This window comes from Scleropages formosus, chromosome 23, assembly GCF_900964775.1.
Source record: "Scleropages formosus chromosome 23, fSclFor1.1, whole genome shotgun sequence".
NCBI lineage: Eukaryota > Metazoa > Chordata > Actinopteri > Osteoglossiformes > Osteoglossidae > Scleropages > Scleropages formosus.
Window position 1 is genome coordinate 11,112,969 of NC_041828.1, and position 536,924 is coordinate 11,649,892.

General features: G+C 40.3%; 1 protein-coding gene across 2 annotated transcripts; it reads right to left on the reverse strand.

Moving 5' to 3' along the window:
* Positions 1 to 43,882: 43,882 nt before the first annotated feature.
* csmd3b (CUB and Sushi multiple domains 3b) lies at positions 43,883 to 397,303 on the reverse strand. Of its 2 annotated transcripts, none has more exons than XM_018731974.2 (70): positions 397,015 to 397,303; positions 358,160 to 358,382; positions 324,287 to 324,399; positions 295,643 to 295,837; positions 259,160 to 259,367; positions 228,449 to 228,561; positions 218,122 to 218,199; positions 201,889 to 201,976; positions 200,194 to 200,318; positions 195,187 to 195,308; positions 183,009 to 183,112; positions 182,602 to 182,714; positions 176,659 to 176,841; positions 175,690 to 176,016; positions 172,721 to 172,915; positions 171,892 to 172,030; positions 171,327 to 171,514; positions 170,892 to 171,080; positions 167,779 to 167,895; positions 166,306 to 166,521; positions 164,542 to 164,730; positions 153,985 to 154,154; positions 153,534 to 153,690; positions 151,352 to 151,543; positions 148,249 to 148,375; positions 146,630 to 146,832; positions 145,841 to 146,032; positions 144,464 to 144,602; positions 142,136 to 142,323; positions 141,194 to 141,388; positions 139,992 to 140,108; positions 122,883 to 122,996; positions 120,881 to 120,976; positions 118,831 to 119,034; positions 113,061 to 113,185; positions 112,641 to 112,737; positions 110,586 to 110,690; positions 108,164 to 108,282; positions 107,646 to 107,715; positions 104,749 to 104,865; positions 104,169 to 104,378; positions 103,615 to 103,803; positions 100,963 to 101,140; positions 96,084 to 96,229; positions 93,298 to 93,378; positions 92,069 to 92,182; positions 91,391 to 91,579; positions 90,391 to 90,537; positions 86,773 to 86,961; positions 85,261 to 85,446; positions 84,629 to 84,823; positions 83,414 to 83,587; positions 82,900 to 83,073; positions 79,170 to 79,343; positions 77,805 to 77,990; positions 76,225 to 76,398; positions 69,164 to 69,346; positions 67,009 to 67,185; positions 62,614 to 62,793; positions 59,657 to 59,830; positions 57,657 to 57,830; positions 53,839 to 53,912; positions 51,619 to 51,730; positions 49,606 to 49,785; positions 49,007 to 49,072; positions 48,011 to 48,169; positions 46,766 to 46,878; positions 46,224 to 46,311; positions 45,215 to 45,350; positions 43,883 to 45,020 (listed from the first exon to the last, which is right to left on the reverse strand). In XM_018731974.2, the coding sequence occupies exons 1-70, from the start codon at positions 397,190 to 397,192 to the stop codon at positions 44,861 to 44,863; spliced, it is 10,812 nt and encodes a 3,603-aa protein (XP_018587490.1). In that variant the 5' UTR covers positions 397,193 to 397,303; the 3' UTR covers positions 43,883 to 44,860. The 2 variants fall into 2 exon arrangements, with proteins under 2 accessions (XP_018587490.1, XP_029104209.1); XM_029248376.1 differs by having other exon boundaries at positions 90,379 to 90,537.
* Between the last annotated feature and the right edge of the window lie 139,621 nt (positions 397,304 to 536,924).

Genomic DNA, 536,924 nt, shown 5'->3' on the forward strand with positions numbered 1-536,924 from the left:
GCTCCGGCCTTGACCCTATCTCCAGCCCGAACCCTAGCTCCCAGCTGAACTCTGGCTGCTGCGCAAGCCACAGCGCCGGCCCCGCAGAAAGCTGAAACCCTTAGGCGGGCTCCAGCACTTGCCCTAGTCCGAACCCTAACCCTAGCTCCAGCCTTAACCCCACCTCCAGCCATAGCCCAGGCTCCGGCCTTGACCCTATCTCCAGCCCGAACCCTAGCTCCCAGCTGAACTCTGGCTGCTGCGCAAGCCACAGCGCCGGCCCCGCAGAAAGCTGAAACCCGTCGAGGGGCTCCAGCACTTGCCCTAGTCCGAACCCTAACCCTAGCTCCAGCCTTAAACCCCACCTCCAGCCATAGCCCAGGCTCCGGCCTTGACCCTATCTCCAGCCCGAACCCTAGCTCCCAGCTGAACTCTGGCTGCTGCGCAAGCCACAGCGCCGGCCCCGCAGAAAGCTGAAACCCTTAGGCGGGCTCCAGCACTTGCCCTAGCCCGAACCCTAACCCTAGCTCCAGCCTTAACCCCACCTCCAGCCATAGCCCAGGCTCCGGCCTTGACCCTATCTCCAGCCCGAACCCTAGCTCCCAGCTGAACTCTGGCTGCTGCGCAAGCCACAGCGCCGGCCCCGCAGAAAGCTGAAACCCTTAGGCGGGCTCCAGCACTTGCCCTAGTCCGAACCCTAACCCTAGCTCCAGCCTTAACCCCACCTCCAGCCATAGCCCAGGCTCCGGCCTTGACCCTATCTCCAGCCCGAACCCTAGCTCCCAGCTGAACTCTGGCTGCTGCGCAAGCCACAGCGCCGGCCCCGCAGAAAGCTGAAACCCTTGGGCGGGCTCCAGCACTTGCCCTAGTCCGAACCCTAACCCTAGCTCCAGCCTTAACCCACCTCCAGCCATAGCCCAGGCTCCGGCCTTGACCCTATCTCCAGCCCGAACCCTAGCTCCCAGCTGAACTCTGGCTGCTGCGCAAGCCACAGCGCCGGCCCCGCAGAAAGCTGAAACCCTTAGGCGGGCTCCAGCACTTGCCCTAGTCCGAACCCTAACCCTAGCTCCAGCCTTAAACCCACCTCCAGCCATAGCCCAGGCTCCGGCCTTGACCCTATCTCCAGCCCGAACCCTAGCTCCCAGCTGAACTCTGGCTGCTGCGCAAGCCACAGCGCCGGCCCCGCAGAAAGCTGAAACCCTTAGGCGGGCTCCAGCACTTGCCCGAGTCCTGAACCCTAACCCTAGCTCCAGCCTTAACCCACCTCCAGCCATAGCCCAGGCTCCGGCCTTGACCCTATCTCCAGCCCGAACCCTAGCTCCCAGCTGAACTCTGGCTGCTGCGCAAGCCACAGCGCCGGCCCCGCAGAAAGCTGAAACCCTTAGGCGGGCTCCAGCACTTGCCCTAGTCCGAACCCTAACCCTAGCTCCAGCCTTAACCCCACCTCCAGCCATAGCCCAGGCTCCGGCCTTGACCCTATCTCCAGCCCGAACCCTAGCTCCCAGCTGAACTCTGGCTGCTGCGCAAGCCACAGCGCCGGCCCCGCAGAAAGCTGAAACCCTTAGGCGGGCTCCAGCACTTGCCCTAGTCCGAACCCTAACCCTAGCTCCAGCCTTTAACCCACCTCCAGCCATAGCCCAGGCTCCGGCCTTGACCCTATCTCCAGCCCGAACCCTAGCTCCCAGCTGAACTCTGGCTGCTGCGCAAGCCACAGCGCCGGCCCCGCAGAAAGCTGAAACCCTTAGGCGGGCTCCAGCACTTGCCCGAGTCCGAACCCTAACCCTAGCTCCAGCCTTAACCCCACCTCCAGCCATAGCCCAGGCTCCGGCCTTGACCCTATCTCCAGCCCGAACCCTAGCTCCCAGCTGAACTCTGGCTGCTGCGCAAGCCACAGCGCCGGCCCCGCAGAAAGCTGAAACCCTTAGGCGGGCTCCAGCACTTGCCCTAGTCCGAACCCTAACCCTAGCTCCAGCCTTAACCCCACCTCCAGCCATAGCCCAGGCTCCGGCCTTGACCCTATCTCCAGCCCGAACCCTAGCTCCCAGCTGAACTCTGGCTGCTGCGCAAGCCACAGCGCCGGCCCCGCAGAAAGCTGAAACCCTTAGGCGGGCTCCAGCACTTGCCCTAGTCTGAACCCTAACCCTAGCTCCAGCCTTTAACCCACCTCCAGCCATAGCCCAGGCTCCGGCCTTGACCCTATCTCCAGCCCGAACCTTAGCTCCCAGCTGAACTCTGGCTGCTGCGCAAGCCACAGCGCCGGCCCCGCAGAAAGCTGAAACCCTTAGGCGGGCTCCAGCACTTGCCCTAGTCCGAACCCTAACCCTAGCTCCAGCCTTAACCCCACCTCCAGCCATAGCCCAGGCTCCGGCCTTGACCCTATCTCCAGCCCGAACCCTAGCTCCCAGCTGAACTCTGGCTGCTGCGCAAGCCACAGCGCCGGCCCCGCAGAAAGCTGAAACCCTTAGGCGGGCTCCAGCACTTGCCCGAGTCCGAACCCTAACCCTAGCTCCAGCCTTAACCCCACCTCCAGCCATAGCCCAGGCTCCGGCCTTGACCCTATCTCCAGCCCGAACCCTAGCTCCCAGCTGAACTCTGGCTGCTGCGCAAGCCACAGCGCCGGCCCCGCAGAAAGCTGAAACCCTTAGGCGGGCTCCAGCACTTGCCCTAGCCCGAACCCTAACCCTAGCTCCAGCCTTAACCCCACCTCCAGCCATAGCCCAGGCTCCGGCCTTGACCCTATCTCCAGCCCGAACCCTAGCTCCCAGCTGAACTCTGGCTGCTGCGCAAGCCACAGCGCCGGCCCCGCAGAAAGCTGAAACCCTTAGGCGGGCTCCAGCACTTGCCCTAGTCTGAACCCTAACCCTAGCTCCAGCCATTAACCCACCTCCAGCCATAGCCCAGGCTCCGGCCTTGACCCTATCTCCAGCCCGAACCCTAGCTCCCAGCTGAACTCTGGCTGCTGCGCAAGCCACAGCGCCGGCCCCGCAGAAAGCTGAAACCCTTAGGCGGGCTCCAGCACTTGCCCTAGTCCGAACCCTAACCCTAGCTCCAGCCTTAACCCCACCTCCAGCCATAGCCCAGGCTCCGGCCTTGACCCTATCTCCAGCCCGAACCCTAGCTCCCAGCTGAACTCTGGCTGCTGCGCAAGCCACAGCGCCGGCCCCGCAGAAAGCTGAAACCCTTAGGCGGGCTCCAGCACTTGCCCTAGTCCGAACCCTAACCCTAGCTCCAGCCTTAACCCACCTCCAGCCATAGCCCAGGCTCCGGCCTTGACCCTATCTCCAGCCCGAACCCTAGCTCCCAGCTGAACTCTGGCTGCTGCGCAAGCCACAGCGCCGGCCCCGCAGAAAGCTGAAACCCTTAGGCGGGCTCCAGCACTTGCCCTAGTCCGAACCCTAACCCTAGCTCCAGCCTTAACCCCACCTCCAGCCATAGCCCAGGCTCCGGCCTTGACCCTATCTCCAGCCCGAACCCTAGCTCCCAGCTGAACTCTGGCTGCTGCGCAAGCCACAGCGCCGGCCCCGCAGAAAGCTGAAACCCTTAGGCGGGCTCCAGCACTTGCCCTAGTCCGAACCCTAACCCTAGCTCCAGCCTTAACCCACCTCCAGCCATAGCCCAGGCTCCGGCCTTGACCCTATCTCCAGCCCGAACCCTAGCTCCCAGCTGAACTCTGGCTGCTGCGCAAGCCACAGCGCCGGCCCCGCAGAAAGCTGAAACCCTTAGGCGGGCTCCAGCACTTGCCCGAGTCCGAACCCTAACCCTAGCTCAAGCCTTAACTCACCTCCAGCCATAGCCCAGGTTCCGGCCTTGACCCTATCTCCAGCCCGAACCCTAGCTCCCAGCTGAACTCTGGCTGCTGCGCAAGCCACAGCGCCGGCCCCGCAGAAAGCTGAAACCCTTAGGCGGGCTCCAGCACTTGCCCTAGTCCGAACCCTAACCCTAGCTCCAGCCTTAACCCACCTCCAGCCATAGCCCAGGCTCCGGCCTTGACCCTATCTCCAGCCCGAACCCTAGCTCCCAGCTGAACTCTGGCTGCTGCGCAAGCCACAGCGCCGGCCCCGCAGAAAGCTGAAACCCTTAGGCGGGCTCCAGCACTTGCCCTAGTCCGAACCCTAACCCTAGCTCCAGCCTTAACCCACCTCCAGCCATAGCCCAGGCTCCGGCCTTGACCCTATCTCCAGCCCGAACCCTAGCTCCCAGCTGAACTCTGGCTGCTGCGCAAGCCACAGCGCCGGCCCCGCAGAAAGCTGAAACCCTTAGGCGGGCTCCAGCACTTGCCCTAGTCCGAACCCTAACCCTAGCTCCAGCCTTAACCCACCTCCAGCCATAGCCCAGGCTCCGGCCTTGACCCTATCTCCAGCCCGAACCCTAGCTCCCAGCTGAACTCTGGCTGCTGCGCAAGCCACAGCGCCGGCCCCGCAGAAAGCTGAAACCCTTAGGCGGGCTCCAGCACTTGCCCGAGCCCGAACCCTAACCCTAGCTCCAGCCTTAACCCTACCTCCAGCCATAGCCCAGGCTCCGGCCTTGACCCTATCTCCAGCCCGAACCCTAGCTCCCAGCTGAACTCTGGCTGCTGCGCAAGCCACAGCGCCGGCCCCGCAGAAAGCTGAAACCCTTAGGCGGGCTCCAGCACTTGCCCGAGCCCGAACCCTAACCCTAGCTCCAGCCTTAACCCACCTCCAGCCATAGCCCAGGCTCCGGCCTTGACCCTATCTCCAGCCCGAACCCTAGCTCCCAGCTGAACTCTGGCTGCTGCGCAAGCCACAGCGCCGGCCCCGCAGAAAGCTGAAACCCTTAGGCGGGCTCCAGCACTTGCCCTAGTCCGAACCCTAACCCTAGCTCCAGCCTTAACCCCACCTCCAGCCATAGCCCAGGCTCCGGCCTTGACCCTATCTCCAGCCCGAACCCTAGCTCCCAGCTGAACTCTGGCTGCTGCGCAAGCCACAGCGCCGGCCCCGCAGAAAGCTGAAACCCTTCGGCGGGCTCCAGCACTTGCCCTAGTCCGAACCCTAACCCTAGCTCCAGCCTTAACCCACCTCCAGCCATAGCCCAGGCTCCGGCCTTGACCCTATCTCCAGCCCGAACCCTAGCTCCCAGCTGAACTCTGGCTGCTGCGCAAGCCACAGCGCCGGCCCCGCAGAAAGCTGAAACCCTTAGGCGGCTCCAGCACTTGCCCTAGCCGAACCCTAACCCTAGCTCCAGCATTAACCCAACCTCCAGCCATAGCCCAGGCTCCGGCCTTGACCCTATCTCCAGCCCGAACCCTAGCTCCCAGCTGAACTCTGGCTGCTGCGCAAGCCACAGCGCCGGCCCCGCAGAAAGCTGAAACCCTTAGGCGGGCTCCAGCACTTGCCCTAGTCCGAACCCTAACCCTAGCTCCAGCCTTAACCCTACCTCCAGCCATAGCCCAGGCTCCGGCCATGACCCTACCTCCAGCCATAGCCCAGGCTCCGGCCTTGACCCTATCTCCAGCCCGAACCCTAGCTCCCAGCTGAACTCTGGCTGCTGCGCAAGCCACAGCGCCGGCCCCGCAGAAAGCTGAAACCCTTAGGCGGGCTCCAGCACTTGCCCTAGTCCGAACCCTAACCCTAGCTCCAGCCTTAACCCTACCTCCAGCATAGCCCAGGCTCCGGCCTTGACCCTATCTCCAGCCCGAACCCTTAGCTCCCAGCTGAACTCTGGCTGCTGCGCAAGCCACAGCGCCGGCCCCGCAGAAAGCTGAAACCCTTAGGCGGGCTCCAGCACTTGCCCTAGCCCGAACCCTAACCCTAGCTCCAGCCTTAACCCTACCTCCAGCCATAGCCCAGGCTCCGGCCTTGACCCTATCTCCAGCCCGAACCGTAGCTCCCAGCTGAACTCTGGCTGCTGCGCAAGCCACAGCGCCGGCCCCGCAGAAAGCTGAAACCCTTAGGCGGGCTCCAGCACTTGCCCTAGCCCGAACCCTAACCCTAGCTCCAGCCTTAACCCTACCTCCAGCCATAGCCCAGGCTCCGGCCTTGACCCTATCTCCAGCCCGAACCCTAGCTCCCAGCTGAACTCTGGCTGCTGCGCAAGCCACAGCGCCGGCCCCGCAGAAAGCTGAAACCCTTAGGCGGGCTCCAGCACTTGCCCTAGCCGAACCCTAACCCTAGCTCCAGCCTTAACCCTACCTCCAGCCATAGCCCAGGCTCCGGCCTTGACCCTATCTCCAGCCCGAACCCTAGCTCCCAGCTGAACTCTGGCTGCTGCGCAAGCCACAGCGCCGGCCCCGCAGAAAGCTGAAACCCTTAGGCGGGCTCCAGCACTTGCCCTAGCCCGAACCCTAACCCTAGCTCCAGCCTTAACCCTACCTCCAGCCATAGCCCAGGCTCCGGCCTTGACCCTATCTCCAGCCCGAACCCTAGCTCCCAGCTGAACTCTGGCTGCTGCGCAAGCCACAGCGCCGGCCCCGCAGAAAGCTGAAACCCTTAGGCGGGCTCCAGCACTTGCCCTAGACCGAACCCTAACCCTAGCTCCAGCCTTAACCCTACCTCCAGCCATAGCCCAGGCTCGGGCCTTGACCCTATCTCCAGCCCGAAACCAAGCTCCCAGCTGAACTCTGGCTGCTGCGCAAGCCACAGCGCCGGCCCCGCAGAAAGCTGAAACCCTTAGGCGGGCTCCAGCACTTGCCCTAGCCGAACCCTAACCCTAGCTCCAGCCTTAACCCTACCTCCAGCCATAGCCCAGGCTCCGGCCTTGACCCTATCTCCAGCCCGAACCCTAGCTCCCAGCTGAACTCTGGCTGCTGCGCAAGCCACAGCGCCGGCCCCGCAAAAAGCTGAAACCCTTAGGCGGGCTCCAGCACTTGCCCTAGCCGAACCCTAACCCTAGCTCCAGCCTTAACCCTACCTCCAGCCATAGCCCAGGCTCCGGCCTTGACCCTATCTCCAGCCCGAACCCTAGCTCCCAGCTGAACTCTGGCTGCTGCGCAAGCCACAGCGCCGGCCCCGCAGAAAGCTGAAACCCTTAGGCGGGCTCCAGCACTTGCCCTAGTCCGAACCCTAACCCTAGCTCCAGCCTTAACCCACCTCCAGCCATAGCCCAGGCTCCGGCCTTGACCCTATCTCCAGCCCGAACCCTAGCTCCCAGCTGAACTCTGGCTGCTGCGCAAGCCACAGCGCCGGCCCCGCAGAAAGCTGAAACCCTTAGGCGGGCTCCAGCACTTGCCCTAGCCCGAACCCTAACCCTAGCTCCAGCCTTAACCCACCTCCAGCCATAGCCCAGGCTCCGGCCTTGACCCTATCTCCAGCCCGAACCCTAGCTCCCAGCTGAACTCTGGCTGCTGCGCAAGCCACAGCGCCGGCCCCGCAGAAAGCTGAAACCCTTAGGCGGGCTCCAGCACTTGCCCTAGTCCGAACCCTAACCCTAGCTCCAGCCTTAACCCCACCTCCAGCCATAGCCCAGGTTCCGGCCTTGACCCTATCTCCAGCCCGAACCCTAGCTCCCAGCTGAACTCTGGCTGCTGCGCAAGCCACAGCGCCGGCCCCGCAGAAAGCTGAAACCCTTAGGCGGGCTCCAGCACTTGCCCTAGTCCGAACCCTAACCCTAGCTCCAGCCTTAACCCCACCTCCAGCCATAGCCCAGGTTCCGGCCTTGACCCTATCTCCAGCCCGAACCCTAGCTCCCAGCTGAACTCTGGCTGCTGCGCAAGCCACAGCGCCGGCCCCGCAGAAAGCTGAAACCCTTAGGCGGGCTCCAGCACTTGCCCTAGTCCGAACCCTAACCCTAGCTCCAGCCTTAACCCACCTCCAGCCATAGCCCAGGCTCCGGCCTTGACCCTATCTCCAGCCCGAACCCTAGCTCCCAGCTGAACTCTGGCTGCTGCGCAAGCCACAGCGCCGGCCCCGCAGAAAGCTGAAACCCTTAGGCGGGCTCCAGCACTTGCCCGAGTCCGAACCCTAACCCTAGCTCCAGCCTTAACCCTACCTCCAGCCATAGCCCAGGCTCCGGCCTTGACCCTATCTCCAGCCCGAACCCTAGCTCCCAGCTGAACTCTGGCTGCTGCGCAAGCCACAGCGCCGGCCCCGCAGAAAGCTGAAACCCTTAGGCGGGCTCCAGCACTTGCCCTAGTCCGAACCCTAACCCTAGCTCCAGCCTTAACCCACCTCCAGCCATAGCCCAGGCTCCGGCCTTGACCCTATCTCCAGCCCGAACCCTAGCTCCCAGCTGAACTCTGGCTGCTGCGCAAGCCACAGCGCCGGCCCCGCAGAAAGCTGAAACCTTTCGGCGGGCTCCAGCACTTGCCCTAGCCCGAACCCTAACCCTAGCTCCAGCCTTAACCCACCTCCAGCCATAGCCCAGGCTCCGGCCTTGACCCTATCTCCAGCCCGAACCCTAGCTCCCAGCTGAACTCTGGCTGCTGCGCAAGCCACAGCGCCGGCCCCGCAGAAAGCTGAAACCCTTAGGCGGGCTCCAGCACTTGCCCTAGTCCGAACCCTAACCCTAGCTCCAGCCTTAACCCTACCTCCAGCCATAGCCCAGGCTCCGGCCTTGACCCTATCTCCAGCCCGAACCCTAGCTCCCAGCTGAACTCTGGCTGCTGCGCAAGCCACAGCGCCGGCCCCGCAGAAAGCTGAAACCCTTAGGCGGGCTCCAGCACTTGCCCTAGTCTGAACCCTAACCCTAGCTCCAGCCTTAACCCACCTCCAGCCATAGCCCAGGCTCCGGCCTTGACCCTATCTCCAGCCCGAACCCTAGCTCCCAGCTGAACTCTGGCTGCTGCGCAAGCCACAGCGCCGGCCCCGCAGAAAGCTGAAACCCTTAGGCGGGCTCCAGCACTTGCCCTAGTCCGAACCCTAACCCTAGCTCCAGCCTTAACCCACCTCCAGCCATAGCCCAGGCTCCGGCCTTGACCCTATCTCCAGCCCGAACCCTAGCTCCCAGCTGAACTCTGGCTGCTGCGCAAGCCACAGCGCCGGCCCCGCAGAAAGCTGAAACCCTTAGGCGGGCTCCAGCACTTGCCCTAGCCGAACCCTAACCCTAGCTCCAGCCTTAACCCACCTCCAGCCATAGCCCAGGCTCCGGCCTTGACCCTATCTCCAGCCCGAACCCTAGCTCCCAGCTGAACTCTGGCTGCTGCGCAAGCCACAGCGCCGGCCCCGCAGAAAGCTGAAACCCTTAGGCGGGCTCCAGCACTTGCCCTAGTCCGAACCCTAACCCTAGCTCCAGCCTTAACCCTACCTCCAGCCATAGCCCAGGCTCCGGCCTTGACCCTATCTCCAGCCCGAACCCTAGCTCCCAGCTGAACTCTGGCTGCTGCGCAAGCCACAGCGCCGGCCCCGCAGAAAGCTGAAACCCTTAGGCGGGCTCCAGCACTTGCCCGAGTCCGAACCCTAACCCTAGCTCCAGCCTTAACCCTACCTCCAGCCATAGCCCAGGCTCCGGCCTTGACCCTATCTCCAGCCCGAACCCTAGCTCCCAGCTGAACTCTGGCTGCTGCGCAAGCCACAGCGCCGGCCCCGCAGAAAGCTGAAACCCTTAGGCGGGCTCCAGCACTTGCCCTAGCCGAACCCTAACCCTAGCTCCAGCCTTAACCCCTACCTCCAGCCATAGCCCAGGCTCCGGCCTTGACCCTATCTCCAGCCCGAACCCTAGCTCCCAGCTGAACTCTGGCTGCTGCGCAAGCCACAGCGCCGGCCCCGCAGAAAGCTGAAACCCTTAGGCGGGCTCCAGCACTTGCCCTAGTCCGAACCCTAACCCTAGCTCCAGCCTTAACCCACCTCCAGCCATAGCCCAGGCTCCGGCCTTGACCCTATCTCCAGCCCGAACCCTAGCTCCCAGCTGAACTCTGGCTGCTGCGCAAGCCACAGCGCCGGCCCCGCAGAAAGCTGAAACCCTTAGGCGGGCTCCAGCACTTGCCCTAGTCCGAACCCTAACCCTAGCTCCAGCCTTAACCCCACCTCCAGCCATAGCCCAGGCTCCGGCCTTGACCCTATCTCCAGCCCGAACCCTAGCTCCCAGCTGAACTCTGGCTGCTGCGCAAGCCACAGCGCCGGCCCCGCAGAAAGCTGAAACCCTTAGGCGGGCTCCAGCACTTGCCCTAGTCCGAACCCTAACCCTAGCTCCAGCCTTAACCCCACCTCCAGCCATAGCCCAGGCTCCGGCCTTGACCCTATCTCCAGCCCGAACCCTAGCTCCCAGCTGAACTCTGGCTGCTGCGCAAGCCACAGCGCCGGCCCCGCAGAAAGCTGAAACCCTTAGGCGGGCTCCAGCACTTGCCCTAGTCCGAACCCTAACCCTAGCTCCAGCCTTAACCCACCTCCAGCCATAGCCCAGGCTCCGGCCTTGACCCTATCTCCAGCCCGAACCCTAGCTCCCAGCTGAACTCTGGCTGCTGCGCAAGCCACAGCGCCGGCCCCGCAGAAAGCTGAAACCCTTAGGCGGGCTCCAGCACTTGCCCTAGCCGAACCCTAACCCTAGCTCCAGCCTTAACCCACCTCCAGCCATAGCCCAGGCTCCGGCCTTGACCCTATCTCCAGCCCGAACCCTAGCTCCCAGCTGAACTCTGGCTGCTGCGCAAGCCACAGCGCCGGCCCCGCAGAAAGCTGAAACCCTTAGGCGGGCTCCAGCACTTGCCCTAGTCCGAACCCTAACCCTAGCTCCAGCCTTAACCCTACCTCCAGCCATAGCCCAGGCTCCGGCCTTGACCCTATCTCCAGCCCGAACCCTAGCTCCCAGCTGAACTCTGGCTGCTGCGCAAGCCACAGCGCCGGCCCCGCAGAAAGCTGAAACCCTTCGGCGGGCTCCAGCACTTGCCCTAGTCCGAACCCTAACCCTAGCTCCAGCCTTAACCCCACCTCCAGCCATAGCCCAGGCTCCGGCCTTGACCCTATCTCCAGCCCGAACCCTAGCTCCCAGCTGAACTCTGGCTGCTGCGCAAGCCACAGCGCCGGCCCCGCAGAAAGCTGAAACCCTTAGGCGGGCTCCAGCACTTGCCCTAGTCCGAACCCTAACCCTAGCTCCAGCCTTAACCCACCTCCAGCCATAGCCCAGGCTCCGGCCTTGACCCTATCTCCAGCCCGAACCCTAGCTCCCAGCTGAACTCTGGCTGCTGCGCAAGCCACAGCGCCGGCCCCGCAGAAAGCTGAAACCCTTAGGCGGGCTCCAGCACTTGCCCTAGTCCGAACCCTAACCCTAGCTCCAGCCTTAACCCCACCTCCAGCCATAGCCCAGGCTCCGGCCTTGACCCTATCTCCAGCCCGAACCCTAGCTCCCAGCTGAACTCTGGCTGCTGCGCAAGCCACAGCGCCGGCCCCGCAGAAAGCTGAAACCCTTAGGCGGGCTCCAGCACTTGCCCTAGTCCGAACCCTAACCCTAGCTCCAGCCTTAACCCACCTCCAGCCATAGCCCAGGCTCCGGCCTTGACCCTATCTCCAGCCCGAACCCTAGCTCCCAGCTGAACTCTGGCTGCTGCGCAAGCCACAGCGCCGGCCCCGCAGAAAGCTGAAACCCTTAGGCGGGCTCCAGCACTTGCCCTAGCCCGAACCCTAACCCTAGCTCCAGCCTTTAACCCACCTCCAGCCATAGCCCAGGCTCCGGCCTTGACCCTATCTCCAGCCCGAACCCTAGCTCCCAGCTGAACTCTGGCTGCTGCGCAAGCCACAGCGCCGGCCCCGCAGAAAGCTGAAACCCTTAGGCGGGCTCCAGCACTTGCCCTAGTCTGAACCCTAACCCTAGCTCCAGCCTTAACCCCACCTCCAGCCATAGCCCAGGCTCCGGCCTTGACCCTATCTCCAGCCCGAACCCTAGCTCCCAGCTGAACTCTGGCTGCTGCGCAAGCCACAGCGCCGGCCCCGCAGAAAGCTGAAACCCTTAGGCGGGCTCCAGCACTTGCCCTAGTCTGAACCCTAACCCTAGCTCCAGCCTTAACCCCACCTCCAGCCATAGCCCAGGCTCCGGCCTTGACCCTATCTCCAGCCCGAACCCTAGCTCCCAGCTGAACTCTGGCTGCTGCGCAAGCCACAGCGCCGGCCCCGCAGAAAGCTGAAACCCTTAGGCGGGCTCCAGCACTTGCCCTAGCCGAACCCTAACCCTAGCTCCAGCCTTAACCCTACCTCCAGCCATAGCCCAGGCTCCGGCCTTGACCCTATCTCCAGCCCGAACCCTAGCTCCCAGCTGAACTCTGGCTGCTGCGCAAGCCACAGCGCCGGCCCCGCAGAAAGCTGAAACCCTTAGGCGGGCTCCAGCACTTGCCCTAGCCCGAACCCTAACCCTAGCTCCAGCCTTAACCCCACCTCCAGCCATAGCCCAGGCTCCGGCCTTGACCCTATCTCCAGCCCGAACCCTAGCTCCCAGCTGAACTCTGGCTGCTGCGCAAGCCACAGCGCCGGCCCCGCAGAAAGCTGAAACCCTTAGGCGGGCTCCAGCACTTGCCCTAGTCCGAACCCTAACCCTAGCTCCAGCCTTAACCCCACCTCCAGCCATAGCCCAGGCTCCGGCCTTGACCCTATCTCCAGCCCGAACCCTAGCTCCCAGCTGAACTCTGGCTGCTGCGCAAGCCACAGCGCCGGCCCCGCAGAAAGCTGAAACCCTTAGGCGGGCTCCAGCACTTGCCCTAGTCCGAACCCTAACCCTAGCTCCAGCCTTAACCCACCTCCAGCCATAGCCCAGGCTCCGGCCTTGACCCTATCTCCAGCCCGAACCCTAGCTCCCAGCTGAACTCTGGCTGCTGCGCAAGCCACAGCGCCGGCCCCGCAGAAAGCTGAAACCCTTAGGCGGGCTCCAGCACTTGCCCTAGTCCGAACCCTAACCCTAGCTCCAGCCTTAACCCCACCTCCAGCCATAGCCCAGGCTCCGGCCTTGACCCTATCTCCAGCCCGAACCCTAGCTCCCAGCTGAACTCTGGCTGCTGCGCAAGCCACAGCGCCGGCCCCGCAGAAAGCTGAAACCCTTGGGCGGGCTCCAGCACTTGCCCTAGCCCGAACCCTAACCCTAGCTCCAGCCTTAACCCCACCTCCAGCCATAGCCCAGGCTCCGGCCTTGACCCTATCTCCAGCCCGAACCCTAGCTCCCAGCTGAACTCTGGCTGCTGCGCAAGCCACAGCGCCGGCCCCGCAGAAAGCTGAAACCCTTAGGCGGGCTCCAGCACTTGCCCTAGTCCGAACCCTAACCCTAGCTCCAGCCTTAACCCACCTCCAGCCATAGCCCAGGCTCCGGCCTTGACCCTATCTCCAGCCCGAACCCTAGCTCCCAGCTGAACTCTGGCTGCTGCGCAAGCCACAGCGCCGGCCCCGCAGAAAGCTGAAACCCTTAGGCGGGCTCCAGCACTTGCCCTAGCCGAACCCTAACCCTAGCTCCAGCCTTAACCCCACCTCCAGCCATAGCCCAGGCTCCGGCCTTGACCCTATCTCCAGCCCGAACCCTAGCTCCCAGCTGAACTCTGGCTGCTGCGCAAGCCACAGCGCCGGCCCCGCAGAAAGCTGAAACCCTTAGGCGGGCTCCAGCACTTGCCCTAGTCCGAACCCTAACCCTAGCTCCAGCCTTAACCCACCTCCAGCCATAGCCCAGGCTCCGGCCTTGACCCTATCTCCAGCCCGAACCCTAGCTCCCAGCTGAACTCTGGCTGCTGCGCAAGCCACAGCGCCGGCCCCGCAGAAAGCTGAAACCCTTAGGCGGGCTCCAGCACTTGCCCTAGTCCGAACCCTAACCCTAGCTCCAGCCTTAACCCCACCTCCAGCCATAGCCCAGGTTCCGGCCTTGACCCTATCTCCAGCCCGAACCCTAGCTCCCAGCTGAACTCTGGCTGCTGCGCAAGCCACAGCGCCGGCCCCGCAGAAAGCTGAAACCCTTAGGCGGGCTCCAGCACTTGCCCCAGCCCCGAACCCTAACCCTAGCTCCAGCCTTAACCCCACCTCCAGCCATAGCCCAGGCTCCGGCCTTGACCCTATCTCCAGCCCGAACCCTAGCTCCCAGCTGAACTCTGGCTGCTGCGCAAGCCACAGCGCCGGCCCCGCAGAAAGCTGAAACCCTTAGGCGGGCTCCAGCACTTGCCCTAGTCTGAACCCTAACCCTAGCTCCAGCCTTAACCCACCTCCAGCCATAGCCCAGGCTCCGGCCTTGACCCTATCTCCAGCCCGAACCCTAGCTCCCAGCTGAACTCTGGCTGCTGCGCAAGCCACAGCGCCGGCCCCGCAGAAAGCTGAAACCCTTAGGCGGGCTCCAGCACTTGCCCTAGCCCGAACCCTAACCCTAGCTCCAGCCTTAACCCCACCTCCAGCCATAGCCCAGGCTCCGGCCTTGACCCTATCTCCAGCCCGAACCCTAGCTCCCAGCTGAACTCTGGCTGCTGCGCAAGCCACAGCGCCGGCCCCGCAGAAAGCTGAAACCCTTAGGCGGGCTCCAGCACTTGCCCTAGTCCGAACCCTAACCCTAGCTCCAGCCTTAACCCACCTCCAGCCATAGCCCAGGCTCCGGCCTTGACCCTATCTCCAGCCCGAACCCTAGCTCCCAGCTGAACTCTGGCTGCTGCGCAAGCCACAGCGCCGGCCCCGCAGAAAGCTGAAACCCTTAGGCGGGCTCCAGCACTTGCCCTAGTCCGAACCCTAACCCTAGCTCCAGCCTTAACCCCACCTCCAGCCATAGCCCAGGCTCCGGCCTTGACCCTATCTCCAGCCCGAACCCTAGCTCCCAGCTGAACTCTGGCTGCTGCGCAAGCCACAGCGCCGGCCCCGCAGAAAGCTGAAACCCTTGGGCGGGCTCCAGCACTTGCCCTAGTCCGAACCCTAACCCTAGCTCCAGCCTTAACCCCACCTCCAGCCATAGCCCAGGCTCCGGCCTTGACCCTATCTCCAGCCCGAACCCTAGCTCCCAGCTGAACTCTGGCTGCTGCGCAAGCCACAGCGCCGGCCCCGCAGAAAGCTGAAACCCTTAGGCGGGCTCCAGCACTTGCCCTAGCCCGAACCCTAACCCTAGCTCCAGCCTTAACCCCACCTCCAGCCATAGCCCAGGCTCCGGCCTTGACCCTATCTCCAGCCCGAACCCTAGCTCCCAGCTGAACTCTGGCTGCTGCGCAAGCCACAGCGCCGGCCCCGCAGAAAGCTGAAACCCTTAGGCGGGCTCCAGCACTTGCCCTAGTCCGAACCCTAACCCTAGCTCCAGCCTTAACCCCACCTCCAGCCATAGCCCAGGCTCCGGCCTTGACCCTATCTCCAGCCCGAACCCTAGCTCCCAGCTGAACTCTGGCTGCTGCGCAAGCCACAGCGCCGGCCCCGCAGAAAGCTGAAACCCTTAGGCGGGCTCCAGCACTTGCCCGAGTCCGAACCCTAACCCTAGCTCCAGCCTTAACCCCACCTCCAGCCATAGCCCAGGCTCCGGCCTTGACCCTATCTCCAGCCCGAACCCTAGCTCCCAGCTGAACTCTGGCTGCTGCGCAAGCCACAGCGCCGGCCCCGCAGAAAGCTGAAACCCTTAGGCGGGCTCCAGCACTTGCCCGAGTCCGAACCCTAACCCTAGCTCCAGCCTTAACCCACCTCCAGCCATAGCCCAGGCTCCGGCCTTGACCCTATCTCCAGCCCGAACCCTAGCTCCCAGCTGAACTCTGGCTGCTGCGCAAGCCACAGCGCCGGCCCCGCAGAAAGCTGAAACCCTTAGGCGGGCTCCAGCACTTGCCCTAGTCCGAACCCTAACCCTAGCTCCAGCCTTAACCCCACCTCCAGCCATAGCCCAGGCTCCGGCCTTGACCCTATCTCCAGCCCGAACCCTAGCTCCCAGCTGAACTCTGGCTGCTGCGCAAGCCACAGCGCCGGCCCCGCAGAAAGCTGAAACCCTTAGGCGGGCTCCAGCACTTGCCCTAGTCCTGAACCCTAACCCTAGCTCCAGCCTTAACCCTACCTCCAGCCATAGCCCAGGCTCCGGCCTTGACCCTATCTCCAGCCCGAACCCTAGCTCCCAGCTGAACTCTGGCTGCTGCGCAAGCCACAGCGCCGGCCCCGCAGAAAGCTGAAACCCTTAGGCGGGCTCCAGCACTTGCCCTAGCCCGAACCCTAACCCTAGCTCCAGCCTTAACCCCACCTCCAGCCATAGCCCAGGCTCGGCCTTGACCCTATCTCCAGCCCGAACCCTAGCTCCCAGCTGAACTCTGGCTGCTGCGCAAGCCACAGCGCCGGCCCCGCAGAAAGCTGAAACCCTTAGGCGGGCTCCAGCACTTGCCGTAGTCCGAACCCTAACCCTAGCTCCAGCCTTAACCCCACCTCCAGCCATAGCCCAGGCTCCGGCCTTGACCCTATCTCCAGCCCTAACCCTAGCTCCCAGCTGAACTCTGGCTTGCTGCGCAAGCCACAGCGCCGGCCCCGCAGAAAGCTGAAACCCTTAGGCGGGCTCCAGCACTTGCCCTAGTCCGAACCCTAACCCTAGCTCCAGCCTTAACCCCACCTCCAGCCATAGCCCAGGTTCCGGCCTTGACCCTATCTCCAGCCCGAACCCTAGCTCCCAGCTGATCACTGGCTGCTGCGCAAGCCACAGCGCCGGCCCCGCAGAAAGCTGAAACCCTTAGGCGGGCTCCAGCACTTGCCCGAGTCCGAACCCTAACCCTAGCTCCAGCCTTAACCCTACCTCCAGCCATAGCCCAGGCTCCGGCCTTGACCCTATCTCCAGCCCGAACCCTAGCTCCCAGCTGAACTCTGGCTGCTGTGCAAATTCAGTGGAAATTCATTCATATCTTGCTTACCATCCGTTGGATCCGTCCGTACCTCAGAATAGACTGTGCCACTAATTGTACAGGCCATGGTGATATCCCGTCTGGACTTCTGTTACTCTCTCATGTGGCCTTCCTCCTACTGCCATCAAACCTCTACAGCTGATGTCAAACGCTGCTGCCCAAGTTTTGTTTGTTTGTCTTGCCGAAGCGTTCCCATGTATTTCCTCTACTCATTTGTCTGCACTGGCTTCTCATAGCTGCTTAGTTCAAATTTATGACCCTGGTTATGGCCTACCATCAAATGTATCAACAGACCTGCTCCCAGCTGTCTACAAGACTTGATCATTTGCTACACCCCAACCACAATGCTACGCTTTTTCATTGTGATTGAACAACTTCCCCTTTCGTTTAGAACTGCTGAATCTCTGTCCACATTTAAAAAGGTTTTTAAAACTCATCTCTTCCGGACTCACTTCACCCATGATATCTCAAGTTCATGTAAGGTATAGTTGTTCCTGATCACGCTTGGATCAGTCCTTTAGAGAGCCGCTCCTGCAATGTAACTTACTAGGAAGGTGATTAGGAATCGGCGATATTCTGGTAAATTTTTATGCAGCTATTTGTGTGATGAACGTCTGTGCACATGGAGAAGGAAACGAACTAACTGTACTTAAGAGTCACACATCTTCAGCTATGTCTCTTTCTCCTAAGGTAATGCACAAATTGTATTTTCTTTGACTTGTACGTAGCTTTGGAAAAAAGCATCTGCTAAATGAATAACAGTGTCTTGATTCTGGCAAATAAACCCATTAAAATGCATGAAAAAATCTCAAATAACTTGTGAAACCCATTTTAAGGGAGATAGAGGCCTTTGTCAAAAATGACCCAAAACAAACAAGAATACAGTCTTATGTCTGAATGTTGAAAATTCATTCAGTTATATCTTGGTTTTGTCAGGTAAATACCTTAAAATGCATGAAAAAGCCTCAGAAAGAGCCAGTGTTACCTGTTACAAATTTAAACATGAAAACAAACATTTCACATACCTACTAATCCATGAAACCCATTTAAGTGACCTGAAATTGAAATGTAACTTCAATTTGTACATTTTCTTTCATGAAAATGACATAAGAAACATCAGACTGTTCAGATCCTTTTCTTCTCAATAATACATACTAATTTACATACTGAAATCCCACCCACCCACTATCCGAAACCACTTGTCTCATATGGGGTTCTCGCCTGAGCCTAACCTGGCAACACAGGGTGAAGGGCTGGAGGGGGAGGGGACACACCCAGGACAGGACGCCAGTCCATCGCAACGCACCCCCAAGCAGGACTTGAACCCCAGACCCACCGGAGAGCAGGACCTGGTCCAACACACTGCACCCACCACCGCACCCCCTCATACTAAAATACGTAACTAAAAAGATAGCAGACCAGAATCAAACTTTTTTTTGTTAAACATCTATAGATATTTAAGCAAATTAAACTGTTCAGATGTACATTGTACATAATTTTGCTTTTGCTAACCTTTAAAATACAAACTGATAGAAACTCCTTGACTTAATATTTTGAGTAATTAATTTTTACACACTGCCTTGGGTAGATACAAACACATGACGTAGAAAATGGGCCCAAGCAGTTAACAATACTTGAAACATTCAAAAATATAAAATAACAGTAACAATGAAAGAATATGCTTTAACATGCAGGTCATATATTTAAAAATTTTAACCGAAACGTTTATAAGACTAGACGTGGCCACTAGATGACAATGCAGTACCACAAAAAAGGTCTGTTTTGAACACGGTGCGGTGGGGGGGGACAAAAAAAAAAAACAGCCTCTGCTGGATGAGGAGGAAAATGGGACAAATAATGCATCATTTCAATAAAATATGTGAAGTCATTACTGGTTACCATAATGATGATGCCATTAGTAAGGCACACACAGGTTTCCCGTCACACAATCCATCTGGAGAGGGATCGACACCCATTTCTACAAAATCATTTTTGTTTCTATTCCAATATTTCACCTCAAATTTACCACTGACAAGAATCAAAGATCATTATGTTGAAAACATCAATGCCGCTTCAGATCAACAGAATTAAAATTGTTGTCACAGCTATTCAGTAAAGCAGAGTGCATTGTACCAGTGGGTCAAATATGACATGTTTTAATTATGCAGTTGTTATATAATATGTTTGCTCTGATAACTGTGTTTTAACCGTGACTGAACATGATTTTGTTGATATAAGGTTACTATTGACAACAGGTCTCTTATCTGTTGTTCTCCTAACATTCAGCACCCAGATGAAGAAGTGATATCCACAGCATATTAACTAGCAATAGAGATAATGTTTCCCAGCCTGGGGAACAGATGAGAGCAAACCATTTCCATCACTTTGCAAACCATGTGCATTTGTTCACGTTTAAAACGGCATATGGTGATGGTTTAGCGAGATACTCTCCTGTGTCTCTCCACAAAGCCCACATAATCCATTCATAAACACTCAAGCTCACTGGAGCGTGCTGCTCCCCCCAGTGATTTACCGAGCTGATCAGACCTTTGAAACAGGTAGGCAGCACTGCGGAGAAGAGCTGCTGCCAGTGTCAGGACTTCAACCGCTATAATCCACAGAACGGCGCAATGCATCCTGACCCGACTGGTCCACAAAATGTCGTGTTACATTTACATCCAAGGGATCGATTCCCTTACTGTGATGAACCACTCAGAACCGAGAACCAGTTCACTAATCCCTTACACATAGATTCCAAAACTCCTTATCCAGTATCCCAAGATTAAATAATAATACTCTAATTTAATATTTCATGTTGAAAATATATGTACAGAAAACATATTGCCCTTTACTGCCATAACAGGGTTTTATTAATGCATTTTTTTTTACAGCTAGATCACATCAGTCTCCTTATATTGCAGTTCCATGTCAAAAGCCATAAACAATGGTTTTATATAACCCTCCTAAAGCAGCCTCCGTATGAAGACGTTCGCACATAGCTTATATCAGCCGAACAAATACAGAAAAAAAAATAAATATAGCAAGAATTTTTGACCATAGGGTCTTGTGTCTGAGGTGTGGGACTAGATAATAAAAAGCACCCGCCCACACACACACACTCTCACACACACACACACACACACACACACACACACACACACAAAAGCATGCATGAGCACAGACGCTCACTTTGACTTTTGGCATCTGTTAAGGCATTTTGAAGTGGCTCATTCTATGCTAGCCTGTGTCATGGAGGGGTGACGGAGGCATGCTGTGGGACAATTGCTCTACGATTCGGGGTCTGCAGAGCTGTGGGAGCAGCCAAACTGGTGTTTGAAGCCTTGCTCTTTGGAGGGCTGTTGGCTCTCCCGAGGCCTAATCGCATGTTCCAGCCGCATCATATGCCAGACGTGTTCCGCAAGGCCACATGACAGCTGTTGTCACACGCTCTCAACAACCACGCTCAAAAGCGTTTTCCCAAAATTAGAGCAAGCGTGCAAACAATGTGTTTATTTTCACACTGGTTGAGAATAATTGCAAAAATGATATCATCACTTACACATATTTTACACTGAGGCAAAAGCTCATGCCTGTTTCATTTTTTTAGATGCTGTTCAAATTTTTTAAATGAAAGTGAACTTGGTGACAGGGAGGTGTACGCCTTGGTGAATCCTGCGGATTTTTCACAGGGTTTTACGTTTTGCCACTATTTACATATAAAACAATTACTGAGTGTTCATGACCTGTGTGAAGAATTAGCCTGCGAGATTTTCATGTAAATTGGATGGTAATCCTAATGATAATGAGATGCCTTCAGATTAATTGAACGTGATTGCATAAAAATGTAAATAACAACGGCAGTGTGCTTTTTTTAAAAAAAAAAAAAATTCCAACAGAGTTTGAAAAGGCACTATAATGTCATTTTTGTGCAAAATACCATGCATAAGGACACTTTAAAAACAGGAAGTTTGGTAAGTACTACTTTTATACTACTTTAATTTTCCACCCAATGTGTGCATTTTGATTAAATGTTTTGTCATCCTTTCTTTTCCTAAGAGTCAGCAATTCAGACCTCAGCTTGCAGAACATGCATTAATCTGGATATAAAGTAGGCTCTTGCCAAAATGTCAACTTCAGATGATGCATTATAGACTGTAAGCTCATGTATTATCTCCTAACATTGCCTGACAGAAATAAATGTCAAAGTTGAATTCTCATAACATACTGCATCCTTGCTCAGATCCATAACTTTAGTTTTTAAGTGCTATATTGTTATTCGCATCACATCTCCATGAAGTGAAGTCTAACATCTGTTGATGATGTTATTGACACTTCATGCAGTAAACTACTAACATGTACAAATAAAGTAACTGAAACACAGAGAGGAGACTGCTAAGCTCCAGTATGGATCAGTGACATCAACCTTGAAAACATTTTGGACAGGTTGTAGGGCCAGTGGGGAAAAACTAACACTGTCTCTTTGGAAAGATAGAATAATCAATTGAAACTTGAGCATGGTGTATAAAATCACAAAACTCTTAGGAGGAGTTTCTTGGAAGCCTGGAAGGAGCCTTGACCACTGGATGAGTAGAATGCACATTCAGTACCGTTAAGAATAATGTGCATCGTTCATGCCTTCACACCCGAGACCAGTTATTGAGCTGCACCTCTGTTCTGCGTTTACCTGCCAGTCCAGCATTCGCACGAGGAGAAGCTGCTGGCAGTGACAGATTACTAAGCTAACCCTAGTCACCCAAAAAAAAAAAAAAAAATCTATGATGGTGGAGTTAACCATCAAACTTCAGTGACTCTGGCTCTTTTTGTTAAGATTAATTGGGAAATTTCTGGTCATCACTGGCACTATTGGAATTAAAAGGGCAACCAGCCATTGTCTGTATTTGTACCTTCACAGATCTGCCGTATTGTTCTCAGACATTTAGGTTCCTCTTCTGTTAGGCAGGTCTCAATGGAGGTAGAAAAGACAGCAGTCACCCTGAGTGTGGGGATGGACAGGGTAGAGTAGAGTAACCCCAGCTGGCCGCTGAGTGCCGTAGCCACTCTCACTATGTGACTAAGACATCTGTGTAGAAGACGGGGCCAACATGCCGTTTATTCCCCCTAATAGACACAGCGTGCATGACAGCTAATATGATCCTAAGCAGAATGCCACTTGATCTGTTAAGCTTCATGGGAGGCAGAGATGTCTAGAAAATACAGCACTGTTGCGCTTGCGAGAGCTGGCGGGGGATGGGGGCTAACACTGAAGGACTATGATTTAAATTCCAGTCAAAGCTGCCACGAAACGTCACATGCATTCCCATGGCTTTATTCTTCAGACTTTGAGAATAATTTCCTTCATTGCCTTCAACTCCACATCAGCGAGCAAAATACCAGATGAAGAAACTGATGCACTCAGCTTGACTTGTGAAGCTTGAATGGATTTTTTCCCATTTAATATAATCTCTCCTCCTGTTTTTGTTTGCTATTTCCTTTTTGTCTTTCAAGTTTAGAGTCCTCAAATTAAAACGAAAGCTTGGAAATCTGTCGGAAATTGAAATTGGTTAGATTGGTTATATTTAGATGACCTTCCAATAGTTTTTTCTGTGGTGAAGAGATCACAGGTATGGACCACATTCTGAAGCGGACATCATTACATTTTAAGAATCCTCACCAAGCAAAGCATTAGAAGGAGGACCGTAATTAAAAAGTAAACGAAAAATAATGCTCCCTAAGAATAATTCAGAAGCCTCCTTTTGTTGATTTGCTTTGGGTGATCCTCTGAGGAAGCTCGAGTTTGAGATCATTTGATCATTAGAAGTTGCACCTAGAAAGTGTGTCATATTTTAGTGTTTATTTCTGAAAGTCCCGCTGGGTGTGCACCAAATGAAATAATATACAAAATGTAATACAGAAAAGTGTATGCAATTAAATTATGAAACAGTCGTAATTATTACTTTATTTGACTATCTTGTTAACTAATGTGTTTTTGAAAGACTATAGCATTAACATTAAACACACAGATACACTTATGCCTGTCCCAGAAGTGTAATTTTAAAAACTTTTTGGCAGGAGATGTGCTTTAATGCTGCTTTATATCTCCCATTACTTTTACTTTATCATGCTAAGAAGTTAATAAAGGATTACATAGTCATGAATAATTTGCTGAAGACAAAGAGCTATTTTATGAGCATAGATGCATCTGAGGTCATATGCCATCCCTAGAGCCAGAAAGCAAGGACATAAAGTCTCACACCGTCTAACAAAAAAGACAAACTGTCCATAAAATATTTCCTCTGGAGACACAATAGCCTCTTTTACCCTACTGGAAGTACTTAAGCAGTGTGGCGTAGACATTTAAATTATTAGTTAGCAATTAGCAGACTGGAGATTGACCATTAAATGGATGCAGCAGGGTATGACAAAGATAAAATGTTGTGTTTTATGTGTTACTTCACAGCTTGGGAGTACACCTGTAACCTGCGACTGCTTACCTTTTGCCTCAGCCCGTTCCGGTGCTGAGATGATATAAAATGCAAGCCTTGTCTCTCCACATTTATTATTGAATAGAAATATATTTGATCAGTCAGCGCAATAAACACCTTACCTCCAGTGTGCATATGGACAGTATTCCACAGGCTGGGTGGCCAACTGATGATGCGCAAAACTCTGGTTTGAGGACAGAATCAAGTAGGCTAATGTCACCTGCTCTGAGACCCGATCCTCAGCGAGCTTGTCAGTCATAATGGAAGCGAGACTGGTTGTTCACACCAATTCCTAATCTTCTTAAAGATAATTTGTATTCCAGACACCTCCGTTGTTTCTGCAGGACAGCACTTTGAACCAGTAAGGTTGGCCAGTCGGGTAGAAAGCAAAGGCAGAAGCTTAAACTTGTTCAGGGGTCCCAGGCTTTTGACTGAGACATGGCATCTTGAATGTAATCGGACTTCAAAAAATTGTCTGTGACCCACATTAATTATCTGACTGTGTTAAAACCACAGCATAAACTAGAAAGATTATTTTCTCGAGAAATCCAAAACCAACCACAGCTTAGTGAGAAGCAAGTAGCTTACTGGATAGAGCCATCACCTGGCAGCCGGAGGACCTGGTTTGAAACACTGCTCCTGTTCTAATACCCTTGATCAAGGTACTTACCCTAACTTGATACAATAAAAATTACCCAGGTGTATAACTGGGTGAATAATGGTTAAGCTACTTAGTATACAAACCTAATACTGTAAGTCGCTTTGCAGAAAGGTGTCAGATAAATAATGGTTAACAAACTATGTTTTTCTCAATATGCCAGCAGTGATTTATAGAGATGCTGTGAACTCTGTAAGGGCAAATCCCTCTCAGCTCTGCAGGCTGAAGAGCTTGGGTTTCTCAGAGGTGATCAGTACAAACTTGCTTGACTAAATCCCTGGGAATCAAGGAAACTCTTGGTGCAAGTGGTTGTCACCGCATTCAACTATGATTCAGAATCATCTCAAAGAGCAGCTAAATTTACAGGCTGCAGTGAAATAATTTACAAGTGTCTGTGTATTTTAAAGGAACGTAAAAAGCATGTGTCATGAAGCAGGAGCTTTGATTACGTGCCTCTAGTAGGAACACAAATGGCTATATGCCGTGACGCGAGAGGTCTGAACCCTAAAAATTAATGGGGACCTAATGGGGATTTAAAAATGCTGTTAAAAAGTTAATTTATTTGTTAAATTCACAGCCCGTGCTTCAAACTGAGCAGGCAGTTGAGTAGCACAATCACTCTGTGGGCTTGCGAAGCACTGCTTGTATACGTCATACACCTATTATTTCTCCCACCGCTACCTCTGATTCACAGGGTTCAGCACCGTGCCAGCCCACCACAGTGCCGGTCCAGAGCCGCCGCAGAGTGCATGCTGGGAGAAGGCCAAGCAGACATGATAACAGGAGGTCAGGATGCAGCTGCGGCAAGCATCCCTCCGTGGCGTCCAACTCAGGACAAAACAGAGAAGCTGACAGGAGAGGGGAGTGTTAGCCTCATTCGGTATTCCCTCCCTGTCCACCTGGGCTGCTGGGATTAACGCCTGCACATTTCTCACAGCTATTACACTGCCGGGAAAATAGGAATAATGAGTGTTATTAGAAATAATAGTGCTTCTGAATCCGGCAGCCTTAACAACTCATGCTCTCGTTTAAGGTCTAATACTAGGAGCACTGGGTCCGATTACAAGATGTAACGACTTCTGCTACTACTAAAACAGGCTTTGTTTATTCATTAAGTTTCCAAAAACAAAATGAGGTGTTAGAAATACAGGATGGGAATCACAGGCTGCAGAGCCATTACCTAACGATGCACACTAATGGAAAACAAGACAGGAGAAAACAATGGTATCGGATGAAAACCACATTGCTTGCTAATTGTCTTAAATCAAAAGAAAATGTTTGCATCAGAGCAGAGCAGATGAAGAGAGATAAGAACAAACTTTCTATGAAATGAAAAAGAAATGTAGAAGACAAGAACTTCGAGAAAAAGAAATTTACAAAATTCGAAAATAAATAACACAATAAGGAGTAATAATAAAAAAAAGAGTGACGTGAAATTTCACATAAGATTTAAAAGAAATCCCATTTAAATTCATCCTAAATGTGTGTGAAAAAGCTAAGGTTCAATTTTTGAAACTTAAACAATGTTGGCAGGGAAAATTTAAATTGTGGTATTTTTTCAGTTGTCATTCAAGGCTCAGCCTGCAATGATCAGTCAGGTACAAGTTTAGCTGCAAGTTATACAAAGCTGAACTTTTGAATATGAATATGCAGTAGGGTGCAGAAAATATTTACCCCAAAACTTCCAGCGCAATTTTATGCGTTATAACAGAAAGTCGCAGTACATGTGATTTTGTATGGCTAACAAAACGTATTTCAATTCTGATGGACCATAACCCCTTCTATGACAAAGGAAAGGTAGATAAAAGAGACAAAAATGAAAATTTCACCTTTGAAAAGTACTCACCCCTTTGCATTTACCATAGTTAATAAAAGCATGACTTCAACCCATCATCCTTACAGTTTAAAAAGTTTATTGATGGGTGTCCTCCTCTGTGCATTTAAACAGTTTAAAATGAACACACCTAAATTCTGTGAGATCACACTGTTGGTCATTGTATACAAAGCAGTATGAAGACAAAGGAGCTTCCCCAAGACAGAGGAATAGAGTTGTTGACAGACGTGTCAGATGAGATATATAAAAAGACTTTAAAGACACTGAGAATCCCAAGGAGCACTGTTAAATCAGTTGTGATGAAATGGAGGACACATAAAACTACTCAAAATCTTTAAAGGACTGGTTAACCCCCAAAATTCAGCAGATGACCTCCAAAACTCAGCAGTCAGAGCAGCATCAAGTCACCGAAAACATCACTTAAGAATTTTCAGTATGTCACAGCAGAGATGGTAGAAACTGTGAGTCAGTCAACAATTGTTCAGGTTCTCCCCAAGTCTGGGCTGTACAGTAAAGTGGCTAGAAACAGATGTTTACCAAATGAATTAGTAAAAAACTATGCAGGAACTGCTGAAAGAATGAAAGGAGTTCTGTGATCTGATGAGAGAAAAACTGAATTATTTGGCCTTAATGCCAAGCTCTGTGTGTGACGTAAAAAGAGCATAGCTTATCACTTACAAATCAGCATCCCAGCATCAATGTATGGCAGTGGCATATTATACTCTGTTCATCTGCCGCAACCCATAGGGTTCTCAAAATGCAGAGTACAATGGATGGAGCAAAATACAGAGAGATGCTGGACCAAAACCTTGCAGTCTCCGATATATCAGAAAGTGGGACACCTGAAACAAGACAGTGACACTAAGCCGAAAGCTACAGCTACTCTTTAAAGACTTAAAAAGAAGACCAAGGCCAAGTCAAAGTCCTGACCGAAAATTCTACAGCAGGATTGCTGTACTCTGTCACTCCCCAAGTAACCTGCAACAGCAGGGGTAATTTTACAGGGAAGAACAAGCAAATATTAAACCTTAAAAATGAGAAAAACCAGTAACAATGCACTACAAAAGACATTAAGCTGCAACTACCACAAAAGGGAGAACTACCAAATATCAAACATCTATGAATTAAAGGAAACATGAAACATGTTTTTACTAACCACACAATACAAAAACCCAAATATGTTTCAAACTGTGGTAGCAGTGTGGTGAAGGTGGTACTTACTTTCTATACCCACCATATGTATACTTATTGGGCTAAGGTAAAAACATTTATATTTACCTGATGGTTTTCTCCAAAGTGTCTTAGAGTGTGAGCTTAGCTACAATGATTTACCCATTTATATAGCTGATGAATTTTTACTGGAGCAATTTAACATGAGTTCCTTGCTCAAGAGTATATCACCCGCAGGCAGGACACTAGCCTACTACTTTCAAATCCAGAATTAACAGCTCCATCCACTATGCTATCAGCTGCCCCAGGGGTGGTTCCAGGAAGGTCAGGATGGACAGGGTATCTACAGCAGGAAAGAAAGAAAAGCACATGCAAAGTGAAAAGATGAGCACTGTGGGTCTTTCCAAAGTCCCCTGAAGAACTGGGAATGGTGCCTTTATGAAGGTTGTTGTTGTCACGTACAGCTTAGGTGTGTCTTGTTCATAGTACTTTAAAAATTGACACTTTGCTAGACTGCTGGTTAGTGCTCATAGAGTTTTAGGCCCCTGCTGCTGAAATTAAAGCTATGTCTCTGGTGTAAAGTTTGCAGTTGTGTAAATGTGCCTTAATGTGTGAGCTCTGGCTCCATAAAAAACCATGATGAATTTGATTAGCAGAAAGGAATTTGATTTTGTTGGATTCACCGCCCTTTAATTACAGTATGCTGAATATCACAGGCTTAAATGTGAGCAGTCTTTCCTACTTTCCACTCCAAGTTTAATACATTTAAATGGCATCATTAGCAGTTTCTGGGAATAAACTGCATTCATTTTCATGAATGTGCATCTCAAGACTTAATGCTCATCAACAAAAGGAAAAGATATATAAATGAATCTGGCATTTATATTACATTAGAGCAGGTGAAAAGACGATATCTTAAATCTGTTGTTCTGTGTCAGTCTTTAAATTTACAATGAAACCATCAAAAAAATACATTCAAGCAACACAATTGATGTACCATGATGGGACAGTAGGCAGTGCTAGTATCACACAGCACCAGAGCTGTGTCTGTGGCTTGGGTTTTAATCTAGCTCTGTAAGTGTGGAGTTTGCATGTTTTTGCCATGTTTGTAGGGATTTCCGCTTCCTGTCCAAGGACATGTGTTTCAGGTGAACTGGCGAATAAGTTGCCTGTAGTGCTGGAATGAATGTATGCTTGCCTTGTGATAAACTGGTGTCCCATTCAATGTGCACCCTGCCTTGCTCCCTGAGCTCCTGGGATAAGATCTGGACCACTGCGACCCTGCTCTAGACAAGCAACTGATGAAAATGGAAAGTAAAAAGACATGTTACTGGATACATTCCTGACAAAATCGCATTTTTAAAAAAAAAAAAACATGACAAGCAAATGGAACTAAGACACCCTGTATGTATGTCGACTTAATGCTTAAACCAGTCAGTGTTAACTGAAGCAATGGGTTTCCTTGAGAGAAAGGAAGAAGTCAAAACCTTGATTTCAGAAATTAATAAAAAATTCTGTGATCTCCAAGGTCTTCAAGTCTTTGATATAATTATCTACAGCTGAAGAACTGCTACCACATGATTTCTGCTGTAGATTACACTGAGATACATTTAGAGAGCTGAAAAGGTGTCCGAATGGAGCATTAGCACATGCAGCTGCACAACATTCTCCATGTGTGTGCTGAGTGCGAGGAGTCACTCCCAAGTGGAAAGACAGGGCCAAAGTGCAACAGATCCTGTATGCAATAATAGTTAATAATGGATTAAACTCTCAACCCTCGATCTGTGGGTTCAAAGCCCAGATGGGAGACTGCAACTGTAGCCTAGAGCTAGGCACTTTAATAATTTCTGCAGTTAAAAAAATAGACCAGCATGGGTGGGCTTGTGCAGAATTAGACATTGCCCTTGATAATACGTGTGGTAAGACAATACATTGATAGACAGGGAGAAAGTATTTACATTCAGTACTACTGAGCCTATCCTGACTCATTTTAATGGAATAAATACATTTTGTTTAGCAATTCTAATGAGCTAACTCATGTATTCAAGGTCCCAAGAAGACAAGTTCTGACCATGCAAAAAATGATATTGAAACTGTATAGAATTCATAACTGCTTTGAATTATGCAGGAGCGATTCACACTGAAAACTCAAAAGATTAATTTAATTGTTTTAAAGTGCATCATTTGAAGCTATTTCACAATCTGCCAAACTGAAGTCCCATGCTCTTTTTTGCAAGTGGCTTTCACAATGCGCTGTGATTTGATATTGTCAGCACCAGTACAAAGCAGGCTTGAGCTGATGAATCACAACCAAACTATTTGATAGGACACAAGCTTTTCCAAAGGATCTCTTCCTCTTTTTTTAATTCAAACATAATATGAATTAACTCAAAAGTAGAATAGAACAATGGTTTATATTTTACATGTACACACTGTCATATATCATTTGCTCACTCCCTATCAATAACTGCTTATCGCAGTCATGGTGGTCTGTTGCATACCCTGGGGGCATAATGCAGAGGGCTAGACAACATACACCTTGGATGGGATGCCATTGCATCACAGGGTAGCCACACACACACACACACACACACACACACACACACACACACACACACACACACACACACACACACACACACACACACGCACATTTACTCTCACATTCACACACCAAGGGCAATTTAGAGTCATCAGTTCCCTTGAATTCATGCCTTTGAACTGTGGAAAGGAACAAGATCACCCGGAAGAGACCCAAGCAAACATGGGGAGAACGTGTAAATGCCACACAGACTGAAAAGGGGTTGAACCGATCACATAGCCCAGACAGTGAAGCACCATTGCTTCCAACGGAGCCATCGTTCCCACTGTCATATGTAATACATGAAAAAGTTTACTAATAAACTTATACAGCTTGGACAAATCCACCTGATTCATGCAAAGCACTTACAAAATCACAAATAAATTATGAGAAATTTAGCAAATTAGAATTAAGAAAATTTGCAGTTAGAAGAACGTGAGACAGCTGTAAAGAAGGGAAAAAAATACTTGAAAAGTCAAATGGGTACAGTGGTCTGAAAGATAGCAAAAACCTTAAATGCACAGATTATGACTTATTTCCCGAAAGAATAACTTTCGGAAGGTGTAAATGGAGCTTCACGTGAGGCAAAGCGAAGCATTGTTCTCGTACAGGATCAATTATACGAGAGAGCGAGAGAGACGGCGAGGGAGAGGGGAGAGAGAGACGTCATGAATAAGCAAGGACAGAAAGCGGTGCAAAATGAAGACCCCACTGTGTTCCCATTATTGATTTTATGCTTAAAATGCTCATTTAGAGGCTTGCAGTGGTTCCAGCAGAATTCCCACCGAATGAACAAACACTCTGCTGGGAATTCACAGTGTTTAAAGTGCACCAGCCTGAAAGCGATACCAGCAACATCAGGCAGGAAGGCAAGCTGACAAATTACATACTGTCTTTATTTGCTAAATCCCACTTAATGAGAAATGTGCCCTCAGCAAATATTTATTTCACAACGGAATGACTGTTCTTAATTCAAGCGTGCCGCTTTTTTGTATTAAAAGAAGAAGCAGAAAACGAAAGGTCAAGATTTCCTGTCTCAGAGTCTGTCCACATGTCGTTTCAGACTATGCTCTTTCGGCCCTCAGGATGACATTCTTAAAGCCAGTTTTCAAGGCAGATTTTTTTCAATTGTGTCTCAACTGCTCCGCAGGAAAAATAAGTATGTCTAAATTTAAAAACTTTGAAAACCCGCTGGCTCCCCGCTATTGCACTGTAGTGGACAGAACTTAACTTCGGCTAACAATGCGCATTGCTTGAGGAAGAACGAGATGTGGTACAAACACACAGAATGACCATGGAGTCCACTGGCGTGGGCCTGTTACAATCACCAGAGAAGCTTGTGAAACACCCATGTCAGCCAGACGAGGTTTGCTTTTGCGCTGCAGTCAAGGCACTTTGCTATTTTAACTACGTTGCCCTTACCCTCTACTTTCTTCCCAAGATGCTCTTCTTGAGGTCTTTTGCATAAGTCAGGGGAGGATTCAATGTATAGGGACAGCCGTTTTGGTCACATTACCTCCATGGCTGTCATGAATTTCCATTACCCTCACTGACAACCAAATTGCTTACTTTTAATTGGAAATGATCTTAATTCCCAGGCAACTGTAAAGCAGCAGGTATTGGATCACATTCATTCTCATATGGGGCGCGCAGTGACTGACCGGAATGAGACATCCATCAAACCGCAAGTCAGGAGACACTTGTTCTCTACAAGGCGGAAAATAAAGTGACCTTCAGCAACAATAGAAAACTTCAAAGCATATCCTTCTCTTTTTCTCACCCGTCTTACCTCCTTGCCACATTGCATTTGAATAACTCCAACCTACTTGTACAAACAGGTTTTTCAATCACCATATTTTTCTAAGATTTTTCCACTTCTTTCAGGTGCTACCAACACAGGCAATGCCTCAGCATGAAACTATTTAGATAACAGGAGACTCAATAGTGTTGAAGTCCAGCCGAGAGCCGGCTATGAGGTTACACAGAGGTCTATTCAGTTAATAGTGTATTTGCAAACAGTATCTTTATGGGAGACTTTACAGTATGAAATATAGCTGGAGAAGCTGTGTTCATGTTGGAAGAGCGGAAATGTCACATTCAGTGCAGAACTCCAGCAGCTCACGTTGCTGATTACTACGAGAGAAAGCACAGAACTACAACTGGCTTGGCTGATGACATCACAAGCAACGCTGCTAAAACTGGGATTTTGAACTTCAGTCAATGTGAAAAGCTAGTGGCTCAGGATGATCTATATTCTTTACATGGCATGATTATCTCCATGTGGGCAGCGATGCTTGGCTGTTGTTTTTACCCAGAATTGTGTTCACATCATCGTCCAACACAGCCTGGAAAAGTCTCAGACACCAAAAAAGACGGTATATCTCCAACATGCTGAAAAGCAGATTAATGACAGGTCTAATTATTGAAAAAATATAAAAGAAAGAAACTGCTATTCTTTTAAATGTGTGGAGGCATACATATTTCAGGGGAAAGCAATTATTTTCGAATATAGGCAGAAAAAAAAAACACTGGTGGAAATATTCTTCAAAGTGAATCAAAGACATGGAAAACTTTCATGGTGGTGACTACATCTGGACACAGGCAGCATCGTAAATGCAAATGACCCATTATATGCTACCACTGAAGGTCATAAATGCACAACTTAGACAAGTTATTTTCTTTAAAGGTGATTTAGAAATCTGTGCTCTTTCCTTCCTGTACCTCTCATTACCGATGTCATTTGTGCCGGGTCACTTCCCTCTCTCTCCCTCTCACTGGTAATGCTGCCATCGCTTTGGTCTGTAATTCGAACCAGCTCTGTCAGTCACACCAAACGGCCTTTTTGTGTCAACTCAGGGTTCATGGTGGCAAGGCAGAACAATTACTGGTGTCCTTGATCTCCGAAGTGCAGTGCAATGACGTGGAATAGTGAAAGAAAATCTGCTGTCCCCTACAATGGGGTACTCTGGAGCTGTCCATAGTATAGTACCAAGATGAAAGGCCTGGAATCAACTGAGGTCACAGCCACTGCAAAGTTGGCCTGAGATGTCCCCTCAAAGTGAAAACTCACAGCCAAATTGCATTGCACAAAGAAGCTAGGGTTTTGAATTGAACATGACATCTTAATTCCAAATAGACCTTTGGCAGCTGAATTCTATATGATTTGTTTTCAGTCGGTACTGCCTTGTTCACCAGTGCAACTCAAGGGTATTTATTTAAAACTCATATATTATATAATTTACACATACCCTGTATGTATTGCATGTAAATTGGCAAATACATCTTGAGCAACATCATCACATCTAGTCAGAGGTCACTACTCTTCAAGTGCCATAAGCATAAGCTTTGAAGATCAGGTCCTTCAAGACCACAGGCTTTAGATAAAACACAAAATACTTCACCAGAGAAGAACACACTATTACTAGCCAAAGGCCAGTGCTTCAGAAGAATCTTCTAGAGAAGCAGCAGCAGCTTCTTTTTCTGGCCTCGGCACACTCTCTTCCCTCGTTTGACTCCTCTTGGCATCTTGTGGCCTAGAAGGAGTGAGGTTTATCCCTTCCAGTTTTACTTAAATGATTTTTGACAGTCTCCATGGATAATCGAGGATGATTCCATTTCACACTAGCAATATACATTATATGTATTTTGCCCCTGAGCTCATTCATGTTTGGCTTCACAAACATCATTTTGTTTTTGTTCCTTAATGTGTGCCATAACCAATCCACTAGTTGAAATAAATGTATACTCTGTCTACATATGCTCTGTTAATCATTTATATGCAAATCATGAAATAGCTGACAGTTTTACTGAATTGTTTTCGTCGCATAGACCTTACTTATACGTATCAAAACTTCTTTAATGGAATCATGTAAATATTAACTAGATCAACATCCCATAGCCTTCTAGTTACGTGGACTTTTGTGAATTTGTTATAATTTTCTATTTGATTTTATTTTTATATACTGTACTTGAACTAAAGTGCACTCGCTCACATAGTCAAAATAAAAATTCCAAATATTAATCTTACAGAAGAATGTTTCTCAACAAATTAGCTCTTACGTAAAGAGATTTTTTTTGGGAAAAGCTTATCCGAATTAGACGAGCCACACACACGCACACTATATACGTTTCAGAGATGGGATCTATAGTAGGTATAATATTCATAAATTTGAAGTGAATGTCAGTCATTCACAATTAAAAATATATGAAGAATATATGAACAGACAAGCATATTTATTTGTTTACAGTTTCTGCCAGTCTTTAAGATATGTGCAGCCATGTACAGCAATGCACAGGTTTAACAAAAATTGCACGAAGTGAACTTTATGACTTCAGAATTTATTACACACTTTCCCAACTCAAAATAATAATAAGGATATCAAGCAGGATGGATTTTTAAACACTGTTGTTTGGCTTGATAAGAAACTAAACATGCTGAAAATGTTCTTAGAAAATGGCAAAATACTAATCTTTCTTTTTGCTTAGCTGCAAGAAAAGAAAGATGATTTTCCTCAGTTCTCGACTGCAGCGATGTTATTAACATGAAGACACCGGCAGCCGTCCATTAGACACAGTTTATCACACAGCGGTTAGGGATAAACGGGAAGGAGAAGCACTGACGCACCACTGTGTGTCTACTGGACATCTCCCGCTTCAGGAAGATTAGTGCACTTGCTTGCATGCAAAGACATATTGTGGAAATTGGCATCTTATCTCTTTGATGGTATTTTTTTTTTTTTAAAAAAAGAGTTAAAATGTTCACATACTGATGAATGCCTCCATGCAGTCACCGTTCTGTTCTGCTATAGTAAAAGAACTGTAGAAAAAGGCTACAGATTTTTTTTTTTTTCCTCTATCCTAATATTAATATTGTAACTTTTGGGGCAGCCCTTAATAAAATGGAGCTCAAGCAAACAGAAATGTACAAGCCATTTTGCTGATACCTGCCTGTGTGCAATTATTCTGAAAGCGGTAATTATACGGTATGCATGAGTGTGTTGAGTATTTTGATATTAAGTTTGCACTGGTGAAACCTTTGACAGGTAAAGAGCCAAGCTAAAGCGAACGCTCATTACTGTCCGCCTCACGATGTCTTTCACAATCAGCACACATGCTCTTTGCACGATTCTACTGACAAGCTTCTTCCGCACGCCTGTACACATTAGGATCACATTTGTTTTGCTGATCCTCTTGTCATTTCTCGTCTCTATTTCCCTTTTTTTTTAAGGTTCAAGCTTCTGTCCCGTGCCTTTAGAAACAACAGTGGGATGTAAATTCCCATCATTCTCACACCTCTAAGTGACTCCAGCTTGTCTCCTCTCTATTTGTCACACATCACAAACTGCATTTGATCATTGCCCTTCTGCTTTTCTTGGATTCTTGGTGTGGAATACAGCTATGATTGTCTTTTCTTCCAAGTCCCTGCCATTCCTCATCTATAATGGATTCTGTCATGTGTTTCTGAGTTGTTTCCAAATCAACTAGTAGCTTGAAGTCGGTCCTCCTCGGTGTAACAGTCCCAAGTTGCGTTTGATCTCGCCTTTCATCTTCCATCTCACTTTTAAGTGCAGATAGCGTGTCAGTATTCCTCAGCTCGTCTATTTTTTACAATTGTTGTTTTGTTTTTTTTTTGTATTTAATTATGTGCACGAGTTCTTTGGTATGCTTGCGCCACATGAAAAATCCATACATAACATAATCAGGTATGTGAAGGCATGAGTTATTTATACTAAATAACACGCACAGTGCTGCGTGTTGCGACGTTGTCTTCTTGTCAAGGTTTTTCTCGTTCAGCTGTTGTGCCGATTACGCATTGTGCTAGCACATAAAAACAGCTCTGGAAAACTCATTATACTCGCCTTTGTCTTGTACAAAGGGGCTCTGACTGGATTCTAATAATTATGCTTAAAATCCCATTGTCAGTTGTCCAACCCCTAACTGGTTCTACAACTGTGCGATGTCAGTGGTGGCCCTTTAATCACGTTCAAATGCGCATATTTTTCTTCTGTTCGCATGAACTTAAAGCCAACCATGAAAAATCATAGGTTTTCCCAATACCCTGAAGGGTTGGCCATTGACTTTAATCCAACATTTTAAAAAGCATTTATGGCAGACTAAAACAAGAAGTGGAAATTTGGGTAGTGGCACCGCTCTGACTTGGAATCGAGCTCCCGCTTATTTTTGCTTCTATTTGCTGTCATGAAATAAATCAAATCATCAATTTGCTCTTTGAAATGTGCTGTTTGTGCGTGTAGCAGAGGTAAATCTGGGCTTTTGGAATGATCCAGCAATCCCACTGTTGCAGTGTCTTAAGGGTTTTATTTGATTATGGAACATAAACCTAAATTAACTAATGAGCCAATTATGTTAGCTAAGCATCAGCCCAGTAATTAGGTAAAGCCCCAGTGACTGTATGAGAAACACAGAGAAATTTAGCTAATACATTGGTCAGTGTCCCAGTACGAAAGACTTCTACAAATAAGATATCGAATGTTGAACAAATGAACGTATTTCAAACAATATTTGACGCGCTGGAGTCCTTAAAATAAACACAGCTTTTACCAGTTGCACTGCTGTGCATTTCTTTCTGGCAAATTCTATGTGCAGGTGCATTCATATTCAAGCTTACATTTTTTCCCACTTAGTTAAAATCGATTATGGTGATAGTATCATATTGTGATGGATGCAAATTGTTATAGGGCACATTTTGTCATGTGCGAGTCAGATACATTCCAAGCTGCGGAGCAAAATCACCTCTGCTAAACAAGTGTAACAGCTAATAATGTCAGTACAAGGCATAACAGTGCAGCATCTATTAAGGACATCCTTAGGGGGTATATTAGGGAGCAGCACCACACAGCAGGTGGGGAAACAGAGGTGGTCTGGTCCAGGGCACCGCGGCCCACCAGACTCAGGCAAATTAGCCTTAGGGGAAAAACACTGACAGGGCGGTCAAATCCAGCGCATGTAGAAAGAATGACCACGGCCAAGCTGTGTGCACTGCCTCCTCCGCAGGGAGCGAGGTGTGACTCATCGCTTCTCACTTCCAGCACATTCTGACAACAGTTTCCACACTTAAGAAGAATCCTGTTCGAGCAGTGACATTTGGACTATTTCACAATTTAACAGCATACAGTCTGCGAGTGAAAATAATTACAGCGCATTAAAGTCCCACCTACTTAACACGTCATGGCTCAAGGCGTGGTTGTCTTGTTAAGAACTGCGTTGGATACGAAGGGTGTGCCACTGATTCGTAGCAGAGTTCTGAAGAACCCCAGACAGAGATGCCAGACTGGGTCCAAATGTGCAAAAAGCCTACAAAAGCCTCCAATTACGTAGAATAATTGGTTCGGAAAGAGGCATAGAATACTCAAAAGGTCAATGAAATGCAGCGTTCTTTGCAATAGTGTGCTGGAATAAAAAATACTGAAGCACTCTTGAAAATAAAAGTTTGTAATAAAAAGCCAATATTTTAATGGAATGGGGGGGGCTTGGTGGCGCAGTGGGTTTGGCCGGGTCCCGCTATCTGGTGGGTCTGGGGTTTGAGTCCTGCTTGGGGTGCCCTGTGACGGACTGGCATCCCATCCTGGGTGTGTCCCCTCCCCCTCGCGTCCTGTGTTGCCAGGTTAGGCTCCGGTTCGCTGTGACCCTGTATGGGACAAGCGGTTCAGACAGTGTGTGTGTGTGTGTGTGTGTGTGTGTGTGTGTGTGTGTGTTTTAATGGCTGTTCCTGTTAAGACTCAGATAATAAGAATGTGGAGACCTCCCGGTTTCACAGTTATTTAGAATACGGACTTACCTTGGACAAACTGAGGATCCAAGGGGTGACACCTCCAGTCTGGCAAGGTAAGGTCAACAGGAAGCTGCAATCCCGTTCCCATTACTATTACCATTTGCTATAAAATCTGAGAAATCATTTACCAGCATATTCTGCTTCAAGTGTGCTGTCACCATCATGCATCTTTTTCACATCAAGAGGAAATAGTTTCCCAGCAAATTCAGGAGATTTTATTAACCTTTAAAATTGTGCCCCTCTATATTCAAATACAGTGTTTGTACTTAGTTTTAACTTTATGGAACTCTTCCAGTTCTAGAATGCAACAAACCTTCACCCACAGGCAATAGAAAAAATCTGCATTATTATTAATTTCTTACTTCGCTGACTGTTTTATCCAAAGAGACAAAGTATTTTACTATTTTAACTCGAGTGCTTCAGGGCATGTACCTTTCTCAAGGGTTCTACAGCAGTAGTATAGCAGGAAACTGGGCTTGAACTGGCAACCTTGAGGTTAAAAGTTCATATCCTTTACTGCTTTGTTGTCATCACATTGTGATGGCTTGAGACCTTTGATATCAGATTTCATTGTGCCCTTCTGGGTTTTGTGCTACAGTAAGTGAAGAGATATCTGTGAGCCATGATATTTTCTGTAGATTCAGGAAGATTTTCAGTAAAATTTCATACTATGCAGTCATCAGGTAATAAGATGTGACTATATAATATTTTGTTATTCACTTTAAGATCTGTTCAGCTGACAATATAATGATAAAGTGTCTTTGAGACTTTGTACAGTAACCTGTTCATCTGGTCATCACCATAATCAGTGCTGACAGCTTCATTAGGTTGTAGCATACAAACAAAAAATGTCCTGTCTCATCTCTACAATGCATATCAGACAACTAGAGAGGCAAAGGTTTTGCATAAGTTTGCTATGAAAAATTTTTTAAATATTCTAAACTGTATCCATGGATACATGATATACTGGACTATAACATTATATATGGCACTATTTTGAATTTATTACAGATTAAATATTATGTCTGCTGCCTGGGGGTGCGGTGGCGCAGTGGGTTGGACCACAGTCCTGGTCCCCGGTGGGTCTAGGGTTCGAGTCCGCTTGCGGTGGACTGGTGTCCCATCCTGGGTGTGTCCCCTCCCCCTCCGGCCTTACGCCCTGTGTTACCGGGTAGGCTCCAGTTCCCTGCGACCCCATATGGGACAAGCGGTTCTGAAAGTGTGTGTGTGTGTGTGTGTATTATGTCTGCTTAATATTTCCTTTTCAGATTTGATTGAAAAGGTTTACAGAACGAATGAATTAAATTATTTATCGTTAATATTTACAAAATACAATTTTAATATGACTTCCAAATATTGAACAGTTCACACACATTTTTTTTTTTTTGTCTGGAATTAAGATCTACAAATCTATTAATAATCTGTGTAAAACATTTGTCTTGTACTGATTGATTTGGTACCCATGCAGAGCATTTGAAGAAGCAGTCTCTCCTGATTTATATCTTGATTCACTGCTTGCTTGGTTTGAGTTTTAGCTAGTCCCCTTTTGTTAAGCACTGCTTATCCCGATCTCTCATTTAATCTGGTTATTAATGGGTATGGCAATCGTTATGACACAAATGATGAATAAATCACAGCTGTCACAGATGTTACCAGCAATACAGCTGATTACTCATGGCCATGTTGCCGCAATTAACTTGGTGATTTTTATACAAAACAATCATTGAGGGATTCCTCTGACTCATCAGAGATTAAGCCACTGTCTTGCAAACAATAAACTTTGTGTCTGCTGAACAGATCCCCAATCCCCAAGTGTGTATACAGTACTAGCTGGCTAGACTAACATTTGAGCGCTGTATTTATTAGAGCGCTTGAGTGTCAAAGCATCCATCCCCATGGAGGACAAGTGAAATGTTGTAGGGCTGGCACAGTACAGAACCCCCCCTCGAGCCCGCTCCTTCCTGCCAGGTGCTGGAAATGTCCTTGCTAACAGCTGGCAGCGGGGGAGGAGTCTCGCAGCTCCAGGTGCCCCAGGCAGTGTAAAGGCCACTCTTGCTGGTACACAAAAAGAGGCTCCTCACAGAGCCCAAGGAGAAAGGCAGCAAGGTCACTGCAACAGACCGAACCTCCGCCACCAGCAATGCTCACAGACCCTTCATTGAATGTTGAGGGTATTGAGCCCAGCCTGCACATCCTCTGATTCCTCTTCCCACTCTCTTGCACTCTTTTTTTCCCGTGAATAACCCAACCCCACCTGTTTCTGCGGCACATTATGCTGCATCACTTATTATTTTCCCCTCGTCTGCAGTGATATGGTCAGAGCGTAGCTGTAAAAGTACACAATTTTGCGCAAACAAAGAGGCAGTGGAAGGCTACTTTGATCACAGCGGTAATTACATGCCACTTATATTATGCCTTAATATCATTTGGATTTGCGATAACCAGTTAAGGTTAAATACCTATCTAAAGAATTGAAGAGCACTTTCCAGGCTATTTTCGAAACACAGATCAATAAGTGCTGTTATTTAAACCCTTAATAACACCAATGTCAATTGCTTAACTTAAACTGGAAGTATAAGTAAAAATCTACACTGACTTAAGGCACTATTTTGGGAGTTTAAACAGTGCAAAAGCCTGTTCTTGACGTCATCCTACCATGTGTTCAGTTCCACACTTTTTGATCTTGCTGTTGAATTACTGCAGAGCTTTGAAACCATACCTCATATCTGAACCCACCAAAGGGAAGCCCAATAAATTAGTTCAAAACCATTTAGTCAGTAGGGAGAATGGAAACGCTGGATGTGACAGGACCCCCTAAGGTGATGCTGAGAGGATCCAGCTGTATTAACCACAGGAGTTACTCCACTGGGTTTGCTCTTCCTGTCACTCCTTCAAAAGGCAGGAAGACCAGCAGCAGCTTAATAGCCTGCATCTCCTGAAGCCTGGACTCTGTGGGTTTCATTGTTTTGCAGAAGCCACTTGAAGTTCCTCAAGTTTCTTAATGCTCCCCCTGTGAAACCAGCAGCCTCATCAACTGAGCCCCCCCGAGAAGTTGTACCACAAAAGCAGAAGAAAAGCAAGCTGCAGAAGCTGCATAGTTGATGCAGCAGGCAGAAAAGGTAAATGCACAGATTGCCAACAAGTCAGAACAAGCTGTATTATCAGTGTTGTCCTTAGTGATATATATTTCAGTAGGGATTGGCTGGATCGCTGCCAGGATTGCATTAGTGTGCTGATAAGGAAAACTGCTGAATCATCATACTCCCAAGAATCACAGATGAAGCTGATGACTTTGACGGGCGAAGGGCAGAGAACGGCTTTCCAGCAGACAACCATGCCAAGGTGAATCCCACACCACCGTGCTACTTCGGCTCTGCGCTCCCGACCCTCACCTCAGAAGGGGTATCGTGTTCTGGCCACGGTTTTCCACCTACCTCTACATTTCGCTTTGCCCACCTATGAAAGCATTTCTCATATGTTTGTGTGGGGGCTTTTTGACTTGTGCTTTGTGACAGTTATTTAATGAAACAATCAAAGAGACCATGTTCAAGGGTAGAAAAATCATTCTCAGACTCAGTCTCTGGTGGCAAGTCCAGTACTAAACATGTGCAACATCATGGAGAAAGTGTGCTGTATGAGATGTACTAGACCAAACCTGTGGCACTTTCAGTATTATTACTATTGGTCATGGTAATACGAGAATATGCCTTCATCCTTCCCTCATTCTATTGGCCATATGTGATGTGCACACTTGAACTGTTGCAAACCACCTACAATTTTCCTTTCAACACATGACACATGCAAATATGCTATTTCAATACGACAAGAAGAAATTTAAAAAATAAACAAGTGGTGCCAGTACACGTCAGGGACCTCACGGTACTGATTTTTCTGGTTTATCCTTTAAATACTGACAACAAGTGTGTATATCTATCCAATATTTTAACATATTATAAAGTGATAGTTTATAACTGCAGGATCAGGCTGAATCACAAAATCACAGAATGTATGTTAAGAATATTGTGACCTTGTTGCACCAAACTTATTCAGAGTCCACATTATATTCACTCACAAAAAATAATGGACTTTAACAATAAAGGTAGCACAAATGACCAATTTCATGTACAAAAAAAAAAAGAAAAAAAAAAATTTTCAAGAGCTATGCTTATTAAAAATCATAAATTAGCAGATTATTGCCAGATTGGTGGATGATGCCAGGCCATAGTATTATAACCCCAATAATGTTAGAAATGGAAATGTAAGATTTCCTGATCTTGAAGGGAAAAAAAAAAAAACATTAACAAACCTTATCCAGTCTGTGCTGTAAATATATAAACTGTAGAAGTAAATATTTGCTATTTATTTTAGAATTTTATAAAATTTGAGTAGACAAAGGCATAAGGCTATGCTAGTCATTTTTAGTGCCCTTGAGCACTGATGTAAAATCCTAATCTTAACAGAATCTTAAGGAAAAGAACTGTGGTATGTTATGTTACTGTTATTAATTCAAAGGTTAATACTTTAGGAAGTTTAGAGAAGTTTATAGCCCATTCTACCTAACAGGTTTCACATACTGTTCATTTCAATACATTTAAATGTGTAAGTAAAGGAGACACAGGAGGAATAATGAGCGTTTAAACCTGATAAAATACCGACAGGTCCAAATTAATACAATATTTTTTTCAGTTCATTTTGCATTTAAATGTCAAAAATGTGGCTGTGAGGCAGACAGGTTCCACATCACAGTCTGATCACCTATTCAAAGACAGCGCATGCTGGGTTCAAGAATCTTGTCCTTGGACACAGAAACACAAGACAGCCACAGAGTCAGACATTCACAATGTGAAACCTGGCACTCGTAATGCATTCCACGTCTTTCAGACAGAACGCGGTACATCCAACGCAGCTAAATTGTGCTGCGCCTGCCCAGTTATGCCAGGAATGGCCGATTGGCAGCCAAGAGAAGAAGTGCACTTTGCTGGACTTAATCACCTGTTGGAGATGGCACTTGGGAATCCACCCAGGCAAATTTGTTCTCACGTCACGATCCCAGCAAATGTCAGTTTCACAATCCTGGGAAGCATCTGGAGCAGCTTTACATAAGCAGCCAGTGCCTATCTGAATCTTATCAACATGCACATGTTTGGTGTGGTTTCTTTCTACATCGAGGCTGAAAATAACATAGGGAGCAACACATTACAAAAGCAATTAGCCTTTTTTAATCTTACATTGCATTGAAAATTTACATAATAGATTCATACATTTTACAAATTTTTTTTCATAAAAATATATTTCTTTACAAAAAAGTTTTTTTCTTTTTTTTCCCCAGTATTTTTCTTTAATATTTATTTTGAATGCATTAACATAGGAGGAGTACCCAGCTGTACTGCAAATAGATTTCTACGCTGAAAATGTTCATTCCGAAATGGTATGGATTTTTATTGCAGTCATTTATAGGAAAAGCTAAGTTGCAAAATAAATTAGATGAGAACACGTACGATCCGGCTTCTAGAGTGAAAACATTTGTGTAACAGAAGTATAGATTTAAAACCCACAAATGTGATGATGTAAAAGAAAACAAAATGCGTAAGAATTTGAGGGAGCAGCAGTCTAAGGTCAAATGGATCTGGGTAGGCACTGTGTAAAAACTTTGAGTGTAAGATATAAACTACCACCATCAAACTCAAAATGCAACCAATATTATTATGGCAAGGAAGAGCAATACCAAAATATTATAAGAACTGATTTTTATGAGTATGAAAGATTTTTGTAATTAACAGAACTTGAAATGAAAGTTGTTGTCCCGCACCATGGAACATCAATTTAATAGATTTAGGACTGATTGATATCCACATTAAATATTGGAGTAATATCAGAATTCCTCTCATTTCCTACAAAAGCAAACTGTATTTTACAAGGCACTGCAAAATGTAAAACACCTCAGTGCTTATCGATGCCAAATAAACCAACATTCCGGTAGAACAAATGTCTGGTGACAGATGGTCACTATTGTCAAATTTTACAATTGCTCTGGAGGGTCTTCAGGGTGTTTTAGTTTCACAATAAGGTTGTTTGTTAGCGACGCATTAAAAATATTTTACACAGTTTACAAGTCCTTTTCCTAGAAATTAAGTTACCAAAAATACTGAGTGTTTAGACCTCCACAATTATTTGAAAAGAAATGTAAACATGTTTCTAAGGTTGATATATAAATGAGAATGCTTTGTAAAAAAAAATGTAAGAAAAGCTTATTTTAAGCTTTCATGAATTAGACCACAGAGATCTGTTAAGAAAATAGCTTGTGGTATTTTGTAGTAGATTTGGCAAAAACATGCTTATCAATCAATCAGTGAAACCAATTTAATCAACCACTAAAGGAGATTGTGAGTGTCTCAGAGCACAGTGTGCTGAGACAGATGTTATGTTTAATAAGTGTCCGATTGGTATATTTTAGCTGGCCAATATTTTGGCCTCTATAACAAAGAAAAGGCTGTAGGTGCTCCTGAAATGTTCTATCAGTGTAAACATGCCTGTTATGTCACGGCAGTGTGCTGGAGAATTCCCACACAAACCACATCCATCAAGCCATCCCCAGCCCTCAGAACCTGTCATTACACAATATAAAGGATTATACTGTTGCCACATAACACATAGAGGGATTGCATGCAGGTTGTGTTATCATGTGATGTGTGTTGTGTAGCAGTGACTAGTGAATGGATGTACAAAGTGTGGTTTTAATGATAATCATAGTTACATAATATTTCAATAATTAAACAACCTACATATCTCTTAGAAACTGCGTGCAGACACAGATCGGACAATAATCAAAATAGCTTTCCATAACAGCTATACTTAATCATGTCCTACAGTATCATTTTAGTGCACACAACAACATAATTTTAACTAACTTGAGAGTCTCTCCATCTTAAACAGATATTTTAGATCCAAAATACCGCTATATATGCCCACAGTGCTGAAAGAGATGTAATGATATAAATATAGAAATATATGAGAAAATACAAATATGAAAATATTTCATCTTTGATCAAATTGAGTGAGCCAGTGTTTCATGATGTACTTCTAATTTGCTTCACTTTTATATGTTGCGTAGAAGGGACATCTCAAAGTCAACAAACACAATGAGACCCTTTACATGAACCGAAATCAGGGTGTGCATATGTCAACTACTATGGAAAGCAATGAAATCCTCCTAAACCAAGGAAAGGAAGCTTACTGTAACATAACTTTGTGCATTACTTTTTTTGTGAACAGCATATCTGAAATATTTGTATAAACTCTCAATATAATCTCTTTACCCAGACCAACCCCCATGTGGTAATATATAGCACAAAAATATAAGTGGTGAATGCTCCTCATATATATGCAAGTAGATTTACAGATCCTTTTACTTTTAAAAAAGACCAAATCAAATGTGAATAAGCACTCCTGGAGTGCACATAAGGTAGCACAGGAACTCTCCACTCTTGTCGTGAAGACAGGTTTCCGTCAGTCTTTCAAAACGCGATGTTGGGTCCCAAAACATCCGGACGCACGTGGCCAATTGGTTCCTGAAATGTGTGCTTTAAATATCACTGGGTGTGCGTCTTCTGGACCTTCCAAAATCATCATATTCAGTTTTGCAAAGCATTTAAGAAGAAAAAAATCAATACTCCTTCCGTTTGGCCAGTGTCATTATACCATTGTGCAGACTGTGTTCAGGTTGGGATCAAATCGCACGGCTTTCCCCTCCACTGACTTGGCATTGGTGTTGTACATGGGGTTCTCAAAGGCGGCCTGACCATTGTTGTTCTCGTGAACCGAACAGCCTGTGTACTGGGTTTTAGGAGTAGTCCTACAAGGGGAAAGGTCACAGCACAAGTTAGCAGGACACAGCAGTAGTGAGACCCTTCTTCTCCTCACACGCTTTGTTTTATTTTTCCGACAAAGCATAAGATATTTCAGATACACTCTGAGCACATTTCCAAATGAGCTAAGATATAAACCTTACATAAAACAGCAAAAGAGAGGAATATCTGCCATACTCACCGCTGCTTGTAAAGATAGAAACCGAATCCTGCAAATATGAGGGCAAAAAAAGGCACAAGGATTGCTATGGCCACAGAGCTACTGTTTGTACCATGGGGTGGATTTGAGGAGTTATTACTCTCTGACATATTCAGACCTGGGAAATGAGAGCACAAGAAATATATGAATAATTACAAGGAGAGGAAAAAAGAAATTACGAAATAGGGAGATGAATTTTATTCTTCCTAGTTTTGAACACAGGGGCATATGCATATGATTGTGTCACCAGGTCTATGCAGTGCATTTCATTACTTTCAATGTCACGACTAAAAGCAAAAGTTCACATTTAGAAAATATACTAGAAAACTTATGAGATCGCTCAGCTGAATTATTGCTGCAGATCTTAACTTTGCATGCATTCAAATTCAAATCCATATGCATTCAACTTTGACAAAAATAATGTTCTTAAAGGATAATATGACGAGGGGAGATGATATTGTACATCTAAAGATGGAAAAATGGCACGATTATTGCATTGTGATCAGTTAAGAGAACTGAATAATGATGATGCTGCAGCTACATTACAGCAATACGAATACATTCCTACAAGAAAAGCAATCAAAGTGCATATTTTAATTATAATAATTTTTCTGAACTAGCTAAAGCAGAGCTGCCACCTCCTCCTATATGGAATGTGACCAAGCAGGTGCACCAAGCATTGCAGATTCTCTTCTCCTTAGGTAATCTACTGATGTTGAGTACAAACCAAATGACTCCAGGAGAAGATAGCTGGGGAATAGCCTGTCATTCAGAATGTCAATTGTCTGGTCAAGGGGGCAAAGATCAGAAAGTGGAAACTAAAAGGAGGATTAACATTCGCACCCTTTGACCAATGGGACTCTCAAGGGCCCTACAAATGGATTTCCTGAAGCAGCTTGTCCAGAATGATTAAACTAGCATCTTGACAAAACAAAAGAAAATATTATTTATTTAGTGATTGAACAACCAGTGATTCAATGTTTGCGGTTACCTAGTCTCTGTAGCCCGAACTGGCCGTAATCTTTACCCTGTATAAAGCCCTGAAAGACATACGTGGCCCCATCAGGTTCTGCAGATACCTGGTGGAACAGCATTAAAAAAGTGTTAGTGTAACCCATCCATTCAGCGACATTCTTCAAGAATTGATCTTCCCTTTTATTACATTTCTGCTAGGCAGCATGTAGCATTATCATGCTCCCAGCTCATAAGTATGTCTACAAGATAGACCTTCTATGTATCATGAAACTGTGGTTTTTAGACACAGCATTCTTGTCTAACCCATTTTATGGGACTGAGTAATGCATGGTGCTGGATTTTCCACAGCCTGCTCCTCTGCAGGCTTAATAATGGCTACATCGTGGGAGGAAAAAAAAACTCGGCGAGACGGTAATAAAAAGCTCCATACGCGGACATAGACGTTTTGACACTTGAAGTTCACATGCGGCAACCACTTGCAATTTGTTGGACAGATCCATCAGAACATAATGGCTCCATTGTGTGCCAGGCTGTACAAGCAAATTACAGCATACTTACAAAACCATCCATGGACCAGGCTTCTTCTTTCATTTTGTTCAGCGCTGTGTGAGTAGATGCTCTCACATGGTACATAAGCAGCATAAGTCGTGCTTCTTGGCTTTTATAAACTCCTGCATTTCAACGGAGTGGGACAACACATTCAGAACTGACAATATGACCTATAACTTGGGTCTCCCCCCAACAACACTTTTTCGGCTGGACCCTAGGTAAGAAACAGCATCTCACATGCTTCAGAACTACATGAATTCATGAAACAGAAATTGTTAAATGTCCAAAAAAGCAGTCTGCACACATTTCTTTGGGATTCTGTTTGCAAACTGTGGATCAGCTGAGAAAAATTAGCAGCTTCCCACAAAAGAAGAATGAACTCTCACGTGAAATACTCTTACATTGTGTGTGATAATTAAACCGTCCGCTTGGGCCTCAGCACAGTGGCACGGCACCAGGAAGGATACTGGCTCTCTCCAGTTACCTAGTATTGGCCACTTCTGGGGAACCCTTATTCTCCCTGCACTTCACTGAGGCTGCATGTTTTCTTCTTTGGCAACATCGTAATTATTATTTATTCATTCAGCTAGAGCCTTTTTCAAAACCATTTACAGCTTTAGGTCTGTGCACCAAATTACTTAGAACAACTTACTCATTTATACAGCTGGGCAAGTTTTACTACATCAATTCAGGGTAAATATTTTGCTCAAGGGAATGATAGTCAGAGTGGGGACCCGTGTCCTTCGAGTGCAGGGCAGAGGCTCGAGCCATTACACTACCTGCTACACCTTACGCAACCCATGTCTGCACTGCATGAATTATTGGCTTCACACAAAGCAATTTCCTCATCTGCATCTTGAACTAACAGCTCTGATATTCTCCGTTTCGTGGTGCAACAGAAAAGTGATTTCCCCACAATTTGTCAAGAACTCCAGATCCACGTTCAGATTTATACGTTTATATATTAGTCATCTGGCAGTCTCATCCAGGGCCACGTACAAACTGCTAAGTAAACAGGAAGGGCCACAAATGTGCACCGACACTTACTGAATTACTTAGGAGCTCTCTGGCACCTTATATTTCTTTGAAGACAGTTCATTAACAGATATGGATGGCCTGTGAAACATGATAAACTCTAGGACATTTTGCTGTTATCATGTTTGTGTACTGAGATACTGTTGGCTTGCACTGTGTTCAAAAAAGAGCTGGATGACTGTTTTGAGACAAAATTGTGGCAGCAGGAACATTACCCACCTGAAAGCAGAAGCTCCATATTCCTATTAATGAGTGTGGCATTGACTCTACCCGTGGTTCTGTTAAAGCTTGTAATGGTCAAGGACATGGGTTGCTTTCGTCCCTTATAGTTGTAAGAGCCTTTCCAAATGTAGTTAGGGGCAAAAACATCATCAGGAACTGCAATGAAAAACAGAAAACTTTAAGCACAAAGAAAAAAAGATTTCTTAACTTTAAAAATGTTAACTGTTTTGCCACATGAAGGTCATGGAAACTTAATGCCCATTAAAGACGAGGTTGACCTTTTTCCACATATGGGGTCTTTATAAGACTTACCTGGGTGCGTGTTGAAACCTCGGACTGCTTTAATCTCTGTTGCTTGTACAAAAAGATATTATTCTTTAATAAGCCTAAGCTACCTCTGCTTGTCACAGGAACTCATTCAGTATTAAAACCCATCTTATCTGTTATAAGCACACCCCTCTGTCTCCTACAGCCAAAACAGTCTCTGCCATTAAAATCTCAGCACGATTCTTCAGATAAATAACTTCACTATTGAGATAATGCAGAAAAATGTTCTGTCATTTTTGTTCTGACATCCAAAAAGCTGCATTACATCAATGTACAGTGGTGTCTGACACAAAACACCAGAAACAGATAAAGAATGTGCACGCAAACTTTAAATATAACATGGACATTTATGAGTGTTGTAAACAATACATAAAACTTGCGATTAATGCAGACTCCTTTGTTGAAATACATTAAGGACACTTTCTGTGCTGCAGTGTGGTGGTGAGAAAGGAGTTTTGCCCTCTTCATTCTTCTGAAAGTTATTTTATGACTATCAAACTTTACACAGCAGGAATGGGATTTGACCCAGGAACTTTGAGTTTATAAGGGAACAGGACTAACACCCACACTGCCCACTGTCCCTGGTCTTCTCTGACATGATCCTTTCATTTTCATTTCATTGTTCCACTGAAAGAAGATAACTTGTCATAATGACTGGAAACTTACCATTTAGTTTGGGGCTAGGTGTTCCTGGCACAGGTTTAAGGGTTTTCTCAGACAATTTTGAGCCCGCTTGAGAAATGAAAACAACAACAACAAAAAAAACAATGTTAGACTGAGTACTTGGGTAATGCTGAATCCATGTGGGACAAAACTACATCAGTTGATCACTGATAACCTAAACCTACGAAAATTAGACCAGCTACGTTCAGTAAATACAGAAATGGTCCTTATGAAACAACCAGACGCGGCAAGCTTGCATCTCGTAGTGCTCCACACTGTAAAGTGCTTCCAACAACACTGACAACTGTGCATCAAGGCTGAGAAAACTTTCATGTGGATCACATCTGTTTTTCTCTGTAATTACAGCGAAGAGTGCCAGCAGGGCACCCATTAACTCTGAACCCGGAACCGGTGGGTCAGGAGCCTGCCCTATTCCGACCCAGCGTGTACCATGCACTGCACCCACTGGGAAAAAAAAAAGAGCATCTGGGTTCAGCTGGAAGTGGCACACATGGCCCCCTCCAACCCCCATATGTCCCAGTCCCAAACTGTGGGTGCAGTGGACGTGTAGTGGATGTGTGATGCTTATTGGTAGGCTTTACCTCGACACAGTGGCATCTTGCCAGTCCAGGTGCCATCAGACTTGCAGACACGGTGTTCAGAGCCACCAGAAAGGAAGAACCCTGGCTGGCAGGTGTAGATGAGGGTGTACCCAAAGGAAGGTAGGTCCATCCCAACCACGTTGACGTGGGGAGGGCTTTCCGGCTGCTTGCATGAATGGGCTGGAGCAGGAGACAGAAGTAATTATCATGCTGCTATTGGTCTCACCTAAGACCTCTAAACTGGAGATGGGAGTCAATGAACTGCCAGATTCCTAAGCTCTGTGATCCTGCTTGAACCCGGATCCTCATAGCACAGACAGATCCTAACATAGACAATGCGACATATCCCTGGCCCTCCCTATTGTGTATTTCACCATCGTCCATCACAGCTAACAAAAAGTGACCCAAAGTTCAGCCCTCCAGGGATGTGCAGACGCTGATGATGAGTGGCAGGATGCACAGAGGAGAAGAAAAGTCCTACCTGTCACTCAGCACTGTCACAGGACTCAGGAAAGGCAGAATTCTAGCACAATTAGTACCTTTGACTGTATTGTAGTTGGTTTTACATTTTTCATGCAGTCTACCTAGATCTTTTATCTGAGGTATTGAGTACTGTGTTTTGATAGACATGCAAAGACTTGGGAATGAAGGTCAAATAAAATGATGTGGCTACAGAGATATTTAATTTATTTAAAAATGTAAAAAATTTTGAGCATTAGTGCATAAGCATCTGATTGTGGCACTTGTCCTCTTACAGTGGACTGCTTTATTTTTAATGTCAGGAACAAAAGTTCACAACATGGAAAATATGTTGGAAAGTTAAGGATCTCTTGAGTGACATTTACATTTCTTGGAGAACCTGTCGAAATTTAATCAGACACAGGTTAGAAAAAGCGAATTATAGCATGTCAACATCAAGACTGCCACAACGGGTCTGAGCTCAAGCCTTGTTGAGGAAGTGTGTTGACAGGTCCTCAGCATCTTTTCCCCGCAGCTACGTACCACAATTAGGCCTTTGTTTGTGTTAAAAGTGTGTGAAACCCTGCTTCACTGACCTGGTATGACCCTGAAGTGAAGCTACGGTAATTACTGGGAGAAAAAAATCCCTTAAAAAAATAAGAAATGGTCCACAAGCTCGGCTGAAGTAGGCTTCACAAAGGCTCAGAAATTTCTGAGAGAGGAACTCATAGATCATAGATGAGAATAAATTCATTTCAAAGCAATGATAGCAACTTGTGCTTAAGTGGCAATGAAACAATCATAGATTCTGGGTAGCTGTGTGCATAGTGCAATCTCATAAGCACCGGAGGTGCTTGGAAATTAAACTGCAATCTGCATTCTGAAATTGAGAGTTAGCTATTTAAAGGCAATGTCCAAAATCTTTGTCAGTGCTGCTCCAATTGCATATTGCAGCATGCTGAGGTGGAGGCCGGCACACAGCGCCCTCTGAATACTGTTGACTGAGCAGCAGCCGAGTGGCTCAGTCCCTGGGGAGCTAGATGCAGAAGGGCCATGGGGTTTTGGAAGGAAGGGAGCATGGTAAGGACTGTTGGGACAGAGCACACAGAAGGCACCGGCTACAGAATGATAAGGCCTGTCTGTGTGTGCATAACCGATCAGGGCGCTTGATCAATGGGTTTGGCTAGGGGCCTCAGTCAGGGGGCCCAGACAGGACGGGGGCCTGGACTTGCAAGTATAAGTGGACAGCATCAACTGCTGTGCAGATCTAAGCATGGGGCTGGTTGGCTCTTTTCCACTTTTTGAGCCTTTATTCTTTATTTTTGTGAACCCACTGATAAATCTACAACACATCTGCAATTATTTTATTTCATTACCAAAGATACAGAATGCATAAACAAAATGTTTACTTTGAATGGTGTGTTCTGTGTTGAGCATGATTATGTGCGTGAAATGCCGAAGGAATTCAAACCGATTCAGGACAGACAGCATCCATACCACTGTCCATGTGTTGGCATTCAGGTTTAATGAAGTGGTGTAACCATGGTGACTCACGGATGCACTCAGGCTGGGTTCCACTCCAGGTGAGGTCTGCTTGGCACATGCGGGTGATGGAGCCTAGAAGCAGGTGGCCAAGTTGGCACTGGAACTCCACCACGCTGCCCACCTGTGACCGAGACACAGCGGATATGACTCAAAGTGCCCTCAGATGCCCACGTTTTAACGCAGATGCGCGCACGCGCGTACGTGTACACACACACACACACACACACACACACACACACACACACACACACACACACACACGCTTCTTGGTGCTGCTGTTATTCCCCAAACATGCTGAGTCAAGGTATTTAAAGTTGGCCTTAAAATATTTATAAGGCTTGATTCAAAACTCAACTAGTTAATACGCAGCTATTCTTTCTTTCTGCATTATGGTTTCCCGGATACAGATTTGGGCCTACAGTCCAAAACATCTCATATTCAGTGTAACTTAAATTATGCAGTGCTGTGTCAAAAGCAGAAAGGGATGAGCACCATCAGGTTGCTTGAATTGCTTGTTTAACCAGCTGTAAGGTAAAAGCCTACGTGTTTTCACTTGTGTACGCATTACATGCAGTATGCTCCACCATACTTCAAATGTAAGTTTATTTGCAGCTGCCCCAACTAGTCAAACTACAAACAATCAGATTATAGATTTATTCACCAAATGCAATTGCTTCTGAACATTAAGTGCCCTTCGCACCATCTATTGCTTTATTTCCTACTCCTGAATCAAAAGAAATTTGCTGTGGGACTCAGAAGTGGTCAGTATTTTGTGCCCGCAAGAACAGGCAGCACAAGTCACATCAAAGCAAGCATAACAATAAAGTGTCAGTACAGAAAACCACAAGTCTTTCTACGCGTTAATAGATTAATACATTGCTCTCACAACTAAAGCATTTGACAAGTAATATGCACCCGGCTTATCTACAGGATGTAGTATCTCCTTTACTGCTCTTCAATATCATTAGGCTGGCACGAACAAGCCTGGTTTCCTTTCCTTCTCCGACTGAGACAAATGATTTATGAGTGGGAAACGCTTGATATTTTCGCCTCTCCCTTGGAAGTCTTGGCATGACACAGGCGTTACATTAAGCCTTGGATTTTATACAGAAGCGCATCAGCGATGAGCTTTCAAATACCTACTGCCAAAAAAAGAAAATAAATTAATTAAAATATGAATAAAGTTCACGTGTGGCAAAGGTTCCTCCGCGATTCACGACAGAAATCTTGTGAACGGCAAAAGAGGAAGCAGCCTGGCCCCTGACAGAAAGCTGGTTTAAGCTAATTGGTCTTTATCATGAAGTAGTGTGCTTTGCAACGCCGTGTTTCAACCAGTAGTAGCACGTTTCTGATGTTGGTGTCATGTGTATTTGTATGGCCTTTGAGAAGGGGGGAAAAAAAATCTACAAAAAAAGCACATGAGACAAATGGAGACTCTTTCACGACTCCATTTAGGAAGATTTTTGGGCGGATTTATGTAGGAGTGTAAGGGCATGAATGACACCAAGAATAGCAATCAAACTGACACCGTGATGCTTGTTAGGGGTGTTCAAGCAAACGCATGGCAGCTCATGTCAGCCAGGCATGAAGCAGGGATGTTACTCACGTTGGCATCTCAGCAAGGCCTTTACTGCAATGCCATGCTAATGCCACACTTACTCGCTCCCCCACCCTCTGTCCGTCGGCACGGCAGTGCTTTGCCTATGCCTGCGGATCCGTATTCTTCTAGCAAAAGTAATTATGTGACCATTACTGTCCAATGAGGTGGAGCAGGGCCATCGGCTGCAGGGTGGCTGTGATGAGCGTGGCGTTTCATGGTACCTATATGTATGGTAATGAGGTGTCCCAGGGATAACAGGGACAGATGAGTCCTCGTACAGTAGGGCATGGCGGACTCCGTTCCTTACAGGTCAACAAGCCTTGCCAGGGATGAGAGGGGAGGAGAAAAAAGGTGGCAGCTTTGAACTAATGCTAGACTAGTCACGTGTGGCCATGTTACTCATCTTCTCACTCTGTATCCTTGGGGATGCGTGCTATGCTGCACCTTGCTGCAAAGAGGTGGCCCGCCCTCGCTGCGATGTCCACCCTTCTCCATTTGTCACCCTCGCTGCCTTCTCTCCAAGCCGTCGCTCAAGGACACATTCTCCATCGCTCTTAAGAAAAGGCCCTGAATCTTTCTGGGCCATGCTTGTGCTCAGAATTGGTATTTCCCCACTGCTCTCGCTGTACCTTGAATCCTGTGGTTCTGTTGAGGGATCCGTAGCGCGGCGTTCCCGGGTTCTCACACGTTGTCCGGGTTGGTTCTGGGAGCAAGGGAATGAAAGGGGGAAAAAAGATTAATTTATTGCCTTTTAGGCCCGTAAGGACTCCTGCCTGGTTTTTATTGAAATGGATGCGATTGCTGAAGAAGTAATAACAACACATGATGATTGAGACAATTTGGAGGCCTCCCTGGGGTCAGCACAGGGGCAGGCGGGCCCCATCCCGCACAGCATGGCCATTGCGGATGGAAATTGGTGCGCATCTGTGCATGTGCTTTAGCAGCCACATTACGGCGAATCTTATGAGTGCTGTGCAAGACCCTGTGGGTGGCAGTATTACTGCAGCAGCAGGCTCCGCGAGCACCGCGAGCACCACGAGCTCCGTGCAATTGGGATGTAGAGCACATCCTCTGCCTTGACGCATAGAGCTGGATTCAATATAATGCCGTAAATTACAGGCCGGACGGAGAGACCTACATTACGCAGAGGGTTTTTCATCACAGGCTCCAAAGCGCTGTGGTGCCACAGAAACATCATGTGGAAATCAACCTAAAAGCACCGTGATTTCAGTAGAAGCGTGGCATTTTTACAGTGACTGGAGCATCAGCACATTCTCTTACAGACGCATAGACATACGGGCAGAGGAATAATCACGTCCAAAGAATTCTGAGATCTAACATGTTCACGGCAAGGCACACATGTGCAGACACAGTAAAACTATTACAAAAATTACTAAAAAAGTAAAAATAGAGGAAGGTTTCAGCTGAAGGACAAGATGCATTATACTTTGTGCTCAAAGGACCGGAGGACACAGAACATTTTGTGTATTCTAAGAATAAACGCTGCACCTCTCCCTCTGTGTCTGTCATTTCAGAGCAAAATGTACTGAAGGAAAAAGCTTTTCCCTTGTGTAAACAGAGAGGGTAGTCTCTCAGCTGCTGCATAATAGTGGGCAATACAAGGGCTACATTCAAAAATGGATTGTGAGGGCACATTTGTTTAGGTGAATGTAGGAGCTATGGACCTGGGTCCATAGTGGGGTAGTTCAGGATCATTATGGATGCTTTTGATGTAGGTCACACACCTGCTGCAGCCCACTTATGGTCCAGTACTGTGGTCACCTGGGATATGTTGGGTGGTACCAAAACTGACCCCAGCTTCAACTGCAATTATCAACTGCAATTAATTATAGAGCAGTTTTTTTCCTCACCAGGGTGACACAGAGCACTGAACATTGTTCCAAGGAACGGTACAATACAGGTGTTCATCTTCTACGGTAGCAGACATAACTATCTGGATATGCCAGCTGGCAACAGTGGAGAAGAAAAACAACTCCCAGCTGCCAAGAAAGGGAGAAAAATAAACCTACGGGGTCAAAGCACCAGTGGCTGCTGACACCTCCTAGGCATTCTAATGTCGTGACCTATGTGGATATGTCTAGTGTAAAGACCACAGGAGCACGGACTTTATTTGGGGATGATAATCCAGGTCTATTTCTGCTGTACTGATACCTTGGTCTGGGTACACGTGAAACAGTGTGCCACCCTGGAGCTCCGATTCAGTGGGCCTGCTGTTGTGTCAGTGACAATGCATGGGATTATCCCTCAGCTAGCAGGGAAGCAGGCAAGATCAAACTGGGAAAATGACTCCAGCAGACCTGCTGTTTTCCTATCAATACCTAAACCGTCGTGTACACGTTTAGCTCTTGAGAGAGAACAACAACTGAAATTTGTTTAGATCTTAATTTATAAGCTCCATTCTATGTTATGACAAAGTGCTGGGAAATAGCCACACATTCGCCAGTCCAACAAACAAAGGCCAATTTAGAGCCATCATTTCACCTGAAACACATGTGTTTGGACTGTGGGAAGAAGCTGGAACACCTGGGGGAAACTCACAAAAACACAGGGAGAACATGCAAGCTCCTCACAGATCCTGAGAGCCCAGCAGCTGTCAGGTGCAAGTGGCACCTGAATAAGATTATACCCCCTTAGCCCTAAGCCACTCTGCATGTGTACAGTTACAGAATGTGCTATGTCATTAATACAAAAACAATCAGGTTCACAGAGACGGAGCAATTTAGGCAAGATATTAAGTAATTTGTAATGGAAACAACTATACTATATGAAATGCTGATGGAAAACCTATTATTCCGCAAGAACAGTTTGTCTACTGTGCTGCAGTGTGTATATTACCCAGTTTGCTTCCACGATGCAGATTTTCCATACATGAAACGCTGTATATTTGCTCTTTTGTGTTTCATACAGAAAGAATGAACACATAAATAAGTTGCCATATCTTAATCCTGTTAACATTCAATACTGAACCAGTGTTCATAAGCCTGTGCTTTCTGCTGCTGATGGAAAGCACTCTGGGCAACACAAGAAAGAAATTCAATGTGTTCCCATGATGCAATGCAGATTTCCCCAAGACATCGGCATACATTTTACAGTTATGCTACATTTTCTCACACATACTATAACACTTTTGCTTTTTACTTACACATCTATACATTTACTGAAAAGAATGGTTTACAGTTTGGTTTATTTTTGAACAGCTGTACCAACCAGGTTTTGTATGCATCCTTGTCAACTGTTATGATTGGGTGGACGCATTCATATATAGATCTAGAAAACATTTCACAACATTATCTAAAAATTACATTTAAATAGTAGTAGATGTGTGAATCAAATACTGTAACTTCTCATGCACATTTTAAAGACAATCTCTCTTGAAGCTACTCCACACAACCTCAGTCACTTCAATCACTGAGCCAAGTTTTTCCCAGCTAACCTTGGCAGACCAAGCTGCCTGTCACGGTCTTTGCTGCAGATAGGTTAACGAGCGAAACCTTTCCAATGTGCCCAAAGAGCATATTCAGGTCATTTCATCGCAGTTGGTGCCTCCCTAGGCCCACGGCAGCAAATTAGTGAGTCTACATCTTGGAGAGCCAGGGTTGTCTCTAGAGCTAGGGTTGGTCTGTTGCACATACAGACCACTGTGGTGGATAAGATGTTGACCAGGCAACACAACAACAGCGATCACTTCAACGAAGGGGAGATAAGAGCCTGTCGCAATCGGCTGGAATAGAAGCTGGAACTCGGGCTGCGGTGCGAGTCCAAGCCATGTCATTAGGCCGCTTCACTTGGTCTGGTGGCAGTGGGGTACTGTTGGCCCTGTTCCGCCGGCTGACGAGCCGTTCGGCTAGCCAGAGTAATCTAAGCTAACTGCTACATAAGCAGTACTTCAGCACATGCTGGGCTCCTAAGAGTTGCCACTTGCATGCCGACTGCCTGCACTGAGAGGTCTGCTAATCTTCCAATAAGTGCTAGCTGTCCAGTTGTGCTCCTGGCACTGTGACAAACAGCCATTTCTCGTGTATGCAGGGGGGGCAATAGTGAACAGCTTGTGAACAAAACCTGGGTCCAAATGCATTCCTAGCTACCCAACAGCTACTGATTGTGTGAACCAGTGGAGTGATATATTACGGACATACCACTGATCATGTATATACTCATATTATTTCATTTAAATGATGTGACACGGATGATTGAAAACCTCTTGCACAAGCAATGAGGGAATAAAACTGTACATTAAGATGCTCAAAACTAAACAGTCAACACAGATCGAAATAGGTGAGCACGAATGATGCTCTAATACAAAAACTTTTAACTGGCATTTTGTTTGTCATTGCATCAGTCTAATGTAGTAGTATATCCCATGCCTGAATTCACAGAATCAGTGTAGGAACACTGTAGCTACGTGCAGAATAATGAAATGCAGTACCTATACAACGTGGCTGGAATCCGCTCCAGGTGCCATCAGCCTGGCAGATGCGTGTAGTGGAGCCCACCGGGATGTAGGGGGGGCTGCAGCTGAAGGACACCTCCGACTGGTAGATGAAGCTACGACCTTCTCTCATGCCATGAGCCGGCACACCTGGATCCCCACAAAACTTGGCTGCAGAGGTGACATGACAAGCATGGGATGCACAGGTTCAAATTATAAAAGTAAAATGCAAACAAACCTAATTTCCTGCACATGAGTCTGTTTTCATGAGCAATAACCTGTTTGAGCTCAAAGAAGTAAGCGCTTGTAATATGGAGACTGGAATTGCAACCCAGTGCCCACTCATCCTGGAGAGGGTGTCTCAGACTTACAGTAAGTTCTACCAGGTAGTCACCAACCGTGACCAACTACTGTCCAGGAAACAATATGCCTTTCTTAGGGAAAATCAATACAAGAGCTTGATGTCATACCAAGCTGATACATAATGAATGTGCCAGGCAGACTCAAGCATCTGGGAACTAGGACTACAAACTTGACTTTTTTGTGATGAATAATAAATATGCTGTCAAGATAAAAAAAAGGAAAAAAAAATCATTGGAAAAACTACAAAGTATGAATCATGCTTTTCTTTGAGCAGAACAAGGTTTCATGAGTATTTTTACTTAGCTTTTTAAAGAAAGTTAAAATTCCTCCATAATTAACCTGATCTCAGCTCAACTTCATCTCTGAATGAATTTCAGTTATTCATTAATTGGATCATCCATCAGGAAATGGCTGCTATTTTACTTAATTTACGCATCTAATATACTGCATTGATGTAAAGATAAAATTCCTATTGGTTTATAACGACTTCTGCTAGGAGGAATGTTGTTCCTCAAAATACAATAATGCACAGGTCACAGATTGTTTGTGTGATTTATTTCCTTTACTGCATTTTCATGTTCTTATAGCACAGGGCTTAACTGTATTGTACAAGTGATGGGAGAATAAAATCAGGGCTATCATTGTTCTCCGAACAAACTATATATGAAGTAAATCTTTTATTTTAACTGCAGGTGAAGATGCCTCAAAAAAGTAATATGGGGATGAAGAGAACATACTTTTTTAGCCTTGAAGCAATGCATGCTATGTTGTATAGTGTATTTTTTTAATGTTAAATGTAACAATTTGTAAGGTGAATTTTCTCACTTTGTTCTCTGCATTTTGACTCTGCCAGCAATGGCTCATGTCATTAAGGCTTCCTAACACAATATTAGTAAAAGAATCATGCTGGGCAAGAAAAAAAATGGGCCTGATCACCACAGCGTGGCCTACAACAAATTGTGTTTTACCTCATTAATTGCAACCTGAATGTTCCTTAGCAGAACACGCTGAAATGTATGTCGCTGAAATGAATGGGTGAAAGTGTTGCAGTCAACCCGCCAACCTTCACAAGTGTACGGTGGGTGCGTTCTCAGCCAAACCCAACGCGCTTCACACCTTCTACAGAATCACCCAACTACTCCAGTCAAATTACTTTCAAATGGCTAACATCTTGATTTTGGTGAGGGAATCCCCTGGATAAAGTAACTTCAAATAAACGCATCGCCTTTCACCTTTATTGTGACGTTGACGGGGGGTGGGGTGGGGTGGGGTCAGTTCGTCTGTCTTCAAGTCATTCATTTTATCTCAAGTGAGATTCCACAACTGGGAAGTGGTCGAGTGGTTTCTTTTATAGGCAAGTGCTCTGATTAAAGTCAGATGGAGCCAGGTGCTGCTGGTTGAGGTGTGGGCATGGTCATATAATAATAATAATAATAATAATAACAAAAAATGTCTATCATTCAATGAATGATCCTAGAATCCTGAAACTCTTGCTGGGGAAAGCGATGCTGTGTTGTCGCAGACAGCAGGAATTCATGGAAAGGGCCCATCCGCCACTGCTGACATGCACTGAGGCAAGGAGAGTACCCAGTGGAGAGAAGAACAGGCACAGAGAAAGGCCGGTGGTGACTCACGCAGGCACTGCGGCACCTCTCCACTCCACGTGCCATTTCCCACGCAGGTGAGGATGGCAGGGAAGGACAGCTCATATCCCGGAGAGCAGCTGTAGCTCACACTGGTGCCCCACTCGAAGTCAGTGCCCTCCAGGACCCCGTTGGAGATTGGGGGAGGGCCAGTGCAGGTGACGGCTGTTGAGGGGGTGGAGTGTGACAAACAGGTGAAATACAAGTAAGCTCTTCTTCAAAAAGTACTTACACACCTATGCAATGGTAGTAAAGAGCAAACACAGCACACACACAACTGAGGCAATCGCAGATTGTGTGGGTGCTGTCGGGGTGTGTGACTTACCTATTGCATCACTATAGTAAATTCTGGGTATTAGTGTGAATCAGGTAACAAGGTAACACATTATTATACGACACGTTATAATGAAATATTTTCTACTAAAAGGGAAGCAGTGGTAGTTACCATTAGAGATATAAATTTGGCCTAGAGGACACTATATTTTAGATTTATCATATGGCATTTCACATCTTGTTGGAAAATTTGTGTTCTATATGAAAGGTCCATTGTGTTTTAAATATAAATTATCGTATAAATCGCCCATGCATGTTTGTTTCTGCTCCTGAGTTTGTTGTTCATGCCCTCCCTCACTTAAAGTGTTTTGCTATAAATTTCAAATTGCACCAGGAAGCCTGGCAAATTACTAGTCGATTAACACTGGGTCTGGCAAATTGGAAAGGGACATTTGGAGGTAGTGAATCCTCCTAATTAATCTTCAAACGGAACAAACAAGAATTTGGATGGCTTTGTCACCGTTTACAATATCGGCCACAGACTTCAGAAATAATACAAACATGCGCATAATAAATCTCCAAATGTTGTATTAATATTCCTAATTTGTGTTCGACACGCTTAGAAGCACATTGCTCCGAAAACTGAGCAGTTTTTGTTTTCTTAAGATAATGAATAAATAATGTGCGCTGTCCCACTGGATCCAGTGCCCCAATAAAAAATGTCTGAAAGACCGCTCCTTCATGTCTGCCGACACCAGCATACACCGAGTGGGCCCTTGTAGAGGACGGGGAAGATTGCATTACATATTAAGTCAGCTGCTCTCAACATCAGATTAACATTTATGACGGCTTTACAGCGAGCCACAAAGTACAGCTGTCAAATGTAATATTCTATGGTATTTGCGTTATGTATGTGGCGAATATCTTTTTAGAGGCTGCACAGCCAGTCTGGCCGAGTGGATGAGACGCCTTAAATGGATCACAGTGAAAGTAAAACAATGAATGGATTTCCTAAAGCTAAGTAATTACACTCACGGCTATGGATGTGATCAAATTAGCAGAACTGGCACTGGTATTAATACCAGTGAGTGGATTATAATGAACATATCCAGACATCTCGGTGTTGGCTCACAGAGCCAGGCGGCCTGTGCAGTACAACTCCTTACATCTTCAAGGCAGTCAGTCAGACAGTAACAGCAAGGGAGCTTTTCAGAATTATTCATCGGACCTTACAAAGATCACTTCTGATTTGAACAGAGAGATGGGAGGCTTCAACATGCTGTCACTCGAGAACAGTACTGTTCCGTGAAGAAGACTTCGACAACCCACTGCATCTGATCATGTGGGTAACGGTAGTTGAAAACACCCGGTTTCTCACCCTGTGAAGAACTGATACCCTTCAGACAGCTGCAGGAATGGCCACATCCAGAACTGCTCATTTAAGGGGTCGCTGGCCAGGTTTGTGAGCACTTTTTGAGTTTCACTGTGACTTTACACGTGAACCAGAGCCCGGGGACCGACCCGTGATGCATCAGGATCAGGATCTCACCTGTACCGTCACACAAATCTGTTTTGTTTTGTTCCTCAGCTCTCCCAGTAGTGCTGTCGCCAAACACAACTCCTCATTCAACAGGCCTGTCAAAGCAGGCGTGAATACTTCTTGTACATCGTTCAATAAGTCAAAAGCGAGCACGACAACCAACGTATGACTTACTAAGTGAAAGCAAAAGCTTTTGGGAAAAAGCGCTGTGTAAATGTTGCAAAACACTGAGAAATGAATTAGCCTCGGTGAGCATGTGAACTCTGGTTTGCGTTGGAAATGCTGGAGCAGATGTGGGTCCTTATCCATCAGGCAGTGCTCTGCTTGGCTGTGCTGGGTGGCAGGTGCAGCTGCTCCCTGCCATTGCCTTTATTTAAATACATGTGCTGAGCAGCAGTGCTTGGATTTGGGAGGGCACCTCACGTCCAGATATAGCAGAGCTGAAAGGAGGAGAGGCCTCAAGGACAGGTCCATGTTTGCCAGGGTTTAAAGGTTCATGGCAGTAGGAGATTTGTTCAGTTTCCAGATGGACCTTCAGGCATCTTAAAGGAATTGCAGCATTTTGCTGCAGATGACCAGAAGGCATGACAAACTTGGGGTCACTGTTTTATTGTTGAAGAAAACCCAGGATAGATGTATTTGTAACAATTCTGCTAAAGCTGACAGTTCTGCAATCAACCCAGTCATCAGAACAACCTGAGGATGATGTGAACCTCTTTTGAGGACCTAGTCATTGGCAATGCTATCTAACATATCTTCTGTTTTTTGCTGGTTTTACAGGCATTGTCTTCCCCTGGATTTCAAACCCTGCCCCTGGCATCGCTGCAAGCATTCCTCTAAAGCGACGACTGCATTAAAAATCCTCAACCATTAAAAGTTTATCAAACTTTGTGCAGTGGGAACAACAGATATGAAGCTGAAATATTCACAAGCTAAGTTATTGCTACAAAATAGGAAGACAAGAGTAATTAGCTGCGCACTTAGTTTAGGAATGTAGAACTTATGAAGCCATAAATGTAGTCTGTATTTCCCAAATGAAACAGCACTTAAGTATACTGTGCTTTCTGACATGTTCTCATGAACCCTCCAGGCAGACATAGGTGAGTCTCTTCTCCCTGTGGCCTTTGAAGTTTACCTTTGCAGGTCGGCATAACCCCACTCCAGGTGCCATTCCCGGTGCAGGTACGGACGACAGAGTTGGCGGGCTCCATTGCGTAGCCCGGCTGACACACGAATGTGACGTTCTGGTTGATGGAGAAGTCCTCTCCATACCTCAGACCGTTGGCTGGGACTCCAGGATCACCACAGTTGATCACTGCAAAAATGAAAAAATGGCTCTATGAGCATAATGGGTCCAGAACTGGATCAGGAAAATTGCTGTGAATGTTAGAAAATTTTACTTCAGAAATATAAATTGAAAAATCTACAGATTCCAACTATTTGTCACTCAGATTACAAAAGGTAAGACCCAAGATGCTCCATGTTTCCTTTAAGGTGATTATTACAATCAAGTACATCACTTGAACTCAAGATATCAAAAATACACAGCCAGAGACCTGTCAAGAAAAGTAAAAATATGAAGGAAAAAAAACAGTTTGATTCCAGGCAGACAGAAGTACAACACAATGATTGGCCATTTACAGCAGGTATACAACATAATAGTCCTGCATGAAATGGAACCGGTGCAGAGCTAACCTCAGGAAGCTGGATTCACAAATCATTTTAAACAACATATTTATGCAGCAACAGAGATATCTTCAGGAACTGGGCCTTTTATTCAAAATGATAGATTTCGCTATTATATGGAGAAAGAAAAAAAAAATCAATGGCTGCCAACGTGCAAACTCCTTTCTCATAGGTGTCCCTGAGGTTTAACTTCAATAATCAATCCTGCAGATCTTTTACAATTATGGTTGCCTCCAGTGGATGAAAAAGGAGAAGAGAGCGCAGGCTCCAACAGAATGCCGCTATGGATGATATAAAAATGAGTCGTGAGAAGGAGTCCTGCCTCCGCTGCATGGTTTAACACGTGCATTTCCAAATGACTGGCTGGGGCCAAGGGATCATTGCTTCTTCTAAAATCCTCATTTTCTACACTCTTATCTAGGGGAGAACAGCCCAAAGCTTTTGTCTGGAAGTCCATGATGTGCGTAGCTCATAAATGTGTTTACCACACCTGAAAAATGGCATATGATTATGCTTTTAGCCATACTTGAAGAAAAAATCCTGTATTCCTACTGGATTGAGAGCCTGACCTTTCACAGCCAACACCTCTGGAAACATGTAGAATAGGAAATGAACTCTGAAGAAGGCCTTCCCACTGAAACCTGCCCATCACGGAAAATAAAGTCTTTCAGTGAGCTCGAAATGTGCTCTCCCATCATTGTTCAAAATCATACAACAGGGGTTCCGGCACCCAAGCCCCTTTATTCTTTTTTCCTTTTTTTTAGTCTTTTTGTTTTTTTCAAGGAAATTAATTTGTTGTGGCTCTTCTTAGGAAAGATCTGCAGCAAAAGTAACATTTGCTGAATATGCAAAGAAGCTGTAAAGAGCACGTGGCTGGCTGACAGTTAAAGCAGCCATAGGAGGGAAGGTGAGCATGAGGCTGTGGTGTGCAGAGACAGAGAAATAACAGATGTGGCTGACAGCAAAACCCTGTCATTCTAAGAGACCGATTACAGGCGAAACTAATTGTAAACAGCAAGGCCAGGCAGAGTGTACGCCACGGGAGGCGTGAAGGATCCATTCCATTTACCCATTGGAGAGGTTTTGAGGCCAAGATGCCACGCTCTGTCACTTCAACCTATTTACTATCTGACTCATTTAAGTATGACCAATCAGTGAAGATTACATCTTTAAATGTATTGACATAGCAGTGACAGCAGGATGAAAAGGGCAATTATTTTAACGATTAATTGACAATAGAGCCGTTTCTCAGGTCATGTGACACACGGACATCGTTTTACATAACCTACAGCATGTGATGTAAATGATTTGGCTTGCAGAATAATTAATTGCTTCATTGTATTTGTGTATGAGGGATAATGGTACATACAGTTCATATCTTAATAGTTGCTTAGCTGTGTGACTTCCCCAAGATGCGATCCACACTCATACATTTTATGAAATTTAAGAAATACCATGGAAATGCTCTTTATCTGACGAATGAGGGAGAAAATGAAAGTAATGTGTTGGGTAGATGTGGTGGACATTTCATCTTTCACCTATTCATGGTCTCCAGTAAAATGTGAAGTTGAAAACCTTATGAAGGAACACATTTTTTTCACAGTCTGGAAATTTTATATTTCTTTTTATTTGGAGTCCTCCTGTATTAAAGTGGAAAAAGACTCACGGAATGGGATTTCTGTGGTGTAAAAATGCACTCCAACACTGTTCGACTTGACAAGTTCAATGGAAATATGGCATATCTGTATTTGAAAAGCAGTTTAATACGTTCAAGGACACAAAATAAAAATGATTTATCTGAAACGTTATCAGTACATTATTATAAGTGTCTGTATTATTTATTGTTTACACTTTGACCAGTGTCCTCACTGTTATCCAATTATAGGAACATTAATCTCACACCATGTCTTTCCCGGACACGGGTGTAACCTTTCTTTGAATAAATGTCTAGTTTTATTACAGGCCTGCTTTACAATGGATGCCAAGGGTTTTTATCCTGCATGCTTAAACTGTTATTGCAAGTTTTTACTTGAGAAGTAGCATACACATCAATCAAGAAGAGAAATTTTCAGAAAGATTATATCAATCCTAATGTACAACACTTGAGATCCAAGCTCAATCAGTATGGGGCAATAAGAAATTAACATTACAGAGACCACAGAGCTGCTTAAGAAAAAAACAGGATTTTATGGTACACAAGTCAACAACACACATCGAAGCGTAGTTCTTCTGGAATTTGCGCATACACATATCTGTTGAAAATGCACAAGATCTCCCACTATATCAGAGACATTTCACCTGTCATGAGTCACTGGGAGTTCTGGGGAGTTACATCAAAATCAGTGCTGTTGTGTTCCATGGTGAGGATGAGGGTCACGAGCGGTTTGACGGCATCTCATCTATTATTTACATTAGCGCCTCCTACAAGGATCCCAAGGATTTCTGCAGGGACACATATGCTACACACCTACAGAGCATAAGATTATTATTATTATTCTTATTTATTCATTCAGTTTATCTCCAAAGAACCATCGTGAAAGATTTGAATACTTGCAATGATTTACCAGTATATATTGCAGGGTAACATTTTACTAACACAATTCAGGGTGAAGACCTTATTCCAGGGTACTGCAGCAAGGGTTGAGATACAAATTCATGCGCGTTAAGTAAAAGATGACAGCACTAAATACTATACTACCTGGAACCGCCATTGCAGCAGCACTCAGAAGGCTGTTTGCAAGCATCACCAGTCAGCCACTTATACATTTCACACAGACAGGAGGATCACTTAAGTCATTCACACAAGCAGAGATTATTGGAAGAAGTGGACTCAGATAACACCCACATATGACACCACTATATTAATGACAAAATAATATGCAATAATAGCTAGATTGGCCATCTTTGGACTCAGAAGTTGCAGATTCAAATCCCACCTCCTGTGGAAATACCCCTGAGCAAAGTATACACTCTGAATTGCTCCAGTAAAAATTATCCAGCTATATAAATGGGTAAATAATTATAAATAGCTTGATGCTGTAAGTTGCTTTGGAAAAAGTTTAATCTAAATACGCAAATGTAATCAATCCAATAGTGATTTCGGATATTAAATATCAACTACGTGAAATTACTAAAAATATACTGTGTTACCAGGTAGGCTCCGGTTCCCCGCGACCCCGTATGGGACAAGCGGTTCTGAAAATGTGTGTGTGTGTGTGTACTATATTAATAAGTTATACATACTATTTAGAGATAATAAGGCATATATATTTGACATGCTCCATATTTTTTGAATGCTACTAGCCTTCCTGTCAACAGGGAATCTCTGCATTGCTTACAGTGCACATTTAAACTTGAACTGACTACATGTCTGGAGGAGAGATCTGCCCACAAAAGCATAGTTAAAAGAAGCATGCAAATGTACAGTCTGCTGCATTGGAGGCAATGTAGGTTGATTTCCTCAAGGACCTGGGGCCCTGCCTCATTTGACCTCCTCTCCATGCTCTTCCAGTTCCAATCCTTGGGTTTCCTCAAAGAACCCTGCTCTCCAATTCTCTTTCAACCTATGTCTAAATAACTTCAAGACTATAATTCATGAGATCAATGGAGCTTTTTTATGAAGGAAGTTAGAAAAAAATTCTGCTATTCTCACTGGCTGACTTCGTAAGGGACATATTTCTTCCTTGAGACCTTCTGACCTCTTTTTTCAAGGGACTCAGCGAATCATTATCTTGAAGAAAGGATTTTGACTTGACTGCTGAATGAGATTTGATTGGAATTTCTGACAGTGAGAAATGTGCAAATGGAAGCTGTCACAGAGGCCGCATGGTGCAAGTGCACTTACTGGTGCAATTGGGGGCGCTGCCGGACCAGGTGCCGTTGGCCAGACACTGGCGGGTGGAAGAACCGGACAGGATATAGCCGTCCATGCAGGAGTAGATTACGGAGTGGGAGAAGCTGGTGCCATCGATGCGGAACACTCGCCCATTGCTTGGGGTGCCTGGGTTCCCACACTGCACAGCTGCACAGAGGAGCACACAGGAGCATGATGGGAATGTATTCATTTCAGATAGGTCAGGATATACATGTTACTCTGCAGGATTTACACTGAAAAATAGCTGAAGATCTGTAGGTTACAGCACCAAATTTACTCTGAGGGACAGGTCAAGATCTTGAGATGATCATTAGGTTAAGCAATTTCTGAGCAGTCCATTTGGTTTCTTTAAATAGTACTGTCATCCTGAAGAGATATGGAACTGTCACCTTGCATGATGAGACCACAAGACCTCAGTATACAAATCGGGAATCTGTGAACGTTTACACAGTGCCACTGGGGAGGATAAGCCATTCGGGCCTGTCAATCAGAGTCAAGTCGGGCTGACCTTTTCACTAGTGACACCAGTCTGCTCCCTTACTTTGTATCTTGAAATTTGAGAGGAATGTAGAGGAATCCAAGGGAATATTATGAATAGGAAACAAAGAAAGTGGAAGAAATACAAGTTCTAAGTCAAGAAGCAGTGACGTAATCTGCAGGAGCAAGGAAAAGAGAAAACGAAAAATGTCTTTTCTTCCCTGTCTGGCTGAAGAAGCAGGGATGGGAGAAGGAGAGATGATTTTAGATCAAAGCTGAATTGGGGGGGGCAAAAAAAAAAAAAAAAAAAAAAACAGCCTAGCGAGATCTCAGGCCCTGAGGGCCTCAGAGTTAACAATCTGTAAATCTATTTAACTGCAAAGCTAAACTGCAGCTGCTTTAAAGAACATGGGCAAAGTTGTGGAGCAGGATGCCTTGTCTCATTGGAAATAAGACGAATATGGTGTCGTGCGGAAGGAGTCCGCAACAATGGAAACAATCAACGGGGGCAAACGGCCTCCTTCATTTCCCCCTGACACCTGGGGCCGTTTAGGCGTCTCTCAGCACTTGTTTCTGTTGCCAAGAAGATGTATTGGAGTACACTGTCTATCCCAATACACAGTGTGTGGAAATATCTACCTTTCAGAAATGATTTCTGCACTGTGGGCTGGAAAATGGCACATTTGGGCTCGGCAGGAGGCCTGATCGAAAACTCCATTTCCTTCTTTGTAGATAAACAAGCACATGGAAGTTTACATGCCTTTCCAAAAGAAAAGGGGCTTGTTCTTTTCACAAACCCAGAACTGTGCCTGCTTCAAAGCTGAAGGCTCCAGAACAGAAGCCCAGAGCAGTGAATAACGTCCCCTTGTGAGAGCCAGGCCAGTTGCAAGGGAAAGGTTGTATCAAATGGCCTAGCATTTACATCTAGATGTGGAAGAACTGACTGAAATGCACAGTTCACACATACAATCATAAAGACGACGTGCTCTGGAGAAGAGCTCTGTGACTTTTCTCATGTGTGTTTTTTTTTTTTAAAAAATAAAAATCTATGAAACATAATCTTTCATTTGCCTAAACTCCATGACAGTCAGCTCATACTGATCCAGCCAAACCAAGGTAAGGGAAATCATTGTTTGTGGAATAAATACACACACCAAAGAGGATGCTTCACAGCATGGGTATAATACCCAGCACAAATCCATGCTCTGAAGACGCAACAAAACCCGTGTGTTCAAGTACAACTTAAAATAAATACTCCTCAGCTTTGAACACAACTAGACCCGGAAGTCTGTTCGTAACCTGTTTTGTTTGAATTCCAGTGTCACTTTAACCCCTTCAGTCAGTCAGAGAAAATATTAAAGATTTTCCTGGATTGATTTATGGATTAGGCCCTGTGAAAACCTTACTTATAAACATAATTTAAAAAACCATTTTGTAAGACTTTCATGTAAATATTTCTTAAAAATAAATAATGTGCGCGAGTCCATGTACTGTGTGTGTGTGTATATATATATGTATACAGTATACATATATATATGTCGATGAGAGTGCATTTGCAAGTATATGTGTGTAATATTATGTGCATATATGTGAATGTGAGTATACTTGTACAAGTGTACGTGTGTATGTTTGATGCGGAGGGACTTACGTTTACAGGACGGCTGTCTCCCAGACCAGGTGCCGTTGGCGAAGCACATCCTCTCTGCCGAGCCATACAGGGTGTATCCTATGTTGCAACTGAAGCGGACCTTGCTGCGGATCTTGAAGTCACTGTCCTCCCTGGTTCCGTGGGAGGGGGTCCCAGGATCTCCACAGGTACCCGACGAATCACCTGAACATACACAGACCAATGTTAAGCCACAGATACACTCACCAGCTGAGACAGTACAAACTAAAACGGTACGCATTCCAAACATACTGCACTGTGTTTTGCTTTTCTATTCCATTTTGAACTTTTCAATTTTGATATTCTACTCAATGTTGTACTTTCAATTTTTTTTCTATGCGGCTCTTTTACTGAAATCATCTCAGACCTTTTTTTCCTTCAGAGCTCAAGGTTTCGCTACTTCGCAGGAAATTGATATTTCTGATTGATACAGCGCACTGTGATATAACTCAGTCCAGTGGCATATTCCACGTGGAGAAGCCTTGCTCCTTACATGTAATGTGAAGCATCAATCATCAGAGCAGACACATCTGTTATTCATATTGATGCACAAATTACCCCATGACCATTACAGTTACAGAACAGAGTGGGGGCCAGATATAGGACCTTTGTGAGAGGTGCTGTCAAATGATTTTATGTGTACTGAAAGCACAGTGGGCAACATCAAAAAATATATGAATATTAAATAACTAAGAAGAAGGAGGGACATCTTTCATCTCGAGAACAATGTCGCCCCACGGAATGCTGTCATATGTGTATTAAACCGTTCTTCCATATTGGTCTTTGATGCAAGTAATTCCCTGCAGTGGTTTCCTACCATAAATACCAGAAAAGTTTTTGAAGCTCATGACATACATGGTGTTACATAAGTGCTGCTTCACTTCTGCTGTAATTCTCCAGGCTGATGTTTTGTGGTTTTTGGCAAGTATCTTGTTAAGTGTCTGTCTATGCCTGGGAGTGAGCTTTCGCTGTTTCGACTGTCCCTCTTTTTAAACACATTTTTCCTTTTTTGATGTACTCTGTCAGCACTTGACAGTGTTCCCCTTGTCACATTAAATGAATTTGCAGTTTCTGCAAAATAAATAATTCTGCAGTTTTGGGCAGTTCACGCCTGTTTTTGAACTCTGTCGGCTGTTTCATGTTGCCTTAGAAAGTCACACAGCAAAATGCTCATAGTCAGACCTTTTTCGTCGCTGACACGTATCGGTAAATGAAACCTCTGCATGTCCCGTAATAACTATGAATCATTTTCTGACATCGTTTTCCTCATTATTTTTTCTCATGTATTTAGTTAAAGGCGACCCCAAAAGTTTGCATAAGAAATAAAGAAACTATATTATTCAGAGGAAAAAAAAAAACTCACAAAATTAAATTTTGGACAGTATTCAGTTATTAAATTCCTGAAATATCAGACTGTATAACATTTCCACCTGGTTTTTGTGAAAAGATCATCTAACCATTAAATACATCAGTAAGAATTTTCTAAAGAAACATGAACTAAGCACCATTAATTACCTGCAAAAAGTTATTTATTTTATCATTTTCCAGTACATTTAATTGGGAGAAAATGAACAGAGGTTTGCTAAAGTAGATGGCAATACTTTTGGCAACAGAAGGGGAAGATTTAAGTAGCTGTTACAAAAGAGCCATAGGCTGCTTCCTGTACTTATTAATACATAAAGAAAGTGGTTTTAAGGCCCAGATAAAGCTGCCATAGCACCTGATTGAATGGAAATCTATCTGTCAAAGCAACAATGTGAGATTTTCATGATTTAATGTGTGCTCCCCATCAGTATAACTTGCTGTGGTTCTCTCTGCATCCAGTAGGGCAGGAGTGCATGAGGCTGAAGTAACTAACAGGAGCTCTGTTGCCCTCAGAGATGTGGTATCCAAGCGAACCTGGGTGAAACCCACTCTCACAGGGCACAGCAGGAATTGTAGGGGTTAGAGTCACTGCCCTGCAGCTGGAAAGATCTTGGTTTGATTCCCACTCCTGCTGCAGTACCCTTGACAATGTACTTACATCAACTTGTTCCAGTAAAAATTACCCTGCAGTATACATGGGTAAATAATTTTAAGTGCTTCAGTCTACACACCTCACACTGTAAGCTGCCTTGGACAGAGGCATTAGGTATATGAATAAAAGGAAATTAATTCTAACTCAAAATGAGATGAGCCACCCATAAAGTGTTGCCAGGGTAGCATTACTACATGTAAGTCGCTTTGGAGAAAAGTGTCAGATAAATGAAGTAATGTAACGTAATGTAACGTTAGTGTGGGTTTTTTTTTTTAGAGAGATAAGGGGCCAAAGAACAGGTGTTTTGAACAGGAAGCACAATCGACAGCCACTGAGGACACACCGGTTGCGCCTTTGAGTCGGTTTGCGCACCATGTTCCCCAACCCTGGCGCCTGGGAGGCTCCCCTGAGCGGGCTGTGCTAGAGCGATTGTGCTGACAGGGCCCCCCTTCAAGGGCAGGAGGAGGGCATTACTGCACAAGCGGTCCCAGCGGTGCTGTTGTGCACGTCGGAAACAGCAGCCCTGAGACCATGCATAACGGCGCTCCGGGGTGACTAGTCATCTACCAGGGTAATGTACAGCAGCAGCGCGTCAGCATATACACCAAGTCATTACAAAGAAAGGACAAGTTCACCATTCAGAGGCAGAGACATGGAGCTGCAGGAGAGGTGGTTTAAAACATTATCTTTAACCTCAAGGTTTCAGGCAACTTGCTGTCGTACCCATAAAGTGGGAACTTAACCTGAATCAGCGTTTTTTTTTTTTTTTTCCCCCCCTGCAGTCCCACAGGGAGTATGGAAAATTCTTAAGATCCTTAACAGAGGCGGTATTCAAACTTGCAACAACACCTTTGTACCTTTGTATTTAGCTGATAAGTTTCTCAAAAGCAATTTACCATGTTAACTGTATTTATGCATTTTTTTTTTTTGTGTAAATGTTCATACTGTGTGTGACTATCTCAATGTAAAAGTCCTGAGACTCATACACAAATTATGAAAGGTCATACTGAACATTCAACAAGTTGATCACTGATAAGACTACATCGCTATGAACTCCAATGACATTATATGGATTATTATTATTATTAGAAAAAAAATCTTTCATATGAAATGTCTAGAAATAAGAGTACTATATTTCCAAAATATAATTTAGATTTTGACATGCATTAAATTTTCCCTCCTTTGCAGGCCCTAGCTGCTGTGCCTACAGTGCTTAATGGGAAAATCGGCCTCTGTAGCTGGTACTTTTCATCAAAATGACTTAATGTGTTATGTTTTTACAACAAACACCTTACAATGATTTACCAACTTATACAGCTAGGTGTTTTTACTTTTTCAATTCAGGGTGAGTAGCTAGGTCAAAGGTACCACAGCAGGAGGTGGGTTTCAAACCCAAATCTTTTCAAGGCAAGGCAATGCCTCTAACTACTATGCTACCTGCTGCCCCTACACACCCAAAATGTCTTCTCATTCTCATACTCACACACACACACACACACACACACACACACACACACACACACAGAGTCAGTCACTGACATTGCTGCTGTAATCATTGTGGTCATCATCGGGATCTTGCCCTGTTGTACGTCTTGTTAACCTCATGTAAGAGCACCCCCCTACCATCTCCAACGAGGGAAGCCATCAGTGCTGCCACGGTATCAGAGCAGGAGCAGTCTGACACGACTGTTCCTGAGGGACAGAGCCCCCCTTCAGGGCTCTGTCACAGTCACACTCACACTAATTGGGACATGCCAGGTTTAGGTGCGAATCTGAATTACAGATCGTCCACCATCTGGTCATCATCATTCGGCCTCTGCTGCGACCTCACTAAAGTGGGACGCGTGAGATTTAGATTTGTATACAAATTGCAGCTCATCTCTGTTCTCCTCTTGCGATGATTACAAAGGGTTTTGAGCTGGTTCCGGTATACCTACAACTGCAGATTTTTAGAAGAACTGGCGACATATGGAGGGGTGTGGGGTGGGCCAGAAAACAGGGTAATTACAACTGACAGCAGCAAGGGTAATGCATGGCCGAGCAATGGAATCAATGGAATCTACTGCTGCAATTTGGAAACAATAATGTGGATCTTCATCGCTGCTCCGTCACAACAGTGTCAGCCGAATGAGTCTGAACTCCACACAACCTGGTTTATGTCATAAAGAGCAAAGACCTGCAGTTACAACTCCTGAGCAGCAAACTCAGCTGTGGTTCATTCAAAAAAGGTGCAAGAGCCGCCGTGTGAAATGGAGAACTGCACCCAACAGTTTGGTTTCTGAAGTTTAAAAGTCACAACAGATTACCATAGTGTACTCGTCGCCTCATCTTGGCCTTCATTGCTGGGAGGTGTTGCGGCAGACCATATGAGCACGCAGCACATGCTAATGTACACCACACATGCGCGCATGAACATCTCTAGCCTCGTTTGCAGTCGGGTGGGTAGAAATCCTTCTGTTGCTCTGCTGAGGCTGACAGCACGTGTGTGTGAACATGGGGGGAGAGCTGGGGATGCTCAGATTTAGAGCCAGGAAAACGAATGTGCCCCAGAGCTGGGGAAGATCGCAGGAGAGTAAGGGGGGATGCAGTTCCTCAGAAGGACTGAGAGGCAAGAAGAAATTCCCCAGTGGGACCAATCTCTGCACTCCCGTTTCTGGGTCAGGGAGCTCAGTGGAGAATGGTGGTGGAGGGAGGGCAGGGGGAGGCTTTTTCCCTGCCATCCTACTTTATGGGTCATGAGCATTTAATAATGATTTAATGGATGAGCAGCAAGGTAAGATGGGTTCATGAGTTATGCCTGGCAGGGTGATTAACATGAGGAGGGGGCTCAAGTGGGCGGAGCTTTTAATCACATGGGGACACTTTAGAGGAGAACTGAACAGATGTGGAGGAGGGGGTGGCCGAGTGGGACAGGAAGAAAAGGACAAGGAGTATAACTGGGGGTGGGGGGAGCTAGAAATAGGACAGCACTGCGCCGATTAATGTTATGAAGACAAACAAAAACATTTCATCCCTGCTCCAACCCCCTGCAGGCAATTATTACATACCATCTGTGTGAAAATGTTCTCTTAACAACCAGGTGCTCTTTAGGAGACACTAAAATACGCGCTGACAAAGTGGAGCTAACATGAAAGCCAAGTGCGTCCCAGTAAAAAAAAAAAAAAAACACACGAAGGAAAAAAAACACATTAGACTGACCTATTCTAGACCAAATACTCTAATTCCAGCAACTGAGAGCACACACACACACACATTTTCAGAACCGCTCGTCCCATACGGGGTCACGGGGAACCGGAGCCTACCCGGCAACACAGGGCGTAAGGCCGGAGGGGGAAGGGGACACACCCAGGACGGGACGCCAGTCCGTCGCAAGGCACCCCAAGCGGGACTCGAACCCCAGACCCACCGAAGAGGAGGACTGCGGTCCAACCCACTGCGCCACTGCACCCCCTCAACTGAGAGCAAACGTCTCATATTAATCTAGACACAAAATAACTATAGGTAAACAGTGAAGAGTTGAAAGGGACTAGAAAACACTTTAGGATTATATCTTTACAGTATGAAAAATAATTTTCTCCACTTTATACTAAATTGTCTGTAACATGGGTATACGTGTGTGTGACTGCCCTGTAATGGACTGGTGTCCAGTCCAGGGTTGACCCTGCCTCACACTCTGTTCTTACGAGAGGCTCTGGACCAGCGTGAGCCTGCACTGGACAACCAATTATTGATAATGGATGGATGGATAGCCTAACAAAACTATGTGACCCTTCTGTTCCTGACCAGCTGGCTACAGAATCCTACATTGAAGGGCCCTAATGAGAGAAGTGAAGGATCTGCAGGTGTGCTCTCCAGACCTGAAGTGGTTGAGCTCAAGTGGAATTATTTCTGTCTGGCCTGGGTTCTCACACTGTGCTACATGACACAGCCCAGCATACCTATCCTTTCCAGTTCACACAAGACGCTTCTCAACCTCAATAAGTGGATCTCTCACAGAAGTTCCCCTTTCATCAAGTATTAGTTTATCTTATACAGAGGTGGTGGTGTTGGCGGCGGCGGTGCCTTCCACCTGCTAGCTTCAGGGCTGCGGCCCTTCCCAGCTACTTCCACCACCACTCTGAGAGTTGCCTTGCACAAAAGGGACAATGACAGAGGTCTCCCAAAGCGATAGGTGAGACTGGCTTTTCCTCAAGCTGATGGCATTGATCCTCAATGACACGATATCCAACAAAATACTGGGCTGAACCCGTGGACCCATTACCACTGCAGGGATGAAACAGATCCCACAAGAGGGTGCGTCCGGCCACGAGTTATTGGGAGAGTGATGCGCCTCTCAACAGAAAGCTAGTTCTGCCAATTTGTTTGCATCCCAAAGGAGTCAGCACGCTGCTTGATTAAATGTAGCCAGATGACAATTCCCTCCACGCTGACTCTATAAAAATGTGTTTACTTTAAATACGGCTTTAAATATCGAGTGGGAAAAAGATGGTCTCCTGATTAACAGACAAGGGAGAGCTTAGCAAAGCGGCCGTGTCATGCGCCATTCTTTCAACCCGTGTGTGGGCCGGAGAGGTGTCCATGGCACAAAATGCCACCCACACAGGAAGGATAGGAGTTTCTGAAAATGTTTCTGAGAGGCTGTTTGTTTTTGAGTTTATCAGTAGTCTACTTTAGACCTCAGTTCTATTAAATATCTTTTGTTGTTGTTGTTCATTACAGAAATCTTAGTGTTCATTAATCTTTCAATGAATTCCCATTTCCTACCACTTCTCATGCCTCCTTCTGCTATAAGTACATAACATGTATGGTACCTACAAGAATCTTGATAAAAGCTACCTGCAGGTGGAACAAACTGTAAAACTAGAGAGGATCCATATAGATCAAAAGATTTCACTGTTTCACTCTCCTTCGTGATCTTTCCTCCAATGTACTGGAGGTCTTCACATCATGTTTTCTAAGAACACAGTACACCCAGGGGGCCTTACAGCAAAGCGATGCAGCGGACCCCCTGCAATGTGGTGTTTACCTGAGCAATAGGGCATGGGCGCGCTCCAGTGGCCATTGAGCTGGCAGGTGCGCGAGGCCTGGCCCTTCAGCTCCCGTCCGCCCGTGCACGAGTAGCGCACAGTTGAGCCGAAGGTGAACTTGTCTCCGCTCAGAACGCCGTTGGGAGGTGAGCCGGGATGACCGCAGTCGATGACTGGAAGACACGAGAGAGAGATCGATTTCGGTACTCGGCACTGGCGTGACTAACACTACGGATTTTGACTCTCGAGGTTTGCCGCTACAGGGCACGGCCTGCTCCACTTTCCCATGGTAAAGTAAAATAAATATTCCATGAAAATTGCCTTGACACATTTCAAAAATAGCTCAGCGTTACACTTGATAATCACACGATGACTTGAATAAACCTCCGTTGAATTTTTTAAATAAGAATGTTAAAACATAACCACAAATTTTATATGGAACTTTTTGATAAAAGAAAATTGGAATAATGTCCCTCTTTCTCTCAGAACTGCTGAATTCCTTTTAACTTTCAAGAAGGGTATCAAAGGACATTTCTTTTTAAACTTCTCTTCAAATCTATCTACTCCATAAATGAACATTACATCATTTGTCACAATTGCCTTTGTGTTTATCATCAACTGTATGTGCTGCTACTTGTGTAATCTAATGTTACAGTATAGTATATTACAGAATGTCTAGTGGTGCATGAAGAACAAAGAATATATTAATTCAGAAGCCCAGCACAAACTTTCAAGTGAGAATGGGTCATAAAGAAAAGATCCAACATGAACAAAAGTAAAAAATAATGATTTGCTCATGTGAAAATAAGACAATACATTTGCAGGGAAACTGTTGAACTGGACACCTACCATGAAAATGAATATCAGACACAGAATATTATAAATTCAGTTGGTTGAATTTAGATGCCATTTTACGACTCTACCAGGCCTGGTATAAAAATGTAAATGAGCCCCATTAAAGAACTACATTGAAAAGATAAAGGCATCATACTACAATCAATCTCAGGCACTGTATTACTCTTGAATCGTAATTCACCAGCACTCCCCGCGTAAATTACTTCTATGCTCTCAAACAAGGCTTACTGTCATTAGTTCCTGTGTGTGTGTGTGTGTGTGTGTGTGTGTGTGTGTGTGTGTCACTCGAATACATCGAAGGTCGACTTTTCTATTTCCTGCAGCTCGTGAAACTGCGAGCAAGTGAGGCTGTCCCCACCCCTCACACCTCTTGTCTTCCTGCAGACGTACAAAGCTGATCAGAGAGACAGCACCCTGGGGGCAGCAGAGTGCCGTCACATCGGCTCTGTGAACGCCCCATTAAACGGCGGGATCGTCTCCGCTAATTGGGCGACTGAAGTGTGCTGTGGTGGCCGCTTGAAGATCACCGCGTGGGATGCCGCCTGCTTGCCGGAACTGGGGCAGGCAAACTCAGCAACCTTAATCAAGGTAATTTCGAATCTACGTTCCACCTGTCACCATATCATTCTCAATGATCTTGAGCTACCCTGGTCAAGTGAGTAATTGCAGGCCAACGAAAGACAAAAGAGCATGAAGTGGCAAGTGCGGTAACACGTCAACTTACCAATGCACTCTGGTAACGGCTTGTCCCACTGGCCTGTGGGCTGGCAGGTGAGCACAGATGATCCAAACAGGTAATATCCTGGGCTGCAATCATAAAAGACCACTGTTCCAAAGGTGAAGTTTCCATGCTCGATCTTGCTCTCCCTGATGGAGTTAGCTGGAATCCCGGGATCGGAGCAGTTGACCACTGAAAGCACAGAGAAATACATGTTATTTGACAGTAGCACTGAAAAAAGCATTTAGTTCTATATGAACAACCCAGGCCATTATGAGTTTGACACTGCTGCTAGTAGAGGATAGCTAGGAATTCTGGACCTCTTAAAAGTATATTATAAAATAAAATAAATTTGCGGGTGCTCCCCAGGTGTGAGGTCTCAAGGATCATCGGCACTGTTCACCCCACTAGCGACAGTCTTGGCTGCTGCAGGTGAATTTCTTCAACTACACTTACTCCTTTTATTAAAAGAAATAGACATGCAAGAAAGACACAGCCTTTTTTGTACATATATGTCATTAAGTAAGTAAAGAATGCTGTCAGAGAACCACACTGAAAACAGCTGAAATTAGCAATTATTAAAAGCAATAAAATATATCAGATATTAATCAGATATTATTCAGATTTGATATTTTTTAGTCATTGGTTTCCTGGACTTTCCTTTTTCAGTGGTCTACAGTCTGCCATAATCCACCTTTTTTTATTCTCGTGTTGCAGCTCAGTTGAGTCCACACACTGCTCACCAGCTGAAATAAGTGGTTAACTTTCATCAGCTACAGTCACTGCTGGCTGCAGATGTTGACACTGCTGTAAGTGGTGCCATTCCTCTTCATTTCATTTCCAAGTCTTTGTGGAATAAGACACCTCTCCTCAATAATGCTGTATTCATTCTGCTGAAGAATTGACCGTGGAAACCAAGAGCTTGGCTTACTACTACAAATCTCTTGTGGTTGCAAGTGACATATGGTCTCATGTTTTGTTTTTCTTCACACTGTGCTTTGCAGATCTTCGTGACACCATTTGAATAGTAGAGTAACTGAATTTCCCCACTGAGAGAAACAAATGCGAGCCACGTGGTGGCCTGCTGTCAGGAAAGCACGCGATTTTGTGTGGTGTTTGTCTTGGTATCCAAAACTGTAAACTCACACGATTTTAATTACCTTGGCTGTGAATACCAGGAGTCACAAAACCCATAATTGTATTCATATCAACATACAAAATTGCAAAACACAGCAGGGTGCTTTAAGTTAGCACGGTGCCAACAGGTGGCAAGGTCGCAAGCTCCTCCTTACCTACAATGCACTGCAGGGGTCTTGTATGCAGAAGACGAAAGAGCGCTAAATGAATAGAAGACTTAACTTTTTTCCCCACCTTTACATGTTGGTGGTGGATGGCTCCACTGGCGGTTGGCCTGGCACTGTGCCCGGGAGGGCCCCTCCATGATGTATCCCATGTTGCAGGAGAAGCTCACCACGTCGTTCAGGTTGAATCCATTACCTATCGTGCGGCCATAGATGGGGCTTCCTGGGTGGCCGCAGCTGATGGCTTCAGAGAGAATAAAAGAGGGTAGCTTGTCAAAATCTAACTCAAGATATGACACAGCATGTTTCCAGATCTATGCACATATCTATGGCTTTAAAAAAAAACTTTTCAACACCATCAACCTTCTGTGCTCGCCTGCTTTGAAAGAGTAAGCAGAGAAGGATGGGGAGAAAATTGTATGTAATTAAAAACAACATAGGGAGAAAAACCAAATCTCCCATACAAATATGCAGCCACTGTTGAGAAGGGAAATGTTCAGCATCTCCCTCCTTAAAACACTTCAGGTGTAATTAACACAACTACTCAAAGTGATAAACTTTGGAAAATCTAGTAATTGTTATGAGCCAGTTGTTGAGTTCTGCTGCACATGCAGTACAAGGATATTTCAAGAAGGCATGTTTAAATTTGCCCATTCAAGAGATACTTTTTCAAACAGATACCCAAGAACATGCAGCTACCTGCATAGCAATCAAGATACATAGAAATATCAGGTACAGTAAACTAAATTATGGACAACCCAATTCCACACACACGGCATTGGGGGGCAGTGAGCCTGATGCTGACTAAACAGTGACAGGACATGATTTCCATACTCACATCTTGACAAAATTATCATCCTAACAAAGTCATAGGAAACATCGACAACTAAGTACGTAAGCGCTATCTGTAAGAAGCAAGAATTCCTAAGCAAAGGGGTCACTGGCATATATGTATATAATGTATACATTCATTCTGGGCAGGTCAATATGACAGCTTGTCAGGGGCAAAATGTGGCATGAAAGGGTATATTTTAAGGTTTTTATAACACATTGTCTTATATTAATTTTCAGGGACAGTAGACAGCATAATGGTTAGCACTGCTGCCTTCCACTTCTGGGGCCAGCTTTAAATCTCGCATCCTGCCGTACTTCTCTTGAGTGAAGTATTTACCCTGAAGTGCTCCAGTAAATTTGCCTGCTGTATAAATGGGTTAATAATTAATAAAACAGTAGAAGCTGCTTTAGAGAAAAAAACACCTGCTACATGAATAAATGTAAATGTCATATTAGTGTAATGATTCCTTCTATAATTAAATAGTGGCACATACAAATAAAATCATACGTGGTGCAGTCAATAAGTTCAAAGACTGGCTGTTGTGTGGCACTGCTGTGACTGCAAGTCATTGGCGGATCATTTTGTATATATAGCTGGGTTACGTATCTAGTAAGTCTATGTAAAGTAAAGATAAATTTTAGTGGATTCGGCTGTCCATGTCATGGATCAGTCTGAAGGGTCAGATGCTGAGGTGTACTGAGGATTTCACTACCTACTTTTACAGTGGGCAAAATAGGTAGTGTGATGCAAATCAATGGAGCAATTAAGATATGAGAAAAACAGTGGATCCAAAAGAAATTTGCTTTGCGAGCTTTTTCGAATGTTGCAAGGGATTCAGCAGCTCATAGGGAACCATAATCTGCTAAATGTGAACTTGGTCATGCCCAGAAATTGACAGGGGCTTTTCATCTAGTCTCCGGATCCCCAGTCCTGTCCAACAGTTTCTGAGGTTGTCATCACTCCTTGTGAGCTCACCAAATTTCATCCTCATCACAATTCTCCACTTTCACAAACAACCACAGTCAATTTACATAATTACAGTTATAATTTGTTTCTTTTCACACTGAAGCAATCTCTCCTACATTTAACCAGCTTCCACAGCAGTGTAAAACCACATTATTGCTTTAAAAATAGCCAAGCTCCACCTTCTGTGCATGCATTGCATTCACTGAATTCCAAACCTTTCATTTCACTCACTGATATAGCTTTCTTTCTCTTCCACATTTCAGTGCAAGGGAAACATTAGACACATGTATTTGTTACAGCATTCAAGTATACATGTTCTTCAGTTTTTTAATACTCAATTTAAGGAAATTCATATTTTTTAAAAAATTAAGGGGCTCTACAGTAAAATGGCATAACTTATGGTTTTGAACACTGATGTATTTTTGAGCCATATCCTTACACTGCACACTTTTTTCCTCTGTTTTATCTGTTTTTCTGTCTGCTGCATCTGCTACATTAATACATGCTTTGTGATGCAGGGCGGTTAAATCAAATTGGAATCTTGGCAATCATATTTTCTGTACTAAGGAGGAAGTTGGGAAATAAGGGTGCTCAATGTGCTTGAGAACCGCACACTTCAAAAATATCCATGTGATGCTGATGAAACACTGAGGCCGCAGACTGGGGCAAACCCAAGTTCTGAGATTTGTCTGGCTCTAAATGGAGAGCAAGGCACTGTGGCGAGGTCTGCCCCTGTCACTGGCATCTCTGTCCAGCGTGTCCGTCTTGAGGACCCACTGGGGTCACCCTTCATCAATGTCACACCATTCAGCTGCCTTCACATCACATCTCATTTCACCCTCAACACAGCACTGCTTGACGACATTACAGAGCCTCTTTATTGTGCAGGGAGCTAACGGGTTTTAAATAGCAGCTGTTACCGCAGCGCGGACAATCGTTTTCGTGCATGGATCCAAAAAGTCTTGTAGTGGAATAGTAATGTGGCCTTTAGCTACACGGGCCGAGAAGTGCGGGGGGTATAGAAGAGCACCTCTTACTCCTATTCTTGTCCTTTCATAGAATAATGTAATGGAAAGCACAGAATGAGTTCAAAGACTGAGTACATCTTCAAGACGAGTGAGATGAGACTTGCCTGGGCCAAAGAAAAAGAGAAACTCGACTTTTGAGGAGTGGAAGTTGGTGTTACAGACTAATTGGTCAAAATTTGAAATATCTGGATCCAAGCAACAACCATTTGTAAAATGTCAAAAGTGTGAGCACATTAATTGTGTCTGTGTGGTTCCCACTGTCCAGTATGGAGGTTGGAGTGTTATGATCTGGGGTGAATTTGCTGGTCATAGAGGAGATGATCTTTACCAAGTCCGTGACAATCTTAACCAGCATGGTTATAGCAGAACTAAGGAACAGCGCTGTGGCTAGTTGACTAGTCTTTGGGCAGAACATGAAGGACACCTCAAAAAGCAACTAGAGAAGGAAAGTGACGGAGAACAAAGTAATGACCTGGAGGTAACATGGATGTCAGTATAACTAGTTTCCAGGAAGCGTACTCAAACTTTTGGCAGGTACTGTACGAACTGGTACTATAAAATAGCAAAGCAAAAAGCTAAAATATTTAGTGTATGATTTAATGCCAATTTTTGACTCCCTAAAGAACTTCACATTTCACTAAATACTAAAACACATGACACCTGTACGCAAGGATTCTGGTAAAAGGAAGCGGCAGCTCAGCTGGAAATGATGTCTGGAAACAGCATGTGGTAAAGAAAGTCAGAGATAATGAAGAAAATGGGTGTTCTAGTGCATTTTAAGCTGAAATTTTAATTTTTTCTCAAGAATATGGAATTCACGAGAAAACATTTCCCAAAACACAGCAGATATGTTTTATACCTTCAATACTGCAGATTCATTTTCCTTGTCATTTTCCGAAATACCACCTGCGACACAGTTGCCACCAGCGAAAGTGTCCACACTGCAAGCGGCCGGCGAGGTCAGTACTCACGCACGCAGGCTGGGAGCTGCCCGGACCAATTGTGATCTTGCTGGCAGATTCGCACGGATGAGCCGATGAGGCGGAAACCTGGAATGCACTGGTACACTACTGTATCCCGGTAGCCAAAGTTCTCCCCAATCACCTGGCCATTGACTATCTGCTCTGGGATGCCACAGTGACCCGCTGTGGTAGGGAAGCAGACAGAAATATTTGAATAAAAACTAATTCTTACAATTGCTTGCAGACTGTAGGGCTCTGTCAACGGTGGGATTATAGCGTAGCCCCTTGGGCATCCTGTGTCTTCCTTTGTTCTTTCAACTGAAAACTGACTGTGCTAACTTATCCAATATAACTTCTACCCATGTTCTGACTCGACTGGTCCTTTGAGGAACCAGGAAAACGACAACACAGAGAGAGTTACAGTGAAATGTAAACGGACTTGGATTCTGCACTACACTAAAACATAATATACCATAGCCTTGAGTAAAATACAAGAGCCAGGAAGATGCTTGGATTCTCATACCAAGGCATCGGGTCTCAGTCCCACTCCACAAGCCTGACGAGAGGCATTCGCGCACAGTGGAGCCCACCAGTATGTGTCCGGGATCGCAGGTGAAAATAGCTGTGGCTCCGAAGGTGGTCTGTGTGCCAATCTTCTTCCCACTGGGAGGAGTGGGGAGCTCTCCGCATGATATGACTGAGAAAAAAGAACCACATTTTCTGCTTAAACCTGAGCTTGAGTTTTTCCATAACAACAACAATGTGATACAATGCAACATTAAAGTGGATTCTAATTGATACCTTCAGCTCTACAGTAAGAAGCAAACCTCTATTAACGGTGCTCACATAATTTCTGTGCTCTCCAAAGTTATGGGGTGCAAATTTGAGGTATGTGCACATATCTAAAGAAGTTTTGAACCATGCCTGTACTGATTAAGTGATAGAGAGACAGACACACAGATTTACTGATGGCTGGATGGATGATTGATGGACAGATGGGTAGGTATTTTCTAATTGATCCCGAACAGTACTGACAAAGACATAGGCCTATACCTAGTGACAGAACATACAACAAATAGTGAAAAAAAGGAAACCTGAAGAGGACAGCGGATAGAGGCAAAAAATAAATTGTAACACTAATAATACAGAAAAAAAAAGGGGTTGTGACAGGTATGGACTGATACTTTCATGCAACCTGAGAACATATAAAAGATAATTCATTTTCTGATAATGAACTAATTCAATGTCTCCTATAACACTGACAATTACCACATGCATACACTGTAAAAATAAATAACAGAGTTTCTTTAATATTCCTTTTCTTTTTTATTGCATAAACTACTAAAAATTCATATTGGGCTTGATTCAGCATTTCCCCTTTGATTAGTTTTTTAAATTGTTAAATAAAGAGATTCTGTTCACACTGATACAGCATAACAGATTCTGCTCTAATAAGCACTGCTCTTCCTACTGTAGCGATGGAACTTAATCACGCTGTTGTGACAGTTGGAGGGAAAAACAAGTTTTTACCACATACAGAAAGTATTAAAAGTTCTGTGAATAGTCTCCTGATTACATTACTTCACTCAGACTAATGCAAAACGTTAGAAACTCGTTTGCTGCAAATGTAACTTTGTCATTTTGATGACATCAGTATCATTGTTAGACGGGATGCAGGACACAAAGAACCAGGCTCTCCTTTCCCGACTCATCAAAGGGAGCAACGGATTATTCTTACTCTGACAATGCGGCCGCTCATTCCTCCAACTCCACATGCCGTTGGCCATGCACTGGATGTGGGCGGGACCCAGGCGGTAGTAGCCAGGGTCGCAGCTGAAGATGATTTTGGTGCGGTATTCGTAATGGGAGCCGTTAACGATCCTCCACCGCCCGTGCTCCAGGGAGAAGGAGCCGATGCTGGGGCACACCACCACTATTCAAAGGGGGCACAAAAAACAGCAACAGATATCAAAGACAGCAACGGCCAGTAGAATAAAAGATATTCAGCTTTAGAAAACTTGGGCTGAGAAAGCATCTCTAAATGTGAACTTTTACCTTTAATCACTTCTAGAACAGCTATTCCTAATTAAAATGAATGAGATTAAATATTAAAATTCTTCTGCGTCGTGTAAATTGTTGACCCTTTTTCACTCCTTTGTAATGCATCCAGGCAATTTTGTACACCGCCATAATGGGTGATAACTTCATGTTTTGGCAGAAAAGTTAATCTGCTCATGAATAAATGAAGTAGCCACATTCACAGCTGAAGTGTTTTCCAGCTGATGGGACAGGCTATACCAGAGACAGCCAGCACCCCCCATCCAGGCAGTCATTCTGGTGCTCACTTGTCCCATCTGGCCTGGCGCTTACCTGAGCAGCGAGGGATTTTGTTGTGGTTGCTCCACGTGCCGTCGGGCTGGCAGACTGCGCTGGTCAGCTCCTTAGAGGAAAGCCGGTAGCCGTCGTTGCAGAAGTAGGTCACCCGCGTGCCCACCGAGTAGTCGGTTGTCAGCACGCCCCCATTCATGGGTGCCTTGGGCACGCCGCAGGACACGGCTGCGGGGTACACAGGGAGGGGCAGAGAACACGCATGGCCCGTCATACAACACAGTCATGTCTGCCAGGGGCCAAGTGTGAGATCTCGGTGGAGGACACTGCGGAGCTAGGTTTAATTCACCTGTTTTCATAAGATTTAATCAACTTTATAATCGACTTATAATCCATATTATTTTGGCAGCGTGGCTATCTCCAAATGTCCCTTACATTTGGCTGCCTTCAGCTCCTCTTCCCTCCCAAGAGGGGTGGAGGGCAGAGAGGGCTTCAGTGCGCTCCCACCAGCTGTCGGCTATTTGTCACACTGAGGCTCACAGGAGGGCCCTGCGCGTACCGAAGGAGCGGCAACCCGCCGGCGACCGCACATCCCCGGGAGCTGCTTGTGCGGCGGTCAGCCCAGATACCCAAGCTAATTTAAGCCCTACTCTCCCTGGAGGAAATGATGCCAATTATCCTCCACTGCCACGAACTCCTAACACCAACACTTGGATGAAATAGTCCAGACTCAAACCGTCGTGTTCCAGGACCCAGCATGCTCTTGGTAAGGGTGCTTTAACTGGCTAAGAACACGGCCGGCCCGGGGTAAATCTCTTTTGAGAAGAAAAAAGGGAATAAATCTGCAAAGAAATAGGTGGAATAGCAATAATCAGAAGTAACTGAACAAAAAAAAGCTTTAAAAAAGATTAGAAAAACGGAACTGTGTAGCTGGAGGGCCAGTGAAAACACTGGTACTGCAATACCCTTTCAAGTTCTTTTACTAAAAAGCAATTAAACAGAATTAACCATTTTACCATGTCTGTCACTCCTAAGATAAAATGGCACTTTTTTCCCATTCAACGCATGATGTAAAACCACTGCAATGTAATACTACATCACAACACTGTGCCAGATATGAAATACATGAATCAAAGTTTCTGCCTCCCGCTCATGCCCTGTCTAAGCAACGTGCTTGACGAAGACTGACTATGAACCCTTGTTGCTTTGCTTCAGGACAGCAGACAAAACTGAAGTGCCCCAAAACACCGGGGAAGTTAACAGAGTCATTTAAGTGTCACTTGACGTTAGCACCACATGTGTGCCTTCCCTCTGCGGGGAGCAAGCCATCTACTCTCATCATTTAGTCAAGGATGAAGAACCTGGGCATTGGGTTAGAAGAATTTGCCTTTCAAGGCCAGAGTTCCTTTCACTAGAACAGGAAAACCTTGATGACAGGGATGTTGTTATAAAGTGTGCAACGGTACCAAAGAAATGTCCCAGTAATTTTTCTACCTGTGTTTCCAACTGTAGCAAGGGACAAGACCCATGTGCAGGTGGAGGTGACCATCTTACCTTGACAGGCCGGTACAGGGGAGTCCCAAGTGTAGTAGCCATATGGGGTCTTCCTGCAGACAGCTGTGCTCTTCCCTATGAGCCGATAGCCACGGTCACATGTCCAGCGCACCATGCTGTTGAGCTGGCCACCAGTTTGGCTGATGATGGAGCCGTGGGGCGGTGAGTCCGGGGTGCTGCAGTACAGCGCTGCACGAAGAAGGCAGACCAGTCAGCACATCCCACCACCAAAGCCTTCCTTTCATGCAAAACAGGCACTTCTAGGTGATTGTGTTATTGCATACCAATTATGTCACTAATAGTATACACACTATCACATGACCTAGTTATGATTTATTAATGTTGAAAGGCACTAGGAGATCATGCATGTGCTGTAAGCTTCATTAAAGAGTAAGACTGACTAGGTTTTACTTAAATAATTTATATTACTTTTGTACTATATATGCCCTACCCATAATGCAATGCAGTGCTGCACATGCAGCATGCAGGGACTGCGAGGAAGATGGTCATGCACTTATGTGTTAAGAAGGAGGACAGGCCTCAGAAACTGTTGAACATCATAGTTGCCAAAGAACGTGCAATTCATCACCAAAATGAAGGTTTTCTTATAGCAGGCATGTGTAGTCATGAAACCCTTTTGTGGAACAACTTCCAAATAAACAACACAAAAAATAAGCTTCAATTTGTGACTGTGATTATGGACCCCTTATTCATTTTTAATTTGCCCTCTTCTTCAAAAGCAGTTAAGGAAAAAGTTTATCATAATACCAGGTCTGGTTATAAAGATTCTCATTTTTGCAGTAAGGAATCAAAACATCCAGCATGATGCAATGCCTTAAACATAACCTGCATATAGTACAAGTTACATTCAGCAATAGATGTATTATATATAAATGCACCTTTCATTTTTTAAAAAAACCTTCTGTAATAAAAAGCACGATGCGCTTCAATTTATTCATTTATCAGTATTCATGAGGAAGAATTTAATAGTAGTAAGAAACCCACATGGCACCTTTGCATCCCTGCAAGGATGCTGTTTGTCACATTGATTTGACTGGAGAGCATGAGGACAAAACCCAGAACGAGGGCTCCCATAAAACAGGGTTTATATAATGCCAACATTTCTGGGATGGGACTGAACCAAAAGCTGGCATTGGTTACCCAGCACCGATACGGTAAAAGCCTTCCTGAAATTAACACAGTTCTCACAGCTGAGCCCAAAGCCAGCAGTTTGCGCAGCATGCAGAAGAGAAGGGGTGGAAAGTGATGCTAATGGACGGTGGCACTCGCCAGCTGCGCTGTAGGACCGCACCTATTCAAAATGTGATCCACATTGTTGCCTTTGCACCAATGATGGCCTTTACCGCCAGGTTGCTGCCGTTGCCTGTTCATTTCTCAACTGCCGCTCAATTGCACTGTGCCTTTGAAAAGTTCACACTCTGCTCAGTTCTGGTCTCATGAAATAGTTTACAGTAGATTAATGCATTTTTTTTTTTTGTGTAAATATGCAAATCTGAATGTGAAAGTCCTCAGGCACTAATTATGGAAGGTCCTAATGAAGATTGTTAAAGGAGACTGCTAGTAAGTCCACACTGCTATGAGGTTCTCTCTTCCTTGTAACAGATTGCATGGAATACTTCATTATTTATTCAATCATCTGATGCTGTTCTCCAAAGTGACTGACAGTGTTACATTTCTGTACTAAGCTGCTTACAATGGTTTACCATTTTATACAACACTGTATCCTTACTGTATCCACAGAAAGTACTGTACCTTAATCAAGGGCAGGTGTGGGATCTGAACGCACTGTCTTTTGATCAGCAGCTCTAACTGGCACGACTTCCTGTGATTCACTATTTACACATATTTCGTACCTAAATAGTAATTTTAGATCCAAACTGGCAGAACACTTAAATAACCAACTGCTTACATATCTTGGAGTGAGACAATATCATTAACTCTCACTGAAGACACTTATGCACTTATTAATGTGCAGTAGGATATGGATCAATAACAAATCAGAAATATCTAAGATTTTACTGGTGAATGAGCACAGCAATTATTCCTACAAGTGTCTTGTGATTTGTCTTCACAGAGAGTGAATAAAGTAAGGGAGCGAATGAGAGCAAGAGAGATGAAGGGAGATGCTCGACCATCACTACTACCAATACTTCAAAGGAGATTTATTTAGAATAACTTACATTCTTTAAAATTTGAGTATACGAGGTAGTTATGTCGTCACTAATCTTAGGATATGCAGACCGAGTGAGAATTAATGGCTTTCACTGCATTACGCGACAATGTTACTCGATACGAACAACCTCTAAAGCAAGGCTCAGTATGCACAGTTGCTTTTATTATTTAATTTTAAGAAAGCTCAAAAATGTAACTGGGTTAACCCCTCTTCAAAAAATAAAAAAAAATAAAAAAATACTGACAATTTTATGCAGAAGTGTTTCATCCTTTGGAAAAAAAATCTGATCATCTAATTTCATCCTTGGGCTTATGGCCTCGAGCCTTCCAGCCAAAAAAGGAGGCAATTACTACTTTAATGATAACATGTTTACTTCAATGAATGGAGTCCACTGAGAAATGGTACTTGCCACGCTAAAGAACAATGTTTGCCGAGTTTCATTTTGTTTACTTTGTATAACAGAAACTATTCTATGTCAGAATTCACATCCACTGTCTGAAATTGGAGACCCTGAGCCTCTCTGAGCAGAAGTCTGCAATAGACAGTATAAAAACTGGTTGAGAAAACTGCTTCTTGCTCTTTTCTGGCCTCCATGTTTATTGAAGTTAACCTATTCCTATCCCATATGTGTCTCACTGGAGAAGCATGTTGGGCTGCGCTGGTCAGGCTTGGCCTGTCCTTCTTGCCCTCTCCATCCCTACAGTCCCCTCCATGCCCCTCTGCCTGTTGCTTGAACCTAGACCTGCTGGCTCTCCAACTGCACTGAGTCCCTCAGGATGTTATTTACCTGGGCAGTTCCTGTGACTCCCAGCAGTGGTTTCTGGCACCAAAAGGAGCACTGGATGCCCCCGTTGGCCTTTGCATGTTTTCATGATGGCGGCGTGCAGGACTATGCCACCCTACAGCTGGAGAGACACCTTCACTGACATCTGGAGAGCAACTAATTCTCAGCAACGCCTTAGGCAAAGGCTCTCTAGTAGGGCCTCCGCAGTCAGTTATGCTGTTAGACCTCTCTGGTGGAACACCCGTTGTGTGATTCGAAATCCACAGGGGAGCTACCCAATATGGACAAATGGGCCATGTTTCCGCTTGGCTTCAGTTTCTAGTTTTATGAGTTCAGATGCCTTTCAGGACCAACGGTGCTGTGCATGCACCGCTGCAGAAAGGACATGCTAGACCTCTTCTGGAAGGCAGCTATCACACATGCAAGAATTTTTTGGGAGGCAGGAGAATGCATGCCTTGGCTTTTCCCCCAGATTCAGGCACCTCCTCAACACCCCCCTCTGTCCGGACCCGCCCCCCCACCCTGCAACATCTGCTCAAGCTGTAGTTGCATGCCAGCTAAGCATGGCAGAAAGACAGAGAGATATAAACGTGCAAGTAAAAAATATAGATTAAAATGGGATACATACTTTGATACTCACCGACATATCTGATGCGGAAGCCCTTCTTATTGGTGCCGTGATCGGATGACCAGCGCAATAGCAGCTGGTGGCCTGTGGTGGTGATATTAAAGGGCGTGCTCAGGTCTCCACTGAGGGAGGCCAGGATCTGACTGTGGATGTTGGGTCCTGTAGGGGAACAAAGAGGAAAAAAAAAAAGCAGAGGCCAATGAGTCCAACTCCATGCAAGTGGATGTCATGCAACACATCCTTTAAGACAAAGAAGAAATCCTCCACATACGAAAATACTGACAAAGGATAAGAGGATAACTGGGAACTCTCAGGTTTGTTTACTTGTAGTAGATTTGATCGTATTGGACTGAAATGAAATCTGGCAGAGAAGCTTGAATAATTGCCTATTATATTTACTAGTGCATGGTTTGTCTGTTACCATGGGAGACGGCACTCCGAACAGACGTGGTCCCACGCCTTTTTACACAGCGTGCATACAGGGCCACAGCCAGGACAGACAAGGCTCTTTCATCTCCTTGCCAGCATTTGGGAACTGCGAAAATAGCACTCTGATCTCATGCTTTAATTCACCAGCAGAAAACCTGCTGCGGTGATCAATCTTGATGGAGTCCTGCACATTCTCCAGTTGTTGTTCTGCACTGGCAAGAATATTATTCAAAGAAATATCATTTGTAGAACAGGCCAATTCATTTAAGAACAAAATAAGCATTACTCGGAAAATAAAAAAAAAAATATATATACATACATACATACACTGAAAAAACAAAGTGTTTATCTACCTTAAGCAGAAGTCACTATGTACAAAATGTACACACCCATAGAAGAGTAACAGATACTGCCCCCTTCCACAAGCGACTTATAAGACGTGTGCTCCTACTTTGAAAGTCAGAAGTTTTCTGCTCAGGAGGGAGTGGGGTCACAAAAAACAAGACGGGAAGGACTCACATGAAACAGACTACACAGCAACACACATGTGAAGGCTCAGGCAAAGCATACTGAAAATAACTACCATCAAAGACTTCCAGCACATCAAACTCTCGTTCCGTTTGGAAGAACTCGAAGTGGAGGGTGATGTTGTAGCCCTTCTCCACGTTAATTCCCCAGGAACACATCTGCAGGTTGGGGTAGCTGTCCGGGTAGCCTGGACTCAGGATGACCCCGGTGGAGTCGAAGCGCATGTCATGGGCCGGACATTGCACTGGGAGGATCACATCAAAAAAAAAGTCAGTACTCTTGCAAGAAAACACATGGCTACTCATATGCCAGGGTCTTCCAAGGCTGATGTCCCCTCACTGGGGAACATAAAGCAAAACATGGGCAGCAATTTCCAGGATGTTCTCCTGACTCAGATGTACTGAATTTAGAATCTCCTGGATGATTTTCTGCAGCTGCTTCATCTGAGCAGAGGACAAACACTGAAAAAGTGAGGCTGTCTCTTGGGGAATGAGGGAGAAATATGGCACTCTAAAATATTAATTGCAACAGATGTTTTGGCTAAAAAAAAGGAAAATGCAGAGAAAGAGATGCAACATTGGAGACTAGAAGGAGGGAGAGATGAAGCCAAAAGGAACCCCTGGCAGGTGCTGTGGTGACAGGTTGAGGGGTGGAAAACACTCTCTATTGGACAGTGTGGGCCAGGCATGCCTGGCGGGTGTGTGATAACTCATATGTGGGAGGCGGAGCCAACCTTGGCACACCGGAGGGGGGCCGTCCATCTGGAGCCGCTCACCCAGCCGACAGGTCAGGACCTCGTTCCCCACCAGGGTAAATCCGGGCTGACACTGGTACCTGATTATATCTCCTGCGGAGTAATTAGAGGAGCCCTTCTTCATCACATAGCTGCCACCACCCTCCCCCCACATCCCAGCACACGCTGTAATTGAGTTGTTAGTTAATTATGGAGGACACCTAGCTTGCACCTCTCACTCTGTTTGCGTGGAGATGAACGGCATTGACGAGTGTTGGGGGTGGGCAGAGGAGGTGCAGTTGACTTTGAAGGTTGAAGATTATTGATGATTAAGGTGAGCACAAAGGGGAGATGGGGCAAACTCTTCAGCTGGCTGACATTATCAGGGACACGGTGTGGGAAAGACAGTGAAGCTTAATACAATGTCTGACCCAGACAGATCATCTTCAACAAGCTTGTTTGAGGGCGTAAGCTCCTTGTGGTTCTAATGGTGATCCACCTTCAAAGTGATCAAACGAATCTCGCTGCACGTTCTTTTACGTAACCGGTTCATATCAAATATTATTTACCGTGCTGCTCAGAAATCCAATGTCAAATGACAGCTGTAATAACAAAGGGTTGATCTCTCAAATTAAAGACATATGGATATTTTTATTACATGACTGCACATAAAGATGGAAAGTAATTTTCCATTTTTTTCCAGTACAGCCATTTCATTGCGAAGTGCAAATTCATCTTAGACACAGTAATAGCCCCGTTCCTGAAGCTGTCAATCCGAAGGATGTGCTATGAATGCATAAGCAACATAGAGCCGGCTACCTGTTTTGTACCTCGCTGAGCTGCAGCTACCTTTTGCTGCTGAAGCTCTTCTCCCTCCCAGAGACAGACACATGCAGATAAATGAGCCTCACACTCAGCAGCACAGTTTCAACAGGGATCAACAAGGGGGGAAAAAAAAACTTCCAGAGATGACAAGTGCCATCATTTCTTCCATATGCTTTAGTTTAGTCACACTTTCTCTCTAGAGGAGATGCACCTGGAATAATGAGAGTAAACCACCTGATACTGAAAAGCAACCTCTCCACTAACTTTGTGGATATATCGGTGTGACCTTTCCTTCAGGGCAACTGGGATCTACTCAGCTGCCGTCATTATAGAAATGTGTGACCTTAAACCCTCAGTATGACCCTAGTGAAGAAACCAAAAAAAAAAAGCAAGATTTAAAGTACCTATTTCAAATTCGTCGTCTTCCATGAGGACGTCGGCATTGGGAACGGGTGGTGGAGGTTGGCACACTCTCAGCTGGTATGCTGGCCAGGAAGAACACACAAAGACAGTGAGTGAAAGCGTAACCCATCACACGCGTCAAACGAACACGAGACCTTGGCTTTAATAGATATTTATTTAGTCAGATTTTCTAGCCTGGTTAATGGACAGAGTAGAACTGACATACACAACTACCATGTTTTTTTTCCTCACACCACAGGGGGATGTGTCCCATAGACACTCCCACAATGGAGGACACCACTTCACTGTCACAATAAAAACCAAACAGCATTAAACTGAAAGACAGGTATGCCCTGATTCCACTGCAGTTAATAAAAAAGGCCAAATTAATGGAGCATTTGCATGCACACTGCCATTCCCTGCAAATTCATTGTGTAGTTATAATGCTTTGCGGTTCTCCTGTTGCTAAATTTAGACACAGGTGCAACTTGAAGCCAAATAAACGATCCCACCTCTTAACTGGAGCGTTAATTATTTGGATGTTAACAGAATTCTTCAGCGGAAGACAGTAAGTTTCACACCCATATGATCTTCAGGGATTTTCACTTTTGAATTTCTCCACAATCTGTGCTTGCAGATTTACTGAGATTCATTGAGCCTCGAGCAGACACATGCACACACACACACACACACAGGAGCACAAGGAAAACGCACGGACACTCAAAGACACAGATGCAGACACACTAAATTAACACACCAGAGTCCAGCTATTTCTTCCGCCAAATTAATTTTTTTTTTCTCTGAGTGACAGATAAAAAAGATGAGGGATATGAGGGATTTAAAAAAACATTCTAATTAACTATTGAAATCCACTTAGCATGTAGTTGCCATTCAACCTGCCTACTGACTGATGTGATATTTTAGTCATTAGGATGGGTGGGGAGAGGGACTGATGGGGGGTTAGCTGAGGTGGATGCCCCATGAGGGTTTATGTCAGGCTGTAAATACGACTCCTGGCTAGATAGGGAGTGCCATGTTCTTCTCCTTTGGTCCTTCAGTCCAGATCCAGATACCGTGGCCAAGGTGAGAGAAGAACATATCAGCAAAAAAGCACCTTGTCCGAAAAAATCCAGTCTACAATTTTTTTTTTTTTTGACTTTCTGAAATACTGATTTTCTCTACAACAATCAAAAGTGCTGCCAAAGTCGTGAAAGCACAATGGTCGTAAGATGGCGCTGACGATTAAAGTTGTTACACTGAGCAAAAAGCTGACCTTAAGAAAAAAAAGCTAAACTAGTCTTCAGCTGTACCCATTTAAACATCAAATAGGTCATGCATTCACACCTAGCCATATTATAGAGTAGCCCTTCCTGTGACATGTCATTTGTTGGAAGTGGAAGTGGGGAGATCTATTGTCAGCTCACTAATTACCTGTTAGATCTGCAAAATTACATGTGCACTTAAAGGACTGAACACAATTCGCAACAAATTAGAAGCATAACACTTAAAAAGCCAAGGCATAGTGGTCTCCTGCCTATGCCCACTGAGGAAAAATACTGTCACTGGGACAAAGCAGTTATGTTTGTGCGTAGCATGGCACAAAGCAAGTCTCAAAGCAAACAAAGCAATCATCAAAACAGAGTTTATAGTCTCAAATCTGAGGGGTGCACAGCCCTTGCAAAACTGACTTGTCTACTTAAAGAAGAACATTGTAATAAACACTGAGATTGCCACAGATTTGCTGCCTCTCAGCGGCTCTGAAAAGTTCTAGTTAGAAAACAACAGTTACATTTCTGAAAAATACATCTATACATACAATTATTAATTTAGCCGACACTTTTCTCGAAAGTGACGTAAACAAAAGTACTCTTCACAAGAGGCAAATGATTAGTAAGACACACGCAACTGTCTAAGCACAGCTTGATGCCACTGTTTTTGCTGGCATACATTATATTACTGAGTTCACCTTAGTTTACTACCATACCAGAAAAGATTTTAAGGGATAATTTATCACTCTAATGTAAATAGACAAAACTCAGTGCTGTAAAGCATTAAACAGTGAGTGCAGAACTCCATTTACACTGTATATAAAATATCAGACATGATGAAAGTTATGCTAAAATGGAGAAAAGGTTTCCTAGTATTCACAGGATTTTCATTAACATACTCCCATAGGCCCATATACAGCAGAGCACGTACTGGTAATGCATACAGACACAGGTACATGACAACTGAAAATACATAATTTAATGGTGGTCGAAGACTTGTATCATCTGTTCTTGTACACCTTGGTCTTATTTGCTCCAAATGAAAAGCCTAATGGACCCATAACAAAGGTATTCCAGGAATCATAAGCGGTGTCAATGCCAATTACAGCCCTGTCTTCTTGCTGCACTTAGACTTCAATTCAACAAAAACTTGATAATGTTAATGCAAAAATTTGATAACGCTAACCACTGACACCTTTCAAATAGATAAAGCAAAAGTAAACTGTGCCTGAAGAAACAATTATGTGCTGGAGATTTCTCAGCTCTAGGACAGCCTAACTCATTGCACCAAATATATTCATTTATCAAAAAGCTTGAAATAAAAGCAGGACAGTGCAGCAGAAGTGTTGAACACACTACAGTATTAGATCACCAGAAACCAGCAGGGTTTTTAGTTGCTGCACCAGCTATGCACTACCGCACATAATAGAAGCAAACCTTTCTCATAAAACAGGTCCAACATGTATTCTAGGGATGTGGAGACTTATTCCCTGCAAAGAGATTCCTCTTTGCGGTCTTACCATGGTAGCTGAGCACAAAGAATCCGCTGCCGCTGAAGTCACTGTGAAACTTGATGAGGATCTGGTTGGAGGTGCTGTAGACGGACTCAAGAGCCGTGTTTCCGCTGAACTGGCCAATCTGGGGGGAGCTTTGATCAGGGCCATCCCTAGGACAAGAGCAACAAGCACAGTGGAGCAGATCGGCTATAGAGCCTGGTGCACAAAGGTCAAGAGTATAACAGCAAGAGCCGACTCTGCAACTGAGCTCAGTGGGCTTAGCGGGAGGTGCTATGCGGCCCTGGCTCCTGCAGTCGCTGCAACAGGAGAACGTGTTGAAACATGACACTGTTCTCAGGCCGTGTGTTTTTCAGACTTTCTCAGGTCTCCGAATCGATGACAAAACAATAAAAAAGCAGTGGAACATAAGGTGGCTAGTTCACAGAGCTGCAGGTTTCAACTGCTACATTCAGATAAATATACTCCCCCATCATGTTCTTTCATATCTGTCAAATAAAAGTAAACATAAGCAAATCTTCCATGTGACAAGAAATTATATTAATATAAAAGATAAAGATACAAGCATTCTGAAATGGTTGGCATTAAAAATGACAAAAATAAAACAGATACACAACCAGATCAGTTGTACAATTGCCACTGATTCTACACTGTCTCCCGGAGACCATCGTGGCCTATCTAATATTACCGGAGCCCAAAGTACAAGTAAAAATACATATGCATATGTTGGTGCACCGCATATATAGTACTGTACTTGAACTAGTGTTTGGTTGCCCACATCTACTACCATCAGTATCTATACACTATTAATGAGCTCACACAATGGTAATGCACCCTCTCGGAAATGCTGCAAACAAGCTCCTTTTTGATGGGAGGTCTTTCCTCATTAAAAGGATATAAAAAGCAGCCAGGACGTTATCTGAAAACAATTAAGGACAATGCATAAAGAATCCCAAGAACTGGAAATTGATTTCAAACAGAGGCTTTTCCTTATGAAATAATAAGCTTCCCCTAACAAAATTGATCATGGCAAAGGATGATATGTCATAGACTGCTACTCTCTCCAGCACAGTCCAGCTGACTATTGAACAGCAGCGTCTGGATTATTAATCTGGGTCAGCCCTGCCATTAAAGGCATGCAGAAACACAAAGCACTACTATACAAGGTGGAAACTCAGTATATTAGGCACGTGGAGCGCTAAATGGCTAGCTTGATATTCTTCAATTTTCAGACAGACTCGTGCACTCTGAGCCAAAATGAAAAAGACAAATGCATAAAGGCTGAGAGCCGTGCAAAAGGCAATAATGCAGTTTCCACCTTATGCTGAAAATGCATTATTTAGACTGTGGGTAGAGGAGAGTGTGCAGGCAGCATGAATAAATAAATGTGTCCTCTGGATTTGAAACTAAGGAATATTAGAAGTTATATATCGTGTAAGGTGGACATTAATAATTAGAACTCACTATAGCTTTAAATTCAGAACACTATTCATTTCCCATACAGTACTGCGAGGGGGCAGGGAATTATGCCACTGTGATAAAACAATTAATCATAAACCCACAGGCTTTGAAATAGCAAAATGTCTTTGAGTGGACTCTTTCTACTCTTATCAATCGGGAGAACTGATGTCCTGCATTCTGCTTGCCGTAATCACTACAAAAGGTATTTTTTTGAATCATGGCAGAGGAAGAAATGCTTCTAGGGCAAAAACATTTCTTAACAGTCATGTATCAGGTCTGTGGAGGAAAATACATATAAATGGACGGGATGTCATGCTCTCAACAGATCAAAGTAACAAAAGACATTTTATTACTGAGACTGAAACTGCCCCAATGATATTTATTATGATTAAAACAGACTCGGAAATGGTTTAAAATGCAGATTTCATGAGCCTAAGGCCAATGCGGACAATTCTGTTAAAAAATGAATGATCTGTCTCATCATGGCTTTCGGCTGTAATGCATTACAGTTGGATTTCTCTGTCTTGAAACTGCTGTAAATGGTAAGTTTTTCAAAAGATTCCAAGCGTGTTCACTCAGTGTGCCATGCCTATTGTGTACTACCACTAGTTTGGTCTCTCTCAACAAACTGAACAGTTTGTAACTGAGCCGAATTCATAATCCCTAACACAAATTACACAGCTAAATACAAAGTCACATATTATGCATCATATAACAAAATCAATTATGAAACAAAGACTAATAATGACACACAATCCCATACACCAGCAAACATCATTTTGGAATTACAAACATAGAGCATCAATATTGTACAGTTTTACTGTGCTTTACCATTGCTACTTATATAACCTGTAAGACTTTTCCAACATGAATAAAAATACAAAAAGAATCAAGCAAAACACACACACACACACACACACACACACAGAAACCGCTTCTCCTGAATGGGGTTGCAACGAACTGGAGCCTAACAGGGCAACACAGGGTGAAAGGCTGGAGAGGGAGGGGACACACTCAGGATGGGACGCCAGTCTGTCACAAGGCACCCCAACCAGGACTCGAGCCCCAGACCTGCCAGAGAGCAGGACCCGGCCAAATCCGTTGAGCCACAGCGCCCCCTCTCAAGCAAAAGAGTTGGGAATAAGTAGCAAAAATCTTAATCAAAAAGGCCAAAAATCCTATCATTTCCATAGGATTTTTGACTTTTAATGTTCAATTTTATGGACCAAAATAGTAAAAAACAGCAATTATAATAATAAAAACAGGCACAGCTGATGCCTTACACGCTCATGAAGGAAATACGTTTTTTTTTTTTTTTTTTAGCTTTCCCATAGTCAGTTCAGAAAAGTGAGATCAATGCCACCTCCATTTGAACACAAACAGCTTGCAATGCCAGCTCCATTTTATTGGATCTTAAATGGAATGATTGTTCAATTTCAGACCTTCCTCCAATATGAAAACAGAATTCACTTCTGGCTTTTCTCTGAATAACATCTGGTATGCTACAGACAACTTTCTCCTGGTAGCTGAAGAGACAGTGCGTTTTTAGACCCACCATTCAAACCATGCTGACCTGGACAAAGCTGTCTGTAATATTCTTAGAAAAAAGATTTGCACTACGTTCTACCTCAATATGTCTTAAAGGATGACACAAAAGTCAGCTGTTGCAGAGATAAAATGCAATACACAGAATTTACTGGACAAATTAATATGGCTTGCATAATGAATATGCAGATGAACTTCAGTGAAACATTGTAATAAAGAAAATTCCAAGATCCAGTTTAGATTTCAAAAAAACATCTGACTGATTTAGTGAAGCTTACTAACTCAGAGCAAACCCACTGTAGTACTACAGCGTCTTTAGAAAGTATTCAGACCCTTCCCCTTTTTTCACACTTCGTGTGGCAGACTTATTTCAAAATAGATTGAAATGATTCTATTTTGGCATCAGTCGATACAGGATACACAATCGTGAAAAAGTGAAAATGTTCTAAATAATATTTTGCAAATTTGTTTATAAAAAACCCCCTGAAATCTCTTTATATGAGTATCCAGGCCCTTTACAGAGTACACTGCAAGATTAGCTTGAATTATAGTGGCAACTCTTCTTGGGTAGGCTTCTAGGAGGTTTGCACACCTAGATTTGAGCAGTTTCTCCCATTTTACCATGGAGATTGTCTCAATTGAATTATAATCTTCTGGTCTCTCCACAGATTTTGTATGAAGTTCAAGTCTGGGCTTTGGCTGAGGTAGGCAAGGACATTTAGAGACTTGTTCTGAAGTCATTTCAGCATTATCTTTGCTGTGTCCTTTGAATGATTAATCTTCAACCTGGTCAAAGGTTCTGCATGCCCTGGAGCAGGTTTTCTTTAAGGACCTCTCCCTGCTTGGCTCCCTTCATATTTCTTTCAATCTTGACCAGTCTAACAATCCCTGCTGCTGGGAAGCAACCCCACAGAATGATACTGACACCACCATGCTTCACCACAGGGATGGTGAGTGGCACCTGATTTTTGCAGGACAAAGAGTCCTTCAAGTGCTGTTTGGAAAACTCCAGGTAGGATGTCATATGGCTTTTATTCAGGAGTTGCTTCCACCTTGCCATTTCTACCATAGAGACCTTATTGATGGAGTGTTGCAGAGTCCTTCTGACAGGTTCTTCCATCTATAAACAGGAACTCTGAAGCTCTGTTAGAATGGTATTTGGGCCCTTGGTAACCTCCCTGACCAAGGTTCTTCTTGACTGAATGCCCAGTTTGGTCAGAAAGCCAACTCTAGGAAGAGTTTTAGTGGTTGCAGACTTCTTCCATTTGACAATGGTGAAAGCCATAGGGCTCCTGGGAACCTTCAATGCATTGTCCTTTTCCCCTTTTCTAGAACTATGCATTTTTGCAGTTCTGTATAAGAGGTGTACAGAGAGCTCTTTAAACTTCATGGCTTGGTTTATACTTACTTTGCCATGCACTGTGAACTCTGGGACCTTATAAAGAGAGGTGTGTGCCTTTCCAAAACATGTCTAATCATGTGAATTTGCCATAGGTGGACCACAGTCAAGTTTTACAGACATCTGAAAGATTATTGAAAGAAATAGAATGCATCTGAGCTCAAGTTGGAGTGTCACAGAAATATTTATGTAAAGGAGAGATTCCAGTTTATTTTAAATAAATATGCAAAGAATCTAAAAATCTTTGATAACTTTGTCCTTATGGGGTATTGTGTGTCAAATGACAGCAGAAAGAAAGAATCAGTTAAATCAATTCTAAAATAAGGCTACTACACAGTGTGGAAAAAGTGGAGGGGTTTGAATACTTTCTGAAGGCTCTATACTGTATGTCATCGTCTTACCTGAAGTAAGATTTTCATGTAATGTTACAAAAGTTCTGAAATGTACAGCTAATGGATGATGTCATGTATAGGGTCTTACCAAACTGTGATGTAGTCGTAGATAGGTTCTGTGCTGAGCACGGTGAAGTTGATGTAAATTCCATTGCCTGGAGGTACCCTGACACTCCACACACAGTCCTGGAAGTGAGGGTACTCAGCCGGATGCCCAGGAGAGTAGATGGTCCCATTCATGGATGTGATGTTGCCCCCACAGAGAGCTATGGCAGAGAGAAGAAGAGTCAGAAGTTTTTATTTATTTAGCTCATCATGACATTATGTCCATCTCCTCATAGTCTTATTTGCACTGTTCTGATTTTGTTCCCACATCTCAAGATGACAAGCTAAGTCACTGTAAACAGCTTAAACCGAATTCCAAAAGTATCCTTTCAAAAGATATGGATCTTGGCTGACAGTGTGAAGATACAGCACATGACAGAAACAGAAAGAATCACTTCAAAGATGAGTTATGAAAACGTAAGACAACCAAACGACCATAATGAAGACAGAATGTAAGCCCATATTATTATTATTATTATTATTATTATTATTAATTAATTTAGCTAAAATTAAATGTCTGTGACTTAAAATGTTAGTGTATCCTAAGTGACTTATAGTAATGCAGTAGTTCATTTATACTAGCTCAGGGTTAGTACCTTGACTGAGGGTACTACAGCAGGAGGAGAGATTCATAGCCAGGTCCTTTAACTCCAAAAGAATGCCTTTAACTGATATGCTAATTGCTTCCCCGAAGTACAGCTTAGAGAGCAGATACATGTCTTCAAAAGTTGTATGTGACATTGTGGCAGTTTCATAATTGCACCAAGAGAAAAAACTTGCACTCCTCACCACTATAGGACATGGTGTAAAAAGAAATTGTATGTGTTGACTCACTCAGCTATATAATAAGAATTTTAATGCTTTGTTTGGCTAGCACAAAAAAATCTATGCAGATGAGCAAGATGCCCCTAGGGTAAAAAGACGCTAAATAGAACAAAAAACTGATTTAGTTTCCTCGACTGAAAGTCATCTGGTGAAACTAAAAAAAGAAGGACTGCTTTTCATGTCCATTACTGTTTGATAGTGAAGGATGTACCCCAGAGGTTTGCAGTAGTGTGCCTCAACTGATGCCTTTCATGTAAAATAGAGCCATACTTTCGAAGTATCGTTGAATAAAAATTCAATCAAACATTATTTTTTTCTATATCTACATTTAGAAATAAACACTCTTCATCGCCTAATGTACCACACAGCACAGAAGTCCTGTAACACAGCACAGAAGCCTTCAGCATTAAATTACAAGCAAGAAAATCAATTGTGTATAAATATGTTTTCCCCTAGAGAGTATCAGCTACCAGTACAATAGAGCCACACGGCACTTTCTGGAACTACTGCATCGTATCAGCTAATGTGTACCATGTCATACAATACAAACAAAATGGAGGACTGGTTCAAGTGTATTACCTTAGAGGGATTTTATCTTAATATTACATGACAGGATTAAGGGTTTATATTAATTGTACATGACAGAATCGTCAGAATACCAGAGAAAAGCATTCCCCTGTTAGTTAATGTGAGTTGTTTGGCTACCTAATTGTCTAATTTTTGAAAAGGCTTGGTGGCTGTATCCTCATGCAAAAGTAAAACTAGGTCATCGTAGCTTTGGAATCCTTAAGTATGAAAATAACTTCTGATCTTGCTTCTCACCGCAGGACACAATCTTCTAATGCTATAAATGAGTAGAAAAACATCATTTTCCTGGTCTGTAAAATACCACTTTTGTGATACTTTTGGATGAAAACTGTTACAATATTACCTAGTGAAATTACAGTAATTAAATTAGTGTGCACAGTAAAAACAAAAATATGCAAATGTTTTATTAATTTTTAACATGTAAAGCAAACATGTTAATGGTGGGGTCCTTATTAACTACACACAGCACTGGTTAATGTTAACCATCATTTATCTGACAACTTTGTGAAAGACAAAAGGCACTGACACACGATTAGCCCATTCATAGAGCAGTGTATGCTTATTGTACCAATTCAGAACAAGTATCTTTATTAAAGGTACAACATTAGTATTTGGATTTAAAGCAGGAACCTTCCGACTGAAAAGACAGCAGCACAGATCTCTACAGCAGCTGCTGCCCCTTCTTGTTTTTATTTTTACTTTTCTGCTACAGGATCAAGAAACATTAATGTCTTAATTTTAAAATCTTAATTCTATAGGTTTGTGTAGCTTCCATTTGCAGAGGACATCTACTGCAGTGGCGAGAGCTGCAGCCATACACGTGAAGGACCTAGGTTTAAAACCCACATTCTATTGCGTTGTGAACCCTTGAGCAAGATACTATGCAAGACAACGTACAAATAACACTGCAACCTGCCTTGGAGAAGTGTCAGCCAAATATGCCTATTTCCCCACATGCCACTTTCTATCTTAGCACAAACAAGTATGTGCTTGCTTTTACTATGTGCTAAACCACACTACTGTCTACATTTTTGGACACTATGATGTCCATCATGTGCATAACTCTTCAAAAAAAGTAACTGTAATACTTACCCAAAAAGATCCTAATAACTGTCATAAAAATTGGCTGGCATAGAGCTGCATGGCAGCTGAAGGCGGCTAATGTGAACACCTGTAGAAAAGGAAGGAGCTGCAAACTGAAGAGGAAAAGGCGCTCTCTCACCCTCGCAACGTGGGAGAGGGTGGTTCCAATTGCGACTGATTCCATGCAAGCAGGTGAGTGAGGCCTCTCCGATGAGCGAGTAACCTGGCAGGCACTCAAAGGACACGGTCATGCCAACGCTGAAGTCGCTGCCGATCACAATGCCATTGCGAAAAGGCCGGGGGTCGGGACAGCTTTGCAGCTGGTAAGCTGGTGGTCAACACACATACATAGACTGGCTGTAACACAAGATTCACTGACGTCTGGAGATGTTAGGGTACGATTAATGAATTAACACAAAAAACTCATATGCATACAAAAGGTACTTCAATATCGGACCTTAATGGCCAACTAATGAGTTTCAAAAAGCACAACAAAAAGTTAGTTCACTTGCAGTGCGGTTTGGACAATCATCAACCCTCTTGCGCTACACCTTTTCACGCAAAATAAGTCAGTTGAATTATAATAATGATATGTGACTCCACAAGAGCTACTATACCCATTTTTCTCCATAATAATGGGTCGTCTTGCCTAACAGCACAACGGCAGGAGTATGGGCATATAGGTGAGCTCACCCTGGTATGTGATGTGAAAGCCAGGCTTGTTCTGTGAGTAGTCACTGTGGAAAAAAAAGCTGGTTTCGTGAGTGGTGCTGAAGAATGACTCCGGAACCACGGGTCCACTGAACCTGTCCATCACAGTGCCCGTCTCCAAAGAACCACTGCGAACTTCAAGGTAGTCATGGATGGCCTCCGTGGAGAAATTCAGAAACTGCAGGTGAATTCCTACAAAACACAAAAAAGGAGGAAGAAAAAAAAAAAAAAAACACCAAATGGAAAAATACGCTTTTTTAAATAAAATAAAAAATGTGTTTAATCATCTTACTTAAGAAAACAGAAAAAAAAATTGTTAAAGGAATTTCTTTAAGCATGATACCCCTGTATATAATTATGTCTATGAGGATTAAAGGTAATGCTGCTCTGCTCTGGAACTGGGGTGTTAAAATCCTGCAAGCTTTTCAGCTAAAACTCTGAGTGGTAAAAGAATGGCTAATTGGGTCAATTAAAGCGCTGCTGGAAAGAAGGCTCTAGGGACAGACAACCATGGCTGAGTGGGTCAAAACAGAGGTGTGTTTGGACGAAATGGACCACATACCAAAGCCAACAGGCAGATTGACCATCCACGTGCAGTCCAGGCCACTGGGGTAATTTCCAGGAAAGCCAGGGCTCAGGATCACCCCGCTGAAGTCTGTCATGGTCCCGCCGCATTGAGCTGTTTGGTACAGATCCATGCGTCACACACTTCCACACTCTTTTACTGCTTACAACTTTTAACACTGAATTTTCAGAGGGATCTGAGTGACATTTTGCACACAGATGTAAAAAAAAATTGTGGGGACATGGTAATTTTGCAGTAATAGGACTCAGACATTGACATGTAGTATAACAACTTCAGTTCCAAAAGACTAATTTTGAAACTTCACTGGTATTTCAGTAAATAATGATATTTAAATAAATAATTATATAAATAAGTAAAGATGTCGTATATATTGCAGAGGACTCATTTTCAAGTCACAACTTATGTTTTGGTGCACAACTTCCAGAAGTGTCCCAACCCCCTGCTGGACTTGTACAGCCGATGCCCTAATTCCATACATTTGTAGTACATCAAATTGAATCCATTAAGAAGTTGAACTAATGTGACAATATTACCACGGATCAGTTCAAACCAGTGGTATTTGCATAGGCTTTTTTCCTTAGCTTTTGCTACGATGAATGCAAAAATAATTTTAATTAATTGTGAGAAGCACATTCTTCTGTGATACAAAGGTCACTGTACATTTAGTGTAATATAATGCGATAATAATTATATACCCTCCGGAGAACAAAAGGAAGAGCTTCACCAGAACAATTTTGCATATCGATTTGTCAGAACAATTCCTCTCCAGTCTGAAAAATCACCACTATTGTCTCCAATTCAATAGGGTTTCAACAGAACTACAGAATCGGCAGCATGAAAAGCAGCGGAACAACTGCTGGAGATTTGATGATATTTCACGTTCAAAAGACATCAAGAAGCTTGAACGTTACAGAAGATTTTGTTCATTGCGTGGTAGAGGGAGCGTGAAACAGGCAGATGGGCTGTCCGCCACAGCGTTCACCTTAAAGAGGGGAAAGGGAAGGTGGGGGTGGCATGTGTCATTCAAGAAACTAAAATAGGTGGGTGTGTGCTGAGGGAACATGAGGCTCATGAGAAGCCATGACTTTCTAGTGGATCTACAGCTCTGGATGCGTGCGCGTGCACACACGTACATCCAGACACACACACTAGAGTCAGTCTCAAGGGGAAGCCCGTCTTCCCTACAACTTCCGTCTAAAAATCAGTTCCGAGAATAGCGAGGGCAACATGACATGGGATAATCTTCAGGCAAACTGCAAAAAAAGAGAAAAAAAACATCTATTTGAAGACATCTCCTCAGAATGACAGCTCCAAAATGGGGGAGGAAGTGGCCGACACACTGTCAAATGGAAAACATGTTTTGTTTTGATGTCTCAGAACACAAAAAACAACATAAAAATAAAAATGTTTCCACTCAAAGCTCTAAGGAATGAGTGCAGAGCATCATCTGATTCATACGTGTACGACTATGATGTAAGACTCATGGCAAAACCATTTTCGGATTTATCAATGGCTTTATTGATATTATTTGAAAGCGGGTTTAATTTTGAACTTGTGTAAAGTCGCTATAGCAAATTATTATTTTCAGACTGATTACTAAACAAGCGGCAAACAATTATCTATAGATACATATCAGTAGTGTGAAATGCTAAAAAAAGAAATAGTAGAGCAGGCCAAATCGCTAGACTTGCAGTCTAGTCATCACTAGTGTTAAAAGGGGCACTTCTGCATTGTTTTTGCTTTAAAGGAACAATCTTACAAAGTTGTTTAGAATGCTAGACAGTTGCCACAGTGTACCTCTGCACTGTTGTGGCTCTTTGGTGTCCAAATCAAAACACTGTATTTTCTTGAGCCTTTTCATAAAAGATGTGCAAGCAGCTGGCATGTGAATCATTTAATTTAGTTCTCCATGATTTACAGCTGGGTTGTGCTAAAACAGTTGCCTTGGGACAAACACAGTTTAATTACAGAAAGAAAATAAAAATCCCACTTTAGTTTACAGTTTTTTTTTCTTCCTGTGACATAAAAAGCATGAGCACACACATGGTGGTGTGTATGTGTATCTTTCTCAAGCTCAGGTCCTCTACCAGAGGCCTTGGAGTTTGAAGGTTCTGCGCAGTATCTTAGCTGTTCCTAGGACCGCATTCTTCTGGACAGAAACTTCAGATGTTGTTCCCGGAATCTGCTGGAACCACTCTCCCAGGTTGGGAGTCACAGCCCCAGATGCTCCTATTACCACTGGGACCACTCTGGACTTCACCTTCCACATCTATTCCAATTCTTCCTTCAGCCCTTGTTACTTCTCGATCTTCTCATGCTCCTTCTTTCTGATATTGCTATCACTTGTGATTGCCACATCTATCACTATTGTCCTCTTCTCTTCCTTGTCGACCACCACTATGCCTGGTTGGTTGTCTAGTGGTCTAGCAATTGCTTGCGAGTCTGGAACCTGAAGTCCCACAGGACCTTAGCTCTGCTGTTTTCAACCACCTTTGGTGGTGTCTCCCATTTGGACTTGTAACTGGGAGTACAAGTCCCAGTTGGACTGTATTCTGCACAGATGTTCCTGTACACTATCCCAGCCACTTGGTTATGCCTCTCAGTGTACACTGCCCCTGCTTGCATCGTACACCCTGCTACTATGTGCATATATATACTGCACGTATATTCATATATTCACAGTTTTTAATTATTCTCATTGCTTCATGACACATTTATAACACTGCTTTGAAATTTAGGAGTCCCTTCAAGATTAGGCAGACAGATGTCTAGACTTTTTCATGTTTGTTCTGTATGCCTACTTAAGGGCTCCAAAGGTTAGGCTATGGCTATCCATGCCACCATCCCAAGCTTTTATTAACTGGCACACTAACCGAGGCAGAGAGGGACTGGGTAGTTCCATCTTCTTACAGGTCCAGGCATGCAGGTTATGTACATGTTCCCCTGCAGGGAGATACATGTACTTAGAAAAATAATATTAATGTAACTTAATCATGCATACTGTAACAATGTTTATCGCATTACAGGTGCATTCAATTCAAGCAATTCCTAGCAAATTATTTAAATATAGTCAACATATTTGAGAACCACACGGGGATTGAAGGAATGGAACAGGTCACCCGGTTGCTGCACTCCAACATCACAATTTGAGCTTGTTTTCCTCCCTTCAGTGAAAATAATTACAGGTGGGCAAGTGGCTTCAGTAGTGCCCACAGGTCAGGTGTTATTAATAATGAGATATGGCTATCTCACTAATAAGACATCATCCACCTGGTGCACATGGTCTCTGTGACTGTCTCAGGGACTGACCTGTGCAACTTTTTTCAATAGCCAGAGGACTCTGTACCTATTGTACCAATCCCCACTTGGCTCTCGGAACCTCTGTGCTCACCTGCAGGGAGTAGCCTTGCTCACACTGGAACTGAACCACATCGCCCACCATGTAGCGGTCACCAAGTCTGATTCCATTGTTAGGAGTCTGGGGCTCTGGGCAAGAATCCAACCCTATTGCTTAGGAAAGACAAAGTTTGCAGGTCATGAGATATGTTGCAATTAAAAATCAATATTTAAAAGCCTGATGAACTGACATGCAGTACTACCAAGCCAAGAGCCATAATTATGGGCAACCTGGATATATGAGGGTCAAATGAATATCAGTTAGGCTCAAGCAAACAACACATTGGGCAGAAGAGCATATATAGAAGTAATATGTTATTTGAAGCCTGATGAAATTCCCCTTTTTTTTACTGACTGACCAACTCAGCTCCTTGTCCAGTCTTATACACCCTTTAGGTTCAGTCATTGCAGTTCCTTTCATACGAATCACCCATCATCCACACTTTCTGTTTTGCTCAAAATGCTGTTGCTTACACAGTGTATGACATTGCTCTCTCTACAGACAGTGCTCTCCACTGGCTTCCCATCACCACGTAATCCAGTTTGCAAAAAAATAATTTTACTAATAATCTCAATAATTTCAGGAAGAAGTTAACCCATAATAAGAGTCTCTTTAATTCTTTAACTTTTTAATCCAAGGCCCCTGAAAATAGTTTTATGTTTTTCTTATATACTGCTTAGATTCTTTGTTTATTCTGTTATAATATAATTCTTCATTAGTTTATGTTATTGCAAAATGATACAGAAGCTGGGGGTCACATGGGGCAAATTCCTGACAGTAGGATGCAAGGCTGTAAAAGGTGATGTGTGTGTTTAAGTTAGACAAACTCCCAGCAACAACATGGTAACTGAGATGCTGCTGAAACTTTTTGATTCAGATAATGCAGTGAAAGTTTATGAAGCAGGTGGCTGATCGAGAAAGAAGTGGGCCAGAGATAAATTTTGAGGCTTTTCTGGAATATTGAGAGGGATTCAGTAGTTCTGAGTGAGAGAGAGAAATCATTCCACCTCACCGATGCCAGCACCAAAAAGTAAATCTCTTCTGTGTTGCCAATGAGCTTTCCCATGGTATCTCACCATGTTCCTAACCCTTGCTGCTTTATAAAAGCCAGAACTTGTCCAAAAGTGGTGGTTCATACCTTTCTTGTAATTTTCTTTCAGCAAAAACAATGGTTTTTGTTAAGTCCAAGGTTGCTCTTTTGTAGCTGCAGCACAATATTTCTTCCTGGACTGTGTTCTTCTGATTGCTATCTTGAGACCTTGTAAACACTTGTTTAGTTTGTATTAACACTGTAGGCAGACTTGGACAAAAGCAAGAGCTAAATAAAGAATAATAATGAAATAATCAATGTGCTAAATCAAGCACAAACAATAGTTCGTAATTGCAATAAATTCCAATCCTCTGAATAAGAAGAAAAAAAAATGTTCTCCGACTCTATTTCTTTCATTATAGAAAATATATTTATATTTCAGTTTCTCTAAGTTGTTTTTTACACCTAACTTAAACTTTGGACCTAACTGAAAAAGTAAGTATTTGGAATTTCTTGGAGCCCCAAAATATGTTATTTATGAGCAGTTTGCTGGGGGAGGGTCGAAAACGAGGGCTATATTTTCCACAAATAAAGCTGTGACTAACACCACAGGGTGAACGCAGTCAATAAAAGTCTGCCGAATTGGTTTTAGTGTTGATATGCCGTGAGCCACTGAAGCCGAGCTGGGCTCACCTCTTGGGTCCCTTCTGAAAGAACCCCCCCCTCCCCCAACCCCCACCCAATCCACACCCTCCTCCCAATCCACAGATCGTTGAAAAACAGACAAACCCACTGAGAAGTAAGCAAGAAAACACTTCTAGCAAGAGTCGCGGGCAATCAGGCATTCGCTGCGACCGTGTGTGACAATGAAATATTAATACATCACTTCTTTTGAAGCATGGGGTTACTGTAGTCGAGGACAGGAATCTCTGGGAATGACAGCCCCAACCCTGACCCACATCTCCACACAGACTGTGGGAACTACATTTACATTTATTCATTCAGCTGATGCACTTCTCCAAAGTGACTTACAATCTTAAGCTAATTACACAGCTCAGTATTCTTTAATATTGCACTTTTAGTTTAAGTACCCTGCTCCAGGTTACTAGAGAAGGAAGTGGGATTCAAGCCTGGGTCCTTGGAGCGCAAAGCTGCAGCTCTAACCGTTACGCCACCTGCTGTCCCCACATTGGCCCCTGGTGAACTATGAAGAAGCAGCAGCTGCAAGGCAATGGCAGTTCAAGCAAGGGGCTGTCGGACCTCCCTCTGCCAAGGGGTTCGACAGTGCAAAAAGGCAAACCCAAGGACTAGCTTAACGAGCTCCATCTAGCTGTAGGTGGCTTAATGAGGTTCGACCCCACGCAGGTGGCTGTCCTCCCTCCATACCTGTGTACTCCAGGTGGAAGCCGGCTGCCGAGACGCTGATGTCGGACTGAAAGTTCAGGTACAGGTTGTTCGAGGTGCTGTTCAGGAGCTGCGGGATTGTCGTGCCTGGAGGGGGTTTGAAGGAAACTTGCATAATTAAAGTCCCCTTCTCCGAAGGTCGAAGTGCCAGCGAAGCAGCCTAAAAAGCACTGCCTGCTTACACAGCAGTGTTGAGCAGCTCTGCGATGCTCCAGCTGTAACACACCTTGTACAAAGCGAAGAGGACACTTTGTAGTGTCTGACAAATTTTAAAATCAGAAACACAGGTTCAAACTACTTTTTAAAGCCACATCTCTTTGTTTTTATTAATAACTAAGCAGTCCACAAAAATAACTTGAGACAGATTTTCATCTTGTGTCTATCATGCGGGGTTTTGCTAGGAGGAATTTGTAATGAGAATATACCGAATGAAATAAGCAGCATGCATTTCCATTAATTTATGTCTGTGTCAGCTTCTTAAAAAATGAAATATAACAGAACAAAGTTTATAGTAATTTCGCACAGCAAACACCTTATTTTCTTGTATGTTTAAATGAGGTTACTTTAAAAAAGAGAGACTTATTTTTGCTTTAAGATATAGTAAAAATTTATTTTTGGTATCTTGAATCAATATTCCAAGAAGCCAGTAGGACAGTGACACATTATAGAATCAACCATTTTTAATATGAAATCCTGGGAAAGTGAGAAGAAAAAAGTCATTTTATGTTTTGAATAAATACGTTTCACATTGTATGATCTACTGAGAAAAGACACATTTTCTATACGTGTGTGTAGTGTGTGTGTGTGGGAGGTGTTAACAGTCTGCAAATTTCAAACAGCTCTCAGAGTGAAGAGGTGGAAAAAACAGCAACTAATAATTGGGGAGCCCACCCACATGGCTGCGGCTGGCCCCTGCCGTCCAGATAAAGCAGGAATCACGGCGGGACCGCCTCATTACCACACACCACCCCCACCACCCCACAGCGCCATTGACCGGCGCAGCCCAGCGACAGGTTCAGTACATGCATGCTGTCGCTGCACTTCGCCAGGCTGTGCAGTCCTTTGTTGATAAACAATGAGGCCCTAAGCGGTGGGAGGCTGTTCCCCAGCGATTGCCGCAGTCCACCTGACAAGCATGGCGTGCCGCTTAGCTGAGGGAACGAGATGATTCTGCACGTTTCCAGCCCAGGAGCTCTCAGAGACACCCTGAGAAAACAGGCTTTTCAAGGGGGTCGCTCGCACCTTCCCAGGGTCCGGACATGGAAATCTGCAGATTCAGGCAGACTGCCCTTGAATGGGAGAGCGGCTCGTTAAAATACTGCGGAACGGTCTTGCGGGCACTTTCCCCGCATCATATTTTGAGCAGGATTTGCCTGGCGCATCCGCTACGCGTCCTGCATGTGGGAACGATGCAGAAAAACACTGAAAAAAACTTGCTTCTACCATGTGTTCATCAGCCACAAGGGCTGTGTGTCGTTATATAACAGTCCTGCAAGCTTTTGTCACTAATCGGAAGTAGTCACATAATTGTCTTCCAATTCCTATGCAACATTGTTATGTCAAGGCTTAAATTTCTAATGCATGCATGGCAAATAAATGCGACGTATCAGCTGCACTGTGCAAAGGCTGTATCAAGCTGCACTGAGTGGAAGCTATAAGTGATTTGACTTTTACACACACAAACACACACAAGGTTAAGTCAAACAACATCTGCAACAATCTGTATTCTGTTAAACATAGATTACTCCCGATACTTTTTGATTTACCCTGGTATTTCACTTAATCCAAGTGACGTACTAATTCACCTCTATCCACAAGCAGTACCAGTACCCACTACTCATTTATTTCCTCCAGTCCACCTTGCTAACACACGGGAAACATCTTTGTGCCCAGGCAAATAAATAATGATGCATTTAATCTGTCACGTTTTGGTTTCCTGGGCAACTACTCAGTGTGAGCGAAAACATATGGTTGGTTCTTTAATGACCTCACGGGAGGCGGGTCGAACGTGGCCCAGGTTAAAGTGTTGAGTTTCACCTGAGTAACTGCCAAGTCTAGGAGCGTTGTTATCAGCCCCATCATAGAAGTCCAGGGAGTCCCAGTTGTGTTCAGTGGCGAAACTTATAACCTGGATCTGGAGGAAAAGAAGAGGGCAGCATTGCAATTGATGCCCTGTTCCTACCATCTTATACCCCATCATGGTAACACCAAAGCAGATTTGGGGAAAACACACACTCCATTCAGTAAATCCACTACTGGGAATCTAACACAAAACAGCACGAGAAAACACAAGCTCAACATACACTTTCCATATTCAATTAAACTTTTCGCCTTATCCATTATTCATCTGCTATTAAGAATTCCCTTTATTAACAGCTTTCATTTCTTGCACTGGCAATACTGTTTTAATATCTCAAATAGTAAATTCACAAGACAAACTTCAAAGAGCTTGCTCACTTGAATCCCAGCGCCCTCTGGCACGGACACCTTCCACAGGCAGTTGAGATTGTTGTCGTAGGGCTCTGGGTATCCGGGAGACAGGATCGTTCCTCTGCGTGCAGTGAGCACTCCTCCGCAGGGCACTGCAAGGCACACGCAGTGGGGAGGGGGCAAGGGCATGGAACACATTGGCACTGATTGAGCCCGCGCCTGCAACACTAAATGGCTGACACCATGATGTTAAATGCTAAAGGCTGTGCAATAATGCCCCTCATGCTTTATTTCAAAGAAACCGAGGCCTTTCTATTATGATGATAGGGTAATACCAAGTCAGGGCAAAATATTATACTTTCGGTCATCATAAGTTATCAAGTTGTCTCAATAATATAGGGTGTCTCAAAAATGTACATTTACATTTATTCATTCAGCAGATGCTTTTCTCTAAAGTGACAATGTACACATGCTGTGATATTTAAGAAAAAAAAAGGCCTCTGCATAATTTATTGGAGGTACATATTTTGTATACAAAAAACGGTTTCTGACAAATATTGAATTACGTCAAGTTATTGAAATGTTTAACCATGCTATCGTCTAGGCTCTTCCGAATTCAGCGGCGTGGCAAACTTGAAATGTGTATACATTGTAGAGACACCATGTATATAAATATATTTTTAGAAAAATGTTAGGAACTCTTATACTACTGGTTTGTCCTCTTATTTCATGCATATTGGATACAGTTTGGGAAATTTCTATTTGTTTGACATCCATTATGAAAAAAACAAGTGATCAGACTGAATACATAGTCCTTATCACGTTTCAACAGAATGCATTTATCACAAACAAAAGCAAAAATGCACTGCCCTTAAGTATTTATAAAATCACTGTAACAAGATACACTATTGCAAGGAGTGATTTTGGATTGCATGCAAAAAAAAATTGCCCCCATTCCCCTTTTTCTAGCTTCTTGTCAATAGAAATTGAAGCAAAGCCGATTTGACAATGGCAATCACAGCCAGCACCATGTCTGGATGACTAAAAGCTGCCTTTGCACTAGGATGTAAGGTGAGGAGGGAGTGCGGCTGCAGCCAGGACAGACAAGATAACGCTATTCAATAGAACTTTCCTCAGAGCCTTCATATTCTGTGTAGGATGTAAGAACCCAGGTCAACAGCTGTCATCTTGAGACATGACGGTACGACAGGGACCTTGGCAAACAGAGCTCTTAATCTGGGTAAGTTTGCACACTGTGCTGCATGAAGATTGGAGCTCGCCCAACTTCTAAAACTGTCCAGCTTTCAGCATTTTCCAGCTCTAAAAATGTTCTTTTTTGCCATTCATCGATCCCCTTCACTCCTCATCACAGTTGTGGTTGGATTCCAATGGATTTGAATGAATCGGTGAGGACACGCTGCAGTTACAGGGAACTGCAATGGAACCAGGGGGAATCCTCAACAAATCCTTTGTGAATCTTCAACGTGCTTGTTTAAGCCAGATGGCTGATGGGCTGTTCTTCCCTAAAGGTTATATAAGAAGGCCCAGAATAAGACAAGTGCTCTTTTCGAGTTGATCTGACACCCAAATAAGCTGCATTTAGACCCCTGCTTGATCTGAGTACTTCCAGCAAGAATCATTACTCATTGACAGCATTCAGACACCTGCTGGTCATGGAGTCATTGCTGCACAAAGCCCAAGCCTGTTGGAAATGTACTGTATGCATGGCCATGCTTATAAGCTTTTTGCACTAAAATTTTAAACAATATCAAGAAAATACACTGTGATGAATCAACTTTTGAAAGCACTGTGTGAGCCTGATGATTTAAGAGCCTTGTACCGTCACTTCTCTTCTACAACAGGTACGGAATTAATTTGTTGATACTTTACATTGCCACTGCCTTGCAGTCAAAGGACTCGGGTTCTAATCCTTGATTCCACAGCAGTGAAAATTATTCAGCTGTATAAATGGGTAAATAATTGTACATTTGTATTACTATGCAAAATTAATATTGCAAGCTGCTTTGGGCAAAGATGTCAAATAAATGAATGAAGACATATACAATGAAAGGTTTTAACTTGAAGGTACTTAAATTATTTCTTTTTTCTGTACTTTATCATTTTCTAATTTTCTATGTCCAGTACTTCAGATCTAAATGTTTCGATATTATATAATATGTGTAATACGTATCTCCCCTGCACCATGTTGGTGCATGAACTTTTCCGTCTATGCAGCACTCAACATCCACTGCTATGGTCTTTGCTGGAGCTGGTTGTTTTGCTTCTGCTCAGTGGTGAAATGAGCACAGTAAAGCCGCCGGCCACCAGGAATGTGGCTCTGCCTCTCATTTCCCCTTACGGCCTGTTAGAGACGCAGCCCAGAGACAGGCACCGCAGCTCACCTCTTCTGCTCTTCACACTTCGTTTCATCTCATCAATTTGTTTCATTCTCTGTTAAAACAGACTTTTCTCCCAGGCTGACCATGCCTTTCCAGATCACTGATACTGAACTTCACTGCAAATACAAATAATGGTATAACAACAATGATGATAACACTTTTATGGTTTTCAAACTTTGTATTACTTCTGTTGAGGAAATATAATAAAGATTTTGAATGAAGGCAATGCATCAAAGTAAAACGACAAGAATCGGGAATAGCCTACCGTCAACATAAAACCGATATGACCAAAAATAACCTCAAACAAGAAAGCGAGCCCTTGAGTTCTGAAGCTTTCCTCAACTTAGAATCAGACAGGCTCAGCATGACATTACAAAAGCACAAGAACACCATTGTCTGTGCAAATGCAAAGATATTCCAAACAACCTTCTGGTCAAAGTCAGAGTTATTTCTCTTCCTGGGCTGTTGAAGAATTTGCATTTACATTATCAAGCATTCAGCACATTGAGCAGAGCCAAACCTGTTAGATCTAGTTGCCGCTGGTTTAAAGCCTGCCATCGCCACGAATCTCAGGATCAAGCTTGCAAACTCTACTGGATCCAATGACACCTTGTTGTCATGCCCGAGGAAAAGAGCTTGCGCCTGAAAGGGGCTGTTTCAATGGTGGGTTAGGGCACCGTTATTACACGCTGCAAATCAGTGAGTGATACACAACTGGGAAAGGCCAATCCAGAGATGATGAGTCTGAAACCTTTCTACAGACACACGCTTTATATGAAGAGCTGGAAACGTGGGTTCCTGAGTCAGCTACTCGATCAGATACTGTGTGAATGTAATACTGCGGTAACTGTCATGGCCCACAGTGTTGATAATAGGAAGTTTGTCTCAGTGTCATTTCTTTTAGTTCACAGTATGGCTAGTTATGTGTCTGAATACATACAGAAACTGATACAATATTTACAATAAATGCATTTCTTTTAGTTTTATAATTGTCAAACATAGGTTTTATTACACAATAGTTATAAATAAATCGACAAAATGAATTTAATTGAACTCAGCATCATTCATTAGACAGTGCCCTCAGCATGTTGCTTCAGGGCATTGAACAATACAAATAGAAATAGCAACAGCACAGAGAGACGTACAGCAATTAGCACGAATAATAGCAATCATAACTGTTACAACTATGGGCACTGTGAGTATAGTGCACTCTGGGTATTCTGGGCACTGTGTAATGAATTGTCAATAACTATCAGTTCAATAATTGTGAATTTCACTGCAAGAATTAATTACATTTACTTACTTTACTCCAACACAACTTACAATCTTAAGCTACTTACACTGATTTACATTTGCAGCTTGGTCACTTACTAGAACAATTTAGGGAGAGTAACCTCCAACCTCTGGATACAAAGGCAGTAACTCTAACCACCATACTTTCAGCTGCCCCAGTTTAATGAATATAATAAAGTAACAGAATAAATAACCATCCAAGTATTGATGGAGGGGGTGGAAGGGATGGAATCAACAACCTCAATGGGTCAAATAGCTGTTAGCCCTTCCTAGGCAACACTATGCAGAGAAAAAAATTATTGATTATATTTGAATTTTAAACATTTTGTTTCTGTAATGTACAAGTGGTCCACCAGCCTCCCCATATCTGGTTGTCAGGTTACTAGAATACTGCATTGCTTTCTTCTAGGTAACGCCGATCTTCTGCTTTTCTGTAATTAAGCAAAAATGTTGTAAAGATCTTCTTTTAAATCTAAACGCAAGCTCCTGGGAAGAAAGCCTGACATTCCCCTCACTTCCCACTGGAGCGCTAGGTTAAGCAATTTTCAGCTGTTTGTCGAAGGCCAGCCAGCTATTGTCTTGAGGTTTGTGTGCAGCAGGAGAGCAAACCTGTCAATAACAAAAGCTTTGCCAGGTCCCTAATGCTGCCTGGACATTTTCCTTCACACATATCTGATGCTATCTATCAAGGACAACAGGATAATCTAGAGGTCAGCGCCAATCACTTTGTTTAAACAGCTAAGAGCAGACGGGGACATGATGATTGATGTCTAATATCGAAGAGGAAAGGTTTTACGTATTCGACAGAGAGACTGTGGCTCGATGCGTTCATGTTAGAAACTTAAATTATTAAACACATTCACTCTGAGCAATTTCAGGCTCATCCATATTTTACAAGTGATATATAAAATGCAGTGAGCTCTCAGGTAATAGGGAAAAATACCTCTGACCTTTAACCCTTCTACAAAGAGACCATATAAGGTCCAAACAGCCGCAGCATAAGGTACATATAGAAAGAGAATAAAGTCCAAACAGATTCAACATAAGGTTTGCACATGCAGTCAGTTAATTGATAGTGCCAGCTTGTAACGAGTGTGGGGCATTAAATTGTGCTCATCTTCATTGTTCAGAAATAGCTTGTGTAACAACAGGCATGTTTTCGATGTGGGGAAAAAGTTATATATCCATCAATTCATTTTCATTAACTGCTTCTCCTGGTCAGGGTCACGGGGGTCCAGAGCCTATGGAATCACTGGGCCCAAGGCGGAGGGAGTAGACCCTGGACAGGATGCAAGTTCATTGCGAAAAAGCCACACACATTTGTGCACACTCACGCAACTATTTACACACTATGGGAAATTTAGCCTTCCAAATCAACCTAACCGAATACTGCATTTCTTTGGACTGCGGGAGGAAACTGGAACACCTGGAGTGAACCCACTTGCTTTGTGCATTTAAATGTAAAAGAAAAAGTTGAAGTTCTGTGACCCTAAGCAGTCACCACCACTGATCAGGAAAATGGGGGTGTAACAATGGCTCAAAACTAAAGAAGTTGGAAGAGAGGAGGCAGATGATAAACAGATTTACTTCCATTTTTGAAGAAAATGTATAGTGGATTCTATCTCCCACTGTCTGCAACAGGTAACAGTGGCTAGAGCTGTACCCATGCAGTCAGATGGATCTGTAATTAAATCCCTCTCCTACTGTCATACCCTTAATCAAGGTATTTACCCTGAAGTGATACAATGAAACCATCCAGCTATATAAAATGGTAAATTACTGGTAAATAGTAGCTTATCGTGGAAACCTAAAATTATAAGGTGTTACTGTTGAATAATAATCATAATAATAATTCTGTAAAATGCTGTAAGTCTTTGTGGCAAATGGAGACAGTGCATGCAAATATACAGAAAACATGAAAATTACACTATGGAACCACAACACAATACCATATGTGGAATTTTACATACACTCCCCCACTTACATGCTAATATAACACTTACTATACAAGTACTTAATTACCAAGTCTTGCTACAGAGGCCTCACTTTCACTGCCTACGAAGGCTGCCTAAGAACTCAACTGCTCCCATGTGCCCCATACTCACCAACACAGGTGGGCAGTGTGTCGTTCCACTGTGCCAGCGCGTTGGGGACCGTCTCACACCTGATAGCTGAAGAGCCGTGCAAGGTGTACCCCGGGTTGCACTCAAAGAGCACGGTTGCACCAACTGCAAAGTCGTTCCCCAGCCTCTTCCCAAACCTGGGCTCTGGCACAGAGCTGCACTGGGTGGCACTTGTTCGGGGGACCGCTGGAGACGAGGTAGAGCATCGCGAACACATGGCATGAAGTCCAACATAGTCTACAAACACTCAAAGAACACAGGAAGTGTGAATACTGCAGTTCAGGAAAGCAGGGCAGTTCAGCTATCATTTTGAACACAGCAGTCTCTTCAGCCCTAAATATAAAAATAAACAAACATATAAACAAATAATTAAACAGCCCATGAAAACAACTCTTAATAAATCTAAAATAGGTAGTCTGAGAATAAATGTGCATTTATCAGTGTACGCTACCCAGTTCTACCAGGGTTAGTGCAATTTGTTGGAACTTCCTGGGTGTTGTACAAGTAACAATGAAAATGCAGCGTAGCAGAGCCCCAGCTCAGGTTCACAGCACATGCCCGTTTTTGAGAAATTTGGCTCTTGGCTATTTTTGGATCCCAAAGAAATCTGCCCATAAGCCTTACTAGAGGTATATTTTTTGTGCTTGGGTGCTTAGAGCCTCACCATCCAGAAACTGCTCCTTAAGAATGAGGGAAAATATTTAGATTTGAATAAAGAAACTGTTGATCATTTTAATTGATGGTTTCAGGAGAAATTTATATGTGTCTGTGCTTGGCTCTGTACAGCACGGTAATCTTTTTACTTCAGATGGACTACTGAAGCAAAAAGAAAAACACAAACTGACCCATCACAAATTGGCTTTAAAGCATATTTTGAAGTAGTTTTGGAGGCATGTCAAGCTGTTTATTTAAACCGCTGTACCACCACGGTACCAACACTGAACACTATTAGTGCTCACGGAACTGGGATGGTGCTCGGTCAGCCTTGACACGAACAAGGAGTAATTGCGACCAAAAATGCTTCCCGTTTGAGTTTTAAGCTTCATCTGTGAGAAAAAAGAGGCATCCAAGCTGTGAAGATTTGCAATTTATCCAAAAGATTGGAAAGTGTCAGCACATAACATCTCTTTACTCAAGAAGGTAGAGTGCGACTCTTTGATGGGATTATGAAAAATGCGTATATTCTGCAGAGTTTAAGAGGCTTGATCGTTTAGACTTTCAAAGCGTTTAGGAGAAAATTCACCACAGTCACATGAACCTGGCAAACGCTTCATCCACAGAGAGCCAGTATGATAGTCTTAATTAATGCTGAATGGACAAGCTGCATGTGCAGCCAACTGAAATATGTGCGGTAACAGTCACAAGTTTGAACACACGTTCAGCAAACTAGTTGTTTTTCTTGAGGCATTCTGGTAAGAAGTTCGATTGGGAAATGAAACCCCATGTCTCCCAAACTCTTCAGCAGCAATTCTCAGAGATGTCTGACACGTGTGGATTGCTTTGCTTTCGCTCTCTTGCCTAATCAATTCCATACAAGTATTGTCTGGCTGTGCTCAAAGTTTTCAGTGGTGCTGTACATTCTTCAAGAACTAAATAGCCAATTTCTTCTGGTGCAAACAAATTTTCTTCCATTTCCATAAACTGCTTGTCCAATTCGGGGTCTTGGTGGTTCAGAGACTATTTCAGAAATATAAGGTGTAAGGCAGGGAACACCCTGGACAGGAAAGCAGTCCATTGCAGTAAAATCACACACTTACATGATACCGGAAACAGAGTCATTCGTCTTTGGAGTGCTGGTGGAAACCCATGGGAATGTAGAGAAAATACAACAACTCCACACAGAACTGAGCCAGATTCAAACCCAAAGTCCAGTTGCTGTAAGGTACCAGCAATATCAGCTGAACCACTTCACCACCACTTTGTTGTGATAATTTCTTAAGCATTTCTAAAGCTCATGTTATTCTTATGTTGAAAGGTTACTGAAAAGAAACCTTTCACCATCCTGGAAGGTGGAGAAAGAACCAGGTCTCACCTTGGTAGACAAAGTGAAACCCTTTGGCAGTCTCAGGACCAATCGTGGTGAACTTGATGGTAATCTGGTTACCAGTGCTTAAGGGCAAAGACTCTCCTGGGGAAAAAAATGCACAGACACAGAGGAGAAAAAGAAAAAATAAAAAAGGAAATAATAATGAATACACTGCATTCGTTTAAGAACTTACAACGTACACATCAGATGTGTTTAAATCAGGAGAATGTGGACCAAATCGAATTTTGGGGCAAATTTGACTAATGGCTCAGTACCTTTGATCTCCTTTTTCTGCTTATCTTCACGTTTAGCTCTTTATGAGAGAATGAAATGAAATGCTATATTTGTACAGGGCACAAAGAAGAAAAGTGGATGCTTTGATAAGTGGTGTCTGTCCTTTATTGATTGCCAGGGAGCCTTTTTCATCCCATTTCTCCTTTCTTCTCCTCAATCACTCTCCTTCGCAGCCCTTTATCTGAAGTGCTGGGACAGGGATACTCAGCATCACATTATAATTTCTCAAGTATAAGCCGAGAGTGGCTTCAATTTCCCAGATATGACATGCGATTTTTCGACATACACCCACTCCCGATTGTTATATACTGCTTTTTTTGCTTCATTGACAAATGAAAATTGATTCATTTGTTAGTCTTCCGTAATTATAGGAACAAAAGCATGATGAATTTTCTAAAAGGCCCTTGTGAATTCTGTCCCAACACCCCCATTTTATGCAAAACTTTTCTTGATGTACTTTGTTGCATGACTAAAGTCGGTGTAGGAGAATTATTCAAGTTTCTTTAATCCATCATAATTTGAGCCATAAATGATCCTACTTCCTTATGTAAAGCTACAGCTTTTGTCCACTCAACTACTGAACAATTGTTAGACCCTTTATTCCAAAGAAACTCTCTTAACATTTTCAGCTCTAATTGTTTTCAGTCATTTGTGCGTGATTGTTTTGATTGAGGTTATGCAATTCCACAGGGCCACACAGATCTAGCCTGGTAACCTATTGGTCTTATGGTCAGGTTCTTAAAAACACTTTTTAGGTACATGTTTATGGTATTTTTTCTAAATGAATTTAGTTGACCTTTCTCTCCAAGGTTGTGCAGGTTCCTCCAATTCTTCTTTTGTAGGCTAAGATGCTTAGATTATTTACCCATTTATACAGATGGGTAATTTTTACTGGAGCAATTCAGCTTTACTACAGAGGGATGGGGGACTTCAAACCCAGGTCCTTTGACTGCAGGGAAATGTTCAATCCACTATGGCACCTGCTGCTCCTCAGACAGCATACTCTACAATGAAGTGGTAACTGGGCCCTTCGTCAATCCAGATTGTGCAAAAACTCATTACCGCAAGAGTGAACAGTCCTCAAAGGGGCTCCCCAGAGATTCACACCGGCCAGTACACATTAATGCTAAGAAATACTTCAGCATTTCTCAAGGTCCAGTTTGTCTTACAGGTCATTATTGGGGAGATTTTGAAAGTTTAAAAACATTCCATTCTGGTTTGTTGTGGCCCTACTAAAAGAGAAGAGGATCTGCTGAAGGGTCCTCCAAGTTCATTCCCTATAACTTTAGAGCAGGAACATGAAAGTACCACAAAGCTTCCTGACAGAAGGCAGGACTTTTCTACGGCCCAATGAGCTGCCCGTCTTAGATGACCTGTCAGTGCTGACAGGTACAACAGGAAGGGTGCGGACAGGAGGATGAGATAATTCCTCCTTCTCCTTGGTGTTAATGGCAGTCGTGTGACAGCTAGAGAACAGCAAGGGCTCTTGGTAGAAAGCAGGGAGTTATGCTTTCACAGTAAATTTTGCTCTTAAGGAGAAAAAACTGAGTCCTTCCTTAGTTCCTGTGTCAGAACGGAGAGTCTTGCCTTAATATTGCAGAGCGTGTTATGTAAAAGCAATGAGAAGAGATAAGGATATGGGTTTAAAAGGTCCTGGAGGTCTGTGGGTGACATGTGACTACTGGGGACAGACCACTGGAGGAGGTCGTAGTACCTGAGTGGGAGCCGGACAGGGAGGATAGGAGAGGAGACTGCTGAGTGGGTCCATCGTAGATGTCAACCACATCATTGAGAGAGGTCTGGAAGAGCACAAACTGTCCAAAGAGCACTGCGAAGGGAGAGGGATGGGGAGATGAAGTGGGGGGAAGGGTAGAGAGAGGCAGAGGGAGGGGGTGGCGTCAGAATGCCTCCTACCAATGTCATGAGAGTCAGATGAGAGTCAGACGGAGACATCCCTGACTGACAGGGATCAAAGGCATTGATCCAGCTCTCTTGTGGCTGGTGGGGAGGTACACTCCACAAAGGCTTCAGCCACAAAGAGCAGAGCTGGGCATTAATCCAACGCAACCGTGGCTCCCTGTCGCAGGGGCCGCCCAGTGCTTGAGCCGCCGGGATCACCGCATTGTAAAATATAAGCAAAGCCAACCATAAATAACACATTAAACCAGCAACATTCATCCCACGAGGTTTTTTTTTTTTTTTTTTTTGTTTTGTTCCCGTTTCATGCATTTTTATATGCCAGTGTTTCTTGTTCCTTCTTGCAGTGTCTTAAATATTACAAATTGGAAAAGAAAACGCTCTTATTTAATTAATGTTTTGTAAACACTTCCTCCATTTGAATTGTGAACACTGAAATGTGTGTTTTTTCATTGTCCTAATAACATTATACAAGTGCATCATTATTCTTTATTAGATGAACTCACTGCGAAGTCTACAAGAAGTCCCGGAGGTAATAAGACTGTATGTTTATTTAAATTTTTTAATTGGATACCTCTCTGAAACAGCTTTCGCTCTACTCAGACATGTGCCAAAGTGCACGCTTGCTTAATTTGGATTTCTATCTTAAACCATTTATACACATTACTAAATCTCATCAGGTATCCAAAGTCACAAAGCCATTAAAGTCTAACAATAAAATCTTCAGAAAAGACATCAACAAAACAGATGAATTGTGAAACCAGCCAGGGTTCCTGAATGTTTCAAAACCATCAACGTGATTTATTTACAATGTACTTCCTGAAACTGGTAGATAGTCTGAGCTTTTCAGGAATGGTGTAGTTGTCCAAGTGGATCCCAAATGTCCGTCAGACATCAAAGCTAAAAACACAACTACAGCAATGATATAAGCAGTGAAATGAGTAAGATTATACACTCCACTGCCTCACAAACAGTTACTGCTGCGTGCCGGCAGGCATCGCACATGTCCTGATGTCTCTCAGCATGAAGTGTTTGTTAGTAACATGTTAAAGAAGCTAATAAAACTCACACATCGGAGCAGATGAGGGTGGGGGTTTACATGCCAATGAACATCTACAATTAGCATTGCTGTGACTGCAGCTGCAGGTAAAAGACCCAGACTGGAAAGAGCCCACCGGCCCATCCTGAGTTGTAGAGCAGTAGAAACTACAAGTCATGCATGTAGGGTGGATGACGTTCTACAAAACCAGGCCCAAAATTGCCCAGCTCCATTATTTGTAGTACACAAAGTAAAAAAAAAAAAAAAAAAAAAAATCATAGACATGACATAATTCAAGAAAATCATACAAGAGAAATAGGCTAAATCATAGTTATTGGCATGGACATGAGCTAGGTATGTTCAACAGTTTTTCTGCCTGGGGCTCTACACCCCCCTGACTTGAAGACCGAGATATAAGGCAGCGAGGGCCATGTGATCCTTGTAGAGAGATCAAAGTATGGTGCTTTCAGAAAGGTTTTTTTTTTTTTTTTTTTAAAAAAAAGAAAAAGAAAAAAGCGAGGCAGTACAAGAAGAGCATGCATGGTTGCATCACCTACCCACTGCCCTCTCCATAAGCCCAGCAAGGACATGTTAGCTGTGTAAACTCATCCATATCTTTATCTTTGCTAGCACAAAAGAAGGCCCTTGTCCTATAATGTGCTTTTCACTTATTTATTTAGCCATAGGCACAAGTTTAGAATGCACCAAGAAGGCATTTGTGCCTTCACGGTTAGTCAAATTGCTCCTGGATGATATCTGAAATTGGGATCAAATCTGAAAATCTGGTCTTCCACCCTTGATTCAATTATAACACAGAGATTCATATCGATGCATGCATGTAAGATCTTTTAAGCAGTTGGGAAACAATGAACAAAATGCATTTTGATGCAGCTGGTGACTGTACCCTAGAGTTAGAACAAAGAGTCTTCTCCAATAAACTCATCCATGAAAACAAGAGTAATATTACACAAAAAAAAAAAAAAAAAAACACCAACATTAATTACTCGACTATGCAAAACAAGAAAGCCATCATGGATGGCAGTTGTGGTCTTCTTTACTATATGCTGGAAAATACATTTCGGCACCTTTCTTCAAGCTTGCCCTGGGAGCAGCCCTGTCTCTAATGCTTAGGAGAGATACAGTGAAGGAAGAGATGGGGACGCCTCCAGCATGTTACTCTTGACCACACAAAGCGTGCAAAGGCCACACGATTTTCCGTGTGTTTGCTTGTTCATTCATTTTTGCACATTTCCCTCTTGTACCCGTGACTTGGCAGCAAGTGCGATACAAAACAACACAAAGCCTTCAGCAGGAAAAAACCTGACATTGCTGCCGTGCAAAGTAGTAAAAGGTTAGGTATATTCTAGTTTTACTTACAGCACAGACTTGACAGCAAGAACACAAAGGTGGATGAGGGAACAGGAACGAAACGTGCAGAGCATGCGTGTCCCGAAAATGCAGGAACAAGGCAAAAATAATAGATTGTAATTTTTTCTTTTTTTTTTTTTTTTTTGTTTCTGGGCAGCATTCTGTTCTGTTATGAAGGGACACCTGCTTTTTTTCAACGAGACAGTACGCCGTTGCGTTTATTACGCTTCTCTGCTCCCACAGCAATCAGGGGCTGTGAAATTAATCAATCTCTCCATCCAAGGACAATAAAGCACTGGCCTGCACATTCGCCAATTAGCCTATTTCTGAGAGTGATGGAGGAATAGAGTAAATCTCGGGCACCGCATATGCTTAATGGTCCTTCCACGGAAGTGAATGGATTTGGAGGCGCTGGCCCGCTTCGCAGCACCGCGGAGCTGGAGGCCAGGCGGCTGTGGCAGCAGAGGTGGGGCTGCAGATTCCCAGACCGCTTCTGTTTTGTTCCGCAACGAGGCACAGTCCTTTTAATGTATCCCAGCGCATGCATTGCGCGATGCAGATCCATAGAGCCGCAGTGCTCTCCATTGGCAAGTCCTTCAAGGTCGTGAGCATATTTTCCACAGGTAACGAAAAAAAGACTTGCAGAGCTCTTAAATGGGAAATGGCTTAAGAAATTTCAACAAGTACAGCAGTATAGGAATACTTTTACAGGAATAGCAATGTAAAAAAAAAAAAAAAAAGATACTAAGTTGCCAACAACTACTAAAGACTCACTCATATATCATCTAGACAGTGGCACTGTGATGTGGCATGCTCTGCTCTGGTTTCCTTCCATCATCTACAGACATATGGTTCAGGCAGACCAGTGACTCTAAAATGCCACTAGTGTGTGTGCTACATTGCTCTGCTGCATCGATAGGCAAGCGATTGCAGGAAGTTTTAATAGAGTGTACTTGACATTCCAAGTAACCTTGGAGAAAGGTGCTGGCTAAATAGATTACAGTAATCACTGTAAGTTGCTTTTTAGAAAAGCAGTTAGTAAAATAATCAATAAATAAATAAAGTCCACCATGCATGGAACGAGACAAGTCTGACTTTTTAGGATTACTTTAACACTGCATGTGAGCAAACAGTCACATGTCTGCAATGCACACAGCCCTTGGTCCATATCCCTTGTGCCAAGTGGTGAAGTAAATAATTGGTCCAGGTGGTTCTGGGAAGGATCTAAAATGTTCAGGGTTTGACAGCTGAGCCAGTGGCATCTCTGTCCGTGTGCTGCAATGGCCTGGTCTGCTGTGCTAGCTTCAGAAGCCGAAGAAGAAGAGCAGCCCACAGGTATGACAAGGCGAGAGAACGGGATTGCCCTGCAGTTCTGTCCACGGGAGGGACATCAATCACCCGGCGTCTCCCCACTCAAAAGTCCTGACAGGGCTTTGACGGCTTGGACTCGCTAAGCTTGTTTGTTCAAGGTTTTCTTAAACACCGCAAACCTAAAAGAGTCCTTCCACGCTGCGAACATTTAAATGTACTGAGGAATGCACGGAGAAACAACACAGTGGAGGCCCGACCATACGGTCATTAAACTGACTATCATGCCACTTTTATGTGCACCTTCTATTTGGCACAGTGGAGCTAAACAACATTCATATTAAAAAAAGCACAAGAAGGGAAGAAAACATGAACATATAAACTGCAGTGCCAACCAATAAACAAATAGCCAACTCTTTTGCAGCCTGAAGGACAGTCAAGGGATTTTCTCCCTGATATCTGCAGGACATGATCACTCCTTACATCCCAGCAAGAGAGCTTCCATGTCTGGCTACTTGCTGGTCGCATTGACAAGAGTTCCACAAACGAAAGACTGTACATTCTTGGTTTTGGATCCAATACTGTGGAATTACCTCCCTCTCTCCTTCAAAACTACTGAATCCCTTTCAACATTCAAGAAGTGTCTCAAAATGCATCTCTTTTGGACCTACTTCTCTTCTGATCTGCAATCTGCTCCATAAATTTCCATCACGTCATCCGTCACACTCACTTGTATATTTCAAAACAATTCTATAGACGACTACTTGTGTGATGCACACTGGCAAAAACAGTGGCATTGAACAAACAAGTTGTGCTTTGACAATTGTGTGACCTCATCTAAAGCTATTCATCTTTTGTGAAATGCACTTTTGCTTGCTTTCAGTTGAATGTTGCAATGGTGAAAAAGTGTGAATGTAATTTATATTTAATCAAAGTGCTACTGTTAGAAACAACACTGGACTAAAAATGCTAACCCCTTTGCACTGGGCTGGTAGAGCACATCTTGTAACTTGGGGAATGTAGGGGAGTGGATTTTGTGTTTCTTTACTACCACTACATACCTGCCCTTGGAGGTTAACATGGAGAGTGTTTTTCACCCACCTGCCAGTTTTTGCAATGTAATTTTTCAATTCCTTATAATTCAACCATGCAGTTTTAGGTATCTGTCCCTAAGCATTTTGTGCATTATTTGGTATCACATCCTGTTTGATATATAATCATGTGACTGATATAATCACACACTGCCTGTTGGCCATTTTGTGTTGTTATTGTCTCAGAGATGCCAAGAATGGTTCCCACTGCAAAAACGACAAAAAACATTACAGGCTGGATAGAAAATGGTGACGGTGATGTTGCAAATGCTGAATTTCATATTATCAATGTGTCAGAACAGGATTGCTTATAAACAGATGATAGGTCAGACAGTGATTTTGCTGAAGTAAGAACAGAGATGGTAACGTTTTGTCTGCAGATCAAAACAAACAAGAAATTTTTTTTTTTTTTTGGTCAAAACACTAAATGGAGAACAGTGAAACCACAGACACAAATGCTCAGTTTCTGACATTGTCTGAAAACCTGCTGGCCATGTTGTTAGAGAAAGTCAGGATTACTGTAATCAGAATGATGCCTCATTGTGTATTTTTTTTTCTTTGTAATTGGTGTTACTTCTTTTTTAATATAAGGTCACGCGACTGATGTGCCACACATCCTGTTGGACGTTTAGTGATAGTGTCTGTAAAATGGCAAGACCTTTTTCTGCTGCAGAAGCTGCAAAACTCATTATAGGCTGCACTGAAAATGATAGTGAAGTTGAAAATGTTGAATTTCAATATATTAGCAATGTAAGTTACATGGGGGGGGGGGGTCATCACACTTCTGCCACACTCCACTCTCCAGTCACACAGCTGCGATCTGTTTTGCACGTCCAAAACAGGGCCTGCACTCGCTGGAAGGTGAAACGCTCGAGGTGTTTGCACAGCCGCGGCTGAACGGCTGAGTCAGCTCTATTTCCGACGCCCATATAACGCACACACCTCTCCCTGTGTGAGCTGCCCTTTTCCGTGCATCTCCCGCCCTTAACGATTCTGACGGATGTTTACTAGGGTGTATGAAAATTAAGAGTGTGATTAATCAATGTTTTTTTTTGTTGTTGATAATTTTCCTCAAAAGCACTTGTCTTTACAGCCCTCGCCCCTCAGTGTCGTTCTCTGTTCACAACTGATTTCATTTCCTACTCTTTTTCATACAATACGCAGCTGAAAAAAAAAGTGTCCACTTAAAAGCGTTGTGATTTTGAAGTCGGATGAATAAGGAACGCTACTGTCGAAATTAACAGCACTCAAGGCGATCTTTAAATATTTAACGGGAAAAATCATAAAAGGTTTTGATCAGTTTTTGCTCTTGACAATATAGTTGTTTACCAGATTTGTCCCATCTAAAGTGAGATATCTTATAATTACGGTGTAGACCTCATCCACTGATACAGCTGGATAGTTGCACTGAAACCACTTAGTTTAAGTATATTCAAAGATAAAAAAAGAGCCCCATTTGACTCATATCCACAACCTCTTAGTTTCAAATGCGTACTGCTAAAACCCTACATTACCATCTGGCCGTACACCGTATTGAATAATTATGCAAAATGTATCGCAGAAACACAAAATGTAGGAGTTAACACAACAACATGAAATCAGCTATTGCAAGAAGTAATTTGAAAATGTCACGATTTGGGAAATTCATTATGTAAACTAACTAAATGAAGTCGTAATTTAATTTTGAGACCTCGTTCATTGAGTACTGTCCTGCAGTACTTTAGCTCGGTATATGGGATCGCATCACGGGGACAGCTCATCCACACGTGTGTGTGGGAACCTGCTGTGTATCATAATGATTTAATTGTCAGGAACAACACAGGGCTGCATTCAAGCCAGCCTGGCAGTTAATTTGCAGCATCTTTGTAACAACCAATTGGAGGACGTTTTATATTCCGTGTAAGATAATTAAGCCACAATACTGTCAGTTCAAATAAAATATTGCCGCATCAGGATTTCATTTAGTTATACCCCAGTGTGCTTTTGTGGCCTATTGTTTCTAGCATTATGTCTTAATACTGGACTAATTTCATAGCAAAGGAGGGAGGTGGGCTAAAAGGTAACAATTACTAAGTAAAATATGCAAGATTTAAGACTGTAGCAACTTTGAAGTCATGTTAGAAGATTCTTAGTCATTACAAAGTATCAACTGATCTAATTAAAATGCAAATTTTCAATGAGCTGTTTATGAAATGCACCCTGTTTTTGCTAGAGAGGCTTAGCAAAAATGTCAGTTTCTGGTGGATATATTTTATAGTTGCACTCAATATTTAATTTTAAATGGCCTTCCACTGCAGATGCTTGGTGTTACTCGAGCTTAAGCATCTATATTGTTTTACTGGACACACGTGAAACTGCACTATGCTGGTGTTCTTCTTAACAGGGTTGATCATGGCCTATCATTAACAATAATGCACCTAGTTCATATCACTGAACATGACATTTAATTAATGCTGTGTATTAGCAGATACATGCAGGGCAACAGCTTACACACTGCTTGGTGATGCTTATTTGTCTGGAAAAGACTATCCTGATTTTGCAAACCCTATAATGAGATTTGTACAAAAAAATCTGCCTAAATGCCTTTGGGTTAAAGCAGTGTAGTCTCTAATAAGCTGGTGAATACTACAAATATTACAGTGAAATGTCTCCCTTCCCTTCCATTTACAGAACATGAGACATGATGTAGATGATATTTGAGTGAGTTCATTATAAGTCCTTTGGTACTGAGATGAGATGAAGACAAGACCCTCCCCATTGACTGGAAGAACAAGGAGGGCTGATTTACTCCCTGCTGTCGACCCAGTGGGGCTCATATTCCTCCTGCAGGAGTGATCACCTTGCTCACAAAATGGAAAAGGTTCCTACTTTCAACCTCTCCCTTGAGATTTTTTGCAACTGGACTGCTGGTCCGGATTGTCCAGTGTAGAGGCCACTGGCCTTGTGGATTTTTAACCTCAGCCATCAGTTGCAGAATGCATCATGGAGCAAAGTCCCAGAGTAACATGGACCAAGAATGTACTGAGAGAGCTCAGGCTGGCCGATCCTTTGAAATCACATGGCACATGAACATTTTCAGTTTGCAGGTCAGACTCCTCTCATTTTCTATCCATGCCTACAGCACTTTTACACGCTTCTAATATGTAGCACTGCCATGTTTCTCAGCTATCTGAGCTGTTTCCATGGAAATGAACAATTGGATCAAGCCCGCTCCTGCTCCAGAGGCACACGGGCCTGACCAGCTGGCGCCTGAATGTGTCCCCCCACCCCCCCCCCACACTTCATTCCCCCATCCCAGTGCATGGCTGAGCGGGCCTTGTGCTGCACGCACTGTGGGGCTGCAAAGGCGCACACCTCCCAAGAAGGTGCACTGAGCCACAAAGTCCTGCTCTGGGTAGCTCTCCCACACACACTAACCGCTTTCCAATTCCATACAGTTTGAGTCCAGCCGATACACTCTCTCTAATGGGCATAACACAGTTCAGTCATTACTCAACAAAAACACTACAGGCATTTGCTAAAGACGCCCGTGGAAAATACCCATGTAAATGGATGGCACGGTGGCACAACAAATGGCACAGCGAGTGGCGCTGCTGTCTCTCAGCGTCTGGGTGGTGCAAGAGGACGTGGGTTCGATCCCCGCTCAGTCTGTGAGGAGTTTGCATGTTTCCCATGTCTGCATGGGTTTCCTCTGGGTGCTCTGGTTTCCTCCTACAGTCCTAAGACATGCTGTTCAGGTTCACCCACAGTGTGTAAATCTCAGAGAGCGTGTGTTCCACTGATGTATGGTTGAGTGACCCAGTATAAGGTGTGTGTGGGCTGATAACACTACATAGAGTTCATTGGAAGTTGCTTTGGAGAAAAGCATCTGCTAAACAAATAAATGTAAATACTGTATGCGACCAAACCGTAAAGATAGTGACCTTTTTTAGCGCATTCCTCTGTTCTGGTCCATCAAGCTGAACCATGTACAGTAAAACATAAATGCCAACAATAAGAATTCAAAAGCAGAGATGACAGGCCCACTGTCTGAGCTGTCATTGCGTAATGTGACCACTTTCTATACCCATCAATAATGCTGCAACCCTTCTTGAATTGCGCTTGCTATCCGATTGCTAATTAGGTTTTCCAAATGCTTTCTCGTGAATACAAGCTGCTGCTCTTCTGTAGGAACTGAGTATTGGTGTTTTTGCGGAGACCAAGCGCCGTCTCCCAGCCAAAGGACAACAACACCAGGCATCTGTGTGAGGTGATGGCTCCTGCCCACGTTGAAGACTTGGTGTGGACAAGGCCGATAAAGGACATGTGTGCAGTGGGGCAGAGCCTTGGGGCTTTAGAACGCCCCCCCCCCCCACATCCCATCACAGCACCCCAGCCCACTGCTACTGCACGGAGACCCTTAACAGCTCACAGGGCAGTGAATTCATTCTGGGCCCCAGTCTTGCACATAATCCCTATTCTCTTTGTTGTGCCATGACAGAAGATGCCTCTGGGCTCTCCGATTGCTGAGGAGAACTTTTCATATTGCAGCATATAACTGTGCTGCAGCACAACCCAACAACCTTTTAACCCTTTAATTCTTATTCACTTTCCTTCACTTTGGCTGCAGACAAGGCTCCTTCAGACTGCTTTGCTCAGACATTGCTGTAGGGATTTAATGAACAAATTAAAATGAATAGCAATAGAAAGGAAAAGAGATGAAATTATACCACTGTAAAACCTTTGTGTTGTGCCCAGAACTATCTCAGCAGCACAGTCCTCAGCCAGTTGTCTCCCTTCATATAAGACACGACATATCTAGGTGTGTGACCAATGCGGAGCCCTCTCCGCTGGTTTTATTCGTTTAATAGTACTGTTTCAGTGCTTTGTTTTGAATATGTTGCTTAATGAGTGCATTGTGGCCGCTGTCTCACCCAAAGCGCTCTCATCAGTCTTGCAGCTCTAATACAGAGGACGGTTTTCCATTCATGCCATTGCAGTGTCCACCACAAGGTGGCACCAGCTGTATCAAGGATGCTTTCATCTGTGAAGCAGGGTGGGGGGGGGGGGGGGTGTTTTGGGGGCACTGACGCAAAGACATGGCGGAGAGAAAAGGAGAGCATTGACGAAAGGAGCAGATGAGGGGAGACAAGCATACACAGCCATGCAGGGAACAGACAAACGGGCGTATGGAGGAGGGCGGGAAAGCGGACGGAGAAGAGCTTTTCGGAGAGGAGAGTTCACTGCAGCACACAACAGAGTGTGTTGCTCTGCATGTAGGCATACCTCACTCCTGCTTCACACACATCTGCCCTGGCTGCGATTTGTTCCCCTGGACCAGATTGCCAATACACTAATCCAGGGACACATACAGTTACCGTGGGCAACGGGACAAGCAGCAGCAGCCCCCCCCAACCCAATTTCCAACCATTAAATGACTAATTTCACACAGTGAAAATATTTCAGTCCCTAGATGGATTTTATTATTTATTTCCCTTTTCAACTGGATATTAAATATAACTTGTTGCCAAAAAAGCTCCATCCCATCAAATACTCTCACTAAAAATAAAACATTTTACTTTGTATTGTAAATACAAAGGATGCATGTATATGCTAAAGACATGCACTTTTCAAGATAGAATGTCAGCACCAAAAACACAAATCACAAATAATATTTATGTCCCAGAACAAATGGAACATAAAAATCCAGTTGAGAACATTATGAAATATTTTTCAAATTTTAATTTTTGTTGATTGGATATCATTGGTTATATGAAATGGAGGTTTCATAAAGCAGAAAGAATACCTTGTTTTTAATTTGGTAACGTGAGAAGACCCAATTAATGGGTGTCTTTGAATTATGGTGCAAACCTTTGGTGTACCCTGAGCTGGAAACATGAAGGGAGGCACTCAGACACACACACACAGGCTCAGTTTCACTCTGATTACACACATCCTCCAAATATTAAGCGCTCATGTAAAAGATATCTGCTTTAGAGGTTAAGTCGCTGTCTTGTCCATGGTGAAAATCCATGTCTGTTCACATTTATCGCTATAACACAGCAATTTTCTTGGTTAAAAAAGCCATCTCCAGACTTTGAAGATGCTTCCGCTATATATCACAGGCGTAATTTACACAGGGAATGCTGGGTACATGTCTCTGGGACTTTTTAAGAAGAGCAATTTTGTCCATAGCACTTTGTGGGTCTTACTAGACATTAGCCAGACAGCCGGGTCCCCACACGTGAAATCAAAGTTGCGCCGCTATGTTTGCACATATCAAGAAGGCACAGCTTTTTGTACGTTTTCATGGTAGGTTTACTCTTCTTACCCCACCGTAAAGTCAACAAATTACTTTTGCTTAATTGGATCTCTCAAGGAATCTCCCAAAGGGTAAAAAGCTTTCAGAGCACACCGAGTACCTGAGTACTTTAACAACAGGCTCTACATCATCGACACACTCACAGGGACCTTCGGAAAACTCGCACGCATGCTTGCACACACATGCTCGCAGAGGCAACCATGATTTGGGCAGGGTTCACCTCGGGCTTCGCTACTCTTGTTTGTTTTTACATTTTCGTTCCAGCCTTTCTATACCTGGACTGCATGGGGTCGATAAATAAAACAAAAGAATGAAGTGGAGAGCGAAGGTGGTGGTCCCTCTGCTGCTGAGATTTTGGAGGACAACATTGTACTTTGAAAAAGCGAAGATTGCTGCCTTTCAGCCTTGAGGAAAGGGCCGTTGAAGAAGTACAGAGCAGTGGGCTTCAGACAAGGATGATTTAGTGGGGGTATTAATCTCGGTGTCAAAGCGTTTCAAGTGGCACTCATTAAGATCGCCTACAGATTGGAGACAGTTTACACTAAGAGTGATTCGAGACAAAGAACACCCAGATCCACCCTAGGAATGGAGATCCTGCAGTAATGATGGAGCTTCTTGAGTATAAACATTAGTGTGGGGAATCGATGAAACAAGTAGACTGAGGGGAGGGACACACACATCCAAATCATGTCTGAACATCAAAGGCACAAAATACAAATTTGCAATGCTATTTCATCTCTACTGGGAGACTTCATCCAGGTGGTGATTTGATCTTAACCATTTTTTTGGTATGCTTATATCTAGTCCAGCTCAAGCTCACAGAGCAAGCCTGTTGCCCTCAAGTGAACTTCACATCAAACAGAGCTGGTCTGAGTCCATGAGGCCCCCATTTCATGTTTTCGCCTGTCAGGATGTAACTCGCTCAGCTCACCTCCCAAGAGGCGCGGTTTGGTGAGGGGAAATGTTGTGTGAAATACAGGAGAAGGAGTGAAACGCTGATAAATAATGAACGGCACGCAAAAGGGGAACGCGCACGATCAGCGAGCGCTAGGTCTGGGTCTTGGGAAACTTCACTTATCAATGAATGATACACTTTGTACTGGCTTCGGAGCACTACAAGGGGAAAAACATCCAGTTAACCTTCCTGTCTGGTGTAGTGTATGGCTAGGAGCTTCATGCAGGAGGGCAGGGGAGGACAGAGGAAAAGGAGACAGGGAGAGGGAGTAATTTTACTGTGCACAGTAAAACTCTCCACACGCTCCAAGACATGTGAGTGAAGGCAGGAAAAACCTTTTCTTTCAGCCCCTTGGCTCACATCAAACTAAAGGTTTGCCATCCAAAGCTCTGGAGCACATGCCACTGATTACAAATATCTCTTTCACATTCACTTGTTAATAACCACATTTTTATTGTGTTTCTCTTTGTCGAAGCAGTCAGGCACTCATTTCAGTTTCATATTTTTACCGTAACAAATTACAGAAGAAAATATGTCAGCATTGTCATGACAGTAATACTTGTACTCTGACATAGAGGTTACAGTAGGTGGACACATTATTATTATTATTTAACCGAAAAACACTTTTCTGCAAAGCAACCCTTGATGGGTCTTTATACAGCTGGGTAGTTTTTACTATATCAATTCAGGCTAAGTGTCTCACTCAAAGGTACGAAGGGAGGAGCACTGATTCATGCCTGGATCCTTTAGATGCAAGACAACAGCTCCAGCTACACCTCCAGCCGCCTGCTAACCATATGCCAACAGAAAAATTGAAAACATTAAGCATTACGCTCTGTGAAGTGAGCTTTGTAAGTATCAGATCTACTGTAAACTTAAAAGCTTTTGACTGGCAGAGGGCCTGAAAGTAATTATCAAAATATAGTCATTATTCTTATGCTGTAATTGTGCTGTCCGTAGTTATACCATTAGGTCTCGTAGGTATTCATTATCGTATAAATGCTGAGTGTCAATGAAATATTTTATTTATTTTTACAAACAAATCTTGCAATCACCCAAGAAATATTCTAACCATTTTCATCCATGGGCACGGTTGAGAGAGTAAAACGAACATGTTCTGTCATAAAGTCATCAGATGATACATATTTAATCTGGCATAATTTAATTAAGGATTTGCACTTGGAATGAAACTACAATAATAACATGGAAACAAAACATTTACAGGCCACAGAAGTTGAAACGAGCCTCTGAGTGCATTAACAAGGCAGAGGTCATTAAATATTGAGCGTTGAAAAAAAAAAAAAAGAGGCAGATTATTGTAGCACCTGATTAACAAAACCACTTAAAACAAAAAAAAAAAAAATCATAAAACAACCAGCGCATCACTTTACTTTGTAAAGTTGAAAACATTTCCCGTTTGTTTGTTCTTTACAGCGGCAGCAGGCGAAGTTAGCGCACATCACACCCTCCAAAAGAGTTTAAAAATCCATGAAGCCGATAACACTGCGCAAGGCCCATGGCAATTAAAACAGATTGCCGTAATTGTAATTTAGCAGCTTAAGTGCGACTGTTGTATTTTTTTTTTTTTTTCGGCTGCAATATTTAACAGTTAGTGATCATTAAACTTTTTAGTAAAAACACCACTGAGTGAAAGCTAGCAAAGAAGATCCTTCCATGTGTTCACAAAATGCGCCCGAGGCATGCAATGGGCTGTAGTGAATAATTTATCTTCTAGACTAAACCTGTCATTGTTTGAAATATTGCTGCTATCATTCTTCATGACAGAATAATGAAACATTAAAAAAGGCTACAGAGCGGTGCGCTTTTTTAACAGTATTCTGATGGTACCAAATACATTTATGAATGCAGTATGTGAGTACCTGTAGGCATGTATAGATATTCAAATAAGTGTATGGGCAAGTGCACACTGCTGGCGGACTGCAGTGAAATGGTACCAGTCACATTATCGGAACACCTACTGTCTCTGTGTCACACACTGTGACACAACACCCACATTCCCCAGAACAATGAGGCGTGGAGGGCAGAGACCCCTGTCTGCGTGTAACCTTCTCCATGGATGTGCTGGACACGTCTGTCACTGTTCCCCACAGAAGTGCGATCTCACTCTACTGGGTAACAAACTGTACTGGTCAAGCAGTCCTCCGAGCACCACGGTTTACCTGTCATCGCACACCACGACTCGACACAAATGGGACCAAGAGCTGGGAAACTCAGGTGGGCGGTAATTTCTAGTAAACTGCGGTCAAAAGTGACAAAAAGACACGCTATTTCAGTCAGACATTTCCAAGCCATTTACTGCTTTCTGTGCTGCTGGATATGAAAGCTGAATCATAGAATAACACCAATAAATGGTGCATAAATATGTTGTCAGATTAATGTATTACTGATGTTCCTTTGGCCTTCTTCGAGAAAATCGAGTTGAAAAAAAGACTGTTTAGAGATCAGATGCGTTTAAGTAATTTTATATACCTTTAGACCACACATGAAAGTTGTGCTGAACATTGCTTTGACACTTTAAGCTGTTAATCATCCCTACTGGCCCTGAACACATGACATAATATTTCAGGCACAAGGTAAAATGCCAGCTTTTCTCTGCAGGTGTTCGGTTTAGCGCTCCTCTCTGTCATGGCAATATTTGAAACTCTACAAGAGTGCCACTTAAAGCATGAAAAATGTTTACGGGGCGACGGGCGCGTGTGGGTTATTGAGGCACAGCATCCGCATGTGACCCACGAAACTAATCTCATCGCCGTGTGGCAGTCGGTCCATGATCACACAGTACGTATTTCAAATAAAGGCACAGGGCTGCATGGATGTTATGTTTGTCACATAGGAAGTGTAGGAGACAGTGGGCGGCCCCTTTAGCCCGACAGCAACATGCCATGAGAAAACGGGGAAAAGAAAAAAAAAAAAAAGATATCTGAGGAACTAGCTAATTTAAGATGAGAGCTCAGTTTAATTTCATTGGCCACCATTTCGATGCGCTGATGTGCACAGCTATGTGTCACAAGGGAGTATCTTTCGTTCGGTAATTCAAAAAACGGCACCAGTCGAACCTTCTCATGTCTCAGTCTATAAAAACTAATGACTCAATCAGCAAACTGCAGTAACAGAGAAGCAACCAGAAATAATATAGTGTATATGTTTATGCATTATGTTCATGATAGCCATTTCACCTGAGATAGAAATTCAGCAAAATCAAAGAACTGCAGCTCTCTGGTGGTTTCGTAATGCATTCCGAATTCAGGAAAGCAGGTGAAGCTTACTGGCTTTCATCTATTTTTAACACTATGGATCATTTGAAATCTATTTCTAGAAACTCATTACCATTTCTCAGGAATATTGTTTCTATGCAAATATACTGTAATTCAAACCGACAAATTCCAAAACCTTCCTACATCCATCATTAACGCTTTCAGGCTTCTGTTTATGCTTACAATTACTGTAAATACTTTGTTTATTTAAACCTTGCTTGCAGCAACGTGTCAGACGATGCATCTAAGACAAAATAATTAACAATTATTACTTGGCATCAAACGCTTTTTCTTAACCAATGTGAAACCAAAGACAATTTTAATTGATTTGACTTCGACTTCTGGAATATTCTTTACTTGTCACTTTGTAGAAACATTGCTCTTTATATAAACTTTTACTCCGCCTTGAACCATCAGTCTTCATAATACATAAAACCATTTAATAATTTTCTAGCAAAATATTTAGTTTCAACATGCTTCAACTGCATAAAGCGATCACTGCAAGGCACCCATAACGCCAGTGTAAAAGCTACACAAAATAATTCTAGAGAACATAATTTACAAACAGTTTATAAATGCTAATTAGAACTGACAGCAAGAGACAGTAGTAATAAGACAACTGTTTTGGCCACGCTATTGGCAAACCGATCCTGTCAAACTGCTACAGGCACATGTGCATATTGACAGGGAGCAGAATGTGTGAGAAAAGGGTGAATGGCAAAAAGGAGAGTCGTGCATAAAGTGAGGTTGTAACTCACATACACTAATACAATAACAGATACATGATAAGTGTCTTACAATCTAAGTCACTGAGAGTGATGAAACTGTTCATTCCATGTAATTTATGTTCCCAATGAAGTTGTTGTATGCGCACATCTTTCTTGATCTCGGCACTTCTTGAACAAATGACCAAGGAACTCACCAAACCTACATTTGCGGGACTACAGTATGATGCAGTTTCCAAGAATTCATATTCACAAGCATTTCTAATTATGGGACTGATTTATCCCAGCAGTAGACTAGTCCAAGAGGTGAAGGCTGAGATCCACTTTCTGAATTTATAAGACTAAAAGACACACATGGACACTGGCAGCCGTAAAGGTTCTGATGACCATCTCCCAGTCTGCATGTGAGAAGGAAGGAAGGGATCCATCTTCGAGCTTGATGAAAGGGAGGGCACACCCCAATACCCCATTCCTCCAGCAGAGCTGCTGGCTCACCTGTGTGTATAGCTTTCCATAAGAGGGTTCCTTACACCATCCAGATGCTTCTCCGGCAGCACACACTATAGCAAGTCTGCATCTCGTTGCTAAGTTACAGGTGAGCTTTTGTCTACTCATAACACAAATCCTCGGGCAGAAACCAGTCATCAGGAAGAAATGTAATTCCTGCGGCAGCAGAGGGGCTTAGCACCATTACTGCCGAGTGTGGATTTCCAAAGCATTAAAAAAAAAAAAAAGAAAAACACTCGCAAAGTGGGAGAACAACAATGTCGTTTACTTATAATCTGAGCTCGATGCGAGCGATCCTTGTCACAGAGTGTGCAAACTGAAACAGAGCAGCCCTTACCGAATTCTCTGGGGACGGAGATAGCGTACACACAGCTGTGCCCTGCCGTGTAGTTCCTCGGGTAGTTGGGTGACAACACGGTGCCCTCGGTGCCCGTCGACCGGCTGCCACATGGTGCTGCGTGGAGAGGGGGTAAAAGTCAGGGAGGCCGGTACGAATGGAGCAGCCTGCTCCTTTCGAGCTGCTCCTCAGGTTATTTATCTAATATGCCAACACTCCCACTCGGCCTGCAGGAGAGAGAAATCACACATTTCCCTTCCAGCAACCAATCAGTTAGCTGCCTAGCCAAAATGCTGAACTTTTGCATTTGATCATAATTCAAACTGAAAGGTACATTTAGCAGGGACATGCCTGCTTAGTTCCCACCACTGTGTCATTAGGAACAAACAAACAAAACAAAGCAACCAAGTCACCTAAGAGTTAGGTACTGGAATTGCTTTTCTGTTGTAAATTACAGCCATGGGTTCACTGTAATATCTGACTTATCAGAACAACGAACCCTTTATGGATCATTTATATGGTGCCTTTAGCTGTTTCACTCCATTACTTACATATTTGCACTGACCACCACCTGAGAGTGGACTAGTGTTGCAGGTGACTTGCTCTTGGGCCACAATATCCTAGTCAGCGAGCCAAGCTGCCAGGTGGGCAGTATAGGAGCGAACAAAATCCCATTTGTCAAGGGCACATCGCTGACAGCCGCGGGGCGCTGGAGCGGGGCACGACGCTGCTAAGAAAGACAAGCTGGGCAGCCGGCCGGTCTGTCCCGCTGGCTGGGTCTTAGTGACACGTTCGCCCTCGCAGGAGCTGAACATCCCCCTCAAGGTGCACTCATGCCAGTAGGTGACAAAGTAACAGCAAAGTGCCTACCTGAGGTGCCCTCCATTCACACTGGCACTTTAAGCAACTGCCATTGTGATCAGCCAGCACCTCCTTTCTGAGCAAATTACAAGAAAGCCTTGATTTCCTAGTATCCGGATGGTCATCAAACAAAACCTGGCAAATTAGCTTTGACCTTGATACTCAACTTGTGCAGACAGCTTTCATTTCATTATATGGCGTCTGCATAATGCTGTTGTACGTCTTCATTCTTCTCATCAACCATGATGAATACGATTTTAGCTATCTCATGTGAGCTGCACAGAATGAGACAGAGTACAGCTGCCTCCCGATTCAAACAGGACATTGGAGCAAAGACATACCTTGACAGCTTGGCAGGACCCTGTTCCAGCCGGGCCGGCCGTCGTCCCCCATAATGCAGGTGAGGGTGGAGTAGCCCTGCAGCACATACCCAGGCTCGCAGTAGAAGGTCACCGTGGAGCCGAGCTTGTAGTCGCTGCCCAGCCTCGTCCCATTCATCACGCTTCCGGGATCAAAGCACGATTCTCGGAGCTTGGCTTTAAGGAAACACAGGTTAACCCTATTTTAATGGGGAAACTCCAGCTTACTAATGAGAGGAGGACACCTTCTCATGAGACCCACAGATCCCATCAAAGCTGCAGTCAGAGATAAGGAAGAGAACAGAAATCATACAGCTGCAACCAAAGTTTTCTGAATCTATGAACTGCTACCATATTTTCACTTCCTTATGAGTGTTGGCCAAAAAGTCCCACATTTATTTGCCTATAACGCAACACCCAGAAGCATCTGTAATTCTCCAATACTCTTTAATATCAGCATTCTGGTCTCACACCAAATATATGCTATATTACTATTCATTATTAATGCCATTCTTTAAATTCTCATCAAAAAAGTAGTTTGAGCCAGTGAAATACTACTTGTGTTTCTTCATTAAAATTATAATTCACATTTAAAAAGAGTTTCCTATACTCTGATCAAAACCCATCCCTTGCAATAACATGAAGTTGCCAAACTCATATAGCCCATTAACGGCTTTCTGCATGTACTTGCTGTTTTATTTAGTTACTTCAAGCCTTCCTTGGTTCACGCCGTATTTATACTCTAGAAATGGAGTTTGAAAGATGATGAAAATTTTACATATTTAGTTCCCTTAGCTTTTAAAAAGGTAATGCTATACGAATCCAAGACTGGGATCCTACTGTACGTCTGGCTTAACTGTGAAAGATACCCAGCTGACATGAATCCGATCCCGTCGCGTCTCCAGCTGCCGGACGCTGGCCTACCTTTGTACTCGAGATGAAAGCCGGCGTAGCTGACGGAACCGTCGCTACGGAAGGCAAGGTACATGGTATTGGAGCTGCTCTCAATGCGCTCTGGCAGCTTGCTGTCCTGGAAGCTGCCGATGAGAGGGCTGCTGCTGTCTGGTCCGTCATAGATGTACAGGAAGTCGTAGTTAGGTTCGATGCTGAAGCTGGGGATGGTAGGACAAAATATTTCAGTAAACAATGACTTATAATGGATCAGAGATCATAATCAGACACAGTTTTGTGGAAAAAAATCATTTTACACGGTTTAAACTTGCTTAAGCAAAAACAAGCACAAGTTACAGTAATTATCTTTATTTATTTGTCACTCTTTGCAACTGCCTCTATTGTTCTTGTTAATAAATGTTACAGGATTTGGAGTGTCAAATATCCCTGGTTTTTTTGGAGTCAGACAACATGGTGTTTAAGTGAGCTGTGTATTTATTTCTAGCACTGACAGATGATTGTGAAAAACATTAAATTGCATATCAGCTTAACAGCTGCGCTACTTTTCAAATTTAGTTTAAATCCATGAATTCAATCCCATTATAAAAGATACAAAAGGCAGAAGAAAAGCAGTATCAACTTTCACTGGGCTGCATGCATCCAGCAGTGTGAGTGCAAAAAAATTAACATAGACACATTTAAAACATTGTATAAAGTGCAAGGTTTTGGATCAGTACCATAATTTGCATTTACGTGTGACTGAATCAGTTCTGATTAGAAAAGGGTGCGCTAAGTAAGATTGCCACACTTCACTGAACCGGTATCTATAGCTAACGGCTCATTTGGAGATAATAGGAATCAAAACAGGGGAAAATTCTCTGCATCACAGTAAAAAAAAAAGTAATTAATTTTTGATAACCAGATGTGTAAGATTTTTTTTTTTTTTTTAGCTTTGCCTCTGGAGCTGTCACTCAGAAAACAATTAGCTCAGTGGTAATTGAAAAGGGAACAATCACAGATAATTCTAATTTGTAACGATGAAAAATGAACACAGAACTGCCAGCGCAGGGGTCATTTTTAACGTGCATTTGCATTTCTATAAAGAACATGTTTCATGTCATAGTGTTTTTAGACAACTGTGTCAGTAATGGACTGTGTAATAGAACTGTTTGAACGAGGACAGAACAAAATGCTCCATGAGACCGCGCTCAGGTCACGAACTGCAGTTTGTCAAAAATTCAGCAAACAAATGCATATTGCTAAGCTCTCTATTTAAAAACATATTTTGATATCTAGAGAACGCTTCTGTCTGCAGAGTATCAGGTAGCATCCAGCAAGGTTTCTAGAAGGTCCTTGCTGTTGTTCGGTTCTTAAGAATGGTAGCTAACCTGAACTGTCCTACTGAGACACCAAGATAAATAAAGTAGTACATTTGTAAGTGGCTTGGATAAAGACTTTAGCCAAGAAGGGGGAAAAAAACAATAGAAGCTGTATAAGTAATTATTCCTGGCACAGAGCTGATACCCAAAATGGCTATTAAAGAAAGGCAGGACCTCTGAGTCACTGTTATGCCTTCAGCTGCATGTCTCGCCAGCCATGTGCTCTAGTGATGTCTTGCACATCAGAGGAGTACATTTCCAAAAGCGCAGGAGCTAAGGGGAGCTGCCCAGGCATCAGACGTGGGGAACTAAGCAGGACGCGTGTTTAGCGCCCCATGCAGAACATTACTGTGGGTCTCCATTAAAATTCAGCAGCATTTTTGGCTGTGGGGCTGAAACTGAGAAGAAATGTCACCTTTTGATGAAGGTTGAGGGGGGGAAATTTTACAGTACGGCACTGAGCTGCTGTCAGCTTTAAGCCGGAGGGTTGGCAGGGGCCCCTGTCAGCTTGCCCACATGCCACGGTATCCGTCTTTAACCTGCCACGGACCGCCCGCAAAGAAAGTGGCTCTTCTCCGAGGCCCACGCCAAGTTGCGGAAAGGTTAAATGAAAAATGGGCCCAATTAGCAGAACTATTTAACTGTGAAACATATTTATCAACTTTCTTTTTATCTTAATTAGCCCCATAATTCTACACTGAAACATCCCGCTACACCTTAAAGGGAAGCTTTAATGAAACCCAACGTTTGGTTCATTAGCGACACTGGATTGTGAGCTGAAGCCCAGCCGGGCTAATTATCTGCTACGCATGAACTAGGTGTAAAAACAGCACCACTGGTTTCATCATTGCATCATGCATGTTCTGCGGCTATGCTGCGCTTTCATAATTCACAAATGCACGATATGGGGACCGGATCCAAAGCGGAAGCAGATACAGATGGAAACATGAGTCCAAAAGAGACAGTCAAGAAAAGAATGTACCTGATGAAAGCTAATGACAAAACGTAGTCCGAGTTGACGGCTATTAACCAGTCACAGTCTTTGCTGTGGGGATAAGGATGGGGGTAGTTTGGGGACAGGATAAACCCAGATGATCCTGTCAAATTCCCTCCGCAAGGAGCTGCAGACAAAAGCACAGCATACATTACAAAAGCACACGAACTGGTAATGTAGCTCATTTATTGTGCATGTCACTTAACAAGTGTCCTACATTTCTGGGAAGTGCTATAAACTTTGGGGGAACATGTCGGCTATTTTCCTTCTGGAAAAAAGAAAAAAAAAAAAGTTTCCAGCAGGTGTACTCAAACTTTTGACTGGCTCTATCATATATATATATAATATATATTTACAAATTACTTACATTACATAGTATAACATATTGTGTTTTATATATATATATATATAAATATACAGTATATATATATGTATGTATAATGTATTATTATAATTTGTCCCATTTTAACTCAAATAAAAATGTTTGCAAAAAACATGGTAGGCAGGATTACAAGGTTGCTCACTGCTAAAGGAATGTCTCAGGAAAGAAAAGAACAAAGAATAAGATGCTTGTTTATTTCTCACTTTATTCAACCCGACGCCAACATTGTGGAACACGTGACAACAGTTTGTTGTCAGTGAACGGCTCGACTTTGAGGGTTTTATCACATGTTTGCAGGGCACACTGTTCATTAGGGCCTATTTGTCTGCGAGAGAAGCACCGAATCTTAATGGCGCTGTCAAACGCTGCTTACGTGTGACGTGGCATTCCCCTCCGTGGGCTGAGCGGAGGTGAGGGTAGAGGCACGGATGCATGCATCGTCGTCACCGCCGCCCGCGTGCACTCTGAGCAAATCCCCGTCACCCGTTCATTGACGCCAGCGTGAGAGGGGATTTTAATGATTGAAATTTACAGGGCATATCATAACGTTATTGATGCCTTGCGGTGCCACGCGTGCCCCGCCACTGGCCGCACACCAGATAGCTTTATTTGTAATGTTGTTATTTACGGCTCACTTAACGCCTGCGGGAGGCTGTGCTGAGCTCTGCTTTGTGTGCATGGCTTCATCCCTTTCCTTCTGCGAAACAGTATGCTCTCTGCTACTTACACACAGAAATCAGGCTCTCTGCAGAAATTGTGTTCCTGTCTTTCTCTCCTGCTAACAGCACTCGCCAAATTGCTCTTGGGAGTCTTAACATTAGTTTTTCAGAAAACAGCAATCGCTAAATTACTTGCACGCTGCCAGAATTGATGACTTATTTTTAAACACTGCAAAAGCATGTCCTTATTTCTAACTAATTAGTATAGGCTACGAGCAAAGAAAAATTTAAAAACTGAAACGAGCTTTTGCTTCAGATATTCACCTATGCAAACTGGAGGGCTGGGCTGCCAGTAGTATCTGTTTTCCACCTGGATGCAGGTAATCTTCATGTCTCCCTGCAGCTCGTACCCTGGGTCGCACTGGAAAGTCACAGTATCGCCAGGCTCCCGACCGTCTCCGTTGCGACTGCCGTTCATGGGCACCCCCGGGTCCCGGCAGGCCGTTGCCACGGAACCTGTGGGTGCAGAGGGAAATGGGGGTCCTCAGTCAGCCCGCATTACAACCCGACCGGGCCCATCCATCACGGTCGCATCAATTGGGCCAAACATTCAGCTGGCCAGTTCATGCTTCACCACATTTTTTTTGGGTACATTTGAGGAGCAAATGTATCAGGCATTAAATTGCATGAGTCTTTCCAATTAATGTAAAAGACACTTGAGGCCATGATATGAGTACTTTGGCAGAAGGTGGTATAACTATTTAACTAATCTTAATGAGTCACTTTATAATTAATTAGCCATCTAGACAGTAAAATTGCTTTTCTTGTTCCTTGTTCCACAGATTAATCTCAAGTTGTTTCCTTTGGTGGGGAAATCAATTCGCCTCAAAATTACAGGAAGTGGTATCAGTGTGCTGAAGAGGAGATGAATGTTAAATTTAGCGAATGACATTAAAATGTAAAGATTTAGTGTTAAATGAATGGAGCACTTTTTTGCCGTTCAACTCATGTTATTCAAGGTGTTTTTGTACTTTCTAGGATTACTGCATTCCCGATGGGATGGGCCCATTCAAGGTTATGTTGTAATGCAAACATGGGTTATTAAAGACTCACTGGAGAACTCGATAGCGAATCCTGACTTGCTGATGTAGAAGTCCGTCTCAAACTGGATGGTGACCTGGTTGAGGGTACTGTGGATCCCCTCAGGGAGCAGGGAGCCACTCAACTCCCTCAGGGACATCTCGTTCTCCGGGGGGCCATCCCACACCTTTAAGATGTCATGGGAGGCCTCTGTGTCGAACGCCAGGAACTGCAAGCTGCATGGAGCGCATCAGGTTGAGCAGCAGTACCACAATACAGACACAACAAACCCCTTTATACAGTTTTGAATGATTAGAATGACACACTGATGTGTAAAAACTGAGTTACTAGTTATTCATTTATCTGACACTTTTTTCCAAAGCAACTTACAGTGATAGGGTTCTACTCTAAGGTGCTTAAAGTAATTGACCCATTTATGTAACTGCATAATTTTTACTGTATCAATTAAAGATATTTACCTTGATGAAGGCTACTGCAGGAGGAGGTGGGATTCAAAAATGTTTCCCTTGATTTCAAGCAACAGCTCCAACCACTATACTACCTGCTGCTTCATGCTGGTCTTTGCATACATATGAATATTATTCTCTAGGCATTGATTGTTTTTAGTCTTGGGGCTCTCATAACATGTAATGGGTATGTAAAACCACTAAATGTTAGTTCTTATGCCGTGCAGTATGGGCAGTCCTGCCCTGGCCATTACCCGGTATTAAAATGCAATAATTGTTTTATTGAGGACATCTGTTGCTGCAATAGACCGATTTGCACCATACAGTTCTTCTTCATAAGCAGGTTCCTCCTTCTAGCAAAGCTACTGTTATATGTGCTCTGCTCAATTCACAACAATAGTCACAAATAAATCACAGTAATAGGGGAAAAATGTTATTATGTCAAGCATTGTAATTTCCACAGATGTCAGCGTTCATTCCAGTAAAGGACTCTAACGATGCTGTTGGTGTATCCACCTTTTAAAAATAACTGGGTGCTAAAGGTGTTTTAAAAGGCAGCAAAGTCCTCATGCTTTTTTTTTTTTTTTTAAATCTGTTTTTGTAAGAAACAAACCAGTGAAAAAAGTTAAAACCACAGAATTGTAGCAGGGCCAACATACTGTAAAGCTCCAGAATTTAGAAAGTCATTTCAGCATTTAGTTGCATTTTTGTATAAATTACGATTCAACAGACAGAATAAATCACAAGGGTACTCATGATGTAAGGTAATGAATAAAAATATGACTTCACTTGTTTGCCTTCAAGGTTACACTACTTCGGCTCCATACAATACTAATAATTGAGTCTATGAACTGCATTTGTGTCTCATTATGGTATCACCCACAGGCTTTAGATAGGCATAATATGAGAAGCACAAAGCCATTCGCGCAGTCTGAACTGCAGATGTGACAACGGCATCACAAAACACCTTGAAATGTGTTCTTGCTACTGCCTTTGAAGGAAATGCTTTCCCTGTTTTTTTCTTATTTTGATGTCGTCTTTAGGACCCACAACTGCGTCCTTTACAATTCCACACTGATGCTGAAATGACTGGTTCAAGCACAAGGATGTATAAGGATGCTACAATGGCAGAGCATGTTCTTGACTTTTACCACATTCCATGTACTGGCCTACACATCACATTACCTGACAATGTTGCCTGAGTCCACCTCAATGACCCAGGTGCAGCGCAGGTTGTTGTCATAAGGGAATGGGTATCCCGGGGATAGGATGCGACCCGACGACTCGCCTTTGAATCTTCCTCCACACTCGGCTGCATTGAAGGGAGGGGAGGACAAGAGACCTTTATAACAACCCAGTGGAACAACTGGCATGCTGCCCAGAGCTTCGCCTCAGTGGCGTTAGACTCACCACTGTACATCAAACATCACTGTACACTTACAATACCTAATTCCACCGGTCAGGGGTGCTAGCAAGAGTGTCTAACATAGCGGAACACACATACATACTATGTGCTTGGAGCATTCAGAAAAAAGCAGTCATCTGCATGAAAGTGTTACCACATTATTATTATGTTTTTCGATTGTCAATGTTTAGCGTCATCATAGGGTTTTCCCTATCCCCCTCAGCAGACACCATGTGGACACCTCCATGGGGACAATGCTGTGCTGTTGCTTTGACTGGGGCAAGCTGAGACACACCCCGGCTGCCTGGTGCCAGACTTCTGCCAGAGCTACCATAACTCGCATGTTATTACTCCGCCTCCGTGTCAGTTTATTAGCCAACTCTAAATGGCTGTCCGCAAAATGTATGGGCTGGACCTGCACCGGGATGCTGCTTCATTAATTAATGATGCCGGGCCCGACGTTCACATTCATTGTGCTCATTTGCATAAGCTATCTACATGACAAACAATGCACAGTTCAGTGAAGCCTGAATAACAAAGTTCAGATTGTGTTTGATTAATCTCAACATTAGGATATTCTGATTCTGCCAAGCTCCACCCCCTGCAGTCCCTTAAACCAACACGAATCTGTGCCCATTCTTCATTACTCCAAATACCCAGCCATGACTTATTTGCTGAATGAAATCTCTTTTGCATTAAAACACATTTACATTTCTTTATTTAGCAGATGCTTTTCTCCAGAGCGACTTCCAATGAGCTCTATGTAGTGTTTTCAGTCCACACACCTTATTCACCAAGGTGACTTAAACTTCTAGATACACTACTTACACTGGGTCACTCATCCACACATCAGTGGATGACACACACACTCTCTCTGTCACTCACACACTGTAGGGGAACCTGAACAGCATGTCTTTGGAAGGAAACCCATGCAGACATGGGGAAAACATGCAAACTTCACACAGACTGAGCAGGGATCGAACCCATATTCTCTCACACCAGCCAGGTGCTGTGAGACAGCAGTGCTACTCGCTGTGCCACCGTGGTGCCCCAGATAATGCAGATACAATTCTCTTTGAAATTCACCATATACACAATATAAAACAATATAATTAGGTAACAAATCTACAAGTTGAAAAATATGGATCTATATCGGCAATGTCTTTATGCCTGCCTCTTGTTTTCAGCGAGGAAACTTCACTCCCAAGAAACCCTGAAAATATATGACTTTGCACAAATTGCTGATTTTGCATAAATTCTTTAGTAAGTCTTATAATGTGATATTATTGATGAAGACACTTCCTTCTGTCCTTGAAAGGAATTCGTGGTGTCAGTTCCACACTTCTACTGCCAGACTCAAATAAAAGGCAAAGTTAAATATTTTATTTGTAATAAAAAACAAGGACTAGAAAGCTTCAAGGTAAGCTTCTACCTCAACAATTTTTCCCAGAGGTCATATCAAATGACCTACACATATCTTAAATATATAAGGGTATCAAAGCTTTCTTTAGATTATGAGGTTCTATTATTAATGCTAGAAATATACTTCGGAAAACATTATATATGCTATGAGGTAAGATGTGTCCAATACAACAGTTCTTAAACTGTATCTTAAAATCTAATGAGAGAAAAAATAATGCAGACTGCTCTTAGCTTAAGTGATAAGTGTAACTGCCGATGTTACTCTGCCACTTCAATAGCCTTTCAGATACAGACATCAGTTAAGGAATAACTAAATCTTCAATTGAAATGGAACTTAAGAGTACTGTCAAAAAGAAACTCAAAAACCATACCATGAGTTTTACACCAATACAGTGAGGAAGATATACACACACACATTTTCAGAACCGCTTGTCCCATACAGGGTCGCGGGGAACCAGAGCCTACCCGGTAACACAGGGCGTAAGGCCGGAGGGGGAGGGGACACATCCAGGACGGGATGCCAGTCCGTCACAAGGCACCCCAAGCGGGACTTGAACCCCAGACCCACCGGAGAACAGGGCTGCGGTCCAACCCACTGCGCCACTGCGCCACCGCGCCACCGCACCCCCACAGTGAGGAAGATACTTAATTTTTAAATCATTTTAATGTTAAATTGTTCTTTTGAAATTAAATATAGCTGTACTTATATCCAAACAGCAAAACAAACAAACAAACAATGGCTTACCTTTTTATACTTAAAGAGGAAAATGCTTTGGATAGTACATATTAAAAGTATATGGCAATATTAAAGAAACAAACAGCAATCTTACTGGGATTAAACAGAACAACAATAATCAACATTAATTAAAAACAGAGGAAAATGGCTTCTTCTACATTGGCTATTGTGACCTTTCTTTTTATAAAGAATTTTGCCTGATGTCCAATTAAGCCCTGCCTCAAGAGGAGAAAATGTAGCGTTCTTATATTTTGTGCCTGACATAAAACTACCTTTTTTTTTTTTTTTTTTTGAGAAAATTAATCTTAGGCAGCGAAGCAAACATTTCTTCAACATAAAAACACAGAGGAATGCATAAATAATCTTGACAACTGCTCCTAATCTTTAGCTCAAACTCGGAATTTGAATCTCTCTCCAACCTCGAGGTCAAAAAAGAAATCAATATCCCTTCTGAATATTGATTAGGAGTTAAGTGTGAAATCCTGAGAGCTCTCATTCCTGAAACATAAAACTCAGGAGTTCCCATACTGAGAGCTCCCCAGCTATAAATTATTCAAAAGGAAAACAATGCTGCCATTTGTATTCAGTTAAACAACATATAGCTGCATATTCTAACAAATTTCAGGTGAGATTCTTTTGATTAGTAGCATGCAGAGCTGTGGTGTGCAGCGAATCAGTGGTTCTTTGCCCCAACGTGAACTGCGGGACGGCTGCGTTGGAGTTACCTATGCAGGAAGGAAGGGGATTGTCCCATGCCCTCCTCTCCCCAGTCATGCACTTCAGCACGCTGCTTCCGTGTAGGGTGTATCCAGGGTTGCACCGGTAGGTGATGGTGCTGCCAGCAAAGTGGCCCTGGTCACTGACCTTGAAGCCAAACTGGGGCACGCCGGGGTCCTCACAGTGCGACAGCTCAAAGCCTACCAGGGTGGGAGCACACATATTCCTCAACATCGCTTCCACAATACCGCAGTGAAACCTGTCAGGAACTAGTGAATGCAATGGACACATTTCTGCCGTGACTCCCCCCCCCCCAGGTAGTCCTTCCCAAAGACCATTTCTTGCTGACTCCCTCACAATATGATCATTAGAGCAATGACATTTGAATCCGTGGGCTCAGATTTCCTTGTGTTCTGATCTCTTCCGATGCCCTTAAAGCAGGAGGTGTGCGGTTAGAGGAGACGCCGCCAGAAAATCTGACTTTTAAAATCCTGCTGAGTTCCTGGCCAATGGTGCCCTTCTACTGAACAGACAAAACAATTAAGATTAAGTGCTGAGTTAATTTAGAAATGTGCTTAGCAGAGCAATGTGGGTTGTCCAGCTGAGATGTGCGCTATTATCATCATCCAAAATCATAGTTCTCACCACGCAAGATCGTAACGACGCACCGTTGAGCGAAACACAGAAAAAGATATAATTCTCTTCTTTCGATTGCACATCATTATCTCAAACCGTGATTTGTCCTTGATTTAGCTTCTAATGTTTTGATATAGACTGCATGTCTATTTTTTACCCTATCATCCAAATGGAGAGTAACTATCATTCTAAGCAATGTGTTCATTATTGGAAAAAAATAAATAATAACAACTGGCACATAAAAATCTTTGCATACAACCCAGAATTGAGGGGTTTACTGGAAAATGACCTTTGACATTTGAAACGAGTCTCTCATCAAATTACTGTACCGCATAGCCCATGCTTTATGTTTTTCCCACTTCTCAAATAAAAAGTAAAAATTCTTGCATGTTAAAAACTACTGTGAATTTTTCTTGTTATCCAGCACGGTAATTCTGTTTATTTCCCTTGTACGTAGAGCTGGGCTTGAAACCAAAAAGCAGAAAGTTTAAATCTAAGGAGAACAGTTGTACCCATGAGGAAAGAACTCATCCTTAATTGCTTCAGTGAAAAACCTTGCCAGTGACTTAAAGTGACACATTTTAATCTAGTTTATGTAAATTTTTCTTTTTTTTTTATAAAAGAATTTACAAATTAAGGAAATAATATACCGTCATCATAAATTATAAATGAAAAAATCTTAATGCAATAAAACAACATAAGCTCAACCTATCTTAACACCACTTAATAAAAACATAAATTCTTTCTTTTCTTTTTACCACTGCAGCATTAAAGAAATATTAATTTCATTACTGCTGAACAAGAATACTTAGATCTGACTTTTAAATGGCTGGTGGGTGACTTTCCAGTGCTATGTCCGTGGCCCCATCCACAAGTGCCCTCTTAACCGTAACCCGGGAAGCAGACTGCATCACCTAGAAGCAGTCATCACCACCACCACCAGAAACAGACATATAAAACGGATTTCTTTTAAAATGGAATTTTCATCTCCTTTTTCTCCTCTTCACCTTGCAGCTAAACTGCACTGACATTGTGGACTGGGCCGTCCTCATCTCCACCTTGCTTTCACTCACCTCTATTATGCAATCAAACAGTTAATCCTTCGAGCAAAATGTAATCTAGGATAGACTGGGATTTACCAGTTTCCAAATGATACATCCCCTGGATGGGTTTAATGGCATGCCCCGCCAGAGCTTTGAACGCGGACAGCGGAAATTGTGGGAAGATCCCATTGTTGCTCAATGTCCATAACAGACACTTTTGTTTAGAGTGAATCAAGGTCAAGAGGCTGACCTAAACCTCCAGCTTCTGCTATCAGTTCTCCATGCACAATTTCCCTGAATGAGATATCTTCCCACTGGAGACATTATAAACCCATTTCCTTTGTGTCCTTAACTTTATTCAATGTATAGCTAATGTAGCGACAATAGACCCCTAAGTCTTTATAGTGAAGGCAATTAATCATAGCAGAGGATATATAAAGGAGTGTCTTGGACTGTTTTCACTGAGTGATGAAGATTTGCTCTCATCTCAGGATGTGCATCTGTGACTTACTTGAGTAGACCAGTTTGAAGCCCTCGCCTGTGGCCTCGCCGTCTGTGTAGAACTCCAGCCAGAGGTGATTGGATGTGCTGATGAGGGTTGTGCCCAGCATGGCGGACCCTGTGAAGGCCCCCAGAACATGCGCCGTGTTGTCCTTCCCGTCATAGATCTATGGCACATGGACACAGCCCTTTAGTGTGAGAACTGAATCCTGACCAAACCAGTCACATCCATCTAACAGCTACTTGGGTGCACAAAAAAATAAAAACTGACCAAAATAAAATGAAATAAACCTGCATTGTAAATAATCTGGACCTGGGAGGACATTCGCCCTGTTCTTGTCCTGATCTTCTGTGCTGCTTGTGCAGTTTGAACTTATCAGTGGCCAGCAGCAGTGGGGTCATGCCTGAAAACGGCCTGATGGCTCAGCTGGCTCTGCCTTGATGGCAGGTGGACAGCCTACCTTGAGCATGTCTCCCTGTGCCAGGTGGAATGTCCTAGCTGAGATGTTGATGCCTTTTCCGGCCTGCACCTGGATGCTGTAGATACACTCATGGTTGTTGTCGTAGTTCATGGGGTAGTTGGGGGAGAGCAGAATGCCTTCATTGTTGACAACCGAGGATCCGCACTCCGCTGAAACATAATGACACAAACACAAGCCTTCAGAGCAAATAAATCAATATAATACAAAACAATATTTTAACATTAAACTTTAAAAGGGATCTCTTTCTGGGTAGTCTTAAACACAATACATAAAGTTCCAGAAAGGAACCAAACTGCAGGAATCTGTGACAACAGCAAAATCGAAAGAAAGTGCAGCACATGGACAGTTCCTTGCAGTGAAATCAGTGATTCACAGAAAGTCTACGTGTGTGTAATTAATGTAACCAAAGGTCTTTATTACTACGGGCACAACGGTGAGGTTGAGCAGGATTAGTACAGCTTAAATAATAAAACGATCCTTTCAGCTTACATTATTCACTGTTTACTTAAAATGGTGCCCTGGTGGGCCATTGGAACCTAGCATGCAACAATAAGGGCAGAATGTAGAGTTAATGGAACAGCAGACAGTATAAAAAATAAATAAAATAAAACATAAAATAAGATGTATTGAAAACACTGCACGCTCTGCAAAGGAACAGCACCATATAAACCCGCCCAGAAGGTCTGATTTATTCAGCACTCTGGTGGCGTCTCTCGATCCAGTACGAGATGTTATGACGATATTACGAGTGTCATATTTTGAATAAATCACAGCAGTTGCTGCCTCCATTTAGCAGAATTACCTTTGCGTTTTCTTTCGTGAACCGTGTCGGCATGATCTGACTGCATGTTCAGACAGGTCCATCTTCGCCCCCACTCTACATCACCCTCATTTGTTCAAAGAAAAAGCCTTGTGAAGAGAACAGATTCTGACCCTTAGGGTCTGAAATCTCTGAAAAATCACCCTGCACAATTCAAAGGCCTCCACGCGAAACGGTCTCCAAAGAACAACCAGAACTTAGGCTTCATCCTTCTATTGTCTTTTTTCAAAGAGACACACATTTGCCAGAATCGGGCAAACAGGAAGTAGGTAATATTCAGACGGCTCAGGGAGATGCTGAGATTGCTCGGAGCACTCTTGTCTGAAACAATTTCCGTCTGTCTCATGAGTGCCTGCAGAGGCCGTCCCTGGCTGAGGCTTCTTCACACAATGAGACATGCGTCGACAGGCACTTTAAAAGGAGGTCGGTTCTTCTAGAGGACCGAGAGCCACATCAGACGAGGTGCAAACAGGAGATCTTAAAAATTCCTTCTGGAATTGGACGCTCGGGGAGAGCAGGCATCAAACATGGCTGTTTGAGTATGGGTTTAAAGGAAAGATTCAGGGAGCGATGTGCCCGCGACAAAAAGTGTTCCTTAACTATAAAAAGCACTCTACGAGACCTGGAGTGGTGCCCTCCCTAGTTCTGGAAGAGCCAAATGATAACAGCAAAAAAGTAACCTCTAGCTGGTAGTGTACATCAGTGTTGCTGTAGGACTATGTCTGATGCATATTATGCTCATTACTTCAGGTGACATTACCATGCTCAAATGCCAACACACTTAAGGCTCTCTTTCCCACCGCTGCATTGTCATAACGAGGGTACACTTGTTAGTCATCAGCTACAACCCTGACGGAGGGAACAGTTGTAGAGACTTCCATTGAGAAACCAGGTATTCTGTGACAATGCTCCTTCTATGTCCACTAAACACCACCTTCAACTGCAGTGCACCCACCATTGGTTGTTATGGTAACAAAAACTAGCACTTGTACTGGGACTCAATGACTGTTGTAAGCAAAATAATTGGAAAAAAGGAGCAGTATTGTCTCGTACCAAGGCAACGAAAAATCTGTATTGGTTTTTTTGATGATCGTACTGAAATGGTTCCTTCAAAGTTGCTTTTAATAGGTTTTTTCAACAGTGGGGAAACTTGGCATTTGATGCCTTGAAAGACAAATCTGATAGGGGACAATATGGGCTGGTGTGGACAATGAGTGGAACCTCGTTTTTCTGTTTAATCTAAAATCATCATTTAAGAAGCACAAAGAAGCACCAGCCTACCCACTGACATTTGCAGTCATGGTTCAGATAGCGCAGGTGCAAGGTTTTCTGGGTGAAGACCAGGATGGGGAGGGCATACATTTCTGGTCATCATGGGAACCTTCAACTATGGGCTGCCATGGTGATTCCCCCCCCCCCCCCCCCCCCCAGGTCTTATTCACAGTTAGCAAGTAATACTGTCCCCCAAATAACTGCAATTCACACCTTCACTCTGGAGAAATTCTTCCTCACTATGGCTTTTTGGTGGTGGTGGTTTATGAGGCACAAACAGGTTTCTACCACCATGAGGATGAGGAACGAACAGAGGGTGAAGAAGATAATGTGGAATTAGAGAGCGGCCAGTCTTAGAATTTACTGACTGTTCCAGTTCCACATATGTTAACAGGACTGATGTCTGCAGGAGAGGGGATTAATGTTTCGTTTCCTGCTTTATGATCACTAGTTTATCCTGAAAATAGATGCCAACATAATCACCATGTGAAAGTCCATCCACTTGATAACTTTGTCTCCAGTTAGTGATGATAACGATATCTATTCTCTTCTTACCTGATTACTCATTTAACTAGTATTTTCTTGAAGACTTTCTTAGAGTGGACTAACAAATTACAGAGTATATTACAGCACCTAGAATTGTTCACATAAATACAGACGGTGGATACAGAGTGTCACTGGTTCACTTGAAAAACATCTTTGGACTGTGAAAGGAAACCAGAACATCTTAAGGAAACACATAGCGGGGACATGGAACCTCCACATTGAGCAAACCACATTCAAACCCACAGCCAAATCCACAGGCTAACAACTAGGAGGCACCAGGGCTACCTGGTGTGCCACCACATCACCTTGATATAGTGTAGACAGCAGCTGTGATATAACAGTTTCAAGCCCATGCTTAAACATATAATAGTGGCATCAGAGGATTCTAAACTGTAAAGTGGATCTACAGAGTCATGGAAATTGTGTACCCAAGAGCATATTTGTTTTACCAAGTCAGTCCACTTGTACTCAGTTTATTTGCATAAATATAAAAATTCATTCATAAATACAAACACATTATATATGCTGGTTTTATATTTATGTACGGATTTCTAATGAATATGTAGATACACAAATGGAAACACATTCTCCCCTGCTGTTAAGAATCACATTTTACCTAAAATAAAAGGCACTGCAATGTACTGCAGCTAGGAAGGAAAAAAAAAGGGAAAAAATTAATGTGTTAAAATAACTTGCATCTACATTTCCAGCTTTTTGGTAAACATCAGAGTTCTTGGACCTGCAGACTGCAGTGCTGTTGTGGGACACACTACACCAGCATGAGTGGATTTATTCTGTCGACAACTGTTTCCACACGTCCTGCCATGGGAGGGCAAATCACTTTTGCTAAATACTTGTCGAAAACCAAAACAGGAAGCGAAATGGTGTGATTTATAGGCTTGTGCGAGGAAAAGCAGGGTCCTTGTGAGAATGTAAAAGAGGATGTGTGAGGAAAACAAATCCGATCCAAATGCAGCAGCCACAGCAGCACAGCAAAAACGCTTCCAAAATTGCTTTATGATGGAAAATGACCCCGTGATCCTCCTGAAACAAAACCGAGGGGAAACTAAATCTGATGAATCTGCAATGCAGTAGGTTTAGGTCAAAAGCTAAAATTATCCAGACAGATAATCAAGCGGCTGAATTCTGGAGTACAATTCAAATTCTGCACACATAACTGCCTTTTCACACTTCACCAAGGGGGAGGCTCTCTCCGTGTGCCAGCATGGATCTGAGAACAAGTGAATATTTTCATTTTCTTACAGCTACCAATGAAATAAATCACTCGTGAATCTTTGGGGCTTGTAAAAAAAAAGTTTCAGAGGTGCTTATTCAGAAACAAATGTGATGCTTTAAGCAAAAAATGGCGTTCTTTTGATAGACCTCTTGAATAAATCTTTTTGCACATAGAAAAGCTGTTGCAACTGAATAATAGAAAGATTTTTAGAATATCACCAAAAATAAAGATAATACTTAGATATTTCAAATGGTCAACTGCCCAATGTAGTACTGTAGACCCCACTGTTAAATGCTGAGAGTCATAACTGATGCAATGACAGGAGACGACTGGACGTCTGACCGCTCTATAAACTCAAAAGCATATGTCTCAAAGGCACAGGTGGTCTTAAACTATCAATAAATAAGTAAACACATCCATAATCATCTGTGACAGACAGCCCTACGGAGTGGAACACCTCCACTCCACTGGCCACATCACATGCCATTAGCTCGGCTTTAACAAGATTGCCTTCAGAAGGCTGACTTTCCGGAAGGCTCCGTTAAGTTCACTCAAGTTGAGGTGGGGCAATGAGAGAGATTTAGCAACATAAAAAGCGACCCTATAGAAATCCTTACTGCTTGACTCTGTCATGTTCATCTTTGCTGGGCATTAAAGTGGTATTAAGCAGGAGTAACATTTATGTCTGATGTTAATGAATGAGAATCCTTTGTTATCCATTTGCACCAATTAAAAGAAAACTATGAGACTTGACATGAGCAAGGGCCTTAAAACAAAAGTAAGTAGTAAAACTAATAAGCAGCATTAGATACTATCTATCCATAGCTGTAAATCCTTTCTTGATTTCATCAGCACTGATGGAAAAATTAATCAGAGCAATACTGACATTTACAATAAAGCAAATGGGAGAGGAATACACACCCTAGTGCAATGTAATCTAGCATCAATGATTAGTGACGTGCCCAAGTCCTCTCTGGGTCCTTTGCTGAAAAATGGTAAAAAGAGTTACAGGAAACTACGAGGACTAGTAGGAGTTTAATGTTTTGGGGGATTAATGTTTTTGGGCAACTCCAGGTTCTTTGGAGTTTCAATAATGAGGCACATGTAAGTTTTTAAAGTATTTTATTACAGTTCTGTAGAGTTGGTTACCCCATTGCATCTGGCAGTCTCTCTACTGTACCCTATACGTATACCTCCCCTCTCTCTTATATCCTACTCCCATAAAACAGACCATCCACCGATAAACCTGGTATTCCAGAAATTTCCACAGCTGACAAAGAAAAAGGAAGGGACCAAAGATGAAGGAATGCATACAAGTAAAAACATAAATGAATAACTTACAATAAATAATAGAGTAAGGAAGGCATAATAAAAAAGTAAAGCATAAAAATGAGTATATAATAATAGTGAATATGTTAGTACACTCTCATAGGGTGTATCCTGGAAGCCCAAAGTAGGATTCTTTTCACTGCAAGAATGGATGCCTAGAGCATTTATTCAATTCTGATCTGAAGAATCGATTGGAAAACCACTGAATTTGTACATGCCATCTGACTGTAAATTCATACTTGACATTTGGCTCCAAGAGATCAGCAGTCTTGTAAAAATACATAAAGTGCATTGTGAAAATCTCAAATTTATTGTTGGTTTATGTTGATAAGGAAAACTTCATTGTCGCATGCATGCTGGACGTTCAAAATTAAAAAGGAAAGATGGGTGAACTCATTTCAAAAGATCAGGAGATACAGGTATGGCTTTTAAAACATGAAGCACAAAGGCCAACGCAACGACGCATGACGCTTTCCTTAAGAGCGCCTGTTTGCTGCCTTATCTTCATCCGATGTAGGCCGCGCGCAACTCGCTTTGTGTGTGCCACCGTAGATAGTGCACATCAGCGCTGAGGTAATTAACTGAGCTCTGAGACGCTGGGCTCTGAGAACGGTGGCACTCGCTGTGTTGGAGCCTGTGCCGGGTGATAAAGTGGTACCATTACCGTGAGCTACACGTAGGGATCCTTTAAATCATGGCACTCACTGGTGGCCATTCAGCAGTTTGCCTGCCGCCATTTTACATTCATTCGTCAGGGAAACTGCATACCTCCTTCCAGCAAAAATTGACATTCTTAACCATACCTCATAGTAATACCCCATTTCATCCTTAAAAGAAAAAAGTATGTAGTAAGACACATTCACGTGACTCAGAAAATGCATTATGCTTCTCTACATTTGGCTCAAAAGTGAAAGGACACTTAATGACAAGGCTGCCGTCCAGTACTGTGGAAAAAAGAGAATACATGTATTAAATTAGTGTTTTAATATATATGCTAATGATATATTTTAATTATTCTTGGGCGATTTGGAGATGTTTCAGGCCAAAATAATGAATGAAAAACATAAAACTCCAATACAGATAAAACGTTTGCAGTTTTAAGTCCACAGAGACCAATAGTTTCTCTAGACTTTATAGGTGCAATTAAGGACTTGATTACTTTAGGCTCTGCAAGGGACATGACTGAGTGGTCTGCATTAATAATGAAATCAAACAGTTATCATTCAAAAGCCTTTTACAAAAAATAGTGTTTAAGAGGCAGTAGCTGAGACTGACTGACTCCAAACAGCAGTTCACACTGTGCTCTAGTCCCCTTCAGCTCATATTTCTCATCGGAAAATGAGCTACGCGTTCGAGAAAGTACCTCTGCGGCAATCACACACTTAACAAAACTTTACAACTGAAACCAAATTCTCCTGCATGTCAACAGTCTTCAGTGTCACAAGCTACATTTCATTACTGCGGTAAATGTTTAGTTTTGTGATTAAATTGCGTTTCCATAGCTCAAGTTCATTGCTAAAGAGCCTCATCTAATCAAATAGCTTCAAATACAGAAATACCTAGCCAATGGTCATATATCACATTCACCGATTTATCAACGCAATGGTAAATCAGTAAAAAGGGGGGAAATAAATTAAAAATAAATAAATAAAAACGGGGGCGCAGTGGGTTGGACCGGGTCCTGCTCTCCAGTGGGTCTGGGGTTCGAGTCCCGCTTGGGGTGCCTTGCGACGGACTGGCGTCCCGTCCTGGGTGTGTCCCCTCCCCCTCCGGCCTTACGCCCTGTGTTGCCGGGTAGGCTCCGGCTCCCCGCGACCCCGTATGGGACGAGCGGTTCAGAAAATGTGTGTGTGTGTAAATAAAAACATTACTGTTTTTCCACTTGAAGTGACAGCATATATTTATTTACTGGAGTACATTACACATTTTGAACTGCTAAGAGGTTCAACATCCTTATGGCCAAATTAATTTCAAATGAGAAATACAATTCTTCAAGGATTTTAAAGGACAAATTATGCCATAAGAGTCTTGCACGATGAAAATTCTAATGACAGACTCTCTCCTGTGCAATCTTTCTACCATATTCTCATCTGTTCATACTCATCCTCACCAAACCTACAGTAGCCAAAGTCTGGGCAAAGGAGGGACGTGGTGATCAATTACTTTACGTTCTCCACATTAACATAGGTCAACACATTTTAAACAAATGAGATTTCATTACACAGTAGAAAAGGAACATGTGTATGCCAGTCAATGCAGGATGATGCTCCTCGACTTACAATGGCTCGACTTTACAGTGGTCAGCTGGCGATAGACATTCAGTAGAAAGCATACTTTGAATTTTGAATGTTTATTTTTTCCCCGGGCAAGCAATATGCGGTGCAATACTCTCTCATGATGCTGGGCAGCGACAGCAAGCCTGTAATGGCCATCGCACATATGCTTGGCTATGATGTTCGGTAAATTAGGTGTATTAAATGCATTTTCGACTTAGGATGGGTTTCGCAGAACGGGAATACCCCTACTTCCAGTATTTGTTTATAACTCCATTGAGTATCACTGCCAATAATATTGCTAGTTCCTCCAATGGTGGACAAGTCACAACTGCATTTAAACAAGTTGTTCACATTCATTTGAACCACATTTCAATTAATAATTTAAACAGCATGCAAAATAATTTAAGTCACTTTATCTGTCAAACAGGACAATGTCATCACGAAACAGAATAAAAAGTACATTTTGTAGAAGAATTCCCATGTTGTCTAAGGTTTGACAGTTTTATTTAGTTATGCAGTATTACTGTGTATATTCCATTCATGTTTTGCTGTAAGGAGACCAAACATTTGCTGCTACATATTTAAACTGACTTTTAACACTCAACTTAATTAGAATGGCTCTATCAGCTTACTTTCTCTATGTTCAGCTTGTCACATTTTCTCAGAGGTGGCTGAAATGTGAGTCTTTCCTATATTCTAGCTAAATTATGTTTACTATTTTAATTGAAAAGCTGATAAAAACATACATGAGTTTATTCCTTTGTAGTTTCACTTCTTTCATGTAGAGAGACCATGTGACATTACTGGCTACTGGCAGGACCACCTGGGAGGATCAGAGATAGACCCTGCATGACCCTTCTCATAATTTTCCAGTAGAAATAATATTTACTGACATTTTAATTTAACATTTCAACCAGCACAAAGTGCTTCATTTGAAATAAATCTGCAATAAATGGGGCAGATTGCACTGACTAACTTTGGATCTTCCTTAATGAGGACGGGGGAAATACATATTTACCACGATCTTAACACAGCATTTTCAGTATATTAGAGTGTGTTAACATTATAAAAAAAAGTTACATCTATACAAAATCTGATGATATAGTTGCAAATATGTCTTATTTGAAAATCCAGCATCCATTCAATGTATAATTCTTTATTTCTCTCTGTTAAACCATTCTGGCTGTTCGCTGTAAAATTTGCTTGCACTGACTAATAAAGACTTTGAGAGGATGATACGAAGAACGTTATGCTGTTGAAATATACTGAAAAAATGTTCAACATATAGAATTTAAAAAAAAAAAAAAACATATGCAAGAGTATGTTATGCCTATTAGATTTTTAAGCAATATTTTTAAACATATTTTTAGGAATGAAGGGTGGCCTATGCAGTCAATGGGCTGCAACGAGATGATAAATGAAGGTGGGCTTGCGGTGTGGGTCTGATGTCAAAGAAAAATGATCTACATTATGGAGCAGACACAATTACATTACTAATACCCATTAGCCTAAATCAACTCAGATTGTTGATAGTAAAGTCCCTCTGGAGTGGGACCAAGAGTTCCTTTTCGGCTTAAAAGCTGCCATCAGTTCAGAGTTTATGATGGGTGAGCCCCTGTTCTAATTTAGTTCCTGTCGCTGCCCTTACACTAGGCTCCAGCTGTTTTATGGCTCCATTTCGCTACCATCCGTGTTCACCAACAAGCACATCTGTTCTCATTTTAAATAAATAAATAAACAACACCCAGCCAGGTTTATTTCTGAAATACAGAAATCGATGGTGGTGATCGATGAGAGGAAAGCTGGAGGCCGTCGTACTTGTCCGGCAGCGGTGATTTAAAAACTCTCTCCTTCGCAACTGGTTCAAATGGTGCTCTTTAAGCCTCTCCTTGACACAAACCATTGTGGTCGCCCAATTATGTTTGGTAAAGGTTAAGGCGAGCCACCTGGGTGTCCCTGGGCTTCTTTAAAACATTTTCCTTTCTGGCCCAGCCAAGTTGAGATACTTGCCCAGTGCTTATCCCTGCAGCCAGTTGCAACATTTAAATATTTACATCTACATTTATTAATTTAACAGACACTTTTGTCCAAAGCGGCAAAAGTACAATTTATGCATTACATTAAGAGAAGGAGACATAGCTAACCCAGTTTGTTACCTACCACTTGCTGCACCGAGGTTCATCGCATACAATCCACCCCGGATTAAAACAGAAATTTAAATGAACTACCAATGTAGGCAAACAGGTGAGACAAATGCTCATAAATTATTTCCTGTCACCAGTGACAAAAGTACTGTAAAGTTCCCCAAAATGAAAATTAGAGCTTAGTTTATGTCAAATGTCCTAGGAAATATGGATATATTTCAGTATAGAAAGTGTTATGCTTGATAGATGGCTATGTCTACATTCATTTCCCTCCTGCTGTCTGTGAAACTCACAGATGGTACCATGGCAAAACACGTGGACATGACAGAGCACATTGTAAATTACACTCTGCTTGTGGAGCCAGTGTCATACCAGGGAAACGTAGAAGCAAACACAAGGAGGAAGCGGCAGCTTTGATGGGAACATGCTGAAGAACATCGATATTGTAACCAGCAGAGAAGCAAAACAAGAAATAATGCATGGCAAACAAATCTCTCGATTGCTACATCCTACTTTTCCCCGTTCAGATGTGACAGGGTTTATAGCTACTCCCTGCAGCAACTTCTCTTCAGACTTCTGTGGCTATTTTTTATTCTCTCCATATTCGTCATTATATGAACCCATGCAACCCACCATATACTGAATATAATAACTGCTTAAATATATAATGAGACAATTCACTGGTGCAACACTAAGAGATCTGCAGAGGAAGAGTATTTTGTGTGGGAAGAGAGCTTGTGGGTAAGAGCTTATTAAGGCTTTTGTCAGGAAATAGAAATACATCGTCATCATAGTTGTTGTAGTTTCCATATGTGTCATATAACACAATAACACATGAAACTGCCCATGTGCTGCATCACACAGATACAGTGAATAAAATGTTCAAGCAAATGAAAGCAGGTGACCACGTACCCACACACCTTGGCAGAGGTGCGCTCCACATTCGGCGGCCACCCCCAAGGCATATGATCTCTGGCGCCCCCTCTAGACGGTAGCCCATATTGCAGGAGAAGGTTAGCGAATCCCCAATGCCGAAGTTGTAGCCATTGCGGCGGCCAAAACGTGGGATTCCTGGGTCCTCACACGGCTCTAGGTTGTACTCTGAGAAAGAGGGAGGGAAACAGGAATCAAAATTAACTGTTGTAGGTAATTACTGTACAATGCTGCATTTGTGTCGGTGTTACTTTCATATAATAAGGTAAAAAAAATCTGCCCCGCCCTTCATGTTGAGATAAATTTTGTTAAACATTGGAGGCCCATTCCCTGACATTTCTCCTTTTTGAAATAAATCTCATTTGCCACTCTTGGCAAAGCAGCTGCCTTTTTAAACATATACCCTTGAAATACTTGTTTTAATATCACTTCCTTCATTCTAAGGGTACAGAGGACTGCAAAGTATTTGAACATCTCAGAGTGTGCTTTCTGTTTGAAAGAGCATGGAAGACTGATCAAAAATTAAAATGCTGAAAAAGCAAATCTTTGAGTGGGGAAAAATATAATAAATAAAATCAGCTAGTTAGATTTTTTCTGATGATTCAGAGATGCATCTTGAGCCCCCTCTAATCAATATCAGGGCAAGACATATTCCTGTCAGCAATGTAACAAATGTCCATTATACCAAAGGACAAAGCTTATCAGTCTGGCTATACTCCTCACAAACACTGGAAAGAAAAAATGTCACATGACACAGTCTTATCAGATCCCTCCATGTGATGGAGATGCCAGCAAGACATCTGAAAGAAGAGAACAGTGATCTTATGGAGGATGTGAGGAGATGCAGCTGGATTTCGTGAATTTTGAGGTCACATAAGATAAATGAGGTGGCCGTCACTGAGCCACAGTACGTGATGCATTTGTTGTCAGCGACAGACGGGCAGCTGCAAGGCAAGATTCACAGACTTCCTTCACCGACGTCATGGCTAGGAAAGAGCTCAGCACATGAAGGCGAGGTGCGCATTTTAATACTCTGACTGAAAAGCCACGCTTTATTTGTACATATGTTTTTGCACTTCTTAGACAGCCCAAGTAGCATAAAATAACTACAGAGTTCAATCCACAGTATATTGTCCCTTGAGCCAGTATAAATATGCATATCCAAGTGAAGAAAAAAATTAAAAGAAAATTCAAAATGTGCATGAATACAACTGGGGATTCAATCTTCACTTTATTTCTAAAATACCTATATTATACCAGTATATTTTAATACCGAGAATAGAGGGAAACTTGTGCCTTACAGACAAAGACACATAATCCTTGACTGGCTTAAATAATACTGATGCACAAACCGACATGATTTGGTTGTTTTGCTCTAAATTGATTAACTGAACAATAAAACACTGGCCAATGTGCCATACAAGTTCAGGATTAAATGTTGCATGTGAATATGATGCTCTGCAGACACTCAAGTGCAGCTTGTGCTTTTATACATACATGATTCATGCTTTTCCTATCTGCAAGGACTTGCTGAAATTAAAAACATCTTGATTATGTATTATTTATCTGTGATCAATTGTTAATGAGATATCTTGCTTAAGATACTTGGATGTGCAGTGAAGTGCTGGGTAAAATATGACGTGTGTGAGTTAAGGCAGCAAAAAAATATTTTTCGGAACCTCCGTTTGACAAAGTCATCAACACAAAGGAAACAGGCTTTCAAGAAAATGATTCTGTGCTTACCAGAAAATGTGATGTTAAATCCTTCGTAGGATATTGAGAAGTCTGAAATGAAGCGCAGCTGAGCCTTGAAGTTTCCATAGAGACCGGCGTTGATGGGCAAGGGAAGCTCTGAGCCCGTAAGGCGGGCCAGTGGCTGGGTGAAGCTGCCGTTTTCTGTGATCAGCAGGTAGTCGTGGTGATCTTCCAGATGAAAGGTGTGGAAGGTGAACTGGACGCCTGTCGAAAGAAGGGATCGGTGTAAGGGCCGTCACATGGCAATAATAAAACAATAACAAAATATGAGCTTTTTTGGACAAATCCATTCTGTTAAATTGACACTGAATTAAACCTAGGACGGAAATGGCAATAAGAATGCACAGCTAATCTCATCCTATAGATAAGACTCGCAAAAGCCTTTAAGATGGAACAGAAACTGTTTAAAAAAAAAAAAAAAAGCGAAAGAAAGAAAAGGCGCAGCTCCATTTCAATCCTGATCATTTATTCTGAGAAGCACAATGATTTTCTGTATTGAATACATTAGCAGCCACGGGAAATTAATATTCCTGGGGACTTTCATTATATTGAACTCGGAGCTTGAATAATGACATTTCACAGAGATGTGCGAGGGATGTGTGCTGGAATCTGTATTCTCGATGCCATGCACTGAGAGGAGGCCGTCGCTGCTGCTGACAGAGGGGCTCTGAGTCCATGCTGTGCTCATTTGTTAGCTAATAGTTTGGTTTGTTTGCTTTGACTTACAATGAGACTCTCAATTTATACATTCAGATACGCATGCACATGCATGCAAATTTACACTGCATACGTGCAAAAACAACACAACAAGCATTACTTAAAATTGTTCGTTTTACGCTATCATGATAAAATGCAATTAGAGAAATGTGCTGCAAAACGATGTTTCACAGCCGATGCGCTAGAGAAATAAGACGTCTCCCATTAGAAATCTAATGCTAATGCAGTTAGCAACCACCCTGTTTTCAGTTTGGTTGCTTTTACATCATGTAAATGCTGGCACAAGTTCACCAAGAGTGTGAGTGGTTGCTAATTCTCTGACTGTATCCAAGGCTTTTAGGTTTAGCACCAAGATTTAGATTTAAGTCTTAGGGAAGGTTCAGGGATATTGCTATAACAACTTCTCCAGCTAAACAAACTTGCGTTCCACATGGCTTTGCATATGTTGCAACTATCCAAATTAACTTACATAAAGCAGTTGAACTTCATGAAAAAACATTTTTGGAAAAATTAGGTCCTTCTTGAAGATATACTGTGATGTTTACTTATTAAAAACAGTACTGAATAATACAAAGTAATACCAAAAACACTCAAATAACACTATCCTCAAAAAACATGAGCATCACCCCGATGCCCTTGGGATGTGCACTCATAATCAGAGGAAATCGCCTTGCTGTAATCAGCAGTAATCACGGCCCTTTGTGAGATAACAGGATGGTTCAGAGGGGGAACGTGCATGTCTACCTTTGCCATGGCTGACTTCCACTGTCCAGGTGCAGTTCAGTGAGCTGGGATACATCTCCGGGTATCCAGGGGACAGGATGGTGCCACCGGGTCCCCTGATATCTCCCCCACACAGAGCTGAGGACCAGGGAGATGCACAATACAGCCTGTCATTATTTGATTACCTTCATTGTCTGAGGCTATAAGAATGACTACAACAACCATGAAGGAGCTGGTTTTTACCTTGCAATACCCTGCACTAACCTATCCCTGCACTGCAGTTAAACTAATAATAATAATAATAATAATAATAATAATAATAAAGCCACAATAACCAAATGAATTAATAATTTGTTAGTTAATTCAAAGAAAATAAAAACAAAAAATACAGTAATTTATGTAATTTAATAACTGATAGGAAACATAAAAATCTGGTCCTATAACTGCCACAAAAATACAACGGTGTCCGGAGGACTTTGTGGAATTTGTAGTGGGTGTCTTACTCTCATCAGATGAACAGAGATTTGCTGATGTAGCCAATTCAAGCTGAGCAGATCACCTGATGCACAGCAGACATTGACATAGATACCAATGTAAAAACATTTGCTAGTTGCACCCTGTCACTACTGCAAGGTTCTTGCAGCTGACAGTGGTCTGCTGGTTGTCAATGTTCAAAAGTAATCTGTTTTGTATTTATATCATTTTGAAGGTAGAACTGAGTCAAAAAAAAAAAAAAAAAAGAAAAAATATATGGACATATTTTCATCGCAAGAGTGATGACTCAGTCTGTTTTTTCTGCTTGCAGGGAAAAAAAGACTGCATAATCTCAGTTCCCAGTTTCATTATTTTATTGATTACGCACATTTTTCAGCAGCAATAAAATTGGTAGTTAGACTAGCTGACGATATACTTAGGTAAAAGATGATTATATGCTAGTGATGCCCTGAGCAAAGATAAGTATGACAAAAATACAGGTCTGGTATTAAGCATACATCTTTCTTGAAGGAGACTCCGGGAACCCTCTCCTAAAATGTTTCTGCTGCTTCAGGAAGTGAAATTGCACCCCAATGGACAGCAACATAAACACTGGTAAAGCGATCTTTTTCAAACTTTCTCGGCTTCTTCCACTCATCTGTGCAGCTGCGGCACTTAATCATTCATGAACTGGAGATATATTCACAGGTGCGCACCTGTGAGAAAATCTCAGTTATCGCTGGCAAGTAGGATTAGAAGACTGTTACTCCTTCGTATAGTCATAAATTCCCGTCATTTGACTTGAAGTGAAAGGGTGAAACATCAGCATCTAGTACACCTGGAATGTTTATACAGGTCATCTGCTGACATTTGTCCATTTGGAGAGCTAAGCCATTGCTTTTACTCCACAAGGGAATCACGGCCTCTTGTGCATCTCTAACGTGCATCCCATGGAGTCGCTGACGCTGAGATGACAGCCCACTGGCAGTAAAGGGTGCCGCAGGATGCCTAATCTCCTGTGGGGATCAGCTCCTATCAGTCGCAGCAGCGATCACAGTAAATTGCCTCTCTGAATTCCCTTTGCAGAGAGCCTAATGGCTTGCACTGGATTGCATTGTCTCAGTTTGGCTAACTCAAAAATCTATGAAATCAAAAAAGGAGAAGCAAATGACTTAAAAAGGTTCATCAGATGGAACATGGTCCTTCTCTCATTGGCTACAATTTACCTGAAATGTCACTGCCTGTGCTAAAACCCATTGCTTTGTAAATATCTTTGTGCACTTTATCTACACTATCAATCTGTCAGCAGGCACGCTGGTGCAGGGGGGCTTTCGTCAAGCCTAAAAATCTCAGAATAGTTGCCCTGTGTAACACATCTCTGTCAAGAGTGAAAACTGACGAAAAGACATTAACTGTACATATGGGGGCTTTATTGACCCATTAGAATTTCATCTCAGTTAATCATCAATGGGTTAATAAGACATATATAATGTTACTATAAACAATTATTTTTCAAAATGCTTTATACTAGAGTATGATTGACATTTTGATAAATTAGAATGCATGGGTGAATACTGCTGATCACATGGAAGTAAATGTATAATTTTTGATCAACTATGATCCACAAACATTACTAATGCGTATTTGACCCATAAATACGTAATTAGTTGGAATGTAGTTAACATCACTGCCACTACTAGTAGCAGGAAGAACTTCACTAAATCTCAAGCAGCAACAAGAAACAGGAGAAAACATTATTCTTATTATTATTATTATTATTATTATTATTATTATTATTATTGGTGAGTCTGAAGAGTCTCTTAGGCTCTTTCACTGTTGTAAGACTGAGCCCCAGGCAGGCTCTTTGTAGCTAGTTCTGTTAAAGATATTACAGTAAATCTTTTATTAATAGGCAAAAAAGGATGAAAACTCATCAAAACTGAATGAGCTCAGCAACTTCAAACTCCAGAATACAAACTTAACAACTGGGAGGTGCAATATGGAAATATATCATTTTGAGTTCAACACAGAAAACAGACAATATATACTGTGGAGCTGTTACACCAAATCCTACCATCTTGTGCAATTTTTTTCAGTACAAGCGCACATCTGGGTCTTAGTACTTTCTGTTTCCCACACCGTGATGTACCTTGATATCACACATTATTAATACCCTTCCCCACATCAAAAGGCCACAAGTGGACACAGCACCCCAAGGTGACCAAGTAAATTCAATGACTGATATGCAGCTGTCTTGAAGGAAACACAATAATAGCTTATTATTGAGCTAAATAAAATTCTAGGTTACTCCCTTGGCATACTGTGCTAAATCATTGCTTGTCATGAGCCAGCTTAAGTGTCAGTTCATAGACCAAAACAATTTTTTTTTGTTAGTGCAGTTTAGTCATATCTTTATCTCATTGCTTAGTTGACTCTTTTATCCAAATAAATTTACCAAGGGCATAAATTTATCAAGATGGATATTTCACTGGGGCAACTGAAGTAAAAGAACGATCACAGTAAGCACCTTTATAAAACATTAATTTGAAAGGTGAGGGTTACAAACTGAAGTCCTTAACTACTGTATCCTCTGCTGCCACTATGTTACACTATGACGTAGGCCTACCATAATTATTCCTAAAATATCAGTAGCAACATACCGTCACATGTTGGCAGCGGGTGGCTCCACCAGTGGTTCTTCTCGCAGACTAGGGGCTCCTCGTGGTTAAGCCTGTAGCCAGGATCACAGCCGAAGGACACGGTGGACCCGATGGAGAAGTCCTGCCCGTAGCGCAACCCGTTCACTGGGATTCCCGGGTCAAGACAGGAATAGGTGTCTACTGTTACACCTAGATAGGTTACGAGAAAATGTAAGAGTCACAAACAGGGGCTCAGATATGCTTTCACTACCCTGTTAGCTTTGCTCCTTGATTGAAAATGTTGACTGTGCAAATGTTTATTTTGAAGACATGTCATATTAACTGGACGTTTTCTCAGGGAATAAAACACATTTAAATAACATGGAGAGATCGCCTGTAGCAGCACATTATCACGAAATGCGACACATCTTCTGCCAAACAAGTTATTGTGCTTACTTTCATAGAAGATCTTGAATCCGCTGTTAGAGCGACTGTTGTCGGTGGTGAAAAGCAGATAGAGGTGGTTGCTGCTGCTGAACAAGAACTGAGGCACTTGGGTTCCGTTGAAGGAGCCAATGAGCGGGGACAGCACATTAGGCCCGTCATGGAGCTCCAAAAAGTCATAATTGAGTTCTGTTTGAAATCTGCCAGGGTTCAAACAATGAGAGATAGTGAACATGAATATTGGTATAATATGGTTCAAAGTAAAGATGAAATGTGATCATTAAATAGACCACATTGCACATTATATAAATTACACACACAGCTACTCTAAAGGCAAGAATTTGTATGAGTGCTTAAATCGACTGGTCACTGTAATTTGTTTCAGAAAGAGCTCTTAAACACAATTTGAAAGTAGGCTGCAGGTCAACTAAAATGAAAATAAGAAATTAGTACAAAGTGAGTTCAAAAGCACACAAATAGTCTGCCTGTGGATCTGAGCATATTATTCGCATTGTTTCAGCTATACTGTGCAATTTCTACAGATAAGAAATATACAAGCATAGATTGTAATGGAAACCTGTCAAAGGTGATCTTGATAGAACGACCCGCCTCTGCCTCGATGACCCACTCGCAGCTGAGGGAGTCTTTGTAATATCCTGGCCAGCCAGGGGACAGGATAACGCCGCTGGGGGCTGAAAAGTGACCTCCACAGGGGGCTACCCAGGAGACATGGATTAAGTCATGGAGCAGTTACTTCCTGTGTCCTTTATATTAATGCTGGTATTTCGCTGTGTGCGAATACAGCTTAGACTCTGATTTGGATCGAGATTCACACCAGTCAGTCACACCGGTTTCCCCATTTTCACTTATCTACTTGGTGATGCTGTGAATCCAAAGTATATGTATCAAAAGTTGAGTCATCCTAGAAGACTTGCAATGATGTGTTAGCCTATTACAGATGTACTTTGAATGCCTGCCTTTGGAGATCATGGTTTGATTTTCCCCACAGCACGTCCCCAGCAGAGTTGTTTCAATATGTAAGATATAAGAAAATTTTGCCGTGAACATTATTTAATTAGCTGATTAAAAATTAACATAAAGAAATCATGAAGAGGCCTTTATGGTCAATAAATTAAACCATGCAAAATCTTCAGTTTCTCCTGTTTGTTTTTTTTTTTTTCTCTTGGGAGTATTTGTTATATTGTTTTTTTTACTCTGACATACTGCCGCTACACAGACTGCAGTGATTAAGCTACACAAGGATGATTGACAGACATTCAAACCCAAACCAACTAGAGTCTGCAGGCCTTGTTCCCAGGTTCATCTCCAGTGTGCCTGCTTCAAACAGGGGCAGGTGTCTGGTTTGCTGAAACTCATTTTCACTACAAAGGATGAACCATCCTTACCTTCACATTTTGGAATGGGCCCGCTCCACATCACCATGCCGTTGTCTAATTCACAGGTGATGGTTTCTGTGCCCTGGGTCTTGATGAATCCCTCCTCGCAGATCACAGAGATGGAGCTACCCAGTTGGAAATTGTCTCCGAAGCGACGGGCATTTAAAGGGATTCCGGGATCAGGACACTCATTGTGACCAAAGGCTGGGAAAAGAAAGAAAGAAAGAAAGAAAGATTTTGTAAAAGTTAGCCAAAACATGTCACACGTCCCCCTTCTCTAATGCATTTAAAGAAATACATTACAGTAACTGTATATAATGTGCTTGCAAGCTGAAATTCCTTTTCAAACACTGCGATGTAAATCACAATACAGAAAAATAAAGCAATTTTGTATATTAGTTTATATTATTAAATTCCCTATGGCGACTTGGGATATAAAGCCAGTTCATAGTGTTCATTTCCTGTCTTCAAACAGTTATTCTTGCACGAGGAAATTATAAAGTCAAATCATATACGATCAATCAAATTTTATTTCATTATTTTGACATTCACGAATTGCCGCACTGCGGCTGAACAATTGTTTGCAAACTTTTTGGGGCTGATTAATGTAAAGATACATGTTGGAGGAGCTGGAGGGTCTGTGGGAAAGGGGTCATGCTTGGAGCCACTGGGCTCCCACTCTGCTCAACCATGACAAAATTTAGCATTCAAACAGTGGGATTATAATAAACTGTCTATGGAGTTAATTACTGAGGGACACAAAATATATTAAAAAATTGGAAAGCATCCATCTGCAGTTGGCACAATTTTGTCATATCTTAAAAAGCCTGAAGACATGTTCAAGTGTGTGCTGAAAATACATTATTAAATACATTATGTTGCAGTAATATGAAAACGAGAAGTAAAAGTAAGAAAATATTACTTATTGTTTTTCTTCATACCTTTAATATTAATTACTAATAATTGTAATACAGCTGAGATTCTGCTAATGTAAAATAAAAAACCAACAATACTGGATGCTCACACCAGTGTGTAAAAAAATTAATTAATTAATTTAAAAAAAAAGAAAAAATAATAGTGTATGAAGAGACTATTTTGGGTAGCAATTCAGTTTCAGGTAAGAACCTTCCTTCTGCCCACTAGTGGCTGATAACGAGTAAACTGAATTACCAAAGTAAAAGCACAGATGGACTCATACTGTCTACCAGATAACGTGCAAATGAAATTTAAAAGCAGCATTATGATTTTTATGTGCAATGTACAGAGAGGTCTCATATTCGCCAAGAGGAAGCTCCACTGTTTGGGAAACAAACCCAAAAACAAACCCAGAAAACACATTTATTATAATGACGACATCATTTATAAGTGTACTGGAAAATATGCATGTTCACTATGATTACATAATGCACATATGCAAATCAGGAGAGAGGTTATGAAGCTATCCAAAATACAGCGCAAATATTTTGACACATTCTCACATTTGCGGCATCCAAGTGGGCAACCGGGCAGACAAGGTTACTGTAAATTGACTGCCAGTGTGTTTTCAGTCTCTCGGAGAAACATGTCGACACATAATGATTTTTCCACCGCCAAAGATGTAGTGTGGTATAAGTACGGTGTTCTCTGTGATTTCAGATATGGTGCATGTTCTGGCTACATAATCAACGTTATGGTAACCAGGTCCTCTCTGCTCGACTGAAATGCAAAGTGGTCTTCAAATTAAAAAGATTATTCGAATACACCTTAGGGCAACGTCACTAGGCAGTGAACACAGTAAAAAATGCATTCTCTAAACACAGTTAAATCTACTTGTGACTACATTAAAGCTGGGAAGTGATTGTGCTAAAATGTCTTACTGATGTAAGTCTTCATATGGGGCATAACTGACAGTCTGATTTGACATTTGACAGAATGACTACAAATTCAGGACGCGTCAATCATAATTTTGACAGCCTTCTGCAGACAACATGCAATAAGGTTGTCATTCTGGAAAGAGGCTAAGGCTTACAATGCCCCTAATGATTTATGCGTAATGGTCGTGCAAATCAAGCTTTTAACAGACAGCTGATGGACTGTCATGGCATTTCACAGCTTCTTGAAAAAGCTACAGTGTTAAGAAGTTACTCTGAATGTACCCTACATCAACACACTGCTGTATAGACTGTTGATAGGTCTAGTGTAAGACCGTATGAATAAAAAAAAAAGTGGAAAAAATGTAAAAATTACACTGACAAGATACCCTGCAAAAAATTTAATTACAAGTGTTCATAATTACAGATCTGAACAATAACTGAATGCACAAGCTGAACAAAACTGTATTCAGGTGAATGCTTAGAATGACATTATTCTGGTCAGACAGCTGGTTTTGACATGTATATGCTCACAGTGCTAATAAGAAACTATTATAACAAAAACAAAATATCACAAAAGCAGCTGTGAAGTTTCCATACTACATGGAAAAAAAATAGTGTGAATAATGTCGGCAATATAGCCCTGATTGGATAAGCGGTAGAATGGATAATGTTGAATTTGAAAGTTGTCTCATTATGAGGATAGCGTATTATCAATACGAACTTTAATTTGGAAATTGATAGGGTTTGATAAATAAGAAATAAACAATGTCAACATTTTCTCTGCATCATAATAGCTAGAAATGCAATCTATGTAATGACTAAGGCTATTTTCCATTCAGAAATCTAAGTAATTCTTAGGAAGACAGAAATTTTGCAGAAATAACTAAATGGGAAAAGCAGTTCTGCACACTGGGTGTGCTATATGTGAACAAAGTTCAGACATATTCTAAATTGACCTGTTTCAAAAGAAGACAGTGGAATTAATGAATGGGGGAAGCCTAGCGGATAAACTGCAGAACCTTTGATCATTTTTGTGTCCTTAAGAAGAAAGGCACTGCGCCCTGCTAATAAAATGCATTCCAAACAAACACTTGTCTCACACTGGCAGTCATGCATTGTACTCACTGCTGTAGGTGATGTTGAAGCCTCGGCCAGACATGGAGTGGTCTGCTTGGAACTCCAGACGGAGGATGTTGGTGTTACTTGTGAGGTGTGAGGGCACCTCTGCCCCAGAGAAGCGGCCTAAAACTGCAGAATCCAGCAGCTCCCCATCCTTGACGGTTAGGAAGTCGTAGGGGGCCTCCAGGTCAAAGTCATTGAAGGCCAGGTGGATTCGGCTTCCAGGTTCAGAGATGATCAGCCACACACAGTTCAGATTGTTGCCATAGCCTTCAGGATAATCTGGAGACAAGACTGTCCCCATTGGCGCCGTGAAGTTTGACAAGCAAGGAACTACACGGTGGAATGGGAGGATACAGAAAGAGAGGAAATAAATAGTTAAACATGAGTCACCAATCCTCCATGTTTACAAATTAAAAACATCCCACGTGTCCTACAATGGGGATCCAAATATGAGCTCCCACACTACCACTAGCTACCTGCGGGAAACTCGGGCACAGAAATTTACATGTGCTTGCTTTAGGAGGAGAGACACTGTCATTCAATCAGTCAATGAACAAAACAAGAAATTATATTTAATGTAATAGCGCACTGAATGACACTCCTCTTTGTATCCCGGAAGTCCTTCCTACACTTTTTTCATTATTACGAAATTGAACGCTATGTCCCAAAGCAAACTCAAGAACTATATTGCAAATTCATGCACATAGTTAACAGGTGCATGTAATTGCTGCTCATGTTTTTGTGTGTGTGTGTGGGCAGGTGCATTTGACAATTCTAAACTTGGAGGACACACATTGTTCCTCCTTTAAAAAGTATTCGGTTTAGATGAATACGTTATCATGCATTGTAACTCGTCTGACAGAAAACCTATTTTTCCAACAGTAAAACGATGATTGCTGACACTCAAGGTCTAGAAAGGGTCCCGTGGTAGAAAAACCATAGAAACTAACGTGGATACAAAGTCATACTCACAGATGCAGATGGGAATGTTAGCCGACCACTGGTTGTTGTTTTGGCAGGAGATTGTTCTTTCACCAATGAGCTCGAACCCAAACTGGCACTCAAAGCGCAGAATGTCACCGTTGGAGAAGCCACTGCCCTCCCGAATGCCATAAAGTGGAGTTCCAGGGTCCCCACAACTCTCTTTGTCAATTTCTGTCAAGACAAATAAGAGGCTTTCATAATGTTTGCAGAATGATTCATAATGTTTGCAGAAATGGAAAAATCAGTTTATGAACAAAAAAATATATATTTACCATAAAATAAGTGCAGCATTTTCCCAACCACTGGTAGATAAAGACATATTCAAACATAAGTGCAAGGGCATGTCCCTTACTTAATGAAGCGGCAAGTGCAGTTGTCTTTACCTTTGAAATTCGAGGAAATGCCACCAAATGCATTTATACAAACAGCTTCAATGTATGAAGAAACAACATTCCTCACCGCTGATTAGAAAACTCTTATGAAACTATCTTTATTAACATCAGTACAAAAACACCAAAGGGATAATAAAAGATAGTATTGACAGAGGACACAGTGTCCATATGAGTATTACATTTCAGAAGTGAAAGCCTGCACTCCAGGAGGTGTTTATTACTGGACAGACCAAGGAGTACAGACAGAAGATTTAACTTCTAAAGTGACCAAAATATTTTGCCAATGGTTCAATATTTCCATTGCCCTAGCACGACACAGGTCACTGGCACAAATTGATGCTGAACATGTGAATTGTTCAAACTGCACATCTTTAGAAGTTGTGGCAAGGAATTCACCTTTTAGAGAATGTACCTTAGCAGACGACACAATCTAATTTCACATTTATTAATACTCAGGGGTCATTCAAGCATCACAATCCCCATTACTGCCCACAACGCATTCATTCACCACAACATATGTATGTGCAGCATGGTCTAACCCAAGGAATTCAATGAGCTGCTCAACCTGCAAAAGTTTTCACAATTTTTTCTTTCAATTTACCCATCTTCTGATCTCCTGTCTCACAGTGTTTGATGAAATTGCTAATTGCATGTCTTGTTGGAACTTTTTGAAAAAAAAGTTTGAGAAAGGGAAAGACATATGAGGCCACCAGCTACGCTCAGGGAGAACCTGTCAATCACAAATCAAGTATTTAAAGTCTCATAAAGCTCTACAATCCTATGCATTCTGCTCACAGTATCCCACCGCCATGTCACCAAAAAAAAAAAAAAAAAAAAAAAATCACCTTCCATCTTTATAGATGTTCCAGAGGGGGGCTCAAAATAGTTATTAAAGAGCAGATTCTAGCCTTCTCCGTGACTCTTAGGCAAAGTGGAAGCACACTAAGAAGTTCCCTAGAGATTTCATAACCATGGGGCAGCACAGAAAGGTACAAATCCAAATCATCTTCCACAGATTACTTGCAAGGAGGAAAGAACCGTCCTTTGTGAGATCCAGATTCCACAACAAATTTAGAAATATTGTATACACAAGTCCTTTGAGTGCATGCTCAAGTGGTCTCCAAAAAAAAAAAAAAGGGAAAAAAAAAAAAAACAGAAAAAGACTGAGTCAGTGCTGGTCATCGTGTTGTACGGATTTGCCTCTTGGTTTAATGGAACAGTAACAAAACTGTGATATATGGCCTTAATTTCAGCCATGACACCCTGTTTATAGCACCCACTATACCACCTGCGCTGCTACATTTCGAAAGGTTACAACATAAATACTGTTTTGTATTTTAAGACAATGAAAACTGAGAACAAATAGCTTTAAAAATCACATTTTATCTGAATAATCTAAGATAATGGAATTTGTAAAGCACGATAGCAACACAACAGCTTAAAAAACAGATTGTGCATAGGGTGTTGTATGAGATAGACATCCAATAACTAATCCTTGTTTTTGTTTTAATTACTTTATTTTGTTTAAATACATATATTCTTTTGAGCAGCCAAAAACCTGGGCATTAGATTAAATGAAAAATGTAGAAAGTTCCTTCCTCTAACTCTGTAAAGACATCCACTACAAAGCTACAGAACGGATTATGCTTATTTTTAACTCAATGACAGCAAAAAACAAGATAATTTATTCCTGAATATTTATTTATATGGTTTATTAAAAAATGACCCAATAAAATTAATACAAAACCTTCTACTCCACAGTTCAGCCTGAGAGCTAATCACTCAAATGTCATTAGTCTTCCCACACCTTATAAAGGTAATGTATTTCTGAAAAACCCGTTTGTAAGGTGAATTCGAACAAGTCGAAGATGTAATTATCATTAGTTTAAAAGGTAAACGTATATGTTCCTAAGCCCTAAAACTGACATTGATTAATGGCAAAATATCACTAAATCGCGTTAAAAGGGATGCAATTATTTCAACACTTAACGTTAGTTATAAAATAACAAAGGAGCTTCCCTTCATTAATTGCTCTATAATGACATATACCTGTCTACCTGTGTTCGCTCAGCTGTTTTGCAGGAAGCACCGTGGGTTTGATCCCCTCTCAGTCTGTGTGGAGTTTGCATGTTCTGCTTGTGTCCACATAGGTTTCCAAGCACAGTATGATGATTCATTTTAGGTGAAGTGGTGACACAGTTCTAGTGTGTCACACTGTATAAATTGTTGGGAGTTTCGTGCAGTGTATCTAGCAATTCAAGTCACCTTGGATTATGGTGTCAGATGAATATTATATTACAACCACTGTAGGTCGCTTTGGAGAAAGGCATGTGCTAAATGAATAAATGTAAATGTCTCATGCTGCTCAGCTGTTTGAGGGGCATGGAAAACCCATATTCGATCCTTGTAAATATTAAAAAATGCCTCATAAGTCAAAGTAGGGATATTAAATGAAACTCATTGTATAATCAAATTCTCTTAACTCAAATGGGCACATATCGGGGATGACTATCTATTAAATCACCTAATATTGTTTTTTTTTTTTTTCTTTTCTGTTAATGTGCACAGCCCAAACAAGATATGCAAATGTGGCTATACAGAAATGACTAAAAAAGATTCTCTGATGTAGAACAATAAATTATCTGTGGAATTTGTTGAAATTAGACTATAATTCCCCATTTCCAGCTCACATAAAAGAATATTAAGATCTCATCAATGCCACCCAATTTTCAAGACATCTAATTTGGGCTCATAAAATACGTATTAAGTTTGCAACCTAATCAACGTTTCACATATTTCAGTTATAATTCCTTGAGGCTTTAAGTCAGTGAATAAATGTTAACTCTGTTCCTTACACTGGTGCAGAAAACACATGACAGTTTATTTTTTTTTGCCAAACATTTAACTCAGTTTGATTCATTGGCATTTTACAGCTTCTGGTGTATGTTACAGTGCCCTGATCCTTTGAAGGTATCACCTGGATCAAGTAAGATTATTGCAGTTTCAACATGAAAAACTTTAAGATGGCAATTTAGAGCAATGCCTGATGAACAGTGATATATTCAATAAACCTAATATGTATTTTTGAAGAAAGTCACAAATGGAAAGAAAGAAACTTCAAAACCCATCACTGAGGACTGATTAATTAACCATCAATTAGTTTTTCAATTATGCGGCACTATTAATATTTAAAAAATGTACATTGACAAGGGTGCACAGTTTAGAAGTCAGTGTTCACCTAAATCACTGAAATACAAGCACCCAAAAGGGTATGTTTTTAAACAGGTTTAAGGCTTCTTTTAAGTAGCACAGAAAGCATTATTACTTTCTGAAGGCACCATCAGCCTGCATGTAGAAGTCACAAAAAGTTTAAGTTCTCACATACTGGCTCAATAATGAGGGGAAGGTTAGAGTTGTTCTCATTATAATTAAAAAGTTTATCAATAATAAAACTTTATTTCTTGGCCTTGCTTTTCTTCCTTTATCTTGCATCTTCTGTTCCTTGTAATTCTGTTATCTCCTGCTAAACAAGTCCACTAAAGCTCTTCATTATTCTAACAGAGTTCATAACTTGCAGTCATTCAGAAACACTGTAGTCAGCTGTAGACTGCAACAACTGTTCCTGGTATTAACGTTGTTAAATGTACTCTTACAATATTATATTTTTTGTATATTTTATTTTTCTTAAAGTTCTCAACTATTCTTGATTGTATTTTCGGGGCGAAACTTTTGTGATGTGTGTTATCAGATATGGGCAGTATAAACTGAATACAAAAATCTCTCACACACACACACACACACACACACACACAGTCTGAAACCACTTGCGGCGAACCGGAGCCTAACCCGGCAACATAGGGCGCAAGGCTGGAGGGGGAGGGGACACATCCAGGACAAGACGCCAGTACATCACAAGGCACCCCAAGCAGGACTTGAACCTCAGACCCACCAGACAGCAGGACCCGGCCAAGCCCACTGCACCACCGCGCCTCCCTTATACAGCACAAAAACACTGTGCCTGTTAGAAAACTGCATGTAGTCAACATTAGCAAGGCTTACCTCCAGACGGCAGTCCCTCTGTCAAATTTGATGCGTTCTTAAATTTATAAATCTTGTCCTCTTGTGTTAAAAATGGTTTGCAGATATAGAGGATGTCAGTCCAGGCTGCAGATTTAGCTCTAGTAAATCCTAAAACCAACACTAACGAGACATACTGTACGAATCACCTCCTATCAGGAGTACAAACATTTGTATCAGTCCCAAACTATGGAATTATGAGCACTATGTAGAATTTCACTCAGGTTCCCTCCTCCATTGTTAGCTGAAATAAATGGACTTAGTGCAGCTCACTCTCTTAAATGACTGCTCATAAGGTGTACAGGAAGCATTTATCGTTATAAATGGTAATGGTTGTTGGGGAAAATCTAATTCAAATTGCAGACCTTTCCTTTTTTTCATGGGCATTATACGGCAGGTAATCTATTTATTCCTTTTTTCTTGTATTTGCACTCAAAAGGTTTTTTCCCCTTGCTCTCCACAAAACTCACTTTCCTTCATTAAAGGGGATGACATGCTATTCATCACTCAGACACTAATTTATTACAAAACCTTGAGCAAGGGGAAGATAATCAAAGATATGTATATAGAAATTGTACCTCGTATTCCGCAGACATAGCTCATGTTTGATGGATGAAAACTCAGTCTGGGTAAGCCATGTACCCTAAAAGCACCTGATTTAGGTAATAAGTTCCAGATGGACCAGAATTTCTTTCATTTATTTGTTAGATACCTAAGGAGGAATGGCCATTTTATGAAGCCTTTAAGCTTTTACACTGTGCGAAAAACAGATACGCTATTAACTCACTCCTTTGTATTTAACCTGCCATCAAAAAGGGTTCAGCAAAGAAGAAACAAACAGGTGAACAGACGGAAACACAGCAAATGAAAAAGAAAAATAAATACATATCCAAAAAAAAAACAAACAGCGAAGATGGCCACTATCTTGGAACCAGTTTGTGTCAAAACAACGGTCATTTGCCAGCTCCCATTTTAAAACATTAATATTTATGAGCTACTGCTGATGGAAAACACAACTCACAAATTCATCACCTCCCTCTTCATATGTATTTACAACCCATTCGTGACTCAAGGATAGACCACAGGCTGAGCAAAAATATTAAGATTCATGAGGTTCATAAGATTATAAGCACACAGCCAGCTGAGGATTCTGGGTCAAAAACTGGACAGCAGGCTAACAGAATAGGTGAAGAACTAACATCAACCCAATCCATGTTTTCTGGGATGTTTGGATTTCTTACTCAATAATGAAGAGCAAGACAGCTTTGAGGCAATTTTCAGGCCTAACACTGCAATAATATCTATTACTAGAAACTTCTATTGTTAGTAATACAGATGGCTCTGGCTGCCTGAAAACATGTAGGCACATGTTATTTTCTTACATTTCTGAAGTTTTTGAAAGGTTACAAGAAAAACTGGATTCAAAAAGACTCGGAGAAAGGCTGATTGGTCCGTACGTCACCTTTGTAGTTGATCTTGAAACCAATGGATCCCACACTCTCATCAGACTGGAGATGGAGCCACATCTGGTGGGTCATGCTCACAATAAGGTCAGGCACAAAGCTGCCTGTCAAACTGGGGTGGAGGACAAAATCTAGTCAGAAAGCATGGAAAACATATACAGTCTTGGGTCAACCAGTTCCTAGATCATTGTACCCCACACAGCAGCACGTTTCCACACATTGTATATCCTAACAAATGATACAGAGAACTCTGTACACTGGTTTTAATGCGGAAAAAATGGTCCAATAAACCACAGAGAAAGGACAGCTCTTGATACGCATCAGTTGTCCAAGAACTACAGCAGACAAACTCAAAACCTGAAAGGCATGGGAAATAATATCAGCAACCAGAACCAGAAAAACTTACACTTGCAGTATGGTTCGGGGATCACCAACTTCTCCTCCATCGCCAATGGTTAACGTGTCATATCCAATCTCCAGGTCAAACTCTTCAAAGTTAATCTGAATAACCTTTGGGGAGAAATGAGGCAAAATGGTTAGTGGTGTGTTAAATGACTTGAATTAGCATTTATGGGCATTACATGATTCGGTCCAGTTGGCAAACAGGTAACTGAACAGGACCAGCCAAAAAAAAATACTTTTTTGGTATAGTTGGAACGGGTTTTAAAATGTACACTTGCTCAGATGGGGAATTCTCACAAGCCTTTTAATCATGTCCTTATGGGAAAGCTAAAATCAAGTAGCTTTAATCCAGTGGGTTTTACTATTATTTCACAACTAGATAATTACACATTGGAGCTCGTGGTAAGAAATTACATCAATATTTAAGTGAACTGTGCAACAATTTCAATCAGGACAAAGAAAATATCGCAACATGGCAGTGGCGAAGCACATTTATCAGAAGAAAGGAAACAGAAGTGGTTTATAAACACTTAATAGAACTGAACAAAAGGCCTAATGAAACTCAAAGCTTTACACAGAGGCTGTTCATAAATTACAGGCTACATTTATAGAAGGAAATACATCTGACAGCCACTTGACATAAACTGCCAGGCTTAAAAATGGTAATTGTTGGGTTAGCCAGAAGTAATAAAATAAAAAAATAATACATTATAATATACATAAATACATATCGTTGACAGGGATCAAGCACATCTAAGTGTGCTTAAGTTACCAGGTCAAACACAGATGAAACACTGACATAGTGTTCCATCTTGAGGACTTTATTTCTATGTCTCTGAACTGCCAGTTTCATGTTCACTGGACATGCAACTGAACAAAAGAAAACTTCCAAAATATGGGGGGAGAGGGGGAAAAAAAAAAAAAAAAAAAAAACTTTTGTACAAGATATTATATTGGATTATTTGAGTCCTAAACATTTATCATTTCCTTTTCATTCAAAGATGCCACACACTTATTACCATACCTATACACTGCATGGCCAATTAGTTTCCATTAAACAACACACTGAAACAAGATTTCTAGTGCTAATGTTGGAATTTTTCTTTTACAGACAATTGCAGGCTCTTTGGAATCTTGTAAACGAGGCACAAGTAAGCTAAAAATGGTAAATTACAGTACTGCAATCTCCCCAGAGCTTACCCCATTGCAGACAGCAGTCACTTTACCACCCCCTTGTATACCTAAACTCTCTTATCTGCTTGTACCCATAAAACAGACCATGTCTTGGACATGGGAGCCTGATATTCCAGACATTTCCACAGCAGAAGGGTAAGGGAAGACATACAACTACAATAATGGAGTAAAAACAATAAACACAGAAAGGAAGACTAGATCACAAATAATATAATAAACAGTATTTAAATAATACACACACACACACTTTCTGAACCGCTTCTCCCATACGGGGTCGCGGGGAACCGGAGCCTAACCCGGCAACACAGGGCGTAAGGCCAGAGGGGGAGGGGACACACCCAGGACGGGACGCCAGTCCGTCGCAAGGCACCCCAAGCGGGACTCGAACCCCAGACCCATTGGAGAGCAGGACCCGGTCCAACCCACTGCGCCACCGCACCCCCCTTTATTTTTTATTAGCAAATGAAATTAATGTAATAAAGAGTAAATAATAAAATAATAATGCAACTGTGCAAAAAATATATGTACACTACAGTAACAGTAACACGTTTAGAACTTGGTTAGTCTATTAGGACCTGCAGCACATAAATAATACTTCAAGGAACAACAGTGTCTATAGAAAGACGGAGAGTTCAGATTTAAGGCTTGTGCTGCTGGTCGCCCCTATCTCACTGTTCCCAGGGCCACACAACTGTATTAATGGCCAGATAAGAGGCAGCGTTCAGATTCTCCACCAGCTCTTGCATGAAGCAGAACCAAGACCAGCAAGAAGTGCAACCAAGGCTGATAATTCCCCCACATCCCTTTCCCATCCTGAAAGTGCCAAAACCCTAATCCATGGAAATGCAGTCACAGTTCTTCTCTGATGGCTGCCATAGCTGTGGCATGAACACCTCACCCCCTCCAGATCCAAACTTTACTGAGTGTTCTGGAGAAGCTCACTTTCATTCCATCAGTCAGACCTGCTGCCTTACCTCACAGCATGTTTATCACTGATTAGTACTTTAGTTTTGGAATCAGGCCATTCTTGGAACACTAAGAAGATGAGACATCTCTGGCACTTGTCTTAAAGTTATGACTTCGCAACTATAATTTGCTTTGCAACAAAGTGAAACACCTCAAGATGCGATGGTGCGCTACAATGCTTTGACAAGCGAAATATAAACATTGAAATATTTGGAGGATCTTTTTCAGCAAAGAGTTGTCACAAAAGCATTTCTGTCTACGTGCTCAACCTGTAGACTTATTTGTGTCCTCAAAGACCAGTCTTGAACATTTTTTCTTGTCACATAATACTAACCATGAGATCTCTTTAAGTCAGATGTTCATGTCCGCTCAAAGGATTTCATATATTTTTACATGTGTAATAGAAAAATAAGTTATGCATTTTCAGGGATAAAATTATTTCCCTTTTTTTTTTTTTAAAAAAAAAAAAACTGCATTTCTTTCACTTTTACCTAAAATGTGTAACAGTGTGAACATCATATATGTTTACACATCCAGCCAGTAAATGCCAGTTACCCAATGATAAGTTTGGCTCAAAACTGAACTCCCATCAACAGTGTTTACACCTTGTGTTTGGTGTTCGTCACAGTTTCAAGTTTTGTTTTAATTTAATTCCACACAAATATCATTAAAAAAAAAGTGTGACAAAGTATTTGATCTTTTATAACTATTGTCAAGATTTTTACAGAACCTAATCTGTTATTGATTGAGACTTTGTGGCAAAAGGAATTTCCGATTCACAAAAAATTTGATTGAAGACAAGACTTCGTGTCCCATCGAGCCATGGAGGTAATGGATTTCAGAAGCACAATGAAGTTCTTTAACGCATGTATATAAATATTCTGCACAGGAATGCAGAATGAAACAATATTTTTTCCAAGTGTTGGAATAGACTTTTTTTTAATGGTTTCATTACTTTAGCTTCTGCAGAGTAGATGTGATAGTGTAATTAGTTGTGAAAGAACACTCAGTTCTCAGTCTCTTATACCAAGATTCTACAACAGGAGAGAAATGCAGAATGCCAGCAGTGGTTCTACTTTTTGTTCCATCAAAACATTTCATTATTTTAACTAACGCATTATAAAGCCAGAAGAATGTGAACAACAACGCTCTCTGGGTTTGTAGTTTGAGAAACCATTAAAATCAGGAGCATTATGACTTGAAGTACTGGGGCTCCTATTGCTGCTTCAGCATCTCAGTAGCTCTTGGAAATCTGAGATAAAATTTCCCTAATTTTCCCCCAAATTTTTATTACTATTAATGTTAGATGACAGTCTATTGTACACTTTGAAGAGCTCTTTTCATATCTCTCTAAAGAAAACAAGGCCACCCCCCAACAAAAAAAGCAACTCAGCAGATTAAGTAAGACTTTCACCCGCAATGATATTAACGCATCCAGGAATAAGTCAGCAGGTTCTCCCTAGTCTCTATTTTAACCACTTTTAGTTACAAATCATCTGTATGGCTCAATAGTGAAGTCTGCTTTTGATAATTACTATGTCATGCAATCAATAGCTGAATGTATGCATAGGCTATAGATAACAGAAGTATCCGAGTTGCTGAAACTCAATGGCATTTCAAAACATCAACAGACCCATCTTGTATGCTGCAAACACAGAAATCTATTTCCAGCAAAAATCTATTCTGAATATATCGACACCAGTATCCACAGAAGCATCCTCTGAATTACTGTTTAAAGTGAGTGTCACAATTCATAATAAAAAAAAGGTTTCCATGACATGTAAAAATTGCAAAATACTGGTATATACATTGAATGCATTCTAATAATTAAACAAATATAAAGCGCCTTTAAAATAATTTGCTTTCTTTATTAGTAAGAGATAATCATTTTCAATTATTCAATAATTAGCTCATACACAATTTACTTCAGCATTACTTGGCTGATTCATTTATTCGCTGTGACAAAACATTATTGACTACAATACATGAATGCTTTTGTTTGTGTTCATTAACATTTTATCAAAGGGAAAATATTAAGGCTTTGAGTGTGTATGCATTGGCATGCTGATATACAGGCCATGCAGATAACTTGACTGGGAAGCAGATTTCATTAGCAAGGTGATGGTCTCACGCACAAACAACCCTACGTGCTTTCTCCAAAATGGCGGATCTCTCCCAAGAGGTTCACCGAAGCACCACCATCACCGCGGCAAACCCAAAGCTACGGCAACAGCTTCCGTAACAAGCTTCTTGTCCTTGTACGCTGAAGCCCTGGGCTCCTCCTACCCCGAGTTGGCTTTAATTATATTATGAGTTTCAGGGCATAGCGTCTATTACTTTAATTGTCTTTTCAATTTGCAGACTGCAATATGTACTGTAATGCTGCTTAGCCTACTGTGCTTGCATTTTGTAATACATATTTACACTTTGTTTTGCACTGTGCTCTGCACCTGTGATTTTTATTGCCTTCCCCTGAATAAGGGGGTCTGACAAATTAAGCCCTTGATACGCCGAGACTCTACGGCAGTCACCACCCAAATCCCATAAATCCCCACACATATCTGCTGCAGGAAAATCCTCTGCAGATGCTCCTGTAATGTGTCTTTGCTTCCTATTCATATCTAGAGAGGGAGCCATTTTGTCAGCACAACATAATGACGTCCAGCAACAGATCATTGTATTAATCATCAGAAAATGGGGAGAGGATACATCTCTTTTACATTAATGCTAGTGTTCAGTGTTTATATTGCTTTGCCCGCAATTAAAAAAAAATAGATTTAATTTTGACAAACCTCAGCCCAAGAAGCATGAAGTATAAAATTTAGGCAAAACATAAACAAGCCAGTCACAATTGGAATAGATGCTGGAATAAATGGAATTTCCATCGTGATTAACCCATTAGGAAAGAGACAGGAATTGGTTGCCATGGAAACAGGCTCTGCACAGGGCTCGAGTCTGGCTGGTGGCCGCACTTGTGTTGATGTCTGCTGCTCACAGAGTTCAGCATTAAGTAATAAAACATTATTTCAGAAAGGAAATTACAAAATCCTCAACCTCTCTGACACCCAAAGATCATTGCTCAGGTGTGAACAGAGAATTTCAGGTGTAATTAATGAAATCTTGACAACAGATTATTTTCACATAACAAGAGTGAAAGGATTAATGACATCCTACATTTACTTGTATAATTTAACCTGCATTATGTTCAGTACCCCTTCAGATGAAGGCAGTAGGACATTTTATATAAATAATAAAGAAGGTATTGACATGAAAAATAGTGTGCCGGTGTAGTAAATGAACATATTTATTCCATTACAACACAACGCCACTGCTGGTACAACAATATTCCCCAGCAAATGATGAACTCCATTCGGAGATAGACTATTTCACCATTCGGGCCGAAAAACAACAGCCGTTTCCTTTCTCTCAAAATGACCGTGCAGATAACATTAGAGGTCTGAGAACCTTTTCACCCACGACAAATGCATTTTGTGTTCCTCTTAATCACCATCATTTGTAATGCACGACTACTGCAGTCTTGAACAGAGCCAATAAGGAAGCAAGCAACGCTCACCGCTGGGGATCGCATGTGTGGGAACAGCATGGCCACATTAGCGCAGAGTCATATGATAATCTGCAGATGCTATCGAGAGAAGATCTAGGCCCAGGGCCCCAGCTGCGATCTGCCAAGGGACTCCTGTGTGTCCCCCAAGCAGTGAGGATGGGGGGGGTGAGTGGCGCAGCAACCTCTCAGTCACAACTCTGCTGCTGCCAGCTGGTCCCGAGGGTCTGATGGAGGTGAAGAGCCCTTGACAGCATACTCTGGATGTGCAACACCTCTATGTGAGAAACACAATCAGGGCCACAGAAGACCACCCCCCCATGCAGCAGGACTCAGCCTGCCTACCTCCTCCAGACTGATGAAGATAAAGATGGCCCTTTGTGTGGCATCAGCCCCCTGATATGAATATACTTTCATAATCATCTAGCCAGGCCATTCTTTATTCCCTACTAGTCACGTTCATTCCAAATTACTTACTTCATTATATGTTTCTACGTACACAGAATGTACACAGATGATAAATTATTAATGCTCTTTGGTATGTCAGCACTGAAAAGCTGTGACAGATGAGTAGCAGCATCATGAATCAATCACATGACATTTTTACTTGTGGTCGTGTAATGCCATTTATGCTGTTTCCTCTGACTAGTCTCTGATTACTCACATGTCTGTTGAAAATCAACCCACATTTTTAACAGGGGGCAGCTGGTGGCATAGTGATTGCTGCTGCTGCCATTGGATCCAAAAGGTTGCAGGTTCAAATCCCACCTCCAGTTGTAGTACCTTTGAGTGAAGAACTTACCCTAAATTGCTAAACTGCTCTAGAAACAGCTCTAAATTACCCAGTTGGAAAAATGGGTATGGAATTCTAAGTAGTTTACCTTCATCGGTCACTTTAGAGAACAGTTAAATCAATACATGTAAAACAGAGCACAAGTATGACTGTTAGGGAAAGGAGGAAGTCATCAACAGTCTATCCTGCTATTGGCCAATGTGAGCCTGTGCAGATGTACATTACTGCATTCGTGAGTGAAGGTAGTCAAACTAATGACATTTGGGATTTACCATTCAGAGTGAAGGAGGGTTTGGAAGTGGTCTATTGTTGGCTGTTTCATGCATGTCTTTGAAGAGTGATAGGAAGCCCACACATACATGGGCAACTCCATACCTAAACCAGATTTAAACACAGACCCCAACCTACAGCCCAGGAGCTCTGAGGTACCAGTGTTACCTGCTGTGCCACTGTGTTACTTACAGGACTAAAACATACAACAAAATGAGGTAAGAACAATGCTAAAAAGAACAATTTATCATTTTAACAAGTTTAAACATAAACTTGGAACTATACTTGCGAACTCTAACAGTAGATGAAAACAGCAATTTCACAGAATTCCAGTCACATCTAAAACAATACATAGCAACAAGCGAAGAAGTTTTTACACAAAGGCTAAAATAATTACACTAAAGCTGAAATGTTTATGACATAAATGTTTCATCCTATTTATGAGAAAGGCACTTTTAAATATAATATTTCTTGCAACTCCAGGTCTATAAACATTAGCTGGATTTTCATATTTTATGTAGTAAATCACTTTCATTTTGGTGGAATTTCTTTGTGTATTCCACAGAGAACAGCGGGACTGTGACCGAAAAAGCGTAAGAAATAGGAGTATTAACACAATTCATAACTGCTTGACAGGAAACAGTATCAGTTCTCTTGCTAGATGTTCTGCATTCCATCTTACTTTGAAGAGCATTTCAAATATGTATGCGTGTGTGTTTGAAGTAATCTCAGGGAAATAATTAAGCCCTTAAGGTATGGGGATATTTTTATAAAAAAAAAAAAAAAAAGAGGAAAAAAAAATTCGTTTTGGCTGTTTCCACAGACTATCAGGGTACAGCAGACACAATCTGCCAATCACAAGCACAGCCAAGCAGCAATCGCCAGACCCGGTCAGCGGAATTATCTTAAGGAGGGGGTGTTCGGAAATGAATCTGCCGTGCAGGTGGACAGCACATAATCAAAGAGGTAATTCCATTCGAGGGTGAATAGGAAGATGTGGCTCTCTGGAAAAAGTCAATCACTGTAACAAGCCAAACCTTTGGAATGAATTAATATGTGAGATTTGTCAGAGTTCTCCAACAGCAGAGAGCATTAAATACTGAAGCCAGCCGGTGTTGCGGGTTGATTGAAAACAGGTTCAACGTAGATAAGTGCCATATCACTTAGTGACATGGTGGAAAAGCAGCATATCGAGAAGCAGGGCTTCTCTCTTACACTCAATTATCATGCTCTTCCCTCGTTTTTTTTTTTTTTTTTTTAAAACTTTGCACCCCTTTCCCCATGTCTTGTATTTATCGGCCCTTCAAAGTAATGGGGGGGGGGCTTTTTGGGTTTTACCTCATTACCCACAAAGCACATGAAACTGAGAAAATATTCACATCATATACTACAGTTCTAGCACATTATTTCAATTTCATATTGTTCTAGAAGGCAAATATTGTAAGAAGGAAACAGGCCTTTGTAAGTCAATTATAAAAGTCAGATTTCCTGTAGATTTGTGATGCCCACGACCTGGCGTCTAACGCCCGCACCTGCCCCTGATCAGGGAGGCAGGGTATAAAGAGGCCGCTCCTGCACACCTGGCCACGTGACCTCTTTGAGAGCAGTCCCATCTCCAGAGCGTCAGCGACACTCGCGATCTCCTTCGTTCCCTTTCCCTTGTTCCTGCTTCCTCGTTCTGGCTTCCGACCCTTGACTTTGCTCCTACGACTACGTCTCTCGCCTCATCCTAAAGAACAACGTCTGCTCATCGCTCGACCCATGCCTGTCCCCAACAACGTCTATTGCCTGCCCCTTGGTTGTGCTTCCAATAAACGCACCCGCAATTGGGTCCACTACCACTCCTCGGCTTTGCGTCTTCCGAGATGACAAGATTATATCCTTACAACAAATGTATCTGAACATTTCTTCATTTCGTTTTCAAAATCCATTTGTCTCCCACTGTGTGCCTTTCATGATCTTGAGGGAAATACAACAGAAAGTAAAATCATGAGAAAAAATATTAAACTGAATTACTAATTTTTAAATCAGGCGTCTGTCTAGCTCTTCTGATGTCCAGAACAAACTGCATATGCCAGACGGTCCTGAACGGTATAAAAGCATATGATTCACATTCATTTTCAATATCGATGATTTCCTATTCATTCTGGAAGCAGTTTGACTGCAGTATCAGAATCACAATTAAAGGAAAACGCATTGTTAATCACCATCCTCTCAAAAATGAATCCTTGAACATTTAAAATAAATTACAGCTTCATTGAAATAATGTCTCAGAATTAAATTAACTCTGACACCCTGTAATTTTCTCCCACCACAGTTGAAAAAGGCAAGTAACAAAACTGGTACTTAAATGCAAAATAAATAGCAGAAAGGAATGATGCTCGATTTTCTTACACATTTTTCCTATCAAGCAAAAGGCAACTAGTTCTTTTAGGATACTGTTCTATAGATACAGAATATACAGGCAAGTATCCATGCACTGAGACTATTTGTCTCATTGAATAAATGACTGTGGGAAGGGGGAGAAAAAGACTTACAGGCTGAACTAAAACTTACCCTGTATTTCATATTCCTAAGCAAAACATAGTTTAAAAGTCAAAACTGACAAAGTGGATAAAAATATGGATGTACCTTGCTTTGGAATGTTTGATATGTTTTTTTAGGGGGGGGGGGGGGGGGGGAATAAAAAAATCACCCCACTGCGTAAACATAAATAACAATGCAAAACTAGTCCATCACACTGTTTGTGTGCATTTTAAAGATCTACATCCACCTGTCACCTGTCATACCAAATTCCATCACAGGAGCACAAATAGCAGCACGAAGAGATGTAAAAATAAATGAGAGCAGTGATGGGTTAGAAAAGTACTGTTGTTTACATTAAATTGCGTTGCTTAATTTATTCCCGACCGGGATATTTCCTGTCCCCTCCAACCAGAATGTCTCGACTGCTGTCGTGCACTGAACTGCAATACTCAGGTGCTACGTGTCAAAAAACATCTCTTTTCTTAAAGGCGCCTGAAAGCTCTTATTTTACCGAGAATAGCATGCCAAAACGAAGGCCGATGAAAAACAAAACAAATTTCTCCAGTCAAACTGGCTGGGACCCAGAGCTCTTAAAATGGTGAAATGTCAGCCACGAAAAAGGAAATAAAACATCTATGTAAGCCACAAGGCTTTCATGTTATCATCCATCCATCAAGGCTTGGGACTGCATCCAGCCAGTTCCCTAACAGGCTCGAAATCCTCCTTTTCCTAAACTGAGGATCTCGTGTGCATCATTTCTATTTATTGTAACAGCACAAGCCTAACCTTGATGTATCCAGTGTCCCTCAATGTGTTTTGCAAAATCCACTACTTATGAAAACACAGTATTTTGCGTCAGGGGATCTATAGCATCACCTATGCAAACAGCAGGCGTGATCTGTCATTTCCCTTTTGGTGCTACCCATGGGCAATATGTCCACAACACATCACTTTCTGTCAAGTACACAACATTAGCAAAGACATCGGAACCAAGCTGTGGGGAACATTTATGAAAGAAATATCGATTGGAAAGAGAAAATGGTTTATTTCCGTGACCTACCGCAACAGTCTAATTTTCTATTTATAAAGGCTAATTCTGCAATGAGCTCATGACCTGTACAAACTGCTTCCTGCTAAGTGCAAATTTTGGCTAATTTCACTCAATATACCTGGGTGGGAGTCCAGTACTGGCACCAGCATGTACCTTATTGCCCAGCCTCTGTAATCATCATGTTGCATTTAATACTTGGTTGTCAAATTTCTTATACAGTAATTAGTTTAGTTTTAGGTGTTTTTTGACAACCCAAAAATAGCATTTACATACATTTATGTGTGATGTTTTCCTCTTACCAGTTGCTATAACTTTCTGTTTCCCTAGCTGTATCAATAGCCTTTTATCATCACAGTTTCTATTTTTTGAATGCTGCTTGCGGAATAATTTTTATATGATCAACCCAAAAAGTGCAATAAGTGATACAAATGGATCTAAACAGAAAGCATTACCCCGTGTATTTCTATGACAAAGAACCCTGTGCTACAGCCTGACTGCTGCTGGCCCTGACTGAATACCCAACAAATGCAGAATTAACACCTCTTCTTTTAGGACTGCATTAAAGGCTAGTCCTGATGATGCTCATTCTTACTATTTGAATTGGCCAGAGAAAAAATAGGACACAGCAAACTGCGGGGCCATCGTGGGAGGGGGGCATTTTTTGATATTCACCCAAAATGGCTACAGTAACCCTTCAAGCAGTTGTTGTTTAATTTCTACATTTTAATGTTCAAGTCATAGCCTCGAGACAAATGAGTACCAGCACTCAAATCAATTATCTGCTTCAGTGTGCATGGACAAAGTTAAAGGCACCATTCTCTTCCTCTTTTATTAGCACTAAAATGTGAGGAAGAGCAGAAAAAATTAACGGGGTTTAACCATATAGCTTTACATAAATGTGGGGAGGTTTGATCGCAAACTGACACTTTTCTACATTTATATCCCTAATGCTAACTGTAGCAGATCATCTAGGAATGATGTGTGCAACACTGTAAATGGTGCCTCCATGCTGGTCCCTCCTGCAGAGCTGGTTAATTGCTCCCAGGAGAGGGACCTTCAACGGAAACCATCACCCTGCTGCATGCAGATGAGGTCCCTGGACAAGAAGCAGCTAATAAAGAGGTGGACTCATCCAAAGCGACTAGCAGAAAGGTGTGATGGCTGGAGAGCCCTGCAGTTGGTTATGTCGGCTCTCGGTAGTAGTTTGACGCCACCCCACCCTGGTGAGCGTTCTCACTTGCTTGCCTCTGCCCTTTGTGGATGGTGCAGCCGTAGAAGAGACGTGATGCGGAGCACCATCGGAATGCTAATCGTAATGTTGGCACTCCACGGTCAATAGCTGTGCCTCTCCCACAATGACATTAACAGTCAAATGACAGGTCAAATGACCAGTGTTGGATTCTGGGGTCTCCTGGGCTCAGTCTGTGAACCCTGATTAAAGGCTCTGAACTGTGATTGTTCAGTCCATCCAGGCGTAGAAATTTGAAGGAAGAAATAAGTTGTGGAAAAGACTATTCTGAATACCGCAGTCAGTAATGAACAGCGAGCCTGCGCCAGCGCGGTTTACAGTGATTCACATTTAACAAAAGGGCACACCATACGTAAAATAATCGATCATGAATTACAAATGAATAATCTGGCTTTATTATGCGCCGACTGGGAAATGTTTATGCACCATTACTCAGTTCATAGATTTTAACCTTTGATGTTGATCTTTTAAAATAAATTCATTTTTAATTATTTTAAGATTCTGAGTTGTTTTTCTTTTCTTCATGTTCTGCCAAGCTTTTTTGGCTTTGTCAGAGTCGAGAATATCCTACCTTATTGGGGTTGCTGGCAGTGATTATCCACACACATTGCGAGTTGCTCTCGTACTGGATCGGGAAGTTTGGAGACGTGAATGTCCCAGCAGGACCTTGCAGGTTTGATCCACATGTTTTGACTGAAAGGCATAAAAGGTATAGTGTTATCTGCTTATTATCAAGTACAACAAGAAAACCCTAAACTTTGAGGTAGTTCGAAGCATGCAAATAGGGTTATTGCCTTATCAATGACTTTAAAGCTTATCAGAACAGGTTATAAAAAAGAACTGTCCCCCTTCCAATGTCAATAACCAAAAGTCAAAACAGAGCATCCAGTAAACTGCGATCCTGGCTCATGATCTAACAGAAATAAAATTTTTACTTGTGACATTCTGCCGACAAATTAGAACTCTAATACGGCGAACAGTGGAATTTATTTCAAACAAAACCCTCAGAAAAATAAGTTTAGGGATTTTCATGCCTCACTTCATTTTTCTTTCTCATGTCAAAGTGACAGCGCTTTGATGAAAGGCGAGAAGGCATTATCTCCAGAGGCCACGGACTTTATCTAGCACTGACATCTTGATTGCTTTGAAAATAAATAACTAATTATCTCCAAAGACAACCAGTTCTGCAGCTATTGATACATTCCTCCAGCCAGAAAGGCATCGGCACATCAAGCATCCACTAATCAGACAATACGGTCCACCAAAGATTAACTGGGAAACTCATTCTGAAACTGCACTTTATAGCACAGTTTGGGTTATTGAGCATGGTACAAAATCAAACCAGCTGCCCAACACATTTATCATAAGTAATGATCCATTCAGAGAAAATGTATTTTGAAGGATTAAGATATATATGTATAGAAAGCTTTCTACTACATGAAATCTGCAAGTGTTATATACACATACAGTATATATATGTGTATATATATATATATATATATAGAGAGAGAGAGAGAGAGATAAATTGCATTGTTATTAAAATACACTGATCTTTGCTCTTCACTCTATCTAGCAATATTTTAGTGATTTGAGTTTTTCTTGTTTTTTTTTTTTTGTTTAGGTTGGGTATTTTAATTAATTTGTAAATGTATAATGGTGCTGTTTGACAGCAGCATGCCATAATCTTACACTCACATTTATATACCTGCAAGCAACACTAATTTTAAAGAAACAAAAACCCACATTTTAGCAGTAAAAATGAAATTGTGGCGAAAATATCATACCCTTGGGCTGTCCTAAAAATATAGATTTAGGCAATTTTCTGCATGATTTCAAATGGCATCTTAGTTAATTAGTTTGTGCAGCCTTTTGCCGCAGGAGCAAACAGGCGCTTCCGCGACACAGAGGTTCAGACTTAATAAGATGCAAAAGGTCAGGGTACCACTGTGATAGAGCGAAGGAAAGCGGAGCAAAGCAGGTTCAAGAGGTGACAGCACTCCAGCAGGGACTGACTACATGCTGTGACACAGGCCCACCCACATGGGGGGTGGAGCTAGGGGAAGGGGGTGGAGCCAGAAGCTGGCCCTGTAGTCACATGAGCGTCTGCTCAAACCTCCACTTGAGCCTCACTCCATAAGGTGAAACGTACCCCAACCTTTTTTTTTTTGGCAACAGTGAAAAATCATATATAAACTGCAAACTGTGGAAGTGGAACAAAATGAATCAAGTAAACAGAAAAACCTCTGCTAGCTTCTCGCTATCATATTTCATCCCAAATGTCACAATTCACAGTATTTATAGTACAAAACTGAGGCTTCAAGATCTTATACATCACACAAAACTGAGACATAAGTATGTGACTGAACCTTGAAGATAACAGTCTACAAGAGAACGGCACTCAGTCCTTGTACAATGGGGTTCCATGCAGTGAAAACTAGTACGGCTTGTGGAAATAGATAAGTTTGCATTTATTATTATGTACAATGGCATCACTGCTTGTATTAGACATTTTTAGAGAGAGCTATGCACTTGGTGCCTTGTGTTTTAAAGGTTGTGGGTCCCTCATAGGTATTAATCTGGTTAATTTCTGGCTAAACCTAATGTATTGTGGTTGCAGAGAAGAGCTTTTTTTTCTCTTTGACTATGTTTTTGTTACACTCTTTGCTTTATGTTAAAGCACCTGTAATGGCATAATACCAGTTTACATTCTAAGGTGAAAGACATAGGCAGTGATTTCATTCACTTTATTTATTGAATCATAAATGCTCATGAAGCAAATTATCCATGCCTTTGTTCCAGGACATCCAGGACTCTGCATTAACATTGCAGATGCAGTCATCAATAATGAATGAATGAATGAATGAATGAATGAAAATTTCCCACTGATAGAGAAGCTTGGAATAACTTTGTTGTAAGTATAATGAAATGTTTGTTATCAGTGTCATGCAGAAAAATAATGTGTAATTTAAAGAAAAGGTATATTAGAAATAGAAATAAACAGAAATAATAAAAGACATAATAAATTAGAAATAATGAAAATTACATCCCCTTACAGAAGAAAGAAAAAAAAAAAAAACTGGGTGATGAAACTTTTCTCATTATAAAATGTGCCAGTCATATTCTAAAAAACAATAGTGTAGGGACCATTTACACTTGATTTTAATATATATTATTGGCTGATGAAGGCATTTCATCTTTAATTATGCACAAAAGCCATATAAAATGTAAACATTTTGAAATTTTTACAATTTTTTTTCCCCATGAAACTATTTTTATGGCCAGTTTTTAACATAAATTTCAGCACACCAGTGTGTACTGTCATTCTGTTGACATGTAGCTTGTCGTCATAATTCTGATGTTTCCACAAACAGTTGCTGTTCTTTCTGTTTTTGGAAAGGAAAGATCAATTGACAGACAGAAGCTACTACCTCGACTTCCTTCATGGTTTTGAAACACCAGTGCGTTTTTGTGTTATTAGCTCTGTCAATCACATGGAGTACTTTCACAAACTCCGTCTGAAAGGAATGCCAAAAAAAAAAACTTGCATTCTGAGACATTAAGATAAATTTCCAAGGCTCAATAAATCGATCGATGAAGAAACAAACGTAACACAAGCCTGTTCAATATTGTTAAGTATATTACAACTCATCTGCCTTTATGCATCTAAAAAGCTACGCAGTGCTATTGTGTATTATACATTTTCTACAAAAAAATGCATCTTAAACAGTATTCATAAAGTAATCAGAAGAAAAATCCATATGAATAGGTGCCATATTGACACCATCTGTTTGTCATTTAGCCATATGGCACCGTATTTAACCACAATAACTTTTAAAATATCATCTGCTGTCTAATATCACGGTCTGGTAGTAGACAAGTCAACTGTGGACAAAAGAGATTGAAGGATGGTTCCAGCTATTCTCAGTCTCAGCTGAGTTGGAACGTTAATGTTGGTTATGAACGTGTCCAAAAATGCAATGACATAAAATCTTAATATTTATTATGGTTAAAATCCTGAAATAAGTTTGGTTTCAATAAATTATAGTATTCTGTCACAAATAAATGGAAGATTTATTCACAATCACATTGCTAAGCACTGCCATTTCATTGTTGTAAGATAAGAATTTTGTAAAAGATCCTCTGAACTCAATGTTTTCTATTTGCCAAGTTCAAATAACATGTACAAGTGAAGTTTATCTTAGTTGTGAGTAAAAAAAAAAAACAGCAGAATGTATATGAAGAATATGAGAAGGCACAAGAGCTCACGGTGCAATGGCAAAGTTGAAACGATTAATGAAGATGTTCTGCAAAACTAATGTAGTCTGGCTGAATTTCAAAGCTATGGACAAGTAAATGCAACTCTCATAATATGAAACAAAAAAAAAAAAAAAATTATGTTGATACTGACCTTTTTAAATTGCCTCTAAAAAAAAAAAAAAAAAAAAATTCCTCTCTGCAACAAAACCAAACCACCAGAGCTTGTTCTGTGACAGCCACTCAATGTAAGTCAGTAGTATAGCACATAAGCAGTGTGTTATTGGTAAAAAATTATGTTGAAAAAATGATTTGCACTGTTGAATACTAATAATCTCCTAGTCACCCGTGCGAAAAACTCTGCATATTGAAAACTAGACATGCAGACTGAAATGATGATCGGTGCATACCATTAGAATCTAGGGGTCAATACTGCAGCATCGTCCCTTTCAACACTCATCTCACTAAACAAGGAGAGAATAGAATTGCTACGAAAATTTGCAGTGAGAAATTAGCCAGAAGGGGCTGAGATCATGTAGCATTAAAATTATTTATAGGCAGTCCTGTACATTTAATACAAGCTGGAAGCATGCCTAAGTCATGAACTGGCCAAATGGTGATATTGACTTCTAGGAAGGTCTGATGCAATTTGAGTGGGACCAGGCCCAAGCAAACTTAAATGGTACCACAATTGAATATGTGTGTTTTAATTGACAAGATAACAATGTCTGTGTGTTTTAGAAAAGCAATCAAGAGGTATATGCTTAATTAATGAGAAGTGAAAGTCTCAAAGGGGGAAAAAAAAGCTTCCTGGTCTCCTGGTACGAAATACCAAGACAATAATTATGCCTTGAAGTTGTTCATGTCGCTCGAACTCATTTTAGTCCCTAATTACATATAATTAAACTGTCTGCCTGAAATATTGAAACGTTTTAATTTCCATTGTTCGCCTAAGAGAAGAACCTGCGCATTCTAAATTGCGCCACTCTAGCCAACAAACAAGGTAACAGAGGAGACGGACGCAGGTGGCTTGTAATAACCCTCTGCCACACTGGCATTTAAATGATCAAGACAGGAAATGCCTTTAACTTAATGTTTGCTTCAAAGTGCATGCGATCAATTGACACGTGACCCACATCCACTTACAGACCACAACCATAAAGATGTGCCTTTGGAGATAGGAGAAAGTTGCTTCATTGATTTTTTTTTCAAGCAACCCAGTGTTTCCGTTGTGAAGGGTGTCCCACTGATGTTGTACAGTTCTGGTTTTGGACAAGCAGGCCCATGGGCGTACATGGAGGGTGGACAGCAAAGCACAGCTCACCTTTGCAAACTGGCCGATGGTCACTCCAGGCTGCGAACACCTCAGCCACCCTCTGGCAAGTTATGGTCTTGGAGCCCTGGAGCACGTGGTCCTCATTGCAGGTGAACTGCGCTGTGGCGCCAATGCTTTGGTTGAGTGGAGAGAGCAAATGCATGAATAACTCATAGGTCTCATTCATCGGCATTCAGAAGACAGTGGTTAGCCATGGTATCTGTGCATCTTCTTGCTCCCCAGATATGTGCAGCTCAGAATCGCAGGGAGAAAACGTCTTATCTCAAAGGCATACAACCTCAAAAGGGCATCACTTGAATGCAAGCTGTAAAGTTTAGACAACGTGACATGCCAAATGTGCAATCTTTTGCAATCTCCCAGTCTTCAAGATCTTCTTAATAGAGTCTGTGAAAAAGGCATATACAAAAGAGCCAGATGGCTGTATTTTTTATAATCCATGCCCTTTTTGTTCAGCAATCCGAATGGCAAGTGTTTTAAACTAACTGCATGCGTGATTTAAAGTTACTAAAGGGACCCAGAATGGGAGGAAGTGATTGTCTAGTCAGAAACAGAATACATCCCAGTGTCAAAAATAAAATCTGCTTTGGGACTCATGGGGCTGGACCGACACCAACAATGTGTGCCCAATGAATCAAGGAGCTACAACACTCCGCAAGGAATTTGTCCTCTGTTTAGATATTATTGGCAGATTTTAATGAAATAACAATATAAAGGAGGCATTATAAAAGAGATATAAATCAAATTCATAATCCATCAGGTGTGTATAGTTAATGCAGATTTATATTCAGATGGAACTATAAAATGCCATATGACACATTAAGGACATAACATTTATCCCAAATTATGTATATTCTACTGCAGGGTTTAGCAATTTCAGTCCTGAAGGCCTAATCCTGAAGGTTTTCAAGTGACCCTTCAATTTGAATCTAATTTACATGTCAGACCCCTGAGAGACTAATTTAGTTTCAAATGTCGACAACCAAAAATGGCACTGAAGAAAAATCAGCAGAGCTGCTGACTGGAAAACTGGACATTGTCACTCAAAATTTTCATACATTTCCTGCAGTGCCAAATGCACCAATAGTATGCTGGTTTAAGAACTTTAAGGAAACCAAAATAATTTTTAAAATCAAAAGTGAAATACAAAATTTATGCACCTGTCTTCTGGGAATATGACCATGATGCATAGTAATAAATTCAAAGTCACATTTCCATTATTAGAAGTTTATGAACTATCAGTTTTGGCAGATATTTAGGGTGAGGTGCACGCAGAACAGCAAGTAATGTTCTGCCTAAAGATTGCTAGAACATCGACATTAATGTCATTTTCTATATTCTGACAGATTCATAATTACTTGTGTACTTCTATATACATTCCAAAGTGTATTATAGCAGCAATGGGCGTGGCAGAAATTTGGGTTGAATGACATACAAACAGGAAGCTCAATAATAAAAAAAAAAGTTAATAATTTGTTATTGTAAAAATTTAAAAATAATTTTAAATTTGATGCAGTATGCATCAGTGGGAATACAGTTGAACTGGATACTTAGTAAGCCGGCTTTTTAAGGACAACAAATGATTCGTGATACATCCTTTAACAACTCAGATCGACACACACCCACAGACCAATGTTTTTTATTGGCCTCAGCTTTTTTCCCAAGCCTCGTGAAGATGATGATTACCTAAAGTCCGAGCCAATACGCTTTCCATTCTCCGGCTCGCCAGGGTCCGGACACGAATTGGACGCTTGCTTAATCCCTCCTTCATTCACTAGGGAAGCAAAAATAAGTACACAGACATATCACAGTGGAACATAACTTAGAAAACAAATGTAAAACATTTATTATTTCATGCCTACTTCATGCCATGGACTACCACAAAAATGCACAGTATACAGACAGTTCCATTTACCATAACAAGACAATACACATGGCTTGCAGGAACAGAACAGTTCTTACTAATTTTTACCTGTGGTGCAATAAGCGTGCTTTGTGCCGTCCAAGGAATTCTTTGTTCTTATTTCTTTAAATATTACACTTATCAAAAGATCCAGAAATAAAATGGGCAGAGCATTAAAAAGTAGTTTAGTTCATGCGCCAACCATAATTCCCCAGTGGTCTGACCTTAAAATTTCAGTCAGATTACCTCAGGAAATTAAAAGAGGTGTCATATTCTTGGACTATGCAGAGGACATGAAGATGATTTATTCTGAGCACCGTCCATCTGAGGCGGACAACACTTTGTCAGTTTTTATTTTCCTTCTGGGTGAATCCCTTTAAATGTAGCCCAGTACGAATTTGGAATTGTAGTGGTTCTTAGAAAGTCATAATCAAAACTGGTTATGGTTATCTGGCTTATGTACATATTGCAATTATTACAATGTAGAGTGTTAAAAGAACAGAATGTTGGTGTCCTACACAAGTGCATCAAAGTAGTAGCGATCGTAGTAATAGTAGCAGCAGCTGAGATTAATACGACATGTCAGATGTTTGCAGCTCATCTCGTCTTTTTCATCACAGCCTGAGCATTTCCAAAAACTGACATTGTGTCCCACCCAGGAGATGGTGGGATTCAGTTGTGACCTCACAACGAAAGAGGTCTTGAAGGCAAAAAATCTCCTACTTCAAACACACGAGCATGGACTCTAACCCAGCTCCAAAAGTAAAAGTAACAACATACGGAAATAGTCATCAGAATGTCTTTAAATGCTTATTAGTAAGGGAAGCTCAGAAGACTACATCTTACACATGCTGCATTTTATTCTTTCTTAATCTCATTCTGCAGAAAGGTCTATAAAACCTTTTTTCTTTTTATTTTCAATGAACCATTCTGCTATTTCTGAAAACACAAACCGCACGCAGTACATGTATCTTGAATGTATTTCAGGCAAGCCATTACTCCCAGATAGGTACGGAAAAGAAATTCAGCATTTTCCACAGATGGTGTCAATAATTTTTTTATGATTATGGAAACTGTCCGAGTGTGCAGCACACTCCTAGGCCCAAATGGCAATAATATTGCTTTCTTGTAGTTGTTTTTTGTTCACAATTGATATAAGCACTTCAGTGATGAGCCTTTTACATACAATATAGAGGTAGAAAGAAATTATGAACTAACTTTGTAAGACTTTTGTCAAATTCACACTTTCCAGCTGAAATGACAGCTGTCTTGTCTGTACAAAATGTATTTCAAGAACAAATAACTATACAGGGATACAGAGCTTCTGGTGCCACCTATATGGCTATAGGTTATAAAGACCAACTTACACATGCAGTGTTTTGACCCCTCACTGACCAGATGTGGTTTTAAAGATTAAAATAAAATAAAATTCGAGAACCCTAACCCTGGAGGACATCTGGTAATCCATGACAAAAGCTGATGGACAATTTTAGAAAGGTCTCTGGTTCCAGCACAGAGGCTTGGCACAACTCAATACACTGCTTCATACAGCTTTTATCATGAACATTCCTCCAGTATTCAATATCCAAAGCAGATAAAGGACTTAACTATTTTTCCGATTAGTTCCTACTTCAGCAAACTCAGTCAGTTAACACCGGTGTTACAGCTTAAGTTGATTCTTTGTTACTGTTATCTCATTTTTTTTGGAATAAATGTGATAATTCTTGCACTGATACATGATTATTCATCACAAGAGCCTGTTCTGCCTTGGAATGAAACTCAGCAGTCAATACAGCTTCATCACAGCAAATGTGATGTTGCTGTATTAATCTTCTAATCTAATCTTTTAACATTAGATCATACTGTATGCAATCTTTTTAAATTAAGAAGAAAATTTTACTGGGCCAGCTGAGACTTCTGGCATAAGTGAAAAATCTTTTCCAGGAAAAAATGCAGGACTACTGTTATTTCACAGTTTAAAAACTCCAGCCAGCAAGAAAAAAAAAAGAAAAAGAAAAAAACACTTTAAAATGAACTGAAATTGTACAGAAAATTCTCATTCAGCAAAGAATAACTATAATTTTATTAATTTTCCTACCACTGCATTGTGAATTACCCACCAAAACAGAATAACTCTAATGAGGCTACACAGCTACAACACACTGAATTGACTGATGCTATATAGTAAGTACTTTACAGTTAAATAATATAATGATCATCTCATATTTTAATGTTTTCAAAAAAGTACATTTTCATGGTGTATTCAACCTTTAGTGTGCAACAGCATGGTGGCACAGCAGGGAGTGCTGCTGACTCTCAGCTCCTGTATTGTGGGTTTGGATTTGAATCCAGCAGAGTCTGTGTGGAGCTTGTTTGTTCTCCATATGTTCATGTGTGTTTCCTCCCACAGTCCATACTATATGCAGAAGAAGGCAAAGGTAAACCATTTCCACACCCCTCCTGACCGGAAAACTGTAAGAGTAGTTGCCGAGATTGAAATTCAGCTTGGAGGCAGTTACCCTTCCATTACCCTTTCTTCATCTTATGACAACGGATAAAAAAGCCGAAACATACAAATGTATGGAACATAAAATGACCGTGTCTCCTATGACAGAGATCAGTGTTGGAGTGCTAGAATTCTATTATCCTCCTTTATCATAGTGATTCCCTTGGTCAGCAGAGTCCTATAGCACCGTGGGTGGATCTGGCTATATAGCGCTTTCCTCCAAGTGTGTTATGTCACCCAACAAAACACTCAGCACACAGAGAGAAAAGAAGAGGGTGGCTCATGCCATGTGCATTGGAAAAGGGTTTGCCTTGGTCCATCTCCCCAAGTTGGCGTGGGTGTCATGCTTACAGGAGGAAAAAAAGAAAAAAAAACATAAGGACTGGACAAAAATGTATGCAATGCACCGAGAAGAAGGAATATAATATACTTTCTGTTCTATCTTCTTCATGTATTAGGTGGACGGGTATGAATGCAATAATGAAATCCAAAACAAATGATTTTCCTCTTTTTCTTCATTCAAGTAAACTTAAAGTAATACCACCATGTTTAAATTCAAGACAGGAAGCCGTTAAATCTGCTCTTGGATTCCACTTTCACATGTTCCAACTGAAATATCCAAGGGACTTAGCATCCTTGTTTACTGCTGCCAATTTCATGAATATGCTGTATCAAGAACGACTAGTGATAGAATTAGCATAGCATACTATGGGAAATAAACATAGTTGTTTGGGTACCATTCCCATAGCAGTCAAACATATTTCATGTTCACGATTTTGTTTGCAAGTCTGCTCAGTAGCAGCAAGAGACATAGAGGAAAAGCAGCAAAATGTCACTGCTGAGAATGAAAAGGCACATCAGGCATGAGTAATGAAACAGAGTGTTACTAATAAAACATAAGAAATAAACATTATGTTTCTAGGGCTGCCTGACAGGCTGGGACAAAAAACAAACTCAAACAGCAGCAAAAGAAAAAAAAAAAAAACCCTCAGATAAAAGATCAGGTGAAGGAATATGTGTGACATTGTGTAGATATATACCTTAATAATAAGTATTTTACACCGCATATAATCCCATTAAAATACACATATAAAAAGTAGTACCTGATTTATTATTGAAAAGTCTCAAATACTGACATCTTGCAGTTTACGATCACGGCTGTTGGTGGAGAAAAAGTTTTCTGAAAACCTTCTGAAACATGATGCTCAAGAGGAGATAGGAGAGGGTGTATGTGAAAGATTTCGTAAATGACAAATACACAGATAAATGAAGAAACAAGCAGGTAACACTGAATATCTTGTAATAAAATACCAAAGTGTCAGAAATGAGAAAAAGTTTATGTTAGTAAAATGACATGAAAGTCAAATGTTAGTAAAATGACATAGGGGCACAAATAAGACCACATACCTTTGGTCCAAAGTTCAGCTAACACAAATCATGTGTATACTCTGTTATTTTGTTAAACACCTCAATAATAGTCCCAGTTCTGATTCTTTCCATTATAATGATAAATGTTTTCAAGGTGAAAATTACAAATGTATTGCCTTATTCTGCTTCATTAACTTACTGTATGTATGAATGCATGAATGAATGAATGAATGAATGAATGAACAAGCTCTGTGACTAAACTGTAATGAAAGAGAAAAAAGGAAATAAATAATGAGTTTCAATGGCAAACCGCTTGTGGTGAAATGGCAGTGAAGTAAACAGAGAGAGCGGACAGACAGGTTAAGGCTTTCAGCAGCTGCTTGTTCTTGCCCTGAAACTTAGCCTTTGTGGAACACATGTCACTGTGTTTGACAAGCGAAAAGATGTGCTTACATTTCAGGGCTGCAGGTCACAAAGCAAGAGAAACATTGCACAGGCCAAACAAATGGAAACCCTGAAACCCTTGGGGACGTCTTAGACAGAAATTAACACACAAACAAACAGCACTTCTCCAAAACAGAAAAATGCAGTAAATGTAGAAGTAACAGGAAGAAAATCTGATATCACGATACATCAGGAGCACTGATTCCTGCAGGGTATACGATGTAAGGTTTATACTTTCAGTAATACATAAAGAAAAACTTGAAAATGTATCAGGTTTTGGTCAAAATAAATCAAAAAGGGGGGAGAGAGAGAACTTCACATAAAACATGCGATTACTCATGGGAAAGGGCTAAAACAAACTTTTCCACGTTGGTTTCATGTGGATAATGGGTCAGGGATGTCATTGCCCTTATCTACAAAACATGGCAGAGAATGAAAGTGGATGGAGAACGTTGCCTTGGGAATTCAAAACACAACCCGATATCAACGATTCCAAATGTTTTTGGTGAAAGACAGCGTCAGTTTTTCACGTCACATCCTCTACCCTCTACAACTGTCAGTTGGCTAGCAGATGCTTTTATTCACAGCATTTTATAAAGGTTGCAATTTTATTGAGTCGCACAGCTTGATCATTGAAGTAATTCAGGTTAAGTGCCTTTCTCAAGGGTACAACGGACAGGTCCTTAATAGCACTTTTGGTCACAAGTCCAGTTCTTCAACCACTTAACATCCTGTTGCCTAATGGACTTAATGTAACAATACAATGGAATGCTCTACCCTGAGATTCAGTGTTTCCACAGCAACGTCTACTGATGTTAACAAGTACGACTCAGTATCTTAATAAGCACTTGATGTATAATTGTTACACACTGCTTGGCACTGTAGACAAGTGGTTGTAGGCACTGTGTGTGTGTGTGATTTATTATACTGCTGTATAGTAGGGAATAAATGTTTACGTTACTTCATTTAGCAGACGCTTTTCTCCAAAGCAACTTCCAGTGAAGTCAAATTAAAGTTTGTTGTCATTCTGCCTACAGGTGAGCTACACATACAGAACAAAATTCCATTTCTCAGTGGACCTCCGTGCCATGCAGTGCAGTTTTGTAATGAACACTGTGTAGTGTTACCAGCCCACACTTTATGCACCTAAGGTGGCTTACACTGCTATATACACTACTTACAATGAGTTACTCATCCATGGATCAGTGAAACACATGCTCTCTCACACACTGTGGGTGACTTAGAGTCACCAATCTACCTAAACAGCATGTCTTTGGACTGTGGGAGGAAACCCACGCAAACATGGGGAAAACGTGCAAACTCCACACAGACTGAACAGTGATCGAACTCACCTTCTCTCGTACCACCAGGATCTGTGAGACAGCAGCGCTACTCGCTGTGCAACTGTGCCTTAGATTAATACTCGATTGAAGAATACAGCTTAATATACCAAAAAGAGGGTAACAAAGAAACCCTAGGTAATTTTGAGAAATGTCTCAAAGAAAAAGCTAGTAAAAATGACGATTAACATCTCTAATTTGCTTTTGCACCCTTAAGTCCCTGTCTACAGACTTTGCTTTTTTAAGTTTTTACTTAATACTGATAACTAGGGCACCTGTGTCTTGTTATCCACGGACATTCTCAACAGTTGCCTCAAATCAGAATACTGGGGACAAAACATCCAAAAACTGCACCAAAAAACACTGAGACTACATTCAATATGTTTGGCCAACTCATATTTCATGGTCAGTTACTACTGAAACAGAGCTGCATGTATCGGATAAAATCAATAACTGCATTCATGCACAACTGCATGCAATTTATCAAACTCCTCTTTTGTTCTGATCTTGCTATGTGACAACAGTGGAAAAAAAAAATGGCGTGTTTCTGTGGTGGTATTGTACACTGTCACTAAAGGCTACCCTGTCCTCAAATGAGAGACTCCATAAATCATACTTTCATATCGAAAAGATGTATCAGTGTAGAGCCCTATCAGAAACCCAAAGTTTACTTGGGAAAAACATCAATTTCTTTAACAGCTATTCTTTAGCTCTGAAGCTGAAATGTTAGACAAACCACCTTTTGTACAGTACCTGAAAGTAAATATACTGTATAGATTTTTGTCTATTCTTGGTTGTGTCTCAGGCTTTCTTTAAAGAAGGCATATCAGTTTTTTTCCCCCTCTTCCGAAGCAATGCTGAATTTTTGCCAGCCCTCTGCAGGGGACTTTGTCAAATTTACACAGGGTATCTAATGTGCACACAGTTTTATGCAAGTATTAAACAAACAATGCAGGTGTAATAGGACCTCAGTTTTGGCAGTGTCACACAACATTACAGAGCAGAATAAAACGTGTTAAAGAAAGGCCGAGTCCAGAATCTTCTAGCGCGTGCCAGATAATTCAATTAACGGTACCGGTTGGGGCACGGTGGCCACCAGAGAGAAATGCGGTACAATGGTACACCGCATTAGGAAACAGCCGTTGGCCTGCCAGAGCTCCAGCTCTTGCCAGCTAGACTGTGGACCGGGTCACCCAAATAATTAGCGGTCATCAGTCAGATGATGGAGACAAACAAGCAGGTGTCCAGGCTGTAGGAGAAAGGACCAAGCATGTGGCTGCTTAATCTTTTTACATCCTTTATTCTTCTCTTGCATTCCTTTTGGTCCTTTGATCCTGATGCAAATTTCAGCTTCTTTTGTGTACAAATATTAGACAGGGAGGAAATTGCAGACTGGGTGCACAAACTGCTGCAAGAAAAAAGCTACAATAGAAACAAGCATAAGGAGACAGAGTACTTGCATAACGCATTATACACTCCACCATACTAAAAGATGATTGCTGCAGACTGTTTTTAATCGTGTACAAATGTCTTGTGACAAATGAGAGAAGTCTGGCATTGAACTACACAAACGATACGAAACTGCCAAGGAAAATTTAGAGCGTTTGATTGTTGCCGTTCTAATTATTATCACATTCAGCATGCTCTTTTTAAGTAATACTCTCATCTACTGCCACTTCCAGAAGCGGATGCACAAACTGACTGAAAATTACTAATCATTACACCTTTGCTGGCATGGATATTCGTTAGAGGTTGACTCAAAGTTGCTAGACCTAGGTTTGCGGACTCACTGCATCAACAATCTGTTGTCAATAACTGAGGCTGTTCAAACCACCAAAGACAAAAGTAAAATTAGAAAAAAAAGCCTGATCTGCTAAGTGAGACAATACTTGGATAAAGATGCCATTGCCATTTTTATTCAAAATGAGTCAGGCACGCCTTCATATTGATTCAGGTTCAACAGCATCTTTGGTAGGGAGATGAGTAAAGTCTAACAGCCACTTTGCATTTCAATAGTTCTACTAATATTCTTAGTCTGGAAGACCAGTTTGGGGCTTGGAAGCTACCGGTAAGATGCGTAAGTTCACAGAAGAGTAACACAAGCAGACTTTATGAAAATGGCTGCACAGCTTGTCTGGCACAAGCAGGACACAAATGGCTGCTGCAAAGCAAAATGTGATATCTGCAGTGATTTTCCTGCCCCTCCCTTCCACTGCAGGACAACCTAAGCGTACCCCCACAAGCAGACTCCAACTCTGCTACAATACGTCAGCACTGCAAGGCAAGACAGGCCTGGCACCAACCCTCTGCCTTCGAGAAGCAAAGCGGAGCACTGTCCATCTCAATCATCATCACCTTGTACAGATGCTCTCATGGCTGTCTTCCTCACTTCGTTACTGTAGGAGCCCTGGAGCCAGGACATGCAGGGTCCACTGAGGGCCAAAGTTCTACCATACCCAACAGTCCCATTATTAATGGAAAATAATGGGCATGATAACAAAGAGTGCTATCACTAATAATACGAATTTGTACATAATGAGAGCTAATCTGATCTTGTTAAATATAGCTATAACCAGAATACAAAAAAATTTACATTTACACATTCACATGTATTCATTTAACTGAGGCTTTTCTCCAAAGCGACGTACATCTCACAGAAAATACAATGTGTGCATTACATCAACAGAAAGAGACTTAAATGCAGATGGGTGATTCTAAAGCACAGTTAATCTGTTACATTCCACCATGTGGACCAATGTACCTCACACGAGTAGTTGAATAAAGGTTTATCCAAATAATCGACAATTCCTAATCACACTCCTATTTTTTTTTTTTTAACATTTACATTACACAAGTAGCTGCATGAAAGTTTATCTGTTATTCAGCAGTTATGATCTCTAAGTTGCAGAGCATGACCATGAACATTTACACATTACATGAACATAAGAGATCATGGGAGAAGTGAATCCGGAAGAGATGAGTTTTCAGACCCATCTTAAATGCAGAGAGAGATCATATGTAACATCTTGATAAATATATCTATAACTAGAATACAAATAAAGTAATACAGATTTTGAAAGTCTTCATAATTTATAATGTTTCTGTATGTAGTAGTACATGCATGTACATCTTTTATGAGGGATGCATCTATCACTTGTGTTCTATGCAAAATACAGCACATACGTACAAATTCTACTTAATTTTCATGACTTTGGTTAATTCATTTTAATCAGATTTAACTTCAAATTAATAACTAGAGTCAGACTGAAACCCAGAGCCCAGGAGCTGTGAGGCACCAGTGCTCCTCTGTGCTGCCCTTGAACAATCGACTTCTAACAATTTAATGTTTAAAAGCAAGAGAATGTAATGCTGCAACAAGTACACCGTGCTCAGTTGTAACGTGACATGAGAACCAGAACAGCCACCAGCGCGTCTCTCCTATATCATTCCTAGCATGGCACTAAGTGAGAAAATGTGGTGCCCGCAATTGTCTAGAGCAAAGATATTCAGCTGGATAATACAGGAAGCGAAAAACAAAACAGATATTCACAATGCTATCATCTACATGTTACATTCTATTTATTTAGAGAGACTAAATCTCTGATAAATTGCTTCAAGGTGAAGAAGAAGATAATTCTGTCTAACATTTCTCTCAAGTTTTCACCTAGATACTTTTTTTTTTTCTTTTTAATATTAAAAATGATTAACCAAAGGAACTGGGGCATGTCATACAGAATCACTTTGAGCTGCTCTGGCATGTAACACCTCACATGTCTCCACACACTTGAGTTGTCAGATCTCTCACTTCCACAATCCGTCCATTTCAATATATTTAAAAGCAGGCCGAGCGAATGTGCTTGTTTAAACTCAAAAGGACTCGTTTTCAACCTTTGTTGACATTTCTTCTTAAATTTTTCTCAAACATAAATGTGTGTTTATTTCTTTCTAATATACAAAATATTATTTATAGTCAGACTCACCAATACCGTGTACAGGATGCAAGATGTTACGAATTTTTATTTATTAGAAAACAAATACAGACAGGAGCTACAAGGTACCAGTAGTACCCAGCTTCACTGAGCTTCTCATAATAATAATAATAATAATAATAGTAATAATAAAAATGTTTTTCTGAGAAAAAAAATTGTCCTTCAAAGAAGTGTAAAATTTCTTTAGCTGTAATCCATGAACTAAAACCTTCAGTAACGGGGGAAAAAGGTTTCTTTTCTTCGAAAGAGTTACTGCACAGAAATCTACAGTACTTAATTTCATAGAGTATGTGCTCATATAGTCAGTCACCCATGCTAAAGAAACATTCTGTTGATGTACACACAAATTCTTGCCTGTCTATCATCAATAATGAACATTTGTTTCATCATTTAAAGTGCGAAAAGGCAAATTCTTCATGTTGTTAGATCCGGCACCCAAAAAACAAACAGAGTATGCCCTGAGCTTACAGAACTCACCCAGACAACTGAACATGAAGTCACATGGAAAGAGCTGATGGTGCTGCTGCCCCCAGTTTCTATCAAACATCAGTGCCTGCGATGTTCCGCCGGCAGGCAGCAGAAGACAAGGATGAGCTGATGCGTTTGCGTTTTTTGGACTCAACGTGAATGGCCTGTTCTCTGTGCCACGGCATTCAAAAGCACCCCAGGGCCCCTGTGCGAGCCCCCAGAGAACAGGGTTGCTGCTCTTCAAAGTCTACTTCTGTTATACTCTGAAAGGGTGCTCTATCAGGCCAGGAATGAGAAGGTCAGAAGGCTCTACACAACTGGCGTGGGACTATTTCAGCACGCCGGAGTCAATATGAAGTTTCATAAAACCATGACACATTTTGAAACTCCTCCATGTATTAACAGGTTATGTACTTAAACCTCATTTGGAAGCTGAACTGTTGATAACAAGGTACTTTGGTCTTAACTACATCTAGAATAAGTGTTTATTGCCAGACAGAAATAATTAGTAATCTTTTGAAAGAGTACGATCTGAAGTGTAGATGTTCTCTAGCCATATTTCAGTGCCAAGCTAAGTGCACACCTTTTTCACTCTTGCAAAAAGGTTTGTGTGTGTTCAGCCTTCTATGCGAAAGGAATTGTATTTTTCACAAGCAGAGGTGGGTGTAAACGAGTTACATTTACTCAGTTACCAGGACTTTAAGTGTGGAAAAACTGTATTTTTTAGATGACAGTTTTTACTTCTACTCATCTAAATTTGTAAAGAAGAATTTGTAATTTTCTTTCACATTCTTTTTTTCCACATTTTTTCACTATTAACATTTTACCTTTCTCTCCGTAGAAATAAACAAGTCAGTTTTGATGTCTTCTGTGGATGTTGCTATGGTCTGCTGTCAGTCACATCCCATTTATGATGAACCATTAAAAAAATTCACTGTCAACTGTTATATTTTGTTGATTTTGTTGGTCAAGCCCCAATCAGAGATGAACACTGACTGACAAGTCAGAGCTAGAATTGAGTTCCACCCCACCTTGAATGACAACCAAGTTCATTCTTCAGGCAAGTCAACCTGGGGAAAACATGTATGCTTAAAATGACTTCAAGTGACCATGAGTCGCTTGTATTTTATTAAATCTATTGATAGACTTTTTTCTTGCATTAATGCTCATAAAAATTAACTAAGTTAAATGCTTCAGAAGAACTATAAAATTCAACAGGTTTTCTTTTTACATACACACATGAAATATGTATTAATAATATTATTAAACTACCATTTTAGTTTACTTATAATGAGTTAACATGTAACTGTAGAACTTTTAGAAAGGAAATATTTAATTAATGTCATGCTGACTAATGTGATAACTGTCTTACAAATTAGAGATTATTTTAGGGAGTAACTCAATTTTAATGAGTTATCTCTTTCCATGTACTGAAAACACTGCATCCAGGTAATCTAATTCACCTATGGGAAAATATATTGAGATTTATCTATACTTATTCTGGGAATCTATATGGAGTTATTTAATTTAATGCTGAATGTAACTTTCAAACAGTCTTATTTTCCTAATTTTACAGTAAAGCTGGATGGTATACATACATGCTAAAAGGTCAATAAAACCTAAAGTTATACTGAATACACCTGTGATGGACTTGAATCCTGTCCATGTTGTACCCCTTCTAGCCTAGTCCACAGTGATTATGGCGTAAGTGAGAGAATAATATTGACTTCAGATTCACCTACACTTCACATGTGTATAGTCAATGTTGACCAATGGATGTCGGTCTCAGTGTACATGAACTCTAACCCCATCTAAAGGGCATTATAGTTACAGTAGGTTGTTGCATTTTCTATTGTGTAGCTACCTTTCTAACTACTCACTAATTAGGTGACCAGCTCTGTGTACATTCTAACCAGAATATCAATGTCAACATTAACAGTGGAATATTGCTTAAATAGCTATATTAGACAAGATTCAGATAGCTACAATCAACTAGCTAAATATCTATACTAATAATTGTATTCATGTCAATGCTTGCTTGTTTTGATATCCTGAGTAAATAAATTAAGTTCATAGAATGTGACTAACCCTGTAAGGTTTTAGCTTTTCTTTTATTTGGAGCATCTAAACTGACAGGCATTTTTCTTTTAATAGTTATGAATAGTGCTACTTTATGACTTCCTTTTGTTATTATCAGTCAGTTGTGCAGCAACTAGGGATAATGATGTATAGTTTAGAGGCCATTTGCCTGAATCTCAATCTTCCCACTGCTCTGTTGCCCCATTTATCCAGAACTTCTGTAGTCATAACCGCTTGCAATTTCTCTCAACTGCTCAGTCATGTTGAGTGGGCTACAGGTTCCACTTTTTTCCCTTCAAGAGGTTTTCTGATTTCTGGTTTTGTATCATCAGCATAGAAGTGCTGGGTAACGAGCAGGTTGTTGGTGCTCATGGTGAATTTTTTCCCCAAGGTATTTCAGCTGGCTTGGAGGAATGTGTACATGGCTTTGAATCAAATTGATGATGACAAATCTTTCACCTTTACATAATTTCTGCTGTGAAGCCTAAAAGCCTTAAATGCGCAACATGGTCCAAGCTTTCTATAAATTATTTCTTTTGTACACAGTTCTGTCATTACCACCTCTTCTGCAGTGCTGTATAACCCACCAGTCAGACACTTTGCCAGTCTACACAGTGATTCCACCTGTAGAACCAACGTGGACAATAACTTCAATAGGAAATTCTTAGACCGGGCCGGCATGAGGGTTCACCTGTTTCGAGTTGAAACACTGCTTTCATGATGTTTAACAATAGATTTTTGATAACTGGCAGCATGGAGTATTTCAAGTGTAAAGATAAATTCTGTGATTCAACTGAATACATATGCAAATAGCAGTACTTATACACAAAGAGTACAGCTTAGAGAAGTCAGTGCAGAACCTATACCTGTTCACATATTGAAAATGTAAAGAGATACACAAATATCTACTTTAAAAAATATTTTACAGTCAGACATATATACAATAAAGTGCAATAATCTTGGGGCTAATTTAGCAGATCACTCATGCTCTCTCATAATCTAGCACCTAAATGGGTTTTCAAGCAGTGATCAGGGTGCAAAACCAGCAGAACAAAATATATGAAGACAGACCAACAGACATACAGACGGGCACACATGCAAGGGCATGCACACATACTCACAAAGCAGAGGGCAAGACTACACCTGGAGGACTCTTTTCCATGCAGTACATCTTTTCAAAGGAAAGTCATATTCCTTGCAGACCATTACAGTAAATCTAACAAAGGATAGACTTCGGCAAAAAAAAAAAAAAAAAAAAACGCATGAAATACAAAACACATTAATTTGCTCTAACTCTAATGTGCTCTGCAAGACTGAGGCTAAAGATGGTATAATATATAATATTACTTTTTAAACATTATTTTCTATCAATCTAAAAAAAAATCAGTGAGTTACTTTAATCATTGAAGGAAACATTAATGAGCTCAAGAGGTTTCCAATAAAAAGCATTCTAACAGAAAAAAATAGGAAAACTAAGGGATCTTGCAAATATATTTCTATTTTTCATTCTGCGAAGCTAAACATATTATTTTCTTCATTAATTCATGTTTCAGAAATGTTGCTTTGTATCAATTATAAGGCAGTTAGTTTTGAAAGTGAAGCAGCTTCTGACATCTGGCTTCAGTATTTTGTACTTGATTAGTCTGGAGTGGGTAATTGTAGCTTTTACACAATAATCAAGGATACTCAGTTGGTTTAAAATAAAAAGGGGCATAAAACCACAGCTTCAACAGGCTGGTACTGATATTATCTGCTTCATTCAAAAATACATTCATGAAATGCTTAGTTTTCCTTTGTCATGTCAAACTTTCCTTTATGACCTGCACCCAGCTATGTCAAGTCCATTACAGGCTGAGAAAATTGTACTTCCACTCTGTACGTGACTTTTAAACTGTAAAAGCAATGATAAAAATTCATACACGTGATCACACTGGGAAATAGCAAATGTTTGCATTAACTCAGCTGATGAAAACAATAAGGCTGTTAACAAAAATTAACTATTTTGTTACAGGATTTGATGAGATTAATCACAATTTCACTTGTTTTTGAAATGCCTACAATGAAGCCTCACTTAAGAAGGTTCTAAATTTAATAAGGGAAGGAAAAAAAAAAATACATGTATGATTTGATCCCATACCCTTGAGTAATAGCTTTATTCCAAAGTAAAGTCTGCCTTGTGTAAGTGAATGTCCAAAATGTATGAAGTGTTTTACTTGTTTGCTGGTCATGGAAGACTTGTGTTCTTGTTCCAGATGAGTTCTTTATTATTAGAATTATTATTATTATTTATTTTTTAAGAAGGAGCATTATTTTATAAGGTGTGATGTGTCTCAATTACTGAAAATTCAAATATTAACTTAAGCCTGGACTCATTTCAGTTACATGAGCAACATCTGTAATACCTACAATCTTCAGCCACTTAGCCTTTCAACAATTTAATCACTAACAATAATGTATTCAGCTCTGCTTAAATATTAAACATTTTACTTCAGCAAACACATGCAAGAGCTTCCTCAAACCAACATAAATTTGACTTCATGAGACTGATAAAAGTATGGTTGAAAGTTTAAAGATATTTTATTAATTCCCATGATGCCTAAGACAACTTAATATATGGGGTCTTATATATTAAGCTACTTGTGTATTCATGTTTTTTACCTGGGCAATGTTTACTGGAAAAATTCAGCACCTGTGATATCTTGTTCAAGGGTACTATTAACAGAAGTTGGAATCAAACGATGGAGCATCTGACTTCAAGGCAACAGCTCTAACAAGTATTCTACCTAAATTCTCATTAGCAATTTCCAAAACCAGCAGAAACAACAGAAAAGGGCATTTGTGCCACTGAGGAGATTCTGCTGAAGAATTTGGAGGAAGTCAAGGGCATCTTAGTCTAGTTATAGATATCTAAGCCCAGCTCACACCTGAGCAGTTAGATGCCGATTCCAAACATATTACAGAAATACATTTGGTAGCAACTGGAGGTGTACAAGACAAATTTATTTCCATTGATTCAATAAGAACAAATATATGTTAAAGTAACACCAGAGCCATAATAATTAATAAATCAGAGTAAATTTTATAAACTTCTAGGTTGCTTTAAGAGGACAAATAATTGTATGATAATTAATATATACTACTACATAAATGCAATGTAACCAGGTTCATAGTTGCATAGTTTTGTGTGGACCATGAGGGCATTTGCCTCACTGTATATCTGAACTTTAAACACAAGCTGTACATACATGGGTTAAGGCACGCATTTCTTCTATAGGTCACTGACATCAGTGTTACACATATTTCTTAAGACACCTACATAATGGATTTCAGTGCATGCAAATTTATTCTGCTTTTAACAAAGTTGAGTTTTAATTTATGCAATAGGATTTGAGGAGATGATACAGTTGTTCGGGTGTAAGTATGTGGTTTATCTAATGGTGTAAATCCAGCATATCTAATGTGTAATGGTCTGCATGGAATTAGTACTTTTAGACCTCAAATGCCTTTTTCACAAATGTTTCAGAAATATCCTACAGGATATCGTATGCCCTTTAGAAAACACACAGAAACAGCCAAATGTATTGATTAACTTTCATCGAGTAAAAAGTCTTTTTAATGAAATTTTTAATGCATCCTAATTTGGTTGAAGGTGATTAATCTGTTGATGGCAGGGAATTGTCATGCAAACCACATCAGAAGGTTACAATGTCCAAATAAATGTTAATGATGAAATTAACAATAACTGAGTGAAGCACATAGACAACACACAGAGCACAGAAAATCACAGATTTACCATAAAAAAGTAACAAAGGGTAGACTCACAGATAGAAAACTTGTTGCTGTTGTCTTTGCCTGGGAATAATTTTACTCCTCTAGATTTAAAATCTACGGACCTTTTCACTAGTTAAGGAAAAACAAAACATGAAATCAGGTGAAACAGGTTTTAAATAAATGCTTTGCATTAAAAATAAATAGTCTTGAAGCATGAATAAAAGCAAATGATATCAATAATTCTTTCAGCATTAGATGAAAAAAAGTTTATGCGAAGAAACGTGAGCTAAAATTGGAAAAAAAAAAAAAGGGTATGTTATTAAAGAACATAATACAGGGCTTCTGTTCGATACTGATGTTACTGGAGTTCTTTCCTTAACCTGGACCCACACTGGAGGCTTCCAGGCTAAAGATGTACCAACAAGGGTGGCACCAAACAATTCAGCAATAACAGTGAACACATGCTATTTTCCACACATTTTGACAGGGATTACAAGGCGTGTGACCGACCATGTGCTTATTCTTATATTTTGTCCAATTTTAAATCAGAATTCACCAAGCCCCTTATTCTTAACTAAACAGAAGCCCTGTAGGCTAATGGCAATAATAATAATAATAATAATAATAATAATAATAATAATAGCACACTTAAAATGTAGGAAAACATTACAAAAAATGTTTTCCTTAACACTTTGCCATTTTCCTTCTTGGAAAAAAAAGGTGTGCTGTTGAGTAAATAAATACATATTGTAAACCAAGATACAAATGGAAGAAAAGGAAAAAAAAAAGAAAAAAACCTTTGATTATGCCTATATTGTCATTACATCCCCAGCTCCATCAGAGGACGGTCTACTAACCAATATGATGATTGTGGTGAAAAACTTTGATTGTCTAACACACCCTCTGTGACTGCAGTGCCCCTAGGCCCCAAAACTAGATCCACCCTCCCCCCAGGAAAAGGGTTTTCATTTAGCATAAACTAAGAGGGCTGCAGTATTTTTCAACATCACATTTGCACCTTCAACCACTCTGGGCAGATTATCATACTTGATCTTTAAACAGTGAAACTCTGCTGTAGAAAAACAAATGTAGGAGGTATATTCTGACATCAGGATATTCCCACTCTGATGTTAATATATCAACTATACCTAAAAGGGAACTGCTTTGATTAAAGATACCTAAAACAGTTTTATTGCATATTTGCTGAACATGAACATGAAGATGGATGAAACAGAATGTTTGCCCACCTTTACTTTACACCAAGGAACACTAGATCATACACGATCATCACCAATCCTGATCATCTCTCTGAGTGTGATTCAGATGTGTCACAGGTCAGGAAGGTTTGTACATGACTGATTTCTCTACCTCTCACGGTTCAGTCAGACAGCTTCTCATTTTATTTTTAATATTTCTGCATACACTTGCACCACCATTTTTGGTCATTTATTGTTGAATCCTGCAGACCTAAAAAAAAATAAAAAATCTTACCCATAGTGCAGCATTGACAAATGACATATCCACTTCTCACTTTTATTTGCGATGCATGAACGTGTTATCACAGTCCCGTTGCTTTGCCCTGTGGTGCCACAATAATGTGCCACACTGTTTTATATTACCACGTTGGGCTGCTTTTAGGGAAATGAGAAATTGATTCTGCAGCTGCATGAGAGGAAGCTACTGTAAATTAGTCAATTTAAAATTAATTTGAATTTGTTGATGTTGACATCCAGCTTGGCAGTGGCGGTTTATCGTTTTCATTTCCTGTTCGCCCACCAGACCCTCACCTCACCCCCACCAAACCCCCTCCCCAAGCAGATACCCTTTTTCCTTCGTGTATCGCAAATCCATCATGTGTAGAGAACAGGCCCTAAACCTGACTGTGTCCATTCAGCCATCGTGGTACAGAGTAAACCACTGAATCATGGCAATAATAACTACTTCTAATGCAGTTTATTGATGTTTTCATTTGGCATAAACAGGCAGAGTATAAAACAATTCACAGCTCTTTGTGTTATGCACCACTGTAAGGTGTAGTTAAAATCATACAGTCTCATTAAGGAACTTTCAAAACTCTCAATAGGTTTTTTATAATATACACACAGATACACACATATACACGAACACACAGATTGTGCATGTTGTCATTACCGTTCAAAGAAGCTTACTTTCATAAAAACAATCTTTGAGCAACCCAAGCCAGCTGATCTGAATATTTATATTTTTAAGGCGGAGTCAAACAGTTTCCAATAAACTGAGACAGCTACTCTGAAAATCCTTGGCAGGTATAATAAAGAATACTAAAGTGTAAGTAATGCTGAGAGCTCAGCATTAAATAAATGAAAGGTTAAGAGAGGATAAGGATTGCACCAAACCTGGGGTTGCCAAGCATTGCTTCAGAATGCATATAGAGGATGTACATCATTACCATGATATACTGCCAAAGTGGTATAGCCTGAAAGCTGCAGTGATCATTCTCCACTAGCAAAAGAATATCTCTTTTAAAGCAGACATGAAGACTGAGTCACTCTTTTTTTTCTGAAAGACACACCCCTCATTATTTATTAAGCCTTAAACTAAAAATGGATTTTTTTCATTAATTCCATTTGAATGCTCATGATTACATATAAATCTTATTCTATATTTTGTAAAGCACAATTAAAATGTCTAAAAACACATGCTTTTTTAAAGTCCAGTTTGTCACTGTATCAGTGTACACTTTTTTGAATTATCTTTTTAATTGTCATTTTTATCTAATCTTTCAATGCACATCTGTGCCATTACGACATGGATAATATCAGTGACATCTAAGCAAAATTCATAAATTACGTAGTTCTATCTCTTCAGCAACAGTCCACAGCATTTCCATCATGCAGGGGACAAATCACTGTAACTGTCTCACTTTCTAAATCTACCCAAATGTTGCTAAATCATTTAGAAATGTATTCATATTCCATTTAAGTTTTTTAACCTTCATGTTACTTACTAAAAAAAAAAAAAAAAAAAAAAGCTACTTCAATGTCTAAAGGAAAGAAATACATTTTAAGTGTTGAAAATTTCACTGTTTGTTCCAAATGTCAATTACTAAGCTAAAAAATGGCTCCTTACTTTCTAAGTTTGGAGCATGGCATGTGTGCACGTCTCACATCAGGATACTATGCAAATAACACTTAATCTACAACTTTTTAAAATGTGATGCATCAAACATTAAATTCAAGGCAAGTTTTAAAATAAGTTGTGGCAAACCGTGCAAATTAACATAGCTTTACCTACTTAGCAACCTACACATGCAGTGTACAAATGTACAGAGAGAGCTAAGACCTTTAAACCAACAAGGAGGCCAAAGTTTCAAAATAAGGTTAATACAAGAATGTGTGCTTGTTTTCTCCCTTATCATTAATGAAATACATTTAAATTTGCTTTTACCTGCTTTTCTGCTGTCAAAGGTGACTGTTTTTAAATTAAAATCAACTTAGAATGACAAGAAGTTCATGGTGAAATATAAATAGCTCAGTGTGTTACTGTTAGTACTCATAAAGTAGAAAGCATGGGCCTCTTTCGATAATGGTATCAGTAATTACATTTAATGTGGAAAAATGTGAAATTATTCAGAGGATGCAAATTATAATGGATAATCAGTTCAATAATTACATATCATGGAAGTTTCCCCATGACAATCAATTTCAAAGACGTTTTGAAAAATTATGGCTGCTATACAGTATGGACAAATATAAAATTATGAATACTGATCATTCAGAGACTGGCAACATTCTTTAAAACTTGCCAAAAATAAAATATAAAACTGTTAAACACTTACGTACAATGTACAGCAAGCAGCAAATGGGGATGATTTTTGTGTCTATGTGTGTATATATATAGAGAGAAAGCCTGCAGTGTTTAATGCACCTACTGTCAGCTCAGATGAATCTATGTGTTGCAGTTTATATAAACTTTCAGTGTTTGACTTGTACATCACATACCAATTTAGGGGTCAAATCCCCAACTGCTGCAGGTACTTTCATGGTTGAACTCACAGTTTGATTTGATTGGCTGATAGACTGATGGTTTCATTTAGAGTTCCTCCTCTGCTGATGGCTGATGGTCTTTTCTGCCCCCTTGTCTATGTAATCATTTCAACAGGGTCAATCAGTTCTCCTTTGAAAAGACTGTCCTAAGCAATGTCCCCAGTCTTAAACTGTGCCTCCCCCACAACCCCCGGCTGTGTTCACAGTGACCTGCTCTCACCCACTGTTACCCATCCTGCTGCCACAGGCTGACGGGACGCATCACGACCACATTTGTCACAGCATCCTACTTCCTTATAGTGAGACAGTCTGAACCAAAGACAGAGGATGCATAGCTCTCCAGAGTCCAGATCAGCAATGCACAATTTCAAACATTTTGCTCTGAGGAAAACAATAAAAAACCATTTTGCGCATCAGATGCATTTTCTCTCAGGAGCCCCTATTAAGTTAAAAGTCAAACTATGAGCCCCTCAAGGCATGTTCTGCATTATGTATAGGCAGTGCATGGAGGGAGGTACCTTCTTACAACTCTTTCATAATGCAAACATGGGGAGGGAAACAGAGCTGATCAACAAATGCACAGAATCATATTGTCCAGTAAGAGGAACGATCACAACCCACCGATGAATTAAACAATTTTTGCCTTTTTGCTTTAATGCACCATTACATTTGCACTCATCCCTTGGCAGGTGCTTCTCTCTAAACATTTTCTTCATGAACAATCTATACCAGAACTACTTATTGCATTTTGGATCCCCCTTGGATCCTTAAAAACATATTAAAAAAAGAGAAAAACTTTAAATAAATATAAAATTAACACTGTATGTCTCCTCTGAAACAAGTAGCATAATGAATTCATTCCAATATTACTTGCACACACTGTATTATCACAAGTTATCAGGTACAGTTAACATTTAGAGACTAATTAAACTTTGGCTTTGGGTATTAAATTAGGACTTAAGGCTGAGTGAGAGTGCCTCACTGCTAAATGTTTGGATTGATACCATAGCATAATTAGTTTTAATCATCGAATTATTAAACCCGAAAGACCAACAAGTCTTACATAACACACTGCAGCTGCAATGTTCCATGGAATCCTTTAGCGGAGTGTAAGCTGATACAAACGAGACCTACAAATGGTTATAAAAAATAAAATAGGACATGTTATAGTGATAGAATAGTAGAATCGGTTTAGCATGTATGTACAGTTTACTTAAACTTTCACAAAGCAGGGGTAGCTGGTAGCTTAGTGGTTAGAGCTAATGCATTCGGAGCCAAAGGTCACCTGATTTGATCCCCACCTCTGGCTGTCGTACCCTTGAGCAAGATACTTACCCTAAATTGCTCCGGTAAAATTACCCAGCTCTATAAATGAGTAAATAATGTAAGCTTTTAATAACTGTAACCTTAACATTGTAAGTCGCTTTGGAAAAAAAGTGTCAGCTAAATGAATAAATGTAATATCTTGTCTTGAGCAACAACTACAAAACTAAAAGACGTAGAAGTACTAAAAATACAAAGCACTGAAAAGAGTATGATAGCAGATTGACAGAACAATTGAAAATTCTCATCAAGTTTATATATATATAAAGAATGTAGGCATGGCTGAAATCCAAGGAACTGAAGTGGTCAGTCACAATTAGCAAGAAAAACAAAATAAGATCTATGAAACAGAGCGGTTTGACGCTATAACAAAAACAAATTTACACTAGCATTAATTTGATTTAAACAAATGGTTGAAGAATCTTAGCTGACAGGAAGACAGTGGATACTTGCCAAATTAATTATTCCTTCAGGTCACTAATAAATCTAGCATGTACAGCATTTTGTGATCGCCCAAAGCATTATGGCTGAGCAGCAAAAATGCCCATCAAACAAAGTGTCAATGAACATGGCAGATGCTCTGGGGAATGGCACTTACACCACAGCACTACGTCATCTGCTTTTTCTGCTTTAAGATATGCCGACTTCGGACTGAACCGGTTTTTCTGTGTGAGAACAGCCATGGTTGGGGCAGTCTGCACCCCGGGATTCGAGAAGATTAATGAAAGGAAAAGAGTGTGAAGTATACGGCTGACAGGATCACCTGAAAAGGGGAGTGATTAGGCCTAATGGATATAGATTTGAGTGGAAGATAACGTACTACAAGTCAGAACGTTCAGTTATTGACCCCTCTAATTCGCAAGAGAGGGAGACGGGTTGCAAAAATTTCAGACAACTGCTGTGTTGCACATGGAGTTTTCAATCGCCGAAATGGTAGAAGCAGGAAAATTTTAATAAAAACTATAAAAAATAAGAGTTGTGAACTGAATCCCAATGCCATAATTCTGACCAAAAGTTTATAGAAATTATGACTGGGTAGAGTGCAATGTACCCATTTGGTAAATTATTTGGTTTTTTTTTTTTTTTTTTTTTAATAGCATGGAATTCCATAAAACATGCTTTTCAGCAGGATGCCAATTTGAAGAAAATTAGTAAAATATGAGCATACAGTACCATTGCGAAATTTGAGTACATGGGGGCAACCAGGACAGTACCTGTACGAGATGAACTGGACAGAAGAATCAATGCAAAGCAACACAAAAATGCTCTACATTCAAATGACTTATGGGGAGTTTAATGAAGTAAATACATAAATTATGTGTATTCAAACTTTTGACTGGAACTGTATCAGTCATATTAAGGGAAGAAATACTTAAATCATTCAAAATACATGTGATAAGAAACAGATTTTGTTTTGGTGGCACTGTGCTGTAAACAGTACACATTAAATTCAAGCTGCTAGGGGGCGGGCACAGAAAAATGTGTCATAATGCCCGTATTTACCAGTGTTTTAAGGAAAAAGCGAAGGATCCCTGCAACACTTGTTAAGCAACAGAGCTGAGGATCAGTTCACTTCCTAGAGGACCTCACTGTACTGGGACACTTAGAATAGATCCACCCATCTGAGCAGCTTCTCAACTTAAAATCCCCTCCTGACTCACTGCACTTGTACACCGCCTTCACCGACAGCAATTTACCAGGACTCATAAATTACTAGCAACATAAATAACAGCTAAAATTCCCCATGGTGTGATTAAAACAGGCTTAATATCTGTTACTACTCTGACAGAAGTCATTAAACTGATAAAAAACATGAGGCAGTAACTTCCTGATAATTTATGGCCACCCTCAGGATGTATTGTAGTGATTAATATTAGTATATTTTTGTTTTCTTGTTTTCATGTAATTTTATTTTATTGATTTGCTTATTAGAAACCAGTTATTAGCAGGCATATTTTTCAGGGACTACTTTTCCAGTCTTCACCCAGCTCTATATACTGGGGTTATTGTAGCCACAGGGTTAAGAGTAGTGCACATTCAGGAAGTGATAAACTGTATAATGTTTTACACACACACACACACACACACACACACACACTTTCTGTACTGCTTGTCCCATATGGGGTCACGGGGAACCGGAACCTACCTGGCAACTCAGGGCGTAAGGCCGGAGGGAGAGGGGACACACCCAGGACGGGACGCCAGTCCACCACAAGGCACTCCAAGCGGGACTCGAACCCCAGACCCACCAGAGAGGAGGATCTGGTCCAACCCACTGCGCCACCGCGCCCCCACTGTATAATGTTACACTTTCTTAAATTCATAACTCACACCAATGTATAATTAATCTATTGGAACTAAGCTTCAAACATGATTACATGCTTGTAACTCAGGCTGTATATAGATACTATTTTGAGGTGTCAAAAATTATACACTGTTCTGCAACCCTTGACTTTGACATGGGTATCATATAAACAGTGACGACGACGACAACAACAACAAAAATAATAATAATAATAATAATAATAATAATAATAATAATAACTTCCTCACTTGAGTACAGAATATGGGAAAATGTTGAAACGACATTTTGAACTCACATTAAACTTCACTTTGAGTGATTCAAAAAGGGGAAGATTCATCAAATACTTCATGAAAGGTACTGCATACAATTCATTGTGTGTGTGTGTGTGTGTGTGTGTGTGTGTGTAAACAAGTCCTTTCAAATCATATGCCGTAAGTGTTTTTCTGACATCACATTCTGTCTCAAATTGGGTGGACAAATCACTGACATTCAGGAGCGGCGATTTTGCACGAGGACCTGATTTGTTTGTCTCAGAGCACAGTGGCCCCGACACTGACTTCGATCAAATGCTCCTGCCGTCTGTAACATTAAACATCTGCAGACAGCAGAAAAGCCTGAAGCAGAAGGCACTCTTCCTCTGACACACATTCCGAATCAAGCAAGACAAATATTTAACCTTAATAACAGCCAGAAACAGCTTTTTTTTCATGCCATCTCTTCAGTACATGGAATGTTTTGATTTAACTTGGAAGAAAACGCCGGACTGTTTCCGCAGCACAATGTCGCTTTGCGTCCTGAAGGCTCATGGCTCATCAGCGTTTCAACGTACGTCCTGTGGAAAGGCTTCTGGCTTGCAACACTTCCACTGCAAATTTTAATTTTTTAGTATTTATTCATTTGTCTGACACTTTACACCAAAGCAACTTACAATGTTAAGCTATTAATAAAAATTACATATTTATAAGAAAAAATAAGTTGTGAATATAGCTTCTGAAAACCATGTGGACAGCAGGCAGTGCTGTAGTTAGAGCTGCTGCCTTACACTTGTAGGACTCAGCTTTGATTGCTCCTGCTGTAGTACCGTTTATTAAGGACTTCACCCAGAATTGTTCTGGTAAAAATTACCCAGGTGTGTAAATGGGTAAATAATTGTAAATGGAAGTGTACAAATCTAGTATTGTAAGTCCCATTGCAGTATCAGCTAGCAGCATCAGCAAAATAAATGCAATATACTTCATAAACTTTTTTTTTTTTTTTTTTTTAACGTTTGCACATAAAGTGAAGTGTAAAACATGTTTGTAACTTCTTTTTATTAGTCACTCGTTGTCAGAGGTCAAGATATTAAGTGATAGATGTGTTTACCCATGTGAGACCTCTCTCCAGTGAGCATTCCCAAAGTGCTCACCTACCACCCAGTCGCAGCACCATTAGCCCAATCCATCAGGGCCTTGGTCAGTGCCAACCAAAGACTCAGCCTACTGTAGAAAAACCATTTTAGCGATACACAACAGGGGCAAGGATCCAAAACCAGAATGGAGACTATCGAACTGCAAGGGCCATTAATTGGTTTTTGGGGACCTTTTTAGTGTGAATAAACTCTAAACAGATCAATGCATTCCAAAAGACTAGCAAAATGTAGACCAGAAAATTTCTATAGAGTAAAGATATTAATATTAGATAACCAGTGATGAAATTATCCTCACCTATAATCTCTTCTATAAAATAAAGGAATAAGTAAAATACAAAAAATATACATATATTCAAAAACAACCAGGGTACTTTATGAAAGTGAATTTGTTCCAGCGTTCACATGAAACCTTCCTTCAATTCTCCAAGCCCAGTTTCAGTTCATTATTTTGTTTTACGAAAATTCCAAGTTTATTTTTACTTGCTTTGTAATTCAGAACACAGTGAAGAGAATGGCTGAAACAACAGACTCTCTAGTGTTGAAAAATAAGCATTTTGTCATTTTGCTCGGCTATGCTGTAACATGTAAGGGTGGGCAAACAATTCTTCCATTTCATCCAGACCTTCAAGATAGTAAGATTTCCATCACCATGGAAAACACCACACTGGGGTTTATGGTAAATGTGTGTCAGAGTGATTCCACAAACACAACACACAGCAAGGCACAGGTTGGTAACATGGTTCTGAATGAGCTGTTATAGCTTCAGGTTTTCAGCAGCTTTGTTCAAACATGGGGAAAGAAAAAAAAAAAAAAAGAGAGACAGCTATTTCAAATGTGAAAAGTGATTTGTTGCTGAACTAGGGTTAGTCTGGAAATGGCATGCAAAGTTTGGACAACAAAAGCACTTTTTCCTTTTCTTTCATAGCTCCACTGGCAAAGACTTTTAACAATTCCAGTAGAAAAAGTTATCAATTTGAAATATGGAAATAATTTTTCCGCTTCATATTTTTATGACAAGAATAGACACTAATACGAATACTGTAATTGACTATTGTCATGGAAGTCTTTAAAAAAAAATAGATTTAGTGTTACCAGCCCCCAACCCCAGGAAGCGAAATGTCTGTCTCTTATTGCCCTAATTGGTAAATGATTAAAAGACGGTTAAAAGTCAAGGTTAACCCACAAATACAGATGGGTGAAGGACTTAAATCAGCGATTCATCAGGTGAGTATAACCAGCTGCTGGTGAAGCTCAGGTTAACTACAGGTTCCCACTTGAATCAATGGGTTCCATTTACATTCACATCATATTTCTCACCTTGATAATGAGCGCTAAATCCTCTGTATCGATGGTTGCTGTCAGTCACAAAATGCAGTCTCAGCCAGTTCTTGTTACTGACAATAGGCGATGGAATGTTCATCCCAGATAACCTGCAACAAAAGAAACACATCTTTCAGCTCGAAAACTGAATAACGATTCAGTCGATTTGTCAAGTCAAACCACAGAGAGGAGAAAAGGGATTTTTTTGACAGATTATACGATCATTTTCATTTAATTTTATTGCGGTGGTAAATGACTTCACACACCCACACTCCCACAAACTCAGCGGTAAGCAAAGTCTTAAATGATGAGCCAACATCCCCTGGCTAACCAGGTGCAGCGCAGTAAAACCCACTTCCAAATGCTCAGTGCTTCCCAGCGATAGAAGAAGGCAAGAACAAGTGAACAGCTTGTGATGGAGGCCCTGCCTGGAACAGGTGTTTTATGTGCTTCATTTAGTAGGCATGCGAGGCCCTCGGATTCACAGACGTCTGCGGCCTAATACTTCTCCTGCCTCGCTTGCGTACGATCGCCAAATGTGAGATATGCATTTAGACAGACCTTCAGGAAAACAAAAAAAAAAAGACCAACGTGGATTTTAAGGTGTGAAACTTTAACATCTCCATCTGTTTTCTTTTCCTAGTAGCTTTTTATCTTTTCTCTTGAGCGAATCCCTCAGACACAATTTTGCCTGTGTCAGACGTTTACACTCATGAAGGCACGTTTCGCAGGTAAGCACACAGCTGCCCTAATTTGAACCAGTTTTTTGCAGCATCTCAGAAATAAATAATTCAATTAAAGGCAGAAGGCTCTTCTTTGATCTCTACCAGATAAGGTAGTCAGGCCGAGAGGATGTACCTTGAGGAAAAGAAAAAAGCACTTGAGCCACCTAGAATGCTACCAGCATAATGTGATTCTTTTAAAAATAAGTTTTAGTAACCTACTTATTTGGCTTTTTCTAATAGTGTGAGTCCAGCACCAGCTTAAGAGCCTGTTTTTGCGTTATTTGATGGAACAGGTGGCAAAGCATTTGGAATTACTACTTTACACTTGAAGGACCCAGGTTTGAACCCCATGTCCTGCTGCAGTAGCCTTGATCAAGATACTTGCCCTGAATTGATACAGTAAAAATTTTCCAGTTGTGCAAATGCCTAAATCACTTCAAGTATCTTAATGCTTACTTTGGTCGGGTTTCTTTGGTGAAACGCATAAGCGCAATGTGTAAATGTAAGGTACTGGCACCTCCAGTAGCACCGGCAGAATCTTCAGCCAGCTATTACGCTGCGCCTTTCCAGAAGCCCCAAGAAGTTACAGAACACGAGTGTCTCCGAAGTGGGGCAAGTGGATATTCTATGTGCCTGTGTAGCACCGCGGGCGAGGAGGTCACGGCAGCCTCCATCCGTCTTTATTGATGGCCGGCGGGATCTGCCATCAGAGGACATGGTCACATGAATCACTGCCTAATGGCCTTCATGGACTGGAGCAAAGCCATATCATTATCATCATCCCAAAACAGGAAGAGGGGGAAAAAAATGAAGCACCATATAGGTCAGCTTGGAGTCACTGCAACCTGCTGAGGCAGTGCAGTCTGTATGGGGTCACTGCAGCTCAGCGAAAATCATGTGATGGGGTACAAAAAGCTGGTGACCCACTCCGCACTCCCAACAAACGAGTGTTATTGATTTTGCTGTTTAGACACTGTAATCTTTGTGGAGAAGTACGCTTAGATCAGAATTGCGGGTAATCCCAAACAAACACGACTACACTGTGATGTTGACTGGTGAGCCAAAGCATTACATCTGTTAATTCAACCTTTAGGTTAAAAAAAAAAAAAAGGCCAAAAAACTTCCACACCAGACTAATATCTCAGACACAGCGTGACATAACCTCCTGAAAGAGAAGAAAAGAAAGGAAAACAAAAACAGATTTTATGAAGGAGACAGCATTTCTCACACTGGGCCACCAGCACAGGGAATCCAGCTCTCTAACAGATTTCCCAAAATCCTAAGATAATCACTTGATAAGTAGTAACAAGTAATTCAAGTTCACATATAAACCCTGGACCCTGTTGTTACCATGGCAACTGCCTGTTGGCATTGCTTCATTGCACTAAGAACTCTAACAAACAGATAATCAAGACCTAAGGAGAAATTAAAAGTAGCAACCTTTGTTGTCCTTAAAAACCAGGAATGCTATTCGTTGTATTCCTTATTTCTTTTTCCATACTTCTATCTCTTCCTGTTTGGCTATTATTGCCTTATTGACTATTTGTACTAGTCAATTTATGATGCAGGATCACTTCATGAATTAGATTTGGAAAATTTGTTTGGACTTTTTCTTCATCAAAAGAACAACTTACCATCACCAAACAAATAAAATTATCAGATGATCGCCAATATGCGTTATGAATATAAGCAAACAGTTTCTGAGTCTTGGCAAATTGCTAGGAAAATAAGCCACAGAAAATCCTTGTTAAAGCAACAGGCGAGACAACCTTTAATTTTGCTTATCAATGGCCAAAGTGATCTGTAAAATATTTAATAGATGTAATTCTGCCATAGCAGAGTCAAAATCTAACACCTCATTTTGTGTATGTGCACGATGTACTTAACTAAAGATATTGCAATTCTGCTTGGGCTAAATAAGCAATAATTTTAACACATCAAATGTGCTGTCAGTTCCACCATCTCTCCATCCATCCAAGTAAATCACCACAGGAGTAATAAAAAGTTTCGTACAGCTAAGTGTAGTTTAATCAACATATCTCATTGTAATGTGTCGAATGGCAAAGGGAACAACAGACGTACCATGTGTGTCTATAAGCTGTGACAATAAAGAATCATTCAAGTCCCCGTCAAAGCATTTTCATTGTGGTTTATAGACTTTTCGTTTATGCAGTATTTTATGGACCATGTTAACATTCAGTTAGAATATCTGCATAAAACACATGCCAAACTACAGGCGCAAAAAAAAAAAAAAAAAAACTGGATACTTAAGTCCAATCTCATATGAGACCAGCTGTGTGGCCTGGACTGGGTAACATAATTAAAATGCCCAGCAAAGGAATCATTTCCCTGGTTAATAGATATAATAAGATTTTTTTTTCCCTCCTGCCCCTCTTGTCTTTAAACTTTATTTAGCAGAAATGCAGTTCACTAACTATAAGCAATCTGACAGTGAAAGGAAATAATGTCCCAAGGGGTAGAAGGTAATTGATTACATATGTCACTCTCAAAGCTTGGCCTTTCCAAATCTCTGTGCCATTTGCCGAAATGTAAATGACGCAAACATTGGAGGAATAAAAAAGAGCCCTTATTCACCAAGGCATTTAAAATGAATTTCCTGTCTCCCTGAATTCTGAAAGCACTTCAAGGTCTCAGAAATAACTCTGACTCAATTCATGGTGACAAGAAGAAGCAACAGTGGAAAGACTACAAAGAGTTACATAGCAGTAATACTGCCATTTATTACCAAGGTACCCAAGCATCTCCCAACCAATTCCAATATTTAAGCAATATAGGATCAGCATCTTGGAAGGAATTCAACAGGATGAAAGCTGTTGGTTGGAGTAATAAAAATAAAAAGATCTGATGACAGAGAACATTTATCTTAAAGCTGAGAAAAGCATCTAGAACCATAGCAAATTCCTTGTGTGCGTGAGCACACTTGGCCAATATAAGCATAGAGCTAATTTTCCAAAATGACATCCTGTGAGAAAGGACTCTCCAGAATTGGTGAAACGTACTTCATGTTTGTATTTATCCACTACTTCAACCAGCAACTCTACCAACATGGTACTTTGAGTGAGTGCTTTCACATGTCCAGTAGGAAAAAAATAAAAAGGGCTGCTTTATTACAAACAGATGACAGCAGACTCTACTCCTCGATTGCTAAATCTATCTTAATTGCAAGGCCCTTAACGAAGACTGGCAGCCACGCAAACACAGAGAGGCGATTCGGTGTTTATGCGCACATCCACCGCGAGAGAGATTGCACTGGCCCGCTGTCCGCCATCGGGCGGCCTGCATCCGCTCGTAGCACAGCACGGGCCCCAGCCAGCTCATTCATCAGTGGCGGGCACAGGAGACGGATGGGAGGCCGCTGGGAAGCAGTGCGCGTCTCTCCATCAAAGTGATGTTTTCAAAGTAAGTAATCAGTGTTCTCCACAGGCACTTCTTCAATGGCAACCCCACTGCTATTGCAGAGCACCCCCACTCCTGCCGGTCCTCCCCACCACCCCTCCCGGCCCGCACCCGCCCCCCCCGACACAAAGCTTCTCCCTCCGTGCAGTGACACAAGTCAAGGCTTCTCCACACCATTAAATCTAGGGAATCGTATTTCATTCCAGGGACTGGACACAGAAATATTCCTTCAGGTTTTGTGCATGGGTGAACTCGATTCATATTTTATTTATTTTTGGCAAAATAGTTGCACAGTTTTGGAAGAGCAGTGAAGATTGTAAACTACGTACAGTCTTTACCCCTGTAACAGAGGTTGATTGTTCCAGAATTCCCATAAATCAAAGACATAAATACCACTAGTTCCAATGGCGAAAATTACGTGTTCCTGAAATCCAAAACTGACACCCATTTATGCTAAAATATTACCAAATGTTATTAAAAGGGACGTAATCGCTCTGATATTTAACAGTAGTTCTCGTAACACAATGTAAGTAGGCAGTTACCCTTCATTCTTTTCTATATAATACTGTATCTATGCAAATCTGCGCTCTTTCAGCTCTTTCATAGCTTGTAAGACCTGTAACGCTTAAACGCTCACATACATTCTTATTGTGGTGGTGCAGAGGGGGAAAACTAAATTAGTCCCCTTGTGGCACCTTGTTTTTGCTTGTAGTTCAGAGAGTTCACAGTTCCATAATGTTATGCGTTTGACCACTGCTCAATCTAAGTTTGTCTTGCAGTGCATTGTGGGATGTCTGTTCAGGATGGGCAAATATAGACGGTAGTTGTACAGCTGCGAAGGACCTGTACGAGGTTTAGCTGTATTCTGCAGTGAGGCCTGTGCAACCTCAGTTTCAGAAGTATAGAGTGGTAAGAACGTTTCTGAAGATCCATGTCTTAGGACCCTGGCGGAGCTACAAAATGTTACTCAATACAGGTGGTCCCTGACTTATGATGGTTCAACTTATGATTTGTTCAACTTTACGATGGTGAGCTGGCAATAGACATTCAGTACAAAGCATACTTTGAATTTTCAATTTTGATTTTTTTCCCTGGCAAGCAATACGCAGAGCGACGCTTGGCATCGAAGCTCAGCAGCGGCAGTGAGCCGCATCTCCCAGTCTGTAACGCGGAGGCATGTACTAGGTGTATTAAATGCATTTTTGACTTATGATGGGTTTCGCGGAACATAACCCCATCGTCAATCGGGGACCACCTATATTTATATATTAATTCAACCTATAATGCAATATAATAGTAAAGACAAAAGAAATCAATGATTACAATATAAATGAATTCGTACTGACCAAACAAGTTTACTTTGTCGTAATAGTCAAAAATTATAAAAACAGGTGAAACTAGCAAACAACAAGTAGTGACAACTTAAGACAACACAAGTACTATTGATGTACTCACACTTCTGACACTTTAAATATATAAACTGAACGACTAATCAACAATTCCCAGATAAGGTACACACAAACTGATACTGGTAATCTCTGCCATCTTGCTCATTTGAATTAACATAACTGCATATTAAAACTAGTTCCATAACTTAAAATTCTGGAAGGTCTTCACTTATTCTTCTCCTCTGCCTATAAGGGAACTCAAGAAAGACTTTGAAACTAGAACCGGTATTTCCTGTATTTATGCAGTTGAGCTGTTTTTATTAGTCCTTCAGCAGATGACTATTATGTCACATGCGACAGGGCATCAGTCGTAGAGTTTCGTAGAATGATGGAGAAGAAATCAAAACCCATTTGGTGGGATACGCTTGCTTTACATTGACAGTTGTGCTTGGCGTTGCACCAAAGCCTCCATTTTGTGTTCCGGGGGTGTTGCACAGATGTGATATGGCACTGAATAAAACAAATGGACACTCCAGTCCAACTAATGACCTCAGAAGGCTTTTATCTGGATATATAATTCATCAGTATGCAGTGCTTGATGCAGAAATTACTTTAAAATAATAAATTTCAGCACTCTGACAGTTGTAAAATCTAATAATTCTGTTTTAATTTGGCTGCTTTTTCCCTATAATAGGAAGTCTCATTTAGAGGATTTTGTGCTGGCAAAAGATAATGTGTGAAGTCTTTTTTCAATATACATGAAAAATTCCAGTTCAAAGGATATGCTTTGTACTATGGTTTAGATACTTAGGTTAAATATTCTGACACGCATGCCTTGAGTTAAACCTCGTACAATCATATCGGTCACAAAAACCTTAGAATCTCAAATCCATTGACCATACAGAATGAAGTACCTGCTCCAAAGAATGAGCTTGAAAGAACGATTGTAAGATGTTCCTTACAGAGTGCTGCTTTATTATGACACATGCACAAGTCATGAGTTTTCTGACTCAGTGTGAATGGCAGAAAGGCGCTTTACAGCTGAGCATGTTAAGAGGACTGTAGAGCATCACGCCATCAGCCGATTTTTACTACGTGACTCATCGGATGCAGTTAACGCAATGGTAGGGTGGAAAAAATACAGGAACACATTTCACATTTGTCCCAAAAGGTTAAAATTTTAGAGAAGGTGCACTTAATAACCCTTGAAAATAAGTTCAGTGCATCAACCACCCCCCCCTTTTTTTTTTTTTTTTTTTAAAAAACCAAATTGCAACAATTCCTCTACATGTAAAGCTTTTTCATGCTTGCAGCTGAACATCTTACATTTTTCATACGAGACAAAGCGCAGGGGACTCGGGGGTTGGGCCAGCATGACAGAATGAATGATTATTCATTATTGCACATGAATATAGATCGTAAACAAACATCTCACGAGCAAGGAGTACACAGAGAAGTAGTTTTGTATAAAGTGGAGTACGATAAGATGGCTAAATGGTGCATTAGAAAGCGGTGGTGTGAAAAATGGTTTGAGCAACTGAAATTAAAGATGCAACTAATTCCTCCTCCACAGCTCCAAATAAACGAATAAAGTCAAATACAGCATCATTCCTGTTCATTTTACTCTCCCTTCCCCTGCATGCTTCATGACATAAAAAAGAAAATGTGAAAGCACTCTGATGTTCTACAGAAAAACTATTGGAAATGTTTCTTTATATTATTCCTCTTCAGGAAACAAAAAAGTACATATTTTACCAGTAAAATCTGCCCAAGGTGGAAAAACAATTTAAAAACCTTATAGATAATTGATCTCCTGCAATGCTTTATCATTTTTCACTTTCGGTCTTCATTTCCTGTTCCATGATGCATAGGTGCGTGTATCCCCCTGAGACCTATCCATTCATTTTATCCAATGTAGAGGACAAATATTTTTTAAGCGGAGCTCCCAAACTCTATATGCTACAATGGTCAGTCATAATCTACCTTATAGAGGCGATTCTATGCTTCTAAATGACATCACATGTTTGGGGGTGAAGCTTAAAACTTCCTAGAAATATATCTGCTAGGTCACAGGAGGAAACATGAAGAAAACATTCACACACGTAAGGCCTATGAAGTACATGGCAGTAGAATTATGACAGTAAACTGTTGATAATTGTGGTTTTGTGTTCGCAGGTGTTCACTGCGGATCAGAAGAGTGCGGGAGGGTCCGTAGCCTGACCAAAGGCCGCAGCCCAGCGTGGACCCCTACTTTAGCACGCTACATGCCTTCTTTGCGCCCTTGAGCTGAGCACTTTCAGCGAGTGTAAATGACGCGGAGGCCTTCAGAGATGCTGACAGGCTGCAATTAGCCAGGCAGCCCCTCCCTGCACAGGCGCTGTGCCGCCAAACTTAATTTGGAGAAGTTCTCCTTTGGCACAAAACCCATGCTGTCCTAGTCCATTTGCAGCTAGGCCCGCAACGCACTCAGCGTACTAATTGTGCTGCTCACGCCCACACTGTCACAAACGAAAACAAAAGAGAACGAGATAGGACGGGGTGGATTTCTGCAAATAGGAGCAGGAAAAGAATTGGGACCATTAACCGTTCAATTGCATTTGTCGACCACAAAAATAAACTGAAAAGACAAGCGAGAGCTTTGGTAGATAAAAAGAACCGTCTCTGCTCAGCGTTAGTTGAAAAGAGACTAACGTCTTATAAGCACAGAAGGACAGGAAAAGGCAGCAGCAGGCTGAACCACAGGAAGACAGTGGAAAATGAAAAGAACATAAATGCCAAATATAAACTTGGACAGCAATTTCAAAAATATAACTTATTCAGTAACGTTTACTTTTGACAAGAATTAAAAAATTTAAACAATTGTCTTTCATGAACTTACTTGACAAAATACTGCACTTAATATAGCTACCCAAAAACTCAATAAGCACATGTCAAATTATTGTTATTATTATTATTATTATTATTATTGTTGTTGTTACAGAAAAGAGTACAGCAAATTTTGTTTAAGTTCGAAAGTAGGGTTAATGACAGCAAAGTTCCAGGTCTGAATCCTAGGAGCTGAAATGGCAAACTGTGTCCTTGAAAAAAGTACTGACTCAACTGAATTGGCATAGTAAAAAAAAAAAAAAAACAAACAAATACGAAAATAAATAAATAAATACATAAAACTGCAAACTACATACATCACTTTCTATAAAACTGCCTTGTAAGCTAACAAATAATGTAATCTATTTAATTTGACTGCCAAATGTGCATTAGAAAGAAGCGAGAAAAAGCCTCCTATCAAGCTCGTATTTTGGGATATGTTCAAGAGCTTTATTTTCGTTTTTCAGCCAGAACTGAAATTTTCCATCTTTCTTTGCAGTGGGAGAAACATACGATGCTGTAATCTACTGGAGGACAACCCCCCCCACAGACACACACACACCTCCCACACCCAACAGCTGCTAACCGTCTCCCTTGGATGAGCACAGCTTGATGCAAACACGCATCGACCAGTGGGCATCTCACCTGAGGGCCTGGTGCTCTCGTTCCCAAAGTGATCACCTTCCATGTCCACACAGGGGTTATAATCATCATCTACACCTGCAATTTGATTTGGTCATACAGTCATAGTAAGACCAACATCCTCGATGGATTTTACACGGATACTGCCTTAACAACTGACCTTGGGTTTAGAGAGACAGATGATGTACACAGTTTCCTGAAACATTCTGCATCCTGCATTGCAGCATCTGCAGCAGCAATGAGGTGCAGCAGTAATTGTTTCCAACTGTTGTATCTAGTCATCACTGCTCATAAATTAATGCTACAAGTGCTTTTGAAACTGTATCACTTCCAGTTAAGGGGAAACCCAGTGGTCAAAACTGATAACGAAGACAAAATCCAGCATGCTGTGTGTACGATCACACAAAACAACTTCCTTCATTTACTTCCAATGTATGTATGCGATAAACACACACAATCATTTAGTGTGAGCAAACTTGTGTTCTTCATCTTCAAGACATGAAGCAGTACTTTTCGCATGCAATATCTTTGCTCAGTATAAACAGCAAGTTAAATAAGCCAAGCATGCAGTTTTAATTTCCCGTTGAATGCTGACAGATGCATGCCTAAAATATCTGGTGCTCAACCCTTTCTCTGAATTCATACTGTCTTAAGGAAAAAAAAAAAAGAAGCATGGGTAAATCTGCAAAAAAAAAAAAATGACACGGGCAAAATTAGAACGTGCCTATTGCTATTGCACTGTCTGCGAATCTGTGCGCTCAATGTGTAATTTGTCTGTTTATTATGTGATGGCAGTACAAGAAATGATGTAAAAGAGGGTGACACACATCAGCCAACACAAGGAGCTAAGGCTGCTAATCTGTCCACGAGAAGTGTGGCATAATGTTATATTAAGCAACAGTAGAGAGGTGCCCAAGAGGCCCAAGGCCAACTCTCGTGTTATTAAAACAGGTACCAAGATCATTGGGTCTTATAGGGCTTTCTTCTGGGAACGCCACTTGAGAATGAAAAAGAAAAAAAAAAAATATATATATATATATATATATCTAAATATCTATATCTGTGTGTGTGTATATATACATATATATATATATATAGAGGAGATGAGAGTTTCAAATAAAAAACACAGCATGTTATATAAAATACTCTTATGCTGAAGTGCTACTATATATAGCAGTAGGGTGAGGAGGACCTTCCCATCATGCCTTGATGTGCAATGTACGCATTGTTTTAATTTTGTTATGATTTGGTCTGACATATTGTGTTAATGCTTTTTGTGTGAACTATGAACAAGTATTGATGTGAGTTATTGCTTTCGATTTATTAGCAGCATTTTATGTCCTCCTTTTTTTTTTCCCCATTCTCTTCAGGGGTGGGGGTGAGTTCAGTATTTGTGCCTGCTGCACACTTTGCACAGAAATAAGAAAAAATGCAAACCTTGGTCTATCCACTGTCACAGGATATTTGCGTATGTTGTGACCCATGCATTATTTACTATAGGAACATTATACAGTATAAAAGCAGAGATATTAACATGGACAAGAGGGTAAGAAAACGGATGGATGGATGGATGGATATTAACATTTGTGTAAATACATATTTATTTCTGCTGATTTTGATTTTACGTGTACAACTACACTGGCTTGCAAAGTACATGCTGTTCGGTGGTTTGCATGTTGGTTCAAATCTAGCTTAGACAGTGTGGATTTTGCTTGTTCTCTCTGTGCTAGTTTCTTCCAGGTGCTCTGGTTTCCTCCCACAGCCCAAAGACTTGAATTTCAGGTGAGTTGGTCTCTGTGGGGGAATGTATGTGAGTGATTGCCCTGTGGTGGACTGGCATCCAATTCAGCATGTACAATTCCTGCAATTCCTGCTGATCCAATTCCTTCATTAGATCAACAGTTATTGATAAAGGATGGATTAATGATTTCCGGCTATATCCCACTCCATGCTGCACAATTGTGTTGTTGCGAACTGACAGCACGCCAGCCATAATGGCCAGTCCACTGCAGAGCGCTCATATCCTATTCCCGCGTATCAGAAATTGCAGCCACGCTGGGACGCTGCAGCAGCCTCCTCTGCTAATGTCCCATCACGGCAACTCAGCCAGGCCACCAGGAGGGCCTGCAAAGCCACCTGCCTAGGGACTGCAACACCGCCACCACTGGAACTTATTGCTTTAACGTGCTCCATCAAATCACCACAAGAGCCTCATTATACCACAAGAGCCATTTTGAAATCACGACACATATTGTGCTCTCACGGTAAGAGGGATTCCTGCGTTTACACTGCAATGTCACATGGGCTGCTATTGATGCAGCTCTCAAAAAATCAACACGTCCTGCCGTGTCTCATGGTTTGAAAACCATTTTTTGTAAATGTTAAGTGCGTACCTATATGCTTTATGCAGCACGACGATGAACAACTGCAATACAAGGAGGGAAGATGAAAAAGCACCCAACTGTTTTAAAGAGACTTAAATAATTTATATTAAATTTTACTTGACACATAAATAAGGATTTTTTTTGTTTTATTTAAGCCAATACCCTGACTAGTTTAATTAGATACCAACACAGGCAGCAAAAAAAGAATTAACTCTCTTTAACATTATCAATAACATCTGTACACAATGTCTATAAAGCTGTCTCTCATTGATTGCTGGGACACAATGCAGAGGGCTGAGCACAGAGTAAAGAGCAGCAGACACACAATTTAATACACTTTAATCTTTCTTCGCTGTTCTGCAAAGTAATCCGCCACATGGCTGAAAATCATTAGAAGCGGTACATGCTTCCAAAATATGGGGTGGAGGGTTTTGAAGAGCACAGCATTTGCAGTTTTCACAAACATGTGTCCCGTTGTTTTCCCTTGAAGGATCCTGGGCAATACAACGTCGATGGATCAATACGGGAACTTTGAAAACAAAGTAAATCCAGTTAACGTCCTCTCGACTTGTACTCAGCGTGCATCCCGCAACTGTTACAACCATTTGTTAAACTGCCATTTTTAGACAGTAAAAAGGGGGTCCTACTAAAGAAGGTCAAAGTACAAATCTGGTGCTGTCCATCTGGCCGGGTGGACCAGAATTTCACCAAGCCATATGACTCACAAAGGAACTTTACACGATCAGCTCAGTTTGTGGCTATGATCTGTGTCTCAGTGTTCGAAGATGTGCTTTTTGCTATGAAGCAAGGCCAGCGCTAGTGTTTAGATCAACACACTTATTGGTTTCAAGCTGATTTTCACATTTTTTCAGGAACAAATCAAAGATTAATACCCTGTTCATTAGAGCCTGTGACTACGGCAGAGCACCGGGTCTCTGGGTACATACCATAATAACCAGACACATAGGAACGTAATCTATTCCAAACATGATTACTTTAATTAATGTAATCAGAAAACGGGATTGTTATTTACCAATGTATTATACAGCAGGGTATTCTTAGTGTGTAAATTCAGGTTAAGCACCTTGATCAAGAGTACTGCATCAGGCTTGGGGATTCAAACCCAGGTCCTTTGACTGGAAGGCAACAGCTCTAACCACTACAGTGCAAGCTGCCCTCAAAGATATAAAATACAATTTCAGACATGACTACTGTATTTTAGGGGCTTTTAAAATGTATTTAACTCTGTTGTACATTACCAAGTCTGACATGAGTTCAAACAGAAAAACCCCACCAATTACTAGAAAAAATCATACACTGTCATACACAACTTACATATGACTGCATTTATTTTTTGATTATGCCTCAAATACTTAACTTTAAAAATCTGTTTCACAGCTTCTTTAAGCTCATACAAATACGTAATGTAGGTAAAATCCAATGTGGGCACTCAAGGCCCCTGATAAACAGGAACTGAGTGTGGCAGCCATCTTTTAAATCATTATTTCACTTTGAATTCCAGAGGACAATGACCTTCCATAATGATCAATAACCATAGAGTACTGCCAAACATCTTAATCTGGACCATGCAAAGTCCAATAAAGGAACGGGTTGCATGCCTCATTCTCCATGTCATACACTGCAGATCTAATAGATGGGGGAAGACTATTTACCCTGTCCCCCCTAGATTTGTACTTTGACCTTCCCCGATCCCTTTCTCCTTTTGAACAATTCCAGAGGATGAGTTTGTTCCTTTCTTGAACTGTCAGTGTGGCTTTTTCCTGACAGACATGGATGCAGAGCACATGGCCAACTCAGCAGACAAAACTTTACCATGTGTGGCCTTTTTAACCCTTGTTGCTTTTTTCCACTAATTTTCCTTATAGTTACAGATGTGTTTTACTGTGAGGAATGGACCGTAACTAACCGAGCAACAAGGGGCTATAAAAACACATTATCTGATTAACTGAATAAACACATCCCTGCTTCAGATAGTGCCCAAGCACCCCCTTACCTCCACATGTTGCGGAATGGATATGGTGAAAGGAACTACAACAGAACCCACAGTGGACAATGACTCAAGCAAACAGAGGCTTGACCAGGTTGAAATCCTCAGTGGCAGCATTTCCTCTGGTAGAACCTAAAACAGCCCCATGCACCGAACAAATTTCACCATACCTGCAGAACCCGAAGCAATCCAGTCACACTGTCACAGTAAATGTCAGCGTACTTTGAGAGCCCTGAGATTAGCTCTCTGAGCTCTGCTAACCAAAAGCAATAATGTCAAAGGAAGACCTAATGGCATAAAAATTATATGACATTGTTACGTGGATTTGTACTATTATTACACTTGCCTCCTCAGGAACAAAAAAGGAACATATCCGAGAGAAGTACTTCTGTGAATATGAGCACTGCAAGGCAAATTTCAGAATTCCGGTATTATAAGGATTTTGCTTTATGAAATGACATGCATTTTAGGTATTGTATTTCTAATAAGAAAGTAAATGGGGACTTACAAGTTTAATTTATTCTTCCCTTGAAGAATATCAGAAGTTTTTACCGAAAATTTCAATGTGTATGTAGAAAACGCTTATTCAATGATTAATGATTAATTAGCAGACAAGTGTCTCATAGGTCTCATATCAAAGCCAGGGTGAGTTGGACCTGTGTCAAAGCTGACTATAACACAGGAGGAAGCAGGCCTTTAATAGGAGATATCACAGGACCCCCGTTGACATTCACCTGTGTCAAAAGAGAATCCGTTGCCATCCTGTTTAGGAAGCTGGCGTTTGCCCCATTTACATACCTTCCAGTTCTGCTGCAGCCTTTCTTTTGCCCTTTGCTGTTTGCCATGTTCTCCTAACTACTGATGCAGGTTTAAAGCTGTAAGACCTGTAGAGTTGCTGCAAAGCAGAGACAACTAAAGGGAACTTGAGCTAGAAAGCAGACCTGATAACAACCTGGTCGGTGATGTCTCCTTCTGAAGTCAACTGGTGTATAGTGTTATTGTTTATGTAGTGCCTCTTTTCCTCCCCTTCCTTCATCCATCCATCAAAAACCCTTTGCAATATAGCGTCACTGTGGTCCAAAGCATATCATGGAAGTGATACAAAGGAAACAGGGTACACTCTGCATGTGATGTAAGATTTTCACTGCAGCACTGCCCTTAAATACACACACACACACACACACATACACACTCTCTGCTAAAACCTGCATTACACATCTAGGGCATTTAGGTTCATATTTGTTAAGTTAAGAAATACCTCGTTGGTTTTATATATATATACGAAAGTCCCAGTAATGATGAGCAAGTAGGTAGGAGTACTTCTCTCTGATGAGCACCTCTCATTGGACCTTCACAGGTCTTCCCATCCATCACTATAAGATGTGATTTTTCAGCCAGCTCACATGACCATGGCATCGAAAGGCAAACACGCACAAGTGCATACAAACACAGCATCTACTCGGGGAGCTGAAGTGTTTTCAAATAAAAAATATCCACAAACAGTTGCTCTGGTTTGGCAGTTACTGAGACAGTAATATAAAATTTGTGAGTTTGGATGATGGCTCCTGTGGTATTAGTAAAAAAGGACCATGCGAACAATGAGAGTTTTATACGATGAGCCATCTGTGGACGGTTTCTTCCACTACGGTGCCCGGTGTAGAAAATGCTAATGAAGTATTACTCTGCAACCTGACACATTCCGCTACACTGCATCTCTGTTAACTCTTTACTATCAGTGGGAGGGAAAATTAAAGGTATCTACTGGACCCTGAATGCAACACACAGCTACATTAGCATACCAGACAAGACTGAAGAACACAATCTTGAAAAACACAGAGAACCAGTAATAGTCATAATAACAGCAATGATAGATAGATAGATAGATAGATAGATAGATAGATAGATAGATAGATAGATAGAATCACACCAGGCTATAGGAGCATACAAATAAGAAAGTAAAGACAAAAGACATTGGAATATATAAACATTGTATTGAGAGATGGGTAAAAATGTCTTAAAATTGTGTTAAAATAGTACTGACAGCTCAGTTATAGTATGACTTGTAGTAATGATAACTGTTCAAGGTAATAAATCTGCTTTAGTACATTTATAGCATAAAATATGGATGCGACACTGAATTGCTTTTTTTTTGTGATTTTCAGTGGGTTATGAATGCACTGGACTGGTTAGCGCACAGTACAGTATATTTTTCCCTAGATATATCTCAAATTCTTTTGGGGCAAACCTTCCAATGCACAGTTTCTAAACTCTAAACTAAATTGGGCAACCCCCGCCCCCCCAGCAGGACAGCCAGGTATGAAACTTGGGTTTGAACAGAAATTCAAATGCAAACACGTGAGGAGGTGAAGCAGATGTGGCTCTGCCAGTGTTCAGTGCTCCAAAGACTCAGAGATTCTGCGCTAGAAGGCAATGCCCATTAGTCATTTTACTTTGAAATTAACATTCAAGTCAAATGGTATTACACACAAGCTTGAGTCTGCAAGCACAAAAAAAGTCGGTGTGGTATTATTAAACTTGTAGCAGTTTCTCAAAGACTTCAAGGCTTTTTTTTTTTCTTTGTCTTGAATGAGGAGTTTCCAAAAAATATCATATGCTCTGCATGTTCACTGCCAGATTATCAGTTTCTTACCAAATAATGCATACAATAATAGCTAGATTTTCAAATTGGAAGCCCCCCAAAAAATGTTATTTCTTAACTTCTATTTGATGCACATTTAAAATGACATCACCATTATAGAAAGCAATCCTTGCAGGGATAATATGCAGTAAAGGGACTATCCTATAACCACAGTACCATACTACACTGAGTGAGTTATTGTAACATGTTAAAAGCCTTTTTAATCTCTGTTTACGTAAGTGTGTGTGTGTGTGTATATATGTGTGATGCTCCTTCTGATTTGATCCATTCCCTCTCCCCAATGAGTCCTGGGTGTCAAACGACAGCAAACAGAGTTTTGGATGAGTTTTTGAGATACAGTTTTAAGCCACCTGCTGTTGCCAATAAAAGGAAACCTGTCCAGGTGATCCATTTCACGGCCCTAGGCACCCCTGTCGCAAACAGAGAGGAGCGGGGCTGGCAGGCGCTACCCTGAGGACCTCGGCCTCTCACCTCCCTTGCGTGCAGTACGCTCCCTCGCATGGCCGACTGGGGGCACATGTTCCTCCTTTGTACTGGAAACACAACCCCAGCCTTCCCTGTTATCTTACACTTACACACACGCACGGACAAACAAAGCACTCTCACACACACAGACGTGTGGGCTGCCCTGGACTCCAGCAGGACTGGCAAGATAAGTGAGAGCACAACATTGCTCTTTCTTGAGCTGCTCTTTCTGTTATACAGCCCTTCGCGGCTGCTCTAAATACATCATATTTATACAAATAATGACCATTAAGAGTATCGTTTACCAGGTCCGCATATAAGGTTTCTACTTGAAGCTTCTGGAGAATTCTGTGCTTTTTTTTTTTTTTTTTGCTCTCAGCAGCAAATTTGAACGTGGAATACTTGACATAAGACCACTAATTATTTTCCATAGCTACTGTGAAGTTTTGCGGTCTCTGAGGATGAAGCTGAAGGCTCGCAACGCTAATGCGGCAGAGCAGAACGCACGAGACGGCGCAGTCATGCAGCCGCGGCGGCAACTGTCACAGAGACTCTGTAATTACGGCGGACCAGCTTTCATGCGTTGCCAGGGTGCCTTTGACACGCTCTCCGTCTTTGAACTGTGCAGCCACAAATCTCTCCTGCCAAACCTTGCCAACATTTCCCTAATACTGCACACTAAAATGACTAAGCATTAGTCTTCTGCTGGCAGCAAGGGAGGAACAAGCATCCCCATGGACTGGTCTCAGGGCTGCAAATATGACAGAGATCCTCCAGCGTCCCCACCCTTTCCCAAGTCCTTATCAGGCTTCCGGCAAACCTGCCGGATCCTGGTCATTTGCCACTTCCACTCTGGGCTCCTCGGTCGCGAATCCCCACATGGCTGCATAGCTCCAGATAAAGGGCTGGGCTTCAGTCGTCCTGACCAGCTGAAAGTCACCACGATGCTGTGCTCTCCCTATTACCGGAGTCCGCCTGGATGGGATGAACTTTGATGGTTTCCCACAAGTCTGTGGGTACAATTCTTGTCTTTGGCGTTTCTGCCCAGTGGAAGGTATGAGCTTTGGGGGAAACACGCCTGGATCCATAAAGTCCAAGGTCACAGAGAAGGCACTTCCAACTCTGAAAGACATTTACATTCTGGTGCAATAGATTTCCCAGAAGTGCACATCAGCGCGTGTGCCAGCACCATTGATTGGAACGTGGAATGCATAATATTACTCTTGATAGATGTTCAATTCACAGCTTTTGTTTTTACCCCAACCACAGCAGAATATAAAAAGCATGACATATGAAAGTAAACACTCAGACTCAGTGATAAGGCAAGGGGGGGGGGGGGGGGGGGGGGCGCGACTCCTTAATAGGGATCGGCTAGTGCTAAATATTACCATCAGGAATGCGTTGACTGCTTTAACCAAGACAGATTTTGTTAATATTTTATTAAACTGACACAGGCTTACTGTGAATTTTCTACTTCATGTGTTAATACAGTGGTACAGTGGTAAGAAGACACATTAGTAATGTGGAATGCATTTGTCTGTGAGGACTAAACTGCCTTTTGTAGCAACATAGCTTTCACTGAGGAGAACTGTCCAATATTAGAATGAAAAATTATTAAAATTATAACCGTGCAGTAACTTCTAATATAATGCAGGCACAGAACATGATGACCTTCAGACTCTCTGATGATACATCTATAAAACTTCTTCCAAATAACATGGCCAAGAAATGTCTTATAGGACTTCACATAACTCTTTAGAAGCGTACAATTGGCACCAAGTGCTCTGATTCTCAATTAAACAATGGAGGGGAAATAAAGAACAAAGAATTCTAATTTGGCATGACGGATCGGATGGCAGACACAGTTGTGACTAAGAGACCACATTACAAATGAAAAAATGAATGATATAATAATAAAGAACACGGGCCTCTGCACTGGCGAAAGTGAAGCTGACGAATAAATATCAAATTTACAAAGCAGATGTGATAAATTGGCAGGCATTTCTTGGCGACAGAAATGTTTATGAAAGGTTTGACTGCAGCCCCTAAAACTGGGCTGCCCAGTCTTTTGGGATCCCTTTTTCTCCATCACCACCTGCCCAGTTTGTTTCTTTAGGAGGTACCCTATTACTGACTTAAGCTATTTTATTACTTATTCTTAATTTCTATTGTATTTTTTCATTCCTAAGTTTCTTTGATGTTACAAACTATTTTCAGTTACCTTTCCCAACCACACAGCAGCGCAATCTAACACACGCGCACACACATACTGTACATACAGAACAATTTACAGCCACCAAGACACCATAAACATGAGTTTGGACTGTGGGAGGAACACAGAGCACCTGAAGCAAACTCATACAAACACTGGAAGAACAAGCAAACTCCACACAAACTGACCTGAGCTAGAACCCACATTGGAACCCACTGCCCAGCAGCTGTGAGACACCAGTGTTTCCAGGTGCAACACTTTGCCTATATTTGGAAATAACCTGAAAGATCTGCAAAAAGCACTCAGCAGCACTTACCTTAGTTCTATTCTTTAGAACACTTTTTCTTATTCTACTTTTTCTTTCGGAATGGACTTCCTGTTTTCAAGTCATTATGGGGATTAAGAGCCCTAGAAACCATCCCAGAAATAGACTAGGTTGTGATTACTCTTAAATCCTCTTCCATTAATGGATTTGGTCATGTCAGATTAAAGTCTATTTGTGTGGTTATGCCACTAATAAACTGTGATCATGATGCTGGGGTGTGAAACTTATGTATTTACAGTCTGAGCAGCAACTCTAGGGCCTGTTAATGCCCTCCCCTCTGCAGCAACAAGCAAATCACCCTAAATTTAATGAAAGAATGCTGAGAAACACTGAAATATGCTGGGGCAACAAACATAATGACAGATACTCATCATTCATCATGCTTGTCTACTAAAAAATGTTTCATTTTAAATTACTAGCTGACTTGTAATAAATAATGAAGGACTTTAACACAACATTGGCAGCAATATTAGAGGGACATTCCAAACCATATACCATATGCTACTGAGAATCTCAGTGAAAAGTGCAAACTGAAGAAACGCTCAAAAGATGTGTAACGGCCAGTGTTAACACAGGCTGTCCTTGGCGTGAACATGAAGCCCTCAGTTGTTTAGCTGATGATACTCGGCACATCGGATCTGCTGTCTGGCAGGAAAATATGAACTACTACAGAAGGGAAAATTACTGTTTGTTTAAACATGGGCTAATTGTCGTTGCCTCGTTGTGCCGCCCAAGGTGGGCCCGCGTGAAACTACAATTACAACAGGCAGTGTAAGATTCAATGTGAAGGCACTCGTGAAAGGCAGCATTTCTTGTTTTTTTTTCCCCCCAACATGGGAGATAATGCATTTGTTCTTGGGGGGCAGAATTTTGGCAACCAACCTCTTACTTTCAACCTGATGCAGAGAAAAGACATTTTTTATCATCTTACATTTTCTTCTTATGTTTTTTTTTTTCTTGGTTACTGGCAGATATTAAACTGCAAAAATTGTTACTTGGTGCTCTGCCCACGCAGAAGATGGGCTGTATGCTGCAATTAGTTTATAAAAGAAAGCACGTTTATTGCCTCCTTCATTGTACTCTGTGGTTTCATTAATTCCAGCTTAATGCAGTTTCAGAAAAAAAAATAAATAAATAGAAAACACAGATACAATATGCATATAGCTTAGTTATTTCATTATTTATTCACTATTGATGCTTTGACAAATAATACCCAAAGCATAGCAAGATGTTTTAAAGTAAGTGAACCTCAAATGTTATGTAAATGCCTCATGTGTATTACGGAATCCACATTTAATCAAAAGCAGTCTTTTCTTGTCTAAAAGAAACTGTTTGTTCAGAAAATTTAAGTCTGTTTTGAAGAGATACTGCCTGCAGTAAAACAACAGGTAATTAAAAATCAGTGTGTGTGCAAAAATAAGCAAACACTAAGCTACATTATCTCAGTCAATAGGGTAATTATAATCAAGTATGTAAATCACTGTACCAAGTTAAGCCTGTATTCAGGACAAAGTTTGGGCAGCCTCCTCAAGCATACAATCAAGATATTAACAGAAATATATGTCCAGGTGAGATTCAGCAATACGTGAAGTACTGGACATTAGATGATGAAAATAATAGAAGAAAAAAACAAAGAACAGACAACAAAGATTTTTTGTTGTAGGTTTCCCAGTTGACTCCATGACGGCCCATATATATTTACAAATGCTGAAACAAACTTATACCAAAATTGTTTTTCCTACTTCCAAGGTTTTTGATTAAGTGATTTGAATAGTCGGTAACATGTTTAAGATGACTACGCTGTCCCTTTACAATTCTGCAGTAGCTTACTTTGCTACAAATAAATAATGAATGGGTAAACAAAGATCATATTTGTGTGAAGCTTATTGTGCAGGAAAGGTTTTACCTTTAAGTGGATGCGAAAAGCAACTAAAATATCAGAATACTCTGGAACTTCATTATCTACATGCATATACATAAATGTAAATATGGCTTTAGCATATTTTGCAAACATGTCAGTTAAAGCAACAAATAAAATTGCAGGAGGGCAGACAGACAGAATGGATCGATCTGTGTGGGTCAATGCACTGTACCAGCAGGAGTACCCTGCATGCTCATGGTGTGCTCAACTTGTAGATAAAGGGATACATAAAACAGCCCACCTATTCCAAAAACTAATGCAGAAAGATTTGGACTTAAAGAACAACGGTGCCTCTCTGTATTCATTGCAGCATGTTTTGCTGTTTCTTTTCAATACCCTGGGTTAATCTTGCTAATGAAGAAGTTTGATGCATATTACAATATTCATCAAGTTATTTGCATTCTTATTTTCATGGTTATTATAATTATTATTGTGACAATTACAATAACACAAAAAACAATCCCATATTAGCTGCTTAGCTGGTGATCTTGCTTTAAGTTGATAGTTGTTTTGTAAGTGCCTTCTTCATTGTAACCCTAACTTGAGACATCCTCCAATTTGCAAAAGTTGTAAAGAATTTGGCTCTTCATGCATGTCAATATTTGTAAATAGCCCTTGTCAATTCGTACTGGATTTTGGGGGACTGAGGTCATGTGCAGCCCTTTCCATTGTGACTGCATTACTGTTGGCTGCGTTATGCAGAGTACATTCATTTTACTGCTCCTTTCAGGAAAATACCAGCTGCACATTTGGAATATAGGGCAGAACTTAACCATACAAGCACACATGGATAGATAAGATGGTCTGCCAGTCCCATATTGATGGAATGATATTTTTTTCTCTTTTTTTTAGTGCACTGAACAGAAGGCAATGCTGTATGGATGAAATTAAATCAATCTAGATAACAAACAAGCAAACAATGTTTTAAGCTAAGAGCACTGCAGCGAGGACAAAAGGTGTACTGTAGTATGATGACGATTAAACATTAAGTATGAAGCCATGTAAAGTTTGGCTATTAGGTAAAGCTGGGTTATAGTGTCCTTTCCAAATGCAGTACTGTTGGTGTTCAAATCTGCCAGAAATGTAAACAGTGCTTCTTCATTAAAAATTTAACAGCATAGCGGCTGCAGTTTGTTGCTCGGTGCTGAAAAATCAGCCATGGTGGTATTTGCTAGATGGCTGAGAGTTTGGGGCTGAAGCTTGAAAAATTAAGGTAAGGAACAGGATAGGAGAGGTAGACTAATTCTGCAGTCTTGCTTCTATGTAACCTCTCTCGACCGAGGGATCGAAAGGCAAGTCAACCTCATACGAGAATCTGCAAAGAGGACTGAGTCTATAGTTCCTAATGACACCCTACTCAAACTTGACACACCTGATTTCTCTAAATGCCTTGGACTTCCATATTTCCTATCTCTTACAGCCAATGAACAGACCTGCAGCATGGTCAATGAACTGGTCTACGGTTCAATGGGCAGGTACAGACTGAACTCTAATTGGGGTCAATATGACTGACACCAGTAAGATAAGAGAAGAGACAGATATGTTTCAACCTCATAAACTCAATTAAGACCCAAATTAATTATCAGAGATGGTAATGGGAAGTCATTGTGACCTAATGTGGGTGTCACTCTGAGGTTCATAGACTGTGACATGACTGGCCTCCAGCAAAACATCCTAAAGTGAACTCCACATGTGGTCTGAATAAGCCATTAGAGAGCCTTTCAAGTGATTGCTGGAACACCAAGCAGCAGAAGTAGATGCTTTGCGCCAAGGTCCATTTTCAAATGACAAATTTATGAAGCATTAATACAATAGACCTGCATGCAAATAAATAAATGCTACAATTGAGGAAAATGTGTTACAGATATTTGGGTTTTTTCTGGAGAAACCCTACTGACGAATCATGGTGTCAGTGACTATGGCAGGTGTGCAGATATGATCACTTCAAGTTCAAAGGACACATTCTCTGCTGCTAAAAAAAGATCTGTAGCATATGGCAAATATAGTTCACAAAGTTTGTTTCCTTGTGTTTGCATCTAATTTGATATCAGTCACTTTTTAAAATTCGACTTGTATGAACTACTTAAAGTAATATTTAATGGGGACTTTAAATGATCTATTACAAACTGAAGTTATATTTAATTTTATTTACATACTTTTAATCTGACAGATGAAGAGTTAATGTTTAGATATAACCATTAACATGACAGACATATCATGAATTTCTTGAACAAAGGCTATCTTACTTGAATAAAGATTACAGAATTTATTACAGCGGAGCCATCAAAAGAATGGCCTTTTCAACAGCAGCAACAAAAAAAAAAAAAAAACGGTATTGACAAATCTCAGTGTAATTCTAATTTACATTCTCATAACAGACAGAAGTGTAATATTATGTGCAATATCCTAACAAATAACATTCTGTAAATGGCATTATACTGCAGAATTATTAATAGCATGGGGCAAAATCAAAGTAATAAACTATGATAATTAATATGAAAATGCAGATCTCTCAGTATATACAGGAGTATATGATATTCTTTTGTGATCTGTTAAGCTGCTTGTTCCTTATCTTCAAAAAAGAGAAAGCGTGACACCTCTGTACTTGCAGCAGCCGACTGAATGCTGAGCTACCATGCTGGACCTTATCAGCCACAAGGAGGCCCCCTGCATTGCCCTTCCCTCTGCAGAAATCCACTCCACCTTTTCTATCTCCACTACACTGACGTTCTCCTGCATGCTACCTGCCTCAACGTCACGACAGCTCCTCAGGTTAAACACACTAATGCTGAGCAGCATGCAAATTTTAAACTAAGGCATGCAGCAAAACGGAAGCTGGATTTTACAAAACTTCTAAAAGGATTGCACAGATGTACTTATTATTAATTTAATCAAGTCCATAAAAATAAAACAAAATAAATAATTAAAGCAAGTGAGCCCTGACGAAAGTGCTGTTTTGTATATATCTGAGTCATCCAATGCAACATGGAAACTCTGATGTGCTGGTTTTAGTATATTACATGGAGCAACAATGGGTATTGTGGCAGGTCAAGTGATCAAGGTCCATTACCTTGTTCTTGTTACCCTGACAACATATAGCTGAGGAGAAAGGCTTGTCCACACACCAGTCCCACGCAGTCCATAAGAACCTCAATTTAGAAATTATACAATACCTCTCCCTACTGACCACACCTCCAATAAATGTCATGTTTAGTCGAAAATAATATTCACCCTGGTATCTTCATCTCTGCAGCCCATGGTGGCAGACTGAACAGGTGGGGTATAGCTTAAGAAGCAAAATAGAATAAAAATGTTTTCAAGGACTCCTGGCCTTGTTCTGGCACAGAAGGAAGCTGTCAAAACCAACATCCGTGTTTAAAAATGCATAAGGAAATATTTTACAAACATGTCCTCAGAGGAGACAAAGCACAGGTAAAGTCATGACTGTGTAGTAAAACCAGTTAATTTCAGTTGTGCTCCTATCAGTTTTTAATGACGGAAAGACTACACACGTTTGTCCGTCATTTCAGATATGTCATCTAAATTGTCAGTTCCTGCTTGTCTTCATTACTGATCACAGTTCAGCCAATGTTTGTGGTCTCCTGACAGTGTGGCATGGGTTGTGTGTGCATGGGGTCAGCCTAGATGCCCTGACTGACATGACACACCAGTACCCCATGCTGGGACAATACCAATTATGTCTCACCACTAGAGAAAGAGAAAGGAAAAAAAAAAAAACTTGACAGCTGTTGTCTTCCTTTTGGAATCCCAGAAACACCTGACCAAAACCGCAGTGCTGTGTGGACGGCCTGTAGCACTCAGCAACACAACTAATGTCCACCTACAACGCAGATATTTCTAATTAGCAACAACGTAATATGGTATGAGTATTGCCAAAGCAAATGGTTACAGAAGGAGAAGAAGGAATGTGTGTGTGTGTGTGTGTGTGAGAGAGTGTATGTGAGAGAGAGAAACATACAACATTATCAGAAAAGATATATCACAAACACGTGTTTATTATTAATACCACCACTCAAGAAAATTCTGGGTAAAAAGTTGAGGATGGATAAGTATAATTATATCGTATTGTATGGTTTTTACTTTAGTGGTGCATTTTTTATTCTGTCAAGATTTATTTAAATAGAGTTGAGATGAGGCACAAGAAAGCCACTGAGTGGAATAGATCTCATATGTCGCTGGTCTGGAGGGAAGCCCCCAGTGAAGTGAGACAGCACTCCCCACACATGCGAACAAATGTGTCATGACCTTGTCTAAATGCAAAAATGCTCAGAGGAAAGAGCAAGAGTTCACTGAGATATGTCTAAAAGTTATGTGGCCACACTGAATTAGGCCTTTAAGTGAAAGGTTTTACGGCTACTTAAGATATTATCCGTCCAAACACTTTTGTAATTTGCCAACAGGAAGATAAGAAAAAGCTCAAAGACAAACAGATATCAATGTCTATACATAGAGAGTAAACTATAGCAGTTAACATGGATTAATAAATTTAGAAAATACAGCCAATTTAATGCCATTACTGGCAAAAGCTGACTGACTTCACACAGTTAATGCATCTGCATAATTTAAAGCACTTGTGTACTGATGCATTCATGGGATGACAAGCAGTCAAAACCAGATTCTTCACTAAGAACTCTCTAGAATATTAATCCAGTCTTTAATTTACTGGATTAATTTGGCAGCTCATTAATCTAGGAAGAACATGTTTAAAGAAAAAGGGGAGAAAAAAACACTAAAAAAGATACTGAAACAAACTTATTTTGGGATGAATTTTTGTTTTGTTCCAAACTATAACAACATCATAACACAAGCCAGTTGCCTGATTTATATTGTAAATTCTTGGCATTGTGCAATGACTGTTATGCTCCGCTAGAATCATTAAAACAGCACTTTCATTGGGCCTTTATTGAGCTCATCATATTCCATATCAAATGGCAATAATGTGCTATTAGCCTCTAATGGGGCGACTCAATTAGATGATCACAAACTGCTTAATTTCATGAATGAAAAAAAGAACCTTAATATGACAAACAGGGCCATTTTGTCTTTCACAGCTAAACAAAGTACAAAACTACATGAAACATTAAAAAATAATCATGTTCCAAGTGTGTGTCTGCTCTTGAAATTATATTACATGAACTTGATGAAATATCAATGAAAAAAAAAGGGGGGGGGGGGGGGGGGGGGGACTGCACACCAAATGAAAAAAGGACTCAGCCCTTTAAGTAATGTACAAATTCAAAAGACACACTGGTGACTCGGTTTGATTACCAATATGTGTCACCAATAAACAATGTAAGCCATTTTCAGTCCTTATGAGTTTTAACTATAAGTTTGTAAAGCAGCATGAAACAGCCAACAGTTTTTAAGAGGTTAAACAGCTGGTGCTGAAATCATAGAGAGCAATTTAAAAAGCTGAACATGTATTCAGTATTGCAAAAACACTGTCATCACCGCTTATGTTAGCTGATGAAAAGGAGCTAGACACCAAACAAAACTCATCACCAAGGATTTAATTCAAAAAAAAAAAAAAAACGGGCTCAAAGAGATAAGGAAACTTTTGTACAGGTGATCTTCAACTTAAGATTGTCTGGGCCTCAGTCAGTGTTTGGCCATCTAGCTGTGACTTTTTTTTTAACAAAACTTTGTGATTCTCATTAAAGGGACTTTTTACAATGGCTAGTAAGCATAAAAGTGAGTGTTTTGGTGGCGCTGAAAAGAAAACGCGAAAGACAACAAAGTCAAAATTGAGCGTGAAAATAAATGATGGTTCAGCATGAAAATGCAATTATAATACCGCAGTTGGTTTATATTATTATTATTACTCTATAATAGTATTATTTTAACATGAATAATGTGTGAAATTAGCGAAAAAATAGAACAACAATTTTATAAAACACAGCATTCATGCATGTCAGTTGTTTATACATCTTTTTGATTTAAATAATACCGTATAGGGTATTTGCAACTTATAACAAAGTTGACTTGCAATGAGGTTGTTGGAGGGGAACTTCATTTTAAGTGGGCATGATGACCACTTGTATTCCCACTCCTGAGATGAAAAAATATTGCGAAAGAATCTTCACAAAGCTGACATTTATGGTAGGCTGCTGTTTGTAGTAACAGCCTCAAAAGTTGGGTGCTGGTGGGGGAAGTATTTTGGTGTGTCATTTTATTTCCCATATCCAAACTTCTTAATGGAAAAACCCAAAGGATAGCTTCAACCCACACTGATTGTTTTCTAGGTCTTAAATTTGGTAACGGATTTGTTGTTTTATGGATGACCTTCTTGAATGAGTCATGGATTCCTTAGCTTTCTATGCTGTTTCATAAGTACCAAAGAGTACAATAACATTTTGGGCAGGCCGGGTGCACACCTATACAGCTCCCATACCCAGCACCATACAGATTCACAAGTGCTTTTCTCAACATGAAAACAAATTCTAAACCTCTTCCTTCCATGGCTTTCAAAATCAGCAGATACAAACATCGTTGATACTTCATGCTAAATTCTTCAGCATAGACTGCAGAGTGGATTTACATCCCCTTCATCTTTCAAAGAACTGGACGCTCTCTTTGTTAAAGAAAGCTCCAACATTCAACTACACACTGCTAAGGATCAGTTTGACAGCCTTCCAAGACAGCATGAAAGAAAATGGTCTAATATCTTAGTTTACATGACATTCTGATATTGAATTGTGATGAATATTTAGAACACCCATTATATTTTAAAAATAAAACTGAGAAAAATCACAAATGGAATGCACATTTCTTTCTAGATTGCATCCATATCCATGAAGGGACTGGGTTTGTTTTTACCCGTGGTAGCTGTAAACATGACTACAACTCTAATTTTGTCATTTTTGGTTGGCATTTCAGAGCATGGTTGGCCTCCTGCTGAAATTTTTGCAAACACATGCAGGCTACTGGCAAGTGGAATCAATCTGTAAAGTGTATGGGACATTGCAGCACACTCCAGAGAGTAGAAAACCCTCACCATCATTCATAGTGATGGGACCGAAGTAAGATGTGTTCATGTGTGCATCTGACGAGGGCTGCAAGAAGTGTACTGGGAATCCTTTGGTAAACAGCCATTTAAACTAAATTGTATTAGCGGCGATTATGTGTGCACACGAGTGCATTGGAACAAATACGACAGCTGTTTTAGCCAACCTGAGTGTGGCATTGCTGAAAGCCGTGAAAAGATGGACTCACACCTTCAGTCATTTACTATTTCTTACTTTACATATATCCAGAACACAGAGAGATTACCTATACACACACATCAATTTGTCCCCCCAAAAAATTTCAGACACGGGCTGTGTGTGTGAAGACTGGTCACTGTCCAAGATGAGCTAGTGACAGGGATTAAGAGTTGCTAGGGAGTTGAGACACAACTGTAAACATTATTGATCAAATCCAATTTCCAGATACACCTTTAAGCACAAATGCTTCAGAAATTACAGAAAGCAGGACTTGAGCCATTTGGTCAAGATGGGGGTTTGACCGAAAGGAATTAATAATGAAAATAATTTTGCTACAATATTGTTAATTAGATTTTAAGACACATTTTAACAGCTGCAGACATCGACTAAGATATCACAATCAGCAGTGGAGGGAGATCTGTTGCTGGCTCAACTGATATTTCTTAAAACAGTTGTTGATATAATGCACTAATTGTATTTTTCCATGAGATGTATGTCACTTTGGAGAAAAGCATCTTCTCTATGAATAAATTTAAATGTAAATGTTTTGTGACCTATCAATGTCTGAAATATTGGTCTATTTTTGATTCACATTATTGTCATAGTTTTTGGAACATGGTCAAGGGTTTTGTAGTTGGTGATCTATTTATTCAATAACTAAGTAATTGCTTCAGAACACATGGAGGGCACAGTGGATGATATATATGTGCATATTTGCATTAATACAGTTTATTAGATATGACTGCATTATTTAATAAATGTTTGGAAAAACATACTGGTCAAACTGAACAAGTTGAAGCCAGTCATTTGGACATATGGAATGCAAGATGACTTCAAAAGGCTTCAAAAGTCTGAAAGGCTCCCACTACTCCATATTTTAACTAACAGCACAATCGAAACAGTTCTTATTTGTCTCATCAGTCTTTGCGCTGAACAAATGTGTGTCAGTGTTAAGTATAGTACTACCAAAGTTAAATAATGGTTCAAATGAGAGCCGTTGATAGCTTTATTTTAAAACATTTAGACCATATGGGATCTCTCAATCAGAGTCTACTGTGATTACAAATTCTTTGGTGATTTTATATTGTTTTATTTATTCATATTGTAACGAACCACGTTACTGAGCGTTTGAGCGGGAACTGTGTTTATTGTGAACAGTTGAATGATGGAAAAAATTTAAGTGTTCAACCACTGGGGGGGACTTATTGGGTATGTAATGGAGTGACTTTGTTTGCCACTAAGAAAAGACGAAAGGTTTCACGGGGGTGCTAAGCAGGCCAGGAAGGTTGGCTTGAGTCACAGGTCCTGGAGGAAAAGGAGTCCTTGGACCAAGAGCATTATTTCGCTGTGTGTCCGTGTTCTAATAAAACGTTCACAATGAATGCTGCCTGTGCGTCCTCCTTCGCTCCATCCGAACCCAGAGTACTGCGCGCCACAATATTGTCATTCCTGATATTATTATTCTTGTTCCTGCTGCTGCATGTTTAATGAACATGTGCAGAACCCAGCTAGAAATCACAAATTTATAGAAATGCAGCCTTATTGGTATGATAGCCTTGATAGCCATGATGCTTATTCTCTAAACTGGAAAACATTACAAATAAATAATAATGACATATATTTCTTATACTGTTCTGATAAAACCTTGCTAAAATTTTAGAATATTAGTGTCTGATTACGTGAAGGTTTATTAAGATGTCATATTCATTGAGAGAAAGATTATGATGGGATGTTTCACTGCTCCCCTTAGTGAAAACCTTGAAGTGAAACTATTTGAAAATGATAATGTGGGAGGGAAAGCGTTACATTTTATGGCTTTAAGATTAATTCTGTAACAAAAAAAAAAAAAAAAAAAAACACACAATTGATGGTCCATCCTTCCAAAAAACTCTTCCACTTTATGAAGGTGGTATGCTTATATCAATGTGAAAACATAATCAAGCAACTATGTTTTATGTTCTTACAAACAAAATGTTAAACTGTACTGTCAGTAATGTAACTAAAATAAGATGCATCTCTAAACATAGCATATGAGCCAACAACAAGAAAAAACGATTTCTCAGGGGTAAGGAGGGGTGACTAAACTTTTTGTCTCTGACAAGCAGAGAATCTTTAGACAATTTTGTACCATGTTTACCCTACTGATGTAAAAAAAGCTGTTTTTACAGTGATGGTAACTAGTTCCATCTGTTTTTAACTTTTAAAATTCATTAAATTAGATATAAAAAGCAGATCTACACAAAAGGATAACAACTAGATTTTGGTTTAGCTTTCAAAGTTGCTGTTTACTCTGACCTGGAACCCTTCAACTTTAAGAATTCAAATCAGAATCACATAATGCCATCGTTATCATAGGCAAAAGGGTATAGGATCATGGCAGTTGTAATGTTGACCCAGAGTATATTTAAATTTCAGGTTGATTTAACAGGATAAAAAGAGAAGGAAAAAAAAATTAGAAATCAGTATGAACTCACCAGATTGTTGGTGGCTCTGATCCTTCCACTTCTAAGTAGTCATACTTGTCCTCCATCTGGAAGTCTGTAAAAATGATGGAGATGGTGTCTCCGGGATCAGCAAGTATGGTCCACGTACAGTCCGCACTATTGTAATATTCACTCGGGAAATTGGGGCTTGAAATGATGCCACTTGAACCTCTCAGAGTACCACCACATGTGTCCTCAGCTGTCAATCAAACACGGAAAGACTTCTGTTAGGAAACTGACTTAGGTATTTCACAAATTATACAGTTGAAAAATAACAGCTGGATCCCTTTCAGTAGGCTATGCCATACGTATGTTTGTATATATGTGCATATATACAACCATGTATACATACAGTATGTACCTTTTTAAATCAAATTTCCCCATTTTTAAGCAGCCACACGGATCATTACCACATTATTTATTCAACAAACTATAAATCAGATTTGTTTTAAATAAACACTGTACACAAGCAAAACAGCTCAACTGACATGGATGTGGAATTTAACTAGAATTTGTGTTGCTGCCTCTAATTATTACAGCCAATACTGAAGTAAATTCAAAGTTTTTAATTTCAAGGCTTTCCCAGTCTTGTCACATTGCAAGATATTACTGGTTATTAAGAGCCTTTGGAGCTAAACGACTCATCTCTGTCATCACTTTTAACGCGCTCCATCAATAGGAGCTTTTCCTTTAAAAAAAAAAAGGCCCCAGATGCATTTCCCAACAGAGTATGGATTTTCTTTTCCTCTAGTCTATATATTTTATTTAAGGACTCCAATTGCATTTGAAATTAAAGCTTGGATTCAAAGTTGTAAAATTTGTAATTTTGGATAAATAAGAATAATGTACAGATAAAGACACATGGACTGGTCTGTGCACACATTATAAATTATATACATATAATTTATACATAACAGCATACATGTATATGTACATGCACACAATACATGGAAATGTGTGTATGTACATAAAAATTACATAGACACGGTGATTCTCATTACTGTCATTAGAATCACATTCATGTCTTAATCCATAGTCATCAAATAGCATCAACAGGAATAAACATAAATACATATATAAAAACATACATACAGGTCATTATGCATTTTCATGCTTGCATTTACTTATCCTTTAAACTGAAAGTCATCCAATTATTCACACATGCTGCTTTCCATTCACATGCCTCTCATGCACGCACACACCCTGTATGATTTTAATGATTCATTCGACTGGATTAATACATCCACGGCAATGAAAGACATAAAAGTTGTTAATTTTTATAATGTACCACGTATTTGGTATGTTTTCCAAATGACAGCAGAACAACTGAATAGACAATGACAAGGCAATAATGACCACTAATGACCGCTTATAAAATCACAGTTAAAATCTGAACCTTGGAATTTGAGTTAAATTTGACAAAGCAGTACTTGACAAGAGTTATTGCTCCATACATAATAAACATATCATACACATTACTGCCATATTCTAAAGAAAATGGTTTCATGTAAGTTATAATCAAATGACCAAAGCGATATACAGTGCCATGAAAAAGCATTTGACACTTTCCTGATATCCCTTATTATTACAATTTTTGACACTGAGTGCTTTCAGGTCTTCAACCAAAATCTAATATGTTCTAAAGGGCACCTAAGTGAAGAAATAACACAAGTTTCTAGAAGAGAGATTCAATAAGGACATTATGTCACAATCAATGGATATTCCCAATGACATTAGAGGAAAAGTTGCAGGTATCTATCATCACTCTGGAGAGGGTTATATAGCCATTCCTAAGGATCTGGGACTCTACTGAACCACAATGAAAACCATAACCTCCAAATGGAGAACGCAATTTTCTCATGAGTAGCCAGTCTGCCAAAATTTCTATAAAGATGTAATGTAAAGTTACTCAGGAAGTCACAAAGGGTCTTTTTTAAAAACACACACACACACACACACACACACACAGAACTGCAGTCTTTTTTTCCCCTTCAGCTGAAGTCAGCATCCATGACTCCACAATCAGAAAGACACTGGGCAAAAACTGGCTTCATGAGAGAAGCTAACCAAGAACATACTAAATTGTCATCTTTCAACTGCCAAGGACACGGTGGCGCAGCGGGTTTGACCGGTTCCTGCTCTAGGGTGGGTCTGGGGTTTGAGTCCCGCTTGGGGTGCCCTATGACGGATTGGCGTCCTGTCCTGGGTGTGTCCCCTCCCCCTCCAGCCTTGTGCCCTGTGTTGCTGGGTTAGGCTCCTGTTTGCTGCGACCCTGCTTGGGAAAAGCGGTTTCAGAAAATGTGTGCGTGTGCATTTGCCAAGGAGCACCTAGACCATCCTCAAGCCTTTGGGAGGATGTTCTGTGGACAGATGACCTAACGGTGAAATTTTTCAGATGACGCTGGTCCTATTGTGTTTGGCATAAAGCAAACAGAACATTCCACAATAAGATCATCATACCAGCATTCAAACAAAGGTGGCACAGTAATGGTGTAGGGATGTTTTTTAAATAACTGAAATAGGTAACTAGGGACAGCTGGTACTGTAGGTGTTAGAGCTACTGCCTTCAGATCCAAATGTCGCAGGTTTAATCCCCACCTGCAATTGTAGTACCCTTGAGCAAGGTACTTACCCTAAATTGCTCCAGTAAAATTACCCAGCCGTCTAAATAGGTGGGTAAGTAACCTTAACATTGTAAGTCACTTTGGGGAAAAGCGTCAGCTAAATTAATAAATGTAAATAAAAGAAGTCCTATTTGTTCACTCAGGTGGCCTTCACCTATTATTACATTTTGGCTGAATTGAAAACATTTTTCACAGCACTGTAACCATGTTTCATGTAAAAACACATGGGACAGTGTCTGAACTTCTTATGCAACTGTATATGACCATGAAAAAGGCAATTTTGAGGAAATATACGGGCAGAGTTCTATACATAAGGGATCTTAAAGCATTGATGCGGATGGCTGGTATACAATCTCTGGCAGAAATGGTTAAAAAAATCATTCTAAGTGTGCACAGGGTACTTTATAACTCCTTCATTTAAGGCAGTTCTACCACAGTCAAGTTATTTATGGGCACATCCTGACTGCAGCTCATCATTTAAACCTACAAGAAATGGTACAAGGTGTTTGTGCTTTTCCAGTCTCAGAGATACTGAGTGAGACACATCCCACAGTGTCCATGCAACGCCGCCATAGAGCACTTCCCTCAGGTTCAGCCCTTCCCCACCACGCCGCACCACATGCCTTCTGCTTTGGCTTAATGATGGGGGCGAGGAACCCACACGTTTCCACATCGTTTAAGCCTGATGCAGGGGCTGGCCACACTGACCAGGATTGCAGTCTTGTGGGCCGAGGGCCTGTTACAGCTGTCAGAGGACACGCAGTGGAACTCTGGGCAAAAGCTGCAGTGCCATAGGCACTCATATATATCCCAAAAATCCAAGAAAACAAACCAACTTCCAACTAGATTGCTAAACTATGCTATCAAATGGTAACTTGAACATACGAATGAACGCCGGTGCATATGGTGAAGGAAGGAAACTAACTGCACTTAAGAATCACACATCTGCAGCTATGTCTCTTTCTCCTGATGTAACGGACACATTATATTTTCTATGAGATGTACGTCGCTTTGGAGAAAAGCGCCTGCTAAATGAATAAACGTAAATGTGAACTTCATACTGCCAAGGGGCTCAAAATCGGAAATGAAAATTTTAAACTAAAAACCATTTCACTTTGCAATTAAATCATTAAGGGCGTGTAACACTTAAGCACAGAAATGGATGCTACTGCAACAAACAAAGAACAAAAAGAAGGAGAGGGCTTTGAGAACAGTACAATGGAAGGGTATTATTGCATGGAAAGACTCAAAGCAGTGCCAGGCTCCACTGACGGTACTCCAGGAATAGACGATAATCCCTTTGGCTGGGGCCATCGATCTCTCCCATGCACTGCCCAGCCCAGCGTTCTACCCTGAGGTACACAGCCTGTTCCCTCCCGAGTGTGAAGGCACAAAGCCTTCCATCGCTCTCTGAATAAATTTCCCTCGCACGGACGAGGACCTACAGATAGTATGACATATGGGCAAATGGGAGGAAACACTTTGTAAGTAAAATTCTGATTAGAATTCTAATCTACACTGATGTTTCAATTTAGCCATCCTTAAATTTGAAAGAAATGCAGACATCTCCAAGTAACGGACAAAATTCTTAACAAAAGAGAATGTCACTGATTCACCCTCGACTCCACCTCCCTGTTCAGAGCAAAAAAAAATTAATAAGCTACATTTCACACCCTTAGCCAGGTAATGTAAATGGTCGCCATGACTACAGCCTCGGGTCAGCCTACCAGGTAGCAGTGCACGCGCTCATGCGTCCACTTGAGGTAATCCTCCAACAACAGACTAATGCCACTTGGCATTTCAATGAACTGGAACAGTGAAGCTGCCAGAGGACGGCGGGCTGGGGATGAAAAAGACTCCGCCTCTAGTGGATTCCATCCTCTGGCTTTGAAAAGTCTCATGCATGCCCAAAGTTCCTCAAACTGCATGCTCAGTTGGGGAAATCTCCCCACACTGCTCAGACCATCCATTGTTACCATCTGCTAACAGTCTTATACTTATTGTTCTACACAGACCAAATATCCAGAGAGAATGCCTCTATAGTAACCACGTACATGTATGATTTAGAAATTAAAATATATTAAAATGAATAACAGTCAGAGTAGCGCAGAAGTGCAGCGGGTGGTGCTGGTGCCTCGCAGCTCCTGGGCTGTGGGTTTGAACTGAGCTCAGTCTATGCTCGCATGTTCTCCCCCTTTGTGCGGTTTCCAACCACAATCTAAAGATGTGTTTCAGGCAGACTGGTGACTTTAAATTTTGTGTGTGTGTTTGTGTGTGTGTGTGTGTGTGTGTGTGTGTGTGTGTGTTTGAGTGTGGGACTTAGCCGTAAGCTTCCAGGAGAGATTCTGAATCACTGCGGCCCTCCACTGACCCTGTATTTATTGACAATGAATGAACTAGTTGAAACTGAAATTTGATTGAAATTTATGAATAACAGAATATACAAGGATAAAACTGATATTTCAATACTTTTCAAAATGCTTAAATTAGTGCAATTTTACCTTTCTATATTTCAAAATTGTTTGCAGTTATATGGCAAGTACAGGTACTTACAGCGCAAAATACAGTGCAGAACCAGAAAATTTTAAACAAGTTATTCGCCGAAATCCCTGATAGAAAAACATAAAACACTTGTTTCTCAGACTCAGTGCAGATTCTATGTAGATTTGACTAAATGGCATAAAATCCTTGGGTGGTGACAGCTGTTAAGGCCTTTGATTGGAAGAGCCATTGAACTGTGCAGAGATGAAATGGAGGACTGAGATTGGGGAACATGATTTCGATGCCCTGAACTCCGAGAGAACGTGAAAGGTACCCTCAGAGAAGCAGAGGCCCTTCGATCACAGTGCAATTCAATGCCAGAGGCTTACCGCTGCAGCAGAAAAGCAAGGCTGAAGTGGTTTCTAATGAGACCAAAATGTGTATCGCTGATGAGCAGAACGAGCTCGGGAGGCCATTAAAACAAAGCCCCATCTAACCCTCGGCACCCTCCCCAAGCCACACACACGCACACAAACACACATAAAGGAGAAAATAGCCCAGTCTTTAAGGATGATCTGCAGCCACAGAGAATCTGAATCCTTTGCAAACCTCCAAGCATGCAATTCACAGGTCTCTCTTACCAATAACTGTCCTCACCCACTCCTTTGTCCTGTACCAAACCCTGCTGCCTTTCATGGGGTGGTGTTACAGCTTTGGCAAATTGTACTTGACCAGTGTAAGACAAAGAGGTCGCCATGTGTGCTACATGCTGCTTGGAACGGGGGGCCCGTGGGAGTCACGCATTCTCATCAACGAAACAATTAAACAATCGATACACCTTGCCGCACCCGGCAAGCCGACATGCTAAAGCTGCTCACCGTGGATTTGTCTCCTGTGCACATCGCAGCTCGGCGCATGCTGCATTACACGCTTTCCCCACAAAACTCAATTACCTCATTAAGTTAGGCTGTCATAGAAGCAACTTGTGAACAGTGTTACATTTTTTATTCATTTGAACAGCTGAAACAATTCAGATTAAGTGCTGTGCTCAAAGGGACAACAGCTCAGCTCCACCTGGGACATGTGCTATAATGTGCTGCTTAATGTATTCAATATTTTTGTCATAAATACAGTTCGTTAACCATAAGGCTGCCTTTCGGCTGCTGGCCCTGACCCAGGATGCTCCCATCATAGACTGAGTGAAGTTATCTTTCACTAATCTGTTGAAAATAAACCTTCTGACGAGACCGATGACATTGCCAAGGTCTCAAATGGTGCAAAGTCACATGTCCGTGAACCACAAGAGACCAGACAGGCTTTTTGGAGTTAATCTGGGACATACATTGAATTTAATTGCTTATTTTTCCAGATGTTGTTAATCGAGCAGCTGTGCACATCACTAAGTAATTCAGGATATTCATATAATAAATTAATCGGTAGGGAACCATGTTTCCAAATAAACCACCACACCTTCTTTCTGAAGAGAAGAGTTGGGTCATGATAAGAAGTTGAGAGATACTTAGAAATAACAACTAAAGAAATCTTTGAACCGGTGAGTTTTCAGCAATGACAGAATTTGATTTTAGTTATGATCAAATACTGTAATCTGCTCCTCAAATATATTTATGCTACAAAAAACTTCAGGTTTAGTCCTTAAACAGTAAGAGCACTCACAAGCCTTTTCTAATATGATATAAAAGGAAACAATGTGTGTAGGAGCGCATATTTGCATGTAAACTGGGTCATTTGACTTTGCTGCAGTAGGTTGCTTAAGGCTTAATACAATCTGAAACTGGGGATCCTAAGTACATGCTGAAATGTAGAAGAACCAAGAATCAAAATTAATCCATTAATATCTGCCAGTGAAAATGCACCACAGTTTTTTCATTACCAGTCATTGTTTTAGGACCAATGAAAAATGTGAGAAACACTTTTGTGGCTTTTTCAAGAGACTAATATTTTTAAAACATATTAGTGCGTCTCCTCAGTGTCAAGGATAAGCGATATAAAAAAAACTGCACACCGCTGAGATTTTTGTATTTACCAAATCAATTCATTTAATACCTTATCAAGAGTGAAAATAGTTTTCCTCTGATTGGTTAAAAGCACTAATACACCAACAACATACATCAATATTGAAAAACACAAAAAAAAAAAATCTGTAAAATGTAATCAGAAAATTCTGCTGAACAGTTCATGTGTTTTCATTTAGTTTATATTATTTTGTTCTGTAAGAACATAATGACATTTTACTATAGCAAATGGGGAAACGGACTGACCGCAAAAAAAAAAAAAACAAAAAAACAACAGGAATACAGAGACCAAGCCAAGGCAATTTAATCAAGTGTTTGAGCTATCTATCAAACTGATCAGATCATCTTCATTTCCTCTATAGCTTAAAATGTGTGAGTTAAAGTTACGCCCTGTACAGCATGATCCTTTCTCTCTTTCTCATAGGCAGTGGGCCCCTTTGACAATATAGGCCAAAAAACCCAACAGCAGGAGTGTTGTGGTTAAGGAACTATACTCAACCTGAAATTGGCCAGCAACAGCTCCCAGAATGGGTCTTCCAGCAAAACACTCAACACAGTAAATGCCAAAACTAACTAAACAAAAGGGTGAAATAAATAAATAAATATCTAACATTGTGATAATTCAGTAATACACACACACACACACACACACACATTTTCTGAACCGCTTGTCCCATACGGGGTCGCGGGAAACCGGAGCCTACCCGGCAACACAAGGCGTAAGGCCAGCGGGGGATGGGACACACCCAGGATGGGACGCCAGTCCATCGCAAGGCACCCCAAGCAGGACTTGAACCCCAGACCCACTGGAGAGCAGGACACGGTCCAACCCACTGCGCCACCGCGCTTCCCTAATTCAGTAATAGATGGGGATAAATGAAAACTGGATTATTAAAGTTATAGGAAAAAAATTGTGAATATACTATTTTCAGGTTTCAGGATAGCTTTTTTGGTAGGCCAGCTAGCTAACTCTAAATTTTACAGAGACACCCAGAAAGTCATGCTCATTTATTCTAGGTTTCCTAACACATTCCAACAGATGGCACAGAATTATTATTAAATGACTACTCGCAGAAAGAAAAAAGGTTCTCACTTGGTGTACTGTGCGCACAAATGCTATAGAAAGATAAATATACACACATGCTTTGTGCCAGAGTTGAGTTCATGGGAAATGTTAAAGTGCTTTTGGGAAGAATGTCCCTAACAACTATGGGCAAAGTATGATTTTGAAAGATTTTACTAATACAGTAGAATATAAAACTAATCTTTAATCTCTACGCTGTATTACTGAATAACAAACACTGAAAAATGTTATTTTAAGCATAGGCTATTTACAAATGTCAGGTCCTACTTCACCATTTAATTCCCTATAGAGATAAATATACATGGGTAAATAGTAGCATAAAATATGTTAAGTAGCAGCAAATTAGGTTTTGCCATTAAAATCTGTGAAGGTGCCACTAATACAAAGAAAAATATGAACTTGTATATGCAAAAAAAGAAAAAAACCTTTTGTTTTCCCTATTTTACTTCTTAAACAGTAAATTACATTTCAAAGGTCAATGTTTTTTTTCCCCCTTAATATCAGTTTTGATTTATTCTATGCGCCTGTATTTTTAATTTTTTTCCCCCCAATTTTCTAATCTGACCATGAACTAAGGCAGCTCAGTAATAAAAAGGCACAGAATCTGTTTATCCAACAACTAATGTGTCTGAATTTAAATGTATGCAATGCAGTCATGTATGAAATACCCCTGCATCATCTTTGCCACCTTATCCAATGCCATTTACACTAACTCATGAAAGCCCACCTTGCACTTTTAGTATTCAGAGGAATATAGGTAAGATGGGAACAAGCAGAGAAAACTACCACAGCCTTGATAAAAGCAAGGACATGATTTGTGCTACATTGTCTATCACCGCAGGAATGTAATTGCAACGGTACGCTCCATGGGTACCATTCACACTGAAATTAATGCATATCTTGATGCTGAAAACCATACAGGCTATTGACATTAACAGGAGAATGGAGAAAGTTGCTTGTAGCTTAATCATGTGTTCCCTGCCCATTAAATGTATTATATTTGCTTGAGGCATTTCTCACAAATGCTCCTTTTCAATACAAAACCAACAAAAATGTAAGAGAACTTGAGCTCTTCCCACTCAAAATGACTAAAAACATTTATTCGGTGACCTATGGATATATAATCATTTTAAAACGGTGCACTGCTGTTACTGTGTGCTGGAAAGAAAGCTTACAGAGAAACAAGCCATGGATCAAGCTGAGGAACAAAACCCAACATGGGCCGCTGCTTTGTTTTTTAAAAGACTTTATTTTCAGATACTCTTCATAGATATTCTAAGTGAAAATGCACATCACTTATTTAAAATATTAACAGTAGCATGTAGAAGCCATTTAAAATGACTATGTAATCTATTAAAACAATCCCCTAGGCAGTGCGTATCACCAAAACACATTATTACACACCTAGAGGAAAAGCGTTCATCCAGAAGCGCAGTGCATAGCATCACAAATATTCCGTCCCCCTCGACAGCAGACACGTCACTCCACCCAGCAGGGCACCTTTTCCTCCAGGCTATTATTCATTTTTTGGTTACAATATTCTGCACTTAATCTGTTACTGAGTTAACCATCCACCATAATTAGGGCTGGAGATTTTCCGCACTTGCAGTCACTGTGCTGTTATTTATATATTTGCTGTGAAGGTTTGCTTGGGAAAGTTGATTTTTTGTTCTTTTCCGTTAACCTGATAGCATTTCTCCAAAGACACCTGCATCTTTCCATCTGTTGATGAGAAAAACATTGAAAAGGCCTGCCCCCCGTGTTAATTAGGTTTTCTTATTATGAAAGCCCAGACTGACAGAAATAGACCCCACTCTATGCTAACCTAATTCAGACCCACAGGCTTTGAGCAACCTGTTCAAAACATTGAACTCTGTGAGATTCATTTATGTCCCTGTTCACTGGAATGCTTGAATAATGCATGAAACACAGTGGTATTTTATTTTTTAAATTACAAAAAATGTTTAATTAATGTTGCAGACTTTCAAACTCAAAATGTTCCGCTGTGTACTGTATATATAAATGAGAAACTGACCATTGGTAAATCTTATTTATTTATTTTCACAGTTAAGGACAATGACAGAATACTGCGTTTTTGTTTTGTCTTGTTTGACTCTCAGTCATTTCACACTACTGAAGCCTGGCATGGTTCATTTCAGAAACTGATTACAACAGATAAAACAATGAACAGGTCATTATATTTATTGTGAGATATTTGTGCTACAATCACTGCTTATGTTCATTCTTATTATTATTATTCTTATTATCATTATCATCACCTTTTCTCCAAAGTCACTTACAGTGTTGTGTGGGGGCGTGGTGGCGCAGTGGGTTTGACCAGGTTCTGCTCTCCGGTGAGTCTGGGGTTCCAGTCCCATTTGGGGTGCCCTGCGACGGACTGGCGTCCCGTCCTGGGTGTGTAGCCTTATGCCCAGCGTTGCTGGGTTAGGGTCCGGCTCCCCGCGACCCCGCATGGGACAAGTGGTTTCAGATGATGTGTGTGTGTGTGTGTGTGTGTGTGTGTGCGCGTGTGTGTGTGTGCGCGCGCACTTACAGTGTTACTCTCTGTACAGTTTACCCATTTATGTGGTCAGATTTTTTTTTATTTTTTTTAAACCAGCAATTAGCAATTAAGGGTAAGTACCTTCTTCAAAAGTGCTACAGAAAAAAGTCCAGACTAGATGGTTTCAGTGAAAGTCAGTGACTTTAACTACTAAAGTACCTTCCTAACAAACCATTCCTCCTTGTACTGTTTAATGAATTCCAGAAACGCTTTGATGAAAGCAGCTCGTTTTTTGAGAATGAGGTAGAAAATAAAAACCTTCAATGCCATCTCAAAACTGGGATGTGCTGGGATTTGCCTCCCCAATAATTCTTAGGTATTAGAGATGAAGAACATTCCACCTACAAAAACAGCAAGATTTAAGCTCACTGCATGTTCCGCAGAGGGAAAAAAAATAATAAAGTGAACCTTGCAGTCAAACAGACAGCATATTTTACCCCTCAACAATATTTGTGTACATAATTTCCATTCCCGTTAAAGTCTTCTTGCCAGAAAACATGCATAAATTTTGATATCTGTGAGCTGTCTTCCTCATGCATATCTTTATATCCATCTGCAGTTTTAATTTACTGCTGTCAGTCACCCTCTTCTTTATATGATTTCATGCCAACATCATCTCTCTGCTGGCATGGATGTGGGAATGTCACAGGCAGCATGTGTCAGGTGGAGGTTACCAACTGATTAAATGGTTAAGAAGCTGCCTATGTATTTCTACCCTTCCCCTGCTATTTTTTTATTATTATTATTCTGTTAAAAAAAAAAAAAAATGAACTGCATAATGTGAATCTGTAACAAATTCTGTTTGATGTCCCAATTTTAAAGCATGCTGCACAATAGTTCAGCAAAGAACTAAAAGTTATTTATGAGCAGCCACTCAAAAAACTGTTCAAGTTAAGGTCAGATATTCTAGTATCATGACTCTACCTGAAAAAGTGGTAAAAATACTGGCATGTTTTTTTTTTTTTTTTTTTAATGTGTTTAGGGTGTGTGACTTCACTGTCAGTTCACTGAACTTGCCATGGCACTTAACTAAAACAGCAGGTGTGTATCTGAGCGTGCCGTTCAAAAGTACATCTCTAGAGACTGAGAACCTGACGAACAATATGTATCAAGGTGAAGAAGTCAACAAAATTTTAATATGAGTATGTCATTCATCAAGCCATCGACTAATGGACAAACATTCTCAGTTAAATATTAGCAGCTTTTGGTTAATTTGAAAATGAACTGTCAAGAGGAAAAACATTCAGATTGATACACTTATTGCAATTAACTGAATTGCTAATTAAATTAATCATTAATACGCAAACATGATCAAGGATGTGAAACTAGCTTATAAGACACACTTTATACCGTTGTCAAACAAGCACTCAGAATAAACCATGTGTTAGAACCAGATTTCTATGGTAAGTAGTGATTTTGACAGATTCCCAGAAAGCTTCCACTCAACCAGTGGAATATTAATGACACATTTCAGAAAGAACCCATCCACACTGACAGCAATGCATCCTAAAACTTTCTCGCCTAGATTCTTGCAGGACATTGCACTACAGTAAAACTAATGCCCCCTATTCTAAAACTAAATGAATGAATGAATGAAGACTTTGAGGTAACATTGCAAATTTGTAGTATCACTGCCATGATGGTTCAAAGGACCAAGGCCTGAATCCTGCTCCCACTGTAGTGCCCTTGTTTGAGGTTCTTACCCTGAAATTCTTCAGTGAAAGGTTCCCTGCTGTATTGTAAATAGCTTAGTATTCAAGCCTAACATTGTGAGAAAAGTGTCAGCTACGTTAATACATAGTGCGCGCACACGCACACACAGAGTCTGAAACTGCTTGTCCCAAGCAGGGTCGCGGCAAACCGGAGCCCAACCTGGCAACACAGGGCGGAGGGCTGGAGGGGGAGGGGACACACCCAGGACGGGACGCCAGTCCGTCGCAAGGCACCCCAAGCAGGACTCGAACCCCAGACCCGCCAGAGAGCAGGCACAGGCCAAACCCACTGCACCACTATGCACCCCTCTAATACATAGCAGATAAAGCTAAATCTCTAATGCACTATGTATTCCTTTTTAAACAAATCAACACATCACCATACTGGACTATCTTGCACTGAATCTCAGATATGAATAAGGTTATCCACACAGTTAAATGAGGAAGGACTTGTGCACATTTCTACATATTTTAGACCTTAACTGAATGAGAAACAGAGAACGGCACTATTGTAGTGAGATTTTCGAAAAGTGTATCTTTCTATAGTTAATAGTTCAGCAGACCTCATTTAAACTGGTAAGAAAAAAAAAATCAGTAGGGATTCTTCATTCATCTGTAGGACTAGGCTTAATCTTTGTCCAGAAAACTGCCCACAGATGGTTAAAGATTGTAAATAGGAAAGGTTCAGAGCACATAGTAAACCTGGTTTAAAAAAAATAAATTAAAAAAAATGTACTGTGATTTAAAAAAAAAAAAAAAAAAAAATTTTGCTATTTCTTGACTTAAATTATAAAGATGGGCAAGGAAAGAAAGACTATGCTGCCTATCACAAATCACAGCAGTTTAGTTAATTGGTGATCAGAGATACATAATGCGTTAATTGCATTAGCCACACAACCACAAAAAGGGTGTATGGACCACGAGCCCCTTTTCATCTATGTTTTTATAAGAAAATGCATGTAACCTGCAGCTGTTAAACACTTTGATACCTGATCTTATTAAAATTCCTATTACCCCATTTGTTGTTCCATGCTGAGCAATATGCAGATTAGCCTCATTGAGTTTTAAACCCACTACACAAAAGAGGTACCTAAATTTCATAATTAACAGAAAATGTATTACAGTATGCTAAAAACCATTACCACAGAGGAGTGCTATTTAATAATTTAAAAACCTGGATGCTTAGAGATGGTTCGATACTCATTTTCTTGCAGATGACAACATGGACATTGAACTTGGCAGAAATAAAGAGCTGAGAGCGGACAGCGAAGGACCATTTCCGTCATCTGGAAAAGCGGTCAATGAGGGGAAGCTGAATGAAGGAAGGACATTGCGTTGATGCAACAACTTATGATATTGATGACTTTCAGTTTAATTATCGGATTAATATGGGAAAAATTAATATCAAGTATGCATTTTAATACCAAATTCAGCAGTTTTGGGAAATTGTACCTTCGGGGGCCAAAAAGTCATAATACAGATTTATAACTTGGAAGAAGGACTGATAAGATCCTTCACAAGACATATTTTATATTGCAAAATACAGAATCTTCACAAAGTGTAGAACCAAAAGCACTCACATCTTGAAACTTACTAGTTATCTTAGTTATATTAAGGTATTTACATATAATTTAAGGAATATGTGATGCAAATTTAACTGCCTAACTCAAAATTTAATTCTGTAACAATTTTGTTCTTGCAATTATTATTCATGCGTGAAAGAATATTTCCATGCATGCAAAGATGATCTATTGTCTATTAAAGTGTTTCTGCCCACTACTTTCATCACAACATGGTAAAATTATTCCATAAAACACTAAGAGATTACAAGTGTGAGTACAAGGTGCAAATATAATAATAATAAAAAAAAAAGTATTGATCTAAGAACAACATATTGCTTGACTGTAAATTAACAGGTCATGAGTTTTCAGAGCTGCAGGAGAAAGCAGACAAAAATATGCTGAAGTACACATTGTTTCCGCATATTCCCTGCATGGAAACATCTTGATTCAACAGAAAGACTTCAGTCTAACTACTCTACAGCCAGAAAACCTGATCTATTAGGTTTAATTTCTGAAGAAATAAAATAGCTGTGGGTGCAGTAAAGCAGATCTACGGCTCCGACATAAACAACTTGAGGGCTCAAACAGTGAGAAATTATGCCATCTCCATTACACACTGGAGTGCGAATCCAACTTGCAAATCCATTAAAGTCACCTTCACCGTCAAAGTTTCATCTGCTAAACAGATCCAGCATAAATTACAAATGAATGCTGTTAATATTTTATTTGTGACTACTAATCCCATTATTCCAATGCCCCTGATGGGACTACTAAGAAAATGGAAGCTTGTCCCTGAATGTGTGTTTTTCTTAAATTTCCTTAAATTTATATATTTGTGCTATGATTAATTTTGCAGAGGGGAGGGGGAGGAAAAAAAAATGATCCCACTCATAATCTAGACTTCGCCAAACACTGAAGTATTTGTTTGATAAATTATACATTTATAGCTGGAGGTCTCAATACAATATGCATATAAATGTCTCTCAGATGTTATTATACTACTGCTAGCAGAAATTGCACATCTTTAGATTTACAGTGCAGTACAGTTTGAAAAAAAATGCAATTGCATTGAAATGCTTGTTGGTCAAAGCAATTAAGCAAGGTACTATAGCAGTGGACCCTATCTATCCAGTACCTACAGTAAACCTATAGAAGACAAAATGCATACCCACATTTAAACCACCTGCACTACTGCTTTATTTTGTAATAAAGTGTATAACACTGTCATATTGATACTTCCAAATATGTTTCAAGTTGAAAAACAGACTTTACAAGACAACGAGCATCTAATGCTGCAAATGCATGTCTTAATTCTCTGCCAGCTATGCAGCGGGTCTTGAGACTATTTCAAATTATGTAATAATTCTTGAATCTCTTCCCTAAATATACGTCACTGTTCTACCAGTTTGCAGTACTTCATAGTTCCCCCCTCCTTTTCTCCTTAGAGAAAAAGAGATAGAACTGTTTAAATGAATCTTTAATAGGGGTGCAAACAATGAGTCACAATTTACTTGTCCCTGCACAGCTAGCAGAAAATATTTAAGTATCTACAACTGCAGAGTTGAAGGGCATATAATGTGATTTAGAAGCCTTACCTGTAACATTTTATCAGTCACCAGTGAAACTACAATAGGTTACATCTTTCTTAAAATTCATGCAATTTGCTTTCTTTCACTCTATTTTAGCTTCAGTTGATTACCTGTTTCTGATGAGTAATTACTAGCAAAGCATTTGAATATTCAGCACGGTCACTGGCAGGCAATCAGTCTTGGCCTCCTGCCGGACTTTTAATTAGAACCACTGTATGCCTTTCAGAAGAAGGCATAACCTGTTTGCAAACAATCTGGGCAACCGCCTCCACTGACACCTGCTGAAAACAGCCATCCTCAATACCAAGTTTTCAGAAGCATTCACTGGTATGCACTCGGAATCATTTTAAGAAAATATTTCCTTTTTCAACGTTTATGTTCAAGTCCTGTTTCCAGTTTTGTGTTGCAAGGATTTTCTATTCACCCACCACCCCCGAACAAAAAAGCAGAAAAGAAAAATTCAATTTGTGGAAAACATGAATCCACACATGTGCCACTGAAAGCAATTTGTGAGTTAATGTCTTTAGGTGTGTAATTCACACCAGTCAAAAGTGAAGGTGAAACGAACCTCCTTTGGTTCATAACTGAAGAAGTCATTCAGATTCCAAAGGCTCATTCTCACTATCTCAATATGCTTCAAACATGTGGAAATGAGCCATAGGAGGAAAAGCACACACTGAATACATAAAAACACAATATGGATCTCATTAAGGCAGCTTGTTACACAATATTATAGTAAACTTATGCAAACATATCACGTATGTGTCACTGGCATACAGAGTCAACTGAAAACCTACTGACAGAGAACAATGGCTGAACGGAACAAATATTATGGAGGCTATTCATGTGAGGACAAGCATCATTGTGTGTGTGTGTATGTATGTATGCGTGTGTGTGTGTGTGTGTGTGCGCGCGTGCGTGCGTGCGTGCGTGCGTGCGTGCATGTGGAAATGGGGCCTTGGTGTCTGTCGTCAGTTTCCAGATGCACTCATCCAATTAATTTCTCCTTCTATAAATCAGCGCTATGGGTTTGTGCAGGTCAAATGCTGTCAACAGCAAACACAGGCAAGTTTAATTGCTGCAGGAAGAGCGCTCATTGCAGGGGCTAGGAGATATTCAGGGCGAAAGCGCAGTTTCATACTCCAGTGGAGAAGAGCATAAAGCACTATGTACCCTACAATGAAGGGCAAAGCTTGGCAAACTTTGAACTGACAAGCCAAACCCTGGGAATAACCTAAACGGAACAAATGCACACTCTCTGTGGATCATCTGTTTCTCCACAGAAGATACATAAGGTAAACCATTCCACAGTGGATTTAGGATTTAACTTATCAACTCATACAAACTATTCATCCTGCATTAGACCGTGTACAGATGGAATCCATGAGCGATCCAAAAGTGAATGAAGGACTCACCAACCGAAAGAATTCCGTGATATGCTTTGACAAAACAAGTCTGTTACAGAATGTTGTTGGAAACACATTTTTTTTTGCTTCTTTATTAAATGACTAAGTATGGTTTATATGCATTTGGCTTGCTCTGAACATGTGGTGCAAGATCAACTCGAAAATACACATGCAGGCACCAGAACTCAATCTAGCATACGAATAGAAAGACATCTCTTTACATGCCACTTTGATGTCATTTTTCACTGACAAATACTCATCTTTACAGTTAGACCAATTTACCTCCCGTTTCAAATACCTTTGACATCAAAAATATCCACACATGGAAATACTGTCTGCCACATGGAAATTGGCTGAGTTTTAATTAGGGCATAATTACTCATTAGTCACATTTAAAGACTTTCTGTCAAATTTAAATTCTGTGACAAAAATTACTAAAGATGAATTTCTATGGTGAGGATGCATAAAAAGTGAATGTCGTTATAGAGTATATTAGCAATTTACAACTAAATATAGTGCTGAGCGGGAGAAGGATGTGTGTGTGTATTTAGCTAACAGACACTGCATTTAAATGAACAGTGAACATACTAAAAGTGAGGTAAAAGAAAAATATGACAGGCAAAGAAAAGTCGCTTCAAGACTCCCTCGACTTCAGAGAGAGGATGTAACCTTCAAATGTACCATGAGAAAAACAAAACTTGGGGGGATTGTGCATCAGCACATTTCATCCTCCAGCACTGCTCCCGCCAGGTGCGCAGAGGTTGTGTTGGGCATGAGCTGCAGATGCACACATTCTGCCCCATAGCTCGCCTTTGTTCTCTGTAGCATGTGGGTTCGAGAGATATCCACTGCAGCCGGATGCGCTCGACATTTCGCAGCCGGTCTCCCTTGAGGAGCTGGGACATACCTTAGCGTTATTTCTTTGGGGTTGAAATTGGTGAGCTGTTGTTCCTGTTACACTGCTGTCACCTTTGAGCGCTCCCTTTGTGTCTTATCAGCTGTCGGGCCCCGCGTGTAGGTGTGTGGCCTAAAATTGCTTAGCCATTCACCAAGCTCCGGTAAGATGGGGGATCTAAGGCTTATCTGGGGAAAAGCAGTGTCATGCAACCTGCCAAAAGCACCGCCCATCCCCTTTCACCTCTTCAAACCTTACAAGTCGTTTTACATGCACATTGTTATTCATGTATATATTGCATGCAAAGCAGCAATTATGTTCAAACAATGGAGACAAACAAATCTATAAAATAAAGCAAATGTTACAGTGAACTCATTATCCTGCTTTTACTTGCAAATGATGGCATAAGTAGTAAATGTTTACTCACTAAATGGAAGCTGTACTTTCAGAAAAGTCTAAGCCTCTTATTCGACTGTATTGATTATTTTCTTCCTCTGTTGTCTTTCACGGTGTGTGCATCTACTCTGTCTCCTACAAAACTGTGGTTGTGAACTGTTTTCAAATCCTCTGCCATTACGGTATCAGTTAAAAAGAAATAGGTACAGCAGTTACATATGCCACTGACTTGTTCAAAGAGTTGTAATTTCAGATGACAAATTGTGTATGCATGAAAACTACGTTACAAAAACTTTTGACAAAGGTCCTAATTATTTCATAAAGGGACCTTGAAATTGTCACCATTGTTCCTGATAGTTTAACCAGATTTAAAATGTTTTTCATCACCATTATATTACCAGCTACTGAAATACCATAAATAAACCTGTCAAATAAAATATAATGTCAGTCCATTGTTAATGTATACTCTTCATATGCACAGTAAAGTCGTAGCTCAGCATCAGGGCTATGTAAAAAAAAAAAAAATAAATAAATAAATTTAAAAAAAAAATACAGATTTCAAAATAAGAGCCAGCAGATTAAACTCACCCTGTTTATGTACACAATAATTCAAGACTGCAAACGCTGTTATCTACACAATGGATAATCATGACAGGTCTTCTTAATTCTACATGGCCAATGTATTTGAAAGGAATATGCCAGGCACCACATTTTAATTAAAATTACATTAGCTTTCAGCAACCATTTTTTATCCTACACCTACATGCATGTCTTTGTTTACATTAAAGTATCTCACTTTTAGTCCTTAGTGCTTTCTTTCTGCCTGCAATAAATTATGAGAATGGGCTCATGGCCTGGGCAAAAAGATACTGAAAAGTTTATAAAGCCAGACAAGAAACTAGTGATGAAATAAGTTCTGACTTCATGCACAATAGACAATAACGGGCAAAATTTACAGAGCTTACAGAGGACTGTAGTAAGGTATGTAAATAAATATTAGGATCCCAATCGCATGTTTTATATATTTCACAGTAATAATATTTGAAGCTCAGTACCAGTCCATTTAGTGCAATATTATCTACAATTAATTTCTACAAAGATAATAGACCTATTTGAAATGTTCATCTTGATGACACACACAGATATATTTCCAAGCTTCATAGGGTCAGCCCTTTTTAACTGAAACATTTTGATTTTTTTTTTGAATTCACATTTATATATCTTGAAAGAAGCAATGGTATTTTTGCTGTATCCCATGGCTGCTCCAATGCTTTCATCTTAACTTACATCAAAATCCAAATCCCACTGCTTACAATACAACAATGAAAATGCTTTAAAACATTATAACAGATATTTCACAGCTATTGCGTCACAGACTCACTGTCTTGTTCAACAAATGGGAATTGTGAAAATGCGCCAGCTTCTACAGTAATTTCATTAGCGGTCCCATCATGGACATGCATGTTGACACGTTATTTTTGAGGATTGAAACATCACTGAAATTTCTCATCTATTCAAGCTCATGTGCATCACACCTTTCTCATCTTCTACATAGAGCAGAAAAAACAACATTGAAAAGAAAAATCAGTCAGTCAGTCAGTCAAAATAAAAAAACAAACTTGTAACTGAAACTGGCAGATTTGTGGCATGGTCCTTACTGTTCTTCCAAAAATTACAACAAAATTGCATCTTAGGGCAACAGGGAAAGTGTAACAATCCGTATTGCTCAGCAGAAAATATACCTACCTGTATTCATAATTTGTTAATATGGCTGCCAAGCAAATAATGTAAGTTACCGTGGACAGCCAAGACGTAAGTCACATAATGGACATCACTGCACCACATGACTAAACGCGCTGGCCTCATTCCTTAGATCAACTGTTGCCGAAGGTTGCTGGGTCAATTTCCACCTACAGTTCTAGTACCATCAAGCAAAGTACTTACCCAAAAATGCTCTAGTAAAATTACTCTGCTCCGCAAAAGGTTAAATTGTTGCAATTAGCTTACCTTACTTACAGATAAGACACAAGAAATTCATTATTTCCAAAAGAAAGCCTGAGTGACAACAGATGAGAGAGCAAGATGGGATAACAAATATACAGACATCATGGACATTCACTTCACTGAATGGCAAAAGGCCCTTAAGAGAGAGTGTTAAATAAATAACACATACATATGTTTACAGATTGGAGTCAACTTCAAACAAATGCTCGAATAGAAATTCTGGAGAAGCAACAAATAAAAGGAAGGCTTGGATTTTTTTCAGATTAAAATAATGAGTCCCGTGTATCTATGAAAACCCTCTGAGACATGTCTACTTCATAAACCAAGCCAATGTTTTTGAACCTAAAAACTGACCCTCATTCTGTTTAGAAACAATCTATTTTGTTATTCTCTACATAACATTTTAGAGGAAGTCAACATTCCGTTCATAACTAAAGCAAAAATTACTAAAGGAAAGGTATATAAATTAAAAGAATGTTACCAATATTTAAGACCTATCGAAAACTATATTGTCATCAGGTAAACTCCTCAGAAAACCCATGAGGGCTAATTTAACCATCAAGGTGTTCATGGGTCACGGAGAAGTCAAATATTCAACAATAAAGAGGGGTGAATCACTATAAATTAACTGAGATCTGAGGCCGAGGGTTTTTACTTCTTCCATTAATACTACGTAAATATATTCTGGATTTGGAGACCTAACCTCAGGCAATGAAAATTTTATGACAGGCAGATTAGGGCTACTTTCCAGGAGTTCTGACATTTTCTGTACACAACAGCATGGGGATAATGCACAAATGTGCCCAAGGCAAATCTATCCCATAAAGATGGAAATTTTCTTTGTTGCTTAACGACACATTTCAAGTGTTGTAAAGTTCTGCAAATGTATTCACAAGAGTTTTCTGTTTAAATGTTAAGAACAGACCTACTAGCATTCCATGTGCATATATTGGAAACTTATTTGTTCATCATTCATTTAATGGGGTGACAGAAACAGACATTAGAGGCAACTTGGAGAAAACAATGTAATTTACCCTGCCATATTAAAGTGAGCTATCCATCATATTGCATCAGTTTGAACAGCCAATGTTCTGATTTTTTTCAAGGGAATTTCTAACAGTGCTTTGGATGCTCAAAAATCAAGACTCAGAAAATATGTTTCATTGAACTGTGGTCACTGTAAACATTTTTATCAAGAACATGAAGACCGTTATCACAATATTTCATGCTATGTAAAGCTAATGTCCCAGGATTATCCCCAGACTTCTCAGCAGATAGAATTACTTGTTATAAGATCCCTATATACAGCTATAATTGCAGAAAGGAATTTAGTGGAAAACAGCATATACCGAAAGAAGAAAAGAACAGTAGTTCCACTAGACTTTTTTTTTTCTTTTTTAAACCTACAACAAGTAAAATTACATGAAGTACCATGGACAAGGATATTTAGCACATCTAAACATGTGCATACTAAACATGTTGACAGTAAAATTTTATCTTCTTTCTTGTCAGTTCCACCACACACGCCTGCAAATAGCCTATGGTAAGCAACAAAGATCTCTTCAATGTGGGCTCTGCAAATTCAATTCTGAGATTCATACTGTCTCACATACAGGTAAGAGGCACATGTTATTTTATTATAACGAAGAAACACTTGCAATGATCGTTGTCATATACTATATATTGATTTGTTTATTTTAATATGGATGTTATTTATCCTTTAAGCATTCTGAATACATTAGATGTGGTTCCCAGCATACTTTGTTATTGATCAGTTTCCTCAGCAGAAACTGCTCATAAAAGTGTTTTTAAAGACTGCTTTCTAGGCTCACATAGATGCTTTTTCCACTTTCATCAATAACAGCAAAGTTAATGCCCGAAACTATTCTGGACCATAGCCATGCAATGGAAATGAGAAGAGGAAAAAAGAAAAAAAGAAAAAAAAAAAAAACAGATGAGTGTTTTGCTTTATGTTAAAAAGACGCCAGATTAGTGTACTCCTTGCAAACTTTGAGCAACACAATCATTAAGTGTTGTCTGATCATTCTAGTTGTTGAGTGAATAGATGTACAGTATGAAAAGCAGAGTATGTATCTAGTACTGTGCTGTAATGCACATTGTTATTTTTTGTTTCATTCCATTCCTTGGTTACTCAAGTTGTGGATAAACTTAATAATAAACTTTGACTTTTCTGTCAGCGTGAAGCTAAGGCAAGAGCATGTTCAACCATGACACAGCAAGAAGAAAGATAATCATACCCATTTTCAGATATAAAAGCTCAACTAAAGCTAACTTGTAGGTCCAAATTAAAAAAGGGAAAAGAAAATAATAAATACACACACACACATTTTCAGAACCACTTGTCCCATACGGGGTCGCGGGGAACCGGAGCCTACCCGGCAACACAGGGCATAAGGCCGGAGGGGGAGGGGACACACCCAGGACGGGACGCCAGTCTGCTGCAAGGCACCCCAAGCGGGACTCGAACCCCAGACCCACCAGAGAGCAGGACCCGGTCCAACCCACTGCGCCCCCAATAATAAATATGATTTGTAATTTTATATATAATACTATATATAACCCAAAGCATATTATAGTTATGTGAACTTAAAGTTTAATATGTGATTTTAATACCTATAATTTTGCATAAAAATTTAATAGTAAATTTCTTATCCACAACATTGTGTACAAGAGAGAGAGATCTGGACATGATCTGTAAATAACTAAATTACTAACTCTTTGAACTAAATTAATAACCATCAAATTCTTATCACCAAGATATCCAGGCACCAGCAGAAATTATATCTTTCCACTGCAGTACTTTAAGTGCATCCCAGATTTAAAAATAAATAAATAAAAAAAAAAAGTAATGCTTTTTAGCTTCTGCAGATAATCGGCACTGAGGTAAATGGGTTTTGTAAAATTTCAAACATAATGTCAGGGTCTGGCTGTTGATTTCCCTCGGAACGAAGAGTGTTCACATCTAGGGGGCAAATTGCTTAAAATAAGAACTAAAACAGTATGTACTGCAGATATTTATTACACAGATGGTTATTTCATTTCTCATAACTACCTTAACTGCTGGTAGTTTGACTATTCAAAGTGACAGTTTCCTTAGATATGATAAAATAATTTATTTCATGTGAAGTTCACCTAAGGAGACATTTATTTTGACGTGACTATTGCAGAACAAAATACTCCTCTTGCTAAGGCTTTTGAGGGGAGAAAATTTCAGACTTGTTGTGACTTAGAGCTTGTTATCTGAGTCTGTAAAGCTTTGCATAAACCTTGCCTACACCTTTTCTTTCAGGGCTCCCATTGGTTTTCATTATCCTGCTATGGAGATTAAATATAGTTCTTTCCTATACACTAAAGCACCCTAAGTTTCAGCAATAATTTACTACCTAATGAAGTAACATCAAATGACTATACGATGAGCTGTTTACGTGTGTGTGTGTGGCATCTAAATGTCACCTTGGGAACTGCAGAATGTGTCATCGTTGATCGGCCAGATACAATGCAGCCATGTGTCTTTATGAAGTGGAGGAGCGATGAGTACCTTCGCTCGAGGGAAGTTATTCAAGGATTGCTGCTGTCCTTCTTACAGTCTTAAGATAGACACCTCCTTCCTCTGAGTCAACATGGTGTCTGTGTGAATGATATGCCCACAGGATTTTACAGTGGCAACCATGGGAGTTTCAATAATCCCTCTGGTATTTGAGATTACCATTTATGTGCCTGCAGGCCAAGGAAGGACTGAGGTTGACGGCCATCAGAATGGAGCAATGGGACGTCAAATAGCAGCACTACAAATCATTAGGGGGTTTTATTTCAAATGTATAACCCCAATGCATTAATTCCTAAACCAGGTTGGCTCTGTTCAGGACTCATTTGTTCCCACATTACATAAAATACCCACATTTTTTCCCGACTCCGTTCAAACTGAATCGTCTAATCAACAAAAATATTGACTGAACAAACATTTCTAATTTTTATTTTCAGGAAAAAAAAAAAAAAAAAATCCTGCTTATTAGATGGAACAAAAACCCAGTGACTTCTCACTTGGCAGTTGAACCAAGTTCCCTTTTCTTATTCTCTTTAAGCATCATCCTGGATGCTTCCTTTGCTAAAGAAGCAGTAATGTTATTTGTACATTTTAGTTACATACTACATATGTAACTTGAGCTACATACTGCAGATGCATGACTTCGGCTGGGATCATGATTTTGGAAAAAAAATTTACTTCCAGTTCAGTAAAAATAAAAGATACAATTTGTTATAATAAACATTTGATGTTGAGAATTTTTAAACTGGATACTTACACTCAAAATTCTAGTCAACTCATACTGAAATGCAAGTCACAATACGTCATAAATATGTCTATATTACATGAATATGACTTCTTGAATGAAGTTGATTAAGGCTGTGGGCTATGAAACTTGAAAGTGGTGTCATTTTAGGAAGACTTTTATGGGACTTCTACAGGTGACAAAGGATAAACTATACCCACAGTGAATTGAAGTATAGGACTGCCATGGAAACTGTTTCTTTGTGCCACATGTTAACAGAAAACATGAACAGTCTGATTGTGGTTTTTTACAAACTTCGCCTTGCAAGTCCAAATATTTGCTTAAAAAATGATGATACTAAATGAAGTTGTGATTCCAGTGATTCAACATCATACATTTTATGTGGCTGAGGCCAAATGTAAGAGTTTAGTTTTGAGCAAAAAAAGTACCGCAATGCATGGGGGCTCCTCACATGTAAGCTCCCTCTCAACATCAGGTCAAGGCACTGCCAGCAAGTGTATTTTTAAATTGGCATTCACCATGAATTCAAAAACAATCATAATATCTATGGCATGTCACACCAAATGCGACTAAATAAAACCCATGAGATCCAAACATGAATCAGAAAATGAAGCAAAAAGACACGACAATGGGATACAAAAGATAATATATGGCCCAGTGATCCCTGCAGTTGACAGAGAATGGATAATGATAGCAATATATGGGATTAATCAACGTTTAAGTCAATGCTTTGTGTCCCTGCAACAGAAATATGCACTATTCTTCAATGGTTTATGACCTTAGACTTGACAGAACAAGTATAAACTGGCATCAAAAATCACTTTTTGAGCATTTGAGGGTTTTGTAAATAGAGAACAGTTGTAGCCACAACACACCTGTCTGGTGTTCATCGACTTTGCTCTTCCACATAGTGGAGCAGTACAATCTATAAAACTGAATATTTATTCTAAACTAATTGGAAGGGTATCTGACAATATCCATATTCATTTCAAGAAACACACACACTTCAGAGACTTGGTCATCCCTAAATTAGATTACAGACAATCCCCTGATTACAAATGAGTTCCATTCCTAAGTCTGTCTTTAAGTCGGATTTGCACACAAGTCCGAAGAGTTAGGTACGTTTTGTGTATGTCAGTCAAATGTTTGTCTTAGTATATAGTATATTGTGTACCTTTCTATGCATAAAACATTAAAGAAACACTTATGGATACACTAAAACATCTTTAATTTAATAATAACAATAATAACAATAATAATAATACATGTAAAGAGATAATAAATGTTACTACTGTCATGATAAAAAGAGGAGATGGAGTAAGGTGGACCCAGATGCAGAATCATTTATTCAGAATCAAAGGACTGGACGTGTTCTCGTGGTCGGGGACCGGCGAATGGTAAGTCGATCAGAAACTGAAGAGAGGCAAGGATCTGAAATTGTAGTCGGGGGACAAGGAGGGCGGTCGTCATCAAAGAGACGTGGAACAGGACCGGGGAACGATAAGGGACATGACTTGGAAGAGCAAAGCGAGGTAGGTTGAGTATGCAGAGGGGACGGTTGTCTCGAGTGTGATTCTGCAACTTGGAAGAGGTTGAAAAGTGTCTTTTATAGCCGAGTGCTCCAATTGAAGCCAGATGCTTAATCGGCGGGAGGGGCTGCTGGTTGAGGTGCAGGTGTGGTGACAACTACAATATTTACAACAGAGCAAGAGAGAGAATATGTGTGTGTGTGTGTGCGTGCGTGCGTATAAAAAGCTTTAAATAAACTTTAATGTTTGCTTTTCCAACATTTGTTGGCATTTCACTTTTTTCCAATCGCGGTATTATTTCCACTTTAGTTTCAATCGTGATAGTTTTACTTTTCTTGGGTGCATCACCATCACTTGCATCACATTTATGCTTTGGTGCCATGGTTAGGAGGGTTAAAAAAAGAAAGCCAAATACAGCAACACACGAAACACTTAACAGTAACGTGGTCCAACTGAAAAGGAAGTCTTTCTCCTACCCCAGTGAGACTGCACCTTGGCATGGTGTGGTGGCTTGTGCACCTACTAAGCTATACAGGTTGGTCCTTTCAGACCTGCAGATCCAATCATACGTGGAAGGTCAAAGGGTAGAGGCCAGACAAAGTCCAGTCTCTTGTCTAGGCTCGGCAACCTGACAGTATCCAGCCCACACACTGATCCATGATTAATTCATTTTGTGATTGCAGTCACTTATGGAAGCTGTGGCAGTAAGCAGAGGTTTTTTATGCCTTTGTAACGCTGATGGATGACCCCAGGGCCATGCGTCCACGAGGTGACAAACAACTTTAGATGCGCAATGTTTTGATGCACATTGCAAAGTATTTTTTCTTTTCAAGGTATCTGTATTTTTGCACCTGATCACCTAATTGCTTGAAATTACAGTATACCTAATACCTTGTGTGTATTTCTTTACAGAACTGCCATTAACATATGTTCTGTTAAAATTAATATATATAAATATGTAATGTCTTTTATTCCTTATCACTCATTCATTCTTCTACTTCCTTGTATTCTGTTTTTTTTCACTTAAAATTAAAAACTAAGAAGCTCACTGTCACATCAAAGTTCCCCACACATAAATGTACAAATACTTAACAGCCAGCAGACATCATGGTAAAATTAAAACAAATGAAGCATTTTAGTTCAAATGAAACTGACAATTCTAATTTCAAGACCAAAATGGACAGAACTCTAAAATTAACTTTCCTGAAGGGAAAACTATCATTACAACTCTCAAAAAAGATTAAATAGTTGAACAAGGTTTTAAGAGAAAAATCATCCAGTTGATGTTGAATAATGCATGAAAGAATGATTATAATCCATGGCCTTGACTGTTAAAATTTGTGTCCTTAATCTGCTTTGGTTTCCATCCTTTATGACATAAAATTTCCTAGTATTATTATCATACTTTAATAATATGAAGAGTTCCTCAAGCTATTCTAATTGGTTCTGTATAAGTTAAATATCACACACACTGACTGAAACCGCTTGTCCCGAGCGGGGTCGCGGCGAGCCGGAGCCTAACCTGGCAACACAGGGCATAAGGCTGAAGGGGGAGGGAACACAACCAGGACGGGATGCCAGTCCATTGCAAGGCACCCCAAGCAGGACTCGAACCCCGGACCCACCAGAGAGCAGGCACAGGCCAAACCCGCTGTGCCACCACACCCCACTAAGTTAAATACCTATGCCAAAAATAAAAAAAAGTGTGTGCATATCATTTATATATATTCCATACATACACAGGAGAAAAGGAAAAAAAACACTAAAGGGCCACACAAACCTCGTCTAAGATCTGGTCATATTTTGCATTGCATTTATGATATAAATTTGCTCGCCAAAAGTAATAGACAAGCTGAAGCAAGCACAGATCATGGATTGATATATAGCACTGAGAGGAATCAGTTACTCCAGCTTCTTTATAGAATGTAGACACTTGGGTACTGAACCTATTTCTCTGGAGTTTGGAGAGCAGTAATACACAAATGTGTGGGTAGAGTGGGCATCCACACGCTTGGGAAACGATGAGGATACAGACAGCAGTCAAGTATGAAATTCAGAGCCAAAAAAGCTCTTGTAATACACATGAAGAATGATATATTAACCTTGAAAGAAAAAGGCAATCGTGGAAAGTACTATGGTTATGATCATAGAGCACAGAATAAAACAGGCAGATAAAATATTAGATAATGTGAGAAACGGCTAAAAAACTGAAAAAATTGCCTGAATTGGAAAATTGATAAAAAATAGCTTTGTTAAGAATGCAGCATTATCATGCATGAATTCTATGTATGAATAAAATGCCAGGCAGACTGGAGTGATGGACAGACAAACTCATAAAAAGACATGGAACCAATAAAAATATGTTTCAAAATATACACATAGATACATCTCAACGAAGGGCATAGAATTTACACCATTAAGCATGTGGCCCTTTTGTTGTGCATATTAGAAAGCAAAGCTTCTTCAAATCCAAACGTCTGCTGACAAATCCCAGAAACAGGGCCATGGAAGTGAAAGCATTAAACATCAAACAGCTTGTCTTCCAGCTCTGAGTCTCTTTGTCAAATTACGTCATGACTGATTCTCGTCACGGAATTCCACAGAATGGAAAAAGTGACATCTCAGGTCATGATACACATTAGCTAGCTCTTTCTCTTTCATCCTACCAAAAAGCTAAGGTCAAAACTGTTCCGCTAACATGTAATACATAAAACTATTCAATGGTTCATCTAAACATTTGTAAAAAGACCTTTGAGATTTTGAAATCTGAATTGAAAGAGAAACGGCAAACTTGCTGTATGCATGTGTGCATACATAAGCTTTATTTTGTTCATAATTAATTTTAGGCAGTTAAATTTCTTCTAAACTAGGCTGTCTATCCCAAAGCTTCTCAAGAAAACATTCTACCAAGTGAAGCATCAGAGCCTTTATAAGAATGAATAATAAATATATAACCATTCATGAAGTGATATGTAATCCATTCGCTTTTAATATTAGTCATAGAGACTACCACCATATTGGAAACGCAGTCCTTTTTAAAGAGCATCAATTTACACATCAAATTAAATTAAATTTATCCAGTGGCTTGTTATAACTTTGTTACATATGGTACTTAAATACTAAAACTTCAATAGTAATTTAATTCAGATTTCCTCATAGCAAAAGGTGACACAACTGACCTGCAGAGTTAATTAACCTACCTTGTTCCAGGTATTAACAAAGTAGTTTAATATCTACGAATACACGTTCACATGGTCAGCAATTAGATGCAATCAGGTAAAACTTTAAATTTTAATAAAATAAGGCTAAAAATAGTCACAAATTCTCCGAGTTTTGACGTTGCATCATGCTTAACCGTCCGTCTGCCCCCCCCCCCCCCCCTTTGTTTATGCATTTTTCAGCTGGAATTCCTGGAGGGTTACCATGTAATAACAAAGGTCTCCAGATGCATCCTACTCGACATCCAATTTGCTGAATTTTATAGAAGTTTGATTTGGGCTGCATTTTCCTGTTATACAATGGTTCACTTTAACAGGCTCCGAGTCCCGTTATCAGTGACCTTTACAGAACACTAAAACACATAATCATACCAGCCTCCTTTATTAGCTGCTGGATATACTGATATAGGCAACAAACTCAGAGAGATAAAACATGTTTGCAAGCATTCCAGTCATGCATGAGAGACTTCCCACTGTCATATTTTAAAAAGGAGTGGATTATACAGTGCATTACACAATATGGCACACTTACAAACAGTATATATGAGGGAAATTCAGATCTAATTCCATAAATTAATTCCCTTTACAAACTTTGCCTACAAAGTATTTCATGAACATTATTCAAATATTATATTAATACGTTATGCTTTTTACAGGTATTTCTTCCAAGTTTATTATGATAACCAACTGCAAGAAGACCTTGTCCCAGACTTAAATGTGGTATTTATTGTACCCAGAATTAAGCAGTTCTATTGTCGAGGTGTTCTTGTCAATTTATACTTGAGATGCTAACAATGACAGGCGTAAATTAAGGCTGTAACTCTTTTCATAGTAATTTCATCAATAATGTATTTCATTAATAAAAGAACAACAGCTCTATTATGAGCACAACTCCTGCTCCTGTAGGCTATGCCTTGAGCAGAAATGAATAAATAATAGCACATATTGATTGGGCAAGACTGTGTTATAGCAACACTTTGACTTTATTGTAGATATAAAAACTAAATAAATCTTTCTTCCTTGCTCTTTTGGGAAATGCCAAGGTACTTTTGAATGAATGGTATTTTTTGTCTTCATCATACGTATTCATATTTGAAATTTTGCAAAGGAAAATTAACAAACGATGGAGGTATACCATTAATAAATGTGAAATCCTAGGTCTGGGAATGACACTAATTCGTGATACAGTCACACCATGTGATGCTGTAGTGGCTGTAAGACATTGCTACATGTATGTTACATGAACTGCTATAATAGTTCTTTGTTTCAGAACTTACTGACTATACCATGAAGTTGCATTTTGTAAGATTGAAGAGAATGACAGCCAGGGCATTAGGTAGTTTAAAGCTGGGATTTGTAACATGAAGGCTGTTAGCTGAAGCCACATTCCCATCATAAACTATAGAACCCATGAACAAGGTTCTTACTCTGAACTATTTCAGCAGAAACCACCAGCTACAAAAATACCGCAAGCTAAGCACCAGAGCAATGAGTAAATGCCTAGAGTGATACATGGCCTGTACATTTTTTTTCAGTTACAGCAATACCTTAATAGTTATGTTAAATACAAATCCACACACACCTATAAAAGCTGAAAAACAGGTTCAGTTTTTTTTTTTTCCCCCTCCCATAAATTACTAATTACAAAGATTGGTAATTAAAGATATGGAAGAAAAAAGAATGTCTGGGATGGTTTTGGCAATTTTATGATATTTTTAACATTTCATTGCAAACAGTATTAGCCAACATGATACTTGTAAGTGTGCTAGAAGTGCGGTTCTAAACAAATAAGAGTTGACCCACAGCAGATTATTATACATGTGAAAAACTGTAAACACGCAGGTGTACACAGCTGATAAACTGATGTAATCAGTTTCTGAGACTAAAACAAATCAAACCAAAACCTATTAAATGATACATTTCTGTTAAAAATTGGACAGCATAGAGCACTGAATAACTACCGCAGTACAGAAAAAGGAAGATTTTTTTTTCTTCCTCCAGCAGTTGAGAGACACTACAAAGTGAATGAGCTCTGGAAAAGAAACTCTGGGAGCCACCTACTGAGGGCCTTGCACTCAAAAGGAGTAGTCAGGCAACAACTAATGGCTCACAGCCGTTGATGCCTGGAACTCGATTCTAGGTAAAATTGTGGCAAAAACTAGGCATCAGTACAGGCAGTTTAGTCTTCAACTGAAATTCTCTGACTTCCAAGAGAACTCTCAGAGTTATGATCAATCTGGAAGCATGGTATGAGTCAGGATCCTGGAGCTGAAGGAACATCATCTCAATGTCCAAAAGTATGACACGTTCTTCCTGTCTTCCAGGATTCAAAATCAAAGACTCAAGTGCTATGTTTTCTGGTCAAACCTCCAGCCAATCTAATTTTTACAGATAGGATGAATTAAAGCACAAACATCGATCCATAAGAACTAATTTCATTAGCACACAATTCAACTGTGATGGGAAACATCTCCCACTGAAAGGTTTGAGCATTAGCCAACGAGAAGGAGGTGATCACTGATAAGGAAGCCAGATATGGTAAATGGGTCCAAAATTACGGAAATTTGAAATCTGATTTTGAGAAGAAAAAAGAAAAAAAAAAAAAACTCCAGATAAAGGTTGCAGAGGCAATATTTCACCACCTGTGCTGAATGTCTAATTATGTCACTAATGTTTCTGTACTAAAATCCTGGTACAGTGCAATAGTTGCTTTTTCTAAGGCTTCAGGTATGGGGGGAAAGATAAATTTAGGGAAACTGTACATCAAGGCCAGAACTGACTAAGGGTGATGATTTAACAGAATTTTCAGATATCTAATCTCTTCATAAGTTTTTTTAAACTGTTCATTTTTTTAAACGTGACTGTTTTAAATCACACCTATACCCCTTCATTGAGACAGTCATTATACAGACAAATAGCAATCCTGACCTCAAGAACTTGCACCATTCATCCTACGCCTCCAGAATATCCATAATACACCTCTTGAATCATTTCAAAGTGTAGTATTGCAGCATAAATTTCATAACAGATTAATGAATACATGTTTTGACTCATTTTCAGGAAAACTTGTCTTGGTACAAGAACAAACATTGGACATTTTTCTCAGAAAATGAAATTGAAATTAAATTAAATAAATAATTGGTTCAACCTGTGGACAAGTTTTCAGGAAAAAAAATCAGGCTTGGAGAGCAAGGGATGGGTGAATTTATACAAGTTTGAAAATGTGTGGATATCAGCTTGACAAATTCTATTATGAGACACTTCACCTCGCCAAATTAAGATCACAAAGGAAAGGATGGGTTCTTTCAGAACTGACATCTTAAATGTTTTTACCATAATCAGGTTAGAAGTGAAAATATCATTTAAGACAAAGGAGACTGCTTTACACCAAAAGGTAAATTATAAATTGCTAAAATTTATGGAAGCTATAAGATGAAGGTTGCATTTAGTAACCTTACAAAAGCACCAATAGGCCTAGAGTGTATGTATTTTACATATATCAAAAGCATATGGTTTCTTTCAATATACTGTAAATAACGACACACCAGTAGACATTTTTTTTTTTTTTTTTTTTTTTTTAAATAAAACTATGGCTGACCATGATATTATATAAATTCAAAGACCTAGAAATCAAAAGACCTGCATTTTCAAGGCTTAAAATACATAACAGATCCGTCAACCTTGATAAATCACAGGGGATTGTTCATCTGCAACAATTAGCATATTCTCGTCCTAATATTTTTGTGTTACACATTAGAATCCCCTAAATAAATTATGCATTAAGTGAAATGAAAACCATGTTTTCCCTCATCAAATGTGCTACATGATTTTGCATCACTTTTTTAAAAAAAATAGTGCTTTAAACTTACTCATTCCTTAAGCAGGTTGGAGTACTTTAAGAGTATGCTAAAATGAAGATAAAATGATCTTGTCCCACATTTAAACCATACCATTGTAAATACCACACTACAGCCTTGAGGATTATGCTTCTTTCTGGAAAGGGTTTCTTTACACTTATTTTGGCAGTTAATTTATTCTCAACCGAGCTAAATGTGAAGAGCATCGCTGCTAGTCACACTTAACAAGGGGAAAACACTTGCAAACTAAATAACAAAAAGATGGCATTTGGGTTTTAGAATAAAATATTGTATTCTCAACAATTTTAATCCTGATCTAAATGAAGCCCAGTTCCTCACCATAAAAGACTCACAAATCATGTCCTGATGGTTTTTTTTTTGAATATTCTTAACAAAACTTGCTAAAATCCTTTATCATAATAAATATGCCTTACTCATAACAAAATAAGTACTAGATCTAGAAGTTTTTGTGAGGAAAGCGATAGGATTGAGTTCCTTCTTTCCATTTCATTCAGATGGCGCAATGAAAACACAGAAGAAGGCAAACAGCTATTATTTTTATGAAATATCGGCACCATCACAACCAATAATTTCTCATTTTCACATATATGAATGATCAACGACTCTTCAGCAGCAATATACATTACTAACTTCCCAGGAAATCTGACTTCAGCTGTGTGTAGAAACCGCAGGTATTTGCAGTTTAAACAATTACAGCATGTCTCAGAAAGAGCTGAGGTAACCCAGCTGCTCTCCAGTTCCAGTTCACCATGTGGAAGTAGATTTTGAGAGGGCAAGGAAAATGGCAGTAAGATTAAATTCCAGCTCAGCTGGGGGTGGGGTTATGAAGAAACCGCATGAAATACTACAGCACCGAGGGCTAAAACTTAAGACTGTCGATCTTCTTTGCTGTACTGTGGAATATTAAAATGTTAGCATTTACATTAATCTCTGAAGCTTCAAAATGTTTTATTCTGACAGCACGTGTGGGTGTATGTAGAGGTTCCTTTATCATGTTAATTACAACATAATATAACACTGAAAAATCTTTTTTTTTTGGCATAAGTATGTAGGCATGTTGACAATCAAATAAGGGCAACGACAAGACTGAAAGTTTTTTTATGATACTGGATGAAGTGTAATATGAGAGACATTATTATTATTTTAACAGTGTTAACGTTTAACGAAGATCCTTTCCTGTTACAAATAAAAGCGCGTGGCATCGATAACAGGCATTTGCAAACACAGTAGTATGTTCTCCGCTACACCTTCACGCATCTTGCAGACCTGTGAACCTATTTTGCATATCAATGTTTAGAACCAACAGCAGTATTTCCAGAAGGAAGTAATTAAATCACTATCAAAACCTGGATTCCCTTATAAGATGATTCGTTCCATTATGACCCTTCATTATTATTTCAAGAAAACAGCGACAGCTCAGTCAAGACAAGTAAATCAAAGTCCTCAAACTATTCTGTTGATATGCTACACACATTGGACACTGAGATTTGCATCACATAAGAAGTGCGGGCCGCTTCCTTCTTGTGAATACTAAGTGTGCCAGTTACTCAGGGAAGATTTACGTTTCTAGATTATCATGAGGAAGCTGCTCAAAGTAGTCAACAGTCATGCTAGCACACACAAGGACATCTAAACTACACATCCAATTTACACATTGCATTCCAAATACTTTTCAACACTGGACTTGTCTATATACAGTATTATTCCATACTGATTTTTGATTGCCTGAAAAAGAAAATGCTTGGCAAATTTAAACTACTGAAGTGAATGAAAAACAAAAATACACACACACGTGACAAATTTCATATATTACCACTAATTTTTTTTGTACACATTAAATGATACTTGGTAAAACTGTTATACAAGAATTAAAGTTTTCGGCTGGTACCGAACAAAACACTCTCCACTGAAATCAAGGATTCTGAAGATTACATCAACGGTCCATTATTAGTACCATGTTTTTCCTGTCTCTAAGCCAAGTCCCAAGAAACTGGTAAGCTTTGTCTTGGCCAGCGATGCTGGAAGTGGTGATGCCCCAACTGGACGTAGTGAACGGGCTCCAGAAAGCACACAGACACACACACAGAGGAATGGCGATCCAACAGTCGTTTCTCCCCTGGCCATTAGAGCAGCTATTGTTCTTTGACTCTTCAATGAATTTGTTTTCTACCACCATCTGTATTTAATCTATGTGATCTAGTAGCTCAATACCCACAGGAAATTTAAACATTCACCCAAAAAAAAAAAAAAAAAAAACCCTCATCATTAGAAATTAGAGCACAGAAGCATACTGAGGTGAGACAGTGCTTTATTGTATATAAAACTGGCTTAAAATCTGTTTTATTCATTAAAATAAAACAGTTTTATGCCAAATTCTAACTTCACTGTATTTTCAGAACAAGTCTGGACATGCTCTGCGATAATCCCTCAAATGTCTTTCACACTGTTATCCCAGTTGTTTTTGTTCTAGACAGCAACAGACGTGATATAGTTGCTGTCGTATTTACTCATTAAATGCACACCAAAACTAATGCAATCCATGGAGATGGCCTTATTTAAAAATGGTCATGGACAGTGCACAATATAATTGGCCTGGACTTGGGACAATAAATCTTGATATGTTTAAAGATGTTTAAAGCAAGGGCACTGCAACTCGTACTGCATGCAGCTCTGAGCACAAGCCTTATGAATCTATGCTTTCGGGTACACACAAAAGCACCTCATCATTTTTGCAAAAGAACTTATTTCATTTCTGTAAATTAACTTGTTTGCATGATGATGATGCTCTGTCTGGCATTTGACTGTTTACACGTTCTACATTGTGTTAGGAAAACTAATCCTACGAGGGCACAGTTCTATTAAAGTATTTTGTTTAAATTTAAATTTAGGGACACTTATGTAAAAGGGACAAATAATGAATTAAATCTTTCTTTAAAAAAGGAAAGCTTACAAGATACCGAATGGGGAAATATATATGTCTATATATAGATATATATACACACACACACAGAAAAAAAACTTTACTTGTCACTCCACACAATATACACACTGTACAAGACGGAGACAGACATGCATATAGCACATACAAGTAGAAGTCCATGCTAGTCAGTCACACAAGTTCTGTGCACTGTTTTCACACTCAATACACACTGTTATCCATGAGTGAGATAACAGCCAAGGTTACACTGACCTCTGCAGATGGGGACAGGGAAGTCCCACACGGCGGTGTTGCCCGCATTGGTAACACAGGTGAGCTGCGGGTGGCCGTCCAGGACGTAGCCCGTCACACAGCTGTAGCGGATCTTATCCCCCACATTAAAACGAGTTCCGTAGAGGATTCCCTTGGGGGGGACGCCAGGGTTTCCGCAGGAGCTGCTCTGCAATTCTGCATGGGAGATATGGTATTACGGTGAGTCTGATTTTGTTCCCTTATATGTCAACATCATACATAAGCTTTTATGTAAGCATTTAAAATCTAATACAGAACTCACACATGTGAAGAACTGTGTTCCAACATGTTTATTTCCAAAACTGAAGCTCACAGGTACTAGACTACATAAGCTGTGGCTATTCATTTTTCCTCAGTCTACAGGACATATGCTTTTAAGCGTGTCACCCAAACTGGACATGCAGCAATGGTGAGTCCAGAAGTACATTTCAGAGGACATTCAATGCTCTCACAAGATTCTATGTGTTTATCCAAATCTCTCCTTCTATAGATGTACTGCATTTTTTGTATTGTTCTCTGAGATGTAGATAGCTTTGGAGAAAACTGTCGGCTAAATGAATAAATGCAAACATTAATTTGTTTATTTTCTGTGTGTCTTTTGTGCAGGGTCTCGGAAGGAATGAATAATGCTGATAAAGCACCCATGAATAAAGGAAGAGATACAAGAGAGTCAGCATCAAAGAGGAAGAAACAGAAATATTACGGATAAGAACTTTAACTTTAAAAATTCCATTAACGGAAGAAATACTTAAGAGCTTGTGCCTTTGGTTTCATAGGTTCTTCCTGAATACTTCTCCAGAACATCACAGTGGCAAAAAAAAAAAACGGTGATTAGATGTGCTCTTTCCACCCCACTCCTTGCCCAAACAAAGTCAATACATATTACACACAAACTGTATTTCTGGAGTCCACAGCCAAAGGTAAGGCAACTGCCTCTGCCAACAGCATCAACATTGTGCAAAAAAAAGAAAAAAAAAAAAAGCACACATAATGTGATGGGGTTTAAGGTGGTGAGTCAGGAAGATGGCGGAGACTGCTGAGAGAGAGCAGCCCTAGAGCAGCACAACCCAAACAGAAAAGCCATAGTGCAACCGGTTTTCTCATTGCACACGCCTCTCCGTCACATGGAGTGGGTCATCTAGGCAGCTCAGTGACTCTCACTCGCACACTTCACTGGAAGCGCCAGTCCGAGTCTTCAGATACCGTTCACAGTAACTTTAATAGCATTTCTTGCTGGTTGAACATAGTTGGAGCTTCTTTCCCCTCAAGACAAAATGAAGAGGCTTCCCAGACACAGTTTGTTAAGCCCTACAAGATGAGTTTAGGAGCCTCGGAATGACAGACACACAGCTTTGCGAGATTGCTTATTTTCTTACATTGGCATAAGCAAACGTGGAGTCTTGGCCACCGTCATTTAAGTCCACCAGTTTTGCATATATCAGAAAAAATTACTGCGTTCTTTAAAGCAAAACTTTCAAGTTTGCTGTCTATTTTCTTCAGTGGGGGGAACTAACAGAAAGTTACATTAAAATAATTTAATCATGGGAGTGTGAAACCCTTACATTTCCTACAGAGAAGTTTCTGAGTGGGAATGAAATCCTGTGATGTATACTTAAATATGAGCAATCAACAAATGGATGATCAATAATTCAGTTAAAACAACACGTGTTACTCTACAAAGTATCTAAAAGCATTTTTATTCTTCTTTGGGTAGATCTATACTTGCAAGTTTTTTTTTTCTTAAAATACATCCATGATGTGTATTGACCAAAGTATGATAGTAATGATACAGCAGCACTTAGGCAGTCACTATAATTCAGTGACACATTACCAAAGCTATGGTTCAACCAACCCAGCCCATACAAATGATTTTATGTGCATGGACAAATTTCCACTGTACCTAATTAACTTTCAGTTCAAATTATCACCAGATCAACACCAAATCAGCTGGTGGATCCCCCCAGCTGGAACAGGCATAAGTAATCAAACCAGTGAGAGGCTTTCAGCAGGTTTACTAACACTGTTTCCCATTTCCTATAATAACTCGGCAAAGTGACAGAATCTGACAAACACATGTAAGCCAATGTCTTTAACTTCTCTAATTACTTACAGTAGTTAGTGATATTGTAAAGGTGCCAGAAATAAAACTGTTAATTTAACACCTCAAACCCACGTACTTCTAATAATCCTTACAGCTTTCTGTATATTAACATTTATTTATTAAAAGACACATATGGACAGGAACTAACAAGGTAGCATTTGATTTACTACTTTATTTTCTCCAAATATATTAATAAAAAATGCAGAAGTTTTATATGTGGAATAAAATTTTCCCTGTGAACAAGAGATTCATGAATTTAAATCCTATTAAGACTTTTGGTGTAATGATTAAACCATCAAAAGACACCAAAGGAATAGAACAGATATCAAAAAAGAGACAACCTGAAAAATATCATATAAATTTATTAAAAGTTTGTGCTCACTAAATCCCCGTGTTATGCAACTTTGGAAAAAGTGAAGTACATAGTCTTTTGTGCTATTTTTTTAATGATTCAACGGCTGGCTTATTTTCAGAGAAAAGATTAAGCAATATACCATATTTAGATAACAGAATCGTTTAAAGATATGATTGAATATTACAATATACTGTATTTCGCACTGTATTAGTTTAAAAAAATGATCTACAAGAGTAGAGATTGCAAATCATTCTACATTTGCAATCTTTGTTATTACTTTAAGGCTTTTACTAAATTTGTAACATCGATACATAATGGAAAATATATTTTAGTGCCTTTTCAGTAAAAATGGTAGTATAAAAAAGTAAATCCAGTATTGCATGCATGTAGCCATCAATTAAAGAAAATTGCAATTGTTAACTTGTAACGATCACTTGGACATCCAAATGTTTGCCTGCAGATAAACATCTGAGGAATGTAGAGTGGGTGAAAATAAGCACTTTAAAATGTGATCTAATATGGTTTGAACTCACCAGAGTTTGGTCTACTAAAAGCTATAACAAAATGATTATGCTTGTAATGTTTAAGTTTATGACGTTAGGGCATTACAACATTTTTTTTTTTTTTTACTTCATGTGAAACTAGTCATACATGATAAGCAGCAAAGTGAGAGTCAAGAAATCAACTGATTTATTTTGCATTTTCCATCTGCTGTCAAAATCAAATGTTTAAAAAAAAATAGGATAAATGGAAAAGGGGCAATTAAAACAAACATGAATGTTCTGATGTATTCATCTTTTGGTAACAATAAAATGACAGTTTTTAATGATTTCTGCAGCTCATTACTTGCCATAAATCCTTTTAAACCAGGCTTACATGCTGTCCGGCAGATACACTGCTGCCTTTCACACTTGCAACAGGATTATTTTTTTGGGTTTTACATGTCTCTTTACGGTTCACTTATGAGCAATAGTCTATGTGTAATACATTTCAGATAAATGAGTTCTCATGTACTGTAAGTGAGATAAGAATCAATTTGTTATTCTGTAGGCCACTGTGTCCTGCATAGTCAAAAAGTCATTCCAAACCACAATTTACCCTGTGCAGGAATGTTAATGGATTCTGTTCCAGCAGATGTGGTCTTATTGATACCACAGTCCTTTACAGTGCATAAAACATCTTTCTTACATGTATGTTTCAAAAAGACTTGAAATCATACCAGTTACCACTGTGCTACCATGAGACCAATGAGATCCACCTTTTGAAAAGACCTTAATCCATCAAAATCTGCATACTAAAAAGGGTTCATCTTCATTACATGATGATCTCATCTGCCAAGTTTTGCAAAAAGCAGATAGATGAGCACAAGCAAACTGTACACACAGCTGTGGAATATGGAGGTCGCAGAGAACCATCATTTTTGGAGTACAGTTCTATATGATTGGTATTGGTATGGATGTGGAATTCCCAATGTGCCTTTTGCCTGCCATGAGCACAGATGAGCACTGTGGTGTGGTCTCATTCAAAAAGCCCCACAGATGTCCATAAGTGGGATGATGGCCAAATGGCAGTACATTATAACAGCACCGTTGTCACACTACACGAGTATGTAATAAGCACAATTTTTATTATCTTTCTGAACTAAGTTCAGCTCCACATTGAATTCTCTAAACCAGCTTCAATGTAGTTTGTGTTTGAATGGTCCCAGTAATAAAATGCAGAACAGCAAGTGTATAACAATGCAGTACCTTTGTGGTAGAGTGCCACAAGTCACCTAGTATACTAGTAGGACTCAGGGTGCAACGGCCCAAAATACACAAGAACATCTTCTCACACCTTAGACTGAGGGCAACTCCTGTCCACACGATCAGCACCAAGTGCCGCCCCAAATCATATCATTTAGAAGGTCATATAAGGAGAAAAGAAGATTATCAGCAGCCAGCGGTGGACAGCAAAGCCAGAGACTCTTGAGGTCTCTCGCAGCAGACAATACCAACAAAGGTTCCAAGTTGTTCAAAATTTCCTGATGGTACACATCTTAATGTGTTTTTAATTAAAAAAACAGAGGTTGCCTGTCTGACTATTGCACAACTCATCATCTGAATTCAGCACTGTTGTTGTCCTGCCCCTCAAAATATGAAAAAGGTGTGATATAAAAATGAGGTAACTGACCACAAATAAATTGGACAAAGAAAAAGAATAAATAATATCATACCTCTATTTATTGACTACATACAGCCAGAAAGCATGGGGACCAGTTTTTAATCCTGCACAACTAAAACAGTGTTGTGTGCCCATTATGTTTCGTATTGCCTGGCATATGATGGACACAGAAAAGTTACAGCACATTAATGTAAAAGTAAACATTATGTGTACTGTTCAAATCTGTTTGGGAGGATATGTGTGCTGAGGGGGCTGGAGGCATTATGGACAGTTTTGCATAGGCCCGTGAAATCTCATTATTTGACTAAATGTGGTCTTAAACTCAGTTATTGGTTCGAAAGAGCACACAACAAAAATGCTGGACAAACAAAATGAGCAAAACTTGAGTCTTGGTGAAAGTAAATCATTAGCATTAATCTTTTAATCTGAAATGAATTACAGTGAACAATACACAGTATTCCCTTTTACTTTATATAGCCTTATATCACACACACACTGCCTGAAACCGCTTGTCCCAAGTGGGGTTGTGGCAAGCTGGAGCCTAACCCGGCAACACAGGGCACAAGGCTGGAGGGGGAGGGGACACACCCAGGACGGGACGCCACTCCGTCGCAAGGCACCCCAAGCAGGACTCGAACCCCAGACCCGCCAGAGAGCAGGACCCGGCCGAACCCGCTGCGCCACCACACCCCCCCATTAGCCTGATATCTGTTCAAAAATTTTCAACTGTATAAGAACAAAATTGGAATATGAAAAGGAATTTAAAAAAAAAAAAAAAACAGCACTGCAGTCTAGCTGAATTGTTTTGGGAGCTCAAAGAACTTTTTTTTTTTTAAGAAGCATCATGCAAAATATTCTAGGGTGGGATCTCAGAGAGATCATCTCTGTTCTCAGCCATTGCTCACTCAAGGTTCACATCAGCAACTTTGGAAAGTGAATGTGATGTCAGAATTTGCTGATGACTTTTCTAAAACTATGGCTAAAGTTTGCTTGAATGATTTATCATTGGTGGTGGAAGTATTGAAGCATAGTTTGCCTCTATTCAAAAGTTTACTTAAATTTCAAAAACTGAAAATACAAGTTTTCACAAATTCTTGTCAAAATCAGATACACAAATCTTTCTGAAAAATTATGCATCCAGAAACCAAAATCAGTGGTAAAAACCAAAAAGGGAGTAACTCTTCTCATTCAGAAAAATAAATCTTGCCGTCACTGTCTAACAAATGGGCATCCACATATCGACAAAAGTACAGAACAGTTTGACTTCGGAACATGACTTGAATCTTGGCTAATTGTAGTCTCTTAGAAGTTATGTTAGTTTATTGAAATCTCTGCAATAGCTGATAAAAAAAAAAAAAAAAAAAAAAAAGCTGCCTTTTTTTTCTTTTTTAATAGCCCATACAGGTATTGCAACCTGGGTAATACATTTGTAGACTGAAATTAAAAGAAAGCAAAGCATCCTATAAACGTACTACACCTCTGGGAACTGCCTCAGAAGAGCTGAACAGACAAGTGGTGGGTGATATCTTGATAAAACTTGTTTACTGACCGGTATTGAAAAAGAAAAAAAAAAAACACTAGTTTCTGGAAACTGGGCTCAAAGTTTTGACTTGTACTACATGTCTACATTCTACTTCATATTAAGTTAAACATTGTGCTTTAAATTTAAGTTGCAAATGGAGATTAAAGCACAGTTTAGCAGTTTAATTGTTACTGGGCTCAATGGGAGCTTAATACAAGAAAACCCTTCTTCCTGCATTCAATATCACCTGTATAACCATAGAGGAAGTTCACAGCACAGCCAGGCCAAGGTAAGGCGCTTTGTCTTCTCAATCTGTCTGAAGATACATCTCAGCTGAAATACTCCAGTTAACCTTGGGCTGATTAACAAAGGGCAGGGGATATTACTCTGGAGCTCCTTACATTCTCCCATGTCCACTTATCTACAGAATTTTGCCACGAGTCGCCATCCATCTCAGTCTCTCTGACTCCTGGAGACACATTTTGTGATAGCAGCAAGGCTGACATGGACTTCTGGTGACAGAGCATTTTCCCCAGTCTTGAGCTCCCACTAATACAGGGCTATCGATTGCATTCTGGAGACTGGGATGTACTGCAGATTTTATTTGTAAACCTAAATGTGTTTAAAGGGTTTTGGAACTGAGCGCTTGTGGTCCGAACTCCACCTGCCAGCTGCAGCTCCCTGTGCGCACAAGGCTCTGTTTTAATGTCCAGTAAAGCTACACTCTGGTTTTATGAACATTACATCAATATATTTATTCGTTCAGCAGCTGTCTCTACCCAGAGCAATGTGTAATACTTAGTTTTATGGCTTGCACATTCGGTAACTCATTGGTACACGAGTCCTTTACAAGAGCAATTCAGGGAAAGTGCCTCGCTCAAGGGTATAATGGCAGTGTCCCATCTGAGACACAAATCCATGAGCTTTCAGTCCGGGACTCTGATGAGTGCATCTCTTGGCACCAATAAAGCAGTAATATGCCGATGACTCCTTTTCAAGCCATAAAAATAATAAAACAAATGAAGCACTTTGGTGTAAAATTTTGAAAAAGCAGCCAAGCTTTAAACTGTTATGACTATGAAATATTTCCTATTTGTGCTGTATTTTCTTGAAATGGGAATATTTAATGGTAGGCGTAAAAATAGGTCTCCATAAGAGTATTAGAACTGATCACTGTACTCCTTGTAAGAACTGCAGAGCTTATTGTCCATTATAAGCATCAGGCAAAGGTGTTTCGGAGATCATGCTTGGAGTGAGGAACAAGTGAATGGGGACCAGACAAACCCCAGGGATAATGCCTTGAGGCTGATGGCATTGTCATACAGCTATAAAAAGAAATAAATGAACACAAAAAATAAAAGAAAATCAAAACTGCACTCAGGGCCCAGGAGATGAAGCATTCTGTATAATCCTGGGTACCTTTCATGTCACATATACATATTATTCTTGGGGGGCATGGTGGCGCAGTAGGTTTGGCCGGGTCAAGCTGTCTGGTTTGTCTGGGGTTCGAGTCCTGCTTGCAGTGCCTTGTGACGGACTGGCATCCCGTCCTGGGTGTGTCCCCTCCCCCTCCAGCCTCGCGCCCTGTGTTGCTGGGTTAGGCTCCAGCTCACTGAGACCCCACTTGGGACAAGCGGGAGCATTCATGCTCCCATGGTAATAATTAATACCTACAATTCTATTTCTATTACCGGGAAAACAAAAACGACATGACCCCATGTTGTTCCATAGTTAAGATGTAATAGAGGAATTCTGTAACAGAATTGCAACTGTAAGTGACTGGAGCTAAGTTTTCTGGGCACATCAATATTTTCCCTTCTCTGAGGTAATGACACTGCATCTGAGGAATTCTGGTGGTGTTCAGATCACTAGTGGAACAATCTCTTCTTAAACATGATTGTCTCTACATAAGCAAGTTGAAACGAGAACTGATCCTTCAGCACCTAGTAAGGTAGAATAAATACAATATCTTTAATGAGAATATCCTTTGGTTGCAAAAAATTCTTCTCCTTTATTATGAACATGCTGTTATTTATATATATATATATATATATATATATATATAAATATATACATACACACACACACACACACACACACACACACGCGCACACACCAAAATGTAATAAGTGTAAAAAATACACACACACACATTTTCAGAACCGCTTGTCCCAGACGGGGTCGCGGGGAACCAGAGCCTACCCAGCAACACAGGGTGTAAGGCCAGAGGGGGAGGGGACAGACCAAGGACGGGACGCCAGTCCGTCGCAAGGCACCCCAAGCGGGACTTCAACCCCAGACCCACTGGAGAGCAGGAGCCGGTCCAACCCACTGCGCCACCGCGCCCACCCCGTGTAAAAAATAATTCTAATAAATTAAACATATAATTTCAAGCAAGCATCCGTAAACTTTTGACTGGTTCTCAATGTGTATACACTATATTTACACATACACCGATTGATCGTATTGTAAAAAAGGATAATAGAAGGTAGCCCTTTTGTAAATGAACAAAAATAAAAGACTACAACAACAAAGTGGTGCACTTCAGTATAGTAGCACTGTATTTCAGTTTTATGAAAGCAACAGCCTTTAGCACTTCTCAAACTTTGATCAAATTCTAACCAAGGTCTCTAATGTCATGAGTAGAACATAAAGATCACTGCGCTTCTCAATTGGGTATTGATTCCCACTTGGGCCTGAGATGGGGGGAGGGTGTGCCATTCTGTTTTAGTTCCCAGCAACACACTGCACACTAATGACTCTGAATCACAGACTTCCTCAGCAAAGCACACAATCAACAGAGAGCTTGCTTTGACTTGGATCAAAAACACTTTATAGCTTGTGATACAGAGAATGGGTGGTAGGGGTGCCTGGCATCACTTGTAATAGTGATTCTCATAATACAACATAACAATAACTTTCATTAAAGCAGTTCATTGAGGCATAGAATTTTCATGTGTGGATGAGGGTCAGTATCATTAAATTCAATGTTACCCTTCAAGATTATAAAGTTTAGGACCTCCCAGTGATGACTATAATTATCAATATCACTATCATTATTGTAACTGGACTTGTACAAGTAGTTACTGCAAGTGTGTGAGTGAAAGGACCGCATTCATGACTGATCATTAATATTACTGTTATGAGTGATTGTACAATTCAATTTATTTTTATAGAGCACTCTCTATTAGGGTGACACAAAGCACTGAACATAGTGACACAGAAGAGAAGGGGACAGCTCAGTACAGATATCCATTTTCTAAGGCGACAGACTCCGATAACTATTTGGATACTAGGCAGCAATTGCGGAGAGGAAAACAAAAAAACTCAGCTACAAAGCAAAGGAAAAAAAAAATTGACCTCTCAAGCTTTGAAAACATAATTTCTTACCTGTCATGTACATAAGCAGACATACTAAAAGAAAAAAATGCTAAAGGATGCAAACATTCAAGTAACTTTTTTTGTTAACTTAAGCTGAAAACTTGGAAGTTGAAATAACACATTTTCAGAATAGTGTAAGAGCCAGTACCAGCTGTGACCGGGAGATTGGTGGACTGCCCCCCCCGCCCCCCCCACTTTGAGGTGTTCTACGAAGGACAGATCTATGTGATAATCTGTCTGAATGTGTATATTTAGATGATGCTCACTGACAGCACGGTGGGCGACCCCACCTAAAGCTGATACTTACTTACTGAAATTTGAAAACAGAGTGAATAGCTGGCTCACACAGTACCCTAGGGAACATCTATTCATTCTGCAGTCATTTATAACCTTACTGCAGCTTTTGAAGAAAACAGAGACTTGTAACAGTGGATGTGCAACATGAAGCAAATGCTGTCCCACGCAATGATTCCATGGGCTTTCATGGGAATAAACTTCATATGTGAGTAATTGTAGGGGGGTGGGACAGCTGCCCACGCTGGGTACTCTGAAGGCCTAACAAACAGTTAAAGACAACTTGCTCAGTCATAGTGAGATGTTGAGCATGGGTCAAACTAAAAGCTTTTGGCATAAAATAAAGGAAACAATGCCAGTGGTCTGCAGCCCACTATGGTAAGGGTATGACAGGATATTTCCATCTTGGCAGTGTGCTCATATCAGCAATGCAGCATTGCGTTCAATATATTTATGCTGCATGTCAATTCACCTCCATAACAAAGGGAGAATGTTATCCAATTTGGAATGCTTTCTTTATCTTATTCATGCAAGGGCAAAATTTGTCAAGGATAACTACTACATAAATTTGACATGCAAATAGTAAATCTAAGTGACTAGCTATATATTTTGCCATTTACAATAGCCAGCACTTTTTTTTTTTAATTGGTTTTATGACCAGTGCACGGTCACAACAAGAAGTATAAAAAAATAACTCTTTAAAACATTTTTTGTTTCATTGTTAGAGAAATGTTGAGTTTTATGTTAGAGATGGTAACAGATTAAGGATCTGATTTTCTGACCAAATTATTGCAAGCTACTAAACCCTACTAACCCTTATCCTTTCCTTACAGTTCTACATGTTTTACTTTACATCTAGTGCACACATTAGAGAATACAGGTGGTAAAAAAAAAAAAAAAATCAAAATTCAAAGTATGGTTTCTACTGCATGCCTATCGCCAGCTCACCATCGTAAAATTGATCTTAAGTAGAACCATTCTAAATCGGGGACCACCTGTATATAAACTGCAAACTATGCTAGTTACCATGGAGAAGGAAATGTGCACAGATCATAAAACATTAGGGTGAGTTTCCTGGACAAGCTATAAAATAAACCAAGAGTATGGATAGTAGAATGTTTTGAACCTCTAACTTGTAAGTAAGGATCAGGTTCCAAATCACAGCCATAATTCCCTTGATCAAGATGCTTACCTTCAACTTCAGTAAGTTATCCAGCTGTTTAAATCTTTGTAAGCACAGCCTTTTACAAACCTAACACCATAACATGTGTTGAACAAGGGCATCAGCTAAAGTAATACAATTTATTTTATTATATATATATATATATATATATATATATATATATAATGTGCAACAGTTGACATCAGTTACTTCTGCAGTATGAAGTGTTTGTCTTAAGTTTGAAAAAGAAAAAAAAAAAAAACTTGAGAAGTGCACCACTGTCAATGTATAAAACTGGTCTGATCTGAGGGTTCTCGTAAAGTTGGAAATAATGCAAAGCTCATAATTGTGAGGACTTCAAGCAATGACTAAATGAAACACAAACAAAACAACCAAACCAATGGAACTTTGGATAAAGAGTCTTTGGATAAAAAGTAAGCATAACCCAATGACAAGCAAGATTAACCTGAAATAAGATTCTTTCTGCGAAAGCTTAATTTGACTTAATTTAATATTGGTGTATCTCTAATCTTTCTTTTGAAAATCTGATTTTAAAATCTAGATTTAGCTCAATCCACACCTATTATATGCATGTCTAATGAAGCCAATTTGACTTAATCCATTATAAAAGGTTATTTTAAACAACACTTAATCCCTGTCATGAGAACTGGCCTCAAGTGTCAGGGGTTTAGAGTTTTGGGGGTAAACTGCTGGAGTCACAAAGGGTTAACTTCCCACAACTGTGGAAACTGTGGTCTACAGCATTAAAGTGAGATGGGTCCTAAAACTTTTTACATTTTCTTATGGAAAACAATGCATTTTGGCATGAATTTGAATGTCCATGTGAATAAGGTTTCTAAGCAGTGTTTTATTAGGTAAAACAACAGACATTTTCAGACTAAACTTTAAAGTATAATAATTAAATACCTAGCTTTGTAAACTGTAAACTTGTAAAACATTTTTGGTTAAAAGCCTGGCCTGGAAATGAAATAATAAATAAAAATAATAAAATTGAGTTTACTTGGGTAACCAAGGAGACATATACAGATTTTTGGACAACATATCATTACATAAACAAAAATACCATCAGTGTTCTGCATGAAATTTCTACAATCCTTTGAAAAGCAAATTTAAATTTTTGGTCTCACTCTGTAAAATGATGAACATGTCATGCATGAATGATAAAATTGTAAATTAATAGAGAATGTACTTTTGAAGCAGATAATTACAGATAGTGGTAGAGATCATTCTGCCAGAAAGAAAACTGATCCTTATGGCATCTTTACTCTTGAGATTAGGTTAAGGGATAGAGCCCTTCCTCCTATGTTTAGTTACACTAAGGAAAATGCCAATTATGTAGTTCTACATGCTGTGACATCTCTTCCTACCTTACTGTCACACCTACACCTTCAGAAATGCCAGGTAAATTACATATGCATACATGGTCAGGCACAGTATATGCTTAATCTTTGACACATTATTAAACAATATAATGGCAGGCATGTGACAGGAAATCATTTACAACTAAAAACCAGTGTCTCTCAGGAAATCTCAGTTACCATGGTAACCATTCTACTTAAAACCTTTGCCAAAAGTTTTTCCCAGCAGAATTATATAACAGTGACTTTTAAAAGAGATCTTGTTGGCATCGATTGGTTTCTTATGATGGACAGCAAATGTCAGCAAAAGAAAACAAAAGAAACAACAAAAAAGAAATTCACAGTAGCCCATTAGTGACAGTTCTCAGTAGCTGTCCCTGACCTCATGCAGTTTTTCAGTGAATTAGAAACAGTCCTATGAGTCCTACCTCAATACATGATGAAAACACCCTGTTACCATCCCCAAAATTTCATAGATCCCCATTTTTTGGACAGGACAAGTAGTCAGAGTTGGGACACAGTTTACAAACCAAAGTACTTCATAGCAAGATGTATAATAAACCCTGTGTACTAAAAGTGCTCATGACCTATAGTTAGTGGGGGGCGGGCAACAACGCAACAAAGCCCTGCATGGGCAATGCCACTGCTAGACAAACTTCTTTGTACATAGACAGAGCTATGCAGTAACGATTTATAGTGACTGAAAATGGGATATGGCCAAAAATACATAAAAGGTTACATCAAATTCATAGTGGTGCACCTTGGATTACAATGAGCAGCACTATGTAACACTGAAACACCTGTCAAAGGCTGAAAGACCAACAAAATGTTTTCCCTGAATAAAGCCCCTGAGAAGGCTGAAATGGCTATATTGCCAACTGGACAGGCCTGTAACCTCGTCCTCTTCCCATTTGGCAATATATTTTCCCCTTGATAGCCCTTGGCAAACTCCCTTAGTTTAATCAGAATCTGCAGCCTGATGAGTCGTCCACCATTTTTCAGTTTTATCTTCTGGAATGCATTAATGTTGGAGAAGTACTAATCATATCGCTTGGGACCATAGTGAACCGGCTGATGAGCACCAGGGTTCAGCCAAGGAGTAGCTGGCTACAGACAGGCCACTGAACGTCTTGCAAAAGGACAGACGGAGGTATTCAGGCTCCAGCATTGTGGCCTGAGTGGTATGGATCATTATCCAGCTCAGGATGCGCCCGGCATGTAAAGGTCAATGACAAAGGCGTTCATCTCCTGCACATCTCATGCATACATAAAACAAATGGAAAACAACATGATTTAATAGCCATAGTGTTGCAAAAATGTTGACGTGTAAATAAAGATGTGTTTATTCAAAATGTAAGCCTATTAATATAAATAGCTTTAAAAATTACGAAACTCCAAACTGGATAAAAAAAAGCAAATTCAAGGTAGACTTTTTTGTTTCAACCATGGAAAAAGAAAAAGAGGGCTGTCCTGAAAGAATAACAAATCACGTTGAAGAGAACTGAAAAAAAATAGACTTCCATTTATTAAAAATTTAAAATAACCAAATTGCCCTTCACAGCAGAAGAACTGTTCATTCAATATTTTATAAATTCTCACAGTGATATGCATGTTCTCAGTAAGGTGAGGCATCTGTTTGGGTGAAAAGAGTTAAACATTACTCTCTGGTCTAAAAACAAAGGAGGAAAAAAATGATGTTTCAGTTATTATGCAAGAAGTGGGTACTTTGTGGCTTACTTTGAGTTTTGAGACTGGCTATATACCACACTGAGTACTTCTCCTTGTCTAGAGCAGGGTACTATAGTTTTCCTTCCAGCTGAGGTCTTAGCCTACATCTGGATGTTAAACAAATGTATGTCACAATTCCAACCATGTTAAACCAAATATGCTGGTATGTTTATCTGAATTTTTGTTAAAGGATCACTAAGCGACTGGTGAAAACATTTTAAGGTTTCTTTAAATACTTGTTTTTTAACCTTATTTTAAAATGAACCATGAAAAATAATAATAATAACAATAACAACAACACCAATAATAATATTCATCATTATTATTGAATGTATGTACGGATACACACACACACACACAAATTTCAGTCTCATTGATTGAAACCATTCATCACCTTCAGTTCAGTTTACACTGTAAACAATTTTTGCTACTGCTATTCCTAGTTACTGCAACCTATAATATCACAAAACCAGCTGACATGAAGATTAAAACTTGAAGCTTTTACTGGTCTTATTCCCAGGCTGTTCTGAAAGAACTGCATGGTAAATGAACCTTTGATGACCAGGACAAGGAAGGAGTGTAGTAACATCATAGGAAATTAGGGCTGATATTTAGTCTGATCAAGGCCTTCAGCTAACCAGATGGATGTATGCAGCAATGCCACATGCGTGCATGTTTCTCACCCCCCTTTCTTATGGGTGGCACATGAAATACATTGTGTTGAAATCTCAACTACTGCAAGGTCAGTTTGAGCATATCAATCAATCGAGCCCAAGTTTATTTAGTATGGCCACTACAGAAAAATTTTGCTGAATTTTCTAATTCCATGCTTGTGTCTATCTTGCTGGAGGTAGGTAAAGTTTATGTATAGGAGCTTTCAGATTGAATAAAGGGTGCCACACACTTGAGGGGGAGTGTAAAGCTTTTCCAGACTTATTAGTGGAAGAAAATTTCTGCTTAAATGCCAACTTCATGGTTGCCACATAGAAAACATGGAAAGGATAAATAAATACAGCTTCTCCAAGCAGAAATATTCTAGTATAGAATCATACCCAAGCTCACCTCGAATAAAAAGTTAGCTATGGAGTGTTATCATATTCCCACATAGAAACCTCACCACTTTAATTAATCCCCTTGACCTCCCCATCTGCAGCCATCAGCAGTCTGGTTCTGTCTATTCCCCAGTGGGGCTCCAGACCTATTCATTACACGCTGCTAAACGTCTGCACAGACTCCATACATTACTGTGCAGGTTGTATCATTAGCACTCCATGATAAACAGAGATATACGGCATATTGATGGAGTCATACGTAACTGTAAACCAGATGAAAGAAGCTACTTATTGCAAAGAGGCTCTTAAACACACAAAACCATACTCATGATATGAAAGAAATCAGTTTAAGGATAAGAAGAAGCAATCATGGTACCTAAACCCAAGTATGCGGACAGCTGTTAAAGCTTAATAAGACTGACAACGCATACAGCCCTGTGGTGAAAGACACTTTTTTTTTCAAAGCTGTGAAGTGTCCAAAACATGATCCTTTATCAAGAAGAAAATGAGACGGACTGAAGGACAGCACAGTTACTTTTGTTTAAATTAAATTAAATTAAAGAATATGGATCTTAATTTAGTTTAAATGGCTTTGTAACCATGGTGATACAGTACTTTGTTTTTAAAGGGCTCGTCTCTGATTTGACCATATGTGGAAAATAATGTGTGTGGAAAGTAATTTTGATATCGTGCACAGTTGTCTTGGAATACTTTCAGGAGAGCCTCTGAAAGAAGCCATATGAACAGTTCCCCTGAAAGTATTCTGATATACATGAGATACCTGGGGTGTGATCAGAGGGTTGGGATGGGATAAGACCATTCAAAACCAGCACAATTACACATGGGAACATGCATTAGCTCTCCAAACAACAGTTTCTCATCTATATATCTAGACTTCAAAGATCTGGACCGTATTATGCATAGGACTGTGATGGAGAAGTGTACGAAAGTTTTAAAAATAAAATAAAAAAATAAGTACCACTTTCTATTTCTAACAGCAGCAATCTGTGGTGTGGTTCAAGGTAACATTACTGTACTGGAAGACCACTTGAGAATGTTAAAATCTTTAAGCACTTAGCTAACAGTTCACATAAGAAAAGGTTCTGGCAGAAACAGGTATCAATAGACCTAAAATAAAGCCACCTCGCTGTCCTTTGAAAGAGAAAAAATTCTTGGGAGTCTGGTTTCTTAGATTTCATACAACAACTACTACTTCAGATGTCCCCAAACAATACCTCCTTTGCTTCTGTGAAATTTTATGAAATCTTTAAACAGAAAGTTTTAAACACTGCGTTCTAGTGTAGTGTTTTGCGGTGATTACTGCACTAAAATGCTAGGAGGCAAATGTGTCTTTCATCCGCTTTGAGTGTATGTGGGGAAACTGCAGCTTATCTGCATCTTATAATACACTGGCTCATCATATTGTTTCAGAAGTTTTAAAAAAACCCATCCTTCCTCAGTAAGCATTTATTCATTTAGGGTAGCATTGATTCACAGCAATCCTAGGAAGTGTCGGCTACCAAGCATCGCACACCTTCAACTGAAACATCATTCCATCCCAGTTCACCCACCCAGAAACAAATCCGTAAGCTAAAGGTAATTTACAGTGACCAGTGCACCGGCATATTGGGTATTTGTAATGTGTACTTGGAGAAAGCCTTATACAAACAAGTGGATGAAAAGTTGAATTAAAGCACGAGAGAAAAACTGCACTGCAGCTTTTGTATTTTGTGAATTTGCCAATTAATATCTTCAAACCATCTTTAACGTAATGATTACCTGAAGGTTAATTTGATCTGAACCATGGATTGCTGTGATTGTAATGCTTAGCTGAATTGAACCACTGCTTGTTAGTGCATCTGCCAGAGGAACCAATGATGTCCCACAGCTGTAGTCAAAGAATGGTACTCCAGAACCAGGGTGAATCTGACTAGAATCACACTGAAATACAATTAAACTTACTTTTATTCCTGCAGGGTATTAAAAGTAATTATTAATAGGACACAATCTTTTTTAAAAAAAAATAAAAAATCACACCCCCCACTCTTGGAAGTTGGCAGAAAGAGATGTTAGATGTACACGTTTGCCCACTATAACTAACAAGATTTGACCCTTGGCTGCACTTACTGTGTGTGCAGTCCTTAGATAAAGACTAGATTCATGGCAGGGAAAGATTTGGATGTCTTTGGGATGCGGTTATAGTCCCAATGCGGGAATAGTCTCTCACAACAGTGCACAAAGGCACCACCCTGAAGCTCTCTTAAATCCCACAGAAAACACTGAAATATACCTCTGACCAGAAAAAAAAAAAAAAAGGCAGTACTCAGGGAACTACAAAAGAACCATTTCAGCACGGTGAATAAATATATGGTCTAGATCAAAGAATGTGAAATGTCCAGGATTTTTTTTTTCTATGACAAAACATTTTACTGAAGCAAAGACATAAATCATTTATTAGTGTCTTGTTTCTCAGTATAGCGAGAAATAAAAAGAAAAATTAGACCTGAAAATGACTGGGGAACATTGGCTGTGTAAGTAGAATTTATACAAAGGTTATCTTGGATGATGAATGTGGAATCAACCGTTCATATGTGACATTGTTAAGCAATGAGAAAGAGATACCATTTTTAAATATCCTTAATGAGTTATGGCCGACACGTTCTCATTTCTGTGTGAACGTTGTCACCACCACACTGCATCAATTCAATCGGAATACAAGGATAATATCTTCGGTCCGACCACCCTGACTGGCACATATCAAAATTAATGGAGATCAAGTAGCATATGCACCGCCGCCTTCTAACAGCGCAGCAAAAAGCAGTCAGCTGCATAAGCACACATTTGAAGTTAGTGAATTAAACTCACACAGATTAAAAGTCCGGGCAGGAGCAATACTCGCGATTTAAACTAAGCTGCAGGGATTCGGAAGAGCTGTGTGTATTTAGTATAAGTAACGGTGAAACAAATTTCAGGAAGTTTGGCTCAGTCAAAATCTTGTTTGACATATACTTTCTCAAAGTCTGTCTGTCACATGGTCAGCCTGACATCGCATGAGTTTAAGTGGAAAGACAGCAGACCGACTATAACGAAACCCAGAGCACAAAATCCAAGGACTGTACAGAAAATGACACACTGAATACAGCATAAACGGTTATCAGCATCTACCCAACACTGGACTTAATTCCTCTGTATCGGTCGAGATTCGAGGACTCAGCGATGCGTCTACCGCTGCACAGATACACTCTGGATTAGATACAGGATTAGGTTTTGAAAGCAGTCGAGGCAAGGGAGATAGTCTCCTGCATCAGATGAATGTGGTGGAAACCATGTCTGGTAAGCGAAGTGCAGTCCTCGGGCACTTGCCCATTTGGGATGAGCTGGAAGGCCTTGTTTAGAGAGCAATGTCAGCGTGCGCGCAAGACAAGATCCGATTAATGATTGTCAATGAACAGAAATGCTGTTACAGAGGCTGAGTGGATTAGAAGTCCAAAGAGAGTCCAATACATGGAAGTTGGCAGTCTCCAGTCCCAAAATTGTAAAAATTAACTTTCACAATTTTTCATTGGTTGCCTTTTTTTTCTTCTCATCTAATTACATAAACTGAACAGGAGTAGTGCCACATTCAAAAAACATCAGCAGTAATTGCATCTCAGGAGGCTACAAATCTTTGTTTATCTTATTTTAGCTTGTTTATCTGTCACCTTCAATTGAAGTGTCTGTCCCCATTATTGTCCTAGGAATATCAGCCTGTATGATACCGCATCTAAAGTGAGTCACAAAACTGCCACATAGTTATACAGAACTAGTACTTCAAGCAAGAAATTTTGCTTTTTAACAGTTTTTACAAGAATTATTGTGACAACAGCAGGAACTGGTTTAATGCCAGGGTTTCACCAGGCTTTTGGGAGCCATACGAGTGCTGATTTTCCACAACGTTCCTGAGTGATTTTCATTGTCCTCCAGCATTCTCTAGCACTGCTCAGGACTGCACTAAAGTCCAGATTTCCACCGTTGGTACATGTGTTTTCCTGTACGGTTCTGCAATCCTATAAAATAAATACATAAAGATGATCATACTCTTCATGCTGAATGCCACAGTTTCTAGAAAAAAGGTATTCTGAAGTGCATTTGCCAATCCAGCTGTAGCACTGAGCTTAGATAGAACAGTCCATTGAAAATTCCTTAAAGTAAATGATGGCATTAGAATTTGTTGTCAATAATTGTAAATGGAGCATGCAATGCACTTTTTCACATGATTAAGCATTAAATTTGTTAGTGGTGTTGAATGGCAGTGGCTGCAATGTGTTCGATAGAATATTGAGAATGAAATTAACATTTAACTTTCATTTTCAAATCACATAGCTAACCAGTTATTGATGTCATTCATGCAGTATTATATTGGTGAGATTCTTGATATTCCTTAATTATTTTACTGATCACATCATTTACATCAGTGTGGCTTCCATCACTGTGGTTTACTTTCCTTAACTGCCAAGTAATGTACAATATAGTGCTTTCCAAATCAGTAGTGTCAGACTTATCAAGATTTTTGTTAAACCCAGCGTCTAATTTTACTCTTCAGAGTGAACTCTTTGTTGAATGACACAATTTCCACGTGAATGTTTAATTAATCCTCAAGGAATCATCGGCTCAGCTCCTGACCTTTCCAGAAAACCGGCAGATTTGGTACCAGGAAGATGAAGTCTGTTTTATTACTGCTCTGACACTGACTTGACGGAGCAATTTTTTTTAAAGAATTGACCAAGCTGAAAGAAATTTCTCCGAAATAGAAGAAAGAAGAAGCATTTTAGACTTTACCTGAGGTCACCTGTCTCAAAGCCGAATGAATGATGACGTGAGATATTAGATAATAATGGCTGGCCGACAGTCCAGTATGAGAGGTGGTCTGGTGAGTTAAAAGTGATGGAATAAAGATTTCAATCTATGCCAAGTTTCATTTAAATATACACATCTCCAGTTGTAATTCTGTGATATGTGCACGTTAACATTTTCTAGTATCTTATTTAGAATTACCATCATTCAATCACCACCATTATGGTTTCATACATGTCCTATGTATACCAGTAGCTGAAGTCTGAAATGGGTGTGTAAATAGAGGAAAATCAATAGAAGCAGTTAAGAAATAAATTATTTTAAGTGATGTTAAAGATACCCGAAGCTATTGGAAGGAGAGATACTAAGGGACAACTGCTTTAAAAAAAGGACACGTGGAGCCTAAACACATCTCCAGCTGCAGAGGGCTTCTGGGAATAACACTGAGTGATTTCTGTAGGCTACCCTGCCTTAATCTCCCTATGTATGAATTAATGGGATACTGTGTAATCCCCTAGTTCAACCTGCTGCCATATCAGCCCATAGGCTTCCTAAAGAGAGCTCAGTAGTTTAAACGAAGGCAGAACGGTTATTAATGCACTATGTGAAACTACAGTACTTCCTTGTGTGAAGTCACATGGAAATTTTTTAATGGCCTAGAAATGCATGTAGAATAGATTAACACTATCAGGAAAATGCAAATATTTCTCATACAGCATAAAAACATTGCAATGTATTCAATATCCAGGATTTGGTCACCTGAACAGTTTCCTTTGTGTTAGGAAAGTCATACTCACTGGCAGTTAACTTTACACAAAATGTAATTTTAATAATGAGAACAATAGACCATTCCTTTTCCGTCAACATAATTGGAAAATTAAAAATGGCTTTCAAAGACATTGTACTGCCAAGCATCATGTTGTCAGAAAAGAAGCCCATGAAAAAGACCCATGTCAAAAAGGAGATCAAAATAAAAAAACCCTTCTGAACCAATCTTTTTCAATCTGTTTTGAATTGCTAAATAGACCTGAAATAAGACACAAAAAGGATATCATAAATCATGATAATCTGACTTGTTTACTTTTAATACTAATTGAAGCCAGTAAAAAAAAGTGTATTGTACTTCAGGAGGATTTTGTTCCCCAGCACCATTTACCTGACACCTTGAAAGCAACTTACAATGATTTACCTTTGCATACAACGGGGCTTTTTTTTAAAAAAAAAAAAAAAAAAAAAAATTGAGCAATTCAGGGTAGGGGGGTGCGGTGGCACAGTGGGTTGGACCAGGTCTTGCTCTCCGGTGGGTCTGGGGTTCAAGTCCCACTTGGGGTGCCTTGCGATGGACTGGCATCTCATCCTGGGTGTGTCCCCTCCCCCTCCAGCCTTACGCCCTGTGTTGCCGGGTAGGTTCCGGCTCCCCGCGACCCCATATGGGACAGGCGGTTCAGACGACATGAATTCAGGGTAGGAAGCTTGCTTAAGGGAATTATAACAGCAGACAGGATTTGAACCTACCAGCTCCAAGTTGAGAGGGTGCAATTTTAACCACTGTGCCACATGTTGACGCCATTGCCAGCTGTTAATGTTTTAAATGTTTTACAAATGTTAAGTAATTGCAAAAAGAATAAAATGAACTGCTGAAAAGCTGCCGCAAAACAGGGAGAAGGAAAATTATGACACCTTTTCATTGCTGCACGAGCTCATATCATCTGGGCAGCTTTTTATGGACCAGCTGATCATTAGTTGTAAACAACACTCAATTAAACAGTTTTTGAAATGACAGGACGACATTCAATAACTGGAGGGTTTGGGCACTCAGACATTTTAATAAACAAGCTCTGTCAGTGCACTTTGAAATGGGCTTCAGACTAATGGATTATTGAACAAGAACTTGGAGAATTCATTGATTTGAAAATAAGAAAGCCTCTTTGAAACCTTAAACACTAAAAACAAAGAGCCCAGAACCTCACAAAATGAACATGGCTGATTATTGGCAGAAAATGCTTTTAACGTGTTTCCAGAAAAACAAGTTACGTTCTCTGTAATACCTGCAGTTTAATTAAAGCTACAGCCACAACGTTTTCGCTTTCCATTTGGGCAGTGCATAGATTTAAAATTAATTTAAAACATTACATATCTTTTATTTCTTACTTTTTTTTTTTTTAATTCAGCATGTAGGAAGGTGATTAACCAACTACTCAGCATTGAAAAAATAGCTGGTTAGGGTTTGTGATGATCATGCAGGAGAATAATTTTTTTCTTTTAATTTGTTAAAAGTCAAAGACCCTCAGTGGTGTTCTCTGACTAGTTCTCTATCACTAGACATGGCAGAGAAAAAGTTAATTACTGGTAGCACCACTTTAAAAAAAAAAGAAAAAAAAAGTCATTAGCAGCAGTCTTGTGTTTGGCTGCTTCTTATTAATCCATAATTAACCATGGTGGAGAGAGCAGAATTTGTAATTACTCAAATCTCACAAATGTAATGCAGAGCCAGAAGTAACAGCAGACAGACAGGAAACATGAATTTCTGAGGGAAGCAGGTTCCGCGGTCTTCCTGGAAGTCAGAAATGAGAGCAAATGTGTTTGTTCCGCATCTAATGCACCTCTCAGGATCGCAGGGGAAACACATGTGACCCAGCAGTCATCGCTGAGGAAATGAGAGAGATGAGCGCTAACAAGATATTACAGAAATTAATGGCAATATAATCTGAAGTCTCATAGCGACGACTTCCTGGAAGCCCCGGCAACACAGTGATGAATCCTCATTAATATCATGGTGTTCAGCAGCACAGTTAGGTTCATTAGGCTGGGTACACAAATAGCAGTCTATTTTACTGTCATTTGAGACTCAAGTTTATAGCTGGTTTAACTTAATTTACCAACTGGGGTGATGGTATCTTCTAAGGAAATCTTTAAGTAATACTTAAATACGAAAAGAAAAAAAAAAAAAGAAAAATTCAGGTAGCAGGTAGCACTGCAGTTCAAACCATCTCTTTGCAATCAAATGACTTGGGTTCCAATGCACCCTCCTGCAGTGGTACCCTTGAGCAAGGTAATAAACTCTGAATTCACAAAAATTACTGTTCTGTCTTCATGGGTAATCATTAGTAACTGTATAAAAACAAAAATTTTTTGGAAAAAAGTAATGAGGTAAATAATAATAATACAGGCTTCACAGATATCTGCATTGTCAACAAGGCCAGATTCAATGGAGATGGATAGTATCTCGCACCACCATGTGGGAGCAAATGTAGGAGAAGTAGGTTATTTACACAAGTCATGGCCTCACTGAAACAATGAGGGCACTGCACCAAAGACCAGTAACAACATCCCGCATGTCACATCATAGACTAAAAGAAAACAAAAACCAAACAATGCATTAATAAAAGCAGCATCAAAGAGGCCTTTGTCCCAATAGCTTTTGATGTCGCCTGCTTGTGCCCTGTTTTCCAGCTCTATAAACATTACCCACTCCATACCCCACAGCAGGGTTGCAGCTCCGTGTCCATCACCCTGGGGACAATCGTGATCTGGACATCTGCATAGACAAACAGGTGTGCCCTAATCACCATATCACTGTACTGCTTTCTGGCTCCTGTTATGATTGTATGAACACAAAGATTGTTGAGATGGCAAATGAGAAAAAAGGGTAAAGTCACACACACACACACACACACACACACACACACACACTTTCTGAACTGCTTGTCCCGTTCGGGGTCGCGGGGAGCCAGAGCCTAACCTGGCAACACAGGGTGTGAGGCTGGAGGGGACACACCCAGGACAGGACGCCAGTCTGTCTCAAGGCACCCCAAGCGGGACTCGAACCCAAGGGTAAAGTCAAAAAAGGTTAAGATACTTTTGCAGGATTCATCCACCAGAATGGCATTTTTTGATAAAGTTGGGACCTTGTGGGTTCAATGTTCCAAACTACACTTTCCTATCTATGTATACATCAAATATAGTTAACCACAATGTACAGGATACCTTACTGTGCTTATGACAATTATGTCCAAACTACCAATAACATCCATCATCCTGTATTCTATAATCATCAATATTCTAACAATTTCCATTCTACTCGTTTCTAAAGAAAATAATAAAATAAGACCTTGAAGTACAGTATCTGAAAATGAAAGCCAAGGAAAATTACACATTTTATCAACTAAATGTATATACGTGCTATAACGCTAGATAATATATACGTAGGATATATCTAACCAAACAGATGAATTAGGCTTATCTGTCAGAGTGCCCTTGATATTTTCTCAGCAAACTTCCCAAAGGCCTTCTTAGTTATGCATTAAGTATTGCATGAGTCATGTATACAAAACGGTAAGTATGCTTTGTTGGCACAAAGGTGAGATGATTGCTTGAAAGCATCTCTGTGAGACTTTTAAATGCAAACATTTGCGTTGCATCAGAACAGAGAATAGTGCAATTTTTCAATTGTCTCCAAAGCACTGAATATAGGACCCATGCCCCCCACCTCCCTTTAGTTCTTCAGGAAATAGCTCACTTTAAACTGTAATTCAGACTCCCCCGAACATCCTTCTGCAAAGAAATGCCTGTGGGCCATTCTGCTGTGTGCCCACCATGTTCCAACCAACGTCCAAAGAGCAGGTCTGCCCACTGAGGTAGGGATTGCCAGACCCACTCAGTGAAAGTGAACGCTGATGGCACCGCCTCTCAATCTCCATCTGCCGACCCTACACCTTCAGCAAGTATCCTGGCAACTAGCCCCTTGCACACAGCTTACTCAACACTGCCCCCTTGCAATGGGTCACTCAGCTAAGAGAAAGAGGGTCTCGCCTGTCATGCAACTGCATGGCAAGAGACACCCATTAATCAGTGCAAACAAAGTGGCTGTCAGATCTGCTTATGTGAGGAGCAGGTATGAGATTTCCCATCTCCCACCTGCGTAGCTGGAAAGGCACTCTCTCTTTCCTCATGCCGTATCCTCCCTTTTTTTCCTCCTCCACTCAGGAACGCAACGCAAAACTGTCTTTGTAATTCAGCGTGCATTTTACATGACACAAATGCATGGCTGGTTTAAAATGCCAATGAATACAGCATTAACCTTCATTGCTCCAATAAACATTCAATCAAAGCCCCTCCACTCCGCACTTGGCACTAACACCACGAGAGTCGCTAGAGTCGCAAGGATCAAACCACTGCAGGGGCCTCGCGCCCGGTCCCAAGACTGCACAAGTTAGAGGTCACAAAACGGAAGCATCAGATAGCGACGGAGAGTCGAGGGAAGAACTACATATTATTACTCTGAGCTTGTTAATAGTCTGGACGCATTACCTAACTGCCAGACAAACTGCACACAGGCAAAACTGTTACCCTTTTTATAACAAGCGAAATATAAAACAGCGGAAAAGACTGTGCGAAGTCAGCTGTGGGTGTTTGTGAGGTGAGTAAGATGCGAATTGTATGTGCTCAGACTGCTGATCACACGTCAGGAGAATCATCCTGAATATGCCATTTCCTACTGTTCATAAATGAGGCATTGATGATGATGAAAGGTGACTCGCATGGCACATCTATGACAAGCACCCTTAAAATTAAAAAAAAATGGGAATCATTTATAAATTAAAGAAAAGAATGAAGATTTAGGAAAGCCTAGAAATACAATGTGTAAAATGTGAGGAAAGGGATTGACCAGCGGTCCATGCACTGTCTCCATCTTTCCACTAGGAGGTGCTGTGTTCAGAAAGCTCGCTCCATCATCAGCCCAGCAAGCCCAGAACCTGAAAGCCTTTCCCTGCTGACAGGTCCCGGGAGAGTGCGCAATCGGCAGGCCAGGTGGGTGGCTGCAGACGAGCTGCTATGCTGCTAAGCGGTGTGCATGCGTGAGCGCGTGTGGGTAGAGGATGCACGCGGTGCCGCCTGCCGCGTGTCTCGCATGGGCGTCTGGAGGGTGGTGAAGGCAAACCTCGCAGGTACTAGTTGTCTGTTCTGGCAGAGTGAGAAAATAGCCACCTTTCAGTGGTGGAGGCAGTGGTGCTGCCCTCGTTCCCCCAGCTCGCCTCCTACTGCCTATCGAAGCTGGTTATTCCCTTGGCCATTTTTACACACACACAATATACAGATATATGTCTCGGGGAAGTCAAATGGTGACTTGCTAAAACACTGATTTTCAATTTTTGCAGAAAATAATCAATGTCTCAGTGTTTTGTGGAAAACAAAAAAAAGGAAAATGAAGCCATGTGCTGCCACATCACCTCAAAAACAATCGATAAATTATCCGTGCTTTGAATAACTTTAGGACATGTACATCCCAGAATGCATTCATTCCAGCATCAAAGGATGCAAACTGGGGTGGAAGGATTCGATGCCATTTTCTGTCTCTGCATAACTATAAAACACATTGTACACTTTCTGGCTTTATTATTCAAATGTCTAAAGAAATCAGTTTTTCATGTAGTGTTATTGGATGAAGAATAAAACTAGAAAGTCTGAGTAGGTTTTTTTTTTTTTTTTTTTTCTTTTGCATTACTAATGCATTAGGACTATATAACTCGCAATTTCAAAAGGGGATTTTGTAGATATGAAGTTCTGAATAGGATCAAAGACACCTCTACCTACAGACTAGAAGTGTGAGGAGTCAAACTGATAGATACCAAAATTCTGGAAAACGCCAAGAGAACAACTCTGCGACTTTGTTCCTCTTTCTGACTTCAAAGTCTTTTTTTTTTGACTTATCATTTTTAGCCGCGTTACAGAACACACAGTGGCTGTTGGTAAGTGTCCACCATGATGAACTCTAGAACAGAGAACACTGAATGGCACAAATTGATCAAATGCAGAAGTGCCGAAAAACGCGACTGCAATTTCAAAGCACTGTGGGAACACTGGGACTGGTGTGTGTGTGTGTGTGTGTGAGAGAGAGAGAGCGAGAGAGCGAGCATGAAATCAAGGTGGAAACCTATTTCTGAACAGCATAACTCAACTTTCTGGTTTTATTAAATCCAGGTTTTTAGAATTTTGAGCAACTGATTCTTCAGTTTACACCTCAGTTTAAAATTTGCTCCTAAAATCAAATGAAAGGAATTTATCCCTTGGTAAAGTTTGACATCTGCAGGACAAATCATGACAGGGAGAAAAAAATATGATGTGCCGTGCTCTAGTCACCAGCAATGACACAAATGCTATGTCATGAACAAATTTTGGAACTATTGACTTGAGGTGACAGTGAGGAATCACGAAAAGTACAACATTACAACAGAGAGAAGTTGAGATTACAATTTCTGTACTTAAAGTAATTTTTTTTCTCATCAATTGTTCTATGATTTATAAATCTTTAGACAATTATGCACATGTAGAATTTTAACATTGCTAAATGTTCACTTAAACCGGAGGAAGAAAAGTAAATATTTTAACCTCTGTAGTACTTTCCACATTAAGTAAATCTACATTTATAAGAAAGTTACATTAATACATTTCTCTCAAAGATCAAGTGTGCTATTTTAAAACTTTAACGAAGGATAGCTAACATGGGCTCCCATGACTTGGTCTTTGATAACCCCACCCTCTTTTTAGTCTGCAAATCAACTGGAATTGGACGACATGGTGGCACAGCGAGTAGCGCTGCTGTCTCACAGCACCTGGGTGGTGCAAGAGGACATGGGTTTGATCCTCAGTCAGTCTATGTGGAGTTTGTATGTTCTCCTCGTGCCTGCGTGGGTTTCCTCCGGGTGCTCCGGTTTCCTCCCACAGTCCAAAGACATGCTGTTCAGGTCCCCCCCATAGTGTGTGAGTGACTGAGAGAGAGTGTGTTCCACTGATGTACGGATGAGTGACCCAGTGTAAGTAGTGTATCTAGCAGTGTAAGTCACTGCGGTGAATAAGGTGTGTAGGCTGATAACACTACATAGAGTTCACTGGAAGTTGCTTTGGAGAAAAGCATCTGCTAAATAAATAAATGTAAACGCAATTACCAGGGAGCGCTGATCACCAGTTGGGGGAGCAACCTATCACTCAAAATTGGCAACCAGTCATTGCAGGACACACACTGACAGTGGTTGTGTGAAATGAAGAACAAGGGAGAGAACCCTGAAGATTATCGTTCCCTTTCCAGTGGAACGGAGCCATGATTCTTAGAGAATGAGACAGACCAAATACAAACCTGATCTGCAGAACTCCAACCTACACACAGAAAACGTGCCTGGATAAACCACTCGGAACCACTAGTTAAAACTTCATTCACATGCATGTAATCAGTGTAACAACTCTTGTCACTCTTTACTACATCCTTATTTTAAAATTAAATGAAGGCTGGATTGTACTTTACATTTAGTATATATTTACACTTATTCATTTAGCTGACACTTTTCTCCAAAGCAACCTTACAATGTTAATCTATTTCCGATTATTTACCCATTTATACAGCTAGGTAATTCTACTGGAGCAATTTAGGCTTAGTACCTTGCTCATGGGGACTACAGCCAGAGGTGAGATTCAACCCTGCGACCTTTGGGTCCAAAGGCAGCAGCTCTAACCACTACAGTACCAGCTGCCCCCTAGTATATACAGTACACTACAGTATATATAAGTTTGTATAGTTTCTATAGAAAACATGGTGTTAAAGATAAGAAAATGTGTCCATGTATGTAATAAAATGTCTTACCTTCATAGTAAATCTTGAACCCATGAGCACTCACGGCAAAGTCACTGGTGAGGCGTAGGGAGAAGACAGACCCTGTGCTCGTGACAGGGGGAGGAATCTGGAAACCAGTTAACCTGTAGACAAGACACAGCAATCAGAATGGAAACCTCACTTGAGAGGTTTGTACTTCTAGACAAGATTCTGGTCAGATATCAGATGACGGATACCAGTCAAAAGTTTGAGTGCACCTGAAGTGTCTTTTTCCTCTCTCCTCACTTAGGTTTTAGTTAACAGCTTCTATCAAGAAATCACCAATATTTTTCACAGCTCTTCTGCAGCAATTCCCAAACAAGGAGGGCACACTCAAGTTCATTCAAATTCTATGGGACGTATACCTCATCTGTAGCAATCTTCTACAAACAACACAAAAATAATAGCTGAAATGAATTGCGCTACAGTCATTTATTTTTGTTTTGTACCCGTATTTGCCTTGACAAAGCAAAGCAAGACAGAAACAAAGAAATCAGTTTTTTTTTTTTCCAATAATCATAAGAAATACTTATACAAAGTTATTATTTTGTATCTATCAAATGATATGCTAATTTATACATACTGCAGTGGTAATAATAGGAACAAGATATCGGGCCCAGCACAGATATAATTCAAATATATTTAGATCACTCAAGCTATCAATCTGTTGTCTCGTCTTGAAGGAGTCCTTGTCTCCTACATATCCCAGCAGGGAATTCAACTCATTTATAACTCTGTATGAAGAAGGGGAAGAAAAAGAAAAAAAAAAATCACACCCCTGAACTGCAATGGAAAATTAATAAGTTGGATTTTCTTTGATATTCTTGCCTCCACAATAGTATTTCCACAAAGCAATAAGTGAGATAAAGCACTCTGTAATTGTGCATTCAACCTCAACACTTAAAATGTGCTGTGGTTGAGTCTTACGATATACTGATTTCACTTCTCAGATGCATATGCTTTCAGGCATTGCCTTCTTTTTTTTCTGAAAATGAACCTTTTTACTGCAACTGCATGTGAGCCACAACCATTTGAAAGTTTTCAGCTCATTTGCTGTCGTGATTCATATGCTCAATTACAGTATGAGACATGAAGACAATCTGCACAGTATATAGTATTAATGCTCTGATAATATATTTATAACACAATCTTAAACATATTACATATTTATTAACTATTCATGAAATTATTATACTGTGTACAGGGGTTTATGACAACACATGAATACTTTAATGAGTGTTAAACCTAGTGACTTAATGCAATGCAAGAGGCAATCAGTGGGGGAAATGTTTCACGTGGTAAAAACACAGGAAAACAAGAACCCAGTATCATTTTGTGCCATTGTACATTTAAGATATTTTACATAATTAGCAATGTATTGTTCCAGTAGACAATGAAAGGTTTTAGGTTTCACACGTCTTACTTTTACTTATAGCTCCCACTATGGAACCAAATATTCTGCCATTCCAACGAGTGCAAATTCAGCAGTAACCACAATTTTAAAGCTCTCGAATCACAAAATCTCCCATGTATAAGCCTTACAATTAGCAAGTCTAATACCAGAAGTATTTGAATTAATGCATATTTCTATGTACATACATTATGTGTATTTATGTACACAGTTTTCACTTAGTGGATCTTTTCTTAAAGTTGCCTGCCATTACCATACCTCTCACTCATAAACAATAATGTTCTACTCGAGCCAAACATTTTCTCACTGTCATACCAATATTATTTAAATCATGGATTTGTTTAGACACCGATTTAATTTACTGGAAATCTCACATTTACAATTATGAGCACCCATCCAACTAAATCACTGTTATTTACCCTCATAGTTTACCGATGAATAAAAGAGATATATGAGCACAAGGCTTAGTGTTGTCAGTGTTTCCCGAAGCTACCTGCATGCTTCGCTGTGGCCTGCAGCTGTGACCAGTGAACAATAAAAAGTCTCTTACGGTGGCTGTGGTGCCTTCTGAATCATTTTCCTGTGCTTCACACACGACTGTTCATACCTGCTCTGCTGTTTGAAGCTTCCTCTGAGAATACTTTGAAATATGATGCTGTGGAAGACCTTATCTGTGACGCACCCAGATTTCCACCAGGGCTCATCATGTCAGATGAAAAAAACTACACAGCAAAATGCCAGCAGACAAAATTATTAAACCCTATCACAGAATGAACAAATCAAATTGTGCTTTAAACAAAATACCAAATTCACTGGATATCCTAATAAACTTGCTGCTTAAATATGAATAAACGTTTGCCTTATATCCCCAGGGCACCACATATATGTCTTGATTTTAAAAAAAAAAAAAAAAAAAACCCTCAAAATCCAAATCACTTTCGCTGAGAAGACAACATAAAAAACTCTGGTGTGATTTACAGTTTCATGCAGATGACTGATGGCCTTTTTTATTCATCTGCACAAAATTCTTATGTTCCTTTGTTGGATTGAAGGATTAAAATAGTTATGAGATGTGAATGAATGTTTAATGAGTAGGGAAACCTTCAGAAATTAGCACCATGGTCCAGTATACAATTAGGTAAGTACTGTTGAGTGACATTCAATCTGTAGTGAGCATTTCCATGGCTTTTATGGTAAGGAAGAGAACTAAAGTGGGTTACATTTGCTTTCTTTCATGCTGCTTTCTGGACTTTGAACGCATGGAGTAAAAGTACACTCCACACACCCTAAGGTCCAATCAAACACCTGGTTTAGGCACTGTGATATAGCAGTGTGTAGAATACCCACTGTGCCACATAGTGCATGATTATTCAGAGCAAAAAATTCCAATTGGTAGTGAAAAAAAATCTCCTAGACTGCATTGTCAAACAGGATCATTTTAACCAGTTAAAAAATGCGGGAAAAAACATAAGGCTATACTTCTCCATCTTCAGAATTAGAAACATAATCTGTAAGATGGAGAAAGGAAACACAATTACGTTCTCATGATTGAGTATTTGGCTCTTTATTGCTCTGCCTTATTTTTGTGCAATTTCAATAAAATGTTCAGTTGTGGTGAGCTCTGTTTATATTTAAATAACACCAGGAAACATCCATCTTGAAGTAATGATGCTCAACAGTCCTTGTGTAATGTTTACTGTCAGTGTTTCCCATGGCAGTGAAGTAAGAACTAACGGTTGCTCTTCCTGGTGTTCATTTAATGTGGACATCAATTCGAAAATGTATCAGTTTTGCTAAGTATAAAACACAACACTACATACCATGTTTTAGTTTTTTTAGCAATGTAGGAAAAACACTTCACTTTGGTTCAATCACAGTACATATTTCCAGCTAACAACTAATTGTTGCGGTAAAACATAGGAAATTAAAGGGATTTGTAGGGCTCTAAGCTGTATATTCACTCAGCACAGCCTTAATGAGGTTTATCTAACTGACACAATGTCAGAACCTCAGGGTGGTTCTCTCCAGCATGTCACAAAAAAGAATAATACGGTATATACCATATAGGAAAGTTTGCAATGTGGCATATATTAAGGAGATACAGTCCCCGGTTTGTGCAGTGACCTTAAGAAGGATATTCTTTTTATATGTGTCTGATTAGCTCAAATTTTCCTAAATGAGACAAATTACTTGTGCTTAAACTCAGCAACTGAGGCTGCACAGGTGATGCATTATTCAAGGTTAGGCCTTATGAGTCAGTGGTTATGAAGTTTCCAAATATACTTTTTTCATCTCTTTGACACGCTGTCATTTCTCATGGTCCGAGAACAGCATCTCAGAGGCAGTTACTTCATAGTTACATTAGAAAACTTTATAAACAAGTCTACGAATGAAAAGTAGCACTAGCACTGCCATCATAACTTTTAATTGCATTAACATCAACATCTTTTAACATTCTGTTATGTTTTTGGCTGAAACTGACACTAGATAATGTTAGTCAAACAAATGAAAATGCAGCTGAACAACAACAGTAAAAAATATGGTACTGGGGCAGGGAGTGGCATGGCCACGCACACACTACCAGGATTATTGGACACACCTGATTGATGAGGGTCAGATGCAGTGACGCTATTTAAATAGACTGTTGAAGGACAGGAGGCACCACACCGCAAATCTCAAAACTGTTACGGATGCAGATGCTGCCCAGCGCTTCCGATTTATGCTCTTATGTTTGTTTCAGTGTTTCGTATTTTTAAAGAAAATTTCTCAGGTCCACCCCGTCACATCTGATCTCTTTCGAGTCCGGGACACCCAGAGTAGTACCTCTATTCAGTATTGGTCTGCAGCACAGAAGGCTGCACATTTGTGAAAACTGGTCAGGGGAATGGAGAATTATGGTAGATACTGTAATATTAGGTTTCAACCTAATAATGATGTTTCCTATTCTTGGTTTTAAAAACATGTCATTTTATTAATATAATTCCATTGTAGAGAAAAGGTTCATTACACTTTTGGGGAATGATCTTATTGGAAATTCAGATAATATATTTTTAATTCTTTTAAAGTCTCAGAAATCCTAATATGTTGGGTGTGTGCCATGAGATGCAATGTTAGACCACATAAAATACACATTCAAAAAAGTGTACAGGAAAGCTCAGATATAAAGAGGGTATTTAGCAGCATGATGAAATGGAGCAAAAAATGCTGCTGCAGCGATGCACAACTGCGACCCATCATTACACTGCGGCGTGTTGAGGATCTACATCACGTCGGTCCAGCAGCCATGATAACGAAGGCTGAGGGAATTACGCGCTAAGCCTAGAGAAGTGATGCCATCTCCCAGTAAAACCCTGGGATCAGCAGCACAGGCTGCATGTAGCTGCTTGCTGCTCAACCTCCAAAGACCTGGAATTGCAGCTCACCATGCACACAAGGAGGGAAGCGTCAGAATGTAATCTGGCAGCTCAGGAAGGTTGATATCGCCCAAAGAACACAGTATTAGAACCTTATCTTTCCTGTGTCTGTTTAAGCTCAGGTGTGACCTGCTGTAAAGCGCAGCTTTCAGGTAGAGCCTACAAAAGAAGCCACTATTGTGACTTCAATGTTATGGAGTCCTTGAAAAAAACAGTAGCAAGAAGAATAAATTGTACTATAATAAAATAAGGAAGGATGGGTGGCACAGTGGTACGGAAGGTAGCAGTGGTGCTTCACAACACCTGGGGTGTGTATTTAGATGCGAGTATCATCCTGGCTCAGTCTGCGTGTCTTGCTACCACTTTCCAAAGACATTTTGTACTTGGATTGGTGACTCTAAATTGGCCGTTTGTGAATGAACAAATGTGTGTGCTTTCCTTCTGACGGACTGGCATCCTGTCCAGGGTGTACCCTGCCTCATGCCCTATCCTATTTAGATATAGGACTGCACTGGACAAGGAGTTGCTGATAATGGATCAACAGAGAGTGGGTGAAAGAATAGGTGGGAGGGTGGATATTTAAACAATTTTAGGAGCAAAGAGAAGCAGAAAAAGGTGACGAAAGAGTAATGGAGAAACATGAAAGACAAGCACCTGAAATTAACTAATTTGGCAATTTTTTTCTGTTATCTCTTTAAGAACTGTAGCTAATTATAATGGTCTGACACCTAGATATCAACCACAAGTCAGACACCCTCTCTATCTTTTTAATAATCTGACAGCCAATTTCAATCTATTTTCCGAGTCACCTCCAAACCTCGACATATTCCCAGTATTAGTAATCAAGCTCTGTAATACATCTGTAGGGTTTCCAGTCTTTACTCAACATTCTGATGCTGTTCACCAAAAGCATGTGTTATTAGTACCTCACCAGTTATAAGAAAAAGACATCCAACTAGAAAATGACTCTGCAATGGAAGCTGTCCCCTGAATTTAAGCGACTCACGCATATGGAAAAACCAGATCTTTACAGTATAATATTAAAAATAAATAAATAAGTTGTTTCAGCTCAGAGGAATGGGCATTAGGTCACAGATGCATGACAGAGTACAGGGACCGAGTGACCTCTTGAACAATTGCAGAGATGTCCGCTGATCACAACAGTGGTTTCAGCTTATTTAAAGCCTCTCTGGCGCCGCAGTGAACTTGAGGAGCCCCAAGGGTCAGACTGCTTTTTTAACTGCTGTGCAAATTGGAACAAATCTATTTTCCGTCTTTGCCCTTAGCAAAAACAGTCAAAACTAAAGCTTGCTTTCTTGTCAATGGAGCACTGGGGTAAAATTGCTTAGACAGTCAGAATCACTGGGGTACATAGGGTTGCCTTTCCTCTATCAGGACCTCCGTTATCATTTCAAGCTACTGTACACTTAAATTCTTCACACTGGTACAATTGCGCTTTTAAAAAATAAAAAATAAAAAAAAGAAATTGAAATAAATGTTATTTATAGAAAGGAACACAACTGTTGCCTGCAAGGCTTTCTGGGGAACGTCAGATAATCAAAACTTTGATCACATCCAAAGTTAGATGTAACATGACATGTAAAGGCAAAGGATAGGGCACTGCAGATTACAAAAACGTTCCATCATTTGAGCACACTTGAGTTTAGGAATGGTATAGTGCCAATCTGGGAAACAGTTACCTATAGGAGCTGGGGAAGGTCATCCTGCAGCTGGTCTGTAAATGTACTCCAATGTATTCTATCTTAGATCAGGAGGAAGGACAGATGCACATTTTGCATCTACAGAAAATATTGACAACGGAAACACATATGTACCGCCCAGGGAAAGACATAAGAACCTCTGAAAGCTTAGGTGCCACTTCAGATTTCTCTGAAGATGACTACATGGTAGATGTCTCTTTTCAGGGCTGTACTTTGTACACAGGTGCCACAGGTAAGGAAGCTTGCTTTTGAGAATAAATCATTTTAATGCTTCCTGGAAATATCCCATCTGGACAAACTGATTTAACCACAATTATACTGATGTCAACATAGTCAGTCTTTTCTTTTAAACAAGGATACAGTCAGGATGTAATCTATCTGCTCAAAATAACTTTTCCTTTCAAAAGGTTTTTAGATGTTTAACTTTTCTGTGTCTGTTTAGTACCAGTACGAACAGGTTTTATGCCAGTCCTTAAGGAACTAAACATGGTCACATGGTAAATGGAAGTTGCTACACTGGGAGAGTATTTCTCAGAAGACAGTGGTTAAAATCAGGATAAGTGCTATGAATTAAGCTTAAACACAAATGCCGGATAAGTACAGGGGGAGAACTTCTTTCATATGGGTCTTCCAATTTCCAGCTAAATGAATCAAAGAAATAGTGGAACTCCTCCTAACCATAGCAATGGTCTTTGGAAATAAAGACATTTACTGCTTAGTCTCTCTACAAGTCAGTGAAACAACACTGGATAAAATAAATGTCTCATAAATGTCTCAAGTTTCAAACGGAGCAGTCAAAACTGTTGGGAAGGAAGGGAATTTAGGTGGTGAGCAAGTGGGAAAAAGAAGCTGATGGCTATGAGCCATACAGCACTGTAACTCCATCACAGCACAAAGGAAACAAACTCCTAGAAATTTCCCAGTGGCAAGATTTGAAAAGTGAATGTGGAATCACTCAGTGATCCTGGATGACCAGAGTGCATCTTCACAGTTAATGGGCGATCATGCAGAAATCCTTCAGGAAAGAGCAGAACGCTATTCTGTTTACTATTGTCATGACGAGCTTTCCTTTCATCTTTTTTTTTCCAGAAGACTTTTTCAGTGGTGGTAATACACTGTGGGATTAATTACCAATGGTGCGGAACAGGCAGAAGCACATGGAAAGACATTGATTTGCTCTGTGGCTCATATGGTTCTCCGTTGCCTTTCTGGTGCCTCCACTAAGAGTAACGATCTTCTCTAAATGCCAGAGCAGCGCTAATGAAACTAAAATTGTTCCTATACTGCACCATTGATTGAACATTATGATATGATAAAGACAAGTGAAGCTCCACATCACAACAGGAATGAAAGGTGCCCATCCCTTGGTGTCTTAGAACTGCAGATCTGAAACCAATTAATTGGGTTGCGCAACACTGGGCCATAAAAAAAAAAAAAAAAAAAAAAAAAAGGTTTTATTTCATTTTTAATAATATTTAATAAATTTTCAAAATGATAAATTAATTACAATTAAATGATGAGCCTTATATGAAAAACTATGGAATGTGTTCACTTAATATTAAACTAATGAAGCTGGTGGCACTACAAGAAACAGTGGAGCTTCATACACAGCAGTTTGAGACGTTAAGAAACAAATGCAACACGCAATACTGATTTTGAAAACACAATGAGTCTGCCTCCGACAAAAAAAAGTTCCAGGGCACGTTGGGAATTTGCTGTGATTCTTCTCATGAATGTTTAAGACCTTAACACAGTAAGCAGTAAGAATATCAATTATTTATGACGACAACAAAAAAAAAAGGAGGGGGAAATGACAAATACCCCCCAGCACACTCGAATATTAATAATATACAGCATGAGCATCTATCTTGCTTTCTGGTGTTTTAGATCAAGAGTAGCTTAGAATCCTCCAGCAAAATTCTAAAACTGTAATCACCTGGCATGGCAGTATTAATGATTAAAAGGGCTACGGCCTGCTCTCGTGCTTTTCATGAAGTTCCAGTCAGTCCTGCTGCTTTGAATACCATTAGCATTCCATACACACATCACCACCTCAAGTACAAACACATTTCTTAGCTACACAAGGTTTAATTCTGTCGTCATTTATTACAATAAATGGACTGTTTAAAAGGGTTTTAATTCCCTGCTCTTTACTGTTATTATTTAGTTTCATTGGTCATCCTCATTTATGATCTCAATGACCGTACTACAAGTGTTGCTTTTCCATTCACAGCACCTTTCAAATTGACCAGCAATAACAAAGTCATACTGCAATGGTCCAACTCAATGTTTACCAGCCCTCTGACTACAAGGCAGTCAAGAGTACATCTTTCTTTTCACATCACATGCTGCAAATATTTAGGCATATAAAGCATTAATACCAAATATGAATATGTTGTTGTGATTTATCTCACTGCGCATCTCAGTAAATGAAAACAGATGATAGCCCTGCGCCCAAAAGACGCAATACCACTCATGAACAAATCGAGCTGTGAATCTTATTCTGCGTTGGAGGTTTACATTGGCAGGTGTTCAAGCACTGCATGGACTTTCTTAAAATGCTCTCAACAATCTACAGCATTATTGACTTCTGACAGGATAAAAATAGTTTTGAAAGTGGCAGTGCTAACAGTTGTGGAGGCCATCATTAAATATCCCAGGGTTATTTATGCTTTAGGAGTTACATCTGCTATATTTCTCTGTACTGTTGTAGCCCAGCCAATCTAGAATCCTGGAGATTATGGGGCTCTTTTTTGGACGTCTCTTGCACATTTGTTTTCTAGTTGTCGGGTCTTACACAATTACATAATGCAATCTTCTCATTTTAATTAGTACTATGCTGCCTGAGAAACAGAACAGCATAACCCAGACAATAAATACTTGCTTTCCACTTTAAATTGCAAAAATTAACTGGGACATCAACAAAAAAACTAATATATTCTTAACATTTTTTAAATGAAGCCCTGCATTTTATATTAAAATGTTAAAGCTCTTTTTTTTTTTTGCTCTTGCATAAATATTTTACATTCAGCAGGATCAAGAAATCTTGAAACAAATTAAGGACATTTGCAAAATTTTATGAAATTCTTATTGTGTCAGAATAAAAGCAAAAAAAAAAAAAAGTGACATAACTTAAAATTTCATTTAGCAAAACAATATTTAATTAAAGAGCCAAAGGACCCGGAGCAGCTACAATGTCGATACTTTAGATTCTAGCGAAATAATATTTGAAAAACACAATTAAAACTTTGAATGTGCAAGGTCAAATTTGTTCTGCTTTCTTTAATACAGTATATTGCGAGGGGGAAATGATGACAGGCCTTGAGCCACTGATGGAAACATTCTCATAGCACAGAGCTCACGCTTCATCGGTGACCTGTGTGCTTCCAGGAGGTGCTCGCAGGTGTGGGTTTCGCGCTCGTGCCTTTGACGGATCTGCTGTCACACAAAGGGACGGGCATCAAATCGCAGGCAAACAAACATAAAAATTAAGTGCAACGAGGAGTACTGTGGGAGTCACGCACCCCCCCACTGTTCCAAAACACAGAGGTCCTCTCCAACCAGAGCCGGCCACAAATACCGTGGTACAATGTGGTAACCTCACGGTGTTCCAAAACCATCTGTCACCTGGTGCACATTATTTATAGAATTAAAAATTTTCTTGTAAGAAGGCACCTCAATGCATGTGCAGGAGTGTTTAAAAAATATGATAATCTTAATTAATGTGAAAAGGATGTAACCATGTGGCACAGCTCCACAAGAGGCATTAATACCATCACCCACTCAGCGCTTTAGATTTTACACATATATAGAGGTAATAATGATTTGCTCTAATGTGTAAAGTATTTGTTAGCAGAACCTACACATTAGGGCAGATATTTTATTGACAGAATCCAATGAAATCTTAAAAAAGGGAAATCTAATAGGATTAAAGCAATCTTACATTTTGCAATATGTTTCGCTATGTTTTACTGATCAGTAACAGTGTGGTCCTTATTTGAACAATTAACACAGTGCCACACCATGGCAGGCATCTCTGGTGCCACAAACTATGTAAAAACAGCTGTTTGCACAGTGATTAGTGCTACTGCCTTTGGATCCAAAGGTTGCAGGTTCCATTCCCACCTCCAACTATAGTTCCCTTGAGCAATGTTCTTGTCCTAAATTGCTCCAGAAAAAATTGCCCAGCTGTATCAATGGGTAAATAAGTAGCTTAATCTATGTTGCTTTGGAGAAAAGAGACAGCTAAATGAGTAAACTTAATGTAAATGGGTGTTGATCCAGCTAAAACTGCTTGCAAAACAGCCTTAGTGTGTCTGTCTGTGATGCAATAGACTGGTGTTCTGTCCAGGGTGTTCCCTGTGTCACACCCCTTGACCACTACAATCTTGCATTATGACAAGCAGGTACTGATACCACATATACATGCAAATGCAATTAAAAGTAAAGCTTGTGGTGGCTTAGTGTGTTCCAGTGTGTCTCCTTATTTGTGTGCAAGAACATATGCTTTGCTTAGAGCAATATATGCTAAAGATATATAAGAGTTGTTAAACAAATAACCACTTTTTTAAAACGTATGTCCTTTTTTAAAGTTTGCAACTAAACTATCAACTATGAAGCATTATGCCAGGCTTTTCTCTCCTCATGCAGAAATGAGTAAGCATTAGTCTTACGTAACTGCCTTTTGAATGTGCTGCTCGCATTTGACACCAAGAACTGTTCCATATTCAGCTGTTTGAGGAAAAATGAAGGTCTGGTACCTGAATACTCTGAGACTTTGCTAAACTGGCAAGGCTGGCAAGAAACAAACTAAAATTAATGTAAATATGTTTTTTAAAATAAATAATGAAAATTATTGTCATTGATTTGTGGGATTAATATTTTAATATTTTCCTTACATACATTTGTTGGTTAAACACACAGCTATGGCATTTCTTATTTCCTACTACTTATGCATTATTTATTGCTTTATTGTTGGAATGAACACTGAACTGCATTAAAATTATGTTTATTTGCATCATATTGCTTTTTGTATCATTTTTAGGCATTGTATTTTAGGTTAATGGCTTTCTCCTCACAGTTACGGTCTTTACAACCGTATTCAAACACCATATTCTTTCACTGCTTCAGGTTTAAAAGTAAATGTTAATACATATTATTATCTGACACATTCACCCAAGGATACTTACATTGCTGGGTTTGTACAAGTATTTAGCTATATTTGTAGAGCTGGGTAATTCTTTACCAGTTCAGAATAAGTTCCCTGATCCAGGGCAATGTAGCAAGAGAGGGGATTCAAACCCATGTCTTTCAATTGCAAAGCAAGAGCTGCAACTGCTGCACTATGTTGTCCTACTGTTACTTCCAGTGGTACTTTTTCTGTCCTGCATTAATCTCAGAACTTTAAGGCATGACTGGCCTTTTCCTCACAACAATACTAATGTTGAAATATTCCAGATTGACTGTTTCATTTCCCCTGTAGAGCCACAAACACAACACTGTCCATTTCTGTGCTCAAAGTGTGCAGAGAAAAGCAAGGTAATCAAGGAAACATTATTTTATCCTCATCTTCCTTATCATAAAAAGAGAGGCATACAAATAAATCCACTTCAGATGTAGGGAAAATATTATAGCTTGGTGAGGCACACTATGTATGTATCCTCACTTACTAAAGGTACACATTCTGTTATAGATTCCTGAAATTAATTTGCTTGGTAAGTTAAATTTGCACAGAGGCAGCGGTCACACTGCCACCAGCACTGCCACCTTTCACCGTTAAACCAACGCAGCTGAAGAGCAACATCCACGTGACTCACCGGAAGTCCCCAGAATGCTTTCTCGATCATGTGACATTGTTTGGTTAACATGAGGTCCAATTGCCAATAGCACTGTTTCATAGCCCAGTGGAAAACAGTGCTGTTCGTATGGAGCCAAAGTAGGTGTACCAGTCGCAGAAGTACATTTCTGGTACAAAAATCAATATTTCAGTGGGTGGAAATTATATTAAGAAACAAACACTTGTGAGTCCCCGAGGTGATCTGCTTAATCACATGTAAAATGTTTATGAAGGCACATTCTTCCAAGTTTCAATCACCACATTAAAGCTTAATATGGAATTTTCATTCATTGTAGTTTTGCAAAACTGGTATGTACGCATGTACTTGTAAGTACCCTTTTACCTCATCCAGAAATAATTTTACACTACTGTGAAGTCCTTCTACAATGAAATCCTTCAAACAAATTCCAAATAATATGCAAACCATATATTCTTGTGATGTGAATGGAAATAATCAGGCTGCATTTTCCTCAGTGTTCCATAACCACACACTGAGACTCTCTGACACTGAGAAAAGGTAATGAATTAGAACAGACTGAAGTAATGCAGCTAGACAAACCTCTCAGAGCCCAATTTTACTGCACCTCTACATAAACTGGAAAACCGAAAACGAGGTCAAACTCATGGCATATTATATAACCTATCTTAATGCAAATACAACTAAATACAGATTAAGTAAAATATGTCCATAAATACAAAGGTCCGTGAAAACACCAGAGTGAAGGTCAAGCAGCTTCACTTAATCTGGTAATAGAAATAATATATTTTACTCTGAAGACATTGTATTAGTAAAAAGCTGGAACAGAGTTGCTGCCGTTTGATTCATAATATTATTGGTTCGAATTTCACCTCCTGCTCTAGGACCCTTGAGCAAGGTAGTCACCTTAAACTGCTCCAGTAAAAAATTACCAAGCTATATGAATGGGTAAATAGCTGCAAGTAGCTTAACACTGTAAGCATATTTGAAGAAATTAGTATTATATTAATTATAAATAAATGTATAAATTACATTACGTTATATTTATGGTAATATTATAATTAGTATAATTCCTTTTATATTAATCCTACAGAAGAAGGCAAATGTATCCAAAGTACAATCTACCAGCGGAAAAGTCGAAACAGGGTATTGTTATAATGCTACCCAGAAGAAGTAAAAGGATTTGGGCCAAGCATGTGTAGGCAGGAGGACCAGGGCAGAGTGACAAAAAGGAAGCCCCTCCGCATTACGCTCCCACCACATGCTTTATACTGGGCACTCAGCTATGCAGCGAGCAGGGAAGGTTACACAAATTGCCCATTGACATAGTTTTCTTTTAGGACCCCATCTCTTCACAGCTACCTGGTATTACGATCATTCAGGTAATACATCAGACATCTTTGAACCTAGATTTGAATTCCACTTCTTGCCATTGAACCCTTGAGAAAGGTACTTAGCTTGAATTGCTAAGTAATGTATTAATACTGTAAGGATTACCCAGCTGTGTGAATGGGTACACTAAATAATTGTTAGTAGCTTAATTAAGAAACTGTAATCTCACAAGTCACTCGGGAGAAAAGTGCATAATAAAAAAAATACATTTTTTCAGGTGAATTTATGACTAAATATGTGTTACATTGCTCCTTAAATGGGCAAGTTATGTGTTGCTTAGTCCCATATATCTAACATTATAAGCTGCCTTGGAAAGACGTGTCTGCTAAATACAATTTAATAGTAACTATCACTGCACATAAAATTGTCTGTTAAATGAATAAATGCATATATACTGTAGATGTATGACAGGACAGCTTGAAAGGACCTCAATGTATGAGGTGGATGAAATGTAGCATTTCATGTTTCGGCTTCCATATCACTGTAGCACCCGTGTCCGACTTCTACCATGTACTCAAGTCTTGCCTATTCTGCTGAATAAGGACTGGTATAGACTAGCAGACACATATGGTATCTCACTCTATACACAGACAACACAGGAAGGCAGGTGAGAAAACAAGGTTTGAGCACCTAGCTAGGGAAAATTAGCTCTGTATAAGAGTTAGCATTGCATTATCAGATATAAATGCTATGTAACACCAACACACTGCTAATCCTTCATACTGAGATTGTCTTTTTATCTTTTTTTTTGTTTGCTAATGTTTCAGTCTTCCCTTAAGTCAGGCTTAGGGTTATAATGGGTTAGGGAAAGGGTAATTTCCATGGTTAATTTTAAAATTATTATAATGCAGCATTTATGTTTCAAATTTTTAAACTTGTGTTTTGATGACTGATTTCATTCATCAGTTGAGCGAAGTGTTAAATAGAAAAAAAATCAGTATTAACAGAGGATAGAGATTAAAGGATATGGCAAATAAATTCTGAAACAGATTATATATGCTATATTCTCAAACAGCAAACAGAAAAGATAATGTTTGAAAATTAAGGCCCAGGATAACTAGTCACTAGTCAATGACATATTTACAGTGTTCATAAACTGCTGACACTTGTTTACTTTCTACTTTGAGTAACAAGGCTCAGACCAAAGCATACACGGAAACAGGTAATATTGACACCTGCTGTCGACCTGTTGAAGTCAAATGACCTGTCTCACGTAAGAGGAAAAGCAATCCCAGACGCTGTTCTGAAGGAACTGAGTAGGTTTGTTGGCAGTGGCACTATGGCACACGGTCCCGTATGCAGGCTGTTATGTCTGCCGTGAGGCACCACCTGCCCCCTCACACACACTTGCCAGAAACGACGTGTTTCCTTTGGCTGATGGTAACCCAACATGGCCAGTGGGCTTCCTCCATCGAAACAGGGTAAAACAGAGCTGAAACGCGCCCGTCTGCGTTGTAAAACAGGAATCAGATTGGAAAACACAAGACATGCGACACTATTCAGTGTACACAACGCCAGTAGCTAATACTTTTGTCACTGGCTTTTATACAGGAAACACCAGAAAAAATGCTAAAAATAAGAGAGGTGATGAGCCCCAAAATCCACTGAGTTGTTATAGTAACACACCCACACTGTTTAATGCAGTCTAAAAACCGCATTATTGGATAGATTACTGGACTACATTAATTCTACCACATAATTCCACTGACAAGTATTTGGGAAAACAAAATCCTGGTGGCTTGGCACAGGCCATCAGACTAACAGTACTCTTAGATTATACAATCAATTCATAGGGATAACTGCTTTGGTCACTGCCACAACGTTCTACTTAAAACAATAAAACAAAATTAATGAATAAATGAATGATTAATGTTAACATTTAACAAAATAAAAACATCCTTACAAAATGACCAAATGTAAAGAATATACAGATTACGATTAATGTTATACCAATTGACTCAATCTCCAATGCTAATATCAAATTCTCTCATGACTGAAAATGTTCAGATATTTAAGACAGATTACTAGTGTTCATGAAAACATTTGTAAACTTAAAACAATTCAGACTAAAATCGCCTGCACTTTCATAATTTCCATCAATTCTACAAAGCAATATTAAAACGGTTGGCAGCTGGAATAATAAGAAAGCAAATACATTAATAATCAAACAAAAATGCAGCATAATTTGTTATGTTAATGACAAGATGTCATAAAAAAGTGAATTTGTATTTAACTACTACTTGTTCAACTTGTTCCTCAGAATGTGGGAATAGTGGTTTGCAGCTTTTACCTCCTGAGAATATGTTGCTGCTTGAGGCAAACGGGTATAATTAAGATTGGACAGATAACTAGAACAGAAGTTAGTTGCACAATCCATTGGCTATACCATCAAGATTAATTTCTTCACAAACATGTAAAAATTCTCTCTCACACACACTCATGCACCTATATTGGGGGTTGTCACCCCAAAATGAGTGGCCGATCAAAAAAAGTCTTGTCTGTAGAAAACAAAATGTAACAGCAAAGAAAATAGACTTTATGCATCTCATTTTCTGTCAGCTCTGCTTCCTCAATATCAATTACTGCTAATTAAAAAAAAAATAAAAAACTAATTAGGGATAAGGATTAAACACAGACAAGGTACCATGACCCATGGAAGTCATCAAATGACTCATACCCCAAACTAATGACTAATGGCTGACAGTATTAGACAACTGGAAGAAATTGCAATGAAAAACATCCATCCAGTCACAAATCTATTTTTATAAAGGGGGGGGGGGGGGGGGGGGGGGAATAACATGCATTCTCTTCCTTTCATGTCATATTAGAAATATTGAGTACCATGAAAGCTGGTAATAGAGGGTCAACGTGATCAATACTGCTTCAAAGGATGCATCCAGATATCAAATATGGAAATTAAAGTTATCTGATTTCTGGAAAGCAATTAGTTTCAGGGACCCACTTTCCATGCTGTTGAGTTAATCATTTCACAAAATTTTCATAAAATGCTTCACTTTCAGAAAAATGCTGGAAATTGCACGCACTGTTGCAGCGCACAAACCAAATAATTTTATTGCAGGCCCACTGCAATAATGCTTTTTGGTGAATGAGAATGCAAGGTAGCACTGTATATACACAAACAAAAGGAAAGACAATAACCCGAGCCACAGGCTGTGGAGATGGCCTCATTAACCTCCATGTATTGACCAATACATTCAGACTTAATGACTGAAACAATCCCATGCAAGGAAAAATTGTTCACAGAGTTGATTAAGAATATCCAATAAACCTGAACGCTGCTTGCAAAACTCAATAGCCATAATATACGTTAATCACTACAATTAAGCAGAAATCCCAATTTCCTATATGTTTATACTAGCATAACAGAGAAATAATCATGTTAACTTTGTAGCATTGAACATCTTGATAACATGCAACCATTGTGAAACTATTAGAAAAACAAGCAGGCTTTCAACATTCTGTTAAATATTTAATAACACTGTAATTATACTCTATTGTGTGCAAGAGAGATGTAATTTAAAAAATGTAGGATATTTATCACAACGCACACAACCAAATCAGTTCAATAGCTTGTTTATATGGGTTGTTTCACAAAGGCTTCCTAGAATTTAATTTGATCCCCATAGTTGAGACGGGGAGAGAAAGGAAGAGAAATGTCGACACGTGGTATTTCCTTTTCAGTATCAAAGAAGCTTCGAAAGTAATAATGCACCAGCTGGAATGTACCTTTGCGACCTTCAGCATATTGTAATTTACTGTGATATGACCAATAGGGCATTCCAATTAGGTCCATATTCCATTTAAGAAGACTCAAATACATCTTACATAATTACCAATGCAATACTTGTTTTAGTAATTTAACATGGATCAATGCAGGGCAAATACCCTACTCAAGGGTACTAAAGCAGGAAATGTGATTTTGAACCTGGGTCAAGGACCAAATGGAAGGTAACTGCTTCAGCCACCATGTTAACTTTTGCCCTGTATGTACATATTCATGTATGTACAGTATGTGTCTCTTTGTATGTACTTTGTGAGGTCATTGTGCATTTTTTTTTTTTTTTGTGCCTGAGAATTACATTATAGATTAGTTTTTAGGCAGCACAGACATTTTAACCGGTCAAGCAACCAAGGGAGTTTGTAAAAGTAATCATAGCAATTGCCTGTTATTCCACACTAGACAGCTATGAGTCCATGTAAATGCTCTGGAGTCATGTCACAGCACACATGACACTACTCAGCACAGGGTACTGCTTTACAGCATACATTGAAATGAAGAGTGCTTGAAAAAGGCCATGGCAATCAAGAACACCAAAGATGAGGATGCCAGCTATATAGGGCAGTTGCGTGCAGTGACTGTTTCCACTGAAACAGGTCAACTGCTGGGGAAAATCTGAGGATTTTAAGCTTACCAGTACCAGTCCAGATCAGTTGCCACAAAGGAAGCCATTGAGGCCTTCTGTGGCTCCACACAGGGTCTCTGCCGCAGAGAAGAGTACTGGCCTAATAAAAAAATAAATAAAATAGTGCGGGGGAAAAAAAAGGCTGGCCCCAGTTCAGCCTGGTGTACAGGGAGATAAGGAGCCTGAAAACAGTAAGGATGCCAGAAGGGAAAACCCTCTTAGCGTTGCACCGAGACACCAAACTGTGAGGTCGGTTTAGCTATGGAAATTAACGCACAATCGCATGAAGACACAACACTCCCCAAGAGAGGCACCAAAGAACCCATGACACCAAATATTGCGCTATACCCTTTGTTGCGGCTGGAAAAAAAGACTGATTAAAAACCTTCAAAAATATTTTCGGTAATCATCCAAATAGAAGCTCATCTCAAAGGCAGCATTGTGAAATAAGACGCAAAGACTGCGTAACTCCATTATCGTCACTAGGAATGAGAAGAAACGTGGCAACTTTTAGACAGACTTGCATTTAAAATCTTGGCAAAAAAGACAACATGGATTTCTACTGTCATTATACATCAAGCTAGATACACATGTTGCTTTCACTGTTCAATTAATGTAGAATTATGTTCCTACAATTATCTCACTGAGCCACACTGCATTTCAGGTTCAAGAATTGCATATTTGTTTGAAGCTTTTTTCCTTAAGTTGAAACATTTCGTGGGAAATAACATAAGTGAGACGTATTTCAATATCGAAATGTTATGGTGATTTCATTTGTAAATCATTATCAAAACATGCTGAAAAAGTGGCACTATAATTGTTTTTTGCATGAGGAACTACTTTTTAAACAATCCATAACAAAAACATATGTGATCTGTAAAGACAGCATAGCTGAAACTGCTAAAACCAGATTCAAGTGGTGTACTCCAACATCAGCCTCTAACAAAATGTCTAGTACAGAATAGATTTTTTTTTATATGAGTGGAAGGAAGAGTGCAGAGTTCAGAATGCTTTAGACTAATTTTTATGTGTCAAATGATACACTGTGCCTGCCACGGTATGATAACATTCCCCCCCCACCACCATTACAGGTCAAAAAGCAAGGCTATTTAATTGAATTCTTGTATTTCCATCCTTAAAGTGATGAACTGCTTACCAGACCATAACAAAAACTCATGTCGTTCTGAAAATGTTAGCTATGTATCACCATGGCAGAGCAACCCAAATTCCTAGCCTTTGCACACATGAAATGACCAACGATCTGACATCGTGGCATTTAGCTGATTTATCTGTTTATTTGGTATCACAAACAATTAGAGAAATACTGCACAGAGACAGTGCCATTTCATTATCTCCATGTAATCACTGACATTCGTTTAATAGAGCAGAAAACATGCGTTAAACGACACAAAAGAAACACCGTCGCGGTGGTGGAATGGACGGGGAGGAGTGGCCAGGTGGCAGGGTTGTTGTCTGATGGCTCTTCTGTAGACTAAATCTAAATGGGACTGAAATAAATAAAAGGGCGCCAATGCTAAAACAGTAAATGAGTGCTCATTAGAGGAAAGATCTGTGGACCTGGACACAGGCCCATCCCATCGTGTCTCTGCTCCCTCAGCCAGGCAAGCAGGGTAAGGTCTGGCTCAGACCTGCATGCTGCTGCCCAAGACCCAGGCTCTGATCCCAGCAGCACCCCATGCCCCATTCTGTGTGCTCTCCTCTACCCATCTAAGCACACTTTTGAGGGTCAAGTATCCAACTGCCTGCCCCCCCAACTTTACCCATCCCTTTCTGGGTGGCATGAACATTATGGAAAGAAAAAAAGACAGACAAAAAATAGAATAGAAATTATATGTACATAACAAGCGCGCACACACACACACACACACACACGTGACCAGACATGTGGCGGTATGGGTTTGACTTAGGGTGTTTAATTAAAGTAAACAGTGGAAAAACACGTAAGAACAGAAAGCACAAAAAAAAGCTTTTGCAGAACCCCTATGTACTCCAGGCACAGCTCTGGAATGCAACAAACTCCTGTCTTTTGATAGTTTTTTAAACACTATTGCTGCATCTGACTCGTGTCATGTCTCCAAATCAAATGTGGCCGAAACCAGAAGACATGGACATGGCCACACTCCTCCATACCACACTAAATATTAAGGTGAAAAGTCTGTGAAGGACATAACCCAACTTTGAAATTAACTATTTGCTGTTGGGAGAAAGAGCAGGTCTGTATTAACGGTGACCAGTACCATTGTTTTTTGATATGACTCAGATTCATCAGATGTAACAGATGAACTTCCTTTGGATTGTTTTATTTTACTTGTTATTCCAGACAGAAAATGCAGGGACCCAGTCAGTCAGACGTCAAGGAGAAGATCAATTTAATAAGTTGTGCAGTGGAGCCATGTAGAAAGACCAAAGTCTGCCTGCCAGTACAAGCTCCCAGTCCCAAAGTACATGACACTGATAGTTTGCGTCAACTCACTTACAGGATGGTATGCTCTACAACCAATTATTAATTGGGGAAATGCAAAACATGAGCAGAAATAAAACCAGAACTCATTTTGGAGTTAAACGGTAGGGTTTGTGTTATCTCTGAAAAGCTTTTAAGATTTTAATCATAATAATAATAACAATCCATTTAAATGCCTAATACAAGAAAAACACTATCTACCAGAAATTGAAGCTTTGAGATAAAGAAAAAGGAAAGCAGTGTGCATACTCTATCTGCAGCTGCTCAGTGCCACATAGTACTTTTGGTGAACTGTACAGATATAAAGAGCATTTGTTTATAAGGTAAAATGGTAAAATATTTCAGATTACTGTAGGTAATTCCTTATAAAATAATAGGTTAAAGCTCAGAGACCATATTTGTTCAAATATTTATATTTGAACTTTCTACTATAAAAATACAGAAGACAGAAACTGATAATGTAGTGGCTAGAGCGGTTTCCATTGGATCCTAGGCTAAGGTTGCCAGTTTGAATCTCACCCACTGCTGTAGCACCCCCGAGAAAGGTACTCTAAATTTCTCTAGTAAAATTACCCAACTGTATAAATGGGTTAATAATTCTAAGTAGCTTAACATTTTAAGTCACTTTGGAGAAATGAACAAATGTAAATGTAAATAACCAGTCTGGGAAAAGTAGCACGGAAACACAAGATGAGCCAAATGGTTTGTTCATAGTGGATACATATTAGCATGCCCTCTTTGTTTCTTCCACTTCTGTGATGTTTGGGAAAAGCAGATTAGTGCATTATGAAAGAGCAACAAATGTGCCTTAGGAAGTTGGAGGGATATTAAAAATATGAATAAATGTATGATGCCTCTGTACATGTAGGGTAAGACAGTCCAATTTGTCATGCAACATATTCTGTTCCAATAAAGTTCAGCATTAGAGAACAGGAGAAGAAAAACACATTTTAGTCGTCCCAGACATCCACAATAACCATTTGTCTTTCATACATGTAGTTTTGACAAAGCCTTTGGTCACAGCCATGAGCTGTGTAATGGAGAGACTGATCTTCATTTTTTGTAACACAGCAATCGAAAACCACTGCATTCATTTAGGTATGCAAGGTCTGGTACAAGGTTTTTTATTTGCCATTATCTTTTCCTTCAAAAAATAGAATTTGAAATTACTGGAATAACCTGAAAAATCATCTTGATGCATGTTTCAAATGGCAACGGGTTTTCATTTTGGTGTCGAGAAGCATATGGGAATTGGAAAACAGACCCCAGTAATGAAGTATATTCAGCGGCTGTCATGTAATAAGTAAACACTCTTCAGGCAACAACCTATCACATGAAATCATTCTTGGCACTTTCTCCTCTCGTTTCTTCGTAGCCTTAAAAAGAGCCTATAGAAATCATCACACCAATCACAGGATTATTTAAAGATTCACAATTAATTCTATGGAATACACAGAAATTGCCCGGGATTCTATTTGAGTAAATGGACAGTTTGATAATTTACAAATGCATCCTTCTGTATGTAAGTTTTTGCAGGCTGACAAGAAATAAGTGGGGGGGGGGGGGGATTATTCAAAGTAAAAGGTTACAGCTTTGTGGTTTCTCTCTTCCCCAGGGCACAAAAGCTGCTTGCCAGGAAAATATTTAAATTGTTGTCATTTAATTATACTAAAATAAATTGCTGAATCTGGCTTGATGGGAGAGTTCTTTTTTTTTTATAACAGATGAGGATAGGAGAAGAAGAAAAATTGCTAAATTTAAAGTCAAGTCCAAGTGTGCTGAGGCCTCTGCAAAATGAACCCGACACCATACACCAATCCCCAGAGCACAAGGTCCAGATATTTCCGCTCTGTTCCATCTCGCCCATCCGTTTTTGACAGATGACAGCAAGCAGAGCCTCTGACGGAGGCCAGAAGGTGACCTGAACTTCCGTGCAAGGGAAAGAGGGAATCCACAAAAGCGCTCCGTAAAAGAAGGTAGCGTAGCGACGAGGAAAATTAATCAGTCTCATTGTGCAGTCACTGAGGGTGTTACAACTAAATGCCATTACTGTGCCGGGTCCTTCGACCCATGAAAAATGGACACTGACTGTTTGGTGACTCCAACTGCAACGTCAACAACAGTCTCAGCGTTTACAATGCTGTTCACGTTGGCATCAAGCTGTCTGAACGGCAGTCTTTCAGCTGTTAAATTATTTTATTTAGACCTTAGACCACTTTTTATGAATACTGTCAGCACCATTGTTCACACCCTCCTGAACGTAATTTCATATACAACGAGCAGTAAGGGTTTCATTAGTCATTATTTATTAATGCACACGCATATTGCAGCAGTGTTGCAACAGGAAGGAATGCACAACAAAATTCACGACTGATGTGCAGATGTCGTCCTAACAAGAATAATAAACACGCAAATCGTTGGTAGAAACTGGTTTATAGAGCCAGCTATAGCTGTGCGTGAGGCAGTCTATGAAAACTTTCAGAAAAACATTGAATGGGACTGTGATAGGATACAAGGTTTCTGGAAAGGGCTTCATTCAACCATTCAAAAAACCTTTAATATGAAGCTCGAACCATTTTATTGAATCCAAAGGTCACAGGATTGAATATCATCTCCTATTGGAGCACTCGCAAGAAGGTACTTACCCTAAATTGGTCCAGCAAAATTCTCAGCTGTATAAATGGGTAAATAAGTGTAAGTAGGCAAACGGATAAATACAAACGTTATGCTACGGTCTACATATTAATGTTCCTCTGTAATATGTGGATGACCAAGGCATTTCATTTTCTTCTGCTTCAAAAATAAAAACTGATCTACATGACAATTTAAAGGAATTCTGGAATGTCTGGACACTTATGTACCTCATCAGGAAGTGCTTTATGACCATACCCATTAAATATCGTAGTCTTTTGACCTTTGCCCTTACGTATGTGGACATTATTTAAACTTCTTGGTGTTCTCTTCAGCTGTCACCAAGAGATGTTCAAAAACTGAGGGGGAAAAAAGCACTGTAGAACAGCTGAACGCAAACAACTAGTGAGGTCCATCAGCTGCTGCAGAATACAGAGTGAAGGGCATGAGGTAGACCGCTGTGTCGTCGTGGTCACCGGAGGGAAGCCACAGCGGGAGATACTTTCCCCAGTAGGATGCTTTCTACACAGCCAAGGCACACAGAGGCCTGCTCCTGCAGGCAGAGGACAGTGTACATCCGTACCCCGGTATAGGGTTGCCGCATCTGTGGGCGCAGAGCCGCGGAAGATAGAGGAACGGAGGTGGTCAAGATCGCCAGTGGGCGAAGCAAACGTACTCGATGTTCCCTTTGTGATCTGCTTTGAAACGCGCATGAACATCGAGAAGTACAAAGGCAAACGAACCAGCACTGAAATTCCGCAATTCCAGAGCAAACACTTAAACCACCAGAGAATAAAACTGAGACCAAATTTTACGAAATTTTCTATTTTGGAGTGAAATGGGCACAGGCAGTCACAGCACCATTATTAAACGTAGCTCTGCACCGGGAGGAGCCAGTTACTTTATATGGAACAAAATAGACAACAGTTCTGAGTGCGCTATTTTCAGACTTTCTTATTGCACTCAGAGTATTAAATGTCTTAGTCTGCAGCACATGTCATAATTTTAAAACTTTTGACACTCTGTGAGTCTATTGTAAATAAGCTCTTGAGATTCTTGGGGTGTTTCTCTAAGACTTCTTTATTCAGCTTTAAAAGCTCAGAGTCTTAAACTGCATGAATTATAAAACACACTGAAATCAAGCCCATGCAATTTCCTTTTCTTTCATATAGTAAGTTACACATAAGAAGTCTTGTTTCAAACATGAGCTCAAAATACATTATTCAGTAGTTGCAGTGGATCTTGTGTTCCCATAAATAACATTTTTCCTTGCTAGTATTTTATCAGAAATAGAATTAATGTTTTTTTCCTCATGTTTTTCTTTTTTATTGCTTCTCCATTTTAAACATATGCCAGTTGTTATTGGATTCACCTTTTCTGCTTTAAGTTCTGCAAAGCAAAATGGTTTGACTACTAAATTCTTTAAGTTTATTCAAGATAGACATGTAAAGAATCAAGCTATTCATTTTAAAAAAAAGTTGTAGAATAAAATCAAACATGTAACATCTGTCTAGTTTACATACTAATTTTATACAACAGTAACAGCACCAAGGAATCCTCTTGTGATTGTGAACCTGAACCTACCAAAGTTCTGCCAATATTTGAGCTACAGAAGTTCCATCTTTCCTCATATGTCTATGTACAAGTAAGGTTATTTTGGCAGCAATTAATGTTGACAGGCGTTATTAATCATACCTCAAATGCTAAGATACCACAAACTTCTTGGCTTGAACTCATGTGCTGTTTAACTGATAGTAAAATAAAATATTAAAAAGGTGATTCTCCTAGCTTTCACTGAAACTCTTTCTTGCTGTGTGTACAATGTGTTGTAGATTTATCTTTTTTATATTATTAACAGAGTAACAACACTGGATGATAGTGGGAGCGATAGAAACCATACACCTGGGAACAAATGAATGCATCAAAATATATACAAACAAAAACATGTATAAAGAAGGGCAAAATGTTACAATATTCCAGAAGTGTGATCATAAAGCACTATTTAATAATTTCCAGAAGGGTGTCCAGGCATTCCAAAATTCCTCTGAGTGGTCATCCAGAACAAATGTTAATTTTTCCCAGAGAACAAAAAAACTTTGGTCATCCACATATTTGCAGAAGGAACCTCAAGCGCAAACCACAACATTAAAGTACATTTCCTTGCTAAGTGCATAAGAGTAATTAGCCTATGTTCCATAAAATTATCAAATAAATAAAACAATCTGGGTTATGATTAACTAGATAATAAATGGAGAAAAATCCAACAATTTGGCTGAAGAAACCCTTTCCGGAAGAATAGTATCCAGTCATGCTCCCAGAATTAATGAAGCAAAGTGCTGGGAAAGACTGTGCATGATGTATTCCTTAAACAGTCCCAAACAACCGTCCCACAGATTAGACAGACAAACCGAATGGACAGAAAATGAAAATGCGTTGAGTGCCGTACCCCACACAGAACGTGATTGCATACAGTCAGCATGTTTAAAAATAAACTACCGGGAGATAAAACTCAAGGCAACGACAACGGTCCTCAGCAGCCTGTGAATAAAATTTCACTTCTCAATTGATTTTATGACTTTGTTCACCTACACATTCATTCAAATGTGCTGTAGAGAGAAACGGTCCCTGGGACTGGTGCGCAGAGATCTACCTCGTATTGCTCTGAAAACAAGGTATGAGGAACAAGCGGTGTTGAGTCAAGCAGCTTTGAAGGAGCTATTCCCTGTACAGAACACTAGATACATTTCACATCTATTTTTTATTCATGAGGAGAGCATGCAGAGCCTAAACAAAGCCATTCCATCATTCCATTAGGAAGAGGGGACAGGAATCATACCGGGGTGATTCTCACAGCCACAATAGGACCAGGTGACTCTCAGAAAGAACTAGCACTGATTTCCTTCGGTGCTCTCATTTTATTTGATGGCTGATGTTGACGCAGGCCTCATTGATGCTGATTAACAATGAGCAACCTGGTAGAGCAGTGAGTAGTGCTGATGCCTCAGTTTTAGTCTGGGGGTTCGAATCAGACTTATCTCAGTGGATGTTCACGTGGGTCTTCTCTGGGCTCCAAAGATGCTCTGTTGTGAACATTCTTGTAAGCAGCTTACTCAAGTGTGCCTATCATTTAAGTCGCCTTGGACCAAGATGCCAGCTATATAAATACAACTTAATTCATGCATGGACAACAAGGGCTGCACATTTAAGTTTATCTGATACTTTTACTTCTAAAGCAGTGATTTACCCATTTACACAACGGAGCAATTTTGATGCAAACAATTTAATATAAGGACCTTGCTCAGAGACACTATAGCAGGAGGTGAGATTTGAACCTGGTTCTCTGAGTCCAATGACAGCAGCTCTACCCTCTATGGCACCTGGAGCAGCCAAAATGACAGTGTCACTCCGGTTGCCTCATCTTACCTTGCCTTTAGTGTTGGCAGGCAGGGTGAGGAACTTAAAACATTCGATTCCATACAAACCAATTCCATGTTGGGGGTCCATTATATCCTGTCCCACCGTAGCCGGTACCCACAGTGGATCTCACCCTGTGTTCTCAGCGGACCGCTTCGTACAGCATCTCAGTGCTGTCTCCAGGATCACTACCAGCTCAAGGCAGTCACTCATTTCCAAGCCATGCAAGGCAAACCCCCTGTGGCCCAAATGGGTGAAAGAATGCGGGGAAATGAGGCAGGCTGCAGTGGGTTGATCTGAAGGAACTACATCTGTAGGAAGGAATTGCTCCTCCACCGAGAATCCTCCTCAGTTGATGTGCGCTCATGACTGCTGGAACACATAGACCATCTTCCTCCCACTACTGCTGGCAGAGATGGTGTCTGCCCTAGGGTGTCATTCAGATCTCTGTGTTTATTGCTTATTCTCTTGAGTGTGGCTATCGAATTTTAAATAAACTGCATAGAAAGCAGTCGACAGTTTCACTGTATGTATAGTAAACATAAGGCCGAAAATATCAGTTTGTTAGTGCAATTTATTAAATCCACAAATACTGTAGAAGACCTAATATTACAGCATTAAAGTCATGCATTTATGTTTGCATGCATCATCACATTATACAATATATATGCCAAGCAAATTGAAGCTCATGATGAAGAAGATGAAACCAGCTTTCTTTAGGGCAAAACACAGATAGAATTAGGCCGTACAATCCGCACTACTGTTTGCGCTCTTAACATCAAAGAATTTACGCAGCGATTTTCACGGTTGTTAAAATGCTTTCAGAAAAAGTTACTTTGAGGTCTTACTGGTACTACTGAAAAAATCAGGAGAATGGGATTACAGTACAGCAGGAATACAGAAATGAGATACTCAAGGGACTGTGTTATTGCCATTATGGTCATGGCTGCGATGCGGGACTCTACGAGGCATGCGACTGCATCACAAGCGTGATGACACACTCATGTCTTATGTGCTTTTATGAAACAGTTTTAGGAAGACTGTATAAATTCATCCAATTATTATCATTTAAAATACCTCAACTAAACCTTATTCAGAAAAATGTACTGTATTATTGTCTATACGAGGCTGCTGTAACACAGCTGAAGTTAGGCTACCTGTGATGCATACAGTACCAGTGAAAACAATGAGTACACCTGAGCAATAGCTGTATGGGATGAACTGGACAGAAAGGTGAAAAAAAACCCACAGGTGTCCTACATCGCTGGGAACTGCCACAGAACACCTGGGAAGATATGCTGGGTGGATGCTGTAGAACAATGTCAACCAATAATTTGATGGAAAAAAATTCCCTGTGTATTCAAACTTTTGACTGCAAATGTATGCATCCTAAGTATTGATAACTTCCAATTAATTCAATGTGACTTCAGCCAAACAGTCAATAACTTCTCTTGGTTTTATTTAAAAAAAAAAAAAAAAAAAAAAAAAAAACATAAAAAAAAAATAATTTTACAGGCACATTTGGCCATTACCACACATCTCAGTAATATCTGCTCAAGTCACCAGAGTTACAAGCAGTTCTATGTGAGTTACACAACTACCACAGACACACTTACAGCAGGAAAAGCCACTGTTCCCTCTAAGCAATGAAAGTAAAGAAACCTTCAAAGGGAAGAGACAAAACGGAGCGAAGAACGATGAGTTGCACTGATATCAGGCCAACTTCCGTTAATTGCGTGTATACGGTTCATGCACTGTAGACTTTAACTGTGTTAGCGGCACACAATAACCTTATTGTCTTTTAATGCATTGGGTGTGAAGAACGAAAATGATCATTCACCGCGATACTTGTCCGGAAGCGGTCTCCTTTATGCGCGGCCCATTCCAAACACCTCACTTTAGCTCGGAGCCAAGCTGCCCTGTCTAGATTGACAGAGGTTTGCTGGACAGCGGCCGGTGGGCGTTGTCGGTCCCCGCGCCATGGGCTTTCGGACATACATTCTGCTCCGTTATTCTCTTTGGGATCAGCCACTCGCACGGCCAACAGAAGGGGAATCTTAACACTTTCAAAAAACCGACACCTTGGTAACTACTGCAAGTAAAGACCATCCAGAAATTGTGGACGAAATGGCTTAAATAAAAATATGACGTCTAAAAATAAACACTGGATTTACCATTGTTACTGTTGGGCAGTAAACGTGAACAAATTCTGGAAGGGATAGAACAGTGCTCCAAATGTTTTCCTTCTTTAGGGTGAGTTCTATTCACATTTTCTTCGTCCCTTTCGGTTCCTTTCACTGCAGCTGTAACAGGATTAGTTCCGAAGACCATAGCTCTGGCACATTAGTGGAGGGAATCCCCAGCATTAACCCTCTCCTCCACACCAGTGAACGCTGGGGCCTCCTGAGAAATACTGGAAATATCGAACCTCACATGTCACCTGCAGCCAAGCACGTTTACATGTCCTCAAGTGAGGAGCCATGTGGTTCCATCCATCCAGTGAAACCAGAACTCAGTCTGGACAAATACACGTGAAGACCACAAAAGTCTGTCCTAATTCCTCCAAACATAAACTGAGTCTATTCCAAATGATTCATGAACTACTACTTCATAAAAAATGTTGTCAACGGAAGAGATTTGGTTGAGTGAGGATGGGAGCACGTGAAGTAACGGCAATGAAATGACCTTTACCGGCAGCCAACAGTATCCAAAAAGCAAGTCAGTGACACCTCACACGGCAAGGAATTCAACACTTAAATTCTGAAAAGATACATCTATCCGTTGGGTTGTGTTCAGAATTTCAATCTCAATAAACCAACCATCAAAGTAGACTGAAGGTCCAAACTAATCCCAGTGAAATTATGTCTGCAATCTGAAAGTTACATAATAATTGGACACGACTAGGTATTTTCCTTCACAAGTTCCTTTACGCTTTATTAGAAAGTGTTAGAGCTTAGTCTAGCAATGACACACAGTAAAATGCTATTTCGTGCTGACTACCTTTTTTCTTGTTTTCTAATATATGGAAGCCATTCACTTTAACATTTTTGAATGACAGACCACAAGCTGAAAACATAAACCAAGCAAAAAACTTAAGTGCATAAATTGTTCACAATCAGTCAAAACCTGGTTTGATTCATCACCATTGTGATTACTTATGGTTTTTTGCATTTGTCCACCAACACCGTGTCATACTGACACAGAGGGCAATATGGCTTGATAGCACTGAGTGAATCATCAGTGAACAGACCAGCACACTTTGGTATTTGGGGGGGCGGGGGGTCTATATTCAGAAACATATATGTTGTAATGCAGCAATCAAATTTCACACATTTCACCGGATCCATGTATATAACGAAGACCGAGTTACATCAGCATTGCCTAGATTGAAAACACAAGCTTGCTTTGAAAAGTTAAATTTTACAATGAATCAGCTATTAGAAGTTACACACACACACTCTGAGCCGCTTGTCCCACACGGGGTCACAGGGAGCCGGAGCCCAACCCGGCAACAGAGGGCGAAGGGCTGAAGGGGGATGGGACACACCCAGGACAGGACACCAGTCTGTCGCAAGGCACCCCAAGCGGGACTCGAACCCCAGACCCACTGGAGAGCGGGACTCGGTCCAGCCCACTGCGCCACCCCCATTACAAGTTATTTACATTTATTTATTTAACGTTTTTCTCCAAAGCAAATTACGATGTTAAGCTACCCACAATTATTTCCAATTTATACAGCTGGGAAATTCTACTAACACAATTTAGAGCAAGTACCTTGCTCAAGGGTACCACAGCTGGAGGTGGGATTCAAACGTGCAACATTGGAGTACAAAGGTAGCAGTTTATTTGAAATTAAATATGGTTACAAATGCAATTATTTTCAAAAAAACGGTTTGCTTTTAATACCTTATACTTGAGACCTGTGGGTGTCACAGTAGCAAAGTAACAAGTGTGGAAAGAAACATCCAGAAGTAGGCAACTCATTTTGAGGCTGAAATGCAGACAATGAGTGCGAATTTTAAGTGAAGCAGTACACATGTCTGCCACAGGGTGTCAGCAGAAGAAGCTGAAGTGATCTCACTAGATAAGCTTTGCATACATTAGATCTCATGAATATTTATGTTTTGCATTACTGACAGTAAACCTCTCTCTATCCATACATTAAACCGTTTGCACGCACTCCACAGTAAGTGCATGTGACGAAGAATAAAGGTGGGTAAATAGCAATCTCGACACGTCTGTTTAATTATAATTATAGCGGATGCTCTGCCGGCATCCTGCTCGGTACGTTTTAGATGAGTGCGCCGTTTTTATTTTCATATCCAGAGGAAAATTTCTAAACGGTTCTGTATTACCACATACTCTTTCATCTGAAAAATTGCAGGTTTTGCTCTCAGATTGGCCGATACAGAAGCACAGACGATCCCTGTGCCATCCCCCACCCCGCCGAGAGGCCGCGCCTTGTGGGCAATTTTCCCGCGCTGCCCTGGTGGCCATGAGCACACCCGATTGGAACCCGACTCGGTCGGCCCCGTCCGTGCTGCGGAGCCATCAGCTGCCACACGTGGACTCACTTTACACACAAGAGGGGGAACGAGGACACCTCTTCAAATTACCAGCCCCACCACAGTGGCACAGTGAGCCTCACGGGGCTCTTTCCCTTTCCACCCCCTCCCCGACCCTCACCCCCCACCACTTTAGTCGGAGGAGAAATTACACGCAACATTTCAAAGACAGCAATCCTACGCCAACGCAAGTGCAGGGCTCTGACAGCGAGCGCCGTGTAAAACACACCACCATGAGCCTTTGATCCAAACCAAAGCCCAGGCCTGTGAATGGTATTAAAGTGCGAAAAGCAAGCAGGAAAACAAGGAGGAAATAACTGACACTACTGGTATGTTATACTGATTTGAAGCGCTGCACATACTAGATGAACATATTAAAAACATTAATTTAAAAAATTCTATTGTGATTGGCATTCTATCAACCCCGGGATAGACCCTGCATTGGACAAGCAGTTATTGATAGTGAATGGATAAATTTGTAGTCTCCCTTAAAAGTACAAATTACGAAGGTCTGGGGAAAGGACTGAGCAAAGAGCCGTGCTAATCCATGATCTGTGCGCTCGCTGCGTAGTGTCCATAACCCATCAATTACTGGCCATTAAGGACACTTGCCACTTTTCACTAAGTGTCCATAATTACTGCATGCGTTTGTTATGTTCCTAATGTAAGAGCAACCGTGTTTATTCCCCTTTCAGAAAGGCAGTCGCCGTGGCACCGTTTCCATCATTGGGATTCAGCAAATCAGAATGAACGCACGTCGCCACGAAACACATCTGTTGCTTCGACGAGCCAAGGCGTTGGCGTGACGTGATCGTCGTCCCTTCGCTCTGCTGCACAGTGGCTCTGCTAAACGCACAATCTCCTCCCGCCTACGCCACGTGCTTCCTGCGCCTTTAAAAAGCAGGCACTCTTTCTCTGTGCCGGGTGAATCGGCCACAATTACTGCAGCCAAATTACCATTTAGACATATCTTTAATTCATTTAGAGGCACACTTTAATATTTCAGCACACCCCTGAATGATTCAAAGGCACATGTAAATATTTCAAGATAAGTTCAAATCAGTTGCAGATATCTCGATATATACCACGGTAGTTGAAAATAATACGACAACTGCTTGTTACGATGTTCTTGAGAATGGGACTGGGGGACGGTGATTCATCTGCGACTGCACACCAGCCCATCGGACCCCACTCAGCACGTCAGCTGATTGAATATGCAATGTTTGTTGCAGTGCCAACACTGGAATACATAAATAATTGCAATTTATGCAAACCAAGTCATGCGGTATCAATCAATTTGCAACAGTGCTTACCCGGTCCAACCCCTCTGCAATAGCAGATTATTCCCACCCAAGCCTACCTTACCCAACATCAACATTAATGACCCCACACCAGAGGCAGAAACAGGGCCGGGGCACTAAGTGTAGGCCTTTAACTGGCTAAGCCATTTGGAAGGGCTGCGATAATGCTTCTTTGAAACAGGAATCGGAAAAAAATTAAATTTCTATTAACTTCACACTGATTTGCGCAAGGTCTGCCTCCGTTTTGACGCAGCCGTTCTAAAGCAGCTCCTTTCACATGTCCACTTAAGAGCGGGATCTGATGTCCAGTTAATGCGAGGGCAGACTTCTTTAAAAGGCCGTTTGTGCGGGAAACGGTGGGCTGTTTGCGAAGAGATTACATGAGCGACCGTTTCGAGGAATTGGATGAAGAGCACTAAATACTCTGCTTTGCATAAGTACATATCGAAGTCGTGACCCCACCTGCTTGTACTGCGCCTCCTCCAGGTAACTTTTACTACTTCATTCCCCAAGGGCAGACTGCGCCACTGTTGCACTGGAATGCATTTCCTTTTATTTTTTCATTAAATTTGAAATGCTACAGATGGGCGATGTTCCGCACCACAAAATCTGCCGCATTAGCATCAAACATCTGGAGGGCCCGTGCAAGCTGGTGGCCCTAACCTGGAAGGGTTGCCCCTTGGGCAAGCAGCAGGCAGCCAGCGGGGGCCTATAGATCCAGGACAAGGTAGAATGAACGCCAAGAACAGCGCCACCCTATGGCTTAACAGGCACAAAATACACTGGAAATATTCGGAAAACCACGGCTTTTTCGAAAGCAAAAACCTCGGAACCTTGGGAAAAATTCTTTGTCGGAGCGCTGGACACATTATCATAATGCGATGCAATTATGATATCCTCTAGCGAGAGAGAAATGCTTTTTGTACTCAATTACCTAGTGAGATCTCTGTGGCCATTTAATCTGAGCCAAATGCCCAAGATAACATGTATCTTGTTTCCACTTACACCAAAAATTACACTGAACTGGTTTCCATCTTTTTACTGATCAGAAGTGAGAATTAATGAGAGAATTCTGCTTCAGCGCTGCGCTCCAGTTTAGATAGAAGGTATAATTAGGCTAATCAGCATTACGTAATTGTGGTCAAAATTTTACACTTCCTATAATATTTATGTTCCTGTAATGTTATATATGTATAAACTACTATATATACAGTATACATAAGTTTATGTGATAAAGTGTTATTTAACAGCATCAATGCACATTTTGACTTCTTAAATGACTCTGCAGGCCTCTTACCTTGTCCTGAAGTTAGCTGGGTGTGGATGCCCATCATACAACGATAAAAAGTCGTATTCCTCTTCCACAGCAAACGACTGAAATACAATCTGAATTCTGTTCCTCTCCTCGGCCACAATAACCCATGTACAATTCGCACCATTTGGATATCCGTAAGGAAAACCAGGGCTTTCTATAGTGCCATTCCTGCCTTTTAATGTCCCACCACAAGTGTAAATGAAACCTGAAAAAGAAAACACAAAGAAGTCAACATTACACCTCTGCAAAAAGAGTTGACTCACATGCAGTACCAGTCAAAAGTTTGAGTACTCTTTATATTTATTTTGAATTTTATTGTTTTATTTTCCTATAAATTTCCCCTCCCCAATCCCATAACTGAGAACATTTTAAATTAAGGTTCTGTAAATACCTGTCAGGTGATAAGTCGATATTCGTTGCTTTCCTCAAAACCACTACAATTTGGCCTAAGAACCTCACAAACACAAAGCATTTCCATAACAAGTTTCAACAGATGTACTCGAACTTCTGACTGATACCGGACATCTTGCCCAACACCGCAGAGACATTTTCAGCATTTCGGACTTGGAAGCAGAGCATTTCATCATTAACCTGCTCATCACCCGTGACAGTAAACAGTCTCAATTAATGGACAATTCAGTGGTGTTCCAGTAGTCCCGAAATCAACAAAGAACACAAAGACATTGCTGTAATGGCTAACAAGCAAAACAACGGAAGCAAACACAAACAGGAAAATTAAGATGAAAACATATGTTACCATTATAAAATACAATAATAGTAATAATAACAATAAGAAGAAGAAGAAGAATAAGAGCAGCACCATCACATCATGCCTGGTGGAAAGAAAAAGTCTGAGCATTTGGAAGTAGCTGCAAATGTAAAAAATTTTTACAACACACCAAATAATTTGACCTTATCATTTGACAGTTTCTGTCGTTTGCTAGCAAATTAGAGCAGGATCATATGCAAGGCAAGGCGAAACGCTGACATTATCATAGGAGACTGGCGTATTAAATCGAACATGAAGCGACCAAAGATGACCGCTTTACACCATTTCACTAATGAGTGGGCAGCTCAGAGTGTGAGCAAGGTGTATGCACACTAAATTATTCTTTTTATAAGCCCAGTCAGTTTTAATCCTATCACTTCAGTTTTGCGGTGAACTCCAATTACAAAACACTTGTGCAGCATACTTTAAAAACAGTTTTTTGACATTACAAATCTTGTACATGTGTAGCATGACACTCAAGAGAATATGAATTCATTAGCTAACAGGGATCAATAGGGTAAACTATAATTTACTGCTACAGTATGATGGTGAATGAGTGAGGCTCAGATGTAAAAGCATATATTACACACACACACACACACACACAAATTCCTTCCATGTGAAATCTCCAGAGAAGTCCCTAGAGTGGGGTCAGAATATCATAATCATAAAGTTTAGGATTAAGACTAAAGCACATTTCACTGTGGCAACCAACGCAAAATATGCGGGATCAATGCGGTAATGCTTCGTGGTTCTGAACAGTAGGGGGCACTGTAGTGACCCTACAACTAAGAGGCCTTAGCTTATTGCTGATGTGCTTAAGGTCACTGCTTTCCACTGAGGAAAATTGGGATTTGATTCCCCAGCAGAATCACCACTATCTATCACCATTACAGCTTTGGAACACACTGCCTTTACACTGCTTGTCTTTAAGCCTGATATGAATTGTGCAATACTTCCCTGCCTCAAAGTATGATGGTCCATTTATGCGACGAGAACGCCGAGATAAAACACAGCAGCAGTAATGAAAAATGAACTTACTTAGGATGCACTATTTATCCTCTTTATTCCTCTAAAGGACTATCTCACTTAAGCGGGCAGGACTTTCGAACTGTGCTCTGCAGACTTGGGTGGGAAACTAATTCTAGGGAACTAAGTCAACTACACGACAAATAAAGACAGATAAATAGTTTCCATTTACTGACTGATTTGACAGTGATCATTGATCTAATAAAAGTAACCCAATCTGATAACCTTTTTGCTAATTATTTGTTACTTCAGATGGACAAGCAAGTAGTGCAGCAGTCACCATGTAATCGAAATAGATGGGTCTAATGCCATCCTCCTGCTGCAGCACCCTTGATCAAGCTATTTCCCTTCAATCGACAAATCATTCAAAATACCTTACTGTATAAAGTTACTTTGGAGAAAAGTGACAGCAAAATGAATAATTATATTAAAACCACCACGTATACTATAACAGAAGCAAGGTTTTGCCTATCTGAGTTACTCCCTGAAACGGGTCTTAATTATATCACCGAAAGGGGTATGCAGAGTTGTGTGGTTAACATCTCAACAGAGAAACAAAGGAAGGAATCAGATATCCTCCTTGTTCTTATTCCAAGAATGAAATCGCGTGGCAGAATTACAACAATCAAACATAGAAAAATATACTATAATGCCTCCTCTGGTAACCACACAAAGTTTCTAACATGTACACAGACTAACTCAGCATCATCATTAGGAAGGAAATGGCTGGTAAATGTCATGCATGAAATGACTGTCAAAATTTATTTTCCCATTAATGACTTCAATAAGCCTCAGGTTTTACATCAGCGATTATGGTCAATTATGACAGGTGATCTTAGCTTCACTGCCCATGTCTCTTGCTGTTCAGGTTTTCAGTCTTCCCTGCAGAACCCCAGTTCCACGCTGGTCACCCGAGAATCACCCTACACTTGACCGCTCTCCTCAGACTGAAGCAGCAAGGAGTTTCAACTCCACTGGCTGGCAGTAAAACACAGTGATTTCCCTTAAAATGATAAAATGCTAGTTTTGTGGGCAAACTGTATGCTTATACAATTGTACCAATGTCAGGAAGGAGGTGAAGTACCACATAAAACATAAGGAAATGTTTGCTATTGAACAAATCTGTGTGTGTGTGTGTGTGTGTGTATGGATATCTATGGGGCACAATGACAACACAAATTACTGAAATTATTACATTTTGGTAATAACCCCCTTGCGGAACTATGCTCTTCACATTCAAAAAGACATCCTTTTTTGGCAAAAAAATTCAGGCCTCATATCCCATACTTGCTCTTTCTACAAAAGCTTACTTCTCTTTTGCTGATGCATACTATTAGAAACACATAAGGAAACACCAGCAATGACTAAAAATAGAAGAATATATGTATTTGCACAAACACTGCATTGTGACAGAAAATGTCAGCACCGGTCAAAAGTATGACTACATCTGGGATAAACTGGAGAGAAGAGTGAGACACAACCAACAAATCTATTCGAATTCCATGCAAAAAAGACCAGCTTCCAGCATGTGTACTGTATGTACTGAAAAAAATTATAAATTTTCCCATGGCATGGCACTAGTTAGGCTGCATGTTTCGTGTCTTAGCTTGATGAGGATGAAATCCACACAGATATCAGCTGAATTTTCTCCAGGATTACACAGAATGTAAACTATACTTTGTACACAGTGGGAAATTCTATAAATGTAGAAAACTGAGCTGGCCTATGGCTCTATAGGATGTTAAAAACATAAAAAAAATCCCGTGTGCAGTAGTGTACTGAAGTGACGAATTACGCAGAACTGCTTCCCTGTCGCTCTAATACTGTCATGGTTTCAGAAGGCGACACCCACAGCCTGGGTATCCACGGTGACTGAGCATGCCTTCAGTGATCAGCACTGGCAGCTCCCCAGTTCCCCAGTCCTATGCAACAGCTGGTGCAGGCGTTCGCACCAGGAGCAATCTGCAAATGATGGTGGCCCATCTGGAGCCAGGTAGCCAAGCCCAGCACTCGCGCGCTCAGCGGAAGGCCTTCAATTAAAAGCAATGCAGCCTAGAACGGACAACTTCCAACATGGAGACATGCATCCCACTCAAGCCAAACATTTATCGCAGACCTCTGCCCCTCTTCTCCCCACATTTAACGAGCCAAAAACATCATAAACTGTATACAAAACGAGGGAGTTGATAGGTAGGTGAACACACAGTTCTGTGACAGAGAGCCTCGTTAAGGCCAATACCCAGGATCCTTTGCAGCAGACAGTGTCCCACCATAAGTGAGAACACCGGCATGCAGTTCTTACTGCCTCTGCTGACAGAAACACGTGGCTTTTTTTTTTTTTTTGTACCCTGGCAAGCAGCCGCTCTCACTCAGACTTTCTCTCTGTTCTGAAACAGCAAGGCTGTCTGCCACCCAATATTTAGCACAAAGCCTTGCTGGACACCATGGGCCAATCTCTAGACAGCCTGCTTTCCTTATTACCGATAGCAAGGCTGAATGCTTTTGGAGATATTTCTGGGTCACCCAAGTAATCCTATTCACAGATGAGGCAATCAAAATAATTAGACTTTTGTTACACTTTTTGTAAATGCAACTAGAGAAGAAGAATACCTAATACTGTACCCACCCTGATAATATCCATTTTGGTTGAGGTATTACAGTTTCTGCAGGTTGGAAACAAATACCGCATTTTGTGAAAGCAACTGATGTCACAGAACATTTACATCAGGTTTTTACACATCATTTGCCACAGCACAGGACAGATTCAGTAAAGTTTCCTCTTATGTGATAATTTCTCGCAAATATATCTTGCAGAGTTGGTAAATATGTTTTTGGATTAACAAAAATATAAACTGCCAAACACAATGTTTTTCCGGAGAAAGTTTTTTCTGAAAACAGGCATTTGACCCTCCTCTCTTGCTTCTGTTCTGAAATGAAAAGGGATTTTCTGCAAAAGAGGGGAGAATATTCCAGAAGATATGAGCTCAGTGTTCCTGAGAGCGGAATGAGTGTGCCGCCTTAGTTATAATACTCCCAACCCCCAGCTGAGATGTGCACATTTTGGGGGGGAAAAGTGCAATTACAAGGATTTTGCTATGATCCATAACAAAAGCAACAGCATCATGGAAATACTAGATAGATGCCCAACAACAGACATGAGGAACAGACTTTTGATTACTCTGCAGCTATTAAATCCTCACAGATTTAATACAGCTCTCATGAGAATGTGGATCGACTGCAATTACCATGCTAATGCAAATTGGAAGAACAGTTTAATGGCCGATTTTATGACACAACTAAAGACGTATGGCTATCACTGGCCTTAAACCTCAGCGGCAAATATGCTGGACTTTTCAGCCACCTGATTAAATGCCAGAAGGTAACAATTACACATAAACCCAAACAGGAATTACACATCCCCATACAGCCCTGGTATCAAATAAATTGAAATTTAAGGGAAGTTAAGTGAGGTGAATGAACAAATGCACCCACTCCTTTGAAGATCCCGCCCAAAGCCCTTCTAGGTTCACTGCAGTGCATCGTGTGCGAGGCTGAGCATTTTTAATGAGCAAAGACACCAGTGGTAGTTCGTAAGCTTAAACAAGACATGGTGGAAAACGAGGCAAAACACATTTTCCAGTCAGCAAGCAAGCATAAATATAAACATTGTCAAGCAAATTATCCTCCACTTTTAATACTTGCTGTGTCCTGAGCAGGGTCATGGTGATCCAGAGCCTATCATGGAAGCTTTAGGCACAAGCCAGGTTGAATGGGAGTACACCCTGGTCAGGATGTCAGTCCATCGTGGGCACTGAATTATCTTTTTTATCCATTAATATATTTACTTCTTTTCTCCAAGATTGTCACAATTATTTAGTGTTCTCTGGAAAACCAATGTTTTTTTTTTTTTTTTTTTTTAGTATTTATTATTTGGTTACAAAAGCCATGACCTATTTGTTATAAACCAAGCTGATTCACGTAACATTTAAGTATTGAAATGAGCGAAATAAATATTTAAGTATTCAAATAAAGCAAAGCAATGAATTAATTACCCACAGAAAATGATAAGGATGAAAAGATGAAAGGTTATCACTGACTTACAGGCATCTTTCACATATCCAGTTCTCACCCGAAACAGTGCAGTCAGATGCCAGGCCCAAGTTTTTCACCTTAGATGGACACCTTTTCAATCACATTACAAGCTTTTCACTTTGTGTGTATGTATGTGTGTCGGTGGGGGGGGTGACAGTAAAATATCACTATAATTACTTGAAAGCCCTCGCACAAAGACAAGATGCAATACCTCGTATTATCCTGCCAAGCAGTCTACAAAACGGGCGGTTTTCACGTGAAGAGCCTGTTGTCACAGGGTAGACAAAAGTAAACAATAAAGATAGCAAAACAACTTAGAAAAATAAATAAGAGTCAATACAGGCATTCTTGGAGCGAGAGTCATGCACACTGCCCTGTGTGACAAGATCCCCCGCTCATCCCATATGGACCAACCGGAGAGGGCCGCTCGGTCAGCCAGGCCAGAGCGTTTCCCCCCTGCAGAGAACTCCTTCCATCAGTAGCGGGAAGAAGGAGGGACAACGGATTTAAGCGGAAGAAGCTGTGTACGGGGCGGCAAAGAAAATGCCAAGGTGTTATCGCAGGCACTAAAGTAACAGTTCTCCTCCAGTCTTGGTTTTCCCAGGCATCTGGCAGCACTTGTGTTCAACTACCTTTCAATGGCCATTCGTTGTACATCTCCTGTCAGCTGTCATACAAGAATGGAAATGGCAAAAGCTCCAACATCTCACTTTTAGACAGTGTTATACAGGAATACTTCAGTGTTGATACACTGATTAGATTTCTGTATTCTCTATCAATTTTATATTCAGTTCTTCCTGCAAGTGCCCTTTGTATGTAAAAGGCACTTTTCTCCTATTCTGAGATGTTATTCTGAGTTGCTTTGCAATATTGTTTTACCCGGAGCAATTCAAGTTATATACCTGCCTCGATCGAAAGGCAAAAATAGTAGGGCCCTTTTATAAGCCTTTATTCAGAAATCTTGAATTTTCAATTTTTAATGAATACCGTACTCACTTTCCTAAATTATACTTCAGTGCCAAGCTTGTACTAACGCGTTTCTTAATACACATACTATAACACGACTCCAGAACATAGATCTGAGTGTCATTTCGATATCAACGAAGGGCTTTTCCAACTGACCTATATCTTTATTTTGAAATATTCTCTCTTAAATCATCCAAAAAAAGAAACCATCAAGTAAGAGCATGGAAATTATTTTGAAGACTCACAGGGTCATACTTCTGACAGTTTTAACCTTCTTACTGCAAAACAAATTCCCATCCAGCACGAGAGAAAACGGGCAACGTGGAGCTTTAGAAGCTGGGAAGTCTGGTTAAACCACCTTCTAAGATGAGCAGGAAAGGTCATCCAGCATCAGGAGAGCTTAACAAATTGTTAGCTTATGGTCCCCACGAAAAACACCGTATTTTCATTGCAAGATAAACACTATGATGAAAGCATAAGTGCCAGTCTGGGGGATTTTTTTTCTTCTCAGAGCAAAAACAAAGAAAACTTAAAGGCTTGGTCGCAGTGACGACGGGCAAAAAAAAAAGAGCAGAATTCATTGGCTTCATTCGTCAGCAGAAGCAGGTGGACAAGTCTTCATGAAAAATGGGAAAATTCACTCCTAAGATTAACAAATCTAGTTAATGTATCTGTCTGGATTTCTGACAAAAACAAAGACCTTCATGTTGCGCATTGTACAGTTCCACTTTATCCTTTCGTTTCTTATTAAAGTAGCACTTTATTAATCTTACTGACTAGACAAATGTAAAGTTTCACCATTTTAAAAACATTTTATTCCTGTGCTTTGTATGAAATTTCTGTTCTTGATCTAGGCATATTTTTTATAATAGTGTAAAATTAATGCCTGCTCCAATTACCACAATGATGAAACGAACTTACTTAAAAGGACATATACACCTTCCTCAGTGCAACATGATCCACCTTTTTGAAACAAACTAATTATGTGATATTAATTGTATTATTTTTTTTTAAACTAAGTGCAGCTAATTACCTTTTGCTTTTTATTGAAATTTGTTCATATTTGCATGTTTTTCCACAATTTTCTTAACTAAATATCCACTGTAATTATCCTTACAGTTTTTATCAGGTCACATCAACAAAGAGAAATTGTAATTTTATATTATTTTTACTATTATTACTACTACTGTACGGTGGCACAGCCATAACAGCGGTGCGTCAAAGTGCCTGAGTTGTGCTTTCATTTGTACGTGAGAATATAGCTCAGGGTGTGAGCAGTTTGTATGTTTTCTCCAATTTTGCAACCAAGAGATGTGCATTAGAGGGAAATCGTATAATATTCTGTGATAATCGTTTTGTTCCATTATTATTATTACTACTACTACTACAACTACTATTCTTTTACACAGCATTGAAGCTGGTTTTAGGTATAAATTTTTAGGCTGAAGCAAGAGAACAGAGAAGATGAAAGTGCAAATGCCTTCAATAAGTCTTTCTGTGCCTGCTGCAGTGGGGAATAATTAGAGTGGAATCAGTTTCACACCAGCTGTCCTTAACCGCCATGATCGATACAGAGTCCTCCGATGTTCACTAGAAATCCTGGAGAGCCCCTGTGGGGGCTACCCACTTTGATCCCCCCTCCAGTCTGCTCTTGGAAACATTTTAGCTATGACAACATTCTGGTAGAGCCACGCACCCACTCAGCAACACCCGTACCCGAGCACCCTCAACAAACAGCACAAGTAGACGGACGCGTTGTGCCTGACGTCCGCCAAAAGGATTTCAAGTCCCTCTCAGTTCAGACAGTCAAACAGCCATTGTCATGCTATTCAAAAAAAAAAAAAAAAAAAGGTCAAAGCTTTTATGATAGCAAACATGAATCCATAATATGTGACAGAGATTCAACAAATGCAGAGAGATACACACACACACACACACACACACACACACACAAAAGAGAACTTCACAGGTTGCTATGAATGATCTCCGTCAGACATGCAACACATTTACGTTTGCAAAGACTGCAGGGTTATTTCAGAAACATCTTGCATGAATCAAAAACAGAAGATACAAAGTCACAAAGTACAAGATTTGCTAATAATTTAAAGGGTTTCGGTTTAACTTGAAGTTAACAGCAAGTGGTGTAGTTGTTAGATCGGCTGCCGAAGCATCCAGAAGATCACATCTCTGCTCCCGTTATAGTAACCTTGAATGAAGCATTTACCCTCAATGTATACAGCAAAACCACCCAACTTGAAAAATAGGAAATTAACTGTGAGTCACTAAACATACAAAAAAGTTGCAACACAATAAGTTGCCTTGGACAAAAAGGAATCAGTTAAATTGCATAATGCACCCCCTTTGTCCAGTTGGTATGTAAGAGAAACCCATTGATTTTGAATATCTGCTATTTATTTGCATGTCTCACTAATGTCTTCGAACGCTGACGAAGGCTTGTAGCTGAAACACATCCGTGTCTCAATTTCACATTCATGTCAACACTGTAATAAGGAAATAGACACAAATGTGAGTGCTGTGCTAGATATACTGTATATCTGTTAGATTGTATGAATTGTTAAAAAGGTACCTTGAGTCAACACGTATTGACTTTAGATTTTCATTAGGAACATAGCGCTCATTTAAAAAAAAAAAAAAAATAGTTAAAGCACAGTTCCCTGTCCTTGTGCCCAAGCTTTTTTAAACCAAAGATAATCACGTAATTCAAAGTATTAAATCAAAATCTCCAGCAATGTCAGTTTCACATCTTGTTCCCAGTAGGCTCTCTGTGCAACAGTGAAATGACACTGTCACTGCAAGCCAAGTGCAAGGTGAGATTGAAAGAACTGACTCAGTTGAGCACATCACTGCTTGTGTGACTCACATATTTGCTTATTCCCAAACGGCCTGTCCGCTTTCTGCTAAATAAATAAAGTAAACAAGCAGCACTGCAGTACCTTCGTTTCGGTTTGATTTCTTAATGTGGGTCGATAAAGCTTCGCTTTGCATGTCAGAGCCAATTGTTCCACAGAGCTATGGAGTCAGATAGTGAAGGTCTTCTGCAAGTTCTCTGTAGTCAGGTTTTCAGAATGTGGCTGCCAGAGCAACAAAAACCCTCTTCCTCCCAGACTGAATACCTTTTTGTCCAGCACCGACCATGGACAAGATGAATGAGATTGCTCATAAAACGTGTAACGTGCTCCTAATTGGAAGAGACTGACTGAATATATTGATAAATTACAATGATCCACTGCACTTGGTATCACAAAATGAAGAAGGACCATGACACAAAAAATACAGAATAAGGTAAACGTCTTATTTCTGGCTCCTTAATTATTCAGCTTCACCCTGATGGTCCAGGATGAAGCTGGATTTTGCCTGCAAAGCAGTTCAATCTTTCTTCTTTTTTTTTTTTTTTATTAAAAAAAAAAAAAAAGAAAAAAAACCAAAGACAGCAGGGGAAAATGCATACCTGAAATTTTATAATATAAAAGTGGAGAAAGAAAACATATTTGGATTATGTATGCATTTATGTAAAAGAATTACATACACCTGGCCTGGATTAGTATCTTTACACAGTTGGGCTGATTTTCTAGTAAAGTCGCAGTGCATCTTTTCATTTATTACCTGGATGATTTCTACAGTTGATTAGGTGAGCCATGTGGTAATACGCTATTGAAGCCATGTTATGCAACCCAAGTTTTGTGTTTGTAGCACTTCTTCCAGACTGAGCACTAATTGCATTAAGTTATTTAAAAAAAATTAAAAAAAAAAAAAAAAAAACATACACTCATGGAAAACTTACAAGGTTCCAGTACCATGGACAGCAGCATATTTATACGTATGGTGTCTGAACCGGGTACACAAAACAGACTGATCAAAGTTCCTCAAGCTTGTCTCAGCATGCTGCACACAAATTATTAAAGCTTAATATGATTTGCATTCTCCCTGGCTCCTGACAGTGTCTCTATACAGAGCTCAATATTTTTCATAAATATTTTAGCAGTAGTTTAGCTGTGGCAGGACGCAAAGCTCCACCTTTTTATATACATTTGACATAAATACAAGATGACAGCTCTGGGAAAAACGGGCTGTTTAGTCCATCTATCTATTTAAGACTGGCTTTTATGACCTGGCAAAGGAAAAGAAATACTTCTTGGATACAACACAGGGAAACAGTCCACCATGAATACTTGTTCTACTCTAATTTAGACAGTACTGCGTACTGAAACACCCTAGAGGAATAATAAATTAAATTCTACTTTGAACACAACAGAAGCAAATTGACAAGTAACACAGATCGGGGCGTATTATGATTATTATTTCGGAAAATGTCAATAAATAAAGTAATTAGTATAGTAATGGTACAAATTACAAAACCATATTTTTATGCAAGTAAAAAGATGAAAAATTCAGTGCTTGGGAACTGAAGGAAAAAAAAAAAACGATTCTTTTAATTTCTATGATGTTAAAACATGACATTAAGCACTTTTGCACCCACGGTGCAGAACGTACATGCTGGGATCAAGAAGAACCCCACTTGTGCATTTTTGGTTAAAAATGTGCAAAATCAAACTCAACAGCAGCTTAGGGAGCGCAAACAAAGGATCTTCGAATGCATAAGCAACTACTTTTGAGAAGCGGGTATAGTTTTGTGGGAAGTTAATTGGAGTAGCTTGCGGCCAATAAGGCAGCCCACAAGGGCCCAGCGGTAGAGCGAGGGGGGAAATAAACTAAAAACTGACAACATGAGGCTTGGAGCAGCAACGCACTATTGCAGCTACATTAAACGGCGACGATACTGAACAATGCTAAGAGAAAGCTTTGCACTTAAAAGGAAAAAGCTGGCTTTGAGGACCTCGCGGAAGCCGCGGTAAGCACACACGCACGGGCTTTTTGACTAATGAGAAGGCTCGTCGCACCCTGAAAGCACCCTCTGCACTGGCAGAAAGCACTCCTACCTCCACCAGTGCACTTAAGAATGATTAATTAAAACAGGAAAGAGCCGCTTCAAAGCTGCCCCTGTCAATTACCAATATTCACCTTTTTCTGCGTTTATGTCGGCTTGACAAGTTCCCATGGCAGGTTGGCGCTCTGCGCAAACCATTCTGCTTTTGGGAGGTGGAGAAATAGCCTCTTTTTTTTGGGTGGGTGGGTGGGTAGGTGGTGGAGGTGGAGGGAAAGCGCCTGCTTCTCGGGGCATTTTGAATGCAGGAGACGCCGCTCTGTCCTGCGGCCCCCTTCTGCAGCACGCACACATCTGCGAAGGCGGGTCCCGGGGGACGCATTCCTGCAGGCCCTCGGCCCTCAGCTGCCTCGAGCCGGAGCACCAGCCGCCCAGGCTGCGCGAGCCCCACACGTGTGCAGCCCGATTCAGGTCACACTTTGCCTGTTGCCACTGCTCGGCGATATCCTCATTAGGAGTGGAAGGGTAAGCCTATAAATATTTCTCATAATAATAGCAGTGGCACTTTTTTTTGTTTCACTATAGAACTGTTAAACAAGTTTGATTAGACAAATTATTCTCATTTTTGATGTAAAAGTACAACTGAATATCTGATATTGCCATTTCTTCAAGAAACATTAGCACAGCCCTCAGTCTTTTCCCCTTAAACTAGAGTCTGTGAGATCTGGTCAGTATCAGTTAATTATTCATTTACTCCGCACACCCCATAAACAATGCATTAATGTAAAGATTACCTTCACACCAGAAACAATATATGTGGTGTTTCTTCTCACAAGGTGTGGTGTCTGCTGTTAGGCCCAGCTGGGATCTGAGTTTCTGAACAGCAGAATATACCGACGGCCTCATAAATCTTTTGAAGCAACAAAACATTGCCACTCGATATGAAAGAACTGTATCACAACACACACTAAATATAAGCTACATTAAAAAATATATACTGTACCTTACTATTATGTATTTCTTACTATTTTATTAAACTTGTGTCTATTCTCAGATTTTTTTTCCACAAAGAAAAAATAAAAAATCTGTGAAATCTGACAACTACAGAGGACTGATGGCAAATATGGGTCTTTGGATGCTCGTCAATGGATTTGGAGCAACCTGGATATGTGTGTGTGCAGCTGAGATGGACGGACACAACCATACAGAATCCAACATGTCATACTGACCAAATCTCAAACGCAGTGCTGGCGTCCAAGAAACAAGTGGCTGGAAGCCTGTGCGGGCTGCACACAAAGCCCCCTGACAGCCCTCAGCTCCCATCCAGCCCATCCAGGAGCTCCTCTCTCCAAAGGGGCTCTTGAGCTGTTTAATTCCAGTCCAAACACAGGCACCCTTGGGGTATGACCACACTTTCAAAAGGCCTCTGGAGCCTCCCAAAGAATGAAGTAACGATGAAAGAATACACTTGTGGCTACACAGCCACCTCCAAGCTCATCTGAGGCCAACTTTCTCATTCATTTACTGTAGGGTGTCACCCTAACGGGGCACCTGGAGGGAAAGGTCCCCGGCCTTCTGAATAGACGACGCAGTATATTCTTCAAGGTCAACATCCTTCGCCACTTATCGGAGAGAGACTTATGCATGACAGCATCTCAGTGCCATCCACTTTTTTTGGAATTAATTACCGCTTTTAACCTCATCTGGGAACAATACATCCCTGGCACGGCCACGGTACCCTCTCTCACAGTCTTGGCTGGCTTGTAGTTTCGGGCTTAGCAATATGTCCTCAAGAGACCTTCCTCCATCTGCACAAAAGCACTGTACGTACAGTATGGCCAGTCAAAACACTGCTGTCACGTCTCTGCTTTTTTTAATTTTTTTAAAAAAAAACCTTATTAAATTATGGCTGTTGAAGATTTTGGGTGACCCATGTTTATATTCAAGAAAATAAATATTAAATGTGCCCTGGCAAAGCCCTGCTGGCTTTTATGCCCTTATTCAACCCCCAAGGCGCTGTAAAAAAAAAACATCTGAGCACAAATAAAACAGCTATTTGCAGAGAGAACTGGCTAAATTACAACTGTGGGATGGGGGGAAGCTTATGCCTTTGTACAGAAATGTATATTTTAACTGAAGCAGCATATACATTTATTGTCATTATTGATAATCACTGAGAAATTACCCAATTACCACTTGCTGACTGCAGAAAAGAGCCGTTTATTTTTGTCACATTGTTCTAGTCCTCAGTGCTGAAGAAAATGGTATCATTTATTACATCAATCAGGGCAAAAAAAAAAAAAAAAAAAAACCACACAAACAACCCTAATGGGATCTACGGACTCAGACAATTATTTTACTGGACACATTTCAGTTGAACCATTACCAAATCATTTAGTGACAGTGTGATCCACCCTCGGTGGGGAAAAAAAGATGGATTTTGCTCAACACTGACGTAACTAGTCAAAGGTGCTATGGAAGACTGCTGGCCTGGTTCTGCGGGGCTGGGAGGGGAAAAGAGCATCTCAATGTAAAGAATACAGTCTGCCAAAGGAGGTAACACTCTACTATGCAGTAATCAGGCAAATTCTTATCCTTCAGCTGAGAAAAACCATTGGGATAAACAACACCTTTCTGCACAGCTTATGTAACACATACGGTTGCACAACACCCCCCTACCCCACCCCCCCTTCTTCGCACGGAACACACCCACCTGCCTCACTCCTGGCTCCCTAGAGGAAACTCTCCAAGAAAAAAAGCTGCGTTGACCTTATCTGCAAGCCAACTCCGAGAGGAGCTTTGGGCTTCACAATGCAAACCATGGACCAGCAATCGCATTCAGATGGAGGGGTACCGATAATCCACATTGGTTAATCCCATGTGTGATTTCACAAAGGACAGGATCAGAAAAGTGGCTAATTTGGTGTAACTCCCAACTCAGCCCAAATTGTGAAATGGTTCAAAGAATAAAGCACAAATTTAAGGGAAAAAAACAACTATTTAAGAGATTCTAGAATTTGAGAATTTAGTGAAATTAACATAAATGCATTTCATAAAGGCAATTTACAATCTGAAAATACGTTAAAACGAATGAGTAGTCATACTGTACACCAGCCTGGTGTTCACTACCTAATCCGAGTTTGTACTACTGTAGCTTTGGGCAATTTCCTTCAGCATCAGCAAAGTTTCTAGGCCATACATCCATCATCCAACTATCCACCCAAACCTCACCATACATAGTCATTTGCATTTATTGTTCTACTTATGTAGCAGATTGCGTTCTTCAAAGTGCACAGCTCATGGTAAACAAGTGTATTTCCCAACAGACAAAGAGCTTTAGAAACAGACACGTGATATATTGGACAACAGCTTGTCTGATACCATAGTTTTTTTTTTTTTTTTTTGTCATAAACTTCCCAAGTAGCTTGCCACTGAATGGAGAGTGAGAATTTTAAAAAGGTCATTTAAAATGTGGAAAATTGCTTAACTGAACTGGTGCCCAATTCTCCCATATTGTATGCGCAAATCTAGGCATTTATAATCATACCTCTGCAACACAAAGAAACAAGGGTCAGTTTTTAAAGAAGAAATTATTGCACTTAATGAGTTTTTATTATTACTATGCACGTTTTTTCATTACCGACATGCAATGATGGGTATAAGTAATAAGTAATTTTGTAATTGCAACAATTATATCTACCAGTTGTAGTGATGACATCCAGCAAGCAAGCACAAAGAGTATGGCTCTTGTTCTGTGCTCTGGGCAGAGTGCCTGCTGCATAGTAAATTAATTAGATTGGCAATCTGCCTGCTGCAAATTCAGTTCTAACCTTCTTCTTGCAGACTAAAGCATTTACTTAAAACATGCATGAATTTATACAGTACAAGTGCTGAAAACAGTTAAGACAAAAAAAATCAAAAACGTTTAATTTGTTACACTCAGTAACTCGCTAAACAAAATAGAAAGAAGTAGTGCGAGACTAAATTTGCCTGAATGTTGATAAAGTGTTCTTTACAAAGCTGGGCTGCTATCGCTTCGGAGGCACAGGACAGAACCCAAAGGAAATAGCAAAAAGGACTGCTCAATGGCAGGGGGCTGAATGGCGCACCGGAGGGAGGCCCGGAGACTTGTGCTCATTTTTCAACTTGTGAAAGACTTGTTTCAGCATCTTGCTTTAGAAACCACGTGTATACCCCTCGGGCCAAAATGTTACACAGATCGTTCTGACCTTTTGCACCAACTTTCATTATTAGGATTATTATTTATCATTATCATCCTCTTCATAATAATTATTGTTGCTGTTAATCTTTACTTAGCGCAGTGATTCAGTTTCAAGCAGTCTATCCTCACATGCCCTTAAAAAAAAAAAAAAAAGAACCTATTATTGCTGCAAATGGAAATTCTGACCATTTAATTTCTTCCTGAAACATTTTCCCTCTTTTGGGTAATTTTGGTTATTACAGAGACACTTTTAAGTATATGGAGGACTCCACAATACAGAGTCAGACAGCATGCAAAGAGAATTGTGCTCAGGGCAACATCTCCATCTGCAGATTGCTTTTACCAAATGGTCCGTCAGGAGTGATTCAACATCCAGCATCACAGCACATGGTGACGCCAGTGTGACACATTGTGTGTGGCCATCTTGCAGTGGAACATCCGTGTTTTATCACACGCCAAGAATGGACAGGATACCTCAGTTTCTGCTGGTTACTCATCAACCTATGTGTCCAGTGATTGCTCAACATTTATGACAAAACTACATTTGCAGGATTTCCTTGACAGTACAGACATTTTCATCAGAACTTTCATGTTTGACTCAAACGTTTGTCATTGCAGGCAGCAAATAAGTAGCTGTTTGAAATATTTAAAACACTAAGGCACCTCAGTCTTTGCTGATTTGAAAATAATGCAAAAGATAAAATATACCCATAAAAATAAAGTTCAGCTGTGAGGAATTTGTGTATTTATTTGTGCCCCTAAATTATAAAACCTCTTTTCTGTAAGATTTTTATTATTTTTTTTTTTTTTAAACTTTTAAAACTGCCTGGCTAATAACTTCCCAGGTAGGGACATTCACATTGACAGCAAGGTTTCATAAAATGCCAAGGTGTAAACTAATTATTTAAAAAATGTATTAATGCACACCACATGTATTTTGGCCTGTAGGAGTGGTCTGCATCAGCCCATAAATGCACTACCTTCTGATTTCATATGTCATTAAATACTATATCTATATTTTACCATCGCATACTCATAGATTACTCATTCCAAGAAATTTCTGAAATATGTCAGTGAAGGGGACCACTATTACATACAGAATAATCAGGGACAACATTGCAGCACAAAAAAGGCTTTCTGTATTTGGCCAAGAGCAAACCAACCTGAGACCCTGTTTCTCTTCCAATACAGGGAAAGAAAATATTCATGTTAAATAAAGAACACATTCACATTTGTAAACATCCCTGTAAAATAGAAAATAACATTAACAGTGCAGAGAACAAATTTCATTAATTTCACTCAACTTCACAGTTCTGTAGGCAGCTGGATGACTCTGTACATTTCAGGAGGACATAAGAGGGTAAAATGCAGAATTGCAGGAGTAAGTTCAAGACTATTGGTACGTTCCCCCCCCCCCCCAAAAAAAAAAAGGCTCCTGTGTCCAGGAAAGGCCAGCCTGACTATCTTTCACAGGTACATTTATGCCTAAATTATTCCCATTATTAAAGCTGACATGTAACTTTTACTTTAAAACCTAAAAGAAATCAGGTTTTTCTTTTTTTTTTTTATTGCATTTTTACAGTCTTGTCATTTTGAACTAAAACGGTAATAGATCCTTTCAAATGTTATTTGATCTGTCATATGAAAAATGGTTTGATAGGAAAGCATGCAAGATGTCCTAAAAGGCACTCCAAGAAATATCTGACAGGAAATTAAGTCTATGGTATTTCAAGATGAACTATGTCATCACACTACTGTCTCATTGCCTTACCTGATATTGTGTGATTCTACACAAGTTTGTGCTTTTCAAATTAAAACAATTTAGATGTAAAGAACCTACTGGAATAAGTACAACAAAACAGAATAAGATCAGATGTGAAATTACATTATATTTACAGTTACATTACATTTACTCAATGCTCAATCTATAGCAAACTAGAATAACTTCAATATTTAAGGATTAGCGATTAATCACAGTTCAAAGAAGCCAACATTTCAATTACAATTCCTTGGAGTTTTCATTCATTTAGCAGATGATTTTCTCCAAAGAAATTTAAAACTCAGGAAATGCTAAAATTCATCAACAATTTTGCAGCTAGTCATTTTATGATTTCAGTAATTTATACACTTAACATTTATTGAAGAAATTCAGGATAAGTATCATGTCTGTCAATGATTGAGGATATAAATATGCAACAATAGAATTATATAATTGGAAGTAAGTCATCAGTGATAATCAGAATATCTTGGCATTTTTTAGCAATGATTTCTGAATACATTTGCTGCTGCAGATGATAATGATAATGACATAATGATAATGAGAAATAATGACAAATAGCATACAAGGATAAGCATTAACATGATCTGAGGGTAAATGACTACCCTGTAAGGTAAAGACTGCTGAGTATTAGTCATTATCACCCCAAAGTATTTAATAACTACTGCATGAAGTCCTGCTTATAATGGAAAATAATGAAAGTTAACATTTCCAATTAGTGTGAAGTATTTTTAATGGAAGTGAGTAACACCGATTTAACAGAAAATGTTACGGCGCTTTCTTCTGGTATTACAGCGTTTTCTTCAGGGTCACTACAAGAAGTAACGGTGGTACAATTCTGTCTGGAATTTAATGAAACCAGAAGTAGTAGAAGAGGATGATGTTGTGTTTACTCTTAAAAAGGTGAGATTTATTATTCCATGGAGAACTGTTGAAGTCTGCAACATGCAAGGCTGATGCAACCAAGGGCAACTAAACTTCTCACAGGCAATCAACCAGCAAGTCCCATGTCTTTAGCTGAGTTTAAGTTTCCATTTTACCGTCCAGAAAAATCATCATGCACTGCATTAGGGCTACGATGCTTTCGATGAATAAATCGAGGATTTTTTTCCTCCTTACTTTCTCCTTATTGTTATATTTCATATATAGAAAACAACCATGGTTAATTACAGCTGCCGTAAATGACTGACTGAAGGCCTAACAGAAAGCAGCTTTTGGGGGAGAAAATGCTTCACTTGCAGTAGGATGGGTTTAAATGATGAGATCGCACAGAAGCCCATGTGTCAGGATTCCCTAAAGGGAGACAGGAGAGAGACTCATTCATTGCGAGATAGAAAGCGGATAAGGCTGGGATGCAGCCAGCTCTCTTCTTGGCTATCTGGGAGATGGGGCACCGGTTTCACATTTTTCACTGCGTTACTGTGTGCCACGGACATATTTCAGATGTTGTAAACAGAGCATTTGTATAAATAGAGATATGCATTTGTGTTTGAATCTATTCTATATCTGTTTTCCTGTCATCGCAATGGCAGTGTTGAGACAATGTTACAGGACTTTGACATTCTGAATGTGCACGCAACATAATAGAAGCCTGATTGCATTGATGTTCGTTTAGCTGAAGCTTTTCTCCAAAGTGTCTTACAATGTTAGGTTTGTACAGTAACTAACGTACAATGATTTAGCCATTTCACAACTGGGCAATTTTCACTGGCACAATTCAGAGCAAGTACCTTGATCAAGGGTTCTACGGGGGGGAGGCTCAGTTCAAACCTGGGACATTTCCATTGCAGAGCATCACCACGCTGCTGGCTGCCCTTCTCCTGCCGTTATGGGAGCCACAGCAAATCTCTAAATTTGATCACAGCTACTCTGTCTTTTGCTGATAGATGCTTGGAGGTGCCAGACAATAGGAAATAGGACTCCGAGATATGGCCTGTCCATCATTCCTGACACGTGGCTCTATGAATCAATCATCCGTACACAGACATCCGGTAGCTATGGCGGCTTATGGTTATTTACTTTTTCATTCAGCAAACACGTCAAAGTAACTTACAATGTTAAGCTACTTTGTTCTTTACGAATCTATACAGCTGCTCATTGTTACACTATCAATTTTGTACCCTGGTCAAGGGTAGGTAAGAGGTGGGATATGAACAGAATCCCTTCAAGTGCAAGGCGACAGGGCAAAACAATGTCCACTGCCCTTGCCCTTGCCCTTCAGAATCACTTTTACCACCACTTCATTTACACTTGAATATGCATAGAAGCGCTTATATGGTTTCAACTTCTATGAAGCAGGACTGGTGGGGAAAGGCAGTAATCAGACACCTCTCTGCATTTCACCTACATTTGGTTTATATTTTTACTGCCACCAGGGGGCTGCTACCTCCCCCCACCCACCACCTTGGATTCACAGCGAAGCGCCTGGAGAAGTCAAGAGTAGGCAGAGAGCTGACCACGTCCACCATAAATAAGGAGAGCAGCCGTAATGGCACAGTTGGGCCGCAAGCCTGGGAATTCAGGTCAGTAATATGAAGCAGCATTGCAGTGCATAAATCTCAGTCAAATAAGAGACATGGCGGCTGCGAGCTCCAGCTGCTTCTCAAGTTGTTAAGCATGTTTGCTCTGCGCCACATTGCCTGCCTAAGGCCCTGTTATGGACAGCCCACAGCCTTCTCTGACTGATGGCTTTTATTTTCAAAGAAAAAGAAATACAAGAGGCCATATGCAAATAGTATAAGGGCATCCGCTGAACTACAGTGATCTAAATATGAGCTTGTGACACAGAAGTGACAAACATTTATTTTACACCCTGGAACCTGTAATAAAACCAGAATTAAAAAGAGAACATTAAAGAAATGTGGCATTTGTCACTTTTACAAAAAAAAAAAACCTGACCTACATAAAATATAACGTATGCATGAGCTGAGTAGAAAGATAAAAAGTGTTTTGTTATATGGTAGAAAGTGAAAACACCAAATACATTAAGGAATAATTAAGTAACTCAGTGTGAACGGTATAACCTAAAAAGAGAGAGACAGACATTTGGGTGCCTAATTTTAAAAATGACATATAAATTTGTCTGATGCTTTTCTCCAAAACAACTAATGTTAAGCTATTTACAGTTATCGACACACTTCTACAACTGGGTAATTTCACTGCAGTAATTAAAAGCAAGCACCTTTCCCAAGGGTACTATAGCTGTGAATTGAACCTGTGACTTTTGGGTCTGAAGGCAGCAGCTCTAACCACTGCGCTTCAAGCAATTCCACATACTTACACATACTGTATTTGAAATATTGAATTCTTACTCTACATTCTCCTACAGAAGAATACTACATTTACAACATTGTACACAGCCATTTTCTGCTTTTAGTTAGTGGCAATTCAGTTCACAGAGAGCTTTGTGTACCAGTGTGAAACTCATTAATGCACATAAATATAAGTCATGTGAGAAAATTGCACCGCACCATGCAGAGAGAACATAATGGCCCAACGTTTTGTTACTGTGGCTATTTCAGCAAGAAAACGTTTCCAGTAAACATTAGTTTGGGTCATGCATAAACATCAAATCAAACACCTCTTGGGACAAAAGTGTTGACGTTATAGTCGCTGTATATGCTGAGTCTGAGTGAGATTGGGAAAGAGATTGAGAAATTTGATTTATGACATATTCCTCTAATAAACCACAAGGTTTCATTGGCTGTCCAAAAGAAATTTGTCAACTTGGTACCCAAAGGTTTTCTGTCTGAATCTTGCTATGCAAAGTACCATTAAACAGAGTACATGTCCTACCATGGAGCAGAAATAATACCCTGGTCTGAGAAATGGGTAAAACATAAGACAGTTCATTAGATAACTGTGTAAACCATAGCAAACTAAGTTGTCAGCTATTTAAAGGTTTTTAAAAAGAGAGAAACCAGATTAAAGCAAACAAAGTTAAATCTGTACCGTTTTCTATTTGGCCAGAAGTCGCACCCCACTCCAATCAGCCTATGTTTACTGTGCAGGTACCATTGTTGAGAAACAATATTGTTTTTTTCCTTGTCCTGTTTACCAGCTCACCAGGAGCAGAGACAGAGGCGCTGCTCTTATTTCAGATTCTCCCCAATGACACGGATCCCGCTATGTTGCACCTGGCCTCCAAACAGCAGCTCCAGTGACACACCACATCACAGTTAAAGACACTAATGAAGGAGCATGAGCTGATGGTGGTGATAGCCCTAAATTAACTTAATTAAACAATAAAAAACCAGGAATCTGTTTAAACAGGACAACTGTGTCCCCAAAATGTGATTTACAACATTTACCGTTTAGAAAAATTATCATAATGACCACCAACATGACTGCCCAGAATACGTGCTGGGGAAGCTGAATTATGAACAGTCAGGAGACAAGCCCTCCAATTATTACATTGTGGAATTCTAAAGGCCCTCGAAGAAGATCTCCACAAAAAAAAATGAAACATATAATTATGTTTATCACTACATGGACCTAAACATGCATTTTGTAAGATGTACTTCTGAACTGTTACAAGGGGGGGGGAATCAGATCAAGCTTAGTATTCTTCATACCGTTCGTTTCACACAGAGCAGGTTCTGCCAGCTGAATAATATAGCCTCTCCCAATATAATTTTTACATTAAAACAAACATTTTATACAAGAAACCAAAGTGTATTTGGGGCAATTTAAAGATTTAAAAAAAAAATTTAAAAAAAAATTTACCAAGTAAAGAAAAAGAAAAAACTGCATGTGAACACTTCAGTACTCACAGTTTGGCTAATTTATACCCAGAAGGTGAAACACTTATTAGTCAAACAACTGGAAAAAGCGGATTTCGGTGAGAAGGTCGGTTTTCAGTGAGAAGGGAAAAAAAAAGAAATGCTGCTGTGAAAAACATGCATAATACCAAAGAACAAAGGAAGACTACTACACAACAAAGACTGTCAATTCAGTGTAAATATAACAGGTAACTCAGATGAATGGATGCGGAGAGTAAGTTGCAGGAGTATGCACGAACGGCTTAATATTAAAGCGATTATTAGAAACATTTGTTTGGCTGCATAAGTTACATCAGACAACTGCCAATAAACACTACCCTAATCACAGAGGGGAATATGACAGACTACATTTCTTTCCCTTTAAAATATTTAATTGGACCACAGTCCTCATCAAGGGAAGAAAAAAGATTAGATCAGATATGTAAATTCAAGACACACTGGATCATAATTTTTCATGCTTTAATGGTATACAATAGGCTATCGCACAGAGCAATAATATACTATTCTATAGATCTTTATATTCTATTATATGAAGTAGACTGCATATCCAGCTGTCTTCTATTGACCAAAGACCTTCAGTGATTGTTTTCTTAATTCCTAATATGCCAGTTTTGAAACAATCCATATCAAAATGGAGGTACTCTGTATGAAATGAATATTTTTGATTTCATTAATGAATCCCCCTCTGAGCAGATCTCAGGTACACAGAGGGTTCCACTTTCAGTTCTGATTCAGTCACACTGCTCTTTGTCTCCAGAGCACTCTGAAGATACCAAAAAGCAGCAGGGTCTCCAAAGGTATTAAAATAAGACTCTTGAAACAAACTGGATCCACAAAAACCCACAGTACATCATTTTATTTCAAAATTTCATCCAGTCTCCAATAATTATTTTTTTTTACTGCTTCTTATGTTTTATGATTTCAGTGCATTAATTTATCTAACAGTATTTTCTAAAACTATATGGTTTTTTTGCCAGCATGATCCTATATGTGAAAAAGCACACATTTCGTGAAATAAAGAATGATTTATCAGTAAAAATAAGGATTACCTTGAGCTAGCCAGCTTTCAAACATGACTGACAAACACATGCCAGTTGTCATGGAAACGGAACTCTTCATTGAACTGAATAGTAAAATCAGACCACAGTAAATTATATTATAAACCTTTGAGAAACAATGCCCAAAACACAGCACAGTTGAAAGTGCCATTTACTTTATCAGTATGATATTGAATGACACACGGTTTAAAAGTACATGCTAAATTGTACTCCATTAATTAGCAGGCTGATAAAATGATGAAGCACCAAAGACTAACTGGTAATAAGTTGAACCTCATGTCTTTGTAGATGTCCATCTTGCTGTTCTAACCAGCTTGCTCATAAGCGAGTAGCACAACATGGTGAAGGGTGACGCTTTTAATTAATCAATCATCCATATGGATACAGAGCCCAAAACAAATCTTTGCAGCACACCAAAAAAATAAGTAAATTACCATCTTAAGAACCTAGTCCATTCCCCTCACTGTCTCTTTCCAAAAGGCATCTGTGAAATTAAAACCATTTAAATCTCCAATACAATGGCTACATTTATTCACGTTTTCAAAAGATCCACAATGACATGCCTAAAACTGACGCATATGTTGTTATTTAGCAGCCATAAGAATGTACCTCCTACAAGGTAAGCTGTTAAAGTTTCCTGACAGCTCTCCAACAAGTGTGTTTGAGGGTAGCAATTACAGTGAGATGGATGGAGCAAGAGGAGCCTGTGCAATGATTCACTGGCTTCTCCAGCCCATAACTGTTCAATAGCATTTGATAACAGCTGCTTCGGTTTCTTACATTACTTTAGAAAAGGGGGCCAAAGAGCATTAACAAAATACAGTGAGCTAGGAAGGAGGGTGCAACTTTGCAGGTTCTATAGCAGAATCAATCCAGTGGTGTTTTTTTTTTTTTTTTTTTAGTTCCCCCATCCTAAACCTATCCGAAATCCTTCCCTGAGAATAATCCTTCAGTCACATTCCAGTAAACCTTTTAAATGATCGGTGCCCTGTAATGAGCACCACCCCATTTAAGGCTTGTTCAAGGAGTCACCTTCTCGCTTTTTTCTAACTTGTAATCCCCCCCCCCCCCAACTTTGTGCAGTTAGCACTGAATGAACATTCGCATGCATAGCGTTACACATTTAAAGTATTTGCATACAAATAAGAGCCAAAGGCAACACAAAATACACGAAGTGCTCAGAGATTAGAATGCTGCCATATTCATAAAATCTGACCTAAATAAACTTTGCTGCATTATGAAACACATTGAAAAGCTCCAAGCATAACAACGTCCTGCAATCTTAACCAATCTGATCATAGCTCCAGAGTTCATATTCGGAACATCATACTGAAGAACACCAACACAGGCGATGGTTGGGGGGTAATAAAGTTATGACTTATCACAAAATTGCAAGGCTTTTTAGTAGTGATTGGTTGAAACTTATCCCAAGGACAGAGAACAGTGCAGTCTAAGCAGTCAGATATAAGGAACAACAAGAGAATGGAGATGAGTGTATGCAGTTGGATTTATTCCAAGAATTTAAATAAAAAAAAAAAAAATATACACCCTGCAGTGCAATGTAGGCCAACCGCTGAAATAGGCCCTTGAATGCAATCCAAAGAGGACTAAGAAATTGGAAAAACAGCATCTACAATGGATAACCAAAATCCATATTCCATAATATTTTTGTATAAAAATCAAAAGTATCTAAGATTCTGTACAACCAGATAAATACAGGACACTTGCCATACACTGCATTACAACACGACAGGGGCAAACCTGCGTTTATTGTTCATTATAATGTATGACTCAGAGCGATGGATAAATGGGCTTCACTTCATTCTAAAGCCAATAGCTGAAACTTCTGAAATTCGTCAGACAAATATTCTCATTTTTTGTGTTTCTTCAGTTTTTTAGGCTAGCTGGTAACATAGTGATTAGACCTGCTGTCTTTGGACCCAAAGGTTTGAGGTTCAACCCCCAACTCCAGTTTTAGTACCCAAGCTAGGTATTTACCCTAAATTGCTCCAGTAACATTACCCAGATGTATAAATTGGTAAACAGTTGCAGATAGACTAATATTGTAAGTGGCATTGGATAAAAGTATCAGCTAAATGAATAAATGTAATGTAAAAGTAGATAAATATATAACTACAGTGAGTGGATATTTATTTAAACTGTCGTGTAAAGAATGAGACAAAATTTTAATTTGAAGTGACGACCACTGCTAATTTCTTTTGTCATTCATTACTTCTGTATGATAAATACATAACGCTCAGGAAACACTCAGATACTTATTTTACTGTGAGAACAGCTTGTGTCTCACGGTGAATTTCCATTTCTATACTAAATTAATGAACAAAGAAAACGTGGAGGCACGTGTGGGGCACCCTGGGAGCATTACAGGTGTAAATGAGGTTACTGTCAGTGCCTAGCATTTTATCAGTTAGACAATGGACTCCAACAAATCAATCCATTAAGAAAACATGCAAACACACGTTTCCCCATGAGTGTGCAATACATGCACATGAGTAAGCGATCATCTCTGCCCAACATTTAACATGCTGGACACTGGACTGCAGTGATGTCCGTTAGAAGCATGGTATACAGAGGCACACTGGCCATTCGCCATCTCCTTCACAATTTTAACTTCTGGAACAGTTCAGAATCAGGAAAAAATACAATAAATGTGTCCGTGTTTAATCTTAAATGATTTTTGAATAATAGATTAACCTTTACGCAGCTACTCATGTAATGTATATTGTTCATATAGTGGAAAGTGACAAATTGACTGTTTCCAAGAATCACATGTCTGCATTCAATTCCCTCCTTCTGTTGATGTAACCGCATACTTTTTTTTTTCTGTGAGTATGTCGCTTTGGAAAGAAGCGCATGCTTAAATAAGTGTAAATGTAAATATAAAGAAATCGTTTAACACTGGAGAGAAAAAATGCACACAATGTGCAACTGTCAGTGAATGACTGTAACAGCTCTGCAATGGACCAGTGGTCCTGTTTCAGAGTGTCTTGCTTTATGCCCTATGTTTCTGGACCTCTGTGACCCTACATTGGGGCAATGTATCAAAAATGAATAAACAAACTTCATAAAAATCTGTGGCATTTCTTTCTATTTATGCTGGCATCCTTCCACTACGTACACAGCAATATGACTCGTTTTACTGACTGGCTGCTAACCTGCCGTAAACCAGAGAAGCTTAAGCATATGGCTGCGTTACAAAGAATTCTGGTAAAACAATTCTAATCACTACACTTGAGACGGTCTTCTGTTTTGCTTGAATCTAGCGTTATCCTCAGAGACAGCAACCTAAGACATGGTGACACTTCACTTAAGGCTTGCAGCTACTTTAATTAACATGAGGAACACAAGGTAATTTGGCTAATTCCATATGATGAGCCACACAGGTATGAATAAGACATGAGCCCAAACTGTTGTCAGACACTTGTTTATACATAGATTTCTTTAGCAAATTTTCATCTTTACAATGTCTAATTTGGATTTTTGTAATCTGCTTGTGTTAACTGTAATCCATAGACTGAAGGTACCCTTATTTATACTGCATAGCCAAGACTGAGGTCTCTTTTCTTTGTCATTTACCTGCAAACATGTAGGCCTATTAAAATAGGCATTTTTCGGGTTTAACAGATCGAGCTATTTTGACAAGAAACACTGTTTAACCTCTGTCTACAATTAGATCCATGACCAGGTCATTTCACCACCAAGAATATGCATTACGACAACAATAATGAAAGCAATTCAAGAAAAAAGATCAACAAAACAGTTAAAAATAAAAAAAAAAATTAAATCAAGATGCAAAATAAGGTTAATGAAGTAAGAAAGGCAAACTCTGTGACATTAAAACGATGTAGCATGACAGACTCATTACATGAAGTACATGGATCAATACCTGACAAGTTTGAGAGTCCCCAAGCATGTAAGACAGCCAAGTTGCTCATCCAGCACTGACAGATGCTCTCATGTGTACATTTATAGTCCGTGTGTGTGTGTTTGCTTTTGTTTGTGTTTTCATGTGGCCAGGGTTGCTGCAAGGGTCCATGGACAAGCATTTCCAGCTGAAACACTTGACATTTTAAAAAGCCCTCCAGAAATACTGCATGCAATAATACATCTGTATTGGGAAGCAGAGGAAAAGAGGGTGGCAAAAAATACTATGAATCAGACTTAAGTGGCTTTAACTCTGGAGGACTGACATTTGGGTTGAGAGCCCCGAGAATTTGTTGATAGTCATTCCCCTTGCTGGTATGCCTTGTCCCTCACTAATTCAGTTAAATGTGACAGAGAGATCACTTCAGGTGGCTAAAATCGTAACCCATGACTATCTGCAGGAACGATGAGCACCAACAAAACAAGTGTTCAGTCTAATACCAGGGCATAGCATCAGTGAGTCTGACAAGAAAGTGAGCAAAAACTGAAGTCATTTATATTTCTTTCCTTAAAGACAAAACACCATATCAAGCTGAGCAGATGTGGCCGTTATCATTCAGTTACTGGTGGACGTACACACACGTTTCTGTATACACACATATACACACACACACACACACACTATTGGTTGCGTCCAACGATTTACAAAAACCCAGGTTCAAATTCCAACTCCTGTTATTATTCTCTTGAGCAAGGCTCTTACCCTAAATTAATACAGTAAAAGTACTCAACTGTATAAATCATTGCGTTTAGCTTAGTACAGAAACCTAAAATTGTAAGGCAGCTTGGAAAAAAAGCTATTAGCTGAAACTAAAATTGGGGAATTAAAGCATATCACATTGCTCATGAGCCATGTCTGTTTTCAGCAAACAGCAATAAATAAATGTCAATTACAGTCTTTTCAGATAAGCAGCTTGTGCTTAGCTACCATCTTGGATTAAATTATGTGAATAATTCAAAGAGCAGAGCTGTCACCAATAAAAATGATTATACATTTGTTCTCCATGTTGTATTGACAATCTATAATCTGCTTCTTTGGATTAACATGATTTGATATAGTTCTACAGTTCATTTTGTCTCAAGTCTTGATTTGCAGTAATACGCTGCTATTCTCTATCAGAGAAAGTCTCTTTTCTGAGAAAAGGCTCTTCAATCTGAATTTTTTCAGTTACATACAACTATTATGATATTAATTTTTTTTTTCTTTTTATGTTTCCCCAAATTAAAGGAAAAATATTTCAAAACATTCAGGTTTGCGATTGTTTATATCAACAATTCTTTTTCTAAAAAGTAAATATTGGAATAATTCATGAATAAAACACAAAAACATCTAACTGCAGAAGGTGACTTTTTATGTCCATGATCAATTTATAGATAACACTGTGTCGGTATCACTATTCACTGACAGCACTGGGTACTGGAAGTTCTTTACAATAAAACATTAGTGCCAGAAATATAGGTCACTAGTCACTTAAAAAATACTTGCTATAAACTGTTGGATGGTTCAAACTGTTCTAGCTTTTGATGAACCAATGCTGCTCAGACCTGGCATTAGTGGAGTTTCAAAAAACCTGGGAGGCTGCTTAAGACCAACTATCACAAGTTGGTCATATTTCCCCTTCAGTCCAGGGATGATGGTGCCATTATGACATGTGACAGGTTGAAGCAGGAATGATCAATACCCTCGGTTTTGATCAATACCAGTTTTAACCTGCTATAGATGAAAAAGCAGGTGGAGGTAGGTGAGGAGGACAGGCAATGGGTGGGAATGGAGAATCCCGTCACTAACCACAGGAATCACTGTCAGTTTACATAATTAACCAAGCTTCATGCAATCCTAATTAGCCAGGGCATTACAGGAATAATCCCAACAGTAGCCTTCATCATTGCCCTATCTTGCTGGACAGCCACTGATCTGATAAGCTGTCCACTGTTATATTAGTTATGAGATATGTACAATGCGCCCAATTAATTTACCCACAATTTATTTTTGGCAGTGGGGGGCGTGGTGGTGCAGTGGGTTGGACCACAGTCTTGCTCTCCGGTGGGTCTGGGGTTCAAGTCCCGCTTGGGGTGCCTTGTGACGGACTGGCGTCCCGTCCTGGGTGTGTCCCCTCCCTCTCCAGCCTTACGCCCTGAGTTGCCGGGTAGGCTCCGGTTCCCCGCGACCCCGTATGGGACAAGCGGTTCAGAAAATGTGTGTGTGTGTGTGTGTGTGGTTGTGTGTGTATTTTTGGCAGTTGCTGATACTATCTTGCTAAAAAAGAATTTCACCTTAAGTCAATGAACAGACAATAAGCTGACACTGTCAACACGTGAGCCACATGACCTGACGTTTTGTATCTACTGATCTTACCTCACTGTATTTACAGTTTGAGAATCATTGGCATTTACCTGTGGCTAAATCGTAAGACCTTGAACTGTTTTTATTTCTTTTTATAAGGCATGATTGTACATCCATTCTACATTCAAGACAACAAATATTTTTGAAACTAAGAGTTTTTGTCTTTCTCCACTAAGTGTTGGAATAAGCACCATCTCTCCCTGAGAACTGGTGAATTCGACATTGAAGAAGGGTCTTAAAATGTTTCCCTTTCAGACCCACTTCTCTCCTGGTCTTCTAACAGCCCAATACATTTGAGTAGATTTGCATAACATCATCTATCATGATCACATCTGTATTTCCTCTCTGACTCAGTTGCATAGGCAGCGACTTGAGAAAGGTGCAACTGCCAGAACAATGGTATCAAACAACCTGCGTGTCATAATCAGACTACACCTAACTGTGTGTGTGTGTGTGTGTGTGTGTGTGTGAGAGAGAGAGAGAGAGAAATGCACTTGTTACCCTGAGGTGCACATCGATTGGAGAAAAGTGTCTGACAAATGACCACACATCGGAGCATAACTTCAGTCCCAAGAAGGCTAAAAGAAGCCATATCTGTCAACAATTTCAAATGTAAACTGAGCAGCAGTAGAATGCAGATCACACATCCTCTAGGAAGTGATACAGAAGGCCAAATGATGGAGGACAACTGCAAAAACAAAAAAAAAAAGCTCAAGGCTTTAACACCACTTGAACAAGGTCGCATTTCTGATGTCTACAAGTTTCCAGAGTATTGATGGAAGTGTGTCATTGCCTTGGAAAACAGCCCTTCTGCAGAAAAAGGGAGAGAGAGTGCTTTTAGAAACCACCACAATGTATAGGATCATATCTGACAGCTCCTGATTGTCAGTTAAATATGCACAATAACTGAAACCAGCAGCTAAAACCATCTTGCTTAATACAAGGGAAACAAACCCAATTTGGTGAAATTCTTGATAAAATGAATGTCTAGTCTCCTGACACTCCCTATCTCTCTACATATTTGTCTGAATTCAGAGTCCCACATACTGAAGATTTCCTTTTCCGCTGGTGAAGAAACAGGAAAAGTTCATACTTTAATACGAACAAGATCCATGTAGAGAGCTGAAATATATGACTCCCTAGTAAAGCACTTAAAGGTTTAAAAGCAAAACTGATGATCAAAGTCAAAAACCATTAAATGAAGCCAAGATCTCAAAGAAAAAAGCAAACCTTATTTGCAAGCAAAATATTTTTTTTTTCTTTTCACATATAAATTTCAGAATTAGCAATGAGTTTATTTAAATGAGTTTATTTAATTCAGAACTGCCATCGTGATTTTTTTTCTTAACCAATTCAGCAGTATGATAATGAATCTGTTGATCCTATATTCATTTATAAAATGTCAGATTTCCCTATCTGGTAATTAAAGGAATTTATACTATATTCTATCATTTTCAAAAGTCCCACTGAAAGTTGAACTTCACATATTACTGAATTCATTCCTAACTAGGAAACTTTTTGTTGCCACCTCCTTCTTGGCCCCTGTTGGAGATTATTACATTATCTTTCCCGGCAGCACCCAAGCTATGTCCCACTCATATGACATCTATTGACACTTCCCTTGTCACATACACTCTTTGGGATTGAATAGATTGTTTACGTCTCGAAGGACCTCCTTCAGTGGCTGGGGGTGGGATAGCACATTTGGAATAGACACCTGCTGTTCTCATAATTACAGAATTCAGCAAGCTTCAGGGAAAAAGTCTACCATCATTCTCATTGCATGAACCTGACTCTTCCGTCTCATATATACGTATTCGAATTTTATTTCCCAGTTCAGTGCATCATGAAGAGGACCCACCACATCTCTGTGCATACAGAGCTACACTAATCATGTGATATGAATGGCTCACTGGGGCATCTGGTAAGAAGCAGATAGCAGCTGATTACTGCCTCCTCTTGAGTTTTGAAATCTTCTTTTCTTGAGGCAGGATCAAGCTGTTTTGGTCGGCTGATGATCCCGTTTTTATCACCGGTAATGACTGCTCCCCCACCAGCGTTGCAACAATAAATATTACAGGTTCGCAATGCAAATGCATCTCAATTAGTTTAATTGAAACTGTGCAGCTCTCATAATTACCTTAATCTTCAGATGTCATTTAAAACACTTAATGTATTGAACGTCACTTCAGCGTGCAGCTTCCTACAATATTACGTGTGTAAGTAATGATGTTACCTGTTAAAATTTTCTAGAAAAAGTAAAATCTTCCAAACTATTTGTAGTCATTTTTGCCCTTTTTAGATTACCAGTTTTGCTCATGAGTAACAACTTCATAATGCAGTACAATAAAGAGCAAACTAACAGACTGAAGTCACTATACTATACATATCAAATATTAATACATCAGATGAAAAGGGGGCAGTCTCCTAAGAGTTGTAAAGTTTTTTTTTTTTTTTTTTAAATATGTAAGATTTGAATCCTAAAACACACAAAGACACACACTGGCACCCCTTTTCATGATTCTATTCATGTTCTGCATGAGTGGAAAAAAGACCCACATTATCTCCTTCCTGTATGTTATGAACTGCAAACAGAATGCTTTAAAATGTCTGGCTTGATTAATTTATTGCTGCCATGACAACTGGGCTGAATAAGTCTCGAGCGCTACCAGCTGTGGCCACTGTCAGAGACAGGTAATGTGTGCTCCAGAGACGACGCTCACCTCGTTACGACCCGCCGGCCAGCCGCGTCTCCAGCTTTGTGCTACACCGCGTACTGCAGGTACTTTTACTGCTCAGATTTACTGCGTGCACATTATTTAACATCCGCTACGGACACCTTGGCACAGCACAACATTACAGAAAGGCTTTGACCTAACTGTGTATCACCTCAGGCTGGCAATAAAGTATCTCTAAAAAGGGGTATAGAAGTCAGCAGAATAGATACCAAAATAGAAAGGTTTTTTTTAATCTTAGGTCTAGAGAGACAATTTATATGCACAGTGAAACAGTAAGAGTTTATAGTGTGTTTTCCCTAAACATATGTTTTAATGATAAAGGTTTCTTCCTCTTAGCCTTAGGTGCATCAAGGTAGGTTTGGAACCTCTTTTTTTGTGATTTTATGTATTTTAACAAGTCTTCCAGTGCTGCACTTTCTAATTATTACTACATCCACAAAGGTTGATAGTTGAGATGGGATATAGCACCACTTGCCCCCAGGCTGCTTATAAGGTTACCGGTAGACTGCATATTACTACGCCGAGACCTGTACCAAGAAAAGTACTTTTGAGAGTAATGGAATTGTGCCTCCAAGCAGTCACTCATTACTCCAAAGCCCAGTTCACCTACACAGCCCCAATCAACCAAAGAAACTGGACTAACAAACGTGTTTGATTTCACGTCCGATTTGTGTGTAAACTGTGCTACCATTCAAACTGTAACTCATACTATTCAAACTAATTGATGCTGCGTTATTTCACTCAGTGTTTTCAAAACGGGTCACTGAAACACATGCAAACAAATTCATTCAATAAAATAAACTGCATGGGGAGGTGGGGGGAATAACCCCTGCTGGGTCCATATAAGAATATATGCTGGGTTGTTACTTACCTTGCCGGTTTCAACCAATTATTGTTATACCCCTAAGTGCTATGACATTTCTAAGTGCCACATTTAAAAATCATTCACGGCTGGACTTCGGAAAATACCTTTTTTTTTTTATTATTCATTGCATTGGTTAAGAACATAACCCATCAAGTGGGATTCTCTCTATAACCCAGTTAGCTGGGCTGAGTTGTAGTCCAATGTGTGTTCTGTCCTTAATGGACCCAGAAGGGCTTATTTTTAACACAGCATTTTTAGAGTGCACAACTATACATTTGTGACAAAGGGATGACATGTGTCACTACTGCACTGTGAGGGCTAACCAAACAGTTCATCTTGAAAAAGGGACTCGAAACTGAAGGGTGTCTGAAATTTTACTGACACGTTCCACTGACTTCCTGGAACAGCTTCTTTTATGGAACCCACTTTTCTTTGGTTATCTAGCAGTCTCATGCTTGGAACAGTGACAGCTAAGACAATATTCAGCACATGAAATGCACAAAGGACTTACGTCAAATGCTAAAATGGTCCAAATGAAGAATTTTACTTTCCGGATAACATGCTTTCTGCATTGTATTTCTGGGCACAGAATTAAGGCTTTTGCGGTTACACACACAAAACCGTTCTTGGTATATCTACTTTAAATAAAGGGGGCAGTGTCTTTATTTATAAGTAGTAATAAAATATGATGAATAATTTAGATGAGTGCTCAAGAGAAAAGTCCCAGAGAGAGATGGCAAAGAGGATGGCTTTCTGCTGGACTGCACCTACACCTCACTAAGAGACATGTTACTGGGACCAGAAAAGAAAACTAGCACAACTTGCGACAGAAGTACAGTAAATCTTTCAGCTTGTTGCATAAATAGACAAGTACATCACAAAGTGTAAGTGAGGTGTTGCCGAAGAAAAACAACATACTAAAAATTTACTAAAAATGTGATTAAGTTGTTCAGCTGAACATGAAGGTGCTGAAATTTACATGCAATTTTTGTTTCACTATGTTTCCTACCGTATGTTCATCAATGTACCAAAAATATTAGCTTAAAATGTAAACAGCTGACAATACAGATTAACATAATGTGCCTATAGCTACAACAGATGCTTACCAGATCTTTTGCTTGTATGTTTGTTTCATTTTGAATACAGTTTGCCAAATTTCTAAGTGATCCCTTACTGTGTTCCTCCGTTTTCTATTTCAAGAAAAATCTGAGTTATTCTTTGTAACAACTGTCCAACGGAATATCCTGACGTGGTTATGCATCAGCTGCTCGGTGTATGTAATTCTATGGTAGTGTGGAAAACCGACAATATGTTCGTAGGGAGCTACATTATAAAATGTGGGCAGTTGGTAGCGTAGTGGTCAGAGTGCCTGCTTTTGTACCCACAGGTCACAGGTTTGAATCTCACTTTCAGCTGTAGTACCCTTGAGCAAGGTGCTTCCTCTCAATTGCTCCAGGAAAATTACCAGATCAAATAGAGAATATATTTTGATTTATATGATATATCAATATTTTGATATGTTTACATCTTGATTTTGTCAGTTATTAGTATGTCCAATATCATGTATGGTATTGTCTTCCAATGAAGACTTAAAACTGTTTGATATACTGCACTGCCATACATCTACTGTTATATATTTTCAGGACCTTTCCCTTGAACTATGTTATGAGTTTTCAAAAGTTCTTATTTATAAATGTTTCTTTAAAAAAAAGAAAAAAAATCAATGGAGGTGAAGCATAGAATTTGGCAGATGAGAAAAATAAATGGTGTCATCAAAACAAAGCTGGTGGATTGATGCATGCCTAACACTCCCAGTTATACACCCAACACAGTGGGAGTATGTAATTTTTCATCTGAAAACATAAATAGAATCTTTCTCTAACGCACATACCCGCACAAACACATACACTACTCTTACTTCTTCATACGTTACAGCCCAAGCTGTTTCATGGCAGCAGCCATTGAAAAATCTATTTGACTACAGACATCTGGGAACCATAATGACTCTGCACCTGCCTCTCTCAGCCATCTCAACACAAGATTACAAGACTTCTCATTTGAGCAAAGTGAAAGCACTGTTCCTTATCCTATAGCATTTCCCCCCTTTGGCTCTGTAAATTACAAGTCTCTTAAAATTTGCTTATACTTAGTTTTCTAAGGCACTTCAGGGACCAATCTTGAATATATTGTTACCTTTCAGTGCTTCAGCTATTTACACAGTGCATTAGTCTGTAAACAAATTGTTTGACATCAGCACAGAAATTTAGATATATTGCAAAATCTTGGACATCCCTGAACCAAATGGATGAATATTACTTAAAAAGTACAAAATAATATCAGTCAGAAATTACGGAAAATCCTGTTTGAACAAATATGTATATATCCCTTTGATCCTTCCCTTTATATATTTACTTTATAAGAAAAGGGATCTAAACCTAGAGGGAAATAGGAAAGAATATTAATATTTTGCAGTACTTCAACCAATCTGTAAAAAGCACCTGGAAATACAAAAAAGTTAGCTGTATCCGAGAAAAAAAAATAAGAGTTAAAAGATTATCAGAGAATGCAATGCACAGTGCTTTGGGATATTATAACCATTAACTGAGAGACAAAGTGGAAGCTAATATTGTTCCAAACAATTCAGCGAATACAGCAACTGAGCTATGTATGTGACTAATATTGCACATGTAGAACATGAATATGTTGTTGAAATGCCATAAAATAAAGCTATTTTGCTTGACACCACTGCCAGTTTACTAGCATTCCAGGATACACAGATTGACGTAATCTCTGAACATATTAGCCTTGAAACTACTGTCAACTTACAATATATTCATGAGGAGGGACAACATCCTTCTACTTATGAATTAAACAAAGGGAAAAGGAACCAACAGGTGAAATCTGGACCTGTACAAAAGCTTTGAAGGACCTGCTCTGATACGATCTGTTCTTTGTGACATCTATTTAGTTCTGTGTGTATATATTACATGTACACACATACACACACACGTATATATACACATACATATATATATATATATATATATATATACATACACAAACATACATATTTTATAATATATATATGAGAGAGAGAGAGAGAGTGCTTATTGAAAGTATCTTAGTATGTGGATCCTACAGGTTAATATTCTTGTATAAAATAACCCTAGAAAATGAATCAACGACTGATTTACACACCTGATTCTACTCACCTGGTGTAACCAATACATGGTAACGCGGTATGTTCACTTATTTTTGCACCTGGCTGCACTACTTCCATTTTTCAGCTACACACATGAGCTTCTCCAAAGCAACATATCATGCCATGGACTGGTCATTACACACCTAGGAGAAAGACTGCTTCCCATCAAAGAACCATTTCGTGGTAAAAGTAAGGGACACCAGGGGTTCACATACTTTCAAGCGGCACCGTATTATATAATACACAGGCACACACCCGTCCATAATTTGGGGCGTGTCTTCTCTTAAGGAAGGAATCCATGCCATGGTGACTTAAACTAGCCGCATTATGAAGTTACTGTGCTCCTGGTCATACAGGGAGGTGTTTGATGGTATTAATTACACAGGTATCTCCTCACAGCAGTGCCACCACGCGTCAGGTGAGCAAAGACCGGGCATCGCACACCACTTTTCTCACAAAACGACCCCGAAAAAGCTGCTCCCCTTCCCACCCCCACCCCACCCCACCCCACCCCCCTCCCTCACCTCCCCGCCCCCAAACAAAACACGTTTGTTCACGGGACGTGGACATAATGATAATCCCTAACACGACCGTTCATCTAAGGCATTCGACGATCTGCCTTTGAATACCCGAGATCCACTATTGTCACACACACACACACACACACACACACAGGGCATGGCGTTGGGGCTACTAATGCTGTAAATATCCACTGCTTAACAGAGCGAAGACAACTTCAGCATCGTCTAAAATTCTCATAACAACGTGATAACATGAAGATAAATTAAGGCAGGCTGTGCTGTCTACGCTCTCTCCACTATCCTCATCACAACAATCCATAAGAGAAATATGTATTTCCCGCCTTATCCATCCGAATGTTACTAGAAGCATTTACGTCGTTTTTATTATAATTAGGTGGTTATTTCTGCTCGCGGTCTGTTCACCCAGTCAGTATTTCAAGGGTCCTGAAGCACCTAAAAGCTGCCCGTGTCGTGTGTATGTATGGACGATGCCCACCAGAGTCTACCTACATGGGAAAAATCCGGACTGCAGATCATATTAACAACGACACATGGGTTATTCTTTGCTTTTCCACCAGCCCTTTAAACAACGCAGAGGGAAGTGGATTAATAAATATGCACGAGTGAACAGTTGATGAGGGTATCGATCGATCTCACGCCGTTATCGTCGATGTGCTTATTGAGCGCAACAGTTAAAAAGCGGTGAAATCACGGCACGCGAGCGCGTCCGGTGTCGGATCCACGGACACGGGTGGTGGTGGTGGTGGGGTCGTCCCGCTCCCTTTCACAGGCGCAAAACGTGCCGTGGTTTTCGGTCTCTCTCTTTAAAAATGCACGTTGCAGTAATCGCGCGAGCCCTCCGCCTGGTTCCCTATGTTTTTTTATCATCATAATATCTCACCTCCTCCCATCAATAATACATCTCCATTTCCCTACATCTCCCGATCATTTTCTTCCGCAAATCGCGGCGAAGGTGGAGTGTGGGAGCCCAGTTTTGAAACACATGATTCCACTGACAGTCCCTAAGACATGCCCCAGAACATTAAAATTGAACTAAAATGTAACAGGACCCCCCACTTTAGTCATTCGGGGCTTCAAAAAAGGTGGCCTTTCGATGGTCCGGCCGAGTCCCGGCTAGAGAAACGCACACAATGGAAAGATCACACAGATTAATGCATCATAAAACATAGGAAGGATGCGGTGTGATCTGGGCACGAAACTGCGCTTTGCAGGGATGCAAAAGGTACGAGACGCTCATGCAAGCGCCGCAAACGCAGAAGGGGTGTAGATTCGGAAATATGCACTAGTTAAGAGGCATGTGAAGCAGCTCACGTATCGGCTTGAGCATACTGCAAGAATATTTATTGAGCCCCCGCTCAAAGCCTGCATTGAACTGCGAGCCTGGCAAGTAAATGCGTCCTCTTAACTCCAACCTATTTTCATGCATTTTTTTTGCAGCACAGCCGGATCTTCTCTCAGACACACAAACCCCCCCAAAAAATCACAGATAATCGCCCCTGTTCTCCAAAAAAAAAAAAAAGAAAAAAAGAAAAAAAAATCCACTAGAGAGAGAAAAAGAGAGGGGGGAAAAAGAAACAGATGCATGACGAGTGGAGAATACTCACCTCGCACGCATGTGATCATCATTAAAAAAACGAGATTCCAAAATATAACTCCGGCTTTAATCCTCATTTTCTTAGCTAGGAAAAAGTCCACTAGACCACATTTAATACATCCTCTTGTGAAAGGGTCGGAGAATTCCGTCGACCTTGCGTGATGCCCCTCTTTGTTGGTTGCTTTCATGTTCACATCAAGCTAGTTATTGTTTTTTTGATTGTTATTATTATGATGGTGGCGGTGGCGGTGGTGATTCCTATTCCTCGGGCAGCGCAGGGAGCTCGCCGCTGTGGCTGCTTTGCGGTCACAGCTTCAAGTGAGCGGTGCTTCTGGGATACCACAGCAACCTTGACGAGGACTCAACCATCTCTCCTACAGGGGCACCGGAGAACTTCTCTCTGCCTCTCAACCTGCTCTCAGCCCATAAAATGCCTGACATCTCGGAACAAAACAAGACAATTTAATAAATAAAAAAATAATAATAATAAAATAAATTAAAAAAAAAAAAAAGCCATGATGAACCAATCAACCAAACCAATACAATAGTCAAGTATGTACAAATGAAGAGACCTGGCCGGCATGCATGTGGAGGGGGGGGGGGGGGTCTCATCAAATTCAACTTCTCTCCGTCTTGTGTGGAAGTAGTGAGTGCACAATAAAGCAATGACCAAGTAACCTATAGGGATAATGATCATGTAAATCATTAGTATTATACACAGAATATTATTTACTTGAGAAATAAACTACATTCCCCATAATTAATCACAGAATTATCATTTTCAACATCTCTTCCTTCATTTTCAGGCACAGCAATGGGATGAATGGCCGCGTTAAAAACGAAGTTCTAGGATGCCGAGCAGGTGCATCAGCCACAGTGTTATATGGTGCCGCAGCCGAAAAGAGGTCGTGTTCATGTAAAAGTCTTTGGTTGCATATTTTAATATATGCATGCATATCCTGGCGGGTTTAATATACATTGCCTTAAAAAAGTAGGAAAAATATTGCCACCTCAAAATATATTTGCACGGTTAAGGTTGTGCTGTAGAAGGACGCTTCTGCCATCTACAGGCTACGGACCCATGATCTTAAAAATCATCTCGGTGACCGTCATGCGAAGCTAACATGTACAGAAGGTGCATCTCAGTCGCGCGCGCACACAAAATAAATCAGACACAGCATATACTGCAAAGAGCTACGTTCAAAACGTTTGCTAAATTTACTTTTTTTTTTTTCCTTTTTAAACCTTCGATGTGTGGCCGTTTAAAGACTGAGGAAACGCGTTTTGCTATAACTAGTTTTGGTTTGATATTTGCTGTCTGTTGCAGATATACGAACACAGCGATGCCAAAGTTTTTAAAAATTGCTTGATGCGATTTGATGAAATGCAGATCCACCTTAGGTCATACACTAAAACTCATTGTTCACCATTTCATGGGATCGTAACACAGCTGAGCAGACAGGCGGCGGTGGGGGGGGGGGGGGGGTCATTATTTCTTTACATTGCTATATACCATTTGTTCATTGTTAATCCATCCGTCGGAAAATCCATGAAGGCAAAAACAAACTATCTTAAGTGTATCATGAACAAAAAACGCGTTACTGCAGATTGCACTGCACCAATTAGGTGGAGGAATAAAATCGATTTTTCCGCGTTTTTCCGGCTTTCTGCTGCGTAACTACGAGCGGCGGGGGGGGGGGGGGCCTCGACGCGGAGCTCTCCGTGGTACTGAACGCGAGACGGCCGCGCGCGTTCGGCGGAGACACTGGCGCTCAGCTAACCTGCTCAGCAGTGGAATTGCGCTAGAAAAAGTGCACGATTTATGCCTCTATCTTACAGTAGCCGTAAAGGCAGGGGTCTTCCCGCGTCTGCGTCACCATTCTGACAGCTAGAGCATGAGCAGAATGGGAGTGAGTGTGTGTGAGTGATGGATGTGACACACATGTGGAGGGATGATGGGCTTCCGCACCACGGGACGGGTCCGAGGACGGAATTCCAAGTGGAAATGGAAATTTGCACGGCTCTCAGGGCTTACTGCGCGTTTGCTGTTAATGAGCTCAACGAGACAGGACTCAGCCCATCATTTCCACAGGGCTCAGTATGCTCTACTGAGTGTGAGTGTGCTCTGCTTACTCCATCACATCTGACTGCGCCGCACACAGGCGGATATGTATGCACTTCACCCATATAAATGCAGATTGAATAAAACCCACTACTGGAACATGTTTTATTGTGTGTGTGTGTGTGGCGTGATGGTGGTAATCAGACTATCCCCTATTAATTTTCATGGACCGCATTGGTCTATGGATGCATGGATGTCTACAACCTGCCTTACAATAAAGGACCACAGTCTGAAGTCTCCAAGGAGGCCAAAAGAAGTAGAGTGAGGACAATCAGAGTAGGACTGTTCAACAGCAATGATTACTCACAGTAAGGCTATGATTATGATGACCTGATATTTAGCTGACAATTGTCCAAAGAAGCGTGCTACATTAAATGAACTTCAGAATACTTACCCAATTAAACAGCAAGGTATTTCACTGCACCAATTCAGGGTACATACCTTGATTAAGGATACTACAAGTGAGAATTTAACCCAGAAACTTCTTGAGACCTGACAGCTACCTACACTGCAATACCTTCTACCCCACAGTGTTAACATATTTCATATTTTCTCAGTCCGCAATCCCAGTTAATTTCAACCTGCATACTCTCCAAACAAGTCAACAATATTTTTTGACTATCTTAATAGTAACAACATTGTGGTAGAAATACTAAACAGAAGGTAATTTTATTTCTAATTTATACATACAATATATTAAAATGTGTCAGACTAAATTCAGCATACCAGGACTGTATAATCCATTAAATTATGGTTAAGTTCTCACAAAGATAGCAAAAATTGTATTCTACTTTGTCATGCACAGGGAACTTAACAGCCATTATTTAACAGTGTATTCTTATGAAAAAAAGATCTGAAAGGGCACACTATTCTCTTAATGTCTGAACTACTGACTGACTCCGTTGCTCATCTATGGATAAGTAGCAGATTAATGACAGGTCATATGTCTATATAAAAGTCAACAAATCAAATTAAGGCATGAGAATATAGCCTTTGCACATAATGCTCTTTATCAAAATAAGAGGGCATTCACAGCAGTCAATAAACCAACAAATCATGGTTGCACTTCATTAACTTCATCCCCCCCCACCCACCCCCAACTTCACTCATGATAAACTGTTGCATAAAGATTCACAAAACAGGAAGGTTACTTAGTTCAGTTAGGGAATCTAATGCATGTTGTATTTCAAAACTTTTGAAGTTACTGTAAAGTAGGATACTTAGTCTACATTTTCTCCACATATAAATAAAAGTGTGTGCCCTACAATTTTGAATTGATACTGTAAAAATCATTACTGCACAAGGTTCTCAACAAACCTGACATAGTGTGATTAGTTCTAAAGTGAAACTGTCAATGTGTTGGGTATTTAATTTTCATTTTATGCTTACACTCAGTTATATAAAAAACTGAAGATGTGCATTTATAATACATGACCTGGACTCCAACATTTAGGAGGTACTACCTGTGATAAGTAGGTATAGGCATCAGATGTTATTCACCAAACCTCCACTGACTCTGACCTTGACCCAACTGTTCACACCATATTGACATACACATTTATATTATTTTAATGCAGCTCTCAGATAATGCATAAAGCACAAAAGCTCTGTGTTTTAGAAGATTTAAAGCAAAATGTAAGCACAATTACAGGAAGGTGTGTCCTTGGAAAAATGCAACATCAGAAGGACTGAAGAAAGAGTCCAGTTAAGTCACAGAACCATACCTAGATTAGATAATCACCAGCAGCCACCAGCACAGAGCAATGTCCCTTGAGCCTCTGAAGTGAGCACTTGTTGAGAATGATGACTGCCCCAGATGTCATCTATTGCATTGTCCTGTTGCTTGATTGGTTTTTAAAATGTTTCCAAAGCCATTGTAAAGCCTAGCCCCCTTATATGACAAAGTATATTAATTTGGACAAGACAGGTTAAGAGCATTGGTAAAGCAAAGACCATCCCAAGATATAAAGATTCAAATGGTCTCAAAATCAGCACCTTAAACATAATGCTATCAGCTGTTAAATCATGATAGTTTCATCTGAGGGACTGAATCCAGCATGAACAGTTGTCAGGTTTATTGACGTGAGAAAATGAGAAGTGAAAGAAGAAACCAAATTTGTCACCATTTACCCAAGCACTGACTGTTCTGAACAATTGTCGATCTTCACTGTGCGCAAAAGATTGCAACCTGTATAATGGCCTCACAGGTCTACATTAGAATCTAGTCTCATGGAAATAGTGTAATTAATTTCTTGCTATATCACTACAATGAAGCTCGTGTTTCATCGTTCACTTCTAATTCCTTACCCAAACCCAGCATGACTTTACACTTAATTTAAATGTGTACTTCAGTTCTATATCTATTTTGAAAGGAACTTCTGTATTTTACTTGATAAGGTTAAAAATATTAAACACTGCCTGTCACAAATGGATTCCGAAAATCTGTCAGTCAGTGTTTAACTTTACCTTATTTAATGTGCCATTATGAAACAAAAGTAGCTGTTGGCCTGATTTTCAGCAATGCTATGCCATGGTTGCAAAGCTTCTGTCCCAGCATATTGGGATGTTCAAAAACTACTCTTGTGACTCAGGGATTCTTGCCTCTCACCTCTACATTTGCTGCCACAGTTTCTTTCACAAGCGGTAATGCCGCAGGTCTGTCCCAGTTTTATTCACATCAATATTTCATCCTATTTCCCTCTGACCACCAACACCCTCCACCACCAGCTTGCACCCACTCTAGAGCAAGAGGCTTCTGTACTAGTATCTAGAAACAACGAGTGGGTCTTGCCATGCATGGTTATCACTGGATGGCATGCCTCCTTTCCTAGTCAATGGCAAACTTCAAGAGGACAACCTCTTATCTATTGGCATGTGCTGCATTACCCCAGGATGTGGCAGATTTTTTTGAAAGACTATCACCACTGGAATGTATCTGAGATGAGCTTTGGAATTGTTTCACTCTCAGAGGTTGCCTCTTTGATCCATCCTTGATGGCTGTGCTATTTTGCAAGTGCCCTTCACTGTGACTGTATAGAAGAATAATTGTTATTTTAAAAAGAAAAAACCTTATTCCAAAGACATCATGATTGAGATTCAGGTGAAGATTTTTAGAATCCAGAAGTTTCTCTGAGCAAAACCAAGGACCAAACCAAGGAGCAAACTAAAGCACACCAGCAAGAGTATGAATTCCCCAGAAAGCCAAAGGACTTCTTTAGCATTCAGCTGCAACTTCATGGACTTCCAAGCTGGGTGAGCTCTTGCAGATTGCTTTCAGACTTTAGGCCAAGGAGACTGTACAAATCTGAAAATTTTTACAGAGAATTTCTCATTTTGCACTTATTTGTCCAGTGTTTCATTGTTTGCCATACATTCTAAAATATGCAGTGATATGGCACCAATAAGGATCATATGTTATAAGACCCAAAAATTGTGTCCATAAAGAAAAATCAACTATTCTCTTATTTCACACTTGTCTAAAAGAGTAAGGTTATAAGACAGACTGGCAAAAACACATTACAAAAAAAAAGAAGTAGACAGTTAGCAACTTGGCAGGTTTCTTGTATGTAAAATGGCAGAAACGAAAAAGTCAAAATAGAGCATACACCAAGTTGAAGGAGAGAGCTTTATGTAGGCTAGCCCCCCACCCCCCCACCCTCCAAAAAAAAAGCAGGTGTTCACATTCAAAACACTTATTTAAAATCACCACCTACTCAAAGCCCGTGCCCTCTACACACACAAATATAAAAAATGTTTTTAATATAAACATTAAAAGCCAGCTTGTGATGATGTACCCATAGCTTTCCTGAAATAAGTTTTGTATTCACTCTATTGAGTACTAAAACTTAATATGATATAACACCTCAAGTGCCAGCAAGGATTAAGTTCTTTAATGCTTATTTTAATCTACAATACACAGTACATTCACGTGGAGGAAGAAAGTATACATAGTTTCTCAAAAGCATATACACATTTTATGTGCAAGCAATAAATCAGAGAATTTAGCCCTTAAATATATCCATGCACTTTAATTTCAAGAGGGCAAACTAAGGGCTACTGTGGACCATTGAGCATTTCATCATTCAGGCATCCTGGTCCTTTACCAATATAATGCACAGTGCTGGCAATACTGTTTTACTCAAGGATATCATCAAGGACTTTTCCCCACTGGAAGAAGTGTATATTTAAGGCAATATTATACATTCACTCAAACAAAAATTTAGACAATTATGATTAACCAGTAAATGTTGCCTTAAAAATATTCCTCTAAGCAAAAACAACTGAATTCCTGCAAAAATCAAATGTCTTTTACCTAGCTTTTTATGTATCACATGTCACAGAGTGATGTTTTTGGTTTTTCAGGTTTACAAAAATTAAATGGACTTTACGGCGTACTGGGGCCAAAGACTCAATGTCAGGAGAAACATGGCATAAATCATCCTGTCGGTAATTTGACACAACTTTGAGGTGGCACACAGGAGAAGATAAGCCACGCTGTGTTCCACAAAAGGCTATGACTGACACACTCTTTCTTTTACCTCAGCATGAAACAATTTAAAGCTCACCTGTGTCACTGAAAGTGATGACAACTGCACACCCCCACGAGAGTACTGAGACAAGGTCCATCGCATTCCAAGAAGAGTAAAGAAAGAAAGATGGCGGTTGGTTACAGTACAGTGGTAGCATATTATTGTAAAACAACTAAAAGTGTCACATCAAAGCTACTGACTGGGGTATAAGCCATATTTCACAAACACTTACAGAACTAATAAAACTTCCAGCAATGAATCGTGAAGTAGATATGGCCTTCCAGAGCTATTCACGTTATCGCAGGTCTCAGATGTGCTTGTTGTTATTGAAGCATACTTTGAATTTTGGGGTTACTGCTAAATTGTTAAGACGAGATCTGGGTTCCTCACAGAGTAGGGTAGAGAATTTCCCTTTTTATGGTTCTTTTCAGTGTAGGCCATTTAATTACACTTTAGGTGCAAACTGTTGATTGGAAATGATTGCTTCTCTGCCATGACTAAAGAATGGTGAGCATTCTGGCACCAAATGTAAGCCCTGCATTAAGCAGGTGGAGGTGATGGATGAGGTAAGCAACTCCTTCCATTGTAAAGCACTTTGAGGTCCTTGAACAAAGGGTACTATATAAAAAATGTATTATTATCATAAATGTCCACTTGCCCATAACTGTGCTGCAGGTTTGTAATCAGCAGCTTGCCCCAACTTTCTAGAGGGTAAAACACTATGAAATAAAGTACAGATCACAAGAAGGGGTAAAGCAAAGGAAAAAAGGCAGAATCATATATTCTTAGATGCCTAAGATGTTATACTGAAGTTTATTGACTGATTACAAGCCTACATGAGACATGATCTCCCGACATTGGGTATTTCCTGCACCATAACTGAGACAGTAGTGTTAAACTCATACAGAATTGATATGAATCCCACAGTTAAAACTGATAATTTATTAAAACCTTTTCTATCAAAGTCCTTAGAATTGCTTCTTAATTATAAACCTGTTAGGGCATACACCTCCCAGCCGGTATAAGGAATGTGCCATTGTCCATTATGTAAATATACCTAGGACTCAATTTAAACTCGTCAGATTGAGGAAATAATTATACCTGCTGTAAAGAGAAGAAAAAAAAAAAAAAAAACGGAAGCGTTTTCTGCCCACCAAGGCCAAGGCCTCTTTCAACAAGTTAGACATAATCTGCATATGCACCAGTGGATGCGAATAGTCTGAAGTGCTCTTAAATTTGAAAGACAAATTATCAAAACATACTCTGCAAATAGGCTGTGGGATTCAACAAGTGCTTGTTCAATTCTGATTAGCTATAGTGATGAGGAGAGGGAAGGGGGGGAGCCTGCTGTCAAGCTGACATAGGACCCCTGTAAAGGGAAATAGTTCTTATGTTTTCTATGAAGCAATCCATGTCAATAACAGCGATAGTTGACATTGTTTGCTTATAAAAACCTAAATAACTGCAAAACACTAAATTTACACATATTTTGTGGTTTTCATAAAATACATAAGCGTACTTTTTATTGCATTAAATAGTATAAATATTGAAAGCCTTTAAATGTTTTTAAATTGTTAATACATACAGATAACTTATAGAACACTTAACAATTGATAATCTTGATCAACAAAGTCTAATTAAAACAATGTTGACTTTAAAAATGTCTTACATAATACACATTACCAATGCTGCTGTTGCTATAGTGAGCTGGGGAAGTAAGTCCCAAGCTTTATGTGCACATTACTGTGTGCTTTCATCCTGCAAATTAAGGGTATCTTCATAGGCATCAACAGCAGGCCGTATTTCTTTTTCGTAGGACCACATAAATTGGCACAGAACACCTGTAGTACTTTGAGAAACTGAATTATAAAAACTCAGAATATCATTTTTTAAATCTCTACACAATTTGCTTTTCTTTTTTTTTCTTGTTTAGTTTCTACGTATTGTGACGTCAGAAAAGGTTGCACTTAACCTTTAGAAATCAAAAAAAAAATTAGAATTATCAATGACTAGAAGCTATGTATTGTTTTCTGTATATTCATTATAAGAAATGAATGAGATATACAAGAAAAATGAAGATGCTACCTTGAAAAAAAACAAATTAGTCATTCCTAAGATATGGCCATTTCAGTTCCGAGAATTAAACTTTCATGGAGTTTCATTTAATACCTCCATTTTAACTGGAAGAATTTCTTTGCATTTATGAGGACCAGGTTTGGATTTCCTGCAACTCCTGACAGCTGAGCAGTTCAAGACATTGAAATATTTATTCATTTAGCAAACGATTTTCTCCAAAGTAACATATCAACTAACTAGTATTTAGCCGACACCTTTTTTGACCTTGAGCCCTACTATCGTTCACCTTGTAGCTATGAGAATATACCAGTGCAATGTAAGAAACACAACAAATTTAGGCTCATCGCTTCACCCAAAACAGGTATTCGAACTGTGGGAGAAAATCAGGGTAACAAGATGAGACCCATCATTTCTGAATTGAGTAGTACATAATAGGTACAAAACAGCTGAACAAGTGAAAATCGACAGCCATACAATATTGTACAATAATTTATAAAGAGAAACGGCCTTACTGTGTGTTATAACCAGTGAAAGCTATTGTATTAATTGTATCCATTTTAAAATGGTGTTAATGTTTAGAATCAGTGATGTCAATTTAGGGGCCCTAGAGCACAAAAATGTTTACCATTGCAACTTATGGCAATTTGGTTGAGATACGAGAATTCACCTTAGAAACTTTTTCAGGAGCACATTATCTTTGTAAGATGGCAAATTGTTTGCTGCAAACAACCAAAGAAGACAAAGTTACACTAAAATTTCTGAATGTCTGCACCGCCGTAGGGACACCGATATAAATAATTAAAAAAAAAAAAAAAAAAAAAAAAAAAAAAAAAAAAAAAGAGAGATGTCCAGTTACCCAAAAAGACCTTGTAGCGTATCTCATTATGAACATGGAGAAATACATAGATATAGAAAATATCTTTTTCTTTTCTGCAAGGTGGTGATCATGAATGGTTTGAAAGCACAAAGATCCAGGTAAACTGTTTAATGCATTTCAGCAATGTTAAATCGTTTCCATTATGTAATTAATCATTGTTTTATTACACAACAGTTATTACATGTTTTATGTAGGATTTATGGAGCTCTTGCAAGCAGCTCTTTCTTGTAATGTAAACCATTACCAGATAAGACTCAAATATTTTTGTCTTTAAACTTTGTGGGTCAGGTGAAGACTTTTTTTTTTTTTTTAGTGGTGAGAGGATCCTATGGTACTGCACTCTATACATGTTGAAGGTCTATACGATTCTGTACAAGTAGTAGTTAAGTTTCAATTTAAACCTGAGCCTGGAATGCTTCTACGAAGCTTTGGACTAAAACACCTCTGTACACTCAAGTTGAGCAAGTTTTCCTTTGATGATTCTTATGACTAAAGCTTCATTTGTCTAGAGCACAGTAAATCACACAGAAAATTTATGAACATTATGCAGCACTGGTTGTACTTTGCAGGACTCCAAAAGGGAAAGGGAGATACAGTTTATTAAAAAGCTGGCAACATTATCTACTTTATGACCAGTAGCCCTGGAGGGCAGTTATAAAGGACAATAGTGGTACATTTTCAATGATGAGAACAGAAAAATGTTGTTAATTAGCTGGGAGTGGAAGTTAAACAGGAACCCTGGAGTTGCACTATTTAAAAAAGTTAAACAAGCTGGTTTGAGTGGATGGGTGATTGAAACTGACATGGAAATGTCTGGCTCTTCAAACCGAGGCCTTGGGCCTTCCTTTCATCCAAAGAAAATCCTCTAACGACTCTGCATCCTCAGATAAATGCAACTGAGAGCAACCCTTCTGGTGAAGAGGTGGGTCTTGTTTCACCAAAAGAAAAAGAGAGACCCGTGTGGGTTTCAAAGCTTAAATGTATAAACGGTTTAACAGAAAATGTAGAAAAGAAGCTACTCTCGTCAGCACACTGGGATTCTCTGAACATGGATGACCAGACGCTCTTATAAGAAATGTGTTTTTGGGCTATTAAAACAAGCCATTAACATGAGGTTATGAATCATTAGGTTGGTTTCCAATCATAAGGAGTAGCAGAAAATCTCCCCTCCAGTAGTATTTGACTTGACTGATTTCTGTAGTATCTTTTCTTGACCTGGCTTTAACTTGGCATTTTACTGGTATTAAATTAAATGTGAATCTGGTGCACATTTTAATAGAGTGTGTAGTTTTTTAATTAAATCAATCATTGCTACTAAAATTAAATGTTACTTTGTGTTCCAAGTAAATTGCAATTGTTAATACTCTCATTTTTAATACTTAAAAAAAAATTATATTTGGCACAAGTTGTTGAATCACCAACACAGAAGCCAAGGAGGACATTAGACAAGGTAATTTGACAAGGTAATTAGATCATTTGAAAAATTGTTCATTTGTCACTATGTCACATGCATTTGTAACAACTTCAGTAATTATACATGGATGTTATGAAATTATAGTGTTATAAAACTTATGACATTTGTAATAAAACATGTATTGTCAGAACAGTAAAAGAATGTGTCAAAATTGTTAATGTGAAATGTTTAATTTTCTCAGAAACACTTGACCGAGAATTCTGAAATCAGTGACTGTCTCCATAAAGGTGGCACTGAAGGAGCCCCTTTGAAATCTTTCAGAACAGCTGTAATGTCTCAGTTATGATTATATTTCTTTATATAACTGCTGAAGAACTTTCATTCTGGAATTAAAGTTTCTTCACTTTTGTCAACAGTGGTTTGCTGAGCTTTGCTGCAGCAAGCTAACAGACTTGGCGTTCATGACTTGTTGAAAAATCAGCAAGTGACAACATGGCACGCTGCCAATTTGGTTTCACTTTCCAAAGGAAAATTATATCTAAAACTGGAGCTACTCGAGCCTTTTAAGGATCACTTAACGGAAACTTGACATGGCCGCTTGTATGCAGTACAGCAGAGATTTCTTGCCGAGTTCCTGCAGCTTTTTAGCATTAACTAATGCTTCGAAGTATTGACTGCTTAGACAAGCATGCAAGCAAGTCATAATAGCAGCTTGCAGGAGCATTCATGCGACGGCAGTTGTCAATGCTGAAATAAAACGCCGGTGAAGGGCAGCATGGCGTTGTTCATAGACATACGATACATCTCAAGTAGACATTTGAAACAGATGAAAATAAAATTGTACATACTTGCATTGTCAGTGCTGTCCAAATATTTACCCTCATCATTAAAGCACATCAATTCTTTCTGTTAATAAAAATATTATAATACATGGGTAATGGCTGTCTTAAGCATATCAGGTATATTACCGTATTATTATTCTCAGTTATTGCAAGCAACCTGGGGGAGCAAGCACGCACTGTTTGCTAGGAATTGTAACTTACAATTACCAGCATAATAAGACCCATCTGGCAGCTTGTTTTATTTATGATGAGCTGGGTGGGTCGCCATTTTGTTTGCTCAGTTTTGGGGAAAGTTGTGCTGAAACTTCTGTCAATTTCTGGTACTTTCAAGCTGTCCCCTTTCAAGATCAGCTGTGGCTGATCCACATTGGAAAATTATCGATCTGAATATCCCCAAGACGTGATCAGTGACAAGGAGGGAAATCTGAAGTGTGTCCGTATAGCGCTGGAATATGAGCAAAATAAAGACGTTCCCTCTGTGACTGATTGCCACCCGCACGAATCCCCATCCGTGACGTTCCGCGATCCAGCCGAGCCCTGCAATCTGTCAAACAAGCTGGCTTTGTCCTCGCACTCAGCAGAAGGGTATCACAGCCAGCAGTAAATCAAAGCCAAGGAGGGGCATTTGAATATTCATTAAATAAGCCATTATGGAACTGGCCCTACCTCTAACAAACCAATCAGATATAATGAATCCAATTGCAGAACCTCCATCATTAAATGTTTCACACCATGCAAGTGTAGCCCATGTGATAGAAAGATTACACAAAGGGTGCACGAGCAAGAAAGAGCGAAGGACCAAAAGCGGCCAGTAGAATAGAGAAATCGAACAAGAGCAGAAAAGCAGGAGATGGTAATACAGACCTGTAACATAACGAGGGCATTTATAATGTTCATCAAAGGGTGTTCTTTTTCCCCCTAAGTATAGACTTTGAAAGCAGTTACTACCTGCACCTTAACACTCAAAATCCACTGTTAGTTCATTCTTCTTAAATCACTCAAGTGCATTTCAGTTGTTGCGTCAATTTTTTTGCTATTGCAGGATCACATTATTGATATCTATGCCATACCATACAGCAAAGGGTTTTTAAACAACAGTGTTTAGCACACAAGGAAAAAAACTGTACAAATCACTTTCAGAGTAAGCATTCTCTTTTAATGGAAGTCTGAGGTACATCAACAGGAAAGTTAATATTTGGTTAATGTAGGATGTTACAGAGGGACTGTAATTCAACTTCTTTTGCTCTGATTTCAGAGTTATACTGACAAATGGGAGCAGAATCCAAAGACTGCCCACGTAAGCATCTCAGCTGAGGGTAGAAAACTATACCTGAACCGACAATTTCACGTCAGCTTCTCATCCAAAACCGAAATTGACCTTTTATGGTGTTTATATATGCTAGATGCCATTTTATTTTCTTATTATTTTTTTAAATATATCAGTTTAAAAGTTTTTATATTACAATGCGATTAGACCCTAATATTCATATACTTATAACCAGTGTTTTCCAGATATTTCTCTCTACATGTGAATGCCGGGAGTAGGTTGTGTTCCATTGGTTTTCCCGGAAACTCAATCCACAACGTATTGGGGAGGGGGAAAATAACACAGTTCTATATAGCCCTGGTAGATAATTTCAGCTTGTCACAACTGTGCAGGTCAGGAAATCATTTATCTATCTACTGCAGCAGCCAAGGTTATTTCTTTCTGTTGGGCAGACCTCCGTAACATCAAAATTGACAAGACGGCCAGGTGGATAGAGGTTAACAACCTCTGTCTTTGTGGCAAGGTTGAATCAGGTTCCTTAGATTTTGAGTCCATGAACAGGTGAGAGTCTTACCTGCACCAGTCAGCCTTGTTCTATTCTACATATCCTAGAAGATTGTGACATATCTTTCTGGAAAATCAGACTGAATGAAACAGATATGCTCAGGTTAAGGACAAGCATGAGCTCAAAGGGACATGTTGTAGGCTAGATACAATCCATAAGTGGAGGAAAAAATATAAAAATTTGTGTTTGCATTCAGAAGTTTGGAGCTCAGTTGTATAGTGAATAGGGTGCTGCCACCACTAAATGTTAAGTGATAAAAAGTGACAAAGAGCAGGCCCTCTCCATGCACTGTGTGCCAATGACAAGATCTCACTTGACTGGACTAAATGTGAGCAGGTGTCACAGTGACTCTGGCATGGCAATGCCTATGGTGTGTTCTTGAAAATGTCTACCCTTTGAATGTCTCACGGTTTTATCAGACATGGCAAGTCCTCTGGGAACACTTGACAAATATGTCAACATGATATTCCATCAAACCCGGGGCTAATGCTCGGGGTTATGACAATCGGAATCTTAATTATGGAACGATTTCAATTGCTGCATAACCTTAAATTACAGCAAGATAACAGGCTACGCTCCATGAAAATGACCAATAGAATTTTACAGCAGGGAGCAACTTGGCTTAAAAGGAATTTCTTTGCATCTAAATTATCAACTAATACATATCCTTCTGCTATTGTGAAGGCGGATGCCAACATGAAGACAAATATATAAGAATAACGTTCCATTTTACCATATAGTTCATCCTACCCAGCGTTGGTCCGCAGTCTATCTTGGAAGTGAAGGACACTGGGCAGGTTATGGACACTATGGGCAATCGTGACTCACCAGTTCAGCCGAAACATGTGTCTTGGGAGTGTGGGAGGGAATCAGAACACCCAGAGGAAACCCAGGTGAACACAGAGAAAACAAACTCGGCTCAGATTTAAACCCATGTCCAAACACACAGCTTAGGAGCACCAACACTTGACTGCTCCATTATACCACCCCGATAGCAACATTCTTCTAAAAAGATTCTGAATTGCCAACTATCACCTATCAATTAATTAAAACTTATCAGTGGCTTTTTTTATTTTGCTCTTCTGCCTTTATTGTTCTGTGGAACATCCTGTAATTCAGGATGTTGTCACACTTTACGATATTTTAAACACTTACTCATATTGCACGGATTACTATTACTTACAGCCTTAGCCCTGGTAATAGAGCAACAACTAATTGCGATGCAGCGACTAAAGCCAGTGGCCTAATACCTTCTGGGTGAAACGCAGTTGTAATCCTTTTGCTAGTCAGCTCACTCCTTAGTGGCATTGCCAAAACTGTTTTTAATCAGGGTTTATGTATTCTCAGTCACACTAATTGAGCACCATTTCCAGCCTGCCTGGGGACTGTCTGTGCATTCACCTTCACAACGCAAAGGTACTAATGTTTCTTCTGTTTACTGTTTATTCCCCATTCCTGGCCTCTGAAGCAGGTTGCATTAATAGGGCCTGATTCATATACTCACCCGTGTCTTTGCATTACATATTTTCATTTGAGACACTCATTTTTGTTATTTGAGTGTCTTGGTCTGCTTGCCAGCGCTCATGTCTTCCCCAGACTGATTTTTAGAACAATTTTTCATTACTGCTTGTAATTGTTGGTAACAAAATTTTGCAACCCCAATCAGTTTTGCGGCTGTTTTTCGACACCGTTTCAATCATTGTCAATCGCAATCGTGCATTGAAACTTCAGGAGGGGTAACCTGTAACACTGCTACATATCAAACATTCACACACAAATGCACACACAAAACATTTGTGCCTGCCCCCCGATTCTTTCACAAATTAAATGTGAAAGAATTATAAATATTACACACTAATTATCATTTACCTGTCTATCAGGTTGTTTCATTACATCAAGCAATGTAATCTTTCATTTACATTTATTTAGCAGACACTTTTCTCCAAAGCGACTTCCAGTGGATACTATGTAGTGTTATCAGCCCACACTTTATTCACCAAGGTGACTTACACTGCTAGATACACTACTTACAATGGGTCACTCATCCACACATCAGTGGAACACACTCTGTCACTCACACACTATGGGGGAACCTGAACAGCATGTCTTTGGACTATGGGAAGAAACCAGAGCACCTGGAAGAAACCCATACAGACACGGGGAAAATATACAAACTTCACACAGACTGAGTGGAGATCGAACCCACGTTCTCTCACACCACCCGGTGCTGGGAGACAGCAGCGCTACTTGCTGTGCCACCCTTTCACCTTTGAATCATCATTCTCCCTCTACAAATCATGCTGAACCTCTGCAACAAACTAGCTTTAACTGATAGTCAAGAAGAATGACCGACCCATACTCCTGTACTGTGATCCATTTTAGAGTGCTTTATATGAACAGCTTACATGCACCTAGGAAATTTTTCCTGAGTTCACTTGTTAATAACATCTATAACATTTACTAGGTTATGAATTCAAAATGAGGCAACTGTCAGCCATCGGATGTTGCAGTTTGATTACAGCTCTATCGAAACAAATTTTAACACACAACTGCTTTAGTCATTGTTGCAGAGGATAGCCATTCAGTATGTCCCGCTGGTTATATCTTTCTCCAGATTTCATTTGATTCAGTCCTTCGGGGGAAAAAGCTGTTGCTTTTTTTTTTTTTGTACAGTTCCACACAAGGCTCATGTGGGAATCACTTTCTAAATTTCCATGCAATAACTCTAGCAAGAAAACAACAAGAGCCATAAAAACTCATACCAAGTCCCCAAAAGGTATTTTCCTTAGAGTAAATGTAAGCATAAACATGTTTAGAACCAGGTACTAATTATTTAGTTGCGAATTACTACAGAATCAGCACTTAGTTTGCATTTTTAATGGATTCATCTTCATTATTGCTCACTCATCATAACACCTATCTAAAAGTATATCTTAAACACTGAAAATATGAACAAGACTAATTTTTCCTCTTACAGTATTTCTAACTTATCTTAAAAGGTAGACTAGAATTACACACGCGCACACATTTTCTGAACCGCTTGTCCCATTCGGGGTCGTGGGGAACCGGAGCCTAACCTGGCAACACAGGGCATAAGGCTGGAGAGGGAGGGGACACACCCAGGACGGGACGCCAGTCCGTCGCAAGGCACCCCAAGCAGGACTCGAACCCCAGACCCACTGGAGAGCAGGACCCGGTCCAACCCACTGCACCACCACGCCCCATAGACTAGAATTATTTTGGCATATTTGGATGGAGCATAATTTAAGCCTAAATTAAGATACAAACGTGTGTTTCTATGTACACAAGTAATATACTCATACTCACTACTCAATTGTTTTTTACATTTCCAAATCATATTTTGTTACAGTAATTGTGGAAAGTCACATGCTCAGCAGAAAATTAGGTCCCCCATAGTAGGATATATATATATATATATATATATATATATATATATATATATATATATATATATATGTGTGTGTGTGTGTATATATAAATATATATAAATGCTTCTTAAAATGTGCACAGATTAAAAATGCTGATTCAATCTTATTTTAGCATAGCATGAATCTGAGCCAAAACATTCCACACATCATGATTCCACTCTTTTTCCTCTATTTAAATTTAATGAGATTTCTACTGTGTATGCCCCATTTTTCCTGTACTTTCCTGATGTGTGAAAGGCTCCTGCACAGGGAGGCACAACATGTTGGATGCTGTTTTCCAGGTGGGGATCTACCTTGACATACACGGTGACAGGGGCACAGCTACGGGTATGAACACCTTGGTAAAGGAAAGGAAAACACCTGTGCTTACTGGGAGCATCGTGGCACCACAGGGCCACTGAGGAGCCTGGTCTTGCCAGTGTTTTGCAGGGCCCTCCCAGGCAGCCTTTGTTTAATGAGCCTATCTGATATTAGACTGCTGCAAACTGTTCCCACAGGACAAGTTAATAAAGTCTTTCTGCACATAAAGAAAGAGTGTGTCCAGTCCTCACTCTGTCTTAAACAGAGGAGGCCACATCTCATCTGAAGCTAGGAGAAGGAAGGGGGGGGGGGGGGGCGGCATTGAACAGTTAGTGTGCAGCAGTGATGATTCTCTTTTTCCATTAAAAGCTGAACAGCCTTTAGACTATACTTGTGCTTCAACTTATATTTATTCATTTAGCAGAGGGCTTTATGTGAGGCTCCTTATAATGTTACGTTTATGTATTAAATGACTCACAATGTGTACATATACTTTGAACTGCACCAGTTCAAGGTAAAGATTTCTAAGAAGGTTTTTACAGCAGGAGCAGGATTAAAATCGTGGTTTTTAAACTGCAAGGCAACAGCTGTGACTACATATTACCTTGTGTCCCCTGTTAGCATTCTATAGAATTATCACAAATTAAAAAAGTAAATATTTTGTGGCTCACAGGCAGACATCCACGTGAAATGCAATATTTGGACTGGCGAAGAACAAGAGTTTGTTGCACTGTTGGATGTAAATTTTGCTCAAAGGTCTTATTTTGTGTTAGTGGCACTATTTGTTTTCTGTTCTTAATAACATCACTATGCAAGTCCACCCCCATCATCTCACACCTGTTCACTCCTCAAACCTGGCACACTTGGAATACTATATGTTAACTGGCTTCATATTTCAATTAAATAGCTGAATTGCTTGTACCAAATATTTCATTATCCCCCTCCCCATTTTAAGTTCCATCTACATTTTCTAAAAAAAAAAAAATACCTCATTTCACAAGTGTTTGTCATTTTGTATTGTATTCATTTTCTCCCTAAGCAGAGATGACCCTTTAAAAAGATCTTTCAGTGCTGCTACCACCTCCCACAGACTTTCAGAATACCTTCTGAGTTACTGTATTTATTTAAAAAAAAAAAAAAAGTATAATTTAATAGTTTTTCCACAACTGTCACTTCAGCCTTAAAGTAACATGAAAACATTGTCTTCTCAGGAGGGTTTCTGAAATATTCACAGGTTGCAAGATGATTAAGTGATTCTTACACAGTAGTGTAACTAAGATCTCCATATATACCCTCTTTACTGCCTCAAAAGACACACTTGTGACACCACACCTCATTAAAAAACTTATGGGGTGGCAGGTTTTGTGAGCTACAGTGCCAACTTGGGGGAAAAAAGGAAGTACACCAAAATGGTCCATTATGGCAATAGACTCAGGCTACTCTCAAACCTAAAAATGTTGACTTATTCAATGTTCAATGTTAACAAAAATATTTATCAAATACTACAGTGCATCAAATATCTGATCATTTTGAAACCACTACTAGATTATAGAATGGCAGATACCTGAAGAGAGAAAAAGGAACATATTTTCAGCATACAGCGTAAGGTTTACCGGGTGCCTCATAGCAATTCGCTAGAATAAAGGAGCAAATAGATAAAACAAAAACTTTGCTATAAAGTATCTCAGAGTAATGAACAGATTAATAGTTAATCTGACACGAGTTCCTTGATATATGCACATAATTTGTATTAGTAAAACATCTTTGAAGAGCACAAGCTAGTGTGTTAGGTATAGCCTAATGACAGTGGGGGGGGTGGGAGAATGATTTAATGGTTTTATGCAAGTCAATAAATAAGCAGATCTAAGAAGCTCTTCTTATTGAAGCATCAGGAAGTACTAGTCAGCACGAGGATGTGCTTTATAAATTCACCAAGTGTTTATATTTGGAAGAGGCCAAGACATAATAAAGTCAGGAGGCGGTGCGCACCTATCAGTGGTGGGGAGTGGGTTGAATGAGCGGAGGAACTCCTTGAGACCTCACCACTTAATTACTTTCCTCTGATTACCTCACAGTTTTCCCTCAATTCATCACACCAGGTCTTAAAGTTATGAATTATTCTGCTGGCGCATAAATCTGTCATAAACCTACAGCTTTTTTCCAGAAACCTCATAGAAAACAAGCCCAGAATCTCCATGAAGTAAACCAGATCTAGGGGCTCCGGCAATAAAAGAACACCTATGAGCCATTGACACAGAGTGTACAATGAGTACCAGTTTACACGGCCCTGCCCACATACAGGCCATACTCCTGTTTATGTAGCCATCTATTATCAATAATTCTTTGCCTAGGGCAGCATCAGAGTGGGTCAGAGGCTACCCTGGGATCATGAGGTTCAAGCCAGAGTATACTCTAGATGAGATGCCAGTCCATTGAAGTGAAATCACAAATACTCATTCAGAGGTACACACATTCTGAAGAACTGAGTCACCATTGCACTTGTAAGACACATCTGTCAACTGTGGGAGGACAGGTGAGCCCGAGGCACCACTGCTACCCACTGTGCCGCCCTTTTGTTTATATATAGTGCCTAATTAATGTTTACCAGTAGCCGTATCAGGGTGGAAAATGAGTCATTGACTCACGCTGGTCAGAAATGTAGTCTTTCATGTCTTTCATATCCCCTGTGAAGCATGGTGTGAAGTGCGGTTTGAACTGCTTCTTTTGGTTGTTCCCCACCTTGAAGCCGGTCACCATGAAGAGCACCGCTTCTTGCTCCAGGACATGGTCCCTGATCCCGCGACAATCACATCCACACTCTCTCTTTTGCCGATCAAAGGAAGGATTAAGCTGACATCCCAACCCTCTGTAATCCATTCGCAGTCACTCAGTATCTCAAAAGTAATTAAGAAATTAATGTTTTAGGAGATCTCATGGTTACTTGCTTTTGCCTCTAGCACAAGCAATGTTTTGAATCCAGTAATCAAAAAATGGTGTTATATAACCACCAACATTTTGAACTGCAGTTACTACTACTATCACATCAATGCTCATCTATTTGTTTTATCACATGCAACTTTTGCCCACATGAGCATCTATGCATTTTCACAGGAACAATTAAATTCTAGTTATATGCCAGACCCCCCTTTTATAGACTGTTAATAGGCATACAGTTCCTGGACTCAGTAGTGTGTATTCTGCTGTGAATCCATTCATTCAACTTTGAAACTATAGCCTTAAGTATTTTCTGTTGTGCATAAAATTGTTTACCCATCTTTAAACGATCACAGACTTTCTTTACCTATGCTGCTCTAGACTGTTCCTGGCAATCCTGTAACACTGCCTTTGTTTACCATGCTGTGACGCACGAACCATACACTGCGCCTTGGCGGCATTGTAAAAACACTGCAAACTGCACCATTCTTCAAACTGAAAAGAGGGTTGAATGATTGCATTAACGTGGGAATTAGCAGCATGGCAGTGTTGTTTACCAGCAGCAATGTGAGGACATGCAGTCTGACATGTAATAGGATGTGTTGTGAAATCACTGGCAGCAGAAATCATTGCTCCATTGGCTACAAGGGTAAAAAAGAACACTGCTCATTTACAGCAGGCATGCACAGTATTCAAAATGAAGGATCTGAGCTACAATTTCAGCAGAAAGCTTTAGTGTAATTGCCATCCCTTACCGCTCTGCATTTACCCTTTAAATAAATTATAGATATTAAAAGTATTATGAAGTATAATAGAACTCTTGGCCGTTCCTAGTACATTATAGTGTAACATCTTCAGTGAGATATACGGCATGAAGTTTATAACAAAGACTATGCCGAAATAACAGATGGTAGAAATACGGGAAGTATCTGAGAAAACATGTGTACCATTTTCATACAATTATCTCAGCTTCTGTTCCATCGCTGATGCATGTAAGGCACCCCACTGTTCAAGGCAGGCATACGGTTTACAGCATCTGTGTTCATAAAGCTGAATGTTTTGCAGGGTGTATTAATCCAATATTTACCATAACACCAAAACAAAACCAACATATTTTCATCTTTTTTGCATATCATATGTATCCATGACAGCAATGCACAAAAAAAATACTGTTTAGGATTAGGCTATAATTAGAGGAGCTAATTCTGAAATAAATCCGTTGTCCATGCAAGGTGGTCATAGCTAAATGTTTGGCAGTACAGTAAAACAGACCTGGCTTTAACAAACTCTGTAGCCATAGATATGTGTAGAATTCCTCAGATTTGTGTTTCCCCGGTAAAGACAAAAAAAAAAAAAAAAAAAAGTCTACTGCCATGTGTCCTATCCTTTATTACAGGGGGGGGGGGAGAAAAAAATTCATTGCAAACAAACAATTCATTTTCCTCTTTGGATAAATAGTGGGGATTTATATAAGGAAAGTATGCTAGTACAGAACCAGAAATGATCTACCACAAAGAAAAAGGCAACCTATCATGACATCCCATAAGTAGACACAAATCAAAGGCAAACTAGAGGGAACAAAAAAAAAAAAAAAAAAAAAAAACTATGGAATCCATGGGACTGAAAACAAACAAAGGTATATAGTGAATTATATAAAGGAGCTTTTTTCTGCATATGATGTACAAACAACAGTTTGGCACATGAAACTAAATATTCAGATAATGGATTCAATATTTAAACTTCAAAATGCTTCACACTGACTCCTGAAGTCATTAAGTGAAATTGTATTCTGAATAGCAATTAAATTACAATGCAGTAAAAAAACTACGTACAACTAGGAAAGCTGTGACATTCTTTAATTTATAAAACAAACTGGCATAAGCTGGCATAATTACTCTCAGTGTCTTCCATCGAAGCATTGGTATACAGCAGGATAAAGATTAATGAAGAACTTATTTACAGATGAATTATAACCTTCTACCTTTGCTCTCTGAACACTCATTACTTTATTTCCACTCCAGGAGAGAACTCTCAATAATGAGACTTGTTACTAATAGCAACTGTGTCACATATGTGAAGATTATATATTCATGACTGAAAATAAGCTTTTAGCTCTTGGCAGAGCAAGTCATTACTTTGTTTTTTTTTTTTTTTTTTTGTGTAGTCTTTAAATCATACATCACTACCTTAATCCCCCGTTTCTTGGACACTGGGGGTCTAGGTAAGAGAAGAAATTCGTAGAAAACTTATATCAACACACTAACCAAGCTTTTATCACCTTATTCTACATTAATCAGATCAGCGAGTGCTCTTGTTAATTGCTTTTATTGTATGTGTTGAGAAGTCAATCACAGGGGGGAAAAAAAAAAAAAAAAAACACTGCAACATATCGATTAGGCAAGGGTGTTGCATCAGATGTTTTTTTATATACAGAATTCTGCTAGACACTATCATAAAATATCTATTAAAAAATACAGTGCACATTTAGAAGATTATGATGATGAAGAATTGCATCTACAGGCACTATGTCTGTACATGAATGCAAAAGTTGTCTGTTTACTCATGAGATGATATGGTTATTGAAAGCCAGCCAGTTTGGCTCAAGATGTAATGTATATTGTAGCAATCATGATATTTCACAAGGTACAAAAGGAGAGCAGCTTCTCCCACACATCCATTTTTTTTTTTTCTTTTTTTCAATCGGACCTGCTCCATGGACTCAGAGACTGTTGGTTGAAACCCTCTGTATCCTGGAAAATGTGTGGTTTCCAATTAATAAATAATTTCTGTTACTTTTTAACAAATGCTGAATCATAGCTGAGGTGTAGGTCAATGCTCTAACTCTGACTGAGCATTTCACCCACTTGTACCACCATTTCCTGAAGATGCTTGCAAATCGGTTTTACAAATACTGGGATGTAAATTTTCAGTGCTCAAAGTACAGAAGTATGATTCTAATCGAGGAAGGTATGTAATATATTTTGACAATTACTGTGCAAGCTAGAACATTTTATACGAATTTGGGTTTTCATTAATGCATTTCCATGAATTCTTTGCTCATTTTACCATCAGAGATCCAAGCATTTCTTGACATTGCTATAAAATGAGCAGCAAAAGCCATTGATCCATTATTAGTAACAGCTTATCGAAAGCAGGGTTGCAGTGGTCCAGAGCCCACCCCAGAAACATTAGATGTGACACAGTGTAAGTCCTGGATGGGATGCCAGCCAATCAGAGGGAAATCACACACTCATTTACCGTGCTACCTGGTGCACCACTGTGCCACCCAAAAACAGAAAATGATTTTTTAAATAGTGAGTTTATTCATCTTCTTTCATCCAAGATATAATTTAAAAAATTTTATAAAAACAAACTGAACTTTGTGGCACAGGCAAATCACAACTTCAGCAACCATAGACTGAACACAGCTTTGTACTATGTCCTTTCAGATGCCATAAAGCATCTTACAGTATGTTGCCCAGGTAAATGTCTAGGACCTCCAGTGAGACTTCACACTGGTAGCCTCCTATAACTAATAGTTAATCCATGTTTCCAACTGTGTTCACTTGCTTGGGAGAAGACTATACACTGACCTGAGAAATCTCTGCCTCTGTATTCCATTTGGGGGGATTTGAGAAGCATTACAAACACACTTGTAGAACAGCCAAGCATTCACCTCAGCAAGGATTACTGCTTGCCAGAAGATGTATATGTTCCATTGTCTGCCTGTCCCGTGATACTTGTATTTGGCCATGTAGGAGTCCAGTATATCAAAGCTACCCATGTGTATACTGTAGGTGCTGACAACTGAAGGCTTGTTCCTCTCAGTGTAGGATTTTCTGGTTTCATTCTACTACTTTTTTTTTTTTTTTTCCCTTGAACTCACTCTGATTCAGCAAAGGTTGACACAAGAGTGAATGCACCATTGTTAAAAAAAAATTAAAAAAAAAAAAATCTAGCCGCAAATTAACTTGTTCTGTTCATGTTTACCAAAAGACTAAAGCCGTGTTGTTGAACAAGTGTAACAAGGATTTTCCATCGTGGAATCCAACCACCAGGTCAACATATGCAAATCAGTTGCCAACTACCTTCTAATTTTCAGCAGAAATATAGTCAATGCCTTGTTAATGTCATATACAGTCAATGACAGCACATGTACTTCACTTTGGATCATTTTCACTAATGTGCATGGGACCACGATCATGACTGCTTTCACTGAGAAAGCACTTTTTTTGACCATAATTGTGACATACCAGTAATATTTGCCTCAGTGGAGGCAGCAAGCTCGCACCTGTGTGCTGCTTACACAAAGCATTTTATTGAAAACACAAAAGAAATACTGCAACACACAGGAATAAAACCTGAAACTTTCAACAGCTACCTCAACACCACCAGTCCAAGTGCACTGACTCCTATTCTCCAACAGTCTATTAAATACCATAGTTGCACATGTGGCAGAAAATCCAAGAGGTGGATGTGGACATACTCCTTCATTCCCAAATATTTTTCTGTTTTTTTAAATTGATTTTCTGAATTGACTCTGGTGCTTATTTTTAAATGTGTTGGCCATAAAAAAAAGCAATATATCCCCACTTCCTAACTAGGAGGGAGCATTTAACTCAGTAGTGCATCTGGTTGACTAGTGCAGTTAGTGTAATTACTGGCACAGCTCCATGCCTAATCCTGATGTCCCTTATAAACCTAACCCTGAACTCGCATAGTGAACGTGTGGGCCACATTATACTCTACTCAAATCCAAATACCCACAGCAAAACAGTGTGCAATAATAAGAGCTGTTCTGCTTAAACCGAGACAATAACTTCTGCACTGACAGAAACTAGATTTTAAAGAGATCTTTCATTAATTCTCCATCAGAAAATGAGTCGCTGCATAATTAATAAGTCTATTACAGCTGATACAACATTAAGAACTAAAAGGTACTGTCAGACTACTATCACAACAGTCAGGTTTTATTAAGAGATTTCATAATTACAGTATATCAAAGTCTTCCGTAGTACCATAATCTGGCTTTGAACCAAGCAGGATATGGTGTTTGGTAGTACATTACATGGTGGTAATCACAAGCATGTTTTGCATTCAGAACTGGGTTGGCTTTTGCCCTGCCTCAGCAAAACGTATTTTCCAAAACCCTGGCCACCTTATAGAAACGGAGGTATGCGCGGATCCAGCTTAGTCGATGGGAAAACACAATGTCACGTTCATACATCACCCTGGCTGCTTGCTGCAGGGCGCCCAAGTGTGATGACTCCGTCCCAAGGGAGTAATCTTATCTGCAGTGCCTTGTCCCCGCGACGGGTTACCTCATTGCGCTAATGGCCTGATTAGCCAAATGTGCTAAACACTCCCATTTGGGTAATTGACGGAAATAGGAAAACGCTTTGCCACCATGTGATCTTTGACTGTGGCGCCTTCAGATAACACTTTGTTTCTGTCAGAGATGTTAATCAGCATCCTGGAAGGGAACCAGGTATTTGGTTTGAGTATTAAGCATTATGCTTCAATGCAATACTATTATTTCTCCTCTTTTAAGCACTGAAAGAAAATACCATTTTCATAACTTAAAGTCAAAGCTTTTTTTGTAATTTTGTCCCTTTCACTTTTTCTTGACCATTTTTTCCCCATTTTGCTCCTTTGAGGGACTGTACATTACAATCACTGTAAAAATGCACAGTATGAAGCAATTGAATTTTTAAATTAAAAATAGTGAAACATTTTTAATGGGCTAAAGATGCATTACATATGTAGATATAAACATATGCTGATGTAATGAGTTCTGAAAAAAATCTGGTGAGAAAATGCATTGTTACTGAAAGAGACATCCAAACATGTCATGCTGGAAAATTACTCCTTCGAACAATGTGAAAAAGGAACAGAAGATAAAGAAGAGGAACAAAGAAGAATGTATAGTTTTCAATGGACTGGAATGTTTACAAGAACAAATACGTGGGGGGGGGGGACAAAAATGAGCAGTGCACAGTCAGCAGATGGAAAATAAAGTTATCTTAAAGTTTTGCGCAAAAACCAATAATGTAATGCAAAAGGCCACAACCTTGCCAAACACATCAAAACAATGTGGCCTGACGTGCCGCCCTTCAGTTATCTAGTCGTCAAACGGACATTTCACTGAAATGGAGTTAGCCGGATGAAGCATTTGAAGGATTCAGAAGCCTCTTCATCTGCTGGCACAAAGGGAAAGCTGCTCGGAGTCTGTGACAGAGCACCTGGGAGTTGGAGAATCTTGTTGGAGATGATGAGAGTGGCCCGGGCAAAACAAATTATTGCCATGACAGAAAGCAGGAGCTTTCTCTGTACCAAGAAAAAAAACATGGAAGATTCATCCATCCCTCAACATCTAATTTCCATCTACTGAAGGACTGGAAGCAACGATGAAAATGCATTATAATTATAATTCCCCCCCCCCCCCCTCCCTTTAAACTGCATTGTTATCTTCGCCTGCATGAGAAAATTGCTTTAGTAGTCAATTAGCAGTGAAGCACAGTTTAGAAATACAACCTGGATATTATCTGGGACATACTAGTTCATAGAAGCTGAATCCAAGCTTAAGACATTTCTTAGCAGAGTCAAATGACATTTAGAGGAAGGGTAATACCTTAGATATAGCTGCATGATTCACACTTATAAATAACCCCAGTTAGACACAAAAAAAAGGAGTAAACAAGTCTTTGATTCAGCTCATTACAGCTATCATGGCTCAAATAACATCCTGGGGAGGGGGGAAAAAAATAAATAAATAAATAAATAAATAAAAAAGAGGAGGTTTTTTGGTAGCTGACATTCAAAAGCAAAAGGAAGTAATGATGTATGCTGAGGCGATTTGCCGGTCAATACAGGGAAATTAGACCGTGAGGGAGATGGCGGCAAGACAGCTAATCGACTGATATGTATGCGGTCGATAAATATTATAGAAAGAATGCCTCGATGTGATGCAATTCCGATGCGCCTCATTTTCCCCGAGAACGTTTGTTTGTTTATAAAGAAGAAAATAATGGTTGCAAGCACATAACCGACAGGTGTATAATGAACGTGTGGGGAGTTTGGGAGTTGGGGTATACGTAGCTGCTCTGTAACAACTACCTTCAGGTGTAGAGGGCTTGTCAACAAAATACCATGGGATGGAAGCGGGCCTGGTCGCCTAGGTAACCCTGTCAGACACCGTTGAGAGCATCTCCAGAATGCTGCCTTCACCTTTAATATGGCTCAAAACTGACAAAATGCCAAGGTGAAATGCTAGTTTACATTCGCCAAGAGCCACTCTTGCAGAGGACAAAACTCAGAATCCCACAGCTGGAGAAACCAGGAGGATTGGCAGAGCTGCATAAAATCAATAAGGAGCAGTTTCTGTGAATCAGCTTTTCCCCCTTTTTGTCTTTTAAGGAGAAATCTTGCGCAAATCAATGATGTTGTATTTAAATTAAATAAATAACCCCTTAGAATAAGCGCATGGGTAACTTCGTAGACCCTGTGGAAACGATCCAGGATGTTGAAGGTTATGAACCTGTACTTCTCATTACTATGCCTCCTGCTGTCTGGCAATGACAATGCACTGTATATTATCCATGTAATCTTTTCTTTAGTACACAGTACAGTATAATTATTTTAGGACTGATAACAGCCACTCTGATCTTCATGCTCAGTGAAGTAGCACAGTGATAGCATGTGAGGCTGCTTTCTCTAAACTAGAAAACTGTGCGTCAAGAGCTGTCAGAACCTCTGAACTTGTAATCAAAGTTATACTAAATATATCTGATGCAGGCAATAAGTCACTGTACTACCATTGCTACCAGGTTTCTGGATGTCTGTTTAAAAAACAGGGTTCATTATGTTTGCAATTTAAATTAAGAATACTGGGGGTGGGGTGGGCGCAGCAAGTTCAGCCAGTGCTCGTGGTGTGGAGGGTCTGGGGTTCGAGTCCCGCTTGGGGTGCCTTGCAACGGACTGGCATCCCATCCCTGAGCGTGTTCCCTCCCCCTTCGGCCTTGCGCCCCGTGTTGCCGGGTAAGGCTTTGGCTCGTCGCGACCCCACTCGGGACAAGCGGTTGTTGACATTGGCTGGTTGGTTGACATTATCAAAACTGAGCTACAATGTGCTGAATTATACTGTGAGCTGGACTAGAAGTACAAAAAAAAAAAAAAACACATTTACTCAACAAAAGTATGATGACCTTGACTTGAGAAGCATTAAAATAGTGGCAGAGAATCTATTTTAAAAATAAGGGACTGTTTCTTTTTAGCTCTAAAGAGACATGCTCAGAACGCCTTATCCTTTATTCCTAGTAAATGCAAAATTAAACTATGGAAAGACTAAACTTGAAAAGTCTGCTTGTTAATCGAAATAGAAACATTTTAATTGACAAACCCTCCTTGCTAATAATTACACAAAATGTATATGCAATGCATTGAAATACAGAATAATCCATATTTCGCATGCAAATTACTTCTACTTATCACTGTTCATTGTTATCTAAATTAAACATGCATGTTAAATTTGGTATGAACTACTAAATGGCCATAAATGAGAGGACACAGAACAGAAATATCAGAAGAATGGATAGGAGATAAATTTTTAACAGTACAAGTATGCAGCAGTCCAATCAACAAAATGCATTAGCCACAGAGTCTCACCATGTGTGTCGGTTTTGTATCTCTGCCCACTTGGATCAATCCATTAGCGATGCAGGCAAATGCAGGTAAATTGATTATACTCCACTTCTCTCGACATTTTTGGAAGGCAGAACTAATACAATGCCAAGAGACAAAATGCAAAATGATTGCTTGTGGCAGTCAGAGGCATTTATTTTTTATGTTTATCCCTAAATATGTTGACATGCCACGACCATATAGTCATCCTTTGTGGTAAATTAAAAAAAATTAAATACATCATTGTTTCATGGTTGCTGTAGACGATCACTACCTGGTTAAAACCAATTCAGACTACAGGCTGCATTGCTAGTGGTACAAAATTTATTTGTTGAATGTTCTACTAGACCATTGTTTCCAATACAGAGAAAACACGGTACTTTTTAAGTACCTGGCATCATGCACCTTTGAAGAGGGAGCCAAAGACCTTTATTTAGAACAATGTCACTAAACTTGTTAAGTGCCAGAGAGTCGATGATGACTCTTGGCAACAGATATGCTTCCGGAATGTCCTGTGCAGACTTGAAATAGGGGCATCCATTGAAGTTGTGCCTCAATCTGTCCATCTGGGGAAAGTAGTTGAACTACTATCCAGTACAAGCCAAATGCTAAAAAATCAATACTAATAAGGGCAGATTTTTTCCCCTATTAAAAAGCTTTAACATTTAGCAACAGGTCTTCACCTTTTGAAAGGAACCAACCTATAATTTTGCTATGCAATACAGCATAATGAATTGCTGGGGGGACAACTGAAACTCCATGGTAACGTAGCTTGGGAACCATCTATCTCTGCTGGTATTGTTCAGACAAATTGTTTCCATGCAACAGGAAATTCGAAAGATTTGAAAGAAAAAAAATCTTAACATGTCCTTACAGTTTCTTGAGTGCAAAGGGCTGGAATTTGTGAGGGTTGCAAAAAAGCAGGTGAAAACCAGTGGAAATGAGTGAAAAATGGTCTTGTTCAGTGTGGGTAGCCAACTACACCAAGCCCTCGCACACCCTCTTCTGGACAGTGCAGGGCTCTTCTTTTGCAACCTATGTGGTATGTATGCGACTGACTACTCGCGCATGCTGGAGACGAAAGGGCCAGGGCCACCGCCCAGTGCCTCACCTCTGGCGGCAAAAGCCTGAGGCACGCTCTCTCTTGGTGTGACAAAGTGTTCGCTGGTCTAGTTTGTGTTTTCGCTTTGCCTTGAGGGCATACGCTTGCAGGAACTTTCAGTTCACCTGTGGATTCCTGCCAGCTTCCATCTCTCTGCCCTCAGGACACCTAGTAATGCCTCCAAATTACATCAACACTGAAGGCAGTCCATGTGACAAGGAATAGGCTATGCAACAAAAAAAAGCCTTTTATCTGGTTTATGGTGAACGTTTTACAGGCCTTAGGAACTCGGAAAGCTGCACTTCTTTAATTTGGTGATGGATTGAAAATAGCTCCAACAATCAATCCCAAAGAAGCCTGAGATAATAGGTAATGCTCTTTTCTAGGTTTGCCATCCTTAATCTAGAAGGATGATTAAGGCTGCTAATTGTAGCGCTGCAGTTCTGGTATTGATTGATTGTGGAGAAAGGGTGTTAAAACGCACATATAAGTGGTGCCCCAATCCCCTACTCTAAATCAAGGCCCTGAAATGAAGGCTTACTTCATAGGCAACTCAAATTTAAGCTCAGGTTTGACCTCAGGCAAGGAGCCAAGATACAAGTGCCTCAAAGAAAAAGATATTGAACCAACTCCATGAGTTCACTCACACACAGGCTATTTCATTTCAATCTCATTTCAGGATGTGCAAGGATCTCGTCTCTACACAGTCAGCAGATAAGTCACAGTGTGGCTTGGCAAGGAGGCAGGAAAAACTTCACATACCATGGCCATAAGTTCTCAAACTTCCAGAGAAGCTGTTCATTGCAGTTCCTGACACCCTTTAACAACACATTTGCTTTAATTAATCAATCCACCTCCATCCTTTGAACTCCAGATTCATTCCAGAAGCATTCACAAGCAAAAGTTGAGCCAATCAATCATAAGGGTAAAACCTTGTACAATGGGACAAATCGTGATGTTCATGCAAAGGTCAGGGGCACCTTTGCAGCCACCCTTTGTCATCCTAGTTGACCCATCATTGTTTTCCCACTAATGAAATAATTTCTTCTAAGCTCAATCCTGCATGACAGCGTGTCATTTCCTATTTAATGGTGGATTGTCTCCCAGCTTTCCAAGCACATGCCAAACTGTCCAAACAGATAAACAGAACTTCTGGCAGTTGCCACTTGTACACTTACCCCTTCCCTCTGGTTCCCCTTTTCTACACATCTTGTGTCCAGAAAGAGGTTAGTGCCTGGAGAACCACACTGGACATTAGGCCCCCATATGCAAAGCAACTCTAGCATGATTTTGTGTTTCCTAAATGTTACATATCTTTACTCCCAGCAAACGCAGTATAGCAGAGCAAAAAATATATAACTGATAATAAAACTAGATGACAGAATCAGTACAACTTGAAGATGCAAGTACTGTACATGCACACATAAGTAACTACAGCACAGGAGCAAAAAATTACCGTATTTCCCAAGAGTGGTCATCCAGGGCATTAAGAAACCTCAGAAAGGCGATAATTTTAAAATTTCATTAATGATGTTCCGTATTACATTTTGTAACAAAATAAGTCAGACACTTGACTCAACTGCTCATAAGGAGAGCTTCAGGTGTGGATCATAACAGTGCAGTAACTTTTCCTTAAATGGATGGTTTAAATTTATCGTATGATAGTCAAGAGCCTACAAGGGACTGGCTTCCCATCCACGGAGTAACTCCCCCCCAGCCTTGTGCCCAATGATTCTTGTATTTCCTCTGATTCGCCGTGATTCGGCTTAGGATAAGTGGTTATTGAAATCAGGTGGGTGGGTCAATGGATGGATGGCTGGCTAAGAGCTTCGGGTTTTAAGATCATTTTCAGAAGGGCATCCATAGGCTACAGATTGGGTTGCTCCCAAAACTTAAAGATGCCTCATACATGCTGACTCTGGGCTCCTCCTACTTCTCCACTGTACTGTGCAGACCAAGGATAAGCTCAGAGTTTCTGCAACCCTTAAAAAACTCTTCAGTTCTATTTTTCAAGATTTTTTTTTTTCCCCACTGAACAAATGTGTCAAAGAAATTAGTCATTACAGCAACACAGTGTTTCTAAGTTCAGCTCCGTCACATCCATATTTCTCTCTCAAAACACACTGTTCTTACGAGAACCTTGCCTGCGTTACTTGACACATTAATTGAATGTAAAATCTGGCATTTATTTTAATAGTGCCCTACAAGTTTTATATTATGGCCAAGGCTCTTAGTATCTCATTAATTCAGAGGTGATCGGTGTTGTATGTTGCTTTACCATTTAATGCATTGCAGTTGTTTCTTAAGCACTGCACAGTTTGAATTACAGCCACAAACATTTTGAATGGAATGTTGACTGCGTTTGTTTCGGTCCAGTGTGCAAGGTTATTTTTTCCCCTGCTACTGAACTTCATCTGCTAATTAGTCAACCTGAAGAATAATAGTATTTTCACTTCACAATGGAATAAATCATTTCAATATTTAAGTCTACCTTCAAATTTCGGGCCAGTTTTTTTCAACACTTTCTCACTGTCCAAAACCTGGCACAAGTTCATCCTTTATTTCGCCAGCAAATGATTTCCTGTGTGCCTAATGTTTGCATTTCTTTCTTTTATGCTTCAAAAGGGAATTCATGAAGCATAGATATTCAGAAAAGGAGTATATTTGGTTTTGAATATAATGGTGTCAACTGCCATCAGCTTGACAGCCTATTCCCTGTTCCACCATCAAGTAGTTTAATGACTGCTAAAGTCTTGTGTTGCATACAAAAGTGTTGTTGAGTTAGTCTCACTTTCTCACTGCTGCTTTCAACAAGTCAAATGAAATACATTTCAGGAAATGTTGATGTCAGCATTCCTGAAAGATACGCTATTAAACAGACCTCCCGGCACATGGAAATAAGTTTGGTCATAGCTAGTCCTTCAAAGCTTCACTACTATTTTGTTTTTGAATTACAGCACACTCATTTCACAGCTGTCCTGTGCTTTTCATGCAAGTCCGTAATCTTTCTTCCCAAACCCGCACATTCATACACACAGAAGATAGCAACATGGTGGCACAGTAAGAGGCCAGATGTGTTCAGGGATACAACAAAGAGTTGTACGCAATTCGATCACACTTTGCCTCTACTCATACGCCTTCAGTCGTGGCCTCAAAATTCACAATGACTCACATTTTAGGAATAGACCATCCCTTTCACAGACATGTATTTTTAAATTAGAGAATTGTGAACATAATCAAAGTTACACTGAATACTCAAATATCTCCAGTGGGGAAGTGGATCCATTCATATCCACTCATACACGCACACTGACTGAAACCGCTTGTCCCGAGCAGGATTGCATCAAACCGGAGCCTAACCTGGCAACACAGGGCGCAAGGCTAGTGGGGGAGGGGACATACCCTGGACAGGATGCCAGTCCGTCACAAGGCACCCCAAGCAGGAGTCAAACCTAAGTCAGGAGTCAATATTAATCTCCTTATTAGCAAACAAGTCATGCTAAAAAACATTCAGTTATGTATGAATACCCTTTAAATACTATAACAATTGGACCGGGTCCTGCTCTCCAGTGGGTCTGGGGTTCGAGTCCCGCTTGGGGTGCCTTGCGACAGACTGGCGTCCCGTCCTGGGTGTGTCCTCTCCCCCTCCGGCCTTGCGCCCTGTGTTGCCGGGTAGGCTCCGGTTCCCCGCGACCCCGTATGGGACAAGCGGTTCAGAAAATGTGTGTGTACTATAACAATGCATACATCAGACATCTGCAAGGCATGAAATAAAATGACCACTTCAGTTTAGTATAATCTCTTTGTAGTTTGTGTCACAGACTGAGCTGCGACAGGCAAGTTGGTAGCAAGGAATCAGTAAGATGCCAGCAAAACACCATCAACGAAGTGCTGAACCTTGTTGCTGTTGTTGCCTGTTCACGTGCATTTCACTTTGTACTGCTACACTGCTTGTTTTGGTCCAGTATTCCATTTAACACTTTCTGTTTGAACTAGATTGAGTGCCAGGAAAGGCCTACAGGTATCTGTCTGTTTGTTATTAACTAATAACATTTCTTTTATCAAAGTATGACAAGTATATACAATCGGTTGTGAAAAGAAAATGCATTTATTGTTTTAAAAAAATCATTTCTGTAAACTTTTTGCTTACCATTCAGCTATCTGGCATTCTGTGGTGTTTGGTACCTTGTATTGCAAACCAGATGGAGTGAACCATTTGGGGTATTTCTAGGTGGGAGTCCTTGGGCACAACCAACTAGACAGGGGTGTTTTACTGTGTAATGTGATAAATGTTTTTATAAGTTGTAACATAGGGATATTTATAGTAGATTTTTTTTTTTAATTGTTTGTATGTTTTAGTATTTATGTTGGATGTAATTTTTGGGGAAATGTACTTCGGGATAGTTGAGACTGTTATGGTGTAACCAGAAGGGTGGAGTTACTGCTATACAAGTTTGTATTAGGTCACTAGTGGAGGTTGCCAACTGATGCAAACTTACGCAGACAGACTCTCATGCAGTAAACAGGAGAGCTATGCATTGCCGTCGATGCAAGAGGTTAAGCCCATGGCTCATAGGCCTCATGTTCTTTGTAACAATGTTTGTTTTGTATTTGGCTGGGGTTAATGTGTTTTGAAGAATACCTTTTAGTAAAGAAAAATAAGCCTTTTTTTGGTCCAGCTACTTCAATTCTCCACTGCTGCCTCCATCCGTTGTCCATAACTTCACAGTTTGTGTGTCAAAATATGTTTTTGATATCTTGAATTCAATGGTTGGTGCAATCCTACCCTTAAAATGCCTGATGTACTAGGAGGCAGTTTTCAGTTTCAATGTCTTCCCTAAGGCCTCTCATGACCCTGGTCGGTTTTCATTTAATTTCTCATTGTTGTGTACATTTTTTTCTATACAACATGGACCACCATCCTCATTCCTACAGAACCTCACCCAACCCTACACTGGAGCCAGAACACTCCACTGCTCCCCCTCACCACCTACCTGTTTCCTCTGACAAGGGGTCAAAAATCTAAGTCACGTTTTCCTCAGCCTTAAGCCTAATGCTGCTGAATCAACTGCCTCTGTCCCTCAAAATGGCTGAATCCCTTCCAGCATTCACAATGGGTCTCAAAACATCTCACCCCTTTCCCTTCTATACCCCTGACACATTCATAATTTAGCTGTTCACCTATAACTTTCCATTTTTAATAGTTGAACGAAAGTTCTGTAAGTAGCCATTAAAATATATGTGCTCTTTTTAAATGGATAAAACTTTAAACCAACCAAGGAGTTAAATCACCTCCTTTTTGACATTGCTGTTTTTCAAAATACTACTGCTGTTTCATTCAGAAAAATGTCTAGTTTTAAAGTAAGAGCTTTCAGGGCAGTCCTGTTATAAAATTAACAGCGTTAAGACACCTTCAGAGGAACCAAAAATCCACAAGAAAACACTTCAGAATGCTTACAGGTAACAAATACAGCAGAATGGTCATTTTGAGTCATATGCCACCTGAGGCTCATTTGTAATATCTCCTATATCCTGTCTGACCTGTGGAAAAGCACTAAGCCAGGACACAGAGGTAGAGTAGACCTCAATAATGAGTCAGTTCACAAAGAGCCTCATCAACAATCGGCTGGATGGGACAGGTGGTGCTGGCGCGCAAGAGAATAAATCAGTGCAGCTTAACATGGATCCCTTGATCTACCACAACAAACTACAAAACTGAAGTCTTGTGGCTAAATCAGATATTATTCTTTGTTTAGCTGATGTCATCATGCAAATTGCAATGTTAGGTAAATTATTTTACAATGATTTACTTATTTACACAGCAGCAACTTCTTACTGCATTAATTTAGGGTAAAAACCAAGTGAACTACACTTTTGAACCTGGAATCTTCAGATTGCAAGGAGATGGCCTTAACCACTCAATCATCAAAAGTTTATGTAATCCAGTACTTCAGTATGAGGGTTTAATTTGAACGTATACTTTTTTTTGGATAGCAAAATCAATGTTATACATTAGTGAAGTGTTTTGAACATGAAGTTGACAAAAATATCAAATCTAGTCTTTAATGGTAAGTTGAATTTTATTGAAACTTTGTAGTTGAAAGCCTTTAGATTAAGAAAAATATTACACACTACCAGTACATTTGAGAGCACTAACATTGCAGGGGCTGTAGAACAGGTACCACCCTCTATGTCAGGTTTTACAAAACAACATGTGACCACTCATCTCTGAAAGTGTGCCAAGGGAGTATTTGTTTTGGAAACGAATTCTGCAGAAAGAAGGAAAAGAAGATTGTCTTGTCACTGCACCGATACCTGCACTATCATTACTGCAGTTTAGCGTCAAGGCTGTCAGGCTCCACTAAGCCACCCGCACAGCTCATGTGGAGCACGCACTTGGCATCAGTACATCCCCCATGCTGTCACCCCGTGCTCTTTTGCTGAGCTGCTCTGTCAAACACCCAAACACACAAGCCATACAGTTATCACAAGGGGGATGACCTTTCTCATCGACAACCGCGCAGGCTCTCAACCTCACGCAATCCATCTTTGTGGATTGGAAGTGGAGGATACAGTCGTCTAGGATGCTCTGATAGGATAGTCTGATTGGTTATGATGGATACCCCATGCACTGGAAGTTGTGCTCGCCAAGAGTGGAAGAGCTGTGATTGATACAACTTATTTTGCCATATGATCAATGCAGCTCAACACTACCACAGTTAGTTACTAAAGCAGCAGCTCTTACCCTGGAACAGCGGGGTACGAGGTACTCTTGTCAGAAACAGACAGTGCATTTTAAGACTAGGTAATTGGCAATCCAGACAGGTTTCCTCAGCTGACAATAGCACCACCAACAGCTGCAGCTGGATGATGGACATTTGTGGGTAATGGTGACACTGTTTTGAAAGTCAGTGGATATTTAAATTGACTTCACATGTGAGAAAATTGCAGGGACCATTAGTACAAGAGAGGTCGACCATTTCCTGTCAGTAACACCATGCTTTTTATAAACATCACTTTGGAGTATTTACAGTCCTGTTTCGATGAGATACTTGAGGTTGTTCAGACTCAGCTGTGCTGTCAACAAAATTTTACTAACAGTGCATTCATTCAAATTTTTTGGATTAAATTGGCAGATGTGGATATTACACTGTTGTTTTACTTTTACACCAAACTAATTGTATCAATGAATATTGTAATTAGCACTCTTTATAACTGTTCTAAACTGGACCATTAACCTCCTCTGTGTGTAGCTGGACACCATTAAAAGGAACTTTACCAATCATTTTTCTCTGAAATTTTAGTTCAACATGATAATCAAAAAAGCTATATTTGAAGTACAGTTTGATGTATAGTTTATATTTTTGGAACATTAAGCTAAATGTATCTACATAAAACATGTATAACTACGCATATGTTTCTCTTTACAAATCAGTGTACTTTAAAGTCTCCTGTTTTTTCCTTGATTTCTCAGAAAAAAGCTGAATTTAACATTACTCAGATTACAAATATTGAAATTGGTGGTCAAAGTTAAATCAGATATTCATCAAAAGATAGTGCATATCAAGCCCAGCAGTCACTTTTAAATACAATTGGCTGAGAGATGACAGACATCAATACCAGATCAAAATGGAGTGCTGAGGCAGAAAATGAAAGTTTTGTACTATCAATCAAATGTACTGTATTTATTTAGCACTCTTTACACTGAGACTGACAAACTGCTCACAATGCTACGCTATCAAGAGATTAGATATTTGTGTAAGTCAGAAGCAGGAACAAATAAATTACCGAAATCATTCATCGGGGATGGGCGAACGCCTTGGCTGCACGAGAATCATATTCTTGACACTTTTTCCTGAGATGCTCTGCCAAACGTGCAGGGGTTACATTCAATTAGCAATAAGGACCACTGCTCACAGGTCACCTGCTGAACCAATTAAAAGTAGGAAGTTCGGGAGACTGGCATTGATCTGGACTGCCCAACATCCACTCCGTGTTCCCTTCAGGTCCTCATGCCCGACTGGTCAATGACAGGCCTTTGTCTGGAGTCCATGTGTGGTTTCCATACTCTACGGACTGTTGTGCTTTGGAGAAAGCCTTAATTAACAAGAAGTGTTCCACTTGATGTTATATTTAAATGCCTTCACAAAGAGCACATCATATATGTGATGTCTTCAATGTAATAGGCAGTAAAATCCAGAAAATAACACATTTTAGTCCATCGTAATTTATGTCATCCTGTCTTCTTTTCATTCAGTGATGGAGACTGAGAATGGTGACTACAATGGGAGACTTGTGAAGCCAGAACAGAGCATAAAAAAAGAGGATCACACCAATTATGACACTGTGCCTGGTCTATTTCAGGTGCTTCTCTCTGGCTCTTTCTATAAATCAGAGTGGCACTGTTTTTGAATTGAATGAATTTACATTTATTTATTTAGACACTTTTCTCCAAAGCGACTTCCAATGAATTCTATGTAGTGTTATCAACCCACATACCTTATTCATCAAGGTGACTTACACTGCTAGATACATTACTTGCAGCAGGTCACTCATCCAGACATCAGTGAAACACACTCACACCATGGGGGAACCTGAACAGCATGTTTTTGGACTGTGGGAGGAAACCGGAGCACCCAGAGGAAACACATGCAGACACGAGGAGAACATGCAAACTCCATACAGACCGAGCAGAGATTGAACATATATCCTCTCACACCACCCAGGTGCTGTGAGATAGCAGAGCTACTCGCTGTGCCACTGTGCCGTCCCAAATTTAGCAATATTTCTTCTTGCGTTAGCAGTTTTTGCTTCAATAAGCAATGCGCTGTTTACTGTTTAACATCGATGAAATATGCATGCACATATTGTCTTCATATTGAAGAAGAAGAAATGAGTTAATTCAAATCCCTGTTGAGGTGGCAAAAGACTATTCCCCCAAAAGAGGCCATGTCTTAATGACAGCTTTTTTCTCACGATTTGGCCTTGACATTGAAAGTTCAGATATTCCTACTGTGACTGCGTTAATTGAGTCTCTCAGGTAGACATTCGGTTTGGCATATTTTCTCTTGTTAAAAAGTATGCTGGTAATTAGATATTTTAATATGCCAGGGTAGTAAGAGGTTTACCAACCACAAAAAAAGTTTTGTTGGCACAGTTATATAATGTACTATACATTGATGAATTGGGTGGGGGGGGGGGGGCGCTTTTCTAAGGTCACACATTTAATGGATCATCACCTGTGGTTATGCTTCAGATTATAAAAGCTCCCGACCCACCCACAGTTTCAATATACTTTAATTCATTTATCATTTCAGACAAATGATAAAGTTTTATTTTGCTTTTGTTTTTCAGACTGCACTGATCACACCACTGAATCACAGACCCTTGGCTGCTTCTTATCAGAATTGGACAGGAGCATTGAAATTCTCAGCTCCAAGGTAGGGTTGGAGAGGTACATAAGCCATTGGATGTTATGGATTTCCAGTACTTCCACACAAATGTAAACTGTATCCTTTTTTCCCCAAACTAACTTTTTAATGGATATGAAACTCTAAATCACATCATATATGGGATCCCATCCCTTTACACTTTAATAAAAAGATTGTTGTGCTCTTCACATTCCATAACCAAGGTCTCCTTGCAATTTTTTTCTTAACGTTGTATTTTCATTAAAGTGAAAATGAGGTCAACGGGCTTTTCAGCAAATGTCATTTATTTACAATGAATCAGCCACATATGCATAATACTTTTGTAAGAAGCCTGAAATATTTCTTTCCAAAGCCCTGGCAAAGCTTTTTTTCCCCCCATACAGCTGTCCAAAGACAAGCGATGAAAGACGTTTCCAAGAAATGCATAAGGAGACGTTCACAAAGCTTTCATGACCATCTGAATTTATGAGACTGACAAATTCACATAAGAGATGCTGTCAGCTGCTTTAAAATATGTAATCAAATGTCACCCAGCATCTTTTTGGTTACAGCAGATTCCTGCTTGAAATATCCCTGCTCATATGTCAGATGTGCTGAAGAAATGCTGTACATTTATTTAAAAAGAAAAAAAACTTTACAATTTTTAATTGCGGGGGGGGGGACACGGTGGCATAGCGAGCTTGGCTGGGTCCTGTTAACTGGCGGGTCTGAGGTTCTAGTCCCGCTTGGGGTGCCTTGTGATGGACTGGCATCCTGTCCTGGGTGTATCCCCTCCCCCTCCAGTCTTGCGCCCTGTGTTGCTGGGTTAGGCTCCGGCTCGCCGCGACCCCACTTGGGACAAGTGGTTTCAGCCAATGTGTCTGAGAGTTTTTAATTGTTGTGTATACAATTCTGCATTTTAACATGCTACAGCTTATCATAAAAGAATGTACTCATGCTGTTGAGAATAAAATTAATCTCCGTAGCTCCCCATCACCAAATTCCACCCAACCCAGTATACATTTTACATATAAATATGTTAATTGACTATTTCACAAAGAAACATGATCTGTCAGTCACACCTAGGCAATAGCCTTCAAACACTTTCATTACAATGTCAACAAATTTTCTTCTACATTGGCAAAAATTCAGAAGGGTATGCCGTCATTCTACATATTCAAGCTTTGGGTTAAAAAGTAATGAAATGAGGAGGGACAAGGAGGGTTTTTAAAAATAAGATGGCAATCCACTTCAATAAGAAAGTTTGTAAACTAAGCAAAAACACTGAGAAACTGATAATATTTGATATTAACACTAGAAATCATATTTTTCAAAATGCAGTCAGCAGATCAAGTCAAGTGGTGCTATTCTGCAAAGGCAACCCCTCTTTAACAATATTATGAACACTGAGCAGTATTTGTTTTTCCTGATTGGAAAGTATCAAAGTGCAATTTGATTACTTAAGATTATTCAACCAGCATACACTGATAAGCACCTTATTGAAATTATCAGTATCTACCCTTCCCCTTCACTATGTGTCTGCAAACAAGGGGTTAAATTACAGGAAATGAGAGGTGATGTAAGTCAAGCATCACACACTTTTGTACTTTAACTTATTGGTAATTTTAACCTGTACTTTTAACTTTCAGCTCTAAATGTAATAGTGTGATTATGACTGAATGAAGGAAAACACTTTTTTAAAATACTGCTTGCTTAATCAGTGCTTTCTCAAAAATGACCTTTTTGACAATTTTTCTCCAGCACATAGAGTTACACAGTTTACTTGAGCAACTGAGGTTAAGTGCCTCTTTACACAGCTGGATTTTTATTTTTGCTGGAGTAATTCAAGTTGAGTGCCTTGTTTAAGTGTTTTACAGAAAGGCCTTTCCTGGCACTTCAAACAATAACCTTTGGGTAACAAGTTCATGGTCTTCAGCACAAATACATGTGCTGCCTGTAGCAGATTTTTTTTTTTTATTTTTAAATCTGATAACTTCTTATTCTGTTCTCTCGTTCTCTGCCATCTCTCTTATCTAGTCCATCATGCTAAGATTATTTAACATTACACATATACAGCAAGACTTGAAAATCTGTATAAAATTGTGCAAGATACATTCCAAAATGCTATATCCAAAACGTAACAAAACACAATACCAGTAATAATCTGAAATAGTGTTCCGAAGTACTATTGTTCAGTTAGACAAGTATATTGTTTTTACTTTATGTGCAGTCTCATTAGCAACAGAAGACAGGCATTTAAACTTAACAAAACTATTACACAAAAAAGATGAGAAGGAAACAGCCCTTTAGTTCTGTAGCCATTAAAGACGAAGCAATGATGTAGGAAAAAGTCTAAGTAAGAAAATCAAATACACTTGTTTTCTTTTTTTTGTTAGCCCCAAGCTCTGATAGGAGCACTGCATTTAAACCAATTCTGACTTTAATTTTCAGATTCAAACACTCCACTGAAAGTACAGGAAGGGTTAGCAGTGTTGGATCACTGGACTGATATGCTTTAAAATCATTGCAATTATGCCAGGGCAAATGCCAGGATAAAACTGGGGCCTTGACTATAGAAACAAAGCTAAGATGTTCAGTAGGAAACTGCCTGAACGGCAACAACTGAAGCAATGGGCTATTTATATCTTAAGGTTAGAAATGTTATTCTATTTTAACTTTCAGTCTGTGTTGTTCGCCTGTGCATTTCAATGATCCTCCTCCTAACCAGCCATCTCGTTTCCTGGATTAGCTCTGTGGGGGAGCAGCAGCAGCAATTGCAGTGAGCCGTCACTTTATTTCCAACCTTTTGGTCCAAGGTCAGTACTAAGAGCTCCCTTCAACACATGTTCATATGTACTTTCAATAAAAATACACAACTAATTTTACTCAAGGTCTTTAAGCTAAGATGTTGCTATCTACATGACCAGAACATTTTTCACAGCTTATTTCCAAAAACTAAAGACTTACAAAAGGGAATATTTTACTCTACCATATCCAAAAAAACCCACAAGACAAACATGTCCTACATGTTAAATCTGAGTATTTGTGTGTCCTACACCCAACAGTAAAGCAAAAATGTCCCTTTTGTTGCTAATTTGAGCCATCAAGTAATTTTCAGATATTTATCTTGAATGAGGAGCTATGTTTTAAAAGCAAGCTCATACTGAAGTGCTACTAATAACGGATAATAATGACAACTAATAATTTATTTGTTATAAGACGGTCCTCAAACTGTAGCATTCACTAAACTGAAGAGAAACCCGGGCTGAGTAATGATTCCGCATAATTTCTGTGCAGACTCTCACATGTGGAATGGAAGAAATCACCTAGTGGTGCTTGCTAGTACTTTGAATTTTGAGCTTGTTGCTCCAGGGAGCTGTCCTGAACTACAGATGGCTAAGAGTAAGAAATAACAGGTTTCAATACCGACGTGAATAAATCCAGTGCAGAACTGTGCTAGAAAGTGCAAATGATTATAGCCCCAGAGGAAAGTAGCGGCGGCAGCTTGATGGAGCGTCGAGAAGCAGACCGTCACGCGGCCACCGGGGCGGTCCGAGACCATCCCACCAAATTGAGACACATGACACAGCTAACCCGAGAACAGGGCGGCTGGAAATAGGGTCGCGGCATGGAAACACCATCCTGTCTGTATGAGTCCAGGTCTCAACATTTCAGTGCATTACATTAGCAAGAAACCAAGCTACATCACAATGTTTTTTTGATCAGGATTAAAAGATACCGTTCCATAACTTAGAAGACTACAAGGAAGACTTTGTCATTAATTATATTTTTCAGGGCCCGGGAACAAACACACAGCTTGCGACTTGACAGCAAAGCCAAGCAACAATTCAGCAAAATGAGGCAGAGCCTGTCAGAAGCTGCATACTTCAGTAGTAGTAATTAAAAATTAACCAAGGAGTGTAGAGGTAACCAGTGAGGGGCTGCCAAAAGTGAAGGAAAAGCTTTTCTTCATTTTCTTTTTTTTTTTTTTTTTTTGAATATCTGTGCTGCAGCATTTTGTTGAAATTATAACGGATAAAAAGGAAAGTAATAGTTCAAACCAAGTTTCTCAGAGTTTCTAGTGAAAGAAAGAGTGGGGGGAAAAAAAAAAAAAAAAAAACCTGTCCATTAGGAAAAAATGACCTACATTAGATGGCTGCTGAGCCCCCCCTCCCCGAAGAGAGACTTTCCATCAGAATCATTAAACCAGGACCAAAGCATATTCTTACCTGGAGTCTTCTGCACCCCTTGTTTGTCATTTTGCTTTTGTATTTTATTTCATGACTATTATTCAGGTGTTGAAAATCTGGATTTCAACTGACATGTTACAGAAGGAAAATGAAAGCAACACTGACAGTAAATGTGACCAGAAAGACAGCTCATTTGTGTCTAACAGATCCTTGAGCTCAGAGATATCTGAAATGAGGAAGTTATAAGGTCATGTGGAGTACAGAAGTATTTAGTTGTTGGAATTTAATTCTCTGACAGCTGAGTATCTTCCGTTTTAAATCTGCCATTTCTTCTCCAGCTTTGCTTTTTAAATCGGGTTTGCATGTGTCTGAAAGACGGTCAAGCAAAATTCACACCAACACACCGACTATGCGTATTCTTTCTCAATGACTTGCATTTCCACCAAAAGACATAATAGATTTATAATAATCTTTATAAATTTAATAATCATAACAACGCTTTATAACACCAATTTTTTTTAAAAATCCCAGTTACTTTGTTCACTGAATTTCACACAGCTTCTCTTGCTAAATATTTGATAGGACCTGTACTTTCCAAGGTCAAAACAAATCTCAGGTGACGTTAGTCCCCAGATCTTCCTTGGATTACCAACAAGCACGTAAGGAACTGCATTTTTCAGACCGTTGACAACAGTCAGACTAATATCAGAGACACATGAGCACTAACTGGCAAGCAAACAACACAGTTATTGGCCTTTCCTCTCTTACATGGATTCAGAAGCTGTTCCTCTTGGTTTGTCCTTCTACCACATAAAAATGTTGAAATGAATTGCTGATTTTAACCTACCCATGGTAGTAGTGTATGTGTGATTGCCCTGCAACAGACTGACAACACACCCAGGGCCTATCCTGCCTTACATCCCATGACTGCCTCAGCTGGCAGTGCAGACAAGTGGTAGGTGAGCATGGTTGGATGGATAGAAAGTTCATTCAGATGTTTAATTAAAACAAAAAGGCTTTATCATCAGGTCTCATCTGCATTTCAGTAGAACCCGGAAATCGGTTGCATCTGACAGGTAGCCAGTACATTGCAACGCTGCCTGTCCGCATGCCTCTCAGACTTATCCTATATGACCCTATAGACTGTGACTTTTGATCCACAATAAAGCTTTTTCTTAAAAAATGTCTGATTTAAAGAATAATTTACATTCCCATGCTGTGGAATCAGAAACTCTCTGATTATAAGTGTGGAGTAGTATCTTATTTAAATACCTTCTAATGTTGGTAGAGCTGAGTGTTGGACTAATTTCTTATAGCATGTGAACATAGCATCCCTTTAGTATGTCTTATTAGTTATTTGCTATGGATTTGTTTGCTGAACTTCATTTTATGAAGATTGGGTTAATAAGGATTAATTACAACATCTACAGATTTTTAGCAACAGCTTGTCAAAGGAAAAAGAAGGTTTTGTATGTCAATGAAAATGTGACTAGAAGGAAAATAAAATTCTTAAAAATTAATTTCTGTATCTCAGACTTTGAATATATTGAGACAGATATGGTGTTCATTATACACATAAAATAAGGAATATATTAAATGAACATCAAAACCTAATAGCTAATATGTTAAAGTAGACTGGAAACCGGTCATTCCTAACAATTAATATAATTATAGCCAACTATATTGTAAGATTGCAGAAAATAGTGCAAGAATGTAACCATTTCAGGAAACACTCATGTATAGACTGATCCAACATAATTCTGGTTTCATAAAACAGTGGAAAGTGCCGATATTAAAAGTTTTTGTAACAGCTTCTTTGGGTTCACTTGTGTTTTGTTTGGTTTTGTTAATGAGCAGAATGATGGATCAAAGGTGAGATGGATTTTACTTTCTGGAAATGTTCCAAAGAAATGTTCTTTATGCAAACTGTTTTGCCCTTATTGAGATTGCAGTTCTTAATGTCTATGATCTGGGTTCTCTTGACTCCTGTAAGCCAGCATGGCACTGTACCACTACATGGTTACATACTTCTGTATACAGTAGAAGTACATGCAAGCACTCTAGCAAGTCTCCAGATGGCATAGTGGTTCAAGCTACTTTACCTCATTTTAATAAGTTTTTCAGGAACCAATGGAACAATGTGATTAAGCATGGTACAGTCCTCCCACTTTATTTCCATATGACTGGCAGTTTTTTTTTTAATAACCTTTATGACCTGTTAAGTATGATCATATAAGTTTAACCTGTGAGCAAAGATGTACAATAGTGTGTGAGTAATTTATCTATGGAGGGTTCTGGGTCAAGTGTGCAGCTGAGAAAGTTAAGATTTACGAATAAGATGCAATCCCCGATTGGCATCCGTAAATAACGGGGTGGTTGACTTGAGGACTCGGAAACAAAGGGATGGGAGTTTTAGCCAAAGATTTTGTTGCTAGCGTGGTTTTGGATTTTGATCTTCTCCTCACTAACTTTATAACTTCACTGGCAGCCAGTTCTAGTTTGTTTTTGATATGACTGACTTTCACTGAGGTTACATTATTGTTTTATAAGAAATTTTCAGTTACCATGTAAGAATTCCAGAGTTCTCTTCTGTACTCGTACTAGACAAAGTTTTTTTTTTTTGTTGTCGTCTATACCTGCGGGTTCCCTCTGTAAAACAGTATATGGATAACAAGTGAATTTTCTTCACCTAGAAAAACTGATATTTGACCTACAAAGCCAGTTTTGGGACCATGAACCTTGTACTTTATCACGTCTTTGAAATACTAATATCCGTTTTATACAAAGGGACGTAAAGTGTCATTTCGGTTGAAGCTTCTAGATTTAGTTAATTAAGGAACCATCATTAAAGTAACCACTCAAGCACACATAGTTTATACCGTACTTTAGACCATTTATAAGATACCAATTTAGAACAAAGATAATTTCCTTTATCAGAGATCATGGAGTTAATTTATGAACACATGTAACAATTACTGAAAGCAGTGCTGGTAACTGTAACATGATAAAAGCCTAAATGCCCCACTGTAGACTTTCCAGTTACAACTTCACAGAATGGACTAAATGGTAAAATGAAAAAATCCGAATGTAAAAGTCTTTGCTTTAAATTAATATTTAAAATACACACATCCTATCTTCCAAAGTAGCACAGTACTGCCATTGACAACTAAAGAAAATATAAATCAATATAAAACTGCAAAAAAACCCCTTCGTAGAAGGTGCCTCCGGGAGCAAGCGGTAAAGCAAACGTGCTATGATAATTAACACTTCTTCTTGGGCAAACTGTATACTTGTTCTGAATTGATTTTGCCACATAAAAAGAAAGACTTCAGGCATCAGAATACACAGAAATTTACAAATTCGCTTGCTATTATTTTAAAGAAAAATAAAACTACCCTCCAATTTGTCCTAAATAAAGGGGCTCATTCCACTCCCGTGTGAATGACGTAAACTCCTCCATAATAAGCTTTATATCTCAGCCGCAAGGTAACTACTTTCATAGAAATAAAGTCAGATTTTATTGCCTGGATTTGAGTCCTTTTGTGAGTGTAGTAATAGATATTAGGGTCCTACACTCCACTGCCATGTGCAAAAATAAGATGCTGTTTACCGTACACCACCACCTGGGCAAATTACATTTAAAGAATTATTGAGTCTTTCTGACCTACGTATGTCAAAGCTACAGCCATAGTCAGAAGGCTCAACTATGGCATGAAGTCAGACTCAACCACAAACCATGTGGCTTCCATGTTAATTTGCCTTTCTTGGTTATTCTGGCTTCTGACCATTAATGCCAAGACCAAATAGCAATTCCACTGCAAGCTCTAGTAAGCCAGCCTGAGGACGACTCAGGGGATGGGTGCTGCAGGTGACGAAGTGGTCAGATTTGATACCTCGCACTTAGTGGCCCTAGGTTCAAATCCCACTTCCGTGGTAATATCCCTGAGCTACGTAATTACACTGAATTGCTGCAGTTAAAGTTATTCAACTGATAAATGAGATGTGCTTAACACTAAGTCGCTTTGGAGGAAAGCATCAGCTATACAAATAACCTGTCATCCAGTGTCCCTGAACCCTTTTCTTCCCGTGTTTTGTAAGCACACCAGAAGGACAGAACAAACTGTACTATATTGACAGAATGCAACAAAAACTTACTGCTCTACAGAGATGTTTATTCTTGTTTTGATAATTGCTTTTAAGACAGACCACCAAAAAAATTAATAAAAATGTCACCTACTTTATATCCATCAGGTAAATATTGATCTGTCCAGTTTTCCATTAGACGACATTTGTAGACCCCCCATTTTCCAGGTAAGCATCTCTTTTGAGGCAGTTTCTTCTGACGTGTTACAAGCTTTATCAGCTATTCTCAATGCAGTCCTGACAAAATGTATTTGTTTATAGTAAATTAAGTCTCTGTGGTTGCCCGTTTCTATTTTATTTATTGGTGCTGGAACAAGCAGCCCACATAGATGTATTAAAGAATACAGTAAAAAGTTAGAAAAATGTCCAAATTAGGAGTGATTCAACAGGGAACCTTTTAAAAATCATTTTTTAAAAAAATTTATTTCCTGTATTCCTCATACCACTACACCTACTCTACTACAATATCATTTATGGTGCAGATGTTAGATTGCACCCAAGTGTGATGAGCCCAGTGACCACCCCACAGGTGCACAATATGATAGAGAGCAGGCTGGTGTGGTATGGCTGCAAAGTATATGCCAGTGTCTTAGTATTGCAGGTATCATACCGGATTGCCTGAATTTACTTGCAGAACAAAAGTGCTTAACCCCAAGTCAGATAAGTCATTTAATTTCCTAATGCAATTCAGAATAACGGAAAATCAGCTGAAAGAGGAAACCTAGTTATGTTGACAATACAGCAACTGCTTTAAACATTTTAAAAATTTACTAAAATTACAGAAAATTTCCTTCAGAAGCATGTTGAAACTCAGAATATTTAGTCTTGCTATTGTATGATTTGAAGTGGCTGTGTTTTTATTCATGCAAAAACTATTTCAATGCAGATGCACGAAGCATTACTGGTTGTCGTAACTTGTTAATATTGCTGTCTGTTATAGCAATTTTGTCTCCTTGTGTTATTATAGAAAAACATTGGAGTATGCACATCCCTGCATATTATCAAGGCCAAAAATTAGATGCATATTGAATCAGAACAATTGCACACATCATCCATAGACAGAAAAAGCAGTCAAATTGTATATGGCTATATCTGAGACCATTTTACCACTGCATTCATTAATAAACCAATAAACAATAAGTCTATATGAATCAAGGTCTGGCTCAATGTAATGTATGCATGTAATTATGTATAGTCTTTGCAGACGCTGGCCACCACACAAGTGCTCCCAGTGTGACCATAAGATTGTATTACATGCTCTCCTAAACTAGCACTGATATATTAATTGTGCATCCGATGCCAGTGACAATGCATACTGCAGTTAGTACGACACATGCCAGCGCGGAGATTGACCTTGTTCGGGGGAAAGCCAGCAGTGTTCACACTGCAATCATTTTAAATTAAGTCTTGGCTGTCACATGAATAAACACCTCATAGCAGGGAATGCATAAACAGTGTGACTGGGCTGTCTGCTTTAAAACAAGAGCCGTGAATCCTGTTGTGAAAAACCACAGGGCAAACGGGAGACATGCAGAAGTGGCAGGGATAACACCATTTCACACAAGGACATTTCCTGGTTGGTATGCATGCATAGATAAATGGATTTGCTTTTTGCAAAATATGGTCTTAAACCAGCTCTGACTTCCTCCTAATGAGCCAAAAGATAGAATCAAATCGAGTCATTTTGGGTAGAACTCTCAAGCCAGTGCAGTTAAGACACATTTGTTTTGTGAGTGAAAAAAAGTGATTGAATCCAATCCAAAGCGCCATTCCCGTAATAAGAAAATCAAAAAATTAATATATGTGTTTGCTTTTTTTAAACACAAAATAAAAACCTGAGGAAAATAGTTGTTTAACCATTTGTAAGGAGTTGAAATATGACAACTTTATAAAACACACCTAACAATATGCTTTAGACAATTTCCACAATGCTAACAGTAACACAGAGTCAAAGCCACGGTCTTCTTTCATTAGGCTTGAAGAATAAAAGTCTGAGCTAGTTTCACTTGATTTTCTCCACAATTAATGTCTTTTTGTTGCCAATTTTTTGTGGAACAAGTGTCAGCAGATATCCCCCAGTGAAACTGGTTCAAGCTGCAAGCGCCAGGAGGCAATGTTCTGTTAGCTGTCTCTTTGCCAGCACTGGAGGCTGGCTTCGTCCACACAGCTGACCACTTTCTTCTAACAAAAAGGGTCTTGCCAGGCCCCTCTCTCTGCAACAGAACTTTAGAGTAAATAAAAAAAATAAAAAAAAAGCATCAACCTTGACGCTGAGATCAAGAGTTGTAACATCTGGAATTTAAGATATACACAGATCTATTCTCAGATGGATTTTACTAAATGAGTTTAGTTAAGCTCTGCAACAAAGCTCATGAAAAGATTTATGAAATATACATTCAATGACAAAGCAAAAACACTGCATTAGAGTATTTCCAGCAATTAGACGATGGAATATTAGATGAGTAGCTTGATCCTTTGCCTTGACATCACAAAAAAAAGCATATTTCTCCTTAAGTGATGCTGTTTGTTTGAAATAAAGGTTAGCAGCACGCAGCAGACTGTCTTTGAAGAAGGTTATTTGAGCGCTGGGTATTTTGTTCTGAAGGGTGTCTGTCACCTCCTCACTTCTGAGTAGAGGGCTGTTATACAGGCCCTTCAGGAAACGCAAACATCCTATGATCCCAGAAAAGCACCCGGTGCTGTAAAGTGGTACCCTTGACGTGACAGGACTAGAACTTGCGCAAGAGATGGAGAAGTTTATAACATCCCTTCAAGCATGAGAATTAGAAAGGCACATTCAGACCTTCATGGTTCAAATGTAGCATACAGTAGGTCATTGCCTAAAAAAGACAAATATTCCAGAATCATGTAACACGCATGTAAAAAGTCTTCAGCAGTATGTAGTTATGCATATTCATATTCCACCTCATTATTATGCAGGACACTATTTGGTCAAATAATGATTTGATCTTGTTACCTGCGCTCCAGGGTGTCACTGTGAGCAGTGCAGGCTAGACGGGCTGAAATACCCAGCGCAGTTCAGGTTCGAGTTCAGTCTCCAATGAAATTACACTTTGTATCTTCACTTTATATATATATATATATATATATATATATATAGAAAGAAAAGAAAAAAATGGGGGGGGGACTTTTCCTATAACTGAGATCACAGCAATCCAATGACAAAAGTGAAAACATTCATGACTACAAGCAGGATATGTATTTGACCCCATGCACAGAGTTTTACAAGCATTTCCAAAACTGACTTTATGACATAACTTATAATTCCCCACCCCCCCCCCCCCCCTCATAAAAGGGCTACCAGCATGAGAAATTGCTTGACATAAACAATCTTGTATGGTTATACCATTGCCTTGGCTTCCACATTTGGTTAGGTAATTATTTAAATAAACTTTCCTGCACAGCCTGGCTTCATACATCATTTCAGATGTTGAGTTTATGAAGTGCACTACAATATCCCTGGGAAATCTTCCTGTTCTGATACAGCAAATTTCTCCATGTGGTTAGCACTGCCTTCCAGGACAACGGTGTTCCAGTTTTCAAAGCATCAAAAGCCACCAGATTCTCTGACATAAGCAAAGAAAACATTACCTTAAATTACAATGGCCATGCTTATGACTAGAAATTCACAGCTGTCACTTCAGTTTTTCCGACTTCTTCCCATCAGACATACACGAAGAGGGACTTTCTCGCAAAAATAACCAAATAATTCTCCTACGTAACATGGCTTGGGGTCTTGACGTAAATAGCCCACATAAATTGTGTGTGCAATTTTATAGCAGTTACAGTCATACTTGTTAAAATACCAGCCCAGATGTTTACTTGTCTCTAGGGAATAAATAAAACTGAACAAAAGTAGAGCCACATGTACATTTGAATCAGACATGTCTGAAAACTTATGGGAAAAAAGTGTTTAGAATGAGCTGTTATTTCTCTTCTGATTGCAGTTTTTAATAAATGCACTATATGCATCACTATTTACAAATCAGGTGGATACAGACAAACTTGTCAAGCCCCCAACTGCTGTATTTGTATCCAACTCCTGAATTTTAACAATGGAACAGGCAGGAATTGAGGTTAAATAAATCCATGTATAACACATTTGAATGAGAATGATGTTTCAATTGTACCTAGTGGTTAAGCCAAGTTTGTGTGGTTTAGGCAGATTGGGGGGGGGGGGGGGGGGGTTTAAAAAAAAATTAAAAAAAAAAAAAAATTACCTGAGAATGAGTTAAAAGGAAAAAAGGTTAACAGCGAAGCACAAGCTGAACCACTGCCAGCCATAGAAATCAACTGAACCGCACGCCAAGGCCTTTGCCATCTTGGTTCTCTCATGTAACAAGACTAATCACGGCCTTCGTTGGTTGTGAAAATTTCTCAAGTGCATCTTTAATGCCATGCAGGCCTAAAGGTTGTTGGACTACTTATAGCATACTTACATATGAAAAGCACTCAACCTGTTGCAGTTATGGTCTCATGATTCAGCAGAGGGTTGTGATATTTGTCAAGTGATTAGGCATGTTTATATTACTACATACCGCAATATGACAAGGAAAACTATTTCACCTTACGTCTATTTAGCACAGAAGCACATAAACAGAGCAAAATGGGATACAACAAAAAAGGTAAGTTCCTCAGCAATGTAAACATTTTTTTCACAACATATATTCATTACACTCATCTCAGAAAGTCTAGGAGACTCACGAATGTCACGAGTAATGTATGACAGGTTATCACTGCATTTAAGGGGTAATTTAAATCTGACATGCCAGTTGAATCAGATGTATGCATGGTCACGGAGATTAACTTCCTTATCTACGACGTTTGCAAGTTCAATGGAAACCGGCGAGTTACAGGTTACGGTTTGCTTCGGAAAATCTTCCCTACATATCTCCAGATCTTGTCCAATCAGTGTACTTAACATGAGTACTCTGTGTCCAACAAAGCGATGAACCACTTTTGTTCGACAACTTCTTCAGACGTCAATGGCAATGCGACAAGAATAAGGGGGCTAAAACTGGGTCAAAACAAGACAGCTATATAGAAGCCGTTTAAATGTAGACGATCACCACAGTTTTAAGACACACTTTGAAATATTTTTAAACCCATCACTTTCATGTTAGATTTTTAAGGCACATGTTGCGATAAAAATAGCCGAGTGAGTCAGTAAAAGACCCTTCTGGCCAACCCCGTAGACATGTTGTCAAAATGAAGGATTCTTTTCCATATTTCACTTTCACGTCTTTTGCAACATTAAACTACATGGGAGTACTGGATCAGCCACCCAGTCACCTTGCTAGATACTCCTCCTAAACCTGGTTTACTTTTAGTACCTTCTTGCATCCAATGGAGGGTGTTCTCTAGCCACTGTATTAAAATTTAAAATCAGTGCAGCAAGCATAAAAACTACAAAGAGATGCAGCGATGTAACCAAATCAGTGTGCACAGTATATGCATGTAAGGAACGGTATGTGTTAAACCTTCCCCAACACCATAATACAGCAAATGACATCTAAGTAATAGGTTGCTCACAGGTGCCTGTATTTGTGAAGAGTATTGAACTCAAGGTGAGTCCAGGATTATCAAATTTTGTTGTACTACACAAACACTTGTGTTGCACACATTTATTTAAACATATAACAGTGATTTCTAACTATCCAGTAGTTCTCTTGTACCAGCAGGTATACTAAGAGGCAAAGGAATAAACTTTGTTACAGAATCCAGTAAACTTGTTTTCAAAGGAGAACCCCTGTAGTGTAGCTGACATTTCAGCAGGCCTTTTCCTTATGTAAGGCACCTATTAATGATCAATCATTAATAATTAAGGATTCAAGTGGGGAAACCGATGTCATTGATCTGACTTCATTTCAATTATTGCAGGTCAGTTTATTAAAATGATACATTTATTGACAAACACAGACTATATATGGAACCTGCAGAAGACAAATAAAATTGAGTGCCTGGTAGATCTACAAGCACTCATCAGCACAATTTTAATACTCTTGGTATTTAATAAAAACTACTTTGTTGCCTTGACAGCATTTTCATTCAGAAGGAAATACCAGCCTCACCCATTTCAACAGCCGCATGTTTTACTGGAGACATTTGGGTTACATGCAGTTGTTTAGTCAAGGGAATAAAATCCAGGCCTTGCCTTGGACTTAACCACCTACACAACCACCTGCTGCTCTCAGCAGAATTGTTCTACAAGTTAAAGGATAATTCTAGCGTGACATGTTTTGTAGTCTCTCATGAAGCATCTGCTTTATCAGGAAAAAAAAGATGTGGGGACATTGATATTTCTGCATTTATAAAGAAATGACCGCTCCATCAGCCAGTACATGGCAGAAAGGTCACCCAAGTGTCTGGTTTGTTCATCTGACGTAAAAGGACACTGCTCCATGAAGGAAAAGCATTGTGTTTCCTTCAGCTGGAAGAAGGGGTCTCCATTCTCACCTCTATTACAGATGAGGTCAGATCAGGTTGTTAGACTATTTTTTAAACTAAAGGAAGAAAAAAAAAAAAAAAAAGTTTTAGGCATCAGGAAAATATCTACTTGAACACATCCATTGCAACTGAAGTAATGAATAATTTAATGGAAAAATTTCTCACTAATATTTGAGAAATTACCACATACTTTCATTATGGTGAAGCAATATCTACAAACCCAAAGACCTCTGTAATCATCCATAAAACACTACAATGTCAATTTTACATGTTTTAACTACTTCTGAGCATATGCTCATACATTGACATTATCCAATTGGTAGCATCAACATAAAAAAATCTAAGCTTTGCCTCCTTACAAATACCATGATTTCACAGTATAACAAAGACAAAACTAGAAGGCTGGACACAACCATTCTTTCCCTGAAACGAATATTGCTTTGCAACTTGACTAAAAAAAAAAAAAAACCCCAACATGTCATGCTCAAACAGAACCTTAGCATTTCATTTTTTGATGTTCAGACAGGGTGAATAAGTACAATTACTATGTTCTTAAATTAGTTTTTTCTAACAAACATTTTAGACTGGATACAGGGGATATTACTTGGTCAGTATGCGTAGCAAAACAGATCGTCATCCCTGCTGCTAGTAATCTGAACTTCATCTCTTTTTGGTCAGTAATCAAGTGCTGTAGCACTGTTCTTGCATATTTGTATTCAAATGGTTCACACAGCAGTTGTCACCAGTTTTACTGATTTGAACAGCCTGAGCACCATTATTTTTTTTTTTTTTTTTAAAAAAAAAAAAAAAAGTAGCATATGTAGAATGCTAAGGATGTCCAACATATCCAAATATATTAGAGTATTTTTAAGGTTAATCACATAATGACTGAGTTTGTCAAAGTGTGGGGGGGTATAATCATGCTACTTTCAGTCTCCTCGCTTTGTCTCTTTGTGGGTAAGTGTTAATTACAGGAGTTAAGTGGCTAATTAACAAAATATGAATAGTGTCTGCCCTCCTCTGGGACCCCCCTGCGGCAGCAGCTGTTAAGCCTCAGGGGTTGTCCTGGAGAGGAACGAGGGGCTTTAACACACAAGTAAATTACTGTTGACATCTTTGTCAGTTTAACTGTCAGGGGCGTGTTGACTTTGTGGACACCTGGAGGCTACAGCACTGAAATGCACTCAGATGTATTCACTACACACCCTACAACAATGCTTTGCGGCTAAAGACCTGAATATAATTTGATATAATGTATTATAATGAATGACAACTCTAATGTTCAATGACACTCGGTGTCTTTGGGAAAATTTGTTAATGAATACACAATAGTGTATTACAGCTTACAGACTTTATTGGGGACCATCTTTGTTGAGAATACATGTATTCATTGTATGATCATTTCTTTAAGGACAGCAAGATCCTTGCACTGAAAATGGTGTACACTATCAATGTGAAACAATTCAGTAAATGTTACAGTAACTTGCATATAGGGCAGCATGGTGACTTGATGGGCTCAGCTCCAGGCTAGGAGATTTAAATCCAACCCCAAATCTACCCGAGTGGATTTGCCATTCTCACATTCTTCATGCTCACATGCCAGTGTGTGGAATGAGCGCCCTATGATGGACTGGTGCTTTATTCTGGGTGTCGCACTATCCCAGTGCATCCTTAATTAGGATTAAGGCCACCATTCCTCTATTTAGATATCTGGTTTCTGAAAATTAAGGAATTACTAATGAATAGTTTAACTATAAAAAGGATTTAAATCTGAATCCACTAAGAACAATCTGACAAATGTAAATTTCAGTTGCAGTGAAGTAATATGTACAGAATGTGATATAAAGCAAATAGTGTTCTTTGGATACAACAGACTGATCTCGAAAGATATACATTCAAATAAAAGCCGAAACTCAGGATTTAAGTATGTATGTATGTATGTATGTATGTATGTATGTATGTATATTTCAATTCTTGTTTTAATTAAAATCTAAAGTTACTTGTTTAGTGAAATACAGACAGCCAAGCCCCACAGAAACAACTCCAAAGATTGTTATGATTAAAAACTGAAGTACAGATTCAAGACAAATTTAAGAATAGTCCGTTATACTTCAGCAATGCATTTGGTCACATATTGATTACAACGTGGCTTTAGATGCTTGTACAGTTTTGGTTTGGGCATCCTTTTTATTCACATAGTCTGCAAAGCCTTTGTTTAATCAATCATTTATATACCATTAACATGGAAGTAATTACAGACACACAAAAAGAAATCCTTTTAATAAAGGGACAATCTGGAATAAGATCCGAGTTTCTCATTTTCTTGAAGTATTAAAGAAATGTTAAAAAAAAAAAAAAAAAAATGCTTGACTAACACCTCATTCACCTGGTCGCATAACCACAAAACTGAAAAACCTCTTTTACCCGAAAAAAAGGTATCACTGGAAATGCTTCAGCCATAAAACAAGGTACAAAAGGGGAATACTGCCACAATCAATCATCCTTTTCCCTCTTTCAGTCCATTAATTTTGAAGGAGATGCACAGCACATTACATTTGGTAGCTTTAAGTTTTAAAGTTCATTTTCAACTTAAGTGTAATCCAGTAGCTACTCACTGCATTACATTGTTTCTTATTAAACCTTTTTCTTAGTCTTTTTTCTTGTATGCCCTTGTGAATTGTAGACTGTGTCCTCCATGTACTAAACCCAGAATTCCACACACCACACAGATACCAACCCAGTGAACTCAAAACAATTGAAGCATTCAAGACAATGATAAAACAGCAGAAGTGGAATCAAAACTAAATGTATTTCAAGTACAGCATTGTATATGAACAATAAACATCTCTTGAAGTTAATGATATGCCAAACAGCTGTTTTACAGGCAGCCAATTTAGTTTGTTATTACATGGGGTGAGAAAGTCAACACTTTTGCAGCAAGCAAATGGCTCCCCAGTTTCTCAGATCCTACCTCCCCATAGGTTTGTGGGTGACTGAATTGCCACTTTTCAATGATTAGATGCTCCTCCTGGGAAACCGGCTGAGTTGCTGCAGGCCACCAAGTAAACACAAAAAAAAAAAATCCAAAAATTGACACCCTCTCATCTAAACATTTATTTTGTTGCATTTTTTTTTTTTTAACCTACATTCCTATCTAAATAATGTTAGTCTTCCACTCAACATTTTAGATTGAACAGATCAAAAATACCTCAAACCAAGACAAAAATGGTCATCGTGCATCAATTGCACCACTCTTCAGCACAGCTGCAATTGGCAAATTGGCTTCTGCCATAAACTGAAAAATTAGAAATTGTATATCTGATCGGAATGCTTGATTCTATGTCTATTGTAACCCAGTTTTAATTGCTTTAATTTCCCTCATTTCCATGTGTACCCCTATTGTACATGGCATTAGCGCAATCATGTGTCTCCCCATTCATTACAGAATGAAACTGTCAAGTCCACAGACAAATATTAAACTGATGCTGATTCTTGTACCCATCCAAGTCAACATCACAAGATACTTGAAGGCACCATGTGCTGAATCCAATTTGGAAATCCAGTGTTTTGACTGGCCACACAGAAAATTGAGTTCATGCAGCAACTTCACTCATCCAACCCAATCTGTCAATGTTGACGAAAGGCTGCAGTGTTGCTCCCATTCTCAGAACTGGTCCCAAATTAAGAAAGGCACATTTTTCCATTTGGGCAGCCACCTGTCCATTTTGCAGCTTGCACTGGGGGGAATCGAAGCACAAAGCAGCCGTTCACCTCACCGAGAACCTCACCTGGGGCACATTAAGCAGCTGCTCCACATTCCCCAATCAAGCCTAAAATTTTTAACAGCAAGATCATGAAGACACAGCTGACTCTCAGCCTCAGTATGGCTACTGATGCTCTCTTGGCTGTCTTTGCAGTGGGAGTCTTCCGCCCAGGGCCCGTGTGGCATGCCGCCTCCTCTCTGGTGTGCCAAGCACGGTTTGCCTGAAGCGCTGAGACACCCACTCAGAGTTAATGAGAGAGTATAGGCAAGTTTGGATTGCCAAGGCAATTGCACACCCCCCTGAAAAACTGCCATTTCTGCAAATTCTTAACACAAAGACGAAGTTTGGATAAACAAAAATGCTTGGGACCAGTGGACATTACTGGAAATTGTTTGTTTTCTTTGAATCTGCTTGGGTGGCCAGATGGTACCGCAGGGCTCTGGGTTCATCCTTGGTGTCCGATCTGCCTGCGTGTGGGCGAGATGTATGTTCAGTCAGTGCCTTTTCACTAGTTACTTCCATATCCAAGAGCTGGACCGTACATCCTGAGAGAGAGTTTACAGGGAGTACTGCGCCATTTGGAAGAATTACAGAATTTTATGTATTACAACCCAAATGAGCATTCAGAATGAAATGAGGTTTTCCTGTTAATTCTCATTTTTTTTTTTGAGCACATGTATTTTAGCATTTTTGCAGACTTCGGATCAGAATTGCCTTAGCATTTATGTTATGTATATAATATATGTGACAATTATCTGCCCATGTCACAATATCCACTGGCTGTATATTTGAGATGGGAGTTCCAGGTTAAGCTTACCTCAAGGAATGTGGGCATTCTGGAACAAACGATTACAGTCAATGTGGAATGACACAAAGTGAATATCCAAACGTGTAACATTTTGCTGAGGCACGTTTCACTTGAATCCCATATTTGGTTATTAATACACACAGTATTACTTTGTGGGAATCCTCCAAGCTGGGGCACTTTGCTCCTTAAGCTGCTCTTCAAGACCCTCCTCAAGGTCTGTGTAATCATAAAAGCCTTGGAACACAACCCTCGCTTTGCCAGTATGAACCTGTGCCAAGTGGGTCTTACCCAATAATGCATTCTTTACAGAATTTTATTATTACCCATCACAATAATGAAAATGTTTAGTAAAAACAGGCATGTCAGCTATCATTTTCAAATTCCCAAGAATTTGTGTCTCGTTTTTCCTAACATTAGTGTCAAATGGATATTTATCAATTTTAAAATTACAACTTTCCTCCGTGCGTACATGTGGATGTCTTTACTGTTTACATTCTAGCCAATTCAAATGAGGATGCATTTTTAACTCAAGTTCACACAACATCCAGAATGTATTACAAACATTTCCCTTCATACAATGCTTTTAGCAATCAATCAAAACAGCACTCTTTATACTAAACTACATGTAAAATTCCTGCATCACCTCAAATTGTGTCAAAGGAATGGAAAAAGTGATTTTAAACAAGTAACATCCATTTTCTTTCCCTGACAAAAACTGATCTCACTTCAACATGCTTGGAAAGGGTAATTTAGCAATTACCAAATGAATTTTCAGAACTTGTAATGCAACAAATTCATTATTAAAAAAACATTTGTATTCCCAGCTGATTTGTAATGCACAGGTAATAGATAAATGAAACGGGAATAACCAATTTGATCCGTTTAAAAAAGAAAACTGAATGGAAACAGAAAAGTGGTAACATTAGATCGAATTGGTCACATTATACAATCACAAGCATTGCTCCCAATATGTCACTTAACTGTGGTATATTGACAAGAACTTAACATAACAAAGGGACTAAAGGCATTTTGCTTCTTGTGACCCTTTTTGATATTACAGAAAGGGTCTGCTTTCAGCATCAATCATACTCACTAAACTGGAGCAAGACTACAACGGACATCTGTAAACATCTTCTACAATGAGCTTAATTCCATTCTTACTGTGCAAGAATTAAAAACATGCAGATTTATTGCATATCTTAATTGAAATGTGCCCAGCCACTGTAAAGTTGAGAGGGGGAGGGGAGGGAGGAGGAGAGAAAAAAAAAAAAAAAAAAAAAAAAAAAAAAGTCAAACCTTTGAAATTCTGGGTTTCTGCAGAAATTGGTCCTAAAATGTGATCTAGTCTAAGGTATTACATTTTAGATGCTTTTCTCCAAAGCAACTCCCAATGAACTGTATGCAGTGTTATGAGCCCACACACCTTATTCACCAAGGTGACTTACACGACTTGCACTGGATCACTCATCCATACGTCAGTGGAACACACACTGACGCTCTCACACTATGGGGAACTTGAACAGCATGACTTTGGACTGTGGGAGGAAACCAGAGCACCCACAGGAAATCCACACAGACACAGGGGAGAACATACAAACTCCACACAGACTGAGCGGGGATCAAACCCATCTCCTCTCGCACCACCCAGGCGCTGTGAGACAGCACCACTACTCACTGTGCTGCCTTATAAATTTAAATAATTTTGAACATTCTTTCAGTAGTACTGTGGCCTAGGTGATGTCTAGCAAACTTGAGACAGGAAAATTTGAGATTGTGGGGGGTTTCACAGATGTCACATGGAAGATTCCTGCAGGTTGTTTCCACTATACCCCTACAGTAACTTGAAGACTGTTCCATTCATTGTAGGGTGTTCACCTTTGGACAGTAGGAGCAAATGCTGAAGTTCTTCCATTAGTAACCCATCTACCGTACTGCCCAAATCTTTGGAAATAATTCTTACAAATCTTTCCAGCCATATGAGCATCAGTTCTAAGGTTTTCAAAAATCTCCTGGTCAGGTCATGTTACACTTCAACAGAATTCTAATGTAAAAAACAGGCAACCAAAATGGTGTGGTTTATGAGTATGGCAGAGCAGGTCAAAACTATACCTCATTTGATTGGAAAACCTGACCTATTGAACTGAATACTACTGACACATTTCAGTGAAGGTCAGATTATATTTTAGCAGCTATTCATGCTGAAATCTAGGTAACGTCAAAGGATCCAAACTTTTTCCCCCTCACAGCTGCACACGGTAAATGGGACCTTGTTCAATCTGCAAGCTAAGAGGAAATTAAACCAACTGATAAACTGACATGAGATGTCGTGATGATGCAAGATGTAAGTCATTCATTAAATTCCATCTATCCAGTGAGATTATAAAATGTGTGACTCAATACATAATGATGATGTGATACCAGCTAAATAATTACCAATAAAAACATATAATAAAATGTGGGAAGTAAAATAAATTGACAATTTCACTTTAATCTGGGGTTGTGCTGTGCAGGGATATTAAATTTGTTGAGGACTAATTAGCCCTAAATCCAATTTGAAGCAATATGCTTTAAGTTAGCAGCAAAAGCCCTTGAAGGATGAAACCTCAAATAGAGCCAATTAGCACACGAGTGCCAGGAATGACAAGGAAAAAATAGCTCTTTCATAAGAGGATTTAATGTTAGGGGTTTGCGGGGCTCGGCTGTCCTGCTCGGTCAGCCGAATATGGTCGACCGTATTCGCAGTTGCGGTAATAACTGGTCCAGTTGAGAGAGTCCTTAACACCAGGTGTAGATGTTGTACATCACTCCCACAAAATCCCCAAGAAAGACTTGTTGCCATACAAAATGGTTATGTGGGAGATATTGCCAAGAGAACAATAAATATCCAGCACTCATAACATGTCATTCACCACTATCTGCATTGATCAGTTATTGATACCATGCAAAGCATCCATTTAAATGCATTCCATTTTGTCCCCTCTATTCTACCAAAACTTTAAGGCCAGACGCTAAAAATCTCAATTTTCAAAACAATGTATTCATTATCTGCTGTAGAGTGTAAAGTGAACTGTTGTCAAGACTTAGTACAATACAATGACTTAGAGCATAGACATTTCCAATTTAAATCTGGATTAGCACAACATATTTTAATGCACTGTGAATGTAGCAAATGCAAACTAAGTCAAAAAAATCATTGAACAGTGAACACAGGAAAAAGGCAATTTTCTGCCAAAACAATAGATTAATGCTTCACTTGTTGTAACAGATTGTCTTCTGATCTGCCAAAACACAACATTAAATATTAAAACATAAAATGCTATTCGAAACATTTTGAAAGCAAACCCTGTACAAAACATTTAGTCCATTATTATGTGGCCACAGTGCATATTTCAGTAATTAATCTCTGCCTTATTTCACTTGCTGTGCTGACATGGATTTGGCTACACAATGACCTATAAATGAATGACCAATTGGTAGGGAGTGGGAAAACAGGCTAGACTGTAAACCCAAGAACCATTTAAAATTCTCATCTGTAAGGGAAGTGGCTTTGGTTTTTCATTACACACCCCCCTCAAAGTTCTCATCTCAAGAGTGGAACCACCCCAGTAATATCCCACTGATCACATCTCGGATGAGCTGTACCAAGACACCGGCTATAACAAGTTTAGTCGCCAAACAATAAAGCAACAGGGTTCATTGCGGACGTTTGCCAGATGTTAAATTCAATGCCTCGCCTATCAGCCATAATATAAATGGATCACCCAGCAATATGTGTTGAGTCCATCACACAAACAACCAATACTCCAGTGAGAAATTCAAGGAATCAAATGGTATCCAAGGGAAGGGGGTGAGGTTCTCATACAAAAATCGAAGGTAAAATGTTCACTGCTAATTTAATCCATCTCCCGTCCTCACTTCAAGTAATCCCAGAGAAGTGTTAGACCTCTATAGGCTTAGACCACTGTTTTGACAGGATAGAGGGGAAATATACCCACACGCACGGGAAAACATTACGCATTTTTCCCCAGCCATATTATTCAGTACAAGTTTCTGTTCTATAATACTACATATAGCAGTATTACAGTGGATGTGTTCAGCTACCTTATAAAGGACATTGACAGTGTCAGAGTGCTTTAATTGTACTAGTCTACTTTATATAGCTGCTAAGCAGAAGTCTGTCAAAAAAGTAAATAACCAATTTTGCAATGAGATTTTAAGACAGTGGCAAGACTGATTAGAGCCAGCGTTGACTTTAAATTATCCAAACCACAGTGAATCATTGGATCTCAACAGGTTATCACATCCAGAGTTGCTCCTGAACTATTTTATGATCTTATTGGCACCATATCCACTGGATGTTTGTCTGACCTTGTCAGAATATAAATTGTTTATGGTCTCAGGTGGTGTAAAGTAGATGCTTGATCGGCAAAAATTAAAATCAATGCCAAAAATATGCTCTGCCTTCAGAGATGACAAAAACACAATACAATGCATTAGAGCCATGAATTGTATTAAGTGTTAACACTTAAACCTGTGACTTACACTGCTGACAGTTGGAGCTTTTATAACTTTTATCCTCTGTTCTCCAGAGGTGTCAGACAATTTGTATTTCATAGCAACTGTGAAAGTTTCATAAATTATATGGATTTTTCAGCAACAATATTTATGAAGTTTGTTTGTAGGTACTGCCACTACAGACCAGTGCTACCTATAACGTACATAACTGAAGTAATGCAGCGGCATTTACACACCGACAATCCATAAGATTCCAGATTTATGTCAGAACTAAACATTTCTTTAGTTCATGTTTAAGGTATGAATGACTAGGTCTAATTGAGGGAATAGTCTATTAAAATGTGAAGGCTCTGCAGCAAGAAAAAACATGTCATTACAGTGAAAATGTACAGGAATAAGAGCAATGTAAGGTGTTCCCATACTTTCCGAAAGACTATTGCAGGTTGCAAGTTCAGTCCCAGGTTGCTATGGAAACACCTTTCCGAAGAGAGGGGGATTTGACTTCAGAGGTTTGAGGCAGAAGAGGATGAACCAGTAGTAGTGCAGAAAGCAAAGCCAGAACCTGAGTGACAGGTTAAAAAAAAAAAAATTTCTAATTAAATGTTTCAATATGTACGGAACACTGATTTTTAAAGCTTTTAGCAACAGAAAGGTGAAACATCCTAATGGATTTTTAAGCAGCATTATGAAAATATTTTCCAAAAACCTTTTTTGGCATTTAAAATTCCAGTATCAGTTCTGCTTCATTTCTACTTCTAAAATGTGTGCACTCTGAAAACAGAATGTTATCTATAACACTTGCCTTTAATGAAAGTCAAGTAAAAGACCATTGTAAACCATTAGTTATGTAAGCAAAAAATAAAGATGCTAAGAGTCCCGACAACCTCATCGCAATGGTGCTGCATTCTTAACTAAATTTAATCCAATAGCTATGGAATGAACCAAGAGAGGGAGAAACATCACGTTAAATTAAAAATGATCAATGTTGTTTCAGCTTCTGGAACCAGTTTAGATGGGCAAAAATTTTTTGGACATTCAAATAGCTACTTTAGCAGTAAGACCCTACAGATTGGGTGACTTCACAATTTCATTTTAAATGTCCACAGCAGATCATGCACCATTTAAAAATGGAAGCCTCGACATCCTGGTGGTCTACAGGCATTCCTCTTGTCACAGGTAGGATCCGAAAAAGCTAGTCTGGAGAAACGATTTATACCTGGCTTAACAGAAATCTACATCATTCATAGTGGTCGAGCCTTGTCTAGTAAAGACTCCCCCCCCCCCCCCCCCCCATATGCTGAATTCAAATTCATTGAAGCTCACATGAAGATGTGTAGCAGATATGATTTTGTTCCACAACCAAGAGGAATGTATTCAGTCCTGAAGGTTGCATACTGAATGGTTCCTGCCTAGATTACTGCTGCATAAAGAAGTACTTAATGTATCAGAATGAAGAAAAGGAGTGCAATCACAATAGGAATGGTTTGGCTTTATCATTTAGCGAAATACAGTGGCATTATATTAAGAAAAATGAAGTCTATTTAAAGGCCATTGCTGGGTTTAAGTTGACGTGTGAGAATACTTCAGTTTTTGTACCAACCTTAAGAGGCAGGGAGGGCAGCTGTCGAGGGGAATGGGAACACACTTTATGCATGCATGAGGAAGCGTTGGCAGACCCTGGACTACCAAACGAATGTGTCCTCAGAAAGAGAACATGGTGAAAGCAGGAAATCCAATTCATCTACAGATCTGGTTATCCTGAACATCCAGACCGGGCTGTGACACCACCGTCTTCTTGCCTGGGAGGAGGATGGCCTGTCATTTACCCTGGAGTTCAAAAGCAGCACTGTAGTCCTGCTAGGGGGGGGGAGCACAACACTTTGAATGCTGCCTGGACCAAGCTGCTTAAACATAAAACTTGGCATACATTTAACCACATCATGAAAGATGCAATATGCTAAAAGTTTTAATTATAAATGATTCTTCAGAGAGCTAGACGTTCATTTCACACTGAGGTAACTCTTCAACTTCCTGGAAGCTCAACAGCAATATTATTATTGCTGGAAAATACAAGTCCCGGTTTCCCTCAGCCAAAAGTGCCATGCTTTAGTCAACTTCGTAACTAACACGAGGCCTCAAAGTCTCATGCGTTTGTACCAGTTGAAATGGGAGCCTTGAGCTGCGGCACAGAAAGCACGCTCAGGTGCCACCCTGTAGAAACTGATAAAGTTCAGAGGCACTGCTCTCAGAGAAAATCTATTATGCTTTACTGAAAGTAAACAGTAATTCCCCCCCCCCCTTTATAAATCACAACATTGTCATTTCTCATTTTCTGTTTGCACTGTACAAGTGCATGATGCAGAGGGATGAGGCCACAGTTAACTAAGGACTGAATTCAGCAGTCTCTGCCTGTGCAGGTAAGCACACAGGCAATAGGCGCCGTGTTCAAAATGCAGCTGGGGGCTGCTGTTGCACCTTTTAGTACAGTACTGTCATTAGGCAAACTCTAAACATGTAGCTGTGAAATATAAAATACAGGTGATGCTACAGGCCCCAATGAATGACAATTTTAATTTAGGCAGATTAACGGCATTACACACACACACACACACACACACACACACACACACACACACACACACACATTTTCAGAGCCGCTTGTCCCATACGGGGTCACGGAGAACCGGAGCCTACCCGGCAACACAGGGCGTAAGGCCGGAGGGGGAGGGGACACACCCAGGACGGGACGCCAGTCCGTCGCAAGGCACCCCAAGCGGGACTCGAACCCCAGACCCACCGGACAGCAGGACTGTGGTCCAACCCACTGCGCCACCGCACCCCCACTCATTAACGGCATTACATTTTACATTTTCTCCAAACAAAGTTTTCTAAAGCCAAATTTTTGGTTAAAATGTAATTTGCATTAGTTTTTTCAGTCATCTTGCTTCCAGTGAGATAGTCACTGTTGTCACTGAATGCATTTCGTTTATTTTCACGTTAAGGTTGCTACACTTTGTCTAATAGATTGCATTTTTTCCCCCCATCAATGTCCCACCAGGTCATACTAGTGCTTCACAGCTCCTAGGTTCAAATCTGACCATCTATGTCCAGTTTGTCTTTTTTCCCCCATCCATCTACATGGGTTTCTTCAGTGCTGCAGTTTCCGCCAACAGTTCAAAAGTGTGTGTTAGGTCTTGGCAATTTTAAATTAAGCCTAGTGTGTATGTGTGTGACTGCTCTGGATTGGGCTGGTGTTTCATCCAGGATGTACCCAGACTCACAAACCAAGATGTGAGGTTCTGAATCACTGCAGCCATGTGCTGAATGAGTGGTTATTGATAGTGGATTGATTAATTACCAGATGCATGTATTTCACTGTGAATAACTGCATATTCTGTGAAACAGGATTGATCCACATTACTATTTTGCCAACCCATTTTGACACAAATTTCTCAAAAATGGTCAGATGTTTAGCTTTTACAAATGCTTTCTAATGGCTTTATATGACATACCACGTTTCGATGCACAACAGTCATTTATGCCAGTAGCAATTGCTGTTCTTTTGTTTAATTGCAGAATGTTCTGTAAATAAAAGCAAAGTCCTCTCCACAAACAGAAGGGTCTCCTAGGAGCTGCTTGCGAAAATTCTTTAAAAAAAATTAAATCACATCAGTATTCCGGAATGTCCACATCCACCATTGTGTATTGGCTGCATTTTTATTAGTAAAATTCTAAACCAAAAAATTAAGAACAAGACAGGGACAGTATTAGGACTCTTTTCATCCTGATATTAGACTCATTTTTCCCCTAGAGTGCCTTCTGTATTAACAGCAGTCATGTATCAGTCTGTATGAATGCCAAATTACACAGTTGATAATAAACTGCCCATTGGTTTTGCTTGAATTCCGGGTTCCAAGAGTATTGTCGCTGTAAGTGGACAAAGGGCAACCTTTAAAATGTCCTCTGGTCTGATCATGTTAGGCCACGTGATCTAGGTTTCATACAATGGGCTAATTGGAGTTTCCCACCTCTTCAGACAAATATACTGTTTCAGGTTTGTTGCCATGCTGCACTGAGGGGGGGGATTTGTAGTCGAATTTGAATATGTAGCGAAGATCACTTAGGAACCCATCTCACGTGCAACTAAAATAGTTACATTTTGTCAGCCATCAGTAAAATGCAACATATTTTAGATTACCATTTGTTTGGAACTGAAAGCAGTCATACAGAGCAACCTGATGGGTACATGTGGGGGAAAATAATTTAGCGTTTCTAAACAAAAGGCATTTTACAGTCACATTCAGAACAGACCGATTATTAGCCGAGTGCTTAAGTCTGTCTAGAACGCATTAAAATGATTAGTCACAGTCCCTGAGCAACACTTCTCCTTCCGCTCTCCGGTACGACGAGTCACATCTGAGGTAACAAATACAGCTACATGTGCCAATACCATAGCCAGTTTCTGAATGACTGCAGAGTAGGGTTAAAGACTGTAATAAACTAAATGTTTTACATCATTCTATTTTGCTGTTTAAGGACTTCCAGAGACAGCCTCCTCTGGACCCAGGACTGATTTGCTGAGCTGGTTGTTTACTAATAGCTTCTGCAATGATATCAGCACATTGGGCGTGTGACACACACACACACACACACACACACACACACCCCGAGTTCTCAGACTAAAAAGAAAAACCACTTGTGAAACTCATGTAAACCAAAAAAGCAGCAATCTGTTAGATTTGGATGTAGCCGTATTTGATGAAATACACACAATACCAACTCAAACGTAAACTACATTACAATTAGTAGAAGTTGCATGATCAGACTAACATTGGCATGACACAAGCTACATTTTCCATTTTGTCTGGTCGGTTTATTCTTATTCTACTGTATTTTAAGACTAGATGCATTAACAAAAGCTTGCATTCCCAAATTTGTGCACTGCCTACACAGAAAAGCATGACCTTTCAACTCTTTCCCAACTTCCCCCCCTCCATATACACCCTGCATTCTCCTGCCAGTTCTCAAAAAAAGCGTGTTCTGCTGACATGAGCACTCAGCCACAAGCACTTTTTCGCTACAGAGTATGTGAAAACCAAGATGCACGTCTGCTTCTCCGATTTACATCTGTCTCATTCTCCCGTGACAAAAAGGTATTTACAAAATTAGGTCATTGTCTTAGACTACAACTTTTCCCTGTTCCCTCCCTCAAGATTCTCAGACATTACACCCTGATCATTCACACACCAAAATTTTATTTGAATGTAGTTTCCAGTTTTTACTGGCCTAAGAACACAGGCAACAGGTGGTTGTTAGAGTCATGGATTAAAAAAAGAAGTTTGAACCCTACTCCTGCAGTCGAGCTTTTGGGTACCTTCCCTCAATTGATTCTGTATAAATACATTTACTTACCTGCTTACACAACAGGGTAAGTAGTGCAGCACACACACAGTCTGAAACCGCTTGTCCCCAGCGGGGTCACGGCAAACAGGAGCCTAACCTGGCAACACAGGATGAAAGGCTGGAGGGGGAGGGGGACACACCCAGGATGGGACACCAGTCTGTCACAAGGCACTCCAAGTAGGACTCCAACCCCAGACCCACCAGAGAGCAGGACCCAGTCCAACCCACTACGCCACCACACCCCCAGTTCAACACCAAAACCTAGAGTTTTAAGCATTGGAGAAGTATCAGTTAAGTGTTTTGATCATTTCAATTTCATTCAAGAGCATTCTCACACAGAGCACTACACAAAGGTTCAGGACCCGACTGAAAAAAGTTAATACACTGAATGACAAGACCTACATTTGGTATTAAAGCTATACGTAAGCCAACTGGCCACAGAGGAAAAGAAAACAAAAAGCTTTTAACCAAAAGGCAGGTGTAGTGCTAGTGGCTGCCGCTGCCCAAGACTTAACTTGTACAGCTATTTATAACAGTGAAGTCAGTGGAAGGTAATTTCATTAATCTGATGTTGAGACCAGCGGAGCAGATTCAGAATGCTTTTTGTACCGAATACCACAGCAACCCATTCTTGATCCAGATATGGGCAACATTGTGACATCAGCCTTTGTACAATTCACGGCAGCTCCGAGACAAAGGCATCAGAGGATAGACAAAACACTCAGAGCTACAGACCAATGGATACTGGACAAACGCAAATTGACATGTTAGCGTTTTCCAAAAGACCCAGTTTAATCGGTTTGGGCACAACAGCATGCAGCCGGTGCGCAGAAACAGACCAGATTGGAAAGGGAGCAGAGATGGTATAAACCGAAATGCAATATAGATGGATGTCACAGTGAGTGTTTACCGATGGTTCCTTGACTGCACAGCACTACAAAGAATGCCGAGCTGAATGCTACATTTCTCCTTGAGCGCAATACAATTTTGCAGAGAGAAATAAACACTTCTGATATTGATGCCATGTCAGCTCTAAGCTTCCCTGCAAGCAAACAGACAAGTATGTAGTGTGCAGCCTACTCATTAAAAACCCTCCTGGTATTGGTATTTACTAGTTTACGCTGGGTGTGAAAGCGGTATTGTTTTATAGATTTGCAAGTTTATGAAAAGAAAAGCTCACAATACACAATATTGTAACCACACAGATACACTGAAAATTCAGTAACTTAGTAATGCTGGAACATGAGACATCTTTAGAGGACATTTAAACTATCACCACAATGCTTTTATCACATTCATTTGGCAGTTTCGTAGCTTTGTCCAACAAACATTTGTGTTTAACTGAAATGTTTTCAGGGCCATAAAGTGCTAACTGGGGGGAGCAAAATCCCATATGCAAGCATGGCAATTACCAGACATAACTCTCACACATTTTCTGAACCGCTTGTCCCATACGGGGTCGCGGGGAACCGGAGCCTACCCGGCAACTCGGCATAAGGCCGGAGGGGGGAGGGGACACACCCAGGACGGGACGCCAGTCCGCCGCAAGGCACCCCAAGCGGGACTCGAACCCCAGACCCACCAGAAAGAAGGACCGGGACCAACCCACTGCACCACCACACCCCCTTACCAGACATAACTGTACTTCTAAAATAAACAATCCAGGGCTATATTAAGTGTAAGTGTATTTAACTAGTGCTAAATAAATCCTGGTTAGTAAGGACATGTAGATGTGAGAAAAACCTAACTCAGCTGATATGGTGTTTATATGACCATTTAAGATGAGTGTTTGTGATTCGAGCTCTTTAACAAGTGGTGAACATCAGGGAGCATTCAGATTTTGTGTAAAATTAATACCGCGTTTTAAGGTTGCATCATTTCCTTTCCTTCAGGGGAAGCCTCTGGTTACAAAACACAGAGAAGTCCCTTTTCAGCGAGACTCGTTTTACTGGAAATCTCTTTACCATGCGTTACCATCTCTAATACTTATCTGCTTCTGAACCTAGAATGGTTAACACTTCCAAATTTTAGGCTTGTGGGGAGGGGGAAAAAAAGCCATTTCCATTTTGTGGTAGTAACACAAAAATGCATTTTCACTTTTCTTCCAGGGGATACGTTTTAGGGGGGGAGATTCTATTTCTGTAATCAAAAGTGCAATTCATCAGCCATGACAAGTTCAAGGCAGCGACGTGTTTGAAATGGCTGTTTTTGAACTACCTAATCTGAAAATAAAAGTAATAAATCCCTGCTGGTATCTCTCAAGGAATGTGGTCTCTGCAAAGCAGACGGAACATTTAACAGAGCCGAGAGTTTTGTAACCAATCTGCTGGGAGACGCAACATATTATTGGAATAATGCAGTGATGGGCCTCTGACACGTAATCTCCACAGAGCTGCTGGGGTCACATCAATGCTGGCAGAGTGACAAGCAGCACAAGAAACAATATTGATCTCCCCCTCTTGCATATGATGTCTGCGGCTGCAGATTCATGCTGTCAAACCATTAAAACAGCATATTTTCAAAATTGCTGCCTTAAAAATTCGTTTCTGCTCTCTTCCCTGTTTTTGGGGACCCCGATGAATAGGCAGTAAAAACACGAACATTACATCAGAAACATAATACACCATTCTGTGTGGTCTGAAATTAGTTATTGTGAAAGTTTCAGTGGGATTCCGTTGTGTACGAACTATTCCCGGCTCAGTGGCTGTTCCTCCTGTTCTCCGTGCCTTCCAAATATGCCCTACTACAGCTGCAGTACTGGTCTTGTCAGTCAGATGCTTGCTCACTGACAAATATGAAATAGTTGAAAATGCCTTTTTGTAACCTGATTGTCTTGTGAGAAGGCATTATCTTCCAAAACGTCAGTTTGTTTTTTTGTCCTGAAGACACAGGCTCACAGGTGCATGACACAAAATCCCCGAGGGGGGAGGAGGAGGAGAAGAAAGAGGGGAGAGAGAAGGGAGAAAAAGAAACCCCCCCCCCCACACACACTCTAGGCCACTGGATTTCAGATTGAAAGAAGCTGCCTTCAGGTTATGAGAACACAAACTCATTTATAGCTTTGGGTATTTCACCCACAATTCCTTGCCATATTTGCACTTCTAAATACAGAGAGGGGGAGAGAAAAAAAAAAAAAAAAAAAAAACCCACCATGGAAGGTCAGATCAAATAAAGTAAGGTCATATTCATCCTGAACACTAAAATCAAGGTTCGAGGAATGGGGATGATCATGCACTTTGGTAATTCTTTTATGACACATGCATCCTTGTGAGCTCAAAGTGAGGCAGCACACAGAGGGTTGACATTTCCCTGACCTTCAGCAATGGAACCACCAGCAGATTGAAATGAGAAGGGGACGACTGCTAATGAGACTTAGAGAGAGGAAGCGGGACTCTCCCGAAGGCTGCGCAACCCTGTGTCACCCCATATCATCACACCACATTGTGGATACACTCCACCACAGTGACCGTCTTTTACTGCCAACCTGGAACCCTTCTGGACCAACACAGCAACACCCAGCATGTGTTCAGTTTAATCCTCTGGTGTAAGACAGACCAAAATTGCTGTCACTACTAATGTGTACCCTGAAATTGAGGCCTAATTTATAAGCTCATTTATGCATCCAGTACATACACAGCAATTTTGATCTTCGTACTGTAACTTTTGTACTCGCAGCTCATAGGAGCACTACGTAACCCAAATTACACTGCTTCCAAAACACAATCATTTAAATCTCACAACAACTTTATTCTGCTGTCTGAAAAAGTAAAAGGAACTTCAGACCCGTGCAGGCATTCCCACGGTAGAGACCCCACTCCCCATTCATCATCATTACAAACGGTGGGCTGATGAATGAGTGGACCGGCAAGACGTGGTACGGCAGCAGAAGGCAGCGATCCTGTCCCAGTTCTGCGAAGAAACTGCTGAACGCTCACCTTGCCCCATTTACATGGGAAACCGCATGTGTCCCTCAGTTTTGGAAGCAGAAAATAAGCCCCTGTTGCTACTGTGCACAGCTGGAAGGAAGGGTCGTGCACGCGTATTTCTGTGCACGACACAGAGGCCAGCGTATCACCATCATGCCGTTCATTAACACTGACTTAGTAGAGAATGTCAAAGTGTAATCAGCATCAGGGCCATGGTTAGGCATTAAAAACACTCAGGGCTCCTGACACCCAGCGTAATTTGTTCCCTCAGCCGGCTAAATGTTCAGCGTTCGTGGATATACGGTTTTGTGGAATACGAGAACAGCCGCTGCAAATCCACGCCGAACCTGGACCGATACTATACCGGACAATTCCGCTTAACACATTTAAAACTACAACCTTTACGAAGGCCAAATAATTAAGTTTATATAAACTAAAACTTGTTTAACAAAATCCAAGTAAAAACACCTGCTTAGTTTACTGCTTAAGTATTGCCAAAGAAAGTTGCAACAGGTCATTCCCAAGGTGATAAAGGTTTTATATTGTGATTGATTTTATGGTTTTATTAGGTTATGTTTTTTATTTCAGCTATAATTCACCTCGAGAGCGAATATTTCAAACTGACATAATAGTATCTTGTGTGAGAGAACGGTTTGGGATCTAAAATCTAATTTACACTCCAATCCAATAGAGGTGACAAATCTGACGAGACGAAATCCAATTTCTGACCAGCTGTCCACGCACATTTTCTAACATGCTGCATATTTAACTCTCTGTATAGACTGGAATCGCATTCCGTTCTAATACCAATTAGATCATACAGATGATTATAGTTAGATGGCAACTGCGCTGTAGCCCTTAGATATGCCATCGTGAACCACCACCTCACTACTTCCCCTCACCTTGTCTTTAGAACCAAACTCAGTACAGACCATGACTACTAATTGTGCATGGAATTCAGTTTGATAGATGGATGCATCCCCAAGGTATCCGATCAAAGAGGTGCTTAGAGCAACCAATGTTTTTGAATCACTGGAAGAGATCTGCTTGCTCCAACATGTTGGCCATGTGTTGCTATGGGAACTTCCTCTCCTTTGTGATCTTACAGAATGGCACCGAACATTCTCCAACAGCCCACAATGGTGAGCCACAACCATCTCCAGATTTTCCATCTTCCATTCACGGCACAAAAAGCGTTCTGAAGCAGTTTCATATTAACCTGATACCGAGACCAACGGATTTGAATCTGATCATCAGCTCATAAACAATGAGCACACACACCTTACAATGAGTACATTGCTCACACTGAGAAAATATTAGCATTTCCATTTGTAACAAGTCTTCCATCAGCTTAATTTTGAGGTTTTTTTAGCATCCATTTTGAACTTGTATGTTTTTATGTCTGTTTTTCATCTTCCCACCTTACCGTTTTCCAATACATTATTGATGGATGAAGACGGACCTCATCTGCACGTCGATGCATCCAAAATTACATTTCTGTGCGCAGGAACAGAGTTGAATACATGCCAGAGAAATGCAATTCTTTTCCAACAGCCATTTGTTTGATCATTCACCTTCCTGGAGTTGGAAAGGGACTGTACCGTGTGGGCCATGCTTTTAGTAATATGAAATTTAAGAGCATAAATCGAACATCATACTTTTTCCACAAGCACACTAGTGCTGCCTGTAAGATTAGAACTGCCCCCTGAGCTTTTGTTTCACAAACTGCTAACCAGCCTGACACTTTCAGCCCATTGCGTTATGAAGGACGACAAGTCGCGAACTGCTCCGCAGCTTGGCACCTGCAGGCGGGCCCCCGGCAGCGGCACCACTGGACCCTTTGGAGCCCACCTCGCTCCCACCCTGCGCATATGTTTTATTGTGAATTAACCGGGAAAATGAAATGAAACCCTTGCTGTGATGGGTCTCTGAGGCTGCCATCTGGAGCGTTTGAACGGCTGTCAGCCCGCGTATAGCGTGACGTCGTCATAATTCCGCTGTCAGACCGCCTTGAGCGACAAATAGAGCACATGAACAGGCAGCAAAGTTTAACACACTCCAGTACTTAGCGATACACAAAACAGGGATTTCGGTTTGAGACCAACTAACCAACCTGTTAGGATGCCCAGGGACCACATGACGCTCATTTGACTCGCACGAGGCAATAAGGTTCTCTTCTTCAGCGAGACCTGTTGTCACCAAGGGCTGCAGGTGCAATCAGGAAAATTGCACCCTCCTGCACTGACGGAACAATGTTGCCATCGTCAAGGTGGATCATGAACTCCAAGGGCACGGTCCACCAAAACACAAACGACAACAGGATATGCAACAGATCAGCCAAGTTGTTCCATTATTCCAGCACCAGGAGGCACTCTAACCAATGCTTGGGTTTCACAAAAATTGACAAAACTTAATCAAAATTCTAGGGTACTACATACACCACCCAGGGACAACATTACATCTATACACAAGACTGTGATTACCTTTAAAAGTGTCGCCTATGATTTTGCAAGTTTTAAAGGTACCGTTATTGCAGCGTTCGCAACGCAATTGCCAACTAGTCACCTCATTTCCAGCCAGTGAAAACATCTTATGTAGATATGGTAGATCCTGTACAAATTTCAGGCTGTATAAGGGTTATGCAAAAATGAGATTTAGGTACAAATACAAATGTTTAGGTCAATTTGCTTGCGCATACGTGGAATAGTTCGTTTTAAAGTTCTCTTAGCGTGCAAGCGTACATTTCCAGTGCTAGATGTTGAGACTTGTGTCAAACTCATGTCAGTTGAATAGCGCACATGCTTCAGCAGTGTGTAAAGAGCCTCAAAATACAACAGCTGAAAAAGTGTGATTTACAACAGAAGAGCAGTTTTGCTATACAATCAACGCTCACACATTAGTGGAGAAAACATTGAAAAACAGAACACTTCACACAGAGCATAACCTTAAGCAGTTTAAATAAAAATCCCAGCAGTTTTTAATTAGTTGAATATTAAAATGTGTTCTGAATGTACAGTATGCATTGAACATTGAATTAAAAGTAAGATGTGGGGATTGGCACAGATTTAAATACAACTATGCCAGTTTAAAGTGGAAGTCCACTTGCAATTCATGGTAAATTAGTTTTAAAATCATCAAAAATTATTGTTTTCAAGTTAAGGGAGAAATTAACTTTTCCTGAGATTTGTGAGCTTGGACTTGCTCCGGCACATCATTTAGACTCCCTCACGCAATTTGTCCTTGAAGTTCTCTTCTCTGATGGAAATGCTGTCTCTGCTGCCAAAATGATTTCCAATAATTCAATATGGAGATTATGGACTGTCCAAGAACAGCATTTTATCTCTTCAATAGAAAAACTTGTATTTATATGCAAACTGATTTGCGAGTAACTGCAGGAGTATAAATGCCATTTTACTCTGGACCAAAATGTCCTCATTTGTGCAATAATTGCAACAGACTTGATGGTGCAGATGTACCATCTGACAATGGAAAATGACAGAGTGCTTTAAGAATGCCACAGAACCAAGGATTTCATTTTTGACAAAATACAGTCCACATTCTGACTGTGAATCTTCCCAAAACCACTTGTGAAGATGTGTCATCTGATATAAGGAAGGCCACAACTAACTGATCAACTTTTCCTGTTTCTATTAAAAAAAAAAAAAGCCTGAAAACCACAGATGAACCAACAAGAATTGACCCTAGATTTCAGATCTAATCATTGCTGATGACTTTCACAGAAATCTTGGGAAATTAACCAATGAATTTGAGGCACTGGTTACAGTTGATTTTACAAAAGGCCTGAGAAGACCATTAACTATAAGTTGTAAAAATGACATTTAATGCAATACAGCTAACTAAACAAAATTGGATCATTGATATTCTGTTCCTCCCAAATTAATGTTTTCACTAAGCTGTGAAAAGTAAAAATTAAGAGCGGCAGTCTCAAATTCACATAGAAGTGTGTTGAGTATTTAAAGTGCTTTAAAAGTTGGAACAAGAAATATTTATCTTCCAGACAAACTCCCACACAAACTGAATTAGATGTGTAATACACCTGCTTTGTTTCCTGCACCACATTAATAAAATGTGCCGTTTAAAAGACTGGAAATGAGATTAAGTCACACCTACGAGGGTCTAAAGGTATACTTATTCTGTAGGGAAAAATATATGTAATTGAAAAGCCCCCCCAGTGAAGGTGCAAGTTAAAGAAAAGAAAATTAATAAATCCTTTACAAGCTACATAACTGTGACCCTGTGTGCCTTATATATATCACTTTAATGTTAAGAAGGAACTACACCCTATATGATGCACTATCAGGGCAAAATTACCTTCATGAACTATTCTGGAAAACTGACATTCAATTTTTTCCTCTTTACAACTGTGTTAGAAACCAGCCCTCTGAAGTGTCAGATTTATACCATTATGCTGAAAAATCCTTCGAGGAGGGTTGTCAGACTCTCAGCTTATCAATGATTTTAAGAGCAATAACAAAAATTCTCAAGACAACAGTTTTATAATATCTCTAGAGCCAAATGATTAAACAATTGTGGACAAAACCCAAGTACTTAGAGGCAACTATCCTAAGAAACAGAGATTATGGTTTCATGCTTCACTCAATTAAGCAGCCAAGTAATTTGAGAGTGTAGCTCAGATTAGAAAGGAACAAACCATTCTTGGATTTGGACTTGAAGTATGTTGCCCGTAACCTTTGGAATATTACCTCAAATGAAAGAAGTACACAGATACAGGATCTGTAGATGTAGATTCTATGATTGACAATAATAGAGACCAACCAAGATAATGATGTCCTTGAGACACAAAGTGGAAAGCATAATACCAAGCAGTGATTTAAATGTAAATGTTTCTGGGATCTGGTGATGAATCATTAAAATCTACAACTATTCTATAGAAATTGGAAAGATACACAAAACAAAACTGCATTACTTGAAGACAAATGATAATTATGCAAATAAGTACAACTGAAATGAGTAAAACTGCCACAATAAGCCACCTATTTAGCTAGACACTGAGTTCATAATTTTATTTGTTCAATTCCCTTGCAAATGTAACTGGCATGCGATACAAAATGACCATTACACACAGCCTATAAAAAGTTGCTACCATTGACCATTAACTAAGGAAAAAGATTCTTTAGCATCAAATGTCATTTCTGATGCTTCAACCAGTGCTTTACCACCAACTCACTTTGCACTGTCTGAATGGAGTTCTTCCCAGTTGGCCTCAAAAAACTGCAACCATAATCTGTTGTGCTGTAGGGTGGATTGAAACAGTCATTGTCATTAGTCATTGCCCTTGAGATCAGAGAAAAGTGAGCTACATTTGGTTGTCATTTTGTCTGCTGCCCACTATTGCACTCTGACAATGACGGAAGACTGAAATTGTAGCAGACAGGTGAATATGACAAAGACTCTTGAACCCCTTTGCATCAGTGCTGTAGAAAATATTTTGGGATACAGCAGAAGGCATGGGCTATCATGTAAAGTTTCTGTAGAACTAGATGTCTATATAAAATTTCTGAAGTTTTTATAACCCTATAATAATGTTTCTAACATAATGAACCCTGTCTGACAACATGATTTCAGAAATCCATGCTTCATATACACACACAACAATATGGGCATTAAGGGTGTTCATCAGTGCAGAGACTCAAGGCCTTCATTAGAGTCACTGGCTTTGTTATACTATTTTCCTGTGACTCACTTTCATCAATGCTATGTTTCAGCCAGCAAGCTCCTTCTTGATTCTCCATTTTAATTGTCAGGTTATGTTTCCTGTGGATTACATTCAGATGACCATGAGAAGGCTCTAATCCTCCAAAAAGGGGTTTTAAAAATCTGAGCATGTCTTAAAGGATTTTCTGCTCCGATGTTTTGTGATACAGGCAATGATTTACACCTCTGTGCAGTAGGTAGGTTGCAGGAACAAGAAGGTATATGATGAAACCTACCATAACATGATGCAAATGTGTGAACATTCCAGGCTCTTGGCTCTTTGCCACTTTTTTTTCCCCCCATTTAAAAGGGCCACCCAGTTCACTGTGAATCAAGCCAAGGGCAAAGCCTATTACACATGATGGACGATTAAGGGATCCTGAAATAAATGTGTGAATATGATTCAAGTAAAAAATTTAAGTGTATTAAATTATAGGTGTTAGTAACGAACCTGTGAAGAGATCAAAGCTGTGCATTCAACAGCTGCCACAGTGTCAGACAGCGCCCGTTTACTAATACGCTAAAAATGCAACTTAAATACCAATGCATTAACGACAAAGATTTTGAATACTAATAATCGTACATTTCTGACATACAAAGATGCCACTGTCTAATCATTAGCAACATCATTAACATCAAGGTAGTGCGGTGACCTGTTGCCTTGCAACCAAAGGGCCTACATTTTAATCTCCACTGCTGCTGTAGTGCCCTTGATCCAAGTGCTTACCCTGAACTGGTACAGTAAGTTACCCAGCACTAAATGGCTTTGGACAAGCATCAGCTAAGTGAATGTAAATAATGTACAGAAACTGCCTTCAACTATGAGGCATTTTCTTTATTTCTGCCCCAGAGTCACCAGTTACAAATTAAAGTCACCAGCACATGGAATGAAGATTTCAAGTGTCTTATTAGAATTGATGTGCAGCTGTTCTGTTTAAAGGCAAAAGCACAAGTAAGACTCATTGACATAATTAGCACATGTAAAATAATTCCTGGAGTTGTACAAGTAGGAAGAGACGATTTCCACTCCTTGACCATAAACCATGCATCTTTCCTGCCTGGATGCTCTGATGCCCTCAGCCATGTTTCTTCCTTAGCTCCGCCCCATTACTTGCCTGGACACTCACTGCTGCTACAAAAGCAAGGATTAATTTGTTTCTGCTGACTGGTGACTAAATGTCACCGCTCAGAAGAATTGCTTCCAGAATCTCCTCTTTGACTCAAACTCACCAAAAATGCTGAAAATGCTACAATCCTCTTCCATTCTTCAAAATTACAGATATACAATACCAGTAATCTGTTATCCCATGCACTGATTCTGATAAACAGCCAAGTTTAAATCAAAGTCTACCACAAGTATCATTAACTGTCAATATACAGACATTTTTAGCCCCTTCAAAATGCTTATCATTCATTCAGCATTTAACAAAAACATCCACTATTGATATTAGGCTGTTAGTGGTTTCCAACACGTTGAGAATTTTGCTGACGTCATTGAGGGTTTAATTCACAACTGCATAGTCAGTTCACATACCGAAGCCCACTTGTGCAAGGAACAAATAACTGTTTTTACATTCTTTGGTTGTTAGGAATGCATAATTATTTGCACTACAATTACAGAAGAAACAGACTAAACTACTGAGCAGACTTGTCCTCTCAATAAGCATCAAAACCTAAGTCTTCAGAAGCCAGCATTCAGTCTTGTAAAACATCTTGTCACTAATGTAAATTTTTTTTTTTTTTTTTTTTTTAAATATTCAATACATTAAGATTCCTCTTCCTCACAGAAAATAAAGATGGAGTCCAAAGTGACTGAACACGCCAGTAACAATGTTCACTTTCTAATAATAAAGCTGAACTTTAAACAGAGTAAAAGACCTTGATAAAGTCATCATAAGCTTGAATGGCAGAAATCGTTGGACGTTTCACATGGTTGTCTTGCTTGGCAAGTTCTGCGTTTGACATCTGAGAACTGAAACACTAGTGCATTATTTTTATCAGTAATATCAAGTTCAGAAATTACACAAGGAAGTTCAAGTCTGGAAACTAACAACTGAAATGACTGATGTTCATGAAGAAATGCATGGGCTATATTTTTGCTGAGAAACTTTAATTTTGTCATTTCACAGGAGTAAAAATATACTTGGACAACTGCAAACGATACATGTGGAAACCAACCAAGAAATTAAGTCCCATCAGTTATTGAGAGATCAAGTTTTTAGTGAACAATGATCAACTATTTCAAAGCATGAAATTTTATAAAGCTTTTATGCAATGCAGCACACTGCATTAAATTGAATTATCCACCTTTGACTACTTACCAGTTCAGACAAAGCACCTTGTCTGAGGGTTGTACAGTGGTTGAATGCAGTGGACCTTAAACTGGTAACCTTCAAAATCAACATCCTTATCCACTGTGCTACCGCCTCCATTTTTATTATACAAGGAGGAGTGTTTGCGTTACGCATCCGAATCCCAATTCTGAGTATTTGAGGTGGTAACACTTCATCGCGCTAAAACAAAAAGTTCATCATTCCATCTTGTTTAGGCAAAAAAAGACTTTAATTTGCTAAACTTTTTGAAAACCATTTCTGGAAACATTCCAGTTCTTACAATGGTTTTGACATTTAAATAATTTCTGTGGAGGAATTAGAGGAATTATAATTGGGCACTGAAACGTTTCCTAAGAGACTGAAAGCCTGTTCATGCCAAATATTTAGCAAAATGGTTCCTCTTTCTTCTCTGCAGTCACATGAATCTGATTTGAATGGATCTGAAGAGTTGAACCAAATATACTAGCTGGAGATGCTGCCCCTTTTGAAGTATTATTTAAAAATTATGTATAAGAGTTAAATCAGTTTAATTTTCCTCCCTTAAAATAGAAAAAAAAAATAGCATTGTTTGTTAAATTGCAGTAATTACAACAATCATGTAATTGCTGCTTAACTAAGGGATTAATCCACATAACCCTATTTTAATCAGTATTTATTCAGTTTCAAGAATAAAGAATGAAAACAAACTGAAGGAAACACGTTTTTTGAAATGCCATAAACTGTGCTTCACACAACTGAAAATGCGGAGGTGTACATGACTTTAAGCAGAATTTGAATCATACATCATTCAGTTAAACATCCAAATTTCACTTGTAAATCCAGCAATTTCTGTTTGAACAGTAAATCTCAAGCACAGGTGACTGCTAGAACCAGAAACCAAAGTGACCAAGGACACAAAGTTTGGCAGATGACGATATGCTTGTTTGCCAATTTTGACCTTTATTTTGTCTACCCAACCTCAAGAAAGATGGACCATGTTATATACCATGACAGACAGGCTGCTTATTAAGCAACTACCGTGCTTTGCTTATGCCAGAAACTCCTGCATCAGAATTAAATTTTAAATACAGAATCCAGACCAGCAAGGTCTAGGACACAAATGAAAATCAAAGCATCTACAAACATGCCTCAATGACTTAAGATTGTTTTGGCAAGGTTTATTTTCTACCAAGAAAATACTCCCACCTCATATGTGTAATTGTGTCTGGGAATGCATATGCTGACAGATCCAACAACAAGGGCAGAGAAATAAATGGATTCATCACTGTCACAGCAAAAGCCTAAATTGAAAAACACAATCTTTGTGGAAACATCAAATTGCATTCCCAAGGCTTGAAATACTGAGTGTAGTCATACATAAGAACTTATGGAGATTTTGCAGCTGCCACACCTGCTGCTGCTAGATCTTTGAAATAGCCAAAATTTCACAAAATTGCAGTGCTTAATAGTGGTGTTGGTTAACCGAACATAATGAAACATAAACCATACATGTTTAATCTTCCAAGTCATACAGAGGCAGTTGATGCTCCTACTCCTTTGTATGAGAGCATATCCCTATTAAAAAAAGTTAACAGGGTCTCAGTGACACCACAGTAAACTTTCTGTAGACCCAAAACTCATTTAACACATTTAACATACGTAATGAGGTTGGGGTTTATTTAACAAGCATTATGAAATTATGTTATTAAACAGCTGTAAAAACACTGTGCAACCTAAAATATTAGTTTCGGCTGCTTCAGATTTGTTCCGTATATACAACGTTTTTAAATTAGTGACTTAAATTTACAAAGAGTTCTCAAAATCTATTTGTTGGCCTGAGAAATACAAGTACTTCTATATTTTAAGGACTATACCTCATATGCTTGATACAGAACAAAGATATCGGGCTATGAGTGCCAACATAAAGCCTGTCTATGAAACAGACCAATCATTTTCAGCTGATACAGGAAATTTCAGATGTTACCAAACCTACATTTAACACAAAACCAGACTTTAGCATGACAGTTCTTTCATAGCTAAACAATGTGGCTGAGTAGACCTTTAACAAGTTGTCTTAGACAATCATGTTGTTCAAGACACTTGAGCCAAAATCTGTTTCTCTACCCCAATTCTACTGCCCCACCCAAAACCACATCTATAGGTAATGTACATACTGTTACAGAGGTAATGTTCTGTATGGACTGTCACTAAAAACTATTGCAGTGTGGTTCATGACAAACATTAATAGGAATAACGCAGCTTAATTTCTTTTAATTCTGTACCAAGTATTTGGCTGCCAGCTGAAGCAACATACAGAAGAGAACTAAAATGTTTCAAAAGCGATTTCATCCAGATTACCTTGCTGAGGGTAATATTTCTCTTTGTCCTGAAGATTGGGTACCCAATTCCAATTCCTGATGGCCAAATGGCATGAATGTTTACAGTAGCTTACCTGATAGATCAGTACTATTTGACACTAAAGATTCTAAGCCAAGCACAAACCTAAAAGTTTATAGTACGTATATGGATTGATACATTTTCACCACATATTTGCAAATCTACAAATATATTGATTTGGCACCACATCTCTTATAGGCACTAAAGGCACTGTGGCAGAGTAATTAAAATTTGTTTTACTTGGAAAGACAGAAGGTTTGATGAGGCAGAAATGGTGATTACCAACTCACTTAACACACACATAGCTGTACCATATGCCCAGTCAAAAGGCATCTCCACCTGCCTCCAAGATGAGGGTGAAGTTCTTTTTCCATAACTCCAAATTCTTACAATGATTTCAAATAGCAAGGGTTTCAAACAGGCCTCCCCTTTTGTTTGTCGAGTTCAAAGATTCAATCTGAGTCTTCACCATCACAAATTCAGCATACTTCACAAGGTTAACCTCCCTCTTTATTCCCCAGAGCTCTTATTTCTTTCCTGATGGGACTGAGAATTAATCTTATTCTCAATTAATTCTTACCTTTGGCTATTCCTGTAAAAAACTAGGTAGAGAAGCTTCCCTTGTACCAAGATCCTCTATTCTTCCATTGTGTTCAATGTAGGAATTTATCGTTACTGCTCAAAATACCAATGAGGCTTTGTTTCTCAGTGGTTTTGATTTTGTCTGACAGGTTCTCTTCACCATCTTTTAGAGATCTTTATCTGGATGACAATACCAAGCTGAACCTCCTGAGCCTGGAGGTTGTCATGTTCTACACAATTTCATGAATTCTTTCTTGATGGGACAAGCAGAATTGACTTGTCTGGGTGACAAGAATGTAGCTGCTAATATCAATGACCTTTGAAAGATCAAGTCTGAAGACCCATCATTCGTTTAAAAAAACAACACTTTATACAAGTCTTAGTCTAGGCCCTTCTGCAACCTTTAAGGATTTATACAAGCCCACCTTGGCTTATCCTAACTAATCCATGCCAACATATTTATCACGATTCAGCTTCTTCTGCCAGCTGACAACTGGGATTCATAGATTTTCATGTCAGTACCTGTATTCTTCTACAAATTAGGAAAAAATGCATTTTCCTTCATGCCACTCTTGGCAGAGTCACTGTCACCTGCAATTATTTAACAGCTCTCTGAGATGAGCTCTGGATGATATCCTTTGCTTACATTACAGTTGGGCTATTGTCAATTGTTTGTTCATTGCTGTTGAAAACTAAAAAGAGTTACCTCTTCACCCCCTCTCCAAGTTTGCTCTTGTGTCAAGTAGTCTTGACAAAACCATGGTGACCTGGAAACCCAAAAAATGTTGCTGGTTTGCTAATACAATCACAAACCTGACTTGAAGTTGAAGCACACTGCCCCCCCCCCCCCCCCCATTTAAAAAATGAAGCATTACCAAGATTTTATGCTCTTGCTACACACATGACCCTTTAATCTGTTGGCATTGTTAATGCCACCATCTTTTGGAACCGCAACATGACCATATTTTGTATACTGCCAAGAACCCAAATGGTTTGCCATCATGAAATTGGAAGCTAAGCATCGTAACCCTTAAGTCTAGTTCTCTAACATTCGTTTCACAGCATTGCCTAGAAAGTGTTTGCATCACAATGCTGATTTTATCCAGGGTATAATTAACACACCTATGACTGCAAATGACATATATAAATTCACAAGAGCAAAATATTTGCTAAAGCTTTAGAAAGATGACAATTTTTCATTACATTCAACACTATAATATGCGTCATTAGCTAGCAATTTCTACTGTTTCCAAGTTTAATTAATGATGTTAGAGCCCTCGAAAAGCAGTGGCTCTCTTAGTCTAACAGAGGCTTTTCCCCTTCAGCTACTGAGGTGCTCATGTCTGTCACCATTAATGCTGCAAACAAGCAAAATTCTAATTAGACGACGGAGCTAATTAGAGTATTAAATCATTTTGCTTTCATTTGCAAAATACATTTGTGGTAAACACACCAGTCCCATAATTATGATGGACATGAAAGGCTCCTTCTGAGTTAAGGGCTATGACTTTTAGAAGTGTCAAAGTCGCCATGTCATCCATTTGTGTGATAATCCCTTGATCACTACAAGAGTTATGCCTCGAGGGTGGTGAACACTTCCAGTGGAAATAGCCAAATCTTACAATGCAGATGATAGACTGCCAACACAGCCTCCAAGTTCAAGCCCTTGTTCATATCACACCATTTAGAATTAAATATGTAGGAACATGACTGAAATCAAATTCAGAAAAAAAAGGTGCACTGAGCTCAGAGATGAAAACCTGTACAATTAAGTACATTTTTCTATAATTAAGGTGTACTTGAACAATTTTCTAAAAAATTAGACCGAGAGGAAGATTTAATCTCTATTAGCTGATGACTGAATTTCTAATATTTCCAATATTGTTCTATATGTACAGTACTAGAAACTTCTTTACCATTTGCTTGCTTTATTCTACTGTACCACCAAGAGACTGCTTACCAGCATATATCTGCAACACGTAACATCAGATCAACATTCTGACTATTTGCGGAACTGCTGGAGACTGTCGGCTCAAGATACGATAATATTATAAATGTCCAGACAGACCAATATTACTTGATGTGGAACAGAAACACCTGCTTGTGCTTCACTGGGCAACACCTTATCTTCCAGTGTTGGTGCAGATGTGTACTATCCTGGAAAATTGTACTAGAGGACATATACCCTAGTTAGTCTAAACTTCACATTTATATGGGATCCATGCACTCATGGTTGATTTTAGGAAGTATTCCAAAACCCATAGGCCCCTAGGGTTTATGCCTTAAGAAGTCAGGGTGTTAAAGTGACAAAGTGCTGTTCTTTTTAAGAGTGTAATTAACATGTTAAACATATCACCATTAAAAGTAATCTGTCTTAGTTAAATGTGATGATCAAAGAAGATGCTATTCAAGAAAAATCTCACAAGTCCTGAGATACACTGGGGAGGCTTTTTAAAAAAAAAAAAAAAAAAAAAAAAAAAAAAAAAAAGGTATTCAATTTCACAGAAAACTACTTCAGATCTGCAGTAAGTAGAATTTAAAACACAGGTGTTTAGTCTAATCACAACAATGAAAAACTCATTTTGTCAAGTCTCCGTTCACTAAATTAAGACATTATTTCTAACAGTTTAGTTGTACTCATCTATTAAACGCACAAATCCAGTTGCTGCATTCAAGAAATGTACAACTTACAGGCTAAAGAGACTACAAAAACTGTAGATCCACAGTGTAAATTACAGTGGTACAGGATATCCCAGATACAAAGTACAAGCACAAATAGCCCAAACAAAAGTAATGAGGATTAAAGATCATATGGTTCTTTTACTCTGACCTCATTGGCTGAGCCAGGAATTTCATCATGGGCTGCAAAGTGTTTTATCTGGGCATCACAGAAATCCATGGTAAAAATTGATTGTTAATGTTAGGACTGCTTTACAGTTCCAACTCACTTTTGGCAATATGCAGAATTCAGTTCATACCATTAGTGTTCTTTTTGAAAAATGGTATAGATAAAAGGTTTGACAGTTAAGACTGGTGGAAATAGTAATAAACACTAATTATGAAATAATGCTCTCCTTTTTCACCCCCCAACAGGTTCACTCAGTATAAAACAGTAAAGAGAAAAGTCATTAACCAAAATAGGCTAATAAGGTTTGGTTGCATCTGATTTTTGTTTTGATATTTTCAATTACAGTATAACAAATGAAAGGTGTGCTCAAGACAATTCCTGTAAAATGTATCCAGTTTCCTCTTTAGATGAAAGGCAGTTTTATTTTGCTTTGTTAGAATAGCTTAATTTCAGAGGTTATAAACAGATAATTAAAAGCAGTCGAGCACAAAGTATTTGACAGCGTCTGTTTAGAGTGGGGGGGTGTACAATTGCAAAAATTGCTTCCTTGCATGTTGCTAACCTACCATGGAGTCAAGTGTACAGTTTAAACTATGCAAAATAAAGTACCTGATAAGCAAGTAGATACTGTAAAATAACACATCCTGGTTTGATCACAAAATGCCCAGAAGGCAGATTCTGCATATATTAGTCTTGTTGATTTTCAGCACTATTCCCTTCTTCTCAATCTTCACAGTCCTTCAGAAAAACCTCCCAATCTTTTGTTTTTTATTTTAAAAAAAACCCCCCCCAACATACAGCAATCCAGAACTACACCTCCCTCCAAAAGTTACTTTCCAAATTACAACAGATTAAAAGAGCTTGACAATCAACACATCTATTTTGAGTTTTACTTCTCGGCTTTTTTGTTTTGACCGAAAACATTAATGCATGTCCTAACTGAAAATACATGGTGCAGCTTTCTGCTACAAAGATCCATAGAGGAATCAGTCTCAGTGTTTTACAAGAGCGGCGAGCTCCACATCTGGCCACTCGGTGGTCACCCTTACAAAAAGGCCAAAATTAAAAATCCATAGGTTTAATCCCTCTGTCCCTCAGAAGTACTGAAACCCTTCCACATTTTTAAAAAAAAAAAAAAAAAAAAAAAAAAAAAAAAAAAAAAAGTCAAAACTTTGCATCCACTTCACTTGATCTCATAAGCTATAAGCAGCTACTCTTGTAATATACATGCACAAAAACAGTGGCAAACATCAGTGCTTCAGCAACCTCTGACTCTTTGTTGGGAAATATACTTCGGTGCACTCCAGCTTGTTCTTTACTTCAGACAGAAGCTCCTGCTAAATGAAGAGAAATTTAAAGGAAGGCCTTCCTCTTCATGTGACCATGCGCTGCAGAGTTTCCTCTGCTGCCCCTCAGGAAGGCCCATGCATTTTACAGATGGGAGTGTGCTAGAACTAGAATGCATATGCCCACTAACTGTGGACCATACTGCTAAAACCTGTTAAGGAATTCAAGTACTACTCTTTGGTTCTCTCATGAAGAACACAGGGATGAAGAACTCCAGATGACACAGCCTATGCACTTATGTATTACATTTCACGGTATAGCCATCATACTATGGCTACCTACTTTACAGTGGACCAGCAAAGAACTGGTGGTTTCAGACAAGCAGTGCTTCCATTATCATGTTTGCTCGGTACATTGTTTTTGTACAAGTCCATCTAACAAATAAATAAATGTACATATTCCCTTGCACTTGAGGACATGTATAAACGCCAACAATATTAACTGGTGTCCACAAACAACGATTATGTCACAGTTTGCCTCAAACTTAAGTGCCCTGAAGAGGAATGAGTGCAGTCACTGTGCAATCACCACAGTAACACCACTAAATAGTTGAGCAAATTCCCTGGATCTCTTCCATGATTTCAGCTGGTGTCAATTATTAACATTACAACAGCAAGTAAAAGTATTCTCTTCATTGCAAGCATTTGTATTCCCCAATAAAATATTCATATATCCACATGAATATTCATGTATGGTAACAACTGAATTATTAATTCTTTTACACATGGTTCTGGTACTGATATTAACAGTCCAGTTTTACTTAAGGTATCCTTTGGAGTCATACCTAGCACTTACACACTTTTAATATGTCCTTGCATGTCGTCTTATTTTATCTTCAGGAAAGATTCAAAGTTTAAAAACATCATTTGAAATATCTGTAGTGACACATGCGATAGCGCAGGATGCTAATGTACAAGTAAAATGCATTAAGGCACATTAGGGAGGGAAGCGTATGGTTTTTCAGTTTTATAAAGGTTGCACTACTTTAACCCATGTTATTTGCCCAATGTAGACAGTATCTGACCTAATAGAGCACTAATTGCTGAAGGGATAAGACTAAGGTTTAATGGACTTTGATTCACACTAGTTTAATGCTGGCATTACAACAGGGGAGAGATTTAAAGTGATGGGAAGCTACAGTGGGGGGGGACTTCAAACTTAAGTCTGCATCAACATGTACGGTTTTGATACACGGACCCATGTAGGGGTTACCCTCCTCTACCTTTTGCCAAATACTTCCAGGATAGGCCCCAGTTCATTGGAACCCTTAGGACAAGCGGTCATAAAAATTGGATTTATTCATGTCACATGGAGATGTACATAAGAACTAAAGACGGGCAACATCTGTTATACTTATCCATTGCTCTTAATTTCAACAGGAAGTTGTCCTATAAATAATGTACCTAATACTGAAACATCACATAGCTTTAAGAGAAAACTGTCAGTTATGTTCCTACACTTGTGCCACCAACATAACGGTAAACACATTTGATTATAAATTCCATGAAAAAATGCACATTGTGTGAAATGAAACAGACATGCCTAGCTAAAAAGGAAACAAAAAAAAAAGTTAGAACATGCTTGACTGCTAAAACAACCAGTTCAGCATAATCTTCAGATTTCCATATTTTGAAGTCCAGAAGCTTACATGAGAGCATACTATACACATTTCACAAATTAGAAACAACAACAACAACAACACAGAAAAGCTGACAGTGTTTTAAGTCTTCAATTACTTTGTCCTAAAACTTGCATCTTTGAGAAACTCTGAAGCCCAGCACTTTTGGTATCAGCACTTCAAGGGGTCCTTAATGATGTGCATCATTTTCCTGCCCCAAAACAGATGCATACATTCAAATACATAGAATTCCATCTCAGCTGCCAGGGTTGTCCTCCAAGGCCAAGCATATCACAGGAGTTGTCTGAGTATACTGGTGAAGAATTCATCCAACTTTCATATCCCTCCAAATCTCAGTCACACAGCCTTTGAGACAGTTGGAAGATGCATCTCTATGACTGATCATGCTGATGGAAACTAGAAGATGTGAAAGTTGAGGAATGATGCGACACAGCTGCAACAGTAACAGCAAAACTGCATATACACTACCCTGACCGCCTGTTTTGACCAGCCTAAAATATCACTATTTCCCACCCCCCAAAAACCACCAACTCACTCTGAAGCTGGCCGTCTCCTTGTAGCCATTCGAAGCTTTCATACAATACTGACTGTAGTATTTGTTTGTCATAGTTTACTTATTTAAAAAACTGATACTGTGATTATTTGAGGGGAGAGAGAGGGAAAAAAAAAAAAAAAAAAAAAAAAAAAAAAAAAAAAAAAAAAAAAAAGGTTGCACTTTAGGGAGTTAAGCTCATGGGAGCTGTCAAAGCAATGAGAGCTGAAAATTATGAACAATTGATAAAAATTACTTTCTCCTTTTTGAAAACAGAACAACAATTAACAGCAGTAAAGCTGCACATGTGATTATGTTCCATACCAAGTCTCATTATGCTGCCATTACTACTTTATATTTTTAAAAGTCTGTTTAAAATCATTTCCTCTCAGCAGGCACTTTTCATTGTATTGAGCGATCAGCATTCAAGCGAGGCCCAACTGCAGGTGCCAACTTGGCATGAGTCAGACTCACCCCCTACAGCCAGACAAACGCATGAGCATCATCGCAGGTCCCACCACTCGTTCATTAGGTGAGCAAACCCGTGCTGTAAAAAGTCAGGTAGCAGACGTTGAGCAGATGGCAAAAGCTGCTATGCCTGGCGCAGCAGGACACGTGGGGCTGACATATCGTGGGTCGAATACATTCAGGGGACAGATGTGACTATTAGTCCTTCTCGTTAGCTAGTAACTGGGTTGATTGGTATGACTGCTGCAATGATGGGGTCAGAAGCACAAATCCTTCTCAAGGGTGACTGTACCAGCATTGATCGGCAACTCAAAATTCAACACCCACCACACAGATTAACCCTTACTGCACTGATCCTTGTAAACAGTGTGCGCTTCTGTGGATAGGGGCAGTATCGTACCAGTGACAAAAAAAAAAAAAGCTGCAAGCAAAATTTAAAAACCTTCATGCAACTCAGAACATACTTCTCATTAAATAACCATACTGTATAACATAAATCTCAGTTCAGAGCAGTGCTTTACTGTCATGACCATGCCATGAACTACTCGGATATTCTAACACTTGTGTAAGGAGCACTTAAATCATCCAAAGCTACATCAAGAGTGTCACCATTTATCAGAAAGAATGCAAGAACATGACAGAAGAGAAAAGGGTGGAATTCCCTTGCCGATCCCTGCCCTCATCCATAAGTAAATGCAGAGTACTGCCTACTTTAAGTACATAATGAAAGCTAGGTCTCACGAGAGAAGAATGCAGCTGATAGAATAGGTAGTTTTTAAATGTCTCAGATATTGGCAGTAAAGTTTATATAAAACTACTCTTAAAAATCATACCCAAACTGATGTGTTTCACAATACAAAAGCCCCATCCCCAGAGATGGAAACATGGTACAACAGCAATTTGAGGGAAAGGTACAGACAGGCAGCCTTACATCAGCATACCTAGTTTAGTACATCCTTTCTAAGACTAAACATGGAAAAAGAATCATTGTTGCAAGGACTGAAAAGGCAAGGTCCTGAATTACATGGAAACTGCTGCCACTTCAAGCATAGCAAGCCAAGTAGGTAAGAGCAGAAGATGCCCCCAAAACAGAGAACTGAACAAAAGCAGATAAAATTTGGAGGCAGGTAAATTCAGCTCCAAAATGCAACACTAATCAAAAGCTTCTTTGGAGCTCAACCTGTTCTTGGGTGTTCGTTTGTTTCCTTAAGAAACAAGCCCGGTAAGGCATAAGGCTCAAAGCACTAAAAGGACAGCCACCCGATATGAAAAGAGCCTTGGTTTGATTGTTTCCTCCAACAGACCTTCCATATCCCCTGGCAGCCTACACTTGTAGGCAAGGTCAGGAGGAAATTCTCCACCTGGGCTGTCTGCCTGAAGGACCACACATGGCTGTCTCCAAGGTTTCATGCCTTGTTTCTTGTTCATGTTTACGATCTCCAGCCATGTCCCAAATCTTGAGTTGGGGGGGGAGGGTGTTTTTCTTTTCTTCCCAGGAAAAATAATTGGCAAGAAAGAACCTGTTAGAATGTGACTTATCTTCAAAATGTTCAATCCTCCAAAACAAACAAGAGGTAGATCAGTGTGCTGTTTGAATGGCAAGGAGTAGTCCCATTGTGACAGTCTTTCACTGCTTAAGGATTCAGTACAAGTCATCAGATATTAGGAAGTTGTCCAAAACATCCATTGACTTTGCAGCAGTACAGTGCTCTAGCCTGCCACAAAAACAGAATGAGGGTGTGATGGTTTGTTGCACTCTTTATTTCCCTTAGGTATACCCGATGAATCTGGCTTTCTGAAGTGACCATGATGACTTTCAACATTTTACTAACACAAACTGTTTTGGGATCTACTGTATATACCCTTAGTGGTTTTTCCTGTGTTTAGAAATTTGACACTCTTTCTGTAGACATTTTGCACCAAAATGTATTTTCATGTGAAAAGTACACCTACAATTTTTTGTATTTTAATTACTTGCCCAATTCATGGTTTTGTTAACCAATTCTGTTAGCTGCCTGGATAGTATATTTGCAGTAGGGAGTGTAGCAGTTAGAGCTGCTGCCTTTGGACCCAAAAGTTGTAGGTTCAATTCCCACCTCCAGCTGTAATGCCCTTGAGCAAGGCATTTACCCTAAACTGCTCCAGTAAAAAAAAAAAAAAAAAAAAAAAAAAAAAAAAAACTGTACAAATGGGTAAATAATTTGAAGTAGCCAAATATTGTAAGTAACTTTGGAGAAGAGTCAGCAAAACAAATTGCTTTTGAAAGCAGAGCTTGAAAAAATTACAAGTGCTAATTCTGTGACTAATGCTTTAAACATGGGTCAATTAGCATTTGTCCATTCATGCCGTTTAACAGTTATTAGATACCCACATTCAATACAGAATGAGTCAAATTTGACCTTGTCATCAATAAGACCTTTCTCGAAGCGCAATGCATTGATACTACATGCAACTAGACACAGATTTAAAGAAACTAGTTGTAGTTGCGAGGAGTGTCACGTACATCTTGGCAAGATTCAGTTCCATCAGAGTTCAGTGATGAGTATACAGTCAAGTTACTGAGTTCCATTGTCACTACAAGGCCTTTGAAATTCAGAAATGAGGATTGTTTTAACTCCTGGTAAGCAAAGAAAGAGATTTACCTTACCTGCACTGTAACACTGTACCTAGGGTCACTTAAATTCTTTTAATTTAGATGTTACAGAACAGAGGCTATAAAGAGGTTTCATCCATCAATTTGATATCTGGTTAAAGATCGCCAACACAACAGCACACTAACAGTGTTCTCTCCCGTCCATCCCACCCCACGTGCCTTATGGCTCCACTTTCCGAAAAGGTACGTGCGGACAGATGAATAAGCACTGCACATCGAAACATTAGCATCGCCTTTTGCAAGTTTGTGTTAAAAAAAAAAAAAAAAAAAAAAAAAAAAAAAGTGTAGAAAGAAATTCAGTGATAAAAAGTGCTAACATTTCAGAAATTAGAACCAAAACTGTGTGCAACCTTTGGGCTGCGAGGTGCAGTATGTTCACGTTTTCAGCGGTTCTGCCTAATGCTTAAAACTCAGCCGCATCCCCTGCGTAACCGTGAAAAATCCCTGGGCGGCTTTTTACCTCGGCACTGTGAGCAGAACAGAAACCTTAGCGCTTTATCTCAGCACCATCACGCGCACGCACGCACACCTTCTAAGAGCTGCAAAAAAGATACCAAACAAAGATGACCAATCACAATGCAAAGTTCTGACATTATCCTGAACACCGCCGACAGAAGGTAGACTCATGAAATGCCGGGCTGCCTCAATTAGACCATTACCAAGTGCTCCACATGACTATATAGCCTGCATACAGATCAAGTTTGGTGGAAAACTCAAGTGTTCTTAATTGAAATCAGTTTGTCTGTGCGTGATCCTTGTGGAATCAAATAAAAATGCTCAGTCTCAGCTGGTCTTTATTGCAAAATCCATCATCTCAAAACAAAGCATCATAATGAGCAGTTTCCCAGCAGATTTGGAATATACTGTAAGATGTGTTCTCTGTTGAATTTCACAGCTTTTCTCCTCAAGGTCAGTTTATGTAACAGGAATTCTTAAAAGCTTAAATACCGTGTTTGTCCACTCTGCCCCTGGCCACACATAACCCTGAAATGAAGCTTCTGCTTCTGGTTCCTTCAAGGAAGATGGCAGACTCAGCCAGAGATTTACACTATTCCACCCTGGAGGTCCACTCAAATATATCTCCAGGACTGGAAGCCTTATGACTTGTCGAATCACCCATGGTCATCTTGTAACTGTCAGTGGCATTCAGGGTGATGGACTGTAAAAATGAAGCGATATCCCCACTTTTCCTGTAACTGTTGAGTCACAAATCAAACTAATATGGCCAGATTTTAGTTCACCACCCTCAAAGCCAGCTGTGGTGTCCTTATAGCACAACAAAAATACCACATTATACTGTAATGGAAGTATTTAAATGGTAATATGCAGGACTTCCCATTTGCTTCACCGGCAGCAGCTACCATGGCAGAATTAAGACACATTAACCTTTATTATATAAAACAATTACAATATATCTTGTCTGCCCAGTAAATCCACAGCTGCACCGTATTAAACTTGGCACCAAAGATTATCTACCTGCAGAAAACCACACACACACACACACACACACACTTTCAGAACCGCTTGTCCCTTACGGGGTCACGGAGCCTACCCGGCAACACAGGGCGTAAGGCCTGAGAGGGAAGGGGACACACCCAGGACGGGACGCCAGTCCACCGCAAGGCACCCCAAGCGGGACTCGAACCCCAGACCCACCGGAGAGCAGGACTGCAGTCCAACCCACTGCACCACCGCACCCCCTGCAGAAAAACAAACTAAGAAAAAGGATAAGTATTGGGGCAAACATGAGACATTGTCACAGTATGAATGAATTATTATTAACTCAGACCAAAGGAAATACAAATATGTAAATTACTGACCGCACTTGAAGGAATATGAGCACCTCATGAGGCTTAAGGGTTTGGGAGACTCATCTGCTTTAAATGTTAATTGTCAAATTATGCCTTGCCTCGAAGTGTTGTATATCAGACAGAAAGAAAACTTGAGAATTTTGAAGTAACACTTGTATCTTTTTTTTTTTCCCCCCCTCCCCCCCCTTAAGAGCAAGGCACTAAAACCCCAAACAATATAACTGTCGTACGTGTCTTTGCGTGTTTGGAATTGTAGCACATAAATCATCCAAGTCTGCTGGGAATATCATCTTTCAATATCATGTGTACATGACAACTCATGCCATGGCAAGATTAAGGGTATTTAATATAAATATTGCGGGCAGTATCATACCAGGAAGGGTGAACAATCACCACCATTGCCCGTAGTACTCCAACAGCATTTTCCCATTTTTTCCTAGCTACCATATTATGTTGAAGACAGACTTAAGAGGTAGAATCTAACATTAAGAAATCTCATTACCTATCAATGATGTAGATTTGCTCACACTAAGCCACTCTGCTAGGAAATGGGCGCATAATCAAACATACATGGAACAAATCTCAATGGCTCGAGAGAAAGCAGTTGTATGAGTCTGTACATAGAATAATTAAATCATGGTTTTTATATGCATACATATAACGCCCACCTTTACTATTGTTCAAAATTTGCCCTCAGCAAGCCTGAAGAAGACTGAATGCTTAGAAGGCAGCAAAAGAAGATGAAGTAACCCAGATTTGTTTAATGCGTGTCTCCTAGACACAATGAAGACGCAGTCACTGTAGGACACAGACTGTTGAGCAGCTGCATTGACACGGCAGAAGGTGCAGCAGTGACTCACAAGCACTCAGGCAGTTCAGAGTACACCATCACTCACACACCCAGCTATTCCATCTCAGTTACATTCCCGCACCTCCCAAAATCTTACACCAAGTCCATGGGACAATTCCAAAACAATTTATCAAAGCTCGAGCTTTACATTCAGCTCAGCCATAGAAAAAGCAGAGGCATGATCATCATTTGTGCGCAAGCAGTTCTGTAGCGGCTCACGTACACATTTAAATAAGCACTGAGCTCAAGAGAAGAAATGAAACCACACATCCTTAAAATGTGCTGCTCTGAGAGTCAGGAGGAGTACTTGACAACATTTAATCCCTTATTGTTTGATACAACAATAGGTATTATGGTAAGCACGTGTACAAAAATGCACTTTAATTTCCATGAAAGAATGTTTTCTGTGGTAATTGTACACGGTATCTAAGCAAAGATGCTCCATATCAGAATAAGTTTCTCTTCAACAGGCCTAAGTCAGTTGAGCAGGAGCTTCGAAGCACAGGGTTTCCATTTACCAAGTAGCACAGCACTCAGCTTGCTAGTTAATTTATGCAAAGCTGGAGCTATATAGGTACTTCATCAACTTGTTACTCTGCTAAAATCCTGCAGACGCTCTCACAGGCTTCAGATTAATGTCATGAATCATACAACACATACATATACGCATATAATAAGTTGGTACCAAGGTCTCATATACACTCATTTTGCTTTAAATGGAATTTAAAGCAAAATGAAAAGATGGCCCCCCTTGCTAAACTTTTATTGTATATATTTCTCGTTTATCATACTTTTTCGCTTTGATAAGTCAGTTAAGACATTTGTTGCACTTTGGGGCATTAGCTTTGCCACACCTCTCAAAATGCAGCAGGTACTAGAGAGGATCTCACCTCCGTGATAAATCTGAGATGACAGTTGTTTGCAAATAAGTTTAAAAACCCCACACACACAACTTGGAGATGGTTCACTCGCTAGTCTCGAGCTGACGTATTGATACCAAGTTGACAAATTTACCATGAAACTGCGGTACAGTTCCTGCTGTTCCGATTTGCTGTATTGGCACATCGGACATCAGAATTTCACACCTCATGCTGGATTTAAGCGCTTTAGAACTGTGCGGAGTATTATGCGTTTCCGATTCCTCCAATTAAACATCTCCTCTACTCACCGCGAGACAAAAGGAAAATAAGGTCAGCATACATACTGTAGTTTGTCTTTCTCAAAAGACATTTTAACTGGAAACTCAACATGAAAGTCAATGAATCACTTAACTAAAAATGTTTGACTCGCTAGTAACCAGAATTTAAACCAAATACTGTGCCAATCAATTCTATCAAAATGTCTATAGAGGGATCAATACAGTAAGAGCCAGAACAAAGCACAGGGAAATGAATGAAGATTTAAATTGATTTCTACAAGAACACCTTTTTTGTGCAGTGCAACATGGCTACGTAGAAAGTGTTAGAATGTTCTTTATAGCCAACAGCATATAGTGCTCTGAAAGAATATGCATACTGACAGCTTGGCAATGTTCATCTATCAATATTTCTTTGTACTCAAAGAAAAATTATAACCTGCTAGGTCGCAGAGTATTTGTCTTACTTGTGACTCAAAGAATGGGGCTGACCTTACAGCACATATATGCCATTAATACAATACTCATTGTAGTAATAAAAGCTGAAAGACATTAAAATTAGGCGTACCATGGTGCCCAGGCAAGTTAGTTCAAGCAATGTTGCCCATTTATAGCTTGTATGTATAATTTTAGTGTAGGATTAAGGTCGGGGGGCAGGTGCCTTACCATTTAAACGTACATGGCTCACACACAAGCCTAGCTGAAAAGGCAGTAGTTTCACACTTTGTAATATGTTCCATAAAACACACTCACTGTTGCTCAAGTAATGTTGAGGGGTTTTCGTGAACATGTTTAAACCTATACCTTCCTTTCTATACTTCAAGTGGTCACTTGTACACCATCTCAAAAAAAGTTCAGTTATAAATTAAGACCACACCTCACCCCTAAGGGAGGTAACTGAACCATCCTGCCTAAAATATGATTTTTAAAAGTTCAGCTGAAGCAGTAAATCACACTTTATGCCCAAGATGTTACCTAGAATGTCAGAGACTTAAATCAATGCACTTTGATAAGTGTGTTATGAAAGTAACAAAACAGCAGCTAAACGATTTATCTGATGAACAGAAAGGTTAAAATTTGGTGGCGTTAAAGTGATTTATTGATCTTCCCTTTTCACCTTTTATGTAAGCAGAACGCAAAAAGCTAACCGGTATTTTGGAAAAACTTTGGAAAAATATGGATGTTAAATTGTTGGCCGAGCATTTTTGCCATATAATCTGCTGTAATGCCTCCCTCTGTTTTCTAATTTTATTCTCTGTTCAAATAAATGAACTCGGTGTCAGGCTGTGGCGGGATGAGTACAGCTGACAGTCATAAGAAGTTTGTGGCTATTTACTCTGCATAATTTTGAACCTATACTATGGGTGAAAGAAAACAGAAGGCATGTCACCACAAGTCACAATAACCTTGCAGAACTGAAGTACCAAATGTCAAATGATCAAACAGGCTCACGTCTCATGACAAAAACTACATTTAGACAAGTACACAATGAGCACATTGTAATTAAAGCTTACAAATTGTACAGACTCATTTTCAAGTGTTACGCTTTATGAATAACAAAGTTAGAATTTTATTGCACAGCTGGTATAAGACTACCCAGATTTAGTTCTTTTGGATACCACTTTGAACCTTTAAGGATATACCCTATGGCAAAATAGAACATCATCACTGAGTTAGAGAGTCTTTAGTGCTCAGTATGTTCACTTCTGAGTGTCACTTACCTCATAATCCGACATTTTGTTTCACTAAGCAATTGTCACTGAAACAAGTTATACACTAGTTATTACCCCCAATCTTAAAACTTGACATTTTCAAGCAGTTTGAGTTGAGTGCAGTGACCAAGAAGTTTAACAAGCCTTGGGAAGAACGCTCCATTTAGTTCAGTCAGTTCCTAATTGAGCATGAAGTGAAAAAGCAACTGCAGGTTCTTTCAAAGAACTCAATAACAGGTCATTTCACATCAAAAAATTAGCCAATAATAAAACATCTGTGCATTTATTTATAAGTTAAGCATCCATAAAATTCTAAGTAATGCTTTGTTAGTCATTGTAGCACTGGCAAACAAGGTCTTACCTTTTTGAGCATTCTTCCTATATATTTCAGATTAGAATGTGAACGTTTGCTAGTCAAGTTCACTTTCTCCTTCACCAATTACATAATTAGATGCATATAATAATTTCCATGTAAAGTGTGTGTTCCAACACTCAGGTGGTTTGATTTCATTCTGTTAATTGCATTAGTTGATTACAAGGTAAGTGCCACACCAAGAAAAATTTCTTCAAATATTACAATATGCACAGCTTAAAGGTTACAGGAAGGAGAAAACCTTCCAGAAGGTCTGTATAATGGTCAAATTCACCCACTGCATGATATGTTGATTGTCAGTTTACTCAGCTCCCTGCCCAAAAATATTTAAAAGCAGTCAAATGCCCCAGAGTGCAAGAATCCTATCTGAAGATACTTCTGTATTATTAAAAATCATGCTACCATAAAGCTTTATAGGTTATTCTATAGACTGCATAAATGCTCAAGAACCACCACACACACACTTTCAGAACCGCTTGTCCCATATGGGGTCACGGGGAACCGGAGCCTACCCGGTAACACAGGGCGTAAGGCCAGAGGGGGAAGGGGACACACCCAGGACGGGACGCCAGTCCGTCGCAGGGCACCCCAAGCGGGACTCGAACCCCAGACCCACCGGAGAGCAGGACTGTGGTCCAACCCACTGCGCCACCGCACCCCCCAGAACCACTACATTTGTTTGATTATAGAAATTCCACATAGAAAGTGTTTAAAGCAGGTTTCCACTTCCTTACGGTTCTGATTAGGTTAAGTGTTACTGAAAAAAAGTCAGAAGGAAGCTGAACTTAGTAATTTTGCCTTTTACAAAGTGTTTGCTATACCTTACTTCTCATTTGTGATGTATTGATTTTAGAATGATCATTTTTGATCATATCCTGGCTCTGCCTGTTGGTAGTCACAGCAACTGATTAGTATTTCATGATTTGCTGGATTACTGGCTTTAGAAATTGTCAAATTAGTGCATAAATAACCTCTACAAAAGGAAGACACTGCTTTAATGAAGCACTAGGCACAATGACCATGAAATGCATTTTGCTTTTACAAAACCACACATTAACAAGACATACTTAATATTTGGTGATGACAGATTCTGTTGCATGCATTGAACAAGGCTGTCACCTTCTCCCTCACAGCAATTGTCACAAATGCAACCTCAGGCTTAATTCTTCAACGAAGCCATGAGCTGAAAAGTGAATCACTCTTGCTTAGACTGAAATTGCAAGTGTGGCTCTGAAGATAAGCGAGCAAGACAACACTAGTCTATGGAATTTCCATTTCAATGGAGATTGGGAGAGACAAGCGTCTCGAGGCAGACCAACTTGGTGTATCATGTTCGGAAAGATCAAGTGGGGGAGATCTGTGCACATGTAAGTCATACAGTCACATTACTGCCAAACAATTTACCAGAAACTCTGAAAGGGATAGACTGCATTGGAAAAGTAATCTTCAGTAAGGGCTATATGTCAGATTTAATTTGATACTTTCTGGCAGCTGCCTCAACCTTTCTTGGTCCTCGGTTCGATCCGAGACACGTGTTTTATGTAGTTTGCATCTCACCACACCTAGCTCTGTATGAGCTTTCTGCCAGCTTGGTTGAGGAACACCGCACTTGACACACCCTTTTGCCACTCCATAATAAAGTAGTTTTCTCACCAAAAAAAAAAAAAAAAAAAAAATGTTTTCCTAGCAACTGGCTGTTGGCTAGTTTTAAGAAAAACTAGCAATTCAGACTTAATCTAGATCTATCAAGTTTTTGCCTTAACTATTCTATTAAGTTACTATAACCATGTGTTGTATTAACACAAAACGAAACATCAGCAAAGTGCACATTTTGGTTTAGAAATCATGTCAGTTCACCATTTAGATTGACAGGGATGTAGTATGTAAGTCAACATACAAATAAGCTTGGCAGCATGAATGTAAATATTTCAATGTCAACTCAATGGCTGAAAAGGCAGCTGTCAGTTAATCATTGGATAGCAGTTTGTATACAGAGTATTTACACTGATGTTTGGAACACAAAACATTAAGCTATGAATGATTCTAACCAGTTTGCCTAGGCACATTGCCACAAAAGTATAATTGCAGATATGGCTCATCGTTTATTTTTTGAGAAGTCAGTCTTAAAGCAATACTAAGCATTACCTGAATGCAATTGATACACCACTCCATTATTGATTTTATATATCGTCAGTATTGTCAGCGATTATTCAGCATCTAGATAGAAGCTTAAAGTTTTGTATGAATGGTACCGATGCAGTGCAGACAGCACAATTTGTTGAATGCTTGTTTAATCGTACGGTCACCTCCAGAACAGCTTATGTCAAGTGTTTGAATGACTAAGGGAGAAGATCAGGCCATTAGACACACACACACACACACACACACACACACACACAATTTAGAAAGACTACAAGAGGAACAAAGTCAAATCCACATAGAAGGCAAATTTTACAATGACAATATCTTAAATATGCTTTCAAAGTACATATACAGTGACTGGTCATTGAAATTGATTAGCTGTTTTTGCTCAACTTGTTGGCTTATAAAGTATGCCTTTTTATTTCAAGACAATTCTTTGGAAAATAAAGTCAGCTGGTAATTTCAGCCACTACTCATGATTAAGTGCTTGCACCACAAAAAAATAGAAAGGGATCTTATGTGTTTTTCTTGTTAGACGGTTACAGCAAATCTTACCAAATCGTTATTCATGTATTCCTTTATTACTCGACTGAGAAGATTTAACTGAGCAAAAGAAACCACACTGGATTTAGTCACCTGTGCAAGTCCGTTTTCTTTTTACCAGCATATCTGAAATTAGTTGATATTAGTTTTGTTAAATTGCCTCATAATTTATACTACACATCATTAATGACAGTTCATACATGCATCTCAACACCACAAAACAATTCATGTGAATTAAAAGCACAAAGACAACATTAGTAAGGTCTTGCAAAAACAGAAAAGCCACTTTACAATAAAGTGCAGTAAGCTGTCAACCTGAGAGATGATAAAGTGTACCGGAATATGGCACAAATCAGCTCAATCACAAGTTCTATACAAATTTTGGATGGTTCAAATTGTGTAGAAACACTGAACAATTTGACTGTGCTCTTGGTGATCAGTGACTTGTGGACATAGATTGTTAGTTTCTCCTCAACTTTTCTATGAAGTCATCTATAGTTGGGTGGTAGAGGCAGAAGGGAATCCCTAACAGGCAAGAACAGCAAAACTTTGTACACAAGTACTACAGCTATAACGCCAAGGCAAAAGCCTTCAAATTCAGTAATTATTGAAATCCAAAATAAGCTTGTCACTGCTTTTCCTTCCACAACCCAAACTGAAGTTCCTTATCTATGAGAACTTCTCCATACCTACAGCAAGATTTACAAATTGAGGACAGGTTTACATCCCTTTGTCAACTTTTTCCAGCAAATCAAGTCATGCCACCAATCATTACACCACTGGATAAATATCAAAATGGCCACTGAAGGACTGTTGATAACCTGCCAACAATAGGTGACAAACCGAAAAGAAAGAAAGAGGGGAAGGGTGTGCCCACCACAGGCTAATGGAAGGAACTGTTGAAACAATTAAAAAAAAAAAATGCATGAGCCAAACATTTTGCAACTAAGGTACTAAAAGATGGAAAGGGAATATTCAAATTCTTGTGTTTTTAGTTTTATTACATTCCATTCTAGCAGAGTCCAATACAATTTTAGGTTTTTATTGTTTATTCAATAATAAACATTGGTTTTATTCTGCACTCAGATGTACAATTTTGTTGTAAATTACAGCAGATTCCAAATTGCTCCTCTTATTTTTTTTATGTACAAACATCTGAAACAAGCAGGCTCTTGGTTATAGGTCCTCATCACCAGCTGCCTCCGACTGCCAGTAGTGACAATTAACACACGTTCGTCTATTTGCCAAAGTCAGAACATTCCATTTTAAAGAGTGTTAATTATATAAACTTGGAGAATTTCTGTACAAATGGAAACAAGTGGAGCTTCCAAAGGCACATTGTAGATTACTGTGGACATTTACCCTGTCACAAAATATGCACAACTCAAAATACAGGGTGAACTGAGAAAAGCCAAAGTGCCTCCACTCCAGAAGAATAGTTTACCTGACTCATCAAAACGCAGACTGATGCTCCTCTTCCACAGTCCGCATCCTACCGGTCCATGCAAACACAAAGTAGACACAGGGGACTGATGAGCAACATGCCACCAGTTCTTGAGAGTCACCCACAGACATGAGGCAAGTGCTGATGCCATTTAACTCACAGCAGCCTATATTTTTTAAAAGGTCAGCTTGCCTGACAGACAGGTGATACATTAGGTATCCATTACAATAAATTAGCTCACCAAGCTGTGCAGCCAGCTTGCCGAAGGGAGTAAACATGAGCAAGAGGCTTATTCAGTCTGGGAAGGAAGGAAGGAAGGAAGGAAGAGCTGCTGGCATTAACTTTTACCATAAATTACATGAAGTGCTTATTCTTCATCATAACATTGCCTTACTTCCCATTACTTTAGGTTAATTAAAAAAAATTGAGAAACTCCAGCATAATTCTTAGAGGTCAAATTTGTCAGGTCCACAGATTTAAAACCATGTTCATCATTCCAGTTATAAACAGTATTTCAGCACAATCAATATAGAGCTGGACTTTGCTACCTTGAAAAGTACCACATTTCTGAAGCCAGTGAATGAATAATTTCCCAGAATGTACTTTTACAATTACACAAGTAAAATTAATTCAAGGCAAATTATGACCTTTTACTAAGGGTACTTAATACTCTTGCCTCTGTTCTGCAAGCATAAACCACAACAAATTTGATTTATTGAGTCCCATCAATTCCTTGGCTGTCACCATACAGCTTTTCTGAAAGAATTGTACCTTCATTTGGGAGAAGTTGAGGCTTTGACATAAATCATGGTTCAAGAGTGGATGCCTGTCTCTTGCAAATTCTCTTCCACTGATACCACATGGCAAAGAGGAGGATAGACTCCTATGGTGCTCGGGGGGGGGGGGGTTCTTTACCATTTCTCCACAATCCTGTAGCACAAGCCCCCCCGTGGCAGGTACAATTAGATCAATGTTGCAATGTGCATCATGTTACGTCCAACACTTACTCCGCAGCTATTTTCTACAATATGTAGCCACACAAAAAGCAGCCCCCCCCATCTACCCCGTTAACCTTTTGTGTTGATAGAAATCTTGTGTTGTGTGGAAAGACCAATAGATCACGTTGAGTTAGTACACTTGTGGATAGAATTTCAAAGCAAAAAAAAAAAAACTGATATTACACTTCAGAACAGTAGCATCCAAGTTTCATTTCCAGCATGAAACTCAAGAGCTTATACATAGAAAGCATGATTGCCGTACACAGTAAAGCCTTACGCCTGGTACTGTTAACTGCTCTAAAAGCACACCGATGTTTGTTTTATGCAGTTTCAAAGAAATTTTGGGCAATTTCATCATTGTTGTGGCACTCAGCACATTTCAGTTTTGTCTTGCTTTCCCCCCCCCCAAAAAAAAAAAAAAGTATCAAATCTTCCTGTAAGCTTGAAACCCAGGTAAAAGAGAATAAAGAATGAAACTGGGATTTGGGGACAGTGTTTGAAAAGGAATTGGAAATTGAATGGGTGTAGCAATGCTGCCCTTGACCCTTGTGCTGGATCTAGGAAAAGTCTTCTGTTCAACCTCTGAAAGTATGCAGACAAGTACAAATAGAAGATTGATAAATGCAAATTATGTATCTTTGAAAATACATATTTCCCCATCTCAGGGACTTTGTGTTGCCAAGAAATGCTTTCACAGTTGTACTTTGCATATCAAAAGAAACACCTGCCCAGGACCTTCTTGGATAATTTCCTCCAGATGATGAGATAGATTTGCTGTTGATTGACCTTGGCCGATTCAGGTAATTGTTAGTCTGAGGACACCACTCGTAATTGTAAAAACAGATTGAGGGTTGGGCTAACAATTCAATTAGGAATAATTCATTCACCTGTGTTGCGTTTCATTTGTTATTCTAGTAGTCCCCCCTTACCTCCACCAGCAGTTACTCTAAAGAATGAGACACAGACTCAAATCCTTAGAGTGAACACTAGTGTGTCTTTTGTCCTTCCTTTCCTCATACCTATAGTTAAGCTGGGATAAGGATTTAGTTTTTCCTCCTTTTAAGTTTTCAAAGGAAAACTTGCAAGAAGTGTGCGAGAGATGTTCTGAAGTGGAGAAAGTGTTGCTCTAAGAACCCTGTATGAACAGGGGGGCAGACCAGTAAATTAGTAATGCACCAAGACGAGCATTTTAAAATTCAGCTGAAGGGGAATAGTGACTCTGCTGCAGAAAGCTTCTGAAATACTATTACTCCATAGCTTGCTATGAATGGAGAACAAGCCAGTACTTTAGCTTCTGCAGAGACCTTGTCCTTTCCAGCAGCACTGCAACCTGTATGCAGTGAAACATAAAATAACCGAAGTCACTGCTGCCACTACTACTGTTTTTGTATGATTTTCCAAGTCTTGAACATACTATCCTATATGTTATGAATTGAGTTGCAGGGTCTTCAACTATACACAGTTAAACCATTTTACATTTCATTTCGCAGACATCTGTCCAAAGCAATGTACATCTAAGCAAAGTACAATTTATGCATTACATTGAGAAAGAGACATAGCTGCACACATGCAACTCAAGTAAACCTAGTTTGTTGCCTACCACTTGCTGCACCGAGGTTCATCATTCAAGTAGGTGCATAAGACACAGGGTAGACAAATCTGCATACCCCCTACCTTTTTTTTCTTTTTAATATTTTATATATAAGGTAAGATACACAAGCAAGCAGAAACAATGTCAGAGTAGCGGCTGAATAAAGGCTTTATCTGGTGAGGCTCATAAAATTACAATGCATGAACATTTACACCGTACGTGAGCTGGAGAGATCTTGGGCGAAAGGTGTCTGGAAAAGGTGAGTTTTCAGACTCTTCTTGAAAGTTTCAGCAGTTCCGGGTGAGAGGGGGAGGTCGTTCCACCACGATGGAGCCAGAACCAAGAACCTCCGTGCTTTACCTTTCATGTGCAGGACCACCAAGCAAGCAGAAGCAGACGAGCGAAGGGGTCTAGCAGTGGGTCAAGACCTATAAATAGCCGGGAGAAGTTCTATCGATGCATCTGTAGACAACCAGGGTTTTGAATTTGAGTGGGGCAGCTATAGGAAGCTAGTGCAAGTAATGAAAAAGAGATACATGGGAACGCTTTGGCAAATCAAACAACACATGCAGCAGCATTTCGTAGAAGCTGCAGAGGTTTGATGGCAGTAGCAGGAAGGCCACACAGGAGAGTGTTGCAGTACTCTGTACGGCATGTCACGATGGCCTGGACAAGTAGTTGAGCAGAGTCAGTTATGAGGTAGGGACAGATCCTATGAATATTAGGCAGAATGGATCTGCAGGACCGGGTTGTGGCTTCGATGTGCTGAGAGAAAGACTCGCATTAATTCTTATTCCCAGACTCTTAGCCAAGATGAGCGAGTGGAGTATTTAGCAGATGCTTTTGTCCAAAAGGACTTCCAATGAATTCTATGTAGTGTTATCAGCCCACATACCTTACTCAGCCAGGTGACTTACGCTGCTAGATACACTACTTACAATGGGTCACTCATCCATACATCAGTGGAACACACTGTCACTCACACACAACGAGGGAACCTGAACAGCATGCCTTTGGACTAACAGAGGAACCCACACAGTCGCAATGAGAACATGGAAACTCCACACATTAAGCAGGTATGAAACCCATATCCTCTCACACCATCCAGGTGCTCTGACAGCAATGCCACTCAACATTTTCACAAGATGTTACCAGTTACAGTCACCATTGATTTCACTATACACCTTAACCTTTTTACAAAAGGCAGTTATAAGTAAATGGATGACAGGACCAAGTAATCAAGCGAAATTTCTCCAGTCAGCACCCATTCCTGTGTACCTCTCACAAACTCTAATGTCTCCCACCTCAAGGTGAAACACATGTCTTGACTTTGTGAAACTCTTGACAAAATCAGAACCCCAAATCCTTACACATATTAACGAGAACCCTGCTCAACATAGCAACCACTGTTCAGCCAATATTCTGAATCCACCAGGAGTATTTGGCTTTACACAAGACTGAAACATGCCACTCAACCTGAACTAGACCTCTGGATTAATTACAAACATCACAGATTAGAAACCTCTAGCCCTCAATGTTGAACAAGTAAAGCTAACAAAGCCTCAGAAAGTTGTGTATTCACTTTCAGCTGTTCCAAAGGAGTTAACACTGACCAATAAATAGTTAAATTGGAGTAAAAACACCACAGAAAGAAACATCTTAGGGCATAAGATGTTCAATAAAGTAAAGACTTACGTTAAAGGAGAGGCCACAACACTTAAACAGCATGTGTGCAAAAATGGTGCACTGACTTGAACCAGTACCTGGGCAATAGCAGTACCATACAGGATCGAAAGTCATCCTCCTAGTAGCCTCTTCCCCTTGTATATCAGCATAGCCAAAGGCCCCAAAAGCTGTGGAAGTCTAGATTTGAGAAAGTAGCTTAGCATCCCCTCCTAACTTTTTTTACTGAGTACACCTGTTGGCATTTGTTAACACTGCAGCTGCACATTACTCCAATTTGGAGAAAGAAAACAAACTGCACAAACAAAAAAGAAACAAATACTGGGTTTTTCCTAAGGCATTTGTGTGCTTATTATTAACTCTTTTGTTGAAGACAGCTTTCTGTTTTTGCTGTTCTGCTCCAAAGTTGGGTATACATTGTAATTGCTTATAAAGCATAGATTATCACCTCATGTTGAGTCACATCCTTTAATTAGCCAACATCATTCCTGTTCATTACCACATTCCTTTTTGGAATCTGTGGCACACAGAGCTCATTTACCTGAAATGATATCACTTGTCTGTGAACTCCTGAAGTCTGCATTGTTTTTCCTTGCTCTTTATTTGAGTCTCATCCATTCAATTATCTATCAGGGTCTTTTTTTTACTGCATCAATTCAGGGTAAGTACCTTAATCAAGGGTTCTACTACAGGAGTGGGATATGAACCCGACAGCTTCAGACTGCAAGTCAACAGCCCTAACTGCTGTGCTTATTTTAACTCCAGTGTGTGTCCTTGTCTGTATGGGCTGTGGATGAAAGAAATAAATGTCAGCAGAGCACAGCACTCAGTGATGGCTGTATTTGTTAATTACTGGTGAAACTGAACTGTGTACATGCTTCAACCACAGGCTTTCCTCTGCACATCCAGACATTTTTGAGAAATAGAAGTTCCTGTGATCAATAACTACATACAACTATGAAGATCAAAAACTGGTGGCACCTAATTAAAACATCAAGACAACAAATTGGACAAAGGGCATCAACTATATTGTGGCATGGCGAGTAGTGCTGCTGTCTCACAGCGCCTGGGTGGTAAGAGGATGTGGGTTCGATCCCTGCTCAGTCTGTGTGGGCTCTGGTTTCCTCCCACAGTCCAAAGACATGCTGTTCAGGTTGACCCATAGTGTGTGAGTGACAGGTGACAGAGAGAGTGTGTTCCACTCATGTATGGATGAGTGACCCAGTGTAAGTCAGCTTGGTGAATAAGGTGTGTGGGCTGATAACATTATGTAAAGTTCATTGGAAGTTGGAGAAAAGCGTCTGCTAAATGTACATTGGAAATTTATTTTTTTTTTTAAATTTTTTTTCTGACCCCTGATAATGGATGCCAAATTCAGCCATTGCGTTACAACGCACGGTTGTTCATTTGAGCTGTGCAAAATTGACGACAAGGTATAAAACGTGCCACCGACTGAGACGTGACACACTATTTCACCCCTGACAAGAGAAGTGCGTACAAGAGTTCACAATCAGTTGTTATTCGCAGGCAAACACGTAGAAAACAGATGGTGATTGATGCACCTATTCACTACAAACAGACCAAACGTTCCCATATGTCATCTTTGAAATGTCATTATGCTAGTTATAGTTGCACTGTGGCAGGTATGTGAATGGGACCCTGCTGAGCTCAGGTCGTTTGAAGAGAGGTCCAGCTGCTCCGTTGGTCGGGATAAATGTATGGAGGGTTCGCATTTCCCCGAGAGCTAATCTCCTGTTACCAAGCTGAGCAAAAATGTATCTTTAATGAAGTACGGCATGAGAAGAATTCAGAATTACATTTCCACATTTTTAAACACAAGCTTCAAAGAGAATTAAAAAGCGCAGGTACATTTTTGGGGAGGTGGGCGATACGCATCACGAGAGTACACCGATGTACTCGAAGCATCTCAAAAATACATTGTGTGAGTGTATGACTAACTCAAGAAAATAAACTAACTCTCCAGTACAATTCATATCCAACAGAAGAAGAAAAATTACACGGAGTACGAGTCATTGATTCATATCCATTATGTTTCCATTACTTTCTCGTTCCATTGCCTATTTACCAGCACCTTACGTTGCGGCACATTGTACCATATTTTTTTAAAAGGACTTTTCATTTAACACCCCATGAATAAGTTTGCCATTGGAGAAAATAAGCGGAACCACATTTGAAGTTATCAATATGAAGTCTTAGCTCTGTTTTGCAGCATCGCAGCTTGACGTTAGTCTCAGTCGCCTCTGTTTCTCAGAGAGCAGGAGCAAAAGGAACTCGGAAAAGAAGCTGACAATGTGCGTTCCTTCTGAGCCTCAATATGTGCCTCTTCTTCATACAAATATAAGCTAGCCGAGAGCAGATTAACTCCGGGCTCCGAGTTGCTTTGCGAGGCGAGAGCTAGTGCCAGACCTTTTTTTTCCCCTCAAATTGCAAAGTTATTAAATGTGAGCCTTTCTTTATTTCATAATACTATGATAAGAAGCGTAATTTAAAAGTACAGGCTATACGGTGGGTGCAAGGCAGTATCAATGCCGCCAGACAAGTGAAAAGAGCGCTTTGTGAACAGAACTGCAGGCTCAACTCACACAAAATGCCACAAGACTTTACCTTCCTATTAATAGCAACCTAGATATAGACCTCTTCAGTTCTCTAGTAGTTGGTTTTAAGCACAATTTTAAAAGTACGCTCTTTGTTTCCGTACCATCGCAAGTGAGCATCAGGAAATCTGCAGAAAGGTTTCCATTCAGTTTAAAATGAATGGTGGGATATTTTTTTGAGATTTCCACTTTACACTCCATTCTATACACTTATTTAAAATTCCATTCGCATCATCAGTGGTCTTAATAAAGTAATATTGGATCTAGCGATACACTTTGCTCTACGTCCTTTACTCTTTTTATGAGTCTGCGCGTAACCGGTGTCTAAATAGTTATGGTTACAGTTCTGCATGTTATTTATACTGTCATTTGTCACAGTGTGAAAATGTAGTAACATTGTCTTGATGATGAAGTAGTCACACTGCTGAACACTCTAGAATTAGAACACTCCAGAGTGTAACCTGCCTCGCAACTTTATTTCCAACATAGGCTCTGGACCAGCCTGAGCCTGAATGGGACTAGTAGTTATTAATAATGGAGGAATAGACAGATGTCAAAATATTTCATAGTGTAATCAGGGTTAGGGACACACTAAATTACTGTAAAGGATTAGTAATTGCACCCCAAAAACAACATTAATCAAATATTGGTATTTTATTCAAATCAATTTAATATTTGCTCATTTCCTAAATTCAGCAGCAAAGAAACTGTTTTAAATGTTTAAAGACTATTGGAAATTACACTGGGAGAATCATAGTTTACATTTGCACTTTCGGTATTTCATTTCTGAACGGGTTTCAGTTTTCCTGAAGACTGTTTACAAGTATTTCCATAACGATCAAACCACATTTACATATTGATGAAACTGCCTATTACTGATGCTGTACATGTTAAAACTTGTACACATGCTGGTTTCATTTTTGACTGAAGTTAAATAAAGTCATTAACAGGACCGGCAGCCACATTTATATCTAATATAACAGGTTATTTCTTTTCATCATTTAGATTAGAGCTTTGGATGATTAAATGATGGAATGAAAACCATATTCTTAGCAGTATTTCCTATTACAGCTGCCAGATACTTATTTACAGTCAAAAATGTGGACTGGGAGATTATGAACATGTTCTTCCAAAGCTGCCCCGTCACAGTCGAGATGTTTAATTAATTCCACTTTAATTCCACTTGTTTTAAAATGAAGGTTACAGCAATTTTGACTTCATTACAAAGAACCAGCTCCGAGAAATATCTGTAGGACTGTTACCATGCAAACTGTAAATTGAAACTCATGCATATTTTATAACCATTCTTTTTTCAGAATTTATTTTTTGAGTGTAAATTAGGATTGCAGAAAAATAATTCAAATAAACCAAGTGCACAATTCATACATTATTTTTCAGACTGATTGCACTTGTAAAATAGTTGATGTTGCATTAGTAGATTTTGTATCTTTGCCTTGATTGCCTCCGCAGATACCTAATGCACTGTGGATGACATCCGTCCGACTGCTCTATTGTCTATTATTATGAACTGATGCATAAATCTGCGATGGACTGGGCAGGCGCCCTGCCTCATGATCCTGTGCTTCTACGACTGGGTTCAGACTACTGTGACCCTGCATTGTTAGTTATTATTATTCTATGGTTATTATTATATAGTTGGTCTTGTTATATTTTATATTAGTTATTATTATATACATTATTATTAGTTATTGATAATGAACGCAGTTACTGATAATGAGCTGATTAGTGAAAGTACTGAAAGCGGCATTGTGGAGAAGCCGTCTGCGCACAGACATGTTTTTCCTGCATAAGTTTCATACTGTACTATGCTCACTATCCTTATATAACAAATTCTGGAAGCCATTCATCACAGAGCGGGGGTGCTGCTGTAATTAGGTACAGTGTTCTAACGGTTTTCAAGATCTGAAGTCAGGTGGAACATCCTGTTCTTTCCACGGCCTTGGGTTAAACGCGGCCAGCGTCTCTCCGGATTACTGTCATCAGGGAAACGCTATTCATAATCATCCATGAGAGAAAGCGCTGCCCCCCCCCCCGAAGGCTTATTTTCCTCCCTTCATCGCTGCAAACTTACCGATCACACACTCTGGCTAGCTGTGAGTGTACACAAGCAGCCACAAAAAAAATAACTGAAAAGGCCACATAAGTAATTTCCGGTGAAAGGATTTTGAGCTGATTTTAAGCTCTTGAGTCAGTTTCCACCGGCTTTGGCATTCTGTTTGACCACAGACAGGTTGGGCAACACTCCTGTGAAATAGCTTAAAAAAAAAAATTAAAAAAAAATGTTTGCTTGTGCTTTTGAAAAGATTTTAAGCGTTGGATTGATGTTCTTTGCATACTTCTGATCTGAGAGAATTAGAAAATTGGGGAACTCACCATCTCAGACATAGCAGCTTGTGATCCTTATGCCAAGGACCGATGTTGCCAGTTTAAACAGCATTACCAGTAAAACAACCACAGAACTAGATACTTGAATAAAAGCTATGAAATACACATAAAGGTGTAAAATATTAGAATACAAATACAGGAAACAATTTAAAAATAAATTTGCTCAACTGAATTAAAATACTCCCTTTGGTTGATGTAGTAGAGCTAAATTGTGATTAAAACAACCTTTGACTGATTAGAAAAACAGGGACTAATATATGAATACCGCACACTTGAAGATTTAAAGACGAGAGCAATGAGCAACGACACATATTTAAAATGAAAGCCCCACATTGTTGGATTAAATGGGACGTATCAAGACAACAGCAACAACGACACACTGTATATTTCGTAATAGTTTTGGGTTTCGGTCATCAGTCAGAGACCTGATGATACAGCACATGTTTGTTATGACAGTCAATAATGTTTCATACAACTGGAGGAACCCCTCAGACTTTAGATGTACCTACAACTTTTATCAAAGCAAAGAAAAAATTCGGCCCAGTTCTCTCTGGCTGTTTCTTCACGAACCTAGAAGTCGGGCAGTTAACTCAGCGAAAGCTGACCGAAGCTGACGACATGCATAATGCAGTCCGAAGTTCTGGAATGTTAATGTGCATACAAAAGAAGCCAATTTGTGTGTTTTTATGTGGTAATTATCTCCACTCGGGGCAAACTGTCTCTCTTTTTGGTGCTGAGTGCAGCTCACTAATGCAGTGAACCAAAAGAAGCCACATGCATAACATAAACACCGGGGTAAAACGTAGGAATAATAGCACTGAAAGGACCTTCTGCAGGTTTTGTGAGCATTATGAGCTGAAACAGAAGCAATCCATCTGCAGCACTTTTCCATATGTATTTTTCCCATGTTTTGGGAATAACAAGCAGAAAATGTGCTGAATGGATGGTGCATTATAGCAAATGCAGTATTATATAACGTGCAATGATTTACACTGACAATATAAAATAAAGTTCTTAGGTTATAAAACTGTTTACCGCCTTTGAAGTAATGAGATGCAAATCAGCTGGACATACTTCCAAAAAATTATTAAATGTGTCAAACAGTTCTTTCCTCCTTTTTTTTGGGGGGGGGGGGGGTTGCTGCTGTTAAGAAAAGAAACAGTAGCTGTGTAGAGCTCGTGTTTCAGGAACGAGAGACAGATTCAGACTGTTCCCATACAGCACCGCGGGGCAGCAGCCAGTGGGAATTTGAGAAAAAATCCCCGGACCGAAACGCGTAGCAGTGTGACGGGCTGGCTTCTCAACCTGCCCATGGGTGTGATTTTTGCTCTGCGTGTATGGGCTGAGACTGGTCTTATTGTCCTTCTAGTCTGCCATCGAGCTGCGGAGTCTGATCAATATGGCACCAGGGAAATCTGGGCACAGTGCTTTTCGCCGACCCAGTCGTAGGTCGAGATAACTTGTGTGGAGAGCCCATCTGTTTCTTCTTCCTGTTATCTAACACAAAACATTATGTAATTCTTTCATACCTATAATAAACCAGTTACCCAACATACATGCATCCAGCCAGCAGGCAGACCTGTCATGTAACCAATTTCACAGGGTTAATGATTTCCATCTGTAATTTGGATGGGATACAAAGAGTGATTTATATATGCAGTTCACAGCTTGTGTCTTGCGTGCTATTGTTTTCGCCTTAAAGAGCTCAGTGCATGCTAAGTGTTTGGTGAACCTGCAATAAACGTGCACTATTGTTATATGGGTACACCGAAGCCCCACTTAATGCTCCTTTGTTTTCTTCATACCTCAAGGGATGGAATTGTGCTGAAAAGAGAGAAACAAATAAAAAAAAATGTAGCTGAGTAAACAAAACACGCACGTGAACAAAAAGTAGAAAGCAAGAGCTGTGTAACATACAATGAAGAGATATTACGCTTCTTTCTGCTGGTTTCTAGGGTTTCGTGGGTGAGCGGAGATGTAACAGACCAGCAACAACGAAAGCAGCAATAAACGGCTGATAGGACTGTGAAAAATTAACCATAGATGGGCAACAAGCAGTTAAGTGTTTTGCAAAACTTCCTGCTTAAAGTGAGGAGGTTCGAGAGCAAAGGAGCAGTTTTCCAGCTCAACAGCTTCTGTAAATATACAGATCGATGAAGTCTACAGGCTAGAATATACAAGTATTCTACTGCCTACATCACACACATCCTTGTTTAATTAACTTTTCTGAAACATTTTTTACCCTTTGCATTCTACAGCTGCAAAAAATATACGTGACTTTTAAAGAGCTGGTTTACCACAGAATTACAGAACGAATACTGGCCTATTTACAATTGAAGGCTCCATCTCATTATTGTAAGGTCCTGTATTTATGTGTGAAGAAGCTGTCTTGGGAAACATGACATGTTTAAATAGGCCATGGCGCTGATCCGTTAATTCAGGTGTCAGCACTACGAGTCAGACTTCCTATGGCGCAGCACAGTATACAAAAAAATGCATTTTTATATTTTATCGTAGCATACGTATGAAACCCAGGGATGGTGACAAGTTCTTAGGATATAGTAAATTTACTATTTAAATTTATTTATAAAATGTATTACTTATAAATACACTAAGATATATTTAAAAAGAAACAAAACAAGGTGTCTTTAGTAAAGCAGTCTGATCGTAAGAAACACATTTTCTCACAATTCCATTTCACGATGGGTGATAGCACGGTGACACAGCGAGTTGCACTGCGAGGGGACGTGGGTTCGATGCCCACTCAGTCTGTGTGGAATTTGCATCTTCTCCCTGTGTCTGTGTGGGTTTCCTCCGGGCGCTCCGGTTTCCTCCCACAGTCCAAAGACATGCTGTTCAGGTCCCCCCCATAGTGTGTGAGTGACAGAGAGAGAGAGTGTGTTCCACTGATGTATGGATGAGTGACCCAGTGTAAGTAGTGTATCTAGCAGTGTAAGTCACCTCGGTGAATAAAGTGTGTGGACTGGTAACACTATATAGAGTTTGTTGGAAGTCCCTCTGGAGAAATATGTCCGATGAATGTAAAGGTGAGGAATATCAAAACAAATTTTCAATAATCTTGGGCTCACATGTTGACTGACAAGGCTCGTTTGTTAAATATTTTGGGAAAACACTTTTTGGTAAGGTCTAATCACATGTTGCTCTGGTTTAGTAGCAAAGCCTTCACAATGTTGTTTGCCATGCAATACAAAACCATACTGTCTCAATAAACTGGGTTTTTCTTGTTTTCTGATTTGTCATAAGCACATTATGGGCCAGAGACGAGTGTTAAAGAATCAAATATCACATCTGGAATTACACTCAATCCTCTTTATTTTTGCAACAGATCTATGTTATTACTAGTAGGCGACAGTTGTTCGTAGTAATCTGGGAGGAAATGCTTTATCTATACTTCCTATGGCTATATATAGAACCGCCAGTGTGAAAGTGTCTATTTGAGAAAGGATAATACTGAATTCTATTTTCATTTGTTTTATACCAAGTCATGTCATCTATAGTTGCACTTCCATGCCAGAGGAAAATGAGCAGAGCCACTCTACAATACTGCCAATGAGCTCGTTCGTTGTAAGGTCACATGCTGGCATGATTGTAGAGTAAAGCAGTTCACATCCATGACTGTAACTAATGTGAGTAACCCAGAGCCTGCAGTAAAAACTAAATAAAACAGTTGATAGTTCAGCCTTAAAGTTACTGAAGACATGCTGAGTACCAAGAGAGGGAAAGGTGTGTTTAAACTAACACATACTATTTCTGACCAGAACGCAGTTGTCAACATGCACAGTTTAAAAACACTGTATGCTTTTAGATTGGGGACTTACTGTAACTCGGAAAATTAACACCCGACTAAGTAATATTTTCATGGCTTTTCCAAACATTTCATTTGAAGAAGGCTGGTAAGGCAAGAAATAGGGTTCTCTCCAACATCGATATTTTACGATGTCCTAAACTTCGACATAAAGCATTAGAGCATCTATAAGAATTTCACTGCTGATGCCAGTGGAGAACGGGGACAGTTTCCGGGACAGTCTTGCACGGCTCTCGGAAACATCGTCCCATAATTTGCACGTCGTCCAGCTCTTATGGGCTGTGGACTTCAGTGTTCCCGCTGCCTGACAACCTGTCTCTCAGCCGGTGCCGGGTACGGGGGCACAAGAGCGTAAGCCCATGGCCAAGACCCTATATCTCAGTCGTATTCAAGTGACTGTGCTCTTGGGCGTCACTCTACCCAATGATGGCGCGGTCGCAGCTCAACTTGTACAGTTCACAAAAGCTCATCACTGCCAGCAAACCAAACTCTGCTATGAGAACTTCTGCATTCTGCTTTTCCACGTTTAGATGCGTTCAACTGTTTTTTATGCACTCTCAAAAGTTGTACTCACTTATTTTTATCTCTATCTCACATGATAACGTATTCCCTCAAGGACAGGGGAAAAAAACCTTTTGCCTTGTGGAAATCAAGTCTCTTTTGAATATATACCTTACCGACTGCCTGGTCAGTCTCCGCAGCGTTATTTTCTGAAGAAGTACTTGCCATTCTATCTTAGAGTGTTAAATTAACTTAATGTCATTGCCAGGTCACACTGCAACTGACTGCTTAAAAAATAACCACACAGTTGCCTTTAACTGTATTCATTAATATTTTTCTAAAATCCGGGACCTTGAACATGTAGTCAAACATAGAAATGCAACCTGAACATTTCCTGGTTGAGGCCCCAGGCAACACCAGCTGTGGGATCCTTGAACAAAGTATTTCACCTGACTTGGGTCCAGCACCATATCCAGCTCTATGAGACTTTAAGGTGATGTGCTTCAAACACTTGGCTAATAATAAAAATAGATTTGTTGTAAACAAATGGTTTTTAAATATAAAAATGAATGTCATAATGCATTGGCCTGTATAGCTGCTAATCATGACACCACTTGCAGTATGTATGATGGGGGTGTTGATGTTTGCACGTGTGTGTGCGCGCGCGCGCACGAGTTCAACCATTTCCATTGAACTGAATGGAAAATTTGCTTCTTACACACTGTCTTTCCCAAGCTTTACTTCATACAGTAATTAACACAGTCAGAGACTTATTGTGAGGGTTATAATGCCTGAAACTCAATACTCTGAAATGAAACCAGATGCTTCTGTGGAGACGTAATTTGGCTTGTATAACTTTACTATAGCATGTAATATTCAGTAAAAAATGACAAATGTACAGTTCGGCTCTCGACACTTAACTGTCCTGCACTTTTGCACAGCAGTTACTATTAAAGCATCTCTTTGCAGAGAATAGGGCCACTTGTAAAGGGTTTATCTGAGCTTTCTCATGCATGCATGTTAAAAAACACTTCAGTGCCTTTGAAACCAGCTGTGCGCATTCTTGATTCTGCGCTGAAAGCCAGGTCTTAGGTTACTATTTCACCATTGCGAGGAGTAACAGTTCTGAAAGGCCATGTTCATAAAGCATGAAGACCTAGTTACCCCAAGATAACACTGACGTTACCTACTGCACACACACATGCGACAGTGTTTCAAGTGTTCAGACATTTGCAGTTCAGAGATTCACAGCCAATAACGGCGAAAATATTATGGCAGGAATATGATTAAATAACGCTTCTCAAGTGACACCATGGCCTCCTCAAATAGTGCAAAATTAACAAGTTAAAAAGTGTTGAGAAATTACTATAATAGCGTCAGCTACTAAACTGTGCAGGCGTGAGAAATAATAGTGTAACTAAAACCAAAAGGATGGAAACGTTAATTCTTTTATCAAGTACTGCAGTGCCCAGATGGTATCGTGGCATAATAGGTCGTGCCTGTGCCACGCAGCCCCTGCCTTGTGCATTTGGACATGGATTTGAATCTAGCTTTCACTGTGTGGACCCTGTGCTTGTGTGGGGTTCTTCTGAGTGCTCTGGTTTCTACCCACAAGACAAAGATGTGCTTCAGGTGAACTGGTGACTTAATGCAATGAGATGGAGTGGTGTCCTATCCAAGGAGTACTCTGACCCAGGCCTGATATTTCTGGAATAGTCTCTGGACCACTGCAACTCTGAACTGGACAAGGGATTAATATTAGTAATGAATGTATGTATTATAGCATCCATTTACTGGCACTATCACAGCAATCCAACAAACACCTTTGGGTGTTCATGGGAAAAATCAAGTTCTTTAGGAGGTGCAAAGTTTTTTTCTCACCTCCATATTTTATTACTTCACAAACACAAATAACTAGATTTTGTTACCTTTCTTAAGATGCCGGCAAGGCTCTGATTAAAATGCATTCTTCATTTCTAATCTTCAAGTGAGCAGGTACTTCCCGTGAGTCTTATTCAGTTCTGCACTCAAAAGTTTGAGAGGAGCAACTGCGAGCAAATGATCTGTAGAGATGCCCAATAAAGAGAGTAACTAGGTGATGAAAACACTTCTGTAGGTTATGTGTATATGCATCAGATACAAAGGGACACTCCTGTGTCTGTTGGAGACTTGCGCAATGGGAAATTAGTCTGTGAACAAGAGGTACATCCCAAGCAGCTTCATGTAAGCGAGTAAAGGCGCCTGAACTGTCACTACAGCCAAGCAGTGCTCGCTCTGCCACATCAGTGTACATTCAGCCCAGGTCCCTAAGTTAGAAGCGATATTTTCGACGGTACGGTCTGAGCACTTTTGTCTGCACTTTGTTTGGTGCGCGTTAAAATTACGCATAGTCGATCTAACAGACTGCAGGGTGCCGTGGCAATTTGCGCAGCTGCTCGTCTTGTTTTGAAACATCAGCGCACACGATTTCTGTATGTCCTAGATTGAAATTACATCTGCAATAGGCACTCAAGCATGTGGATAATTAATGTATTGTGCTAAGTGAACACACCAAATGTCAAACGAGGAAATAAGGGAAACGCAACGGCTGTGTCCAAGGCAGACATACATACGACTCTATTATAAACTTATTCGCTTCGTTTAAACGGAAGCCGACCGGACGGAAGCTGCAAAGGATGTCATCTGTTTAGTATTCGGTTGCCGTGTTGTGCCAGGTGGGCCTGTCGTGAAGTACCCTACCTGCGCTTCAGGCGTCATCCAGAGACCATAAGGTGACGGTGTACACGCTAACCCTTCTATAGGCTGTGCGACAAATTACCTTCACAAACCCCCAACAGAGGGCCCAGCTGTACAGTGCACAAAAAAGGTTGGTGAAACAATCATAAGTTGCTCTTAGAGTTTACAAACATCACAGCAGGTGGTGTAGAGGTTAGAGTCGGCGCCTTGCAGTCAGCGGTCCAAGGTTTGAATCCCTGCTGCTGCTGTCATGCCCTACAGCAAGGTACTTACCCAGAACTGATATAGTAAGAAGTACCCAACTGCATAAATGAACAAATGATTGTACATAACTTAATATACCAATTTAACATTGTAACTAACCTCGGACAAAGTCTCGTACGTTTTAGTAGCATTCAGTAGCACAAAGTTTAAATACACACGTCATAGCTTTATGAATTAATGGGTGACACTTTCAAAATGTGTATTAGTCATTCATTTCTAATTCTGTGCTGTGCAGCAATACATCTGATACCCTGACATTCTGTTTTCCCACATGCCATAGTGCTTCAGACAGCATTTTACAATACGCTGACTGCTCTTTGTCTAAACACAGTTATTGGGGTAAAAAATGGCTTTATGAATAAATCAGGAGCGTTCCCTCTCTGGGGTACTGGTTAGGCCTCGTTTTCACAGAGAATGCTTCGTTTGTGTGAGGGGAACAATTCCTCAAACCTCCATGATGGGAGAAGTATCAAAGTGCCCCCCCCCAGCCCCCTCTCCGGGGCAAAAATGCTAATCAAAGTACTTCTCACACATACAGGGACACCTGATGCCGTCGACGAAGAAGGAAATTTAAGACCCTCATTTATTTACAGCATCAGACAGAATTTGAAATGTTTTTCTTTGTGTCCTTAGATTGCACATATGAAAATGAAGAACCACCTGTAGTGCAACAGAGTCATTTTTTGCTGCATTAATAATAAAGGCTGAAAGATAACTGCTGTTTTCAGAACTTAAAACTCAGTGAACAGCTCTCTCTATAGAATGTTGGAAGTCGAAACCGAAAACATCCCAGGAACAGTTTCCTTAAGAGAAAATGCAGTCGATGGATTAAATTAGTGAGAATAGCAATCCTCCTGACTAAGACAGATGATCTATGTTACAGGGAGCATAGCATAAAGTCCTTTACTACTGCATTTTGACCACAAAAATGAATAGACATATCTGAAAGAACCCAAAAGCAGGAAAGGGTTGACTTTTACCGCTCCTGGGATTTCAGCTCTTCTCTGTAAGTGATTTGACAGTGAAATATTTAAAGGAGGGAAATCTCAAAGGGCCTTCGGTGGAAATGCTCTGGAGGAATCGCTGAGAGAAAGCTACAGGTCTTAGCTCTAAGAACCCTTTCTCGCAGACAGAGCAGTGACCGTACTGCCTTGCGTGTGTCTCCAGCAGGAAGAAAAAACTGTATCCATGGAAACTGAGAAGTCAGATAAACATTTTGAAGCATTACACCTTAAGTGTCTCGTAGTCAAAGGATGACAGAGGTAGCAGCATTAAATATTTGTTGTTTTTTTTCTTTTTTTTTTGAATTTTTTTAAACAGTGAATGATATTAGGCGGATTTTTTATTGGTTCTGCCCAAATAGAAAGAACTTAATATTTATCAATAAAAAGGGACACTTTGGAGGGACTTGCTGTCAGTTTGCTTTTCCCAGAGTGACAGTATTTCAATCCTGTTCTTCTGTCAGGGAACCGACTAGAATTCAGGCACTGTGTGTCAGATATTGCCAAAGGGGATTTAATTCATGTGATAAGATCCTGTACCTAAAGGCAACTTCCAGACCTCATCCTTGAATGGTATAGGGAATGACAGCGGGGCCCAAGGCAAAGTGATCGGACCAGCAGGTTGGAAGCCCGGGATCCCATGACCTTCTATGCCTGGAGGCCTTTTCAGTGCTGCCTGGGAGGTGAATGCAAGAGAATTATTAAAGGAGCATATCCATCATACGGCATATGTATTTTCAAAATTCCTTTAGTATATTTAGAGTAGTATTGATGGTCTGTGACAACAAAGATCACACATATGTAGTGTGACCTCAGTCAAGTACAAAAGAACTCAGACTTTTTATTATCATTGACTGCTTAGCTGAAACTTTTATATGAAGCAATTTACAGAACTTCTCCAGTTTTCAGGTACAACAGCAGTAGCGAGGAGTAGGACTCAAACGGGTAATCTCCAGGAAAGAAGTCCTTGTCCACACACCAACGACAATTTAGAGTCACCGATTTACGTGAACTGCATGTTTCTGGATTGTGGGATGAAACGAGACACCCAAAGGAAACCCACGCCGGTACAGGGACATGCAAACTCCACACAGACTGAGCGAGAATCAAAATGTTCAGTTGACCAAAAAAAAAAATCCATAAAAACAAGATAAAATATTTTACACTGTATTTTCCTGTGTAATGAAATATCTTCAGCCTGGAGAAGCATCCGATGAATTGGTTGCTAATAGGGAAAAGAAATACCTCATTAAGACTAAAGGAGGTTAAGGCTGCCAGAAGCTCTTAATTGAGCCTCACACGGCAGCACAAGGGAAGGTTGCTGCAAGGTGAAGAACTCTTTGAAAAGGGAATCTGCACTAGGTTCCCCTCTCTGTTTCAGCCCCTATTTACGATGCGCCCATCACAAAGTTCTGTGTTCAAATGAGGTTGTTTCAGGAAAAGCCCACCGACCCTCAAGGAGAAGGTGACTAACTAGACTGGAAGGGCTACCTAACATGACAGTGGTCGTGTAGGTCATACAATCCACAAGCAACTCATCCTTTCTGATCAGCTCAGAACTCCATCAGCACTATTTGTGGGTGTCAAATCAGTCGAGTTACTGAAGCTTCACTGCTCAATGAATAAATTCGATTTAAGGGAGCTCAAAATACACAGCAGCCCTCTCTTAGTCCGCAGCCACACGCTCAGTGTTTTGTGGTCATTAGGTCTGTGTTACTCATTGACTGAGTCTGACCGTATTTGTCCTGGAAAGAGTTTTGCTTGTTCTGTGGCTTCTGTCAGTAATGAACGTACAATACATTCTGGGTGAATATGTATACTTCCAATGATATCTTCAGCAATTATAGAAAAATGTGAAACAAAGCGGTGGAATTCAATTCAGACATTGTAATGCTAAGATTTTTTTTTTTTTTTTAAATAATCATACAAATATATAGAGAATGTGCTATAAACTACAATTTAATTCAATGTTTGTCGTTTGATCGTTTCCGAGTAGAAACGACCTTTAGTCCATCTTCCCTCCGTCATGTGTGGCGCAAAGCTGAGAGGAACACATTTTCATTCCATTGCTCTAATCTGCACAAAGATCTCTATTGACCGTCCAGAAACCATATCTGGCGTCCGAGTCAGATAGCCTTGGACTTCATCGGCCGTCGCGGCAAAGTGTTCTGTCCACTTCCTGCAGCTCCAGCAACAGCTCACCGAGCGCTGACCAAACTGCCAAACCCCAGAGAGCCATAACCAGCTGAATTTTCCCCGAGAAACAGAAGGTCTGTGGAAGTGCTGGGCAAAAGTAAAAGTGAAATTCAGAAGTTCAGTCAGACAGAAACAATAATATTTTTCTGATCATGACAGGAGGGAATATTTCTTCTTGCAGTAAAACAGTGAGTTACATGTGGAAATTGATTACTAAGGTTCGTGTAATGAATAAACCGCAGTGTAGACTGCATTACTGGAATCAAATCTATGACAGGGTTCTGATGCAGCCATGACATCAAGTCTGTTGTGGTTTATTCCTTTCACATAAACAATTTAAGAGCCCAGTATGCTGACAAATGCAATAATGTACAAAATTAAAATAGTGAGAATTATACCAGCATTTCATGGTCTCCAAGTACAGTGGGATGATTATAGTGCTTATAGAATGTGACTTTCTCTCTAAATCCTGCATACTGAGCCATTAATTGTCCTTGATAATTAAAGCAAATCATCCGAATTTCACTACAAACTGCACAAAAAATGAGTCAAGTCTGCTGCCTCTAATGTTTATGTCATTAACAGACATTTCAAGGATGCGCAGATCACCCTGCTTTTGTTAACCTCTTGTCCTTGTCATCACCTTGCTTTTGTAACATTTAAATTATTCAGTTTTTGAATAGCAGTGGTGCTAATTTACGCAAAAGTGTGCTATAGTTCTGTTTTTTACCATTTGAAAACCACTTCCAAACTCATCCTCAAGTATTTTCCCCAAGGGAGATAGAAATCAAATACTGGCAAGTGTTAATTTTAACATTAATTGTTAAATATTTAAAGTAAATTATATCTCCTTCAAATTCATTTTTGTGAAAGCCCAGACTATTATGCTTTTCCAGAATGCAACAAGGGACCAAAAAAAATGTATTACATTTTTTTAATCATCCTCCAAAAATACAGAATAAGTAAATAGCCCTACAGCTGAAGATACTAAACATTTCTTCGAGGTTGCTGCACTGAAATGTACACCAAGCTTAAAGTCATCCATCCATATTCGATAACTGCTTATCCAAACAAGATAGCGGTGATCATGACACTATCTCAGAAAGCACGAAACGATGATGGGTACACCATGGACAAGCTGGTAATCTCACTTGCAGTTTCAGTCATTTTAAGAAAACCTTAAGAATGCAGAAACCATGGTGTGTTGGGGGGTGATATATGAATACAGGGAAACCACTGTAGATGGGTTTAAAAAAAGAGCACTGGATTCAAACCAACATCCTGGGAGCAGTAGGATGAAAACGTTACCCGCTGAGCAGCATAAATCCACACTTCTTCTTAAATTACACAGAAGGAGCCGTAAAAGCGGAAAAGAAAGGAACACAAATTAAATATCTGAGAAGCAGTATTCAACATTTAAAAAGAATATTGTGATCTAAGGCTTTAATGCCCACAGCTGGAGCTCAGCTGAGCTAAACTCGACGAAACACAGTCGGTTCAGAACACAGCGAAACAGTGCAATCTCTCGGAAAATGAATGAAGAGAAATATGAATTATTTCACATCAGCTCTTGATAAACTTGTCCTAACGAGAGGGTGGAAACACGTATTTGATGCTGAAGAAAAACTAACAGATACAGCATTAGGTTCTTTCTGTGAAACCTGTACTTGGGGTTCCTTCTGAAGTGTCCTAGATAAAGCTGCTGAAATTATTAATTCACTATTCAAAACATCAGTTGACATGAATTCAAGTGCTGAGAATACACTTCTCTAGGCACACCTCATATAATCTGGTTAGTCAGCATTTAGTTGCATGTGCTAAGAAAAAATGCTTAGAGAAAGTTGAAACAGAGTAAACTTTGTGTTGAGCTGAGTTTGCACATCAAGCTGAAGTCAATTCTGAATTATTCACCAAAAGCCAAATTCATTGATTCTCGATTGAGTGTCTCCTAAACGAAATGAATTCAAAATTATGGTACATGCCATGCAATTAATGTGTCATTTAAATTTCAGCTGAAGTTTTGACATAGTATGTAAAGAGAAGCATACATTAATTGTTCTATATGTTAAGTTCAAAATTAATAATCTGGGACAGAGTTCCTGGCAATATTACCCTATAGAACCTTTTGCACTTCGTGACTCACAGCCAGCATCAACAACGAGAATTTATTCTAAGGTCAAAGCTGTATCTTACATCATAGAAGCAACTGATCACTGATCCTCAACCTTCTTGCACTCTGGACTTATCATGCTAAGATCCCGGGGATAGGATATTACTACATTTATAAAATTTATTAAGATCCCGGGGATAGGATATTACTACATTTATAAAATTTACTCTGTGACCATTAAATCCATGCCAGAGCTGTGCAGAAATCATATATGCCCATCTGAAGTTCTTTCAAACTTGTGGTTTTACCAGAAAAGTATACAGACTCTTACTATTCTTCATAGCCTTGTGTAGACTGTTCAGACATTTTCTGTGTACTTCCGTGTGTTGGTCTTGCAGTACACCTCAGTGGATATTGACCTAAACACTTACTCTACAGCATCTCTACAGTGTTCCTTTGCATCAGGTCCCAGCATCCGCTGCCTTGTAACAGGGTCACAGGCTCATCTGCTCTGCTTCCTGTTGCCCTCCGGAGAGTTTCACTCTCCATCTTGTCTGCAGTGCTTGCTACCAGCTTGGTGCTGCCTGGAGCCAGCATCTTCACCCTGGCCACGCCACTTCACTACCATTTCTCTCTTGGAAGTGCAGAGGTTCATTTCAGCCGTGGTCACTGTCACCCATCTACTTGACTTCGCCCCCCTTGATAAGCTGCTCCACCTTTACTCATTTTTACTGATTTCAATTTGTTCTCCTTGTCCCCAGCATGAGGTCCTCACACTAACCACACAAGTGATCGGTTTCAGCTCCCCTGCTCCTCCAAACTCTTTTCTTGCAAAGGCTCCTTGCTGCTCTGTCCTTTCCCTGCTTTTGTTGACCACTTTGGTACCGTTCCAGCTGCCGGACATTTCAGATCCCTTACTTTCTCTGCCAGGTTAGCTTTCTTCTCAGCTAGTCTGCTGCCATTCCCACCACATTCCACTATGAGGAGTCCTATCCATCCGTTACTCTGCTTAGCACACCTGCAAGAGCTCCGCCGCTACCAGACTGTCAGTCCATCTCTCCTTTTGGGCTTTGCAGTTTCATTTACCTCTCCGTTCTCCGTTTCTCTATTCTCTGTCACATTCCTTGGGCGCTACTTAGAATTGTTATTCTCACAGCAAATCCTCTCAGGTGTGGATGTCAGCATTGAATCTGTCCTTGCCATTTCTGGTGACTCTGTGGCCTATGCAGCAATCCAGATCCTCAATTTGTTCTGTATCTACTAAACATCTTCTCACTGGGTGTAGTCACTCCATCTCTAATACTCTGTGATATGTATAAACCTGCAATATGCCTCATTTGAATCAGAAATTGCTGAAAATCTCTTTGCAAAGGAATTTAATTGGCCTACATTATAGCACTCCATAATTTGGAAAACTTCCCGTCTATCCACTGGTTTGCCATTCAGAAATATTTGAGAAATGAACTTGAGTTCTTACTCTTCTCTTCTGTTTGTCTCTTACCTGTTCCCATCACCTTCGTCATCCCATCACTCTATAGAATGTCTACTTTGGTAGTTACTACTCAGACAAATTACATCTCTCAAAGTCTTTGCCAAGCAGGGGAATGGGCTGACTTTTATAATGAGTGTCTTTCAAACATAACTCACAGACTATTTTTTACAGATGAAGCTCCTTTTCAGGCTTCAGTGGGATTTACTGGTTCCATGTCCCTCGGAATTAGTGAATATTTTACTGTCTTGTCACATGCTCTGCATTAAATCAATCCAGGTGTGTTTGCAGTCTAGCCTTGGGACATCAGCAAAGGGCACAATGAATACACCTTCATATAGACAGGGTGGCAGCAGTTAGGTTCATTGATAAGATCATAGTTCTTAACTCAGAGTGAAAATGTTCTATTCCTAAGCAAAGCCTTTTCTGTACAACACACATACCTGGAAAAAAAAACAATAGAGATCCACAGTTTCATTTTTGTCAGCATCAAGTCATGAAATCCTGACTCTGATCACGTTCTGGTAGTGCTCTATTCATAATGGCTTTTCTGTAACACACCCACTCGTCGCTGGACATCAACACTCCTTATACATCATAAATAAAGCAGTAGTTCCTACAACTGTATTGGACCACAGGGACCAGACAGCACTCTTTTCAAACACACAGAGTTTTGAAATTCTCATTTCACTATCAATTTTATGTCACCCTTCAGCAAACTGCAAATCGAACCCTTCACTATAAATGTTAATTAGCAAGGGATCTTCAGAAAAATTCTTACAGGTTGAGACTACAGCTCCATGTAATACAAATTACTTCACTACTCAAAGGTTATCAACACCATGAATCTCATGTATCACAGACTAGGCAAACTATCAAATGGGAAATGTTTGCAGTTAGCTCACGTACCGCCCAGTTACCATTCACTGCTTATCAATAAAACTTTACAAGGCATCTTCTATCTTTGTAAGTCCAAATTTAAGGAAATCACTCCAACCATAAACTCCACTATCCGAGACCTCACACTAGCTAGCTATTCAAGACTGTGTACAGAATCACACATCCACACACACACACACACACACACACACACGTCTTCAACCGCTTGTCCCGAGCGGGGTCGGTCACGGCGAGCCGGAGCCTAACTCGGCAACACAGGGAGCTAGCTGGAGGGGGAGGGGACACACCCAGGATGGGATGCCAGTCCTTCACACCCCAAGCGGGACTCGAACCCCACATCACACATCTAATTTATATTTACTGGATGAAAATTACATTTTGAAATTTAATTCCCTATTCAGCCAGTGCAAAAATCATATTTATAATGTTGCTGTATTACAACTCAATATTTTGCAGAAGCCCTAAACAACACAAGGCGCAAATCATTACTCAGCATCACATTTACGCTCAACTTCAAGCAGAAGGCAAAATGTACAGACAACACAGCACCTGTTCATTGCCTAGATCATGCAAATTTGATGTGTGCCTACACAAAGCTTTGTTCAGTTTTATTAATATTGCTGAAGTTTTGGCCATTCAAATACCAATGGATAGTTTGTCACTTACCTAGATGCCATCATCTCATAAACTACACACTTCCAAATTACAAGAAATATTCTACATGTTTAAAATTAGTCATTAACTTGTATATTCTACCACGACAGAGTGGAGCATGCCAGGGCATGCTGATTTTGGGCAGTGATCAGGCAGAGAGCTGTATTACATAGATTTACAGGAATTTTATTTCTCTTTCCCATAATTAACACAAAATGTTTAACTATTTAAACAGAAGTGGTTGCGAAGACATTGTAAATCCCTGAACTACAAAATTCTTGACAATGGCCTACAAGCCTTAACACAAAATGAAATGTGATTTGCTACTTCAGTAACTCCAATTTTGCACACTCAAAACAGCAACTACAAAAGCACAGCTTTCCAACAGCTCCTTTCACCATAGTAGACATGTTTCACCCGTTGGCTCTTGTCGGATTCTGACTTTAAAGGGGTTCCTTGTCTTTGTCTAACTGGCCACACCACTTACTCATTCCTTGTTAAAAAGTCCAGTTCAGGTGCAGTTCTCATGTAGGCTAAGGATGGCCAGGCTTGATCTTTCTTCAAATGATACCGTTTCACACGGTCACAGCCCCAAAAGCATTTTCGGCTATTGTCTCTTATTAACATGGTTCTGCACTGAGCAAAATATATATTTGGAGAATGCAAATGAAAAAGAATAAAATGTTGTATTATAATATTTTAAGGAATAATCCCAAATATGCATTGGTTATCTGTGTTTCATGAGAATGTGTGGGACAATACTGGGATAAAAAGGATGAAAAAGCAAACTTTCAGGAAAAACAAAAAAAAAAAAAAAAAAATCAGTTTTGGAGATATTCTGACTATAGCTCCCAGGGGATTTAAAAAAAAAAAAAAAAAAACAAAGAAACATAAATCATAGAAATATAAATCATGAGGAAAAAATAGCAGAACAAGGAGGCAGAAGAAATTTGACAATAAATAAATAAACAAATAAATAAATACAGAAGAAATTAAAAGTACCGGATGGTGCACGCATGCAGCAGGAACCCCCAGAAAAACACCACCAGACGGGCTGACATGTAATTCACGGGGGGGAAAGAAAACAGCAGACTGGGAAACAACTGGGAAAGACGCACTGAGGCATGTGTAGCTAAAGGAGAAGCGATAAATCCGGGAACGACTGGAGCATCGGGCCTGAAACGGAGCAGAAACAGACGGCGCATCACGAATGACCCGGACTCCCCAGGGATCGAGAGCTAAGCAAGTAAATAAAAGCTTGAGCAACAGCACATGTGCAGACTGTTCGAAGCCGTGGATTAATGTAAAACCTGGAGAGCTACAGGCAGGTGTCTACTGGTAGCTTGGGCAGGGTAATCAGTGCTTACCTCCATGTTACACTCTCTACACAGTACAAGCTTGTAGGGTTATCTGTCTCTGTTTGTGTTTCTGCAACCTTCTCCACACATGTCTGTAACCGACGAAGCCAGTGTTTGTCATTCTCACTGTACACATGTGCTATCTCACCTTCGCCAGGCTCGAACTCATACCCCGAGGAAGGCACGCTGCACCTGTATGGAAATATGAGTGATAGGTCTCAAAAGCTCTGTGGGTTAAAAGAAAAAAAAAAAAAAGTATCCTCTGCCTCTGGGTGATGTAATGTTTGCTTGTTTTTGTCAATATTTTGTTATAGTAGCAGACAACACAATGAGTGTGTGTAAGCACAGCACAGCTTGAGCTCTCAGAGGAAGTGGGTTTGAAGCAATAAGCAAGGTGCATGTCAAAAACTGCGAAGACGTGCTGAAACTTCTCATGAACTAGGCTTTGGTCCTTCGCTTCTCAGTAAAATGTCAAAGAAACACTGCGAAACTGGGGTGTTTTTAAAATAAACTCAATGTCTTCCTGACCATGCTGTAAAACCGAAAACGTACAGATGTGAAATGAGGACGCGCCATAAATGTCCGTGTAGGATACTGCAGACTACACTTGATTATGAATCTGATGCAGCTGATTAACTTCACGGTGACAAGCTTTGGGGACCTTGCCCATTGTGTTAAACGGCAGGATAGTCGTCGGTGCATCATAACTGTCACTTTAGGCATGGCTTATTCGTTTACCTCCTGTTCTTTCCGACACCGAGCAGTGAAAATTTACGGAACTGAACTGCCCACACTGTTGCAATGCACACTTGCGCCGCGAGTAAGTAAAGTGCGCCACCGGCATCGTAGCTCTGGTAAAAGCCTCGACCTGAAGGGCCGTGACATACACAACCCACACACACTTTGTTTCCCCAAGTACAAAGTTCATGATGTACACCGAGTGCAAAAGGGAGAACGCCAGCTTACCGTTATGGCAAAAATGAGTGGATGCAACAGCATCAGGGTAAAAAAGTACTATGAACATTCCACAAGTAATTCTGCTTTATTTACAACCCAGGAGCTGTTGCACTATGCCAGTGCAATACGACATGTGCCATATAAGTAACTTCACACATTTCATACTGCATAGAAATAATTTGGAGTGCATGCTAATATATAATGTCTGCTACATCAATAAATGTACGAGTAAATAAAAGCAATTTATTCTTGCACAAGCATTTTTGGTCTTATAACCATCACCTTTATCCTTAATGTTAATTTTAAATCGTTTTGACAAATATACCCTTATGCACATTTTAAAGTACTTAGTGTCTCCTGAGCAAATATATTCAAAGGAATGAGATTTAGACAGAAGAAACAGATTACAAAGCTGTGTTTGATAGTAAACCTTAAGAAGTAAATTTTGCCGTGTACAGATGCGTACCAGGTTCGAAAACATTGGCACATTATCCGCTGACAGAAAGGCATAAAGAAATGTACTACATTTCATGAATTTTAAATTTAACAGAAAAGACCCAGATTTTGAGAGAAATTAAGTCTGACAAACTTGGTTTTAGCAAGTCAAATTACCGACACATTCTTCAACCCATTATGTAATGTGAAAATTCTTATTATTCATGTCTGGTTAAAATTCCTAAGAAGATGTTTAGAAATATTTAAAATATATCCATGATACTGTACATGTAGAATATTTAAATAGACAATCAGGGTACTAAAAATACTGTTTTATATTTTTGAAATCTGCACTTATAGTCTGGCGGGAAAGCAGAAAGCATTTGAGAATTCCTTACGGTTGACAGATCACAACAATGATGAAAAAAGTCAACTCTCTGAGAAACAGGTTGCCAGTAACTGACCGTCTCTGTGTTTGTAGAAAATCATGTCAGAAGAGCTTAATTATGTTTCATCCCGGTGACAGAGTACATTAGTTAGGCTCCACAGACGTCAGCGAGACAAATGAGATGTGGATTTTTCAAACTTTGACTATGATAACCTCTCATTAATACCGTACTGACTTGAAGTCGGCATTTGGTGCACCGGTGCTACTAATTACCCTGCACATATTTATTAGAAAATGATGAAAAATAAACAACTTCATATCAGACACATAACTCTGTTTATAAAGTTACGGCATGATTTGTACCCTTGGAGTCAATACATATTAATAGAATAAATGATCTTACAAAAGCTCCTTGTGACATTTAAGTATATAATCCTGACAAGGGGAGAAATGGGGGTGTGTCCCCTCCCCACTGTTCAAGAAAGCCTAATTTGCCCTCCAGATATTTGTGTACAACTTTTCTTAGAATTATTACTGATGTATTTCTGGTGCCCCAGTTCCTGACAGGTAGTTATGGCCCTGTCAAAGTACAAGCACACAGCAGACTGTGCAAAATAAATTAGAACACTGACAACATGTGAACCTTGCTCAAAAGTATGGTATATCACTTACTCTTTATCTGTTGTCCCTGTACTGAGCATGTTTAGCATGTGTTGCTGAGGTGTTTGTGCTCATGAGGGCAGCTCCAGGGTGAACTCTGCCAAGAGCAGGTGTGATATTGTTTCAAACAAAAGGTGTTTTCATCAAAAGCTCTATGGTCTTGCAACCTTCTTCAACCCTGTTTCAAGCTAAAAGACTAAAAATATATATTCGCTCATCTCTCACTGAACTGTTAAATTAAAGGGGTAATTTTTTTCCATGAAATCACCTCAGTGGATGAACTTCCCTTGTGATGGGATCAAATTAACATTACTTCTTCTGGGGGGGTAAGTTTCCTGGATGAAAAAAATGTCACATTAAAACAGAATTGTTATGCACGACAAAGGCAAAGTCAAAACTTTTTAATTTTATTTCTAACAAAAATATTATTCCCAGCTTGTCGTTTAATGACATATGTCCATTCATTCATTTCTGATCAAGTCATTGTAAACTGCTTGTCCAGTGCAGGAAAACGGTCTGGAGTCTATCTCCCAAGCACAGGGTGTGAAACACAATACACAGGATGGACAAATTCTGGTAATTTGGCTCACAGAAGTTTATGATATATATGAGAAAGTTCTCAAGAGCATTGTCACTCTGCAGAGCACATGGATACTATGTTGTCAGTACTGTGTAGTGCTACAAAGAAGTGTTTGACACCAGATGATCTTCATTTGATCGCAAGATGAAGGCTATTCATATTAATCTGATTACATGACTGTGTTGCACGTGTGTGGCAGCATGAAGGCTCGGTCGCTCAATGTTATCCCTCAGCAGTCACCATTTCTGTAAATAGAACAAGCAAAACCACAAAGTGTGACATGCACCTTGAGCTGGTCCTCAGACCTGCGCCCCAAAGGAACACACTGCTTGAAAAGGATTTAAGTAAGGGAATTAAATAGTGACATATTTAGTTTATTTCTATAAGGACTTACATGACCCAGGTTTACCCTGCCCCCTCTACTATAGTACCTCTGATCAAGGTACTTTGAATTGGTCCAATAAAAGTTTGGCAGCTGTCTGAATGGTTTAACAATTTCATGTACTTTAACACCTTCAGTTGGTTTGGAGAAAAGGATTAGTTAAATGTATACATCAGTCATATATTATTACATAATACTGACTTTAATATTTGGAAATGAAAAAATATTTAAATCTGCACCTCGAAGTTCAAAAATCTGTAAAATGTAGAATAATTTTGTTCACTGAGATTGTAAAATTGTGAAAAATGAAGGCGTGATATTTGGGGAATCTCCTTCTGAAATAATATGTGTGACCTTACAAGATTAAATGGACAGAACATCATCATAAACAACCCCAAGATAAGATTTTACTGCAGTATGTACAACGGTATCTCGGAATTAACAGAATACAAATGTGCAGCTATCATAGAAACCAGACATTTTCCAACTATTGAACTATTATACTCTGTAAATATAATTTATTCCCTTACCCCTCACAAATGTCAAGCACATATAACATGATGACTGCACTGCCTTCTACACTGCCTTGTCTTTTATGCGTATGTACATGGTCTCTGGAATTTCAGATAAACAGGTCAACATGAGTGCATTTTCGCCTTCATCACAGAGGTCAGAAGACCCATTAACTATTCACATCCAATAAAGAAGCTCACTAAATTTATTTTAAATTTGAATGGAATTAGAGAACAGTGGAAGTAAAAACAACATTCCCCAGCTTTCTCCTTTTATGTAAAAGCAATCTTGAATAAATTACACAGTTGAAAGAGTTCTTACAGCTTCAGCAGTGATCTAAACTTGACATTCAGTGAAAAAAAAAAGGAAAAAAAAATCCCTGTAATCTAATTTAAGGAGGGAGGTGAGAGCAGGTGGGAAAGTAATGGGGAGAATTATGGTTTTGCATTCTCTTCATACACCAGTAGACGTTTTAGGCATTTAAGTACAGATTATTGTTTTGAGCTCTGCGTTTTTTTAACAAAAAGTTTTGAGATAGGCAACCACTTTGCAGAATGTATCAACAGTACTCTGCGATGTAAATTCTTTTATAATGTTTATCGCATATGCTGGTTATCACCCTGCTGACAATATGCTGCATATAAACACTGGTAAATTTCCCTTCAGATAGACGATCATCAATTTAGTAACTTAATGGTGCATGGTTCATTGTCAACCAACAAGCCGTGCCAATATTAATGATTTTCCACAGCCTCTAGTGCTTTATGGCTTTTAAAAATGCATTTATAAAACAAAGTATTTAGAGACTGTATGGCAAAGAGAGATTTGTCTTATACAAACTACGTTATTAATTAAAGGAGATCTAGCCTTTGAAAACAGATCATTCTAACAAGCTAGCGGAGAAGCGGTGCAGCACTCCAAATGTTTAAACGCCAAAGGCACTGGCAGACAGCGATGCAATATGTTGCACTTAGTTTCATCTCAACAGTAACTAAGTACCAGGAAACAACCACTTATAACATTAGCCATAGCACATAGTAACAGTAACTTGAAACAACCATGCAAATTCACAACTGAATATTTTGCCTCAGTGATTTGGCATGTGTCATATAGATAATGTAAAAAGGTAAATATATCAAGAGCATACAAGAAGGGACACGTAAAATTGTTACCATTTGTATCTTAGGATAAGGAGATCTGGCTCCAGGGACGTCAAAAAAAAGGTTTGCTTTGTTCACCCATTGTATCTCAAAAACTACTGAGCAACCTCGAACACTATGACTTTTCAAATATCAGCCACATATAATATTACTGTAGGACGATACAAAGCGCCATCCATTCTGAAAGACTACAGTGGAATAGATTTGGGTCCCTTCCTGTTTCCTGATAACTCGCATATTAAATTCATTAAAATGATAATTCCTCAAGAATGCCTTGAATTAAATAATAAGTTATGGAGCACATTTTTACTTTTCTAGCTTCTGCTTTTGACATTTCCTCTTCCCTTATGATATTCTATCCTTGCCAGATAGCACGGTCTTTGTATGTACTCATGGTGAAATACCTTCATGAAATCCTGCATCTTCACATATGCTGGCTCTGCTTTCATGCAAAGCACCGGCTCTTTGAGCATAAAACATCATCACTTCAGTTCCAAGTGGAGTGATCTTAGATAGGCACCACATCTGTAGGATTTTTTCCCCCACTAGAAGAAAAAAACATGATCATGACATTCCACTCTTACATGGGATCACAGTTTAGGTCAGCATTAAAATGAATAATCTTTGCAAGAAATTCACAATATAAGGTAGGGTAACTTCATGTGAACATTACCACAGAGTCAGTTTTAAATGATATCAGCTCACACTGAAATACTCCTGCAGCAGAAAGCCATGCTGCTGTAAGGTAGCAACCATTTTTGTGGTGAATCATAGCAATTACACCTCATAACCACCAGCAGATCCTTATTCTGCACAATGCAAGCAAGCGTCTTCCCAGGTATATTCCAAATGAAAACCATTAGTGGAAGGAACTCCCTTAAGCATTGACACTTGATTAATTATGAGAGGACCTAACCCATACCATGAGTAAATGCTTCACTCAGCTTGCAACTCCATCTAGTGGAGAGACTGGTTGTTTCCAGACCAGCAGCTCCTGGTTCTGCTTCTCATTCGGTCCTTCAAGACGGAGCACATTTTCTATTCTGCTGCTAGGACGCAGCGTTTAGCTACGTTCACCAAATACTGGAGGAAGAAGAGAAAAAATAATTGAAATAAAAAAAACACTAAAACTGAAGTAGATATAGTTGTAAAAGTAGCTGTTAAATAATCAAGCAGCACACAGAATAATTTATCACTTAAGCAATAAAGTAATCTACAACGTTAGTTACGTTCCAGGTCTTAGGAATAGTGAGAATAATCTACTCATTCAAATTCTGCAGGACTCTCCTTTCAGTCCATCACCTGAAACATTTGCCACAGCACTAGTGTGTACAAACCTGATGGGAGTGTAAGTCTGATGTGACGTGAAAGGGGATTCGTATTGAAAAGTAGCACAGAAATGATTGCCTTGGCCTTTGGACTGCGACTGCAACAGAATGCAAAATGCCCCATAACACCAAAGGGGCAGCAGTATCCCAGCCAGGAGAGAAAATAAAGCAAACATCCTTACTGAGCACAAAGAAATCATCAGTTATGGCCCCCAGAATGCTAACTAAATTGATTGCAGGAATATCCTATTAGATTTGGCCTTATTTATGTACTGAAAAAGGGACCGCACTGAAACCCTGCTGGCACCTCTGCCTTTTGGAAGGTTTTTTTTTCTTTTGTAAATGAAAGCTTTTCCAAATGGGAGGCTGCTAAACCAAAAAAGGTACAGAAAGAGCCAGAGAGGATCTGACCATCTATTCATGTTTGTGAAAGAATTTAGGGTGTAACCTTGCAAACATTTATGAGTGGGGATTAAGTGATAGAAAAACATTTAAAAATGCTTTGCTTTACTGTCCAGTCTCCGGCTGCGCATGAGTCGCTGTGGATGTAGCCGTGATTCACAGCGCTCTCTTCTCATGGAATTGCTATAGTTCCTGCTATTTGTCTTCTCCCGGGTATACATAAATCTTACTCTCATAGGAAACAGGAGGTCATAGTTATCAATGCACATTAAATATTACGTTCACATAGCGATGCGGATGCACCCCCTGCCCCCAGGTAACTCAACATATCATTGCCTTAATGCAGCCTTTGATTAAAACAGCTTCTTGGCACTGCTCGATGTCTCTCACTGAGCTGGCAGCGGTCTACAGAAATCAGCATCCATCACACACACACACACACACACCTTTTTGGAACTGTGTTAGAACCACCCGGTTTAACCCAAACCTTACTCATTGCCTCTACAAAATGATCCACTCATTCTGTAGAACTATACCGTCTCTGTGTCATATCGCTTCAATTTCCCCTCTCTAGCTACTGGGTGCGTCGTAGGGATCTGTGCGATCCATTCAAGTTTTTCATAGGACGGAGATCCAGCTTTGATCTAAGGAAAATGTTTGGAGATTAAAATAGTTGGCAAGCTTTAATCGGAGAACAAAGTAGCCGTATTAAGTCCATTGGACTCTTTTCAGACTATCAGGCACAGAGACATTTACACAGTAGATTACACTGAAGAACACTTACTGAAACATGTTAGGACTTGGACCATGTGAACTTTAGAGGAATAATAGACAATTCCAGTTTGAGTCTAGTTCAGCAGGTACAGAGTGGATCACAGCCTCTGGTTACATAGGTAGAAGTCAGTCGTGTTACGACTCCTTGCGGCTTTGCGGTGACTGTCATCATATTGATCTCGAACACTTCATATGCTTTTTTTTTTTTTTTTTTTTTAAAGAATGATAATAGATGGGTCATGCGAAAATGGAAATAGGCTGCAGAGTGAATTAAGCTTGTGCTTGAGGTCAAAAGATGATTCATCCATTTCAAACCTCTTCTGCACTGAAATACCCAAAAACTCTGCTTAGTTCATTAGGTCAAATCTTTCTCATTCGTTTTAACACTGAAATTAACCCAGGCATAGTCCAAGTATCTTAAATTAGTGGAAAAAAAAGCACTTATTCTGCTCAGACCTGTCTAAACTGTTTCTTTCAAAACTAAATTTCAATCTTCAAGTTCATATTATGCTTTATGTACTATTTTGGAGGAAAGAGTTTTATGTTGTTAGCACTACAGACACCGTAAACTGTTGAAATTGGCACAAAGTAGTAAAATAATCTCCCATACCCCGAAGACAGATTTTATATATGTAGCAGTACCCACTGCCAACAATAGAAAGACAAAAATGGTACAAGAAAGGAAGCAATAAAATTTAAGTTGTCAAAAATGTTTTATTACGATTACTTTATTATCATTATTATTATTATTCAAGTTTAGATGTAACAGGCATCTTTGCTATCTTTGCTGATACTCGTCTTTTTTGCATGTAGAACATATAACACAATAAAACCATTTAGGTGGCAGCAGAAAACAAATTAAGAAACCTAAATCATTAACTATGCACTGTAAATGCAGTAAAGTTTAAAAACAAGAACAAAAAAGAACACTAAAATTATGGTTAAAATATTTACCCATTGTTTCTTGACATGCTCCTTACTGGCATACAGTATTTGGAGTTCTTCATAAAAGTTCATTGTGATTCTGAATTCTCAACCCTCAAAGTATGTCCGTTAAAATATGTATGATGACTTTTACTATTTAAGATGCAGTACCTGTATGTAGCATGCTAATTACACATTTTATCTTTCTTCCATGGCAATACAAATGAATAACTGAAGTGCAAGCATTAACATATTTTAAATTAAAACAGTTTGCAATTAAAACAAAAAATCTTGTTACCTAATATCCTATAAATGCTCCCATGAAATTGTTTTTTTTTCTTTTCTACAAGAGGAGGCATTTGCAGTAAAGCAGCATTATAAGGCTTTTATTGAGTTTCTTACTGTTCTCAGTAAATCCAATCCAGCAAACTTGAGATTCCCCATAGCTTCCTTTGTCACTACTTGTGTCCATATAAATATGTATGGATGTGTTTACCCAGGCGGCAAAACCTCAGGACCTCTACTGAAAGTGGGAACTTTGGGTAAAATACCAAAAAAAGAAAGAAATAAGGGAGGTGGGGGAAAAGAAAAAAAAAGAAAGAAAAAAGTGCCGCCACTGTACGTGACGGGAGAAATCACAGAACAGCGGGTAGACTCCAGCAGAGGGTGGAAAAAAAATATAAAAGGGATGATATTACAATATTTACAGCACCCCAGCAGAGATGTGGTCTTATTTACTGTCTTGCTTATGAGTGGACAGAATGATTTGGGAATGCACAATACCTCAAACTTTTTAGAGACTTTCTTCTTTTTATACAGTCCTATGATTCACTGTCTCAGTGACAACCCATTAGCTCAGAGCAGCATGGACTCAGAATAAAATCCACACGATTCTGATAACTTTTATTCTTTCTGCAACAATCTGCTCCAACTGTCTAATGTAAATTAGGGTCTTCCCTAAAAAAAGCACAATGTTAGGTCACGTGATATGAGACGAAACGTCTCAGTTTCCCCATGATCTATGTGCTATTACCAGTTCATACTTTGGGGTTTTTTAATTTATTTATTTTTAGAAGGGGGGCAGCAAAACCCTGTAGCGCAAGGCAATTCTGATACTCGATTAAAAGCACTCAAAATGTCTAGTTGACTGATCAATGAGACTATGATTCCAGGATGAAATAGATTGTTTACTTAATGGAAAAGGCACCTGTATCACTTTATAATTTACTGAAACATACTTTAGTACAGATGGCAATTCAACGTATATCCAAATAATTGCAAAAACTATATGTTCTTATCCTCTATGTACTTACGAGGGGATAAAGCAAAATGACAAATTGAAAATTACAATGGCCTTTGTAAAATGTTAAAGACCTTAAGAGTAAAACCCTGCTTGTCTTGGAAATCTGTGGCATTTTAACTGACAATGGTAAAACTAAGCTCTGCATCCCTTGAAATCATTCTGAAATGTTTCATGAAAAGGAAATAAACAGAATAAATTCCAATACAATACGCAATGATACATATTAAAAAGCAAAACCATAAGTATTAGGAGCTTAGGAATAAAGAGAGATCTTGCTTGGAATGAATAGTGCGTTCAGTTTGTGGCATAAAACATTTTTGTATTTCAATCTCATCCTTCCTTCTAAACCTTTGAAAAAGTATTTAATCTTAGTAGCATTTCTCCTTTCTTAGGGAGAAGAGGAAAAAAGTTCAAAATTGAAGAAATAGAAGTTTGCTTCATTACCTTGTTTGCTACATTTGAAAATGTAAACAGTTACT

What these genes read in the sequence shown, in the direction of transcription:
- csmd3b (XM_029248376.1), bottom strand. Translation starts at nt 397,192, where the DNA reads ATGAAAGCAACCAACAAAGAGGGGCATCACGCAAGGTCGACGGAATTC. An exon ending in CACAGGGAGACATGCTCAAG is followed by an intron (nt 153,691 to 153,984) that starts GTAGGCTGTCCA and finishes CATGTGCCATAG; the next exon opens with ATCTATGACGGGAAGGACAA. An exon ending in CCTGTCCGGCTCCCACTCAG is followed by an intron (nt 120,977 to 122,882) that starts GTACTACGACCT and finishes TTTTTTCCCCAG; the next exon opens with GAGAGTCTTTGCCCTTAAGC.